Source organism: Homo sapiens, chromosome 15 (assembly GCF_000001405.40).
Source record: "Homo sapiens chromosome 15, GRCh38.p14 Primary Assembly".
NCBI classification, from domain to species: Eukaryota; Metazoa; Chordata; class Mammalia; order Primates; family Hominidae; genus Homo; species Homo sapiens.
This window is the reverse complement of record NC_000015.10, coordinates 78,386,437-78,912,754: the sequence shown is the minus strand read 5'-3', so window position 1 is coordinate 78,912,754 and position 526,318 is coordinate 78,386,437. Positions and strand designations below refer to the sequence as shown.

Below are 526,318 nucleotides of genomic sequence, written 5' to 3'. Positions count from 1 at the left end.
CTCACAAGCACCACTACAATGAACCAGGAAGACCCCACCGTCAGCAATAAACCAGTCTCCATTACATGTAATTACACAAAAAACCAAGAGGCCAAATTCAAGTCATTCGTTATGAAATGCTTTTTTCTTTACAAAGTAAACATGCATATTGACTCTTATGGGTACACATATATTCTTCATTACAGAAACTCACTGAACTAATGAATGAAATCAGCAATCTTACTCTTAACTTCCTGTTACAACACAACTCCTGAGGTTTTTCCCCTAGCAACATCAAGAAATGCCAAGCTCATCTCAAAAGTTAAGCTGAATGGAAGGTTTACCTGGTTCCCACCAGCAGTCACTTAATTCAGTTACGGGTTTTGAACTCAGGATGAAATATAAACTTTTTTAAACAGACAATCATTATACATGTTTATGGGGTACAATGTGATGTTTCGATATATGTACGCATTGCAGAAAGATTAATCAAACTTACATATCCAACACCTCACCTACTTACCCTTTTTTGTGGTGAAAATGTTTAAAATCTAGTCTTCTGGCTATTTTGAAATGTATGGTCACCATACTGTGCAACAGATCTCTAAAATGTCTGAAACCAACATCTTTGACCAATATCTCCCTTTCCCTATATCTCCCCCTCCGACCTCTGCTAATCAACATTCTACTCTCTGCTTCTATGAGTTCAACTTTTTAAAATTCCACGTATAAGTGAAGATCATGCGGTACTTGTTTTCTGTGTCTGGCTTATTTCACTTAGCATAAAATCCTTCAGGTTCATCCCTGTTATCACAATGGCAGGATTTCCTTTTTAAAGGTTGTATAGCATTCCACTGTGTATATATACATTTTCTTTAGTAATTGTTCCTAGCATCCAAACAGCACTCAGAGTTTAGGTAAACACAAGAGTTTCAGCATGAGGCTGTATTAGCCTGGACTGACTTGGAGAGCGGGGCCAAAGGCAACTTGCATGAAGGACCACAGGGCCTCCTGGGAAACAGCAACCATGGGGGACAGAGGAGGAAGCATCCCACCAGCTGGTTAAGAATACTGAATCAGGGCTGCAGCCCTTGTGGTGACCCCGCCCAAGGGCACTCCTGGCCTGCCAAGCCCAAAGCCCCTGCGCCAGAAACCTAAGGAGAAGATGGTAAAACTGACAGAGTAGGCCAGGTACGGTGACTCACGCCTGTAATCCCAGCACTTTGCGAGGCCGAGGTGGGCAGATCACAAGGTCAGGAGTTCAAGACCAGCCTGAACAACATGGTGAAACCCCATCTCTACAAAAATACAAAAATTAGCCAGGCATGATGACGGGTACCAGTAATCCCAGCTACTCAGGAGGCTGAGACGAGAGAATTGCTTGAACCAGGGAGGCGGAGGTTGCAGTGAGCTGAGATTGCACCACTGCACTCCAGCCTGGGTGACAGAGTGAGACTCCGTCTCAAAAAAGAAAACTGACAGAGCAATTTCCCCTATGCTCCTGAGGGACTCTGAGAGCCTACAGAGATGCTGGTCTTTTGACTTCTATCAAAGGGCAAGAGAGAAGCCCTTCCTTCTTGCGAGTGAAGCAGGTTAATCAGCTCAGCTCAAACACTGGTGTTTTCTTGGTTTAACAGACACTTTTTATTGGCCAGGCACTGCACTAAGAAATATACAGCACACTAACTCCCCACAGCAACCCTGTGAGGTAGATACTATCATGATCCCCACTTTCACATGAGGAAGCCGAGGCACAGATTGGTTAAGCAACTTGCCCCAAACCACAAAATTGCTTAGTGGCAGAATCAGGGTTTATACCCGAGCCCTCCAGCTCCAGAGTATCTGTTCTCAGCCTCCCTCTCTGCTGCCTCTCCAAAGAGGATGCAGAGTCCTTAGGATTCTTAAAAAGTCTGAAAGTGATTCAAAATGACTATGCTGTGAGGAGACCTGGCCCTGCCCGCCAGGCCCAGGGTGGTAACTGAGCTCCATCTACGTAACTCCATCTACGGCACTGCCCCATCTAAGGCCTGGTGGGTTCCCTCCTCCTGTCCACCTTGGTAAACAAGTCCTTTATCAAGCTCCCCTCACAGTACCCAGTAGACTGTGTTCTTTCTCAGGGAGCCTAGCCGATACAAGGGAGTAGCTGAAAGGTAATATTATGGGATGCTTTTTAAAAAATAGTTCTTGGCATATTTTTAAAACATTTTAAGGGAATTATGCAAATGTAGAGTGATAGAGTAAGTCTAGGCTAGAGACAGAGAACAGATTTTCATTATTATGGGAAAAATCATGTGACCAACTTCCCGTGGTTATGTGAATGTAAAGTCAGTGTGTGTTGTTCTAGGGGAATGCTATACACAAGATCTCCGGTTTGCTGTTTGTAGTTCAGCAAAGACGATCTCTCTCGGGATTCCAGGGTGCAAGGTGGACCAATTTGCACAGGAACCCAGAGATGAAATTGGGGACAGCCATTCGGGTGGTCTGGGATGCGCTGAAGCAGGCTCACGGCAGGAAAAGATCTTAAGGGGACTCCCTCAGAAGGGAGGGGAGGAGAGGAGGCTGGCCCCAGTTCAGGATCTAAAATTTCACAGAGGCCAGGTTCGCACAGTGGGTAGGCTGAGTGAAGCTGCTGCAGGATTGGAAACTCTGGTGGGTGTCCTACTGTGAGGGATGATGGCTGAACATGAGGTGGCCAAGAGAGGAGCAGCTTTAGGGCACTGGAGTAGGATGCCACCTCGGCCCTGTGAAGGTGGGCGGAATGGGCTGAGCCCATGGATTGTGGGGAAACCCTTACAACAGCGACACCTTATGGCCACTATGGTAACATAATGCGCACATCTAATTTTCTGGTCTCCCAGTATGGCTTCAGAAAGACTGGAATTCTTGGATAATGAAGAGAAGGGTGATCAAGGGGGAAGGATGAGATTCTCTGCCTATGGAAGTAAAGGCTTGCACAATCCTCTGGAAAAGTAAAAGTGCAAGAATGTGTCCCAAGTGGACACAGGTTGTACCAGGAACCTCCAGGGTCCCAGATCAGTCCACCCAGAGTGAGTCCTTGTGTCTCCGGCTCTGGGGTCAGAAAGGGCAGGTTGACTTAGTTCCTGAAGGAAACCATGTAGCCCTCACATATGTCACAAGCATAGAGGAAACGTGCTACCTTTATTGCTCAGGTTCACCAGGGAGCTTTGCAATGCTGAGACCATTCCTAGGCCCAGGACAATCTGCCATTAGCTCTGCCCATGGTAACTTTATGCCACAGAGCACCAGGTCAAGGACATACCAAACTTCCCTCTTCACACACAAACACACAAACACGCACACACTCAGAGGTTTGTCTAAACTTAATCACCCCTAGACACACCACCAGCAACCACCCAAACCCCTCCCCAGGACTGGAAGCATATCCCAGGCTCAGCTGCCCTTCTCTCTCTCCCCCAAGGCTGCATCACAAACGCACATGCTTCTGTTCTTCTGAAACCAACCATTCATCTCACATTTCTTCTTCCTCATTTTCAATTCTGATTTTCTTAATTGTTTCCAATATTCTAAATGTCAAGAAATAAATAAGTGTAAAGACTACTGCATGGTGGCTTGCACCTGTAGTGCCAGCTACTCAGGAGGCTGAGGCAGGAGAATGGTGTGAACCCAGGAGGCAGAGCTTGCAGTGAGCCGAGATTGCACCACTGCACTCCAGCCTGGGCGACAGAGTGAGACTCTGTCCCAAAAAAAAAAAAAAAAAAAAACCAGTACTTTCAACCACAGCCCTTAACTAGCCTGGCAGCTTCCATTTCTTATCTCTTTGAACCCTCACTATTGGAGTCCTGAGATACCATGTAATTTTGGAGTCCTGAGATACCAGCCTGAGGCTGGCAAGTCACAGTATGAGATGTGCAAACCATGCAGAGAAGCCCTCAGTGGTTGAGATGCTGTGTCGAGGAAAGAGGGGCCAAGGAACACAGAGGTACGAGATACATGAGTGAAGAAGCCATCTTGGAAGCAGATCCTCCACAATTTCAGCCACGGCAGCTAACGCCAAATGGATCAAAGATGAACTGCCCAACCAAGCCTATCCTGAATTCATGATTCAGAAAGGTATGAGCAAAACAAAATGGTTGTTTTAAGCTATAAAGTTCTGGGACAGTTTGTTAGCGCAGCAAAAGACAGCCAGAAATCAAATCTCATGTAAAGCTTTTCAAAAAAATCAAAACAATATAACCACAATTGTGTTTTAAAATAAAATGGTAATCCCAGCACTTTGGGAGGCGAAGGCAGGCGGATCACTTGAGGTCAGGAGTTCAAGACCAGCCTGGCCAACATGGTGAAACCCCGTCTCTACTAAAAATACAAAAAAATTAGCTGGGTTATGGTGGCACACACCTGTAATCCCCGCTACTCGGGAGGCTGAGGCAAGAGAATTGCTTGAACATGAGAGGTGGAGGTTGTGGTGAGCCAAGACTGCACTGCACTCCAGCTTGGACAAAAAAGCGAGACTCCGTCTCAAAAAAAAATTTTTTTTTAAATTAAAACAAATAAATAAAATGGTGCTTCTGCCTGGTCCTTTGGAAAAGCCTGCCCCAGTAAAACAAGATTTGGCCATTTGCCTTTTTGTAATCCTTCCTCCATCTGGAAGAAATATAGAAATGTGATAACTATAACAAGGAGATACTGCTACCTCTCAGCTTGGGCAATTCCGAAACCCCCAAGAGGTGATTTATATGTGTTACAAGGAGCAAAGGAGGAGAATGAAGGCAAAACTGTTCTGGGTGCTGGAACCTCTGAGGCCACTTCTGAGCATCCCCCCTCTACCCCCAAAATAGAGACTGGACCCAACAGCTGCTGTCAGGCAGCTAACAGAACAGCAAGCCACCAGGAAGGAGGAAGACCCTTCCCCCGCACCACCCCCCACCCCCGGCCCCCGACCCTTGCCTTCCAGTGTCCCTCTAATGCCCTCTACTGGCAGAACCTAACAAGAAGCCAGCTGACAAATAATTTAGGGTCCCAGCCACAGGATCACAGAGCAGGATTTAGAGCTGAGATCCAGTAACTTCATAACCAACTCAGTCCTCCCCTTAGGATGCTAGGCATCCATATACACCCTTCCACACATATTTTAATCACCACATAACACCACCACTTCATGCTGTGGCCTAGTAAGATACAATATCCTTCATACAAAGGTAGACACTCTCATCCTCTTCACCAGTGTCAACAGTCTGTATCCCTCCCTGTGCAATGTTAATTACTTTTCTAATTCAAATGTAATCCCATCTGATTATTCTATAACATGAAAAAAGGCACAAAGCTGTTATAGTCCTTGTCTTCATCTTGTCTTCATAACTGGTCGTTAAGACCCTATGTAGTTGATATTTCTTCCTCTTCCTGCCTGTTCCATGTTTCCTTTGCTCTCAGCCAGCACCTCAGCTGTTTTTGGTTTTGGTCTTGTTTTGTCACCAGATAGGGTGACTTCAAAACTCATTCCTAAAAGAATGTGAAACCTCAGTGGTCTTGTGTTTTTTAACTTATGTACTTTTCTATTAAACTTTACCTAGGAACACAGAAGTACTAAGACATATCCCAGAGAATCCTCTGGGTTCCAGACATGGTCCTTTCTCTCCTCATTGTATATAGCAGCACCCAAATTTCTTCTTGGTAATCAGAGCCGATCATCTCAGCCAGTACAGTACTTCTCTTCTTTGCCTGTTGGCTCGGTGGTATGAGATGACCAAAATAGCTATCTAACTTCCAATCCAACTGACCCATCATGTTGCCTGGATGACAGAATTTCTCCTTGGGAACCAAAACCTCTATACCAACTGAACGCAAAGTTACAGGAATGGGAAGCACACATTCTGTAATTGGTTTGTGATAGTGAGAAGCCACTCCTATTAATTTCCAAACCTGTGCATTCCATGAGAGATCACCATCTATGGGCCATATTCACAGCATATACTGCATCCTTTAATTAAGAACCTCAACTTTTCAGGTCTCCCAACTGGCACCACAACTGACTCCTCAATAGCTCATTCCATTTTCTCAGGCTGATAGTGTATGCCAGAAGCAATGTTACACGGAATACCATGAATAAAGGTTTCTGGGTTCACGGATGATTGTGTTAGCAAAAGCATTAGACAGGGAAAGTATTAATATTATATTAATAAATCCAGATATCCAGAATGCATGTCTATTCCAGTGAGGAAAAACTGGCATCCCTTTGATGATGGAAGGGGTCCAACGTAATTAACCTGTCACCAAGTGGCTGGCTTGTAACCTCAGGAAATACACCATATCAGGGAATGGCAGATTTGGCAATCGCAATGGCAAGTAGCCAAGTGTTCAGGTCACCCACTACTACATAGCAAACCACTCCAAAACTTAGTAGCTTGGAACATTATTTATCTGACTCACAAGTCTGCCATTAGGGTAGGAGCTGGAGGGGACAGCTCATCTCTGTCCCATTCTGCATCAGCTGGGAGGGCTCAAAGACTGGGAGCTATAATCATCAGAAGGCTCACTCACGTCTGGCAATGAGACCCTAGCTGGGGACGTGGTTAAAACACCTACAATTCTTCTTACACGAGATGACACATGGAAGCCTTGTCTACCATGAATGCCCTTTGGTGAACTTTCATACAAGACACTAATATCTTCACTCTGGATCTAAAGAGGCCCATCTACATAACTCCTCCTCAGAAATCCTTGCATCAGTCTTCCATATTGTGTAAGGCAGGTCAATATTTGAAAAATTTGCGTGACTCAGTAAATATTTTCCAAATGACCAATGCAAAATCTTACAAAACCATGTATGAGCAAAATATCCATGCAAATACTAAATGATTCTAATCTAACAATTCTAATGTAACAATTTTTTTAAATTGTGATATGCTTTCACAGTCCACCTTGCAATGAACATTTAAGAAACAAACTGTAATCCCAGCACTCTGGGAAGCCGAGGCGGGCGGATCACGAGGTCAGGAGATCGAGACCATCCTGGTTAACTAAAAATACAAAAAAATTAGCTGGGCATGATGGCACGTGCCTGTAGTCTCCGCTACTTGGGAGGCTGAGGCAGGAGCATTGCTTAAACCCGGCAAGTGGAGGTTGCAGTGAGCCAAGACTGCACCACTGCATTCCAGCTTGGGTGACAGCGAGACTCCATCTCAAAAAACAAAATAACTTTTTCTCCAGTTTGGGTTTGCTGGTAAATTTTCTAACACATTTTTCGAGTTTTGTCTGAAAATGTTTTCTTGAAGGGTTTTTACTGAGTTTAGAATTTTAAATTGCAGTTTTGTTTCAGCTTTCTAAACATACTCCATTGCCTCCTGGCTTCCATTATTTGCATTGTCAAGTCTTTTTAATTGGGATGCCTTTAAAATTGCCTTTAGGTTTTAATTATATACGCTTTTTTTTTTTTTTTTTTTTTTTAAAGACGTCTTGGCTCTGTTATGCAGGCTGAAGTGCAGCCTTGAACTCCTGGGCTCAAGCAATCCTCCCACCTCTGCCTCCCAAAGTGCTAGGATTACACTAATTAAGCTGCAGTGCCTAGTCTTAATATCTTTAACTGGTTATTTTTGTCATGCTTAAAGTTAACACTTTATTAACAGTTCTGCAAAGTCATCAATCTCGATTATTGCCCCATTCGCTCCTGCAATAATTATATTTTCAGTTAGGTTTACCAATGCATTGTCTATCCTTAATGTCTCTGTCCCTCAATATGCGTATTTGTTTCCTGACCTATCTTCCCACTGTTAAACCTATTGAGTTCCTATTTTAGCTACTGTGTTTTGCATGTGGAATTCTGATATGCTTTTTAAAGTTTGCTGTTTAAGTTATCTCATCTCTCTAAATATAGTAAGCATACTTTTTTAAATGTCTTAAAATGTCAGTATCTGACTTTCCTTACTTAAGGAATGATGTAGAGCACTTTGTTGTTTTTGAGACAGGGTCTTACTCTGTTGCCCAGGTTGGAGTGCAGTGGTGCAATTTCAGCTCACTGCAACCTCCACCTCCTGAGCTCAAGTGATTCTCCCACCTCAGCCTCCAGAGTAGCTGGGGCCACAGGTGTGAGCCACCGTGCCCAGTTCATTTTTGTGTTTTTTTGTAAATGAGGTTTTGCCATGTTGCCCAGGCTGATCGTCAACTCCTAGGCTCAAGTGATCTTCCTGCCTCAGCCTCCCAAAGTGCTAAGATCATAGGCGTGAAACATTATACCCCACCAGCACTTACTTCTTAAAGTAAACTGGATCTACAACAGCCTATATCCTGTCTCTGTTTCTCAGATGAGTTTCTTGATGTTTTCTCCAAGTACTTCTATTTCTTTTTTGAGACAAGGTCTCTCTGTTGCTCGGGCTGGAGTGCAGTGAGGCAATCAGCTCACTGCAGCCTTCCTGGGCTCAAGCAATCCCCCCACATCAGCCTCCCAAGTAGTTGGGACTACAGGCACACACCACCACACCTGACTTCATGTAGTTTTGTCTCACGCAAAACTAGCTATTTGCTGCATATATTTGTAAAACTGTTTGAAGAAGTAATTAAATTTGGTTCATCTTTATTCCTGGGGTATATCCTTTTGGGGTCCTAATTTCTTGGCAGATATCAGACTCCAAATCATGTCCTTTAGTCCAAGTGAGACTATCAAAAGAACCAGACCAAAAGCCTCTCTGACCTTTGCAAACAACTGCAAAATAAAAGCCACACTGAATATGGACTTACAGCCCTGAAACTCAATTCTCTACCAAATGCTGGCCCATTAAGTCTTCGCCATTTTCTTAGGTCTCCAATGCCTTCAAGCAGATGTTTTATATCTCTGCTTATTTTCTTGTCTTCAGTGGAAGATTGCTCTGAATTATTTACAAAGTATGCCATTACTTTATGCTGGTCTTGGTTAAGTCTATTTTGTTCCCTTTTCTCACATTTTCAATTCTTTTTATATATTTTAAAGATACTTTGTATGCAGTATCTCTGTATTACCTAGATTGAAGGCAGGCAAAATTTTGGGGTTTTCAGTTTTAGTCTCTTCCTTTTTTTTTGCTCATTTATGCATTTAAGAGGAAACTGTATTTGGCTGGGTGTAGTGGCTCACACCTGTAATCCCAGCACTTTGGGAAGCCGAGGCAGGCAGATTACAAGGTCAGAAGCTGGAGACCAGCCTAGCCATTATGGTAAAACCCCATCTCTACGAAAAATACAAAAATTAGCCAGGAATAGTGGTGGGCACCTGTAGTCCCAGCTACTCAGAAGGCTGAGGCAGAAGAAGCCCTTCAACCCAGGAGGTGGAGGTTGCAGCGAGCCGAGATCGTGCCACTGCACAGCCTGGGCGACAGAGAGAGACTCCGTCTCAAAAAAAAAAACAAAAAAACAAAAAAAAACCAACCCACATATGTATATACCCTAGGAAATACGATATTTTTTTCATATACTGTATTATTGTTCTCCAACTTGTTTCTTCCATTCAACAGCATGTGAAAGCAAGCTTAGAAGCAAAAAGCAAAGGAGAACTGACTGAAACACAGCATGGTGATGTGAAGACTGGGGAAGCTTGTGGGCAAAGGATTACTCAGGTGCCGAGGCAAGAGACTGAAGGCACAAACGGTTTCAGTATAATGAAGAAAATAGCTAGAATAAGAATAGTTATAATACAAATTCGATACAGAGATTATCATGGACATTATCAGTCATTAGTATAAACATTATTAATCATTGGCTTTTAACATTACTCTTTATTGTACTACTAATATAATCAAGGAATAACCAGCAGGTATAGGGTCAGGTGCTGAAGGGACATTGTGAGAAGTAACCAAGGCGGCAAGAGGTAAGCCTTCTGTCACGCCTGCATAATGGCCAGTTGAGGGCTCCTTGGTCAAGCGGTAACGCCAGTGCCTGGGAAGGCACCCATTACTTAGCAGACCACGAAAGGGAGTCTCCCTTTCCTTGGAGGAGTCAGGGAACACTCTGCTCCACCAGCTTCCTGTGGGAGGCTGGATATTATCCAGGCCTGCCCACAGTCATCCAGAGGCCTAAACCCCTCCCTGTGGTGCTGTGCTTCAATGGTCACGCTCCTTGTCCACTTTCATGTTCCTCCCGTACCCCTAGTTCCTCTTGGAAGTTCTTAGAAGATAGCGGTAGAAGAAATAGTGAAAGTCTTAAAGTCTTTGATCTTTCTGATAAGTGCATAGAAGAAAATGCTGACGTATGCTGCCTTCCCTCTCTGCTTCGGCTACCTAAAAGGGAAGAGCCCCTGTCTTGTGATCACATGACTTGCTTGACCTTATCAATCACTTGGAGGGCTCACCTTCCTTACCCTGCCCCCTTGTCTTGCATGCAATAAATATCAGCACACCCAGTGGCCCCCCCCAGGCCCAGCTGTTTTCTCTTTATCTCTTTGTCTTGTGTCTTTATTTCTTACAATCTCTCGTCTCTGCACACGGGGAGAACACCCCCTAAGCCCCATGGGGCTGGACGCTACAGAAGCTGTGTTTAGCTTCAGAGTTTGTACCTTAACCTAACTTGCCCTTTACTCCCATGATTCAAAACACTATCATACAGGAAACCATTTGTTTTAAAGGAGAAAGGAGCATGATTATTTTAATCCAGAAAACTATTAAAATACATTCTCCACTGTAGACATTTAAGAGGCAGATGGGACAGACAAAAGTATTTGGTAATTCATAAGACTCAGGAATTTAATGGATATGTGTGTGGCTGGGAAACAAGGTGGTGTTTAACTCAGCGCTGTCACTTCTTAGCTAAACGACCAGACCATAGGCAAGGTTACTAAACCTCTGTAACTAACTTTGTTTGAAATATACACTGCAAAAATGACGGCAGATATTACAACAACAAATGCCCATAAGACATGGCAGTTATAAGGATGCCCAAGAAAGGAGAATCAAGGGCCAGTTACCTCGATTTTGAGGAAATAATTTCAAAACTTAGAAAATATCACAACTGATTAATGGGAGAAACTATAAAAACTGCCTGGCTTGTGCTCATTGGAAATTAACGAATTTTTTTAAAAAGAAATAAAAAACTGGGGTTCGTGACCAGCCTGGCCAACATGGTGAAATCCCGTCTCTACTAAAAATACAAAAATTAACCAGTGTGGTAGCACGCACCTGTAATCCCAGCTACTCAGGAGGCTGAGGCAGGAGAATTGCTTGAACCCGGGAGGGAGAGGTTGCAGCGAGTGGAAATCACACCATTGCACTTCCAGCCTGGGCAAGAGAGCAAGACTCCATCTCAAAAAAGAAAAAAAAAAAAGAGTGAACTTTAAAAAACTATGTATTGAGGCCGGGTATGGTGGCTCACGCCTATAATCACAGCACTTTGGGAGGCCAAGGCAGATCACCTGAGATCGGGAGTTCGAGACCAGCCTGACCAACATGGAGAAACCCTGTTTCCACTAAAAATACAAAACTGGACAGGCATGGTGGCGCATGCCTGTAACACCAGCTACTCGGGAGGCTGAGGCAGAATAGCTTAAACCGAAGAGGCAGAGGTTGCAGTGAGCCAAGATTGCGCCACTGCACTCAGGCCTGGGCAAAAAGAGCAAAACTCCTTCTCAAAAAAACAAAACAAAAAAAACTATGTATTGGCCGGGTGCAGTGGCTCACACCTATAATCCCAGCACTTTGGGAGGCCAAGGCGGCAGATCACTTGAGGTCAGGAGTTCAAGACCAGCCTGACCGACATGGTGAAAACCCCATCTCTACTAAAAATACAAAAAAAATTAGCAGGGCGTGGCAACAGGTGCCTGTAATCGAAGCTAATCAGGAGGCTGAGGCAGGAGAATCACTTGAACCAGGGAGGTGGAGGTTACAGTGACCTGAGATCAAGCCACTGCACTCTAGAGCAAGACTCGGTCTCAAAAAAAAGAAAAAAAAGAAGAAAAAAAAAAAAAAACCTATGTATTACTTAGATATAGACCAGAACCTTTAATTAGAAGCAGTAACAGGAAAAGGAGAGGATGGCAAAGAGCCAGAAGAATACTTGTCAAAATGCACCCTTCATCACAAGCCATGCTTCTTCCTACCCTTCCAGTAACTCTTCCTTCAATCTACTTGAATGATTAGTTCAAGAAATAAATTGAACACTAAAAATTCTAGATTGTACTACAAGGCAGCTAATCCAGGAAAATCTCTAACATGGCTGAGACTCAGTCTGCCTGGGTTAAGTTTAATAAACACCAGAGAGTAAAAATATCTGGAAACATGCCGGGCGTGGTGGCTCACGCTTGTAATCCCAGCACTTTGGGAGGCTGAGATAGGTGGATCAGTTGAGGTCAGGAGTTCGAGGCCAGCCTGACGACCACGGAGAAACCCCATCTCTACTAAAAAAATACAAAAACTAGCTGGGTGCGGTGGCTCATACCTGTAGTCCCAGCTACTCGGGAGGCTGAGGCAGGAGAATTGCTTCAACTTGGGAGGCGGAGGTTGCAGTGAGCCGAGATCGCGCCACTGCACTCCAGCATGGGCAACAGTGCAAGACTGTCTCAAAAAATAAAAAATAAAGAAAAAACCGTATTAAAACCTAACGGTACTAATATTAATATTCATCTAATTTCATGTTTTGGTAAGTAATTATTAATCAGTATGATTTTGATTACATCATTCCAGCTACTTACTACTAATATGTAAGATATTCTGGAGCGACATTAAAATTACTAGTAAATGAAAACATATTCAAAATACTCTGTAGATTTAATGTCCAAAGATTACTGCCTCTTTTAGTGTCATCAGGTAAACCTATCAATGTTCTTTTCTAATGCTATATTTAAATGGAGGGAGGAGGCTTAATGAATAACGAACAAAATCTTGACTTTCAGGTTTTGTGAAGGAATGTTTAAATTTCTGAATACAGAACCCTAAGACTGTTACAACCCTCAGGACACAAATATCTATAGCGGCAGTTCTCAACGAGTGGTCCAGAGATCTCTGCAGTACCTGAGATATTTTCATGCTGCCTATGAGGTTAAAGCTATTTTAAATCAGTCTTTTTCTCGAGTGTACATGAAATTTTCCTGAGGTTACATGATGTGTGACGGTATCATTCTGATGACTAATGAAGACACGTATTTTTAAGTTTTAAAGTTTTAATTTCTAGCACAGTAAATATTGATAATATAAACGAAAAGATCGAGTCCTCAACTTTTTTTTAGGAGACAGGGTCTCGCTCTGTCACCCAGGCTGGAACACAATGGTACAATCACAGCTCACTGCAGCCTTGATATCTTGGGGTCAGGTGATTCTCCTGCCTCAGCCTCTCAGGTAGCTGGGACCATGGGCACACGCCACCATGCCAGGCTACTCATAAAATTATTTGTAGAAGCCGGGTGCAGTGGCTCATGCCTGTAATCCCAGCACTTTGGGAGGCCGAAGCAGGCAGATCACGAGGTCAGGAGATCGAGACCATTCTAGCTAACGTGGCGAAACCCCATCTCTACTAAAAATACAAACAATTAGCCAGGCATGGTGGCGGGTGCCTGTAGTCCCAGCTACTCGGGAGGCTGAGTCTGGAGAATGGCATGAACCCAGGACGCGGAGCTTGCAGTGAGCCGAGATCACACCACTGCACTCCAGCCTGGATGACAGAGAGAGACTCTGCCTCAAAAAAAAAAAAAAAAATTATTTGTAGAGACAAGGTCTCTTCCCTACGTTACCCACGCTACTTTCAAACTCCTGGGCTCAAGTAATCCTCCCACCTCAGCCCCAAAGTGCTGAGATTACAGATTACAGGTGTGAGCCACCACGCTCGGCAAGAAAATCTTTAAATACCTAACCAGTAACACTAATGTTCAAGGGACCATGAGTACACATTAAAAAAAAAAATCACATCTAGGGCTCATTTTGTTAGCAAAAATATTAAAAATTCAAACAATCAAGATTAGCATGGCCCCTGTGCCAAGAATGACACGTAAATTCTTGAAGTGTTTCATTTTTTAAGTCACATCTAGATAAACAAGAACTTTCAACAGCTGAAAGACCCCAGGCAACAACAATCCCTATTTGTTAGAAATCCAACTAAATCAGTACAGTTGTGACAAAAAGGGTAAAGAAAAAGAGAACAAGTAAGCCGAATGAAGGAGGCGGCAGGAAGACAACTATGGGTAGAAGCAGTTCCCTTCAAACAACCCAAGCAAATCCTGCTTCTTTGGAACTTACTCCTATTTCCCTCCTGCACTCATTATCCCTCTTGTATTGCTGCTGTAACTCTCGCCATCTGAACTTATCTGCTGCTTTGCATTTTAATTGTTTTCTGAGGGTTTTTTTTTTTTTTTTTTTGAGACAGAGTTTCACTCTTGTTGCCCAGGCTGGAGTGCAATGGCACAATCTTGGCTCACTGCAACCTCTGCCTCCTGAGTTCAAGCAATTCTCCTGCCTCAGCCTCGTGAGTCGCTGGGATTACAGGCGTGCGCCACAACGCCCAGCTAATATTTGTATTTTTAGTAGAGATGGGGTTTCTCCATGTTCATCAGGCTGGTGTCGAACTCCTGACCTCAGGTGATCCGCCCGCCTCAGCCTCCCAAAGTGCTGGGATTACAAGCGTGAGCCACTGCACCCAGACGCATTTTAATTCTTAACGTCTGCCATCCTCTACCCAAGTACAGACCACTTTAGTGTCCCTATCAAAGGGGAGAAACGTTGCCCTTTACAACTTTTGGGTTATTTTAATACTGTGTTGTCTATTGACATTTTTGGCTCATGTTTCTAGAGTAAACCCACAAAAGTAAACAATTATAGACAGAAAAAAGCTGACCATAATTTTACACAGGTGAAAATGCCCTTAATTAATGCTCAGAGTAAGTAATAATTTAGGGAAAATAAAAAAAACAGTCATGTAAACTTCTAACTTTTTAGCTAAGACTCAAGACAGCAAACTGCCAAAGCTGCTATGGATTAGCGCTACGTACCAAAGCTAAAGCGTCTCATTCCATAAAGGCCATACCAGAAAACAAAGCACGCACCTGAAAAACCACTGTCTAAATACAAGAAGGAATACACAAATATACAATGGTTTTTGTAAGGCATCAACACAAGCACATTGTTCTTTGAAATTTAAAGAAAAAATTTATTGAAGATCTGAAAAACAATTCCTAAAAGATTGACTTTTCCAGAAAACTAGCTACACAATGCATTGCGTCTATCATGTTAAAACGTGCATTAGACACAAATACAAAAACCATGAAACAAGCCACCATTCTTCAACAATTTGAGCCAAGATAAAATGCCTAAGTAACAACATGGATGACTTGCAAAGGATGGGCTCTTTACTTTAAGCACCATAAAAAAAAACAAAAGCACAAATGGATGAGTGTGTTCAGTTATATACACTGAATTGAACCTTTGGCACTAGGAATCAGAGCATTTTGTCATATAGCATTAACATGTATTATAAAAGTGCGTAGTGTCAAAGGAATAGAACCACCAGCATTCAAAAGCAGCTTTGTCAACTAGGCAATAAAACACTCTACAGCATATCCCTCTGTTGTCCATCATTGAAAACACTGGCAGCAATTTTGAAATGAAAAAAAAAAAGAAAGAAGAAAAAAGGAGCTATTACCCCCTTTTATTTTTTCTCTGTTTAAAATCAAACAGAAAACAAACATCAATTGTTATACACTAACATCTTCAAAGCACATCGTTTGTACAAGAGATAGACTAAGAACAAAAATGTGTTTACGGAGATCCAAACATAAGTGAGTGAGAGTGCCTCTCACACAGCTTTCCGATGGTACTCAGGAGGAGCCACTTCATAATCGCTGGCACTGAACAAAGTTGCAGAATTCTTTGCCAGGTACCTAAAAATAAAATATTCATTACAAAAATTTTTAAAGGTCATTATCTTGATCCAAATCTCTTCCTATATATTATATACATAAGCCACAGAAAACACTTTCCTAAAATACATTAAACCAGACATTCTCTCACAGTAAAACCACACATAATGACAATTCAGGTAAATAAATAAGGTTATACAATGAACAACACTATACATATACAAAGGAATGAACTCTGGAGTTACTCCCCTATTTCTAAACAGCAAAGAACAGTTATGTCTGCAGAATACCAACTTGGGAGCTTGAACCATCTTTAAGAAACAGTTATTATCCTATTACATGACAGCATTACCCTAAAAGAACATCTAGACATTTTCTAAAAAAAAAATCGTTATCAGCCGGGAGTGGTGGCTCATGCCTGTAATCCCAGCACTTTGGGAGGCCAAGGCAAGCTGATCACCTGAGGTTGGGGTTCAAGACCAGCCTGACCAAAGTGGAGAAACCCGTCTCTACTAAAGACACAAAATTAGCTGGACATGGTAGCGCATGCCTGTAATCCCAGATACTCGGGAGGCTGAGGCAGGAGAATTGCTTGAACCTGGAGGCAGAGGTTGTGGTGAGCTGAGATCACGCCACTGTACTCCAGCATGGACAAGCGTGAAACTCCATCTCAAAAAAAAAAAAAAAAAAAAAAAGAAAAGAAAAGAAAAAAGAAAAAAATCCTATCAGGCCAAGCACAGTTGCTTACACCTGTAATCACAGCACTTTGGGGGGCCGAGGCACAAAAATTTGAGGCCAGGAGTTCAAGATCAGCCTGGCCAACATGGCAAAACCCCATCTCTACTAAAAATACAAACATCAGTCAGGCATGGTGGTGTGCACCTGTAATCCCAGCTACTTGGGAGGCTGAGGCCCAAGAATCGTTTGAACCCAAGAGGCGGAGGTTGTAGTGAGCTGTGATCGCATCACTGCACTCCAGCCTGGGCGACAGAGCAAGACTCCATCTCTAAATGAATAAACTTTTTTTTTTTAATTACATAAAAGGGAACGTGAAATGTCAAGTAGTAGAGCACATTCCATAAAGAAACTGAGGTCCAAAGAAGGTATTTATCATTAGTAAAGAAAAGATGATAAATCTTGCCTACATTCTCAAGTCCACGTTGCAGTTTTAAATTTACTGTAAAACGATTGTAATGAGAAAATTCATATACAGAAGTATACAAAGTAGAAACTGAAAACTCCCACCCTCCCTTCCAACACCACGCCCAAGAAATAACCCAGTATTAACTAAGATCCACATTGGAAAGCCAGATCTTATGCAAAGATTAAAATAATGTTTCTCTACAAGTAACAATTACACCATACTCCTCTACTACAGCTTGGCTGTTTTTCAATTGAAAACATGGACATCTTTATCAGTATGTTTAGAGTGACCTCACCCTTTTAATAAGTGCTTGTTTCAAATTCTTCACTATTATAAAAATGCCCTCCAAAAACTTGTAGAAACCAGGATTGCCCTTTTCTCCATTTCTTCAAACATTTAAACCTTAGCCAATCTGACAAGTGCTACTTTACTGACAGTTTATACTTTCATCATTATTTCTGACATATTTTTAATGGTCCTTTGTGCTGCCATTGATGTAAATTTCCTGTCCTACTTTTCACTGGTTTGTTCATTTCTTACCGAAGAACTCTGTGTGTATTAAAGGTACCAACCATTTATCATAAATGGAACACTATAGAACTATGAAAATATTACATTTCTCCTTTCATTATCTTAACAATTTAATTTTAAACTTCAGATTCATCTAGAATTTTGGTACATGACAAGTGTGGCTTTGTTTTCTTCCAAACTGTCAGCTGTCTTATCACCAATCTACCAGACTCCACTGCTTTCCCCTACTGCACCAATATATCATCTATATACCATCTATCATTTCTGAGACTCCCATGTGTTTGCACTTACTTTTACTGCTCCATTACCAACTATCTATGCCTGTACCAATATAATGTTTAATGTTTTAGCATCTATACTGCCAATCCCTCCCATTACACGCTAATTTTCAAATCCATGTTTATAATTTCAAGCACAGACTTACTTTAGGAAATCGTGAAGATAATTGAGTAATAAAGCAAGGCTCTTCTCATCCAGAGGTGTATAAGCCAACATTGCTCCAATTCGTACTGTTTAAACAAGAGAATTTATCCAAAGTTACATCCAAGGCAGGGGCACTACAACCATGTATTTTAATTATGTGAGCAAACACCACCAATTCCTTTAAAATACATGATTTTAGGCCGGGCATAGTGGCTCACGCCTGTAATCCCAGCACTTTGGGAGGCCGAGATAGGCGATCGCTTGAGGTCAGGTATTCAAGACCACCCTGGCGAACGTGGTGAAACCCCATCTCTACAGAAAATACAAAAATTACCACAGATGTGGTGGTGCACACCTGTGATCCCAGCTACTTGGGAGGCTGAGGCAGGAGAATTGTTGAACCCAGGAGGCGGAGGTTGCAGTGAGCAAAGATCGCACCACTGCACTCCAGCCTGGGCAACAGAGACTGTCTGTCTCAAAAAAAAAAAATTATAAAATAAAATACACGATTTTTAAAACTCTTGCTCCTAAAGAGATTTTGCTATTTAACATTCTAGATAAAAGTTCAAATTAAAATGGGAGTCATGTTTTGGAAAGTTAATTACTTTACCTCTTATTCATTTAGAGAAGACCCCCCAAAAAGTAAAATCCATTATTTTCTACATGACATATTACCAAATAATCTCAGGAGATGTGGCGCTCCATACACCTGGGACATGGGTGCATCGGGATGATCTGCAAGAATTTCAGCATACTGTGGTCTCTCAAATTTATAGAGTAGCTGGGTACCCAACATTACGTTGAAGTATTCTTTTATCCCTGCCACAACTTCATTAACCGCATACTCCCTGATAAATGAACAAAAATATTCCAAAACTGGTCAATAAAAATAACTGACATAGAGAATAATTCAACCAATTTAAAGAATTAAAAGCTGAGCTAGTAATAATGAACCATAGCTGAGATTTTTTTAAAGGGCATATGAAAGCAGGGTTTGACAAACTAAAGCAATTAAGATGATTCTTACATTTTCAGATGGTTAAATTTTAAATGGTTATGCAAATACCTACATGATAGCTTAAATTTTACCTAAAATATTTACTATCTGGCCCTTTAAGAAAAAGTCAGCCAGCCAACTCCTGTGTCAAAGCAGTGAAATTCTATTTTGCTAGTTTCTGGTGGTATTAATGTTTCGGAGTCAGTACAAGTTTCAGATGACTTATTTAGAAACTTTTTTAAATGTCTTTTGAGTGTCATCTGAAAAATGTATATTCTTACTTATTATCTGTGTTTCCACGAGATTTCTTGTAATTTGCATAATCCTCAAGAATGGAATCCACATTCTTCTTGGCAGGAAGATAAAAGAGCTATGAAGACAAAAATATGCTTAAATATAAGCACTCTCTTTTTTAAAGAAAAATCATACCAGGCAAGTTTTTATACAAAGATCAGGTAACAGTAACAGTATTTCAAATTAGGAAAGATACTATTCAGCACTTAAAACATGGATAATGTGGCTGAGAAACTACAGACAGTTCCCAACTTACAATGGTTTGGACTTAATTTTCCAACTCTCTGCTGGGTTTATTGCGATGTAACCCCATTCTAAGTTATGGAGCATCTATATATTTAAACAGCCAAATGAGACTCTACTAGACAGAACAGCACAGCTTTTAAAAATGTCAATCTGTCACACACACATAACAGACACGAATGTGCCTTTGTGGTACTACCAAGTCATCATTTACTGTTATGCATACTATTTGCTAGATCTAGTCTAAAGCATTAAAATAATTATCTTTTCGTCCTCTCATCAGCATTGTCAAATACAAACTATTATTCCATTAAATGCAAAAACAGAAGCACAAAAAGGCTAAGAAACTTGTCCAAACTCACAAATAATAAGTGATACAGCCATGCTTGAATCTTCGCAGTTTAGCTGTAACTGCATAACCCTCCAAAGGATTCAAATCAGAATTCAAACTATATCCACATACTGTATATGACTGATAGGTCTCTTAAGTCTCATAATCCTCAAGCAGTCCCTAATCATCTCCCCCAACTATCCCTAACCCTACCTATGCCATTTGTTCAAATAGCTTCATTTGTCCTATAAAATTCTCAATTATAGAGTTCAACGATTGACAAACATGTCACTCCATTAAACATCCTATTTCCTGCAAACTAACAATAGATCCAGGCGCTTAGTAAGATTCAGGTTCTTTTCAGGGTCATGAATACCTTGCAGGTGGTGGTGTGTGCTTTCTATGGCCTACCATTAGCAATGACAGTAAGACATATGCTTCTTCACCTTTATGAATTTTCAGAACGAGTTCCTGCCCTAGCAATCTCCAAAAATGAGTTATTTCCACCTTTATCATTATAACCTCATAAAATTTATATGTGAACTTTTATTCTTCTAACTTACTCTTTCTGGTAGTAGTTCTAAAGTGTTCAGCCTCTAAATTAAAATATTATTTTATCAGTCATACCTTAATAATTCAAGTCAATATAACATTTTCCTTTAAAAACTTTTTTTGCTAGCAAGAATGTATCATATAGCTTAACAATCTGGGTAGCTTTTCAAGTTACCTGTTTTTGCCTGGTAATTAAGTCCCAGTCATCAACAAGCCACGGTTTTAGCTCTTCAGGAATCTTTACTTTAACTTCAACTCTGTTCATGAATGTTTCCTCCTAAACAGAAACAGGAGGAGTATTAAAAACCTAACCTTTCTTGCTAAATACCAAACATGGAGGGGAGCTGACTTTTAGAGGCACTAGGGATAAATCTTAAAGTAGCCAAGCATACAGCTGTACTGTCATTTTTTAAAATCATTAATAAAAACGACCATACGCGGTTCGCTGTTGGGAGAAAAGAATCTGACCTGAACTATAGTCTATTTAGTGCATTTTCTTGTAAAGGTAAAAATTCTTCAGTAAGGTTCCTCTTGTTCAGGAAATGAAACACCCTGACTTGATACATTTTAACTTAGTATTTTCTTATTTACCATGGATATCAAAACTATTCCAAACACAACCATCTTAAAGGTACATCTTTAACTCCTAAAAATAAATACGTAACACCAAAGAAATAGTCTTGTAGGTGAACATGAAGCTTACACAACAAATGATCAATTGGGTAGGTAAATCTGGAGCTACAGGTGAAATAAAGATATACAGAAATTTATCCTTTACCCCCAAAAGAGAAAATTTTTAATTTCAGGTATTAACCATGTAAGCAAATCTTGTAGATAATCAAAGCTCCCATGGTTATGTCATGTAACTGAGACTAAAAATCCTAACATGCTATTCATAAACACAAGAAAAACTCACATTTTCAACAGTAGGATCTACCCGGGCCCTTTTCTTCCGAGGAGGCTGAGGGGTCTCACTGGTACTGCCACCATCTCCATTTCCAGGTGCTGTAAATGTTGGCGGGGAGGGGTCTCATTTAGCTAATTTAACAAACTCTATAAGGAAAATAGTCTCTTGACACATTAACCCTTTTCATTATTTCTCCATTACACAGCTGTTACCTCAATCTAAGTTAAAGAATCATATTCCTACCAAAAATACAACTTTCATGAAGAGCTCTACCGAACATTTAGTATAGACAACATTTAGTATCACCATCTTCCATTTATTTATAAATGTTATCTTCTCAGTGGGAGACATTAAGACTAAAGCAGATGAAAATAAATGCTCACAAGTTTCTCCTTGGCAAAAAGAGGTCTCTACCACCATGTACCTATTTTATAACACTGCTGTGAGACTCCTATTTGAGATAATCAATAAACATAAGCTTACTCCAAAATTTCATAGCTTTCAAAATAAAAACGTCAATGTCATAGAGGTAACATAAATTAACGTTAAGAAAGTTAATATTCTTACTTTTCTGTTTGTTCTTTTTCGTTTTCCTAAAAGGAGAGAAAAAAAAGAAAAATAATTATTTCCAGTAAAACTGCCTCTGTTTCAACTCCCTTTATCAGGGTTAAGTTCACAGAGAAATACTAACTTGGATAAAGGATCAGGTGGTAAATATGTGTCCTACTCAGACACAAGGATTTTTATTGATAGTTGGTTAAATTCCCATCTCTCTCCACATAATAGAAAAAAATAAACCAAGCCAGGCGCAGTGGCACATGCCTGTAATCCCAGCATTTTGGGAGGTGAAGAGGGGGTGGATCTCTAGAGCTCAAAATTCCAGACCAGCCTGGGCAACATGGCAAATCCTGTTCTCTATAAAAAATACAAAAATTAACTGGGCATACTGGCAAACGCCTATAGTCCCAGCTACTTGGGAAGCTGAGGTGAGAGGATTGCTTGAGCCCAGGAGGCCAAGGCTGCAGTGAGCCTTGATTGCACCACTGCACTCCAGTCTTGGTGACAGAGACCCTGTCTCAAAGACAAAAAAAAAAGAAAAGCAAACCAAGAACACTTTAGTAAACAACTTCGTTCTTCCAGGGTTATATTAATATATGTTATAGTATATACTACATTATTAGGCCCACCAAAAAAAAAAGGTGTCAAAGGTTAAAATTTTTTTCCAATTATTTTTGTTCCCCAAAATATTTTTAGATTTGTGTAATTTTTTTGTTTTAAGTCTCCTCATCTTGATTATCATCTCTAACAGCAACTTACCTCACGTCACTTATATACTGTCAAATGGTAAATTGCTAATTTTGCTTTATTTATTTATTTTGAGATGGAGTCTTGCTCTGTCTGTTGGGTGATCTCGGCTCACTGCAACCTCCTCCTCCCGGGTTCAAGCGATTCTCCTGCCTCAGCCTTCCAAGTAGCTGGGACCATAGGCACCCACCACCACTCCCAGCTCATTTTTGTATTTTAAGAGACGGGATTTCACCATGTTGGCCAGGCTGGTCTCAAACTCCTGACCTCAAGTGATTCGCATACCTCGGCCTTCCAAAATGCTATTACAGGCGTGTGCCACCATGCCTGGCCTAATTTTGCTTTTTTACATTATTATTTCTAGACCACAAAGGAAACAGTTTATAGAGCCCATGATTATGGATTACTTTCGATGGAAAGATACTATAACACCTGGATTTTTTACTTTTCTGTAGCTTTAAATAATACTTATAAATGTTATTAATTAAATATATTCATTTAATTTAGGTCTTAAGGTTTGACAATTCAAATTAACTTATGTTTGGATATAAACACAAAAATCTGTGTATAGGTTTTCTCTTGTCTGTTAGTTTTGTAAAAATCTGTTGGACTGTATTTCTCGGTCAAAGTCAACCATGAACTTTACTTGCACGTGTCAATATGTGGAGACCAAGAGAAACCAATAGTCTTCACACTCAATCCTTTACCCACTCACCTCTGTAATATAAAACTAAAATACTGACAGGTGATCTCAACTCTAAAGTAAAAGATCTATAAAATATAGATGAGTTCAGCATCCCAAAGCCAAAATGCTCCAAAAATCCCAATTTTCTGAGCCAACATGACATTCAAAGGAAATGCTCATTGAAGCATTTTGGATTTGGGATGTTCAACAGGTAAGTATAACGCAAACATTTCAAAATCCAAAAAAAGTCTGGAATCTGAAACGCTTCTGGTCCGAAACACTTCAGATAAGGGATATTCAACCCATACACTTCAATAAGTCCTAGTAGTAAGAGCTTGACATTCATGCTTCAAACGTCTAGACTGAGGATCCTTCAAAAGACTCAGAAGCCAGTTTGAAGAGGCTTCTACTGTTCAAGAATGGGAAATTTAAATTTTAAAGCTTTACTTCATATATTTACTCAGCCATTATTTTTGTAGTGGAGACTGCACAATGCTGTATTCAAATGCAAATAACTTATGGGCATACTACCACTTAAGATTTCTATATAATAACTTAGCACAGTGATAAAGAATTAGTTATGAACTATTACTTTTGATAAAAATCTTTTCTATATAGAGAAAATTACTGCCTTTTAAGACATAATTACTATTAAATCCTAATGAAATACTACACTACAGTTTTCCAAAGAACCAGATCATGAAAACATGTTACCACTTATTAAAACTATGAACAATCCTCAAATAGTAACACACTTAATCCTTGCCAATTATCTTCTCACCAAAAAGAGTTTAAAAAAAAATAAAAAGCTTCAAACATCTCCAAATGCATTAAATACTAAATACCTTCATTAGTAACACCTTACTTTTTTTAAGAGGCTGGAGCGCAGTGGTGCAATCACAGATCACTGCAGCCTAGAACTCCTGGCCTCAAGCAATCCCTCCCACCTCAGCCTCCCAAAGCACTGGGTGTAACACCTTACTTTTAAGTAGAAAAATCAGATCAGTAATTCTGGTAGGAAATAAAATGACCTCTTAATAAAAGTTATAATTTTTGTTTTTATTATTACAAATACTTAAGAATACTTATTAAGTTACCACTCTTGTCATCCACTTTCAGGTACATCAACTTTTTTTTTTTTCTTTTTAAAAGACAGGATCTCACTCAGTCGCCAAGACTAAAGTGCAGCCTTGACCTCCTGGGCTCAAGTGACCCTCCCACATCGGCCTCCTGAATAGGTGGGACTACAAGCATGTGCCACCACCCCCGAGCTAATTTTTTTATTTTTCTGTAGAACCAGAGGCTCCCGATGTTGCCCAAGTTGGTCTCAAACTCCTGGGCTCAAACCATTCTCCTGCCTCAGCCTCCCAAACAAAGTAGGGGGATTACAGGTGTGAGCCACCGCACCGTCCTACATAAACTTTAAACATACAAAATGTATGCATGCACATGACTTTCTCACTCTAGGCTTCTTATCAGATGTTCTAAAATCTAGAGTTAACAAGAAGTAATGGTTTTGTGCCAGGAGCAGTGGCTCACGCCTATAATCCCAGCACTCTGGGAGGCCAAGGCAGGTGGATCACCTGAGGTCAGGAGGTCAGCCTGACCAACATGGTGAAACTCCATCTCTACTAAAAATACAAAAATCAGCCAGGCGTGGTGGCACACGCCTGTAATCCCCGCTACTTGGGAGGCTGAGGCAGGAGAATCACTTGAACCCAGGAGGCAGAGGTTGCAGTGAGCACAGATCACACCACTGCACTCCAGCCTGGGCAACAAGAGGGAAACTCTGTCTCAAAAAAAAGCAATGGTTTTCTTAGGGGTGGGGATGAGGAGGGCAGTTATTTGAAACCTTAACTTCTCACATATTCTTACCATGAGTTTCACCAAAGTGGAGGTTAATTCGTATGTATTTTTAGCACTTGCCAGCACTTGCTTTTTAGGTTTGAAAAGGCTTGCCAAAAGTTATCTCAAAACTTATAACCACTAGTACTATCTTTGTAAGAGAAAACATCACACACATATATTTATACACACAAGTTAAAGGGAGGGGGAACCTGCTGAGGAAAATTAAGGAATACGTTATTTTAAACTACTTTAACGACCTGATACCTGAGGAATGGGATTCTTACTGGTTCCAACAATGTTCCAAAGTTTCCACTTCAACACAGTCTAACACACAATGAACATAAAATATTATCTTCACATATAGTATGCAAAATCAAAACAAAGAGCTTCTTACACTTCAACATTTTTCTGTTGCAGACCAGATGTCTTCTTTCCTGGGGCAGCCCCTCTCATCTTCCCCTCTGCATACTGCTCCCTTCAAAAATAATTTCAGTAATGTCAACATAAAATGAGCATTTATGTGAAAAAAAAATTGTCAGCCTGATTCCATTAGGAATTTACATTCAAATTCTGGCAACAAGTTTTTAACAAGTTGGACAGAGATATTTCCACAAAAATCAAACAAAACACTCAAGAAACAGCAAAAGGCTCAATTAAAATCAATGTAATAAAAAGTGACTGTAATAGACTGTTCTCATAGCATTGAAAATTCCATTTGTTTTGGAATTCACTAATCCCAGTGTTTTATTTGTTCCCATTACCATTTTAATTCTTTTTTTTTTTTTTTTTGAGACAGAGTTTCACTGTGCTGCCCAGGCTACACTGCAGTGGCGCGATCTCCGCTCACTGAAAGCTCTGCCTCCCGGGTTCACGCCATTCTCCTGCCTCAGCCTCCGGAGTAGCTGGGACTACAGGCGCCCGCCACCATGCCCGGCTAATTTTTTGAATTTTTAGTAGAGACGGGGTTTCACCGTGTTAGCCAGGATGGTCTTGATCTCCTGACCTCGTGATCCACCCGCCTTGGCCTCCCAAAATGCTGGGATTACAGGCGTGAGCCACTGCGCCCAGCCATCGTTTTAATTTTTTTAAAAATACATTTCAACTTTGAGATTACCCTATAAATCATAGAGTCTTTCAGGGTCCCTTTTCCCGTGCTTTCAGAGATGAAAAGCAGAATAGGAAATGCCTCGTTTGCTTGTTTCCCCACCAAATTTGTCTTCCAGAGCCCCCGAAAATAAAGATTTTTATCAGTGAGTTCATACCTATAGCAATTTCCAACAACATTCTGCTGTTTTCTACCTAGGTCTAAGATAAGCTCAAGTAATGGCAGGTATGCTACTTCCTTTACCTAGATATGGCTTGATCGCTTGAAGTCAAAGCTGTAACACAGCAGCTGAAAGGTACCAGGAATCATTTTATAGGCAGGGCAGCCAACATGATCTCCATTGTTCATTCCATGTCCAGAATTAATCTACAGGCATTTCTCCTTAATATTCAGTTCACAAAACAAACTTACTGATTGGCTTTTTGAAGTTCTCGCTGTTTCTGCAAATTGGTGTCCACGTATTTGAGTACTCTGCTCTCCGGAACCCATTCATCCCAACTGAAAAAGAGGAAAGTTAAAATTTAACTCAAAAATACTCTGTTCTCCAACTAATTTTCTGAGATCAAGAGGCAAGACTGGATTTCTCTTAAGTAATTTGATGAACTGGCACTACAAATATATTCTCAACTAAAATGAAGATCTAATGGAAGTCTGTTCTGTAAAAAGGAAAACTTTTTATTTTCAAAAAGCAGCATTCCAAATCTAAGCTGCCAGAGTCCAAAAGCAGATTATTCAAATCATTTTTAGAAATGGCTTAAGAGTTTGGCACTTAATGTAAGATTCACTAAGTGATTAGTCTTATGTTATCTTAAAGACTTTTATTGTCAAAAATAAAGCACAGGAGTCAAAAACTCAGTTATTTTTAAAAATTAAAACCAGCTGTGTGTAATGACAAAGTTCCATATAGCTTTGTGTTTTCATTTCATTCTCTATGAAATGAGGATAACAACAGTACTTATCTCAAATAACTGTTATGAGAATACATGTAAAACACCTGAGAATCCCTGACACAAAACAACACTAAAGGTATGTCAGAAACATATTAGGAAGTCTACAATACTCAAACACCAACTAGACTAACTTAAGTTTGTAAAGTATTAAAATGATTTGACACCATTCTCCACCTTCATTCAGTCACAAATGAATACACACTAATAACTTTCAAGGCTGATCAGAAAGCTGGCTTTCTAAATATTAGAAGGCAGAACCAACTCTCTCAAAAATGTTAAGACATTCTGGCACTTCAAAGAGCTTGTTCAAAACACAATTTCTGATTATGTGTTTTTTCCCCCAAAATGGCAAACAAAAACAATGTAATTTCTTAGGGAATGCTAACTTTTTTTGAGCAGTAAATCTTTTCTCCTGCTGATGGAGCTCCTTTAGTGACACAATTAGGTGTACTCTCAAGGCACCCAATTACAAAAAAAAATTTAAGACTTTCTTTTGTTTAATGATTTCCCACCTCTGACCTCTTATATAATACAGCCAAGAGGAAAATAATAAAAAGCAATCCTGAACATGATTTCCTAGAGAAAATTTCAAAACATGCATTTACCTAGAGGTCAGGAGGGGGTGGTGTACTGAGGGAGCTCCTTCAGGAACAGGAAAAAGGGCTACAATATCCTCATGTGTCTTCAAAGATTTTTCAGAGCGCCTGGGCCTCACAGCACTTCTGATACAGACAGCATAGTACAAAGTAATCTCAGTGACCAGGTGCAGAATTGAGCCTCAGCTTTATTAAGATTCATTTACAAATGGAGTATTTAAGTGTGTGTCAACAAATTCCAATGAGGTTTGAAAATTTAGAAATCTCCATCATCTATTATGTTTTTGAAAAAAGATTAACTGAAGTTTAAGAGAATTCCAATTTAGGGATTAAGGTTTTGTTGTACGAATTTTAAAAAGTACCCTGCACAAGCCATTTTCAAAATGAGATTATTTTTGAGATATTTGTGTGTGTGTGTGTGTGTGTGTGTGTATTTTTTTTTTTTTTTTTTTTGAGACAGAGTTGCGCTCTCGTTGCCCTGGCTGGAGTGCAATGGCGTGATCTTGGCTCACCACAACCTCTGCCTCCTGGGTTCTAGCGATTCTCCTGCCTCAGCCTCCTGAGTAATTGGGATTACAGGCATGCGCCACCACGCCCAGCTAATTTTGTATTTTTAGTACAGACAGGGTTTCTCCATGTTGGTCAGGCTTGTCTCGAACTCCTAGCCTCAGGTGATCCGCCCACCCTCGGCTTCCCAAAATGCTGGGACTACAGGTGCGCGCCACTACACCCAGCTAATTTTTAGTAGAGACAGAGTTTCACCACCATGGCCAGGCTGGTTTTGAACTCCTGACCTCGTGATCCACCTGCCTAGGCCTCCCAAAGTGCTGGGATTACAGGCATGAGCCATCGCGCCTGGCAAGAATTTCAGCTTTTTGTTTTTTTTTTTGAGATGGAGTCTTGCTCTGTCGCCCAGGCTGGAGTGCAGTGGCACGATCTCGGCTCACTGCAACCTCTGCCTCCCAGGTTCAAGCAGTTCTCCTGCCTCAGCCTACAAACTAGCTGGGATTACAGGCATGAACCACCACACCTGGCTAATTTTTGTATTTTTACTAGAGACGGGATTTCATCATGTTGGCCAGGCTGGTCTAGAACTCCTGACCTTGTGATCTGCCCGCCTCGGCCTCCCAAAGTGCTGGGATTACAGGTGTGAGCCACCGCGCCTGGCCCAGAATTTCATAGTTTTCTAACGGTAATGTGACTAATTCCCAGAGTCACAATGATCCATGGGCAGTACTTACATAGACTAAATACACAACACACTAGGTATCTGAATAACTCCTCCCCCTTTCAAAATGAATTTAAAGGTTTCTTTAAAGACTTTCTAAAGCTAAGATCATTCTTTCAACATTGCATATATTTATCTACATGCCAAGTCAACCAAAGACATTTCTGATATATTAATATTCCTCAATACATCTACAAAGATAGTAACAAATCTCTAATATTTGATGCTATTTTTTCTTAACTTTCCCCAACAGTAATTAATATGTGTCAAATTAGTTGAGAACAAAAAAATCTACACAAACCTATCATTTCTTTGAGTTACTGGACTACAATACACCAAAGAGGAAAATGCCCATTATTTTTCGAAACAATAAAATCTGAAAATACAAGCATTTGGTATTTTCACAACTTGTGACAAGCTACAAATGCCACTTAAAATCCAGTCTTTGCGCTGTACACATCTATGTGTGCAATTTTATACAGGGTTATCTATTATATGTGAAAAAGAACTAAGCACAAAAGCTGTATTCACAGTTACTAAGGTGAAATTCTAAAATAATTTTTTAAGGTTTTTAAAAATATCTTCTTTATTCTATTCCCTTGTCGTAGTTTCCCTTAGTTTTTTATGTGTTCAATCGCTTTTTTTTTTTTTTTCCTGAGTCTCACTCTGTCGCCTAGGCTAGAATACAGTGGTGCAATCTCAGCTCACTGCAACCTTCGCCTCCTGGGTTCAAGCGATTCTCCTGCCTCAGCCTCCCCAGCAGCTGGGACTACAGTCGTGTGCCACCACACCTGGCTAATTTTTTTATTTTTAGTAGAGATGGGGTTTCACCATGTTGGCCAGGCTGGACTTGAACTCCTGACCTCAAATGATCCAACCGTTTTGGCCTCCCAAAGTGTTGAGATTACAGGCATGAGCCACTACACCCAGCCTCAAACACTTTTTTAAAATTTTTATTTGCTTAATTATAAGAGGGGTGTCTACCTATGTTGCCCAGGCTGGCCTCAAACTCCTGGGCTCAACCTCAGCCTCCCTAAGAAGCTAAAACTATAGGCACCACCATACTGGCTCTAAAACAATTCCTTTAAAATGCAGGAGATGGAGGAGATTAAGCCTAAACCATAAATTTGCTTTGTGTTTTTTTTTGATATCCTATATGGTCTTTCCCACTCATAGTATGCATAAAATTAAGATGTTATCTTTCCTGTAGAGAAATGAAATTCTCCTAACACTCTCAACTTTATCTGGATATTGTCAGAATATCAACACACAAAATATAAGTCTAATAAAGATTGAAATGCAGTTTTAGCAAGGCATTGTTTAGTAATAAAAAGCTATGAGATACACTAGGAGTCACTATTTTCCTGTTTCCTAGATATTAGAATCCATTTAGTACTAAAAGCACAGTTTACTTCTACCAAGACAGTTTTCTCCATTATTTTCCCAACTTCTCAATATTTAAAATACAAGTCCATGAGGTTGGAGTTACCTATCATTATTAAATATTACCTATCATTATTAGAAATACATGTTGTTGTTTCTTTTTAAAGGAGTCCAGATCTTGCTCTGTCACTCAGGCTAGAGTGCAGTGGCACATCATAGCTCACTGCAGCCCCAAACTCCTGGGCTCAAGTAATCCTCCTGCCTCAGCCTTCCAAGTAGCTACAGGTGCACACCACCACACCTCACTGATTAGAAATACTTTAATTATCATTAACTGGGAAAAAAATACCCACAAGTTGTCAGGATGCACTTCTATGCATTTCAGATTTCTACCTTTCCACATTTATATTAATGGAAGTAAAAGGTCTGATAAATTCTCAGCTGAAAACATCTGATACGTGAAAACAACTTCCTAACAAAGAAATAAAATTAACTGGGTTGGTCACCTGGATAGAGTACTAGATGAAACAAGACCAAAGTCACAGGGCCAGTGAACTTCACAGGAAAAATAAACTCCTTCCATAGTAACAGAATACTCATCAAATCAGATGGCACTGATCCCATAGTAAACCAGGTAAAAGAGCCTGAGTCAGGTGACACAAAGCCTTAAGTTACTAGAGGACAATTCCACAAGAACAATACTAAATAGCAATGGCAGTGCTATCTTTGAAGGACAAGGCATCATTAATAAAATGTAAAACCTCCCATAGTAAAAATTACAAGTCTTTTCATTACAATCACCAAATAGGAGACTTGGGTAAATTTTTAGACAGGGTTATTTGTGAGGCCCAAGGAGAAAAGTCCCATCACTGAAAAACAGCTCCACTGGATGGACATTCTAGAATGTGTTCAATCTATACCCACTGTCCATTCCTAGAACAAGATCAATAACATCGGTACTTTACATACACACACACACACACAAAAAGGCCGGGCAGTGGCTCACACCTGTAATCCCAGCACTTTGGGAGGCCGAGGCGGGTGGATCACCTGAGGTCAAGAGTTCAAGACAGCCTGGCCAATGTGGTGAAACTCCGTCTCTACTAAAAATACAAAAAATTAGCTGGGCATGGTGACAGGTGCCTGTAATCCCAGCTACTCAGGAGGCTGAGGCAGGAGAATCACCTGAACCCCTGAGGCGGAGGTTGCAGTGAGCCGAGCTCACACCATTGCACACTCCAGCCTGGGCAACGAAAGCAAAACTCCATCTCTCAAAAAAAAAAAAAAAAAAAGGCTTAACTCTTAGGGGTGAGAAATTAAGACTCTATAATTGAATGTTTCTGTGTTAAACCATGCTAAAAAGTGAGTCACATGAAGTCATTTTCGGTCAACACTAAATAATGTTTCCAAAGTTCAGAATATGGACTGGTAAATTCTGTCTTTATTTCCCAATCAAGCAACCTTTATCCTTTCCCCTTTTCTAGACAGAAAACCCAACTAGTTTTTTTTAGCACAGCTGCTTGAAATAACATATATAATCAACATGTTTGTGGTAAGGCCAAATAATTCAGGCCATCCTAAAAATGTACCAAAACCAGGAAAAAAAAAAAAACAGAAAAATGTGATTGCCACATTCAACCAGAATAATTGATTGACTATATGACTAATAGATATTACACTAGAACATAACAAATATTCCCAAGATCCAAGTATATTTAAATTAAAATGGCTCAGTACCCTAATTTCTAATAGTTTTGTCATACTACAAATGATTCACCTTTGCTTCAATATGTACTATATTACATTAAAACTGCAGAATTGAAAAGCATATGCTTGCTAAGCCAGTCAGTGACACAAGCTATCTTGTTAATTACAAATAGAATTGTAAGATCTAATACTCACTTTTTATTCCAACCACTGTAATGTATGAAGTATTTCACTTGTTTGTCCTTTATGGCAACCTTTACACACTGAAATTCAAAAAAAAAATAATAATTCACTTAGAAATTTTTTAAAGACACTACCTTTTCAAATCATCCTTCAAAGACACTCTACACAAGCTTTATGGTGGCCTAAACAGAATGACTAAGAACACTAAGCTTGTAGAATACTCAAGTTACAAAACTGAAGATTAGTCACAAAAGGTCCAACAAAGCTGAGAACCACAAGCATAAAAGGTCACCTTAAATCTTTAATCAATGGATTACAAAAGCTATCCAAGGACAGCTAATGAAAGCTATGCTTGTGTCTTCTCAGTCTAATCAGCCAGGAGCTATATTTATTTCAAAAGCAAATTCCTCTAAAGCAAAGTCTTTAAACTATATTATAAAAAAACTTCATTAGCTTATGAAAGGCAGTAAATGGACCTGTTTCTGAAAAGTTAGTTTAAACAACTTGTAAAGCAATGAATTAAAAATATTTCACTTTTCTTAAAAGCAGCCAGACAAAAGGAATTACTAGAGGCAAGTCATTAACTATGACAAGTGATGACTATCTGGTTTTGGATTTAAAAGTCTTTAAGAGAAAACCAAAATAACCACAACAGTTTAATTTGTTTCAATAGCTTCAATTCGAAAATTGTTCACCAGAGTGTCAGGTGCCAGGAGAAAAATCAGCCAGTTTAGTAGAGTTTGCCAAACGTTGATACAACAATAACAACATTCAGGGATAAAAACGATTAACAGGACATAATTTTTTTTTTTTTTTTTGGTAGAGACAGTCTTGCTATCTTGCCCAGACTGATCTCAAACTCCTGACCTCAAGTGATCCTCCTGCTTTGGCTCCCCAAAGCCCTGGGATTACAGGCTTGTACGTCACAGCCCCTGGCCATGAGTCGTAATTTAGCACTTACAAACATTATATCATTAAGATGTATGTACGTATACATATACTTAGAAATTCCTGACCATCTCCATACATCCAAATTCAGTCATTTTAGGATTTCTTTTTTAAGAGACAGTCTCCCAAGGGGCAATGGCTCACACCTCTAATCCCAACACTTTGGGAGGCCGAGGCAGGTGGATCACGAGGTCAGGAGTTCAAGACCAGCCTGGTCAACATGGTGAAACCCCGTCTCTACTAAAACTACAAAAATTAGCCAGGTGTGGTGGCTGGTGCCTGTAATCCCAGCTACTCGGGAGGCTGAGGCAGGAGAATTGCTTCAACCCGGGAGGGGGACGTCACAGTGAGCCAAGATCGCACCACTGCACTCCAGCCTGGGCGACAGAGCAATACTGTCTTGGGGGGCGGGGCGGGGCGGGGAGCATAAAAATAAAGAGAGAGAGAGTCTCGCTTGGTTGCCCAAACTGGCCTTGAACTCCTGGGCTCAAGCAATCCTCTAGCCTCAGCCTTCTGAGTAGCTGAAACTACATGCATGTGCCACCGCGTTTGGCTCTTTAGAACTTTAAAAATACACTTCTGTGTATTTAGAACACAGGAAAAAAAAAAGTAGTGAAAATGGCTAATATTTAGTCAGAAATGTCTGACACTTTAAGGCTATTTTCAGACACATATAGCATAAAACTACTCACCAAGAATTTATGCAGAAATTACATAAATTAAACATTATACTGTTTTGTATTTTACGGGCTCATTTTTGGAGCTACGACTGTTTAAGGTATAGTCAAGTCTTAAATATTTGTACTAAAAAAGTTATCAGAAACAAAATACTGAAACTTTTTTTTACTTTGGAATGCATTCTCCTGCTTACCTTCAGCTAAATGTAAAATCAGTTTTTATAACTTGAGCACACCCTGATACAAAGGGGGCCTCCCAGAATACAAACTTTGCCAGACAAATCAACAATCAACAGTTAAATGTACTTATTTTTAATATTGGCTTTTACCTTTAACCTAATATAATTAGCTCAATGCTTACTCAGCATATATTACTTTTAAAAGTAACTTCAGCAATGTTTTCTCACCAAGTCATTAACCACAAAATGCTCTTTGTTCCCACAGCCCATCTTCCCCTTCTAACATTCCCCTCAAATGCTACTTCCAGATGAGTAAGAAAAGTGGAAGAGAGTAGCAATGTTTTAATTCATTTGAGCCACTAAGCAAAACAATAAGAATCTCAGAAAGATGAAGAAATTTATTAACTACGAACCTAAAAAAGGCAACTCTCTTACTGAGGCAACAACAAAATACTGTACTTGTATATTAAATGGCCAGATCTAACCAGTAGTTTTGGCCAACTTCTCAAAAGAAAACAAGTTTCATACCTTTGCTTCATAAAGAAGAGGCCCATGAAAGCACAGCACTCGCTCACCTGTAAAGGGAGAAAAAGTACTGAATTGTAATTTCTTCTCATATATAAAAAGATTAACATCTTAGAGAGTCATCACACTTTTATTAAGGTATTCCTAGCCAAATTAGGAAAAATGAGGACGGGTATACAGAGCACCACTTTGGCTCAAACTTCAACTATACCCTACGACAAAAACACGTTGGTATCCGATGGTAAAAACAAAAACAATTCATTAGCAGGTCAATCTACTTAAATAATCAAATCATCTATCACCTGTTAAGCACATAAGCGGACTCTCCTGCAAAGCTGTCGAGGTTGGTTGGTTGGTTGGTTTTAACTATATATCTGAAAATACAGTTTTTTAAATGCTTTCCTCATCTGTTTTTCTAAGTTGAGGACCTTTACTCTCCACTTGTATCTCTGCTTCCAACCCTTTTACTCAGTGAAATATCGTACAAATTAAAATATCAATATGCATCAGAGATTGGCTGGATTAAGGGGTCTCACTATGTTCATTCTTCAAATGTGGAATGATGTTCTAGGTGCTAAGTTGCTTCAATGAACAAAGAAATGAGACAATAAAGCCTAACCTTTGGAACGTAACAGTCTACGTTGAGCCTACTTCAAGACTAAAGAAAATGTCAGGACCTGGAAGTCTTGGAAGCAATTCTAGGCAGTACCTCAGATTACATTTGAGTGTAGCTTGAAAGATTTTGCACACATTATTTTCAGTCCACTTGGTTTCAAAAGACCCATGGACAACTGAAATATCCAAGAATGTCAGCTCTTTTTTAGCTCTAAAATTAAAAGAGCAGGCGGGGCGAGGTGGCTCACGCCTGTAATCCCATCACTTAGGGAGGCCGAGGTGGCTGGATCACCTGAGGTCAGGAGTTTGAGACCAGCCTGGCCAACAGGCGAAACCCTGTCTCTTCTAAAAATACAAAAATCAGCCAGGCATGGTGGTGTGTGCCTGTAATCCCAGCTATTCGGGAGGCTGAGGCACGAGAATCGCTTGAACCCGGGAGGTGGAGGTTGCAGTGAGCTAAGATCTTGTCACCGCACTCCAGCCTGGGTGAGAAGGAGCCGCCCTCTCAAAAAAAAAAAAAAAAAAAAAAAAAAATCAGCCGGGCGTGGTGATGTGCACCTTCAGTCCCAGCTACCAGCTACTCGGGAGGCTGAGACATGAGAATCGCTTGAACCCAGGAGCTGGAGGTCGCAGTGAGCAGAGATCACACCACTGCACTCCAGCCCGGATGGGAGAGCAAGACTCCGCCTCAAAAAAAAACCACTAAAATTTAAAATATTTTTTAAAACTATGTATTTTCAAGCCCCACCAAAGACCCATATTATTAGACTCTCCCAGAGCACGACCTATTAACTTTATTTTTAAATCAGTTCTATAATTCTTTTAAGTGGTCACTCTATAAAGAATCACTGCTAGAGGCTGCTGGACCTACGAATAGCATTTCTGAATTAAAGACGGAGACTGGAAAACGGGAAGATCAAAGACTTCTCCAACGGCCCAGGAACGAGAACTAAAATGGGTAAACTATACTGCTAATAAACAGCGAACAAGATCAGATCAGATCTGTGTTTCCTAATTTCACTCTCCTGGTACATTTTAAAGGCACTCTGAAAATGGCCTACCATTTTTCTCCCCTTGGCTGCTACTGCCGGAAAAAAAAGTGCACTGAAACCGAGGCCCTGTGACCTCCATTCTAGCTACGAGGCCCTAGTATTTTGTTGAAAAAATATACAGCTAGCTGAGGAGTATGACCCAGGACAGCAAATGCTCCGTCTCAAAATCTAAACAAAACAAAACAAAAAAGAATTTCCAATGGAAAACCAAGTCCAGTGCAAAGCAATCACTATGCCTTAAGAATTGCTTATACAACATATATTGCACGCCATTATCAAATAAAAAAAAACTTTTTTATAAGTTTACGAGTTGTTTTTTTTTTAACAAGTTTACAAGAATCATTAAAAACCCTATTTCTCGGCCGGGCGCGGTGGCTCGCACCTGTAATCCCAGAACTTTGCGACGGCGAAGTAGGCGGATCACGAGGTCAGGAGATCGAGACCATCCTGGCCAACATGGTGAAACCCCGTCTCTACTAAAAATACAAAAATTAGCTGGGCGTGGTGGCGCGTGCCTATAATCCCAGCTACTCAGGAGGCTGAGGCAGGTGAATCGCTTGAACCCAGGAGGCGGAGGCTGCAGTGACCCGAGATCGCGCCACTGGACTCCAGCCTGGGCGACAGAGCAAGACTGTCTCAAAAAGAAAAAAACAAAACAAAACAAAAAAACACTACTTCTCGCCACTCTTTTCTCTACCATTACATAAACTCTACAGTGTTTCAAGACGATTCTGTTAGCACTCATCAAATATTCTTTTTCCCTTGCAAGATATTCTCCGATCATCTAATTAATAAATTTTTTTTTTTTTTGAAATGGAGTCTCACTCTGTGGCCCAGGCTGGAGTGCGATGGCAGGATCTCGGCCTACTGCAACCTCCGACTCCCGGGTTCAAGCGATTTCCTGTCTCAGCCGCCCGAGTAGCCGGGATTACAGGAGCCTAACACCACGCCCTGCTAATTTTTGTATTTTTAGTAGAGACTGGGTTTCACCAGGCTCACCAGGCTGACCAGGCTGGTCTCGAACCGCTGACCTCAGGTGATCCACCGCCCCCACCCACCTCGGCCTCCCAAAGTGCTGGGATTAGAGGCGTGAGCCACCGTGCCCCACCCACTAAAATCATTTTTAAAACGTGGTTACACAATTCCATTTTAAACACAAGTACAAAACACACCTGGAAAGTAATGTTAAATACAGACTCTCTTACACAGCTTTCAAACCCTTACCTGGGGATACCTTGGTTCCTACTCTTCTCCAATTACCCCACTTAAAACGGCACAAGGAAATCTCTGCTGCTACTCCTCTCTTAACTAGCAACCCTCTAGAACTAAAGCGCTTCTTCCAGAACAGCCATCCTTAGGTTGTTCCCACAGCAGCGATTAACTTTTTGTGCCTTGACAGTCTGATAAACCCTACGAGCCTAATAGTTTCATAAATACATAAAACACACACTAGTACAAAGGAAACCAACTGTACTGAAACAAAACACTTTAAATGTCACGTTCTATGACATTACAGGACAAACAAGACTTGGCTGCTAATACAATAACTACCCTAATTTTGAAGAAATAAGAATGCGATAACTGAAAACATCTTCCATAACTGTAATGTTGAGATATGAAAATATACTGAAAATGCTAATGTGGTGGTTTTTTTCGGGGTTTAGGGGGAGCAATTACACTGTTAATTGAAATACTAAACTTGGGAGATAGAAAAAAAAATCTTCCTCAATTTCACGCACCGTCTCAATTAATGCACTGACTCTAGATTAAGAATATCTGCTCTAAAATGTCTAGTAAAATAATGAACCCATAGGAGGTAGAGTCAACAGCTTCTCAAGGTGAGAGAGGGGTATTAAAAGTCACACGGCCGAGAGCGATGCCTCACGCCCGTTAACCCCCCACAACTTTGGGAGGCCGAGGCGGGTGGATCGCTCAAGCCCAGGAGTTCGAGACCAGCCTGGGCAACATGAAACCCCGTCTCTACCAAAAATACAAAAAAAAAAAAAAAAAAAGAAAGAAAAAGAAAAGAAAAAACAAAAACCCTAAAAAACAAAACAGAACAAAACAAAACTTAGCCGGACGTGATGGCGCGCGTCTGTGATCCCAGCTACTTGGGAGGCTCGCTTTAGCCCGGGTGGGGGGCAGAGGTGAGCCGAGATAGCGTCACTGCACTACAGCCTGGGTGACAAACATCGTCTCAAAAATACAAACAAAAAAAGTCACTCATTAACAAAATACCCCTAAAACCTCCTTAAATATTCCATAAACTTAAAATACGCAGTACTACGGTTTGAGGTTTACGGCTCTAAAAGGAATTCTAATGCAAGTCTAAAAACCCCTAGAACAAAAATCGTACGCATGTAGACATCGTATTTACGGTAACTAGCATAAATTTCCATAGCAATGAAAAGGAATGTTAAAGTGTTCCTCCTTTCTCAACAGGACTTTACTTCCTTTTTAGCTATTAGACCTCCACCTTATTATACGTTAACTGAAGCGTTGTGAAAATTTAAAGAGCTGCCTTCCACTGGGAGTCAGTCTAACCTTACCCAAAACTCATGTCAATCGAAAACCAATTAATAAAAAGAAATTCAACTTTCAAGTCATTGTTAAACACTGCAACTAATCAAACAATTACTGCATTTAAAAAATGACGTCGAGGCAATGGGACTTACAAATGCAAACGGCGTCAACACTGCATTCAGATCATTTTTATTTACTTTTTACGAGCAACTGCAAAGCGAGAGCTCACTCACATTACCATAGGATCTCGGCACTGCGCCCAAGAATAGCAGAGTGATGCCTCCAGGCAACACAAAGCGGAGGAAAACGCTCATCTCACTTTTTTTTTTCTGTCCCCACCCACCACTCTGTGGTATGCGGAGGGCCCCGGCAACCTTCTGGTCGTCGTGGAAGGGGGCGCTGCATCTGCCCGTAAGCTGTGCCTCCATACGGGACCGAGACGCCGGCGGCCATGATGGCGCCGCCATCTTGCAACGGCCATTTTACAACGCACTTCTCCCGCCCCGTGGCGCCAAACCCACCCCCATCCGCAGCTGAGTTGCCACCGAACGCAACCACCCCGGGGCTCCAGGAAGCACCGAAAAACCCGTCGTAGCTGCCCAAGCGGCCGGGCGCGCCGCAGGACCGCCCGAAACAGCCACCGCCCCTCCCCCCCCGCCGCCACATCACTTCCCCTAACCGCCGCCATGGCGCTCCCGTCGCCTCCCTACAATAGGCTGCTCTCTCCGCGCCCTCTTCCTCAGAACAATAACAAACACTTGACGAGGGTGTGCCACGCGCCAAACGCTCTCTCTCCCACTCTAACGCCTGCGCAGCACTCTCGCTTCACAAAGCGCTTTCTCACAATGACGCACCGGAATTGCCATCCGCAATGCGCTTTCCCCGCACAAAGCACTGACCGCCGCCTTCTCAGGGCGCAGCCCGCGCCGCCCCCGGCCCTCAAGCCTCAATCACCTCGAGCCCGCCTCTATCTCCTGCGCCGTTAGGTGCCTTTTTCCCAAAGGCGCACACTCACCCTCCTGGAATTTAGGCTTCGGGTCCTGCTTCGGCGCCATTTATAAGTGATTCGCCGCCTCCTCCTTCTCCCACCACCCCCGACTACCGCCCCCTACTCTCTACCCCACCCAACTCCGCGTCAGACGCGCCGTCAGGCACTGCCAGCTCTACATCCTGGGCCGGATTTGCCAGCGCCCGCAGACCTCACAGCACCGCGACCCGCGCAGCCGCTGCTCCAGCCAACGACAGCCCGCCGCGCACGCGCCCCTGCGCCCGCGCCGCCCCAGGGCACGCCGGGACTGGTAGTTCGGAGTCGGTGGAGGCGCCCCCCCCCCCCCCCCGGGTGGGGGAGGGGCCGGCTACCCTACCCCACCCCACCCCCGCTTCTCTCTCCATGCCCCCGGCTGCTGCGGGTTGGTAAAGCGGGGATTTGATTTCGTGGGAGGTTAAGGCGGAGCTGGCGATGGGGGAGAGTGGGGGTGGTGAGCCACCAGTGATAATAGAATGGGAAAGGCCCAGTTGCGACGTCCCTTGGGCAAATAAGCCCCCGTTGATGTTGAAGTAGTCGGAGAGAATAGGGCTGGCTCGGAAACCTACATTCAATAGCATTCCGCTAGTTTTTGCATAGAAAGGCTTTAGGATCAGCAAGAGGGTGGGAACTGGGGTCCGCTTCTGGAAGCTTCGTTGTTTAGCAACCCCACTGCGGAGCCTATTTGGTGGGATTGATAGCCATTTGTTGGCTCCTAGGTCTACCTCCTCTTCTCCAGCCCAGCCTTGCGGAAATGAGGATGATGACGTGGGAAACACTAGTCACGCTTTAGCTTTTTGAGATAATGGAGCTCTGCTTTCTGAAAAAGGCTAGTGTGAATATGTCAACGTCTGTATTCCGTACCTGCCCTGTTTGTGCTTCTTGTCACTCTAAACAAACGGATTTCTTCAATATTATACCTTTTTTTTTTTTTCTGAGATGGAGTGTCGCTCCGTTGCCCAGACTGGAGTGCAGTGGCGCGATCTCTGCTTACTGCAGCCTTCGCCTCCCAGGTTCAATCGATTCTCCTGCCTCAGCCTCCGGAGTAGCTGGGATTACAGGCATGTGCCACCACGCCCAGCTAATTTTTGTATTTTTAGTAGATACTGGGTTTCACCATGTTGGCCAGGCTGGTCTGGAACTCCTGACCTCGTGATCCGCCCGGTTTGGCCTTCCAAAGTTCTGGGATTACAGGCGTGAGCCACCGTGCCTGGCCTAAACAAACGGATTTATGTCGTTCCCTGTTCAAAAACAACTTTGTTGGCTAAGCTGCAAAATAGCACCATTTCCGTCAGTTTATTGTGAGAATTACATATACGGGCTTAGCGCGGTACCCAACAATGAATAAGTGCTCAATGAACTTTAGACGATAAATCTCAAAGTCCTTAGCCTGGTATTTAAATCCTTCCACAAACAGCCCTTAGCCTACCTGCATCCCCTATGTAAACCTTTATCCTCCTACGCAAACCTTTGTCTCCATGACTTTTCTTTTTTTTTTTTTTCTTTCTGAGACGGAGTTTCCCTCTTATTAACCAGGCTGTAGTGCAAAGGCGCGATCTCAGCTCACTGCAACCTCTGCCTCCCAGGTTCAAGCGATTCTCCTGCCTCAGCCTCCCGAGTAGCTGGGATTACAGGCATGTGACACCACACCGGGCTAATTTTTGTGTTTTTGTAGAGATGGGGTTTCTTCATGTTAGTCAGGCTGGTCTTGAACTCCCGACCTTAGGTGACCCGCTGGCCTCGGCCTCCCAGAGTGCTGGGATTACAGGCGTGAGCCACTGCGCCCAGCCTGTCTCCATGGCTTTTCTAAGCCCTCCCCTGCCCGGGTTCCACACCCCACCAATTCCGGGCCCCTCTCCATTTATCTGACTTCCATTTCTCCTTCAGTCTTTTTAACACAACCCCTTCTCTGACAACAGAAACCCACAAAAACCTTCCTTATTCCAGTTGAATATACACCATCTTGTCACGACTACTTCTCGCAAGCTTGTCCAACCTGTCTTATTTTGTTGTTGTTTTGTTTTGTTTTGTTTAGGCTTTTAGCACCCTGAAGCCATGGTTTTTAGTTTCAGTCTCTAGTGATAAGTGGAAAAGGGGGATGAGGAAGGGGCTTTACTGGCCCAACCAGAAACAGAAACTAAGAACCCATGACTGTATTCACTCCCTTGGACACCATTGCTAAATTGTAAAAAGGGACAAGGGCTTCTTTGGACCCCACCCCACCAAAACTGTCCTGTACACTTTTAAATTTTTTATTGAATATAAAATACGTACTTTTTTTAAATTATTTTTTTGAGACAGTCTCGCTCCGTAGCCAGGCTGGAGTGCAGTGGCACAGTCTCAGCTCACTGCAACCTCTGCCTCTTGGGTTCAAGCGATTCCCCTGCCTCAGCCTCCTGAGTTGCTGGGACTCGGTGTGCCATCACGCCCAGCTACTTTTTTGTATCTTAGTGGAGATGGGGTTTCACCATGTTGGCCAGGATGGTCTCGATCTCCTGACCTTATGATCCTCCTGCCTTGGCCTACCAAAGTGCTGGGATTACAGGCATGAGCCACTGCGCCCAGCCAATTTTTTGTTGTTGTTGTTGTTATGAGACCAAGTCTCACTCTGTCACCCAGGCTAGAGTGCAGTGGTGCAGTCTCAGCTCACTGCAGCCTCCACCTCCTAGATTGAAGCGATTCTTCTGCCTCAGCCTCCCAAGTAGCTGGGTTTACAGGCGCATACCACTATGGCCGGCTAATTTTTGTATATTTAGTAGGGATGGGGTTTCACCATGTTGGCCAGGCTGTTCTCGAACTCCTGACCTCAGGTGATCCACCCGCCTCGGCCTCTCAAAGTGCTGGGATTACAGACGTGAGCCACTGCGCCCAGCCTGCACATACTTTTTTAATCCAAACGTTTAAAAATACAAAAATGAAAATAGTGGGCCGGGCGCGGTGGCTCACGCCTGTAATCCCAGCACTTTGGGAAGCCAAGGCAGGCGGATCACGAGGTCAGGAGATCAAGACCATCCTGGCTAACACGGTGAAACTCCATCTCTACTAAAAATATAAAAAATTAGCTGGGCGTGGTGGTGGGCGCCTGTAGTCCCAGCTACTCAGGAGGCTGAGGCAGGAGCATGGCATGAACCCAAGAGGCGGAGCTTGCAGTAAGCCGAGATTACGCCACTGCACTCCAGCCTGGGCGACAGAGTGAGGCTCCATCTCAAAAAAAAAAAAAAAAAGAAAATAGTGAAAGTCTCTTTCCCACCTCCACCCCTCATCTGCCCAGTTCCCCCACTGTTATGAGTTGTTTGGGAATCCATGAGTTTTTTTATCCTAGAACCCTCTTTGTGTTATTTCTTCTTTTGTATTGAAGTTAACTTATTTGCCTTTATGTGTTAATTACACAGGTAATATTCAAATATTTGGGCTCATGATGCAACAATTGAGAAATATAAAATACAGGGCAAAACTTAAGGAACATGTTTATTCCCCGCTCCCCCCATTTACCTTCCCACCATTTGGCGTGTGCATTTTTCTCCATTTTTTTTTTTTAACCATAAATGGTCTGTACATATTGTTCAGTTGCATTCTTTTTTTTTTTTTTTTTTGAGACGGAGTCTCGCTCTTTCGCCAGGCTGGAGTGCAGTGGTGAGATCTCGGCTCACTGCAACCTCCGCCTCCCGGATTCCAGCGATTCTCCTGCCTCAGCCTCCTAAGTAGCTGGGATTACAGACGCCCGCCACCATGCCCGGCTAAGTTTTGTATTTTTAGTAGAGACAGGGTTTCACCAAGTTGGCCAGGATGGTCTCGATCTCTTGACCTTGTGATCCGCCCGCCTCAACCTCCCAAAGTGCTGGGATTACAGGCGTGAGCCACCACGCCCGGCCCAGTTGTATTCTTTTTTAACATAATAATATATCTTGGAGATTGTTCAAATTACATACAGGCCTATCTCACCTTTTTTTTTTTTTTTTTTTTGAAACAGCGTCTTGTTCTGTCTCCCAGGCTGGAGCACAGTGGCATGATCATGGCTCACTGCAGCTTGCAGCTCCTGGGTTCAAGTGATCCTCCTGCCTCAGCCTCCCCAGTAGCTGGGACTACAGGTGGATGCCACCACACCCAACTAATACTTTTATTTTTGCAGAGATGTGCTCTCGCTATGTTGACTGGGCTGGTTTCCAACTCGTAGCCTCAAGTAATCCTTCCACCTCTGCCTCCCAAAGTGGTGGGATTACAAACATGAGTCCCTCACATTTTCAATAGCTTTCGACATACCATAGTATAAATATTTCAAGATTTATCTAATCTTTGTGCACATTGCTTTTTCTTTTCTTTTTTTTTTTTAAGAGACAGGGTCTCACTATGTTGTCCAGGGTAGCGTGTCAACACAGCCAGGCTATGTTGTCCTGGCTAGAGTGTCCAGCCTGGAATCCTAGGCTCAAGCAATCCTCACGCCTCAGCTTCCAGAGTAGCTGGGAATACAGATCACGCCACCATGCCTGCCTTCTGCACTTTGCTTTTATTTTTTCAGGACCCAAGAAGTAGAATTACTAGGTCAAAGAATGTGGGCATTTTAAATTGCCTTGTGAAAGGTTTCATCATTTTACATTTCAACTAGCAATTTAAGAAAAGGCTTGTTTTTCCACATTCTTGACAAACATGGCATCATGGAGTCTCTGAAAACTGGTGTTTGTTTTTTTTGAGATGGAGTCTCACCCTGTCGCCCAGGCTGGAGTGCAGTGGCACGATCTTGGCTCACCGCAACCTCCGCCACCCGGGTTCAAGCGATTCTCCTGCCTCAGCCTCCCAAGTAGCTGGGATTACAGGCACCTGCTACCATGCCCAGCTAATATTTGTAGTTTTAGTAGAGACAGGGTTTCACCATCTTGGCCAGGCTGGTCTTGAACTCATGACCTCATGATCCACCCGCCTCGGCCTCCCAAAGTGCTGGGATTACAGGCGTGAGCCACTGCGCCCAGCCTGTTTTTGTTTTGACGTGGAGCCTCGCTCTGTCACCCAGGCTGGAGTGTAATGGCATGATCTCGGCTCACTGCAAACTCCACCTCCCGGGTTCAAGCGATTCTGCTATCTCAGCCTCCCGAGTAGCTAGGATTACAAGTGCACGCTGCCATGCCCAGCTAACATTTTGTATTTTAGTAGAGACGGGGTTTCACCGTGTTGCCCAGGCTGGTCTTGAACTCCTGAGCTCAGGCCATCCACCTGCCTCAGCCTCCAAAAGTGCCAGGATTACAGGTGTGAGCCACTGTGCCCTGCATGAAAACTGGCTTTAATATAACAGGAACTCGTGTTGTACAAAAGAAACCAGACATGAAAGAGTATATACTTTATCAATAGTGTTAGAAATTATGGGCACTAGGAAACTACAGAACAGTGACAGAAATGTTCTGTATCTTAATCTGGTGTGGTTAGATGGTGTTACATGTTTTACACATGTAAAAATTCATCAAGCTGTACACTTACTAGTAATGCACCTTAACAAACCTACATTATACCTCAATAAAAATATTTTTAAAGTCGCTTTTTAAAGATTTTATTATGAAAAGTTCAAACATACAGAAAAGTAGAAAGAATAATACATTTTAGCCAGGTGCAGTGGCTCACGCCTGTAATCCCAACACTTTGGGAGGCCAAGGCAGGTGGGTCACAAGGTCAAGAGTTTGAGACCAGCCTGGCCAACATGGTGAAACCCCGTCTCTACTAAAAATATAAAAATTAGCCGGGCGCTGTGGCACATGCCTGTAGTCCCAGCTACTCAGGAGTCTGAGGCAGGAGAATCATTTGAACCCGGGAGGCAGAGGTTGCAGTGAGCCGAGATTGTGCCACTGCACTCCAGCCTGGGCGGCGGAGCAAGACTCCATCTCAGGAAAAAAAAAAAGAAGAAGAAGAAAAAGACATTTTTTATCACCTCCGTTAAACAACTGTGAACATTTCCCCGGATGTGCCTTATATTGACATATTTATGTGGGGTGTGTGTGTGTGTAAACACATAATAACCATTCACACCTGGTTTCTTTAGTATGTACTTCCAAAATAAGCATTCTCTACATGCCACAATACCATATCACATCCAGCACAATAACATGCAGTCTGCTTTCAAGTTGTTGCTATTAGAAACCTATGTCAATAGGGAATAACAATAGTTTCCTAAAATTATGCAGTACTCACTCCAGATTTCCTCGCTTGTTTGTGTCCTCCTTTTTTCAAAACAAGACCTATTAAATAACAATGTATTACATTTGATTGTTAAATTTTTTTTTTTTTTGAGACGGAGCTTCACTCTTGTTACCCAAGCTGGAGTGCAATGGCACAATCTCGGCTCACTGCAACCTTCGCCTCCCGGGTTCAAGCAATTCTCCTGCCTCAGCCTCCTGAGTAGCTGAGATTACAGGCATGCGCCACTATGCCTGGCTAATTTTTGTATTTTTAGTAGAGATGGGATTTCTCCATGTTGGTCAGGCTGGTCTCGAACTCCCGACCTCAGGTGATCTGCCCGCCTCAGCCTCCCAAAGTGCTGGGGTCACAGGTGTGAGTCACCACTCCTGGCTACAATCTCTTTTTTTTTTTTTAATTATGCCCCAGAACTGAGCAATCTCTTGTTTTTTTGTTTGTTTGTTCTGTTTTTTTTTTGAGACAGAGTCTCAAATCTCGGCTCACTGTAACCTCCGCCTCCTGGGTTCAAGCCATTCTGCCTCAGAGTAGCTGGGATTACAGACACACACCACCACGCCCAGCTAATTTTTGTATTTTTAGTAGAGGCGGGATTTCACCACGTTGGCCAGGCTGGTCTTAAACTCCTGACCTCAAGTGATCCACCTCCCCCAGCCTCCCAAAGTGCTGGAATTACAGGCACGAGCCACCGTGCCTGGCCAAATCTCTTGTCTTTTTAAACGTAGAGCAGAAGTTCTTAAGTTAGGAGTCTGTGGATACAATTCAAAGGGTCCATGAAGTTGGATGAGGCAAAAATTACATTTTTATTTTCACCAAATTCTAATTAAAATTTAGCATTTCCTAGGCCGGGTACAGTGGCTCATGCCTGTAATCCAAGCACTTTGGGAGGCCGAGGCGGGCGGATCACAAGGTCAGGAGATCAACACCATCACCATCATGGCGAACACAGTGAAACTCCATCTCTACTAAAAATACCAAAAATTAGCCAGGCGTGGTGGTGGGCGCATGTAGTCCCAGCTAGTCTGGAGGCTGAGGCAGGAGAATGCTGTGAACCTGGGAGGCAGAGCTTCCGGTGAGCTGAGATTGCGCCACTGCACTCCAGCCTGGGCAACAGAGCAAGATTCCATCTCAAAAAAAAAAAAAAATTTAGCATTTCCTTCCATTACAAATGAAGATAACGAAGTACAATACTATGAGCTGTGGCTTTGTCATCAATATAAATTACAGAAGTTTTCATATCACATTACGGCTAATGAAAATATCTCAGAAATATCATTTATATTCATCACTACTTTAAAACTATTATAGTTGGCCAGGCGCAGTGGCTCACGCTTGTAATCCCAGCACTTTGCGAAGCCGAAGCAGACGGATCACGAGGTCAGGAGTTCAAGACCAGCCTGGCCAACATGGTGAAATCCCGTCTCTACTAAAAATACAAAAATTAGCTGGGTGTGGTGGTGCATGCCTGTAATCCCAGCTACTCGGGATGCTGAGGCAGGAGAATGGCTTGAACTCAGGAGGTGGAGGTTGCCGTGAGCTGAGATTGTACCACTGCACTCCAGCCTGGGTGACAGAGCAAGACCCTGTCTCTAAATAAATAAATAAAATAAAACTATTGTAGTTATTGGACCTGCTGCTAGATCTTGTTATTTAGTGCATTAATAATGGAACATGTGTATTCCATATTGTACTTTAAAATATTTTGATAACTATATTTCTCCGGGTGTGGTGGCTCACACCTGTAATCCCAGCACTTTGGGAGGCCGAGGCGGGCAGATCACTTGAGGTCAGGAGTTTGAGACCAGCCTGACCAACATGGAGAAACCCCGTCTCTACTAAAAGTACAAAATTAGCCAGGCGTGGTGACACATGCCTGTAATCCCAGCTACTTGGGAGGCTGAGGCAGGAGAATCGCTTGAACCTGGGAGGCGGAGGTTGCGGTGAGCCAAGATCGCGCCATTGCACTGCAGCCTGGGCAACAACAGCAAAACTCCGTCTCAAAAAAAAAAAAAACCTATTTTTTAATGATCCTGTTTTTTATTTCATGCATTTAAGACATTCTGAGAAAAGAATTCATTGGCTTCACCAGACTGTCAGTGGGGCTGGAGGGGAAGCCTTTGGCTCAAATACAGTCTGCCCCCACACACATAGCCTTTATTAGTAGTGGTATTAGTCTTTGTTTAGTATTAGTATTTGCTTTCTGAAGAGCCCAGGCCTTTGTTGAATGTCTGACATTCTGGGTTCACCTGATTATTTACTCACGGTGTTACTTGTTATTTACATTTCCTATAAATGTAAAGTTAGGTCTAAAGACTTGATTAGATCTAAGTTGAGTGTTTTGACAAGATTATTTTAAAGGTGATGCTGTGCAGTTCTCATTGCATTACATCAGCAGGCACATGATATCTGGTTGTCCCACTGTTAGTGATGCTAAGTGTGATCACTGAGCTACAGAGGTTAAGACACTTTTGTTTTTGCAGAATCTAATGATATTTAAATTTATGGAAAAATGTAAACATATACAATAGCAGAGGTGATAGTGTAATGAACTCTGTTGTATGGGTCACTCAGCTTCTACAGTTATTAACATGTGGCCAATCTTGTTTCATTGGTATCTCTTCATTCCTCTCCCCCGAAAAATGCATATACACAGATTCCAGAGATCATGTCTTTTTTATTCATAAACAATTTAGTATGTATCTCTAAATGACGTTGTTGCATTTAATTGCAAATAACTCCTTATCTTCAAGTACCCAGTCTGTGTTCAGATTCCCTGATTGTCTCATACATGTTTCTTTATGACTGGTTCAAATCAAGATGGAAACAAAGTCCACACATTTCATTCCATTAAGGTATCTCTGTCTCTTTTTTTGCCATTTACTTGTTGAAGAAACTGGACTGCATTAAATTAGCACACTGTCTTAAAGTGTTCATTTATAGATTAATTGAACATAACATCTTCAAATATGAGTTCCATGGGAGAATAAAATGTATTTGACGTTGTATATCTTTGCATTTTTTAGTACAAATAGTAATAAGTCACTACTCAACATAATGAATCATCAGCCAAAATAAGAAAAAATATCCATTAAGATTAAGCTTGTTCCTTTCAGCCGGAACCGCCATCTTCCAGTAATTCGCCAAAATGACGAACACAAAGGGAAAGAGGAGAGGCACCCAATATATGTTCTCTAGGCCTTTTAGAAAACATGGAGTTGTTGCTTTGGCCACGTATATGCAAATCTATAAGAAAGGTGATATTGTAGACATCAAGGGAATGGGTACTGTTCAAAAAGGAATGCCCCACAAGTGTTACCATGGCAAAACTGGAAGAGTCTATAATGTCCCCCAGCATGCTGTTGGCATTGTTGTAAACACACAAGTTAAGGGCAAGATTCTTGCCAAGAGAATTAATGTGCGTATTGAGCACATTAAGCACTCTAAAAGCTGAGATAGTTTCCTGAAACACATGAAGGAAAATGATCAGAAAAAGAAGGAAGCCAAATAGAAAGGTACCTGGGTTCAACAGAAGCACCAGCCTGCTCCACCCAGAGAAGCACACTTTGTGAGAACCAATGCGAAGGAGCCTGAGCTGCTGGAACCTATTCCCTATGAATTCATGGCATAACAGGTGTTAATAAATAAATAAAAGACCTCTGGGCTGTAAAAAAAAAAAAAAAAAAAGATTAAGCTTGTTAAAATGCTACTTCTGAAGGCTCAGTGATCCTAATTTCCTCACTTGACCTTAATTTAGGACTGCATCAAAAAAAACTATTGTTTCTCATAGACTTTTTGGGAATGAAGATGATGACAATTACTTAATATAAGGTATAATAAAATAATAAATAATAAAATTTAAAATCAAAATTACCTCCCAACTGGAATACTGATTGTATTAGTTTCCCAGGACTGCCAAACATAAATTTATTATTTTACAGTTCTAGAGGCTAGACATCCCATATAAAGGTGTTGGTAGGTTTGGTTCCTTCTGTGGACTGTGAGGAAGAATCTGTGCCATTCCTCTCCCCTAGCTTCTGGTGGTTTGCTGGCAATCTTTGGCGTTCCTTAGCTTGCAGGAGCATTTGGTGTTCCTTAGCTTGTAGAAGCATTACCCCAGTTTCTGCCTTCGTCTGCACATGGCTTTCTCCCAGGTTTCCAGATGTTGGTGTCTGGGTTTGTGTGTCTTTTTCCAAATTTCCCCCTTTTTAATAAAGATACCAGTTAAAATGGATTAGGAGGCCACCTTACTCTAGTATGACCTCATCTTAACTAATTACATCTGCAACAGAGCTTTTTCCAAATAAGATCTCATTCTGAGGCTCTGAGGGTTAGGACTTTAACATATGAATTTTTGGGGGACAAAAGTAACCCCGCTCTTCTATTTTAAATTAATGTATAACATTTTCATTGACCTTTCATCAATTTACCAATTTGCTTTTTTTCCCACCTGGTTTACTTCTCTGGAAAAAATCCGGGCCGGGCACAGTGGCTTATGCCTGTAATTCCAGCACTTTGGAAGGCCAAGGCAGGCAGATCACAAGGTCAGGAGTTCGAGGTCATCCTGGCCAACATGGTGAAACTCCGTCTACACTAAAATACAAAAAGCTAGCCGGGTGTGGTGGTGCGGGCCTGTAGTCCCAGCTACACAGGAGGCTGAGGCAGGGGAATCGCTTGAACCCGGGAGGCAGAGGTTGCAGTGAGCCAAGATCGCACCACTGCACTCCAGCCTGGCAACAGAACGAGACTCTGTCTCAGCAAAAAAATAAATAAATAAATAAATAAATTTACCTCACCTCACATCACGTAGAGATTAATTATGCATCTGTAATAATGGGGGTGTCTGGGTATCTTCATTTCTGATGCTGAAATTTTTTAATATCTTTCTAACAAGGTCTGAAATTGTATTTCGAATTGATGAGCTAACATATAGTAATTGTGGAGAACATTTGAGAATTGCTGGGAATGACTAAAAATATTTAGGACGAGGAAAAAACTTGCAGCTGTCAACATATAATAGTTTTGCTCAAAGAAAGTGAGCTTCTGGCCAGGCGTGGTGGCTCACACCTGTAATCCCAGCACTTTGAGAGGCCAAGACAGGTGGATGACAAGGTTAGGAGTTCAAGACCAGCCTGACAAACATGGTGAAACCCCATCTCTACTAAAATACAAAAATTAGCTGGGTGTGGTGATGTGCGCCTGTAGTCCCAGCTGCTCAGGAGGTTGAGGCAGGAGAATCGCTTGAACCCGGGAGGTGGAGGTTGCAGTGAGCCAAGACTGAGCCACTGCACTCCAACCTGGGTGACAAAGCGAGACTCTGTTTCAAAAAAAGAAAAAAAAAAAAAGAAAAGAAAAAAGGGTATCTACATAGAAGCACTCAGAAAAAAAAAAAAGGATAAAAAAGTTCTAAGACCCTGTTCACAATAACCACCATATTCGTTCATCACTAAAGCAATCTTAATAGTGGTTTAAAAATATACAGAATTGTTCTCCAAACTAATCTTCAATATCACATAATATTAAGTAAAAAATAAACATTTCAAACGTTTTAACAGATTACTTCAGCAATATTATGAACTCTACAATTTCATGAATTTTAATGTCTTCTTATCCCCTAACCTTTGGCGTTCGGCTGCCCTTTAAACAGGCCACTCAGCAACAAATACTTTTATAGGGCAGATAGCCTTTAAGTGTGTAATTTACAAGATGAAATTTACTGGTTTCATTGTTCTTTTTTTTTTTTTTTTTTTTTTGAGACGGAGTCCTGCCCTGTCGCCCATGTTGGAGTGCAATGGCCGGATCTCAGCTCACTGCAACCTCCACCTCCTGGGTTCAAGCGATTCTCCTGCCACAGCCTCCGATTCTCCTGCCTCAGCCTCCCGAGCAGCTGAGACTACAGGCACGCGCCACCACGCCCAACTAATTTTTGTATTTTTAGTAGAGACGGGGTGGGGGACAGGGGGTGGGGTGGTCTCACCATATTGGCCAGGCTGGTCTCAAACTCCTGATCTCGTGATCCACCCTCCTCGGCCTCCCAAAGTGTTGGGATTACAGGTGTGAGCCACCGTGCCAGGCCCATTGTTCCTTTTTTAAAATAGTATTGGTAGTTTTGTATGTATTGAATTATTTGAAAATAAGACCATCCGGGCTGAAGTCTGTTATTACCGTTGATGACAACTGAAACTGGTGGAATTACTACCGTTGATGAGACCTGAAGTTGGTCAAACGAAAGCAAAACAAACCCGCCCAACGTGGGGCTCGAACCCACGACCCTGGGATTAAGAGTCCCATGCTCTACCGACTGAGCTAGCCGGGCAGTTAGAGAAAAGTGTTGTTCCTAGATCTTTTCAAAGGAATAAGATTGTTTTGATTTGTTCTAAGAATTACATTTCGTATTAAATGATTTTTCTATTTTATATATATATATATATATATATTTTTTTTTTTTGGTAAAGTTTTTCATGACTTTTAAAACTTGTGTTTCATGTCTGATTCTGTGCGCACAAACTTCTGTTGTTTAATAAAAATGTATAAACAGCCCTCTAGTGGTCAGCACCTTTCCGTTTCCTTAAAGGTAAGGCGGGCCAAGGAAGGCGATGCCGACTCCAGCCCGGAGAATAGGAGTGAGTGTAGGGGTGCTTCCAGTTCATCCTAAAGATTCCCGCCGGCAGAGCGCCCACCCCTTGAAGCGCGGGGACCAGAGAGGTTCTCAGCACCCTCGTGGCCCACTGCAAAAGATGGCTGCGGAGAAATGTCCTGCACACTCTCTGGAAACAATTGGAACTGAAAGCCCAGCTGCAGAGCTGGCTGGCCTCTCGGCATCGTGTGACTTAGAGATTTTCGGAATTCTTTTCTTTGGCATGACGGTGGTTCAACTAAGACATACCATGGTGTTTACACGAGAGATTAGAAAGCTAAAGCAGTCTCAGCGAGTAATTGAAAATACCGTAGAGTTTGCTCACACTCAAAACTAAAAAGTGAAAAAATTTATTCCATAGACTGATAGAACCTCAGTGTGGGAAGGGACCATTATTCCAAGCCTCTCCCTACTAAAAAAAAAAATAATAAATAAAGATTTATTCTGTTTTCCAGAATAAGTGATTTCACAGTAGCCAAACAGTCCCAGTTAATGAGGGAAACTACTTTGTAAGAAAAAAACAAAGGCCGGGCGCGGTGGCTCACGCCTATAATCCCAGCATTTTGGGAGACCGAGACGGGCAGATCACGAGGTTAATAGATCGAGACCATCCTGGCCAACATGGTGCAAACCACGTCTCTACTAAAAGTACAATCGGGCGTGGTGGCGCATGCCTGTAACCCCAGCTACTTGGGAGGCTGAGGCAGGAGAATCGCTTGAACGTGGGAGGCCGAGGTTGTAGTGAGCCGAGATCGTGCCATTGCACTCCAGCCTGGCAAGGGTGTAATCCTGTCTCAAAAAAAAAAAAAGCAGGATTAGAAAAGCATACTTTGGCAAATTCATTTATTATTATTATTATTGACATAGAGTCTTGCTCTGTTGCTCAGGCTGAGTGCAATGGGGCGATATCAGCTCACTGCAACCCCCACCTCCAGGTTCAAATGATCACTCCTGTCTCAGCCTCCTGAGTAGCTGAGATTACAGGCGTGCACCACCACGCCTGGCTAATTTTTGTATTTTTAGTAGAAATGTAGTTTCGCCATGTTAGCCAGACTGGCCTCAAACTCCTGACCTCAGGTGATCCACCCGCCTCGGCCTCCCAAAGTGCTGGGATTACAGGAGTAAGCCACCGCATCCAGCAGTGGCAAATCCTTTTAAACAAGGGTTGTCAATTATGGTTAAACCATTACGTTAATTTTATATGTTAATAGTTGGTAGAGAACTGGATATTTACAGGGTCGAAGTAACACCACACAGGTTACTAGATGCAAGGAGGACAATCTCACTGAATGATGGCGGGTTCAGGTTGTTATTACCTTAATCCAGAAATTAATCTGAGTTTTGCTAGTGCTTTACTAATCTTCAACAAGATAGATAGTGTATCTTTAGCAGTGATACAACACAAAATCAATGATAATTATTTATTCTAGTCAAAAAATGTTTTTGATTAATTAGTATCTAAAGGTCCATAGGCCTTTTGATATTAATTCCAGTTTACAGGAAATATAAAGGATAGAGGAACAAGATGAATGACACCATAAGGAGCCAATAACACAAAGTCAGAGGGTGGGAAATTCTCCAGGACAACTAACCTTCAAGAAGTATTATATATTTTTTAATGACTTTTGCTAGTTTTTTTTTTTTTTTTGAGACCGAGTTTTGCTCTTGTGGCCCAGGCTAGAGTGCAGTGGCGCACTCTCGGCTCACTGCAATCTCTGCCTCCCGGGTTCAAGTGATTCTGTTGCCTCAGCCTCAGCCTCCCGAGTAGCTGGGATTACAGGTGCGTGCCACCACACCCAACTAATTTTTGTATTTTTAATGGAGACAGGGTTTCACCATGTTGGCCATGGTCTCGAACTCCTGACCTCAGGTGATCCACCCGCCTCGGCCTCCAAAAGAACCAGGATTACATGTGTGAGCCACAGTGCCTGGTCAACTTTTGCTAGATTAAAAGAGACAAAAGGGCCATAATAGTCAGATGCAATAGGTGATCCTAGATTGGATATGTTCTGGAAAAACTAGTTATAAAGAGATTTTGGAGTCAACTGGAGAAACTTGCATATAGTTTGAATATTGGATGAGATGAAAATTTACTGTAATGGAAAGTGGAGATGTTTGGCTGCAAAAAGCAAGTTATAGAATAAATGTAATCACTCATTTTGGTAAAAAGAATGCCATTTACTAAGATATTAATATTATTATTTGGGTAGTGGGAATCTGAACGTTTTACTTTTTTAATTTTTTGCTTGTCTTTATTTTCAAATTTTCTAAAATGCATATGTATACTTCTGTAATATTAAAAGGGTTATTTTTTAAAAGTACATGAGAAAGAAGAAAGAAAGGAAAGCAAAGATAAAACTTTAAAATGTGGCCAACAATTAGACTTACAGAAATGAGATCTGGGCCAGGCAAGGTGGCTCACCTGTGATCCTACTACTTTGGGAGGCCAAGGTAAGAGGATCACTTGAGCCTACTAGTTCTAGACCAGCCCTAACAACAAAGCAAGACCCCCCACGCCCAGCATGGTGACACACACCTGTAGTCCCAGCTACTTGAGAGGCTGAGGTGGGAGAATCGCTTGGGCCTCCCATCTCAGCCTCTCTTGGGAGGTCAAGACTGCAGTGAGCCTTGGTCACGTCATTGTACTCCAGTGTACTTCAGTGGGTGACAGTAAGAAACCTTGTCTCAAAAAAAAAAAAAAAGAGAGACTCAGAAGTTCTGGATACTTCTTTTGTATAAGTGGACTACAAATCTCATCCGAAGCTTTCTAGCAGTCATGGTGGAAAAGGAAAGCTGATCAGTTACACAATTCATAGGGTCCTCACAATGAAGCCATTTAAACCAAATCAACTCCTTGGTTACTCAGATCAAAAAGCAAGAGGAGTATATAGATCCTGTTATTCAGAAATAAATGCTGCTAAACCTAAGATATCTGGATCCTTGTTCCTTTTGTATGTGTGTGTCTGCGTTTCTTTCTTTTTCTTTTCCTTTTTTTTTTTTTTTTTTTAGACAGAGTCTTACTCTGCTGCCCAGGCTGGAGTGCAGTGGTGTGATCTTGGCTCACTGCAATCTCTGCCTCTTGGGTTCAAGCAATTCTCCTGTCTCAGCCTCCCAAGTAGCTGGGAGCCCAGCTAATTTTTGTATGTTTTTAGTAGAGACGGGATTTCACCATATTGGCCAGTCTGATCTCGAACTCCTGACCTTGTAATCCGCCCGCCTCGGCCTCCCAAAGTGCTGGGATTACAGGCATGAGCCACCACGCCCAGCCTCTTTTTTTTTTTTAATTGTGGCAAAATATACATAACATAAAATTTACCATCTTAACCATTTTTAAGTGCACAGTTCAATGGCGTTAGGTACATTCACATTATTATGTGACCATCACCACTATCTATCACCAGAACTGTTTCATCACCCCAAACTGAAACTGCATGCTTAGCAAACTGTAACTTCACATTGCCCTCTCCCCCCATCAGCTCCTGCAACAACCACTTTTTTTCTTTTTTTTTTTTTTTTTTTTTGAGACAGAGTCTCGCTCTGTCACCCAGGCTGGAGTGCAATGGTGCAATCTCGGCTCACTACAACCTCCACCTCTCGGGTACAAGCAATTCTCCTGCCTCAGCCTCCTAAGTAGCTGGGATTACAGGTGCGCACCACCACGCCTGGCTATTTTTTTTTTTTTTTTTGAGATGGGAGTCTCGCTCTTTCACCCAGGCTGGAGTGCAGTGGTGCGATCTTGACCCACTGCAAGCTCCACCTCCCAAGTTCACGCCATTCTCCTGCCTCAGCCTCCCGAGTAGGTGGGACTACAGGCGCCTGCCACCACGCCCAGCTAATTTTTGTATTTTTAGTAGAGACGGGGTTTCACTGTGTTAGCCAGGATGGTCTCGATCTCCTGACCTCATGATCCGCCCGCCTCGGCCTCCCAAAGTGCTGGGATTACAGGCGTGAGCCACTGTGCCAGGCCGACGCCCGGCTAATTTTTGTATGTAACCACCATTCTACTGTCTCGATGAATTTGACTATTCTAGGTACTCATATGGGTGGACTCATACAATTTTTGTCTTTTTGTGTCAGGCTTATTTTATTTCACATAATGTCTTCAAGGTCCATCCATATGGTAGCATGTATCAGAATTTCATCTCTTTTGAATGATGAATAACATTCCCTTATATGTATATATCAGGGAATTTTTGTTTACCCATTCATCAGTTGATGAACATTTGGGTTGCTTCCACCTTTTGCCTATTGTGACTAATGTTGTTATGAACATTGGTATGGAAATATCTGTTTGAGCTCGTGCTTTCAATTCTTTTGGGTATATACTCAGAAGTGGAATTGTTGAATCATGTAATTCTATTTTTAATTTTTTGAGAGTTCCTCTGGAATTTTTTTTTTTTTTCTGAGATGGAGTCTTGCTCTGCCACCCAGGCTGGAGTACGGTGGCGCAATCTTGGCTCACTGCAACCTCCGCCTCCCAGGTTCAAGCAATTCTCCTGCCTCAGCCTCCTGAGTAGCTGGGATTACAGACACTCACCACCATGCCCGTCTTTTTTTTTTTTTTTTTTTTTTTTTTTTAGTAGAGTTGGGGTTTCACCATGTTGGCCAGGCTGGTCTCAAACTCCTGACCTCAAGTGATCCGCCCGCCTCAGCCTTCCAAAGTGCTGGGATTACAGGTGTGAGCCACCGCGCCCGGCCCCTTTGGAATTTTAACCTTTATGAAAGTCACTTCCATAATGCAGGCCTCTGTTTCTTCATCTACAAATAAAAAGGCGGGGTGAGAGGCAGAGGGAGGACTAAGTCAAGGGAGGGCTTTAGGAGATCTCTAAAGAGCCTCCCAGCCTTACAACTCATGAATTGATGATCATTCAGAACCCTGGACAAAAGTGCTGGTCCCCTCTTTAGAGTCTCTGTGAGTAAGTACAAGAAGAAAGGCTCTTCTTCCCAAGAGGCACAACTTGATTTTTACTTGATGCTGGTCCTGGAGGGGCCTGGGGCTGGAGAACGGAGGATGGGTGGCCAAGGTTGCACAGGCTGGTGGCACTACAGGGCCCCTCCACTACTCCCCATCTCATCCCAGTATTTCTTTCCCCACCCCCTCACTTACTCAGTTTGCCTCTATGTGTCAGAGAGAAGGGGGTGAAGCCAAGGTCTAGGCCAGCATGAAACAAAACACTTGAAATTTCAGTAAGGAAATTTCATTAGGAGGAACTGTACCATCTTCCAGTGTCACCATGGAGACGGCTGAGATGAGACTCAAAAACCCTTGAACTCCAGTCTCCTTCCATTCTCCCCCATATATCAGCTGCAGCTAAACCAGACTCCTCAGTGATTTGTGGAGACCTCTGCAGCCAGCACAATCATTCTGATATTTCCCTAAACCTCTGCAAAATTACCCACTGCTTCAGGATGAAGTCCAAAGTCCAAACTCCTTAACAAGGCCTACCACATCTTGCATGGTCTAGCTTCAGCTTACCTCTCAGGCCTAATTGATTGGCAACCCATATGGGATGTTCCAGCCACGTGGAGCTGCTGGAAAGGGCAAAGCCAGGCACTTTTTTTTTTTTTGAGACAGAGTCATGCTGCGTCGTCCAGGATGGAGTGCAATGTCACGATCTTGGCTCACTGCAACAACCTCTGCCTCCCAGCTTCACGCAATTCTCCTGTCTCAGCCTCCCAAGTAGCTGGGATTACCGGCCTGCGCCACCACGCCCGACTAATTTTTTTGTATTTTTAGTAGAGATGGGGTTTCACCATATTGGCCAGGCTGGTCTGGAACTCCTGACCTTGTGATCCGCCCGCCTTGGCCTCCGAAAGTGCTGGGATTACAGGCGTGAGACACCGCACCCAGCCTTTTTTTTTTTTTTTTTTTTAACTAATTAAAAAAATTTGGACAGGCGCGGTGGCTCACGCCTGTAATCCCAGCACTTTGGGAGGCCAAGGCGGGCGGATCACGAGGCCAAGAGATCAAGACCATCCTGGCCAACATGGTGAAACCCGTCTCTACTAAAAATACATAATTAGCTGGGCATGTTGGCACGCGTCTGTAGTCCCAGTTACTCAGGAGGCTGAGGCAGGAGAATCACTTGAACCCAGGAGGCGGAGGTTGCAGTGAGCAGAGATCGCACCACTGCACTCCAGCCTGGCGACAGAGCCAGACTCCGTCTAAAAAAAAAAAAAATTTGGCCAGGCACGGTTGCTCAAGTCTGTAATCCCAGCATTTTGGGAGGCCAACCAAGGCAGACGGATCACTCGAGGTCAGGAGTTCGAGACCAGCCTGGTCAAAATGGAGAAACCCTGTCTCTATTAAAAATACAAAAATCAGCCGTGCATGGTGGCGCACACCTGTAGTCCCAGCTACTTGGGTGGAGGCACAAGAACCGCTTGAACCAGAGGTGGAGGCTGCAGTGAGCAGAGATCACACCACTGCATTCCAGCCTGAGTGACAGAGCGAGACGCTGTCTCCTCCCGCCAAAGAAAAAAAAATTATACAGATGGGGTCTTGCTATGCTGCCCAGGCTGGTCTCAAACTCCTGGCCTCAAGCCATCCTCCCACCTCAGGCTCCCAACGTGCTAGAATTACAGGCATGAGCCACTGTACCTGGCCAAGTCATGCACTTTCAAGCTTCCAGGATGCCAAGCGCACTCCTCCCTTACCTTGGAATACTTGCTCCCCACTCTCCTTTCTCAACTCTATCCTGGAAGACCTCTATCAGGAAGCACCTCCTCCAGGAAGGCCTTACAGCTTACCAGGAAGGCAAATGTGCTCTCTCATGCACCCACACTTGACTATACTCCCTTTTGACTCAACACAGTCCCTCTGCCATGGCTAGTGCAGAGAGGAAGCACCCAGTGATACCACCTAGGTTCAAATCCTGACCAGGCCACTCATAAAACCATAGGACATTGAAAATTGCCCACCTACCTCATAGGAGCATTGTGAGGACTGGATGAATGAATATGTGTGGTACGTGGTACCTGACCTGTAGAGCACTTGGCTTCCTCCCATCAATCTGTGAACTCAGCCGGACCTTGTGCTCTACCCTTAATGGGTGCCCTTTTTTTCTTTCTTTCATTCATTTATTTATTTTTATTTTAGTGTCAGGGTCTCACTCTATCACCCAGGTTGGAGTGCGGTAGCACAATAATAGCTCACTGAAGACTTGAACTCCTGAGCTCAAGAGATCTTTCCTCCTCAGCCTTCCTAGTAGCTGGAGTCACAGAGTGACTAGGGCTACAGGTCCCCACCACCACACCTGGCTAATTTTTATTTTTTATATATTTGTTTATTTCAGTAGAGATGGGGTTTCCCTACGTTGTCCAGGCTGGTCTGGAACTCTTGGTCTCAAGGGATCCATCTACTTTGGCCTCCCAAAGTGCTGGGATTACAGGCATGAGCCACCGTGCCTGGGATGCCCATTAAATTAGGGACTTGGTGTCATGTGCTCTCCAGTTACCTCATTCACATTGAGGAGATGGTATTGTAGTTCACATAAGGTTGGATTGTAAGGGAGGGGGCAACCAAGGCAGATTCAGGGGCATTGTGGGGATAGGGACAAGGGAGCAGCCTGAAAGGCAAGGAGAGGCCACACTGCTGCCAAGCTGCTAGCATGAAAAAGACAGATCATAACAAGTGTTGGAGAGACGGAGAGAAATTGGAACCTTCATACATTGTTAGTAGGAATGTCAAATGGTGTAGTTGGAAAATTGTATGGCAGTTCCTTAAAAGGTTATGCATAGAGTTACCACATGACCCAGCAACTCCACTCCTAGGTAGCGACCCAAGAGAAATGAAAACGTGTCCACACTAAAACTTGTACACGAACGTTCATAGGAGCATTATTCAAAATTGCCAAAAAGTGAAAACAAACCATATGTCCATCAATTCGTGAATAGAGACATAAAACCTTCTATAATATTATATTCTATATAATGAAATATTATTCAAACACAAAGTAAATGAAGTACTCATACATGCTACAGCATTCTACTCTGAAAACATTCTACTCTGAAAATATTCTACTCTGTGAAGAAAAGCCAGTCACGAAAGACTACATATTGTATGATTCCATGTAGGAGGCAGATCCACAGAGACAGAAACTAGATTAATGGCCGGGCGCAGTGGTTCACGTCTGTAATCCCAGCACTTTGGGAGGTCGAGGTGGGTGGATCACCTAAGGTCAGGAGTTCGAGAACAGCCTGGCCAACAAGGTGAAACCCCTATCTCTACTAAAAATACAAAAAATTAGCTGGGCATGGTGGTGGGTGCCTGTAATGCCAGCAAGTCGGGAGGCTAAGGCAGGAGGATCACTTGAACCCGGGAGGCGGAGGTTGCAGTGAGCCAGATCACGCCACTGCACTCCAGCCTGGGCAACAGAGCAAGACTCCGTTTCAAAGAAAAAAAAAAAAAAGTAGATTAGTGGTTGCCAGGGGCTGGAAGGATGAAGAAAATGGTATAAAATTAGATAATGGTGATGACTGCACACATATATAAACTAAAAACCATTGAATTGTACAATTTAACAGGGCAAACTTTGTGGTATGTAAATTTTATCTTAATAAGCTGTTATTTTAAAAGGAAGGGAAAACATGACAAAACAAGATTATCAGGGTTTAGATATTTTCTAAATATTTATTTAAGTTGCAAAATAAATGTCTGCTTTGCTGCATCTTGTCAGTGTGTTTAATGATAGAATAGACAACTCTGTAAGGAGAAAAGGTCAAATGTCTAGAGTCAAAATGTCTCAAATGTCCTTTGGGAATGTATGGCCTGGAGCAGCGGGGTTCCCTGCTGACCCCCCGTGTGAGGCTCTGGTTCCAGCCGCAAGTCTGCTGCTGATTTGCCCTGTGGTGCCAGGCAAGTCTCCTTCCCACTGGAGTTCCAGGATCTCCATTTACATAACAAGGAGACTGCTGCACTGGATCCTTCAGGCTGTCCCTTCTCTGGCATCCTGCACAACTTTGACCTTCCCTGAAGTCGGCTGGTGGAATTCTGCACGGACCCCCACGCATTCCCACCCAGGCCCCAAATGGCATCCCTTCAGGTTGAAAGGACAGAAAGGAAATTGTGAGCCCTGTGAGCTCACAATGGTGCCATTGTGCCTGGCAGAACCTCTTTGTTCTTTTCAGGCCTCTTTCAGATCAATATCCATTCCCCAGCTCTGGAAGGGGTGGGCAGCAGGGCTGGTGAATGCTACAGAATTAAGCCAAGAAGATTTAGCAGGCACTTAATGAACATAGTAGCCATTTGTGGAGTCTCCACTTTGTGGAGGCCCTTCAAGTACTAAAAGGATCTCAGCAAGGCTAAATGACTTGTCCAATACTGCACAGCTAGCTAGTGGCAGTGCTGGGCTTCACACACAGTCCTGGACACCTTCAAAGCCTCCAGTTACCAATGCCACGGTCACTTCCTTCTGTATTTCTTCTCATTTTGCATGTCCCAGAGACTTTCCTAAGACTTCGTGTATGTTAACTCATGTAAGCCTCATAACAATCCTGGAAGGAGGGAGTGTTGTCATCACCACAAGGATGAAGAAACTGAGGCAGAGTGGTTAGGTAACTTGCTCAAGGTCACACAGCTAATAAATGGCAGAGCTGGAACTTGGATAAAGCAGTCAGGCTCCAAAGTCCACGCTCTTACCATTATGTACCACACAGCTGAAGAGCTCTTGAATGTGACCTTTCACTTTGAGAGACTTATGAAGAATTTCTTGATTGGCTGAATAGAGATTTATGTACAGTTTTAAGAGCTCTGGCGCCCAGGTCTACCATTGACTGGATGAGTGAAAGGCCAGAGGTGCCTGTGAGACTGGTTTTTTTAAATGTCTGACCTAAAGGGGCAGCCACTTCTGGATGTGCAGGCCCAAGATCACTGGTTCTGCTGACTTGATTTAGAAAGGAACCGGAAATCTGGATTTTAAGTTAAAACTTCTGATTTTTTGTGTTTTTCTTGAGATGGAGTTTCACTCTTGTTCGCCAGGCTGGAGTGCAATGGCACAATCTCTGCTCACTGCAACCTCCGCCTCCTGGGTTCAAGCAATTCTCCTGCCTCAGCCTCCCGAATAGCTGGGAATACTAGCATGCACCACCATGCCCGGGGAATTTTGTATTTTTAGTAGAGACGGGGTTTCTCTATGTTGGTCAGGCTGGTCTTCAACTCCCAACCTTAGGTGATCTGCCCACCTCGGCCTCCCAAAGTGCTGGGATTACAAGCATGAGACACCATGCCCGGCCAACTCCTGATTTTTAAATGTTGGCAACTAACATTTTTTTGGGTGGTGGGGGGACAGGGTCTCACTCTCACCCAGGCTGGAGTACAGTGGTGTGATCTCAGCTTACTGCAATCTCTGCCTCCCAGGTTCAAGTGATTCTCCCAATGTCAGCCTCCCGAGTAGTTGGAACTACAGGTGCACACCACCACACCCAGCTAATTTTTTGTGTTTTTTGTAGAGACAGGGTTTCCCCATGTTGTCAAGGCTGATCTCGAACTCCTGGACTCAAGTGATCCCCCTGCCAAGATGACACCACTGCACTCCAGCTTGGGTGACAAAGTGAGACCCTGTCTTAAAACAAAACAAAACAAAAAAAGGCCAGGCATGGTGGCTTATGCCTGTAATTCCAGCACTTTGGGAGGCTGAGACAGTTTCGAGGATTAGATTGAATAAACTGTTTAAATTGTACAATTCAATGGTTTTTAGTGTGTGTGTGTGTGTGTGTGTGTGTGTAATCACCACCACTACCTAATTTTATACCATTTTCTTCATAGTTCCTCCCAGCCCCTGGCAACCAGGGCAAAAAAATCTCCTGTTGAGAATTCATAACTATAGTGTGGCTTTGGTTTATGGTTTTAGGGCCTAAAGCATATACTTCATGTACTAAGATGTGGTCCAAAACAATACCAGCTCTTCTGTTTTTGTTTTTGAGACACAGTCTTGCTCTGTCATGCAGGCTGGAGTGCAATGGCATGATCTTGGCTCACTGCAACATCTGCCTCCCAGGTTCAAGCAATTCTCCTGCCTCAGCCTCCTGAGTAGCTGGGACTACAGGTGCACACCACCACGCCCAGCTAATTTTTGTATTTTTAGTAGAGACAGGATTTCATTCACCATGTTGGGCAGGCTGGTCTTGAACTCCTGACCTCAACTGATCTGCCCACCTCTGCCTTCCAAAGTGCTAGGATTACAGGCCTGAGTCACTGTGCCCTGCCCAAGCTGTATCTTAATTAAAAATAGCAGAAGTAAATGAAAATCTCTCTGGTGAAGGCTACCTTCAACCCAGATGGCAAAGAATTCCTAGATATAAAGTGTGTATAAACATGACCTCACAATCAGAAGTGACATCAACAGACATGACTGACAGCAGAATTATGCCCATAAAACTTAAGCTGCTATGATTAAACTATAATACCATTTAGTTTAAAGAAATAAAAGATCTACTTGAAAACATGAGTAAGAAACAAAAGACTAACAAAAATGGGAAGGAGCCAGGTGTTGTGGCAATCCCAGCGCTTTGGGAGGTCAAGGCAAGAGGGGTGCTTGAGCCCAGAAGTGCAAGGCCAACATAAGCAACAAAGCAAGACCTTGTTTCTATGAAATAAAATAGCTAGGCGCAGTGGCTCACACCTGTAATCCCAGCACTTTGGGAGGCCGAGGTCACTTTGGGCAGATCACAAGGTCAGGAGATAGAGACCATCCTGGCTAACACGGTGAAACCCTGTCTCTACTAAAAATACAAAAAAAAATTACCCCGGCGTGGTGGCAGGTGCCTGTAGTCCCAGCTACTCAGGAGGCTGAGGCAGGAGAATGGCATGAACCCGGGAGGTGGAGCTTGCAGTGAGCAGAGATCGCACCACTGCACTCCAGCCTGGGTGACAGAGCGAGATTCTGTCTAAAAAAAGTAAAATAAAACAAATTAGCCAGATGAGGTGGTGTGCACTCATAGGCCCAGCTCTTCGAGAGGCTGAAATGAGCGGATCACTTCGGCTCAGGAGTTCGAGGCTGCAGTGAGCTATGCTCTGTGATTGGGCCACTGTACTCCAGCTTGGATGACAGAGCAAGACCATGTCTCTTAAAAAATAAAAAACTTAAAGCAGCCAGAGAGAAAAAAGAGATTACCTAAAATAAGACAACAATTAAATCAGTCGGGCGCGGTGGCTCACACCTGTAATCCCAGTGTGTCTGGAGTTGGTGGGTTCTTGGTCTCACTGACTTCAAGAATGAAGCCACGGACCCTCGCGGTGAGTGTTACAGCTCTGAAGGTGGTGCGTCTGGAGTTTGTTCCTTCTGATGTTCAGTTGTGTTCGGAGTTTTCTCCTGGTGGGTTCGTGGTCTTGCTGGCTCAAGAGTGAAGGTGCAGACCTTCGCAGTGAGTGTTACAGCTCTTAAGGCAGCGCGTCTGGAGTTGTTTGTTCCTCCCGGTGGGCTCGTGGTTTCGCTAGGCTCAGGAGTGAAGCTGCAGATTTTCGCAGTGAGTGTTACAGCTCATAAAAGCAGCGTGGACCTGAGCAGTAGCAAGATTTATCGCAAAGAGCAAAAGAACAAAGCTTCCACAGTATTGAAGGGGACAATAGCAGGTTGCCAATGCTGACTCCGGCAGCCTGCTTTTATTCTCTTATCTGGCCCCACCCACATCCTGCTGATTGGTAGAGCCGAGTGGCCTGTTTTGACAGGGGGCTGATTGGTGCGTTTACAATCCCTGAGCTAGATACAAAGGTTCTCCACGTCTCCATCAGATTAGTTAGATACAGAGTTTCGACATAAAGGTTCTCCAAGGCCCCACCAGAGCAGCTAGATACAGAGTGTCGATTGGTGCATTCACAAACCTTGAGCTAAACACAGGGTGCTGATTGGTGTATTTACAATCCCTGAGCTAGACATAAAGACTCTCCACGTCCCCACCAGACTCAGGAGCCCAGCTGGCTTCACCTAGTGGATCCCGCACGGGGGCTGCAGGTGGAGCTGCCTGCCAGTTCCGCGCCGTGCGCTCGCACCCCTCAGCCCTTGGGTGGTCGATGGGACTGGGCGCGGTGGAGCAGGGGGCGGCGCTCCTTGGGGAGGCTCGGGCCGCACAGGAGCCCATGGAGTGGGTGGGAGGCTCAGGCATGGCGGGCTGCAGGTCCCGAGCCCTGCCCGGCGGGAAGGCATCTAAGGCCTGGCGAGAAATTGAGCACAGCGCCGGTGGGCCGGCACTGCTGGGGGACCCAGTACACCCTCCGCAGCCACTGGCCCGGGTGCTAAGTCCCTCATTGCCCAGGACCAGCAGGGCTGGCTGGCTGCTCCGAGTGCGGGGCCCACCAAGCCCACGCCCATCTGGAACTCCAGCTGGCCCACAAGCGCCGCACGCAGCCCCGGTTCCCGCTCGTGCCTCTCCCTCCACACCTCCCTGCAAGCTGAGGGAGTGGGCTCCAGCCTTGGCCAGCCCAGAAAGGGGCTCCCACAGTGCAGTGGGGGGCTGAAGGGCTCCTCAAATGCCGCCAAAGTGGGATCCCAGGCAGGGGAGGTGCCAAGAGCAAGCGAGGGCTCTGAGGACTGCCAGCACGCTGTCACCTCTCACCAGCACTTTGGGAGGCCGAGGTGGGTGGATCACCTGAGGTCAGGAGTTTGAGACCAGCCTGACCAACCTGGTAAAACCGTGTCTCTACTAAAAATACAAAAATTAGCCAGGCGTGGTGGCGCATGCCTGTAACCCCAGCTACTCGGGAGGCTGAGACAGGAGAATTGCTTGAACCCGGGAGGTAGAGGGTACAATGAGTGGAGACCGTACCATTGCACTCCAGCCTGAGCAACAAGAGTGAAACTCTGCCTCAAAACAAAACAAAAAAACAATTAAATCGATAGCAGACTTTTCAAAAGCAAGGATGGAAAACCAGAAGACAGTAGAATAATGTCTTCAAAGAGCTGGAATAAAAAGAACAATCAACATACAATTAAACTAATGAAGCTATATTTCAAGAATGATAAGGAAATCAGATCATTTTCAGACAAAAATTAAGTTTATCAACAAACCTTCACTAAAGACATGTTTAAAGGAAATAGTTCAGAAAAAGAGAAAATGAGCCTCCGATAAGTTTGAGATTCAAGAAGAAATGTTGAACATTATAGGATAGTCATTAAAAAAACTAAACATAGAGTGTACTACTCTCAAACTACTAGAGGGAAAAAAATGAAATGAGAAAAATAATTAAATCCAAATGAAAAGAGAGGAAATTAAAACATAGAAAAACAAAGATAATGATAAAGCATCAAATATGATAGAAACATATCTAGCCATTACAGTGAAAACCATAATAAATGTGAATGAACTAAATTAGGAAGGTAAAAGACAAAAATTGTCAAGCTGGATTAAAAGTAAAACAAAACCAAGTTTATAAGAGAAACACCTAAAATAGACACAGATAAAAATATGCCTAACAACATCTAACTAAAAGAAAGCTGGCTGGTTAGCTTGGGCAACATAGTAAGACCCCATATCTACAAAAAAAAAAAAATTAAAATAAGAAAATTAAATACAAAATTAGCCAGGCGTGGTGGTGTGCACCTGTAATCCCAGTTACTCAGGAGGCTGAGGCAGGAGAATTACTTGAACCTGGGAAGTGAGAGGTTGCAGTGAGCCAAGATAGTGCCACTGCACTCCCGCCTGGGCAACAGAGCAAGATTCCGTCTCAAAAAAAAAAAAAAAAGCCAGGGGCAGTGGCTCACTCCTGTAATCCCAGGACTTTGGAAGGCCAAGGAGGGCGGATCACAAGGTCAGGAGTTCGAGAACAGCCTGAACAACGTGGTGAAACCCCGTCTGTACTAAAAATATGAAAATTAGCCAGGTGTGGTGGCAGGCGCCTGTAATCCCAGCTACTCGGGAGGCTGAGGCAGGAGAATCGCTTGAACCCAGGAGGCGGAGCTTGCAGTGAGTTGAGATCTCGCTACTGCACTCCAGCCTGGGTGACAGAGTGAGACTCCGTCTCAAAAAAAAAAAAAAAAAAAGAAAATTAGCTGGGCTTGGTGGCATGCAACTGTAGTCCCAGCTACTGGGGAGGCTGAGGTGGGAGGATTATTTTGAGCCCAGGAGTTCGAGGCGCCTATGATCACACCACTGCAGCCCGAGCAACAGAGTGAGACCTGGTCTCAAAAAAAAAAAAAAAAAGAAAAAAGAAAAGAAAGCTGGTGAGACTGTATTAATACAAAAAAGGGGAAAAAAGAGATTGTAAGAAATGAAAAGATGACCAGATGTTAGGGATATAGGGATGAAAAAGACAAGGCATTGCCCCATAAGCATTGACTGCAGTAGGGGAAACTTGGACTAGACACACACAAACAAAAAAAGAAATACCAATGCCAGTGAGTATTATTTTGGAAAAGCACAGAGAACTCAAAGGAAAACTGTGGTAGAGACACCTATTTTAGACTAGAGGTCAGGGAAGACCTTTTTGAAGAAGTGCCATTTCAGCTGAGACCCGAAGGCTGTCACCTGAGGCAGGAGATGAGGGGCAGAATGTCCTGGAGAGACAGAACCAACTTCAAGAGTGAAAGCCCCAAATGGGGGAAGAGCTGATCATAGGAGGAGAAACAGAAGGAAGACTGGCTGTGGCCAGTGAATGAGGATGGATAATCCCATTTCTTCCCAGTGGAAACACTGACTGTCATCATCTAACTTTTGCTGTATGAACTGAGAACCTCGCCTTTTGATTTGGAACAGTTGCAAAGAGTTTAAGTGCAGTGAGTTTATGTGAGAGCTCCCACAGGGAAGCCTGAGCTGGAAGGCGAGCCCACCCCATCTATTCTAAGAACAGCAGAGCTCCTGAGCCGCTCTTTTGTCCAGGCCATTCTTGCCACCAGGGCCCTGAACATCCTGGGCTAACCAGAGTCACTCCTGCAGGTACACTAGAGATCAGGTAGGGCAGCCTTGGTCTACAGGCCAGTTTCTTTGAATAAAAGGAGTTGAGGTTTCTTGGTTGCTTTCCAGAGGAGCTAAGTTGGAAGAGAAGTTTCCTCCCCTGGAAGGAGAAAGTCAGGGTTGGGACCCCAGGGAGGGGAGACAGACATCCTGGCCCTCAACACTTCTCTTCAGGACTGTGCTGCCAGGGATGGATAGCAAATAAATGAATATGGCAGGGCACAGTGGCTCACGCCTGTAATCCCAGCACTTTGAGAGGCCAAGGCAGGCAGATCACCTGAGGTCAGGAGTTCAAGACCAGCCTGGTCAACATGATGAAACCCTGTCTCTACTAAAAAATACAAAACTTAGCTGGGCGTGGTGGTGGGCACCTGTAATCCCAGCTACTGGGGAGGCTGAGGCAGGAGAATCGCTGGAACCCAAGAGGCGGAGGTTGCAGTGAACTGAGATCGTGCCACTGCACTCCAGCCTGGGTGACAGAGTGCTAATCTGTCTCAAAAAAAAAAAAAAAGTGAATGTCACACTAGGGCCAGACCCTCCCCACGGAAGAGAATGGTAAGGGTCAAAGTCCCCATGAGTGTCAGCAACGTCCCCCGCCCCATATATCAATTCATTAAACAAACAATCATTAAATGTCATCTTTATCAATGTATACTGTGTATGTAGCATGGGGCTGGATGTAGGAGCCTAGAGTCAAAGAATCGAGACCTAGATAGAGCCTTAGAGATCACTGACTCTGACCTACTTATCTCACAGAGGGGAAGCAGAGGCCCAGAGAGGAAAGGGCTTTCCTTACATCACTCACATGAGGGGCAGACTTGGGACAAGCCCTGTCTCCTGATGCCCAGGCCACAGCCCTGCTCCCCTCCATTTACTCCACCTCCACCTGCCCCACGTCCAGTCTTCCTTACTGTTGGATTATGGCAGCTCTGTATAGAGAAGACATGAGCCTCCTTCAGAATCCAGCTCTGTTCTGAGAATTTAAGGAGAAAAGAAGCTCTGGTGAAAAGCCTATTAGTTTCCTCTGCATGGAAACTAATGCATATTTAACAGCAGAGTTAAGTTCTGAACCTACAGGAGCCAGGAGGAAAAATCTTAAATTTCCATCCATAGAGAATTCCAGTGCCTTCACTAATCCCTGGCTGACTCCCCCATACCTCAAAGGCAAGGACCAACTAGACCTAGAGCCACCAGGGAGTCGAGATAAGAAGAGCTAACTTTTGGCCAGGTGCAGTGGCTCACACCTACAATCCCAGCACTTTGGGAAGGCGAGGCAGGCGGATCAATTGAGGACAGGAGTTCAAGACCAGCCTGGCCAACATGGTGAAACTCTGTCTCTACAAAAAATACAAAAATTAGCTGAGTGTGATGAGATGCACCTGTAATCCTAACTACTCAAGAAGCTGAGGCAGGAGAATCACTTGAACTCAGGAGGCGGAGGTGGCAGTGAATAGAGATCACACCACTGCACTCCAGCCTGGACATCAGAGCAAGACTCAAAACAACAAAAAAAGTTTAAAAAAAAAAAAAAGAACTGCTACCTTTTACTGAGTGCTTACTACGTGCCAGGCAATTTGCAGTTGTTTCTCTTTACTTCTCAGAGCAACTCAACAAGGTAGATACTTGCATTTCTCACTTCACACATGGGGAAACCAAGACTCAGAGAGATGCAGGAATTTACAGACAGATGTCACACAGAGAGCACGGAACTGAGCTAGCTGGATTTCCCCAAGCTGCAAAACATCAGAAAGACTTGCCAGCACGTTGCTAAACTGAACCTCTCAAAATACATACCATGTGGATGTACATTTATTGAAATAAATGTTTACAGAGATCAAAGTTAAACAGCCCAAGAGAGATTTTAAAAATCGTGTCTTTTGTACAGACAGAGCACAACAGTCAAAGACGGGCAGAGCTGGAGGCCCAGAGGGAAGTGCCCAGCAAGGCAGACACTGGGAAGCTTTAGAGCCTCAGCCACCTTAGGCCTGGCGGCCCACCTCACTGCCAGCTGGACCACTGGTCCTGCTGGGTCCAAGTGACAGACTGGGCCTCAGATACCTCTGCCTTTTCACTCTTCTAGAACTCGTCTGGAAGCCTTTATAGCCAGAGAGAGAAACCATGACCCACCACTGGGGTTTGCCTGAGGCTGTCTCAGTGTTAGCAATGAAAGTTCCAGGTGCCAGGAATTCCCTCAGTCCCAAGCAAACCAGATGCTTGGTCACCCTGTCCGGGGTGGCCTGGCTTCCTCCTGGGACTCTGTCAGACTGAGAGGCAGGCTGTGACATCTCTTCCTTGTGTATCCTCGGACAGCAGCCTCCCTCCCTGGACCTCAATTTCCCCATCTCTAAAATAGGGGCATTTAGGCCGGGCGTAGTGGCTCATGCCTGTAATCCCAGCACTGTGGGAGGCTGAGTGGGCGGATTGCCTGAGGTCAGGAGTTCTAGATCAGCCTGGCCAACATGGTGAAACCCCGTCTCTACTAAAAATACAAAAATTAGCCAGGCGTGGTAGTGCACACCTGTAGTTCCAGCTACTGGGGAGGTTGAGGCGGGAGAATCATTGAACTGGGAGGCAGAGGTTGCAGTGAGCCGAGATCGCACCACTGCACTCCAGCCTGGGCAACAGAGCAAGACTCCATCTCAACAACAACAATGAAAAAAAGTTGGGGGGAGGCATTCGAAAGCACCTCTGAGGATGCTTCTAGCTTACACGTTCCACAGTTTCTGAACCAATGTTTTGTTGATTAATAGCATTTTTGGTCCCTTGCCTATATTCCCAACTCCCTGGGGCAGTGCTGAAAAACCACAGCAACCACTAGATCCCTGCAGGGGTGGCCTCCCCTACTCCCCGCACAGAGTCTTACTTTTTCCATTCTCAAAGGGTGTCATTTAGGAGATGATTATTCATGCCAGCCACAGCAGAAGGTCATTTAAAATGGAGCCCTTTTCCACTCCCCATGGAATTAAAAATGGGTTTACAGATCCCTGCTTACTTGACATTTTAATCAAGGAGTTAAGAGCAGAGAAACTTAAAGGGGAAAGGTCAAGAGCCAGAGCCACACACATTTCCATTTCAGCAAGGAATATTCCACCGCCCACTCCAGGCCAGAGGCTGTTGTGGGGGAGACACACACAGACAGCAGAAGCATGGTCCCAGCTTCCAGAAGCTCCTGCTCAGCCCAGGAAGGGGGGCCATGCCCACAAGGGATGGAACCAGAAGTACCCTGTGGCAGGTGCTCTTCAGGGCCCCCAGGAACCAGAGGAAGCCTGAACAAGTGCATGACTTAGTACAAACCTGCCGTATCTGGGGGTCTAAAACATTAACTCCATCAGGCCCAAATCACTGTCTGTGGAACCTGAGTGCTTTAAAAGAGGTGATAAAAAATGCTTTGAGAGGCAAGAAGGCCAAAAAGGGAAGCGGGTTCTGACTCAGGGCGCTGAGTCTAGGGATCAGCAGCCATGACAACGGAGCACCACAGTACCGGATACACAAGGGACTGTGGGAGCCCGAGAACACCTCCCACCCAGCAGGGCAGGGCAGGACTGGCACTCCAGGCAGAAGGAAGAGCAGGAAGTGGATTTGCTCAGGGCACAGGCATGAGGGGCATAGCCAGAGAAGACTGGAGAGGGAGCCTGGGCCACACCAAGGCCATGGGGGAGGCAAAGGATTCTGGGCTTTACCTTGCTTCTCAAAGTTCATGCTTCTCAGACTGGGGCTCTCCACAGTGCTACTCAGGATATAGTTGGAGTATCTTCCAAGAGCATCAGTCACTTGAGGATGGGGGAAGGGGATCATTCTTTTTTGCTGTAAAATAAACTTGTATACAGTAGGCAGCAGACAACCAACTAAACTACTTTTGAAGACAAAACTCAAGATTTTGGCTAGGCATGATGGCTCATGCCTGTAATCCCAGCATGTTGGGAGGCCAAGGTGGGTGGATCACTTGAGATCAGGAGTTCAAGACCAGTCTGGCCAACATGGTGAAATCCCATATCTACTAAAACTAAAAAAATTTGCTGGGCTTGGTGGTGCTCACCCATAATCCCAGCTACTCGGGAGGCTGAGGCAAGAGAATCACTTGAGACCAGGACGCGGAGGTTGCAGTGAGCTGAGATTGTGCCACTGCACTCCAGTCTGGGCAGCAGACCAAGACTCTGTCTCAAAAAAAAGAAAAAAAATATTTTTAAAAGGCATGCTTCACTCACAACCGAATGCACAGCCCAGAAGTGACAGTGCTTATGCTTTCTCCTCCGTGCCACACTACCTGTACTGCAACCAGAGCCACCTTCACTTTCACGCTGTCTGTCCTTCCCAGTCAACTAGCCTCCTTCAGCCCAAAACCTCTGCTGTGGCTCCCTGTTAGACCATGTGGGGCCACTCCCATACTTCTAATCTTGGGCTGGACTTCAACATATTTTTTTGGAGGTGGGGGGACACAATTCAATGCACAAGAGCATCTTCTTTCAAATATGTTTGTCAATCTTGGGGTTCATGCTATCTACAACTACCTCCCCCAGCCCCCTTAATAACTCCAGGTGTTCTCATCCCCCGCAAGTGCTCACTCTTCCATGGTCTCCTCTCTTTTCTGTCTTCAGCCTCTTCTGCTCTACTGGCTCCTTCCCACTAGTACCTAAAGAGCCACCTGCTTCTCTCACAAACCTATGGCAACTTCCCATTCTCTTTCTCCATACCAGGTCATGTTGAAAGGGCTGTCTGCATTTGCAGTCTCAGCTCCTCGCCTCCCATGTGCTGACATTGCAGACTCTTCTTCTCACCTCCCACCTATTCCTCCAGCTGCTGTGATCTGGTTTTCCCTGCTCTGCTTCTCTCCCATCCTGTCCTGGGAGGTTGGAATTTAGCCAGGAGTGGCCTTATATCTGTCAGTGGTCAAGACTCCATTTCTCGGACAGTATCTTGAAGCCTCTGCTTCAAACCCAAGTCCACCCTCCTCAAGCAACCCCTACAAATCCAAAAGCCTCTAGGACAGCCTCTATTAAGATAAAACAACTGTTGGCCGGATGTGGTAGCTCACACCTGTAATCTTAGCACTTTGGGAGGCCGAGGCGGGCAGATCTCCTGAAGTCAGGAGTTTAAGACCAGCCTGGCCAACATGGTGAAACCCCACCTATACTAAAAATACAAAAATTAGCCAGGTGTGCCTGTAGTCCCAGCTACTCGGGAGGCAGGAGAATCGCTTGAGCCCAGGAGGCGGTGGTTGCAGTGAGCCAAGATAGCACCACTGCTCTCCAGCCTGGGCGACAGAGTGAGACTCCATCTCAAAAATAAATAAATAAATAAATAAAATAAAACAACTATAGAAAGTAGCAAGCCATCAGTCACCTCCACATTTACTCTAATCATTTCTGTCTTGATTAACTCCTGTCTGACAACTCTTACTAAAGGCAGTGCAGGGTGGGGGACCTAGGATTGTCTCTCAGCTCTGTTGTTACAGCTCTGTGGCATACAGGAGCAGCTGTATGCCACTCCTCTGCTTGAAGCCTCAGTTTGCTCCTCCAGGAGATGGGAATAATAATGAGATCCAGCTCCCAAAGATGCTATGAGGATTAACTGAGATGATGACATAAAGGGGAATGTGGCAGGCTGAACAAATGTGAGTGCCAGAGAAGACTCAGGCCAGCTGGCCCATTCCTCAAGAGCTTGGATTTTAGAAGCAGCCTTCTGCAATCTATGCGAGGCTTTGGCAGACTCTGCTCAGGCTAAGGGAATGAGGAAAGAGACCGAAGACAGCATCATACACAGGCGAACTGGAGAGTGAGGATGTACCATGTAGACTGCACTCATATATTGGTTATTTATTGAGAACCTACTGTATAAGCAATTCAAGCAAAAGTCAGACACAGACATTGACAGTTCATAATTGAAAAGAAGACAGGAAAACATACTCAGCATTCAGGTTTCTATACTTCACAGGCAAAGCACTGTGCCGGGGGAGCCAGGTAGGCCAGAGGAAGTGCAGGGTGCCCGGGAGTGGAGAGTGACAGCCACAATACAGACAGAGAGAGGGCACAGGACACATGGGGGTGGAGTAGGGAGCACGAAGTGGGAATACAAGGGCCCCCAAGAGAGCAGGCTGGGGCTGAGGAAAAGACTAGAATAGTTTTTTCTTTTTTTTTTTTTTGAGACAGAGTCTCCCTCCATCGCCCAGGCTGGAGTGCCAATCTTGGCTCACTGCAGCCTCCGCCTCCTCCTCCTGGGTTCAAGTGATTCTCGTGTCTTAGCTTCTGGTGTAGCTGGGGTTACAGGCGCCTGCCGCCATGCCCAGCTAGTTTTTGTATTTTTAGTAGAGACGGGGTTTCACCATGTTGGCCAACTGGTCTCGAATTCCTGACCTTAGGTGATCCACCCACCTTGGCCTCTCAAAGTGCTGGGGTTACAGGCGTGAGCCACCGCACCCGGCCAGGACTAGAACATTTCTGCCTGAGGTTCCATCACCTGGAAGATTCCACGGAGGGGAAGGAGCGAGGTGGAATAGAAGAGAAAGAAAGGCTCAGCTGCTGTCCTGTCTGAAGGGGAAAAGACAAAGGTGGCCAGAGTCAGGAGGGGCTCCACGCCAGCGAGGCTGTGTGACTTAGGGTGGGGAGCTCAGAGAAGCGGCCTGCCCTCTTCAGGAGAGAATTCAGCACAGAAATCTTGACAGGGCCTAGCCTGCAGAAGCCAGGCTGCTGTGAGAGGTGGGGGACACCTCTGTGAGCTGAAGATGCTCTTTCGCTACCCACCCACATTTGCCCTCTTGGAGGGGGTGCAGGAGATGGAGAGCTGCCCCTCCCACCCCTCCCCCATTTGCCGCTGAGGGGACTGGGATGTGCTGGGATGAATGACAATATCACACATGCTTATGATTTGCTCAGGACACTGCTTCTCACCCTCCTCCCCTCCTCTGCAGCATCTGACACCAACACCAACCCAGCCGCCATTCATTCATTCACCCAGAGCACCTATTTTTTTCCCAGGCACCTGGCTCCTTTGTTGCCTCTGTGCACAGGATGTAAGTTCTTATTTGGCCTTTTAGAGCACTTTGCTCCCCTTCTTGGCACCTGGCAGATGAGCCATTAGTGATTATGAGTTTGGAGCCAGGCGCAGTGGCTCATACCTGTAATCTCAGCACTTTTTGAGACCAAGGTGGGAGGATTGCTTGAGCCCAGAAGTTCAAGACCAGTCTGGGCAACATAGTGAGACTCTGTCTCAGTACAAAATAAAATAAAATAAGGTAAAATAAGGCCGGTGCAGTGGCTCACCCCTGTAATCTCAGCACTTTGGGAGGCCGAGGCAGATGGATCACCTGAGGTCAGGAGTTCAAGACCAGCCTGACTAACATGGTGAAACCTCGTCTCTACTAAAAGTACAAAATTAGCCCGATGTGGTAGTGCATGCCTGTAATCCCAGCTACTAGGGAGGCTGAGGCAGGAGAATCACTTGAACCCGGGAGATGGAGGTTGCAGTGAGCCAATATCACACTGTTGCACTCCAGCCTGGGCAACAAGAGCAAAATTCTGTCTCAAAAATAAATAAATAAATAAGATAAAAATAAAAATAAAAAAAGCTGGGCATGGTGTCATGTGCCTGTGGTCCCAGCTACTAGGGAAGCTGAGGTGGAAGGATCCCTTGAGCCCAGAAGGTCTAGGTTGCAGTTAGCCATGATTGCACCACTGTACTCCAATCTGGGCAACAGAGACCCTGCCTCAAGGACAAAAACAAAAACAAAACAAAACAAAACAAATGAAAAACCCCAAGAGTTTGGACTTCAGAATCAGGGAGCTGTGAACTGAAACACTTGCTATGCCACCTTACAAGCTGTGTGACCATGGGCAATTTCATAACCTCTCTGAGCCTCAGCTTCTTCCATACAGCATAAATAATATGATGCACTCAAAACATTTGTGAAGGTTAAACATACACAAAGTGCTGCACCTGCCTCATTGTCAAGTGCTCAATAAATGCCAGCTCATGGCTCTTTTACAAGCTCTGGGGTTTGTTCTTTCCTTCAGAAATCTCACGTACTCTGCATTTCTCTACATGCATTTCCTTTGTGTCTCTCTTCTCTACTCACTCTTCCAGCCGCCCTATCCAGACCATCTTCTCCATGTAACCCCATGCCTTCCTTTGGAGGCACACCAGAGACCCATGTCCACGCTGTAGCACAGTTCCCAGAGGACTCAAGAGCACAGCTCAGAGCTGGGCGCACAGTCCAGTACTGGCAATATGTGTATTTATTTGATCTTCCCCTCTTAAGAGCCAATCCTCTTCTGGGTGAGCAACTGATGCTTTTATAACAAAAGCCAATACAATTTCACCCTGACCTTGATAAAAGAAAACATTCAGAAACTAAAAGTTCACTATTTTCTAGGATCTCAACTTTGTGGCAAGAAATGACCCAAAAACAATTTGTGCATAAAGAGTAATTAGAAAAGAATACAGAGTGGGTAAAAATTAACCACTGATCTGAAAAAATGCACAAGGAATTCTCAACTTTTCTCATTTTATAGATGAGGAAACTGGGTCTCAGAGAGGCAAAGTTACTTGCTTAAGGTCACAGGGCAAGGCAGAGTAGGGGCTTCTGACCAGGCTGACTCTAAGTTGAATGCCTTTGCCTCCACACCCTGCTGTCCACTATATGGTGTTTATGGAGTAACTGGCATAGCTTTCTGCGATATTCTTTAAAGAGAATGGTTTTAGAAGTGACTGTTGGCCAGGATCAGTGGCTCACACCTGTAATCCTAGCACTTTGGGAGGCTAAGGTGGGCGGATTACTTGAGGTCAGGAGTTTGAGACCAGCCTGGGCAACATGATGAAACCCCGTCCCTACTAAAGATACAAAAATTAGCTGGGCGTAGGCCAGGAGTGGTGGCTCACACCTGTAATCCCAGGACTTTGGGAGGCCGAGGCGGGCAGATCATGAGGTCAGGAGATCGAGACCATCCTGGCTAACATGGTGAAACCTTGTCTCTACTAAAAATACAAAAATTAGCCAGTCGTGGTGGTAGGCGCCTGTAGTCCCAGCTACTTGGGAGGCTGAGGCAGGAGAATCGCTTGAACCCGGGAGGTGGAGGTTGCAGTGAGCCGAGATGGTGCCACTGCACTCCAACCTGGAGACAGAGCAAGACTCTGTCTAAAAAAAAAAAAAAAAAAGAAAGAAAAAAAAATACCTGGGTGTGGCGGGCACTTGCAATCCCAGCTACTTAGGCGGCTGAGGCAGGAGAATCGCTTGAACCTGGGAGGTGGAGGTTCCAGATCACGCCATTGCACTCCTGCTTGGGCAACAAGAGTGAAACTCCATCTCAAAAAGAAAAAAGAAAAAGAAAAAAAAGTGACTGTTGCCCTGGAGTTCTATTTAATAAGGTATTCTTTCTTTCTTTTTTGGAGGGTGGGGGACAGGGTCTCACTTTGTCATCTAGGCTGGAATGCAGTGGCATGATCTTGGCTCACTGAAACCTCTGCTCCCAGGTTCAAGTGATTCTCCTGCCTCAGCCTCCCTAGTAGCTGGCATTACAGGCAGGTGCCCCCATGCCTGGCTAAGTTATATATATATATATTTAGTAGAGATGGAGTTTCACCATGTTGGCCAGGCTGATCTGGAACTTCTGGCCTCAAGTGACCCACCCGCCTCGGCCTCCCAAAGTGCTGGGATTACAGGCGATGAGCCACTGCCACTGTGCCTGGCCTCCACCCTTTTAATTCTTTTTTTTTTTTTTTTTTGAGACAGAGTCTCACTCTGTTGCCCAGGCTAGAGTGCGGGGGCGCGATCTTGGCTCACTGCAACCTCTGACTCCCGGGTTCAAGCGATTCTCCCGCCTCAGCACTCTTTTCATTCTTAGGACTGGTTCTAACTCAGGGGATAGGCTGCAGGAAGATAGGGGAAAGCATCAGTAGGGAATTCTCCCTCCTATTGCTCCCACAAAACACATACCCCTGCACTTGAGGGAGAAATGAGCTACAAATGACTCACTTCATTTATTTTTATTTTTTATTTTTTTTTGAGACAGAGTTTTGCTCTTGTCCCCCAGGCTGGAGTGCAATGGTGCGATCTTGGCTCACTGCAACCTCTACCTCCTGGGTTCAAGCAATTCTCCTGCCTCAGCCTCCAGAGGAGCTGGGACTACAGGCATGTGCCACCACACACGGCTAATTTTTGTATTTTTAGTAGAGACAGGATTTCACCATGTTGGCCAGGCTGGTCTTGAACTCCTGACCTCAGGTGATCTGCTGGCCTCGGCCTCCCAAAGGGCTGGAATTATAGGTGTGAGCCACTGCGCCCGGCCATGACTCACTTTAAAAAGAACACCAAGAAAGGCCGGGCACGGTGGCTCAGACACCTGCAATCCCAGCACTTTGGGAGGCTGAGCCGGGTGGATCACAAGGTCAAGAGATCGAGACTATCCTAGCCAACATGGTGAAACCCGTCTCTACTAAAAATACAAAAATTAGCTGGGCATGGTGGCATGTGCCAGTAGTGTAGTCCCAGCTACTCGGGAGGCTGAGGCAGGAGAATTGCTTGAACCCAGGAGGTGGAGGTTGCAGTGAGCCAAGATTGCGCCACTGCACTCCAGCCTGGCAACAGAGTGAGACTCCATCTCAAAAAAAAAAGAACACCAAGAAAAATAATCAAGGCTTAGAGCTACCTGTGAACCACTGCATTCTCTTCTTTCTTTATTTTTTAAATGTTTCCTGACTCCTAGAACTGACACTGTGTTTTCTTCTTTCCAAAAATATAACTTTCCTTTTAAGACAACCGCTACAATAGGAGCTAAGATTCTTCCATCTGGAGTACTTTGAAGGAATAATAGTATCACCCACACCAATCAGTTCAGGCACTCTTATTCCATCAGGCACCAGCTATGGGCATCGCCCCCAATTCGGGCTGCTCTGGGATGATACATCTGTAGACATTTGGGTTGACACAAGGTCCTGTGTAGGCTCCTTGCTTGGACAGCAGGCATTGTGGAATGTGTTTTTCCCTCTATGTTCAAGCATCAAGTCTTTCTCCATTCAAGGCATCAGGCATGAAATTTATGAGCAGGTCTTTTTGCAAGTATGCAAATTAAATTCTGACCTCTGGCCATCTAATCTCGAGTGATGTATATTGAGAATGCTGCTTTATGGTGGCTCTGCATCAATATGAGACTCAAGTGCTGCCTACCAGAGAAAGGATTTAAGTTGGCTGTCTTTAGATTAACCTTCAGGTGCTTTTGGGGAGCAGGGGAAGAGAGGATGCTGACTGCTAAGGCTTACATCACGCAAACACTGAAGTTATACTACTACCTGGTCCCATATCAGGTGCAGGGTCTCCAGGCTAAAAGGAATTGCGGAAATCATCTAGTCACTCCACAGCCCCACTAGATGCACCAATTCTGTTTCCAACATTCTTGGTAAGTGATCAGCTACTCTCTGCTGGAATACCTTCAAAGACAGGGAGCTCATGAGGCTCAGTTGCTCAAAAATGGAAAAACTCTGTCATAATTAGGATTGAAATCTGCTTCCTATGACTTTTCTACCACTGGTCCCAGTTCTGCCCTCTGTGGCCACCCGGGCCACTGCTGCTTCATCCAGCCTGGGGGTAGGAGAGGGTGACTACCCTGTCCCCTTCTCCAAACTGCACAGCTCCAGCCCTCTGGCTGCTTCTTGCAGCCCCTTTTCATGCAACATCTAGCACTCTCAGAGTCAGCATACTGATGAATCAGTGCTGCTTGGGGTCAGCTAAGTCCCCAGGATCTTAAGAGGACATGTAACAGGAAGGTCTTAAAGATGAAAGCTCAGAAATCTTCAGCCATTGAGGGCTGTCTTTGAGCCTGATGTTCCTCCATTGTAGGTTTCCAAAAATGGCCCAGACCTCTCCCTGGGAGCTCCCTCCTAAAAATAAAAAGGAAACAAAACAGAAGCCAGGACAGTTAAGTCCCTTAAAGTGCAATGAATGGAGCTCATACTGTTTGCGAAGGCTGTGCTAGGAGGATCAAAGTGCTAGACCTGGCAGAGTCCCCAGGATTCATCTCATCCCCAAACTTTTCAAATGGGGAAACTGAAGCCAGAGGAGATGGGACTCACCTTAGGATACACAGATTAATGGTGTACTCTCAATCTTAAGTAATCTCCACCAATGGACCAACCCTGACCTTCTGAGAGACCCCAGAATACCGGCCTTGACGTCGGACCCTGCTTCATGACGTCATCGCCCCAACCAGATATGAGCCACTTTACCCCATGCCCTTGATACTGACGCAGCGACAAGCGGCCCTCATTGGAAGAGTGCAGCCGCTGGGGCGCTGCCGTGGGAGCTTGCTCGGAGGGGCACCGGCCGCTGGGCTCAGCTACACAGCTCTCGAAGGCCCTGTCGGAAGTGGCGCCGCAGCAGGCAGTAAAGCAGCGGATTGAGGCTGTTGTTGCAGTGCGTCAGGCAGATGGAGACCGGGAAGAGGTAGGCCTGAGCCAGGAAGTAAGCGCGGTCCAAGGGCATGGCGTTCAGTTTGATCAGCACCCCTCAGAGTGTGAACGCTTGGCTGGGCAGCCAGCAGAGCACGAAGGCCAGTAGCACGCAGGCCAGCGCACAGGTGACTCGGGAACGCAGTCGGCGCCTGACCCTCGACGGCCAGCGTGCGCACCACAGTCGCAGGAAGCGCAGCAGCAGCGAACAGGTGCCCAGCGTGGCCAGCGGCAGCACGAAGGCTACTGCGATCTTCTGCAGGTGGTAGAGCACCTGCCATTTGGGGCCGCCGGCGGGGAAGCGCAGCAGGCACGAGTGCTTTCCCCCCACCCTAGCTGCCGTGGCGAACAGGGCGGTGGGCGCCGTAGCCAGGACGGCCATAGCCCAGAGCAGGCAGCACACACAGCTGGCCCGTGATGCGCCCCGATGGCTCGGAGGCAGCGCGCCAGTCACAATGCAATAGCGTGCCACGCTCATGGCACTGAGGAGGAAGATGCTGGCATACATGTTGAGCACGGTGAGCGTCAGCATCACCTTGCAGATGGCACCCCCGAAGGGCCAGCTAAAGTCGCGCGCCGTGTCCACGGCCCAAAAGGGCAGCGTTAGCACAAACTGCAGGTCAGTGGCTGCCAGATTGAGGAGGAAGCAATTGAGCAGCCAGTGGCGGCGCCACTGCTGGGACCTCACCCGGACTAGCACCAGCCGTTGCCCACCAGGCCTACAGCGCACAGGGCCCAGTAGGCGCCCGCAATCAGAGCCCGCAGCGCCGGCGCCCGGACGGCCCCCGCCACCCCGTCCAGGCCATGCAGGCTGCGGGGACTCCGGGCCGGGCTAGTGTTCTCTGATCCGTTGCCCAGGGAGCTGTTAGGGAGCAGCCCCCGACGCCTCTTCCGGCCAGCTGAAGGGAAGCACGGCCCAGACAGCTCGGGCGATTCGACCCTGCCTCTGGCGGATGCCATCGCCGTTGATGGCGATGCAGGGATCCGCTCAGATCCACTCCAACACCGGCAGCCGCTGGGAGAGAACTAGGGGGTCTGCAGTGCCTCGCGGCAGCACCTTTAAAAAACTGGGGAACCACCTGCTAGCCTGCGATTGGCCAGCTGCACCCGTGGCCCACCCCAAAGGCCTCCGAGCTGTTATTTCCAGTAGCTGCTTCTTCACCCTTGAATTAGCGTTGAACTGGGGACCCTTTGCGGGTGAACTGAGACGCGGGGGCCGGAAGCCCGAACCGGAGGAAACAGCGTCTGCAATTCACCCAAGGTGTGGGTCCGCAGCTGCCGGTTCCCGCCCGAGGACGCAGCTCCAGCTTCCCAGTGCCTCCCAGAGGGACTCTGATACTCGGGGGGCGCTGAAGGGAGGTCATATAAATTCTTCCCGTGGAGGCAGTGCGCCCCTCCACCTCCCCTGTGGGCCCCGAGATAGCCAACTGAAGACCAAGGAGGGGTGCCCAAGTCCGACCAGTGGGGCCTGGCAGCCCCCTGCCCGCCAGCCCTGCTTCCTTGAACCCCTGCTCCTGATAAGGCATTTCTCCTCCCCTGCTTTAGCCATGGGTACCCTTCATTCCCACCTTCACTGTGGTCTGCTCTGCAAGTATCCCTGATCTTCTTCCCAAGGTCAGCCGCACTGCTTACAACTGGGCTGAAGACGGAGAAGCAACTAATCTAGGAGCAGTCAGAGGAAGAGACATGCAAACAGGGTTTAAAAGACCAGTGCTGGGCCAGGCCCAAAGGCTGATGCCTGTAATCCTAGCACTTTGGGGGGCCAAGGCTGCAGATCACCTGAGGTCAGGAATTTGAGACCAGCCTGGCCAACATGGTAAAACCCCGTCTCTACCTAAAATACAAAAATTAGCTGGGCATGGTGGTGTGCGCCTGTAATCCCAGCTACTTGGGAGGCTGAGGCAGGAGAATCGCTTGAATCTGGGAGGCGGAGGTTGCAGTGAGCCGAGATGGCAGGCCTTTCCACTCCAGCCTGGGTGACAGAGCAAGACTCCATCTCAAGAAAAAAAAAAAGTCCAGTGTTGGGAGACTAAGACTGGGCCAGCACTCATGCTCAGCATGCACAGAGGAGGGGCCTAAAGCCTGGGGAATCCTGAAAGACTTCTTGGAGGAGGTGATTTTTGAGCTGATCCCAATCCTGCCTTGGCTTCCAATTCCAGTGACTTCCTCCTACAGTTAGAATAAAATCCAGATTTCCTGCTTTGGACTACAAGGCCTCATGACAGAGGCACCCACTACAGCTTTTTTTTTTTTTTTTGACACAGAGTCTTGCTCTGTTGCCCAGGCTGGAGTGCAGTGGCATGATCTCGGCTCACTGCAACCTCCGCCTCCTGGGTTCAAGTGATCCTTCTGCCTCAGCCTCCCGAGTAGCTGGGACTACAGGCGTGCGTCACCACACCCAGCTAATTTTTGTTTTTAGGAGAGATGGGGTTTCATTTTGTTGGCCAGACTGGTCTTGAATTCCTGACCTCAGCTGATCCACCCACTTCGGCCTCCCAAAGTGCTGGGTTTACAGGTGTGAGGCACCGTGCCCAGCCAGCCCTGGTATTTTTAAAAGTGCCTAGGCAATCCCACTGTATGCCAGGGTTGACAAGTCCTCTGTCTGTGGTCTCTCTGCCCACCTCCTAGACCTTGTCACCTACCACTCCGAGCCTTGCTCACTTCACTCCAGACACACAGGCCCTTCCCCAAATACACCACTCTGGCCTGCCTCAGGCCTTTGTCTTTGCTGTTCCCTCTGCCAAGAATGCCCTTCACCCAGATTACCATGTGGCTGCTCCTTCTCAGCACTCTGGCCTCAGCCCAAATATCACTTCCTAAGAAAAGACTTCCCTCTGCCACCACTCTGTTTACTTCCAAAAGCATTCATTGCATGCCCATTATGTGCCAACCACCTTGCTAAGCACGCAGGATGCAGCCTGCAGTGTGTCTTCTACTGGGGGATAAAGACAAACAAATAAATGAGATGAACTCATGGGGGAAAGAGTGACAATGAAACAAAGCAGGGTAACAAGACAGAGACTGAAGGGCAGGGCAGGAGACTCAAGGAAGGGGTATGAGTTTAGGGATGGGAGGGTTCCCAGGGGAGGAGGAGACCATGGTCCCCTTTATACCACTTACCAGGTATGTGTCTTGGGGATAACCAGTTTTTATTTTTCATATTTTATTTTATTTTTGAGATGGAGTCTTGCTCTGTCACCCAGGATGGAGTGCAGTGGCGGGATCTCAGCTCATTGCAATCTCTGCCTCCCAGGTTCAAGCAATTCTCATGCCTCAGCCTCCCAAGTAGCTGGGATTACACGTGCCTGCTACCACGCCTGGCTAATTTTTGTATTTTTTAGTAGAGTCAGGGTTTTGCCATGTTGTCCAGGCTAGTCTTGAACTCCTGACCTCAGGTGATCCACCCATCTCGGCCTCCCAAAGTGCTGGGATTACAGGTGTGAGCCATCACCTCCGGCCGGGGGTTAACTAATTAATCTTGCCTATCTGTAAAAGAAGATGCTGATAACCCCTCATCAGGGTCATAGGAGAATTAACCAGCCTCCAGAGAGAAAGCCTTCAGCTCTGTGCCTGGTGCGGAACTCTTCTTCTTGTGATTATTATTGAGAGGCTAGAGTGACCTCCCGTTTTGCTGAAGGCCCTCTCTGGACCTTCTCTGCCAACTTTAGTCTGGAGCTCCCACTGTATGTCAACCCTGGCATACTGTGCACTTACCTTTTCCTTCTTTCCTACCTCCATCAAGAACACAGGCACAGGCCGGGCTCACGCCTGTAATCCTAGCACTTTGGGAGGCCGAGGCGGGTGGATCATGAGGTCAGGAGATCGAGACCATCCTGGCTAACATGGTGAAACCCCGTCTCTACTAAAAAATACAAAAAATTAGCCGGGCATGGTGGCGGGCGCCTGTAGTCCCAGCTACTTGGGAGGCTGAGGCAGGAGAATGGCGTGAACCTGGGAGGCAGAGCTTGCAGTGAGCAAAGATCACGCCATTGCACTCCAGCCTGGGTGACAGAGTGAGACTCTGTCTCAAAAAAAAAAAAAAAAAGAACACAGGCACAACATGCCACCAGGAGCTGGGAGGTAGTCCCTAGAGGGCAGATCTCCCTCATGTCTCCTGCCCTCAATCAATCACCACCACCAGAGGCTCCCCATCACTCCCAGGCCTCTGCCTTGCTTGCCCAGGAGACAGGGAATCTGCAGTTAAGTGACATTCTCTCCCCAGCGGTTAGGAAAGGGGAGATTAACCTACTTACCAAGACATAGACTAGGCCAGAGCCTGGATGAACTGGGAATCTGATCGAAAGTTTGCAAAATTAGATCATGCTTTCCCAGGGTTTCCTTCCAGCAGGGCCTGATGCCTGGGACTTTTTCTTCCTTGAATGGAAGTTGTCACTGAATGTCAAGTGGCCTGGGTTCTAGTCTCTGTGCCCTAACACTCTGTGTAAAATGAAGTAACTGTCCCATTCTGGTCTGTTTTCTCATTTGTAAAATGAGACACCTTCTAATTCTAAGAGTGTTTTTAGAGACAAGGTCTTACTGTGTCACCCAGGCTGGAGTGCAATGGCCTGATCATAGCTCACTGCAGCTTCTTTGCATTGGCTGGGCATTTACTATGTGCCAGGCCCAGTGCCAGGCATTTTATAAGGATCATCTCATCTGGTCCCCATGACTGCTCTGTGAGACAAGGAATGTGATCCTGACTTACACAGGAGGAAGCAGGCTCAGAGAGGGGACTTGCCCAAAGGCCCACCCAGCAGGTGAACAGAAGCCTCCCTCTGAAGAGCCTGTCCAGTTTTCCCTGAGGTGCTCTGCTGACAACACTCCTAAAATCTGCACACCAGGGGAGTCTCCCAAGAGAAACAGTTATTGGTGAGAGAGGGTCACAATTTGGGGATACATTTCCTTTTCTTATTTATTTATTTATGAGACAGAGTCTTGCTCTGTTGCCCAGGCTGGAGTGCAGTGGCTCCAACTTGGCTCACTACAACTTCCACCTCCCAGGTTCAAGCAATTCCCCTGCCTCAGCCTCCTGATTAGCTGGGGCTACAGGTGTGTGCCACCATACCTGGCTAATTTTTGTATTTTTAGTAGAGATAGGACTTCACCATATTGGCCAGGCTGATCTCGAACTCCTGACCTCAAGTGATCTGCCCACCTCGGTCTCCCAAAGTGCTGGGATTACAGGTGTGAGCCACTGCGCCTGGCTGGATGCATTTATTTTTCTTTTAAAAAAGTATCTTTATGGTCAGGCACAGTGGCTCACACCTGTAATTTTAGCACCTTGGGAAGCTAAGGCAAGAGGAACACCTGAGCTCAGGAGTTCAAGACCAGCCTGGGCAACATAGTGAGACCCTTTCTCTACCAAAAAAAAAAAAAATTAGCTGGGTGTGGTGGTATGTGCCTGTGGTCCTAGCTACTCAGGAGGCTGAGGTAGGAGGATCACTTGAGTCCAAGAGTTGGAGGCTGCAGTGAGCCATGCTTGTGCTACTGCACTCCAGCTCGGGCAACAGAGGGAAACCCTGTTTCAAAAAAAAAATCCCTTTATGGCCAGGTGCACTGGCTTACCCCTGTAATCCCAACATTTGGGAGGCTGAGGTGGGAGGATCACTTGAGCAGAGGAGGTTGAGGCTGCAGTGGGCCATGTTCATGCCACTGCACTCCAGCCTGGGTGACAGAGCAAGACCCTGTCTCGAAAAAAAAAAAAAAAAACCCTAAAACACAAAACTCTTTATATTATTACTGCAATGAAAATATAGCATTTCCACATGTAGTTTTATACAAATTATGTGGCCAGTGTTGATTTTTCCCTTGAGAAAACTTCCCACCATGAGATTATAGGTGACTGTGTCAAGTTTTGGTGTCTTGCTGCATAATCCCTCTGATTCCCCATTCCCATCTCCACAATAGGCCACTCGGCCCCTTGCTTTGCTGCACTGGGAAGATCACAGAAATATCAGGCCAGTATTCCCGGAGTCCCTGGAGAGCCCAGAGGAAGTGGGGAGGTCCGGAAGCAACAGACAGTAGGTCAAGGCCATGGCAGGGAGACAGGCCTGGCTCAGGGGCCTTCCCCTCCTCCCACTGCATGAGTGCGTGTGTGCGTGTGTGTGTGTGTGTGTGTGTGTGTGTGTGTGTTTGATGGGCTAGGGCAGAGTGGGCTGGTTTTCAGCTTGTATTTCTGTAATACAACTTGACTCTTTTAAACCATGAACATGTATTACTTGGATGTAAAGCAAATTAAATAGCAAAAGCACAAAAACCTTCGCAAATTTGATAGGTGGTAAATGCTCCACGGTTGCTTGGATTTGCATTCCTTTAATTTCTGGCAAGGCTGTACATTTCTCAAATGTTTCTGCACCATCTGTATTTTCTCTACACTTTTGGCATTTCCCTCCAGGGAATAGGGTAATGGCTGTGGGGCCTGGCACCTGGAGGCAGACAGATCTACCTACAAGTCCTGGCTCTGCCAGTTACTGGCAAGGGACTTAATCTCCATTTTTTCTTGTCTGTACATTGGAGATAAAGGTTGGGTTTCCCTTATTCAAAATGCTTGGGATCAGAAGTGTTTTAGATTTTGGATTTTTTTGGATTTTGGAATATTTGCATATGTATAATGCAAATCTTGGGGATGGAGTCTACGTGTAAACATGGAATGCATTTATATTTTATATACGCCTTATACACATAGCGTGAAGGTAATTTTATACATTGTTTTATTTTATTTATTTATTTTTTTCTTTTGAGATGGAGTTTCCCTCTGTCGCCCAGGCTGGAGTACAGTGGTATGATCTCGGCACATTGCAACCTCCGCCTCCTGGGTTCAAGCAATTCTCCTGCCTCAGCCTCCTGAGTAGCTGGGACTATAGATGGGCACCACCATGCCTGGCTAATTTTTGTATTTTTAGTAGAGACAGGGTTTCACTATGTTGGCCAGGCTGGTCTCGAACTCCTGACCTCAGGTAATCCGCCCGCCTCGGCCTCCCAAAGTGCTGGGATTACAGGCGTGACCCACCATGCCCAGTCTATACATTATTTTAAATAATTTTGTGCATGCACACATCCATTCCCAGACCTCTCGAAATCTGTCCTGGGCTCCCTCATCCCACCTCCATCCAGAGTTGCCTAAGTTGTAGGTCCAGCAGAGGCAGGATTGCTTGGTGGTGAGAAGGTTAGGTCTGGCTCAGATCAAATAAGAAGAGATAAAATTTGCCTTAAAACTTGCCTGGCAATGGCTTTGCTGCACGGTCTGAAAACACCCGTTCCCGCCCTCTCGACTGAAATTTCCTTGTGACACAGAGAAGGACAAAGGTCTGAGCCCAGAGTTGACGGAGGGAGTATTTCAGGATTCAATTCTGGGACTCCTAAAACGACGAGGGTGTTAGGAAGCGAGGCACAGGGTGGGGACTGGGAATTTAAGGAGAGCTGGGAACAGATCCCTTAGGTTCAGGAAGCTTCTGCGCAAGCAGTGAGGATGGCTGGGGCTAGGGGGCTACTCCGCCTGCCACACTAGCTGTGAGTTGAGCAAAGCCCTGGGCTCATGGTGCCCCAAAAGCCTGCGGCCTCAATCCTAGGCCTGCACGACACATTCAAAAGGATTGTTTTGTTTTGTTTTTAAAGAAAGATGAGATTGGCTTGGTTCTTCATGGGCACATTTTATATAGCTCTTTTTCTTTTCCTTGCTCATTTTGTTTCGGGGAAGAAATTTGTACTGTATTGAGATTGTGAAGAACATCTCTGCACTCAAACAGTTTACAGAAATAAATATTTTTAAAATAATTTTGTGCATGAAACCAAGTCTAGGTACATTAAACCATTAGAAAGCAAAGGTGTCGGGTATGGAATTTTCACCTGTGGCATGAGGTCAGTGCTCAAAAGGAGCATTTCAGATTTTGGATTTTTGGATTAGGGATGCTCAACCTGTAGTAAGTTTACCTCATAGGGTTGCTCAACTTTTAACTAGAAAATTAACATAATGCAACATGGTGAAACCCTGTCTCTACCAAAAATTAAAAAATTAGCCAGTCTCATAACTTGGTATCAAAAAAAATAAGTAAATAAAAATTGAAAAATAAAATAATGTTTTTAAATGCTGTATTTTGTTTTATTTTATTTTGAGACAGGCTCTTGCTTTGTCACCCAGGCTGGAGTGTAGTGGCCCGATCTTGGCTCACTGCAACCTCTGCCTCTCAGGCTCAAACTATCTCCACTTGCCTCTCCCTGACACCCTGGCTCATTTTTGTATTTTTTGAAGTGATGGAATTTTGCCATGTTGCCAAGGTTGGTCTCAAACTCCTGAGCTCAAGCGATACACCCGCCTTGGCCTTCCAAAGTGCTAGGACTATAGGCGTGAGCCACCGTGCCTGGCCTGTATTCTATTAATTTTCCTTCCTCCCTTCAGAAGGACATAGTATATCTGTTGTTTGTTTGTTTGTATGTATGTATGTTTGTTTTTTGAGACAGCATCACACTCTGTCACATAGGCTGGAGTGCAGTAGCACAATCACAGCTCACTGTAACCTCCAGCTCCCAGGTTCAAGTGATCCTCCTGCCTCAGCCTCTCAAGTAGTTGGGACTACAGGCATGCACCACTACGCCTGGCTAATTTTTGATTTTGTGTAGAGACAGGGTCTCGCTCTGTTGCCCAGGCTGGTCTTGAACTCCTGGTCTCAAGCAATCCTCTGGCCTCAGCCTCCCAAAGTGCTGGGATTACAGGAATGAGCCACCACACCCAGCCAGATGCTGTATTTCTTTTCTTTTTCATTTTTTTTTTTTTTTGAGATGGAGTCTCACTTTGTCACCTAGGCTGGAGTGCAGTGGCATGATCTCAGCTCACTGCATCCTCTGCCTCCCGAGTTCAAGTGATTTTTCTGCCTCAGCCTCTCAAGTATCTGGGACTACAGGTGCGTGCCACCACACCAGGCTAATTTTTGTATTTTCAGTAGAGATGGGTTTCACCATATTGGCCAGGCTGGTCTCGAACTCCTGACCTCATGATCCGCCTGCCTCAGCCTCCCAAGGTGTTGGGATTACAGGTGTGGGCCACCGTGCCTGGCCCAGATGCTTTATTTCTAACAAACTCCTAGGTGATGCTCTGCTGTTGGTCCAAAGGGCCACATTTAATGTAGGGAAGGAAACGATACTGTACTAGTAGCAATGGGCTAGCATGGCTGGGCATTAGTCTCTGTGTTTTACTGGGAGATTGGTGGTGTTGTAGTGAGTTAGGTTGGCAGAGGTTGCTAAGGAACTTCCACTGTGACTCACACTAGTTTACAAAGTACTTTCACATATATCATCTCATTTGGGGCATTATTTTAATGTCATAGGGTGTTACTGTAATCATTATTATATCATGAGTCGTTATTTTAATCCCCTGCCCTTTTCTTTTGAGTTGGGGTCTAGCTCTTATGCCCAGGCTGTAGTGAAGTGCTGTGATCATAGCTCACTGCAGCCTCGAACTCCTGGGCTCAAGTGATCCTCCTGCCTTGGCCTCTCAAAGTGCTGGGATTACAGGCATGAGCCACTGGACCCAGCCACCAGCTCTTTTTTTATAGTAAGGATTTAAGACTCAGAAGGATTGGTTGGGTGCAGTGGCTCACACCTGTAATCCCAGCACTTTGGGAGGCTAAGGCAGGTGGATTACTTGAGGCCAGGGGTTTGAGACCAACCTGGCCAACACAGTGAAACCCTGTCTCTACTAAAAATACAAAAATTAGCCGGGTATGGTGGTGCAAGCTTGTAATCCCAGCTACTAGGGGGTCTGAGGCAGGAGAATCGCTTGAACCTGGGAGGTGGAGGTTGCAATAAGCCGAGATCACGCCACTGCACTCCAGCCTGGGCAACAGAGCAAGACCCTGTCTGAAAAACAAAAACAAAAAAAAGGCCGGTCACAGTGCTCATGCCTGTAATCCCAGCACCTTGGGAGGCTGAGGCAGGTGGATCACGAGGTCAGGATATCGAGACCATCCTGGCCAACATGGTGAAACCCCGTCTCTACTAAAAATACAAAAATTAGCTGGGTGTTGTGGCAAGCGCCTGTAGTCCCAGCTACTCAGGAGGCTGAGGCAAGAGAATTGCTTGAACCCAGGAGGCGGAGGTTGCAGTGAGCTGAGATTGCGCCATTGCACTCCAGCCTGGTGACAGAGTGAGACTCCATCTCAAAAACAAACAAACAAAAAACACATAGCAGAGCTGGGACTTGAACCCAACTACATTTAACTCCAGAGCCTGCCACCCATTCCATCATTATGTGCAGCTCACCTTAAGAACATCCAGATCCTGAATCTAGCCTGGAGGGAGGCAGCTGAGCTGAGCCAGGCCTGTGGGTCTTGTCTCTACCACGAGGTGTTACAATTGGTCATTCAGATGGTTTGCAATTAAGCCTTTGTGGGTTCCTGTTCATAGAGCCAATAATCTCTATTTCTTTGGGTTTTGTTCCTTTCTTGTGAAGCCTCCCTCCTAGGTCTCTGCCTTCCTGTTTCTGTCTGGACTGGTGTCTCTTCTGGCCTACTCACCAGCTGTGATCCCAGAATCTACCTTTACTATTATTCTGCGGGCTCCCATCACCTTATGTTTGTGTTGGATCTGTTCCTTAGGTCCTCAGCCTTTCTCTTTCTTGACTTACTTCTTCATTTTGGTGGAGCACAACCTCTAGTAACTTTTGGAAAAAGGGTGCATGGAAGGCAAATATTTTGAACCCGGTGTGGTGGCTCACGCCTGTACTTCCAGCACTTTGGGAGGCTGAGACAGGCAGATCACCTGAGGTCAGGAGTTTAAGACCAGCCTGGCCAACATGGCAAAAACCTGCCTCTACTAAAAATACAAAAATTAGCCAGTCGTGGTGGCAGGCGCCTGTAGTCCCAGCTACTCGGGAGGCTGAGGTAGGAGAATTGCTTGAACCTGGGAGGTGAAGGTTGCACTGAACTGAGATCACACCACTGCACTCCAGCCTGGATGACACCACTGCACTCCAGCCTGGGTGACAGAGCAAGACTCTGACTCAAAAAAAAAAAAAAAAAAGTTTGAGCTTGTATGTCTTAAAGTGTTCTTATTCCACCTTCTTACACTTGATCAAGACTCTGGGAGTTGAATCCTATGTTGGAAACCATTCTCCCTAGAATTTTGAAGGCATTGCTCTGTTTACCTCTAATCTGTAGCATTGCTGGAGGAGAATTCTGTTTGCACTCCAATTACAGAGTCTTTGGGACTATTTTTCTTCCTTCTCTGGAAAATCTGGAAACAATTTTCTCTAATATCCAAGAGTTACGGTACGCCAAGATATCATGTCTTGGTGTGGGTCTTTTTGTGTGTGTGCTGGAAGCCAGTAAAACCATTTAGAAATTCATGTGCTTCAGTTCTGAGAAAATTCTTGTATTATTTATTTGATAGTCTTCCCTCTGTTTCCTCTGATCTTGCTAGGTCTCCTATTTTTTGGATGTTGGATTTATGAAGTTTTAAGATATGGACAAGTTTTTACTTTTCATGCAGGCACATCTATAAACTGTTTTCCTACAGATTTTGCTGTTGATTTCATCTTTAAAATATTCTTCCCAACCCCAAAATTATATAACCAACTTCACTTTTTATGTTGGCAATAGCAGTTTCAAAATAAGGCTCATGCTGTTTTTCTTGTCTAAGCTGTACGGCAGGCAGCAGAAATGAGTGAGTATTTGTTAGATAAATAAAAGAGTGAAATGACTTATTGATTTAAAAAAAGAAAGAAGATCCATGTAATTCATTTTATCTAGCATCTTATTGTCAGCAGGGATTCTGATTTTTATTTTTTATTTTTTAAATTTATTATTTATTATATATTTTTGAGACAGAGTCTCACTTGTCACCCAGGCTGGAGTGCAATGGTGCGATCTTGGCTCACTGCAACCTCAGCCTTCTGGGTTCAAGCGATTCTCCTGCCTCAGCCTCCTGAGTAGCTGGAATTACAGGTGCCCGCCACCACACCCGGCTAATTTTTGTATTTTTAGTAGAGACGGAATTTCACCATGTTGGCCAGGTTGGTCTCAAACTCCTGACCTCCAGTGATCCACCCGCCTTGGCCTCCCAAAGTGTTGGGATTACATGTATAAGCCACCATGCCCAGCCGGGATTCTAATTTTTAAATGTGAAAACAAATATTTTCTTTACAAAAGTTAGTAAAATGCATGAAAAAATAAAAGATAAATAATGAGCAGAAAGAGCTCCTAAATATTCAGTAAACACAATAGAAAAGCATTAAAAGTTTTCAAATTATTTCCAGACACAAAAATATGGAACATCCATTGCTGAAACAATGGTGTGAACAAAGAAGAAAAATACAATTTTAAAAAGAAGAAGAGGCCACGCATGGTTGCTCACACCTGTAATCCCAGCACTTTGGGAGGCTGAGGCGGGTGGATCACTTGAGGTCAAGAGTTCGAGACCAACCTGGACAACATGGTGAAACCCCGTCTCTACTAAAAATACAAAAATTAACCAGGCATGGTGGCGGGCACCTGTAATCCCAGCTACTCAAGAGGCTGAGGCAGGAGAATCGCTTGAACCTGGGAGGCAGATGTTGCAGTGAGCCGAGATCATGCCACTGCACTCCAGCCTGGGTGATACAGCGAGACTCAGTCTAAAAAAAAAAAAAAAAAAAAAGAAGAAGAAAACAGCCAAGCCAATAAGTAAGCTATAGCATCAAGGTGGTAAAGAAACCCAAAGATGGTTGGGTTTGTGCCAGGACAAGGGTCAGGTAGGGTGCACTGGCTCACACTTCCAGTGCTGGTTAGACTCTCAGACAGCAGTTTTCTGAGATCCTACTAAGCACCAGCCCATCAGACATGGCCCATACCCTCTTGGTGTTGATGAGCTAGAAGTGAAGAAGATAAGATTTGACTGCAGGAAAGAACGTGATAGCTATCATTAAGGGTCCCTTTGGAAATCATCATGGCTCTTGGCAATTAGCACTTAGTAGGTGTTCATCAATGAGTCTCTGGTGAAGGGGATGTGGCAGCCTCCCATATATCGAGCTGTCTGACCGACTTAGAAACAACTCTAAAAGGAGGAGTCCTGAAGAAACAGATCCTTTAATGATAGAAGCCGAAATTGGTAATTTGGAGAGGCAGTGATATGGAGCGATTAGAAATCCAGGCACTGGAATTAGGCCAGTCCTGGCCCCGACACTTCCAAATGTGGGACGTTGGGCAAGTTACTTAACCTTTCCATGCCCCAGTTTCTTCATCCATAAAATGAGGAAAATAATATCTGCTTCATGTTGGAAAGATTACATGAGACATTGTGTGTAAGGCACAGTGACAGAAGATAGGATAGAGCATTCCTTCACTATCTCAACTTGCCTCCATCAAATCATCATTCTCACTGCCCAAGTGGCGGCTCAAAGGCAGTAGAAGCCAATCATGAGCCTTTTTCCCATCAGCTAACTGATGGCTCTGAAATCTCAATGTGGATAATTTTCATGACTCTTCCTGTGGCATTTCTCCCCTACAGTGTGGGGGCAGGACACACTCTGAAGCTGCAGAGGCAGCTGTGGCCATGGCTTTCGCAGGTGAAGGCCGCAGTGCTCTAGAGAATGGGGATAGATTGAAAACATCCATGTCTCCAGGGCTTCCAGAACAATGACTAATCAGGCCCACAGTGGCAGCTCAGCATCCCTTTCCAAGTCAATCATCCCATACATTTTCAAGGCCAGCTCATACTCCGCCCAGTTCTGTCTTATGAGGGAGCTTTTTTGAGCATCCTTGTTTAGAAATCTGCAACCTAAACTGGCATTTTCGATCATTTTGCAATCCTTGCAATTTACTGGGGTGGAAGGGACCCACCAAAAATAATGTCTTTAATTTGGCAATACCTGTCTATCAAAGTTACAAATACACACATTTCTGACAGCAATCTCAGTTCAAGGACTTCATCCTAAAGATGTACTCACATGGGTGCATCATGGACATGGCCAGAAAGAGATTGGAAACAATCTAAATATCCTTCAGTAGGAGATGAGGATAATGGCATATGCACATAATGGAATATCAATCATGTAACATTTATTTAAATATTGAAAATAGCTATTGAACACATAGTATACGCCAGCCACTGTTCGAAGTACTTAGGACACATTAGAGAGCAAAATAAAGATTCTCTGCCCTCATAGATCTCATATTGTGGCTTATGTGCCACAAGCTCCACAACCAAGGATATGAAACCATCTCCAAGTTTATATACTTTTGTATGTATGTGTGTGTGTGTGTGTGTGTGTGTGTGTGTATATATATATATATATTTTTTTTTTTTTTTTTGAGACGGAGTCTCGCTCTGTCACCCAGGCTGGAGTGCAGTGGCGCGATCTCGGCTCACTGCAAGCTCTGCCTCCCGGGTTCACGCCATTCTCCTGCCTCAGCTTCCTGAGTAGCTGGGACTACAGGCACCCGCCACCATGCCCAGCTACTTTTTGTATTTTTAATAGAGACGGGGTTTCACCATATTAGCCAGGATGGTCTCGATCTCTTGACCTCATGATCCGCCCACCTCGGCCTCCCAAAGTGCTGGGATTACAGGCGTGAGCCACCGCGCCTGGCCTATGTATATATATTTTTTAGACAGGGTGCTCTGTTGCCTGCTCTGTTGCCCAGGCTGGAGTACAGTGGCATGATCATAGCTCACCACAGCCTCTCTGGCTAATTTTTTATTTTTTGTAGTCTCACTGTGTGGCCCAGGCTTGTCTTGAAGTCCTGGGCTTGAGCAATCCTCCCACCTTACCCTCTCAAAGTGGTGGGATTACAGGTATGAACCAGGGCACCCAGCCTCCAAGTTATAGTGTTAATTTTTTTTTAAAAGCCAGGTAAAGATAGAGAGGATATATGCTAGCATGTGTGTAAAATATATCTTTGTGTTTGCAATGCATTTTTCTGGAAGGATTCATGATAAACTGAAACAAGTAATGGCCCCTGGGAAGGAGCACTGAGGGACCAGGGGTCAGGTTTGGAAGGGAATAATTACTTTTCAATGTTTGTAAAGTTTACATTTTTAATTCTGTGCTGTCTTACCGCAAAATACAAAATAAAACATAAAGGCTTTTACTTTTGCCAAATGCCTCAAACCCTTTCTTTACTCCTCTAGAGCAGGTTTCTCAGCCTTGGTACTATTGACACTTGGGGCTGAAGAATTCTTTGTTGCAGGGGGTTGTCATTTAGCCACATCCCTGGCCTCTACCCATTAGATGCCAGTAGCACCTTCTCCCTGGTTGTGACAACCAAAAATGTCTCCAAACATTGCAAATTCCATGGAGGCAGAATCACCCCCGCTTGAGAACCACTGTTCTAGATAACACATGAAATAGGGGTGTAGGGTCACTGTCTCCACTAGACAGATAAGAAAGTTGAGGCCCAAAGAGGTTTTATTTTGTTTTTAAGAATTGTGTGCCTTGGCCAGGTGCCGTGGCTTATGCCTGTAATCCTAGCACTTTGGGAGACTGAGGAGGGCAGATCGCTTAAGCCCAGAAGTTTGAGACCAGCCTGGACAACAGAACGAAACCTCATCTCTACAAAAAATACAAAAATTAGTTGGGCATGAGGCACACGCCTGTAGTCCCAGCTACTCGAGAGGCTGAGGTGGGAGGATCACCTGAGCCTGGGGAGTTTGCGACTGCAGTCAGGCAGTCAGCCCTGAGCACGCCACTGCACTCCAGCCTTGGTGACAGAGCAAGACTCTGTCTCAAAAAGAAAAAAAAAATTGTGTGCCTCATTTTCTTTGTTATTTATTCATTTATAATTTTAAATGGACACTGTTTTGCTATACTTTCCTACTTTTTATTTATTAGTATTTATTTATTATTTTGAGACAGGGTCTCACTCTGTTCCCCAGGCTGGAGTGCAGTGGCACAATCACGGCTTACTACAGCCTCAACCTCCTAGGCTCAAGCATTCCTCTCACCTCAGCCTCCCGATTAGTTGGGACTACAGGTGTGTGCCACAACACCCAGCTAATTTTTTGTAGAGACAAGGTTTTGCCATGTTGCTCAGGCTGGTCTCCAACTCCTGGGCTCAAGCAATCCTCCTGCCTCAACCTCCCAAAAGCCACCACATACAGCCCTTTCCAACTTTTTAAGCAATCTATCAATATATAAATGGATATATGAAAGCAGAATAAATATAGTTTCTTTTTAAATTTTGATCAGTTTCTGGTAATGTTTTAGCTATGTTAAAGCTTACTGGAGATGTTGGGTCATATAGCATGATAATCATTTAAACAATAAATGAAATAATTTATATCAAGATACAGGGGGGAAGCTCACTAACTGGATACTTGACACTCTGAACAATGACATAAAATATGTGTTGAAATATCAAATCTCTTGCTTTGTTCAAAATGTACACTTTGGGGTAGGCATGGTGGCTCACGCCTATAATCCCAGAACTTTGAGAGGCCAAGGTGGGCGGATCACCTGAGGTCAGGAGTTTGAGGCCAGCCTGGCCAATATGGTGAAACCTTGTCTCTACTAAAAATACAAAAATTAGCTGGGTGAGGTGGCGAATGCCTGTAGTCCCAACTACTTGGGAGACCGAGGCAGGAGAATTGCTTGAACCCAGGAGGCAGAGGCTGTAGTGAGCCAAGATCGTGCCACTACACTCCAGCCTGGGCAACAGAGCGAGACTCCATCTCAAACAACAACAACAACAATAAAACCGAAAAACACAAAAACAAAATGTACACTTCACTCCCCGAAATTTGGAGTTGGCTGTTCCTGTTTTTCCAGTTGAATTATTTTTGCATCATGAGGGCATGACTAAGGCTTATCATTTTTTGTATCCTTTTTTTGTATCCTATGGTTTCCGAGAAGCTTTAAAATGAAGGCACCCAGCAGGGTGTGGATGGAGTAAAGACCAGGACCTGGGACAGAGGAGGAAGCAGGCAGGGACTGTCATCAGACGTGGGATTTGAAAACACAAACTCCAAGGCTGCATTTCAAAAAAGCCTCCAATCTACTGTTGGGCCTTGGCAGCATGGAGGCAGTTTGTGGTGTTGGCCAGGGAGGGCTGTGTGTCCCCTCCCCAGATCCTCCTGATCTCTAGGTTTTGCTGTGCTGGTGGCAGGGATCACAAAGACCAAGACATGACCTTAGCATCTCACGGTGTGTCGGGGTTGACAGACCCATAACCAGACAATAGCAGTCTAGTGAGCTGTCAACGGGGATGGCAAAGGGTGCTCTGGGGAACCTAAGAGGTCAGGGGGGACGTGCTGGAAGGGGTGACGTACAGCCTAGGTCTGAAAGGACAAGTCTCAGGGACATCAAGTTTATGCCCATCTTTTATTTATTTTTTATTTTTTGAGACTGAGTCTCGCTCTGTCGCTGGCTGGAGTGCAGTGGCAGGATCTCGGCTCAGAGCAAACTCTGCCTCCCAGGTTCAAGCAATTATCCTGCCTCAGCCTCCTGAGTAGCTGGGATTACAGGCATCTGTCCGCCACAACGCCCAGCTAATTTTTTTTGTATTTTTATTAGAGGAGGGGGTTTCACCATGTTGGCCAGGTTGGTCTCGAACTCCTGACCTCAAGTGATCCGCCATCCTCGGCCTCCCAAAGTGCTGGGATTACAGGTGTGAGCCACTGCGCCTGACCAGTGTCCAGCTTTTTAAGATTTATTTTTATTTCTAGAGACAGGGTCTCTCATTCTCTCGCCTAGGCTGGAGTGCAGTGGTGCAATCAGAGCTCACTGCAGCCTCGATCTCCTGGGTTCAAAGGATCCTCCCTCCACATTCTCCTGAGCAGGTAGGACAACAGGCATGCATCCCATGCCTGGCTCACATCTTCTCCCTTTCACCTTCACATGACTGGCTCCTTTTTGTCATTCTGGTATCACAGCTTAAATGTCACCTTTTTAGGAAGGCCTTCCCTGACCACCCCATGGAAAGTAGACTCTAGTCACTTCCGGTTTTATTTTCTTCAAAGCACCTCTCTGTAGCTGGTCTTGTTTATATGGTGGTCTGAATTGTTTATCCATCTGTCTATTTGCTTGCTGTCCATGGCCTCCTCCAGAGTGGGAGCTCCAGGGAACAGAGACCTTATCCACCTGTTCACAGCTGTGTCCCCAGTGCCCTGGGTCTGCAGTGCATACTTGATCTTATGGAGTGAAGAAGAGATGTGCCAGGTGATGAGGGCAGAGTGGAGGTATGTGAACAGGGAGGGTATCTCTAGAATGCACTGTGCAGGTCAAGGTGGAGAAGGAATTTGGCTTTGACACCAAGATGGGGGGACAAGAGGCTTAGCCTGAGGTACAAATGGGAAAAGGGGGAATCTAGACAACCTTGAGGGAGAAGTTTGACTAAGACAGGGAGCAGATATGTGGGGTGGGAATTAGAGGGGACACCCAGTCCATGGAGGGGTATTATCAGTACTTTTTTTGTTTTTTTTGAGACAGGGCCTCACTTTGTTGCACAGGCCGGAATGCAGTGGCGTGATCTTGGCTACTGCTCATTGGTGGGGCCAGGCCTGGCCCAGCCTCAATCTCCTGGACTCAAGTGATCCTCCCACCTCAGCCCCCCAAATAGCTGGGATCACAGGCATATGCCACCATGCTGGGCTAATTTTTAATTTTTTTGTAGAGACGGTGTTTCACTATGTTGCCCAGGCTGGTCCCAAACTCGGGGCTCAAGTGACCCTCCCACCTCAGCCTCCCAAAGTGTTGAGATTATAGGTGTGAGGCACCTTGCCTGCTTTTTGTTTGTTTGTTTGTTTTTCCCTAGAGACAGTGTCTCAGTATGTCTCCCAGACTGGCCTGGAACTTCTGGGTTCAAGTAATCCTCCCTCCTCAGCCTCCTGAGTATCACTGGGACTACAGGCCTGTGCCACTATACCCAGCTATTATCAGTATCTTTAATAGGAGGAAGACAAGAATGTTTTTAGACTGACGGTCACCAACCCAAGGAGACCAAGGAAAGCGGGGGACACCTGGAGCAGGACCTTTGAGGAGACAGGAGGGGAGGGAGCCACAGAGCCCTGGTGGAAGCATTGTCTCTGACTGCTGGAGGGCACCTGTTTCACTGTGTCCAGATGGAGGGAGAAGTGAGTGGGTGCCAGCTACAAAGGCTCATTGTATGCAGTGTGCATGGTAGGATGTGGTGGTCTGAATTGTCCATGTCACTGAGCAGCAAGACCAGCTGGTGTAAGCAGTGGGGAAGAAATGCAAGGTGGTTGGGTAGGGGCCAGGAGTCAAGCAGTAGATGTAGCTGGGAGGGAAGTAGGTGAAGCCAGGAGGGGCTGGTAGGTTGGGCGAAGAGGAAGGTATCAAGGGACTGGAGGAAGAGCAATACATAGTGGGACTGTGAAGGTGGAAAGGACTGCAGAGTCGGGTCTGACAGGGGGGCACCTGAGCTTCGGATTTCCAAGATGGAGCAGTTCTGAGGGATGACACAGCCCAGGCTTTGGCCCTGAGACCTGATGGCTGAGGTGGAGTGGAAGGTCACTGGAGATGAGATGGAGGAAGTAGGTGACCCTGTACTACACAAATTCCCTAGAGGACAGACAGGTTGAGGGTGGAGAGGAAGCCAGAAGTGAGCTTCCAGGAATTGAATGAAAGGGCCCAGGAGATTGGACAATGAGGAGGTGTGCGGGCCTCAGAGGGCAGGGGGCACACAAAGACTAACCAAGGGGAGGAAGCTGACCGCAACCGCCCCGAGGACAAGACGGGCGTCCTCGGTACAGGGCCATGTTTAGTGACGGCAGAAGGGAGAAAGGAAGCTCCTGGGAGCACAGGGGGAAGGGGAGCCGGAAGCCAGAGCCAGGGCTGGGGCCACGAAGGACAGACGGCCGGTGTTGGAGGCGGAGGCTGGCCTGGGATGTGAGGCTGGGGTTGGCCGGCCTCCAGGCTCCCCGGGAGCCCCTGCTGAAAGTCTGTGGGCGCTGGCCTGGGCGAAGCCGCGGTCCCCCGCCTGTGGGCTCAACTCTGCGCTCTGCTTCAAGCAAACGCACTAGGAGAGGAGTCAGGAGACGAGGAACTGCGGGGCCCCACCTCGCGCGGGCAACCGCTGTCTGTCCAGGGAGGGCCCAGGCCTGTCTCCGCAGATAGCTTTGAAGCAGGGCCCCCGGTGTGGCCCTCTGGAGGCCTCCCGCGTCCCCTTTTGAGGGGCTGCCCTGCTTGGCCTGGGGAACACAGCGAAGGGCACCTCGTGGAGCCCAATTTAGGGACAACACATTAATTCTGGAAATTCCAGATTCTTTCCGGGGGTCCTCAACCGGCCGGGGTCGGAAAGGCCTGGCAGGGCTCCGCCGGCAGGGGGCGCTCGGGACAGGGGGGCGAGGGGGGCGGACATCCGTTGCGGGGCGCTGCCTGCGCCGGGCCGGCCAGCCCTTGAGGCGAGCACGGCCTGCGGGGCCGATGAGGCCGGGGCCGGCCGGGGCGGGGCGGGGCCAGGGGCGGGGGAAGGAGTCCGAGGGGCGGGGCGGGGGCCGGCAGCCGCCCTCCCTCACTCTCCCTCCCTTTCTTTCTTTCTTTCTTTCTCTCCTTCTAGCTCTCTTGTCTTTTCTTTGCCTCTGCAGCGGCCAAGGGGGCGGGCCCTGCAGCCTTTGTTGCCCGCGGACCGAGCGCAGCCGAACGGAGTCGGGGCCGGGTCGCCGGGAGCTGCACGCCGGCCGGGCATGTCCTGAGCCGGACCTGGGACCAGGCAGCGACCGGACGGGACGGACGAGAGCGTGCGCGCGGGGTCACCCGGCGGCCGCCCGGTTCCTGCCATGCCCGGCGGCCCCAGTCCCCGCAGCCCCGCGCCTTTGCTGCGCCCCCTCCTCCTGCTCCTCTGCGCTCTGGCTCCCGGCGCCCCCGGACCCGCACCAGGTGGGTGTCCGCCCCTCCCCGGCCAGCCGGGCCTGCCACCCCTTCCCGCTCCCCCAGTCTCGGTTTTGTCCCTCCTCACCTTTGTGGACCCCGCGCCGGCTCCGCTGTGCCTGGAGTTGGTCGCGTCTTCCGCTCCCTGGGTATTAGGGGACAGTAGTCGGGGTCGGGCCGGGCCGGGAGCGAAGCCGCGCTTCTGGGGAAACTTCCTCGGCCCCTGATTCAGTTACTGACACTGCCTGTCGCCTGGAATAAGCCCCTTCCGCTCTTCGGGCTCCGGTTTCCCCACCTCGGGTGCAGCAACGCGCCTGGCTCCCGGGAGAGCTCTCGTCCGAGTGGGCTGGACGGAGCGCGGTTTACCCACTGAGGATTTGGTTTCTCACACTCCTTAGCGAGGCTCGCCTGGAAAGCGGGCTGGCCGGGACACAGCCGGCGAGGGCGCCAGGTCGCAGGTCTTCGCGGGACCCCGCCGCCCCCCCAGCTCCCGCCCACCGCATCTGGGCTGCTGGCGCGGCCCCTGGCGGCTCGGGGGGCCGGGTCTTGCGCGGTCCTTGCACTTCCTGCCTCTCCCTTCCCCAAGTGTGAAGACGCCGGGAGTGGAGCGGGGAGCAGGAGCTTCTTTTCCCGGCCATGGGTTAACTCTCCCCGCCCCGCCGGGCCGGCCTCCGACGAGCCTCTGGCCTGCGTCCAGACTCTTGTTTGGCGGCGACCTGCCGGGCGGCCGCGCTGCTGGCGCGTCCGACGCAGCCGGCCTGGGAATTCAGTAACCGAGGATGTAGGAGACCCCAGGCCCGGTGCTCAGGGAGCTCCCAGTCAGGGGAGCCGGTGGATAGTGGGGAGAGTCCTGCAATAGAGCCGACCGGCAGGCTTTGTAGGAGAGGAGGGGCATGAGGTTGGAGAGACTGGAAGGATGGATGGATTCTGGATGAGCTAGAAGGGCGTGGAGGGAGTGGGGCCCTCCCCTGGGGAGCATCAGTCGGGGGACTGGATTAGGGTTGCTTGCTGGGATGGGGTCGACCTGCCTCCCCACTGGAGGGATTGTGACGAGAAAGTAGTCTGGGCGGGAAGGATGGGGACATTGACTCTTGATCTTAGAGGTTTGGGAAGCCGTTGAGGGGAGCAGCTGATGAAAGCAGTGTTTTGGAAAGATTTGGTCTAGCAGCCATGCGCAGAGCGCAGAGGGAGCGAACATTTAATGAGCACCTACTGTGTGCCAGCCTCACGGGTTCTTATTTCTCATCATCTCCACAACAACCGTGCAAAGCAAGTGATGGAAAGTCCTTTTATGGACCAGCAAACAGGCTCAGAGTAGAGCGACCTGTGGGGTTGGACTCCTGAGCTTCCTGAATGAGGCTTGTGTTTTCCACTGTCCAGAGCTGGGGGCTGAGGAGGATGAACCGGGCGATGGGAATGGGAGAGCAGGAAAATGCTTCCCTCAGGACTTGGGTCCTGGCCCCCTGGCAGCTGTGGGAAGAGTTGGGTGCGGTCAACCTCGTGGGATTCTTATGAGGATTAAATGAGATATTGAATATGTCAGTTGCTCAGGCAGGACACAGTGACTACAATGTAGTGGTCATTATTTTTATTAATCTGCCAGGCCGACCCAGGACTCCCCAGATGACCTGGACCTGCTGTTTGAGGGTGGAGGCAGGCCAGGCACTCTCTCCAACCTAATCTGGGCACAAACACTCCAAGGGTGAAGTCTGTCTCTAGTGTTCCCATAGATATAGAGCATGGGGTCCTTCCTGTTCTGCACTCCCTCAGGATTGGTGACTCTGAGGCTGCTGGCCTGTTTGTCATTTTCTTTGAAGCCCAGGACCTAAGCCTGGGGCTCCTCCTACCACTGAATGTTACCTTCTTTAAGACCAAAGGGCTCATCCTGGGCTCACTTTTAGGAAAATATATCCCTTTTCCCCACTTGTGACTGACCCAGGGACCTGCTAGGGTTTCTGAGGCTGGAGCCCAGTCATGTGTCCTCCTCATGCCGTATGGCACATGTGAACTCTGTGTGCATGTGTTTCTGTGCATACTAGAACTCACAGAGGAGGGCATTCACATACTACCCCCCACCCTGCCAGTTATTTTTCCTCCTTGGCATGAGCTGTGGGTCATTTGAAGGGCTGGATTGTAACTCAGGTTCTTGATAGGGAGGTGAGGGTAAACACCATCTTGGCATTTCTTTGGTAGAAGCTCCAAAGTGACAGTTCTGTCACCCAGGGGAGATATTAAAAGTATTTAACACCCAATGTGGCAGGAGCTTGGTCCAATCAGAACAGACCTCCTGACTTGGCAGAATAGATTTGGCCATGAATCTCTGGCAGTCCTCTTGAATGGTGCCTGTTGCCATCCCACTGTCACTTGAACTCTGCAGGCTCAGCTTTGTTGCAAGCACATAACCGGTCGAGACTGGAACCTGCAATTACTCCTTGCTGGCACTGGGTGGTGCTAGTTTCAGCCACCAACATCTCTACTGAGTGAGGTCAACTAGGCTACAGTGAAAGTTACTTATTTTTAAACTTACCCCTGCACTTTTTAAAAATATTTTAATGGCAAAACAATACAAGTTCACTATAAAAAAAGGTAATGCTGGCGGGCTGCAGTGGCTCATGCTTGTAATCCCAGCACTTTGGGAAGCTGAGGCTGGCGGATCACTTGAGGCCAGGAGTTCGAAACCAGCCTGGCCAACATGGTGAAACTCCATCTCTATTAAAATACAAAAATTAGCTGGACATGGTGGTGCATGCCTGTAATCCCAGCTCCTCGGAAGGCTGAGGCATGAGAATTGCTTGAACCCAGGAGGCAGAGGTTGCGGTGAGCCGAGATCGCACCACTGCATTCTAGCCTGGGTGACACAGGGAGACTGTCTCAAAAGAAAAAATCTGAACAAAACAAGAAAAAAATTATTGCAATAAAAGTGGCAACATCCTGTAAGTCTATTCTTTTATTGTTGATTGAAAAACATGTTTTAGACCAGACACAGTGATTCACACCTGTAATTCCAGCACTTTGGGAGGCCAAGGTAGGCAGATCGTTTGAGCCCAGAAATTCAAGACCAGCCTGGGCAGCATAATGAGACCCCATCTCTACAAAAAAATTTAAAAATTATCCAGGCCTGGTAGTCCACGCCTGTAGTCCCAGCTATTTGGGAGGCTGAGGTGGGAGGATTGCATGAGCCCAGGAGGTCAAGGCTGCAGTAAACCACGATCGCATCACTGCACTCCAGCCTGGGAGATCTCAGAAAAAAAAAAAAGAAATAAATAAATAAAAACATGTTTTTTGTTTTGTTTTGTTTTGTTTGTTTTTAAGCCATTAGGCAAACAGATAAAACAACAAGTTTTTAAAAGAAAAAGCTAAATATACTTTAGAAGTTCTCTTGCTAATTTTCAGTCATAACTTAGCTCACATTTGCTATGTGCCAGCTGTTGTTATAAGCACTTACATACTAACTCATTTAATTCTTACACAACCAAAGAGAGCAGCTGTAATTATTATCATCCCCATTTTACAGATGGAGAAACTGAGATTCTGAGTGGTTGAGTAATTTACCCATGGTCTCACAGATATGGGTAGCAGAGCTGGGATTCAAACACAGCCTCTCTGGCTCTAGAGCTCACTAATCCGAATGCTTTTCACCTGCGGCATAGCTCTACTTAGCCCTGTCCACATTTTTGAACTTAATAGGATGCTTCTTTGTAAGTCATCTGGAATTTCTGTCTTGCAATATTTGCCCAGGATCTACAGCAGGTATTCTCAACAGGACTGTACATCCGCTGGGGCATGGGTTCTTCCCCAGAGATACTTTATTTTTTTTAAGCTTTTGGGGCCTTTTCTCCCCAGTGGTTGATTCCTCAGTTACATACCTGCTTCCATTCCCCAACCACATGCATTTGAGGACAAAACTTGCCTAAAAGAGTGTCATGTAGCTCCCCCAGTTGAGAATTTTAGAGCTGGTTGGCATCAGTGCCCCCCTGACCTTCAGCTCATCTTTAGCTGCCTTGGCTGGGATTGTCCTTGCCCTGGGAACCAACGTTAATACTCACTTAAAACAAGTGTTGGAGGGTGGGCATGGTGGCCCATGCCTGTAATCCCAGTACTTTGGGAGGCTGAGGCGGGTGGATCACCTGAGGTCAGGAGTTCGAGACCAGCCTGGCCAACATGGCGAAACTCTACCTCTACTAAAAATACAAAAATTAGTTGGGCATGGTGGCTTGCACCTGTAATTACAGCTACTTGGGAGGCTGAGGCAGGAGAATTGCTTGAACCCAGCAGCCGGAGGTTGCAGTGAGCCAAGATCATGCAATTGTACTCCAGCCTGGGGGACAAGAACGAAACTCTCTCTCAAAAAAACAAAAACATAAACAAAACAAAACAAAAACAAGCCTTGGAGTTGTAGCCTCCACGAACTGTGATCCTTGGGAAAGTTAGGAAATCTCCCACTGCGAGTGAACCTGGGAAGTAGTTCTTCCCTATCTCTGTCATTTTCGTCTCCTTGACCTGGGCTCCCTTCCTTACGTTTTCTGGCCTGGATTCTCCAAGCAGATGAGGAAACAAACCCAGAGATATGCAGTGACTCAGATTATACAACTATTAAGTGGCCCACTTGGGCCTGCCCTGGGTCTTGTTACTTTCAAAGCCCATGCTCTATAGTGCATTATTTTGTCCCTCCATTGCCTCCCATTTTACAAAACACATGCCTGGACCAAGATTAAACTTCTTGTTGCCCTTTCTTACTTCTGGCTTTTCCCCACTTCTCTGAGGGTTTACCACACAGTGCCCCTACCACCATGAGGCCCTTCTTGTCTTCACTGTTGAATTAACATATGTTAAGGGACATCTCAAATGCATCCTCCTTGATGAAACTTTTCTTCATTCCAATGCATCCATAAGGTGTCATCCTTTCCCCTTGCTTGGACCTTGTCAGCACTGTGCCAGAGTGGGGGTCTTGGGTCTACTGCACCCATTTTTCTGTTTTTTTTTTTTTTTTTTTTTTTTTTTTGTGTGTGTGTGTGTGTGTGTGTGTGTGTGTGTGTGTTTTTGGGGGGGGGAGTCAGAGTCTCGCTCTGTCATCCAGGCTGGAGTACAGTGGTACAATTTCTGCTCACTGCAACCTCCGCCTCCCAGGCTCAAGTAATCCTCCCACCTCAGCCTCCGGAGTAGCTGAGACTATAGGCATACACCACCATGCCTGGCTAATTTTTGTATTTTTGTAGAGATGGGATTTCACCATGTTGCCCAGGCTGGTCTCGAACTCCTGAACTCAAGCAATCTGCCCTCCTCGGTCTTCCAAAATGCTGCGATTACAGGTGTGAGGCACTGCGTCTGGCCATTTCTCCATTTGAAGGCAAGGATGGTGTCTTACCCACTTTCCTGGACTTTGGAGCACCTAGTGCCCCCTCACAGTTAGTAGCCAAGGGTCACATACCAAATGCCGTGGACTAGGCAGGTAACGTAAATGAGCAAACAAGGTGGGTAGGGAGACAGATTTTTCCTGAAACATGGGGCCTCTTGGCCTATCTCTTGTTTTCCCACTTTTCCATTCTTTACTGAGTGAAAGGAAACACAAGCATGATGGGAAAGGGAGCCTACTTGCAGCCACAGTACTGGGAATGAATATGGAGTGGTGGGGACTGAGGACCGGGGAGCATAGGCCCTTCCTAAAGGGAACTCACTGCTCCACCCCAGCCACTTCTGCCAGGGAGCAATTTAAGCCTGACATGGATGGATGATAAGACTTTTCAAGAAAAGCTGAAAATTGAGATTTTTGTACAAGATCATGTGATTCTTAAACATTGGCAATTGACTAAAACGTTTTTCAATATTTGTGTCAGCCAAAACAAACCAAAAAATCAATAACTGATCAACACAAGCAAATCTGCACGCTGTGGTTGAGGAGTTGTAGTCCCATATGCCCTTATTAGGATGTCAGAGCAAGAAGTCGCCTTAAATCATCCAGTCCGGTGGCTTCTGAATGCCAGCCTCTGAACTGGCTAGATCAGAATCCCTGGGAAGGTCTAGAAAAACACAGAAAATACACATTCTAGGGCCCCCAGAGCCCTGGATCTGTGCAACCAGAATCTCTGGGCTGGGTCCTGGGCATCTGCAGTTTTTCAGAGCTCTCCAGGTACTGCTGATGACCAGCCAGGTTCACTCCCAGTGGGGGATTTCCTAACTTTCCTGAGGATCACAGTTCCCGGAGGCTCTTGGTAAAAACATAGCTTCCTAGTCCCTAGTCCTAGTTTCCTGGAAATGCTGATTTAGTGAGTCTGGGATGGGGCCTGGGAATTTTTTTTTAAGAAATTCATCTGTGAGGTCTGGAAAATCCTTGCACTAGTGGCCCGCTGAAGCTCAATGATGGGGAAGATTAGCTCAGAGCCACACAGCACGTTGCCCCAGCCTACCCAGTCTCTTGACTCTCAGAGAAAGCTCTTTGAGGCTGGCATCGCTGCGGCGGTTGTGAGCAGAGGGAGATGCTCTCAGCAGGGGCACAGCACTGGCATGTGCAGGGCACTCTACGTGCAGTTCGGCAGAGGACAGACTGGAGGGCAAGTTTGGTTTCCGCAGCCTGCTGGGATGGAGCTTCGGGCTGGGCAGCAGCAGAAGGAACCCTGGTGGGATGTCAGCAGGGCGCTCAGGCATTCATGCGAGCCTGAAGAGTCTATTGTCGTGAACAGCCAGGATCCTGGGAGCTGGGTATAAATCCAATCGAGAAACTCCGGATTGCCAAGTTCCCTAACTGTGCTCTTTAGAGCCTGGGAACTGCAGAGAGGGAAAAGAGGGGGGAAAGCATGGATGCCAGAGCTCCCCCAACCCCCGGCACATGAGATTTCTCTTGAGACTAGAACTGGTGTCCAAAGAGATTTGAGAAACGTGATCTAATTCAACTCTTTCACATTAATGATGGGGAAACTGAGGCCCAGTAAGGGATGGACTGTTGAGAATATAGAGCAATGTTACTGAAGAGACTGAAACCATTTGGGGGACTTGAGTCTCAGTCTCAGCACTGCCACTCTCACTGTTACTGTGTGGCTCTAGGCCAGTCTCTCCACCTCTCTGAGCCTCCCTTTGCTGTCTCACCTAGGAAGCAGTCTGGACACCTTACTGCAGGTGTCCTAACCTGGGGTCCACAGCCTAAGGGACCGTGAACTGAGGGGATCCGTGAACTTGAATGGGAAAATATTACATATTTACTTTTTGTAATCTCTCAACGAAATTTAGCATTTCCCTCAATTATGAATATTATTAGCAAATCCCAGCAGCACCTGTGGTTTTGTTACCAATACAGCAAACCAAATATTTTTCTATCTCATTACAGTTGTTGCACGTATCTTGAAATAAGGTTTACGTTCATCACTACTTCAAAATATCCATAGTTGCCAGGCACAGTGGCTCACGCCTGTAATCCTAGCACTTTTGGAGTCTGAGGTGAGTGGATCACTAGAGGCCAGGAGTTCAAGACCAGCCTTGCCAACATGGCAAAACCCCGTCTCTACTAAAAATACAAGAACTCGCTGGGAGTGGTGGCATGCAGCTGTAGTCCCAGCTACTTGAAAGGCTAAGAGACAAGAATTGCTTGAACCTGGGAGGCAGAGGTTGCAGTGAGCCAAGATTGAGCTACTGCACTACACCCTGGGTGACAGAGAGAGACTCTGTCTCAAAAAAAAAAAAAAAGACCATAGTTGTTAAATTTGCCACAAAATCTTGTTTAAAGTATAATTCCACACCCTACTTTTTAAATTATTTTTTGTTTTGTTGTGTTTTGTTTTTGAGATAATGTCTCACTCTATCACCTAGGCTGGAGTGCAGTGGCGCCATCATGACTCACTGCAGCCTCGACCTCCTGGGCTCAAGAGAGCCTCCCACCTCAGCATTCCAAGTAGCTGGGACTATAGGTGTGCACCACCTTGCCTGGCTAATTTTTTTTTTTTTGTAGTGACAAGTTCCCATTATGTTGCCCAGTTGGTCTTGAACTCCTAGGCTCAAGTGATCCTCCCATCTCATTCTCCCAAAGTTCTGGGATTACAGGTATGAACGACTATGCCTGGCCTTAAATTATTTTGATAACTGTATTTCAATCTAATCAATTTCCTTGGTACTCCTGTATGTTTTATTTTATTTATTTATTTTTTTGTGGCAGGGTCTCACTCTGTCGCCCAGGCTGGAGTGCAGTGATGCGATCTCGGCTCACTACAACCTCCACCTCCCAGGTTCAAGTGATTCTCCAGCCTCAGTCTCCTGAGTAGCTGGGATTACAGGCAGGCACCACCAAGCCTGGCTAATTTTTGCATGTTTAGTAGAGATGGGGTTTCACTATGTTGGCCAGGCTGGTATCAAACTCCTGAGCTCAAGTGATTTGCCTGCCTCGGCCTCCCAAAGTGCTAGGATTACAGGCATGAGCCACCGTGCCCAACCACTCCTGTGTATTTTATTTTATGCATTTCAAAACATTGTTCTGAGGAGAAGGGGTTTGTGGCAAAAAAGGATAAGAATCCAGGCCTTACTAGGAAATCCAGGAGGACAGAGCAACAGAGAGGGGTTTTTAAACTGCAAGGGCCTGAGCAGAGGTCTGCCAATTTTTTCCATCCCTGGAACCTTTCTTTAAATGAATTCTTGCATGTAAAAGAAAGAAACCAGAGCTACCCTGTTGAAGTGGTGGTTAGCGGCCAGGGAGCCCCAGTGGGGTGGTCTTTCTCTGTCTCCCCAATCCAGGAGGCCTGGAGACACTTGCAGAATGCTCACGCATCTGAGAGCACATTTTTAAATCCGTCAGGCTAATAATAATCATAACAATCATAATTGCCATCATATTCAACCAGTGGCTCAGGCACTGCTAAAGGGAGTAGCTCCACCAGGTTTAATCCTCACGACAGCATCGAGATTGTAAGTGCTGTGGTTATCTGCATTCTACAGAGTCATTCAATAAATACCAAAAAAGGACTAAGTTCTGGACACTTCCTCTAACACTTAAATCTTTAACAAAGAATATAAAGGGCCAAGTGTGGTGGCTCACACCTGTAATCCCAACAATTTAGGAGGCTGAGGTGGGAGGATCGCTTGAGACCTGGAGTTCGAGACCAGCCTGGGCAACACAGCAAAACTCCCATCTCTACAAAAAAAAATAAAAAATTATCCAGGGCCAGCCTTGGTGCCTCACGCCTGTAATCCCAGAACTATGGGAGGCTGAGGTAGAAGGATCACTTGAGCCCAGGAGTTTGTTTGAGACCAGCCTGGGTAACATAGTGAGATCCCATCTGTATTAAAAAAATTAAAAATAAAAAAAAATTAGCCAAGTGTGGTGGCACCCACCTGTAGTCCCAGCTACTTGGGAGGCTGAGATGGGAGGATGGCTCGAGCTCAGGAGTTGGAGGCTGCAGTGAGCTATGATTGCCCACCTGCACTCCTGTCTGGGTGACAGAGCAAGAACCCATTTCAAAAAAAAAAGCAGGGGCAAAGAATATAGATTCTTGCCTTCCTAGACTACACTGGGAGGGAAGGGAGAAAACAAATAAATAGAAAAAATAATGAAAATGCTAAGTGATATGGTATGTCAGGAGTGCTGTGGGGAAAAATAAAGCAAGGAAGGGGGATAGGGAGAGCTAGGGAGTTGCAATTTTAAAATAAAGTCGTTAGAGGAGGCCTCATTGAGAAGGAGACATTTGAACAACAACCCAAAAGTGAATGGTTTAGCCATGTGGAAAACAGAGAGAAGAGTGTTCCAGGTGTAGGGAACAGCAATGCAAAATCCTGAAGCAGGAGCACGTCTGGCCTGTGGAGGAACTGCAAGGAGGCCAGTGGGTGGAGTGGAGGGAACTAAGGCTGTGTAGCTGGACATGAGATTGGAGAGGTCACCTTGCCTAGGGCCTCATACAGGCTAGAACTTTGTCTTTTGCTCTGAGTGAGATGGGCGCCATTGCAGGAGAGACGATGAGTAGAGTAAGACGATGAGCAGAGTAAGACGATGATCGCGCTGGTTTTGAATGAATCTTTCTGGCTGCTTTCCCTTGGTGAAAACACGAGGGGAGGGGCACCTGGGGTAGGCAATAGTGAAAACAGAGAGACCTGTTAAGAAGTTACCGCAGCAATCCAGGCCGGGCGCAGTGGCTGACGCCTGTAATTGCAGCACTTTGGGAGGCCGAGGCGAGCGTATCACCTGAGTTCAGGAGTTTGAGACCAGCCTGGCCAACATGGTGAAATCCTGTGTCTGCTAAAAATACAAAAAATAGCTGGGCGTGGTCGCGTGTGCCTGTAGTCCCAGCTACTCCTGAGGTGGAGGTTGCAGTGAGCCGAGATCGCGCCACGCACTCCAGCCTGGGCGACAGAGCGAGACTGTCTCAAAACAAACAAACAAAAAACCCAAAACACAACAATAACAACAAAAGAAGTTACTGCAACGATCCAGATGGAGAAACTGAGGCACGGAAAGATGAAATAGCAGAGTTAGTAGATAGCCCGGCGAGGATTTGAATCCAGATACTCTGACTCCAGCAGCCCCCTCTTGGCCGCTCCCTTCTGGTCCCCGGCCACCAGCAAGGACCCGGGTCTGCCCTGGGCCTAGGCGTTTGTGGTTCTCTCCCTGCAGGACGTGCAACCGAGGGCCGGGCGGCACTGGACATCGTGCACCCGGTTCGAGTCGACGCGGGGGGCTCCTTCCTGTCCTACGAGCTGTGGCCCCGCGCACTGCGCAAGCGGGATGTATCTGTGCGCCGAGACGCGCCCGCCTTCTACGAGCTACAATACCGCGGGCGCGAGCTGCGCTTCAACCTGACCGCCAATCAGCACCTGCTGGCGCCCGGCTTTGTGAGCGAGACGCGGCGGCGCGGCGGCCTGGGCCGCGCGCACATCCGGGCCCACACCCCGGCCTGCCACCTGCTTGGCGAGGTGCAGGACCCTGAGCTCGAGGGTGGCCTGGCGGCCATCAGCGCCTGCGACGGCCTGGTGAGTGAGCTGGGACATGTATACTTGGGGCAGTCTCGGGTGGTGGGATGTGCAGATTGGCTCTAGCCTTGCCACGCACTTGTCTGGTGGCTTTGCCCAGTGCACTTTTTCTCTGCCAGCCTCGGTATTCACGCCTGTAAAGTGGGAGTGACAACGCAGGCCTCGTTGATCTCTAGGATAACAGTTCTCAAAGTTTAATGTGAAAGCCGGGTGGTGGTGCACCTGTAGTCCCAGCTATTTGGGAGGCTGAGGCGAAAGGATCACTTGAGCCCAGGAATTCAAGGATGTAGGGTGTGGTGATTGCGCTTAGCTGGCGACACAGCGAGACCCCAGGCACTCTCAAAAAAAAAAAAAGAAAGAAAGAAAAAGAAAAAGAGAGTTTAATATGAGCTCAAATCACCTGCAGGCCCTGTTTAAACAGAATTTTTGCAGGATAGGTCTGGGATAGCGCCCAAACACTTGGATTTCTGAAAACATCTCAGGTAATATTGAAGATGCAGGTCCAGAGATCCCATTTTGAGAACCTCCGTTTGACTGGACTAAGTAACTGAAAAAGCAGTTGACTTCTCTTCCTTGGGGCATCAGTTATGACTGTTCCTTCACAGGTCCCTTTAGGCTGCTTTTCTCCAGGAAAGCTACCCCTCACCCTGTAGCCATTATGCAGGGTGTGGTGAGGAACCCCTTTCAGCCCCTCTGCTCGAATCAGAACTCCAGGAAAAGCAGGTCTCAGCTTCCTGGCTTCGCCTGGCTGAAGGGTGGTGCTGGCTACTGCAGCCCTAATTGCTCCCTGATTGGGTGCTGATTAGAGCAGCTTCCACTCCAGGCAGAGTAGGGCCCCTTTCTGTTCGTGTTCAGGTGACCAGCCCCACTCTCCCAGCTCTGGAGGGTGGGGGTTTGGGAGGAGTAGGGGATGTGTGCACACTCTCAGCGTCCACTGTTCCCAGGAGGCCCTCAGCTTAGATTGCTCAGGCAAAAACCATGGGCTGTGGCCGCACAGGGCCTAATGACAGGGCAGCCCACAACGCAAGCTGCACAACGTCTGGACCTTTGAAGGCCCATCTGCCCTGCACAGTATTCCCATTTATGGAGCCTGTGCCTGTCCCTTAATGTACAATTGATCTTGTTGAGCCTGTGCCACAGCTGTGCACATGGGGCATCATTCCCATTTCACAGATGAGGAAACAGGCTCAGAGGGGAACTTGCCCAGGGTCACCTAGTCATTCAGTGAGTGGTGGGCGGGAGGGGGGGACTCCGCATTCATACCCAGGTCTCCAGACCCAAGAGCTGATGCACTCTCCAGCCCTCCCTCCAGGCCCCCTGGTCCTGTGTGACCCAAGGGGCAGAATTGGTGCCTATGAGGGGAAGTCCGAGGGACATAAAACCTTCTTTCCTGTTGGAGCCCTGAGCTTCCTCAGGAGGTAGTGGGCATCAAAGATGCTTCCCAGGGCCCCTCCCCTCCCTGGACTCTGAATGCTGGCGGACATGTCCAAGACACTCCTGCCAGCTTCCCTTCTCTGGGCAGCCCTGGGCCCAGAGAACAGGGTGTCCTGGTGGCCGTGGGCATCTCCTCCGCTCGGGTGTGGCTGTGGATGCTTTTGGAGTGATTCATTGCCTTAGGGAGATAGAGGGAAGGTCAGAAGCCCTGGCCAGCTGGGAGGGAGCACAGTGCTGGAAATGGCTGGCATGCAGAGGAGATGGAGAATAGCCTGGAGGCCTGGGCACAAGCTGCCCCACTCAGGATGGCTGTCTGGGACTAAGACACCGTTTTGTCAGATTTGGATGCAGACACATTTCCCTCTCCTAATGGGGTGGGTGTGTGGGGCAGCATCCCCAGGGGCGGAGGCTTCTGAGCTCCGCTTTGAAGGTTTGGCTGTGTGTGAAATGGCAGAGAAGGGCTTTCCAGATGGAGGCTACAGAGTGAGCAAAGGCCCAGCGGGAGGAAAGTACAGTGTGTCCGCGGGCAGTCACAGGTGGTGTGGGCAGTGGGGGCTCAGCTGAGCAGGACGGGCCTCTGGGACGTGCAAGAAGAGCAGCTGAGGGCCAGCCCTCCCTGTGTGACCCTGGTGCTTCTTCCCCAGAAAGGTGTGTTCCAGCTCTCCAACGAGGACTACTTCATTGAGCCCCTGGACAGTGCCCCGGCCCGGCCTGGCCACGCCCAGCCCCATGTGGTGTACAAGCGTCAGGCCCCGGAGAGGCTGGCACAGCGGGGTGATTCCAGTGCTCCAAGCACCTGTGGAGTGCAAGGTATGCTCTTCTGCTCCCAGTTCTCGGGTGGGTGCTGGGCCTGGGGACATGAAGGGGCCTTTCTAGAAGCCCCCCTTAACATCCCCATGCCCAGTGCCCCTTAGACCAGATGACACAGACAGACAGATGGATACTTTACCATAGCCTGTGCCCTTAATTGTGCCACAAGACTGTGTCCTCTGCCTTTCGGGCCTGCCCCAGTCAATCCCCTAGACTGACCTTCCTCGCTCCATCTCACCTACTTCTCCCACGTTGGGGCTCAGCCTCCCTCTGCTCCCTCCCCGCCAACAGCCTATGGTACCTGGCTCTGCCAGCCGTTCTTCCTCCAGTGCCCAGGCCGGGTGAGCTGTGCCCAGCTCCAACAGGGCCACTAGCCAGGAACTTCCCTCCCACCACCACCCTGCTCCCACCCTAGAATAACTAACCTCTATTATTGGGACCTGGAGTGTGGTACCCAGTGCCTCCTCTGCAGAGCAGCAGTAGTGCCGGCCAGTCCAGGTGAGGAGCTGCCTGCTAAGGGTTGCTGGGGTTTGGGGAATGCTTGGCTAGCAAGCCAATCTCAGGCTGCCCACAGCTCTGGTACTGCATTTGCTGGAGCACATATCCACAGAGGCATGCTTCTTGGCCTCAGTTTCCTCAGCTTCATAGATGTGCTTCCTCTTCTGATCTGGAGCAGCCTGGGTCAGGGGAGCAGGCCCAGTAGGGCAAGCTGGGCTGGGTCTTGGCCAGCCTCCCCAGGCTGGGGTTTAGAGGGTGGGGTCAGCCTGTGTTGGGATGCACTAAGCCCCCAGGGTGGGAGGAAGTGACACGGGGAGATAGGGGCCCAGTTGCCAGCTTTGTCAGGCCCAGGAGTTCCCCTCCCATGGACACAGTACTTTACCATGTTTATATCCACCATTTCATTTGCCCTTTGAGGTCCCCCTGTGAGGCAATTTATTCCTATTTTTAGTCAGGGAATCTCAAGATCAGAAAAGGAAAGTGACCAGGCAGAGCCACACAGCACAGATCTGGGACAGAGCCAGGAGGCGAATTCAGGCCCCTGGCCTCTGATCCCTGTGTGGTTCCCAGTGCCCCAGAGAGAGCTCACTGAGGAGAGGCCCTGGAGACGTGTGCCCTGGGCCTGTCCACTGGCAGCTAACTCCACCCCATCTGGGCCTCCAGTGTACCCAGAGCTGGAGTCTCGACGGGAGCGTTGGGAGCAGCGGCAGCAGTGGCGGCGGCCACGGCTGAGGCGTCTACACCAGCGGTCGGTCAGCAAAGAGAAGTGGGTGGAGACCCTGGTAGTAGCTGATGCCAAAATGGTGGAGTACCACGGACAGCCGCAGGTTGAGAGCTATGTGCTGACCATCATGAACATGGTGAGTCTGTGTGGGCCAGGAGCGGGTGGCGGGGATGGTGTTGGGGGGTGGGGTGCAAAGAGTGGGTGCAGGGCAGGAAGGCTGTCAGGCTGGACCCCAGACCCAGGTCTAGGCCCCAAGTAGGAAGAAGGGTATCCAAGCTCCTGAGGCCAGGAAGGGGTGGGGGTCTTGGCAGCTAGTCACTATGAGAGAGCCTGGGCAGAGGGCTGCTGTGGGGACACCATAGGGTGTCATGCCACTAGGAGGGGGAGCAGGAGTGGGAGACTGAGGCAGCCACAACCCTGTGCTTGCCTGGGGGGCTTGTAGACTAGTTGGGTCCTTCATGTTTCCCTGCACAGATACTTCCTTCCTTTGTGTCAGGACCTGTGCTAGATGCTGGAAACACAGAAATGCCTGATCAGACTACACTCTGCCTGAGACTCTGCCTGAGACATCAGCACACATTACAGTTAGAAGAATCTGTGCAGTTCTATGGTCACTAGCTGGTAGCCTTGGGCAAGTCACTTGCCCCTTCTGAGTCTCAGCCTGCTCATCTGTGAACTGGGCATGACGACAGTACCTTGTGGGGTGGGCAAACTGCTCTTGACCCCACATGATGGATGAGATATCAGAGGCCTTCAGAGGGCGAGTAACTTGCCCAGGTCACACAACCAGGCAGGGCAGAGCCAGATGGGAGCTCAGGTGTCCTAAGTCCCACCGGGGGCACTGTGGCTGATTGCAGCTGGGATTCCTGGAGCCGACTACTGCAGAGCTGCCACTCCCTGCTCCTGCCCTGTGGGTGCCCGTGGAGGCCTCAGGCTCCAAGCTGCTTCCTGCAGCCCCTGGGAGGAAAGATCTCTGCCCCTGGCATTCTTAGCAGCCACCTGGTTGGCAGGCCACCATATAACCCTGTTTCTCTCCTGGGCTGGGTTGTTGGGGGCAAGGTAAGTGCGTGTGCTGTGAACAGGATAATATCTAAAGGAGCCCTGGGGCCAGGATCCTATGCTGCTGCTTCCCCCTGCCAGCCCCTCACCTCCTGCAACCCTAAAGGAAGTACCCTCTGAGATCATGCAGTGTCTGGCCCCCTAGTTTATCGCTGTGAAACCTGAGGCTCAAAGAGAGGAAGGGGCTGCATCCAGGGCTGTTATCTCTACCTGCTGGCCACCACGTCCCCACTACTTGAGTCCTCATCAGTGAGTGCAGCTCTGGGCCAGTTCTTCCCTCACTGGGACACCCTCATTGGCTCCCTGTTCCATATGGAATAAAAGTCACAGCCTTCTGCCTGGCATTTGAGGCCTTGAAGGCCCAGATCAAGCTTCATCTGCCCAGGGAGGGGAGCCACTAACAGCCAGGGTTCAGCAGGGCTATTGCTGGACAGCAGGGCCCAGCCCCTGGGCTATAGGGGTGGAGCAAGGGGCAAGGCCAAGTTCTCAGGCCCTGAGGTTCCCTCCTTCTCATTCTCAGCACTTTGGGGGCTCAGCCTGAAAGACCCTGGAGGCTGACTTGAGCCACCAATGGTTAACTGGGTTCATTTCACCCCCACTTTTCTGAGTGTCCCCTATGCTCCAGATTCTGGGCAGAGTAAGACGCACCCGACTGGGTATTGTGGTTCATGGTTATAATCCCAGCGCTTTGAGAGGCCAAGGTGGGCAGATCACTTGAGGTCAGGAGTTGGAGACCAGCCTGGCCAACATGGTGAAACCCTATTTCTACCAAAATACAAAAAATAGTTGGGTGTGGTTGTGCACACCTGTAGTCCTAGCCACTTGGGAGTCTGAGGTGGGAGGATTGCTTGAGCCTGGGAGGCGAAGGTTGCAGTGAGCTGAGATCGTGCCACTGCACTCCTGCCTGGGTGACAGAGCGAGACTCCATCTCAAAAAAAACAAAAACAAAAACAAAAAAAGACCTGCCCAACCCAACAGGTACCCCATAACTTAACCTGGGTGACAGGATTCAGGTGTTTTTGCCCCAGGGCCTGGCCCCTTCCTGGCTGCCTTGCCCTGGCTCATAGGACCTACCCATTCACTTGGTGAGCCCCATCCTCGGGGAGAGGGTGGGACTGGTTCTCACACTCACCTGCTCTGACAATATCAAGCTTTTCTGAGCTGGTGAGCCCAGCATTGTTCAGGACAGGATGGGGGCACCTATGAGCCTGACAGTGCTGGACCCCCTAGGAGGCTGCAGGGATGGCAGGGACATGGGAACCCATATGGCCAGCCTCTGAGGAAGCCTGGACTGTGGAGCCACGGCCTAAGGCCCTGGTGGGTTAGGGCTGGAGCCTTGTGAATATCTGTCTACCTTTTGTGCAGTGTTCAACACCCACCACCTCATCTAAGCCTCACCCCCATTTTATTATTTATTTACTTCTTTAGAGGTGGAATTTCACTCTTGTCACCCAGGCTGGAGTGCAATGGCACAATCTCGGCTCACTGCAACCTCCGCTTCCTGGGTTCAAGTGATTCTCCTGCCTCAGTCTCCTGAGTAGCTGGGATTACAAGCGTGCCCCACCATGCCTTGCTAGTTTTTGTATTTTTAGTAGAGAGGGGGCTTCACCACATTGGCCAGGCTATTCTGCCCGCCTCGTCCTCCCAAAGTGCTGGGATTACAGGCTTGAGCCACCACTCCCGGCCCTCACCCCCATTTTCAAGTTGAGGAAACAAAGATTCAGAGAGGTCAAGGGGCTCGCTCAAGGTCACGCAGCTAGTAAGTGGTACAGCTGGGACTGGAGCTCAGGTCTGTCTACCTCCAAAGCCCCATTCTGTCCCCTGTGCCCCTTAACCTGCCCTGGAGAGGGGCAGCTGGGAAGCCATGGTGGCCGGGGTGGGCCAGAAGGATGGGGAACAGATGTTCCCTCGGGATCAGATGTTTATTTAAGACTGACTTGTTGAGAGCCATCGCTCTACCTGGGATAAAGTGATGGATGTGGAAGAGCATGATCCTACACTTGGGGACTCTGTCTCATTGTAGCATTTCCCAAGGAATATTTCAGGGAGTGTGTTCCAAAGAATGCCAGTAGTGCACTGTGAAAAAAAGATGCTGCTGTTGAATAAGTTTGGCCACACAGGGTTAAAAAAAGTAAAACGGGCCAGGCATGGTGGTGCACACCTGTAGTCCCAGCTACTTGAGGGGCTGAGGTGGGAGGATTGCTTGAGCCCAGGAGGTGGAGGCTGCAGCGGCTGCAGTGAGCCGAGATCATGCAACTGCACTCCATCTTGAGTGACAAAGTGAGACTCTGTCTCAAAAGAAAAAAAAAAAAAAGGTAAAACAGACTTCGTTACTACAGGACTTCTCAGACCCTTCAAAGTAAATATGCATTGAGAATCCCCAACAGAATAGGCAGGCAGCATTCCCCAAACTTAGGATATAAGCAGGGGCTTTGAAGCAGCGAAACCTGGGTTCTGAGCCCAGTTTTACCCTCTCTTTGAGCTTCACTTACCTCATTTGTAAAACGAGGATAATTGTGCCTACCTTAGAAGTAAGAAGATTAAATGAGATAATGCATGCTAAGCCCCCAGCACAGGGACTGTACGTGTTAAGCTCGATTGAGGTTGGCTGCGGCTATTTTTTTGGCTGCTGCAGTATCTGACCCACAGCCACCTTCAGGACAGCCTCATCTTTCTTTACCAATGCTACCTACAGACCCCAATTTATCAGCATTCTCCCCGTGCTAGACTCAGACCTGAGTCCTAGAGCTTGGGTGGGTCTGTCCCAAGGATAGCAAGACAGGTCCCTTTTTACCCCATTTTCTTTCTTCTTTCTCTCTCTCTCTTTCTCTCTTTCTTTCTTTCTTTCTTTTGGAGATGGAGTCTTGCTCTGTCGCCCAGGTCGGAGTGCAGTGGTGCAATCTCAGCTCACTGCAGCCTCTGCCTTCCCGGGTTCCAGTGATTCTCCTGCCTCAGCCTCCCAGGGGGCTGGGATTACAGGCATGCACCACTATGCCGAGCTAATTTTTGTATTTTTAGTAGAGACGGGTTTCACCATTTGGCCAGGCTGGTCTCGAACTCCTGACCTCAGAGGCAAGGGGAGGTCAGAGAGGAAGGCAGGGACCAGATCCAAGAAGCCTGTTGGCTAGGCTGGGGACTTCTGTCCTTTTCCTGGACAGTGAAGAACCACTTACTGCCTTAGGCAAAGGCATGTCATGATGAGGTTTGCATTTCAAAGATCGATGGTGGAGCTGCTAGGCTGCAGGTGGTCTGGAGGGGCCGCAGAATATGGGGACACTCGTAGGAGACCTCAACAACTGAGCAGACGAAATGATGATGGTAACTTGGACGAGGCAGTGGTGTTGGAGATGGAGAGAAGAGACAGAGTCGGGCAAAACTTGGGAGGCAAAAATTGGTTGGTTGTATTGGAGAAAGGTGGTTCAAGGCTCCCGGGCTCCCAGCCTGTGTGTGGAGGTGACGGTGGCACATGATATCGCTGTTTATCTTCCCCATTTCTGACCTTGGGTTCTGAGAGTGTCATTCATCCCCATAATCAGGGACTTTGGTGCCCTCTTAACAGTGTTTGTTTGGTTCCTTGCTATTTGAATATTCTTTTTCTTGATGCATTGCTAGAAGCCAACTCACAACTGGCCTGTTCTGCCATCCCTGCCCTCTGGGAACCTGCCAGCTGTCCCCAGTCATGGGCTGGCCTCTTTTTTGTTCTGAGGGAGTTTTAAAAGAGCAGATGGCTTTCCCCAGCCATTTCCCCTCACCTTGGCTTATCTTCCATCTTTGGGGATAGCCCCGTCTCCTGGGTCTCAGTAGGGAGCCCCATGTAGCCATGGGGCCTCTGATAGATGTGCACACCTGCCTCCTTGGCCCCATGGCTGTCAGCCCCGGGGAAATGGAATAGCAGAGCAGTGGGCAGGCTCCATAGGCCTGTGCCTACCCTCACTCTACCCTCTGAGCCCTGCCCAGTTCTATGCCTCATTGGAGGGTGCACTCCTGGGATGCTGGTCCTGGCATCCCCAGGTCAGGAGGGCACTGCTATCATAGCCCTGGCAGTTGTAGGACTAGGGCCCTGCGACAGGCCAAGAAACCAGAATTTGGAGGTCTGAGCTGCCATCGCCTGTGCTGGGTGGGCATGGAGTTGGTACTGGGAAGCAGATCCCAAACTGAGGCTCAGGAGAGGCTGCAACTCTGGGAAGGGGCCTCGGAGGCCTCTTGTCCTCTCCAGGTTCTGCTGCTGCCACATTGGGGCAGTGTGTGTGAGGTGTGGGGACACTCATGCATTGGTGCACATGCATCGCCTGTCCACTGTGCAGCCTGTGTGCACCAGTGTGAGAGTCCCTGTGTGTGAGCACAGGTGTGCGTTGCCCTGCGTGGGTGGGTGGGTTGGGGTGGGCATTGGCTGCTTGTATCCTTCATCCTCGTGACAACCTGACCCCCCCATCTCTTGGGCAGGTGGCTGGCCTGTTTCATGACCCCAGCATTGGGAACCCCATCCACATCACCATTGTGCGCCTGGTCCTGCTGGAAGATGAGGAGGTGAGTGGTCATGTGGTCCCACGCTGCCCGGCAATGGCTTCGGCTGCCAGAGCCCTCCTGCCGCATGACCTGTGCTGCTCTTTATGGAAGGGCACAGTGAAGGCCGCCTTGGCCTGGACCGTGTCCCCTGCCACCCCCTGGTTCCTGACTGACCCTCTCTCAGGTCCCAGGTCCTCTGCAGGAGGTTCCTACAGGAGGGATGGTCAGGCTGGAAGCTCGACTGGTGCCTGCGGGCCTCCCACTTCCCTGCTGGGCCTCTGTCTCCTGCCTTCGTATGGGGGAGAATTGGGCCTGACCTTCTTGGAACTCAGGGGAGGCATGAGCAGTCACTCTCTCTGCCCCCAGGAGGACCTAAAGATCACGCACCATGCAGACAACACCCTGAAGAGCTTCTGCAAGTGGCAGAAAAGCATCAACATGAAGGGGGATGCCCATCCCCTGCACCATGACACTGCCATCCTGCTCACCAGGTACTGCAGCCGCAGGAGGGTGGGAGCCTGCATCTCAGGAGGTGCTTCCCGGCCCTGCAGAAGAAGCCCTGGTGGAGGAGGGGGCCGTGCTGTCAGGGAGCCCAATTTTGAGGAGAGTTTGCGCACCTTTGGCCCAAGGCTGGATTCTGTCCGCACTTGGGGAGGTCTTTTTATTTTGAAATAATTGTGGATTTTCTCGCTGTTATCAGAAATAATAGAGAGAGGGCCTGTATAGCCTTCCTCCATTTCCCCCAGTGGTAACATCTTGCATGACTAGAGCACAGTATCCCAATCAGGAAACTGACACTGATACCATCCACAGACTTACTCAGATCTCATCAGTTCCACACGTACTTCCCTTTGTGTGTGTGTGTGTATTCAGTTCTTTGCAGTTTCATCATTGTGGGTTCACCTACCCACCCCCACAGTCTAGATACAGATCTGTCCCATCAGAAGGATGTCTCATGCTACCCGTTTATAGTCACAGCCACCTTCCTCCCCTAACCTCCGGCAACTGCTGATCTGTCCAGAGGCAGTTATTTTCCCTCTGCTGGACTCTGGAGGCATCTGTCAGCACCCCTGCTGGATAGTAACCAAAATTGTTCTGTGCGGGTCTGTGCTCTCAAGGGCCAAAGAGATGCCCAGCCGGTTGTGTGTAAATGAGAGCACCTGCTTCCCAAGCGGCCACCGTGCTGGCCTCATGTCACAGAACGGTGGGAGAGACATCCTTTTCGCTTGGGATCAATTCGGGGGGACCCTTCCCTGGCCTTAGCTCAGGTGGGCCTGGCACTGGGCCAGGTTAGCCTGAAGGCTGCTTCTTTGCCTGTGCAGAAAGGACCTGTGTGCAGCCATGAACCGGCCCTGTGAGACCCTGGGACTGTCCCATGTGGCGGGCATGTGCCAGCCGCACCGCAGCTGCAGCATCAACGAGGACACGGGCCTGCCGCTGGCCTTCACTGTAGCCCACGAGCTCGGGCACAGGTACTGTGCCTGCCCCCATTGCTACACTGAGAGCCGAGCTTCACCCTCGCAGCCTGGGGGCACCGGGTATCCAGCCTGTGGGTCACAAAGTCCAGGGGAAAGGAAGCTCTCTGGAAAAGGAGCCCTGACTGGCCATGTGCTGCCCCTGCACTGTCCCCTCCCCACAACCAGGCTGCTTCCCTGTAAAGCAGGAGAGAGGGCTGCCTGGGCATCTCTAGGACTGGCCTGGAGGGAGTCTTATTTAAAGGGGAGTTGTGATGGGCCGGAAAATCATTGTAGGTCTTTGGCTGTCCCTCCCCATTGCCCTCAGTGCTGTATTTTTTACTCTCGATCCCTGTCCCTGTTCCTGTTTGCTCTGTGGCCTGGGCCAGTGCCTGCCCTCTCTGGGCCTCTGTGTGCTTCCCATAGATTGAGGGGTTTGGATTCAGTGATGTCCAAGGCTCCCTCTATCTGACACTGCTGCCTGAGGCTCCTGTCTTCACAGGCCTCCAGCCACCTGTGCCCTGGCTGTTGAGCTGGCGAATATGGCAGCATCTTAGATTGTCTAGCAAGCCATCAAAGGCAGGCTCCCAGAACGTTCTGTGGGTCAAAGCTGTTGGGGTCATCCATTCAGACGTCCGGGTTTCGTAGGCGATGGCCGTGCCTGCAGGACCTTGAAGCTGCTTATGGCTGCAGAAAGAACAGCCTGCCACAGTACTGCAATTTCCTGGCTGTGTTACCCTAGCTAGTTCCTTAGACTCTCTGAGCCTTCCTGAGGGTAATAATGAGAACTGAGTGAGATTGTGTTTCTGAAAGTGCTTAGCATGGCCCCTGGCACATAGTAGATGCTCAGGAAATAATTTTTCTTGTATCCTTCCCAAGGATGGTCTCTGGAGACCTTTCTGTGATACAGCAGCTCAGATCCCTTAACTCAAGTGCACAGCCTTGGGACAAGGACCTGTGAGTGGGAACCGCTGTCAGACTGTTCTTGAGGCCAGTGAGCTTGCAGGGGCCATCACGGGCCCACATCTGTGCCACCTGATTTGCCATTGCTGGCTGGCCCCCAGGCAGGGGCAGGGCTGCTCTGGGTCCCTGGCCCTCATTTCAGGCTGGAACAGGAGCCCTTGGGATACTAGCTGTCATACCCTCATTTTACATTCAGGAAACTGAGGCTCAGAGAGGGGAATGTGACTTTCTGCAGCCATTGGGTGCAGCCATTGGGTGGCAGAACCAGCCCTGGGAACTAGGACTGCGCACCTTGTGGGTGTCCAGGGGAGGGCAGGCTGGCAGCCTCCCGCCGGCTCACCCGCCCCTGGGGCCTGTGCTCTCACACAGTTTTGGCATTCAGCATGACGGAAGCGGCAATGACTGTGAGCCCGTTGGGAAACGACCTTTCATCATGTCTCCACAGCTCCTGTACGACGCCGCTCCCCTCACCTGGTCCCGCTGCAGCCGCCAGTATATCACCAGGTTCCTTGAGTAAGTCCCCCAGCCCTGGGCCCCTATACCTTGATCCATGAGGTCAAGGTCTACTGGGAGAGATGCAGACAGTCATACTGCAGGGCCGGGGTAGAGGGAAGCAGAGGGGCAAGATCTTGATACATGAGGTCAAGGTCTAATGGGGGTGATGCAGACAGTCACACTGCAGGGCCAGGGTAGAGGGAAACAGAGGGGCACCTGGCAAAGATGTGGTGCCGGCATCCCAAATGTCCTCCTGGAAGGAGGCTTGAACTTGGAGGAGGAGCAAGAATTCACACATGTGCAGAAGGGAGAAGAATGGTGTTCTTGGTAGAGGAAGCCTGAGAAAGGCCTGTAGCGGTAAAGGAGCGGGAGAGCTTTCAGGGAACGGCGGAACCCTGAGCAAGGCTATGGGAGCAAAGGCTGCGTAGGAAATGAAGCTGGAGGAGGTGAGGGACAGCCACAAGGTCCGGTCAGAGACAGGAAGAAGGGGCCATTAAGGGAACTGAAATACGAAGCTTTCTCCTTTTTTTTCATGTTCTCTTCATTTGTTCTGGTGTTTTTGTTGTTGTTGTTTGTTTGTTTTTTGAGACAGAGTCTCGCTGTGTTGCCCAGGCTGGAATGCAATGGCACGATCTTGACTCACTGCAACCTCCGCCTCCCGGGTTCAAGCGATTCTCCTGCCTCAGCCTCCTGAGTAGCTGGGACTACAGGCGTGTGCCACAACGGCTGGCTACTTTTTGTATTTTTAGTAGAGACGAGCTTTTGCCATGTTGGCCAGACTGGTCTTGAACTCGTGACCTCAGGTGATCCGCCCACCTTTGCCTCCCAGAGTGCTGGAATTACAGGCATGAGCGGTGCACCATGCCCGGCCTGTTCTGGTGTTTTTTTGTTTTTTTTTTTTCAAATTTGCTATTTAATGTTCTAAGTAAGAAAAAGTTTTAAATTTAAATTATTGGCATAAATTGTACCATTCATCTTTATTTTGTGCAGTGCCAGGTTTAAATGCAAATATGAGTATAGCTGACCCCAGAAGAACTCGGGGGTCAGGGGTGCTGACTCCTGTGCAATTGAAAATCCATGTATAACTTTCGACTCGCCCAAAACTGCTAATAGCCTACTGTTGACTGGAAGCCTTACTGATAACATAAACAGTTAACACATATTTTGTATGTTGTATATAATATATACTGTATTCTTACAATAAAGTAAGCTAGAGAAAAGCAAATGTTATTGAAATCATAAGGAAGAGAAAATATGTTCACTGCTCATTAAGTGGAAGTGGATATTCATTAAGTGGAAGAGGATCCTCATCCTCTTCATGTTGAGTAGGCTGAGGAGGGAGGAGAAAGGCAGGGGATGATCTCAGGGGTGGCAGAGGTGAAAAAAAATCCACATGTAAGTGGACCTGTGCAGTTCAAATCCATGTTGTTCAAAGGTGAGCTGTATTAACTTGTATGCAGAGTCACTGAAATTATACAATTCGTCTTTTGTAGCTCATATTTACCAGAGGATGAAACAGAATAAAATTATCTCAACTGGTTTCATCTCACTCCTTGGTATGTGCACATTCTACCCAGGCTGTCTACCTTTTCTTACCAATGAGGAAGGAAAGACTGAAAGGAGAAGGAACTGTGGGGTTCTCTTTCCTCCCGTGTCTTCATTTTCTGCATAGCGATTGGCTAATACAGGGGTGTTAACATGGGTAAGAAAGGATGATGGGGCACCTTGGTCATTGTCTTCTTTCTGCATTTGAAGTAAGTCTGGTTCAAATGGAAAATGCAGCCTCTGGGCCTGTCAGTGCTCTCCTGTCCCTTACTCAGTTGTTGACATAACATGTTTAACATCTAATTGCTTTGAGTCTCACCGAACTCCTACACATTATAGGTTCTGAGCTCATGGACCAAAGTAAATGTGAGATGCAAATGGGGCAGCAAGGAATGGTGGACACAGACATTGCCTGTGTCTCCTCTGCTCAGATACAGGCTCTTTTGTCCCATCAGACCTTGCTTACTGTCCGGACCTTGCTTGTGGTGGCTTATGCCTGTAATCCCAGCACTTTGGGAGGCTGAGGCAGGTGGATCACTTGAGGTCAGGAGTTCGAGACAAGCCTGGCCAACATGGTGAAACCCCTTCCCTACTGAAAATACAAAAATTAGCCAGGTGTGGTGGCGTGTGCCTGTAATCCCAGCTACTTGGGAAGCTGAGGCAGGAGAATCACTTGAACCCAGGAGGCGGAGGTTGCAGTGAGCCAAGATCGCGCCACTGCACTCCAACCTGGGCAACAAGAGCAAAAAAACTCCGTCTCAAAAAAAAAAAATAATAGAAGATGGCAACAGCAGAGCATTGTACACCTGCCCCACTTCTCCCCACCCTCCATTGCTTTTTTCTAGGCAACCACCTTCAAACTTAACATTGTTAGCTTTTTCTTGTATTTACTTTCCTATTTCCAAAAAGTATTGCTAGACTCTCATTTATTGATTTTCCAGTTTAGATATTATCTGGAAGGTTGGGATTTAGCACCCTTGCATCACTTCCTGTACATACATTTGTCCCCTCACTTTTCATCCCAATTTAGTGTTAACATATTTGGATTAAGTCCATATTCCGCATTTTCATTATTATGGCTGTAAATCTTGATGTCTGAACTAAGTGTTGTAATAAGATGGCATTTCTTTCTTTCTTTTCTTTTTTTTTTTTTTTTTGAGAGACTCTCACTCTGCTGCTCCAGCTGGAGTACAGTGGTGCAATCTCAGCTCACTGCAGCCTCTGCCTCCTGGGTTCAAGTGAGTCTCATGCCTCAGCCTCCCAAGTAGCTGGGATTACAGGCACCTGCCACCCCTGCCCAGCTAATGTTTGTATTTTTAGTAGAGATGGGGTTTCCATGTTGGCCAGGCTGGTCTCGAACTCCTGACCTCAAGTGATTCACCACCTTGGCCTCCCAAAGTGCTGGGATTACAGATGAGAGCCACTGCGCCCCATCTAGATGGCATTTCTTTTTAAGAACAAGTTTTTTATTTGCTTGGTTTTCATTGCTTCTCCAGGCCTTCCAGATCCTTTAATAGTTTTATAAGATGTCTTTTAATCCAGTTTTCCCAAAGGTAATCCCTACCAGATAATCCAGCAGTTCCCTTCTTTCTTGGACCCTCCTCCCAACTTCCCTGTGTCCTCCAGTTTAGACTGGATGCTTTCTAGACCTGCCCCAAAATATTCATGGAGGGTCTTCCTGTTTCTTGGATCCCATGCTACTTTTTTTATGGGGAGGTACCTTTTTTTTTTTTTTAATTTGTTTTGGTGGAGCACATCCTCAAGCAGCTTTCTGAGAAAGAGTGCATGGAGGTAAATGGTTTGCCTGTCTCAAAGTGTCTTTATCCTTCCCTCACATCTGATTGATATTTTGATTTGATATCAACTTCGGGTTGGAAGTGACTCTTCTTCAGAATGTCGAAGGCATTTTTCTGTTGTCTTCTAGTTTCCAATATTGCTCTGTAGAGGTCCCATACCATTGTGATTTGAATGTGACCTTTTAAAAAATCTGGAAGCTTTTAGGACTCTCTCTCTTTCTCTCTCTCTTTTTGGTGATTTTAAATTTTACAGTATATGCCTTGGTCTATTTTAATTTGAGGGAGCACTCATTGGACTGTTTTAATCTAGAAACTTGTGCCCTTCAGTTCTTGAACTGTTGTTGTATTATTTATTTGACAACTTTCTTACATTTTCTCTTTCTGGAACCCTTAATATTCAGCTATTCTCTCACTTTCTTATTTTTAAACATTTTACAATTTTTCATCTCTTTCTATTTTATTTTCTTTTCTATCCTCCCTCCCTCCCTCCCTCCCTCCCCCCTCTTCCTCTCCCTCTCCCTCTCTCTCTCTGTCTTTCTTTCTTTCTTTGAGTCTCGCTTTGTTGCCCAGGCTGGAGTGCAGTGCCACAATCATGGCTCACTGCAGCCTTGGGCTCCCAGGCACAAATGATCCTCCTGCCTCAGCATCCCGAGTAGCTGGGACAACAAGTGTGTGCCACCACACCCAGCTAATTTTTTAATTTTTAATTTTTTCTAGAGATGGGGTTTTGCCGTGTTGCTCAGGCTGGGCTTGAACTTCTGGACTCCTCCCTCAGCTTCCCAAAGTTCTGGGATTACAGTCATGAGCCAGCGTGCCCAGCCACCTGTTTCTATTTTCTAGGGGGCATCTGATTTATCTATACTTTACAATCCTTCTATTAAAATTTTCATTTTTTTCATTCTACTTTTAATTTCTTAAACTTTCTCATTCACTAAATATACATTGAGTGTCTCATCTGAAATACTTAGGACCAGAAGTGTTTTAGATTTTGGATTTTTTTTTTAATTTTTGAGTATTTGCATTATACTTAGCAGTTCAGAATCCCCAGTCTGAAAGTCCAAAATCTGAAGTGCTCCAAAGAGCATTTCCTCTGAGCATCATGTTAGTGCTCAAAAGTTTTGGATTTTGGAGCATTTGGATTTTGAGATTGGAGATGCTCAACCTGTGCACCTTTTGATCCTATTCTTGTTTCATGGGTACAGTATGTTCTCTTATCTCTGCGAGGTTATTACTTACATGGATTTGACTTTTTTCTTCTGTTCCCTGAAATGTTTTTCTTTCCTTTGGGTTATTTTTAAAAAAATATTTGTTTCATGTTAACAGTTTCCTTGGCCAGGCGTGGTGGCTCACGCCTGTAATCCCAGCACTTTGGGAGGCTAAGGCAGGCGGATCTCTTGAGGTCAGGAGTTTGAGACCAGCCTGGCCAACATGGTGAAACCCTGTCTCTACTAAAAAAAAAAAATACAAAAAATTAGCCAGGCCTGGTGGCTGGTGCCTGTAATCACAGCTACTCAGGAGGCTGAGGCAGGAGAATCGCTTGAACCCGGGAGGCAGAGGCTGCAGTGAACTGAGATTGCGCCACTGTACTCCAGCCTGGGCAACAGAGAGAGACTCTGTCTCAAAAAAAAGTTTTCTTAAAATGCATTGGCTGTATTTCATATATAGCAAGGAGATGCAGAGATACTCATTGTGCAGTTTGTGGACTTGGGCAGGACTCTTCCAAGTCTCTGCTGAAGGACTGGTTTGGATGGGGGCTATTTTGGGGAGATCCTCTAATTTCAGTATCTGAGGTCATTTTTCTGAGTGATTCAGTTTTCCGAGAGGAATCCTCTAGGCTTTTCCTGGGAGAGTGTATGTCTGGCTGCAGCATTCCAGCTTGGCGTGTTTCTTACCCTTCAATGTGTAGATTTTGCTCGTCCCCTTTTCTCTGTAGGTCCTTCTGCCTTGGGCCTTCATGTATGTCTACCATTCCTGGGCCAGAGCCTCCTGGTTCACCCTCCCCAGGGAGTGATCCCCGGCCCTCTGCTGGGTGGCAGGTGGCCATCACTTGGCTACTCAGGGTTGGGGAGGGGCTCTAGGGTCTGATCGGTTCTTACAGACTTTCAGCCCTACTGTCTTCAGCCCTCCTGGCACTAAGGCCCTGAGGGGTCCCTGGAAACTCCATTCCTGAGCCTTTCCGGGCTTCTCCTTCTGGGTGGTTCCTCCCTGCAGGCAGTTGGCTCTCAGCTTTTATCACTCTACCAAGTCAGCTACTGCCTGGCCATCTGCTTCCCAGCTTCCAGAATCTTGTTGACATCCTTCATTACCCATCATCACCCCTTATGGATTTATGCCTTGTTTATTTCCTCTACTGTCATCATAGTGGAGTTTTGGAAGGGAGCAGCGATAAATCTGTCTGCTCAACATGCCATATTTTTCTAGAAGTCCACTCACTGTGGGGCTTAAGCAGGGATGTGACCAGGTCCATTAGGGATGTAAGAGCAAGGATGCTGGCCTCCAGTGGAAGAGGGAGTACTGGGGTGGGGGGTGGGATTGGAAGCAGAGAAGAGTTTTGTTTGGTGGTTAAGGACCTAGACTGGCCAGGCACGGTGGCTCACACCTATAAACCCAGCACTTTGGGAGACTGAGGCAGGCGGATCCCTTGAGGTCAGGAGTTCGAGACAAGCTTGGCCAACATGGTGAAACCCTGTCTCTACTAAAAATACAAAAATTAGCTGGGCGTGGTGGTGCACGCCTATAATCCCAGCTACTCGGGAGGCTAGGCAGGAGAATTGCTTGAACCTGGGAGGTGGAGGTTGCAGTGAGCCAAGATCACACCACTGCAGTTCAGCTTGGGCGACAGGGCAAGACCATCTTGGGAAAAAAAAAAGAACCTAGACTGTGGCCCAGGCTTCTACCTGTGTTGGCAGACAAGTTATATTAGCTCTTAAGCCTCAAAAAATGGACATGATGATGGGCCTGCCTTGTGCATGTGATATGAGGAATAAGTGAGAAAACGCGTGCAGTGCTTAGCACAGTGCCTGCCACACAGTAAGCATTTCACGCACACTCATTACTATTCCTTCCACTGTTACCAAGTGATAGATGGGATGGACTTGAACCAGGGAAGTGGCCTGAAGATGGGGAGGAGGGTGTGTCTCCTTCCCCAGAGAGAGGCAGAGAATGAGAGAATGGCTTCAGAAAATCAGAATAGTAGCTGCCCCCACAGCACCCCCAGGGCTTGTTCCCAGCTGCCCAGACCCAGGGTGCTGCCCAACAGCCTGGTTCTAGGACAGACAGACAGACAGACAAGTCTCTGTCCTCATTCAGCTGCTGGAATGCTTGAGGGACTTGGCTCGGGGCCTGGGGTGAGGGTGAGAGGACAGGGTGAGAGTCAGAGCCAGCCGGGGCCTCCCAGAGCCTTGGCACCGGGGAGAACCAGACAGAAGCAGAGCAATACGTGCCTCCCCAATGGAGGGGTGTTTGGGAGGAAGAAGAACCCCATCCTCCCAAGGTCCTTTCACACTTTCACCTTTGCATCCTGGGAGTCAGGCAGCAGGGCCCTCCCGAGGCCCAGGAGGTGGAAGGAAGAGGGTGTGCGGAGGTGGGGAGGGTGGCAGCAGCCTGTCTTCCAGCCTGCAGCCTTTGGTCTCCTTGCTGGGGATGGGACAGGAGAGACAGGATGGGCCCCACCCAAGCAGGTTGGGGGACAGAATGAGTGAGATTCACCGAAAGTGCCAAACAGTCAGGCAGTGTTTCTAGGACTTGGGGGCGTCGCAGAGGCACTCACAGACCACCCTCTCATCCTGGCTGGTCCTGAAGCCCTTTGGCTTCCTGCATATAGATGCTTATCCAGCCAGGTAGACCCACAGGGCTGAATCCAAACTCGTTCTTGCTGTGTCCACAGACTCCATGTCCATCAGGCCCTGTGTGTGGGGACCGTGGTAAAGGAGACAGACCTCCAGGTGCCTGTCCTCCAGGCCCTCACACCATGGGGAGATGGACAGATGACAGTTGGGGATGATTGGCACTGAGGCATGCAGTCCTCGTGGGTCTGTAGGAATGGGGAGAGGGCCACCAAGCCCTCCTGGGGTCAGGAACAGTGACTCGGAGAAGGAGCCTGCCTTCTAAAGGCCAGCTTCCACGCCGAGGAAGAAGGGTGCTGCTGTAAGTGGAGGGCAGGCTGGGCAGAGGCCGGGGCCATGCGAGTATAGGGTGGGGCAGAAGAACCCTCAGGAGGTGGTGGGGGGGCACTGGAGGGTAGCTTCTGGAGCTTGTCCAAGAGGGTTGACCTGAAGAACTCTAAGAACCTTTCCGGACTGACAGGTGCTTTAAGGGACCCTGGGGAGAGGTCACAGCATTTCACCAGTGTCAACTTGGACCTGGGTGGGGAGGAGGGGAGGCCCTGGTCCCTGCTTTCCTCAAAGCCAGCATTTCTACAGGGAGAGAGGCAGGCTGGGTCACATGTGGGGTCCTTCACTTCACCCCGTGGACCCCCCATTCAGTGACTCCATGACCAGATCCCTGGGGTGGCCAGGGGTGGCCAGGGGAGCGGGCCCCCAGGTCTCTCCTGTCAGTGGCAGGCAGCTCTTTGCAGTCTCAAGGTGAGAGTGAGGCTTCTGACTGGAGTCACCTACTGTCTCCTTTGACCTCTTGTGGGACTGCCCAGCCCCGCTATAATTAGCTTAAGGAGGGGCGTGGAGGGGAAGGGCTGACGGGTTTGGGGATCCGGGTGTGTCGGCAGCGCAGAGGACCTGGCAGTGAGCCTGCCAGAGGAAGGAAGGGCTGGCTGCCGGCCGCCTGTGTGATTTTTCCCAAGAAGACACTGCTATTTATACCCCTGTAGCTTGGGATCAGCCTCTTGTAGATGAGGACGTGAAGGCCCAAGGCCACACAGCATCTATAGCCAGGCAAAGAGTAGAACTTGGGTTTCTGACTCCCAAGACAGCACCTCGGCCTGATTCTCACAGTGGATTCTGTGAGGGTCGCCTCATGCTCCCGACTTCTCCCACACACCCAGGGTGGGCTGAGAGGTTGTTGTGGCTTCAGCTGCCCAACAGCAGGCCCGCAGGAGCCACATGTGCAGCGAGTCAGCACTGGGGCAGCCAGGAAGCAGAAGGGCTGGGCTGCAGCCCAGGGACTGTTGGTGCTGGGATGAGGTGCATTGGACCCCTCAGCCCCAGGGTCAGAGGACCCCCTGGCTGGGATGGGTGAGCCCCCAGTCTACCTCCTCGAGCCACAGAATGCTAGCGGGAAGGAGGGAGCCCAGGGCCAGCTGACCCCACCACCCGCCGCTGATACTCTGCCCCGGGTGCAGGCCCAGGGAGGCTCAGGGAGCCCCAAGCCGCAGGAGCACTTGGGACACTCCTTTCTCCCCACCAGGTCTCGCTGCCATGGTTTTGAACTTGTATGTGGGGTGAAGTATTTGAGGCCAGGCTCGCAGTTGAATGGGAGGAGCCCTGCACTGGGGGTAGCCCAGTGAGTAGACACAGCCTGGTGCAGGCAGCCTGGGCCTGGCTCCAGATCCTGGCCATCACATCTCTCTTGTGCGACCCGGGGCCAGTGACCTATGGGCCCTGAGTGCATGAGGGGAGATGATGGTAGAGTCTGCCCAGGATGTTGTGAGGAGCAAATGAGAGGGTATGCCCCCAGCACCCTGGACCAGCCTGGCATGTGATCATCTTGGGCACTAGGACTGCATCCAGCAGCTGCTCATCTGCCAACGCCCATGTTAGAGGATCTGTTTCCAGCCAGCATGGGCAGTCTGAGTGATTCCAGGAGGATTCCAGGGTTCTCAGTAGAAGTCTGGTCACCTTGGCTTTCTTCTCCGCAGCTCTGGGCAGGGCCGGGGGCCTGTCACTGGTCGGGGGATTTAGGAGACCACGCAAACACCCACTCCACTCTGGATCTCCAAGCTGCCAGGCCCCCTCCTCTGAAATCAGGGCTTCGGGAGTCCATGGTCTGATCCACCCTCCCAGCCTCTCTCCACACCTGCCTTCAGTGGTCTTGGCCCTGTTTCCTGACCCTTTCGTGTTCTCCCAGCCTCTCCACATCTCGGAGTGTCTCTTTCTCTCCCTGCTGGACTCCAGGATCTATCACCTTTGCCCTTCTTCCCTGTGCAACCCCCTGCCTGTCCCAATCAGGACTGTATGCTCATCCTGACCCTCTGTCCTGGCGCCACCTGCCCTGAGGCCACCCAGACTGGAGAACTGGAGGGTTTGTGCCTCCCCATCTCCTCTGCCTGGCTAGAGGCCCCAGGTCCCGCGGGTCCTGCCTCCCTCCATTGTTTCTGCCCAAGTCGTGGCTGCCTGGGTCGTCCCCAGCCCTGCAAGTCTGTGTGGCTCAATTCTCCCCAGCCACTGCTGCCCCCAGAAGGCAGCAAACCTTCCTCCAGTTCCTCCAGGACAGCAATGAGCCATGGGCAGGGTGGTCAGCATGCCAGGGCACTCCTGCTGCTAAGCCATAGTGGTGGCCACCTAAGGTCCAGCAGGGGCAGCAGGCTGGTCACTGGTCCCAGAAGCAATAGCATGCCTGAGGGTTGTACAGAGTGAGGCAGGGGCAGAAGCGGGTGCCAGAAGGGACTGGGCCGCCCTCCCCAGGGTCCCTGCTTCCATGCTTCCTGCCTCATGGTGTTGTGTCTGAGCAGCCTTGTCTTCACCACACCACAGCAGCAGGAGTGTGTGGTGGACACAGATGGCGCCTGCTTGTGTCTGCCAGTTTCCCCGCTACCGCTGCCAGGGAATGCCAGCTGGAGGAAGGCAGGAGTAGATAGGGTATGACAGAGGCCGGAGGCCAGCCCTGTCGGGGTGTGGGGGAAACGGGACAGGCATGGTTGCCCTGGGCTCTCTCCCAGGGGAGGGGCTGCTTTCCAGACCTCGCCTTTCCACAGATGACCCAAGGTCTCTGCCTGGGTGGGGCCGTCGGAGGCTCTGTTGTGTCAACTGTGATGTGATGTTCTCCGGATCCTTGTCGGGCCTGGCTCCAGGGTCTGGGCTCAGACACGGAGGCTGCAGGGTCGGAGAGCAGGGCCACATGACGGCTTGGTGGTCCAGGAGGCCTTCTGAGGGAAGGGCCCTGGCAGCGTGTGCGGAGGCCTGGGATTGGGGTTGGGATTGTTTAGCCAGCTGGAGTGCCCAGGAGGTGAGATGAGAGAGGCCGGGAGGGCCTGTGCTGCTGGCTGCAGGTGGAGGATCGGCTGAGCCGAGCGGGGAGGCTGGAGTTTCCTACAGTTGTAGGGCTCTGTGCCCCCTCCCACCTCTCCTCCTGTCCCGGCCCCACCAAGGCTTCTCCGATGGGTCTCACAGGCTGCGCCCCCCTCCATCCTCCCGTCCCATCTTTAGCCGTGGGTGGGGCCTGTGCCTGGACGACCCTCCTGCCAAGGACATTATCGACTTCCCCTCGGTGCCACCTGGCGTCCTCTATGATGTAAGCCACCAGTGCCGCCTCCAGTACGGGGCCTACTCTGCCTTCTGCGAGGACATGGATGTGAGTGGGGCCGGTGTGGGTGTGGGGGTGTGGGGACCCGGCAGGAGGGCTCAGGGGGCAGCTCTCACCAGCCCGTGGATGCCAGCCTGGGAGCAACCTCTCCTGGCCTGGGCTGCGCCCCTGAGTGACACTGTGAGACGTCAAGTGGCCTGTGGGAGAGGCCAGGGATGGGCGGCCACAGACCCAGCTCTGAATTCTGGGTCAACCATGGACCAACTGTGACCCTTCGGACAAGTCCCTTCGCCTCTCTGGAGCTGGCTTATAAGAGGGAAAAGGAACCCCTGTGGAGAGGGTCTGTTTATCCTGGCGAAGATCGCCTGAAGTGATCTTCTAACAGGAGTGTTTCCAGAGGAGGGGCTGGGCCGGGAGAGGTGTGGACAGCTGGGGACCGCTCTGAGCAGCGCAGCCCCGGGCGCCCCACACCACCACATGGTCCGGGGAGGAAGGTGGGAGCAGGCACACAAGAAGGAACCTCTGGGGGTCTGTGGGCCCCTGCCATGTGGAGGGGTGCCCAGGGGACCCTTGGGGACAGGGAGGGGGGCAGGGTGGGTGGCGGCACTGGGGAGGGTGTGAGGGTATGGCCCATGCCCTCCTCCTCGCAGAATGTCTGCCACACACTCTGGTGCTCTGTGGGGACCACCTGTCACTCCAAGCTGGATGCAGCTGTGGACGGCACCCGGTGTGGGGAGAATAAGGTAGGGGATGTCCCCAGTCCCGGCAGTGGGTGTGTGAGAGGCCAGACTTCCTGCTGTGACCAGGCCCTGGGGTCAGCCCCGGCTCACAGTCTTGCTTGTGCTCCTAGCAGAGCCCCACGCTCTCTGCAGCCCAAGCCCCCATCTGCAAAGTGGAGGCATTGGGGCCAGGGCTTGATTCCATGATTCCCCAGGGTGTCTTCAGCTGAGTCAGCATGTGGGCTGTTTTACTCCCCGCTCAGCTCCTCCATGTGGCCTGGGTCACAGATGATTGTGATGATTGTGAGGGTGCCTCTCTCACCTTCCATCCTTCCCCTCTGTGCCTTTCGCAGCCTTCCCACCCACCTTGTTCTCACTAGGGTGAGGATGACTGATAGACTTGGGGGTGGGGTGGCTCTACCTCCGTCTGTCTCAGTAGTGGTGTCTCAGTGGGGAGTGCGTACCCGTGGGCTTCCGGCCCGAGGCCGTGGATGGTGGCTGGTCTGGCTGGAGCGCCTGGTCCATCTGCTCACGGAGCTGTGGCATGGGCGTACAGAGCGCCGAGCGGCAGTGCACGCAGCCTACGTGAGTGTGGGGCCCAGGGTGCCCTTGGGCAGTGGGACAGAGGGACCCAAACAGTCAGCCGATTGCAGGAGCTTGGCTCTGTCCCAGCCCCTGGCTCTTAGAAGTGTCCTGATAATGGTCAGTCCGAGTGTCCAGGCCACCTTAAGTCACTTTCAAGGAGTGTTCTGGGGGCTGACAGGGTCCCCACTTCTGACCCCTTTCCAGAGAGGGGGACACTGAGGCCCAGAGACTAGAGAGACTCATCAGAGGCCACATGGCAAAGCAGCTGCTGGCTGGAAGGAGGCAGGAGAGGGCAGTGGGGAAGAGCATGGGCCCTGGACCTTAGATGGCTCAGGGTTCGAATCTCCTCTTCACCCCTTCTCTGGGCCTCCATTTCCCCATCTGTATAATAGCAGTGCCCATCCAGTAAAGTTGTAGTCAGGGGCAAATGCAGTTTATGCAGGCCAGGCCCTCAGCCCTGCAGCTCATCTGTAGTGGGCACTCAGCGGGAGGGGCTTGGTGGCCTCAGAGGCTCAACAAAGGTCTGAGATGAGACGGAGCAGCTGGGAGGATGGGACAGCACTGAAGGGGTGGCCTGACGTGAGCGACTTCACCTCTCTGGGCCTCTGTTTCCCCATCTAAACGGGGGGGTGGGGGTGCAGGGGGTGTGAAGATCTGGTGAGAAGCAGAGGCAAGTGGTACTGTAGACCGAGGCACTACCCGGCTGATCTTCACTTCAGGAGGCCACCCGGGGCAGGCATGGGGTTCACAGCCAGCCCCACCCAGGGCCCTGCGCTTACCCAAGAGTGGCCTGTGCCCCTCCCTGCCTCCTGGCCTCCAGGTCTGAGCTGGGTGGGGGCCAGCGACCCTGGCCTAGATGCGGAGGATTTCAGGAGCTGTGCTAGGTCAGACCTTTCAGCTGGCTGGGGCCCTAGGCACTTCCTTTAGACCCGGGCTGGGGGTACTGCCACCAGGAGGAAGGCTGAGGACTCAAGGGCTCGTTAGGATGCTGGTGTCATGGGCTGGAGACTCGGAGCAGTCCCTCCAGCCAGTGCTAGTCATGCCTGCAGCTTGTCCCAGCTTCTCAACAGCCCTCTGCAGAAGCAGCCCCAACCCCACTTTATACATGAGGAAACTGAGGCCCAGAGGGTGGCCGAAGACTTGCCCACGGTCACACTGTAGGTTGGGGGCAGAGCTCAGGCTTCCTGCTGCCACCTCCCCACAGGTCCTTACAAACAGGGAGAGTGTGTCTGGGCCAGAGGGTGGGCAGCCCAAGGGAGGGGAGCAGCGTGCACAAAGCTGGGCAGCAGGGATCTCGGGGTGTGGATGCAGGAGGAAGTTGCTTGCTCTGGGCTGTGGCCATGCAGTAGCACTCACTGGGCCGTCACTGGGGCCCACCCCGGTTCTCCCCACAGGCCCAAATACAAAGGCAGATACTGTGTGGGTGAGCGCAAGCGCTTCCGCCTCTGCAACCTGCAGGCCTGCCCTGCTGGCCGCCCCTCCTTCCGCCACGTCCAGTGCAGCCACTTTGACGCTATGCTCTACAAGGGCCAGCTGCACACATGGGTGCCCGTGGTCAATGACGGTGAGTGCTGCCCCCCATGGAGACATTGAGGCTTAGAGGGCTGGGGGTGTGTGGGTCCAAGGTTACCCTGTGATGCGAGCAGGAGGCCCAGTCTTCACCCCAAGCCTGGGCCACTCCCACTGTCCCCTGGGGCTGCTGCTCGCCCCTAGCTCCCCAGTCTGCAGCCTTGCAGATAGCTATCAGCCCAGCCGGAGCCTCCAGCATGTTGGTGCTGCTTGGGAGCCTCCAGCCTGCCATGGATGTGTGTCACGGAGGGGTCTTCCTGGTGGCCTCCATACTCCCGCCCCAGCTGTTGCTGATGACTCTTCTACTTGGGCCCTCAGTGAACCCCTGCGAGCTGCACTGCCGGCCCGCGAATGAGTACTTTGCCGAGAAGCTGCGGGACGCCGTGGTCGATGGCACCCCCTGCTACCAGGTCCGAGCCAGCCGGGACCTCTGCATCAACGGCATCTGTAAGGTGTGCCTGGTTAGGAAGAGGCTCTCCCAGCACTGCCTGCCCCCAGCCCCACTGGCAGGCCCCAGGTTCTCTCCTGGGTCCCTCCTGATCCTCCTCGGGCCATGGCGGGCCCCAGGTTCTCTCCTGGGTCCCTCCTGGTCCTCCTCGGGCCACCCTCCCCATGCTCTACCATCGGGCTTCCCAGCCCGTACCCTCTATGACCTCTAAGGCAAAGCCCCTACCACGCCTCCTGGCACTGGGGACCCTTCCAGTCAGGCCTCGCCCCCCTGCGTCTCCCTGGATGCCTGCACCAGCACCGCCCCAGCCAGGAAACCGGAGCTCAGGCAGTGGCTTGACCTCTTGCTGGCTGGCTGACCACAGGCAGTGGTTTGCTCCCTGATAGAAGGGGTTAAATGAGGTGGCATAGGTGACACAGAGGGCTCTGAGCCGCAAAGAGTAGCCCTCAGTGTGTGGTAACAATTTCTATTCTTATTTTTAATAACAATGACGGCCTCTCCTCTTTGCCCATGTCCCCAGCGACCTACTTGTCCCTGCTTCTTGCCCTCTAAGCCTCTGGGGTATCAAGGCCTGGGCTCCGAGGAGGACCAGGAGGGAGGTGCCAACCCCCAGTGCCTTTGACGTTGAAATTCCCTGCACGCGCTGCTCAGGAGCCCGTGGCGTGTCAGATCCCCTGCCTGCCCGCAGGCTTTGCAGAACTCTTCCCTTCTCTTGTCTCATGTGATGCTCATGACATGCCTTTAAGGGAGGGGTGGGTCTCCCCGTCTCACATCTGAGGAAACTGAGGCTTAGGGAAGTAGAGAGGTTCACCTGGGTCAGAGGCACAGCTGAGGTGGGGCAGGGCCAGAGAGAGGCCTCCCGACCCCAACTCCCAGCTTTCTTCTCCTGACTCTGGCTGGCCCCGGGGCTGGGGCCACAGAGGGCTGGCCGCCAGCACCAGGGCCCTCCCTTCCTTGTGTGTTGCAGAACGTGGGCTGTGACTTCGAGATTGACTCCGGTGCTATGGAGGACCGCTGTGGTGTGTGCCACGGCAACGGCTCCACCTGCCACACCGTGAGCGGGACCTTCGAGGAGGCCGAGGGCCTGGGTATGGGGTGGGACCGCTGTGGGGAGGGGTATGCTCTTCACCTGATGGCCCCTTCCCCATCTCCCCTGGGCCCCTGTCCTTGGCCTCGTGGCCCCCACCCAGCCTGGAGATGGCTAAGCAGGGAAGCCTTGCTGGGGTGGATTCTTGCAGGAGTCAGGGGACCCCTGGCCCATGTGCAGAGACCTGTCCCCATGGGGAGTCCTCCTGTCCCAGACACCCCAGATAGGGCCAACCCGGCTTGTGTGTGGCCCCTTGGCCTTCCAAAGAATGGTAGTCTCCTCCTGAAGCTTCTGAGACCCCAGCTCCGTGTCCTCACCTCCGGTCTGTTTTGCACACGTTGCTCAAGTACTGACTGTGTGCTAGGTGATGGGGACATGCAGGTGAAGCGCTTAGTCCTGGAGGGGGACAGAACCTTTTGGTGTGACCAGTGCAGTGGAGGGAGGCCCGGAGGGCTGTGGGAGCACTGAGGAAGAAGGTCCTGGCCTGGGGAAGTCAGGGAAGGTTTCCTGTAGGAGGCGGAAGTCGAGCTGAATCATAAAACTCAGAAGAGATGGAAAGGGCATTCCAAATGGAGGAAAGAAGAGCTTGTGCCAGAGCCTGGAGGCAAGAAGGGAAGGCAGGGCCAGCTATGGGGCCTTGAGTGCCAGGCTGAGAAGCTTAGATTTTCTCCCAGAGATGCAGTGCAGTGTGGTGGATAAAGCACTGGCCATGGAGGCTGCTCATACCGCAGCAGGATGTTCATGTACGTTACTATCCCTGTCTGCCTCACTTTGCTCATCTGTAAAATGGGGATAACAATAGTACCTATGCTATAGGGCCATTACCCATGAGCTTACACATGTGAGGTGCTGAGAGTAGTGCCTGGCACGTGATGGGTGTGATGGAAGTGAATGAATAAAAGCAGGCCGCATGGGGATGAGGAGGGTGTCCCAGGAGAAAGGCCTGGGCACTTTGGTTTTTTTAGAAAGAAGATGCCAGCCAGCCCTTAGAGTAGGGAATGGATCCAGCCTTATGATGAGACCAGTGTAGGTCCCCAAGAGAGGAGTGATGGGGCATGGCCACGGGGTCAGGATTTGTGGCACCTCTGCGAGGTTTTGGTGACCCATGACAGATCCGAGCAATTTAGGGAGCTCAGACTTTAAAGCTTTGGCATCAGCAGGCGGAGGCAAGTGGGGAGAGACATGAGGGGAGCGGGTGGGGATAAGCAACCCTCTCACCCTGGGCACAACCTATGCACAACCCTTGGCTGACAGGGTATGTGGATGTGGGGCTGATCCCAGCGGGCGCACGCGAGATCCGCATCCAAGAGGTTGCCGAGGCTGCCAACTTCCTGGCACTGCGGAGCGAGGACCCGGAGAAGTACTTCCTCAATGGTGGCTGGACCATCCAGTGGAACGGGGACTACCAGGTGGCAGGGACCACCTTCACATACGCACGCAGGGGCAACTGGGAGAACCTCACGTCCCCGGGTCCCACCAAGGAGCCTGTCTGGATCCAGGTGCCTGCCTCCCGTGGCCCAGGCGGGGGGAGCAGAGGCGGAGTCCCCAGGCCCAGCACCCTCCATGGCAGGTCTCGTCCTGGAGGAGTGAGCCCTGGTTCAGTCACAGAGCCTGGCTCTGAGCCAGGCCCTCCTGCTGCGGCCTCTACCTCAGTTTCCCCATCTTTAAAATGGCCCAATCTTGTAGCTGCAGTTCACAGAGGTGGCTGGGGTCAGCTCCTTTAGGACTGGGTGGATGGAGAAGACACCTTGTGCTCATGGGCCCCCGCCTGCCCACCCAGCTGCTGTTCCAGGAGAGCAACCCTGGGGTGCACTACGAGTACACCATCCACAGGGAGGCAGGTGGCCACGACGAGGTCCCGCCGCCCGTGTTCTCCTGGCATTATGGGCCCTGGACCAAGTGCACAGTCACCTGCGGCAGAGGTGAGAAGTGGGGCAGGCACAGCCCCACCTGCAGGGGCTTAGTGTCTGGACAGGGACACTGGCTTCAGCTCCCAGCTCACTGCTGGGCCACCACGGGTTTGGAAGTTTGCTTCTCTGAGCCTCAGTTCTCCATCTGTGAGATGAGGCTAGCGATTGCCCTGTGTCCCAGGCCCGCTGGGAGGGTACATGGATGAGGCAGGTGGGTGCTGGCTCGCGGCGCATGTTCAGTGTGCTCCAGCTCTTGGCGTTCTCCCTCCAGGGGACACAGCTCCCCCTCGATAGACCAGTCCAGTGGCCCCTCACCACACTGACTTATTTCCCTAAACTATTTATAAAAAGTAGGGCAATTTCATTAACTCTGACTCTTCCTCCCCAAATTTCCCTCTCTCCCCATGCTCCTCAGTCCCCTCTCTCTCTGTCTCCTCCCCACTGCTCCTCAGTCTCCCCTCTGGCCCTCTGTCTCCTCCCATACTCCTCAGTCTCCCCGCATGCCTCTCAGTCTCCCCCATACCCCTCGGTCTCCCCCCATACCCCTCGGTCTCCCCACCATATCCCTCGGTCTCCCTCCAGCCCTCCAGTACCCCCGCCACACCCCTCAGTCCTCCTCTCACAGCTCGGTCTCCCCCACCATTCCTTGGTCTCCCCCCAGCCCCCTAGTCCCCCCCACCAACGCCCCTCGGTCTTCCTCCCCCTGCTTGGTCTCCCCTGCCATTCCTTGATCTCCCCACACCTCAGTTTCCCCCTTTGTCTCTTAGTTCTCCCCTTTTCCCCTCAGTCTTCCCATTGTTGACACTCAGTATCCTCAGGGTCTCAGAATTGGGAATCTGAGATACAGACATTTGAGCATTCCTTCAAATGCTATTATGATGACAAAGTGAAACTGGAGAACTGGGCAGATACCTTCCAAAGCTAGGAAACCCATTTTATCTAATACAGCTGTCTTTATTTTATTTTGCTATTTTATTTTATTTTATTTATTTTATTTTATTTTATTTGTTAGAGATGGAGTCTCACTCTGTTGCCCAGGCTGGAGTGCAATGGCACAATCTCGGCTCACTGCAGCCTCCGCCTCCCAGGCTCCAGCGATTCTCCTTCCTCAGCCTCCCGAGTAGCTGGGATTTACAGGCACGTGCCACCATGCCCGGCTAATTTTTTTATTATTAGTAGAGATGGGGTTTCACCATGTTGGCCAGGCTGGTCTTGAACTCCTGACCTCAGGTGATTTGCCCGCCTTGGCTTCCCATAGTGCTGGGATTACAGGTGTGAGCCACTGCCCCTGGCCTAATACAGGTGTCTTTAATTGGACAAACTTGAAAACCAACAAATACACTTGCAGCACTAGACATTTGGGGAACTGTCTTTCAGCAAATTGGCTGCTTCGCAGGTGGACCACTTGGGAGCATCTGCAGAGGCAAGTGCCCTGTGGTGGCTGGAACAGACAGGGGTTCTTTGTCTCAGGCAGGAAGTCCCAGATGCACAGTCTAAGCTGGCGGGACCTGGAGCTGACTGGCCCTCAGCCACACCGTCCTTGTCACAGCAGCCTCCCCTCCACTCCTGCTTGCCACAGATGGTGTCCTCCCTTCCAGGGCTCTTGCAGTGTTCTGGGCAGGAAGAAGGAGAGGGAAAAGGGCTGACTCCCAGCGAGGGACTTGTGCCTTTTTCTCCCGAGCCAGTACTGTGTCCCAGACCCCCCTAGTTGCAAGGGAGCGGCAGTGGGGTGTGTTTTCAGCAGGTCCCATTGCTGTCTTGAACAAAATCAGAATCTGTTGGTGAGGAAAGAGGGGGACGGATGTGGGACTGGCAGCTCAGGGGAGGGACAACTTACTCTCGGGACCACGGGGCAGGGGGTGGAGCAGAGAAGGCAGAGCCACCAGCAGAGGGGGTCCTGCAGCTGGGCCTCAACAGGCAGTATGGAAGTGAGTGTCCAAGGTGAGGAGCGTGGCTGTGCAAAGGCCCCAGGGTTGGCAGTGACAGAGGGTGTGAAGGACAGGAGCAGTGCCAAGCCTGGTGTGGGGATGGAGAGCAGGGGCTGCCCCTTGATGCCCCATTTCTTGTCCGGAGGTTCTCTGAGCCATTGGGAAGGGTGTGGATGGTGGGATGATGTGTCGGTGGCCCCCGGACACACTGGGCCCTGAAGGCTCAGGCAGCGGCTCCTCCAGCCACGAGCTCTTCAATGAGGTTGACTTCATCCTGCGCCACCTGGCCTCATGCCCTTCACCCGCCTCATCACCCAAGCCAGCCCCGGGAAGGAGCAGAGGGAATCGGGCTTTCATTCTGTTCCCAAGGCTGAAGCCCCAGCCCCGGTCACCCCTCACCCCAGCCTGGGCCAGCCTGGACACTTGTGGTCCTCCTCTTTGGGTCCCTGGATGTGGAAATAGGCCTCAGGTCACTCTCAGTTTCCCTGAGGGGAGGGTGGCAGGAGCCATGGCTGGGTTTGCATGCTAACAGCAGCTGGCATGGATCGAGCTCTTAGGATGTGCCGGGCACGGGCTGAGCCTGCACATGCAAGAACACACGCAGTCCTCCCTCCAGGACATGGAGGAGGCAGGATTGTTGCTCCCACTTTACAGAGGAGGACACTGAGGTTCAGAGAGGCCAAATGAGCTGCCCAGGCATCTCAGCTGGGATGCAGAGGGTCTGGGCACCCAACCCACTAAACATCCACACTCTGCCACCCCTCCAGTCAGAGGGGAGGCTACATAGGAGAGGGGGCGGGTGAGAACCAGGAGGACAGTGAGGAGGCGACGGTGGAGGTCTGCCTTCATCCTGACATGGGCAGTAAGGCATCCTGACACGGGCAGTAAGGCGCTGTTCTGGGAGGGTTCTGGCAGAGAGGGTGTCTTTGGGTCTTGGGTGGTGGGCACCTGGGTGCCAGTCCCAGGCTGAGCCCCGTGGCCCCTAGGTGTGCAGAGGCAGAATGTGTACTGCTTGGAGCGGCAGGCAGGGCCCGTGGACGAGGAGCACTGTGACCCCCTGGGCCGGCCTGATGACCAACAGAGGAAGTGCAGCGAGCAGCCCTGCCCTGCCAGGTGAGCCCGCCCCCATCCCCCGCCAACTCCCCACCCCATCCCCCGCCAACTCCCCACCCCCATCCCCCGCCAACTCCCCACCCCATCCCCCGCCAACTCCCCACCCCCAGGCATCCTGGGTCTGCCACAGGTCCCTACATCTGGGTCCCTGGAGGCCCTGGGGAGGAGCAGAGGGAGCCGGGCTTTTATTCTCTTCCCAAGGCTGAAGCCCCAACCCCCGGTTACCCCTCACCCCAGCCTAGGCCAGCCTGGACACCTGTGGTCCTCCTCTTTGGGTCCCTGGATGTGGAAACAGGCCTTAGGTCATGCTCAGTTTTCCTGAGGGGAGGCTGGCAGGAGCGGAGGGGCTGTGCCATGTCACCAGGCTTTGAGGGCAGGACACTTACCTGAGCTTGGAGCTCTGGAGAATCAACCACTGGCCTCAGTCCCAGCTCTACCCAAATGCCGAGGGCCTGGAAGCCCAGCCTGGCCCCCCCTGCTGGTGAGCCTGCAGGCCACCTGTCTGATGCCACACTGATGCCACCTGTGTGCCCTCGCCAGGTGGTGGGCAGGTGAGTGGCAGCTGTGCTCCAGCTCCTGCGGGCCTGGGGGCCTCTCCCGCCGGGCCGTGCTCTGCATCCGCAGCGTGGGGCTGGATGAGCAGAGCGCCCTGGAGCCACCCGCCTGTGAACACCTTCCCCGGCCCCCTACTGAAACCCCTTGCAACCGCCATGTACCCTGTCCGGCCACCTGGGCTGTGGGGAACTGGTCTCAGGTGAGTGTGGGATGGGAAGGGGCCCGCCTCCAGCTCCACCCTTGGTCTTCAGCTACAGGGAGGCAGACAGCCTTCCTGGAGACCTTGTGGGTGGGAGGGAACCTGGGCATTCCAGGGTCCAGCCCCTGACTCTAAAGCCTCAGGGATCAGGAAGCCCCTGGCAAGCATGGCCACAGTCATGGCCTTGAGCTGGGAAGGGCCAGAGAGGGCTGGCTGGGGTCTCTGCCACTCTGACATCGGGCAGTGGACAGGTTACCCAGCCTTGCCCCAGCGTCCCCTGGCAGCCTGCCTCCCAGGGTAAGCCCCTCACCCTGGCTTCCCCTGCAGTGCTCAGTGACATGTGGGGAGGGCACTCAGCGCCGAAATGTCCTCTGCACCAATGACACCGGTGTCCCCTGTGACGAGGCCCAGCAGCCAGCCAGCGAAGTCACCTGCTCTCTGCCACTCTGTCGGTGGCCCCTGGGCACACTGGGCCCTGAAGGCTCAGGCAGCGGCTCCTCCAGCCACGAGCTCTTCAACGAGGCTGACTTCATCCCGCACCACCTGGCCCCACGCCCTTCACCCGCCTCATCACCCAAGCCAGGCACCATGGGCAACGCCATTGAGGAGGAGGCTCCAGAGCTGGACCTGCCGGGGCCCGTGTTTGTGGACGACTTCTACTACGACTACAATTTCATCAATTTCCACGAGGATCTGTCCTACGGGCCCTCTGAGGAGCCCGATCTAGACCTGGCGGGGACAGGGGACCGGACACCCCCACCACACAGCCATCCTGCTGCGCCCTCCACGGGTAGCCCCGTGCCTGCCACAGAGCCTCCTGCAGCCAAGGAGGAGGGGGTACTGGGACCTTGGTCCCCGAGCCCTTGGCCTAGCCAGGCCGGCCGCTCCCCACCCCCACCCTCAGAGCAGACCCCTGGGAACCCTTTGATCAATTTCCTGCCTGAGGAAGACACCCCCATAGGGGCCCCAGATCTTGGGCTCCCCAGCCTGTCCTGGCCCAGGGTTTCCACTGATGGCCTGCAGACACCTGCCACCCCTGAGAGCCAAAATGATTTCCCAGTTGGCAAGGACAGCCAGAGCCAGCTGCCCCCTCCATGGCGGGACAGGACCAATGAGGTTTTCAAGGATGATGAGGAACCCAAGGGCCGAGGAGCACCCCACCTGCCCCCGAGACCCAGCTCCACGCTGCCCCCTTTGTCCCCTGTTGGCAGCACCCACTCCTCTCCTAGTCCTGACGTGGCGGAGCTGTGGACAGGAGGCACAGTGGCCTGGGAGCCAGCTCTGGAGGGTGGCCTGGGGCCTGTGGACAGTGAACTGTGGCCCACTGTTGGGGTGGCTTCTCTCCTTCCTCCTCCCATAGCCCCTCTGCCAGAGATGAAGGTCAGGGACAGTTCCCTGGAGCCGGGGACTCCCTCCTTCCCAACCCCAGGACCAGGCTCATGGGACCTGCAGACTGTGGCAGTGTGGGGGACCTTCCTCCCCACAACCCTGACTGGCCTCGGGCACATGCCTGAGCCTGCCCTGAACCCAGGACCCAAGGGTCAGCCTGAGTCCCTCAGCCCTGAGGTGCCCCTGAGCTCTAGGCTGCTGTCCACACCAGCTTGGGACAGCCCCGCCAACAGCCACAGAGTCCCTGAGACCCAGCCGCTGGCTCCCAGCCTGGCTGAAGCGGGGCCCCCCGCGGACCCGTTGGTTGTCAGGAACGCCGGCTGGCAAGCGGGAAACTGGAGCGAGGCAAGTGGTGTGGGCTGGGCGGGCAGGGAGTTTGCGCAGGACCTTGGTGACTATTTCCTCATCTGAAAATGAGCAGAGTGGGACACAGGCGCCGTCTGTCTAGCCTCTCTTGGGGCAGGGGTTCCCAGGATTAGGGGGATGAGGGGACCCCGGGCCCCATTCCTGGGCAGCACAGGGGGCCTCAGGGAAGGCAGGGGCAGGCACACTCTGGCAGCACAGCACACCCCAGAATGGAGCTGGCTCAGACAGCTGTGCAGTGGGGACGGTCCCCGCATGGCCGCCAGGCCCAGTCCTCCCCAGCAGGCAGCAGCTTCCCTGAGGCTGGACCTGGCTTCTCCAGGCTGGGCTCAGCCCACTGCCACCTGGCTCTGCCCTCAGTGGCTCCACCCTCCTTTGGCAGTGACCTGCAGGGGTCTGAGCTGCCAGAAAGAAGCTGGCTAGTGCCCCTCCCTGGGTCCCCAGATGGTCACTGCAGGAGAAGGAAGCTTCTGTTCAGATCCCTAATTTTGGGGCGGGAAGGGGCAGGCTGAGGCCCACAGGGCTTGTTTTGCGCAGGGATACCCAGCGATTTGGCTGCTGGTACCAGGACCCAGCCTTCCTTCCCTGGTGCCTCTGGGAAGCGACGAGGCTGGTCAAGATAGCTGGTCGGGGTGCCCACAGGGTCCCCTCCCCCCACCTCTGCACCAATGACACTGGAACACAGGCCCTTTGTCCCATGTGAGCAGGGACGGCTGGTTGCTGAGGGGATTTGACTTTTCATTCTCACGGTCTTCCTGGGAGGTGGGTGAAGGAGCCTATTTTGCAAATAAGGAAACTGAGGCCCAGAAGAGGGCCCCTGTCTTGCTGAGGTCTCGCTAGCCTAGGTGGGTAGTTTCCTGGCTGTGGAGGCCTGGCGGGGATGGGATCTGCCTGGCTTTCACGGGTCTCTGCCCCGCAGTGCTCTACCACCTGTGGCCTGGGTGCGGTCTGGAGGCCGGTGCGCTGTAGCTCCGGCCGGGATGAGGACTGCGCCCCCGCTGGCCGGCCCCAGCCTGCCCGCCGCTGCCACCTGCGGCCCTGTGCCACCTGGCACTCAGGCAACTGGAGTAAGGTGCGTGAGGATGGAGCCAGGACAGGCATTCCCAGGGCATGGGGTGGAGCCCTGGTTCCCCACGGCCTGTGTTCTGAGAGCGGCAGGGAAGGGGAGGGCCCCAGGCTGCACATCTGTGTGCCCGATCACACCGGATTCTGAATCTCTTGGGAGTCTTCTCATCTTTGTCTGGCTTGGCCTGTCTCCTTTCCTCTGTATCTTTGACCCCATCTGGACTTGTCTTTCACCAGCTTGCCTTTGTTCCTCCCTTTCTCTGTCTGTCCCAGCCCGTGGCAGCCCCTGGCCATGCCACCTTTTGCCTGGGGCCTGCCAGCCTTGGCCTCTCGCTGGGGTTCTTCAGCTATTCCCCCGGGCTGGGGCGTGGGCCTGGATGCCTTTCCCGCCACACACCTCACGGGGTCACGCCTGTGGGCCTGCACATGGGGATGTGTCCATACACGTCTCTCGGTCCCCAGTGCTCCCGCAGCTGCGGCGGAGGTTCCTCAGTGCGGGACGTGCAGTGTGTGGACACACGGGACCTCCGGCCACTGCGGCCCTTCCATTGTCAGCCCGGGCCTGCCAAGCCGCCTGCGCACCGGCCCTGCGGGGCCCAGCCCTGCCTCAGCTGGTACACATCTTCCTGGAGGGAGGTGAGGCCTGGCCGTTGAGTTGGGGGGAGGGGACGCCCTCAGACCCTGGCTGTGCCCTGACTCCTTCCCTGCCCACCCAGTGCTCCGAGGCCTGTGGCGGTGGTGAGCAGCAGCGTCTAGTGACCTGCCCGGAGCCAGGCCTCTGCGAGGAGGCGCTGAGACCCAACACCACCCGGCCCTGCAACACCCACCCCTGCACGCAGTGGGTGGTGGGGCCCTGGGGCCAGGTGAGCCGGGCTGCGGGGAGGAGCAGGGAGCAAGTGCTTGGTGGCGCCTGGTCAGTCTTGGGTTGGGTGAAGGAGCTGTGGAGTGTGTGCTGTGAGCCAGGCTCTTTGTGGCCCTGTCACTGGACGAGGCCCCGCCCGGCTGGTGCTCACACCTGCCAGGGAGAAACAGACAAGGAAAGGGCGCGTGTGCTGTGGTGTCAGGGAAGGCCTTCCAAGGAGGGGTCTGGGGTTGAGACCCGAGGGAGGAGTCAGTGATGCCAAGGACAGGGATCGAAGGGACATCAGGTGTGAAGTCTGAGGCAGGAATGACGAGCTTGAGGGGGCCGGGGAGCCCGGCAAAGGCCAGCGGCAGAAGGGGGCGTAAGAGGGGCCTCAGATGGGCAGGACACCTTCTGCTGGGCCTGTTTGGAACTGAGGGGTTCAGAAATCTCAGATTTGGGCCCTGAGCTGGGTCCTGGAGTCAGCTGGGCCAGCGTTTGCGTCTTTGTCCGACTGGCTGCTGAGTGACTCTGGGCAGGTTGCTTTGCGTTGCTGGGTCACTGTTTTCTCATCTGTAAAACTGGAACAGCTTAGGAGAGGAGGGTCAGGAGGATTAAATGAAGGAACGCAACGAAGCACAGGGCCGGGCACAGCATGACACTGGCACAGACTCAGTGCATGTTTAGGGCTGATAACAACGAAGCCTGGCGGGCTGGGCCCCGGCTGTGAAACTGTCTCCTGCCCTCCTGCCCATGGGCTGCGGCAGGTCCTCTGCCCTGTCCCTCGGGCACAGCGGTGTCTCGCCCACATCTCTGCCCACTGCTGCATCAGGGCTCCATCCCGGCGCCCCTGCCCAGGCTTCTCAGGCATGTCCTGTGTGAGGGGCTCACTGCCCTGCCGCCCCGAGGGCTGTCCCACGGTTCTCACGCCCCTTCCCTCTGCAGGAGCCGATCCCACAAGTGAGAGTGGGGTTCCAGCACCAAGTGGGCTCTAGGAATGGGACCAGGTGCTCCAGGAGGCACTGAGGGGGCGGCTGGGAGCAAGGCCAGGCCAGTCAGGCACAGGGCGCAGGGACGGCTTCCCAGAGGAGGTGTCCCTGCCCCCACTGCTAGGGCTGGCCCTGGAGACACTCATTCCTCCCCCGCTCCCCTCAGTGCTCAGGCCCCTGTGGTGGTGGTGTCCAGCGGCGCCTGGTCAAGTGTGTCAACACCCAGACAGGGCTGCCCGAGGAAGACAGTGACCAGTGTGGCCACGAGGCCTGGCCTGAGAGCTCCCGGCCGTGTGGCACCGAGGATTGTGAGCCCGTCGAGCCTCCCCGTGAGTCCCCTGACCCCAGGCTCCCTGCTGAAGTGAGGTGGGGTGGGGAGGGTGATGGGGAAATGGGGTCGTCAAACCATTGTGCCCACGGCACTGGCTGGTTCCATCTGTAGTCTGGGCTCAGGAGCCACATGGCCACTGAAAATCCTGATGCCACAGGATGCCATGCTGGAGGCTGGGCTGTGCTGGGAGTCAGTCAAGGGGAGTCCCGGCCACACAACATCCCATAGGCAGCTGTCTGACCTTGGGGGAGTAGAGGGAGTGGCCCTGGCCCCTGATTTGCTGTGTGAACCTGGGTAAGCTCTTTCTCCTCTAGGTCTCAGTCTTCCCACAGTGAGACCAGGGATGTCCCTGAGGCTGTGTGAAAACTGGGCCTGGGTGAGTCCCTGTCCCCAGCCCTGGCCTGTCCATTCCCTGGCTAGAGGACTGCCTAGAGTGAGCAATGGAACCACAGGAAGGGCCTCCTTTCCAGGGTCCTGCTAATGAGGTAATGGGGTTTGAGGCAGGAAGGGCCTCCCTTCCAGGGTCCTGTTAATCCCAGTGGTGGGGGGTTTCCTGGCCAGCTGGGTCCTGGTGGAAGGGCCTGAGGTAGAGGTGGTTCTGGACACCCCTGCCGCCGCCTCCAGCATGTGTGCGTGCGCGCACACACACACACACGCCAACACACACACACACAGTCATACACTTCCTTCCTGCAGCCCCAGCTGCTCCCGGAAGTGCTGAGGGCAGGAAATGGGGTGGCCCTGGAGTGTCACCTAGGCTCCCCTCACCAGCTGTGTGGCCTTGGGCTCCATTTCCCTCTCAGGGCCTTCATGTGCTGAATAAAGGGGCTGCCAAGCCCCATCCTTGCATAAATGAGGTCTGGGCATGAAGCACGCAGCACTGCGTGGGGATCCAGGTGGTGCTCAGGGAAGGTGGCTTTTTCCCCTCCCCCACAGCCACTGTCATCCCCAATTGCAAGGTCAGGGAGAGGGCCTGGGGCTGACCCTGCCAGTCTAAGGAATCCAGAAGCCGTGGCGTGAAGAGCTGTGTCCCCTGTGCTATTGGCTGTCTGCTCCCTGCCCCTAGGACAGAGTCCTCAGCCAGGGCCCTCAAGCTGGCATTCAGGGCCCCCTGCAATCTCCCCGGTCTGCCTTCTCCCCTTGTCCAACGCTGCCTTCTCTACCTGTGCCAGCTCCTGGGCAGCCCTCATTCAGGCTCAGAGTGGCCCCTGCCATGCCTCGCTGCCCTGCCTCTGGCATGGGTGGTCTTCCTGCCTCAAACCTCAAGGCCCAGTGGCAGCGCCCCCACCCTGTCCTGCCTGCCCTCAGCACGCACCCAGCCAGCATCTCAGAGCACTCCTATGTGCTACCTGAGCTGGGTGCTGGCACCACGTCTCTCACCTTTATGGCTAGGGCTGGCCACAGGGAGCGGGGTGGTTATGATCCCAGTGGGGGAGGACCAGATGGGGCAGAGAACAGAAACTGAGGCCCCTGGGGGCCTAGAACCAAGGACGGATGGCCCAGGAGGCTCTGGGCTTGCAAGGTCTCCCAGGGGCGGGTGTGAGTGGGCTGCAGGGAGTGGGCTATGGGGGCTGGTTAGGTGGCTGAACTAGAAGCTGTCCTAAGTGAGGAGTTTTCTGCCATCAGTGAACAGTGGAGGGGGGCTGGGAAGGTGTCTTGGACTTGGAGACCTGGAATTCCCAGATGTTCTGCTGGTCTGTGGGACAGTTGGCGGGACATGTGGAAAGCTGGGAAACTCGTGTGTGTGTGCTCACTGCAGTGACACAGCATGGCCACATCCATTTGCTGTGGAGGTGGGGTTGACAGAGGAGGGAACCGAGGCCCAAGAGGTGAAGCAGCTTGTCTGAGGTCACCCCGGGCGACCAGGATGCAGGCCTGCAGATGTGCACTTTGGAGCTCTGCCTGGAGCTGGGGTGGAGGAGCCTGCCTGCTGCCTCGTGCCCTCTGCCGGGCCTGGGGGATGTCCCAGGCCCAGGGCTGGCTGCTGCCTTCCTGCTCCTCCTCCCCAGGGAGGTCTGCTGGAGTAAGCAGGGCCCGGGTGGCAGCTGGGGGCTGTCAGCAGTGGCAGTGGCATCAGGAGCAAGGCCAGGAGGCTGGAAACAAGCCACTTCCCAAAATAGCTCTGATAACCACGGGGCAGGAGGGCCCAGCCAAGCCTCAGCCCTGACAAGCACAGCCTGCAGCTGGCCTCCCTCCCCAGCAGGCTGGGCTCAGTCTCTGGTTTCCGCTGACGGCCTGTAAGGCCCACTCACTCTAGGCTTCGTGGCCCACCTGAGAAGTGGGAGGCTGGCCTGGGAGATGGGACCCTGTGACTCAGAACCCGAGGCTGAGTACAGCCCCTGTGGCTGGAGGTGGTCACGGAGGCCTGGCAGGACAGATGCACTGGGGCAGGGGGCGGTGGCGGGAGTCGGGGGCAGAGGCCGCTGCAGGCTGGCAGGAGGCCCCGGGACCGCAGTTCTGTGCCAGGATCTGTCCGGGAACACCAGGGATGAGCAAGGATGGAGATGGGGTGGCAAGGCGTCGCCCTGGGCAGGCTCTTTAACAGGCATGTGAGGGGGTCAGGGTGGGGTCTCAGGACCTTTCCTCCAGAAACCTCAGCCCAGCAGCACCCGTTCTCGAGTCCTGGGGTTGGCCATGAGTAGGTGGGACAGAGACAGCAACAGTTGGAGACCTGCAACTCCGGTTCGGGAGCCGCTCCAGAAACTGGGGCTCTCTGCTTGGTGGGGAGCTGCTGGAGCCTCCTTAAGGTGGTTGGCGTAGGGAGCCAGGTTCTGGGTACCCCAAGCTACTGGTTCTGATGCCTCTCTGCCCCCCCACTCCAGGCTGTGAGCGGGACCGCCTGTCCTTCGGGTTCTGCGAGACGCTGCGCCTACTGGGCCGCTGCCAGCTGCCCACCATCCGCACCCAGTGCTGCCGCTCGTGCTCTCCGCCCAGCCACGGCGCCCCCTCCCGAGGCCATCAGCGGGTTGCCCGCCGCTGACTGCGCCAGGATGCACAGACCGACCGACAGACCTCAGTGCCCACCACGGGCTGTGGCGGAGCTCCCGCCCCCTGCGCCCTAATGGTGCTAACCCCCTCTCACTACCCAGCAGCAGGCTGGGGACCTCCTCCCCCTCAAAAAAGGTATTTTTTTATTCTAACAGTTTGTGTAACATTTATTATGATTTTACATAAATGAGCATCTACCATTCCAAAGCACAGCGTGACTTCGTCTTGGATTTGGAGAATCTTAAAAGTGAGAAACTCTTCCCCCCACCCCTCTGCCCAAAACTCCACCGCCACAGCACCTCGGCAGGCGTGGCTTTTCACCTGCTCCTCTGGGACAGATCTGCAGGGGGCAGCGTAGAAAATGAGTCCCTGAGAGCATGGCATCTGGTGAGGCACGGAAGGCCTCAGAAGCTGGGGGGCTGCTCCCCAGGGAGGGCTGTCTGCAGAGGGTGGGGTTCTGGGGGCAGGAAGGTCTTCCGGGCAGGGGCACGGCTTGGCCCTTACTTGCTGCCTGCCTTCAGCTCAGGCTCCCAGCCTTCCCTGGGGCCCCACTCTGTGGTCCTCAGAGACCTGTTCCACAGGGATTGAGCCCACCATGTCACTTGCAGGGACTGCCCCCTGGAGTGGTGGGGACTGGGGCCCCCATGGGGACCTCCCTGGCCCTGTCTGTTCTATCTGTTGACTCTTCTGCAAAAAGCAGGCAGAGAGGGGAAGAGCAGGCTGGCCAGCTGTGCCCTACTGTGTCCCCACGTGTCCCTTCATCTCTGTGCCCAGAGATAGGGCTGGGCTAATTGTCACTGCCTCAGGTTGGCCCCTTTCCCACCACCAGCCCCAGCTACAGGTTCCTACCACGCTGATCTATGGTCCAGCACCTGGCACCTGCCTACCCACAGCCCCTTCCCCTCCCATAAAATCTAGTCCCATGGAGCCAGACAGTAGTGCCCACAGCAGGGAACAGATGGGCATGAAGGTGCTTTGAAGAGGGTCCTGGCCTGACCAGGGGCGGGAGGCTGGGGAAGGGGCGGACACTGTCCCCCCAGGCCCAGGCCCAGCCCTGGATCCAACCCTGGCCTCTGGCTGTGAGCCTTAGACTCAGCCGTTGACAATTTCTTCCTCAGCCCTCCCCCTGGAAGGTGTTACGCCCCTTCTCCAGGTGGGGGACACTAAGGTTCAGAGAGCTCGCCCTGCAGCCTACAGGGGTCACCTCTCACATTCTACTCTCCAGCGTATGACAACCCTGGACGAAAGGTGAATGTAGCCCTGGAGCCTGCATGTGGCAGCCGCAGCCACTCAGGGCTGGGTATATGCTGGGGATGGAGGGGACACCACTGAAAATCACTCCTGGCTGGGCGCGGTGGCTCACACCTGTAATCCCAGCACTTTGGGAGGCTGAGGCGGGCGGATCACCTGAGGTCAGGAGTTTGAAACCAGCCTGGCCAATGTGGCAAAACCCCATTTCTGCTAAAAATACAAAAATTAGCCAGGTGCGGTGATGGGGACCTGTAATCCCAGCTACTTGGGAGGCTGAGGAAGGAGAATCGCTTGAACCTGGGAGGCGGAGGTTGCAGTGAACTGAGTTCGCACCTTTACACACCAGCCTGGGCGACAGAGCGAGACTCCATCTCACACAAAAAAAATAAAATAAAATTACTCCTTAGGGGCTGAGACCAAGAAACAGTATCAGAGGCTGAACCCCTCGGCGATGAGCGTCTGTCCCAGGACTTGGAAGGGAGGGAGGGAGCATGGCCACGGCAGCTGCCTGCAGGTGCGTGTCCTGCTGCTCCCCAATTCAACATGCTCACCTCATTTCACACCAACAAGCCCGATCCTCAGAGGAGGAACTCAAGGCTCTGAGAGGAAGTACCTGGCCCAAGGGCACATGCCCTGGTGACACAGGCCCATCCTAGGCTCCGACTGCCCACCTCCAAGCTCCAGGCTACCCTGAGCAGGTGGAAGAGGGAGAGGGCCCCAAGCAGGTCCCAGTGGTGGCTTTGCACAGAGAGGGCAGCCTGCCAGAGTTCACGCAGGAAAGCAAGTTGCTGGGCAAGCTAGCGTGAGTCCCAGCCCCGCTGTGCTGCCCGAGGGTGGAGGAGCGTCAGGCGTGCTTCCTGTCTGTCTGCAGCAGCCCGGCTGGCCCAAAGAGACCCTGGGGACCCACGCTCTGAGTCACGGCTTCCCAGGCCTTAGTCAGAACGGCCCCTGGTGGCACTCCCTTCCAAGGGGTGGGGAGCAGGGCCTGTCGACTTGCTCCTGACCCACACACCGAACCAGTCCCTGTCCCAGCTCTGCCGCCGCCGCTCTGCTGCGTGACTCCAGGAACCCCCAGCCTCGCTGAATCCACGTCCCCAGAAGAGAAAAGCCTGCCAGGCCTTGGCCTGCCCTGTCTGGGAATCCTTGATGGAGCCACCCCGAAACACCCCTATGGGAACCCCTTTGGTCTTCATCATTCTTGGGTGTTTTCCACTGATGACTGGGGGTGTCCCCAGTGGCAGCTGGGCCTGAGCTGTCAGCCAAGACGGGAGACAAACAAGCCTGTGACTCAGGCAGGGCATGGCACAGCTGGCGGAAGGAGGCATGCCTGTTCTTTGTGGCTGGGCGGGGGGTTATCCGGACACAGGGAGTCTCCAGCTTCCGGCTTTCCCACCTCGGTGCCCCCAGCCCACACCTGCAGCTTGGCCATGGTTCTTGGGGCCTCCCAAGGCTGCCCCTGCTGGCAAAGGCATCCTGATGCACCCGCCCCAGGGTGAGCCAAGGGCAGAGACACCCAGAAACGCCAGGCTGGAAGGTTGGAGAGCCCCTCCTCGCCCCCCGCAACACCAATAAGCCCTGCCCCACCCTCCAAGCCCTTGGGGTGAGCCCCATCACTAGTGACTATAACTGAATTTCAATGCAGAATATTATACAAATTAGTAGTTTATTTCTTCCTTTAGTATTACAGTTCCAAAACATAACTTGAAGGTCAGCACAGGAGCTGCTGTGATATAAAAGGAGAGAGTCACCTGGCGCCCCCTGCAGTCCTCCAGTTGCCCAGCAGCGGTGGGACGCTCAGTGGCACACACTGGGTCTCTGTATGGCCTCCCACCTGCAAGGACTTCCCCGGGCAGGCCCAGCTGCCCAGAAGCCCCGGAACACACAGGAAGACAACACTATAGGATGGCAGGTGGGGATCTGTGCAATACAAACATGTAGCTAGAAAACCCAACTGAGGATCTGTCTAGAATACTTCCGATATCAATATACCGTAGTTGTTGAAACCAGAACCGTCTCCAGCCGTCAGCAGTCTTGGCGGCTACTGTACAGCTGTCAGCATGACTACAGGCAGCACCCGAGGCTATCTGGGGTAAGAAGTGGGCCTGCACATCACATCGGTGAGTCAGTGAGAGTCAGGGCCAGAGGGAAAAGCAACTCGGAGGCTGAGGCTGGCACAGATACACACAAGGGAGTCACACACATAACATAAGAACTTGTTATATAAAATAGATATGTGGAATCTAGAAACACCTTGAGAAAATAGCCTATAAAAATATAAACTGTAGTGAGAGTGTACAAAAGTATTAACAGAGGTTCAACCCATAAAAAACCCCATCCATTTAAAAGCTGGCAATTCGCAGCAGATGTGGGGAGGGAGCTCCCCTCGGTCCTGGTGCGCGCATTTGGACAGGCCTTTGGGTTTCCCAGCTGGCAGGGTCCCCCTTGCAGGGGCCACGGGCTGGGTGTTGGGGTGAAGGTTCAGAGGAGGAACAGCAGCTTGGGGCAGCCCCTGTCAGAAGGGCCCCCTGCCATGGCAGCCAGTGGAGGCCAGGGACCTTCAGGGCACTGGAGGGGACAGAGCAGCTCTTTCCTCAGTGACCCGAGGGAGGGGAAGTGTTAGCGCAAAAGAGTGGGGCCCACAGTCCTGGAAGGAGGAGTTGGCTCCGTCCCGTTCCCAAACTTTAACCAGGCGGAGCCGCCCTCTCTTGCCTTCTGGACACGCATCACTTGATTCCAGGCAGGAGAACCTCTGAGAAAGTGTCCCCAGTCCCTTTCCTCCAGGAACTCTCCTGCTGTCGCACACACACACTACCCGGCAGCTGCTGACAACTGCCTGGAAACACTAACATACCACCGTGGGTTGCAGCCACGACGGGCCCCTGGTCAGGTGCATCTCTCAGGGCAAACTGGACAACACGAGCCTGTCCCTAAAGGCAGCTCTTAGCCCCAGGACATGGCAGTGTGTGCTGGCATGTTCCAGGGGCCATTGGCTTGGAAAGTAAAACCTAAGGGCAGCTGGTGCTGGCCCACGGGCCCAGCCCCATTCCTGCTGCACCTCCTCAGCAGCCACCCCCCAGGCTGACAGCTGTCGTTTCACGATGGGCTGAGGGGTGGGGTGGGGGGTTTCCAACACTTGATTCGAGCGGACTGCAACGCCCAGCTCACAGGACAACTGAAGGAGTCAGACCTCAAATTGCTGTTCTCAAAGACAATGACAACACCCATTTTTGATGCCTGAAAAGAGGCAAAGGCTTCTGGCTAAATATAGAGGCCAGCTCCGTCTACCCAGTGAAACATTAACCAACTCCGCTAAAGACACGAAGCCGGAGCTCACTCTAGCATGTGCTGAAACACCAACTTTGCCGTGGCATTGCTAGAAAGTTGACAGCAAAAAATAATAGGAAAAAAGTACTTCTTAAAACTGCATTACTTCAATTCTTAGTCTCAGTGTGTTCGTATCAACAGAGGATGGTTTCCAGTTTTTTTCGGGTAATATGAAACATTCCACTGAGACTGTTTCTCCTGTATTTTCATAACACTGTGCCAGAAAACATCCTCTCACATCTACGCATCAGGGATGGTCTAGAGGGATTAAGCAAAAACAAGCTCCTTGCTCAAAGCCTCTCCCCAGCCTTCAGAAAGGCAGTCCTCTGAGTTCCCAGAAACTGCTGTGTCAGAGGCAACAGTGACCCTGCATCCTGGCAGAGAACAAGGATGCTTCCAGGCAGTGGTGGGGTGGGCACACATCTGGGAGAGCTCGCCCAAGCCTGCCCCAAGCAAAAAAGTTTCCCAGCCCCAGGCACTGGCAGCTGGCCTCCTGCACAACCCAGGCAGGTGGAGGAGACACCAGGAGCACTGGCCATCCCCAAGGAGGCCATGGTTTTCAGCTGTCCAAGACCGTTCACACTGCGGCTGCACCACTGCCCTGCAAAGCACCCCCGAAAACATTCCTCCATCCCCTCAACCAAGGCCAGCCCAGGCGTGGGCCTGCTTTGCAATATGACGGTCCACTGTTTACTTGGAATCCCATCCCATCGTACTTGGTGAATGATTTCCACGAGTCAAGAAGGGCATTCCACAGAATCTCATGGAGCCATGTCAGGCATGGGGCAAGCTGGGGACAGAGCAGCCCAGTGATCTGCAAACACAGGCTGGCCATGAGAAGTGAGGGTGGGTGTCTGGGCAGCCAGGCCCTCCCCATGCAGGCTGGGAGCCACTGTTGGAAGAGTTGTGTGTGGAAGAGCACAGGCTATTCTAGAAATGGGGCATGGCTGGCAGCTTAAAGCCACCAGTGGGAGGTTCACGGGCTTTCTACAGTGGCCATTTCTGAACAAAGGATGTGCCTGCTTTTCTAAGGCAGCCCCTTTTCATACCGACCTTATGCCTGAGGCAGCAACCCTCTGGCCTACAGGTGCCTGAAGCATAGTGGGCATCCTTCATAGCACTGCCATTCAAAACCACACACCACTGCCCACTATGTACAGGAGAGAGAATATGGGGAGATGCCCAGCAAAGCAAGGTTTCAGAGGGTCAGAGCACCGACAGGCTGACGGAGGCTGGAAACAGGCTCTTGCAAATAGCCACTGGTAAGCCCGAGGATCCACCAATCAGGCAGAAAGCGTGACTGAGATATGTATAACCAAAAGTATGGCACGGAAATGGCTGTAAACAGATTAGACCTCCCACCCCTGCCCCCCGCACAGTGGGAAATGAGGAAGGGCAGCCTGGCTTGGGACATCTGCCCAGCAGATCCCCAGAGGCCACACACGTTACATTCTGGCTTTTAAGTGCACTTTCACCCTTTGGGCACACTTTGGTTGTGAAGGCAGGAAGAGCAGCGTCCCGGAGCCCACTCAGGTATCCTCCTCCTCGTCACTGACCAGCTCACCCTTGTCAGGGCTGGTGTCCCGCTCATGCAGGAAGTCCTCACGGATGGCCTCCAGCTCGGTCAGCTCCAGCCGGACTTTCTCCAAGTGGTAGGCACGTCGGTTCCGGATCTGGCGTACGGGGAAAGGGTTCAGGTCCCCAAAGGAGATACTGATCAGCTTCCTGGCAGGACGCAGGGGAGAGACAAGAGAATCAGCGGCGCTCCAGAGAGTGCTCACACACAGCCCTCACAGGCACAGCAGGTGGCCTGGGGCAGGGTGGGAAGAGCACTGGCCAGGCTGGGGGCCTGATGCAGGGGACGAGGCCCACCTTCTGCAGAGAGGTGACAAGGAACAAAGGCCCAGCAAGAGGCAGGTTCAGAATGATGGCCTGCACTCCAGCTCTGCCACATGCTTGCTGTGTGACTGAAGTCACTGCCTTTTGTGGCCTCTGATTCCTCATCTGCACACTGGGGTAACAGTAGTGCCACCTCCTAGGGTGTGGGATTACTCGTGTTCCCACACATAAGCGCTGAGAAGAGCTCCTGGCACTTGCATGGTGATGGTGGGTATGTCTGCATCCTTGGGCAGGCACGAGGCCTGGCACCGGGCACGAGTCCAGGACGTCTGTGTCCCAGGATTCATTGACTGGGAATGAACACAGGCCCAGGCAGTCCTGGTGATGACTGTCAGACCTAGTCGGCAATGTGACAAGTGTCCAGATGCAGTCTACAGAGAAATGTGCAGCTCGTGGGTTTCACATCCCCAGGTCAGGGCTCCAATTTTCAATAAAATGTTAAGGTTATGATCCACTTGCTCCTAACCACTGGTCAGTGGCTTAATAAAAACAAAACCAAAAGCTGTCCTGAGGCCTGGCTATGGATTTGTAGCACTAATGGGTCAGTCACACTGGTCTCTGGGGATCACAAAATAGGCCAGTTCCTCCAACACTGGGGCCACCATCTTCCCCTCTCTGGATTCTGCCAGGCCCCAGATGCTTTGTATCCACCAACATGGGCTCATGCGCTTCCCTGTCAACCAAAGGCCCAACAGACTCACCAGCCCCAGGAAAAGCTGTGATGAAACAGAAATGCCCCGAAGGACTTCCTGCCTGTCCCCATCAGAGCAGGCCATTTGCTCCTGCTGCTGTCGGCTGCGTGGGCTCCTTTTAACACAGGCACACACGAGGGTGCAACCTTTTATGTTTCAAAACACCCACTACTACCTGGACATGCTTAACTCTCATCCAGAGGCTTAAGGTCAGAAAGGCCAGCTTTATTTAAATTCCGAATTCACCAGTGTGTGTTCTGGAACATGGGAGCACCAGAGAACAGAGAACGCCCAAGCACAGGGGTCCCCGCGTGTGGATTTCTCAGGTTCCGCCTCCTGCCTGGCTCTGCAGACCGGGCTGCCAGCCCCAGCAGGTGGGAGGAGGCTCCGTGTGAACGGGGCACAGGGTCCCCACCACCAGTCCTTTCTCCCCAACAGCTGTCAGCCCACAGCCCCCACAAACCCCAAACCTACGGCGCCCAACACTCCTGTGCTGCAGAACACGAGCCCGAAGTATAATTCTTCATTTGCTCCTCAGTCAGGAGCTGACAGAGACCCCTCGGCCCAGGCTGGCACCCGGGAAGCCAGACCCCACCTCTGCCTCAGGCCTGGAAGGTTCCTCTGGGAGATGAGAAGGTGTCCCATGGTCAGCTAAATTTGGGAGACGATGCTCAGCGCCTTAAAAGGCTCCTAGAAGTCCTGCTGCAGAACGTGGTTCAATCCTGTGTAACTCCCGTCTCCTGAATGCAGCTGACCACACAACTCCCTCCCTGTGTTTCTGAAGGCCAATCGCTGTGCTGCAGGACTGGCCTCCTTGCAACCACTAGTCTGGGAAGCTCATTAAAACACTGAGGCTCCAGCCCAGAGGCGGGTTATGGGCCCCTGCAGTCTTGATAACAGCGGGGAGCCTGCCACCGCCTTGGCACTCTTTAAAGCACCTGTTGGTGTGGCGACCCCGCTTTCTAAAGCAAGCTGCAGGGGAGACCGTACCGCGAGCCGCTCACAAGGAGGCGCTGCAGGACCATGCAAGGCCCAGCAGTGTGGGAGGGGCCAGGTCGGCCTGCGGTGCCAGGGAAGGGGCGGGCACTCGCCAGAGCCACGCCCACTCGCCTCGGCTCCTCCTGGCAGCGCCTGGGACCCAGTACAGAACTGAGGGCAGCGGCGCTCCCAACACTGCCCTAGCTGTCGGCATGGGTGAGCTCACTCCCTGTCACTCTCGGCAATCCTGACCCAACACGAGATGAACAGAAACCCCCCAGGCTCACCCCAGGACTCAGAATCAAATTTCCCCCGCAAATATGATTCCCATATCCCTCCTCATTTGGCAGAAATCAGGGCACTCTTGTTGGTGCTATTAGTAAGCCTGAAACTATTACAAACACACTCCCCAGTAAAAGACTAAAAATAGCGATGACCTCCAGGAAGCCTGGCATGGCCTCAGCCAGCACCTCAGCTCCCATTGTCCAAATCGGCTCTCAGGGTCAGAGCAGCCAACAGCTGCGGTCCAGGGGATATACGGATGAGGGTGGCCCAGAACAGGCAATGACCGTGTGGCCAGGGAGGGTTCCTGAATACTTGGCTGCCCAGGCCAGAAACACAGGGCTCTTCCAAGTCAAGGATCACTTGAGCCCGGGAGTTTGAGACAAACCTGGGCAACATAGTGAGACCTGGTCTCTACACAAAAATTTAAAAAATAGCTGGGCTTGGTGGTGGCACGTGCCTGTAGTCCTAGCTACTCAACAGGCTGATGTTGGAGCATCACTTTGAGCCCAGGAGGTTGAGGCTGCAGTGAGTGGTGATCTCATCCACGGTACCCCAGCCTGGTGACAGAACGACATCCTACCTCCAAAAAAAATTTTTTTAAACTGAGTAGACAGGTGTCCTGGTGGCATGACAGGTCCTGGGTCCCCTTCCAGATCTGTGACCTTGGACAGGTGGCTTTTCCTCTGGACTTCAGTGTCCCCATCTGAGTGAGAAAAGGCAGTGGGGACGCAGATCTTCAAGTTGAAGCAGTGTAGAAGCCGCATCTGAAAAGCCATACTTGGGGCTCCAAGTCCAGCACACAGTCCTAGCAGGGCCCAGCGGGGTGGCCAGGGTGGCACAGGTATCAGGTCCCAACCTCCTTCCCTCTTTGCCCACTCTCAGACCAAGGAATTCATCTTCTCAGAGCTGCTGTCCAACCTGTACTCGCATGGGGACCAGAACACGCTGATGGAGGAGTTGGCAGAGAAGGCACAGTGGGGCGGCGAGATGCTGCGCAAGCGCCACGTGCTGACGGAGGCACCCAGCAACATCGGTGAACATCAACACGACCACTGTCAGCACGCCCACGGGGGCCCGTGGATGACTCCTGGCTGCAGGTGCAGAGCATCCCAGCTGGACGCAGGTACCAGGGCCAGCCCCCACGGTCCCAAAGTCCCCCAGGCTCCATGGCTGAGCCTGGGGGCTCTTGAAACAGGCTCCGTGCCCAAGCTGGCAGATGTGGGTAATCATGCCTGTAATCCTAGCACTTTGGGAGGCTGAGGCAGGCAGATCACTTGAGGTCAGGAGTTGGAGACCAGCCTGGCCAACATGGCAAAACCTGTCTCTACAAAAAAAAAAAAAAAATGAATTGGGCGTGGTGGCGGGTGCCTGTAATCCCAGCTACTCAGGAGGCTGAGGCATGAGAATCGCTTGAACCTGGGAGATGGAGGCTGCAGTCAGCCGAGATTGCACCGCTGCATTTCAGTCAGCTTGAGCAACAGGGTGAGACTCCGTCTCAAAAAAAAAAAAAAGGTAAGAATGGTTCAACTTTTACTTCATCCTATCAATAGGTTAAAGAAGAGTAAAATGGACAGATTTGGAAAACCATTTTTTATTTAAAAAGAGAAAATTAGGAACAGATGAAAACTGTCTTAAGAGTATTTGAGAAACAAAACAGCAAATTTAACATCAGACAAAATATCTAAATTGAGAAATAAAGTTAAAAGGTGGATGGTGTGCCCTTTTAATGTCATACTGGAGCATTGTTTCATAGATACTTGTTTTACTATTAAAGATTGATTATTTAGAGCCGTGGTCCTCACACATTAGAGTGCATCATCATGCCCTGCAGGGCTTGTGAAACCGGCTGCTGGGCCTCACACCAGAGTTTCTAACTCAGTAGGACTGAGGTGGGGCCTAAGCATTGCATGTCTATGTTCCCAGGTGACGCTGATGCTTCCAATTTGAGACCATGCTTTGAAAAGCACTAGTGCAGGGAAATATACTACAGAATATGTTATGAATATACTGGAGAATATGTATATATGTTAGCTTACAGATTTCTGTCCAGTAGAAAAGATAACTCCCAAAGGTGACGTTTTTATTTCCCGATATGATTTTCTTTTTAAGTCAGAATCTTGCTCTGTCACCCAGGCTGGAGTGCAGTGGGATGATCTCGGCTCACTGCAGCCTCCACCTCCCAGGTTCAAGTGATTCTTCTGCCTCAGCCTCCCAAGTAGCTGGGACTACAAGCACCCAGCACCGCGCCTGGCTAATTTTTGTATTTTTAGTAGAGACGGGGTTTCACCATGTTGGCCAGGCTGGTCTTGAACTCCTGACCTCAGGTGATCCACCCACCTTGGCCTCCCAAAGTGCTGGGATTACAGGTGTGAGCCACCATGCCCAGCCTCCCTATAGGATATTAACAAGTTTTGTCTCTATCTCAGAATGCATTTCGGAATGCCCTTCCTGGAGCACTACAGACACTGTCTCTCAAAATGCTCCTTGAACTAGCTTCACCGTGTTGCTGACTCCCTTGTAAATTAAAGAAAATATCTTATACGTATTCCTTCATTATCTGTATGAAAGTCAAGCTTTTCACATTGTGAAAATTATACTTCAGGCTGGGTGCAGTGGCCCATGCCTGTAAGCCCAGCACTTCGGGAGGCTGAAGTGATGGGATTACTTGAGGCCAGGCGTTTGACACCAGCCTGGCCAACATGTCGAACCCCATGTGTACTCAAAAAAAAAAAAAAAATCAAAATTAGTTGGGTGTGGTTGCACACACCTGTAGTTCCAGCTACTTGAGAGGTGGAGGCACAAGAATTGCTTGAACCCAGGAGGCAGAGGTTACCGTGGGATGACATCGTGCCACTGCACTCCAGCCAGAGCCAGAGCGAGGCTCTCTCTTGAAGGAAAGAAAAAAGAAAATTATACTTTGATACAGTATGCTAATATAAAGGATATGATATGGTTTGGCTCTGTGTCCCCATCCAGATCTCATCTTGAATTGCAATAATCCCCACGTGTCAAGGGTGTGGGCCCAGGTGGAGATAATTGAATCATGGGGGCAGTTTCTCCCGTGCTGTTCTCGTGATAGTGAGTGAGTTCTCACGAGATCTGTTGGTTTTATTATAGGCTTTCCCCTTTGCTCGGCTCTCCTTCTCTCTCCTGCTGCCCTGGCAAGAGGAGTCTTCTGCCATAATTGTAAGTTTCCTGAGGCCTCCCCAGCCATGCAGAACTGTGAGTCAATTTAAACCTCTTTTCTTTATAAACTACCCAGTCTTGGGTATTTCTTCATAGCGGAGTGAGAATGGACTAATACAGTGTACTAATAACAGCCCAGACAGTAGTATACAGGTACTAGTATACTTTGATGCTAGAGGTATTCCCATTAAGGTCAGGAGCAGTATGCGCTATCATTACCATGATCTAACATTGTTCCAGAGGGTTTTAGGTCAGCAGTTCTCAACTGGAGGTGATTTTGCCGCCCTGGGGATATTTGACAGTATCTGAAATCACTTTGGCTGTCACACTGAGGAGTGCTGCTGGCATGTGGCAGGCGGAGGCTGGGGATGCTGCTAAACATCCTGCGAGGCGCAAACAGCTCCAGAACAGAGAACTGTCCAGCCCTAAACATCAACAGTGCTGCTGTGGAGAAAGCCTGGTCTAGACAAATAAAACATGGGAAATCCATTAACATACATGTGGGTGGATAATAAACTGGCATTTGCCAATGGCAGTCTAGCTAGGAGGTCCAAAAGGAGCACCTGAAGGACAGTTAGATTTTGCAGGGGCTGCATGGTGGCTCATGCCTGCAACCCCAGTGCATTGTGAGGTCACATTGGCAGGATCTCTTGAGGCCAGAAGTTCAAGACCAGCTTGGGCAACATAGTGAGACCACATCTCTACCAAAAATTAAAAAATCAGCCAGATGTGGGGGTGTGCTCTGAGAGTCCCAGCTGCTGAGGTGGGAGTATCACTCGAGCCCAGGAGTTGGAGGCTACGGTGAGCTGTAATCAAGCCACTGTACTCAAAAAATATTTTTTTTGAAATAGGGTTGTTTTCCATTGCATACAGGGTCTTGCTGTGTTGCCCAGGCTGGTCTCGAACTCCTGGCCTCAAGCAGTCTTCCTGCCTCAGCCTCTCAAAATGTTGAAATTACAGGCATGAGCCACTCCCCCTGGCCTTAAAAAATAAAAATAAAAAAATAAATTACATGGTGTTATGTGGCCAGTTGAAAGATGTTAGAAAACAGTTGTGCATGTGACCCAGCTGTAACCAGTTATAAAAGTATCAGGATCATTAAGAAATGTACTATATCTGGCTTTCCCAAGTTTAGGTTCCTGATGAAAGAATGAGATGGACCTTTTCTTCCTCCCCTCCTCACCTCCCTGCAAGAACCAGGATTGTGCATTTTGACGGGCAGGCTCTTACCTCTGGCAGGCCACAGGGGGCATGCAGAGCCTTTCTGCATGTGCTTTTTGGGCACTCGGATAAAGACCCCCTGTCCAGGCCTTTGTTTAGGATATTTGGCCCATGGAGAAATGAGGCTGGAATCACCTGGGAGGGATAGAGGCTTCAACTGGAAGGAGGAGTGACCTGAACTCCAGGTTGTGGGCCTACGCTTTGTTCCCATGCAGCACCTCGTTAGTGGTGACTGAGGCCTGGAAGTCGGGGACCTTGGTGACCAAGTGTTGAGTGGACAGGAGGAGCTAAGGGAGGTGAGGGGCATCTCTCCAGTACTGACCCCTCCCCATGCCCAAATCAATGCCCTCTATCAGCTCAGACACAGCCCCACCCAGCAGCAGTGCGGGTCAGGAAGGGCAAATGCAGTCGGCACGGATCTGCTCCATAGTCTCCACCTCACTTCGTCTCGGGTTGAGGGGAGTGAGTCCCCACAGCACTGATATGATATCCTGTCAGCTGAGAACATCCAGCTTGATTTAGACAGATAAGGTGGGACATCTCTAGGGCATGGTGTGTGGAGCAGTGCCATCCCTCTGTGGCAGCGAGCCAAGCAATAAACCAGAATGTGCAAAACCTGCGTCCCAGAATCACCATTCCTGGAGGAAAAGCCTATATTGTCAAGATGCCCACAACTAAATTAACCCAAACATTCCACCCAGCCTCGAAAAACCAGTAGAACTTTGACATTAATACACTAACCCTCAGTTCTATACGGAAATGTGTAAGAATAGCCAAATAATGTAACGTGCGGTCATTGAGAGAGAGAAGCCCGTCAGAACAAATGGAACCAAGTCCAGAAACATGTTTGTCTAGGCGCAGGATGCCAGCATGTGTGTCAGCCAGGGAAGCAGACCAGGAGGAGATATTAAGATTTAAAACCCAGCTCTGTAGCTCAGGCCTATAATTTGAGCGCTTTGGGAGGCTGAGGTGGGAGAATCACTTGAGCCCAGGAGTTTGAGGCAGCAGTAAGCTATGATCGTGCCACTGCATTCCAGCCTGGATGACAGAGCAAGACCCCATCTCAAAAAAAAAAAAAAAAAGTGCTCAGATGCACCCTTACATGAAGCCACCTTTGGCACAGCTTCCAAGACTGGCCAGGCCTCACTCAGGACCATGGGTCCCAGCCATAGCTCAGTTTCCACTGCCTGAGTGGCACAGAGTCCTCAGTCCAGTCTCTGTTGGGTCTCAGATTCCCCGATCATGCCCCTTCTGTCCAACCTCTGCCCCATTATGGCCTCCACTGACCACAGCCTCTTCCACCTTCCCAAAGGGACCACTGCTCATGTTCTCCAGCCCACAGGAGTGCCTGCTTCTCCAGGCAGCCCACCCTGCTAGCTCTGGGCTCTATGTAGAAGAGCTGGGAAGGCTGGATCCCGCCACTGAGTTCAGTCTCGGGGGTCTCCACCCATGCTAGGCTTCCACTGATGGGACATAAGTGGCCTGAGGGTTGTTTACATCCACACAAGAGCCCCATGGTGACCAGGAATGGGGTTCTGAGAGGTTACATGACTTGCCCAGGGTCCCAGAGCTGGCTAGAATTCCTGCACTGCCACATTTGGGCCTCCCAGTTGGGGGTCCGGACACCCCTCTGCATCTACCAGGCTGAGAAACACGTGTCTGCTGCAGCTTCCTCCCAGTGACTTATAGCAGCTGCAAATTTTTGGGGGGCCTTCTACGGGGCCCACCACAGCAGGGAGCCAAGAACTCTTAACAGAGCCCTGTGTTCTCTCTCTGCCCCCTTCAGCTCCGAACTCATGTACTAGCTGCTCTGATGTAAAAACAGACCTTGGTGAGGATGTTGGGACTCTGGTCAGTAGCCCAGGCCTTCAGGAATCAGGTGATGTCAATCTGGAGAGGAGGTGCCTGCTGCGGGGAGCAAGCATGGGCCACGGTCCTGGCCCCCTGCAGGGGTAGCCCCTCTTCCTTCCCATGGTCCCATCTGAAGGCATCCAGGGTAGAGTGCAGTGTTCAGCTGTGTCCTGGGGTCCAGGAAAGCCAAGGAGAAGTTGCTCCACCTGCTGTCCACCAGGTACCCCAGCAGAGAACAGCCTCAGCCCACCCCAGCCCAGCACCAGATCCCAGGGACTGATCCACCTGTAAGAGGGCAGCATGAGACTGCCCCCATTGTCCCCAGAGAGTCCCCTCAGTCATGGGCTCTGACCAGGGTGCAGGTGGGCCCAGCAGGCTGGCCCAGCATGGGTGTGGCTGCCCATTGGTCCTCTGAAGAGCCTCAGGGGCTTGTGGCAGCAGGTGTATGTCTGGGCTTGGAAGCAGAGGATGTCCCGCAGCCAGAAGGCAGGGGGCACTTGTTTTGCATTCCAGTCCTCTGCAAGGACAGGGACCCCAGGCTCTGGGCACCCCAGCTCTGCCCACCCTACACCCACAGCCTACCACCATTTGGCCCAGGCAAGTTGCCCCAGCTCCCACAGAGGGAGCCACCCTTCCCACTTCCTGATGTTTGCCCACCCCAGTCAAGTTCCATTCTGGAAAAACCCTCCACATCCTTGGGAAGGCACCTCCTCCTTGACTCCTTTCCAGTGCTATCATCCCCACGTTCATTTTCTACCTATCATTGGATGCAGAGACCCGCTTCTTCCCTGGGCCAGGGCTGCTCTGGAGGCAGGGAGGTTGTGACCAGGCTGTGGGGTATAGCAGAGCACCGGGTATAGACCAGACTCCCCAGGCACACCTGGGCAGAGAAGTCAGAGACCCACAGGTGAATGCCCCTCTTTCCAGCCCCACCCACCTCACAGGCAGAAAGAGGGAGGCTTCACAAGGAGGTTGAGGTAAATAGGGAGCCCGGGTCACCTCTGTCTGATCTCCTGCCCTCCTGGGACAAAGCCAGAGGTTGGAGCTGGGAGGTGTTGAGAGCCCTGGCCCAGCCCTGGTTTCACTGATGAGGCTCAGGGAGGGGCTGGGTCAGCCTAAGTCACTGGGTCCATAAGGAAGGGCCCTTTCCATAACCCAGGACCCTAGAGCTAGCCGAGGCCACATCCCTTTCCCACGTAGACCAAGTAGGGGCATGAACTGGCTTCTGGCTTCTAAGGCCGAGGCCCAGCACACCTCTCCCTCCCCTTGCCTGCAGCTGTTGTCACACATCAAAAGTGCTTTTTTTCCCCCAAGGTGCTGGAGGCGCAGCTCCTTGGGCTGGACCAGGTGGCCAATCCAAACAAGTCCTTGTGTGTCCCCCACCAGCCAGGAATTCTCATGCCATGCAGCAGCTGGGGGCACTAGGATACCCTGGGGGATTCCAGGGATGAGCCCTCCCTGAGGCTCCTACAGCAGCACTGCCACCCCCAGACCTGCCACCAGCTCCGTTTCCATGCAGCCTTCAAGAACCTGGCCCCTCACACACACCTGCCCCACTCCTCACACCTGGCTTTCCTGTGAAACGTGGAACTGGTTCCACCTGGGCCAGCTGGAGAAGGGCCTCAGGAAATCACCATTTAGGGGGTTCGTTCCAATCATTCATTCATTTATTCACCAAATACCCACTGTCCACCTTTCTGTACCAGGCCAGAGGTGATGGGTCAAGCAGAACACATGTCCCAAGGAGCTTTCCTCTCTTTAGAGACAGGCAGGCGGACTCTCACACCATGAGGTGCCCTCTGGGCTAGGGGGTACCCAGGGCTGGATGCAGGGGCGGCCCTCGCCCACAGGAGGTGCTGGTGGGTACTGACATGGAGGCCACCAGGGGGTGAGGGTGTCCAGACAGAGGACCTAGCATGTGCCCAGGCCCAGGGTGTGACCGGGGGCAGGTGCAGGGCTGCTGTATCTGGAAGGCTTCCTGGCTCTGCCAATGATAGGCTGTGGCTGGATCAGGCTTCATGTCAATTTTTAACATTTAATAAATTTTGATTATGTAACTAAACATTGTGATAAAAATTGTGAAATATAAAAGTTAAAAACACAAAAACCAGCAAACCCCTTCTCTCCCCAAGTAACTACTTCAACAGTATTTTCAGACTTTTTTTCTCATGTATCTGCAGCTATAAACTTAAGTTGCACAAGATAGTATCCTTCCCCATATTCTGTTTTGAAGCTGGATTTTTCACTCAGCAGTGAATAGAGGCAGGCTTTAAACAGGCCACGCATTGTGAGGGCCCTGGGAAAGGAGACTGACCATGTTGCTGGGTGACCTAGGGCAAGTCTCGCCCTCCTCAGAGCCTGGATTTCCTCAGTCCGGTGAAGGGCAGGAAGGGCTGCAGTAGGACTACATCAGCGCTTCCCAAACTCAGAACCGCCACGTGGAGCTGTGTGAGCTGTCACTGCACAACCCCAGGGGCAGGAGCATTCTTGTCACGGCCTCTGTGAGTGGGGCTCCTGCCCAAAAGTGTGCTGTGCCAACCTGGGGCCCACAGGAGGATTTTAGGCGATATGCGGATGAATTGATTTTAACCATTTCCTTCTATCTGTAGTGAATGAGACCGATTCTCACCGGGAGGGCGTGTTAAACCACAGGTCACTGAACCCACGCCTCAGAGGTTCTGATTCAGGAGGTCTGGGGTGGCGCCTGAGAATCTGCATTTCTAACAAGTTCTCAGCTGATGGGGATGCTGATGCTGCTGGCTCAGGGACCACACTTTGAGAACCACTAACCACAAGTTTCTTTTTATTCATTTATTTAAGGCAGGGTTTTGCTCTGTCAGCTAGGCTGGAGTATAATGGTGCAATCACAGCCACTGCAGCCTCGACCTCCCAGGCTCAAGCAATCTTCCTGCCTCACTTCCTGAGTAGCTGAAACCATAGGAACATGCCACCATGCTGGATTTTTTTTATTTTTTGTAGAGACGGAGTTTCACCATGTTGTTCAGGCTGGTCTTGAATGCCTGGGCTCAAGCAATTCACCTGCCTTGGCCTCCTATAGCAAAAGTTTCCTTTTTAAGTACATTTATTTAGGTTTTAAAAATGAGTTAACTTAAAGCACATGAATAGATCCTCAACACTAACCACTGGGGAAATGCAAATTAAAACCATAGAGCTTTGTTACCCAGGGGGTGGTCAGTGGGCCAGCAGCATTGGCTCACCTGGGAGTTTGTTAGACATACGGACTGGCAATCTCACCCAGCCCAGCTGAAGCAAATTTGCATTTAACAAGATTTCCAGGTGATTCCTATGCTCTTTGAAGTTTGAGAAGCACTACCCGGGAGAGGAATAGAGATTATCAACTTCAAGCCTACTCTTGTCCAACAGTTGAGCAAAAGAGTCACAGCTGACCTCTCCCGCCATCCTCAGAATCATCTGTGGGGAGGGTGGGGCATAGGGTGGAAGACCTTCAAAGTCCGAAGAGTTTGACTTTTGGGGCTCAATGCTGCAGGCCATAGGGAGCCATGGAAGGCTCTCAGGTGGGTCAGACTCTCTGACCTGAGGTAAATAAATGACAGCTGAACATTAGCGAGCAAGCCCTGTCTCCATGAGCAGCACCGGTGGTCCTCTGAGCATGCCAGGCATGAGTGTGCAGGGAGCTGGTGCAAATACCTCTGTGTTTGGGTGAGCTTCTGTGTTGTGACTCTGCTCACATGTGTGCTTCAGTGTGCCAAGTGGCTGCACACCCCAGATCTGTGCTGCACGTGCCAGCCAGTGAGGGTGCTGGGTACCAGGATGTGGCGGGGAAGGAGGCGTATGCGTGTTGTGGACATGTGTGTTAGCGTGTGCATGCCGGCTGTGCATGCTGTGGGGCCTCATAGCATGTGTGTGCACACCCCGGCATGTGCGTGTGTGTGTGTCCCCCAACCCCAGGCCTGCCCCACCCATGCGTGTGACCTGTCATGTTGATCTGATGCTTTCAGAATCACTATCAGTGGTCCCTGAGGAGCATCAGCCATGGTAGGTACATGCCTCACCGCCTGCTCCATGAACGGTGTTCCTGCCCCGCTGCACCGGCTCCACACGGGGGCGCACCTGGGACCTCAGATCCAGGCTCCCTGCCCCTCCCTTCTGGAGCTGCAGATTTGCTCTTTCCTCTTTCTGTCCTCGTGCTGCTGGCTCTCTCACCTCCCTTCCCTGCAAGCCATGGGACTCAGCGCCACTGCCCAAGGCCTCCATGGCTGAGCCTGGGGGCTGTTGGAACAGTCTCCATGCCCAAGCTGGCAGACATGGGTGCTCTCTGTAGTCATCAGAGAGGGCAGAGAGCTCATGATTTATGGTGTAGGGGCTGGGAGCTTGGACGGGGTTGTGTGTGCGGCTGGACTCTGAGGCAGCTAGAGGTCTAGGAACGTCATCCTGGGCACGCTGTACCTGTCGTGCAGTCTGAGTCATGCTGCCAGGTCAGGGTATCCAGATCCCAGCCTGGGAGTGTCAAGAGTCAAACCCACTGCAGAGGAGGGGTGATAGTCAGGGTCCCACCTCCTCTATCTGTTGGCAATCCCTGGTGATCTAGGATAAAACCTTAAGAGTCCCATACACACGGTCATCCCACAACACACTTCACAGGCCAGGCAGGGACACACAGCCCCCTTCCCTCCCTGCCAGGTACCACCGCAGCTGCTAGCGTGTGACTGAAGGCAGGGTCCCTGGCCCCCACTGAAGCACTATCGCCGACCAGCAGGCTCACGCACCTTGGCCTGTTGCTCCTAGGGGTCGCCTGTGCTATTCAGCCAAGGGGACCACAGTGCCTGCTGGCCCAGCTGAGCTCCGCCTAGCGAGCCCACCTGCCTCTCCTGCCATGGACTCTCCCTCTTCTGCTTTTCCCAGCAGGAAGGACCCAGCCTCAGCTATGAAACTTGCAGCCCCCCTCACCCCGCAACCAGCTGAGGCTCCCCTCTTAGACTTATAAGTCTATGGCCAGTGGCATCCGGCTACCTGCCCTCCCTGCCTTCCCCAGGGTCCCTTCAGAGGACCCTGGACTTTCTCACCACCAGAGGGGCCTCTGGTACTCACTCCAGCCATCCATCCCTTATAGCTTCACCATTTTGGTTCAAGCAGTGTTCCTTATCAGGCCAGGTGGCTGTTGGGTGGGGCTCCCCAAGCAAGAGGTGGCCCTGGGCCAGTGGGTTGGAAGGCAGGGTGACCAGAGAAGAGAGAAGCCCAAAGCGGCTGAGCATTGGTCTGAAGTGTGGGTGCACTGCCTGGGTGCCATGGGAGAGGCCAGTGTGTGTGAGCTGGGGAGGGCTGCCGCAGCCCCCAGGCACTACCTGTGAAGCTCTGGCTTCTCCCTCCATCTTCCTCCCCTTTCCCTTCCAGCCCCTCTTTTCCAGGAACCTTTGCTACACCCGCACCTGCGCGCTCCCCTCCCCGGCCCTCCCACAGCTGCTGCGACATGCCCGTGCTCTGCGCTTGCATCACCAGCTCTCTGCTTGCTATTCTCTCTCCTATTTTCTCTCTGCTTTTCTCCAACTGCCAACTGATTGGGTTAGGCAAGTCCATCCCATCCTGAGAGCTCCAGCCCCACTCCAACCTCTAAACAGATCCTCCTCTTCTCAGAGACCTCCCTTTCCAAGCCTGCCTGGGCGGGTGTCCTGTGACTTGACAGTGGCTCCCCAGCCCCAAAGCCAGCCCCCTTCATCTGTGACTTAGTCTGTTGTAGTGGTGAGCTGACACATCCAGGTGTGACCATTGCTGAAAACTTGTGGCCCCTCTGTGGTATGCCCCTGCCTTGTTCTATAAATAGCTATAAATACTCATATATATATAAATATAAATATATATATAAATATACATATATATAAATATATATATAAATATACATATATATATATATATATACACACACACACACCTACATATGGCCGACCACCTCGCCTCTAGCACTGGGAATCAGTCACCGTGCTGTCCTTGTGGAGTCTTGTGGCCCAACAAAAGGAAGGTCTCCCCTGACACTGCCCCTCCAAAGTGTGCCACCTCCAGTGAGCCTGCCTGTCATGCCCAGCCTGTGGACAGCCAGCCCCCGCCATCCGTCCCACCCCCCCACCGTCCCACCCCCCGCCATCCCTCCCACCCCCCACCAAGCATGGGGGTGCTGTGCAGGCAGCTGTGTGGCCTGACAGTCTCTACCAGCCCTGGTGTCCCTTGGCTGAGAATCAAACCCATTTCTGGATGATGGGGAATGTGTCCTCTGCTGGCTGTGTTCTCTGTGGAGCTGAGGGGAGGGAAAAAGCCAAGCCATTTCTAGGGTGCTGTTGGGAGCGGTGAAAAGGCCACACCCTTTCCAAGGGACACTTCCTGGAAAGCCCCTGGAGCTTAGCTGGCTCTTATCCTGTGAAGCTGGCTCTGGCCACTAGGGGGCAGGACCATGAACTCAGCCTGGAGGAGCCTGCGGGGCAGCTGACACTCTAGAGGGCCAGACAGAACAGGCCACCCTGTGCAGACAGGAGAGGGAGGCAAGGGGACGGAACCGAAGACGACTGGGGTGAATGGAAGTCAGTGGCCTTGGGTGCTCGTATCTGCCTTCCCGGCCACCGCTAGATCAGGCTTCTGAGCCTGTTGGCTGTCAGGGCCGGACTGTGCCCCATAGGCGCCATAGCAATCCCCATGCAATCTACCAGGTGTCACCAGGCAGCATACAGGTAACAGGCCTGGAAGGTCCCCAACAGCCCAGCTGGACATGCTCACTCTGGGGCTCTTCATTCAGTGGCGCAAACTCCAGGACCCAGTGAGGGAAATGGGAACCCACCAGGCTGAGCAGTATGGCTAAATCCATTTATTCCAAAATGGAAAGCAAAATAAACAGGAGTCACATCACCAAGGCAGCCAGGACCCCATCCCCTCCTCCTTCCTCTGTCCTATGCTATCAATAAATAAGTTTCCCAGCCGTAAATAATGATTAGAACCTCCTCCTCATATGCCAGCTCCAGCCTCTGGTAGGTATGATACAAGGGGTGGCCCTACCCCCCGGAATATACAAAATGTTACACAGATACTATGTGTACACTGGGGAAGGGGGGCCACCCCAGCAGCCCGAGCCCTCACCTGCTCTACAGTTAGCCCCACTGTCCCGCCTCAGCTGCCTCTCTGAATAAGATGGGAGCCCCCTGAGGGAAAAGTTGCTTTGGTGAGAGTAGGGGAGGCCATCAGGCCTCCTCCAAACAAACCAACTCCGCCAGCCTCTGGCTCTTAAATAACAATCATCATCATCCAGAAATTTAAGGACTCAGCCCTGGTCAGGTGCCAAAGGGTCTGTTTATCTCCCCCCATTAGGCAGGGATCTTGTCTTGCCACCCTAATGGTAAAGGGGTGACTGGGAAGGGGTGGTTGGTCCATGGCGGGGGCGAAGTCTCCAGTCCCACTTCTCCAGGCTTGTGCCGACAGAGACCTGCTTTTATTTTTATCCCATGACTTAAAAAAAAATCCCGTAACTTCCTTTTCATAACTTTTTAAAATACTTTTCATAAAACATTTTTCTACTTTTTTTCACAACTTCTTTTGCCACAACTTTTCCACAGCATTTTTTATCCCATAACTTTTTCATCCCACAACTTTTTAAAATTCCCGTAACTTCTTTTTAGTTTGTTCCTTTAATAAACACACTTGCATAGTTACATTACAATTTCATAAAAATAAAAACTGATTATCTCATGCCAACTGTCCCCAGCATTTTCACAGTCTCAATACTCTTAATACTATAGTTTTCAAGACACATAAAATTTTAAGGCAAAAACAGCACTTTGCAACAATTTAATAATTTATTACATTACAGTAGCATCACAGTAGCAGTGAATAATCCCACTTTAGGCAGTTTCCGTATTTCCATTATACATTCTGTTTACAGGAATTCATCAATTGGTAAAAGTCATTCTAAGAAAACTTGGCAAATAAAGGTTTGGACTTGAATTGGCATCTCTTTCTCTACTTTTCCTTCCTCCAGTTTCTTTGTTTTAAACTACTGTATTCATATTTTAAAATGTTATAATCTCAGCCACCGCTTTGCCCCAAGCTTCCTGCTGCTGCAGCTGGTCCACGAGCTGGGTCTGCAGCAGTAACTGCCTGTGCAGCGCCTCCTTCTCAGAGGTCAGCTGCTGATAGGTGGCCACGTACTGCTGCAGGTGACCCAGGTACTAGTCTCACTGCTGCTGCAGACTCTGAGACTCTTGGCTCTTCATCTCCACCTGCAGGAAGACCCTGGGCATGAGGGCACATGGTGGCTGGCTTCCAGGTTCTGGGCCCATTAATAGGGTAGCTAGGGCACTGTGGGGCTCTGTCACCTGCCCAGGACCCTGCTCCCTTGCTCCAGGCCTAAGAGGCTTCCTCCCTTGCCTAGAACCCCATACCTCCTTCCCCAGCCTCAGATCTCATGTCCTTCTTCCCACCATTTAAACTGTAGGCCACAGACTGGTGGAAAAGCAGAGGGAGCCAACCACCATCTGCTAAGTGTGCTACATGCCTAATGCTTTCCAGGTATTCTCTCATTCAATCCTCAGCACCTCTGCAAGGAAAATGCTAACTTCCTTTTGAAGTTACAGAAACAGAGACTAAGAGATGAACAGTAGTTGAATGGTGACCAGTGGAACCGAGGTCGGAATCCAGTTTGAATCTAAGGAGGCTTTTTTGTTTTGTTTTGTTTTGTTTTGAGACAGTGTCACTCTGTGGCCCAGGCTGGAGTGCAGTGGTGCAATCTCAGCTCACTGCAACCTCCACCTCCCGGGCTCAAGCGATTCTCATGCCTCAGCCTCCTGAGTAGCTGGGATTACAGGCATGCGCCACCATGCCTGGCTAATTTTTTATTGTTGTTTTAATTTTCGTAGAGATGAGGTTTTGCCATGTTGGCCAGGCTGGTCTCAAACTCTTGACCTCAAGTGCTTCTCCTGCCTCAGCCTCCCAACGTGCTGGGATTACAGGTGCAAGCCAATGTGCCCCGCATAAGGAGCCTCTTGTACCACTGTCTCTTCCCCCGATTGGGGGAATCCATGCCTCTAGCTGGGGGGATGATGTCCAGACCTGGGAGGAACCCAGGGCTACCCACCTCTAAAAGTCAGAGGGCAGGAAGCAAGAAACATTCATAGGGCTGCCCTGGAGGGTGCTGGGGTCACCTGCCCCCCAGCTGGAGCTGCCTTTGGCCTGGCACCTCCCTTCCCCAGAGGCTGGTGCCCGCCTCCCAGCCCTTCTTGGATGGGGTGGAGGTTACCATCTCCTTCACCTCGCCTGGCTTCTCCTTCAGCTCCTTTACTTGCTTCTCCAACTGCAGTGTGCTCTTGTTCTCGTTGTTCTGGACAGAAACAATCAGTGGCCATCCACTGCAGCGGGAGACCCCTGAACTTGGTGTCTGCCTCCCATGTCACTGGAAAGGTGGAGGCAGGTTAGAAAAATCATCCCCTCTCCCCCACAGCCATCAGAGGAGGGCCTGATGAGCTCTGGCTCACAGGTGCCTTTAGAAGTACCATTTCATGTGAGGGCTGCACTGCCCCGTTTTACAGGTGGGGAAACAAAGGCCTGGAGGGATAGGGATGAGGGCAGGCTCCCCAGGTGGGGCAACCCACCAGATCCTCGAAGCTGCACTGTGGCTCGGCCAGCTGCTTGTCGAGCTTGTGGTTCTGGGAGAGTGTGAGCCTCTCCTCCTGCTTTCGTAGCCTCTCCTTCTCCCACAGCCTCTTCTCCTGGTCCCACAGCCTCTCCTCCTGCTTTCGTGCTGCTCCTCCTCCTTTTGCAGCCTTTCCTCCTGCTTCCATAGCCTCTGCTCCTGCTTTTGCAGCCTCTCACCCTCCTCCCCCAGCCTCTTCTGCTGCTCCTGAATCCTCCCATTTTGCTCACACAGTCTCTCCTGCTCCTGCACCCTCCGCTCCTCCTGCTCTCAGAGCCTCTCATTTTGTTCCTTGCTCAGGAGACTCAAGGCCTGGTTGTTTTCCACCTGGGATTGGAGCTTTCCCTCCAGTCCCTCCACTTCCTTCCTCAGCTGTTTGGCCTCATCTTGTAGCTGCTCCAACTCAGAGGTCCCTGCTGGGGGTGCCGGGGACTGGGGCTCAGCTGAGAAATGAAGCAGGCAATAAGAGCCTCTGGATTTCCCCCGCTACCCACCCCCCGCACAAAAAAAAACCCTCCTCTTGATGCACAGCTCCTCTCAGGCTTCCCATGGCCATGGCCTCACTGCTAATGATTCCTCGCACCCGATGGTAGCCAGTTTCCAAGCCACTTTCACATAGAGAGCACTGTGGGTGGCTGACAACGAGCACTCCTCCCTCTTTGCTTATGGGGACCCTGAGGCTATGGAGATGACAAAACTTGCCATCTGCTGGCACAGACCTCTTTCCCTCTGCCTCAAAGCCCTTCCATCCACCCACCTCCCTGGGGCATTCTAAGCCACCCCCACAGACCTCTGATGCCAGTCCTGCTCCCAGGTCACACCAGCCCCATCTTACCCATCTGGTTTTGCAGTTCAGAGAAGCTTCTCTCCAGCTCCTGTATCCGATGTATGTCACGCTTCTTCTCTTCCTTCAATGTGCGAGCCTGCCGAAAGCACAGGGGAAAGGGCCCTGGAGAGAGGGGCTGGTGGCTGGACAGGCTACCATCTGCATCTCTGCCCCCATCTCCACAAAGCCCAGACCCATGACCACCTCTGGCTGTACTATTCCCATTCTACAGATGCCCAGAAAGATCCAGTGACCTATCTAAGATGGGGGCTGAAGGGTCAGACCTCACCTCCACCGACATTTTCCACATCCTCTCCTGCTGCCGGGCCCTCTCTCCTTTTATGTGTTTAGCATATTCGTCCTGCTCTAGCTGGACTTGTTTTAGTGACTCTGTCACCTGCAAGAAATGGGCACACAAGTTAGGAAGGGCTGTCACTGGTCCTCACCTGCTCCTGGCCACCTGGGGTCATCTTCCTTCCACATCCCTCCCTCTGCAAAGCCTCACCTGTGTCACGTGTGCGTTCAGCAGTGCCTGCTCCTTTATGGTCTGCTGTAACCGCCGCTGGAGGACCGCTTCACTGCAGCTCGAGGACTGGAGGGTGAAGAGTGAGAAGTTTCGATCTGGGGAGCCCGGGCAGTGCCCCTTAAAAGGGCTAGGGCTAGGCTCAATATACAACTCGGTTAGTAAAGGTCAAGGCATTTCCAAGCCCGTGGCCTGGTTATTAAAAGAACTCAGTAAAGTTGGAAGGGAGAGGGAAAGAGATCGAATTTACAGCTGGCTAACAGAGGCCCAGAGAGATCAGATAATATTGCTATTGTTATTACTGTTATTACTACCACTGTTTGAACCGTTATGGAGTGCTTCACCAGGTTCCATGCTAGCAATCCCATTTAATCCTCACAACCACCATATGACACAGTTACTAGGATTACCTCTATTGTGTAGATGAAAAACATGGAGTATTTGAAGTTAAGTGCTTGCCTAAGATCACTTAGACAGAGCTGAGATTTGAACACCCGAGTCTATCTGATTCTCTAAGCCCATTTTTCTTGCTGGGGGTGGGAGCACAGATAGGAAGGGGAAAATTAATCTTTTGTTCACTTTTTGAAAGGATGATACATTCATATAGTCCAAAACTCAGAAGGTACAGAAGGGAGGTGTCTCCCAGGCACCCTGTTACTCTCTCCTGAGTTTTTTAGGAATGCTTGCAGACATATTTTATGTATCTTATAATAGTACACACACACACCTTTCCTCTCTCTACAGAAATGGTAACATACAAAAGGTACTCTTCTGTTCACAGTACAAGTACCAAATACCCCACCTAGGACTTGGCCAAGGCCACAACCAGGTAAGGGCAGGGCAGAAACTTGGCCTCTGAGCTCTGCATCCAGTGCTTACTCCCAACAGTGCCCCCCAAATTAGCCACAGCAGCTGACTCAGCCCCAGGCTGCCTCTAACAACCATACACAAAAGCAGCGAGAAATGACCATGCTGCCTTCTGGGCAGGACACTCCATCCTGGAGAAGGAACCTTTAGGCTCACTCCTCCATCTGGGAAGCCAGGCTGCCAGGGGATGGGGCAGCTGGTCGGACTCACCCTGTCCTCTTCCTGCTGCTGTGTAGACACAGCACAGAGAGCCCGCTCCGATTCTTGAATATGCTGTAAGGAGTATTGCAGGCAGCCAGCCAGATCCTTGGACTCTTCTGTAATGAGAGAGGTTGAGATGGGGGCCAAAAGACTCCCCCTAAAGACCTGTCAAAGTGCCAGGTTGAAGGATGACGGGATGCCCAGATTCCCACCTTCGAAGTGTCGGGCAGCACGTTTAGTATGGTAAAGGGTGGTCTTCAAGTCTGCCTTTTCCAACGTGAGGATGTTGATTGTCTGGAATTGAATGTTTGGGAGAAAAGCCAAGCAAGTGCTGAAAGAGAAGGAAAGAAACATTCTCCGGAGGACAGGAGAAAACTCCCCACCCACCACTCACCTCTAACTGCTCCGTTTGTGCTTTGTGTATTTCCTTATTTGCTTTCTTTTCCTATAGGAAGAGGAAGACAGGGCTCTTACCACAGGGAGGCAGACATGGCATAGCAAGAGACATGCCCCCAGAATGCCACCAATGCCCCAGGACAGGCCCACCCATGGGACCAGGTTATCAGGGACCCTGTGGGGATGGGGTGGAATCTGAGGGGTGAGCCTTCTTCCCCAGGCTGGGAGTGGGTGAGACGAGATTGGCGCCTCTACATCTGAGTGCCCCCCAAACCCAGCAGTCATGTTGTGAGCAAAGAAATCACGTTACTTCTTCCAGCTGATGTTCCACTTGTTTCTTCTGCTGTTTCTGTGGGGAGAGTCAAATTCAGGTGACTGAGGGTGGCCCCCTCAACTCCATTCCCCAGACCAGGAAGTGGTAAGCAGTGGTCAGGAATGGATTTTAAAGGCAATGTTCTCAGAACCAATGGCAAGAACTGGTCAACTCTCCTCAAGCTCCCAAAGACAGAGGATTTGGGTCTTTGTTGGTTTTTGCCCACAGCCACAGAACTCAAAGTCTGAATCTGGATTCTCTCAAAAGGACAGTAACATAAACTTCTAGAGACGGAGACTCAGAAAGGCCCACCCTTCTGCCTGCTTGTGATTTAGAAAGGTGCCTTCATTCCACAAACAGTTACTGAGCACATACAGGACAGTTATGGTTCTTCACAGCAGATATAGGATGGAAAAGGACAGACAGGAGCCCTTGGCCCTCAGGTTTCCATTCTAGGGGCCTTTAAATCTCAGACTTTCAGAGCTAACAGAGAGATGCTCTACCTCCTCCAGAAACATGAGCCCAAGGAGGACAGGTGGCTTTTCCAGACTCAAAGCAAATTAGGGACTGAGTCAGGGCAGAAATACGGGGCCCCTGACAACCAGTCAGGCTAGTGCTTCCCTGAGAGGTGACAACCCCAGGGCATGTGTGGCAAGGATTGGAGTGGGGTGTCTGGAGAAGAGAGTCGGCAAAGAGGGCAGTGACAGAAGAGCCATGCTGTGTGCTCCTTGCTCTGGGGTCCCTCCAGGTGAGGCCTGGGTGCTCCAGCTCCCCATTTGTCCTTGGCACCAGGGGCCCCCAGCTCCTTTCTTCAGGGCCCCAAGGGGAACTAAAGGCCAGGATTGGCAGCGTGGAATCACGGGACCCCACTGGACTCTTACCAATGATTCTATGTTTTCATTTAGTTGATTGATTATTGCGGAGCTTGAGTTCAGGGCTACTTCCAGTTCTTGGTACCGACTCTGAGGCGCATGCAGAGAGGAGGAGTTGGAGGAGGATTGTGGGGAGAGGTGGAGAGAACAATCATTAGGGCTGGGGTGTGTGTGGGCTGTCGGGCTGTTTCAGCTGGCAGAGGGGCACCCAGCCCCTGCTGTGAAAGGAGGTTGGAGGGCTGGCCTGCAGGGTCACTGCACCTTGGCCCAGGGCCTCTTACCTCCAGATCCTTCAGGGTAACAGATGATGCAGGAGTTATAAAAATGAGAAATTCAAAAAAAGATTACATAGGAAACAGTTATGGATATAGAGAAAGTATAAAAACAGCAAGGGCCGGGCATGGTGGCTCATGCTTGTAATCCCAGCACTTTAGGAGGCTGAGGTGGGTGGATCACTTGAGGTCAGGAGTTCAACACCAGGCTGGCCGACGTGGTAAAACCCCGTCTCTTCTAAAAATACAAAGATTAGCTGGGCATGGTGGCAGGTGCCTGTAATCCCAGCTACTCAGGAGGCTAAGGCAAGAGAATCACTTGAACCTGGGAGGCAGAGGTTGTAGTGAGCCGAGATCACACCACTGCACTTCAGTCTGGGTGACAGAGTGAGACTCTGTCTCAAAAAAAAAAAAAAAAAAAAAAAAAAGCCCCAAATCCCACATGCCTGCACTGTCTGTTATTCCCAAATTACTTTTAAACTTTAAGGTCTCAACATTTCCAAGATGATAAAAGATGCGGGGAAGGAAAAAACCCAATCAATCAAGCAGGTGAAGAAGCAGACAGAAACAGGCTGAAGGTTAATGGCAGCAACATAAAACAAGGCAGAGGCCAAGTATCCCCCAAACCAGAGAAGCCTCAGGGCCATGCACAGCTGGAGACAGCAGCCAGAGAGGGGTCTTGGCACTGCCTCACCTTCCACTTGTCCAATGGGGGAGCACTACCCCATTGGAGTGGTTAAGGTTGGACACCCGCACCTTCAGAATGTCCTGAATCTACAGGAGGTGACAAGGGAAAAACAAGGGCAGGGGGCGAAAGACAGAAGTGGCTTAGAGAGAAGCAAGAAAGTCAGGGTAGGAGGAAGATGTGGGTTCAGAAAAACAAAACGCTGAAGAAGAGCAGAGGAGATTAAAACCATGGCCTGTGCCATTCTTCCAAATGGCCACCTGCTGCCTTGCCAGGGGCAGGAACAAATAGATGGAAAAGTCCCCTGAGCGATGCAGTCACAGAGTGGAGTCAGCTGACCAATGCAGCTCTTAATATGCTCACTGGTCCCCTCTCCTCAGGCCCAGGACATGGGTGATGAATCTCGTAGAGCTCCAGACCTCCACCTCCATTAAAAAAAACAGACTCCTGAGTAAGGGTTCACTTGAACTAAGGGGACTCCAGCTAAAAAACAAGTTTGAAAGACACTGATCTTATCCAGTATCATCTTACAGAGGAGGAAACTGAGGTCCAAAGGAAGAAGTGATTTTTCTGTGGTCATCCAGCAAGCTGGTGGCAAGTTAGATCTTCTCTTACTCCTGGTGTCTGGGGCTCTCCTCACCACACCCTGGGCCCCCTTCAGTGACTCCTATAGGGACAGCCTGATGGCAAGTGGCTGTACTCATTGGCCCAGCTTCCCCTTGAGACTGGGCATCAGGAAAATCAAACAGCAATGACCATTTCCTGGGTATCCTGGGTGTTTACAGCAGGCCACATACTAGGGGTTAACATAAAAACAACCATAAGGAATCTCATTTAAACTTCACAAATGGAAGTCAAACAATATTCCCCCTATTTTACAGAAGTGAAAAGAGAGGCCCAAAGAGCTCAAGCAACTTGCCATAAATCAGATCTCTAGAAGATGGAGAGGCAGGATTCAAACCCAGAATTCTTAACCAGTACCCAGCAATCTCAACAATTACCCTCCACTGCCCCTTGGGCCCCCCGTCTCCAGGAGCCAGGCCAGCCAAGACTCACATCCCCAGGTGAGTGGCAGCCACCAGAAGTGGTTGTCTCAGGGCTACTGCCAGTTTTTTTCTTTTTTGTCTTTGCTCCTGCTGGAACACCAGGGCTGTTCCTCTGCTGATATTCTTTTAGCTGTGGGAAAGAAGAGCAGTAATACTTGTGAGAACTTCCAGCCTCTACAGCCACATTCTCCTTTACAGTTTTTGCAAAATACTCTTATACACCATCTGATTTAATGCCACCAACAACTACAAGGTGTTGTCACGATCACTTAGTGACAGAGAGAGATGGATATTATAGCTAAAAAAAAGGGCAGGGGCAATAATGGAACTTAAACTCAGTCTTCTGACTCCAAGCTCTGGGGTTTTGCCATGAATCAGCAGCTGCCAGGGACCAAAACCAGAGGCAGAGGTAGAAAAGTAAACATTAAGTAGACAGGAACTGCACTCTGTGTGGGTTACAGTCATACATCCTCACATGTCTGTTAGTGTGAAGAAGTGCACCAGTACCTCTTAAACTTTTATATCAATGTGTCCTCATGGCAGAAGGCAGCTTTTTTGTTAAATCTCAGAATTTATCAGAAAGAGGACAACCCAAGTCTCATTTCAGAGAGAAGTCTGGTATACTCTTAGAAACCTATGTGACTGTCTTCCCTAAGTACATTAATGCTTTTTCTCTCTCAAGGGAATCAAGGGAAATTGATGCTTCAGAAAGATCTCCCACACTTATCCTGTGGCACTCAAAGTACCCCAGATTGGGATGATAAGAGGAAGATTCAAGCTGTCAAGTTCAATTTCCCCAGATCTATTCCACAGAAGATGAGCAAATCTCACTCCAGCGACCATTGACTGAAGGGCAGTCTGGTCCCAGAACCATGAAGAATTAGAATATGAGGTGGAGAACTGAGAAAATAATGTTAAAGTCTCTCTGGAGAGTAGAAGCCTGGGAGAAAATCAAACCAAACCAAACCAAACCTGTTCTCCCATTGCCACCCAGAGATACTGTCAATGTTTTGAGCTCACGGGGGAATTGTAGGCTTTTCACGCTGTCAATGTCTATGTGAAGGGAGTAAGGCAGCCTGAAACCTCTTGCCCCTAGGTCCCATAGTCCCCATTCCCCTTCCAGCTGGAAATTTGTGCTGTGACCACAGGAACCAGAAATGGGGTGAGAATGCTTAGGGGACTGGGTTGTAAGATCAAAGGCCGGTCTTGAAGCAGTAATGACAGTTCCTGGGGGGACTGTGACATCACTACATTCCACTCCTCCTAGGGGAGGGAGGGAACAACATCAGTGTGATGGCTGAGTCACCGATTCACAATGGAGCAGGGGGATGTAGGGCTGGGACCCAGGTCCACGGAGACACCAGCCCAAAGAGCCCAGGGAGGTCGGGCTTGGGTCAGCAGGAGGGGAGAGCAGAGTCTGCAGCAGGAAGCCCGAGGAGTCACCAGCCCAAAGTCACCCAGGGATGACTGGTGAGGGTGGGGCCTGGGGCTGGGGGACCCAGGTCCTTGGAGAGGTGAGCCCAAAGAACTCAGGGAGGTCGGGCTTGGGGTGGCAGGATGTGAAGGCTGAGTATGGAGCCGGGAGCCCCAGAAGTCACTCGCCCAAAGTCACCCTGGGGTGATTGGTGAGGGCAGGGCCTGAGCTGCTTGCTGAAGGGGCGGGACTGACTGACAAGACTTTGGTTGGAGGGAGCACAGAGGTGCCAGTGTGGGGGGACCCAGCCCGGTGTGCCTAAGGGCTGGTATGGACTCTGGCAGTGGTCTTGCCATCAAAGGGGATCTGTGGCTGGGTTGGGGGGGCCATGATCTGATGCGTTTTACTTTTTTCTTGGCTGTGGCCAGTTTCCTCTGTTGAGTTTCTTCTAACATCGTGGGGTGGGGAGGGAGGCAGGGTTAGGGCCACATCAGCGAACACCTCCAGTCACCTACCAGGCAGCTGTGTGACTGAGCCAGAGGAGGTGTAACCAGGGCCACACTGTAATGCAGAATGGGGCGGGGCCTTAATGCTCCAAGCCCATTGGTCAGTGAGAAAGATGAAAGGGAAAGGAGGCGTGGCCAGGCAGCAGTGTGTCCAGAGGAACCTGTGGCATCACAAGGAAAGCTGCCCATGCAACTGCTGTCCCGCCCACTTGGGGAGAGGGGCGGGGCCTGCCTACTCCAGGAGCAGGGAGGGGCCGCCCACTCCAGGAGAGGGGAGGGGCCGGCTTTTGCTTTAAAAGCTTTAAAACTTTAAAAATAAACTTTAAAAAATATATGTGCTTATACTTTTTATATATGTGTATCAGTGTGCATATGTCTACGTGTTCCACCAGAGCTGTCTTCATTATCCAGCTTCTATGCAAGGTCTATGATTTTGGCCTACATTTTTCATCTTCAAATGAAGTACAAGAATTACCAGTGTTACTTCAATTGAGATACAACTCCTATAAAAATGGAAAATCCATAGCATGCTTGATGTTTAATGAAGTGGACTATATTATCCAACATTCCAATAAGATAATCACAATGAATTCTTTTTTTTGGAAAAAGTTTTTCTTAATTTCCTGCATTATTAAGATTTTTTTTTTTAAAAAATAAGAAACATGTCTAATATCTTTAAAAACACAAAGCTTTTGTGCCGGGTGCAGTGGCTCACTCCCGTAATCCCAGCACTTTGGGAGGCCTAGGCGGGTGGATCACCTTAGGTCAGGAGTTCAAGACCAGCCTGGCCAACATGGTGAAACCCCGTCTCTACTAAAAATACAAAAACTAGCCAGGTGTGGTCATGGGTACCTGCAATCCCAGCTACTCGGGAGACTGACGCAGGAGAATCACTTGAACCTGGAAGCCGAAGTTGCAGTGAGCCAAGGTCACACCACTGCACTGCAGCCTGGGTGACAGACTGAGACTCCATCTCAAAAAAAAAAAAAAGTAAAAAATTAATAAAAACACAAAGCTTTCAATTTAATAAGCACTCAAAGCTCTTTACTGGTTTAAAGCATATACAAGGCCTATTTTTCTAGAATCACCTGGCCTCTCTAAGCCTTGCAAATGAAACTGAATTTCTCACTTGATACTTGGCTATGACTTGCAATCATGAAAACCAAGAATTGTGTTATGTCACTGTGTATTGCTTGTTACTTGAATTCCACACTAGGCTGAGATCAAGGGTTGAATCTTACATGATTTGCTCCATAACCTGTGAGCTTCTTTTCCCACACCAAACTAAGCTTTTTTCTATTTTTTCTTTTTTTTTATTATTATTATCTTTAAGTTTTAGGGTACATGTGCACAATGTGCAGGTTAGTTACATATGTATACATGTGCCATGCTGGTGCGCTGCACCCACTAACTTGTCATCTAGCATTAGGTATATCTCCCAATGCTATTCCTCCCCCCTCCCCCCACCCCACAACAGTCCCCAGAGTGTGATGTTCCCCTTCCTGTGTCCACGTGTTCTCATTGTTCAATTCCCACCTATGAGTGAGAATATGCGGTGTTTGGTTTTTCGTTCTGGCGATAGTTTACTGAGAATGATGATTTCCAATTTCATCCTTGTCCCTACAAAGGACATGAACTCATCGTTTTTTATGGCTGCATAGTATTCCATGGTGTATATGTGCCACATTTTCTTAATCCAGTCTATCCTTGTTGGACATTTGGGTTGGTTGCAAGTCTTTGCTATTGTGAATGATGTCGCAGTAAACATACATGTGCATGTGTCTTTATAGCAGCATGATTTATAGTCCTTTGGGTATATAGCCAGTAATGGGATGGCTGGGTCAAATGGTATTTCTAGTTCTAGATCCCTGAGGAATCGCCACACTGACTTCCACAATGGTTGAACTACTTTACAGTCCCACCAACAGTGTAAAAGTGTTCCTATTTCTTCACATCCTCTCCACACCTGTTGTTTCCTGACTTTTTAATGATTGCCATTCTAACTGGTGTGAGATGGTATCTCATTGTGGTTTTGATTTGCATTTCTCTGATGGCCAGTGACGATGAGCATTTTTTCATGTGTTTTTTGGCTGCATAAATGTCTTCTTTTGAGAAGTGTCTGTTCATGTCCTTTGCCCACTTTTTGATGGGGTTGTTTGTTTTTTTCTTGTAAATTTGTTTGAGTTCATTGTAGATTCTGGATATTAGCTCTTTGTTGGATGAGTAGGTTGCAAAAATTTTCTCCCATTTTGTAGGTTGCCTGTTCACTCTGATGGTAGTTTCTTTTGCTGTGCAGAAGCTCTTTAGTTTAATTAGATCCCATTTGTCAATTTTGGCTTTTGTTGCCATTGCTTTTGGTGTTTTAGACATGAAGTCCTTGCCCATGCCTATGTCCTGAATGGTAATGCCTAGGTTTTCTTCTAGGGTTTTTATGGTTTTAGGTCTAACGTTTAAGTCTTTAATCCATCTTGAATTAATTTTTGTATAAGGTGTAAGGAAGGGATCCAGTTTCAGCTTTCTACATATGGCTAGCCAGTTTTCCCAGCACCATTTATTAAATAGGGAATCCTTTCCCCATTGCTTGTTTTTGTCAGGTTTGTCAAAGATCAGATAGTTGTAGATATGCAGCATTATTTCTGAGGGCTCTGTTCTGTTCCTTTGATCTATATCTCTGTTTTGGTACCAGTACCATGCTGTTTTGGTTACTGTAGCCTTGTACTATAGTTTGAAGTCAGGTAGTGTGATGCCTCCAGCTTTGTTCTTTTGGCTTAGGATTGACTTGGCGATGCAGGCTCTTTTTTGGTTCCATATGAACTTTAAAGTAGTTTTTTCCAATTCTGTGAAGAAAGTCATTGGTAGCTTGATGGGGATGGCATTGAATCTGTAAATTACCTTGGGCCGTATGGCCATTTTCACGACATTGATTCTTCCTACCCATGAGCATGGAATGTTCTTCCATTTGTTTGTATCTTCTTTTATTTCATTGAGCAGTGGTTTGTAGTTCTCCTTGAAGAGGTCCTTCACATCCCTTTTAAGTTGGATTCCTAAGTATTTTATTCTCTTTGAAGCAATTGTGAATGGGAGTTCACTCATGATTTGGCTGTTTGTCTGTTGTTGGTGTATAAGAATGCTTGTGATTTCTGTACATTGATTTTGTATCCTGAGACTGCTGAAGTTGCTTATCAGCTTAAGGAGATTTTGGGCTGAGACAATGGGGTTTTCTAGATATACAATCATGTCATCTGCAAACAGGGACAATTTGACTTCCTCTTTTCCTAATTGAATACCCTTTATTTCCTTCTCCTGCCTAATTGCCCTGGCCAGAACTTCCAACACTATGTTGAATAGGAGTGGTGAGAGAGGGCATCCCTGTCTTGTGCCCGTTTTCAAAGGGAATGCTTCCAGTTTGTGCCCATTCAGTATGATATTGGCTGTGGGTTTGTCATAGATAGCTCTTATTATTTTGAGATACATCCCATCAATACCTAATTTATTGAGAGTTTTTAGCGTGAAGGGTTGTTGAATTTTGTCAAAGGCCTTTTCTGCATCTATTGAGATAATCATGTGGTTTTTGTCTTTGGTTCTGTTTATATGCTGGATTACATTTATTGATTTGCATATGTTGAACCAGCCTTGCATCCCAGGGATGAAGCCCACTTGATCATGGTGGATAAGCTTTTTGATGTGCTGCTGGATTCGGTTTGCCAGTATTTTATTGAGGATTTTTGCATCAATGTTCATCAAGGATATTGGTCTAAAATTCTCTTTTTTTGGTTGTGTCTCTGCCAGGCTTTGGTATCAGGATGATGCTGGCCTCATAAAATGAGTTAGGGAGGATTCCCTCTTTTTCTATTGAATGGAATAGTTTCAGAAGGAATGGTACCGGTTCCTCCTTGTACCTCTGGTAGAATTCAGCTGTGAATCCATCTGGTCCTGGACTTTTTTTGGTTGGTAAGCTATTGATTATTGCCACAATTTCAGCTCCTGTTATTGGTCTATTCAGAGATTCAACTTCTTCCTGGTTTAGTCTTGGGAGAGTGTATGTGTCCAGGAATTTATCCATTTTTTCTAGATTTTCTAGTTTATTTGCATAGAGTTGTTTGTAGTATTCTCTGATGGTAGTTTGTATTTCTGTAGGATCGGTGGTGATATCCCCTTTATCATTTTTTATTGCATCTATTTGATTCTTCTCTCTTTTTTTCTTTATTAGTCTTGCTAGCGGTCTATCAATTTTGTTGATCCTTTCAAAAAACCAGCTCCTGGATTCATTACTTTTTTGAAGGGTTTTTTGTGTCTCTATTTCCTTCAGTTCTGCTCTGATTTTAGTTATTTCTTGCCTTCTGCTAGCTTTTGAATGTGTTTGCTCTTGCTTTTCTAGTTCTTTTAATTGTGATGTTAGGGTGTCAATTTTGGATCTTTCCTGCTTTCTCTTGTGGGCATTTAGTGCTATAAATTTCCCTCTACACACTGCTTTGAATGCGTCCCAGAGATTCTGATATGTGGTGTCTTTGTTCTTGTTGGTTTCAAAGAACATCTTTATTTCTGCCTTCATTTCATTATGTACCCAGTAGTCATTCAGGAGCAGGTTGTTCAGTTTCCATTTAGTTGAGCAGTTTTGAGTGAGTTTCTTAATCCTGAGTTCTAGTTTGATTGCACTGTGGTCTGAGAGATAGTTTGTTATAATTTCTGTTCTTTTACATTTGTTGAGGAGAACTTTACTTCCAAGTATGTGGTCAATTTTGGAAAAGGTGTGGTGTGGTGCTGAAAAAAATGTATATTCTGTTGATTTGGGGTGGAGAGTTCTGTAGATGTCTATTAGGTCTGCTTGGTGCAGAGCTGAGTTCAATTCCTGGGTATCCTTGTTGACTTTCTGTCTCGTTGATCTGTCTAATGTTGACAGTGGGGTGTTAAACTCTCCCATTATTAATGTGTGGGAGTCTAAGTCTCTTTGTAGGTCACTCAGGACTTGCCTTAAGAATCTGGGTGCGCCTGTAGTGGGTGCATACATATTTAGGATAGTTAGCTCTTCTTGTTGAATTGATCCCTTTACCATTAACTAATGGCCTTCTTTGTCTCTTTTGATCTTTGTTGGTTTAAAGTCTGTTTTATCAGAGACTAGGATTGCAACCCCTGCCTTTTTTTGTTTTCCATTTGCTTGGTAGATCTTCTTCCATCCTTTTATTTTGAGCCTATATGTGTCTCTGCACGTGAGATGGGTTTCCTGAATACAGCACACTGATGGGTCTTGACTCTATCCAATTTGCCAGTCTGTGTCTTTTAACTGGAGCATTTAGTCCATTTACATTTAAAGTTAATATTGTTATGTGTGAATTTGATCCTGTCATTATGATGTTAGCTGGTTATTTTGCTCGTTAGTTGATGCAGTTTCTTCCTAGTCTCGATGGTCTTTACATTTTGGCATGATTTTGCAGTGGCTGGTACCAGTTGTTCCTTTCCATGTTTAGCGCTTCCTTCAGGAGCTCTTTTAGGGCAGGCCTGGTGGTGACAAAATCTCTCGGCATTTGATTGTCTGTAAAGTATTTTATTTCTCCTTCACTTATGAAGCTTAGTTTGGCTGGATATGAAATTCTGGGTTGAAAATTCTTTTCTTTAAGAATGTTGAATATTGGCCCCCACTCTCTTCTGGCTTGTAGGGTTTCTGCCGAGAGATCCGCTGTTAGTCTGATGGGCTTCCCTTTGAGGGTAACCTGACCTTTCTCTCTGGCTGCCCTTAACATTTTTTCCTTCATTTCAACTTTGGTGAATCTGACAATTATGTGTCTTGGAGTTGCTCTTCTCGAGGAGTATCTCTATGGCGTTCTCTGTATTTCCTGAATCTGAACGTTGGCCTGCCTTGCTAGATTGGGGAAGTTCTCCTGGATAATATCCTGCAGAGTGTTTTCCAACTTGGTTCCATTCTCCCCGTCACTTTCAGGTACACCAATCAGACATAGATTTGGTCTTTTCACATAGTCCCATATTTCTTGGAGGCTTTGCTCATTTCTTTTTATTCTTTTTTCTCTAAACTTCCCTTCTTGCTTCATTTCATTCATTTCATCTTCCATTGCTGATACCCTTTCTTCCAGTTGATCGCATCGGCTCCTGCGGCTTCTGCATTCTTCACGTAGTTCTCGAGCCTTGGTTTTCAGCTCTATCAGCTCCTTTAAGCACTTCTCTGTATTGGTTATTCTAGTTATACATTCTTCTAAATTTTTTCAAAGTTTTCAACTTCTTTGCCTTTGGTTTGAATTTCCTCCCATAGCTCGGAGTAATTTGATCATCTGAAGCCTTCTTCTCTCAGCTCGTCAAAGTTATTCTCCGTCCAGCTTTGTTCCGTTGCTGGTGAGGAACTGCATTCCTTTGGAGGAGGAGAGGTGCTCTGCTTTTTAGAGTTTCCAGTTTTTCTGCTCTGTTTTTTCCCCATCTTTGTGGTTTTATCTACTTTTGGTCTTTGATGATGGTGATGTACAGATGGGTTTTTGGTGTGGATGTCCTTTCTGTTTGTTAGTTTTCCTTCTAACAGACAGGACCCTCAGCTGCAGGTCTGTTGGAGTACCCAGCCGTGTGAGGTGTCAGTCTGCCCCTGCTGGGGGGTGCCTCCCAGTTAGGCTGCTCGGGGATCAGGGGTCAGGGACCCACTTGAGGAGGCAGTCTGCCCGTTCTCAGATCTCCAGCTGTGTGCTGGGAGAACCACTGCTCTCTTCAAAGCTGTCAGAGAGGGACATTAAAGTCTGCAGAGGCTGCTGCTGTCTTTTTGTTTGTCTGTGCCCTGCCCCCAGAGGTGGAGCCTACAGAGGCAGGCACGCCTCCTTGAGCTCTGGTGGGCTCCACCCAGTTCGAGCTTCCCGGCTGCTTTGTTTACTTAATCAAGCCTGGGCAATGGCAGGCGCACCTCCCCCAGCCTCGCTGCCGCCTTGCAGTTTGATCTCAGACTGCTGTGGTAGCCATCAGCGAGACTCCATGGGCGTAGGACCCTCCGAGCCAGGTGAGGGATATAATCTCCTGGTGCGCCGTTTTTTAAACCAGTCGGAAAAGGGCAGTATTCAGGTGGGAGTGACCCGATTTTCCAGGTGCCGTCTGTCACCACTTTCTTTGACTAGGAAAGGGAACTCCCTGACCCCTTGCACTTCCTGAGTGAGGCAATGCCTTGCCCTGCTTCGGCTGGTGCACAGTGCATGCACCCACTGACCTGCGCCCACTGTCTGGCACTCCCTAGTGAGATGAACCCGGTACCTCAGATGGAAATGCAGAAATCACCCGTCTTCTGCGTCTCTCACGCTGGGAGCTGTAGACTGGAGCTGTTCCTATTCGGCCATCTTGGCTCCTCAGCTTTTTTCTAGAGTTCTACAATTCACAGTTAGTAGACAAGAGTGGTTCTCAAAAATGTAGTCTCTGGACTAGCAGCACCAGCAGAACCTGAGAACTTTTTATAAGTGCAAATTCTCAGGCCCCACCCTGGACCTGGTGAATCAAGAAACTCTGGAGTAGGGCTCAGCAATCTGTGCTGTGGTCATCCCTCCAGGTGTTCAAGAACCTCTGGCATACAGCAGGTAGAAAAATGTGTTTCCTTCTGTAGGTCCAAAGCCAGGGATACCATATGTTCTGTCTTGATATGAAACAATGACATGCAATTAAAAGACATAAATCTCCTTCCTACTCCCACCCTCCATCCAATGTGTTTTATTTTTATGAGTTAAATAAGAAAACAGATGGCAACCAGAAATTCAGTCTAAAAAGTATATTTACAAGAGTCAGTTCTCATCCAGCCTGATCTCATACAATACCATTTACACCCTCTTACCTCTCAAGTTTTAAAAAAGTATCTTCACAATGTAAGTCTCAGGCACACTAGCAGTTCTGTAATAAAACACCAAGTAGATCAGAACGTCCAAACTTACTAGAGAAGAAAAGTGGAATCATTGACTCTATTTTCAAATTGCATTCAACAGGAAATATAAGTTTTGAATTATTTTGACTTTCATACTTCCAAATTAATAGAATTAAATCAGAATACTCCATTCTTTCAAAGCCTCTAGCCAGGCAAAGTTTTACTGTATTACTTCTTGCTTTCAAAGGATATAAAGCAGAGTCCTGCTAGGCACATTTTGTATACATGCAAAGATGCAGAACTAAACAGTTCCATCTGTTCAATATTAAAACAAAAGTCCTTTAAACCTTGGATGGTGAGTGTAATACTTCAGCACTAGCAACAAAGCCTCAAATATGAAAAGATACCAAGATCGCCACTAGCAAACAAAACTAAACTCTCAGCCGGGAGCAGTAGTTCACACCTGTAATCCCAGCACTTTGGCAAGCCAAGGTGGGAGGATTACTTGAAGTCAGGAGTTCAAGACCAGGCTGGTTAGCATAGCGAATTCACATCTCCACAAAAAAAATTTAAAAATTAGCTGGGCATGGTGGTACACACTTGTAGTCCTAGCTATTTGGCATGCTGAGGTGGGAAAATTGCTTGAGCCCAGGAGTTTAAGCCTGCAGTAGCTATGATTATGGCACTATACTCCAGCCTGGGTGACAGAACAAGACTTAAATACACTCTCTCCTGCTCCTGTTTACACTAAAATCACTAAGTTAAAATGTTTTCAAATTTGGCAGGATGAAAATTAAGTGAAATGTGACTTTGGAGCTTGGCTAGCAAAAGGAAAGGAAAGGAAAGCAAAGGAAAGGAAAGGAAAGGAAAAAAAGAAAAGAAAAAAGAAAGCGAGAAAGGAAATCAAGTGAAATGACAAACTACTTACTGGGAGAAAGTTTTTGTAACCTCAGTGACAGATAAAAGGTTTGTATCCTTAGTCTTTAAAGAAATCTTTAAAATTACTGAGAAAAAAACAAATGATTTTCAACAGAAAATGGGCAATGGAGAAACAGGCACTTCTCACAAGAATAAAAATGACCAATAGGCGTATAAAAAAATTCAAAAGCACTAGAAACCAAAGAAATGTGATGAAAACAATGAGATTTTCTGTATAAAGGCAGCAAAGATGACAAATGGAAAGGGGAACCTAGAGCTCTGTCCTTGTTGGTGGGAGTATAACCTGAGTCACTTTTCCTGGAGAATAATTTGAAAATTTCTATTAAAAACCCTAAAAATTATTTTCCTCCAGAAATTCTACTTCTATGAATTTAGTCCAAAAATGCTTGCTTGAGACCATTAAAATGTATATATAAGAAAATTCACCTCTGGAATAGCAATGATTAACTTAATATACATCCAGCTATTAAAAATGATGCCAGGATATATTTACTGCCACAGAAATATGCCCAAAATATAGTAAGTGACAGAAGACTATATATTACGATTCTAGTTTTTAAAAGGTTTATATGCATAAAAAAAGTATAAAAAGCAACAAACCAGAATGTTTTGAGTGGCAAATTAAAGATTTTTCTTAATATCAGTCATCCAAATTATTACAAAAAGAATGCGATTTCCTTTATAATCAGGAAGAAGTGTTATTTTCATTTATTTATATGTAAATCTCTTTTCTTTTTCTTATTTTTTTCTCCTGTATGTATCCCATGTATGCTAGAATCCCTGCCTCTTGAGGTAAATCAGTCAATTTTTGGGAAGTGCACTACATAAAGCTGCCCTATCCTCCTTTTATTTTAAGAGATCTGGAGACATATTTGTTTCAAATTATTTTATTGTTCTCAGAGTACTTTTTAAAAATATATGAAATTTAGGAAAAGACAAAGGAATGGCTGACTCCCTACCCTCCTGGGGCTACTCTTCCAATTTTTGCTGCTATTGTTATATATTAATATTCACTGGGTACTAAAAAGTTGGGCAGCCCCTTAGATCCTTTTTTCTTATTTCTTTCGCATAATCCTACTTCATTCGTTCATTTGCTTATTTTTAAAAGGGTCATGTGTACAAATACATAGTTCAGAAAAAATTTAAATATAACTATCTATAAAAGTATGTGGCAAAATCCCATTCACAGTCTTATTCTCCTTCCACAGCCAACACTTTTAATTGGTTTCTTATATATCATTTCAGAATTTATCTTTGCAAATACAAATGTATGTTCTTATTCTACTCTTCTCTCTCAACACAAAAAGTAGCATACCATACATACTATAGCATTCCTTGTTCCTTTAAAAAACACACACAATATATCCAAGTTCTTCCACATGAGTTCAGAGGTCTTTGTCATTCTTCTTTACAACCGCACAGTATTCATCGTTTGGATGTACCACAGTTGACTTAACCAGTTCCCTGTTGGTGGACACTGAAGTCATCCCTATCATACTACTACAAACAATAATGCCAAGCATAACCACCCACACACACCAAGTTCATTTCTGAATCTGCCTTTGATGAAGCCTCTATCTGAATCACCACAAGGTCACAAGGCTGAAAAGTTAGCCAGTTTTTTAGTTTTCCTTATGTACAGCAGTATGTAGCAAAAGACTCCCTTGGGCAAAGCAAATGTACTTTTTGGGGATTTACTTCATAACAATACATGGATAAACAGAACACCAAGGAGAACCATGTCTATTTAACCATGCACATGTATGTATACATTACATGCATATGCATAGAAAGTATACAATAAATCCATCAAAGCATTAAGCATTGTCTCAGTACAGTGGATCTATGGAGAGCTTTGTAGACCTCCCTCCTTGCCTATCAATTTTTCCTAATTTCACAACAGTGAATATGTACTATTTTTGCAATATAAAATTTCAAAAAAATGTTAACCCAAATTAAGCTGGATACATTCCTTGTCTGTCCTATATTTGTATGGTGCTCCAGAGTGCTCAAATATCACTTTATTTAAAAAAAATTTTTTTTTTTCAAATATAGAGTCAGGCAGGGCCTTGCTCTGTCGACCAGGCTGGTCTTGAACTCCTAGATCCTCCTGGATCCTCCCACTTCCACCCCTCAAAGTGTGGGTATTACAAGTGTGAGACATCACGCCCAGCTGGCTTCATTTGAGAAATCTTTCCCCAGCACTCCATATATTATGAATAATTCCTTTATTCTTGTTTTGATAGCATCTTAGTCATATCTCTATTACCTCACTTGTCACATGATAATCAGTTGCTCCCCCATCCATCTCCCTTGATTGCTCATGAGCTCCTTGAGAAGAGTCTGATTTTCAGCACTTTGAACAGTGTGACACATATATGCTTCATATGCAGAGAAGGACATGATTTCACTACAGTGTAACTATTCCCAGAATTCAATGCCTGTATTTCTAAATTGTTCTAGATACTCTGCAACAACCTGAGAATGTTATGTTTTTCCCTAAAACTTCCATCCATTACTGAGTGTCTATGGTCATAGTTAACTCAATTGCAATGTGACCTCTGGCCAAGCCCATTCCTAGTTTTTTTTTTAGGTGATTTTTAATTTTAAATTTTTATTTTGATTGTTTCCTTTTTGTTTTTTCTAATCTAGCAGTGGTTGGTAAATTTCAACATCTGTATATCCCTGTGTCTTTGCACCTGCTGGTCTCTGCTTGGAATATCTCAAGGTTTTATTCACCTGGAAAAAATTTCTACTCACCCTTAAAGAATCAGCTTAAATAGGTCGGTGTGGTGACTCATGACTGTAATCCCAGCACTTTGGGAAGCAAAGGCGGGTGGATCACCTGAGGTCACTAGTTCCAGACTAGCCTATCCAACATGTTGAAACCTTGTCTTTACTAAAAATACAAAAAATAGCCGGGCGTGGTGGCAGATGCCTGTAATCCCAGGTACTCGGGAGGCTGAGGCAGGAGAATCAGTTGAACCCAGGAGGCGGAGGTTGCAGTGAGCTGAGATTGTGCCATTGCACTCCAGCCTGGGCGACAGTGTGAGACTCCGTCTCAAAAAAACAAACAAAAAAATTCCAGAAGAAAGTTTCTGCTTGGTCTGGTCTGGGTTGGCTGGGTAGCTGGGACGCTAAAACTGCCAAGCCCTCTAGTGTCATGTGGTTGAAGCAGGGCCGGGAGATGTATTAGTCAGTTCAGGGTGCCATGCCAAAATACCACAGATGGGTGGCTTAAACTGCAAACATTTATTTGTCACGGTTCTGGAGGCTGGGAAATCCAAGACCAAAGTGCCAGCAAGGTAGGTTTCATTCTGAGGCCTCTTCTCTTGGCCTGTAGGTGGCTGCCATATTGTGCACTCATGTGACCTCTTCTTTGTATTTGTGCAGAGAGAGAGTGAGTGCACCCTCTGGTGTCTTGTCTTATAAGGACACTAATCCTACTGAATCAGGGCCCCACCCTTAGGACCTCATTCAAACTTAATGACTTCCTGAGAGGCCTCATCTGCAAATACAGCCATGCAGAGGGTTAGGGCTTCAACATATGAATTTGGAGGAGACAGAGACACTCAGTCCATGATGGGAAGAAAAACTATTCATGAAAAAAGGGGTGCAGTGGCCAGAAAAGGGGGCAGACAAAATATTCTCCCCATTTCCCCCAATACACAACACAACACACACACACACACACACACACACACACACACACAGAGCCCTGACTTTGCCCCTTCCTCACAAGGCCACTCCCCACCCATAATCATTTACCTCCCTCCTATCCTGCTCTCTGGAGCTGCCCCTTCCCCTAAGTTGTCCTGTGGCTCACTGATTGCTGCATGCAGGTAGGTGCATGTAAATGTAGCTGGGGCTGGGAACCTCCTGGACCATGTGTGTCCTGAGCCCCACTATGAGACTGGGCAGGAAGTGGGTCTCACCCATGTCTCCTGTCCTCAGGCAGAGCCTAGCCTTGGGACATGAGCTCAGAGGATGCTGCAGCTTTGTTGGATTCACCTCAGGCCCCCTTTCTCCCCATCCACTTATAAGGTTCCCAGGGCCTTGATACCTCTGTCCTTGGAAGAAAAGAATGTGATTACCCAGCTCACTCAAACCTGCTCGTGGCTTCCCGCAATAGAAGCACAAAATTTTCTAATTCAAAAGAGTCTACCAAGTGACTAGCAAAGTGAATGAGGAAAGACCTACAACAAGGCACATCATTGAGAAATCCAAAGATAGAAAATCCTAATATCTTCCAGAGAGAAAAGACAGGTCACATGTAAAGAGCCAAGATTCTGCACGATACTGACTTCTTACCAACAACACTGGGAACTAGAAAATAATAGAGCAGTATTTCCCAATGTGAGAAGTTACTTTCAAATTAGAGCATTATATCCAGCCAAACTGTTAATCAGGAGTTGGGGTAGAACAATGACATTCTAAAATATGTGAAGGTAAGAAAGCTTGGCTTCCATTCACTGCTTTTCAGGAAGCCACTGGAAGATGTACTGCAACATAATGAGACAGTGAACCAGGGAAAAAGAAGATCTGGGGCAAGGGAACAGGAGATGCACACAGAAGAGGCAGCAGGAAATTCACACAATGGTGCAGAGACATGTCAGAATGCCAGCCATGCCACAGGCTGAGAGCTGAGTCCAGTTTGGAGCATAAGGATGGAGGGCAAGGGAGAGAGGGAAGCCTCCAGGAAAATAACAGGGCTGATAGAGTAGCTCGTGTATCTTAGTTTTAGATAATTATTACCAGGCATTTCATAGATCAGTTGGAGTAACTGAAAGAAAGGTAGTTAATAGGTACAAAAACATATAAGCAAACGAAGGGAAAAAATTTGAAGCAATTATTAACTCCAGGGGGAAAAAAAGGAAGAAATGAAACAATTTCAGTGCAGGACTTGGCTTAGGAAACAAAATTTAGATATCTACAAGAATGTAAATGCTTTTGATTTCACAAGATTTTGATCCAGTGAAATTGGTAGAATGGAGGCAAGGAAACTGTTAAGACCTCATAAGGGAGGTAAGCCCTATACTGTGCTATTCCAGGAAGTAGACAGATACTGAAGAAAACAAATCAAGAAATAGCAACGTAAACATTCTTTAGAAATATGATGCAAATACCAGAGGAAGTAGCAAAATGAATTTAAAGTGACGGCCTCTGGGAATTAGGATACAAAGGTGTTGGGGTGATCAGACTCAACACCAGGACGTGGGGGCTACAAAGTCCGGTGGAGTCAAAGGAATGAGGAAAGACAAGTTGAGAGAGAAAGTGGGACCAGGGGGCCAACACTAGTATAGAGGCTGTGAAGGCCCTGAGCTCTGGGAGCCCACACTATTTATTGGTGATCAAAAAAAGAAGCAGGTGGTGAGGATGTGGGGGTTGAAAGGAAGTGACATATCAAGCATATAAGCTACAGCTGTGATGGTGTAGCATTTTCTTTGAAACATATGGCTACTTGAGATAATGGGAGTGCTAGAAGCAAGGAGCCAGCAAGTCTAGACACATTCCAAAGGCCATGAGAGGTTTTAGACCCCGGACCCCGGACCCCGGACATGTTCCAAGCCCACCTCGGCTTCTCTCCCAGCACTCAGCCTTTCTCCCAACACAAAGGCAAGAAAAGAAAGGGCATAGGAAATGCTTTTTGATATAAGCCTATTATTACCATTTTGTTCTTTTTTCTTCTTCCTTTTTTTTTTGTACTGAGGATTTCTTGCTCCAGATACCATTTTGTTCCTTTTTAAAATTTTATTTTTATTTACTTATTTATTTATTTTGAGACAAAGTCTCATTCTGGCACTTAGGCTGGAGTGCAGTGGCATGATCTTGGCTCACTGCAACTTCCGCCTCCCAGGTTCAAGCAATTCTCCTGCCTCAGCCTCCGGAGTAGCTGGGACTACAGGCGAACACCACCAGGCCTAGCTAATTTTTTTTTTGTACTTTTAGTAGAGGTGGGGTTTCACCATGTTAGCCAGGATGGTTTCGATCTCCTGACCTCGTGATCCACCCAAAGTGCTGGGATTACAGGCGTAATCCACTGGGTGAGCCACCGCACCCAGCCCCATTTTGTTCTTAACTCTGTGTATCTAGCGCTTTGATTGAAATTAAATATAATGTTATAAGTTCTGGAGATCTGTTGTACAGAATGACTATAGTTAATAATAATATATACTTGAAAATTGCTAAAAGAAGATTTTTTGCTTTTATTATTATTAATTGACACAATAATTGTACGTATTTGTGGGGTACAGTATAATATTTTTATACATGTATACAATATGTAATAATTAAATCAGGGCGATTAGCATCTCCACCACCTCAAACATTTATCCTTTCTTTGTTCTGGGAGTATTCAAAATGCACTCTTCTAGCTATTCGAAAATATATAATAAATTGTCATCAATTATCATCACCCTATAGTGCAAAAAAACACTAGAACTATTCCTCCTATCTAGCTGGGGTTTTTTGTTTGTTTGTTTGTTTGTCTTTTGCTTTTTCAGACAGGGTCTCACTCTGCCCCCTAGGCTGGAGTGAAGTGGTGCAATCACAGCTCACTGCAGCCTTGACCTCTTGGGCCCAAGTGATCCTCCCACCTCAGCTTCCAGAGTAGCTGGGACCGCAGGCATGCACCAACATGCCTGGCTAATTTCTAAATTTTTTATAGTGATGGGATCCCCCTATGTTGCCCAGGCTGGTCTCAAATTCCTGGTTTCAAGTGATCCTCCCACCTCAGCCTCCTAAAGGGGTAGGATTATAGGCGTTAGCCACCAGCCATGTACTCTTGTATCTCTTAACCTGTTAGCCAACCTTTGGCTACCCCCTCTCCCTTACCCTTCCTCACCTCTAGTAAACACTACTCTAAGCAAATAGATCTTAAATATTCTTACCACAAAAATAATAATAAAAGTATGTGAGGTGATGAAAATGTTAACTTGATTTAATCATTTCATAATGTATGCACATATCAAAACATCACATTGAACACTGTAAACATACACAATTTTTATTTATCAATTATACTTTAATAAAGATGGAGGAAGAATTGAATATAATGTTAAAACAAAAAACAATTGCAGGCCAGGTGCGGTGGCTCACGCCTGTAATCCCAACACTTTGGGAGGCCGAGGCAGGTGGATCACCTGAGGTTGGGAGTTGGAGATGAGCCTGGCCAATGTAGTGAAACCACATCTCTACTAAAAATACAAAAATTAGCTAGGTGTGGTGGCACACACCTGTAATCCCAGCTACTTGGGAGGCTGAGGCAGGAGAATCACTTGAACCCAGGAGGCAGAGGTTGCAGTGAGCTGAGATCGTGCCACTGCACTTCAGCCTGAGCAACAGAGTGAGACTCCGTTTCAAAACAAAACAAAACAAAACAACAACAACAAAACAATTGCAAAACCTAAAGAAAATCATTAATCTAGTCCAGACCAGCCTTTTACAGATGAGGTCACTGAAGTGCAGAGTGGTGAACTGACTTGTCTGATGTTACACAGCAAGTCATGGCACAGCTTGACCTGAAACCCAAAGCCAAGTTGTTTTCTATTACCTCCAGGTCCTTCAGTCCAGCCCTCCTGGGGCTCTGCCTTGGGAACTGGTATTGGTGACAAACGGATTAGAGAGGAACATGCATGGAGCTCTCCATTTAGACTGACATATTCGCATTGTGCCTGGGCACCGGCAAGAAACAGTGCAAGCTCCAAGAGTGCTCGCCCCAACCCTTTTCCCCCTCCCCATCCTCTCTCATAACCAACTTCAGCTAAAAGGTCTGAGAAGAAAAGGGAATCTTAGATGACTCTCACTAGGGTGTAAATGACTCCCACCATGATTTTTGTTTTATTGAGACATAACCCCAAAAGCAGTTTGATGGATAGTGTGCCAGGCAGTAGGATGAAGACAGATGGGGAAACTGCCTGGGGTCATGGAGAAGGTGGAGGCACTGAGGCCCTGAGTGATTTTATAAGCACTTTAAGAAAGGTCCAGCACCATGATTTCTTACCTTCACTACCCAGGACCAATAAGGTCCCACGTCCTGACAGATTTTGTTTATCAGACAAATTGCACTCAGTCATGCTTCATTTTCCTCCAAGAGTTCCCAGGTTACATAGAATTGAGATAATCTCCCCACCTTGCCATCACCCCCACAAAGACACTCCATGTTTCTGTTTACAATACAGTCTTATATGGATTGATATTAGATTTTCAGGTGCTCTTTGCATTTTGCAACTATTGCTCAAGCTGGAGACCCAAAACGAGCACTAGCTTTACAGTCAAAGACCCCTGGGTTCCAGTTTCAGCTGAGAGACTGTAAGCACATCGCTAGCCCACTCTGATCCTGTCTCCTAGTTGTATAATCACCTCTTTCCCATCAATTGCGAGGCTGGAGAGAAAAGTGTCCACTCTGTGCCCAGTACACAGTAGGAGCTTAGTAAGCTTAAGCTCTCTTGCTTCCTCACTATCCTAAAGTGGTAGCGGAAAGACAGATGTGGGGAATGGCACCTGGGAGGCTCCAGCTGTATGCTTCACAATCCTACCAACGAAAAATCTGAATTAGGCTTCAGTTTCCCGTCTACAAAATGAGACAGGACAGGAGTGGGTAGGAAGAGGAGGAGCTTGGCCTTGTTGGTTTAAGCTGGGCTCGTCTGATTCTGTAACGCGGGCTTCATTGCAGGGTCCAGCCCACTCCCCAGCCAGGGCTTCGTGTGCTCTGAATGTCTTTTGGCCAAGTCCAAGGCTATCCAGGGTCGGGGTCGGGAGGCTGGGTGGAGGGTAGTAGGGTGGAGAGAAGCAGTTCCCGCATATAACCTGCAGGTGGCACCAGAGCAGCGCGGGAGCCGAGGGTTCCGCTCCAGCCTTCCTGGAGACCCGAGCAGGGCGGGGTAGGGCAAGGCAGAGGTTGTGCACACCGCTCATCTGGGCAGTGGCACAGGGCTGCGGATCAGTCCACACTGTTTGAAATAGACACATGGGTCGTCTGGCTCATTTCCTCTCTTTGGTAGGGTGATCATATGCTTTATCATCCAAATTCTTCGGAGAGTGAAAGGGACACTATTATAATTGCACCGGCACAACAGACATAACCTTAGCTGTACCTTGCAAACCAGAACATATTGCAACCCTACCCTCCGGTCACTTTTTCTTCCTTGTTTCCATTCTTTCTTTTAATTTATTTTCTTTTTAAACACACAGCATTCTCTTTCCCCCAAGCACCACTGTCTTTGAAAATGCCCTTGCAATTGGGATATTTTCAACAGGGCAACATCTGCTTTCGCATCTTGAGTCTGAACAGTGTCTCTGAACCCACCCCAAAGGCTGGTTTTAGCTTCCAGTCAGAAGACTCTGTTCTCTGGCTTACCATCCCCATGACTCAAGAATTAAAGATGTCAGACGTGGAACAGTGACCCTTATCTCAACTTTGGTGCCTCTTTGCTAAATTTATTCCTGTAATTTTGTTCTGAGTGCTCATGTCCTTTATCTCATTGAATTTACATATATTAGTTTATCAAATTACAAGCAGACAAGCCCCATTAAGCAGGATTCTTATATTTCCAAGATCACCCCATTACTCCATTCAACCCCAAATTAGCATGCCATTTATCTCCTTGTTTCTGAACCGTCTTCACTTAATAGTCTCGTAAACATCCATCCATTGCAAAAAGGACTCAAACTGTTCTCACTTCCATTTTTAGTTGATTCATTGATATCCAAGTAATTGATTTGTCTGGAGGAGTCATTAGTAGAGAACTGTGCCCTTAAATTTAGTTTTATAGTGGAATTCTGCTAATTAATATCTCTCTGTGTCATTCTCACATTGCAGCAAATGACCATGGGTTTCTATCTTAACCTAAAATCTAGGTTAGAAATTTGATCTTATCTGAGTAAGATATTAATAGATAATGTGAGGCTTTTTTAAATTTACTGAACATTTTCTCAGCTAAGAATGACACTCATGGTCACAAATATCTATGTAAGCAAGCAGAAAATTGGGCTGTAAATATATAAACACTTAAAATATCATGTTTAGAGACAAGATTTTCCTTTTTTTTTCTTTTTAGTAAAGTATATTTGCTATGGTTGGAATGTTTGTGTCTCCTCCAAAATTCATGTTGGAACTTAAACCCCCATGTGATAGTATTAAGGGGTGGTGTCTTTAGGAGATGACTAAATCGTGAGGGAGGAGCCCCCTCATGAATGGGATTAGCGACCTTATGAAAGGGCTTGAGGGAGCGACCTAGCTCAGTTTTCTTCTTTTGCTTTTCTGTTCTTTCCACCATGCTGGGACACAGCGTTTCTCACCTCTGGAGGACTCAGCATTCAAGGTGCCATCTTGGAAGCAGAGAGCAGCCCTCACTAGACTACAAACCTGCTGGCGCTTTGATCTTGGACTTCCCACCCACCAGAACTGTGAGAAATACATTTTTGTTCTTTACACATTACCCAGTCTCAGATATTTTGTTACAGCAGCACACATGGACTAAGACAGTATCTTACATACAGCGAGGTGCATATACCTTAAGCTACAACTCCTTACTATTTACATATGTGCACACTCATGTGACCGCCACTCAGCTCAAGATACAGAATGTTCCCATCAGCACAGAGGGCTCCCTCTTGCGCCTTCTTAGTTGCTGTCCCTGCAAAGTTAACCAGGATCCTGACCTCTGTCACCATGGATTAGTTTCACCTGTTCTTGAACTTCATATAAATGGGATCATTCAGTATGTGCAGGTTTGTGGCTGGCTTCTTTCACTCAACATAATCCTGTGAGATTTAGCCATGTTTTGGGTACTGGTAGTTGTTTATTTTTCTGGTTGTGTAGTTTTCCATATTTCATTTATTACCCTTCTGTTTTTATGTCTAACTCAGTGTTTTGTGGGGTATATTGGTCCTTTTTAGCTAGATTGATATTAAACATCTTATCAATGAAGCTTAGGAGATTTTTAGAAGACAAAAGCCTAATAAACTCAAGCCCCCCAAACTTAAGCCAAGTTTCCTTCTCACCCCTGCTTGAGTTGTTCTTCTTCATGTGGTATTCTTTTCCTCACAAAGCTGAGGGAAAATCAAGGAACACAAGAGCTCTTCATCATGTTATCAGCTTAGGGATGCTTGTCATCTGAATAACAGGGTAGATATTTATAATCCAAAATGTTAAAATAACTAGAGCAAACACTTACATAGCACTGACTGCTGTTCACAGTGCTTTACATATATTATTTTCCTCAAAACAACTCTGTGAAATAGACACTATTATTGTCATCCCCACATTTTAGATGGGGAAATGGAGGCACAGAGAGACCATGTAACTCTCCCAAGGTGGTAGGGCCAGGACTTGAACCTGGGTTTTCTGGTTTTAGAGCCTGCACCCTTCACCACCACACCATATTGTGTAGCATGATACTTCCTGTGGTTAAAGTGTTTTCTTATATTAGCTTGGGAGCTTTTCTGAATAATTCAAATCTTATAAATTTGCTTCAAAGAATACAAGAAATTGAAATGGAAGATCTAATATAGAATGTGTGGGATTCATGAATAAATTATAGGACTCTCTGGTTTTAATAATAATTATTTGCTTATCTTGTGACTTTTGTCAGGCAGGGTTATAATGTGCTATCCTCATTTTCCTCCTCTTCAACGGGAGGAGATGGGCTCAGAGACAGGCACAATTTATCATAAAGTCTCATCACACTTTCCCTCACCATCTGGAAGCTGGAGATAGGTTTGTGAAATCTTGGTTGAGAAAGAGTTGAATGCCACTTGTAGCATAGTGAGTTTTATAAAGATGGTTTTACTAGCCAGTTCTGTTGCAGAGAGTCCTGCAAGTTTTTGCAATTAATGTGACCAACAGTTTTCTCACAAAGATTATCAGGGCTCTAGAGGAAATTATCTTCCAGTTTTATTCTGCTGCTAAAGTGCTCTATTTCTTTATAGATGAACTAATTAATTCTTGGTCACTTGTTCTCCCTTAGACATTTCTCTGCCTCTTTATGCTGTGCTTTATGTCTCTTTATGCTCAGCCCCAGGTTTTTCCTTCTAACTGCAAGAAGAAGATTATTGAAATTTTCTCTCTCTCAAACTCCCAGGCTCAAGTGATCCTCCCCTGTCTACCTCTTGTGTAGCTGGCATTACAGGTGTGCACCACTGCACCCTGCTGATTTTCTCTTTAACCTTCCCCCTGAGCATGTGTACACACACACACACACACACAAACATACATATAGACACACAGACCTCCACATGTATACACACACACAGAGACACACATATATCCACACATACTCATTAGAAATACATTTACACACACACACACGTGCACACACACGTATACCCACCTTCCTTCCATCTTCTTCTCAGGACTCAGGGCTCTCAGAGTAGTGGAAAGAGTCTTGTACCATGAGTCAAGGATCAACTGTGCAACTTTGCTCAAGTGTCCTTCCTTTTGAGATCTCATCTATAATAAACATTCTTATGTTTATTATAGATAACCAAAATAACCCATCAATTAGGGTTATTTTGAAGATAAAACAGATAGGAAGGATAACAGAATGATGACATGTTAAAAAATTAAGCTTGACCAAAAAAAGGTCTGGCTTTTGTCCTAGACTCCTGGGAGGTAATCTTCAACACGTAATGCCTGATAGGAATATCTTTGCCTGGGGATCTTGGGTCATGATGGATAGTCTAATAATAAGATGGTGGGGGCCGGGCGCGGTGGCTCACACCTGTAATCCCAGCACTTTGGGAGGCTGAGGCGGGCGGATCACAAGGTCAGGAGATCGAGACCATCCTGGCTAACATGGTGAAACCTCGTCTCTACTAAAAATACAAAAAATTAGCTGGGCGTCATGGTGGGCACCCGTGGTCCCAGCTACTTGGGAGGCTGAGGCAGGAGAATGGCGTGAACCCAGGAGGCAGAGCTTGCAGTGAGCCGAGATCGCACCACTGCACTCCAGCCTGGGTGACAGAGTGAGACTCCGTCTCAAAAAAAAAAAAAAAGAAAAAAAAAAAAAGATAGTGGGAACTAGCCAAGCCAGGAAAAGTGACTATGTGATTTAGAGTCCAGGCTTTAGGTCACCCCTAAAAGGACTGGAGACTGGAAACTGAGAGCAGCCACATGGACAATCAATCATGCCTCTTTGATGAAGTTCCAATAAAAACCCTGAACACTGAGGCTTGAGGGAGCCTCACTGGCTGAGAATACTCCATGTGTATTGGCACATAGCAAAGCCGGGAGGGTAATGCACTCTGACTGCATGGGGAAGGGATAATGGACACTCCATGCCTGGTGCTCTCCTGGACCCAGCACTATGCCTTTCTTCCCCTGGCTGATTTTAATCTGTCTCCTTTCCATGTAATCAAGCCATAACTATGAGTATAACAGCTTTCTGTGAGTTCTAGCCAATTCTTAGAGGTAAGCAAGCAGAGCTCATCTACTGCCTGCTTGAAAAAAACTATTTAAAAATCCCTAAACTGAAGAAGGCCAGAGCTCTCATGAATCTGACTCAACAGTTTTTGAAGCCAAAGCTGAGGGCATTTGAAGCCAAAGCCAGGCCAGACAGAGATGAGGCTCCTGGGGGGGAACAGGTGCAGTCCTGCTCAGGCTGCGGTGTCCCTGGGCTACAGCTCGATGAGGACTCCTTCTGGGTCACAGCTTCTAGGGGAAGAGTTTGGGGCAGGTTGACTGTCTGATTTGTAGGACTCTGGTGATGAGCTCAGCTGGGAAACTGTGTGGTAATGGGAAGAGAATGGTTTTGCTTTTCCAAATCATCTACCCCCTGTATGCTTGGATCCACATGGGAACTCAGTGTGGAAACTGCCTTTGAAGAGCCTAACCCTGAACTCTGGGCCATGTGTCCAGTTTCCTGGCCTCCAGCTTTGTTCACTCCTTACCCCTACCCATCACTGATGCCAGATCCATCCTCCCAAATATCCTTTCATCCTGTTACCCTCCCCACCACCTCATGGCACCTTCTACATGACAGGAAATGCCTCCCACCTCAGCCTGGCATTCAAGGTTCTTTTGATGTGGCCACCTCTCACCACCCCACCACATCTCCCTGTGGGCCCTGCCAACTTGGATCAATTTTTCCTATCCATGAGCTGAACTTTCCCACCTCCATACTGTTGCTTACACTGTGACCTTCCTCTGAATATTCTCTTCCTCCCTCTTCCCAAGTCCAAATGCTATAGACTGAATTGTGTCTCCCCAAAATTCACACTTGGAGCCCTAACCCCTATGTGATTGTATTTGGAAACAGGGCTCTTAGGAGGTAAAGTTAAGTGAGGGAGGAGGGGCAGAGCAAGATGGCTGAATAGCAGTCTCCATCAGTGATTCTCCTTGCAGGAAAATCAAATTTAACAACTGTCTACACCAAAAAAGCATCATCATAAGAACCAAATATCAGGTGAGGACTCACAGTACCTGGGTTTAACTTCATAACACTGAAAGAGGCACTGAAGAGGGTAGGAGAGACAGTCTTGAAACACCGAGGCCATTCCTCTCCCATCTCCCAGCAGCGGCCGCTGTGGTGCTGAGAATCTGTGCACCTGGGGGAGGGAGAATGCAGCAACTGTGGGACTCTGCCTTCAACTCAGTGCTGCCCTGTCACAGCAGAAAGTGAAACCAGGTGGAACTCATGTGACACCTGCCCATGGAGGGAGCATTTAGACCAGCCCTACCCAGAGGGGTTCACCCATCCCAGTAGTTAGGAGGCTTGAGGCTTGGGTTTTGACAAGCCTTGGCATGGCAGGCTATTATGCCCTGGGGCCCTAAATACACTTGAAAGGCAGTCTAGACCATAAGGACTTCAACTCCTAGTCAAGTCCTGATGCCATGCTGGGCTCAGAGCCAGTGGACTCAGGTGGCACACAACCTAGAGAGACACCAGCCAGGGCAGCCAAGGGAGTGCTTGCACCACCCCTCCCGCAACCCCAGGCAGCGCAGCTTGCAACAACTAAACTGACTTCTTCCTTTTGCTTGAGGAGAGGAGGGGGAAGAGTAAAGAGGACTTTGTCTTACATCTTGGATACCAGCTCAGCCACAGTAGGATAGAACACCAGTCAGAGTAGAGAGGCCCCCATTCCAGAACCTAGCTCCTGAAGTGACATTTCTAGACACACCCTGGGCCAAAAGGGAATCTGCTGCCTTGAAGGAAAGAACCCAGTCCTGGCAGGATTCATCACCTGCTGACTCAAGAGCCCTTGGGCCCTGCAGAGCCAACAGTGATACCCAGGTGGTATGCTTTGGGCCTGGAGTAAGGCTCTGAGACATGCTGGCTTCAGGTGAGACCTAGCATATTCCCAGCTATGGTGGCTGTGGTGAGAGACTTCTTCTACTTGAGAAAAGCAGAGGGAAAGGTAAAAGGGACTTTGTCTTGCAGCTTAGGTACCTCCCTGGACACAATGGGGCAGAGAGCACCAAATGGGCTCTTGTGGTTACTGATTCTAGGCCTTGGCTATTAGACAAGCCCTGGACCAGACAAGCTATTGGACCTGCCCTGGGCCAGAGGGGAGCCCACTGCCCTGAAGGGTGAGTCCCAGGCCTAGAAGCATTCACCACAGGCTGACTGAAGAGCCCTTGGGCCCTAAGTGAACATTGACAGTAGCCTGGCAGCACTCCCTGTGGGCCTGTGGAGGTGGCCACAGGGTGAGGCTCCTCCTCCTGTGGAATGGGGAAGGAAGAATGGCAAGGACTTTGTCTCATGGTTTCAGTGCCAGCTCAGCCATCATAGAATAAAGCACCAGGTAAATTTCTAAGGTTTTTGACTCTAGTCCCTGGCTCCCAGACAGCATCTCTGGACCCACCAGGGCCTGAGGGAACTCGTTGCCCTGAAGGGAAGGACACAAGCCTGGCTGGCTTTGCCACCTGCTGACTGTAGAGCCCCAGGGCCTCGAGTGAACATAGGCGATAGCCAGGTAGTGTTGACAGTGGGCCCTGAGTGAGACCCAGTGCTTTGCTGGCTTTAGGTCTGACCCAGTGCAGTCTCAGTGGTGGTGGCCATAGGGATGTTGTGTCAGCCCACTCCCAGCTCCAAGTGGCTCAGCAGAGAGCGAGAGAGCGAGAGCGAGAGAGAGAGAGAAAGAGAGACTGAAACTATTTAGGAGAAATTACAGGTAAAGAATAAGAGTCTCTGCCTGGTAGTCCAGAGAATTCTTCCAGATCTTATCCAAGACCACCAAGGCAATACCTCTATGAGTCTTCAAGCACCATAGCATAACTGGGCTTGGAGAGTCCCCTAATACAGATACAGCTTAGATCATAACACCCACATCCTTTCAAGTACCTGGAAAGCCTTCCCAAGGATGAGTACAAACAAGCCCAGACTGAGAATACTATAGTAAATACCTAACTCTTCAATGCCCAGGCACTAATGAACATCCACAAGCATCAAGACCATCCAGGAAAACATGACCTCATCAAACAAACTAAGGCACCAGGGACCAATCCTAGAGAAACAGAGATATGTAACCTTCCAGAAAGAGAATTCAAAATAGTGTAATCCCAGCACTTTGGGAGGCCAAGGTGGGCGGATCACGAGTTCAGGAGATCGAGACCATCCTGGCTAACATGGTGAAACCCCGTCTCTACTAAAAATACAAAAAATTAGCCAGGCATGGTGGCGGGCACCTGTAGTCCCAGCTATTCAGGAGGCTGAGGCAGGAGAATGGTGTGAACCCAGGAGGCGGAGCTGGCAGTGAGCCGAGATCACGCCACTGCACTCTAGCCTGGGCGACAGAGCGAGACTCCGTCTCAAAAAAAACAAAAAAAAAAAATAGTGGTTTTGAGGAAACTTAAATTCAAGATAACACAGAGAAAGGATTCAAAATTCTATCAGATAAATTTAACATGATTAAATAATTAAAAAGAATCAAGCAGAAATTCTGTAGTTGAAAAATGCAAATGACATAATGAAGAATGCATCAGAGTCTCTTAATAGTAAAATTGATCAAGCAGAAGAAAAAGTTAGTGAGCTTGAAGACAAGCTATTTGAAAATACACAGAGGAGACAAAAAAATAAAAAATGAAGCATGCCTACAAGATCTAGAAAATAGCCTCAAAAGGGCAAAGCTAAGAGTTATTGGCCTTAAAGAGGAAGTAGAAAAATAGACAGAGGTAGAAAGTTTATTCAAAAGGATAATAACAGAGAACTTTCCAGACCTAGAGAAAGATATAAATATTCAAGTACAAGAAGGTTATAGAACACCAAGCAGATTTAACCTAAAGAAAACTACCTCAAGGCATTTAATACGCAAACTCCCAAAGGTCAAGGATAAAGAAAGGATCCTAAAGCAGCAAGAGAAAAGAAACACATAACATACAATGGAGCTCTAATACATCTGGCAGCAGACTTTCAGTGGAAACCTTACAGGCCAGGAGAGTGTGGTGTGATATATATATATATATATATATATATATATATTTTTTTTTTTTTTTTTTTTTTTTTTTTCAAGACCGAGTCTTGCTCTGTCACCCAGGCTGGAGTACAGTGGCGTGATCTCGGCTCACTGTAACCTCTGCCCCCTGGGTTCAAGCAATTCTCCTGCCTCAGCCTCCTGAGTAGCTGGGATTACAGGTGTCTGCCACCACACCCGGCTAATGCTTGTAATTTTAGTAGAGACGGGGTTTCACCATGTTGGCCAGGCTGGTCTTGAACTCCTGACCTTGTGATCCACCCGCCTCGGCCTCTCAAAGTGCTGGGATTACAGGTGTGAGCCACTGTGCCTGGCTGGCATGACATATTTTAAGTGCTGAAGAAAAAAATATTTTACCCTAGAATAATATATCCAGCGAAAATATCCTTCAAACCTGAAAGAGAAATAAAGACTTTCCCAGACAAACAAAAGTTGTGGGATTTCATCAACACCAGACCTATCCTACAAGAAATGCTAAAGGAAGGTCCTCAATCAGAAACAAAAGGATATTAGCGAGCAATAAGACATCATCTGAAGGTACAAAACTCAGTGGTAATAGTAAGTACACAGAAAAACACAGAATATAACACTGTAATTATTGTGTGTAAATGACTCCAGTAGAAAGACTAAAAGATAAACCAAACAAAAATAATAACTACAACAACTTTTCAAGACACAGCTCAATAAGATGTAAATAGAAACAACAAAAAGTTAAAAGGCTGAGGGACAAAGTGAAAGTGTAAAGTTTTTGTGTTTTCTTTTTGCTTATTTGTTTGCTTCTTTATGCAAGCAATATAAAGGTGTCATCAGTTTAAAATAATGGGTTATAAGATAGTATTTGCAAGCCTCCTGGTAATCTGAAATCAAAAAAACATACAATGAATACACACACACAAAAACAAGAAATTAAATTTTACATCCAGAGAAAATCACCTTCACCAAAAGGAAGAAAGGAAGGAAGGAAGGAAAGAAGAAAGAGAAGACCATAACAACTAGAAAGCAAATAAGAAAAGGGCAAGAGTAAGTCCTTACGCCCTGTAGGCCTGATCAATAATAATATTGAATGTTAATGGACTAAACTCTCCAATGAAAGAGTAGCTGAATGGATTAAAAAAAAAAGACCCAATGAGTTATTGCCTACAAGAAACACACTACACCTACAAAGACACACACAGATTGAAAATAAACGGATGGAAAAAGATATTCCATGCCAATGAAACTAATAAAGAGCAGGAGTGGCTATACTTATAACAGACTAAATAAATTTCAAGACAAAAACTATAAGAAGAGACAAAGAAGGTCATTATATAATGATAAAGGGATCAATTCAGGGCTGGGCACGGTGGCTCATGCCTGTAAACCCAGCACTTTGGGAGGCCAAGGTGGGCAGATCACGAGGTCAGGAGATCGAGACCATCCTGGCCAACATTGTGAAACCCCGTCTCTACTAAAATACAAAAAAATTACCTGGGTGTGGTGACGCGTGCCTGTAGTCCCAGTTACTCGGGAGGCTGAGGCAGGCGAATCACTTGAATCTGGGAGGTGGAGGTTGCAGTGAGCTGAGATCACAACACTGCACTCTAGCCTGGGGGACAGAGTGAGACTCCATCAAAAAAACAAAAAAACAAAACAAAAAAAAAAACGAGAGAGAGAGGTCAATTCAGCAATAGGATATAACAATTTTAAATAGATATGCACCCAACACTAGAGCACCCAGATATATAAAGCAAAGTCTATCAGAGCTAAAGAGAGAGATAGACCCAATACAATAATAGCTGGAGACTTTAACACCCTACTTTCAGCATTGGATAGATCTTCTGGACAGAAAATCAACATAGAAACATTGAATTTCATCTTCACTGTAGATAAATGGACCTAATAGATATTTACAGAACATTTTATCCAATGGCTACAGAATACACATTCTTTTCCTCAGCACATTGATCATTCTCAAGGATAGATCATATCTTAGGTCACACAACAAGTCTTAAAACACTCAAAAAAACTAAAATAATATCAAGCATCTTCTCTGGCCACAATGGAATAAAACTAGAAATTAATAACAGCAGAAAATTTGGAAACTATACAAATATATGAAGATTAAATAATATGCTGTGGGTCAATGAAGAAATTAAGAAGGAAATTGAAAGATTTCTTGGAACAAATGATAATGGAAACAAAACACACCAAAACTTATGGGATACAACAAAAGCAGTAGTAAGAGGAAAGTTTACAGCTATAAACATCTACTTTTAAAAAGTAGAAAAACATCAAATAAACCACCTAACAATACATTTTAAAGAAATAGAAAAGCAAGAGCAAATCAAACCCAAAATTAGTAGAAGAAAACAAATAAGAAAGATCAGAGCAAAAATAAATGAAATTGAAATGAAGGAAACTATACAAAGCATCAATGAAATGAAAAGTTGTTTTTTTTAAAAGATAAACAACACTGACAAACTTTTAGCCTAAGACTAAGAAAAAAAGAGAAAAGACCGAAGTAAAAAAAATCAAAGATGAAAAAGGAAACATTACAACTGATACCGCAAAAATTCAAAGGATCACTAGTGGCTATCATAAGCAACTATATGCAAAGAAATAGGAAAACCTACTAAAAATGGATAAATTTCTAGATACATCCAGCCTACCAAGATTGAACCATGATGAAATCCAAAACCTGAATAGACCAATAACAAATAATGAAATCGAAGCAGCAATAAAAATTATCCCAGCAAAGAAAAGCCTGGGAACCAATGGCTTCAATGCTGAATTCTACCAAACATCTAAAGAACTAATACCAACCTTACCCAAACTATTCCAAAAATAGAGGAGGGAATACTTCCAAACTCATTCTACAATGCTAGTATTACCCTGATACCAAAACTGAAGATACATTAAAGAACAAAAAATACAGACCAATATCACTGATGAATATAGATGCAAAAATCCTCAATAAAACATTAGCAAATTGAATTCCACAACACATTAAAAAGATCATTCATCATGACCAAGTGGGATTCATCCCGGAAGGACAGTTCAACCTACACAAATCAATCAATGTGATACATCATGTCAACAGAATGAATGACAAAACTACATGATCATTTCAATGAATGCTGGAAAAGCATTTGATAAAATTTCACATCCATTCCTGATTAGAAAACCCTTGAAAAACTGAGAATAGAAGGCATATGCCTCAACATAATAAAAGCCATATGCAACAGACCCACAGCTAGTTTCATACTGAATGGGAGAAAACTGAGAGCCTCTTCTGTAAGATCTGGAACATAACAAGCATACCCACTTTCATCACCTTTCATCACTGTTAATCAACATAGCTTTGGAAATCCTAGCTAGAGCAAACAGATAAGAGAAAGAAATAAAGGGCATCCAAATTGGAAAGGAAGAAGTCAAATTATTCTTATTTGCAGATGACATAATCTTGTATTTGGAAAACCCTAAAGACTCACACACAAAAAAACTATTAGAACTGATAAACTAATCCAGTAAAGTTGTCGGATACAAAATCAACATACAAAATTCAGTGGCATTTCTATATGTCAACAGAGAACAATCTGAAAGAGAATTCAAGAAATTAATTCCATTTACAATAGCTACAAATAAAATAAAATACATAGGAATTAACCAAAGAAGTAAAAGTTCTCTACAATGAAAACAATATACTGATACAAGAAATTGAAGAGGACACAAATGAAATGAAAAGATATTCTATGTTCATGGATTGGAAGAATCAGTATTGTTAAAATGTCCATAGTACCCAAAGCAATCTAAAAATTCAATGCAATGTCTATCAAAACATCAATGACATTCTTCACAGAAATAGAAAAAAATCCTAAAATTTATATGAAATTACAGAAGACCCAGCATAGACAAAGCTATCCTAAACAAAAAGAACAAAACTAGAGTAATCACATTACCTGACTTCAAATTATACTAGAGAGCTAAGTAGTCAAAACGACATGGTACTGGCATAAAAACAGATGCCAAGAATACACATTGTGGAAAGAACAGTCTCTTCAATAAATGATGCTGAGAAAATTGGATTTTTTAATATGGCAAGAGATAGGGGCTTGATTTCATTCTTCTGCATATGGATATCCAATTTTCCCAGAAACATTTATTGAAGAGACTGTCCTTTCCACAATGTGTATTCTTGGCAATTTTGTCAAAAATAAGTTCCCTGTAGATGTATGAATTTATTTCTGGGTTCTCTATTCTATTTCATTGGTCTATGTGTCAATTGCAACCACATGGATGGAACTGGAGGTCATTATGTTAAGTGAACTAAGCCAGACACAGAAAAACAAACTTCACATGTTCTCACTTATTTGCAGAAGCTAAAGGTTAAAATAACTGAACTCATGGAGATAGAGTAGAAGGATGGTAACCAGAGGCTAGGAAGGGTAGTGGGGTGATGGTAAGGAAGTGGGGGTTGTTAATGGTACAAAAAATTAGTTAGAAAGAATATGACCTAGTATTAATAGCACAACAGGGTGACTGTAGTCAATAATAATTTACTTATACATTCCAAAATAACTAAAAGAATGTAATTGGATTGTTTGTGATACAAAGGATAAATGCTTGAGGTGATGGATACCCCATTTACCAGATGTAATTATTATCCATTGCATGCCTAGTGCTGCGAGATGTGTTTCCCATGCTACCCTGCTGATTCCTCCTCCCCGGGGCAGTCAGGAAGGTGGTTTGCATTTCTCAGTTCAGCTGTTCCCAAAGAGATGGGCCAACCCAAACCCCATAGTCCCTCTGGCCAACACTGAAGGTATTTTGTGGGTTTCAGCCCCATGGGCGATATTCTGTCAATCTAGAATGTGTCTGACCTACAGTCACAGTGAGATAGTGAAGGCCTTGAGTGCCTGCCAAGAGCTGGAGCTTTATCAGGCAGAGCAAGGTCTCTGGGAAGAAGGAGAAACACTGGTGCACCCTGCTGGTGAGGGAGCTGGCGCCTGTGGCAGGGGTCTGGGGGCTCTCTCCTTGCACATCCAGCTGGGCCTAAAAGTAGTACGTCCCATCTGACTTTTTCCAAGGAGAGTTTGACTTCCTTTCCCAGCACTGAACTTGTTTCTGCTTGACATAGTGACAAAACTGTGTGTATTTTACCTGGGGCTGGAGATCAGTCAGCATCAAAAGTAGCAATTTAAGAAGACAAGACTGGCGAAGGGAATGTAGCCCTGAACTATCCAAAGGCCAAAATACTTTTTTTGTGGCCTTCAAGGCCCCTGGTGTCTGGCTAAAAGGAAGAGCACAAAGATGTATGGCTGAAGGTCTGTGTTCTCATCCCATCTCTGCTATCAAGCTACTATGTGCAAACACTCAACCTCTCTGAACCTCAGTTTCCTCATCTGTAAATTGATGAGAATATTGCCACCCTCCCTGGGCTTATGGGAGGTTCAAATCAAGTTCAGCTCTACATAGATATTTGACACTGATTTGCAGTCTTCCTCAGCTGCCCCCTGCAAGCTCTCAGTTCCTTATCTGCTGGGGCTGGAGGTAAAAGGACCAATCAGGAGGCAGCTGAGGCTTTCCACAGAAGTGCCCCTGGGTAGCAGAATCAGAGTATAACCAAAAAAGGACCCTCAGTGATAAAGGAGAATGACAGAAAGGAGGGGAGACAAAGGAAGGGAGGTGGGCTTGAGGGTGGGGTGCAAAAGCTGTTCATTCATCTCTCATTTATTTGAACCTATCATGTGCCAAGCACCATGCTGGGCCTTGGGAACTCAGATGAACAAGACTCTCATTCATTCATTCATTCATTCATTCATTCATTCATTCATTGAACATATAGTTATTAAGGGACTTGTATGAAGCTGCCAGGTTCTGGCATAGAGAGGGGGGGTCAGGTAAGCAAATGAGCAATTGCAATCCAGGCTGGTGAGTAGACTAGGAGAGGATGTAGAGAGGGGGGCAAAGGGCACTGCAGATGGAGGAGGCCTCCTATTCTGAGGCTGCAAGGAATTCCCCAAGGCTGGAAGGGACAGTATGTGTTGTGGTTAGAGGGGAGGCTGAAAAGGCCAAGAAAGACCCTGAATGCCACCAAGAGTTTGGAACACATGTACGTAGCTACTGAGCACCTTCCCAAAGGGAAACGCCAGACTCAGATTTTAATTTGGCTACAGTGTGGCGAGTGGAATGAAACTGGGGGATGAAGCAAAGAGGAGGGTAAGAAGGAAGAGATGAGACTGTGGAGATGGTTGAGAGGACTGGGTGACTGGCCTTTAGAGGGTAGGGAGAGGGGACAGGCAGCCATGCAGCCTGTATTCACTGAATGGGAGCAGAGCAGAGTGTTGGGGAACTTACTAACCAGGCAGGCTGCTAAGCCCACCCCAGGTGCACTGAATCAGAATCTCTGGAGTGGGGCTCAGCAATGTGTATACTGCAGCTCAGTGTTCCTGGTCTTGGTGGTCGTGTAGAGGATCCCTAAGACCAGCCATGGGCTCAATGATTTGTTATAAGGATGCAAAGGACTTAGAAAAGCCATTATACCCTTGGTCATGGTTCATTACAGGGAAAAGATACAGATTAGAATCCGCAAAGGGAAAAGGGACAAAGTCTAGGAGAAACCAGGCACCAGCTTCCAGTTATGCTTTCCCAGTGGAGTTGCACAGACAGTGGTTAATTCTCCCAGCAATGATGTGTGACAGCACATGCTAAGTGTTGTCTACCTGGGAAGCCCACCCAGGCAAGCCTTAGTGTTCAAGGTTTTTCTTGGGGGGTCAGTCATGCAGGCATGCAGCTCCTGGGTGACTGACCCCAGCTACTCAGGCTTCAGTCCTTAAAGAAGTCGTATTGATACACCAAGGCCCAAAGTCTCAGGCATACAAAAACATTCTTACAAGGCAGAATATTCAGCCAGGTGTGGGCATGGTGGCTCACGCCTGTAATCCCAACACTTTGGGAGGCCGAGGCAGGTGGATCAACTGAGGTCAGGAGTTCGAGACTAGCCTGGCCAACATGGCGAAACCCCGTCTCTACTAAAAATAGAAAAAAATTAGCCAGGCCTGGTGGTGGGTGCCTGCAATCCCAGCTACTCGGGAACCTGAGACAGGAGAATCGCTTGAACCCAGGAGGCAGAGTTTGCAGTGAGCCCAGATCGTGCCGCTGCACTCCAGCCTGGGCAATGGAGTGAGAATCCACCTCAAAAAAAAAAATAAATAAATAAATAAAAGGCAGAATATTCTAAAGTTATCTCCCCAGATGTGGTCAAGGGCCAATCCTCTTTTTGGAATGTGCAGGGTTGGAGTGACCCAAGGCTGCTGAGCAAACTAACCCTTTACTGTCCAGTGGTCTATATTAGAATGGCCTGGGGAGCTTTCAGAATGCCCTATGGCCAGGCTGCACCCAGACCAATCACTCAGAGTCCCTGGAGAGTCTATCCAAGGTCAAGACCCACAGCCATAGATAGTAATTGGTACCAAAGGGGAGTGAGCTCATCCCAGAGGGAATGAGGAGAGAGTGGTCACAGGTGGAAGAGATGCCCAAGAGCAGTGGACTAAGGATCAGCAGAGGCTGCAGACTGCGAGAAGGATGGCACACAGAGAAGGAGAGCTAGAGAAAGGGCAGAGAACCAGGGTCCCCAGAGTCTGGACAGCAAAGAGAGAGAGTAGGCAGCCAAGTCACATAGTGATCTGGTGCCTTAGTCAGCTCAGGCTGCTATAACAAATTACTAGGTGGCTTAGACAGTCATTTATTTTTCATAGTTCTAGAGGCTGGGAAGTTGGAGATCAGGCTGCCAGCATGGTTTGGGTTGGGTGAGGACTCTTTTCTTGGTTTCTCCTATGGAACCTCCTTGCTATATCCTCACACGGCAAAGAGAGAGAGAGAAGGCCTACTTGCTCGTGTTTCTTCCTATAAGGGCATTAATTTCATCATGCAGGATACAAACATTCAGTGCATAGCACCTGGGAAGGCTCAGTTAGGCCCAGGGTGGGAACAGGATGCCAGGAGGTGCAAAAATTTCTGTCAGTCTGGCACTCTGTTCCCCCTCCCCCTCCCCTTCCTCCTCTTGCTCCTCCTCCTCCTTCTGATCCCCTCCCTCTTTCTTCTCTGCAGCTCTCCACTCCCTTCCTAGACTTTCTTCATAGAGCCAGAAGAGGGTACCTGAATTGGCCTGGACTGCTCAGCCTGTACGGTTCTGGGAGTGGGGTGGGGTGGATGGAGTGAACTCAGCAGGCACCCCCAGCTCTGCTCTCCTGTGGTGTGACTGGATCTCCAGGAGGGACTTCGACTTTTCCAGGTCTTAGCACTGAAGATGCTTTGGTGCTTCTGCACAGGGGAGAAAATTCAAAATAAAAACAAAACCATAAACCATGCAATACAACTTTTATATGGATGCTAAAAATAAAATGTTGTTTTGTTTTCTTAAAGTTTCCAATGGCAAAAGTCTGAATATTTGGAAGCTGAACCTCCTTTGCCCTCTTTTGGAGGATGTACTGGTTTTGTAGTCATCCGAAACCCGCCTTGGTTTACCTATGTACTGGGTCACCCAGTCCTGTGGACCTTTGAGTCTCAAGCCCATGCACACCAGGGCAAAGGCCTTTGGAACCCTAGTATTCTTCCTGGGGTGGGAAACACACTGACTCCTCTGCATTATCCCCCTCACCCCCACCCTAATGGCTCTGCAGGGGAGAAGGGCTTTGATGCATTATTCAGGGATCTTCAGGGCCAGCTCTCAGCTGATTCCCAACATGTGATTCACTATGAGCTGGAGCTCAGCTGAGCTCGGGGAAGACCCAGGTAAATAGAAGCCATCCCTGGCCTGGACTGGGAGCAGGGGGATGGGGCAGGACTCTGATCAGCATCAGTCTTGCCAGGCAGGGGCCCAGAAGCTTGGGGGGATTCTGGGGATGCCTTGGCCTGAGGCTGTAGGATCGTCCAAGATGGGTGTCCAGGAAGAGGGGAACATGAGCCACTGAAGCCATAGCCGAGACCCAGGCCATGGCACATGATAATATGTGGGATTCCTGGGGCAGGGCCTGTGTCTGGCATGTGGCAAGAGCTCAAAAACTAATGGTGGGATCAAATCCCCATGAGCAGAGCCCATCCAGGGTCACCAAAGAGCCTCCTGTCACCCTGGCCTGTCTCACTGGGGTTCTGCCTTGTTGATGCCGAAAATCTGAAGCTGATTACAGTAAGCAGTCAGTAGCCCTCTCCCAGCCTGGTCTTTCCTGGCCTCAGGCCACATACCACTTCCAGGAAGCCCTTGTTTTCCGCTGCAATGTGGCTTCCTCTGCTCCGAGTGTGGATCTGGTGTGAGCTTGGCATTGGAAGTCGCTTGGCTGGATTCAGACTCTAGGTCCCCAGTACAGCAAAGCCACTCATTAACCATGTGGTCTCAGGCAAGTGACTTAACCCCTCTGAGCCTTGATTTCCTCATCCATAAATGAAAACTAATACTAGTCCCTATTATCAGAGCTCACAGAGTGAAGTGCAGAGCACAGTGCTTGGCATATGAGAAGCACTAAGCATGTGTTAACTGGATGAACGAATGAGGAAATGAAGGAAGTGGGGCCTGCCCAGGGATTGACCTAGGGAAGCATCTCCTGGCTTCCTCCCGCTAAGGCTCTAGCCAAACCCTCCCCATCACTGAGAAGGCCTCGGGGCCAGCAGGTGATGTGAGGAGGAGAGAGTGACAGTGAGGAACACCTCCAGACCTGGGAGGGTCCTGTGGGGGCCCTTCCTGGCACCAGGAGATGAGGGAGAAAAGGATTAAAGGCAGGAGCTTTCCCAGGACGAATCAAGTCATTATAGGGTTGGATTGCAGGCGCTCAGTTTACATGATAAAGTTCCTTTTGGAAGGGGTGGAAATACTGGTTTTAAGAAACGATTTAGCTTGCATGACATGACTGCAAAGGGCAGAAATAAATATGAATGCCTAATCCAAATTCAGTCCTCTCCAAAAAGCATCCAACTCTCTGAAAGTTGGTTTTGAAGGAAGCTTTTCCCCCACTCCCATCCAGACCCTGCTCCTAAAAGGCAAGGTGTCCAATCATCTGGCAGGGGAAACAGCTTCAATTCTGCCCAGCCCTAGTTGTTCTTAATTAAAGAACAATCTGTTTTTTTTTTTTAACTCTTTGTTCTGTGATCTTTTTTACCCCATCTCTTTTCAAAGGTGTTTTCTTTTGTTTTGTTGAGACAGGGTCTCACTTTGTCTCCCAGGCTGGAGTGCAGTGGTGTGATCTCAGCTCACCGCAACTTCTGCCTCCCAGGATCAAGCAATCCTCCCACCTCACCCTCCCGAGTAGCTGGGACTATAGGTGCACGCCATCATGCCTGGCTAATTTTTGTATTTTTTTACTGTAGAGATGGGGTCTAGCCATGTTGCCCAGGTTGGTCCAAAACTCCTGGGCTCAAGCAATCCTCCTGCCCCAGCCTCCCAAAGTACTGGGATTACAGGCATGAGCCACCTTGGCTGGCAAAAGCTGTGATCTTTATGCATCAGAGAGGAACATCAAGAAAGCAGAAACTTGCTTGGCTTGCCAGATCTTGGGAGGTTTTGTTCCCATGCTAGGTCTTGGGCCTCTCTCACCTGGAGCTACAGCAGACATTTCAGCCATATCTCACAATACTGATTTCAGCTCTCCTCTCTCCCACTACATGACAACCAGAAGCTTTATTAGAAAGCCTTAGCCTGACATTGTGACCTCTACATTGAGGTAAAGAACTAGATAGAAAAAAGGTCTATCTAGTCCAAAATGTCAGAGAGGCCAGGTGCGGTGGCTCATGCCTGTAATCCCAGCACTTTGGGAGGCTGAGGCAGGCAAATCACCTGAGGTCAAGAGTTTGAGACCAGCCTGGCCAACATGGTAAAACCCCATCTCTACCAAAAATACAAAAATTAGCCAAGTGTGGTGGCAGGTGCCCATAGTCCCAGCTACCTAGGAGGCTGAGGTACAAGAATCACTTGAACCCGAGAGCCGGAGATTGCAGTGAGCTGAGATTGCACCCTTGCACTCCAGCCTGGGTGACAAAGCAAGACTTAAGTCTCAAAAAAAAAAAAAGAAAAGAAAAAAGTCAAAGAGAAACTCTGGGTTAGAGGAAGGGTTGTCCTCCAATGAGCATGGCCTTAGGCTTTCAGCCCCTCTAAGAATGAGTTGTTCCTTGCTTTTTGTCCTCCAATGACCACATCCTTAGGCTTTCAGCCCAAGAATGAGTTGTTCCTTGCTTTTTTTCCTCCATCTCTCATTGGCCCAGATGTGGGGAAGGGAGGAGTTAGACCAGGGTAGGATCCAAGCACTCCTGATCCTCTGAGCCAAATATGGTTCTCCAGATAGCACAATTTCCCTGAAAAATGCAGTCCAACATGGAGAGGGTGAGAAACATGCTTCATCTTCTACTACACTGGCTTTAAGAACTAATCTTAAAAACATGACAAGAGGCCAGGCGCAGTGGCTCACACCTGTAATCCCAGCACTTTGGGAGGCTAAGGTGGGCAGATGACCTGAGGTCAGGAGTTCGAGACCAGCCTGGCCAACATGGTGAAACCCCGTCTCTACTAAAAATAAAAAATTAGCTGGGAGTGGTGGCACGCACCTGTAGTCCCAGCAACTCAGGAGGCTGAGGCAGGAGAATCGCTTGAACCCAGGAGGCAAAAGTTGCAGCAAGCTGAGATCATGCCACTGCACCCCAGCCTGGGCGACAGAGTGAAACTCCATCTCAAAAACAACAAAAAATGAAAAGAACATTCACTATAGAGCTGTTCATAACTGAAAAAGATTAAAAACAACCTAAATGTCTACTTATAATGACCAGATAAATAAATCATGATACATTCATGCAGTGGGATTATATGCAGTTGTTGAGTGAGATAGCTCTAGATATAATGATACAAAACAATCTGCAAGACATATTATTAAGAATACTTAATGTGTGAGCCACCAGGCACAGTGGCTCACACCTGCAATCCCAGCACTTTGGGAAGCTCAGGCAGAAGGATGGCTTGAGCTCAGGAGTTTGAGACCAGCCTGGGCAACATAGTGAGACCACATCTCTACAAAAGCAAAAAAATTAGTCGGGTGTGATGGCACACACTTGTGTTCTCAGCTACTTGGGAGGCTGAGGTGGGAGGATTGCTTGAGTAGGTGAGGTCGAGGCTGCAGTGAGCTATGATTGTGTCACTACACTGCAGCCTTGGTGACAGAGCAAAACCCTGTCTCAAGAAAGAAAAAGGTTATCAGAAAGATGCAGGAACAATATGCCAGGTGTAGTAATACTTGTGTGAAAATATATTTAAAAATACTATTGAAACCTAGATGCTGAGCATGCTTAGACCCTCTCAGAAAAGATACACAAGAATGCAGTAACACTGGTTGTCTCTTGGGAGGGGAGCTGGGGCCTGGAGGGGGAAGGGATAGGAGAGAGATTCACTCTTCACTCTAGGTCCTTTGCATCTTTTGAATTTTGTACTCTATGCATGTACTATCTATTCAAAAACAAACACAGATGGTCCCCAGCTTATGATGTTGTATTTTTTTTTTTTTTTTTTGAGATGAAGTTTTGCTCTTGTTGCTCAGGCTGGAGTAAATGGCACAATCTTGGCTCAATGCAATCTCTGCCTCTCAGGTTCAAGTGATTCTCCTGCCTCAGCCTCCCAAGTAGCTGGGATTATAGGCATGTACCACCACCCATGGCTAATTTTTTGTATTTAGTAGAGACGGGGTTTCACCACATTGGTCAGGCTGGTCTTGAACTCCTGACCTCAGGTGACTCACCTGCCTTGGCTTCCCAAAGTGCTGGGATTACAGGCGTGAGCCAACATGCCCTGCCCCACAATGGTTTGAATTAATATTTTTTGACTTTACAATGGTGCAAAAGTGATACACATTCAACAGGAACTGTACTTCAAGTACACATATAACCATTCTGATTTTCACTTTCAGTATTCAATAAATTACATGAGATAGTCAACATCTGATTATAATATAGGCTTCGTGTTAGATGATATTGCCCAGCTGTAGGCTAATGTAAGTGTTCTGACCATGTTTAATGTGGGCTGGGCTAAGCTATGAGGTTCAGTAAGTTGGGTGTATTAATTGCATTTGTGACTTACAATATTTTTCTTTTACAGTGGGTTTATTGGGAAGTAACTCCACAGTAAATGGAGGAACATCTGACACTACACACAATGGGACATTATTCTGCCTTAAAAAGGAATAAAATTCTGATACATCTTACAACATAGATGAACCTGGAAAACATGCTAAATGGAATAAGAGACAAAAAGACAAATCTTTATGAGTCCACTTACATTAGGTACCTAAAATAGGCAAATTCACAGAGACAAAAGTAGAATAGTGATTATTAGGGGCTGGGGGAGAGGGAATGGGGAGTTACTGTGGAATGGCTACAGCGTTTCTGTCTGGAATGATGAAAAAGTTCTGGAAATGGATAATGGTGATGGTTGTACAGCATTGTGAATGCACTTAATGGCAGTGAACTGTACACTTAAAAATGGTTAAATGGTATGTTTTACATTACAGACATTTTACCACAATAAAAACCAAATATATAACATAATCTATTTTAAAATAAATGTTTTACGATTTCAGTGTCTAACGACCACTTAATGAAAATCCACCGCCTCCAGTGGGAGTATGTGACAACCAAGAGCCTGAGCTTTGGAATCAAACTGAACGGAGTTGGACTCATGCCTCCACCATAACTAGTTTTGTCACCTTATAAATTAACCTTCTAGAGTAGAAGTCAGTAAACTCTTCCTATAAAGGGTTAGACACTGAATATTTTAGGCTATGCAGGCCATATATGGTTTCTGCTGCAAGCAACTACTCAATGTAAATGGCAGCAGCCATAGACAACACATGAATGAATGAACAAGGCTATGTTCCAGTAACAACGGGCAGTGGCTGGATTTGGCCCACAGGCTACAGTTAATCAATCTCTGCTCTCAGTTCCCACATTTGTAAGATAGGGACAATAATATAACTACCTCATAGGGCTGTTGTGGGAATAAATGGGGCAATGTGTCAAATTCTTTGCTAAATGCTTTATGTATAAAAAGTAAGCCAATAAATGTTTGTTTTTGTTGATGTGGTTGTTGAGGTAGATGCTGAGAATGCAGAAGAAGAAAGCCACATTTATGGAACACCTACTGTAAACATACTAGGGCCAACTCTTAATGCGACAGGATTTCATTTGTTATTTTTATTAGTTACTTGATCAAAACATCTCATGTTGGCATGGAGCTTCGTGCTTTGGGTCCATTAGCTCGTTTCATCTTCCTGATTACTCTCTGGGGTAAATGTTCTGAATCAGGAAGCCAGACCTCCGAGGTCACCCTGCTAGGGAGAGCAGAGACAAGGTTTGAAACCTCAGCCATCTTATTCCAAAGACTGGGTTCTCAACCAAGGGTGGTACTGCCCACTTCTACTCCACTCTGTTCCCTCCACCCTGGGAGATTTGGAAATGTCTGGGGCTTTTTTTTTTGTGGGGAGGAGGGTTTTATAAGAATGAGGAGGCACTGTTGGGGTTTAGTGACCAGGGTCCAGGAATGCTAAAGGCAGACTCGTTTAAATGTCTGTAAAACAAAAAATTATCCAGTCCCAAATGGACTCCCAAATATCAGTGGTGCTCCACGTCATGCTGCCCAGATGTGACTCCATTACCACCCTGCCTTGAGCAGCTCACAGTCCTACGGGGAGACGGTGCACTGGAGCACAGATTCTTTCTGTTTCCCTCTAAATCTGCATGAAAGGCAGTGCGGTGTAATAGAAAGGCCGCTGGATTGTCAGAGGCTAAAACCACTGACTTGACCATTGAACAGCTGTGCAAAGTAGGGCAACTGGCTTGACCTCTCTGGGCTTCAGTATCCTCAGAGTGAAAAGAGGATCCTGACACATGCCTGTCCCCTTTTAGGGATGTAACTAGGATCGGATGGAGCAGCAGTGTGAAAGTGCATACCTCTGTACGAAGACGTGGCGTGTTACTAAGTGAATTGTAAAGCAATTGTCAACAAAATAAAGCTCTTCCCCTTTAAATCTTGAGTTTGGCTTCTAGAGGCTGCATGGAGGTTTTATCTAACAGCCCAGGTGCAGATGACTCCACCGACGGCTCCTCCTGCCCCCAAAATTGAGATTTAGCTTTGGTTGCATCTCCAGCAAAACCAGCCAGGGTGAAAAATGAGCTCAGAAGAGAGCGACTGTGCTTCCTGTTGGCCATACCTCCTCAGGGTCATAAAGAAGCCATCCATTCCCAGCCAGAGACTAGGCCAGAAAAGGGCCGGAACAGCCTGATGGGGTCACTTGTGGGTCAGGCCCCACAAGCCATTTTTCCCCCAGGACGGGAGGGAAAGGGTTAATAGCGCCTTTGGTCAAAATGCCAAGTTGGAATCAATCTACATAAATGTCAAGCCTGCTCCGTATGCAAAAAATAAGGAGGTGCATCATAGCAGGAAGTCTGTCTGCAGAACAAGGTACAGATGTCTTTTCTATAAGGCTCTGATTTCTCTTTTTCTACTCAGAGCCCAGATGGCAGCTGGGTCCCCTGCCTCTTCAGATCTAGCTAATTGTGGTCCTGCCTCTGCAATTCCACACGTCCTGAAGGCTTCCCCAAACTCTCTGCAAGGGCCTGGGGTCTGGCATCATGCCTCACATGGCCTGTGCCCCTGCATGCCCTTGTCAACCCAGCAATGAAACTTGATCCATTCTCTAGTTTCAAAAACAAAAACAGGAAAAACAATCCCAGGAGGATCCCAAAGAGAGAGAAGAATTTGATGAAGTTTCCCATGCAACACAGTAAGCAGCTTTGTATTGCAGCAAAAAGGTGTTGGAGTCAAACTTCTAGAACCCAAATCCCTTACTTATGTAATGGGGCGACCTCAGAAAGTCATTTCACCACCAGGTTTGATATTTTCATCTGTAAAATGAGGTTGTCAATTTCTACATTAAAAAGCTGTTGTGAGGACTCAATTAAATTTGTCATGTAAATGGCAGGCACATAATACTTGCCCATTTCAGTTAGAGCTCTTGGCTACAGATTGATTTATTTAAATCACTTCCTTTTATTTAAAAGGAATGTGTAGGCTGTTCAAACTGTAGTCTGGCAACCCGCCATGTGTAGGCAGAATTGGATCAGGGCTCTTCTCTCTTCTGTTTCCTTTTCTGTCCTCCAGCCTTCCTCATAGTCATAAAATGACTGCAGCTGTGCCAGGTATCACATCTACCTTCTGCAGCATCCAGAAGAAAGCTCTTTTTCCTTTGCCATGGGACAAAAGTCCTAGGTTTTTCTCTGCTCAGAACACTTAAGGTCAAGTTCCCACTTCGGAAGCCATCATTGAGGCTGGGGGCATACCATTCCATGATTGGCTTGGCATAGGTGATAAAGGGGTGGGATTACACTCTGTACCCTGAGGTACCCCAAAGTCCAGGTTCCTCCATGTGTAATCCTGTCTTCACATCTGTGTCCCCAAAGCCTGGCACAACATTTGACACAGAAGAAGACGCTCAGTAAGAGCTTATTGGATGAATGATGCTCGTCGAATGAGGATTATAAAGTCTAAGGAGAGAATAAGTGTGTGTGTGGTTAGAACATCTAATCATTCTCTGAATCAGTTGTTCAGTCAGTGGTAATTTCCCAGATATTCTTTTCAATGAAATCCCAGGTTGCAAATGTTGACCTTTGCCTTTTCCCGGACAGCAGCTTGCTTCTCCTGGTAACACCTGGGAAAGCCTAAATACATCTCCTTGCCAGGCCTTGTGAGCTGTCTGAAGGCTGCTGGTGCTGCCCCTGCTGCCTCTGCACAGCTCACTCAAGCCAGGGAGCATGAGAGTAAAAACTCCAATTCCATTTTTAATCATTGAGTCCAATAAGGGAGATTAAATTTATCTTTTTTTTTTTTTTTTTTTTTTTTTGAGATGGAGTTTCACTCTTGTCACCCAGGTTGGAGTGCAATGGCTCAATCTCAGCTCACTGCAACCTCTGCCTTCCAGGTTCAAACTGTTCTCCTGCCTCAGCCTCTCGAGTAGCTGGATTACAGGCGCCTGCCACAACGCCTGGCTAATTTTTTGTATTTTTAGTAGAGATGGGGTTTCACCATGTTGACCAGGCTGGCCTCAAACTGCTGACTTCAGGTGATCTATCTGCCTTGGCCTCCTAAAGTGCTGGGATTACAGGTGTGAGCCACCACGCCGGGGCTTTTATTTTTATTTATTTTTTTAATTAGAGTGTGTGGGGAGGCAATCCCCAGGTAGCCATCCTGAGGGACGTTCTCTGCAGCTGACATGGAGATCCTGACAAGGTGAAGCTACAAAATCTGGGGGACTTGGCCAGGTGCGGTGACTCATGCCTATAATCCTAGCACTTTGGGAGGCCGAGGCAGGCAGATCACTTGAGGCCAGGAGTTTGAGATCAGTCTGACCAACATGGCGAAACCCTGTCTCTACTAAAAATACAACTTAGCTGGGTGTGGTGGCGCGTGCCTGCAATTCCAGCCACTTGGGAGGTAGAGGCACGGGAATTCCTTGAACCTGGAAGGCGGAGGTTGCAGAGAGCTGAGATCCCACCACTGAACTCCAGTCTGGGCGACAGAGTGAGACTCTGTCTCAAAAAAAAACAAAGTCTAGGGGGAGCAGAGCCATGGCACCCACAAAGAGGGACACTGACCCCCGGGGTGTGGCAGAGGAGGTGGAACAGCTGAGCCCCACACTTCAGAGAACCCCTGTCCTGGGCCCACTGGAGCACACAGCATGGGAGGTGAGGGACGCAATGAAGCCAGGTCACACAGCATTCAGCTGGGGCTGCCCAGAACCCCCACGGCCAACACCCAGGTGTGGGTTGCCCACTCAACAGTGCCGCGATCTTGGGGAGGATAGGGAACCCCAAGCAAGTAACTCTTACGGATCCCTGGGATTTAGTCCCACGCAGCTGCTGGTAATGGCCTGGACGGCCTCCTCCAATTCACCACATCCAAACACAAACTCATCACCCCGCTCTTGCCTGCTGCTCCCCTAATCCTGACTCCAATCTCTGTACAGCCCTTTCAGCCCCTAAGAATTCCTATCAAGCTGCTGGGCATCGTCTTAGACCCCCCACCCCCACCTGCATGGCCATTACTTACCGAGACCTGTTGAGTCCATCATCACAACACCCATGGCCTCTCTTGACTCCCAGCCCTTCCCATCCCCTCTCGCCTGAATTGGCCTTTCTGGCTCCAGTCTTGCCCCCTCCAATCTATGCTTCCAACACATAGGTCATATCCTGCTATTTACCTCCTCAAAAATTTTCAGGGCTCCCCATGGCCTACACAATAAAGCCTATGTTTTCATGGAACACCCAAGACCCACCACTTGTCATTCTATTCTCATTTCCAATGCATAAGGAGCCTCGTCCTCAGAACCAGGGGATGCTTTCCTGTCTCAGAGCCTTTGCTTATGCCCCTCTGGACACGGGGACTGCCTTCTCCCTTTCTCTTCCTTCTGAAGTCTTTCTCATTCTCCAGGTTCCTGTTTCAATGCCTCCTCCTGCAGGCACCTCCCTGGGGGTGTGGGTTCAGGGGTGGGTGACTGTTTTATCCTTCCTGCCACTGCCCCCACGCTGGGGTCTCTATTTCAGCATGCTTTTCATTTGGCCCAGGGCAGTGAGGACAGTGGCCTGCTAGCTATATTCAGCATTCATATTGTATCAAGCATGGCCAGGTGAATTTCCACCCATGATCTCAATGAATCCACACTGTTAGGAGAGGTGGTTTATCCTGTTTCACAGACAGGAACCTGAGGCTTAGAAAGGAGAAGTGATTTGCCCAAGCAAGCGACAGAGCAGGTTCCACTCTGCATATTCTTTATGGAGTCCGGGGAAGTTCCTCCTCCACCTCCCTGCACAAGGCAGCCCTGGGGTGGGAGAAGCCTCAGGAAACCCATCTACACTCTGCTTTATTTAAAGGGCCCTTGAGTTCCAAAGGGGGCTGGTGGAACACACTCCTGTGATCATTAATTCACATTTGTCCTCCCTCCCTGGCCCCTGACTTCCCAAGGCCTGCCATGAATCAGGGCCCCAGGCCCAGGACTGAGCAGGTCTGCATAATTTCCTGAATGTCACCAAACCCATCTGTCACTCCCTGAGCTTCCCAAATGCCATCCCCGGTGCACCCAGGGAGGCCCTGAGCCATATGGCCAGGGAGCCCCTCTGTGAAATCCCATTAGCGCTCTCCGCTAATTGGCTTTAAAGCACGCAAAGTAATTAGGAAGGGGGCCATACACGTGTCCCCATGGGGGAATGGGAAGTACACTATCCAGATGGCCTCTGAGAGCTCCCTCATCTCTCCCTCCCCTCTATGAACTCATCTCTTCCTAAATGTCTTCCCTCTCTCCTGTGGCCTCACTGCTGTGGTGGGGCAGAAGGATGGCTCAAAGAAACATTTATATTCAGACATATAGGTCACTGGGATGGAAGCAAGCTTTGAAATATTAACAGGTTTTCTCCTTCCTGCCTTCCCCCTCATTCCAGCCAGCGGCAGCTCTAAACTTCACTGCTGTGGGGGAGGATATGGTACAGCAGAGGGAGGGATGGAGGCAGGAGGCAGGGGGACCCCTGACTCTCTTGCATAGCATTTCCTTTCACCCCCGGCAACAATGGTGTCTCTGGGGTGATCCTGGGCCTGCCACAGAACAGAAACGATGGAGAGAAAAATGGATGTCTCAGTGGCAACCAAGGTGGAAGGATGACAGAGGACAGGTATCTCCCTGCATACCAAGCCCCCAGACTTCACATAGGACCAGAGCGCTAAGGCATACCTGACTGCCCAGGAAGGGGACCTTGACTTCAGAAACTCAAGTGTTGCATTTAAGATCAAGAAATTTAAGATCAAATGTCTTGTGCGCTGCATTCTGGACTGGGATTCAAGGTGCCGTAGAGGGAGCACCTCCCAGTGCTGGGGGTTTGTGTTCGGCACTTTGCATCCATTCTCTCTGACCTCCCAGCAGCGCACTGAAGAAGACACTACTGCCCTCATTTCACAGATGGGTCAGAGGCCACAGGAAGGCCATGGGGAAGGAGAAGCAGGCCTGAGCTTGAGGCCCACTTCCTCTCACTCTGAGGGCGATGCTGAGCAGCTCCCCAAGAGGCAGGGGCCAGAGCTGGAGGCGTGGACACAGTCACAGACTCTCCCAGGGCTGCTGTGCCATTGCTGGAACCTCCTCTTTGGAGGAACTTTGTGTACCAAGTACTTCTACCGTGTAGCATTTTCCCTGGCTGGAATCCTGCAATTGTCACAGTGTTCCAGGATCCAGGAAGGCAGGGCAGGAGCATCATGCCCGCTTTCCAGCAGGTGCAAGGGGAGGCTGGGGGCTGATGCACTAGTCCAACCAGCAGGGAGCCCGTGGGAGGGTGAGGCGCGGAAGGGGTGCATGGAGAGCCGCTATTGACTGCTCACTGCCTTAGCTGGCAGGTCAGGACCCAACTGCAATCCCAGGATACAATTAGAGAAGTATTTTGGATTTTAGATTTTTTTTTTCAGATTTTGGAATTTGAAAATCTGAAATCCAAAATGCTCCAATGAGCATTTCCTTTGAACCTGGCCTTCGAGCATCATGTCGGCACTCAAACAGTTTTGGATTTTGAACCATTTCCAATTTCGGATTTTCGGATTAGGGATGCTATATTATCTTCTGAACGAGGCCACTCATTCAAGAAACCCCAGAGCTTGGGAAGATGGAGCTGCAGGCCAAAGAGGTGATTTCTGAGGTGCCTCCCACTGTGGAAGGGCCTACAAAGTGGTTTCAGGCAACCCAGAAAATAGGAAACCCAATATTTAGCTAATGGAACATGAATAAAATCTGCTGAAGATGTCTGCCTGTAATTTAAATGGAGCCAAGCCAATGCGTTATTAAAAAAAAAAGAGAGACACCAATCTCTCTGCAAAAGCACTGAATTGTACCATAAATCATCAGTGGTGGTTTTCTAGGGATATGAAGAAGGGGTTTTCATAATACATCACATGATACACTATCTCCCAAATCTCTAAACGTTTCTCTCCACAAGCCCAGTCCTTTAGTTATCCAAATCCCTCCCTCTTTTCTCTTGCTGTCTCCAAAACTCAGAACTGTGCTCTGACTTTCTGCATCCTGCCCCACCTTCTTGGCCTCCCTGGAAAGCCCCCCACTTCCCCAGGGTGTCCCCTCCTCCCCTCCTGGGGTTCCCCCATCTTTCCTCAAGTGGACCCTCTTAGTTTCTCTAACTCTGCATCTCAACCTTTCTCCCTTCACCACACAATAATGTCCAGGAGGCCAAGGGCCCACAAACAAGGGACCCTCCCTTTCCAGAAGGGAGAAGATGTAACTACAAATATTTGGTTATAATTTTTTTCCCTGCCACACCTGTTTCCATAGGCAGTGCTGAGCCCCAGTCCTGGCAGATCTCAGAATCCAGGCTCTCATGAGCTGGGGCAAGTAGGGCCAAGGGAGCCTCTGGGTTGAGGACATTGCATCCCATTCTGCAGCCACCCTGCCCTGACCTCTGCCCCTTCCCGGTCCCCCAGGCCTGCCCTGCCCTGTCCTGCCTCAGCCTGCCCAGGAAGGCCACTGCTTGAGGCCTCCAGGAGGCTCACCCCAGAGCAGGCATTATGACAGGGACTGGCACATCCCACCTGCAGACTCTGCCTAGGGCTTTGGACCAGCCAGGAAGCTAATGTGGACAGGGCTGGCCCCGAGCCCAGCAGTGGGTGAGGCAGGCCAAGTCTGAGCCCTCACCAGTGCTCCCCATATCCCCAGGCCTGGCTTCCTCCTGGCACCCAGTCACCCAGGTCCCACCCACCCTGTGCTCTGCCGGGTCAATGGACTTCTACTATGGCACTGGAAGGTCAAAGGTGCAGAAGGCCCTGGAATTTATTAGCCAAGTCCACCTCCCATGCCTCAGGATGGGGATTGTTAAGGCCTAAAGAGAATCAGGGATCCTCATCCATAAGAGATCACATAACTTTGGACAGAATGAGCTAGAACCCCGGTCTCTGAACCTCCAGGCTAGTGTTTTCCCCATAACATGTAGGGATTACATCATTCCTAGCTGGGCTTATTGTCTCATGCCTGTAATCCAAACACTTTCAGAGGCTGAGGTGGGAGGATTGCTTGAGACCAGGAGCTTGAGACCAGCCTGGGCAGCAATTTGAGACCCTGTCTCTATAAAAAAATAAAAAAATAGCCAGACATGATGATGTGCATCTGTAGTCCCAGCTACTTGGGAGGCTGAGGCAGGAGGATTGTTTGAGCCCAGGACTTCAAGGCTGCAGTGAGCTGTGATTGAGCCAATGCACTCCAGCCTGGGTGACAGAGCAAGACCCTGTCTCTAAAATGAAAATTTCCAAACTATGGAGGTGAGTGGAGGGTGGGTATTGTTGAAATTAATGGAATTGAAAGTGTAGATTATGGGCCGGGTGCGGTGGCTCATGCCTGTAATCCCAGCACTTTGGGAGGTTGAGGGGGGTGGACCACAAGATCAGGAGATCGAGACCATTCTGGCTAACACAGTGAAACCCCGTCTCTACTAAAAATACAAAAAAAATGAGCCAGGCATGGTGGCGGGCACCTGTAGTCCCAGCTACTCGGGAGGCTGAGGCAGGAAAATGGTGTGAACTTGGGAGATGGAGCTTGCAGTGAGCCGAGACTGCACCACTGCACTCCAGCCTGGGCGACCAAGCGAGACTCCATCTCAAAAAAAAAAAAAAAAAAAAAAAGAAAAGAAAAGAAAAGAAAGTGTAGATTATGGGTTCTCCTATGGTTATTTGCATTTTAAGTGGAACACAAAGAACAAAACATCTCCTTGACACAGAGGCAAATCCAGAGACAGAAAGCAGATTAGTGGCAACCAGTGCCTAGGGGAAGAGGCAGGATTGGAAGTGACAGCTTCCTGGGTACGGGGTTCCTTCTGGAGTGATGAAAAGGTTCTGCAATGATTAGTGATGACAGTTACACAGCATTGTGAGTGTACTTAATGCCGCCGAATCATACAGTTGAAAACGGTTGAAGCGGTAAGTTTTGTTTCATGTATTTCCCCACAATTAAAAGAGAAATATCTTTGACTGAAATACATAAGACCTGTATTGAGGAAAGGTCTCAACACTGGGAGTTTGTTTTGCTTCTTCCCTTCTCTCTTCTGTCCCTCTCTCAGCAGACCTCTGCTGAGAGCATTCCCAGTCTAAGAGGGGAGCTACACACAGTGGAGAGAGTGACTGAGACTCCACTCAAGGACACCATACTGAGAAACAAGACAGAACCAAATGATAAAAGGAGTTGTTCCTGCAAAAACATCTAGGAATGAGGGGAAGTAGCAAAGATCAAGCTGCACTCCACTGGGCACCACTGAATGCTCGCTCAGGTGGTTCCTGAGTGCACATTTAAACAAAAATTTTTTTTTTTTTTTTTTTTTTTTGAGATGGAGTGTGTGGCCCAGGCTGGAGTGCAATGGCACAATCTCGGCTCACTGCAATCTCTACCTCCTGGTTCAAGTGATTCTCCTGCCTTAGTCTCCAGAGTAGCTGGGATTACAGGTGCCTGCCACCAAATCCAGCTAATTTTTGTATTTTTCATAGAGATGGGGTTTACCCATGTTAACCAGGCTGGTCTTGAACTCCTGACCTCAGGTGATCTGCCCACTTTGGCCTCCCAAAGTGCTGGGATTACAGGCCACTGGGCCAGGCCCTGAATTCACTTTTTTTTTAGATTCCACATGTGAGTGAGATCAAGTGCTATTTGCCTGTCTGTGCCTGGCTTACTTCACTTAACATGGTATCCTCCAGGTTCACCCGTGTTGTTCCAAATGACAGGATTTTATTCTTTTTATGGCTGAATAGTACTCCATTGCATATAAGAAATGATACATGCATGTGGGATGGTTGTCCTACTTCCCTGAGTTGATCATTATGGAGCATATCTGTATTGACACATCAAATTGTACCCATAAATATACACAATTACAATGTGCCCATTTCTAAAAAGCCGGCTCACTGTGGAGACCAAAAAACCCTTCCACAGCTCCAAGGGAGATCACAGACTGTGAAGCAGGCTGGGGGCTCCAGGGCCTGGGCCTCTTGCGCTCACCACTGTACTTCCCAGCCACAACCCTCCCTGTCTTTAATGTCAGGCATTGCCCCTCCCCTCCCTGAAAGCCCTGCTTCAAGCCTGCCTCCTCCTTCCTCACCCAAACCACTCGCTGTATTTTCATGCCTTATTAGAAAATTACTTAGGCCGTGAAGATCTGCATACATTTACCTGCTTTCTGTAAAGGTTTTCAGATCAGGCAGTTTCCCACAGGGTTGGAATCTCAATGCATTGAGATGGTAAATTATTTCTTCCTTAATCCTCTCACTGAACTCCCGCAGGGCCTAGCACCGTGTTCTGCACACAGTGAGTCCGTCGTCCGGCAGACACTGGTTCTTCACCTGGTGCTGAGCTTGGAGCCCCACAGTGCCGGGCTGGCAGCGCCCATTGGGGTGGGAGGGAGTTGGTGCTCGCCCTCCTTGGAGTGCTTTTGCAAGTGTGTGTTAGATCTGTGGTCTAAGGCACATCAGGAGCCCAGAATGGTTTCCCAAGGGGAAGAAATAAAAGTCCCCACAAGAGAACGGAGCTTGCCCATCCACTGAGGAACAGTGCTCCAGGGTCCTTTTCTGACCCTGCTCAGCCGCAAACTTCTCCTCGCCCACCCCTCCTGTTTCTCTTCCTCCACCTCCTCCATAAGGACCTGGGCACTGTGCTGGGCCCCGCCTCTTGTGTTTGACTTTCCCCCTTGCATGGAGTGCTCAAGGAAGCCATCAAGTTGGACATCTTCCCCATAGGGCGCAATCCAAATGGGCACCTAGCGCTGTCAGCCACGGACTGTTGCATGAACGTGCTCACCCCAACCCTTCAACCCACACATAGGGAAGCCTTATCCCAAGCATGTGCTTTGTAAACACACACTTCTCATGGGCAGACAGAGAGTCTGGGCTCCCATATCAGCTTAGCTGCTGATCACGGTATAACCTTAGTCCCTCCCCTCTCCGGGCCTCGGTATTCCCAGCTGTATGATGAGACCACTGGACTCAATGAACTTGGCTTTCCTTTTAGTGTCAGTGTTCACCAAGTTGTCCTTGGTGTCCCTCAAGCAGCTGCTCCTGCCTCCCCCAGCCCCACCCATACACACACCTCATAGTTAGAGTGGGAATGAAGAGGTGTGGGTGGGTAGCCCCTCAGAAACTGCTGGCCCTGCTGGTGTCACCACTGAGAGCCCCTGGACACAAAGCCCTCCATGGACCCCCTTAGGCTTGCCTGGCAACACACAGGGGCCTGTTGCCCAGACACATGCTTCCTCATGGTGCCCCTCGGCTGACCACAGGGAAGCTTTGGAACTATCCCATAGAAAAGACTTCATTAGATCTCATTCTCCTCAAGTCCATTTGGGGAGAGCCGGCCGTAGAATGAGAGGGCTCATTTTCTGGTTGCATTAGCCATTAGCCATTAGCTTGGGAGGTCTGGGCCCTGAAGTCCTGGGCAGCGCAGGGAGGGGTGGGTGAGCATCTACTTCACACCAGAGGTGCTCCTGGCCTTGCCAGGCCTGACCTCAGAGGAGTTGATCACATGGGGGTCTTTTCTCCCCAAGACTCACAGAGACATGCAAAACGCCAAGTAGGGGGGTGGGTGAGGCCTACAGAGGGGAAGGAACTTGTTGAGGCCTCCACAGTGAAGGGGGCAGCTCCAGTGCCTGGCCCCCAGAAGGTCCTCAGGCCTGAGCCCCCCTGTAGCACCAACACAGGGCAGTGCTGAGCCGCTACCCCCAATCCCACCTCCCTAAGGTATGACTAATGGGCCAACTGTCCTGGTCCAGGGATGTTTCTAGCCAGCAACATTTAGCTCTGAAGGTAGCTTTCCTGCAGCTGTTGTAACAAATTAAAGCAAAATGGTTGGCTTAAAATCCCAGAACTTTGCTCACAGTTCTAGAGGCCAGAGGTCTGACATCAAGGTGCTGGCAGGCCCACGTTCCCTCGGAATGTGCTATGGCAGAGTCCCTCCTTGCCTCTTCCAGCTCCTGGGGGACCCAGACATTCTTTAACTCATGGCTGCATCACTCCAGCCTCTGCCTCTGTCTTCCCATGGTCTTTTTTGTGCCTTTCCTTTTCTGTCTCCTATAAGGACACACTGGATTTAGGCCCCGCTCAGACGATCTCATCTTGAAATCCTTGATTATACCTACAAAGACCCTTTTCCCCAATAACACCACATTCACAGGGTATGCGGGTTAGGAAATGGACATGTCTTTTCGGGAGGCCACTGTTCAACTCATAACATACACCATTGGATTGCCCCACTCCCCCAAATTGCCAGCCAGACTCTGTTGTTTGTTCATGCTTTCTTTGTGGGAACAATAACAGTAACCGCAATACTAATAGATAACATTTTAGTGCTTACTAAGTGCCAGGCACCATGATAAGCCTTTAACATATTAAACTCATTTAATTGTCACTGCAACCCTGTGAAGTGGTTACTATTCTCTCCAAACTACAGTCGAGGAGATGAGGGTCAGAGAGGAACATGTTGTTGGTAACAGGTGAATACAGAACTCAACTCCTGGGATCCCAGAGTTCAGAGTGGACAGACCAAGGTAAGAGACAGAGCTCTTGTCCCTGGAGTTGAAGGGGGTGAGGAGCTGAGGAAGATGATGGAGGAACTCTGGCCAGCACCACTCTGCCCCTTCCAGCTGTGTTACCCTGGGCCGGGGCCTGGCTGTCTCTGAGTCTCTGGCAGGTGAGGTCTGGGGTGGACTCTTTCTGGCGCAGGCCTGGGTTGATGACACTGGTTCTTAACCCTGGATGCATATCAGGATACCCTGGGAGCTTTTCAAAATCCCAATGTCCAGGCCACTCCCCAGGCCAACTACAACAGAGTCTCTCAGGGGTGGGATCCTGGCACATGGGTGGCTTTGACAGCTCCCAGATGATGCCAATGTGTGGTCCAAGCCAAGAACCGCTGCTCAAGTCTGTCCATTCTCTCCCTGGCTCACCATGCCCCAGTAGGGAAGCTGAGGATCTGAAACTCTGTGTCCCTGACTCCCAGTAGTTACTGGATAGCCAAGAGATGGGCCTGGCTTGGTGCAGATGAGGGACACCTGGGGCTGCAGCATGGGTTGGGGTGGGACAGAAAATGGGAAACAAGTCCCTGGCAGGCATGGGAGTGGCCGGCCAGTCTGCCAGAGACCCCTGATGTGAGTTCAGTCTCTGGCAGGCCCAGTCCAAGAGAGAAAAGGCCTGAAGGGATGACACACGGTGAGTTTTGGGTGTCAGAAAGTGGGACACAGCAGGACACAGGAACTCCCACGGTGTGACTTCTGGGAAGAAGGGCTGGGCAGGAAACGATGGAGGATTCATGCCAATCAGGACACAGGGATGCTGTGCTGGCCTGGCCCTGACCTTTCCATTGCAGCTCTGACAGCTGGGGTGGTCTAAGGCCCAGAAAGGGGCTGGTGTGAGGACTCTGTGTGAGGTTTGGGAAGATTTTTGGTGCAGACTCGGCTGAGGCCAACTGACCAGACAGCTCGGGCTGCTAGGGCTGCTCCAAATTTGGAATTCCGTGCCCTGGTTGGAGAAAGCAACCGGGAGAAGCACAGAGAAAAACTCTCCTTCTCCTCTTTTCCAAGAATGAGAATGGGGCCTTCTCTGACCATTTGGGAACTGGGTTTTTAAGACCAGGTTAGGAACTATTAAGGAAAAGAAAAAAAAGCCCTGCCGCCCCCACTTAGAACATTCATTTTGTAGTGAAACTTTGGCTTCAGTCTCTCTCTTCCTGTCTTTTTTTCTCTGCTCTCTAAGCCAACTGTATCTTTGTCTTGCTCTGTCTAGCTGTCTCTCCCTCTCCCTGTTGTTTGTATCTTTTTCTGCCTCTCTTGTGTACCTGACTCACTCTCTGCCTCTCTCTGTCTCTATCTCATTCTATCTTTATCTACTATGATCTCTGTCAGATCCCGGGGTCCAGGTCCAGCCCATGCTGAAGTCCAAGGGGAGTGCGTGGATGGGCAGAAAGAACACTCGGGGGGCCATAGGCAGGTGACTATGGTTTATTCAGCAGCAGCTCTCTTACACAGCTTATTTAAATTAGCTTTCTCATTAACAACTTACTCACACACTGTTCACCCTGTCTCGGCTGCTTGAGCTGGCTGCCCCCACGCACAGTTGTGCAGCCAGCTCTCCTTTGCCTTCAGGGTCAGCAGCTTAACTCTTTCTCTCTCTGGGCACAAGCAAGCCAAGTTGGGTCCTGACTCCCTCCTGTCCATCTGCAAGATGGAGAGCTTTGACTCTCTCTCTCTTTCTCTGGGCACCCGCGCACCTGCCATGCCAAGCCATGTTGAGCCGAGCCGAGACACCCAAGAGCCAAGCCCCATGCACAGCATCAGCAGGACAGTTATACCTTTTACAGACCATAGTAACTTAAAGCCAAGTATGAACTTACACAAACAGGTTATATAACAAGTGGAGGTGTGCACTTGTGCACCAAACTAGCTGAGTCATGCAGGCCTGAATATCCGCCTTGGCCTGTTCCTAGACCAAAGCACATCCATGTACCTTACAATCTCTTAGTTTCAGCCTCTCTCCCATTCTGAGTTTTCTGACTCTTTTTTTCTTTTTTTTTTTTTAAGACTATGGCAGCCCATAGAAGCAAGAATGTTAGTCCTAGAGAATGAGACTTACCTAAATTCACTCCTAGAGCAAGCTGATACCTGTGTGGAGCCCACAGCCCTGGCCCCCAATCCCCAGGCTGGGCTTTTTCCCTAGCACTAAACTGCCACTTATCACTGGTTATCAGGATTGTTAGTGCACAGCTGGCTGAGGCCAGATGCCGGGCACAGGACTCCCTGAGACGAGCCACAGGGTGGGCCCAGTGCCACATAAGATCTTGCCCTCCCAGCTGGAGTCACAGCTGTCCAGGCCCATAGCTCTGGCCTTCCAAGTCCTGTTTCTGGGAAGCCAGATTGAATTAGCTACTGGGCCCATCTGGTCAGTCCTTGGCCTAATACCGTCTGGCAGCTCATGCCTCAATGCCAACCCCAGCCCCATGGCCTCACGGCCAGAAATCCAATTTACTGAAGCTTAATTGAGCCCCTGACTCCCTGGAGCATTGGCCCTCAGGCTCTCCTGCTCCACTAACAGCAGATTTCCCGGTGATTAGGAAAGGAGGAAAAAACAGCAGGAGCCAAGTTAATTTCAATTACCCTCATTTCCTCCCTGGAGCAGCACACACCCCTTGCTAAGTGCGTCTTTATGTCAGCTGCAGTGGAAGCTGATGAGTATTAAGTATTAGAGCTCTGGGTGCCCCAGACACCTTGCATTTTATCTGCTGACTCCAGAGAGCAGACTGTCCCCCCGCACCTGCTGGTCCTCAGCATTTAGTCCTATTTTACGGAGCCCAGAGAAGCAAGCTCAGATACAGTCAATGCCCGTGTGGGAAAAGGGCGGAATATTTTAACAGTCTTTTCAGATAATTGCGGATAATTTTCTTAAATACTACATCAAAACTCAACAAGTGGTACTTCTTAAAGGTTAATTGCAATGTGGATTCGGAAACCATATCGATGAAATTTCAGTACTTTGTGACTCTAAAATCCATTGATCTATCTTGCACTTCAGATGGATTTTTTACCTATGCATGATTTTGTAACATTATGCATTGGTCAATTGGAAAATATTGGTGTTCTGAGTTATGCAGATCTTTCAGATGTTGATGCATTTTATCATATAGTATTTTTAAAAAATCATGTTTATTATTCTTACCACAATCTCATCAGAAAAGTCTGTAAGTGGCCGGGCGCAGTGGCTCACGCCTGTAATTCCAGCACTTTGGGAGGCCGAGGCGGGCGGATCACAAGGTCAGGAGTTCGAGACCAGCCTGGCCAACATGGTGAAACCCCCGTCTCTACTAAAGATACAAAAATTAGACAGGTGTGGTGGTGGGTGCCTGTAATCCCAGCTACTCGGGAGGCCGAGGCAGGAGAATCGCTTGAACCAAGAAGGCAGAGGTTGCAGTGAGCCGAGAGATTGTGCCACTGCACTCTAGCCTGGGCAACAAGAATGAAACTCTGTCAAAAAAAAAAAAGAAAGAGAAAAGTCTGTAAGTATTGGAAAGATATTAAGCTTGTGGTAGCAAATACAAGTTTTCCAAAATTCTCATCTTCACTTGAAAGCTCAAATGCTATTGCCTATAAGTACTGTCAGTTTCCCTTGAAGTGGCAAGCTTACTTTGTTCATTTTTTAGACAATATCCATCTCTGAATAAGTAGTTTGTCCACCATCCTTTTTTTTTTTTTTTTTTTTTTTTTTTTTTTTTTTTTTTTTTTTTTTTGAGACAAGAGTCTCACTCTGTCGCCCATGCTAGAGTGCAGGGGCGCAATCTCGGCTCACTGCAAGCTCCGCCTCCCAGGTTCACGCCATTCTCCTGCCTCAGCCTCCCAAGTAGCTGGGACTACAGGCACCCACCACCACGCCCACTAATTTTTTGTATTTTTAGTAGAGACGGGGTTTCACCGTGTTAGCCAGGATGGTCTCGATCTCCTGACCTCGTTATCCACTCGCCTCGGCCTCCCGAAGTGCTGGGATTACAGGCATGAGCCACCGTGCCTGTCCTGTCCACCATCTTTTCAAGCAAAAATGGTGTTTCATGAAAAATGCAACTAGTTCAACTTGCAACTCAAAGACTGCACAAATATTTTTCGTCTAGATATTTATACTTTGCTATGAAACAGAAGTGCTTTATGTCTACCTCCCATTTGTTCACAGATTATTAAAAAGATGTGAACTCAGAGGTTGAGATTTCACAAAATTAATACATATATATTTGCTTTATCAAGGGCAGTCAGAAATGAAATGCCAAGTTCCACTTGCTGTAAGTGTGTGATGGTGAAGAAAACTATGATCACCAGAACAGTTTGGTGCCACCGCCTTGATGTGGGTTAGGGCACTGAAGTTTTACTCCCCATTGCTTTTCCATGATCGATGCAAAAGGCTAACATCATAGTCTATTATGAAAATAACTTTGACCTTGTAGATCCTCTAAAAAGGCTTTGGGGACCTCCAGAATTTCACGGGCCACACTTTGAAAACCACTGCCCTAAAGCAGGGATCATCCAACCCCAGGATACATAAAAGTCACCTGGAAGGCTGATTAATATGCAGATTCTTAGGCCCTAGCCCCAGAATTCTGAATCTGTAGTTCTGGGACGGGATCTATGATTATGCATTTCTAACAAGCTTGCAGGTGATGCTAATGCTGCAGGTCCCGCAACCAAAGTTTTTGTTTGTTTTGCATTTATTTTTATTTTTTATTTTTTGTAGAGAGAGGGTTTCATCATGTTGCTCAGACTGGTCTTGAACTCCTGGGCTCAAGTGATCCACCCACCTCAATCTCCCAAAGTGCCAGGATTATAGGCATGAGCCGCTATGCCTGGCTGGGAACCAAATTTTGAGTAGAAAAATCCTAAAGTACACAACATTTCTTAAAATATTTTCATAGAATGTTAACAAATTTAAAGACATTTGGGAAGAACTGGATTAATCAAAAATATACAAGTTTATTTACTGTGGGACTTCTCAGAGCCTTTAATATGCCAATGTAAATTGGGACTCCCCAGGAGAGGCATTGGGTGCTCTGGGTTCCCAAACCTATTTGGTTTGGAATGCTTTTTCAGGGCTGGTAGCAGGGGCTTACAAGTTAATGTTCCTCAGAGCATGCTTTCTGAGCCACTTCTGTAGCAGTTTATGAATCAACTCCCTCAGGGAACAGAGCCGACCATCCCCATCTCCTCCTCCTCCTCCTCCCCTCTCCCTCCCAGGCCAGCTCTGCTCCCTTTCATACCTCATCTACATCTCTGGGGGAGGGGAAGTGGGGACAACCCAATTTAACTGTAGGACCGCATTGTACCACACTTGGCACACTGAGTTTTGTTTCATTTTAGATTTATCAGTCTGTGGTAGACTTATTTCAAACATGGATCACCAAAATCAGGGACATGCTGTTCAATACGCCTCTTTATATATATATATATATTTTTTTGTTTGTTTGTTTGTTTTGAGATGGAGTCTTGCTCTGTCACCCAGGCTAGAGTGCAGTGGCACAATCTCAGCTCACTGCAACCTCCACCTCCCAGTTTCATGTGATTCTCCTGCCTCAGCCTCCCAAGTAGCTGGGATTACAGGCACCCACCATCATGCCTGGCTAAATTTTGTATTTTTAGCAGACACAGGGTTTCGCCATGTTGGCCAGGCTGGTCTCGAACTCCTGACCTTGTGATCTGCCCATCTCGGCCTTCCAGAGTGCCGGGATTACAGGGGTGAGCCACCGTGCCTGGCCCGGTTCTTTTCTCCTTAAGCTTCTACACAAATGGGTTCTGTGCACCTTTCTATCAGGCATGCGTACACCTCCAGCGCTTACAGACAAGGTCACAAAAACCATTCCCTAAAAAAGACATGGAGTTAGTTGGAGAGTGAACCCAAAAGGAGCTTCAGGACTCATACTGCACAATTCACTTGGCTTCTAGGGCAGGGTCAGTTTTGGGGAATCATAATCATACCCTCCCATGGTGATGTGACTCTATAGGCATCTGGATTGGGGACAAAGGCTAACCTGAGAGGGAGGCTGCTATGAAGGAATCCCGGTAACCAAAACTAGTAGAGGAGGGAGGGAGTAAGCCAGGAGGATGCAGAACTTAGCTCCTGCCTAGTGACAGGCACTGCTGCCTCCATGCTGAATGGCATGGGAACAGCTTAGCCAGAGGGGCTTAGATTCCTGCTGTACCCCAAGACGTGGATGTGGGCTGTGCAGATAGGAGCCACCAAACATGACTTGTTCTGCTCTGCCTCTCTTCAGGCCCTGGCCATTTAGTGTGTTAAGTATATCGGAGACTGTAAAGGACAGAAGAGGAACCTGCCCCAGACTGGACAATCACACAGGGCTGTCTGGAGGAGGCAATGCTGGAGCTCCTGCAGGGAGGTGGGTGGTGCGGAAATGGGAGTCCAGGAGAGTTACCCTGATGATTTCCCTCCACGTGCAAGGAAAAAACAAGAGTAGGGGCATAAGTATTCCTTCCTCCAGCAGACGGATTCAAGCCATCTAAGAATAGAAGGGGGAAAAGAGTGTTCCAGGCCAGGGGCCAGCATGAGCTAACATTAGGAGGCATCTAAGAGCACAGCTCACTGAGAAACTACAAAGAGATGAGGCTAGAGATACAGGCAGAGTCCAGCTCACGAAAGGCCTTGAATGTCATGGAAGATTTGATCCTGCTGGTTCTAAAGGTCAACTGAGGAGTTCAAACAGGGATCTACACTCAGATTCCTGCTTTTGGAAGGTCACCCTGGCTGTCGCAGCATGTGCTGGGGACGAAGGGGCTGGAGGTGGCAGAGCCACAATATCTCAGGTAGAAAAATGAGGCTGAGTTAGGGCAGCAGCTGTGGGAATGAATGGGATTCAAGATGGGGACTGAGAAGGCACATTTATATCCTCTCCTTCCATTCAACTGATGGACCAGTGTTTTAAACAGTCTAAGCCACAACAACAAACATGACAGGCTGAATGCGGTGGCTCACACCTGTAATCCCAGCACTTTGGGAGGCCGAGGTGAGCAGATCACCTGAGGTCAGGAGTTTGAGACCGGCCTGGCCAACATGGCGAAACCCCATCTCTACTAAAAATACAAAAATTAGCTGGGCATGGTGGTGTGTGCCTATAATCCCATCTACTCTGGAGGCTGAGGCAGAAGAATTGCTTGAACCCGGGAGGCGGAGGTTATAGTGAGCAGAGATTGCACCATTGCACTCCAGTCTGGGCGACACAGCAAGACTCTTCCTCAACCAAAAAAAAAAAAAAAAAAAAAAGAAAAAAAGAAACAAAGAGGATGGAAGAAAGTCGTTAGTCATTAGCAGACAAGTGATTTCATCTGGAAAATGAAAAGGAGTTAGAGACCTGTGGGGTAGATTAGAGGGGCTGGGGTGCAGCGGGGCTGAGCCATCTGCCTATGAGAACCTGAGGGAGCCTCCAGGCTCCAGCGCAGGTATCACAGAGGGCAAAGTGAAAATGGGGCTGGAACAGGCAGAATAAACGAAGATCCAGGTAGGGACAGTTAATGCCCTTTCCCCCAAGTCATGGGTTCAGCCAGGCACTTACCCCAAGGAAAAAAATCAGAGACTGTCTCTAAAGAGAACTGTGTATACTGCCTGGTGAGATAGGTGCTGCTAGTGTAGTGGTCGGCACCCTTGAGGAAGCCCCCTTATGGCGGCATTTAGGGGTCCATGAGTGTAATGACTGGTTCCCACTCTAAGCTCTGCCCGCGTGCACATAACCCCCTTTGGCCTGTGCACAAAGTTCCTTTAGATATGGAAGGACACCAGGTAGCCCCATATATTTTAGAAAAGCTTCCAAAGTGAAGGAGAAAGAGCCAAAGAAGTCCTTAGAGAACCTTCAGAGAATAAAAGATTAAAAAGAAATAAAGAAAACGTGTATTCTCAGGAAAGCTCAAGGAAATACAACTTAAAAAAAACACACCCAAGATATTAAAAAAAAAAGGAACAGAGAAACAATTATCTTTTTAAAGATTGTGGCAAATACATAATATAAAATTCACCATTTTAACCTTTTTTAAATGTACAGTTCCGTGGCTGTATTAGTCTGTTTTCACGCTGCTATAAAGATACTACCCGAAACTAGGTAATTTACAAAGGAAAGAGGTTAAATTGACTCACAGTTACACATGGCTGGGGAGGCCTCAGGAAACTTCAATCATGGCAGGAGAAGGGGAAGCAAGAACCTTCTTCACGTGAGGGCAGGAGAGAGTATGCGTCAGTGCAGGAAAAACTACCAGTTATAAAACCATCAGATCGGGTGAGAAGTCATTCACTATTAAGAGAACAGCATGGGGAAAACTGCCCCCATAGGGAAAACTGCCCCCATACTCCAGTCACTGCCCACCAGGTCTTTTCCTAAACACCTGGGGATTATAATTCAAGATGAGATTGAGTGGGGACACAAAGTCTAACCACATCAGTGGCATTAAGGATATTCACATTGTTCTAAAACCGTCATCAACAACCATCTCCAGAACACTTTTTTATCTTGCAAAACTGAAACTCTGTACCCATGAAGCAAAAATTCCCCATCCCTGGCTGGCCCCGATCCTGGCAACCACCATTCTACTTTCTGTCTCCATGAATTTGACTACTCTAAGTATCTCATATGAGTGAAATCATACAATAATTGTCCTTTGTTACTGGCTTACTTCACATGCATAATGTCTTCAAGGTTCACTAATGTAGCATGTGTCAGAATTACCTTCCTTTTTAAGGCTGAATAATAGTCCATTGTATGGATATACCAAATTTTGTTTATCCATTCATCTGTCTATGGACACTTGAGTTGTTTCCACCTTTTGGCTATTGTGAATAATGCTGCTGTGAACATGTGTGTGCAAACATAAAAGAAGTAACTTTTTGGCCAGGCACAGTGGCTCATGCCTGTACTCCCAGCACTTTGGGAGGCCGAGGTGAGCAGATCACCTGAGGTCAGGAGTTTGAGACCAGCCAGGCCAACATGGTGAAACCCCGTCTCTACCAAAAATGCAAAAATTAGCCAGATGCAGTGGTGTGCCTGTAATCCCAGCTACACGGGAGGCTGAGGCACAAGAACCGCTTGGACCTGGGAGGCAGAGGTTGCAGTGAGCTGAGATCACGCCACTGCACTCCAACCTAGGCGACAGAGTGAGACTCCATCTCAAAAAAGAAGTAACTTTTTACAATTAAAAATATGGTTACCAAAATAAAACTTGCTAGATGGCTTGGAAAATAAAATTGATGGAATGTCTAGAATGCAGACAAAACATAAAAAAGAAAAAAAAATACAAGAGGAGAAATAAAATACTTCAAGGACTGATTCAAGTTCAACCAACCAGTTGACACTCCAGAAAGAGAACAGAGAAAACAAAGGGCAAGGGGTTACCAAAGAAATAATAAAAGAAAATCTCCTAGAGCCATGGGTTAGCCGTGTTGAAGCCCAGCCATGTGTCATGCACCGTGTGGATACTGGAGCTACATACAACTGCCACATGGTGCTGAGAATCTTGGGAGAGAGAGACAGAAACAAAACACTTGCATAAATTAATGTGAAATTGTAGGTAGAATGCAGAGCGCAAAAGGAACCTATAAAAACTTAGGCCAAGGATAGCCTCCTGAGACAGGGACGTTCAAGTTCAGAAGTAACCAGGCAGGAGAGAATGGGAGAAGTTCTGGGCAAAGGGAACAGCATGTGCAAAGACTGTGTGGCCAGAGAGGGCATGATGAGTTTGAAGAGCTGAAAGAAGACCTGCGTGGCTGGAGCTAAGAAGAGGCTTCCTAGGTGGTGAGCAGGGGAGGAGGTGAGGGGTGGATCCAACCATGTCAGGCTTTGAGGGCCCAAGAGTGGTAAGAAGCCAGGTTTTAGAGACAAAAACAGGTCCCTAGGGAGACAGAAAATGCTTTCTATTCCTTCTGGACACCAAGAAACAAAGCACAAGTTAAATCCTCAGTAGCTACTCACTTCTCTAGTGCTGGATGGGACTTTCTGCTCCACTGCAAAGAGCTCAATCTGGCCCTGCCCTGTGCAGCACAAGGGGGCAAAGCTCCTTAGGCTAAATCACAGGTGCTTTGGTTTTTAAAACTTGACTGAAGGACTTGGGTGACTGATGGGTGAGCAAGAAGAAAGTTGTTTGGATTCATGGGTGCACATTTAGGCAGTTTCAATATTCCATGTGTGAGTGCGACTGTGATGCATATTGATGCATTCATTTTGCACATCTGATTATTTCTTCAGGATCTATTTCTAGAAATAAAAGTTCTGGTACAAACAGATGGGGCATTTTTAGGGCTTTGGCCCTACAGAACAGTTGTTCCAGTTTACAGCCCCAGCAGTGGATAAGTGTCTGTTTACTCAAACTCTTCCCTGTCCAGCTGTCATTATATCTTTTTTATCTCTGCCAATTCAGCAGGAAAAAGAGGTGTCTTGTGGTTTTAGTCCTCTCCTCCTCTTCCTCCTCCCTTTTTAAGACAGGGTCTCGCTTGGTCACCCAGGCAGGAATGCAGTGTCTCAATCATAGCTCACTGAAGCCTGGATTCAGGCAATCTTTCTGCCTCAGTCTCTGGAGTAGCTGGAACTACAGGTGTGCATCACCATGCCCAGCTAATTAAAAAAAATAAAAAAAACTTGAGAGTTTTTTGTTGTTGTTGTTGCAGTGGCTCATGCCTGTAATCCAAACCCTTTGAAAGGCTGAGGCAGGCAGCTTAAGTCCAGAACTTTAAGACCAGCACGAACCACATGGTGAATACACAAAATACAAAAATTAGCTGGTTGTGGTGATGTGCACCTGTAGTCCCAGCTACCTGGGAGGCTGAGGCAGAAGGATCGCTTGAGCCTGGGAGGCAGAGGTTTCAGTGAGCCATGATCGCGGCACTGCACTCTAGCCTGGGTGACAGAGTGAAACTGTCTCAAAAAAAAAAAAATTTTTTTTTTTTTTTTTGTAGGTATGGGGTTTCACTTTGCCGCCCAGGCTGGTGCTGGACTGCTAGCTCCAAGCAATCCTCATACCTCGGCCTCCCAAAGTGCTGGGATTACAGGCGTGAGTCACTGCGTTTGGCCACATTTCTTTTATTGTTCTCATGGTTACAGTTGTTTCATATATTTACTGGTCATTTCTACTTTTTTATTTTTTGAGATAGAGTCTTGCTCTGTCACCCAGGCTGGAGTGCAGTGGCGTGATCTCGGCTCACTGCAACCTCCGCCTCCCAGGTTCAAGAGATTGTCCTGCCTCAGCCTCCTGAGTAGCTGGGACTACAGGTGCCTGCCACCATGCCTGGCTAAGTTTTCTATTTTTAGTAGAGATGGGGTTTCACCATGTTGGCCAGGCTGGCCTTGAACTCCTGACCTCAGGTGGTCTGCCCACCTCAGCCCCCCAAAGTGCTGGGATTACAGGCATGAGCCACCACGCCCAGCCATATCTACTTATTTTTAAACTACATATTCATGCCCTGTGCCCATTCCTATTGGGAATATGTCTTTTTCCTATTGATTTGTACCGATATTAACTCCCTGTCTGACATACATTAAATTCTCCTGATTTATTTGCTTATTAATTTTATGACATTTTTATATCATAAATCTTTTTGCAGTCACGTTTCCAATCTTTCCTTTATGGTTTCTATTTCCATGTTAAACTTAGGATGGCCTCCCTCACGTTGACATTATATAAATGTTTTCTTCTATTTCATTCTATTTTCCTTGTTTATATTTAACTATTTGTCCCATTTGGAATTTATGTTAGCATGCGGTTTGAAGAAAGATCAAATCCTTAATTTTTTCAGCCATATTTATTTCCTCTCCATTTTGAAATGCCAAATGTGTCATTTGCTAAATATTTAAAGTATACGTGGGACTTCTGGGCTTTCTACTACATGACATTGGTATATCTTTTATAACTGTTATAGCCCCCTACATTCTTTTTTTCTTTCAGTATTTACTTGATTTTTCTCTCCATTTACCAGTGATTTTAAAGTGAATTTACCAAGTTCACTACCACCCTCCCTTCTAACAATTCCTTTAGGACCTTGACTGGAATTTATAAATTAACTTTAAGATAACTTCCCTTGCAATGATAATTGTCCCATCTCTTGGCTTCAACGCCCCACATTAGAGCATGTTTACAATGAGCCAAGGTCAAAGCGGTGCATCCAGCGGGTTCCTGTCCCTGCCGGGAAGCACAAGTTCCTCCCTGTCCCCTGCCCACCCTGCTGGCTCTGGCAGGCCTTGAAAGGCCCATTAGGAAGAGGCCATTCCTCCTTCTTCATTAACACCTGTGCCCTGGGGACCAGACCAGAAGTTCTAGGAAGAGGAAAGTCCTCTCCTCACCTCTCCCCACATACTATGCGCTCCCCTCAACAATGTGGGGAGCAGCTGCAGATTCACAGTGTCCTGCCCCCACCCCAGCATAAGCACCTAGAGCTGGAGTCACTGGGGCTTCAGGGGGAGGGAGGGACTTGCCTGCCACATCCTGGGGTCCTGACTGGGTGGGCTTTCCTGGGAGACCAAGAACACAGATGTTCTGATGTTCTTTCTTTATCATATTGATGAGGGAGGAGGGTGGGTGTTGAGAAGTTAAATGACAATTTACGAGAGTCAGTTACAAGTGAGGATGAGCACAGCTGTCCCAACTGCAACCTCCTGTTTCTCTCCTCTGCCTACCCCACCCCACTCCCACCTCCACGGCCCTCTATAAACTGTGGCAGGTGGACCTTGGTAACAACATCACCCGGGGCTTGTTAGAAATTAGAAACCTGGCTTTCCGGAACTGGCCGAGCAGGAGGCGCCATCATGGGAGTTGACATCCGCCCCAACAAGGACCAAAAAACGTTCCGCGCAAGGAGCCCAAGAGCCGGGATATCTACCTGAGGCTGTTGGTCAAGCTGTACAGCTTTCTGGCCAGACAAATCAACTCCATATTCAACCAGGTTGTACTGAAGAGGCTGTTTATGAGTCGCACCAACCGGTCACTCTGTTGCTCAGATGATCCGGAAGATGAAGCTTCCTGGCCGGGAAAACAAAATGGCCGTGGTCTTGGGGACCATAATGGATGATGTGCGGGTTCAGGAGGTTCTCAACCTGAAGGTGTGTGCACTGTGTGTGACCAGCCGGGCTGCCGCCGCATCCTCAGGGCGGGGCAGGGGGCAAGATCCTCACTTTTGACCAGCTGGCCCTGGACTCCCCCAAGGGCAGCAGCACCATTCCGCTCTTTGGTTCTCTCAAGGGCCAAGAGGTGTACCGGCATTTCGGCAAGGCCCCAGGAACGCCGCACAGCCACACCAAAGCCTACGTCCGCTCCAAGGGCCGGAAGTTCAAGCGCGCCAGAGGTCAAAGGGCCAGCCGAGACTACAAAAACTAACCCTGGCGCCTACCCTCTTATTAAAAAGATTTTGGAAGAAGAGAGAAAGAGAGGAAAGAAAGAAATGTGGACCCCACCCTTGTCCTGCTGAGTCAGAAACTGCGTTTCAATCAAATCCCCAGGCAATTGTGTGCACGTGAAAGTTTGAGAAGCCAGGATCCCAAGACTCACCTGAGCTGGATGGAGCTCACAGCAACCGCTGAGATAATTACCCACCCTAGCCCCGCCTCTCTTGGGACAAGCCTGACCTCGGGAGTAGGGCCTGGGCCCAGGCCAGGGCAAAGCTGAAAAGTGAAAGAACCAAAGCTTCTCTCAGACACCAGGTGCATCAGAAACCAGCCTATTTCCTGCATCGAAGGCTGTGTGGAGTGATGGACAAGCATGAGGTCAGTGTGACACACACTTGGGTTCCAGTCGTCGCACTGACCCTTACAGGGACTGTGACGTGGGGCCCTCTATGAGCCTCTGCCGACTTACCTGTCAAATGGCAAGAACTACACCACCTCACAGACCTGATGGGAAAGCAGAGGTAAGTTTATCAAATGTCCAGAAGAGTGCCACGTCATAGTAGGTTTTTACTAGAAAGGAGAATATTGATGCAGGGCAGGTGAGCCCCAGAATCGGGGCTTAGCCCAGGAGGGTTTTTGGCTTCTCCCAGGAAACAATTTAAGGGTGAGCCAGTGCTGTTAGCAACTTTTATTGAAGCTGCAGTGTACTGCAACAGCAGAGGGACTGCTCCTTGTGGGACAGGGCTACCCCATAGGCAGTGTGCCCAGAGTAGCAGCTCACAGGCAGTTTTGTAGTCATATTTATATTCACTTTTTTTTTTTTTTTAAGACGGAGTCTTGCTCTGTTGCTCAGGCTGGAGTGCAGTGGCGTGATCTCGACTCACTACAGCTTCTGCCTTCCAGGTTCAAGCAATTTTTCTGCCTTAGCCTCCTGAGTAGCTGGGATTACAGGTGCACACCAACACGCCTGGCTAATTTTTGTATTATTAGTAGAGAAGGGGTTTCACCATGTTGGCCAGGCTGGTCTTGAACTCCTGGCCTCAAGTGATCCACCTGCCTCACCCTCCCAAACTGCTGGGATTACAGGCATGAGCCACCGCACCCATCATCATCTCTAGCTTGGACTCCTGTGAGCCTCCTCACTGGTTCCCTGCTCCCACATTGAACCCCTAGACTCTTGTCTTCATCCAGCAGCTAAAACAAGCCAATTAAAGCAATCATGTCACATCACTCCCTGCTTAAAACTCTCCAGAAGAAACTAAACCCTTTTCCTAATTTGAAGACCTTAAATGATGATTCCTGCCTCACTATCTCTGTCTAACCATATTTTAGGCTGTTCTCCTTGTTCACACAACATCAGCCTCACATGCCAAGACTGTCCCTCTGTGACTTTGCCATCTCCTACTCTGTCTGCCTATAATATTCTTCTCCCAGAGTAGGGTTGGTTCCTTCTGGTCATTCAGGTCTCAAATGTCACCTCCTCAGAGAGCTAGGGTACCCCTTCTCTGTCACCCTGCAGCACATCACTCTGTTTTGTTTTCTCTAGAGCCTTCACCACCACAAGCAGCAGTTATCCTGTATGTTTCTTTTTCTTTCTTTCTTTTTGAGACACGGTCTTTCTCTGTTGCCCAGGCTGGAGTGCAGTGGCGTGACCTCAGCTCACCTCTGCCTCCCAGTCTCAAGTGATCCTCCCACCTCAGCCTCCTGAGTAGCTGGGACTACAGGCATGAACCATCATACCCAGCTAGCGTTTGTTTGTTTGTTTTGGAAGAGATGGGGTTTAACCATGTTGCCCAGGCTGGTCTCAAACTCCTGGGCTGAAATGACCCACCTGCTTCAGGCTCCCAAAGTGCTGGGACTCCAGGCATGAGCCACCCTCACCTGGCCCTATTTCTTTACTTGGTCATTGTCTCCCCATCTTACACCCCCACCACCCATAGAATGAGGGAGAATAAGGATTTTGTTTTGTCCACTACTGTATCCCTAGGACTTAGAACAGTGACTGGGACATAGTACATGCTCAGTTAATGTATGTGAATAAAGTAATAAAGATGCTTACTCTTCACCCTCCTTTCTGCTGCCTTCCTGCTGAACTGTGTGCAGCAGCTGGCCTATATACCACATCAGCCCAGAGCAGTGTTTATAACAGAGGTTTTCAGGCATCTCCTCTCCTTCAGATGCATGAATTAGAATTTCTGGGGGAGGGTCTTGGGAATTTTTATTTGGAGGCCACTGCTTTAGATAACCAAGAATTGGTTCAGGTCAGGGCCTAGCAGAAAGGCTTTTTTTTCCCCCTCTTCAAAATCTTGTAGCTGTGCTTTCAAGAGGACATTGATAGCTTCATCCTGGTATGCAGGAAGCACTTAAGAACTATTAGTTGGAAAGAAGATGAAATGAAATCTGTACTTAGTTATTACAACTTTCTTTTTTCTTTTTTTCCAAGACACCAAGGGCAAGTAATTACAACTTTCTTGATGCAGTAGAGGAATCACTGATCTGGGGACCAAGAGGACTGGGTTTGTCCCCCGGTTGTTGCTGCTTCCTAGGGAGGGCAGTCTCTGAGCCCCAGATTTCTTATCTATAAAAAGGGACAAATAGTACTTAGACAATGGAGTTATTTCATTCATTCATTCATTCAAACATTTATTATCTCTGCGTTCTAGGACTGAGCCAAGGCCCAGGTGATATAGAAATAAACAAGAGGCTAGGCGTGGTGGCTCACACCTGTAATCCCAGCACTTGGGAAGGCCAAGGTGAGTGGATCACCTGAGGTCAGGAGTTCAAGACCAGCCTGGCCAACATGGTGAAACCCCATCTCTACTAAAAATACAAAAATTAGCCAGGCATGGTGGCAGGCACCTGTAATCTCAGCTACTCGGGAGGCTGAGACAGGAAAATATCTTGAACCCAGGAGGCAGAGATTGCAGTGAGCTGAGATCATGCCACTGTACTCCAGCCTGGGCAACAGTGAGACTCCTTCTCAAAAAAAAAAAAAAAAAAAAAAGAGAAACAAGAGACAGTCATTGTGAGGAATAATGATATATGTGTCCCCAGAATCAAAAGTGCCCCACCCTCTTCCCTGCTTGTAGCTGTGGTCTCAGTGAGGTCCCAGAGCAACACAGGAGAAAGGACCTGCTCTGATACAGAGTCTGATGGAACTTTATTTAAATTATGATGCCTCAGCCAGGCGCGGTGGCTCAGGCCTGTAATTCCAGCACTTTGGGAGGCCGAGGCGGGCAGATCATGAGGGCAGGAGATCAAGACTATCCTGGCTAACACAGTGAAACCCTGTCTCTACTAAAAATACAAAAAATTGCCGGGCGTGGTGGGGAGTGCCTGTAGTCCCAGCTACTTGGGAGGCTGAGGCAGGAGAATGGCGTGAACCCGGGAGGCTGAGCTTGCAGTGAGCCGAGATCGTGCCACTGCACTCCAGCCTGGGTGACAGAGTGAGACTCCGTCTCATAAATAAATAAATAAATAAATATGCCTCTAGCATTATGGGAACAGGCATGAGACATCCCAAGCCAGCTCAAAGGAGTTAACTTTCTTCAAAACTTATATAGAGTAAATTCACTTTCTATGCTACCAATCTTCATTCACTCATCCATACAACAAATATTTACTGGATATTCACTACTATTCCTATTAGGTGTTGTGCAGCTGGTGGAGGAGGTTGCCATTTACAGTAAAGGAAACATTGGGTAAGAAACAGGTTTGAGGCTGGCCGCAGTGGCTCATGCCTGTAATCCCAGCACTTTGGGAGGCCAAGGTGAGCAGATCACTTGAAGTCAGGACTTTGAGACCAGCCTGGCCAACATGGTCTCCACTAAAAATACAAAAATTAGCCAGTCGTGGGGGCATGTGCCTGTAACCCCAGCTACTCAGGAGGCTGAGGCAGGAGAAGCACTTGAACCTAGGAGGCAGAGGTTACAGTGAGCCAGGGTTGTACCACTGCACTCCAGCCTGGGTGACAGAAACTGTCTCCAAAAAAAAAAAAGAAGAAAAGAAAAACAATTGGAGGGAAGATTGTGAGTTTCATTCTAGAGAAGCTGAGTTTAAGGGCTTATGAGAGATACATGCCTGGAACTTAGGGCAGATGCCTGGTCTCCAATGTACAGAAGATATTGTAAGCTATGCATGCAGGTGTGCTAGGGAGAGAATGTAGAATAAGAGGGCCCAGGGCCTTCGATCTTTTCCCACTGCAGGATCTGCCCCAACTCTCACCACCAGAGCAACCCAAACCCCGTGTTGGAAAGTGAGAGGTATAATTAAGGGAATCAGAAGAAGGGAGGTTTTTATGCCCGTCTCTGGAGTCTTATTAGTCATTCTGCTCTTCTTTCAGCTTTTTGACATCTTATCTTCTACAGCGTTTGCCAATGAGTGCTGCAGGAATTCCCTGTATATCTGGGTGCTCCCAACATCCCTGTTGTGAAACGAAGGAGAGTTCATCATAAAAGTTTTTAGCAGCAAATTTTTTTTTTTGCTTTGTGTTACTTTATTCTACAAGTGATTTTTATTTACTTACTTGCACAAATTTATGGGGCATGTGTGAAATTTTGTTACGTGTATATAATGCATAGTGATCAAGTCAGTATTTAGGCTGTCCATCTCATGAGTGTAGAACATTTTTGTTTAACCCTAGTCACCCTACTATGCTATCAATCATTGAATTTATTCCTTTTTTTTTTTTTTTTTTGAGACAGAGACTTACTCTCTTGCCCAGGCTGGAGTGCAGTGGTGCAGTCTCAGCTCACTGCAACCTCCACCTCCCGGGTTCAAGCAATTCTCCTGCCTCAGCCTCCCAAGTAGCTGGGACTACAGGTACGTGCCACCATGCCCAGATAATTTTGTATTTTTAGTAGAGATGGGGTTTCACCATGTTGGCCAGGCTGGTCTCAAACTCCTGACCTCAAGTGATCCGGCTGCCTTGGCCTCCCAAAGTGCTGGGATTACAGGTGTGAGTTATCACACCCAGTCTTGAATTTATTCCTTCTAACTGTATGTCGGAGCAAACAATTTGAAAGTGAAATTTTGAAAATCTCATTTAGAGTGGCACCAAAAATTTTATAAAATACCTAAAAATAAATCTATCAAACCTCTACACTGAACACTATAGAACACTGTGAAATTGAAGAGGAACTAAATAAATGGAGAGATATGCCATGTTTTGTATTGGGAGACACAAAATTGCCCAATATGATAATTCTTTCCCAGTTTGTCTATATACTCAATGTAATTCCAACCAAAATTTTCAGCAGACATTGTTGTGTTTCTTTTTTTCAGAATTTGAAAAGTTGGTTTTAAAATGCATATGAAAATGGACAGGACCTAGAGTAACTAAAACAATTTTTGTTTTGTTTTTGAAACAGGGTCTCGCTCTGTTGCTCGAGCTGGAGTGTGGTAGCACCATCGTGGCTCACTGCAGCCTTGACCTCCCCTGGATCAAGCGATCCTCCTACCTCAGCCTCCCAAGTGGCTGGGACCAATAGGTAAGTACCACCTCATCCGGCTAATTTTTTCTATTTTATATACATATGTAATTATATGTGAGATATATATAGATATAGATATATAGATATATATAGATATAGATATATATAGATATAGATATATAGATATATATAGATATGTAACGTATATATACACAAAATTAGCCAGGTGTGGTGGTGTGCAGCTGTAGTCCCAGCTGCTAGGATAGGGAGGCTGGGAGGTGGGGGAGGATCGCTTGAGCCTGGGGGTTGAGGCTGCAGTGAGCCATGATCACGCCACTGCACTCCAGTCTAGGTGACAGAGCAAGTCTCACTCTCAAAAAAAAAAAATTATGTACTGTATAATTGTGTTCATACAAAATTCTAGAAAGTGCAAACTAATCTATAGAGACAGAAAGCAGATCAGCCTGGGACAGGATTGGAGGGAGCGGTGGATGACAAAGGGGCATGAGAAAACTTTGGGGGATTATGGAAATGTTTGCTGTCTGAATTTTGGCTTCATGAGTGAACACAAACAACACTAATCAAGTTGTACATTTTTAAAATGTGCAGTTGATTGTACTCCAGTTATCCGTCCATAAAGTTGGGGTGGGGGGAAACTCTTAAAACCAGGTGAAATAAATCTATACCATTTAGAAATTAGAACAGTGGCTCCATTTGGGAGGGTGGGGACCTGGAGGAAGTACAGGGGGTCTTTTAGGGTGCTGGTAATGTCTGTGTCTTGAGCTGGATGCTGGTTACACAGGTGTGTTCAGTTTGTGAAAATTCATTTAGCTGAACATTTATTTGTGAACTATTCTATACATATATCTCAATTAAAAGTTTTTTTAAAAAAGCTCTTTCACCAGACCTTAGATGAGTGCTGTAGTTACAGACAGTATAGGGATGATCTGGACTCCGGAATCTGCCTGTCTGGATTTCACATTGCCTATTTTTCACAGCACGTACACGGAAGATACTCTTGATCTCCCTACTTAACAGATGAAAAACATGAGGCACAGAGAGGTTAAAGAGTTTGCCCAGGGTTACACAGCTAGGAAGCTGCAGATTGCAAGCCCAGGACACATGATGCTGTGACTCACCTCTGCAGTCTCTCCTAATCCAGGCTTTACCTGATACACTTAGCATAGTGCTCAGCAGATGGGAAAGCACTGAATGCATGTTCTTTGCGGTCATTGTTATTGTTTAAGGTGTCTCCATTGAAAATACTTCCAACAAAGGAAACAGAAGGAAATCAGACCCCATCAGGGCAGACTTAAAAATCAACATCTGCCCTTACGTGGAGCACCCAGCAATGTTACCTCAATTCTCTTTGAGTATTAGGCTTTCCCAGCAACGTGCCAAAACCCTGGTACAGAGCATTAGGCTTCTTCTCTCCCTGGTAAGTTCATCCAGAGGAGGGATCCTGGCTTCATCCATCCCTGAAGCACATGGCCTGGCACAGATCTGGGTCTTTATGCTATGTGAACAAGTGAAAGGGGGAATTGGAAGAGACAGGTTCTCAGGTCCCTTTTTAGCCCCTGAGGGTCTGGAGTCCTTGAAGCCATTGAGCTTCCTCTGCACAGCCTTTCATCCTGGAGCCCATTGCAACCCATCCCTTCCATGGTGCTGGAGATGGTAAGTGCTCTGGACAGCAGATGCTGAGATGTAGTTAAGAATGGGAGAGGGTTCAGTGGGGACCAGTAATTACTGTAAATGATAAGAGGAGGAGGTAGCTGGATTGGGCAGGGGAAGACTTCAGATTGCCATGCCAGATCTAACAAAGTTTCAGCCCCCGCAACAGGAGGACTTGGAGTTTGAGTTGAGCAAAAATGGCAGGCCCTAGGACTCTCGCTGTGCTCAGTAGTTGGTTTGGGGGCTTGCCAGGAAAAGTGTGGCCTCTACCTCAAAAGCTGAGGTAAAGCCTGAAGATGCTAGCCACTGGAGGCAGGCAGCTAACTGCATTCTTGCAGCTAGGAGGTTTGAATATCTCTGCAGTGGTCACAGTCACAAAAGGGAAGAAAAACACCCAGCAGGTTTTCCGCCAGCACTGCCAGCCTTTGCCTGGCTGTCAGTGGACAGCTGGGGAGCCAGGTGAGGCAAGCTATGGAGAATCAAATATGGAGTAAGGAGGTCCTTCAATGAGGAGGTCCATAAAGATTGAGAGGAATCAGGGCCGGCTTTTCCAAGATAAGTCCTGAAAGCCCAGATGCTTCTGATTAGCAGGAAGGAGGGAGGAGATGATTCAGGACAAGGTAGAGTGAACCCTTTAGACTTAAAGCCAGAATTTGAAACAGCTTAATGTCCTGCCTCCCTCAGAACTTTCAGATGGAAGTACACATCATTAGTTATGACTGATTGAGGAAGCAACAGTCAGGATTACATTGTCAAAGGATCATGCCACTATTAAGCACCTACTGAATTCCCATCTGTTATAAAGGAGATAGGAGAAAAGAGAAGGAAGGGGTGGTGTGCTATCTGCTGAGGCTTTCATTATCCCATTTAAGCCTCAGACCAACCCTATGAGCGGGGTGACAACTATCACCCTCTTTTTATAGATGGAAAAAGCAAGCCTCAAAAATGTGAGATAACTTGCCCACCACAGCTGCTAAGTGGCCAAACAGATTTGAGGCCAAGTCAATCCAACCATAAGTTTTTATAATTTCTCCCATTCCACCACCACCCCTAGTGCCGCCATCATTTCTGAGCATTTATTGAGTGCCAAATCACTGCGACATGCTCTACCCACATTACCTTGTTGAAGCATCAGGACAGCCGTTATAGATGAGGAAAAGGAGAAAGTAGCTAGTCCAGGGTTATGGAGCTCCAAAATGGCAGAACCAAAATGGGTACCCTTGTCTGTTGAGCTCACTACCTTCATTACCATCTATAGATGGAAAGTCGTGGAGTCACCAGGCCGGAAGTGCCGTGGAGGAAACTCACTCCAATCTGCTGCATGAAGAGAGGATTCTCTGAGACTGAGCAAGGTATCAGGCCAGCAGCAGGCACTGAGATACCACCAGCCCAGATGATGAGGCCTCAGATGGTGCTGGCCAGAGGGGTGGGAACCAGCTGTTCCTTGTCTCAAGCCCTTCAGGCTGAGTGGCTGCACTCCACAAGGCCTCATGTCTGAGTCAGCCCTGACCCATGTCCTCAGGCCCCACTGGCAGAGCCACCAATGCTACTGGCTCTGTGGCCTCAGCTGCTGTGTGCCTCAGACATGGCAACCTATGACTCTGATCTATAAAGCAGCCAGTGATCTATAAAGCAGCCAGCGAAGGTTGAGGTTCAGCCTTGAGGCACACTGAGGCACACAGGTGGAAAGGGGAAGAGCAGAGAGCAGCAGGGCCTGGGAGACTATGGCCCCATGACCCAGCAGAGGCCAGATACAGGCAGGAATTACTGCTCCACCTCCTGCTGCAGCTGTGGGCAAGTTACAAGTGAAGGACCTGTGGATTTTGCTGCTTGGTAATCACAGGTTCAAACTCCAGCTTCACCAAACTCCTTCCCTGTCAGCTTTCTCACTGGAAGATGGGGCAGTAGCTTCTTGTGAGGACAAAATGATGAAGTATCTAGCACCAAGTAGCTACCAGGTATATTGTGGCTTCCTCACCACCTGTCCTAAGAGATGAGGATCCAAGACCCTGCCCTGTCCCTGCAGCCCTTTTGGGCTCGTGTGGGGCAGATGCAACCCTTTTCAAGAAAAGTTCTGCTAAGGGGCTGAAGGAAGCAGGCCTTCTTCTGGAGCTGCTAAAGAAAGGAAGGCTACCCAGGGTGGGGGCATCCTGGTTCACTTGTGTTCCCAGGGCTCAGAGAGCACTTGCCGCTTACACCCTCCTTGATGGAAGTGTCAGGATTCAGTCAGGGAAGAAACAGAACCATGTGAGTTATGGGCTAAGGGATTTATTGCACAATTAGACCTTACATGATTGTGGAGGGGCTGGGAAGTAGAGGTGTGGGGAGGGAGCTGGAGAGTCAGAGAAGGGGTCCACTTCTCGGTCAATCTGAGAAGCTGAAACATGTCCAGCTTCTGGTGGGACCACCAAGGGCAAGGCCCTGGAGAGGTCTCTGGGCAGCTGTGCCTTGCAGAGCTCCCACATCTGTGGATCTGCACAAAATGCCTATGGTAGACTTAGGGTCAGTGCAGGTCATATGGTCAGCAGTCGGGGAGAAGAGCTGGACTCAGGGCAGAGTGAGGACAAGCTGGCATTTGCCAGCACCACTACATCTGTCACTGCTGAAACCAAGGGGTGAATTTGATCAGGTCTGCCTGCCACCCTGCTTGCTTTTGGCCGCTTGCTTTTTGTTTTGTTTTTGTTTTATCCATGAACCCTGAGGCCTTAGTCCACTGAAGGCTGAACCTCAACCTTCACTGGCTGCTTTATAGATCACTGGCTGCTTTATAGATCAGAGTCATAGGTTGCCATGGTCATGGTTGCTTCAGCTGTTTTTCAGGAACTTGGGCCAGCTCCTGTCCAGTTCAAACTGGTTGAGATCACTGACCCTTCAACTGGACCTGTGCCAATGCCCGAGAAAAGGTCCATTTTGATGTCAGAGGGCCAAATACTCCACCTTCAGATCATGCTAATGCCATCATTTTCTGCACTTACGCCCTATGAAATCTCACAAAGCCCGACTACACTTGCACGAAACAAACCTATGACTTCATTTTTCCCCGCTGCCAATCACCTCTCCCCACATCTTAGACCATCACACTTCCCTAGCCCATAAGCAACCCTAAGCCTTATCTCTGCAGAGGTGGATTTGAGAGCTGTTCTTCCCCCTCCTCGTTTGGTGGCCTTGTGCATAAATCAGGACCTGTGTCACAGTGATTGACTTGCTGTACACCGGCAGAATGGACCTAGACCTGGCCAGTGACACCACTTGCGGCCACGGCCACCTTCAGACAGCAATGGCTGCCTCTTTCCTTCTGCCTTCCAAATCACACATAAATGCCCCTTTTGGCCAACTCTTCCTCTGTAAGGCTTCTCCTCAAGGGGCACCAGCACTGATGGGGAAGCCAGAGAAAGGCAGTTCAGGTTGGGGGTGAAAAGCCAGGAATGTGAAGACCAACTTCTGCTTGGCTCTTACTTCCTTAATTAGAGAGTCTGGAGCCCAAGGCATCAGCTACAGGTCTTAGGACAAACCCTGGGCCCAGGAAAACAGAGCTGGATGAATCCTTGGACACCATGAGATCTATCATCTCACTCCACAGATGGGGAAGTTGGGCTCTGACTCCTGCTGTCATTTGTGGCAGGTCCCAGGCTGCTAACTCCATCCTCTCTGGCCAGCACCACTGCAGCCTGGGCCTCAGCTAGTGGAGCCAACTAGGCTCACCCACTGCCAAAGCAACTGTAAGAAGGGCACACGACAGTCACGGGCAGAACCCCAGGCCAGGATGTCAGTCTCTCTGGCCTATGGACAATTGCTCAGCCTGCAGCTGGGGCCTGGCTAGGCCAGACAAGGGACCGGGTGCACAGCAGGGAGGGCGCCTGCCCATGTCCACAGCCATCCTCCTCCTGGGCACACTCATGAAAAGGCACTCCTTTAAAAAAAACAAAATTGATAAAATATTTCAAACATACATAAATCTATAGGAACCCACATAACAAACACCTGGGAACCATTATCCGGAGTTGTTCAAACATACTCATATGTAGTCATATTTGCTTCAGACCTTCTTTTTTCATTTTATGAACTAAAGCAAATTTATTTATGAAACAAAACCCCCAGAACCTCCCCCCATGATTATTTTTCTTCCCATCCCCAGAGGTAACCACTTCTCTGAATTTAGAGTTTATCACTCGTGCAATTTTATTCTTCTGCTACTTACGTGGGTATCTTTAAACATGTTTTTAAATGTTAGCTAATATGTATATGTCCACGTATGTTATATGTGATTTGTACATATTCAAAACTTTTTTGCTTAACATTTTTTAAAGATTTTTGTTAATAATTGTGACTTTAGATCAAGGGTCAGCAAACTTTTTGTGTAAAAAGCCATATAGCAGATATTTTAGGCTTTGCAGGCAACATATGGTCTCTGTTGCAGTCTTTGCTTTGCATTGTTTTATTTTGTTTTGTTTTTTATAGTGCTTTAATGTTATAAAAACCATTCTTCTTAGCTCCAGATTTGGCAGATGGGCGGTAGTTTGCTGGCCCCAGCTCCAGATCATATTGTATTATGTGAGTATCCCACAGTTCATTCCTCCGTGTTCTTGTTGATGGACATCTAAGTGGTTTCCAATTCTCACTACACAAGGGTGACTATGAGCATTATCATATAAATGAGTGTCTCTGGGGTACACACCGAGAAATGGAAGGGCTAGGCATTGGACGGAAGCATCTTTGACTTTACAATACATTATCAATTTCTCTCCAAACTGGCAGCCCCAGTTTACATCCCCAGCAGCAGTTGGCGAGTGCTCCTGCTGTTCCACATCTTTACTAGCACTTGCTGTTATAGGGCTTTCAAAATAATATGAACTGCCGGGAGCGGTGGCTCACACTTGTAATCCCAGTACTTTGGGAAGCCAAGGCAGGAGGACTGCTTGAGCCCACGAGTTTGAGACCAGCCTGGGCAACATAGTGGGACCCGGTCTCTACAAAAAATCCCAAAAATTAGCCAGGTGTGGTGGCATGGTTGTGGTCTCAGCTACTTGGGAGGCTGAGGTGGGAGGATCACTTGAGCCTAGGAGGTTGATGCAGCAGTGAGCAGTGATTGTGCCACTGTATTCCAACCTGGGCAACAGAGTGAGACCCTGTCTCAAAATAACAATAAGATATCTACTTTTTTTTTTTTTTTTTTTTTGAGACAGAGTCTCACTCTGTCGCCCAGGCTGGAGTGCAGTGGCGCCGATCTTGGCTCACTGCAACTTCCGCCTCCCGGGTTCAAGCAATTCTGTGCCTCAGCCTCCTGAGTAGCTGGGATTACAGGCATCTGCCACCACACCTGGCTAATTTTTGTATTTTTAGTAGATACAGGGTTTCACCATGTTGGCCAGGCTGGTCTCGAACTCTTGACCTTGTGATCCATCCGCCTCGGCCTCCCAAAGTGCTGGGATTACAGGTGTGAGCCACTGTGCCCAGCCAACAATAAGAATATATTCTTATGCAGCAGAAGGAACAGATTCACCCCCATGCCTTTTCTTTTTCCTTTTTTTTTTTTTTTTTGAGGCAAGTCTCGCTCTGTCGCCCAGGCTGGAGTGCAGTGGTGTGATCTCGGCTCACTGCAAGCTCCGTCTCTCAGGTTCATGCCATTCTCCTGCCTCAGCCTCCTGAGTAGCTGGGACTACAGGTGCCTGCCACCACACCCAGCTAATTTTTTGTATTTTTAGTAGAGACAGGGTTTCACTGCGTTAGCCAGGATGGTCTTGATCTCCTGACCTCGTGATCCACCCGCCTAGGCCTTCCAAAGTGCTGGGATTACAGGCATGAGCCACCTCGCCCGGCCCTACCACCCCCACGCCCTTTTATAAAGCACTAATCTCATCCACGAGGGCTCGCCCTTATGACTTAATCATTTCTTAAAGGCCCTACCTCTTCATACTATCATCTTGGCAATTAATTTGAATTTTGGGAGACACATTCAGACCATAGCAATACTCTTCATGAAAGGCCTTATGTATATTTTGCTAGATTTATCGTAAGGTTTTTGTTGCCATTGTGAATAGAATCTCTTTTTTTTTTTTTTTTTTTTTTTTGAGATGGAGTCTCTCGCTCTGTTGCCCAGGCTGGAGTGCAGTGGTGTGATGTCGGCTCAGTGCAAGCTCCGCCTCCTGGATTCATGCCATTCTCCTGCCTCAGCCTCCCAAGTAGCTGGGACTACAGGTGCCTGCCACCACGCCCGGCTAATTTTTTTTTTTTTTTTTTTTGGATTTTTAGTAGAGACGGGGTTTCACCATGTTAGCCAGGATGGTCTCGATCTCCTGACCTTGTGATCTGCCCGCCTTGGCCTCCCAAAGTGCTGGGATTACAGGCGTGAGCCACTGCACCCGGCTGAATCTCTTTCTAATACATTTTCTAACCTGTTGTTATTGATGTATAGGAATGCTAGTATCTCATTATCACTTCTGTGTCCATTCCCCTCACTCCTATCCATGGTAAACCTCTTCCTATGTTTGCAGGTCATTCAAGTTTTCTTTTCTATGAATTACATGTTCATATTGTTTGCCCACTTTTCTTTTGGTTGGTTGACTTTTTAAAATATTAATGTTTATATATATAAAATGTTTATATATATAATTCCTTAAATATTCTAGATATGTATCCTTTGATTATATGAATTGCAAATATCTTCTAATCTACGGTTTCTCTTTAAACTTCATTTGTGGTATGTTTGGTTGAATAGAAGTTTAAATACTTTAGTGAAGTCAAATCTATTACCATTTTTCTTTTGAGCTTATGCTTTTAATATTTTTTTCTCCTGAGACAGTCCCACTTTGTTGCCCAGGCAGGAGTGCAGTGGCTCAATCACAACTCACTGCAGCCTCAAACTCCTGGGCTCCAGTGATCCTCCCGCCTCAGCCTCCTAAGTACAGGACTACAGACACACACCAGCACACCCAGCTAATTTTTTATATAGAGAGAGGAGATGGGGTCTTGTTATGTCACCCAGGCTGGTCTGGAACTCCTGGGCTCAAGCAATCCTCCTGCTTCAGCCTCCCAAAATGCTGGTATTACAGGTATGAACCACCACACCCAGCCACTTTCAGTATTTTGTTTAGGAAATTACTTTCTACTTGTTATGGATTGAATATTTGTGTCCCCTCTAAATTTATATGTTGAAATCCTGGCCTCCAATATAATGGTGTTAAGAGATGGGGCCTTTGGAAAGTAATTAGGTCAGGAGGGTGGAGCTCTCGTGATGGGATCACCACCTTCATAAGAAGAGATGCAGGAGAGTTGCCTCCTGTCTGTCTTGCTCTCTGCCATGTGAGGATACAAAAAGATGGCCCTCTGTGAACCAGGAGGTGGGCCCTCACCAAGAGCCGACCATGGTGGCACCCTGATCTTGGACATCTAGCCTCTAGAACTGGGAGAAATCAACGTGTGTTGTTTAAGCCACCCATTCTATGGCATTTTGTTAGAGCAGCCCACACTAAGACACTACCCCAGTCATAATGATATCCTCCTATGTTTGCTTCTAAATGCTTTCAAAGTTTTGCTTTTCAAACTAAATCTTTAATGAACCTGGATTTTATTTTTGGTACGGTGTGAACTAGGGATCTAGTTGTATTTACTTCCCATATGGATAATCAATTGTCCCAACATCGTTTTTAGAATATCCATCCTTTCCCCAATGATCTACAAGGCAACTTCTGTCTTATTTCAAGTTTCCGTGTGTCATGGATCTTTTGCTGGGCTCCCGTTCTCTTCCAGTGGTCAATTTGTACATCCCCCTCAACATTTAACTGTCCTGATTCCTATGACATTATCGTATGTACACAAATCTTAAACCTTCCATTACTCACTGACCTCTATGTCATTCATTTTTTTTTTTTTTTTGAGACGGTCTCACTCTGTCGCCCAGGCTGGAGTGCAGTGGCACAATCTTGGCTCACTGCAATCTCTGCCTCCCAGGTTCAAGTGATTCTCCTGCCTCAGCCTCCCAAGTAGCTGGGACTACAGGTGTGCGCCACCATACCCAGCTAATTTTTTTATATTTTTAGTAGAGAAAGGGTTTCACCATGTTGGCCAGGATAGTTTCAATCTCTTGACCTCATTATCCACCCGCCCCAGCCTCCCAAAGTGCTGGGATTACAGGGGTAAGCCACCGTGCCCGGCCTATGTCATTCTTATTCTTTAAAAATATATTCATTTGGGTTCTGCTTGAAGGAGAGCCTGAGTCAAGGATTTGGGTGCATGCATTTTTTTAGAAGATGATTCCAGGAAGCAAGGTAAGAGGGTGAGAAGTGAGATAGGGAAGGGAAGAAAGTCAATAGATGGTACATTAATGAGCAGGTTGCCACAAAAGGTAACTGGGGCTCAATCTCACTGGGCCCTTCAGTTATTCCAGCTGAGGGGTGGTGAAGCTGTGGTATTTATCCACCAACTCCCTTTCTTCATGGCTGTTTTAAAATGCACTCAAGATTTTCATTAGATATGGCAAGACACACAGATATGGAAATGACTGTCCTGAAGTAGAGTTTTTTATACTCAGAGGTCCCTAGAAACAAGAGACATGGCATGCCAGGCAGGGATACATGGGGAGGCACCAGGGTTGGTCAATAAGTAAAGGGAGCTGGGGGGAAATGTGGGCAAGAGCTTTATTTGTGGCATCCAAGAGAAAGGCAAGTCAAGCCAGGGTAAGCAGGCACAGGATTAGCTATTAATAGTTTAAATAATTTCACTTGGCTCCAGAGCATAGGGCTGTCCCTGGTTGTCTGGTTCATGGCCCTGGGATGACTAGGGTAGACGGACAATGGCCCAGTATAACAGTCTGATGAAGGAGGTGGCTGGGGGTGTGGGCTTCGGATTGGCTGGTTTGCGTATGGAAGGTGCATTTGCAGGTGAGTCCCTTACTGTCTCGGGGAATTGGCTAGCCCTGGGAGGAACAGTCTCTCCAGGATCAGCAAGGCCTCAGCTGTCAAAACATCAGGAAATTCAGGAAATGAAAAGGCATGATGAATACACTGAGGGTGCTCTTAAAAGCATCAGCTCCCTGGCATATATGTGGTTGGCAATGCCAAGGGGTATGGAGAGGGCACCAGCGGTGTCTGCACACTGTTCTTGGCCCCTCAATTACTACATGAATTTTAGAATCAGCCTGTCAAGTTCACAAAAAAATCTATTGGGATTTGTTTGAGAATTGCTTGAATTTATAGATTAATTTGGTGAGAAGTAATATGTTTATAGTATTGAGTCCTCCCATTCATAATATATATGGTCTATATTTCAATTTAGTCAGCTCTTCCTGAGTATTTTTGTATTTGTCTTAGGCCTTTTGTAGTGCTATAACAAAATACCAGAGACTGGGTAATTTACAAACAACAGAAGTTTATTTTCTCAGTTCTGGAGGTTGGGAAGTCCAAGATCAAGGCACCAGCAGGTACAGTGTCTAGTGAGGGCCTGGTATCTGCTTCCAAGATGGTGCCTTGAATGCTGGCTCCTCTGGAGGGGACAAATGCTATGTTCTCATGCAGCAGAAGGAACAGATAAACCCCCCACACAAGCCCTTTTATAAGACACTAATGTCATCTATGAGGACTTGCCATTATGACTTAATCACTCCTTAAAGGCCCTACCTCTTAATATTATCTTGGCAATTAAATTTTAACAAATGTGTTTTGGAAGACAGATTCAGACCATAGCAACACTCTTCATGAAAGGCCTTACGTATATTTTGCTAGATATATTCTAAGGTTTTTGTTACTATTGTGAATAGAATCTTTTTTTTTTTTGAGACAGAGTCTCGCTCTGTCACCCAGGCTGGAGTGCAGTGGTGCAATCTCCGCTCACTGCAAGCTCTGCCTCCTGGGTTCACACCATTCTCCTGCCTCAGCCTCCCAAGTAGCTGGAACTACAGGTACCCGCCACCATGCCCAGCTAATTTTTTTTTTTTTTTTTTTTGTATTTTTAGTAGAGACGAGGTTTCACCGTGTTAGCCAGGATGGTCTCGATCTCCTGACATCGTGATCCGCCCGCCTCAGCCTCCCAAAGGCCTGGGATTATAGGCGTGAGCCACCGTGCCCGGCCTAGAATCTCTTTTTCTATTTCATTTTCTAATTTGTTATTACTGATGTATAGGAATGCTAATAGGTTTTTTCTTTTTTAAAGATGATCTTGAATTCAACCTTGCTAACTCTTACTAGTCTTAACAATTTATCTGTATATTCTTTTGGATTTTCTGCATAGACAATCATACCTGCCTGCAAATACAGGTAGTTTTTTCTTTCCAATTTTAAAATTTTATTTCCTTCATTTCTATTATAGGTTGAATCACATACATTTCTGATGTTGGGCATCTCATAATCTTAAAAAAATGGCAATTTCATATGTATTAACCTAACACATTGCCTAGGACCTCCAGTGCCATGTTCAAAAGAAACAGTGATAGAAAGCACCCTTGTTTACGTCCTAACTTTGATGGAAATTGCTTCTAAAGTTTTACCATTAATTATGATAATTGCTACACATTAAGAAAGATAGGGCCAGGCATGGTGTTGCATGCCTGTAATCCCAGCACTTTGGAAGGCTGAGATGGGAAGATCGCTTGGGCCTGGGAGGTGAAGGTTGCAGTGAGCCAAGATCCCACCACTCCACTCAGGCCTGGGCAACAGTGAAACCCTGTCTCAAAAAAAAAACCTAACTTGCTAATAGTGAATTATCTGATGTTGACTCTGCCCTTACGTTATTGTAATGAAACCTAATTCATCATGATGCATTGTTTGTGTGTGTGTACATTGCTGTATTCAACTTGGTATTATTTAAAATTTTGGAATCCATGTTCATAAAAGTTAATAGCTAACATTTATTTGGTTTTCTAGGTTCTGGGTATTGTTAAGTTACTTTACATGAATTATTTCATTTTATCCTAAAAGGCTTATTGTGAAGGTTATTTTCCCCCTTTATATATGAGGAAGTTAAGGCACACTGAAGGCAAATCATTTTGCCTAAGGTCACAGAGAAGATTAGTGGCACCAGAATACAAATCCGGATGCCTGGCTCCAGAAGCAATGCACTGGCCACTGCTCTGTGCTGTCTCTCTGTGACAAAGACCCATAATTCAGATTGTTCTATAATGTGTTTTCCTTGTACATCCTTGTTCTAGTTTTGTACCAAGATTATATTATTCTCAATAGATAATTAGCTCTTCTTTTTATTTAAAGAAAATACATGTCAAAGCTCTATAAAAACCTATTTCATCGTATCCCCTTTGCTAGCCTAACTTTTACAGCTCTGCAGTGGCCTCCAGGTTTTATGTCCTTTCCAAGCTCCTGTCCTGGGTATATTGGGGATGTACACATCCGATAAAGCCAGGGATACAGACCACGGATCAGCAGCAGGCCTCCCGCTCCCAGCATCCTTTCAAGTACTGGCATACACCCAAGCTCCCAGCTTCTAGCCAAGAGTCTTTTGGTCCCCGCTTATCCCAAAGGACCTGCCACTGTCTTTGGTTTCCAAAGCCCAACAGGCTCCAGGCTCTTCAGCCTCCAACCACTTTGCATTTCTTTTCTGGTTTTGGTTCATGGAGATGATTATCCTATTTTCCAGCCTTGCCATGTCTTTATTTACTTTACATATCTTACCTATTACTGCTGCAGTTTGGAGAAGAGAGGATGCCCTCAATCCTAACTTCTCCAAAGCATCCCAAAGGGGAAGTCCGCTTCACTTCAACAGTGTTGTTGTTGTTGCTTTTAAAGACCATATGTCAACATGTCAGATTATAGCAAAATGACGTGGGGGGAGCAATATGAAAGCAAGACTGAGAGTCCTGGAGATAAGGTGGCAAAGCTGCCTTTTTACAGGCGGTTCCCTTAGACCCCGCCCTTCCTGTCTTGTTCCTCCAGTTGTCAGATTTGCCTGTTAGGGCCCACACAAGGGAGCAGGTATGAGGACCGGACTGAGAGAGTTGGAGAAGCTGCCAGAGGCCCTTCTAGATCCAGAATTGAGGCTGCAGTTCCCGAGGTGGGGGCTGTCCCCCCACCCGCAAGGGAATGGTACTGATTCCAAAAACGCGTCAAGGACACCCTGGCTAGTAGAGGGATGTGCTTGAATCACCTGAGCGGCCTCTGTTCAGCCCAGATTGGAAGGCCCATGGGGGAGGACGAGGCCAGCCCACTCCAGCCCCATTCCCTTTTAACTCTGCTCCTTCCCCAGCCCCCAAGCTGGGTGAGGGGCCCTGAGCTATTCACCCTCCCAGATTCCACTCACTTTTCCTAAGTGTCCTCCCTGCAAAGTCTGCAGAGAGCAGCGCTCCCTCGCGTCGGCTCACCCAGCAGTGTCCTTTCTTTCAGCAAACCCCATGCGAATGAACCTGAGATGACTCATTTGCCTAAAAGCGTCTTCGAGGTGAGGGAAGGCAAAGCCCAAGGACCTCCCCGCTCAAGCACATGCTCTTTCCCCAACAGTAGAGGGATCCTGCGCTAGCGTCCGCCGCCCTCGAGGGCTCAGTCTCCCCAGCTGTACCAAGGGTGCCCGCACTGTCCTGCCTGCCTTCCTTGGGGGAAGGTTGCGAGGCCCGAAGAGATAGGGAAGCCAGGCGGCAGGTGGGGTCCAGACCACCCAGGGGGCGTCGGGGCGGAGCAGCGGGCCCAGTACATCCCTGAGTGGGCGGGGCTCGGCGGGGCTCTCCGCGGGGTCCTAGTGAGCGCCGCCCCGCCAGCAAACCTCGGGGGCCAGGACCGGCGCTCACTCGACCGCGCGGCTCACGGGTGCCCTGTGACCCCACAGCGGAGCTCGCGGCGGCTGCCACCCGGCCCCGCCGGCCATGAGGCGCGCGCCTTCCCTGGTCCTTTTCTTCCTGGTCGCCCTTTGCGGGCGCGGTGAGTTCTTTTCGGGGAAGGAGGGAGGGGCGCCTGGGTTGGGCTGAAAGGGGCTGGACTGGCCACAGGTGGGAGGGAAGGGAGGGTGCCCTGCGCCCGGGGGAGTGGCCCGAGATTGTCCCGGCCAGATGGGGGCGTGGGCAGGGCTGAGCCCACTCGCTGAGGCAGCGGGGGCGGGCCTGCGTGGGTGGGTCTGCCAGGTTTGGAGTGGGGGCCGCCTCTTCTCGGAGCCGCTGCCAGGGCCAGGGCCACCCTCCAGGGCGAGTGTCTGTGGGCTGGGCAGTGGGCTGGATGACACCGGCTTTGCAGGCACCGCGGGTCATCCCCAGCAGTCTGGGAGGCTGGGAGTATACCGACTCCCGCTCCCAACAGGGCCGAGGCTCCTTCCTTGCCTAAGAGGTGACTTTCTTGAAGCGTGGGTGCAGAGGAGCCGGCCACCTGGGCGGTGTAGGCGCTTGGGAGCGAATCTGCTGCTCAGCCTTAGAGAGAAGTCCCCTCCCACACAGCGGTGGTAGAGATGGGGACACTGGGCCGAGAAGGAAGGGGGCTTGCCCAAATCAGCAGCCCTGGAATGTTTTGTGCTTTGGGGGTGGATCTCCCAGCAAACACATTTTATGGCACCGCTGCCTCTGGTCACCCACCCGAGGTGTGCCGGGCCTGGACAGCCAGCTTGACTGAGGGCCAGGCTGGTGAAGTTGGGCCTGCCACTCAGGAAGGAGACCCAGCCCTTCTCCAGGTAGAATGCAAATGTGAGGACTGCCTTCTCAGGGCCTCAGTTTCCCCACCTGAATTCCAAGGGCCCTTCTAGCTCCTACAGTCACCCAGGCTTTTCCTCCAAGCCCCAGTCAGCCTAGAGGACCAGGGCTACCTCTTCCTTGGATAGAGACCCACCATAGGGGAGGCAGGAGGTAGGAGTCAGGGAATATATAAGGAGCTAATAATCTGAGAGGAAGCCATAGCTGGAATTCTAAACTGTGAGTGTGTGTCCAGTTTGGGAAAGCATATCCAATCTAAAAATTTACATTGAAAAAATGGAAAGATATACCCATCATTTTGGAATACAAACTACAGAAAGTAGTTTGTACTACTCCTATAAAGAGGTGGAGCTCTCATCAAAGATGGTGTCTGCAGGCAGTCTGTGTATCGTGGCTCTTCTACTAGCTGGGTGACCCTGTGCCATTTCTTTCACCATCCTGGACCTCAGGTTCCCCATCTGTTCTATGGAGAGAATGTGCCCTGCCTACATATTTGGAGACTTGGATGTGTGTGGGGGCCAGTGGCAGTGTTTCTTAGGTGTGGTCCTGGGGCAGCCTGTATCACCCTGTACAGATTTCTGGGTCCCACCCTAGGCTTACAGGATCAGAATCTCTGGGAATAAAGCCTAGGAATCCAGGTGATTAATACACATGATTGAAGAAGCACTAATAGTATGTAATAAGCTCTTTATAAAAGATAAATTCTCTACATAAAGAAAAATCATAGGCCAGGCGCGGTGGCTCACACTTGTAATCCCAGCACTTTGGGAGGCAGAGGCGGGCGGATCACGAGGTCAGGAGATCGAGACCATCCTGGCTGATGTGGTGAAACCCCGTCTCTACTAAAAATACAAAAAATTAACCGGGCGTGGTAGCAGGCGCCTGTAGTCCCAGCTACTCGGGAGGCTGAGGTAGGAGAATGGCATGAACCCGGGAGGTGGAGGTTGCAGCAGTGAGCTGAGATCATGCCACTGCACTCCAGCCTGGGCGACAGATCAAGACTCCGTCTCAGAAAAAAGAAAATCATAGCTGCCTTTTAATATAAATATCATGTTCCCTTCCTCAGTTAAGGACATACACCCCAGTTGAAAAATCACTCTGCCTTTCCAGATGCAGAATCTAATCTTTCCAATAAGATTCTGTTAACTGTTACTTTCTGTAGTTTGTATTCCAAAACAATAGGTATATCTTTCCATTTTTTCAATACAAATTTTTAGATTGGATATACCTTTCCAAACTGGACACACACTCACACAGTTTAGAATTCCAGCTATGGCTTCCTCTCAGATTATTAGCCCCTTTCTGGCAGGGAACAATTCTTCCCAAGAAGGCCTGGAAGACAAAACCCTGGGCAGAGGCTGGTGGGGCCCACTCCTCATCAGAATCATTGAATCATGACTGACCCCTAGTGGCGGCTTCTCTGTTTAACTGTCAGCCCATGGGCTGGGATGTGACCCCTGACCGTGCTGCAGAAGCTTCCACCCATCCTGGGCCACCCCTGCCACCTGGGGGTGAAAGGCCTGTTCCTTGTCCTTTGAGCCCAGCAGGCCTCACAGACATTCAGTAGATTGGAAAGTCTAAGCATGTGCTGGGCTGGGCTGGGCTCCGTCGCCCCTTTTTGGGGGGCAAGTGGGGTGCATTCCAGTCCCCAGTATCCCTGCTGTTTATTCCCACCCTTCAGTGCACCACCCCCCCGGCCCCCCGGCCATACACTCACAAGTACAAACACAGGCGCAGTCATGGGCACACACTGCCCGGGACAGCACCATTTCCAGGCTCTGTGGGGCAGTCTCCTTACAGGGAAGCTAATGAGGCACTGAAGAAGGCTCAGGGGTCAGGGAAGACCTCTGTCGGAAAGAGGCTCCTATACCTGGTTCCTCCTCTGACTTGCTGGGGGCACTTGAGAAAGTTTCTTCCCTCTTTGGTCTCAGTTTCCCCAGCTGAGAAATAGGGGGTTGGGCTAAATGGTCTAAAGTTCTGGGAACCTCTAACTCAAGCCCACAGCTGGTGGTCAAGATGGGGGAGTCCCTCCGGGTCAGCTGAATGCCTGAGAGGCAGGACAGGCCCAAAGGTGAGCCACCCGGGCACATCAGGTGGGCTCGGAGCTGGAGCATGAGCCCCACAGCCTGCAGAGCAGCCCTGCGCTTGGGAGCCCTGTCAGACCAGCCTAGTGGGACTTCAGAGATGTGGGATCCAGCCTCCCCTAGTATTGCAGGGCTGGGGGATGGGAGCTGCAGATTCTGACCCCAGAGCTGCCTCAGACATGCCAGATGGGCTTGGGCAAGACACACCCCTCTCTATGAAATAAGTCAGTCCAAACAAACATGCTAAAGAAGGGCTGTGGGAGGGACCCAGCTCTAGCCTGGGGCTACAGACTGGCTTCCAGGGTACTCAAGCAGCTGGCCTCTGGGAAAGGGGTCCTGGATATAAGAAGCAGGGCTCAGAATCTAGGCCAAGCATCCATAGGACCCCCCTCTGGAGAGCCCAGGGCAGCCTGGGGGAGGGGCAGCAGGCAGCAGGTGCACTAGGAGCATCTTTCACAAGGCACTAAATATTGCATCTGTTCCAGATAGGCAGCGAGTTGGAAAGTGGATGAAGTCGGCAGGGTGGCGGCTGCTCCCCACAACCAGGAGTCCAGCCCAGCACCCACCCCTAAGTCCACCTCAGGCCTGCCTAATTGGGTTGGTCTGTGCTCTGGGCCTTCTGGCCCTACCCACAGAGGAAGGGGTTTGGTGCAACTAGGTGAACTGGCCCTTGCAGGAAGATGTAATCGACTCCTGAGCCTGGCGAGCCAGGCAGCCCCTCACCAGCATGCCCGCCCCCACCTCTCCGGCCCCTCTTATTCCCTGATCCTCCCACCTGCTTCCCTGCCCCGGCACTGTTTCTTCTGCTCATTCTCATCTCTTTTCCTCCTCCCAGGCTTGCCTCCTCAGATGTCCTTGAGTCTCCTCTGAGTCTCCCTTTTTCCAAGCTGCCCCCTCTATGCTTTACACATTCTCCCTGAAGACACTAGAGTACACAAGCCCAAGTCCCTGAACCTCACCTTTACTCCCAGACAGGTGAGGGAGATGACATAAAGACCCAAATGCCACTTGGCAAGGGATCGGGGGTATGCAGAGGGGCAGATTTGAGGCTATGGAAGGTCAGGGGGGCTCCCTGCATGAGGCGGTATTTAGGCTGGGTCTTGAATATGGCTCTGAGCTAAGACCTCTCCTCGAAGCTCCAGATGAGGAGCCAGCTGCCAGCTGGACCCCTCCATTTGGTGTCTCAGAGGGACCTTACACTCTGTAGGTCTAAGTCTGAACCCGGAAAATCCCCTCCATCTCAGCTCTGTTTCTTCTTAGGGAAAGCACCACCTCGTACCCATTTCTGCACCCAAACTCACATGTGAGTAATGGGGCTGCTCCCCTGCACTGTAAGTGCTCTGGTGTCAGGAACCGTTTCTGGTTTTTGCTTGCTGTTACCCTCGAAATGTAGTAAAGTCCCTGGCACAAGATAGACCCTCAGATAATTCATAACTGGTGGGCTGGGGGCAATCTTGGCAGAAGAAAGAGTCTGTTCAAAGAAGTGAGACAAGCTGGGTGTGGTGGTGCACACCTGTAGTCCCAGCTACTAAGGAGGCTGAGGTGGGAGGATCCTTTGAATCCAGGAGGAATCACTTGAAACCAGCCTGGGCAACATAGCAAGACCCTGTCTCTAAAAAAAAAAAAAGGAAAAAACAGGAAGTGAGACAGTGAAGGTCACAGGGGGAAAGGCAAACAGTAGGCTATGGCCAGAAGAGAGAGTATCTGAGTATCTGGGGTAGAGGTAGAGAGGTGGGAGAAAATCAGATTGAGAAAGATAAGCCAGTGTCAGTGGGGAAAGGGCCTTGAACGCCAAGCCAAAACATTTGATTTTTAAGTCCACCTACAGCTCTGAGAGTTGTGGGTAGGGAAGGGCCCTAGACCAGTTTGCTGTAGAAAGACCACTCTGGCACTGTATGGTACATGGATAGCAGGGAGAGACTGCGGGTGGAGAGACCAGGAGGAGGGCAGGGGTGGGGAGGTGGGGACATGGCTGTAGCAGTAGAGATAAGGAGAACAGACTGAGGGACTTGGAAGGTAAAAGATAGGACTAGGACCGGGAATGGTGGCTCACACCTGTAATCCCAGCACTTTGAGTGGCCAATGTGGGTGGATCACCTGAGGCCAGGAGTTCAAGAACAGCCTGGCCAATATGGTGAAACCCTGTCTCTACTAAAATACAAAAATTAGCCGGGTGTGGTGGCGCAGGCCTGTAATCCCAGCTACTCTGGAGGCTGAGACAGGAGAATTGCTTGAACTCAGGTGGCAGAGGTTGCAGTGAGCCGAGATCACACCACCGCACTCCAGCCTGGGCAACAGAGTGAGACTCTGTCTCATACAAAAAAAGACAGGACTAAGTGGCCACTTGGATGAACCAAGGGAGAGGTCAAGAAGAGACACCCAGCTTTTGTACCAGATATGTAGAGTGGGATGCCATTCACTGCTAGAGGGAAGAGGAGGAGGAAGAAGTATGGCATGGGAGGAGACAGCTGAGCTCTGTGTTGAGTGTATTTAATTTGAAGTCCTCAAGGAGAGACAGGCCTGCCAGCACCTTCGCTGCTTCAGCCAGCCCTAAGGGCACCTGTGCTCCCTCTCAGCTCTCCCTGCTGCCACAGGCTGCAGTGGGGGTCAGGTGCACAAGGGCCCAGCAGGTCTGACTGTGTGTTTTCTCAGGGAACTGCCGCGTGGCCAATGCGGAGGAAAAGCTGATGGACGACCTTCTGAACAAAACCCGTTACAATAACCTGATCCGCCCAGCCACCAGCTCCTCACAGCTCATCTCCATCAAGCTGCAGCTCTCCCTGGCCCAGCTTATCAGCGTGGTAGGTGCAGAGGGCAGCTGTGGCTCAGGCTCAGGTGGAGAGGCCGCTCATGCCCAAGCCCCAGGCGATCATTGGTCAAAGGAATGAAACTACTATAGTTGACTTAGACTTACCAGTACGTGTCAGGGAGGCTGCAGAAGGGTCCATGAAGTTCATAGGTGTCCAATATTTAATGAAGTCATGATTTTGTTCTAACAAAGAAGAAATGAGGGTAGGAGCAGGATGACCATTGGGTAGGCAGCCAATGGGCCTGCTGTAGACTCTGCTCAGCTGGGTCTCCAGCATGACCATAAGCTTCTCCTCCTTGTCTTTACAGCCCCACCCTATTCTCTCCCCTAGACTGCTCAGATAACCTTACATGCTTCTTACTTGTTGGGAGAAGTAAAAACCAGACTGGGGGAACTGATAGGTACAGAGAGGCCCAGGTGTAGGGGCAGGACCAGAGGCAGTGCAGCACCTATTGAGCCAGGCTGGTGAGGGATGGACAGTGGGCGTGGCTGCTGCAGGCATGGAAAGGAGGAGTGGATGGCAGCATTCACAGGTACCATTGTCAGGTTGTCCATATGTGGATGTGGGGCAGAGGTGGGGGTGCTGAGGGAGGAGGTGCCTGGGAATTTCTCTTCTCTTTGCTGCCTCTGAGTTGGAGATGTCAGAGGGAACCATGGCCTATTGTAAACCTTCCCATGTCCCCATCCACAGGGTTAGAACTCCGTCCCTGGAAGAAGCTCTGGGGGAACATTCACAAGGGGAGAGTGCAGGGCGCTGTGTCCAGCCAGGGGAAAGAGACCACCAAGGGGGCTGACCCTCCTCTGGCCAGGTAGCTGCCTTCTGAAATGCCAGACTCTCTCTCTAGCACGGTTGGCCCACACACACCCAGCCTGTCAAACCTACAGCCCTCAGGAAGGCTTTGGCCAAATTAATGACTGGCTCCATCTCCTGGGAGGACGCACAGCCCCAGGATGGGGAGGGCTGGAGAGCTGTGTACTCTCTGCCCCTCTCCCTCCGTAGTCGGACCAGAAGGAAGGAGGGCTTTCAGCCAGGCTTGCTCAGGCTGGTGTCTGAGTGTTATTGTCCAGCCCAGGGCTTCTTGCTTAATGAGTTGAACCCAGCTGCTGCGGTGCAGCTGCTGCCCTAGTGAGGGTGAACGAGCAGGAGGCTCTGCCGCACTTCCAGACTCAGGCTACCTGGTCAGATCTGCTCTGCCGGCCCTATAGGGTGATAGCGGCTACCAGAAGGAGGAGGGGATGCGGCCACCAGCCCCCACCCATGCAAGTTATATTTCCGAAAGCTTGTGTATACAGTAAATATTAGGTTGTGGGTTGCCAGGGTTTGTTTATTTATTTGAGGAGGGAGGGTTATAGGTACAACCAGTTTAAAGATGGAAATTTTTAGAGAGCAGGTAGGGATTTAGGGCTGGGTAAGGAAAGCAGGCTTGTCAAAGCAGCTGTTTTGTCATTGACTCCAGAGTCTGGTGAGCCAGGCACTCCCTCGCCAGCATCCCCACCCCCACCTCTCCAGCCCCCCTTATTCCCTGACCCTTCCACCTGCTCCCCTGCCCCAGCACTGTTTCCTCTGCTGACTCTCATCTCTTTTCCTGCTCCTGGGCTTGCCTGTTTTGATGTCCTTGACTCTCCTCTGAGTCTTCCTCTTTCCAAGCCATCTCCCCTGTACTTGACACATTCTCCTGGAAGACACCAGAGTACACAAGCTCAAGTCCCTGAACCTCGTCTTTACTCCCAGACATGTGAGGAAAATGACATAAAGACCCAAATGCCACTTGGCAAGAGATCGGGGGTATGCAGGGGGGCAGATCTGATGCTGTGGAAGCTCAGGGGGTAAGTTTGAGCCCAAATATATCAGTAACTACATTAAATGTAAATGGCCTAAATATTCTAATCAAAATGAGACAAATTGCCATGCATTCTTCTTCTCCCTCCTCCCTTCCCACCAACAGCCTGGAATGTGGAATTTGTGGTTAGAGCTCCAACAGTTATTTTGATCCATTCTTATGAGGGCCACACTCTAGGTATGGTGGAGAAGAAAGTTGGAAAGAATCTGGGTACCTATCAGAACTTTGTAGAGCAGAACTGCCATATATGTCTAAAGTGTTAACATGAGAGGGACATGAATTTCTACTTTATTTAAGCCTGTGTTACTCTGGATCACTGTTACTGGCAGCCAAACCTTATCTTACTGATAATCTTATCTAGTTGTAGGTTCCTTGAGGAAATGACTCCCAAAGTGAGATCAGTATGCTGGAAGTTATCTTGATAAAGGAGAGGCACCAAAATTGTACAGACTGAGAACACAAGACTTATCCAAAGTACTAAAGAAGGCCAGGGGGCTGGAGGACAGAACAGAGGGACATAGGGAGGTGAAGTGAGGCTGGGAAACCTGGCAAGGCCCCGTAGACCCTGCGAAGGAGCAAGATTTTTATTCTGTAGGTGAAGGAAGCCAAGGAATTAATCTAAACAGGGATAAAATTGAGGGAGGAAATGACAGGAACTTTGGAAGGTTTATTTGGGCTGCGTACGAAGAAGAGATGTATGTGTGTGTATGGTGGCGGTGGTGGTGGTGTACAGAATGAACATAGGCCAGTTAGGAGGGTCTTACATGGTCCAGGTGAGACATGGATTATGGTGGCCTGGATTATTATGGTAGGATTCCTGTATATTCAAAAAATATTTATGGAGTATCCAACATGTTACATACTCTTCTATCTGCCTTATTTTCTCATAGCCATTAGATTCTAGTGGGAGGTGGCAGACAATACACAGATAGATAGATGGTGTTTAGGGGTGAGAAATGCTACGAAAAAAAAATAAGGAGACTGGGTGAGGTGGCTTGTACCTGTAATGCCAGCACTTTGGGAGGCTGAGATGCATGGATCACTTTAGCTCAGGAATTTGAGACCAGCCTGGGCATCATGATGAATCCCCATCTCCACAAAAAATTTTTTAAAATTTAGCCAGGTATGGTGGCCTGTGCCTGTAGTCCCAGCTACTCAGGAGCCTGAGGTGGGAGGATCGCTTGAGCCTGGGAGGTGGAGGTTGCAGTGAGCAAAGATCACACCACTGCCCTCCAGCCTGGGTGACAGAGTGAGACCCTGTCTCAAGAAATACACACACACACACACACGAAAGAAAAGAAAGAAAGGGAGAAAGAAAGAAAGAAAGAAAGAAAGAGAGAGAGAGAGAGAGAGAGAGAGAGAGAGAGAGAGAAAGAGAAAGAAAGAAAGAAAGAAAGAAAGAAAGAAAGAAAGAAAGAGAAAGAAAAGAAAAGAAAGACAGAAAGAAAGAAAGAAAAAGAGAAGGCAGGGCAGGGACCGAGGTGCTATTTTATGTAGGTCAGGGAAGATTTCTCAGATAGGATGACATTTCTGATAACAGAATAAAGTGTGGAAGCATCCCAGGGGGTTTCCAGGAAAAGGGAACAGTGTGTGCAGGAGCAAAGAGGCAGTGCAGGGGAAGTGGAATGAGCAAATGGCGGAGTGTTGAGATAAGAGGTCATAGAGCTAATGGGATGAGGGGTGGTGGGGAGGCAGATCACTAGGGCCTTGTGGACTCTAAGCAGAACTTTGGCTTTTACTTTGGATGAGATGTGGCAGCAGAACAATTAGTAGAAGGGATTGAGATTGTAAAGGGATCACCCTGGCTACCATGTAGAGAATAGACTAAAGGCAGGCCAGGACAGAGCAGGAAGACCAGTTAGGGGGCTCCTGCGGTAGTCTAAGTGACAGATGATGGTGGCGGTGGAGAGAAGCAGACAAATATGAGTTGCTTTAGAAGATATAGCTTACAAGACTTATTGATGGATCAGAGAGCAAAGTGTCAGAGACAGTGTCCACGCTTCTGGCTTGTGGAACTGGATGGCTAGGGGTGCCATTCACTGAGACAATGAAGCCAAAGGAGGACCAGGTTCTGGGGAAGATCATGAGCTTTGTGTCAAACATGCTGAGTGTGACATGCCTTTGGGCCATCCAAGAGATGTTGGGGTGGCAGTTGGTCACGTGGGCCTGGAGCTCACAGCCTTTTGCACAATAAAGTGCAATCCATTTGTGAGGCTCCTCCTTCCTGGTGAACTGATAGCCCCGTTTCCCTCCCCAGAATGAGCGAGAGCAGATCATGACCACCAATGTCTGGCTGAAACAGGTAAGTGCCCTGAAGGGCCCTGAGCCCCAGAGATCTTTTCTTTAGGGCTGCCCTTTGGTGGCAGTGGACCTGCAAGTGACAGGGCCTTGCCTGTCTGTCCAGGAATGGACTGATTACCGCCTGACCTGGAACAGCTCCCGCTACGAGGGTGTGAACATCCTGAGGATCCCTGCAAAGCGCATCTGGTTGCCTGACATCGTGCTTTACAACAAGTGAGTGGCAGGGTTGGTGGAGGCCTGGTGACAGCCAGGCCAGGGCAGCAGGCCCAGCCCTAAGAGTCATCCAGGCCTGAGTCCAACCCTGAGCCCCATCTCTGCTTTACCCAGCCTTCCAGGCCATCAAGCTAGAAGAGAAACAGAGGTGAGCAGAGCCAGAGCCCTCAGTTACAGATGGGGAGTTGGAGGCTGAGGGAGGGGAGGGACCTTGTCTGATTCACTGAAGCAGAGCTGGGACCACAGCAGTGTCCTGACCTTGAACCCAGCACCCTTTCTGTGTTCCATACTATCCTTTTGAGCCTCTGTTGCTTTGCCAGTGTTGGTGTTGGTACCACTGACTTACTGTGTGTAAATATCTTAGGCAGGTGGAGGAAGCCAAAGAGACTTTTCCTGAGTCGTGATTACACCAGCAGTAGCTTGAAATGGCTCAAAGTGTGTGGTCTGGGGACAGACAGACCTGAGTTCAAATCTCAGCTGTCCTGCTTACAAGTTTTCTGACCTTGAAGAAGTCACTTAACCTCTTTGGGCTTTGGCTTTCCCATCTGTAGAATGGGGATAATAATAAAACCTGCCTCACTGGACTACTGAGAGGCTTAAATGAGCTATTCCATGGGAAGCCTTAAGAGTGCTTGATGGGCCGGGTGTGGTGGCTCACACCTGTAATCCCAGCACTTTGGGAGGCCGAGGCGGGTGGATCACCTGAGATCAGGAGTTCGAGACCAGCCCGATCAACATGGAGAAACCCCGTCTCTACTAAAAATACAAAATTAGCCGGGCGTGGTGGCGCATGCCTGTAATCCCAGCTACTTGGGAGGCCGAGACAGGAGAACTGCTTGAACCTGGGAGGCAGAGGTTGCAGTGAGCCGAGATTGCACCATTGCACTCAGCCTGGGCAACAGAGCAAGAGTCTGTCTCAAAAAAAAAAAAAAGGGGGGTGCTTTGATGTTAGGGCTCTCTCCACCACATAGTTGCTAACAAAAGCAGACCCCTCCTTTCAGTGAGGGCCTGGGGGATTGGAAGGGTGATTAGTGGGAAATAATCCCAAAGGGCTCTTCAGTGAGTTCTGAGAACAGGCCAGGTTTTGTGTATGGGTTTCACGATGTTCTCCATGCCCTGACCCTGCCCAGCGCCGACGGGACCTATGAGGTGTCTGTCTACACCAACTTGATAGTCCGGTCCAACGGCAGCGTCCTGTGGCTGCCCCCTGCCATCTACAAGAGCGCCTGCAAGATTGAGGTGAAGTACTTTCCCTTCGACCAGCAGAACTGCACCCTCAAGTTCCGCTCCTGGACCTATGACCACACGGAGATAGACATGGTCCTCATGACGCCCACAGCCAGCATGGATGACTTTACTCCCAGTGGTGAGTGGGACATAGTGGCCCTCCCAGGGAGAAGGACAGTGAACCCACAAGACCCCAGCTACGTGGACGTGACTTACGACTTCATCATCAAGCGCAAGCCTCTGTTCTACACCATCAACCTCATCATCCCCTGCGTGCTCACCACCTTGCTGGCCATCCTCGTCTTCTACCTGCCATCCGACTGCGGCGAGAAGATGACACTGTGCATCTCAGTGCTGCTGGCACTGACATTCTTCCTGCTGCTCATCTCCAAGATCGTGCCACCCACCTCCCTCGATGTGCCTCTCATCGGCAAGTACCTCATGTTCACCATGGTGCTGGTCACCTTCTCCATCGTCACCAGCGTCTGTGTGCTCAATGTGCACCACCGCTCGCCCAGCACCCACACCATGGCACCCTGGGTCAAGCGCTGCTTCCTGCACAAGCTGCCTACCTTCCTCTTCATGAAGCGCCCTGGCCCCGACAGCAGCCCGGCCAGAGCCTTCCCGCCCAGCAAGTCATGCGTGACCAAGCCCGAGGCCACCGCCACCTCCACCAGCCCCTCCAACTTCTATGGGAACTCCATGTACTTTGTGAACCCCGCCTCTGCAGCTTCCAAGTCTCCAGCCGGCTCTACCCCGGTGGCTATCCCCAGGGATTTCTGGCTGCGGTCCTCTGGGAGGTTCCGACAGGATGTGCAGGAGGCATTAGAAGGTGTCAGCTTCATCGCCCAGCACATGAAGAATGACGATGAAGACCAGAGTGTAAGTTGCTAACCAGCCCCTGCCCACCTGCCCAACAGAAAGGGCTCAGATAGTAGCACCAGCTTCCCACTTCCTGCAGTTAATTCATAGGAGACAAGGACTCTCAAACTCTGAATAAGGAATCCAAAATTGAAATGAGTTTGTGTTAAATATTATAGCTTCATGCATCCGGGGAGAGGAAGGACGTGCCAGTGATTTAGTTTGTTTGTTTTAGGTGTCCCAGAAGCAAACGCCAAGATGGGGACTTGGGTGCAGGTGGTTTACTTGAGATGTGATCCTGGGAAGCACAGTGAGGAAGGAGGGAAAGTGAGACAGGGAAAGGAGAATGAATGAGCAGGATACTGCCGTGGGTACCCGGGACTCAGTACCCTTGCAGACCCGTGGGAACAAGCCTCAGGATCACCCCCCTGGAAGGAGGCTGAGGTATTTACCCACCAGCCCCCATTCCCTAAAGGATGAGGGTAGCCCCAGGACTTTAACTCTCCTGTGCTTCCAGGTAATGCCAGCCTGCCAGAACAAGCACCCTTGGTGCTGGAGAAAGCCCTGAGGCAGAGGAGAGAGGAAATGCGGGTGCCAGAAATGGAAGGCTGGGAAGTGACTCTGCAGGCTTTAGGGAACACAGGCGGGCTGGGGTACCAAGCGCATCTGCCCTATTCTGTTCAGACTTGCAAAGAAGCCATTCAAGCACTTATAGCTTCCAGGGCTATAGGAACATCAGTAAAAATACTATGATTACCAGGGTAATGAATTAATCGATTGTGCTAACTAGAATTACAGATTTTTATTTTATTTATTTATTTGAGATGGAGTTTTGCTCTTGTCGCCCAGGCTGGAGTGTGGTGGCACAATCTCGGCTCACTGCAACCTCCATCTCCCAGGTTCAAGTGACTCTTCTGCCTCAGCCTCCCAAGTAGCTGGAATTACAGGTGCCTGCCACCACACCTGGCTAATTTTTGTATTTTTAATAGAGACGGGGTTTCACCATGTTGGCCAGGCTGGTCTTGAGCTCCTGACTTCAGGTGATCTGCCCACCTCAGCCTCCCACAGTGCTGGGATTACAGGCTTGAGCCACCGAACCTGACCTAGAATTACGGATTTTTTAAAAAGAGGTTTAATTTACTTTCACAGGATAAAGCAATGAGTGCTGGAGTCTGGGTATTTCACATGACTCCTTTGAATAAATAACACTTCTAAGGACAATGTCATAGTAACAACACAGAATGTGGTGGTGACAAATTTTCACACCCATTTCCATACCAGGAGGGAGAGCAAGTTTCATGCTCTTGTGAATGTTCTCATATTAACACCTTCAGATCAGATTCTTTGGACAGGTTTTTACTATGCAACATGGTGTCTGCCCCTGTGCAGCTGCATGGACAAAAGTGGACGTCTCATTCTTACCGTTTTGAGATTGCTTTCCACTCGCTGCATTCTCAAGGAGAAGCGCTGGCATTCCATTAGTTAGCCCACAGAGAAAAGAGCAGGAACAGCCCCAGAATCACACTGTGCCAAGAAAAGAAGAGAAATGCAAACAAATGGAATATAGGACATGAGATATTCTTCTGGTGTAGTTCTTGGACCAGCAGCACCGGCATCGCCTGCGAGCTTATCGGAAATGCAGAGTCTCAGGCCCCAATCCAGACCTGCTAGCTCCAAACCTGCATTTTAACCAGGTCCCCAGGAGATTCCCAGACCCATTGCAGTTTGAGAAGCACAGCTCTATAGGACTCTCAGATTTCACTTTCTAAAACGTTAATTCGATCACGCTATTACTTAGGTTAAATCATTCTGTAGGTCAGCATCACCTAATTCATTGGTTCCCAATCATTAATGTGCAGCCTGGGGCCCTGCTGGCTAAGTGAGAACCACGTGGGCAACACTGTGGGACCACCCTTTCTGACTGAGCCAGGATCTCTGGCGGAGACATATTGGAGCCTGCATTTTTAACCAATCCCTGGTGGTTCGTGTGCACATTCTAGATTGAGAAGTACTGGTCTCCTGCATCCCTGGCTGAGCCGGCACCCACCCTGAACTCTTCTGAAGACCTCACCACCCCCTTGGCACTCACGTGCCTTCTGCTCTTTCTAGCTCAATTAATTACAAGCCTCTTAAGGGAAGGAGCCAGGCAGGACCAGTTATTATAATCACCAGTGTTCATTAAGCTCCAATCACACATCAGGTGCTCTGCTGGGAGCTGACATACATTACTGCTAACCCTCCCTGGAATCCTGTGAAGTGGCTTTTAGTAGAACCCCCATTTACAATAAGGAGGCTTTCAAAGCGAAGCTCAGAGAGGTTCACTGACTTGGCCAGTGTCAAACAGCTGGCCCAGGCTCTGTACCCAGATCTGCCTGTCATCCTTAAACTTTCTTGCCCTTCCTAGTTTCTTGCCCTGCACTGAGCACATGGCCGGCTTATTGGTTGATTGACTTTCTTATGGATGGTTGGAGAAAAGAGGCTTTCTTCCCTTCTAGAGCATGCCTGCCCCTAAGCCAGCCCACGCCGCTTCTCATCTTCAGTACTTTTACCCACCCTGATTAACTGGTCACTATAAATAGCACAAAAATATTAAAAGGGGGAAACACACACACACACACACACACACACACACACACACACACACACCCCCGCTTGAAATTAGGGCTGTTAAAAAGAAACCCAGGAAAGCCAAGGAGTGCTCTGTGGAGAGAGCTGTGTGTGCCTGCTGAGTCTTGGGGACAGGTGCAGGCGTGCTTGGTTGCAGGTGTCGGGGTTGGCTTGACACAGGATTAGCCTGCACGTTAGGTACACCATTGACAGGGCCTTGACAAACTGGGTCACTGACGTCAGCATGCCCGTTGCTGCCCACATTTCCAACTCCAGAGCCTCTGCTGATCTCCGAAGCCTTCTGATCCAGCCCGTCTCTGCCAGGGAATGAATGCAGTGTGAGCCAGCCAGGCCTAGGGGTGTGAAAGCAGGCATCGGCGAGGGAGGCCAGGACCCTGGGCACACAGGCGTTTCTCTAGGTTCTCCCCCAGTGCAAAGGAGACAGGCCCATCTCTGGTGGCCCCTCTGGAGGCCAGCCAGGTCTCTGCCAACCTCACACCCCGCAGCAGGATCTAAGAAGACCAGAGAGACCTGAATGATGCAGCAGGAGGAGGCTGGGTCTTAATTACAGGAAACAGACACTGCTGTGAACAGACTTGAACAAATTAAACAGCAGGATTTCCAGGTGTTCTGTAAGCCCCGGTTTCTCTGCTCTCACTGAACTAGGTGGGAGCCACCTAGTTCTTTCTTTAGCTAGAACCAGCTCAGGCAGTGAGTTTGGGGTAAAAATGAGAAGTTGGGGCTTTGAGATCCTCAGGCCCTATCTCCTATGTATAACCAGATTTTGTTTTCAAATCATAATATGTAGTATTAACAAGCCCTCACATTCCTAGCTTTTCTGTACAGCCCAAGTTCCCAGTGCCCCTCCAACGCTGTGGGGGACAGGCAGGGGTGGAGGTGGAGAACAGCCAGAGAGGCTCAGAGCTGCCCAGCTGGGAGGCCAGCCTGGGACTCAGAACTTGCCCCCCTAGTATGCAGTTCCACGCCTGTGGCCTGTGGAGTCCCTGGCCAGAGAGTAAGGGCCTGACTCGGGGAAAGGAGGGACCCCAGTACTTGGCACCTGTGACCAACTCCTCTGTCTGCCTGCAGGTCGTTGAGGACTGGAAGTACGTGGCTATGGTGGTGGACCGGCTGTTCCTGTGGGTGTTCATGTTTGTGTGCGTCCTGGGCACTGTGGGGCTCTTCCTACCGCCCCTCTTCCAGACCCATGCAGCTTCTGAGGGGCCCTACGCTGCCCAGCGTGACTGAGGGCCCCCTGGGTTGTGGGGTGAGAGGATGTGAGTGGCCGGGTGGGCACTTTGCTGCTTCTTTCTGGGTTGTGGCTGATGAGGCCCTAAGTAAATATGTGAGCATTGGCCATCAACCCCATCAAACCAGCCACAGCCGTGGAACAGGCAAGGATGGGGGCCTGGGCTGTCCTCTCTGAATGCCTTGGAGGGATCCCAGGAAGCCCCAGTAGGAGGGAGCTTCAGACAGTTCAATTCTGGCCTGTCTTCCTTCCCTGCACCGGGCAATGGGGATAAAGATGACTTCGTAGCAGCACCTACTATGCTTCAGGCATGGTGCCGGCCTGCCTCTCCATCACCATCTCTCTCCACTTCCCCTTGTCCAGTTCCTCACACACTTCTAGATTCTTCCCAGCTCAGAGGCTTGGCATTTGCCATATCATCATCTTTTTTTTTTTCTTTTAAACGGAGTCTTGCTATATCGCCCAGGCTCAAGTGATTCTCCTGCCTCAACCTCCCAAGTAGCTGGGATTACAGAAAGCCGCCACCGTGCCCAGCTAATTTTTGTATTTTTGTTGGCCAGGCTGATTTCGAACTCCTGACCTCAAATGACCCACCTGCCTCGGCCTCCCAAAGTGCTAGGATTACAAGTGTGAGCCACTATGCCTGGCCTTCCCTATCTTCTACCTGAACCTTCTTCCTCTTCCCCCAGGGCTTCCCAAGCTCTTTCCACAGCCACATCAGTCAGGGCATGGCTCCAATCCATTCTTTGCTCCAATGTCACCTCCTCTGAGAGGCCTTCCCTAACCACCCAATCATTCTAAAGCAGCCTCCCTACAGTCACGTTACCCTGCCTCCTTCCTCGAGCACTCCTGTGTACCTGTCGCTCTTATCTGGTGGCATGTATGTCATCCACAGCTCACCCACTAGAGTGTGAGCTCCATGAGAACAGGGACCTGCTCCTTCACATTCGTGGTAGTATCCCCAGGGCCTAGGACAGAGCTTGGCACACAGTAGGTGCTCAATAAATGTTTGTTGAATGAATGAATGGCTCCTACCCCTCCTTCAAGTCCAGATGCCCCTCCTCTGAGCAGCCATCCCTAGTTCCCCCATCTGAAAGGCATGACCTGCTCCTCCATGACTGCGGTGCTGGTCACTTTCCACTTCTCTCTCATGGCTGGGTTCAGGTCTGTCTCCCACACGGATGCTCTGATTCACTCCTCGCACATACTGCCTTTTGCACAGTGCCTGGCATGTAGTAGGCACTCAAAATATTTGTGGAATGGAGGAGGATGTTCTAAAAAATTCTGTTTTAAAAATTATTATACAATAAAATTGACTTTTAAATATATAGTTCTAGGAATTTTAACACATGTATAGATTGGTATAACCACCATCACAATCAGGACCCAGGAAAGATCTGTCACGCAAAACAACTCCGTCCTGCTATTCCTTTAGAGTCCTGACTCCCTGCACTCCTAGCCCCTGGCAACCACATATCTTTTCTCCTTCACTACAGTCGGGTCTTTTCAAGAATGCCATTTAAATGGAATCATACAGTAGTGACCTTTGGAGACTGGCTTCTTTAATTCAGCATAGTGCCTTCGAGATTCAATCAAGTTGGGTTTTTTTCGTATTGCTGAGGAGTGTTCAGTGGTATGATGTTGACGCACATTTAGGCTGTTTCCAGTTTTTGGCAATTATGAATAGAGCTAATATAAAGATTCACATATAGGATTGTGTATGAATAAAAGTTTTCATTTATTTAAACACTCAGGAGGGTGATTGCTAGGTTATATGGTAAGTGTATATTTAACTTTATATGAAACTGTTGAGGCCGGGCATGGTGGCTCACACCTGTAACCCCAACACTTTGGGAGGCCAAGGCGGCAGATCACCTAAGGTCAGGAGTTCAAGACCAGCTTGGCCAATATGGTAAAACCCTGTCTCTACTAAAAATACAAAAATTAGCCAGGTGTGGTAGTGTGTACCTGTAATCCCAGCTACTCGGGAGGTTGAGGCAGGAGAATTGCTTGAACCTGGGAGGCAGAGGTTGCAGTGAGCCGAGATCGTGCCACTGCACTCCAGCCTGGGTGACAGAGCGAGACTCTGTCAAAAAAAAAAAAGAACAAAAGAAAGAGAAAGAAACTGTCAAACTGTTTTCTGGAGTGGCTATACCATTTTGCAATCCCACCAAAGTATGAGAGATCCAGTTGTTCAGCAACTGGATTCCACCCTGGTTTTAATTTGCGTGTCCCTGATGGCTAGTGATTTGAACATCTTCCACGTGCTTTTTTTTTTTTTTTTGTCTTCTGTATACCTCTTTGGTGAAGAGTCTGTTTAACTCTTTTGCTCATTTAAAAAATTGTTCGTTTTCTTACCATTGAGACTTTCTTTAGAAAACAACTTTATTGAGGTATAATTTACATACCATAAAATCCACCCATTTGAAGTACAATTCAAAGAGTTGTCGTAAGCTTACCACCAGAATCCAGTTTTAGAACATCTGCATCACCCCAGTAAGACCCCTCATATGCATCTACACTTAGTGTTGAGTTTTGAGAGTTCCTTATACATTCTGGATACAAGTCCTTTGTTGGATATATAACTTACAGTATTGTCCCAATGGGGGACATTTGCCAAGAGTTGAGAATGCTGTAATTGGAGGCCTGAGAGGTGGGTCCCAATTCTTACATTTTCCATTCCACAAACTGTCTCCTTTTGTTTGGTTTTAATATGGGTAAACAGCACATTCTGGAAATGATAAAGGTGACTCTCCATTTGCTGAATGCCAGGAGGAGAGTTTATGACAGAACTTCCTCCTGCAATAAAAGGATGTCAAAGAAGCCAACATCAAGGTGCCCCCCATCCCTGGTGGGTGGTCAGAGAGGGCAGGAGGCTCCAGGGCACCCTGCCTGGCCAATCAGTGCACATTCTTGGGGTTGCAGATGGTGGCGGGGAAGGGGACAGGTTCTGCAGGGGACTAGGGTGGGAACCCCATTGCCCTCTCAGATTGCTCCATCAGAAGAGCAGATGAGGCTGCACACAGTGGCTCACGCCTGTAATCCCAGCACTTTGGGATGGGAGGTGAACTACCGTCACAGCTGTAGTTCATTTGCTTGATACACCGCTTCCTTTCAACCCCCACATCCTCACCACCTGTTTCTTTGATCACCAATAAATAGCGTGGGCTCCCACAGCTGGGGGCCTTCGTAGCCTCCATACGTTGGCCGCCTGGTCCCGCTTTCTCTCTTGTCTTTTCTCATTCTTTTGACTCCGCCTGACTTTGTCACCCCCATGGCCTGGGGTTGGGTCTGATCACCCCAAAAAATTTTTCATTAAGGAACAATCCAAACGTATTCCAAAGTTAAGAGAACAGTATAACAAACCTCCAGGTACCATCATCCTGCCTCGACAATTATCAACTCATAGCCAATATTGTTTCAACTAACTTCCACCCACCCCTAAGCTATAAGGACTTAAAAAAAAAATACCAGTACTATATCTAAGTTTTTTTGTTTTGTTTTGTTTTGTTTTGAGATGAAGTCTCACTCTGTCACCCAGGCTGGAGTGCAGTGGCGCAATCTCGGCTCACTGCAGGCTCTGCCTCCCGGGTTCACGCCATTCTCCTGCCTCAGCCTCCCGAGTAGCTGGGACTACAGGTGCCTGCCACCACGCCGGGCTAATTTGTAGAGTATTTTTAGTAGAGACGAGGTTTCACCATGTTAGCCAGGATGGTCTCTGACCTCGTGATCCGCCCGCCTTGGCCTCCCAAAGTGCTGGCTGGGATTACAGGCGTGAGCCACTGCTCCCGGCTAAAATATTTAACAATTATTTAATAGCATGAGATACACAAGGCGTCCTTCCCAGGGTGTGTTAGCGTCTCTCCTACGGCGCCCGCCTAGCCCGGTGGTCCCAACCCCCTGCGGGAGCTGCACACGCCCCGGAAACCTGGGACAGAAACTGAGTCCCTCTCCTTCCTGGTGGTGGTGACAGCACCTGCTCAGATCTGGTCGGACGCCGCCGGCCGGAGCACCCAGCCCGGCGGAGAAGGAGCTCGCCCGGCGCTGGGGACTGGGACCTGGAGCCCCTTCCCCTACCGCACGTACGCCCCGCCCCGCGCACGCCCGCCCGCCCGCCCGCGCCTGGCGCAGCTTCACTCCGGATGGTTCCTGTCCTCCCGCGGGTCCGAGGGCGCTGGAAACCCAGCGGCGGCGAAGCGGAGAGGAGCCCCGCGCGTCTCCGCCCGCACGGCTCCAGGTCTGGGGTCTGCGCTGGAGCCGCGCGGGGAGAGGCCGTCTCTGCGACCGCCGCGCCCGCTCCCGACCGTCCGGGTCCGCGGCCAGCCCGGCCACCAGCCATGGGCTCTGGCCCGCTCTCGCTGCCCCTGGCGCTGTCGCCGCCGCGGCTGCTGCTGCTGCTGCTGCTGTCTCTGCTGCCAGGTACGCGCACAGGCGTTAGGGCTCCGGAGGGACGGGCGCCCGAGAAGGGGCGCGGGGTCCGGAGGGGCTGCCGGCGAGAACACCGCGCGGGCGAGCGGAGAGGGCTGGCGCCGTCGCCGGGGACTCGGAACCCGCGCAGACTGGCTCCAGCCCGGCGGCGACTTGGGTGGGGTGGCTTTTTCCCTTTCGGCTCACCTCCCACCCCTAGCCACCACCAAACCTGGGAGTCACTGAGCGGGCGCTGGTACGCGCCGGGTGATGGGGAGGTCGAGACCGGGTCCTTCGTCTTGGGCGCAGGAGTTGGGGATTCGCGTCCCCGCGCTGCCCGTCGCCCTGCCCCGCGCACTGGCTCCCAAACTGGCGCGCCCAAGCCTCCCGCTCCACCGTCTGCATCCCGCCCACCTCCTCATTTGACGGAGATGGCTGAAGACTTGGCCAAGGCCACCTCGGGAAGAGGGGAGTCGCTTCGGGACTGGGGCTGGAGCTGGAGCGCCAGCCTCTCCTCCGGTTGTAGCCTCCTAGCGCTCCTGGCTGCGTCGCTGAGGGACCCTCCACCGGGAGAGCGCCTCCTGTCTTCCTCCCGCTCTCCAGAGGAGCCTGCTGGGGGAAGCCGGCCCTGGCCCGCCGCTGGGAGGCTCTTGGGTGCCTGGGAGGGCTGGTGGGTAGCGAGAGTCGGGGACCGGGCAAGGCTGCAGGGAATTCCTGGAGGGCCCAGGCCGGCGGTCTGTCGTGCGGCTGTGAGCTCAGAGCGCTTTCCGCCCTCGGTGCCGAGGCCTGCACTACTCAGAACGCCATACGCTCTCAACCGACCTCCTGCCTGGGACCCTTCTTTCATCCTGGGGAAGGAGAGTGGGGAGCAGGAAAAATCCTATTTCAAGACCTGAGGAAGTTGGATTCAACTTCCTAGAGGATTCTCCTCCCGCTTCCCCAAGCTGCCCCCAGATCTGTACGTGGGAATCAGAAGACAGCTGACCCGGTATGCCTCACTTGTGCTGGGGTGTGGCTTAGGAACAAAGAGGGGTGCCCAAGGGTTGCAGAGGTCAGAGTCTTTCATCAGGATATGAAGACAGCATCAGCAAGAGCTGGGGGTCACACGAGATCACGGGAGTCACACAGTGCCTTGGCTTCTAAGAGGGCTGGTGGCCACCCCTACAGGGTGGAATGCAGGAGAGGCCCAGACCTGGGCTGTGTTCTCCCGGAGGCTGGGAGGTAGAAGACCTGGGCCTGGGCGACCGTGGTTGGCCCTGCCCCTGGGAGCGGACTGGCCATCTTTCCATCGTGGAAGCAGTGAGTGGCTGTACCCAGGCAGACAGCATTTGCCCCACACCCCCACCCGGCAGAAACAACCCAGGAAAAGATTGCGAATAGTTCTTGACCTCTTACCGCAGCACCAAGCTGTGCACTTCCTTCACAACAACCCTTTGAGGTGGATACGTTTATAATCCTTATTTTGACTGGTAAAGACACAGGTTCAGAGAGGTTAAGCCACTTGCCTAAGCTCACACAGCTTACAAGTGATTTGTCAGGATTTGCACCAGATCTGTCCAACTCCAGAGCCCAGGCTTGCAACCACTGTGCTTCTCACTGAATGCGTGTGGCCAGGTAGAATCCTGCCCCTCTTGGGCCTCAGTTTCCCATTTTGTAACCCACTGGGTTAGACTGGCCTGAAAGTCTAGGGTTCCACAGAATCCCCCCACAGGTGGAGGGGATGCTGTAGATGGGTGATGTTTCTGCTGGGCTGGGTGGGGGAGGTTAAGTAACGATTTCCCCAGGGACTGACAGGGCTGCTTCCCACAGTGGCCAGGGCCTCAGAGGCTGAGCACCGTCTATTTGAGCGGCTGTTTGAAGATTACAATGAGATCATCCGGCCTGTAGCCAACGTGTCTGACCCAGTCATCATCCATTTCGAGGTGTCCATGTCTCAGCTGGTGAAGGTGGTGAGTGCTGGAAGCCACGAGCCGTGGCCATGGGGACCGGGGCTTCTGGAGGAGCCTTTCCCAGAATTAGTCTTGTTTTGTAATTCTCCTGTCAACTTTAATTCCTCTTTCTAGGATGAAGTAAACCAGATCATGGAGACCAACCTGTGGCTCAAGCAAGTAAGTGACCAGACCCTAGGCACTGCTGCCCCCTGGTGGTGACTGTTTTATTTGCTTTAGGTGAACCAAGAAAGGCCTAAAGACCAGGCTTCATTTACTTCTGTGGAACCCAGATTGGGGTCCACTGACTGGCAGATATATCTCTTCTAAGGCTTGAGGTCACATGCACTGCCCTACAGTCCCCCTGGAAGGACTGTAGGGCCCAACCCCTCAAGTCCCAGATGGACAGGTTGCAGCCTGGAGAAAGACATTCTCCATGTTCACACAACAGAAGAGTACGAACCTGAGATTGAAGCCCTGCCCCCAAACCCTGGGGTGGTGCCTGAGACACCTCCTTCTCTCCCTCTTGCTAAAAACTCAGTTTTTTTTCCAGACGGGATCTCGCTCTGTCACCCAGGCCGGAGTGCTGTGGCGTGATCTCGGCTCACTGCAATCTCCACCAGCAGGGTTCAAGCAGTTCTCCTGCCTCAGCCTCCCAAGTAGCTGGGACCACAGCTGTGCACCACCACGTCTGGCTAATTTTTGGATTTGTTATAGAGACAGGGTTTCGCCATGTTGCCCAGGCTGGTCTCGAACGCCTGATCTCAAGCAAACCACACACCTCAGCCTCCCAAAGTGCTGGGGTTACAGGCAGAAGCCACTGTGCACAGCCCCTATACTCATTCTTAAGTCAGAATAAGATGCTGCTGTTGTTGGTAGCGTGGGAGTAGATTTTCCTGTTCAGATCGAGGCCAAGAAATTGCCTTCCACATGTCCTCCCCAGGGAGGCTTTGTCCAGACTTGCCAGGAGACATAATGGCCCATTGGCCTGCGGGTGACCCTTCTGCCAGCCTGGCCAGCTGAGCACTCAGCACACACAGCCTTCATCCCCAGGAGGTTGGAAAGCCAGATGGGCACAGTGCCCCACCCAGTACTTGATGCACACGTTCCCTCTGTGGCCGCAGCCTCACCCCTCTCTCCTCTGGTGCTCAGGACTCAGACCTCCCAGCCTCTGGACCCAGACACTTCCTGGGCCCTGCAGGGGTCATGGATTCTTCCCCCGGAATCTTTCAGAGTCCAGTCTTGCTTAACCTTGGGGTGAAAGAGTGTCTATGTTGGAAAACACCCCTGGAGAGCCATTCAGGGGCTGTAAACAGGCACATGGACCTGGACATGATGCATGAAGTCCAGGAGTCTCCACCTGGCACTAGAAGTGACCAGAGAAAGCACGAGTAGGCCCTGTTTGGTTGATGAGGGGCTGGGCTTGCTCATGGTTATGGGGGCAGTGGCTTCCCTAGTGCCAGGAGGTGGCCCGCAGAGCCAGCCGTGTGCTCTCTCCTGCACTACACCCACAGGAGAAGTTGGACTATGTGATCATGGCATGGATGTGGTTCGGTCACATGCAGCAGGGGTGGGGAGTCACCAAGATGGGTGGTGCCACGGGAAGTAAAACCAGGCTGATTCTTTTACCGTCTCCTTCTCCCTCCCTGCTTCCTTCCCCGAGATCTGGAATGACTACAAGCTGAAATGGAACCCCTCTGACTATGGTGGGGCAGAGTTCATGCGTGTCCCTGCACAGAAGATCTGGAAGCCAGACATTGTGCTGTATAACAAGTAAGGTGCTGGGGGGCCCACGCCCTCTCAGGGCTGTCAGCCTGGGCTCTGGGTTTTTGGCCCACTGTGCTTAAAACCTGGCCTTCCTTGGCCTTTTCCAAGAAGGCTGCATTCATTTGTTCAGTCCATAGGTATGTAATCAGCAACTACTACATACCAGGTACCAGAGATGTTGGAGAGCCACAGAGAGCAGCAGTGTGCTGAGTGGCTTCAAAGCAGGCATGGGTGGGTGGAAGATGGCATTGGGAAAGTTTCAAGGAAGAATTGGCATTTGAAGTGAATCCTGAAGATTGTGTAGGATCTCAGGACAGGGAGATGGAGCAGAGGAGGGCCCGGGGAGGCAGGAGAGTATGTCATGGGCAGCCAAGGTGACCTCATTGGCTGGACTGTGGGACATAAGGCTGGAAAGATCCATGGGCCAAGGACCAACCCCAGTGTGTGGAGGGGGAAGGCTCAGATGCCCGGGGCACCTGGAATGTAGCATCTGTTAGCAGCTCTGTGCAAACAGACAGGAATGGAGTAAACGGTCCCTCCTCACCTTGTCTTTGAAAGAGAATGAGGGTGTTGGAGAAGATCATAGCTGGGTGGGCCTAAGCTGTGTAGTCCCAGGGTTCCCAGCCTGCTGACTGGCATGGTTACCAAGGAGCTTTTTTTTTGGGGGGGTGGGGGGGGGAAGACTGAGTCTTACTGTCACCCAGGCTGGAGTGCAGTGGTGGGATCTCGGCTCACAGCAACCTCCACCTCCTGGGTTCAAGAAATCCTCCTGCCTCAGCCTCCCAAGTAGCTGGGATTACAGGCACGTGCTGCCACACCTGGCTAATTTTGTATTTTTCAGTAGAGATGGGGTTTTGCCATGTTGGCCAGGCTGGTTTTGAACTCCTGACCTCAAGCAATCTGTCTGCCTTGGCCTCCCAAAGTGCTGGGATTACAGCATGAGCCACCATGCCCAGCCCCAATGAGCTTTTTAAAAATACAGGTGTTTGGCCAGGCATGGTGGCTGATGCCTGTAATCCCAGCACTTTGGGAGGCCGAGGCAGGAGGATCACTGGAGGCCAGGAGTTCGAGACCAGCCTGGCCAATATACCAAAACCCCATCTCTACTAAAAATACAAAAAATTAGCCAGGCATGGTGGCGTGTGCCTGTAATCCCAGCTACTCCAGAGGCTGAGGCAGGAGAATCGCTTGAACCTGGTAGGTAGAGGCTGCAGTGACCTAGATCACACCACTGTACTCCAGCCTGGGTGACAGTGAGACTCCGTCTCAAAAAAAAAAAAAAAAAAAAAATACAGGTGCCTGAATTCAAAATATTTTATTCTTTGTTCCTCACTGTCTTTTCTAAAGTTAATATGTATTACGTTATCCAAAAAATCTCTATACCTGTCCCCAGGTCCTGCCCCACAGAAACACTGAGTCAGTGGGTCTGGGTAGGCCTAGGAATGGGTGTTTTCACAAAGCTGTCCTGGGGGCTGTGTGACCAGCTTGCTTTGGGGATCCCTGATCTGGCCCTTCCCTGACATTTCACAGATGAGGACTGAGGCCCAGAGTGGATGTGTGGCACAGCCAGGTCTGGGGTGGTCTCAGCCATCCACTGTGGCTTTGGGGCCACTGTGGGCAGTGGATGCAGGAGGCCGATGCTGTGATCAGGGGGCTGAGCTGGGCACCCCAGCCTGTCTCTGCCTGTGTCCCCAAACCTCTTCTCTACTCTCCCAACAGCAAACCTGCCATCAGACAGTTACCCTGCTACACGGTGTACCCTGCAGGCCTCCTCCCACTGGGAAAAGGTCTGGGCCTTGGAGAAAGGATTGATAGCCCCCCAAGTATGTGAAGCAAGGTTCCCATGTACAGAGTAGGATGAGCATTCTGGGCCCCGTGCTCCCAGCCCGTCTGGGTGGCTGCATCCAGGTCGTAGTTGAGAAGGGTGAGTCCAGGACTAAAAAGACTTCCCTGGCTCCTGCCATCGAGAGAAGCTGCTCTCGAGCCAGTCCTTCACAGTGGGCCACTTCCAGTCTCCTATGGATCCGGAATGTGCATCTTCCCGCCAGTTTTGGGAGGCCTCTCCTCTTTCTCTCTTGCAAAGGTTCTTCCTCTGCCAGACAGGTCCTGCTCATCATAGCACCTCCAAAACCCCTCCCTTTTCTCTAAGTCCACACAAAACTGATACTTCCCACATTTAAGCTCTTTCATTGGACTGACATAAATTTTAGTTGATATTTTGCAATATGCTAGTTAGTTCTCTGGGTATTGAAGAATATCATTTTTGTACCTGCATTTTAGAGTTAAAATGTTTGAATATTTAAACCTTTTACATTTACATTTAAACATTTTCAGCAAAACAGTTGATGTAGAATTAGTCTATTCTGATTTTAATGCTAAGAATACTTCTAGGTTTTTATGCCATATTAGTACAAAATAATGTTTTCTTATTAGTAGTATTGATTTTACAGTTAGTGTCAGGACTAGAGAAGCTATGTTTTATACTGAATCCCACTTTCTGGTCTCTGGCAAAAACAAAAGTGGGTCTTTACTCACTCTAAAGACAGTCCATGTTTTATTTACTGTTTTCCCAAGGAAACACAGCACTTATAAATGTTTCTTGTATGTAATTTGTATTTGTAAACTGGTCATCAAAGAACTGGGACACAATATAAACTCAACAGGCTTGCAGATTTTTTTCTTCTTGCACTGAATTGTCGTAGGAATCACATGGTTCAAATGCTCTTAAGGGAACTGGGCAGGGTGTAGAGAATTTTTGCTAAGCTACAATTAAGAAAATGAGCAAAAAGTTTAATCTTCATGTTTTGCGTTTTATAGCCATTTCCTTGCTGGCAATCTTGAGTGAACAGCTGGAGTACTGTAGGATTTATGATTTTAGCAATAATGAGAGGCGTAGCAAAATGTTGCAAATTGGCTGTGGAGAGGAGCAAATATCATAAGGAATTTCTTTGAAATCTGAAGCTGAAAATAACATTTAGAGAAAATCATCCAACTCATGTTCTCTCTCTTCTCCTAGTTAGAACTTCAATTGCTCAGGATTCACCCTCTGTTAAGGATTTCTCTTCTTTTTTTTCCCCCCACCCCGAGATGGAGTCTCACTCTGTCGCCCAGGCTGGAGTGCAGTGGCATGATCTGGGCTCACTGCAAGCTCCGCCTCCCTGGTTCACGCCATTCTCCTACCTCAGCCTCCCAAGTAGCTGGGACTACAGGCGCCCGCCACCACGCCTGGCTAATTTTTTTGTGGTTTTTTTTGGTTTTTTTTTTGTTTGTTTGCCACTGCTTTACAGTTTTTTTTTAAATTTTATTATTATTATACTTTAAGTTTTAGGGTACATGTGCACAATGTGCAGGTTTGTTACATATGTATACATGTGCCATGTTGGTGTGCTGCACCCATTAACTCGTCATTTAGCATTAGGTATATCTCCTAATGCTATCTCTCCCCCCTCCCCCCACCCCACAACAGTCCCTGGTGTGTGATGTTCCCCTTCCTGTGTCCATGTGTTCTCATTGTTCAATTCCCACCTATGAGTGATAACATGCGGTGTTTGGTTTTTTGTCCTTGCGATAGTTTGCTGAGAATGATGGTTTCCAGTTTCATCCATGTCCCTACAAAGGACATGAACTCATCATTTTTTATGGCTGCATAGTATTCCATGGTGTATATGTGCCACATTTTCTTAATCCAGTCTATCCTTGTTGGACATTTGGGTTGGTTGCAAGTCTTTGCTATTGTGAATAATGCCGCAATAAACATACGTGTGCATGTGTCTTTATAACAGCATGATTTATAGTCCTTTGGGTATATACCCAGTAATGGGATGGCTGGGTCAAATGGTATTTCTAGTTCTAGATCCCTGAGGAATCGGCACACTGACTTCCACAATGGTTGAACTAGTTTACACTCCCACCAACAGTGTAAAAGTGTTCCTATTTCTCCACATCCTCGCCAGCATCTGTTGTTTCCTGACCTTTTAATGATCGCCATTCTAACTGGTGTGAGATGGTATCTCATTGTGGTTTTGATTTGCATTTCTCTGATGGCCAGTGACGATGAGCATTTTTTCATGTGTTTTTTGGCTGCATAAATGTCTTCTTTTGAGAAGTGTCTGTTCATATCCTTCACCCACTTTTTGATGGGGTTGTTTGTTTTTTTCTTGTAAATTTGTTTGAGTTCATTGTAGATTCTGAATATTAGCCCTTTGTCAGATGAGTAGGTTGTGAAAATTTTCTCCCATTTTGTAGGTTGCCTGTTCACTCTGATGGTAGTTTCTTTTGCTGTGCAGAAGCTCTTTAGTTTAATTAGATCCCATTTGTCAATTTTGGCTTTTGTTGCCATTGCTTTTGGTGTTTTAGACATGAAGTCCTTGCCCATGCCTATGTCCTGAATGGTATTGCCTAGGTTTTCTTCGAGGGTTTTTATGGTTTTAGGTCTAACATGTTAAGTCTTTAATCCATCTTGAATTAATTTTTGTATAAGGTGTAAGGAAGGGATCCAGTTTCAGCTTTCTACATATGGCTAGCCAGTTTTCCCAGCACCATTTATTAAATAGGGAATCCTTTCCCCCATTGCTTGTTTTTGTCAGGTTTGTCAAAGATCAGATAGTTGTAGATATGTGGCGTTATTTCTGAGGGCTCTGTTCTGTTCCTTTGATCTATATCTCTGTTTTGGTACCAGTACCATGCTGTTTTGGTTACTGTAGCCTTGTACTATAGTTTGAAGTCAGGTAGTGTGATGCCTCCAGCTTTGTTCTTTTGGCTTAGGATTGACTTGGCGATGCGGGCTCTGTTTTGGTTCCATATGAACTTTAAAGTAGTTTTTTCCAATTCTGTGAAGAAAGTCATTGGTGGCTTGATGGGGATGGCATTGAATCTATAAATTACCTTGGGCAGTATGGCCATTTTCACGATATTGATTCTTCCTACCCATGAGCATGGAATGTTCTTCCATTTGTTTGTATCTTCTTTTATTTCATTGAGCAGTGGTTTGTAGTTCTCCTTGAAGAGGTCCTTCACATCCCTCTTAAGTTGGATTCCTAGGTATTTTATTCTCTTTGAAGCAATTGTGAATGGTAGTTCACTCATGATTTGGCTGTTTGTCTGTTATTGGCGTGTAAGAATGCTTGTGATTTTTGTACATTGATTTTGTATCCTGAGACTTTGCTGAAGTTGCTTATCAGCTTAAGGAGATTTTGGGCTGAGACAATGGGGTTTTCTAGATATACAATCATGTCATCTGCAAACAGGGACAATTTGACTTCCTCTTTTCCTAATTGAATCCCTTTATTTCCTTCTCCTGCCTAATTGCCCTGGCCAGAACTTCCAACACTATGTTGAATAGGAGTGGTGAGAGAGGGCATCCCTGTCTTGTGCCCGTTTTCAAAAGGAATGCTTCCAGTTTGTGCGCATTCAGTATGATATTGGCTGTGGGTTTCTCATAGACAGCTCTTATTATTTTGAGATACATCCCATCAATACCTAATTTATTGAGAGTTTTTAGCGTGAAGGGTTGTTGAATTTTGTCAAAGGCCTTTTCTGCATCTATTGAGATAATCATGTGGTTTTTGTCTTTGGTTCTGTTTATATGCTGGATTACATTTGTTGATTTGCATATGTTGAACCAGCCTTGCATCCCAGGGATGAAGCCCACTTGATCATGGTGGATAAGCTTTTTGATGTGCTGCTGGATTCGGTTTGCCAGTATTTTATTGAGGATTTTTGCATCAATGTTCATCAAGGATATTGGTCTAAAATTCTCTTTTTTGGTTGTGTCTCTGCCAGCTTTGGTATCAGGAGGATGCTGGCCTCATAAAATGAGTTAGGGAGGATTCCCTCTTTTTCTATTGATTGGAATAGTTTCAGAAGGAATGGTACCAGCTCCTCCTTGTACCTCTGATAGAATTCAGCTGTGAATCCATCTGGTCCTGGACTTTTTTTGGTTGGTAAGCTATTGATTATTGCCACAATTTCAGCTCCTGTTATTGGTCTATTCAGAGATTCAACTTCTTCCTGGTTTAGTCTTGGGAGAGTGTATGTGTCCAGGAATTTATCCATTTCTTCTAGATTTTCTAGTTTATTTGCGTAGAGTTGTTTGTAGTATTCTCTGATGGTAATTTGTATTTCTGTGGGATCGGTGGTGATATCCCCTTTATCAATTTTTATTGCATCTATTTGATTCTTCTTTCTGCTTTATTAGTCTTGCTAGCAGTCTATCAATTTTGTTGATCTTTTCAAAAAACCAGCTCCTGGATTCATTAATTTTTTGAAGGGTTTTTTGTGTCTCTATTTCCTTCAGTTCTGCTCTGATTTTAGTTATTTCTTGCCTTCTGCTAGCTTTTGAATGTGTTTGCTCTTGCTTTTCTAGTTCTTTTAATTGTGATGTTAGGGTGTCAATTTTGGATCTTTCCTGCTTTCTCTTGTGGGCATTTAGTGCTATAAATTTCTCTCTACACACTGCTTTGAATGCGTCCCAGAGATTCTGGTATGTTGTGTCTTTGTTCTCATTGGTTTCAAAGAACATCTTTATTTCTGCCTACCTTTCGTTATGTACCCAGTAGTCATTCAGGAGCAGATTGTTCAGTTTCCATGTAGTTGAGTGGTTTTGAGTGAGTTTCTTAATCCTGAGTTCTAGTTTGATTGCACTGTGGTCTGAGAGACAGTTTGTTACAATTTGTGTTCTTTTACATTTGCTGAGGAGTGCTTTACTTCCAACTATGTGGTCAATTTTGGAATAGGTGTGGTGTGGTGCTGAAAAAAATGTATGTTCTGTTGATTTGGGGTGGAGAGTTCTGTAGATGTCTATTAGGTCCGCTTGGTGCAGAGCTGAGTTCAATTCCTGGGTATCGTTGTTAACTTTGTCTTGTTGATCTGTCTAATGTTGACAGTGGGGTGTTGAAGTCTCCCATTATTATTGTGTGGGAGTCTAAGTCTCTTTGTAGGTCTCTAAGGACTTGCTTTATGAATCTGGGTGCTCCTGTATTGGGTGCCTATATATTTAGGATAGTTAGCTCTTCTTGTTGAATTGATCCCTTTACCATTATGTAATGGCCTTCTTTGTCTCTTTTGATCTTTGTTGGTTTAAAGTGTTTTATCAGAGACTAGGATTGCAACCCCTGCCTTTTTTTGTTTTCCATTTGCTTGGTAGATCTTCCTCCATCCCTTTATTTTGAGCCTATGTGTGTCTCTGCGTGTGAAATGGGTTTCCTGAATACAGCACACTGATGGGTCTTGACTCTTTATCCAATTTGCTAGTCTGTGTCTTTTAATTGGAGCATTTAGCCCATTTACATTTAAAGTTAATATTGTTATGTGTGAATTTGGTCCTGTCATTATTATGTTAGCTGGTGATTTTGCTCGTTAGTTGATGCAGTTTCTTCCTAGCCTTGATGGTCTTTACATTTTGGCATGTTTTTGCAGTGGCTGGTACCAGTTGTTCCTTTCCATGTTTAGCGCTTCCTTCAGGAGCTCTTTTAGGGCAGGCCTGGTGGTGATAAAATCTCTCAGCATTTGCTTGTCTGTAAAGTATTTTATTTCTCCTTTACTTATGAAGCTTAGTTTGGCTGGATATGAAATTCTGGGTTGAAAATTCTTTTCTTTAAGAATGTTGAATATTGGCCCCCACTCTCTTCTGGCTTGTAGAGTATCTGCCGAGAGATCTGCTGTTAGTCTGATGGGCTTCCCTTTGTGGGTAACCCGACCTTTCTTTCTGGCTGCCCTTAACATTTTTTCCTTCATTTCAACTTTGGTGAATCTGACTATTATGTGTCTTGGAGTTGCTCTTCTCGAGGAGTATCTTTGTGGCATTCTCTGTATTTCCTGAATCTGAATGTTGGCCTGCCTTGCTAGATTGGGGAAGTTCTCCTGGATAATATCCTGCAGAGTGTTTTCCAACTTGGTTCCATTCTCCCCGTCACTTTCAGGTACACCAATCAGATGTAGATTTGGTCTTTTCACATAGTCCCATATTTCTTGGAGGCTTTGGTCATTTCTATTCTTTTTTCTCTAAACTTCCCTTCTCACTTCATTTCATTCATTTCATCTTCCATCACTGATACCCTTTCTTCCAGTTGATTGCATCGGCTCCTGAGGCTTCTGCATTCTTCACGTAGTTCTCCAGCCTTGGCTTTCAGCTCCATCAGCTCCTTTAAGGACTTCTCTGCATTGGTTATTCTAGTTATCCATTTGTCTAATTTTTTTTTCACAGTTTTTAACTTCTTTGCCATTGGTTTGAATTTCCTCCTGTAGCTTGGAGTATTTTGGTCGTCTGGAGCCTTCTTCTCTCAACTTGTCAAAGTCATTCTCCGTCCAGCTTTGTTCCATTGCTGGTGAGGAGCTATGTTCCTTTGGAGGAGGAGAGGTGCTCTGATTTTTAGAGTTTCCAGTTTTTCTGCTCTGTTTTTTCCCCATCTTTGTGGTTTTATCTACTTTTGGTCTTTGATGATGGTGACGTACAGATGGGTTTTTGGTGTGGATATGCTTTCTGTTTGTTAGTTTTCCTTCTAACAGACAGGACCCTCAGCTGCAGGTCTGTTGGAGTTTGCTAGAGGTCCACTCCAGACCCTGTTTGCCTGGGTATCAGCAGCGGTGGCTGCAGAACAGCGGTGGCTGTAGAACAGTGGATCTTGGTGACCCACAGATGCTGCTGCCTGATCGTTCCTCTGGAAGTTTTGTATCAGAGGAGTACCCGGCCGTGTGAGGTGTCAGTCTGCCCCTACTTGGGGGGTGTCTCCCAGTTAGGCTGCTCGGGGGTCAGGGACCCACTTGAGGAGGCAGTCTGCCCGTTCTCAGATTTCCAGCTGCGTGCTGGGAGAACCATTACTCTCCTCAAAGCTGTCAGACAGGGAAGTCTGCAGAGGTTACTGCTGTCTTTTTGTTTGTCTGTGCCCTGCCCCCAGAGGTGGAGCCTATAGAGGCAGGCAGGCCTCCTTGGGCTGTGGTGGGCTCCATCCAGTTCGAGCTTCCCGGCTGCTTTGTTTACCTAATCAAGGCTGGGCAATGGCAGGCGCCCCTCCCCCAGCATCGCTGCCGCCTTGCAGTTTGATCTCAGACTGCTGTGCTAGCCATCAGCAAGACTCCGTGTGTGTAGGACCCTCCGAGCAAGGTGCAGGATGTAATCTCCTGGTGTGCCGTTTTTTAAGCCCGTTGGAAAAGTGCAGTATTAGGGTGGGAGTGACCCGATTTTCCAGGTGCCATCTGTCACCCCTTTCTTTGACTAGGAAAGGGAACTCCCTGACCCCTTGTGCTTCCCAAGTGAGGCAATGCCTCGCCCTGCTTTGGCTCATGCACAGTGCGCTGCACCCACTATCCTGCACCCACTGTCTGGCACTCCCTAGTGAGATGAACCTGGTACCTCAGATGGAAATGCAGAAATCACCCATCTTCTGCATTGCTCATGCTGGGAGCTGTAGACCGGAGCTGTTCCTATTTGGCCATTTTGGCTCCACCCGAATTTTTTTGTATTTTTTTAGTAGCGACGGGGTTTCACCGTTTTAGCCAGGATGGTCTCAATCTCCTGACTTAGCCAGGATGGTCTCAATCTCCTGACTTTGTGATCCACCCTCCTCGGCCTCCCAAAGTGCTGGGATTACAGGTGTGAGCCATCATTCCCAGCCTTTCTCCTGTGATATTTTGTTTTCTAAAGTTCATTTGCTGACAGAATCCTCAGAGTATTCATGGACACTGTATACTCTGTGTTCTGGCAAGTTCATAATTCATTGTAACCTTTTTAGAGAATACTTTTAGGTAACTTGGCTGGGTGTAAAATTCTTGGCTCCTCTTTATCTTCCATGAAAATCTTTTTTTTTTTTTTTTTGGAGACAGAGTCTCACTGTGTTGGCCAGGCTGGAGTGCCTTGGCTCACTGCAATCTCTGCCTCCTGGGTTCCAGCTATTCTCCTGCCTCAGCCTCCTGAGTAGCCGGGATTACAGGTGTGTGCCACCATGCCCAGCTAATTTTTTGTATTTTTAGTAGAGATGGGGTTTCACAATGTTGGCCAGGCTGGTCTCAAACTCCTGACTTCAAATGATCTGCCCGCCTCAGCCTTCCAAAGTGCTGGGATTACAGGTGTGAGCCATCACACCCAGACTGCTTGTTCTTATGTTTCTTCTGGTTTTCTTTTTTGTGTGTTTTTTGTTTTGTTTTGTTTTGTTTTTTTGAGACAGACTCTCGTGGTGGCATGATCTCAGCTCACTACAAGCTCCGCCTCCCAGGTTCACACCATTCCCCTGCCTCAGCTTCCCAAGTAGCTGGGACTACAGGTGCCCACCACCACATCCGGCTAATTTTTTTGTATTTTTTTTAGTAGAGACGGGGTTTCACTGTGTTAGCCAGGATGGTCTCGATCTCCTGACCTCGTCATCCACTCACCTCGGCCTCCCAAAGTGCTGGGATTACAGGCCTGAGCCACCACCCCTGGCCTCTTCTGGTTTTATTTCTAAAATGATTTTTTTCTTTTTCCTAATTCTTTCCTAAATTCTGCTAGTTCTTTATACATTCTTTCATTTAACCAAATTATCCCTTATCTTTTCTGATTTCTGTTCTTTCACAATTTTGAAAAATTTCTTAGTTTCTTTTCATTTAATTTGTAATATCAGATTATCGTCAGCTTCATCTGCTTGGTGGCTCTATTTTTGTAGTTGCTGTTATCTGCGTGTGTGTTAATTCAGTTACTTGTGTTTGTATTTTTTTTTTTTTTTTTGAGACATCTTCTGTTTTTTTGCTCTTGTTACCAAGGCTGGAGTGCAATGGCATGATCTTGGCTCACTGCAACCTCTGCCTCTCAGATTCAAGCAATTCTTCTGCCTCAGCCTCCCAAGTAGCTGGGACTACAGGTGACTGCCACCACGCCTAGCTAAATTTTTTTTTGTATTTTTGGTAGAGACGGGGTTTCACCATGTTGGCCAGGTTGGTCTCGAACTCCTGACTTCAGGTAATCCACCTGTCTCAGCCTCCCAAAGTGCTGGGATTACAGGCATGAGCTGCTGTACCCAGTTTGTGTTTTTCTTACAATATGTTTTCATAAAGCTTCGTTGCTCTTGTTTAAATAGATAGCCTTGCTTTACTTTTAGGGCAAGTTCTTGGGGGGAATAGGAGAAGACGGTAGTTACCTTGAGGTGCCACTTGTCTCAATGCATGGCCACCTCCCCAGTCTCCACAGTCATGACACCTCAGTCATGACATGACCGCACAGTCATGGCATCTCCACGAGCTGCTGCCTCTGGATGCTGACTTCAGTTTCTGAACCTTCTTTCTCTTCTCATCCCCACTTCTTACCCTGTTGAGTTTGGATTCTACCATAAGCAGCTTTTTCTCTGAGTGGGTCTCTGTCCTTCTGAAAGGGAGGTTTTGGGAGGCATTTCTGACATCCTCAAGAGCCCACGTCAGCACTGACTGACCTCTGCAGACACTGAGTGGATTCCCACGGGATTTTTTTGGTTCTTGCCCACAAATTGGAACCTGTGGAGCCCTCTCTGTTCCATTGTTCCCCTTGCTGAGGATTCAGTGCAGAGTGGGGTCCTCGTCTTTTGAGGGGCAGCCACTTTTTGGAGATTCCTGTGTCTGGCACTCTTAGGATCTTAGGACATGAGAACCCTTCTTTCTTTTCCCCCGGCTGCCTCTACCCCGCAGCTAATCGCATGTGGGTCCCACAGGTCCTGCTGGTGGTGGTGGTCTGACCGCACACTCTCATATCCTGAGGTGCTGTGTAACCTAACTTTGTTGACAATGTGATCAGATTTGTTATTTTGCTGTCATCCTAGTTGCCCTATTTTTCTGAAGAAATTTAGAGAGATTTTAAAAACCCATGCCATCATGATCTTTCTCATAGCCCTCACCACCCCACCCCACTTCTGTTCTTAAATGCCCCCTGTATGATAGTGCTACCTCAGCTGATCATTTGCACCCATACTACCTTTTCTTTTTTTAATTGCCTCACATGGTTTGGCAGTACATTGCTCAGACCCTTCCCACCAATGCTGTCCCTTGCTGCCAGCTATCTCTGGGTGTGATATTGATTGACTGAGACAGAATCTCACTCTGTCACCCAGGCTGGAGTGCAGTGGTGCCATCTCAGCTCACTGCAGCTTCCACCTCCTGGGTTCAAGCAATTCTCCTGCCTCAGCCTCCCGAGTAGCTGGGATTACAGGTGTGCACCACCACACCTGGCTAATTTTTGTATTTTTAGTAGAGATGGGGTTTTGTCATGTTGACCAGGCTGGTCTCAAACTGCTGACCTCAGGTGATCTGCCCGCCTCAGCCTCCCAAAGTATTAGTATTACAGGTGTGAGCCACCACACCCAGCTTTCATTTATTTTTTGGTCATTCGTTAGGTCAACAAATATTTACTGAGTGCCCTTTATGAGGCTGGTGCTGTGCCAGACCCCAGTCTCCAGCTGGGTCTGCATGTTCTGTCTTCTGCTAGTAGAGATATGACTGTTGACACTGCCCCAGGCAGCACACAGGCCTTCTGATCTGGGTGGACACACCCCAGGGGTGCTGTGGGCAGCAGCCACAGTGACCAGGATCCCCAGAAATGAGCCATCAGCCAAGCTCAGCTAACCTCTAGTATATGTTCTTTGGGCACATGCACACATTTCTGTGTCTCCTCACTTGGGGACCCAAGTTCTGAATGGCCAAGGTTCTGCCATAAACTCTGTGGAGTCTCGAGCAAGTCATTCCTGTCCTTTGACCGTCAGTTTTCTCTTTGGCAAAATGAAGGTGTTGGACTAGAGCAGGGGCTAGCAAATGTTTTCTCTAAAGGGCCAGAGAATAAATATTTTAGGCGTTGTGGGTCATACAGTGACGGTCACAGCTATTCATCTCTGCCCCTGGAGCTCAAAAGTAGCTATAGATAATGGACAACAAAAGGCAGTGGCACTATTCCCCCCAGATTTTATTTACAGAAAGAGGACCACAGCTTGCCAACCCCTGGACCAGACCCTGGGCTCTGAAGCTCCCTTGCCGCTCTGACATTTTGTTGATCCAGGATGCTGTATGGAATTGGTTCAGGAGGCCTCTGCCTTCCTGAGGGTCTTTTCGACCTTCTGCTTAGCCCAGCCCTCTCCAGGGCCCCTCAGTGCTAAACATGGGCTGAGTCCACTTGGGGACTGTGTGGATGTTCACCTCCACCCCACCCTCCTACCTCTCCCTTTTTCCTGGAGCCAGGAGCAGGAATACTCGTAGGGAATTAAGGGCATGGTGGGAGTGAAATTGGGGCTAAGAATGTATAAACTCAGCAGGGCACCATTGGGGGCAAACTAGCCAACCAGAGGAAAGATAGTTAGTGGCTTTGGCATTGAGCCTTCATGGGTAATGATCCTGCTCAACCGAGACCCAGGAGAGACTAGCAAGGAAGAAGCACATGCACCACAACATTCCCCTTCTGTTTTCACAGGTTCCCATCCAATTACAGCAGCACAAGGATATCCCTAAATGTTTAGGCTTTGTCATTGTTTACAAGGCAAAGGAGTATGGCAGTTGCTCCCTTTGGAGGATGTAAATGCCTTCACAAGGCTAAGAAACTTAACAGGGCTGATCCGAGGAATGTTTAAGAACCTTCCTGGGCAGGGCCATTGTTGTGGAAGCAACTGGCCTTGCTCTCAGATGGCCTCATCTGGCCATCGCGGATGGAATGCCCAATGCAAGACTCAACAGGGATCATCAGCTGATTTTCTGTCGAACAAACCAACAAGACTATTCCTAGAAAAACGTACATGTCTAAGGCCAGGCAGTGGCTCAAGCCTGTAATCTCAGCACTTTGGGAGGCCGAGGTGGGCAGATCACTTGAGGTCAGGAGTTCGAGACCAGCCCAGCCAACATGGCAAAACTCCATCCCTACTAAAAATAGAAAAAGTAGCTGAGCGTTTGTGGTACATGCTTATAATTCCAGCTACTCAGGAGGCTGAGCAGGAGACTTGCTTGAACCCCGGGAGACAGAGATTGTAGTGAGCTACTGCATTCTAGCCTGGGCAACAGAGTGAGACTCTGTCTCAAAGAAAAAGAAAAATGTCTATTTCTGTGTGAAAATAAATGTCAGGATGCACATAGTGAAAAGGAAGGGAGAAGAAACATGGGGAGAAAATGGGGATAGGGACACAGAAAGTGAAGAAACCTGTTAGGCTGAATTCGAAAGACAAGGAAGCAAAACATGATTATTGTAAAACAGTACTGGGAAGAATGGGGGTGGGGAGGGTACAGGGAATGGTCAAATCAGGATCCAGAGATAGGGTTTGGAAGTAAATCCATCTGACAAGGTTCCGTTTAATGGGGGTGGACTCCCCTGGGTGGTCTGTGCAGCCCCTTCCACATCCATAGTCTGGTTTCACACACACATTAGGCGCCCGGTACAGACTGAATGAGGAGAGGGCCAAGCCTCAGGGACCCTGGGTGGCAAATAATCCCAAAGGCTGCTTCAGCACCTGGCTCCAGGAGGATGACCTTCCTCCCATTTCTTTAATTAAAGGGGGACCAATCCTCTTCGGGCATTTGGGAGTCTATCAGTTTGGGACCTGTATTGTGGGATGAACTGGTGGCCTGCCCTGGGGCAGGGAGTGATCCATATCTCAGATTGTTGTTGGGGAGGGAGCTTGGGCCTCAGTATCCCTGTTGGTAAATGGGGCCAGGAAATGGGTGACCTTTTATGGCACTTTAGCTCTCATCTTCCAGTGCCTTCCAAATCATTACTTACTGTGAGAAGCTGGTTGAGATGACCACAATATGACCAAGTGTTAATGACCGTGTGTCACTGTGCCCCCTCTTTGTCTTTGCAGTGCTGTTGGGGATTTCCAGGTGGACGACAAGACCAAAGCCTTACTCAAGTACACTGGGGAGGTGACTTGGATACCTCCGGCCATCTTTAAGAGCTCCTGTAAAATCGACGTGACCTACTTCCCGTTTGATTACCAAAACTGTACCATGAAGTTCGGTTCCTGGTCCTACGATAAGGCGAAAATCGATCTGGTCCTGATCGGCTCTTCCATGAACCTCAAGGACTATTGGGAGAGCGGCGAGTGGGCCATCATCAAAGCCCCAGGCTACAAACACGACATCAAGTACAACTGCTGCGAGGAGATCTACCCCGACATCACATACTCGCTGTACATCCGGCGCCTGCCCTTGTTCTACACCATCAACCTCATCATCCCCTGCCTGCTCATCTCCTTCCTCACTGTGCTCGTCTTCTACCTGCCCTCCGACTGCGGTGAGAAGGTGACCCTGTGCATTTCTGTCCTCCTCTCCCTGACGGTGTTTCTCCTGGTGATCACTGAGACCATCCCTTCCACCTCGCTGGTCATCCCCCTGATTGGAGAGTACCTCCTGTTCACCATGATTTTTGTAACCTTGTCCATCGTCATCACCGTCTTCGTGCTCAACGTGCACTACAGAACCCCGACGACACACACAATGCCCTCATGGGTGAAGACTGTATTCTTGAACCTGCTCCCCAGGGTCATGTTCATGACCAGGCCAACAAGCAACGAGGGCAACGCTCAGAAGCCGAGGCCCCTCTACGGTGCCGAGCTCTCAAATCTGAATTGCTTCAGCCGCGCAGAGTCCAAAGGCTGCAAGGAGGGCTACCCCTGCCAGGACGGGATGTGTGGTTACTGCCACCACCGCAGGATAAAAATCTCCAATTTCAGTGCTAACCTCACGAGAAGCTCTAGTTCTGAATCTGTTGATGCTGTGCTGTCCCTCTCTGCTTTGTCACCAGAAATCAAAGAAGCCATCCAAAGTGTCAAGTATATTGCTGAAAATATGAAAGCACAAAATGAAGCCAAAGAGGTAAGGATATGGCTTTTATTACATTGGTCATTCATTCATTCAACAAATATTTATGGGTTCCTCGTGGGGCAAGGCATAGGGTAGGGGGTTAAGAAATTGCCCTCTGGAGTCAGTGGCCTGTGTTAAGACCAGTTATATGTCCTTGGGTATGTTACCTCACCTCTCTGAGCCTGTTTTCTCTTCTGTAAAATGGGATGATAAAGCTTGGTATGTGGTACCCTGAAGCTAGCCACCAGGCTGCCAGCAGGCTGGCAGGCTGGACCATGAAAACACCTGATGCCAATAGACTAGATTAGGATGTAGGCTGGAAAAGGGCATGGGGCCAGATGATCTCCAGTTAGTATTGGTTAATTGAGGTTATATTTTTATTTTTATTTATTTTTTTGAGACAGGGTCCTGCTCTGTTGCCCAGGCTGGAGTGCAGTGGCGCAATCTTGGCTCACTGCAACTTCCGCCTCCCAGCTCAAGCGATTCTCCCACCTCAGTTTCCCGAGTAGCTTGAACTACAGATGCCCCGCCACCATACCCTAATTTTTTTGTACCGATGGGGTTTTGCCATGTTGCCCAGGTTGGTCTCAGACTCCTCGACTCAATCTGCTCACCTCAGTCTCCCAAAATGCTGGGACTACAGGCATGAGCCACCGCACCTGGCCTTTATTTTTACTTTCTAATTGTATATGTGTTCTCACTGAGGAAGAATTTACGTGGAGTAAAGTGCACACCTCTTCAGTGTACATCTCAATGAGTTTTTACATCATGTATACAACCATGTAACCAAGACCCAGGTAAAGATATAGAACACTCCCAGGGCCCCTAGAAAGTTCCCCAATGCCCTTGCCAGTCAGTGTCTCCCTCCCTGCTTGGTACCCACCATCCTGGCTTAGGCGCAGTGGCTCACGCCTGTAATCCTAGCACTTTAGGAGGCTGAGGCAGGTGGATGGCTTGAGATCAGGAGTTTGAGACCAGCCTGGGAAACATAGCGAAACCCCGTCTCTAACAGAAATACAAAAATTAGCCAGGCGTGGTGGCACGTGCCTGTAGTTCCAGCTACTCAGGAGGCTGAGGTGAGAGGATCACTGGAGCTCAGGAAGTCTAGTGAGCTGTGATCATGCCACTGCACTCCAGCCTGGGTAACAGAGTGAAGTCCTTTCTTTAATTAATTAATTAATTTTTTAAAAAACCATTATACTGACTTATTTGATAATTGATTAGTTTTACCTATTTTTTTTTTTTTTTGAGATGGAGTCTTGCTCTGTCACCCAGAATGGAGTGCAGTAGTACAATCTCTGCCTACTGCAACCTCTGCTTCCCAGGTTCAAGTGATTCACATGCCTCAGCCTCCCAAGTGTCTGGGACTACAGGTACCCGCCCGCTACCATGCCTAATTTTTTGTATTTTTAATAGAGAGGGGATTTTGCCATGTTTGTCAGGCTGGTCTTGAACTCCCGACCTCAGGTGATCTGCCCGCCTTGGCCTCCCAAAGTGCTAGGATTAAAGGTGTGATCCACCACACCTGGCCTTTTGAGCCCTCAGAAGAACATTTATCCATAAACATTCTTGAGAAGGCATGCCAATAAGAAGAGAAATAAATCCAGGGGGCTACAAAGGAGAGGAGGAAAGCCTCAGGCTCCACCAGTCAATGGGCAGCTCAGTTCTCTGCACTTCCCTTTAGCCAGGCTCTGCTGGGCTTGTGAGGGACCCCCTGAACCTGCATCTCTGGGCTGGGAGTGGCAGGCTAAAGAGGCAAAGTGGCAGGGGAACAAAGATCTCCCTAGCTCTCCCCTCCACCAAGCCCCTCCCCCTGCCAGCCCCAGTCTCTGGCCACACCTTCCCAGTTTCTGGGTCTTTAAAGTAGTCTTCTCATGCTTCTGGGCCAGCTCTCAATTTGGGCTAGTTCACCACTTTGCCTAACATCTGTGACTCATCAGAAAATGGCCAATATCATTGTGCTTTAAAGACTTTAGGAGCTAGATATAAGCCAGGCACAGTGGCTTACACCTGTAATCCAACACTTTGGGAGGCCAAGGCAGGAGGATCACTTGAGCCCAGGAGTTCAAAACCATCCTGGGCCACGTAGGGAAACCCTTTCTCTACAAAAAAAATTTAAAAATCAGGCCAGGTGCAGTGGCTCACGCCTGTAATCCCAACACTTTGGGAGGCCGAGGCAGGTGGATCACCTGAGGTTGGGAGTTCAAGACCAGCCTGGCCAACAATGGTGAACCTCCATCTCTACTAAAAATACAATAAATTAACCGGGGGGTGGTGGTGGCATGAGCCTGTAATCTTAGCTACTCGGGAGTCTGAGGCACAAGAATTGCTTGAACTCGGGAGACAGAGGTTGCAGTGAGCCAAGATCACACCACTGGACTCCAGCCTAGGTGACAGAGTGAGACTCCGTTTCAAAAAAAAAAAAAAAATGCCGGGTGCAGTGGCTGACGCCTGCAATCCCAGCACTTTGGGAGGCTGGGGCAGGTGGATCACCTGAGGTCAGGAGTTTGAGACCAGCCTGGCCAACATAAAACCCCATCTCTACTAAATACAAAAATTAGCTGGGCATGGTGCTAGGCACCTGTAATCCCAGCTACTCAAGAGGCTGAGGCAGGAGAATTGCTTGAACCTGGGAGGTGGAGCTTGCAGTGAGGCGAGGTCATGCCACTGCACTCCAGCCTGGGCGTCTCAAAAAACAAAAAATTGCCCAAGTGTAGTGACACACACCTGTAGTTCCAGCTACTCAGGAAGCTGAGTGGGGAAGATTACTTGAGCCCGGGAGGTCAAGGCTGCAGCAAGCCATGATTGCACCCCTGCACTCCAGCTTGAGCAACAAAGCAAGACCCTGTCTCAAAAAAAAAAAAAAGATATAAAATTTCTGTCCAGCCAGCTCTTTTTGCACCACTATTTCTATTCATGTATAAAACCCAAGTGTCATCTTTCTTCATGAGGCTTGAGTAAGGGTCATTTTATAAATCAACATTAGTATCACTAGGCTCTATTCATTAAGGACTCTGTTCTGAAACAAGCTTCTGAGGGAAGTACTGTTCTTATCCCCATTTTACAGATAAGGAAATTGAGGCTAAGAGCGGTCATGGAATTTACCCAGATTCTCACAACTCAAAAGGAGCAGAGCTGGGATTCTAATCAGTTTGTCTCCAAGTCTCTGCTTTTCCACACCTCTGCCTCCTAGAGCCTTAGGAGGTGGCTGGTAGGGGGTGGGTAGGAATCTCACATCTCAAGGTGTATCTGAAGCACACACAAACCAGTCTTAGGAATTCAAATGAAGTACCTCATGGCAAATATGGCATCATAATTCTAATTTTACCTATGACAGTAGTGTCACCAAGAGAACACATTTACTCAGGCTCACAATGGTGATGTAAAATCTTCATCTCCCAGCGCCATTTCAGTATACTTATAATAAAGAGGCAGCATGTAATTTATTAATTTCATTATTGCTTCAAAATCAGCTGACTCATGGGTTCTCTCAATTCAATTATGGCTTCTTTGCTTTCTGAATTGTCTAGGAGTATAATTACAATTTTCCTTCCTATTTCAAGCCCAAATTGAAGCTGTATTATATACAATTGGTCTTGCTTTTTCTCCCATCTTTTACTTTATTGTCAGCAATTATTTCTGATGTTCAACCTGCTCTCCAACTGCACAGTATCCCATGATACTTTGGTCTTATGAGTAAAAATGACTTTTGATCAGCTGGGCATCGTGGAGAGGGCAGTGGGGAGGGAAAGAGTGATGAGGATGGACTTGCCCTGATAACGCTTATCTCATTTTTGGAACAGATGTTAAAAGGAAATTTATTTTGTTGTTTTTGAGACAGGGTCTCGCTCTGTTGCCCAGGCTGGAGTGCAGTGGCGTGATCTCTGCTCACTGCAACCTCCGCCTCCCGGGTTCAAGAAATTCTCATGCCTCAGCCTCCCAAGTAGCTGGGGATTACAGGCATGTGCCACCACTCCTGGCCAATTTTTGTATTTTTGGTAGAGACAGGGTTTCAACAGGGTTTCACCATGTTGGCCAGGCTGGTCTCAAACTCCTGACCTCAGGTGATCTCAGCCTCCCAAAGTGCTGGGATTACAGGCGTGAGCCACTGCGCCAAATTTATATCTAAAACTGGATAGAGTACTTTGAAACAATGGTAGATTATATTGGACTATATTAGCCATTCTAACCAAGGCCCAGAATCCTGCCATGGAAGCCTAAGTAACTGGTTTCACTAACTTTATAAAATTGGAATTCAGTTTAGAAAAACTAGGTTATGCATTTTTAGGAAACTTCTGATTTGAAACAGATCTAACATGACAGATCTTTTATACCTGTTTCTCTCCTGCATAAACAGAAACTTGAGAATGGTGGATTTCCTCAGACCACATCAATTAGGAAAAAAAGGGCTTCTTACATATTAGAGACAAAATGGCTTCTACTGCAACGTGTTGATTACATCTTCAGTATTGAAAATGTATTCATTTGCCTTTCCCTCCATGTTTTTTTTCTTTTATCATTTTGTTTTGCAGATTCAAGATGATTGGAAGTATGTTGCCATGGTGATTGATCGTATTTTTCTGTGGGTTTTCACCCTGGTGTGCATTCTAGGGACAGCAGGATTGTTTCTGCAACCCCTGATGGCCAGGGAAGATGCATAAGCACTAAGCTGTGTGCCTGCCTGGGAGACTTCCTTGTGTCAGGGCAGGAGGAGGCTGCTTCCTAGTAAGAACGTACTTTCTGTTATCAAGCTACCAGCTTTGTTTTTGGCATTTCGAGGTTTACTTATTTTCCACTTATCTTGGAATCATGCAAAAAAAAAAATGTCAAGAGTATTTATTACCGATAAATGAACATTTAACTAGCCTTTTTGGTATGGTAAAGAGATGTCAAAATGTGATTCTATGTGATTAGTATGCTATGCTATGGAATATACATGTAAAAATGTTTCCTTTTAGTTGTTGAAACAAAACTGGATAGAAAAATGCTGTTCAGAAATATGAAAAGTCATTCAGTTATCACTACAGATCTCCCAGTAATTTTTCTTATTTAGCCCATAATCTCTTTGAAGGTTTATACTAATTCAGCAATCCCCCATCGTTACCCATTTCTTACCATGCATTTCTCGTTCTTTACTGGGTCTAAAGGGCTATGCCTCCATTTCAGAGAGCTTCAACTACTTCTCTTGCATACTTCTAAATTATACCATGAGAAATCATGCCTAGTTATTCATTGTTAATATAACTGTCTTAGTACACCATAAACTGGGTGGATTATAAACAACAGAAACTTCTCAGTTTTGGAGGTTGGGAGGTCCAAGGTCAAGGCACCAGCAAATTTGGTGTCTGGTGAGGGTCCTCTTCCTCAAAGGGTGCCTTCTAGCTGTGTCCTCACATGACTGAAGGGACTAGCTATCTCTGTGGGGTCTATTTTATAAGGGCACTAACCCCATTCATGAGAGCAGAGCCCCCATGGCCTAATCACCTTTCCAAGGCCCCACCTTCTATCTAAGACAATCACGCTGGGAATAGGTTTCAACATATGAATTGGGGGAGGACACATTTGGACCACAGCATGAACCTTTAGAACAGGGTTTCTCAGCCTTAGCACTATGGACATTTTGGGCTGGATAAATATGTGTTGGTACAGAATGGGGGTATCCTGTGCATTGTAGGATCTTTAGCAGTACCCTAGCCTCAACTCACTAGATGCCAATGACATACCTTGCTTCTTCACCAGTTATGATAACCAAGAATGTCTCCATTGTTAAATGTTCCCTTAGGAGCAAAATTGCCCCTGGTTGAGAAACATTGCTTTAGACAAATTGTTAAGAGTATCATGTACTACACTTCTGAAACTTAACGTGATCATCACCACTGACAGATGATTCACAGAGACTGTTTGAATCTTGTCTCACTAGTTTTTCCTGTGCAAAAATAAAATGGACAGAATTGCAGCCCGCTGTGACTCATGTTTCAATAAGTCAAAAGAAAGATGTCGATAAAAATTTATATATAAAAATCATAAGTAACAGTAATGGTAGTATAAGAGGGATCAGGGATGTATACGAACTAAGGTAGGTAGCTGGCAGGCAATCTAAATTCATCACACCAGGCTTTCACTCATTAAATGGCATTAAACACCTGCCTACGATTAAATGCAAATTAGATAGGGTCTCCTCCGCCTTCCAAAGAGCATTGGCTTGAACTTAGATAGGTTACTTATTATAAATAAATGAGGTGTTTGTGATCTCAACAGCTAAGAGTTCTAAATTGAACGAGGGTTTCTGTCAGTGTTTGCTACCTGGTCACACCTGAAGTGGTGACATTTAGAGATGGAATTTAACTGTTTTAACTGTGATACATTATACTGTACTAAATCATTTACGCTGTACTAGTAATAGGCTAAGATTGATTACATCTAAAGGCCCTTGCAACTCTAAGATTCTATTATTGTAATTGTTAGAATGAAGGAGAGAAAACTGAAATATTACAGGTATATAACAGTGTGCATATACCAAATTAGAATACTGTGTTTCATATTAGAAGATTGTTTTCTCACAGAATGATTTAGACCAAAATATGTTTGAGACAGAGTTTTGCTCTTGTTGCCAGGCTGGAGTGCAATGGCGCAGTCTCGGCTCACTGCAGCCTCCACCTCCCAGGTTCAAGCGATTCTCCTGCCTCAGCCTCTTGAGTAGCTGGGACTACAGGCGCCTGCTACCATGCCCGACTAATTTTTTGTATTCTTAGTAGAGACGGGGCTTCACCATGTTGGTCAGGCTAGTCTCGAACTCCTAACCTCTGGTGATCCACCTGCCTCAGCCTCCCAAAGTGCTTGGATTACAGATGTGAGCCACTGCCCCCGGCCCTAAATATGTTTTTTAAATGGGGTTCATGTAATTGTAGTGGACTGACTATTCTAAGATCAAGGATAAAGAGATACTACCACAATTTATATAGAAGATGGTTCTATTAATTGTGGGAAATGTGGACAAGAGGACTGAAATTAATGTTAAGGATATGCTACTGCGTGTCCACAGGAGTTGTCTACTGTATGACTTTACAGTGGAAGCTAAGCTACAGAAATAGTTAACACAATAATTAAGCATCTAAAGAATAAAGTAAGCCTTAAAGGAGTTCCCAATTCCTGTTTTTCATTTATTTTTAAAATGTTGGTTATGGAAAAGCAGCAGCACATTAAGTTGTTGTTATTATTATTATTTGAGACTGAGTTTTGCTCTTGTTGCCCAGGCTGGAGTGCAATGGCGTGATCTCAGCTCACCGCAACCTCCGCCACCTGGGTTCAAGCGATTCTCCTGCCGCAGCCTCCCAGGTAGCTGGGATTACAGGTGTGCACCACCACCCTGGCTAATTTCATATTTTTAGTAGAGACGGGGTTTCTCCACGTTGGTCAGGCTGGTCTCGAACTCCCAACCTCAGGTGATACGCCCACCTCGACCTCCCAAAGTGCTGGGATTACAGGTGTGAGCCACCGTGCCCGGCCACATTAAGTAATTATTATATCAAGCATCACATTAAGTAATTATATCAAGTAGTCAGCTTTTTAAATATAGCAGTATAATATTATATTAAAGATTAGCTGTTACTCAGTGAGTACAGGAAAGTTTACATACCTTTACCAAATGCAGAAAAGTTTTAAAATCAGTCTTCAAATACAACTGGAATTCTCCAGCACAGTCAAAGGATGAACTTTACTGTGGATTATAAATTAGTATTATTTGCCAGGATACAAATACTAGATTTTTCACTAGTCCAGTTCAGATAATATTTTGCTATTTTTACAAGATCAAATGTATCTCATCAGTTATTACTTCAGTCATACAGCCAACTGTTCAAATGGATCATCTGTTAACATAAATTGAGGTTAGCAACTTAGTCTGTTAAAGCTTGCACTAAATTTAACACATAACTTACATTTTCATAATTTTATAGGTGCCATCAGATATATGTGTGTTAACTAAATGTATACTTCAGTCCCTTGGGAGGCTTCACTTATTTGCATTTCCAATATGAACTGGTATTAATATATTTGCCCATTTATAAATAACAGGAACAAAAAGCCCAAGAGATCCAACAATTGAAACGAAAAGAAAAGTCCACAGAAACATCCGATCAAGAACCTGGGCTATGAATTTCCAATCTTCAACAACCTGTTAGGAAAAAAATAAAAATGCATTAAATAATTGTAAATTGTGTACATATTTTAAGATATAACAAACACACTGAGTTAGAAGCCAAATCGATTTCTGCCTCCCATTGCTGCCTCTAAACGGTAAGTGACCCTATACTCAGCTCAGGGACAGACACTAGCCTGAAGGTCTACTATAGATATAAGCTTTAAAAGACACTACAAAATATGTTCATTTACACATCAACTTATATTACAAGTGGTTTATTTTGATAGATTAAAAATTAAAATAGACTTGGATATTTTACAATAAACTAAAAAAAATTATTCTTACTATATATACTTATTCTTGCCCAGTAGTGTTTACTTATTTTAATATTTTGAGAGACTCTAGCCTGAGATTAATTTCATGCCAAATTAAAAGTTGGTTCAGAATAATACATGTTAGAAAGCTGTTCATCTTCCTCACATACACACTTTATTTATTTTTGGATTTCCTAGGGACCACTTCAGTCTAATTTCATGAGCACAGAACAGTCTTCCCTGGAGCCAGCTTTAGTAGGGAGCTGGCTCAGCAGCTCGGAGCCACCACAAGGAAAAAGAAGGATGAGCCCAGCCACTAAGCAGCAGGGGCTCCCCTTTCTACAAGGCCATTTCCTTGACCAGGGGCTTCCCTGGCCCTGAACCTCTATGAAGGATGGTGTCCTCTATGGGAACTGTGCCTCCAAAGTGTAGGATAATTTAGAATTTAGGGCATTGTAAACCCTGTTACTTCTCTGCTTATTTTATTTTGAGACAGAGCCTTGCTCCGTCCCCCAGGCTGGAGTGCAGTGGCGTGACCTCGGCTCACTGCAACCTCTGCCTCCCAAGTTTAAGTGATTCTTCTGCCTCAGCCTCCCAGGTGGCTGGGACTACAGGCACACACCACCATGCCCAGCTAATTTTTCTATTTTTAGGAGAGACAGTGTTTCACCATATTGGCCAGGCTGGTCTCAAACTCCTGACCTCGTGATCCACCTGCCTCAGCCTCCCAAAGTGCTGGGATTACAGGCGTGAGCCACCGCACCTGGCCACCTCTGCCTCTGTTTTTATCTGAAAATAAAACCAACCTCCTTGGTCCTAGTAGTATGAGCCATGACCCTTTTGCACAATACTTTGCAGACATTTATTAAATTCCATCTCAGTCTAAACCATTACCTAACAAATCTATGTACTTTTAAAAACTCCAATGATAGCTCCAAACCTTATAAACTAATTTCATTATGCTACCACCAAATAGATACTTCACAAACCCACAAGCATTAGAAGTTTTTATGATGGGTGCACCAAAGTCTCAGAAATCAGCATGAAAGAACTTATGCATGTGACCAAACACATGTTCCCCAAAAACCTATTGAAATACAATAAAATAAGGAAGGAAAGTCTTATTGAAATTAAATCATTAACATATGAAAAAAAGTTTTAAAAATATATACATCAAATGTCCCTTTTGGGATAAAGGCTGTGATTTTGCCAGATTTATTCTGTCTCCTCATACCTGATGGAAATTTTCCATTTAAAATAGCTTTACAGATTATAATTCACATAATTTTAATGTACATTCAATTATGAAAATATTACTATAGTCATAGGTTTAAAATAATACACAATAGAAGAAATAACAGTGACAAGACTGAATTTTATACTTATAAATTCCACATTAGGCTCATTCTTTAAAAGAACTTTTTTTTTTTTTTTTTTTTTGAGACGGAGTCTTGCTCGGTCGCCCAGGCTGGAGTGCAATGGCGTGATCTCGGCTCACTGCAATCTCCGCCTCCTGGGTTCAAGTGATTCTCCTGCCCCAGCCTCCCGAGTAGCTGTGACTATAGGCATGTGCCACCATGCCCAGCTAATTTTTGTATTTTTAGTAGAAATGGAGTTTCACCATGTTGACCAGGCTGATCTCAAACTCCTGACCTCAAATGATCCACCCACCTCGGCCTCCCAAAGTGGTGGGATTACAGGCATGAAGCCACTGCGCCCAGCCTAAAAGAACTTTTGATAACTCCATTAACTGTTATAATGGAGTTCTGCCTACAGATTATCACAATTTAGAAACAAAGTTACTGAAGACAAAATTAAAACAGTTCACCCACTGCCCTCACCCCAAGAAATTAAAACAATTCATCAGGTCAGAGCCAAGAAATATGGCAGGATTATTCCTTAGAATATAACACTAAATTTTCTTTAGAGTTATCCAAGATGCTGATGGGGGAAGTGGAGAAGTGAGATTTGTGTAAATGCCCCATTTTGCAGGTGCTTTAACTGAAACAAGCCTTAGTAAAGATCTTTTATAGAAAATATGTCAACAATTCTGGCCCTCAATCTATGCTTAGTCTTACTTAAGGGTCATGCTGTTTACTCTGCCAAAATTAATGAAAGTAACTTCTGAACTTAAAATGGAAGAAGATCTGCATTTGTAAATACACATCACAGACCTCACGGACATCATTTTCCTTCATGATGTGTCTTGTAATGTAGCGAATAGAATCGAGCGCAGCTTCCAATGTGTTTCTAGAAGATTTTGGTCCACTACCACTCTCAGTTTCCTCTTTCTGAGTGAAGTACCTGTCTACATGACTTCTCATGCAAAGCAGTTTGGGAAGCGTGTGAAGAAATATCTTGCGGACCAAAGGCGCCATGGCATTATGTGTTGAGGAAGAACGATGATGAATGTTGATAGCGAAGACGGTTACCATAATTGACAGTGTCACAAAAATCATGGTAAATACCAGATACTCTCCAATTAGAGGTATGACTTTTGAAGATGATGGTATGATCTCTTCAATAACCAGAAGGAAGACAGTCAAAGACACAAGTACTGAAGTGCAGAGACAAATCTTTTCACCTTCATTTGAAGGAAGATAGAAGACAAGTACAGTTAAAAATGAGAGCCCAATACAGGGTATTATAAGGAACAAGGTATAAAAGAGAGGCAGGCGCTTGATTACAAATGAGTAAGTGACATACGGATACCAGCAACAGCTGTCGGTTCTGTTTCCTTTGCTCCCTGTTGCACTCACAATCTCCCATTCTCCATTATCAAAAAAATCTCTCTTGTCTACATCTTGGTCCTCTAGAATTATATCAACCTGTGATCCATCATAAGTCCAAGAACCAAATTTCATGGAACAGTTCTGAAGGTCAAATGGGAAAAACGTGACATCTATGGTACAGGAACTTTTGTAGTTTGCCGGTGGAGTCCAGGTGACAGTGCCATTGTACCTGATGACTGTTTTCGTACTGGTCCCTTCAAAACGTCCATCTGCACTAAAATACACACATATAAAATAACAATGCAGAAATTAAACAATGCACATGAATTGTATTAATATAAGCCTAATATAAAAGCAGGCCTATCATTGATTGCATGAAATAATTTTTAAATTACTATACTTCAGATAAGATATACGTGCTACATAGGGACCCTGCTCCAGGAATATCTTCCTTAAATATCTAACTCTACTAGAACTGAACCCCTTCTTCTGCATCTACTCCAGAACTGACAAATTTTCACAGAAGCCTGAGATTCTAATGATTGAAAAGACCTCACCTTACACACAGAATAGACTCAGGCTATTGACACAATGGGCACGCATACAGCCAGAACCTGAATCCACACTCCTAGACTCCCTCCACAGTGCTCTTCTTCCTTCATCGCAAATACTGGCCGTTTTTTACTTTGATGGGGAAAGACCATGAACACCAAGCTGGGCATGACCCTGAAAAGCAGCTATGCCTCTCAAGCTCTCCCACCAAGTGAATTCATATATGAGAAAAGTCTAGTATAGAATCCATATACTAGGAAAGCACACCACCAACATAAGATTTCTTTAAAATGTTGCTGTCTTCAAATTCATGTGGCTTTTGCACACTATTCTGTAATATATCCATGTTTAATATAAAAATGTTTTCAATTACTGAAAATAAAATGATGCTCCAGGAAGCTGCATCATGTGTCCTTACAAGCTTTGTTCACTTCTTAAGAAGCATGGAGGTAAAAAGTGTCAAAAGATTAAAGATATTTTTGCATAGCAGTTGCTCTGTCCTCATGCCAAATGGCCTTCTTTCGAATCAGACAAAGTGCTTTAAGATAAGCACAAATTCCCAGATTTGCCCAGGAGTGGTCTTAGAAAAAAATAAAACTGGTACCCAGAATTTTCCTCTCCCCTAAGTTAAAAAAAAAAAAATCCTCAAAACACACCTAGGTAGGATGCCTCTAAAGATGAATTGATAATTAACCCAGCATTCCTCATTGTGGGAAAATGACGATACAGTATTTAAACACAACTAGAAGGATGCACAATTCAACATAAAATATGACCTCAACGACGTAAAAAACATACAAAAAAATCTAGAAGTCTGCCAAATATGTAGTCTAGTAAAACAAAGAGTAAATGGAGGTATCAGTCCCCTTGGTGTGACCCCCCTACTCTGCCATGTGCTAGCTCTGTGATCTTGGAAAAGAACAACCACCCTAAGCCTCTGTTTCCTCATCTATAAAACATGTAATCATACCCAGGCACATGCGGTCATGTCATTTGATTTTTATACCTAAACAATTTCAAAAGGGAGAAAAATTATTAGTGCCTAATAGAAATACAAATGTTTTCTTTTGAAAATATAAAACTATATTTAGAATATAACTTACTTATCAAACAAAACGATGTCTGGTGTCCAGACAGAGTCTGAAGGAACACGTATAACTTTTATTCCACCATAGTCATCAGGGTTCCATCTTAATTTTACATCTATCCATTCCTTTAAAACAAAGAAATCTGCCTCAATTTCAATAAAACTAATAGTCAAAAACAGTGAATACCATACTTTTTTGTCACACCAGAAATTTTAGACATGAGATCATCTCTACCCCCAATAGAGAACACCTCCCTGTCTTTCTTATTATGGGCACCAGATAACCCTGTCCCCTTGTGTAGTGGTTCTCACCATGGTCCCTGTGAGACACAGGTGAGAACCAGAGCTAGATGTGTTCATGGCTCTGCTCGGCAACTCTTCTCCCATCAACTGACTGACTATATCCAGGACTTGAAGCCACAGGCACTTAATATCCAGGTTCAAGGGAAACATTCTTTTTTCCAGATGTATTGTCACCCAATTTGGCTGTTCTGGTCCATGCAAAAGGGAGTTGGATTTATTGCACATTCTGCGTATTTCAACACCTTACCCTACCTCCATGCAGTTACAATTCTGTGATCAAGTTAGGAGCTGCACCCTGAGAAAAGCATATATGCCTTTCAGGAGTTCGGGGTTAGAAAACAAATAGTAGGTATAAAAATTAGGGATGATAAAAACAAAAGGAAGCGCTCAACAGCAGTTAGGACATATGTATGGTGGCCCAGAAAAAAACAAAAGTCCTTTATATAAAAGGGACTATCTATTAAAAAAAAATTCATTTCATTCTTGCCCATTTCCACCTTAGAGAGTCAGAATCCTTGCAGTGGCCTATAAGCAGCTGCTACTCCACCAGCCTCTTCTTGCTTATCTGATGCCATCTCCTACACCCCCTCTCCCCAATGGTTCTCTCACTGCTAGCCACACTGGCCTCCTTGCAACTGCTTAAACACACTAGGCACACACCAGCTCAGAAACCTTTGCACTTGTAGGTCCTGCTGCCTGGAACGCTCCTCCCCAGATATACACATGGCTTGCTTCCTCTCCACCAAGACTTTGTTCAGACATTATCTTCTCAATGCTGTTTTCTCTGACCACCATTTTTATAAGTACACCCCCGACCCCAATACTCCCTATCTTCTTTTCCAGTGTGTTTTTCCCCAAGCTTATCAGCTTCTAAGGTACTATACAACTTGTTTATTTTTCCCCCACTAGAATGAAGTTCCATGAGGGCAGGTGATGTGGTTTGGCTGTGTCCCCACCCAAATCTCATCTTGAATTGATGGTTTTATAAAGGGCAGTTCCCCTGAACATGCTCTCTTGCCTGCTGCCATGTAAGACATGCCTTTGCCTCTCCTTCACTTTCCACCATCATTGTGAAGCCTCCCCAGTCATGCTGAACTGTGAATCCATTAAACCTCTTCCCTTTATAAATTACCCAGCCTTGGGTATGTCCTTATAGCAGTGTGAGAACGGACTAATACTACAGGGTTTTTTGTCTGTTTTGTTCACTGCTGTTTCCCCATAACAGTGTCTGGCACACAATAGGCACTCCAAAAATACTAGCTGAATAAATACAAGAACTCCATCTACCCTCATCTTTCTGTGTCCTGCCAATCCACCAAGGCCATATAGTCACGTATTCATTTGTATTCACAAATATACATACTCTTGTATTTCTGCTACAATACATATAATAAAAATAGGTGTCCCAGTCACTAATTGGGTGCCCGTTTGAATTTTACACACATACCTGTTTCAACCAGACGTTTGTTGTCATTAACTGATTTTTCTCATCCTTTAAAAAATAAAAATTTAAATAAGATTGATTTCAATTACAGAAACAATAATTCTTTAAATAATAAATTTCACATTGTTATATAAACACTCTTCTTCACATAGTACCCACATTTCATTCATCAATCTGGTTCTCTAGAAAGCTAGGATCTTTCTTCCAGCCTAATTTCACATTACTCCTTTCAACATACTCTCTATTTCAGATAAACTACACTAAAAGATACCTTTGGCATTTTTGCATTTAACATTAATCATCTCAACTACTATATTTCCTCATATTTAAGATGCAGTCTAAGATATAAGCATAGTGTTATTTTATGTGCTTAGCACTAAGAGGAGAAAAAAGGGCTGTCAATGAATTACAAGCTGCCATGAATTATAAGACACATCATGATTTCAGAAGTATTAAAATGCGGAAAAGTGTGCTTCTTAGAATCAGTGAGATACGGTATTTCTGTACATCCCTGAGGGACATCTCTTACAGTCATTTGCCTCTGCTGAGGGAAGAATCTGAATTTCCCTGTAGGTCTGCTAGACAGAAACAACATTGAGGGCTGGGCGCAGTGGCTTATGCCTATAATACCAACACTTTGGGAGGCCAAGGTGGGCAGATCACTTGAGGGCAGGAGTTTGAGACCAGCCTGGCCAACATAGTGAAACCCCATCTCCACTTAAAAAAAAAAAATACAAAAAATTAGCCAGGCATGGTGGCACATGCATGTAATCCCAGCTATTCAGGAGGCGGAGGCACAAGAATTGCTTGAACCCGGGAGGCAGAGGTTGCAGTGAGCCAAGATCATGCCACTGCACTACAGCCTGGGCAACACAGCGAGACTCCATCTCAAAAAAAAAAAGAAAGAAAAGAAAAGAAAAAGAAAAAGAAAAAATATTGGCAGCCTTGAATACGAATTTCATAAAGCTTTTCGTGCCTACTTTTGTAGAGAACTGGAGGTCCTTGGTACTTCTCACTTACACCTCTCTGCTATCATGTCTTTGCTATGCCAGTCCTTTACCAAATATTCAAGGTGTAATTAAAGTAATACTTCTTCCATTAAATTTTAGTGAAATATCATGGAGCCAGGAGAATCAACAAAAGATCCATAATCACCAGCCGCAAATATATTATGTGTAGGACACAATGCTATGCACAGAGACTCACAGAAGTATGAGGAAACTGGGGAGATAGGACAGGGGTGTAAATAAATATTAATACCTCAGGTAACTGGAGGTGACCCATTCCTTATCCCGTCCCAACAACAGGTAAGTGACCCAGGACAAAGGAAGAGACCAGAAGGAAGCATACCCCTGAGGATGCAGGCAGCTCCATGAGGTCCCTGCATGGGGAGAATGAGTACTGGGAAATGCAGCACGGCCATCTCTCTTACACTGCAGTTCCAAAGAGCAATTTTCCTTGATTAAAACACTAGAGCTGGCTGGGCACGGTGGCTCACACCTGTAATCCCAGCACTTGGGAGGCCAAGACGGGTGGATCACGAGGTCAGGAGTTCGAGACCAGACTGGCCAATATGATGAAACCTGGTCTCTACTAAAAATACAAAAAGTAGCCGGGCATGGTGGCACACCTGTAGTCCCAGCTACTCAGGAGGCTGAGGTGGGAGAACCGCTTGAATCTGGAAGGCAGAGGTTGTAGTGAGCCAAGATCATGTCACTGCACTCCAGCCTAGGCGACAGAAACTGGCCCAGAGAGGTGACTTGCTTAAAGTCACAGCACCGATTACTGGTAGCACTGATTTTAGAACTCAAATTTCCTAAATCTAAAGCCACCAACTCTGCTATCCACCCTAGTCGCACACCACCCAGAATAACTGCTGATCCCTGTATCTGAATATGCCTGTTAGGCAAAAGTTCTAAACAGAGGCATTTATAATTAGGAAAGTTCTGGTAAACATATTACCCATGATGATAGTATATAGCAATAGGTCATCTTTGAGAATCTAATGAAACTTATGGGCCTTTCCCTAGAAAAATGTGCACACACACATAAATTGGGCTCCCAGTCAATACTTAGCACTTTCAACAATAACACAGATAAAAGAATAATCCATAAGTTCACAAATGGCCCCTAAGATGTGGTGGTTAGCCATTACCATAAGGGATACCGCCTAATTTAATGTGACCTCAAATACCTCCCAAGCATCTATAATGTGCTCAGCACAATGGAGGATGCAACAAAAATGAACTGAGGACAGATAAATGTACGATGATCCCCAGGAGGAAACCTAAACTAACAAATGGAAAAATGTTAACTACATGTGTAAATATAGCAGAAGAGTTTCAGGGGTAATCGTATTTATAAAAAGATTTTATCTTTAAAATCAAAACAAACAAGCCAAAAATGAGATTTAAAAACAAAAAAAAGACAGAATATGTGGGAAATAAGGCAGGAATCCACCAAATATGATTCCGGGGAGCTTAGCGATAAAAGGAACCTAAAACATCTCAGACACAATTCAGTGAATTTGCCATTCTCCATCTCCAGAGCCCTCACCCTTCATCTCCCCTGACTGCAGTCCTCTTCTGCTTTCGTAGTCACTGACATTTCATTTTTTGGGCTCTTCTCTCAAGAAGCAACCCTTCCCCAACTTCTCTGCTTGGTTACCCCTTCCTTCTACCACTTTCTACAAATGTTCCTCAAGGATCAGGTTCCTGCTCTTCCCACTAACTTTAAAAACTCATCAAAGTGGGAGGTGAGAGGCAAGGGCAAAAACAAAAACAAAGAAAACTCATCAAAGTTTTCAACAGTCTCCTCCAGGCCAGCAATTCCAGATGGACATCCTTGTTCTCATCTGTCATCTCAGAGCCAGTCTTGACTTCCCAAAAGCTAGTGAACATTTTCTTTGGAATTAACACCTCAAACCACAATCAAACTCATCATCTTCTCTGCCCTACTCCCGTAACAATGAAGAGTATTTTTCTTTTTTTTTTTTTTTGAGACAGAGTCTCGCTCTGTCGCCCAGGCTGGAGTGCAGTGGCGCAATCTCGGCTCACTGCAAGCTCCGCCTCCCAGGTTCACACCATTCTCCTGCCTCGGCCTCCCGAGTAGCTGGGACTACAGGTGCCCGCCACCATGCCCAGCTAATTTTTTTGTATTTTTTAGTAGAGACGGGGTTTCACCGTGTTAGCCAGGATGGTCTCAATCTCCTGACCTTGTGATCTACCTGCCTCGGCCTCCCAAAGTGCTGGGATTACAGGCGTGAGCCACTGTGCCCGGCCGACAGTATTTTTCAAATGTGTTACTCTTCCACTCTAATCACCTAGGCTTCAAAATGTGATGCCTCCCTCCATATTCAGTGGTCAAGTCCTGTTCCTTCTTGTATGTGGTCTTCTAACTTGCCTTTCATTTTCTAGTCTCTCTTTCACTCCTCAAAACCATGTACATTACTGTTTTACTGATCTTCTGAAAGTACTGCTTTGATCGTGTCTGTTGCCTATCAGGTCTCTCACTCATTCAGCATTTACTATGTACCAGATACCGTGCTAGGTTCTGGGACAGATACAAGGAATAAAGTTCACCCAGCTTTGAAGATGAAATGCCAGAGCACATGAGTACCAGTGAGTGTAATGGGCACCATATTAAAGTGCAAAAAAAAAAAAATTTTGAACACAGGAGAGGCTGTCTTATGGATTCTGGAAAGATTTCACAAAGGGTCTGACAGATGAATTTGGCCTTGAATAATAAATGGCTAGTGCCAGTAGGAAAATTCTCCCAAGAAGTAAACATGGCAGGAGTAAAGACGAAGTGGCATGCAGGGATTCTCCTCACCTTCTCCACCGTCCAGTCAGACCACTCCTGTATGCCAGGGCTCCCAACATTCATCTTTTGATCTAAACAGCTGTACAGGAAGGCTCAGTTATCACTTATATACCTACAACTATATTGTTCCTTTGTACTTAAATACTTTTCCTCTCTGCCACGTTGAAACCCTACACTTCCTACAAAGCCAGCTCGGGTGCCACCTCATCTACCCTACCTTCTTTGATAAGGTCATTCATTAAGATCTGCATTCCCAGCTCTTTCTGGCATCATGATTTAGTGCTACAGTTTTCTACACCATTTGTGTGTCAATGACCTCAACCAGAAAGATCTTTGAGAGCAAGCCCCACCCACCTTACTTTTTCTTTTCTTTTCTTTTTTTTTTTGAGACAGAGTCTTGCTCTGTTGCCCAGGCTGGAGTGCAGTGGTGCAATCTCAACTCACTGCAACCTCTGCTTCCCAGGGTTCAAACGATTCTCCTGTCTCAGCCTCCTGAGTAGCTGGGATTACAGGCACGGACCACCGCCCAGCTAATTTTTGTATTTTTGATAGAAATGAGGTTTTGCTATATTGGCCAGGCTGGTCTGGAACTCCTGACCTCAAGTGATCCACCCACCTTGGCCTCCCAAAGTGCTGGGATAACAGGCATGAACCACCACACCTGGCTACCACCTTACTTTTCCACTTTCCTATTTTCATTTAAAATCTCCCCATATTGACTAGCTAAGGGCTGAGCACACACAGTCCACATATATTCATTAACCTTTCTGGAAGCAATTAGATGACATAGCAATAGACTTTGAAAAAGGTATATCCTTTGGTTCACTAACTGCCTTTCTTAAGGAAAGGAGACGTTCAGGCATTTGTGTACAAATATATTCATCATTGTTAATTATAATAAGAAAAATTGGAAACAAGCTTCTGTTCAAAATGGGAGAATGCTTAAATTATAGATGAAATATGTAACTATTAAAAATTATATTTGGAGAGTATGTAATGACATAAGAAAATGTTCATCATGTCATAGTAGAGAAAAAGCAGTAATCAAAATTATTTCTAAAATATTATTCCAATTTTGTAACATATACACAAAGACAGACTGGCAAGAAACACAACTAATTATTAACATTAGTCATCTCCGGGTAGTAGAATTACAGTCACTTTTTATTTTCTCATTTGTATTTTTTGCACTTTCCAAATTCTCTACAAAAATCACGCATTGCTTCTGTAATCAGAACATAAAGCACATCTATAAATGTTATTTTAAAACATACATATATATAAATATACATATACTTGGTTATTTTGGGAACACAACAGGGAAATAATTATTGATTTACATGTTCAGAACAAGAAGAAACTAGTTTAAAAATTAGCATGAATGTTTTAGTTTAAATAGATAGGATCTCTTGACAATAAGTACAATTTATCAAGGGAACTTATTCTACTAATGAACGTCATATAGAAAAATTTCTGAAATGTTTTAAGTGTGAGCCCAAGATAATGATCTCTTGTGATACTTTTAGTTCCTAAGAATCTATCACTCTATTTTTGGACTTTTTCTCTTAAACTTAAAAATTTATTTTCTTTTCCCTCCTTTCAAGCTAACTTTTTGAAACTATTTTTAACACATTTAAGGAATACACAATGTTTTAGATCTTTGAATTTGTTAAAGATAGACTTATAATTACCAAATTGAGATAAACAGTTTCTAAACTATAAAATATATAAACACAGTGTGTTATCATGTATGTGACACAATCACTACTTTTCCCTGGTGAGTTCCTTCAGGCAAAGGACTGCTTCAATCACCTTTGTAATCCTTGGTGCCTAGCACAGTGCCTGGGCACACACCAGGCTCTCACTAAATCTGTGGGAAATTGACTATAGAAGGATATGCACACCTACCACATCCACCAATTGAGATATTGCAAGTCCAAATTTTATTTTTATTTTGTCATTCAGGTGTTCCACAGGACGAACCCATCTTTCGTAGTCTTGAAATAAATCCTTAAGCAAACTATCTTCATGTTTTGCAATAGAAGAAGGTTCAGATAATCCTGTATAACAAATTTTTAAAAGTTAATGTACTCGCTTCTCTCCCACCAGATACCTGTACTTTCAAACAAAAGTTCAAACCCAGGAGGCAAAGGTTGCAGTGAGCCAAGATCGGGCCACTGCACTCCAACCTGGGCCATGGAGAGAGACTCTGTCTCAAAAAAAAAAAGGAAAAAAAAAGTTCAGATTATTAATGAACCAAACTACAATTTAGGCTATTATTAATGCAGCTTTTAAAATGAAATATTAATGTAAGTATTTCTGATAGAATAAGGGACACTCTGGTTCAGATACGTCTCAGTTAAATCAGACTGACTATTGGAATATGCTGAGCTCCTTAAGAAACACTCAGTACTCAATACAGAATAGTTTCAAATCTAAATAATAAAAGCTTTTAAATTGCCAGGGTGGCAGGAGTTATCTTGAAATTCCAAACCTAGAAAACAGATATACTAAAGCAAAGCTCATTTATCAATTATAAATGTTAAAATTGCTTTAATTTGCATAATCTTTTTTTTTTTTTTTTTTTTTTTGAGACGGAGTCCTGCCTGGTCTCCCAGGCTGGAAGTGCAGTGGTGCAATCTCGGCTCATTGCAACCTCTGCCACTGGGATTCAAGCAATTCTCCACCTCAGCCTCCCGAGTAGCTGAGACTACAGGTATCCACCACCACGCCTGGCTAATTTTTGTATTTTTAGTAGAGACGGGGTTCCACCATGTTGGCCAGACTGGTCTTGAACTTCTGACCTTCAGCAATCTGCCCGCCTCAGCCTCCCATAGTGCTGGGATCACAGCTGTGAGCCACTGTGCCTGGCCTGTCATAATCTTAATATGAAAATATATAAATATTGAATGATTGATTTAGCTTTGACATACTTTGCTACTATATTTGTATAAAACTATACATTTGTATAAAACTGCTTTTTAGGGAATAAGGAAGGAAGAACTCGAAGATAGCAGATAGCATGCTGTCCTGGAAGCTAAATGAAGAAAATGCAGCAAGAAGGGTTGAGCCTCCCAATCTACTGATGCTACTCATGAGACATGGAGAGGCAGCTGAGAACTGAGTGTTGGATTAGCAACAGTGAGGTCAATGGTGAATCTAACAAAAGCCATCTATGGGAAGAGAAGAGAGATGAACTGCAGTATGTTTAAGACAGAGTGCAAAGACAGGAATGATCTCTTTCCAAAAGTTATGCTGATATAGGGATACTGAGGATAAAGAATCAAGAAAGGTTTATTTCAAGATCAGTAAAAAAAATAAATAGGCGGTGGCTCACGTCTGTAATCCCAGCACTTTGGGAAGCTGAGGCGGACAGATTACCTGAGGTAAGGAGTTCGAGACGAACCTGGCCAACATGGTGAAACCCTGTCTCTACAAAAAATACAAAAATTAGTCAGGCATGGTGGCACACGCCTGTAATCCCAGCTACTTGGGAGGCTGAGGCAGGAGAACTGCTTGAGCCCGGGAGACAGAGGTTGCAGTGAGCCGAGATTGTGCCACTGCACTCCAGCGTGGCCAACAGAGCGAGACTCTGTCTCAAAAAACAAACAAACAAACAAACAAACAAACAAATAATAAATAAATAAATGTATGTATATGTGAGAATGTGAACATGGTTGGCTAAATAATTCACAGGGCCCAATGTAAAATGAAGATGAGGAATTCCCGTTCAAAAATCAGGAAACATGTGCCATTAAATATACTAAAAAGAAACTTGTTTCTTCAAAAAAATCTATTTAAGGACCTAAGTTGTTAAAAAAAAAAAAAAAGTCAAAATATAAAATGTTTTGGATACTATGGCCAAAGACTGGTTAGATTTGGGGATCACAGTTATGCTTATGCTACTACAGAGCTCAAATAAGCATCTCTGAAGAAATGAGTTTTCACTGTTGTCTGGCCTGGGATCACTTAAGGAAATGTGAAATGTATAAAAATTCAAGCATGACTTTTACTTAAGACTAATGATATTACGAAAAAACCACTTTTACTTGAAACAAAAATGTCACTGGCTTATTAATCAGCAAATATACACATAAGGATTACAGTAGCAAGTGATTGTTCTTCTCCAACCTAAAAGAAATGGTTGGAGAGAAATTAGCACTTTCACAAAATCTTCTCTTTATGATGATAGACCATGTTTTCCATACAGAGATATGAAAGAATATCCAGGTACTCTAGCTGGAGGAAACCTATTTCCTGGTTCTCTTTTTCATAAATAACCTACTCCTCAAGAGTTTGTGTCCTGCTTCCCTGAATAACTAGTTTAATTTTAAAAAATTATTTATTTTTTATTTATTTATCTTGAGACGGAGTCTCACTCTGTCACCCAGGCTGGAGTGCAGTGGTGTGATCTCGGCTCACTGCAACCTCCACCTCCCAGGTTCAAGTGATTCTCTGTCTCAGCCTCCCGAACAGCAGGGACCACAGGCACACGCCACCACGCCTGGCTAATTTTTGTATTTTTAGTAGAGATGGGGTTTCACCCTACTGGTCAGGCTGGTCTTGAACTCCTGACCTTAGGTGATCCACCCGCCTCGGCCTCCCAAAGTGCTGGGATTACAGGCGTGAGCCACTGCGCCAGGCAGTAACTAGTTTAAGATACTTAGTTTAATCTACAAATACTATGGAGTTTGTGTGGTGACGCCTGTAAAAGTCACCTTATGCTGAAATGCACAGCATTGAAGATATTTAGATTAATTTAGAAAATTATACACTAGAGTCATTCTTAATGTTTAAAAGCCATTAATTTTAGAGCTTCAAGTTAAAATAGCATTATTGAACCATTTCTCCTCTTCTAATCCTCCTATAGTCCCTGAAATACCAAAAATTTAAGGGTTAAAAGATAAAAGTATTAATAAATAAAATGTCTTTTTTTTTTTTTTTGAGACAGGGTCTCTGTCACTCAGTCTGGAGTGCAATGGTGCAATCTTGGCTCACTGCAGCCTCAACCTCCTGGACTCAAGCGATCCTCCCACCTCAGCCTCCTGAGTAACTGGGACCACAGGCGTGCACCACACCTGGCTAATGTTTTGTATTTTTGGTAGAGATGGGGTTTCACCATGTTGCCCAGACTGGTCTTGAACTCCTGAGCTCAAGCGATCTGCTAGCCTCTGCCTCCCAAAGTGCTGAGATTACAGGTGTGAGTCACTGCACCCAGCCTAAAATGTCTGTCAATAGCATCTAAAGGAACCTTTGCCTGAGTGGGGGAAAAACTAGCTTGAGTCGCTATCTCAAATCTTCTTTGAAAGAAAGTAGACAGGGTATAAATAAAATAGTAATCCCAACATTCTACCTAATGAGAATCTTCAAGATACTGCTTTGTGAATATCTTCGTAATACATCCCATACTAGAAATACCATTTTCTTAGGACACTTTACAGCAGTGTCCAGTGCAAATGTCAAAGGTATCTTAGCATAAAACCTTGATAGTGCACTTAAATTCTTCTTAGCAGTCATGCTTTTTTAGCTGGCTGTAAATGTTTTAAGTTTCCACTGTTCACAAACCTCAGCATGTTAAAAAGGAGACAATCCAATGCATCCCCTCATTTTACAAATCAGGATATACGTATGAAAAGAAGGGTTGCTGCTACAGAGTTCATAAACCGCAGGGCTCTGAGGGGCACCTTGGCTTCATGCTCTCATCACCCTAACATCTTCCATCTTGTGACAACTTTCTAGATTAACTTAATGAATGCCACACCCCCGATAGCTCTAGCCCACATTGATGTTTACTTATTCATTCATTTAACAAACATTTATCAGACAGGCACTGGGAACACACTGGTAAACAAAACAGACAACATCGACATTTACTATCCAGTAGGAAAGACTGACACTATATGTAAGGTAAATTCTAAATAAACTGAATCAAATGGAAAAATTCTTTTTAGAAGTTGTTTTAAATAGTTAATATTTGCTCATCCTATTCAAAATGAACACTTTTTTGGCATCTCTATAGCACTACATATAGGCTGATGACAGTAATTGCTTTTTTTGTTTTTTTTTTTTTTTGAGACTGGGTCTCGCCCTGTCACCCAGACTGGAGTGCAATGGCGCCATCACGGCTCACTGCAGCCTGGAACTCCTGGACTCAAGCAATCCTCCCACCTCAGCCTCCCTCCTATCTCAAGCTCCCACAGAGCTGGAACTACAGGTGCGTTCCACCACACCCAGCTAATTTATTTATTTTTTGTAGAGACAGGGTCTCTTTTTGTAGCTCAGGCTGGTCTTGAACTCTTGGGCTCAAGCAATCCTCCCACCTTAATCTCCCAAAGTGCTACAAGATCCACCACGCCCGGCCTTACTTATTACATTATTACATTTTAATTTTTCTTCCCTTCCTTGTCTTAAAAATAGTTGACTTGGGCCAGGCGCGGTGGCTCACGCCTGTAATCCCAGCACTTTGGGAGGCCGAGGCAAATGGATCACTTGAGGCCAGGAGTTCGAGACCAGCCTGGCCAACATGGAGAAACCCTGTCTCTACTAAAAACACAATAATGAGCTGGGCGTGTAGCACGCGCCTGTGGTCCCAGCTACTAGGGAGGCTGAGGTAGGAGGATCTATTGAACCTGGGAGGCAGAGGTTGCAGTGAGCCAAGACTGTGCCACTGCACTCCAGTCAGGGAGACAGAGAGAGACTCTAACTCAAAAACAACAACAAAAAAAAAAACAAACAAACAAAACAAAAAACTTGACTTCAAAAGATCCCTTACATCAAAAGGATATACAACCCAGAGAAAATATTTGCAAATCATGTATCTGATAGGGGACTTGTATCTAAAATCTATAAAGAACTATTATAAATGAATAATAAAAAGATTCAATAATCCAATTTTTAAATGGGCAAGAGATCTAAATTAACTTAGACATTTCTCCAAAGAAAGGCCAGTAAGCATATGAAAAGATGCTCAACACCTTTAGCCATCAGGAAAACACAAATCAATACCACAATGAAACAGCACTTCACACCTAATAGGATTGGCTATAACCAAAAAGATAGATAAGTTACTCAACTTTGGATATGATTTTTCTTCATCTGTGACACAGGTATTAAAAAAGTACCTCCCTTATGAGGTCATTGTAAGGATTAGCTAACAGTGTAGATATAAGTGCCAGCACAGGGTCGTTCTTATTCTTCCATAAATGATTGCTAAAGTAATGGTAACTGATAGACCAACAAAGACTGTCTCCAGACAGTCCCAGGCAATGGAACTTTGCAAAAATACAAAGGAAGAATATGCTTGTGGCATTGGGCACTCTTAACACAGTGCAATAATGGGTCACTATAAAGCTTTCCTCAAGTCTCTTCTTGAAACCAAATAATAATAATTATAATACAACCTGCTAATAGCATATAAACCACATATCTCAGAAAAACAAAGGAAACCAAGCAGTGAAGCACACTAAAAATAGGATAAGAACAAAAAAAAATTAAATGGGATAATTCTTCTAAAGTAGTTAAAAGTACAGCTGCTAAGAGAAAAACTAAGTTGAATACCTAACAAAGGTATAAATGTGTATACAGTAATGTCACTAACACTTTTATATATTTACATTTTGGTTTTACAAATTCAATTTTAACTCTTACTATCATTCATTGCCTAAAGTTTGAGGAACTGGGAGAATGACATTTAAAAAAATCACAGTCAAATCATTTGGTGAAACCACATTTATTTTCAAAGAAATGTAACCTTGCTCCTTAGTTTTAGTATGGTGAAAAGGAAAGGACACAGAACTGCAAAGCTGAAAACCTTAATTTGAATACTTGGCACCACTAATAAGCTGTTAACCTCCATCCATAAGCCACAATTTTTTTCCTTTCCTTTTTTTTTTTTTTTTAAGACAGGGTCTCACTTGGTCGCCCAAGCTGAAGTACAGTGGCACGATCTTGGCTCACTGCAGCCTCGATCTCCTGTGCTCAAGCAATCCTCCTGCCTCAACCTCCCGAGTAGCTGGGACAACAGGCACTCGCCACCATGCCCAGCTAATTTTTTTGTAGAGACAGGGTTTTGCCATGTTGCTCAGGCTGGTCTTGAACTCCTGAGCTCAAGAAATCCACCTGTCTCGGCCTCCCAAAGTGCTGGGATTACAGGTGTCAGCCACCGTGTCTGGCCCACAATTTTCTAGCCTATATAAAATAAGGATATCTGTTAGCAATATGTCAATAATTGTTAAATGGGTATGGCAACGACTTTTTGATTCATTACTTTGGACCATTCTTGTGAACATTATTTTTCCATTAAAAAACATTAATAAAAAGGAGAACCTCTGCTTAGCTGCTTCACTCTCGTCTGAATCAAATGAAATAAAGTACATTATCTTACTATGTTAGGTAGTGTCTAGGTAGTTTAAGATTTTTTTAAAAAAACCTTCTTCACTAAATATAGTATGTAGCCAAAAAGATACCTGAGGATTTTTTTTTTTTTTTTTTGAGACAGCGTTTAGCTCCTGTTGGCCAGGCTGGAGTGCATTGGTGCGATCTCGGCTCACTGCAACCTCCACCTCCCAGGTTCAAGCAATTCTCCTGCCTCAGCCTCCTGAGTAGCTGGGACTACAGGCATGTGCCACCACGCCCGGATAATTTTGTATTTTTAGTAGAGACGGGGTTTCTCCATGTTGGTCAGGCTGGTTTTGAACTCCCGACCTCAGGTGATCCGCCCGCCTTGGCCTCCCCCTGAGGATTTAAAAAACCAATTCTAGGCCGGGCACGGTGGCTCACGCCTGTAATCCCAGCACTTTGGGAGGCCGAGGTGGGCGGATCACGAGGTTAGGAGTTTGAGACCATCCTGGCCAACATGGTGAAACCCTGTCTCTACTAAAAATACAAAAAAAAAAAAAAAAAAAAAAATTAGCCAGGCGTGGTGGTGCACGCCTGTAGTCCCAGCTACTCAGGAGGCTGAGGCAGAAGAAGAAGAATCACTTGAACCTGGGAGGTGGAGGTTGCAGTGAGCCGAGATTGTGCCACTGCACTCCAGACTGGGTGACAGAGTGAAACTCCGTCTCAAAAAAAAAAAAAAAATTCTAGGAACATTTGATAGTGCTTTGCTCTGGCATTTTTCCATGAAGAATCATGATTTTCTTATCAAAAGGTAATGATTTGGAAAAAAGTCAACCAACATGTTCAGCAACTAAATGTGGATATTAGCAGTCTTTTGCCAACCTGCAGATAAAAACAGACATTAACTATAATTTAAAGTTTCTGCCACAAATTATTCTTAAATCTTTAGCATCTGCTACAACTTGGCCACACTAGAGCCTAACGTGATATCTTGTTCAATTCGTTAATTCAACAAATGCCAACTAGCTGCTTACTGTGCCAACCTCTGTGCCAGGTGCCAGAGGGAGAGCAGAAAACGAAGACCTGGTGCCTGTCTTCCTGGGGTAAAAACTTGCATATTTATTTACCTTATTATATCATACTTATAATTCTATGGCTATGCAAAGTACACCCCACAGTGAGAATGGCGCCCCTGCCACTGCACAGTGCATCACCTGCATATTCCAACAGCACTGCAGCTCTGGAGTCTAACACAGGATTTCTCAACTTGGCACTACGGACATTTTGGGCTGGACAATTCCCTGTTGTGGAGGGCTGTCCTGTGCCCTGTATGTTTAGCGGCATCCCTGGCTTCTACCCACTAGACATACCACCGCCCCACATGACAACCAATCATGTCTCCAGACATTGCCAAATGTTGGTGAGGGGGAGCAAAACTGACCCTTCTTGCAAACCACTGTTGTGACACTAGTAGCTAATAAGCAGCAGAAGTAGAACTAGGACCCAGATTTATTTTGTTTTTTCTCAAAATGATGCTATAATTGCAAAAGGAATGTGTGGTCACTGTCAAAATTCAAATCCAGAAGCTCATAAAGAGTAAGAATTCTCCCTCCTCCTCTCCTTCGCCTTCCTTCCAAGGGTAACCATTAAGTTTGACGTGTAGATATTTTAAATTACATGCATGTTCACTCACACACAGAAACATGTTTTCCTCTAAGTTCTGCAACTTTTTTTCATTCAATACTATATACCAGCCAGGTGTGGTGGTTCACGCCTGTAATCCCAGCACTTTGGGAGGCTGAGGTGGGGGATCACTTGAGGTCGGGAGTTCGAGACCAGTATGACCAACATGGAGAAACTCCGTCTCTACTAAAAATACAAAATTAGCCAGGCGTGGTGGTGCATGCCTGTAATCCCAGCTACTTGGGAGGCTGAGGCAGGAGAATCACTTGAACCCGGGAGGCAGAGGTTGCAGTGAGCCGAGATCACGCCACTGAACTCCAGCCTGGGCAACAAGAGCAAAACTCCGTCTCAAAAAAAATAAAATAAAAAATAAAAAACACAACTATATAAACTATATACCAGTAGATGTCCAACTATCTCCAGTCTTCCTTCACAAGCTGCAAAGTGATCATTATGAGTGCATTAGACTTTATTTAAGTTTTCACCACTGATTGGCATTTATAGTCTTCAGTTTTTGGTTATTTCTAATAATGTTACAATGGGAAAAAATGCTGTAATTAACAAATCTCTTTTTCCATACTGATGCAAAGATTTCTATAGCAATGATTCTCAGAAGTAAAACTGCTGAGTCAAGGGGGCGCACATTTTAAATCTTGCTAGGTGCTGCCAATATCTTCCTTTTCTTCTTCACAGGCTGCCATAAGAAGGAAATAAGATAATATATCTAAAAAGATTTGAAGAGTGATGTATATTATACCTCCCCAATTCATAATCAAGGCATTCCTGGAGCAGTTAATCTACCCCTGAAGTCTCCTTGCATCTTTTTATAAGTTAGCAAAAAGTGACTTGTACTCTTTTGAAAAAAAAATCCTCTTTGCAGCAGTCCTAGGAGGGCTATTTTAAGCAACAGCAAGATAAAGCAGTGAACGTAACCATTTTGTAAACGAGGGAAAATGTGTATTATATCCAACATTTTCAATGTGACAAACAAGAATGCTTACCAATCATTATTTTAAGTATTACAGATAAAATATAGAGGGATTTTTTTCGCTCCAGGATTTTCATTATATTTTATATTGATTTTTATCACAGAATTATAGGATAAAGTTACACTGTAACTGCTATGCCTTAGTAAACTTAATATCTTACCCTGACTCTCAGAACACTCGCAGTAAGAAAATGAATGACCTTAGGTGGTATTAATTTAGGTGCAGTCAATAGTTCTCGAGGAGACGAGACAACTTGTACACTTCAAAAAAAAAAAAAAAAAAAGGCAGAGCATCATCAGATCAAGTAAATGCAGAGTTCATTATCTTAATTTGGGGCTATAAATCTCTCAACAGGCTATAAATATGTATTATGAGCTAGTATATTTACAATATTATGGAATAAAACACCTAATGGTGCATGAGGTTGCCTGTATGACCTTGAAAAGACTCTTGCAAATTTCCCCCTTAGAGATGTCGAGTTATGAATGAATACTAAGGACTGGAAGAAAATATGGAAAAGTGAAGACAGCTGCTTTGTTAGGACAGCAGGATAATGCTTGTTTTCTTAGCTTCTATTAGCCTTACATTGTTTGGGCTACAATTCATTGTAAATTCACTATTTCCATAATTACTTTCATCGGCTTCCCTTGAGAGTTCACCCAGTTGGTATGAATGTGGACTTTTCTACAACCTTGCTACTTAATTGTGATACACTGACCAACAGTATTCACATCACCTGGGAGCTTGTTAGAAATGCAGAGTCTCAGGCCCTGCTTCTGACCTACTGGATCAGCATCTGCGTTCTGAGGGAATTCCTGTGTACATCTAAGTTTCAGAAGCCCTGGTCAACAAGACCTAGAGAAGTGGTTCTCAAGGGGTAGCAAATGTGAAGAACAATTTTGCCCCCAGGGCACATCTGACAATGTCTGGAGACATTTTTCAGTGGGTGCTACTGGCATCTCATGGCTAGAGACCAGTATGCTGCTAAACATCCTACAAGGCACAGGACGCCCCCCTCTGACAACAAAGAATAACCCAGTACAAAATTTCAGAGGTTGAGAAATCCTGACCTAGAGGAAAGAGTTTTGCCTAATTCCATACATACAGTTGAATGTAAAATAAAAATGAAAATAAAACCAGATAAAAATAAAACCTAAAAGTTCATATCACCTTTTTTGTCAGAATTCAAATATTCATATTTAACTCCTATTTTTACTGGTAAAAGGCTATATTTTATAATCACACTTTGGAAGAGAAGAGCATGAAGTCACTGAATTAAACACAGTAGGAGGGGCCGGGCGTGGTGGCTCACACCTGTAATCCCAGCACTTTGCGAAGCCAAGGCGGGCGGATCATTCGAGGCCAGGAGTTCAAGACCAGCCTGGCCAACATGGTGAAACCCTGTCTTTACTAAAAAAAAAAAAAAAAAAAAAAAAATAGCCGGGATTGGTGGCACATGCCTGTAATTTCAGCTACTTGGGAGGCTGAGGCACGAGAATCATTTGGACCCAGGAGCCAGAGGTGTCAGTGAGCCAAGATCACGCCACTGCACTCCAGCCTAGGTGACAGAGCAAGACTCTGCCTCAATAAAAATAATAAATAAATAAACAGTAGGACAAACAATATCATGTTTCCTCAAAGGAGAACAAAACATCTAAATTAACATTTTTCATCATAGAACAGAAAAGGATGATTTTAAATAATCCTTTCTATCATATTGTCATTATAAAACTATACCCAGGCCAGGCGCGGTGGCTCACGCCTGTAATCCCAACACTTTGGGAGGCCGAGGCAGGCGGATCACCTGAGGTCAGGAGTTTTCAAGACCAGCCTGGCCAAAATGGAGAAACCCCATCTCTACTAAAAATACAAAAATTAGCCAGGCATGGTGGCACATGCCTGTAATCCCAGCTACTTGGGAGGCTGAGGCAGGAGAATCACTTGAACCCAGAGGCAGAGGCTGCAGTGAGACAAGATCATGCCACTGCACTCCAGCCTGGGCGACAGAGTGAGACTCTGTCTCAAGAAAAAAAACAAAAACAAAAACAAAAAAAACACTATACCCATGCTGTTCTGTGGAACAGATGTTTAAAGAAACAAATTCTAAACTTCTTTCAAAAACAATTCCAGGCCGGGCACGGTGGCTCACACCTGTAATCCCAGCACTTTGGGACGCCGAGGCGGGCGGGTCATGAGGTCAGGAGATCGAGACCATCCTGGCTAACATGGTGAAACCCCGTCTCTACTAAAAATACAAAAAATTAGCCAGGCGTGGTGGCGGGTGCCTGTAGTCCCAGCTACTTGGGAGGCTGAGGCAGGAGAACGGCGTGAACCCGGGAGGCAGAGCTTGCAGTGAGCCGAGATTGCACCACTGCACTCCAACCTGGGCAACAGTGCAAGACTCCGTCTCAAAAAAAAAAAAAAAAAAATTCCAATATTTAACAACTCTAATTGTCGACATGCTTATTTAATAGTGAACTTAAACTATCATCTGATAATTTAATTCCAATGCTTTAAGAAAAATAATGCTATTAGAAGAAAAAGTTCTGTACTGAAATTACTGAACTAAAACTTCATATCCTAATTATAAAAAATTACTTGCTAGATCTCATTTGTAGATTATAGGTTGAAAAAAAGCTCAGAGTTCAATCCATAGGCTACATTAATAAATGCAGGTATATCTGCAGTGTATCAGGAAATACACAGACAAATGAAATCCTACCCTCCAGCTGCTCAGTCTAGTTCACATATTTAGTATTTCTTGGAAATCAAAATAATTTTAAATTGCAAATTAAATTGTGTATAAAGTTTACGTAAGGACATATATATAACAAAAGTAAAACTGACAGTCAGTATGTGTGTATTTCTGTTAGCTTCTGAAAATGTTAATGAAAATGACTAAAGATGAGAAGAAAAAAATCTTTCATAGCTCTCATTTTCTATGAATTATTTCATTTTCCTATTTCATTTTCAGCCACTACATATAGTAATTAAAATTAAGGTTCAGCCATTTAAAATGTCACATAGCGTGCAGCCATAAAAAAGAATGAGTTCATGTCCTTTGCAGGGACATGGATGAAGCTGGAAACCATCATGCTCAGCAAACTAACACAGGAACAGACACCAAACACCGCATGTTCTCTTTCATAAGTGGGAGTTGAACAATGAGAATCCATGGACACAGGGAGGGGAACATCACACATCAGGGTCTGTCGGGAGGTTGGGGGCAAGGGGAGGGAGAGCATTAGGACAAATACCTAATGCATGTGGGGCTTAAAACCTAGATGACAGGTTGATAGGTGTAGCAAACCACCATGGCACATGTATACCTATGTAACAAACCTGCAGGTTCTGCACATGTATCCCAGAACTTAAAGTAATATTTTAAAAAAAAAATTAAAAAAATAAAATGTCACACAGCTAAGAAATATAACCATTGGCTTTAAAATGTCACATAGCTAAGAAATAGTAAGAAATATAACTAGTTAGGTAGTTAATGACTATCTAACTTCCATAATCACTGTCCCAATCACAGGTCAGTTTAAAATGCTTGTATTATCTTGATGTACTAGTTCATTATACTTTAATATATTATACTTTAATTGTCTCCTGAGCCACTTTCCACAGCTCTGTGACCGTTCATCAGCCAAATAATAGCTGCGGGCTGACTAGATATTCTCTTTACCTGGGAACTGGCTCACAGAAAACCACAGGGAAAAGTTACTATTAAGAACCTAAGACGAATATGAAAACAATAAATTGTAAAAATAAAGGTAATTATATTTGAACTTAAAAAACTTAAAGTTGACTTAAAAACATCTACTACCGCCCTTTCATTTTAAAGAGAGAGAAACAAAGAATCAGCAAGGTCAAGTAATACGTCCAAGGAAACACAGACAGCGAGTGGCAGGTCTCCTATTTCCAGACAGTACTTTCAGCCACCCACATGGAACGACAGTTGTACACAAATGCATATTAACAGTTAAGAGCAAGTGTGCAATTACATCATCCATTCAGTATCACTTTGTTCTTCAAGATGATCACTTCTAAGAGCACACAGAATCTTATAATTTTCAAGGTGGAAGGGGGATCCTTTAATGGCCCCTCACCATCCAGATGGAGAAACTAATATCCAGAGAGGTAATACTGTTCCACTCCTTCCTTCCGCAAACCTTCACTGGGCTCCTACATTAAGGCAGGTGTTGGCGATACAAAGATAAACAAGAATCACAGTTCTTAAGGAGCTTACGTGGAAGCAGGAGGAAACAGAAGTGCAATAGAACCAGATGGTTATTATGAGAGAGATATTAACTAAGTGGGGCAGAAAGCAGGAACTAATCGATTTCACTTTGTTATAACACTGAACACCATGCATGAAGGGAGATAGCTATTTACACTATTTAATGCTTGGCTACAGTGTTCTATATTAAAAGACATGAAACAGATTTTTAAAGTTCAGTTTCATCAAAAGGGGTAGAGAACTACCATTTTCTCGAGTGTCAGGCACTGTGCCTGGCATTTTATATGCATTATTTAATCCTCAAAAGAACTCTGAGAGGTAAGCATGATTATTACCCCCATTTCTTTTCTTTTCTTTTTTTTTTTTTTTGAGACGGAGTCTCGCTGTGTTGCCCAGGCTGGAGTGCAGTGGCGCGATCTCGGCTCACTGTAACCTCCGCCTCTCGGGTTCACGTCATTCTCCTGCCTCAGCCTCCCGAGTAGCTGGGACTACAGGCGCGCACCACCACGCCCGGCTAATTTTTTTGTATTTTTAGTAGAGACGGGGTTTCACTGTGTTAGCCAGGATGGTCTCGATCTCCTGACCTCGTGATCTGCCCGCCTCGGCCTCCCAAAGTGCTGGGATTACAGGCGTGAGCCACCGCGCCCGGCCCGCCATTTCTTAAAGAAGGAAAACAGCTGAGAGAAGTTCGTCCAGTCAGGATGCACCAGAGCCATAATTTGAATACAGGTTTGCCTGGCTCCAAAATCACATTCCTTTCTTTCTGTTTAACTCTCTCTGCCCAGGATTTTCTTCATTTGTTTAAATCACCCTCCATCTTATTTCTCTTCGGTCTACACTAAGCAATACATCCTGCAATGAATTATTCTAGTCTTATTACTTCCTAAAATCAGGAGCCATAGATTAAAAACCTTAACAAAGGAAAGGCAAGAAAAGGTTCTTGCAATATTTCCACTATTTAAGAAACTCACTCATAAAACCTGAAATACAGACGTAGTGAACTTCTGTAATCATATCTTGCTTAACGGATGCTTAGCTTTTCTACGTTTAGATCACACCATAGCTGCTCCACAAACGTGTTTTTCTTCAAGGTATTGAGAGAACTGACTCTAAAACTTTCCCAAGCACTTGAAACATGTAGGACTACGCGATTTCTTTTGTTGTTTCCATTCCTGTCCAAAACCTCTTGAAAAACAGCAGGCTGAAAAAAGCTGTGCTCTAAGGAGCTAGTGAGGAACTCTGGATGCAAACGATTAGCCCCGAAGCCAGGGAAGTTGGCCGCCTAGCCTGCTACAACACACACCTTTCATCTCCGGCGAAAGGAAAGGTTTTCAAATGCTGCGGTGGGTAGGGGACAGGGATGGAGGAAGAGGCGGCGGGCAGGAGGTGGAAGATAAGTCCCAACCCCTAGAATGAACCCCAGAGTCTCTATATCCCGTAAATGGGCAACAAAATGGGAAGCTTGGCTGCCACCAGGACAGGAAAGCCCTGCTGGACAAGAGTGGCATCTTTTACTGAAAAAGTTGTGTGGAAGTATACGCTAAGCCAGCCTCGTAGTCTCCAGCGATGCAGGTCGTGGAACAACAAAGAAAACCCACCCAAGTAGCCCTTTCTCTGCATTTAAATGAGCAAATCTGGACATTTAAACTGAAACCTCACTCCAAGCCCCCAGGAGAAAAAAACCCACCTCCCCTCGCAACCAGGTTTTCCGGCGGCCGTCGCCTGGCGGCTTCCTGGGCACCGCGATGTGGAGTCCGGGCCAGCTCCCGCCCCGCCCCTCTGCAGCCCGGGCTTACCTCTCTGCGCGCCGCCCGCCGCGCCCGCTAGACCGCAGCGCCCCGCGACCAGCTGGACCAAGAGCAGCAGGCGGAGCGCGCGGGGCCCTGACCCCCGCGCCGCCATCGCCCCGCGCCCGCGCGGGACCGCGGGCAGCCGCCTCTCGACCGCCGCGCGGGGAACGCGAACTCTTGGGGAATGGAGCACTGAGTGTGAGTCGTGAGACAAAACGAGGGCAGACGCAGCAGAGGGGCCGCTCCGCGCCACAGCTCCCGCCGGGACAGCAGCCTCAGCCTAGCAGCTTCTGGCGGGCTCGGGACGCATGTGGAAGCTCCCGGCGCCTAGCCCCGCCCCTATTTCCCTCTGGCCCCGCCCAATCCTCGCCTTGTTCCTTTTGGCCCAGTCCGGTCTATTCATAGCCCCGCCTCCGATCCCCACCAACCCTTTCCCCACCCCGCCCCGCCTCTGGTCCAACCCTGTCTGCTCCTAGCTCCTCTTTTTCCACGCCTGGCCCAGCCCCATCGCCCTGGCCCCCGCCTCCAGGCCTTCCTTTGGGCAGGTGCGACCCTGGAGCAGAGTTCCAGGAAGGCAAAGACTTGAGGCTGGCATCGCAGGCGCGTCCTTCTCTAACCACCGGATGTCCTTGGCCTAGTCACTGCACACCTTAAGATAACAGCTATTCATTGATGTCTGCTCTGTGCTCAGCACCAAAAGGGGAAGCAGAGGGACAGATTGCTCCCAGCTGATAGAAAATGTAAATAAAGTAATTCCGAGTTGTGATCAGAAAGAAACAAGCTGGAGGCTGGGGCAGAATCACAGTGGTGGGGGACTTGCTCCAGGCTGCAGCGCTCTCCATGGGCCCCGCTGCCCACTCAAGTCTTTCTCACCAGGAAGTACCAGTCGCAGCTTGACTGCCTCCTGGGGCTGTCGTGTCAGCCAAGGGGTCCCCACCAGGAGACCTGTGTTGTGGACCAGCGAGACAACCCTGGGCAAGTCACTTTCCTCTCTGGGCCTGTTTCCTCGTCTGGAAGCGAGGAACCGAGGCAGATAAACTAGAGGACTCGGGAAGGTACAGCTCTGACACTCACTCAAGCCATCCCCGGAAATGATATGCAGTCGCCTCAAACGTGGGCATCGCCCTCCGTGTTGTCATCAATTAACATTTGTAAATATTAGTGACTATCTGCTACAGACACTTAGCACCTCTGGTGGAGATTGGTGCCGACTGCTGGAAACCCGTCTCAAATCCCTCCAGACCCTATATTTCATCCTCTCTGTCCATAATTAGAAAGCTTCATTTGGCTGAAGGGATTCAGGCGAATTATCTTTAAACTTCAGTGGCAGAGGGAGCCGCTGACTCTTCACAGAACGCTTTATGGAGGTGACACCTCTAAGACTCATTGTGAGCAAAAATTTCACTCCACCCTCCAGACTAGTAAATCTGTGAAAAACTAAACCTGGTTGCAAAGAATCTAAACAGCAAAATTCAGTGAAGATGCTCTTCTTAGGTCCAAATACAGCTGGAAAAATGTAAATTACATCCAATGGAGCCAATCTGTTTAAACAGGACTTAAACAAAGGGGCCACAGAAAAGGGATGCACAAGATGTTAACCAGATTAGTAATTAATTGCACTTCTGCACAGAAATGAAAGACAGTACCTATCATCCTTTCACTGCAAATTTACATTTTACTCTGAAGAATTTATGGGACTTACAGGCACTTATGCAATTCATCCTAACAGTGTTTGGATGACTTTAAAATGTTATTCTGCTTTTACAGCTAACTGATTTGAAACAGAGGAGTTGAATAACTGCTGAAGGTCACAGTACCTGTCAGTGGCAAAACTAGAATGAAATGGTTGTCAGTGCAGCCACTGCAAGTATAATTGGAACTCCTAGATGTTATATCAATAATCATGAGAATGATGGTTATTTACATAATCTATGAAAAACACTATTAATTGTTGCTATTAAGTGAAAGGCAAAGCGTGACATTTGTTGGGCATTTTAAAATCCAAACAAATAATCAGAATATAATGTCTACATCTTACATGGTTTTTCCAGGGGGATACGCCAATTACTCATGGTTGCTGGATATGGTGCTACACCTGACTCTGATAACAGGCATCTTCACACTGCTAGGAGACATTAGCTGACCAAATGACAATGAAAATTGCTGCTGTTGCTGCAGCCACCACCTACAAAGTTCCCCTAAAGTGGCATCTATCTACCAACTTTCTGAGACTTAGCCAAAGGGACTATTACACAGTTCTTGCATCCCAGACACCACCTTTTCCTCTGAAGATTGTGGAATTTTTATTACACTTTCCTGTCTTCATTTATCCTTCCTTCTCCCCTCTTCTGAATATCCAAACCCACGCTTTCTTCAAGGCTCATTTCAAATGCCACCTGCCTTCTCTTTATCTATTTCTCCATAATTATGTTCTCTACTAGATAGTGGATTTCTCAGCCTAGAGGCTATGTCTTTTTTTTTTTTTTTTTTTTTTTTTTTTCCTAGTAGAGACAGGGCTTTACTCTTGCCCAGGCTGGAGTGTGTAGCAGTGTGATGATAGCTCACTGTGGCCTCAACCTCCAGGGCTCAAACTCAAGCGATCCTCCCTCCCCTGCCTATCAAGTAGCTGGGATTACAGGGGTGCACCCCTACAACCAGCTAATTTTTTTAGTTTTGATTTTTTTGTTTGTTTCTTTCTTTTTTTTTTTTTTTTGGTAGAGACAAGGTCTAACTATGCTGTCTAGGCTTGTCTCAAACTCCTGGGCTCAAGAGATCCTCCCACCTCGGCCTCCCAGAATGCTGGGATTAGGAGTGTGAACCACCATACCCAGCGGGGCTATGTCTTGTTCACCTTTATAATACCTACTTGCCAGTCAGTACCTTGCCATAGAAAGTAGAATTTAACAATTATCTTAACACTGCTAAGTAATGGGGACTGTAAGAATTTAAACACGTTTTAATATGCTAGTTCATTTAGTATCAATATTACAGGAGTGGTACTTTTATTATCCTTGTTTTGGCCAACACCTTCTCAGTTCTCTTGGCAGGTTCCTCCTCTTCTACCCAGGCTTTGCATGTTGGAAATTCCAGAGGCTCAAATCTGGGACCTATTCTGTCTCTGTAAACTTCCCCCCTCAGTGATCTTATTCACTTCCCTGGCTGTAAATACCATCCATATATTGATGATGACCAGATTCATACTCAGATAGGTGCTGATCTCACCTCTGAGCTCCAGTGTATTTGACTATGTACTTTACATCATAATCACTTAGTTATGTCACTTAAGATGTTCCAAACCATGTTATCCTCTTAGCCTTCCCATCTCAATCAATGATACCACCATCTGACTAATTACTCAAGCTAGAAAACTGGAAGTCATCCTGAGTTCCTCCCTCTGCTTCACCCACCGAGTCTAATTCAACTCTAAGTGCTATTTACCTGGAATTTATTTATTTATTTATTTATTTTTATGTATTTATTTTTAAGAAGGAGTTTCACTCTTGTTGCCCAGGCTGGAGTGCAATGGTGCGATGTCAACTCACTGCAACCTCTGCCTCCCAGGTTCAAGTGATTCTCCTGCCTCAGCCTCCCAAGTAGCTGAGATTACAAGCATGCGCCACCAGGCCCAGCTAATTTTGTATTTTTAGTAGAGATAGTGTTTCACCATGTTGGTCAGGCTGGTCTCGAACTCCAGGTGATCCACCTGCCTCAGCATCCCAAGGTGCTGGGATTACAGGTGTGAGCCACCGTGCCTGGCCAGCCTTGAATTTATTTTGAATCCATCTCTTGTATCTCCTTTCCACTCCTAGTTTATTCAAATGCATCTCTATCTTAGACTCCTGCCCCAGCCTCTCACTGGGTCTCCTTCCCTGCATCCTCCAACACACTCTCCAGATGGCAGCCTGAGTGATTGTCTTCAAACAGAAACAAAATCCCAAGTCCTTGTCATGATTCTTAGAGGGGCCCCCGCTACGCTCACAAACTCCACATCACACCCCTCCCCTTTGCATGCTAAATTCCAGCCACATGGGCCCCTTCAGTCCAGGAACCACCAAGCCCAGTCCCACCCTAGGGCCTTCACACATGCTGTTCCCTCTGCCTGGACTAATCTCTCTCCACCCCTCCTCCTCCTCTGCCTTGCCTAACTCCTACTCCTCCTTCAGCACTGGGCTGATCGTCACTTCTTGTATGAAAGCAATCTCTCTAAGTTGGGCCCTGTACTCCCTCTGCTCATTACTTTCACTGAATAAATGAATCCAAAGATCTGAGAGCTAGCGAGCTAGAAAATAGTGGGCAGGGATTCGAATCCAGGTGACCTGACTTCAAGGACTTAACCATTCACTAAACTAAAGTTAATCTCTTTAAGCCCTATTACTAACTTTTTAAACAGTGCCATAAAACCTGCCTCACAGAATGTAAAGTTCATAAAGTCCTTAGCACAGTGCTTGAGTGTTCAATAGATGGTAGCTATTATTATTTATGTAGCAATTATTCTCTGACGTACTTTCATCCTTACAAAACCCTTAAGTAAAGGGCAGTTGGTGCTTTGGAGTTAAAAAGAGAGTGCATGGAAAGGGAATTAGGAGGCCAAGTAAATAGCAGACATCAAAAATAAACATTGTCATCTGTGAGTGGTATGGCCTAATGAGTTGTCTTTTATATCAATGTTGTTCACTTTTCTTTTTTATAATGGGGTCAACTGAGCTAAATTCAGAGCTAGGCAGCTTCTCTGAATCTTCCATTCAGCACTTCTATTATGGCTTGGTAATAAATTCTGCCGTGAGCCTTTAAGATGAAAGCCAAACTGAAAAGTTAATTAAAGATAAAAATGGATGCTGTCAATTTTACTGCTGAAATTAAATTCATTTTCACAGATTAAAAGAAAAAAGCAAGTTTTGATGGGATATTAAAATTCAATCCTTCATAAGAAATGATATAAGAAGTAAAGGTCTCTTTCAAGGGCTATTTCAGTGACCACAATCAAAATGTAAAAGTACAGACATATTTTAATGTGGAGAGTTTTAAAGAAGAAAATTAATTTGCCACATTTTTATTAGATTGTAATAACTAAATAGTAATGCATAAAATCAAATATCACAAAAATATAAGCCATATATAAAACTAAGCCTTCTCAATAGAATTTAATAATAGCGTATATATCACACAATGTCACAGGTTCAATTACCAATAGAAAAACGCATGTTAATAAGGAAATGGCAATTCAGCTACCAAACATTTTTTTTTTTTTTGAGATGGAATTTCACTCTTGTTGCCCAGGATGGAGTGCAATGGCGCGATCTCAGCTCAGTGCAACCTCCGCACCCCAGGTTCAAGTGATTCTCCTTCCTCAGCCTCCCAAGTATTGGCATTACAAGCATGCGTCACCACGTCTGGCTAATTTTGTATTTTTAGTAGAGATGTTTCACCATGTTGGCCAGGCTGGTTTCGCATTCCTGACCTCAGGTGATCCGCCCGCCTCGGCCTCCCGAAGTACTGGGATTATAGGCATGAGCCATCACACCTGGCCTACAAAACATTCTTGTTAAAAATGAAGATACTGTTTTTTATTTTAAGAAAGTGCAATACAATATCCCATGTCCCCTAAATGTTGAAAGCTTTTAAATCTGGGAGTGATGAATTACGTTATAAAATAATTTTTCTTTTTAAGACAAATATGAATTTCCATAAAGTCCTTGAGTAATAATTTTTAATATGCAAAAGTTCAACATTTGTCTACTAAATAAAGACACCTTATTAGGAACATATAAATGTGTGTAATATAAATATGTATTGTCTGTTCTCCATAGATGATATACTATTATAAATGTTAAAATGAAACTTATGCTTTTAATTTGATATCTACAAGATACAATTACAAATATTCAATTCTGTGCAAAAGGTAGAATTGGAATATTTTTCTAATATCAAATATCTAGCCTCTATCTCTCCCTCAGGCTTTCTATTCTGGACATGAGAGGTATTTATAGACACTGCTATGTATACCAGAAGTGAATCCAAAGTACAATTTATACTGCAGGTTTAGACCACAAATGTTCCAGATATTTGTGGCTATAGACCAGGAGAACTGCCATCTTAGAATTTAATGTATTGATTGCCAAATTATTGGTTCCCAGATTAATTCCCCTTCAGTCAAGAGATATTATAAAATTCTGATTCTCAAAAGCACAAAAAAATCCAAAATTAAATATATTTCATTTCCATGTGTAATTTGTAAACTGCCATATATTGCTTTTAGGGAAGTAATGGTAAAATGAAGATAGAGCTGCTTCTCTGATATGGTTTGGAATCTCTGCTTTAATTATCATCTCTTCTAATTTATTTAGCAAGGGTTCACTTTCTCATCTAGCTTCATTTCCCGTGGAATACTAATTGACATCAAGGTTTCTATAGGGATAAGAAACAAGACCAGATGAGCAACCTCTCAGCAATAGAAAAAGCTCCTTCGGAAGATTATGTATGGCATTGATTGTTTCAGGGAATTGATTGTCTTTAATCTAATTCTAAGCCACCTGATCCAAATCTCTTAAAATTGGAAATCGTTTGGTAATTTCCAGTTCCACAGCTGTCTCACACAAGACACAATCTTTCCTTGCTCTTCTAGAACATGGCTGATTAATTTTAGGTGTTTTAAATTTTTTGAAAACTGAAGAATACTTCAAGTCACCTGTATGGAAAAGGGTATTTTGATCCTTGATTGTATCTGATCTTCTCAGTCATTGGTGAACCAGAATTGAAACTGCTTGTGTTTCTAACACACACATGATCTTTTCAATGCTTTATGGGATAACAGATTGGGAAATACAGAGAGCTCTTGGCATATTGGGAATCGCACAGCCTTTGATTTGTGGAGTCAGATAAACATGAGTTTGAATCTTTGCTGTCACTCCCAGCTATTCATTCATTCGTTCAACAAATATTTAAGAAACAACTCACGTATACACCAAATTCTAGGAATGATGCAGTGAACATGATAGTTAATGTCCCTGAATTCTTGGAAAGTACTGCCTTGGGAAGGAATGCAAACAATAAACAAGTAAACAAAGCCGGGCGAGGGGGCTCACGCCTGTCATCCCAGCACTTTGGAAAGCTGACGTGAGAGGATTGTTTAAGGCCAAGAGATCCAGACCAGCCTGGGCAACATCAAGAGCCCCCTTATCTCTACAAAAAAATAAAATAAAATAAAATTAATTAGCCAGGTGTGGTGGTGTGCACCTGTAGTCCTAGCTACTTATGAGGCTGAAGTGGGAGGGTCGCTTGAGCACAGGAGTTCAAGGGTACAGTGAGCTATGATCATGCCTGCTGCTGCACCCTAGCCTGGCCAACAGACTGAGACCTTGTCTTGAAAAAACAAACCTTGGCCGGGTGCGGTGGCTCATGCCTGTAATCGCAGCACTTTGGGAGGCTGGCGTGGGTGGATCACCTGAAGTCAGGAGTTCAAGACCAGCCTGGGTAACATGGTGAAACCCCATCTCTACTAAAAATACAAAAATTAGCTGGGCGTGGTGGCATGTGCCTGTAATCCCAACTACTTGGGAGGCTGAGGCAGGAGAATCGCTTGAATCCAGGAGGTGGAGATTGCAGTGAGCAGACAGTGCGCCACTGCACTCCAGCCTGGGTGACAAGAGCAAAACTCCATCTCAAAAAAAAAAAATAAACTTTGCCTTTAAAAAAACAACATAAGACCTTGTCTTTAAAAATAAAATAAAAAACAAGTAAGCAAGATAATTTCAGAATTTGATAAGAACTATTGAGGAGGGCTAGGTGCAGTGGCTCATGCCTGTAATCCCAGCACTTTGGGTGACCTACGCAGGTAGATCACAAGGTCAGGAGATGGAGACCATCCTGGCCAACATGGTGAAACCCCGTCTCTACTAAAAATACAAAAATTAGCTGGGTGTGGTGGCGCATGCCTGTAATCCCAGCTAACCGGGAGGCAGAAATTGCAGTAAGCCAAGATTGTGCCACTGCACTCCAGCCTGGCGACAGAGTGTGACTCTGTCTCAAAAACAAAAACAAACAAACAAACAAAACTTGAGGAATAACTAGAAATTGATGCAGTGGGGGGTAGGGGATTTTACTTTTAATCAGGTGGTCAGGAAATGCCTTCCTGACAAGATAACCTGAGTTAGGACAGAAGATGGAGAAAGTGGCAGTCATGCAGGATGGAGGGGAAGAGCATTCCAGATACAGGGGTGATCTAGCTAAAGACCCTTTGGTAGAAAAGAGCTTGCTACGGCCGGGCACAGTAGCTCATGCCTGTAATCTCAGCACTTTGGGAAGCCAAGGCAGGAGGATCACTTGAGCTCAGGAGTTCACCAGCCTGGGCAACATAGTGAGACCTCATCTCTACTAAAAATAAAATAAAAATTATCCGAGTGTGGTGGTGCACACCTGTAGTCCTAGCTACTTGGGAGGCTGAGATGGGAGTATCACTTGAACCCAGGAGGTTGAGGCTGCAGTGAACTATGATTGTACCACAGCTGTGGTGACAGAGAACATGTCTCTCAAAAAAAAAAAAAAAAAAAAAAAAAGAATAAAGAAGTTTGTGAGAGGGAGGGGCAGAGAGGAATCAGGGGTACAGATTCTCAACAAGATAGGGGGACAATGGAAAGCTGGGGCTAATTCCGGTTTATATTGAAGATTGTATTATTTGGGCAGGTGGGAAGGAGTCCTCTTTAAGCAAAGAATATGACAATACAAGCCAGGTGTGGTGGCACGGGCCTGTAGTCCCAGCTACTGGGAAGGCTGAGGAGGGAGGATCGCTTAAGCCCAGGAGTTAAAGTCAAGACTCAGCCTGGGCAACATAGCAAAACCCTATCTCTACAAATAGAAAAAGAATATGATAGTACAAATGTGAAATTGCGTGTGAAATTGGATATTTACTTAGAACAAAAAAATTTTCAACAAATTACATTATTTTTTGGACCACAACACTCAAAGCCAGAACAAATTTTGTAAAAGTTGACAAACATCACAGTAACTAGAAAATGATAGTTTGGGCCAGGCATGGTGGCTCACGCCTGTAATCCCAGCACTTTGGGAGGCCAAGGCGGGCAGATCATGAGGTCAGGAGATCGAGACCATCCTGGCTAACACGGTGAAACCCCGTCTCTACTAAAAATACAAAAAATTAGCCAGGCGCGGTGGCGGATGCCTGTAGTCCCAGCTACTCGGGAGGCTGAGGCAGGAGAATGGCTTGAACCCAGGAGGTGGAGGTTGCCGTGAGCTGAGATCACACCACTGCACTCCAGCCTGGGTGACAAAGCAAGACTGTCTCAAAAAAAGAAGCTGCCCATGCTTGTTCCCCTCCAACCTATTCTCCCCTTCACTGCTAGAGGGATCTTCTTAATATGTCAATCGGAGCACATGAACACATGTCTTAAACCTTGCATAGGTTTCCCATCAGAGAACTTCCCCAATTTACTGTGAAGCTAATGCAGCTTAAGAGTCAAGCCTCTTCATTTGCACGGCTCCTTCCAAGGCCCTGGGAAAGACCCTAATAACGTATTGTTACGCTCATATGCAAAATATCTTTTTTTTTTTTTTGGAGATGGAGTCTCACTCTGTCACCCAGCTGGAGTGTAGTGGCACAATCTTGGCTCACTGCAACCTCTGCCTCCCGGGTTCAAGCAATTCTCCTGCCTCAGCCTCCCGAGTAGCTGGGATTATAGGTGCATGCCGCCATGCCCAGCTAATTTTTTTGTATTTTAGTAGAGACAGGGTTTCACCATGTTGCCCAGGCTGGTCTCGAACTCCTGAACTCAGGCAATCTGCCTGCCTTGGCCTCTCAAAGTGCTAGGATTACAGGTGTGAGCCACTGTGCCTGGCCATGGGCAGCTATTATAGAAGTCCAGGCAAGGGATGATAGTGATGGCTTGCATGGAATGATGGCACTGGAGTTGTGTGACTTGGCACAAATTACTCACCTTTTCTGATCTTTGGTTTCCTCAACTACACAATAGAGAGATTGCCTCTAAATCACTGAGCACAGAGTAAGCCCTCAAGGGTTTACAAGGTTGTTGTGAGAATTAGCACTAACATTTATAATGTAGCTGACACTTACTGTTTAATCAACAAATGATAGCTTCTACTCTGCTGTAAAGAGAAATGGGGCTTTCTAAGGCTGCAAAATACTTTAGAAAAGCAATTAGAGGCCGGGCGTGGTGTCTCTCGCCTGCAATCCCAGCACTTTGGGAGGCTGAGGTGGGTGGATCACCTGACGTCGGGAGTTCGAGACCAGCCTGACCAACATGGAGAAACCCCATCTCTACTAAAAATACATAATTAGCCAGGCGTGGTGGTGTGCATCTGTAATCCCAGTTACTCAGGAGGCTGAGGCAGGAGAATGGCTTGAACCTGGGAGGCGGAGGTTGCAGTGAGCCAAGATGGTGCCACTGCACTCCAGCCTGGGCAAAAGAGCGAGACGTCATCTCAAAAAAGGAAAAAGAAAAGAAAAGCAATTAGAAGGAAAAAGTATTTTTACATTTCTCCTTTAAGAGTATTTTTAGGCTGGGGGCGGTGGCTCGCGCCTGTAATCCCAGCACTTTGGGAGGCCAAGGCGGATGGATCACTTGAGGCCAGGAGTTTGAAACCAGCCTGGCCAACATGGTAAAACCCCCTCTCTGCTAAAAATTCCAAAAAACAACAGCTGAGTATGGTGGCAGGCGCCTGTAATCCCAGATACTTGGGAGGCTGAGGCAGCAGAACTGCTTGAACCTGGAAGGCGGAGGTTGCAATGAGTCGAGATTGTGCCACTGCACTCCAGCCTGGGTGACAGAGCAAGACTCCATCTCAAAAGAAAACAAAATAAAACAGTATTTTAAAATGGCTTGCCTATAATTTGCTGAAGGTTACCAGTATGCTCGTTCAGCATCTAAACTGGGCCACTGAGACAAGTTAATAGTGGCTAACTCTGGGCAAGATATTATGGGTGATTTTTATTTTATTCACTGTGTATTTTTCAAAGTGATCATGCATTGCTTTCCTAATCAGAAAAAGTAAGTTATTAGATTGTTTAGGAATCAGAAGACAGTTTACCCTGGATTCTCCCATTCCATGTGATTCCTAATATTTCAGAGAAGGTTATTACATAAGGCTCTTAGGTACAGAATCAAAGACTTGGCCTCTCACTAGAGAGTATAAAGTTAAGTATAAAGAAACTTAGAGAAAACATTCTTCCTGCCAAGATGAAAGGAAGTGAAAATCCTCTCCAACTGTGAGACCTACTTCTATAACTAACAGATTCATATACATTTACTCAAACAGTCAACCCATTTCCCATTTCTATTGGGTTCTTATAGGAGAAAATAGGGCAAAGTAGATTCTTTTAAAAATCCATATCACTAATGTTAATGTATGGCATAAAGATGGATTTTAAAATAAGCCAAAAATTCTACTTCAAGGTGTATACTCAAAATAAATGAAAACGTATGTCCACACAAAAAACTTGTACCTGGGTGTTCACAGCAGCATTATTCTTAAGAGTAGAAATAACTCATATTTTTGCCAATGAGTAAACAAAATGTAGTATAACCATACAATGGAAGAAAAATAATAAATCTCTGCTTTTTTTCTCTAATCTAGTAAAGAAATTACTGATGCACACTACCACATAGATAAACCTTGTAAACATTACGCTAAGTGAAAGAAGCCAGACACAAAGGATCACATATTGTATGATTCCATTTACAGGAAATGTCCATAATAGGCAAATCCATAGAGACAGTAAGTAGATGAGTGGTTGCCTAGGACTGGGCAGTGATTTGGGGGTGATGTCTAAGAAGCGTGTGGAGTTTTATTTTTGGGGTGATGAAGATGTTCTAAATCAATTGTGGTGATGGTCGCACAACCCTGGGAGTATACAGAAAGCCATTGAAAAGTATGTTTTAAATGGGTGAATTGTATGGTATGTGAACTGTATCTCAGTAAGGCTGTTACCAAAAAATAACAAAAATAAATGGAGAAAGGTAAATAACTATCATTTCACGTAATTCTGAATTCACTCAAGAATGGAAAATTCCCAAGTAGTCTGAACAATTGAATTAAAGTTTCATGATTAATTTAAATACTGCTTTTAAAAAGAGATTAACAATTATATTTTGCAAATTGTGTATTATAAAGATGATTGAGCCACAAATTTACTAGAATAATGTTGATGTACTTTGGCATGGGGAATATTTTTATGTGCATTGTACTAACAAGAACTTTAAATGATAGCTTTGTCTACGTAAACACAAAACAACCCTTCGGTACATCAGCATCAAAATCAAAATAAAAATGCAAATGCTACAATGAAAAAAAAAGGTAACACAGATGACAAAGAACTATCTTTAAAAGAGCTCATAAATGAATTTATAGAAAGTTAAATTATCTGATAGAAATTGGGCAAAAAAGATGATCAGACAGTGCATGCAAGAATACAAATGAATAATACCTGGAAGAAGAAGGGGAAAAAAGCATTTGACATGGGTTTACTCCGACGTGTGATATACAATGTTGTTTACAGAATTCTTCCCTACTAGGGATATTAACTCTAATTGGTTTCAGGTTATAACAATAGTAACAAAAAAGACATTAGGAAATTTTAAGAGTAGTTCATCATGTTCACCGAGTGCTCTTTTAGATCAGATTGTGACTACTTGAATTTGATGCCCTTGTCATCCCTTCCTCTTTCTCTGTCCTCCGTCATTCCGCGGCAGCTTCCCTTCCTCTCTGTTCACTTTACTACAGTCTTACACCCTCATCCTTCCTTGCCTATTTCAGTAGCCTCCTAACTCACTCTGTCTCTTCCCACCTAGTCCATCTTCTGGGCTCCCAGAATCATTGTTCTAAACAAGTCAGAGTAATTGTTTTTCTCATTCACTAAAAAATCTCAGCTGCCTCTGCATTGCATAGAGCACAAACTTCAAGACTTGCAAAGCTGTCTTCTCATCCTAGTGCACATTTCCAACCTTCTCTCTTATTTCCCCAGCAAGCTGTGCTCTAGCTCTGCTTAGCTACTGTGAAGCTTTCCCATTGCCAAGCCTTTGCACGTGCAGTTCCTTCTGCCTTTACTCCCTACTCTTCGGCACACAGCTACCTGGAGTCTAGCGCTCCTCCACAATATTGTTGTTGATTATCTGCTTTTCCTGCAAGGCTGCAAGTTAAGAGCCGAGGACGTGTCTTATCCATATATCCCCACCACCTAAAATTATCAGGAACATGGTAAGTGTCCAATAAAGGAATGAATCAACTTTCTGGTTTTGTTTTTCAGAGTATGGAATATTTTTGCACTGCTAAAACAAATATTCTCATGGAACTTTCAAAGTGCTAGACTGTACAAATTCCAGAGTCTTCCTTTATTTTCTGATTAAGAAAAAACACCAGAAGTAAAATTATACACAGGAGTACATGATTTTTTTACATAATTTATTTTTAAAAGCATGATTTGAAAGCTCACCAAAATGAAATCAATTTGACTTTGATTTTAAAGTTTTGACTCAAGATTTAAAACTTAGCTGTCTTTGGTTTTCTACTTATTTATATCAACGTGCTTCTGAGCTGGTAGGGTCCCTGTGAAAACCCATGAGTTTTGCTCAGATTAATGAAATGCTTGCTATTAGTGATGGGCCCCTGTTCAGATGTGTATTGCTAAGGCAGCATTTGGGATGCATCAGGCAACACTCTGGAAACCACCTGTCCTGCAACTCAGGTTAAAAATATGCCACAGAGCAGACGAAAGTGGGGCTAGCGTGAGAATCTAGACTAGGCAGCCAAACCCCATCGCAAGGAAAAAAAACTCACAGTTAAAGAGTAGCTTTTGCCTCACCTCCTATCTTTTGCTTTTCCTCACAGTATGAATTTATTTCAACAAAAAGATGAATACGTTGAAATTTGCCTGCTGTTAGGGTCAAATTCTGAAGACTTTCCTAATGTGGCGGCAAACTATACCAGGCTCTCTTATTCACTATTGCCTTTGAAGAAGTTGTCCTAGCTTTAGGCAAATGTTGAAGGGGTAGTCAGGATACAGAAAATCCACCAGTGCTACTGATCTGGATGGAAAGCAGGTATTTTTTAGGATTTCACACCAGCATATCCAGGGTATTTATTCATTCATCAGTACTTATTTGTTGCCTAACACGTGCCAGTTTCTGTTCTAGGTACCGAGACACGACTATTGAATGAAAACAAAGTACTGCTCTGGAAGTCTGTATTCCAGTGGGGAGAGACAAGAAACAAATATGCCAGCTGGTGATGAGTGCTATGGAGAAAAACTCAACAGGGTATGTATAGGGAATAGAAAATGTGAGTGTGCAGGGGAAAGAGATTGCTCCTTCACAGAAGTACCCCAAAAAAGGTGACATGCAAGCAGAGACCTGGAGATGAGGGAGTGGGCAATAGATACCCAGGAAGAGCATTCCCAAGGCAGAGGGATTGGCAAGTGATGTGAGGGGAGCTTGGCACATTCAGGGAATGATGAGAAGGCTCATTTGGATGAATGAGTGAGGAAGGAAGCACATGGAAGGTAGCACAAGGCCAGAATACAGGATACCTCATGAACCAGTACAAAGAATTTGACTCTTACTGAGCAAGATGGGAAGCCATTGGAGGGTTTTGAGCCAAAACTGTGCAGTAGTACCGTTTACATTTTGAAAGGATCACTGTGGCTGCTGCTGGAGAATTGACTGTGGGGAATGAAGTGGAGGCAAGGAACCAGTTAGGAGGCTGTTGCAATAGTCCAAGTCAGAGATAATGGTGAATTGGACCAGCGTTCCTGCAGTGGAAAGTGGCTGGATTATGGGTAAATTCTGCAGACAGAGTTAATAAGATTTATTGACTACCTCAACCTCTGGGTGTAGCAAGACTGGAGGGTGAAGACGTGCCATTCATCTTCACTACTTGCTGATTCTGTACTTGTGAATTTGCAAAATTTGCATTCTCATAAAATGTACATGTAACCCCCAAACCAATACTTGTGGTACTTTTAGTCATTTGTTGACATGCAGAGTGGTGAAAATTTTGAGTACCCAGGTGCACATGTTCCCATCTGAGGTTGAGCAAGGCGACACTCTGAATTCTTGTTTCAGCTCTCACACCGTGTAAGTGTTCCTGCAGTCTACCTTGTGCCGTTTATTTTTGCATTTTTCTTAGTGATTTTACTATTTCAAATGGCACCCAGGTATAGTGCTGAAGTGCTGTTTAATGTTCCTAAGCACAAGAGGGCTGTGATGTCAGCACTTTGGGAGGCTGAGGCAGGAGGATCGCTTGAGTCCAGGAGCTTGAGACCGGCATGGGAAACATGGTGAGACCTTCCCTGCTCACCGTCTCTATGAAAAAAACACTGTTTAGTGTTGTTCCTAAGCATAAGAGGGCTGTGATGTCAACACTTTGGGAGGTCAAGGCAGGAAGACCGTTTGAGCCTGCAGTGAAATATGATCACGCCACTGCACTCCAGCCTGGGTGACAGAGCAAGACCCAGTCTCAAAAAACAAAACAAAACAAAAACATTCACGTAAAGAGCTGTTGGCTGAGTTCTATGTTAATGAATCCACAATACACATTTAAAAAGGTGTCTTTAAGTAGAAATACACAAAAAACAGGTTATGTACTGATCAGTTGATAAAAATGTGACCAGTGGCTTGTAGGACCCTAACCCAGTACTTTCTCTAGGTGCAAGAGTTCAGTATTTTGTTAGTTTTTGTGGTGACTTTAGAACATAACTACCAAAAATAACGAGAACCTGCTGTACAGAGTAAGAGAATAATTTAGAAGTTCAAAAAAGTGCTGCAAATAGGGCTTGTAAATACTTTAGCCTATACAGAAAACTGCAGGGAGCTGCATTAAGAAAATCTACAATGAGAAATTAGACTGGGAGCACATATTTGGTTGACAACAGCTGAGAGAAGGGTAAATGATGGCTCAATGCACTCACCCTAGCTGATGGAAATCACCTGAAGAGTTTAAGCAATGTTAATATCTGGGTTCCACCACAGAGCTTGAGTTAATCGATACAGCATGCTTACAAGCTGCAAAAGCTTCCTAGGTGATTCTAATATGCAACAAAAACTTCTTAAAGTTTTACTTAGCATTCCTAAGAATCACATGCAGAGCTTGTTAGAACAGATTACTGGGTTTCACCCTCAGAGATTTTAATTCAGTAGATCTGGGATGGGACATCAGAATCTGCATAGGTGATGCTAAAGCACCATGGCTACGCATTAAGTACCACTGCCCTGTATCACTTCTGTCATGAAGCCACAGATAGCCAAGGGAACTCAGGTTGAACAAACCCCAGCAACAGAGCTCCCTTCAGCCAACACGTAACTGTTCTCATCTCTTGGTTCCACTTTTCCTCTGTGGCCTTAACTTCTACACCTCATCTTCCGCGCAGCTTGAGCTGCTGCCTGTGGGCAGCCTCAGTCCTAGCTGCGAGATCCACACCCACACATCAATTCTGGCTTTGTTCAGCTCACGTGTTCATTCTCAAACCAATTCCTGCAGACAGAGACGAATAATCTGGCCAGCCTGAGGAACGTGCCCATCTTTGTGAAAGGACTGTAAGCCACAATGTGCAAAAAGTAATCGCCCTGTCAGTTTTTGTATATTTAACAATTACTGCTACAGAGAATTTATTCCTTCATTTCCATTTTCCAAATTTTATTCCAAAAAAAGGGGATGTGTGTGGAAGATTAAGACGTCCATGAAGGGTAACCATCATCGTTACAATAAAGTATTCAATTGGACAGAAATGACAAGGACCCAATTCAGTATGTAATGTCCTATTTTCCCACTGCACCAGTTAAAAAAAGTAAAGCCTTCCTAGTGTGGAAGAGTAGGACTGCTTTTACACTGAAATGGTGCCCCAAATGAGTAATAAAATCTCTGATTCTATTTATCCTTTTCTTTCTGTTCTTTTTCTTTCTTCTCACGCTCAGCTTTGGCTTCTTCTTCCTCATGTTTTTTGATCAACTGCTCCACTTCTTTTTGTTTGAGAACTCTGATTACTGTCTTTCCATTCTCTCTTGTTAGTGTTGCAATTTCCACTAAAAACAAACACATACATTTATTTGTATTGCAGGCAGGCAGGCATACTTAGCAGAGAAGCTTAATAGGCACTCATGGTTTATGCTCGCCACATCATTGAAACGTTAGTTCAGCACTCTCCTATGTTTTATACTTAACATTATTCCCTTTTATGAGAACAATATACTTTTGATCTTGTAATGTTTTAATTATAATTTTTACTTAAATATCGTCTCCTCAGCCATTTTGTCACTCCCTTAGAAAAAGTATAATCAACCAATTGCTATTGCCGGCCTGCTATTAGCTGTGCTGATTAGACGGAACTGTTGGAACCTCTGAGGGCTCAGCCAGAATCTTCAACTGGTAATAACAGCTTATTTTTTATGGACTTTTCAAGTCTCTTAAAAAAATAAATAAATAAAAGGCATGAAATGGCCAAGAAAAGCAGACTGATACCTAAAGGGGAAGGAATTTTTTTGTACCAGGGAAACTGAGTAGTGCTTCCTTGAAACTGGGTGGAAGTAGACAAAAGAGGGCAATCTGCATGTAAATGACATTTTCTTTTTCTTTTTTTTTTTGAGATGGAGTTTTGCTCTTGTTGCCCAGGCTGGAGTGCAATGGCGCAAACTCGGCTCACTGCAACCTCCACCTCCTGGGTTCAGGTGATTCTCCTGTTTCAGCCTCCTGAGTAGCAGGATTACAGGTGCGCACCACCACGCCCGGCTAATTTTTTGTATTTTTAGTAGAGGCAGGGGTTTCACCATGTTGGCCAACCTGGTCTTGAACTCCTGACCTCAGGTGATCCACCCACCTCGGCCTCCCAAAGTGCTGGGGATTACAGGCGTGAGCCAATATGCCCGGCCGTAAATGGCATTTTCTAAGGAACACCAGGAGCTAAACTGTCCTAACATAAAGCAACATGTTAATTTACCACAATTTCTGAAAAACATTTAGAAATATTCTTTTTTTTTTTGAGACAGAGTCTCTCTCTGTCACCCACGCTGGAGTGCAGTGGCATGATCTCAACTCACTGCAGCCTCCGCTTCCCAGGTTCAAGTGATTCTCCTGCCTCAGCCTCCCAAGTAGCTGGGATTTATAGGCATGCACCACCATGCCTAGCTAATTTTTGTATTTTAAGTAGAGATGGGGCTTCACCATGTTGGCCAGGCTGATCTGGAACTCCTGGCCTCAGGTGATCCACCCACCTCAGCCTCCCAAAGTGCTGGGATTACAGGCATGAGCCACCAAGCTCGACTGAAATATTCTTTTATATAGTCATATAGCTTAAGTTGAACAAGGTATTTGGAATTGCTAACATGAGCTTAAAATAAGAGATTAGTAGATTAAGAAGAACAGGAGAGGGTATCACAACCCACGCAAATGTTGTATCTCTGGTAAAGTATACCAAACCTATGTATAAATATATAACTACATACGTATGCTTTATCATATATACACACAAGCAAAGATATCATTGATGAGAAGACTTGATAACTGTTAACTAAAAGTAGCACAGTGCAGGATGTCTATCTGTGAGTAATGAGATTGTTCAGTATCAAGCCTTTAAGTTTGGAATACAGTGTGAGATTGTGACTCCACAATTTACCAATGTTGATCTTGGTCAACTCACTTAACCTCATTAAGCCCTAGTGTCCTCAGTTAGAAGACAGGGATAACATCACCTAATTCGTAAGGTTGCTGTTTCAATGAACTAGGATGACATGTTAAAATCTTAACAGTTGCTGGCTGGGCGCAATGGCTCACGCCTGTAATCCCAGCACTTTGAGAGGCTGAAGCGGGAGGATCACCTGAGGTCAGGAGGTCATGACTAGCCTGGCCAACATGGTGAAACCCCGTCTCTACTAAAAATACAAAAATTAGCTGGGCATGGTGGCGCGAGCCTGTAGTCCCAGCTACTCGGCAGGCTGAGGCAGGAGAATCACTTGAACCAAGGAGGCGGAGGTTGCAGTGAGCTGAGATTGCGCCACTGCACTCCAGCCTGGCAACAGAGCGAGACTCCATCTCAAAAAAAAAAAAAAAAGAAAAAAATCTTAACAGCTGCTAATTTCCCTCACTCAGTCGAAAGAATTAAAGGAGAGGATATGAATTACCTTTTTCAGCAGAGAGTTTACTAACATCCATGGTCTTATTTAGTACTTTGATAGCTAAAGCAAGTGCTGACTTCAAGGTCATTTCTCCTTCTTTATAGTCTTGTTTCAACATTGACACAGCTGCCTATAAAACATGAATCAACATAGAATTTTAAGTTTTTACATTTTTTAGAAACATGAATTGGTCTAGAAGAAAAATGCCTGAATTATTATTGGCATTACAAGTATAAACAATTTTTTTTTTTTTTTTGACACAGGGGCTCACTCTGTTGCCCAGGCTGGAGTGTAGTGGCATGATCTCAGCTCACTGTATCTTCAAGTCTCCCCAGGCTCAGGTGCTCCTCCTCCCACCTTGGCCTCCTGGGTAGCTAGGATTACAGGCACATGCCATGGCGCCCAGCAAATTTTTGTATTTTTTGTAGAGATGGGGTTCTGCTATGTTGCCCAGGCTGGTCTCGAACTCCTGAGCTCGAGCAATTTGCCTGCCTCGGCCTCCCAAAGTGTTGGGATTACAGGCATGAGCCACCATGCCTGGCCCATATACATAATTTTGATGACAGGGAGGGCACACACGGCACGGGGTGAGAAGAGGGGGTACTAATGCTCTATAAAGAGTGTCTTTAACCTGGGGTCCTCAGTCTCCCAAGGGGTCTGTCATAGAATACAGGGGGTCTGTAAACTAGATGTGAAACAAAATCACAGCTTCTAATTTCACAACTCCTAACTGAAAATTAGCATTTATTAATGTAGTTAACGAACCCCAGTATATTAGCTATATCAGCAATGCTGTCACCAACAGAAATCACAGATATTTCCATATCACATTAAGGTTGTTGCAGCTATCTTAAAATACTGTTTACATTCATCACCATGGCAAAATTATGGCAGTTATTAGACATTCTGCTAGATTTTATAGCACAACAAAAATACTCACAGCGCTATTATTTCCAATGCATGTGGCCTTCCATCCCCCGTAATTTCCACTAGGGTCACTCTGATAGAGCTGAAAGCCATAGTGCTTATCCCAGCCAATGTACAGCAATGAAACACCAAAGGGACGTTTTCCTTTAACAAAGAAAAAAAGCCAAACATATCAATAATCTAAATTTAGTATCACTACAGTTACTTGAGCTCAGTGAAGGTAGCTAAACCCTACTCTGTGAACTTAAGCATTCATAAACTGTTTTGTATTCTGGCTACCATAGATAAGCTCCATTACAAATTCGACTTTTGTTTCTACGATTTGGACACAGCCAGAAGAGGGAACAGACAAAGGACCAGTGCTGAATTTCATTATTATGTAAACAGCAGTTAGTTTCCAGATTTGAAAATGTTGTTTTGGACTTTCAATATCCTATTAATAAAACGAGGGTAATCTACATGGTGGAGGAACACGTTCATTCATGAAGCAAGAATGTATGAAATTCTAGTGTTCTATACTACTGTAGGATTAATATAGTTAACCATAACATATTAGTTTCAAATAGCTAGAAGGATATGGAAGGCTCCCAACACAAGTGTTTGAGATGATGAATGTGCCATTTACCCTGATCTGATCATTATGTGCACTGAAACATCATTATGTACCTCATGAATATGTACAATTCTTATTTGCCAATTAAAAAAATTAAATTTAATTTAAAACAAAGGGTCTATTTTCAATTTTTTACTACCTCAAAAGGGTTATAACTCATAAAATGTCTTAACTTTTTCGAATAAAATTTTCAAAAAAATTAAATACCTCCAAATTGTGTATAAGCTTGTTTGATATCACACAGCGCTGTAACCAACTGCTCACAAGGTATTGGCTCCTGATACTGTAATAAATACCTAGGATAAAGAGATGGGCACATTAGTAGTTTTCTCTAAAACACAGACAGACTCTAAGGAAAATATTCTCTGAAAAGCAATCTATGCCATGGGGACAACCTAACAGTCATTTGTAATTTGAAGGGGAGGGAACAAGTCAACATCTGAATATTCTCATAGTAAATAATATTTTGTAAGTTTGGTTGAAAAAAATCTGTAATTTTCAATTCAAAGATTTTTAATGACTTTAATCTTTGCAAAAGTGAGCTCTCCTTAGAAACATCAAAACTAGGCCAGGTGCAGTGGCTAATGCCTGTAATCCCAGCACTTTGGGAGGCCAAGGCAGGCGGATCACGAGGTCAGGAAATCGAGACCATCCTGGCTAACACAGTGAAACCCCGTCTCTACTAAAAATACAAAAATTAACCCGGTGTGGTGGTCAGCTACTTGGGAGGCTGAGGCAGGAGAATCGCTTGAACCCGGGAGGCGGAGGTTGCAGTGAGCCAAGATCGTGCCACTGCACTCCAGCCTGGGTGACAGAGTGAGACTCTGTCTCAAAAAAAAAAAAAAGAAACATCAAAACTAATTTCTGTATCATCAGTTATGCTATTTATGACCATACCTTTGAGCAATGAGCCTTAGTTCATTAGTCAGAACATTAGCATCAGAAGTTATGCCTGCCACACTGCAAGCCATGTCCCTTGAAGAAAAAAAGACATTGATCTGTAAGCAGGGAAGATGCTTGCAAGGAGTGTTTATAAGTATTTAAAAAATTCTAATTTCTATTAGAAATTCACTATGTTTGCTTCACAACAGCTACTTCCTTCAGAAAAAACCTACAAGTTTTATCTTTGTAGGAGATGTTTACTCGATGTCACTCAACATGAAAGATAAACAAATGCACCCTTTAAGTTATTTAATAGATGTATTTATCATTACCACCTATGAATAGGATAACAAAATTAACGCCAAGAAGCTAATGTAATCTCAAGAAGATTCAGCAACAAAGAATAAAAAGACAGGCTTGCCACAATGGCTCACGCCTGTAATCCCAGCACTTTGGGAGGCCGAGGTAGATGGAGGGCTTGAGCCCAGGAGATCAAGAACAGCCTGGGCAATACGGCAAAATCCCATCTCAACAAAATATACAAAAACTAACTGGGTGTGGTGGTGCGCACCTATAGTCCCAGCTACTTGGGCGGCTGAGGTGGGAGGATCACTTGAGCCCAGGAGGCAGAAGCTGCAGTGAGCCAAGATGGCGTCACCGTACTCCAGCCTGGGTGACAGAGCAAGAATCTGTCTCAAAAAAAAAAAAAAAAAAAAGATTTTGCTAGACAGACTGCTCTTGAGTAATATTCATTTCCTAAGGCCTGGCTTGACAGAGGTGACAGGGGACAATGGCAGGAGGGTTTACAAGCCTGCTTAGGAAGTACAGGGCTAGGCTCCTACTAGAGGTGCATTTCATTTTTTTGGGCCCACTTCCTGAGGGCTGCCCTGGCTCTCTTATAGCTGAGACTCGCCCTGTGACTACGCCTAGCCAAGCCTGCCAGCTGTTGAGTGGTCCCAACAGAGGCTCTGTGGAGGGGTGACACCACTTTGGACAAGTTTATCAAAAGGCCCTGATAATCAGCATTTACCAAGCCCACCACCACTGAAAGGAAAGTCTCTACTTAGCACGGTCAGCTCTCCATGAGCTGCAAAGTTCTGCACACTCAAATATAACAAACATTTCACACAGTGTACAAGGCTTGGCTAAATTCTTCGAGACCTCTAAGAGGCTTGTTCTTTAGTAAGATTCAGTGTAATTCAACAAAATCCTGCGTAGCTATTCTAAACAATACTTTGAGGGCCTACTAAATGCCAGATACTATACTATTTTATTTCATTCATTTTATTTCATTAAACTGCCACAACCACTTTAGGAGGCTCTGAGGCCCAAAGAAATTAAATAATCGGTGCAAGGTCACATAGCCTGCATGGGTGAAGCCTGGAGTTGAACCCAAATCTGTGTGACTACTAAGTCTGTACTCTTATCATTACACAATGCTAGTTTCTCCACTAAGTGTTTGCCCTGCACTTAAAAGGAGTAACACATGGTACCAGGCCTCAAAGAGGTTTCAAGCAAAATAAAGGCACAATTTCAATTCTACCACATCGCACGGAAGAGCCCTCCCAAATTACATAGATCCCACTTATGTGAGAAAGTGAGATTTTTTTTAAACTCTTTCCTAAAATCTCACTTACTCATTGAGTTTATAAATTTTTTCAGAAAAAAAGACTTCATCAAGAAGCTTGTGGATGTTGCGTCTCTCTGCTGCAAGCAAAACACCATCATTTGCTAAAATTCCCAAACAGGTGCCTGCATGTCCAATAGCTTCCATGGCATATTCAACTTGGTATAAGCGACCTACAAAACAAAAGCAGTGAGAAGCCAAGACTCTCCTCTGTGCTCCTGCACCACTGGCCCAAAAGAAATCAGCAATGAAGCAAGCTAGAAACAAATTTCCACTTTCACTCTTCTATGGTATAATCAACCTGGTGATGATAATTGCTTCAAAGTACAAAAAGGATGAACTTTGCAACTACCAAAAAAAGTTTGTAATTTTTTTTTCTAAAAGTCTAACACATTTATTTTTAAACTTGAGGCAGATTAAACAATTTCTATTTTACCTTCTGGAGAAAATATAGTGGTCCTGGAGTCATATCTTCGAGACTGCAAAGGAAAAACACATGAGTGATTCCTACCCACTGAAAGTAGGCCAACTCCTGCAAGCCTACAAATGATCTTACAAAACCTATCCTGGTATACAAAGTTCAATAGGTGAGAGGAAACTGACAAGAAAAAAGGCACCTTCTCACTGCTTTCCTTCTATTTCAATTTTCCCACTCAAGTCTGTAAACTGAGTACAAGCAATACTGTTTATCAGGCAACCGTTTATTGGCATGTGTATTAACTCACCATGTTTTCTGAACTTTATATAGTTCCTGTAAAAAGAAAATCAGATCATCATTAAAATAAGATTCACAAATTAAAAAGCATTTGCTGACTTTACAAATCTGTTTTATTTACTCCCTTTATTCAGCTAAGTGTCAGGCATTATGCTAGATGCTGGAATACCAAAATGTGTAAAACCAGTTCCTGTCCTGAAAAGCTAATACTGGCAGTTAGGTGAGAGAGGCAGTCATAGATTATAATGTGGAAAGAGGAACCGGGGGTAGGGTGGGAAAAGGGATGATGAAAGAATCAAGAAAGTATTTTTTGAGAAATCGATACAGAAAATGAAAGTAAATCAGAGATGGGAGAGGCAGAAATAAGGCTGAGAACCCTTGGGTCTAAGAGAAAGAACAGGGGAAGAAAGAAGGGCATTCCACACAGAGCAGAAAGTATGAACAAAGGGTACGGAGGCAGGATAGTTTAGTGGGCATGAGATAAACTGCTGATGCTTTTAAAATATATATAAATAAGAGCTAAGCGAGTATCCAAATCACGCAGAGCCTTGAAAGCCAAGGCAAGAGGCTGAGGCCTTCTCCAGAGAGTGATCTGGGTCCTGAACTTGGGGGTGGAGGCAGTTATCTTGGGCACCATCAGTACCATTCGTGCAAAAGGCAATACTAGGTGTTCAGCGTTATTTGGTAAAGCCTCAGTCCAAGGCCCACATTTCCAAATACTGGAATATAGGGAATCAAGACTGGAAAGGTAAGCTGGAATCAAATCCTGGAGAGCCCGCGTGCCCAGGTAAAAACAGAATTTTATCTCTCAGCCAATGGGGCTCCTCTGAATGATTCCCAAGGCCCACAGGAACTGATTGGCATTTTAAATGATCACTCTGGCTGGTGAGAGACCGAGGGCAGCGAACTGGTTGAGGTAATTGCAATAGGAATGGTGCAAAGTAAGGATGGCACAGAGCAGAGAAGCAGGGAGGACACAGAGACACTCGCCGGGGATTTCTGATTCGAGCTTTAAGCACAACTTTCTGTTGTCTCCACGCCTGACGCCGGGCACAGCACTATTTTGAGTTCACCGGCACCTCCGGGAGAGCTAACTTTCACGTACCGAACTCCTGAGGACGGAAGCCACCCCAACTCTCGGTCCTGCCCACAGACCCCCACCCTCAGCCCGCCCCCTCGCGGGCCCCGGCGTCCAGGCTTGGCACTGGGAAGCCCCCGACGGCGGCCGGCGGGGGCCATTCCCGGCGGTCGGTCCGTCACAGAGGAGGCGGTGCAGAGTCATCGTGCCCACGGCTCCTCGGCGGCAACTGCAGGCCGGGACCGACTGTCTTGACGTTCACGACCCCCGCCCAATGGGAAAGCGGCCAAGCTTCCGCGGGCCCCAAGGGGCCAAAGGCTCACCAGATGGAAGACCCTGAAGACCTGAGATGTCCACGGAGCCCTTAACTCCACGGAAGAATAAACCACCACCGCTCACCGAATAACCGCTGCTAATATGGCCCCCGCGCATGCGCAGAACCGCTGGGTTGGGGCGGGGGGAGCGGGACGGCCGAGGACGCGGAAGTCCTTCTTGCGGGGCGGAGCTAGAACCCGTGCCCCTCGTGGGAGCTGGGTCGCGGGGGTGCTGAGGCTCTGGGGCGCTGCAGCTTAGGCTAGGGTCCTCAGCAGGTGGAGGAGTTGCTGTGCCATGGGGAAGAGGGCAGGAAGACAGTAGCCAACCAGGAGGTGGAATAGCTAATTTCTTTCTCTTACCCTTGGCGCTCTCCTTTCATTTTCTCTTCACTATTCAGACCTAGGATAGCAAATAGTGTGGACCGGCTTCTTAATTGCTATCATTCCTGTCCTGTTTCCCAAAATGGTTCCAACCACATGAGACTTTACCCCTCTCATCACCTTCCTTTTTCATTCTGGCTTTCACTTTTACTGCTGATGCATACATTTTGGACATACACATTATGATGAGGAAGGCCGGGTGGCTCATGCCTGTAATCCCAGCACCTTGGGAGGTCGAGGCGGGTGGATCACCTGAGGTCGGGAGTTCGAGACCAGCTTGGCCAACATGGTGAAACCGTCTCTACTAAAATTAACAAAAATTAGCCGGGTGTGTGGTGCACGCCTGTAATCCCAGCTACTTGGGAGGCTGAGGCACGAGAATCGCTTGAACTCGGGAGGCGGAGGTTGCAGTGAGCCGAGAGTGCGCCACTTCACTCCAGCCTGAGACTCCATCTCAAAAAAAAAAAAATTATGATGAGGGTCGAGCATGGTGACTCATGCTTGTAATTACACCGCTTTGGGAGGCTGAGGCAGGAGGATGGCTTGAGGCTAGGAGTTTGGAGGCTGCAGTGAGCTATGATCGCACCACTGCACTCCAGCCTGGGTGACAGAGAAAGACACTGGCTCTAAAAATTAAATTAAAAAAAATTATGATCAGGTTCACACTTTTGGGGGAATTTTCACCTTGGTCTCTTTCTCTGCTTTTCACCAGTCAGAAAGGATTTCCCTGACCAGCACAGTTAAAGCAATACCCTACCGTCAGCATATACTCGCACCATTTTATCTTCTTTACTGAAATTGTCATACTTGTTTCTGTGTTCATTATCCATCTCTCCACCTTTTTGCTCATTCAGCCTCGGTCCGTATGTAAACTATCTACTATGCATTTTAGGTTTTTTCAGGCTAGAAGGTTGACTAGATCTGGGTTAATATGAAGTCATCTGCTCACAGTCTCTCCCAAAAAGCAGCCCACTGGGCAGAAACTCCTCTTCATGTTGGTTGCAAAATTATTGGGGGATCTGGGCTTTGAAAAGGAGATAGCTTGGAAGTAAGTTACATTTTGAGGTCTCGCCTATCGTCTCTACTTTCCAAGCACACAGGGAAGTGAGCCAAGGCAAGATGGCAAAGAGCCACACGCAGGTGGTGCTCTGAAAGCATCCTCAGGTGGTGTAACTTATGGCATCTCTGAGGGCCCCTGCCTGCCACCTTAGTTCATTCTGCGGAATTCAGTGAACAGTCACTTTTAAGTGAGAGGTAGAATTTCTCAGGTCAAGAGAGGGATTCCTTGAGAAAAAGGGCAAGAGAAGAATGAGTCTGACAAGTGTGGGTGACTGAGTAGTTCGGTCTGATCTGAATGGAGGAGATAATACAGGAAGTAAGGAAAGGCATTTGAGGCCTAAGTGTAGAGTGCCTTTAATGCCAGAATTTGTTTTGGTCAGTAATGGGAAGACAGGATTAAAGTGATGTTTTAGGATGATGAACCCTCAACATCTCTCATCCCACATGTTCCTCTTACAATGTGCCACAGATGGTTCCCACTGAGAGGTTCTGTGTCCCCTTATTCTGAATCTGGGTGAGCCTGTGACTACAATGGAAGTGATATCATGTGACTTCCAAGAGCAAATCACAAATGGTGATATGGTTCTGTCTTGTCCTCTTGGGATGGTCGTTCTTGGGACCCAGGCACTGTGCTGTGAGGAAGCAAAGGCCACATGGAGAGGTGTTTGGCCAACAGCCTAGATGAAGTCCCAGTGTCACCTGCCAGACAGCTGAGTGAAGATTCCTCCAGATGATCCTAGTACCCAGTTGTAACCAGGCAGCTTAGCTTCAAACTGCATTAAAAATTTTTTCCCCTTTTCCTTGGGTTTAAAGATATAACCTTGAAGCAAACTGCAGAAACCTTTTCTAGAGTCCACATCCCTCCCTTTCTCATTGTATATACTCCCTTCACATTTATCCAACTGTCTACTAGTATCTAATTATGTGTCTTCTTAGAAGTTCCAGGGGTCAATCCTGAGACACACAGACCAAGTCTGGAGACCCAGCTGCAAAGTTCCAGAGATTACTTCAAGACAGCTAGTTAACAACCTGGCTGTTGTTGAAATGCCATCAGCCCAGGGTCCAGGTGGACCAGGACCCAAGATAGCCACCAGAATAAGACACACAGACACTGTACTCAGCCCAGTTCTTGTCTGCCTTCCTTATCAAGTTTTCCCTTTTTAAACCCCTGCCTTCTTCCTAAAAATAGAAGCCGTTAATTTGGATAGGAATCCGATTGCTTTCCCTTTACTATTTTTGGCTAATAAATTCTGTCTTTCTATTATACCTCACCCTTGTCAATTGGACTCTGTAAGAAGCAAGTGTTCGGTTACACAGTGATTGAGTCTCTCCCAGGCATCAAATCTCTCCCAGCCTTAAAGTCTTCCTAGCTGAGGCCCCAACACTGGGGGGAGCAGAGACAAACTGTCCCAGGGCCTGCCTGAATTCATGACTGCCAGAAACCATGAGCTAATAAAATGATTAAAGTTTTAAGCCACAATTTTTTTTGGTCATCACACAGCAATATATGTAACCAGAGTTTTTATCTGCCTACATAATATGAAGTGCAGAGGTTAGGGAGACTAAGAATACCAGAAAGTAAAGTTCTGTTGTAGTCCAGGGGCGCTAAAAGCCTGAACAGAAGAAGGCACTTGCAAGAGCAAAGAGTCTTTGCCAGACATATGGTATTGATTCCTAAATCTGGAACTGGGTTTTCTCCACGTTGTTTGAAAGGACCAGGACCTGGCACTTGTAGTGGTGTGTTCATTCTTACAGTTTATTCAACAGATCTTTACTGGGTCTTCTAGGGGCCTGGCACGGTGCTAGGTCCTGAAAGTAAAGTAAAATAAATATTTAATTTATGTATTATATTAGGGTCTTCCAGAGAAACCGAATCAATGGGATGGAAGGATGGATAGGTAGATAAACAGGAGGGGATTTATTATGGAAATAAATTATGGAGGCTAGGAAGTCCCACAATTGCTGTCTGTAAGCTGAAGAACCAGTGAAGCCAATTATGTGTTTCAGTTTGAGTCTAAAGGCTTGAGAACCAGAGGAGATGATGGTGTAACTCAGTCTGAGGCTGAGGACCTAAGAACCTGAGGGGCCGCTGGTTAAGTCCTGGAGTTTGAAGGCCAAGAACCTGGAGTTTTGCTATCTGAGGGCAAGAGAAGATGGCTGTCCCAGGAGAGAGACTGAATCCATCTTTCCTTTGTCTTTTTGTTCTATCCAGGCCCTCAACAGATTGGATGGTGCCCACCCATATTGGTGAGGGGGATCTTCCTTACTCAGCTACTGATTCAAATGCCAGTCTCTTCTGGAAACTTCCGCACAGACATGCTTAGGAATAACGCTTTACTACCTATCTCTGTATCCCTTAATCCAGGCAAGTTGGCACCTAAAACTAACCATCACAGCCACCAAAGAGTTTATATAAACCACATGAAATTGATTGATTGGAGACAAGTTAGAACAAACACCAAATAGTAAAATATCAATGTAATGCAGCATGTAAACATCTAAACAGTGGTCAGCAATATTTGCATTAGGAATTGAGTGAAAGGAAATCCATGTTAGCAGGGGCAATCAAGAGGGAAATCTATACAGTTTCATCAATTCAGAGGATCAACACTGGTCTGGAAGTGAAACCCAAGTTTCAGTCCATTATTCTGGTTCCCAGTTTTTAGCTTGAGAGGTCAACCTAGATAAAAACCACAGTCCCTTAAATTTCAGAAACATAAGTGCTTTCATGTGAATGATCTCATTTGTTCCTCCTAGTGTGTGTGAGTGAGTGTGCATGTGTGTGTGTGTGTGTGTGTGTGTGTGTGTGTAGCAGGGACAGGAGAGGAGGGAGAGGGAGAGAAAGTAGCATGGAACTCTGTGGTAGTGAAGAGCATGGTCTACATCAGAAAGGCCTGATTTAAGCCCTGGCTGTCTTTGAGGAAATTATTTTTACTTTTTCAGCTGCTATTTTCTTATCTGAAAATGACGATTAATTATAACAGTACTTCCCACACAGGTTTGTTGTAAAAATTAAGTGAGCTAATGTGTATAAAATACTTCAGTGCTGAATAAATGTTGGCTTTTATTATATATTGTTAAAAAACAACACAGGCTGGGTATGATAGCTCACGCCTATAATCCTAGCATTTAGGGAGGCCAAGGCAGGAGGATTGCTTGAGTCCAGGGGTTTGAGACCAGCCTGGGCAACATAGTGAGACCCTATCTCTACAAAATAAAATAAATTAGTTGGGCATGGTGGCACATGCCTGTAGTCCCAGCTACTCAGGAGGCTGAGGTGGGAGGATTGCTTGAGCCCAGGAGGTAGAGGTTGCAGTGAGCTGTGATCACACCACTGCACTCCAGCGTCGGTGACGGAGTGAGACCCTATCTCAAACAAACAAACAAAAAAGCCCAAAACAAACAAAAAATCCAGTAAAGACAGAGATTCCTAAAATTCTACAATTCTAAAAACCAGTAGGGCTCACTGAATATAAGAGAGGCAAGCAAAAAATTACTCCAATATTTTGAGTTTGGGTAACCTGGAATATGGTTCATTTATTGAGTAAATAGTTACTGAGTCCTAACTATGTGCCACACACTGTGTTAAGCACTTGGCACTGTTCTCTTATGAAATCTTCACAATGAACTCTATTAATTCTATGAGATAGGTATTACCCCAATCTCTACAAAAAATTAAAGAATTAGCCAGACATGGTGGCACATGCCTGAAGTCCCAGCTACTAGGGAGGCTGAGGTGGGAGGATCACCTGAGCCTAGGAGGTTGAGGCTGCAGTGAAACCCTGTCCCTGCCGCCCCACCACCAAAAAAAAAAAAAAAGAAAAGAAAAGAAAAGAAAAAGAAATGAAATGAAATTGAGGGACAAAGAAGTGAAAAATGAACCATATAAGACAATTTAGAGAAATATCTAGTTTGGGAAGACTAGGTAGGTAGACAGAAAGATGGAGATAGGATCAATGCCTGTTCATATATATAGAAAGATAACTATTGAGTATTTGAATGGCCAGGGTTCTAGACTTGAGTCATCTGTAGACAATGAATAGTTGAAATCATAAGAATAGTAAACAGCCATTTACTAAATCATACTAAAGGAGACATGACGAGAAACCAGTGAAGGAAACACAGTGGGATACCGTCAGCCAAGAATACAGTGAGCTTCAGTCTACCCAATCTACTTCATAGTCATCCAAAAAGAAACAGATTATAGAGAATTAAAAAATATATGCTTATATGCTTAAGGAGGTTCCTGGTATCAGTCTGAAAGGAACCATTATATTTAAGTAGCTCAGGGGTTAGTGGCCTTGCCTGGATGTCATTATTTGCTTCCTTGCAGTTCCCAGGGTCTTCCAGCATCTATCTCTGGAGTTCCAGTTTCAACCACCCTCTCAGACAAGTTAAAATTTTTTCTCCAAGAATGCTGTCAATGCTTTCTCCTAAAGCATCTTAGTGTGTGCCTTCTCCATCCCTTCTTCTAGCACGCATTTATTTTCAAATATTTTTAAAGACCTCTCTGTAGGAAAGGCACTATAATAGCAGGTGTGATAAGAAGGGATGAGGAGGCCGGGCACGGTGACTCATGCCTGTAATCCCAGCACTTTGGGAGATCGAGGCGGGTGGATCACAAGGTCAGGAGATCGAGACCATTCTGGCTAACACGGTGAAACCCTGTCTCTACTAAAAATACAAAAAAAATTAGCCGGGCGTGGTGGTGGGCGCCTGTAGTCCCAGCTACTCAGGAGGCTGAGGCAGGAGAATGGCGTGAACTCGAGAAGCGGAGCTTGCAATGAGCCGAGATCGTGCCACTGCACTCCAGCCTGGGCGACAGAGCGAGACTCCGTCTCAAAAAAAAAAAAAAAAAAAAAAGAAGGGCTGAGGAGACAAAAATAAGTTTTACATGGTCTCCGCCCTCAGTAGCTCTCAGGCAAGATGACTGCACAACCACGATCCATTATACAAAGTGATGGGCCATGAAAAAGACACAATGCACTGGGATTCTAGAGAAAGGAGAGATCAGAGGAGGTTTCATAGAACTGGTAGTATGTTATCTAGGTCAGTATGTTATGTCCAGATATTTAAAATATGTCAATATATCTATATGTATATATTATTTTTAAAATTAAAATAGTCATTAATCTCAGGGCAGGAATAGATCTTGTGAGATTATCTGCTTCAAAATGGTATCATTATATGTGTTTTATAGATATGGCAAGTAAGACTCACAGAAAAATATGCTTGCTTGTGGTACTTTTGTGAATTTTAAAAAATTGTCACGAGATTGCTTGAAGACCTTAGGGATTTCATGTGCTCTGTCATATTCAGAATTGATCCATTCCATCAGTTGATTTTTAACTATGCAGGAAAATCCTTCCTAAAATTTGACTGGGTCCTATTTTAATTACCCAAGTTAAAGTGAACTTTGAGTCACATGGAGATCTCAGTCACATGGAGATCCCAGATTCATAGGATTTGGCAGTTTCAAACCAGATTTCTTCTACAGCTTTCTGACCCATGTCAAACATTTGCTGTAAGTGTTTCCACCCGGTTTTTGCAGTAACCATGAGATAGTCTTTGTTCTCTGGGTATAGCTGGCAAGAGTATGCAGCCATGACAAGTGACTGACAAAAACGACTGCATACAAGTAAAAACAAAGCACCCTTCTCTACAGCTGTCAGTGGGGTGATGCTTTCAAACCCTGCAAGGACATGGCCTCCTACTTGTATAGGACTCTTGCTCTCAATCATCATGTACATGATGGTAATTGCCACTTCAAACACATAGTAGCCATAGCTCATGTCACCAAAGTCTAAAATCCCAGACACTTGATATTCAGCATTTCCAGAGGCTGACTTGCTGGACTCTATTAAAATATTATGGTCATTAAGATCTCCGTGATTGATACCTGAAAGTAGAAAAATCATGTAAAAACAGTTATTGAATATCCCAATTCATTCCCCTTCCATTTCTCTTTCATAGGCAAAGCCATAATTTGATGAGCAGTCAGAGATAAAGGGCCAGGCCCTATTTTTCTTGAAATAAAATAATTTCCTCTGAAAAGAATAAAAGCAGTTAATTTGGGGTGGTGGTTTTGCTTTTGCTTCTCATCAGTACAAGGCCAGAAGCTGGAGACTGCAGTTACTACAAATACCTGATTTTGGCCATTAGAAGAGTAAAGTGAAAAGAACTGCTTAAACCCAGAAATGTTTAAAAGAATAGAAACACATTCATATTGTTAGAAGAAACAAAGAGTCCTAGAATGGACCAGATTTACCTTTATTTTCATCTAGGATTTTATTTTATTTTTAAATTTTTATTCTTTGAGATGAGTCTCACTCTGTTGCCCAGCTGGAGTACTGTGGCACAGTCTTGGCTCACTGCAACCTGTCTCCTGGGTTCAAGCAATTCTCCTGCCTCAGCCTCCTGAGTAGCTGGATTACAGGGGTGCGCCACCACCACACCCAGCTAATTTTTGTATTTTTAGTAGAGACGGAGTTTCACCATGTTGGCCAGGCTGCTCTCAAACTCCTGACCTCAAATGATCTACCCACCTCAGCCTCCCAAAGTGCTGGGATTACAGGCCTGAGCCACTGTGACTGGCCTCAGCTAGGATTTTAAACAAAATTTTCTGATAACATGGTAATTCTAAATTTCCCTTTTTTTGATTACTAAAATAGGTGGTGATATTTTAAGTCAGTACTATTCAAAGTGGGGTCCATGGCCAGTGCTGGTCTACAAAATGTTACTAGTCTCCATGAGATAAGAACAGAGTTGAGAGTGTTTAGAAAATTTTACAGGGATATGACATCCAAGAGTGTGATCAGTGGCCTTGTCTCATTGAATGGAGCGTACACGAGTTCAAGTTTTGTCAAACTCCCATGGTTAGTTGCATGTGGCATGAACTGTACGTGAATCATGCACAGTAGGACCATATGTCAGACTGTAATGGGTTGGGGGAAAAAACCCACACTTGTCTTTTACCATAGATAGTCTAAGAAGCACGGATTTAAGCCACCAACTAAAGATTAGTAAGAGATGTAAGTGTCCATGAGCAATGAAGCCCTGAGTCATATACATGATATAAAGTATATAATTTTAACTTTTAAATATAATGCTGACTTTTTCTATATGATTTAGGATTGTGTAAATCATGCTTAAGCAATGTAACAGTGAGTGGGCACATAGAAACAATATTACTGTAAATCATAGATTTTAAACTACGTATTTCTGAAATTGGGATATATTATATAATTGACTCAAAAATATATAAGGTAAAATTTGACCGGGCCCAGTGGCTCATGCCTGTAATCCCTTTGGCCACTTTGGGAGGCCAAGGCAGGTGGATTGCTTGAGTCTAGGAGTTCGAGACCAGCCTATCCAACGTAGTGAAACCCTGTTTCTATTAAAAATACAAAATTTAGCCAGCGTGGTGGTGGGCACCTGTAGTCCCAGCTATTCGGGAGGCTGAGGCAGGAGAATCACTTGAACCTGGGATGCAGAGATTGCAGTGAGCTGAGATTACATCACTGCACTCTAGCCTGGGCAACAGAGCGAGACTCTATCTCAAAAAAATTTTATATACATATATATGGCAAAATTTGACAGAAATACAAGCAAAAAATAGGCAATCTGTAATCATAGTAGGATTAAAATATACTTTAACATGTGCTTTACTCAATAATTGTTAGAAAAAGCAGACAAAAATGTAAGTGAAAGTTACAGAAAATTTAAAAATGATTAACAAACTTGACCTAATGGGCATATAACTTTATGCCCAACACTGCAGAATATACTTTCTTTTAAAGCACACATGAACCATTCATAAAAATTTACCAAATACCACATGATAAAGTACTTTTGAATTGACTGAAATCATATAGAGCTTGATCTGTCTAATATGGTAGCCACTAGACATATGTGGCTATTTAAATTCATTAAGATTCAAACTGGAGGGCCGGATGTGGTGATTCACGCCTGTAATCCCAGCAGTTTGGGAGGCTTAGGTGGGCGGATCACTTGAGGCCAGGAGTTCAAGACCAACCTGACCAACATGGCAAAACTCCATCTCTACTAAAAATACAAAAATTACGTGGTGTGGTGGTGCATAATTTCAGCTACTAGGGAGGCTGAGGCATGAGAATCACTTGAACCCAGGAGGCAGAGGTTGCAGTGAGCCGAGATCACGCCACTGAACTCCAGCCTGGGCAACAGAGTGAGACTCTGTCTTAAAAAAACAAAAACAAACAAACAAAAAAAACCAAAACAGGATTTAAGCTGAGTGCATTGGCTTATGCCTGTAATCCCAGCACTTTCAGAGGCTGATGTGGGAGGATCGCTTGCAGCCAGTAGTTCAAGACCAGCCTGGGCAACATAGTGAGACTCCATTTCTATAAAAAAAAAAATCTGCTGGGCATGGTAATGCATGCCTGTAGCCCCAGCTATAAAAAAAAATTTTTTAGCTCAATAAGGTTAAATAAAATTGAAAGTCCTAAGGAATATCCTTAGTAGCACTAGCCACATTTCAAATGCCCATAGCCACATAGGAGCTATTGTATTGAACAACACAGATATAGAACATTTCCTTCATTGAAGAAAATCCTACTGGACAGCACTAATATAAAGTATGTTCTCTGATCACAATGTAATTACAGTAGAAATGAACAATAAGATATAACCAAAAAAGTTCATCATATTTTGGGGAACAGGATTTATACTTCTAAATACCCATGAATAATAATACAAAAAAAGTAGCCAGGCATGGTGGCACACGCCTGTGGCCACAGCTACCTGGATGGCTGCAGCAGGAGAATCTCTTAAACCCAGGAGGTGGACGTTGCAGTGAGCTGAGATTGCACCACTGCACTCCAGCCTGGGTGACAGAACAAGACTCCAGCTCAAAAAAAAAAAAAAAAAATAAATAAATAATGGTTGAATTTCATGGTTTGTGAACTATATCTCAATAAAGCTGTAAAAAAATAACAGGGGCCTGGTGCGGTTGCTCATGTAATCTTAGTGCTTTGGGAAGCTAAGGTGGGAGGATCGCTTGAGCCCAGGAGTTTGAGGCCAGTCTGAACAACATAGAGAGACCCTATCTCTACAAAAATAAAAATATTCACCAGGCATGATGGTGGATAGGTTAGTCCCAGCTACTTGGGAGTCTGAGGTGGGAGGATCGCTTGGGCCCAGGAGGTCGAAGCTGCAGTGAGCTGTGATCGTACCACTGCACTCCAGCCTGGGTGACAGAGCAAGACTGCCTCAAAAAAAAAATTTAGAATTATGCATCCAAACATACTGTACCATGAAAAGACAAGCCACAGAATGGGACAAAATATTTGTAACACATATAACTAGTAAAGGACTCATATCCAGAATATATTTAGCATTTCTACAAATCAATGAGAAAAAAATAATTTCAATAGAAAAAAGGCCAAAGACTTGATTTGGCACTTCTCAAGAATATATTTCAAATGGCCAATAAATAGAGAGATGGATTTTAAAACCATGATGTGATGATCAACTATTATGTACAAATCAGATTGAGAAAAATTTTAGAAGTCTGACCACACCAAGGGTGTAGAACAATGAAAACTTTTACACTCTGCTAGCTGTAGTATAAATTCATAGAACCACTTTTGAAAACATTGTTATTATCCAGTGAAGCTGAATATAGACATGTCCTATGACCTAGCAATCCTATCGCAAGGTATACACTCAAAGACTAATGAACATGTATACTGAGACTCAAGCATGTTCACGGCACCACTGTTCTTAATAGCCCCAAATAAGGAACAACCCAAGTATCTTTTAAGAGTAGAATAATGTGTGGTATATTAGTGAATACAATATTCTAGAGTTATAAAAGTTAACCAACTCTAGCATATGCAATGACACGCAGAATCTTACAAAAGTAGTATTGAGAAAAAAAAGGGAAGACAAGTGAATATATATGGTAGAGAGGCAGAGTAGGAGCAGGGAGACCAGTTATAAGGCTACTGCAATCATCCAGATCATAGGCTCTCCTTTGAAGAAAGAATGGATAGAATTTGACTGGATTTGTGACATGAGAGAAAGCACAAAGTGAAGCCTATGACTGCTAACTTTTTGTCCAGATTAACTAGGTGAATGGTGGATACAACTTTAATGAGATGAATAAGACTGGGGGAAAAACAGGTTTGAAGGGAAAAAATCAACTCTGTTTTTACGCTACACCTTACACTGTGTTTACACGGAGTAAGGAAACACTGAGAAACACATACTGCCTATCTTAGGCCTTGATAGAAATGCCCTTCAGTTCCTTGCCCTTTTTTTTTTTTGGAGACGGATTTCGCTCTGTTGCCCAGGCTGGAGTGCAGTGGCACAACCTAGGCCCACTGCAACCTCCACCTCTAGGGTTCAAGCAATTCTTCTGCCTCAGCCTCTGAGTAGCTGAGATTACAGGCACGCGTCACCATGCCCAGCTAGTTTTTGCATTTTTATTAGAAACAGGGTTTCACCACGTTGGCCAGGCTAGTCTCAAACTCCTGACCTCAAGTGATCCACCCACCTCGGCCTCCCAAAGTGCTGGGATTACAGGCGGGAGCCACCACACCCAGCCAGTTCCTTGCCTTTGACCAGTACTTAATGCTGGATGAAAAGGCTGGTTATATCTAGAAATATAGCCTAGAGAAACACCTGTCTGTGTACACAGGGAGATAGATATATACTAGAGCAGTAGTTCCCAACCTTTTTGGCATCAGGGACTGGTTTCATGGAAGACAATTTTTCCATGGACAGGAGACAGCGGAAGGATGGTTTTGGGATAAAACTGTTTCATCTCAGATCATCAGGCATTAGATTCTCACTTAGATCCCTTGCATGCGCAGTTCACAGTAGGGTTTGTGCTCCTATGAGAATCAAATGCTGCTGCTGATTTGACAGGAGGCAGAGCTCAGGCAGTAATGCTTGCTTTCCCTCTGCTCACCTCCTGCTGTGTGGCCCAGTTCCTGGGGTTTGGGGACTCCTGTACTAGAGGGTTCATTGCAGCATAATTTATGTAGCAAAGAAATGGGAAGCAACCTAAAATTCCATTAACAAGAGAATGGACCAAAAAATTATAGTACATGCAAATAAATTATGGTATATTCATACTATGGAATACTATTTAGCAGTTAAAACTAATAAACTAAATTAAAACTACAAATATTCATATGGATCAATCTGCAAAACATGCTGAATAGAAAAGGCAGGTTGCAGAATAATAATACACAGTGTGATACCATTGATATAAAGTTTGAAAAACACAAACCCTACTATAAATAATTTATAAATCATACATATGTAATGTGCAAATTTAATGGGAAGAAGAGAGGTAGACTCATGTAAAGTTTAGAGGAGGCTTCAAATGTAGCAATTTTGAGGAAAGTAAAAATATTATTATTTAAAAAGCAATAGGAGCAAATATGGCAAAATTTTAAGATTTGATAAAGCTAAATTGTACCTCCATACTTTTCTGATGATATGAAATTGGACAGTTTAAATATCAAGAAAAATACTTAATTGGGAGAATACTCACATTCTCGAAAATGACTTAATTTGGTCATTACTTCCTCCTTGAACAGATGAATGACATGCTCAACAATCTCTCGGTTTCGATTCTGGCCCAGGGCATACAGGTATTTCTCCAGAAGAGGAACATTTTTCAGATTCCAGATGAAGTTCTCCCGATGAAGACTACTTAACTTTGGGTGATGGAATCTCTAAATCAAAAGCGAGATATTCTTAGTCTCTTGACAGAGCAACCACTGCTGAGAGAGGTGGGAGGTGCTGCACATTTTTTTTTTTTTTTTTTTTGAGACAGAGTCTTACTCTGCCGCCCAGGCAGGAGTGCAGTGGCACGATCTCGACTCACTGCAACCTCCACCTCCTGGGTTCAAGCGATTCTTCTGCCTCAGCCTCCCGAGTAGCTGGGATCACAGGCATATGTCACCATGCTTGGTTAATTTTTTTTTTTTTTTGTATTATTAGTAGAGACAGGGTTTCACCATGTTGGCCAGGCTGGTCTCAAACTCCTGACCTCAGGTGATCCACCCACCTGGGCCTCCCAAAGTGCTGGGATTACAGGTGTGAGCCACCTCGCCCGGCCGGTGCTACACATTTTTAATCAACCAGGTCTTGTGAGAACTCACTCACTGTCACAAGAGATGTGCTGCTTCAGAAGACTACCTGCTCTAGACTGGCCAGGGAGTCTGTGAGGGAGAGAGCTGGCATTCTCTCATGGTCATTGACTTGCCCCATTTACTTTAACTCACAAAATAGTAAGCCTTCATATCTGTGCAGGATCTCTCAGTTTGGGGAGCACATTCCCAGCTCACTTGATCCTCATAATTATGTAAAGATAGGCATTATTGCCCACAGCTTACAAAAGAAATTGGAGGCAGCTCTAAAGAACTCTGTTCTCACCCATGCCCCTTGTAACCTCTCTGACTTCATCTTCTACTGCCTTTGCTCACCTACTCCAACCACCCTGGCCTCCCTGTTGTTCAAGGAACATGCTAGGCACGTTCCCACCTCACAGCCTTTTGCTTTTGCTGTTTCCCTTTTTGGGGATGCCCTTCACCAGATATCCACATGGTTAGTGCCGTCATTTCTACCAGGTCTTTACTCAAAAAACGCCTTCTCTGTGAGAATGTCCTGACCACTCCATCTAGAATTTCAACCCTCTCTCTGATATTTTGTACCTGTCGTCTCTGCTTATTTTTTCTTCTTACCACTTATTGCTAACATTTGTCATAGTTCACTTACTTATTTTACTGTCTACTCTCACTAGAATATAAGCTCCATGAGGGATAGGGCTGTTTTTTGTCTGTTTTGTTCACTCCTGTATCCCCACACCTAGAACAGTGCCTGGCACATTGAAGGCACTGCTTGAGCAATATTTGCTGAATTAAAGGATGTTCTTAGAATTAAAAAATTCTGGAATTGGAAGGGCCTTTAGACTTTGACCACTCTATCTAAAGTTGTAAATAATTTTCACTATCATTGCACAAATGGGGAAACAGATTCATAGAGGGATAACGACTTGTTATTATAAGGCTGAGGGAGGACCTGGATCTTGTGACCCACAGTTGAGACCTCTTTCACAGAGTGAGCGCTGGAAGATGCTTTGATGGTCATCCAGTGAAGTTGATTTCAAACTTTTTTGCATGACTTGCAGTAAGAAATATATTTTACATCATAACCCCAGTATACAGGCACACACATATAAAGAAAAAGTCTCAGTAAACAACACTTAGACCATTACATGTGACATATTCTGGTGTTTTTAAAAATTATATTCTGGCTGGGCGTGGTGGCTCATGCCTGTAATCCCAGCACTTTGGGAGGCCAACGTGGGTGGATCATTTGAGGTCAGGAGTTCGAGACCAGCCTGGCCAACATGGTGAAACCCTGTCTCTACTAAAAATACACAAAATTAGCCAGGCATGGTGGTGGGTGCCTGTAGTCCCAACTACTTGGGAGGCTGAGGCAGGAGAATCGCTTGAACCTGGAGGGCGGAGGTTGCAGTGAGCTGAGATCGCGCCACTGCACTTCAGCCTGGGCGACAGAGTGAGACTCTGTCTCAAAAAATATATATATAAAAAATAAAATTTAAAAATTAGATTTCTTTTAAAAGTTCCTCTAGGCTGGGCATGGTGGCTCACGCCTGTAATCCCAACACTTTGGGAGGCCAAGGCGGGCAGATCACGAGGTCAGGAGATCGAGACCATCCTGGCTAACATGGTGAAACCACATCTCTACTAAAAAATACAAAAAATCAGCTGGGTGTGGTGGCGGGTGCCTGTAGTCCCAGCTACTTGGGAGGCTGAGGCAGGAGAATGGCATGAATCTGGGAGGCAGAGCTTGCAGTGAGCTGAGATCGCACCACTGCACTCCAGCCTGGGCGACAGAGCGAGACTCCATCTCAAAAATAAATAAACAAATAAAAATAAAAAAAAAAAGTTCCTCTAAATGGATTTCAGTACTCACTATTATGACCGGGAGTTTGAGAACCTTCCCCTGATAATTCTCTTATCAGTAGCATTTTCTTGCTAAATAGTCACGTAGCCTGTTTGAATACTTCTTGATATGTTTTGGATCTGTGTCCCCACCAAATCTCATGTAGAACTGTAATCCCCAATATCGGAGGTGGGGCCTGGTGGGTGGTGATTGGATCATAGGGGTGGTTTCTTATGAATGGTTTAGCACTATCCTTTGGTGCTGTTCTTGTGATAGTGAGTGAGTTCTCATGAGACCTGTTTTTTGTTGTTGTTGTTTGTTTGTTTGTTTTTGAGGCAGAGTCTCTCTCTGTTGCCCAGGCTGGAGTGCAGTGGCGCGATCCTGGCTCACTGCAATCTCTGCCTCCCAGGTTCAAGCGATACTCCTGCCTCAGCCTCCTCAGTAGCTGGGATTACAGGCACCCACCACCAGGCCCAGCTAATTTTTGTGTTTTTAATAGAGACGGGGTTTTACCATGTTGGCCAGGCTGATCTCGAACTCCTGACCTCAAGAAGGCTGCAGAAATTTGCATAAGTAAAAAGGAGCCAAGCGCTAATAGCCAAGACAATGGGGAAAAGTTCTTGAAGTCATTTCAGAGACTTGTGGCAGCCCCTACCATCACAGGCCTGGAGGGTTAGGAGGACAAGATGGTTTTGTGGGCCAGGCCCAGGGCCCTGCTGCCCTACACAGCCTTGGGATATTGCTCCCCACGTCCCAGTTGTGCCAGCTCAAGCCATGGATCAAAGGGGTATGGTACGGGTATAGCTTGGACCACTGCTTCAGAAAGCGCAAGCTAGAAGCCTTGGTGGCTTCCAAGTGGTGTTAAGCATGTGGGTGCACAGAGTGTAAAAGTTGAGGCTTGGGAACCTCTGCCTGGATTTCAGAGGATGTATGGAAAAGCCTGGATGTTCAGGCAGAAACCTGCTGCAGGGGTGGAGCCCTCATGGAGAAACTCTACTAGGGCAGTGTGGAGGAGAAATGTGGGCTTGGAGCCCCCACACAGAGTCCCCACTGGGGTACTGCCTAGTGAAGCTGTGAGAAGAGGGCCACCATCCTCTAGACCCCAGAATGGTAGATCCACTAGCAGTTTGCACCCTGCCCCTGGAAAAGCCACAGGCACTCAACACCAGCCCTTGAGAGCAGCCACAGGGGCTGAACCTTGCAAAGCAACAGGGGTGGGGCTACCCCAGGCTTGGGAGCCCATCCCTTGCATCAGTCTGCCTTGGATGTGGGACATGGAGTCAAAGGAGATTATTTTGGAGCTTTAAGATTTAATGACTGCCCTGCTGGGTTTTGGACTTGCATGAGGCCTGTAGTCCCTTCTTTTGGCTGATTTCTCCCTTTTGGAATAGGAGTGTTTACCCAATGTCTATACTCCCATTGTATCTTAGAAGTAAACACCTTGTTTTTGATGTTATAGGCTCATAGGCAGAAGGGTACTTGTCTTGTCTCAGGTGAGACTTTGGACTGTGGACTTTTGAGTTAATGCTGGAATGAGTTAAAATTTTGGGGGACTGTTGAGAAAGGATGATTGTATTTTGCATTGGAAGAAGGACATGACATTTGGGAGGACAGGGGCAGCATAATATGGATTGGCTCTGTGTCCTCACCAAATCTCATGCCAAACTGTAATCCCCAGTATTGGAGGTGGGGCCTGGTAGGAGGTGATTGGATCATGGGGGTGGTTTCTCATGAATGGCTTAGCACCATCCTCTTGAGGCTGCTCTCATGACAGTGAGTGTGTTCTCATGAAATCTGTTGTTTAAAGGTATGCAGCACCCCCGGCTTGCTCTCTCTTGCTCCTGCCCCTGCCATTTAAGACACCTGCTCCCACTTTGCCTTCCGCCATGATTAGAAGCTTCCTGAGGCCTCCTCAGAAGCAGAAGCCACTATGCTTTCTGTACAGCCTGCAGAAGCATGCGCCAATTAAACCCATTTTCTTTATAGATTACCCAGTCTCAGGTATTTCTTTATAGCAATTTGAGAATGGACTAACACACTTCCCATGGTAGGTACTTTTTACCCTTATTGAGATGGCTTTGTGTTCTTCCTTTTGTGCAGTTAAAATCTGCCTCTGCCTCTCTAATAGTATCCATGCCACTGGTTCCAACTATGACCTCTGGGCCCATCTGGAATAGGATTAGTCCTCCAGATTTTTGAGGATAGTACTCCTGCTCCCTCGGAGTCCTTTCCCTCTCTCTCTCTTTTTTCTTTTTTTTTTCTGAGACAGAGTCTCACTCTGTTGCCCAGGCTGGAGTCCAGTTGCACAATCTCAGCTCACTGCAACCTTTGCCACCAAGGTTCAACTGATTCTAATGCCTCATCCTCCCAAGTAGCTGAAATTACAGGCATGTGTCACCATGTCCGGTTAATTTTTTAGTATTTTTAGTACAGACAGGGTTTTATCATGTTGGCCAGGCTGGTCTGGAACTCCTGGCCTTAACTGATTCACCTACCTCAGCCTCCCAAAGTGCTGAGATTACAGGCGTGAGCCACCGCACCCAGCTTTGGAGTCTTCCCTTTTTTTTTTTTTTTTTTTTTTTGAGACGGAGTCTCACTCTGTCACCCAGGCTGGAGAGCAATGGCGTGATCTCAGTTCACTGCAACCTCCATCTCCCAGGCTCAAACGATTCTCCTGCCTCAGCCTCCACAATAGCTGGGATTACAGGCACACACCACCACACCCAGCTAATTAAAAAAATTTTTTTTTAGTAGAGACAGGGTTTCACCATGTTGGCCAGGCTGGTCTCGAACCGGAGTCTTCTCTTTTGTTTATTTAACATCCTGTGTGTTAAATGCCAATGCAGATCACAAAAGCACTGCAGAGTAAGCACTGAAAAAACACTGTTAGGAGCTATTACTTTTGGAGTGTGGGATTGTGGAGGAATGGAGATGATGGTGGTGAGAAAAAATCTTCATTTCATACCTTTCAGTACTGTTTGAAATTTTAACTGTGCATATTTATTATTTTTATTTTTAAAGAAAGTAAAATAGCTGGGCGTCATGGCTCATGTCTATAATACCAACTAGTTGGGAGGCTGTGGTGAGAGGATCGCTTGAGCTCAGACTACCCTGGGCAACATAGTGAGATCTCACCTCATTACAAAAAAAAAAAAAAAGAAGAAGAAAGGAAGTGAAATATAATATTCTAGTTGGGTTTCCAGTGGAGTGACAGTCTACTCGGGGAAGGCTCTGAGTCAGCTTCTGAAATGATGGCACGATTGACCCACGCAGCCATAGAACTTCTCAGCTCTAGTATGGGGTACTGGGAAGAATCCTGGGGTTCACTCAGACAGATCTAGGTTTCAACTGGCTCTACCACTTAATATCCCAGATTTTAGTTTCCTTAGATAGCAAAATCAAGCTATCAATTACCAGCTTTACAATCAATTGTGGACTCACTAAGACATGAAATGAAAACTTCATACATATAGGTGCTCAATACATGTTTGTTAAAATCAGTGTTGTCCTTGATCTGCCTGACTTCTCCGGCTTTTCTATCCTCTTGACTCCTTGCTACACCAACCTGAATTCTTGATAATTTAATCAGTACTCTCTATTAGCCTATCTTAGCCCTCCTCTTGTTATTAGGTTGGTGCAAAAGTAATTGCAGTGTTGCAATTAAAAGTAATGGCAAACCCGCAATTACTTTTGCACCAATCGAATAACTCCCTCATTCTCCACCCCATACCCCAGCTCCCATTTCCCATGCATCTTGTGTCCTCTAGTACAAAGCTTTGACCACAATCATACTCATAAGCCTGTCCTATACTTTCTTCTTTCTTATAATTAATGAAATCTCCTGAGATTGACTTCCAGCCCATCTGAGGACCAAATGGCAACCAAATTCCAGTACTAGTTGGTCCCTTCACTTGTTAACTCCTCAGTTCTGGCCCCTACAATCCCCAGAACTCCTGCCTACTTTGGATCCCACAGGCCTACCTGACCAACTGCTGGAAGCTTCAATGGCCCAACCATGTCCCCAGCAGAGCAGCCACAGCCTCGGCCATGCCTACATGACTAAAATACCACACTTGTGTATTATCTTTCATAGACTCTACATTCTTAGTACTTATAGAAAAACTAAGAACTCAGCTCCTCAGCCGCCCCGTCCGGGAGGGAGGTGGGGGGGTCAGCCCCCCGCCCGGCCAGCTGCCCCGTCCGGGAGGGAGGTGGGGGGGTCAGCCCCCCACCCGGCCAGCCGCCCCATCCGGGAGGGAGGTGGGGGGGTCAGCCCCCCGCCCGGCCAGCTGCCCCGTCCGGGAGGTGAGGGGCGCCTCTGCCCGGCCGCCCCTACTGGGAAGTGAGGAGCCCCTCTGCCCGGCCACCACCCCATCTGGGAGGTGTACCCAACAGCTCATTGAGAACGGGCCATGATGACAATGGCGGTTTTGTGGAATAGAAAGGGGGGAGAGGTGGGGAAAACATTGAGAAATCGGATGGTTGCCGTGTCTGTGTAGAAAGAAGTAGACCTGGGAGACTTTTCATTTTGTTCTGTACTAAGAAAAATTCTTCTGCCTTGGGATCCTGTTGATCTGTGACCTTACCCCCAACCCTGTGCTCTCTGAAACATGCGCTGTGTCCACTCAGGGTTAAATGGATTAAGGGCGGTGCAAGATGTGCTTTCTTAAACAGATGCTTGAAGGCAGCATGCTCGTTAAGAGTCATCACCACTCCCTAATCTTAAGTACCCAGGGACACAAACACTGTGGAAGGCCGCAGGGTCCTCTGCCTAGGAAAACCAGAGACCTTTGTTCACTTGTTTATCTGCTGACCTTCCCTCCACTATTGTCCTATGACCCTGCCAAATCCCCCTCTGCGAGAAACACCCAAGAATGATCAATAAAAATAAATAAATAAATAAATAAATAAATAAATAAAGAACTCAGCTCCTGCAAAGGCATGGGGTGAGACTGGGTGAGGGGATGAGCAACAGGAATAATGCATGATAAAATGCATGTAATGCCAAATGAAGAATGCTTGGTTCCCTCTAGAGCTCCCTCGTCCTCTGTAAGACAACTTAAAGTTGCACAGCAGAGCAGCAGGTGCCTAAATGCATAGCAGAATTGACTCACTGTCAGCAATGATGTGGTGCTATTTCCCTCTAAAACTGTATTGCTTTTTCAGAATATAGCAGGAAAAGTTGAAAGTTCAGTGGCCATAGGCATATGAATGAAGCCCACAGATAGGGCGGAAGGAAAGGTTACTGGTAAAGGAAAACTATTATGTAACAGACAGTCATTTAAACCTCAATAGTAGGTTTAAGTCTGAGGAAGGTAGACAGACTTTATTGAGCACTACAATCAGTTCAAAGGTTTTTGTTTTTGTTTTTGTTTTTTTTGAGACGTTGTCTCACTCTTTCACCCAGGCTGGAGTGCAGTGGTGCGGTCTCGCCTCACTGCAACCTCCGCCTCCCGGGTTCAAGTGATTCTCTTTGCCTCAGCCTCCCAAGTAGCTGGGACTACAGGCACCTGCCACCAAGCCCAGATAATTTTTGTATTTTTAGTAGAGATGGGGTTTCATTATGTTGGCCAGGCTGGTCTGAAACTCCTGACCCCAAGTGATCCACCTACCTTGGCCTCTCAAAGCGCTGGGATTATAGGAGTGAGCCACTGTGCCCGGCCCAGTTCAAAGGTTTTTCTAAACAAAATTAATATGTGAAGATTTCCTAAAAATATATTAATTAGAAAGGGCTATTTAAATCCAACTTATATTATTGTGAACAAATGAACATTTTAACAAAAGTCCACAAATGAATTTGCTCAAACTTACTTGAAAACTATTTTGACGGAAATGTTTAATATGTTTACCACCCAAACCCTTGCAGAAGCTCAATAAATATTTGTTGAATAAACGGATAGAGTGCAATATAAAATGGTGATTATTGTAAGTATAGAAAAAGGTCTGTGGGTTTATAAACATATGCTGAGCACCAAGTATGCCCCTGGGGCTGTGGAATAGCGTGGCGCATGGAATAAATGGTTCAGAGAATGTCATCTCTGGATGATGGAATTAGTGGTAACTTAATTTTTCTTTGTATTTTTATCTGGTTTTCTTTAAATAATGGATCATGGAAGGATTTTTACTCAGAAAAAAAGGTTACAATATTTCTATTTGAGGATCTAAGGATAAATGAATACTATTTACACTGCAACAGGGGTTTCAGTTTTTTTTTTTTTTTTTTTTAGACAGAGTCTTGCTCTGTCTTGTCCAGGCTGGAGTGCAGTGGTGCAATCTCGGCTCACTGCAGCCTCTGCCTCCTGGGTTCAAGTGATTCTCCTGTCTCAGCCTCCCCAGTAGCTGGGATTATAGGCGCCCGCCACCATACCTGGCTAATTTTTGTATTTTTAGTAGATGGGGTTTCACCATGTTGGCCAGCTGGTCTCTAACTCCTGACTTCAGGTGATCCACCTGCCTCGGCCTCCCAAAGTGCTGGGATTATAGGCGTAAGCTACTGCGCCCGGCCTGGTCTTCAGTTTTTGGCCAATAGGGGTGTAACGCGGGGCTTACCCTCCTGCCAGAAAAAGCAAAAACAGTGGACAAAATACGTTAAACACTGGTTTTCAAGTTATTAGACGTTAGGCAATGAAAAACAGTGATCCCTGAGAGAATGAAAACAAACAAGGGGCCCAGGTGTGGTGGCTCACACCTATAATCCCAGCACTTTGGGAAGCCAAGGTGGGTGGATCATTTGAGGTCAGGAGTTCAAGACCAGCCTGGCCAACATAGTGAAACCCTGTCTCTACTACAAATACCAAAAAATTAGCCGGGCGGTGGTGGCAGCTACTCAGGAGGCTGAGGCAGGAGAATCCCTTGAGCCTGGGAGGCGGAGGTTGCGGTGAGCTGAGATCGTGCCACTGCACTCTAGTCTGGGTGACAGAGTGAGACCCTGTCTCAAAAAAAATAAAAAATAAAACACACAAGGGCAGTTTGCCCCAGCTCACTGCCTTGACAGAGGATGCAGTGCAGAGAGGGAAGACCCAGGCGGAGCCCAGAGGACTCTCTGAGTTGAGGAGGTAGAGTTGAGAGTCTGGGGAGACCAAAGGAGTTTGAGTTTGCAGGACAGATTACCAGGGATGGGAGAGCTGCAGAGAGAAAGCACTTCAGGGATCTGCATTATGTCCCCCTTGAGAAATTAGCAGATGGGTGTATGACCCATGTGTAAATGTGAGGAAACTACTCAAAACTGGGGAACGAGCCACCTGAAAAGATTAGAGGGAAGAGTACATGGCACGCACAGGGCCAGGAAGAGTGCCTGTTCCTACCATCCACACTGGAAAACCTCACAGCTCACAGGACACTGAAGGATTTTGATCAGTAGTAAATTGGTCCTTGGTCCCATCTATCAAGTAGTAAAAGCATGACCCAAAAGGATCAAACTGCTTCCAAGTAACTTCAGTATATCCACTCAAGGTATCCCAGTGAATGACAAGCATAACAAACATGAGGAAAACTATACAAGTCACGCCTTAATCAAACTGCTCAAAACTGGAGATAAAGAGAATTTTTTTTCTTTTTTTTTTAAGATGGAGTCTCACTCTGTCACCCAGATTGGAGTGCAGTGGTGCAATCTTGGTTCACTGCAACCCCCACCTCCTGGGTTCAAGTAATTCTCCTGCCTCAGTCTCCAAAGCAGCTGGGATTATAGGCGTGCACCACCATGCCCAGCTAATTTTTGTATTTTCAGTAGAGACAGGGTTTTGCCATGTGGGCCAGGCTAGCTGGTCTTGAACTCCTGACCTCAAGTGATCCGCCTGCCTCAGCCTCCCAAAGTGCTGGGATTACAGGTGTGAGCCACCTTGCCTGGCCTCAAGAGAAAGTCTTAAAAGCAGCCACACACATACAAAAGACACATTACATTCAGAGGGACGATCTGATGGCAGATTTCCTGTCAGAAATAATGCAATGAGCCCGGGAGGCAGAGGTCACAGCGTTGCACTCCAGCCTGGGCAACAGACAGAAACTCTGTCTCGAAAAAAAAAAAAAAAAAAAGAAAGAAAGAAAGAAAGAAAGAAAAGAAAAGGACCTGATGCAAGCAAGAAGTGGAGCAATGTCTTTCTTTCTTTCTTTTTTCTTTTTTTTTGAGACAAGGTCTTGCTCTGTCACCCAAGCTGGAGTGCAGTGGTGCGATAACTCACTGCAGCCTCAACCTCCTGGGCTCAGGTGATCCTCCCACCTCAGCCTCCCAAGTAGCTGGGACTACAAGCATGCACCACCATGCCAGGGTAATTTTTTGTATTTTTAGTAGAGACAGGGTTTCACCATGTTGCCTAGGCTGGTCCCAAACTCCTGGCCTTAGAGTGATCCTCCTGCTTTGGCCTCCCAAAATGCAGGAATTATAGGCGTGAGTCACCACACCTGGCCTAAACCTCTTTTCTGTATAAATTACCTAGTCTCAGGTATTTCTTTATAGCAGTGCAAGAATGGCCTAATACAAAGACCAATCCCCTGGCTAGGCATGGGGTAGCTCATGCCTGTCATCCCAGCACTTTGGGAGGCAGAGGCGGGAAGACTGCTTGAGCTCAGGAGTTTGAGACCAGCCTGGGCAACATGGTGAAACCCCATCTCTACAAAAAATACAAAAATAAATTAGATGGGTGTGGTGGCACACGCCTGTAGTCCCAGCTACCCAGGAGGCTGAGGTGGGAGGATTGCTTGAGCCTGGGAATTCGAGGCTGCATTAAGCTGTGACTGTACCACTGCACTCCAGCCTAGGAGACAGAGTGAGACCCTGTCTCAAAAAAAAAAAAAAAAAAAAGACCAACCCTTCTCTTCTTCCTCCTCCTCAGCCCACTCAAAATGAGGATGACAATGAAGACCTTTATGATGATCCATTTCCACTTAATAAATAGTAAATATATTTCCTTTGTCCTGTGATTTTTTTTAAATAACATAAAAGGTACTCAGTCAATATTGAATAAATGAAGATGTTTTATGGGTGGGTCTAAAAGGTACCTGTCATACATTATATTGTTTCTATAGGGCAAAAACATCCTTAACATACATTATTAATCCATTTGCAACCTAGCTATTGCTTTATATGGGGCTCCAGTTGATTATACTGTGACTGGATGAAATCTTCAGGTTTCTATTTGTGAATATTGACTGTTTTCAGTGAGCAGCATGAAGAATATCATGAATTTCTAAAAATTTAGGTAATCTTTCCAACACACCAGTAAGATTTATTTATTTTTTAATTTAAAAAAAATTTTTGGGCTGGCCACAGTGGCTCACGCCTGTAATCCCAGCACTTTGGGAGGCCGAGGCGGGTGGATCACGAGGTCAGGAGATCGAGACCATCCTGGCTAACACAGTGAAACCTCGTCTCTACTAAAAATACAAAAAATTAGCCGGGCGTGGTGGTGGGCACCTGTAGTCCCAGCTACTTGGGAGGCTGAGGCAGAAGAATGGCGTGAATCTGGGAGGCAGAGCTTGCAGTGAGCCAAGATCGTGCCACTGCACTCCAGCCTGGACGACAGAGCGAGATTCTGTCTCAAAAAAAAAAAAAAAAAAATTTCTTTGGAGACAGTGTCACTCTGTCACCCAGACTGGAGTATAGTGGTGTGATCTCGGCTCACTGCAACCTCCACCTCCTGGCTCAAGCGATTCTCCTGCCTCAGTCTTCCAAGTAGCTGAGACTACAGGCACACGCCACCATGCCCTAAATTTTTGTGTTTTTTAGAAGAGATGGGGTTTCACTATGTTGGCCAGGCTGGTCTCAAATTCCTGGTCTCAAGTTAGATTCCTCTGCCTCAGCCTCCCAAAGCGCTGGGATTACAGGCGTGGGCCACAACACCTGGCCTACACCAGTAAGAGTTAGGTAGAAGTTAGCCTTACTGTCATAAAATGTATGCACTCTAGGACTCCATTCCCTTCATAACATACCTTAGGTAGCACCATACATAAAAAGAGAATCTGATCCATACTTTATTTTAAAAATAAAATAACAAGCAAACAAACATCCCTTAGAATAAAATAAAGCCCCAAATCTTACCTGCAGTGTCTTATCCAATTTGGCAGCTAGTTTTCCAATTTCATACAATAGCTGGGGGCTGACGGGAAGCTCAGCGATGGGTCTTCCTGGGAGGTAAGTCAGCAGCCTCACCAAGTAGCTTTTGATTTCAGAGCCACTATCTAAATGGATGGAATAAAATATCCTTTGACTAAATTATTTATATATATATATATATATAGAGAGAGAGAGAGAGAGAGGTATTTAGATATAACAGAATTAGAAGCTATTCTGCCTCTGCAAGTATTACTGAAAAGAACAGAAATTACAGAACAACAACAAAAATGTGCTAACCTAAAACAGCTCGGCAGGATTCTATGAAGCAGAGTTGAGTGGATGAAGCAAGAAGGTAGAATATACAAACCTTAACAACATTGGAACTGGCCATTTACATACCAACAAAATTATAGCCCTAACTCTGCTGGCCTTAGCTCTACACAGAAATTACTTACTGTGGTAAATGAAAGCAAAAACACATACTCTTTCATAAGTTCACAATTGAGGGGAGTGAGGTACAAATAAATGACTTCCAGAATCAGGCTTCTTGTGGGACAGCCTGTGTTTGCAACACAGGACAATAACTGTGTCTCAGGGACCACAATGGGCCTCACGTATTTGGAGCAATGCAAATTAAGAAAGAATGGTGAACAATTAAGAGAGAAAAAGACAATCAAGATTTCGAACCTTTAAAAAAATTTCAAGAAATTGGTTTTAGCCTGTTGCTTAAAGAGCTGAATTAGGTCCATTCTCAGCATTTTAGTATTTAGAGGTGAAAAGGGCTGTCTCACAGATGAGGACTGGCGGCCTTAGGGATTTAAGTGGTCTATGTGTCCAAGGTCACATATACAGTAATGACAAAGCTAAAATCTAAAATTCCTGATTTCCTGATTTCCAGTATTATATTCTTTCTACTATACCACAACACCAGAATTTATAGCTTCTCTAAATAATAAAAATGTTTTATTATTTTTCTGGTTAAAAAAAAAAACAAAAAAACAGGCCAGGCATGGTGACTCATGCCTGTAATCCCAGCACTTTGGGAAGCCAATGAAGGCAGATCACTTGAGGCCAGGAGTTCAAGACCAGCCTGGGCAACATGGCGAAACCCTGCCTCTACAGAACACTACAAAATTAGCTGGGCGTGGTGATGCATGCCTGTAGTCCCAGCTACTCAGCAGGCTGAAGTGGGAGGATCACCTGAGCCCAGGAGGTCAAGGCTGCAGTGAGCTGTGACTGCGCCACTGTACTCCAGTCTGGGTGATAGAGTGAGACCCCTGTCTCAAAAAACAAACAAACAAATAAAAAATCCCAAAACCACCAACAAAACAAACAAAAAATACGAAACAAACAAAAAATATTCCCCTGATTTCCACAAGTCCCCTTAGTTACTATCTGTCAGGGCCTTTCTAAACAGAAAACTTATACCACATTGGGCTCTAACCACTACTCAATCAGAGGACCAATCACCACTTTGATGACGCTGTAGCTTCTCCCAGCACCGAAAACACAACCACCTCTAAGGGTGTACTATTGAGGTGCTAAAAAATAATAACAACCACATCTACACTTGGAATTATGAACCTGCTCTTCATAGTTCTACTTGTGGCCAAAATGCAGTGATGTGTCTGGATAGGTAATGGATCGGCGAATTGGTCATCTCTTACCTACAGACACGAGAGAAGCTGTGTTGTCTCCTTTAGTGTGACACACAGAGGCTGTTGGAAATCCAGCGGCTTTCAGAAACATGATGATGTGATTCTGCACTTCAATCAGGTCTGGATTTTTGCTAGCCTTGGTGTTGCTTATTTTGAGGACATATTCAGTTGGGCCATCTTTGGTTTTTGAAACGTAGACATGAAAGTTTTGGTCATCATAGCTAGGAAGTGGCCGGACCTTGGAAACTTTCAACCCAAACACTGACTCCACTAACGCAGAGGCTTGTTCCTCACTGAAAGTGGGTTTGCTAAGAGCCTCTGACTGCTGATAGTTTCCACTTGACATTATGTCTAGGGGAACAAAAAGCAACAAACAGAAAGGGGACACAGGATGAATATATTTATTTAAATGATTTTTCTCAAGACAGACCAGTAATGTTTCTGTTGATTCTGTACTTCTTTTGATTGTTAAGTTTTACTCATAAAGTTAAAAAGAAAATCAAATCAGTGAATAAGATCAAGAAGTAGATGATTTGACAACTGCATACAAATTCTTATAGGACAAATTATTTTTAAACTTACCTCCCAAACACAGACTAGGAAAGCACCTTGGTATCACTTCGTCCATTCCCTCCTCCTCCCCCATTAATTTTATAGGGGAAATTTTGGTCCTGAGAGGTTAAGTGACTTGCCCAAAGTTACATATTAAGTCACAGTAAGAATTCAGCTCTGGGGCTGGACGTGGTGGCTCGAGCCTGTAATCCCAGCACTTTGGGAGGCTGAGGCAGGCAGATCACCTGAGGTCAGGAGTTTGAGACCAGCCTGGCCAACATGGTGAAACCCTGTCTCTACTGATAATACAAAAATTGGCTGGGCGTGGTGGTGGGCGCCTGTAATCCCAACTACTCGGGAGGCTGAGGCAGGAGAATCACTTGAACATGGGAGGTCGAGGCTGCAGTGAGCCAAGATCGCACCACTACACTCTAGCCTGGGCAACAGGGCGAGACTCCATCTCAAAAAAAAAAAAAAAAAAAGAAAAAGAAAAAAAAGAAAAAAAGAATTCAGCTCTCCAGACTTCTAATCCATGATTATGTCCTTTTGACTATATTCCTACCGTCTTAGGTTAAACAATAAATTCAAATACAGTGATCTTTTATAGTAACAGTTTGGTTAAATTATAAGATCATCTAATTTATTACACATATTTCAAATAGAAAAATGTAGACTGATGAGCTAAGTATTGTGTGAGTCACTGGAGGAGATAAGGCCAGAGAACCAAAGAAAACCCTGTATTAACTATACGTATTAACCTGAAATGACTGAATCAACACTGAAGTGACTGAGTTTACCTTAAATTGTAAAGAATATGTTTTCCACTGCTGAGAGGAATAGGGGCTTAAAATTAAAATTAAGGTCAATTACAAAAAATAAAGTTACATTTGAGTTTGTGACCTATGAAATTAATATCTGCCAAAACTGTGACAGAAGCTGAGAGGGAGAGAAATTACTACAGCCTAAGGGAAGACATTCTTGAGAAGATAGATTTGAATTTTTATCTTTAAAGATAGAGATGGGGGTCTCACTTTGTTGCCCAGGTTGGTCTCAAACTCCTGGTCTCAAGCGATCCTCCCACTTACGCCTCCCAAAGTGCTGGGATTACAGGTGTGAGCCACTGGACCTGGCCTGAATTGATTTTTTTTTTTTTATTTTTTTCAGACAGGGTCTTGCTCTGTCGCCCAGGCTGGAGTGCAATAGCATGACTACAACTCACTGCAGCCTCAACCACCAGGCTCAATGATCCTGAACCTCAGCCTCCTAGGTGGCTGGGACTACAGAAGCCACCATATCAGGCTAATTTTTTGTATTTTTTGCAGAGACAGGCTTTCACCATGTTGGCCAGGCTGGTCTTGAATTTCTGGGCTTAAGTGATCTGCCTGCCTCTGCTTTGTAATCCCAAAGTGCTGGGATTACAGGCATGAGCCACCACGCTGGGCCTTGAATTTTTAAGTATGATTTGGATACATGGGCGGGGGAGGAGACTGTTTTCTTTCTCTTGGTAATTCCACCCTCTGCTACCCACACCTGGTATATTTTCTGAGCATCCAGCTACATATGAAAGACAATGTAGGTCTTCTGAACATGCTTCAGGAACCAAATATTTAAGGTCGTTAGAATCTCATGCTGTTTTCCCAAAATAGTTTTATTCTAATCCTTCTTTCATACTAAGTTGTAAATAATTGATAACATCGTGAGGGTGAGCTGCATTTTAGGGTATGTTTTGATTGCTGTTCAGGGGATACAGTACTATATAAAAATAATCTTATGGGCTGGGCACAGTGGCTCATACCTGTAATCCCAGCCAGCACTTTGGGAAGCCAAGGTGGGAGAACACTCAAGGCTAGGAGTTCGAGACTAGTCTGGGCAACATAATGAGACCCGCTTCTCTATTTAAAAAAAAAAAAAAAAAAAAAAAAAAGAATCTCATGAAGAGTTAGCTTTTGTGGAAAGTGGAAGATGTATTGCTTCTGACAGGGAAGGGGCATGAGAGAACTTTCTGAGAGGCAAGTGTTCTACATCTTGATTAGGCTTTGGCGACATGGCTTACATTTGTCAAAACTTAACTTAAAACCTAAGTAAACTAGTAAGATCTGTGAATATCACTGAATGTAAAATTTACCTCTAAAAAAGAAAGAGCGCTTCTGAGAAATTGGCTAGGACAGAGGAGGTGGATCTTAGGACTTTCTTGGAACTCTAAAAATCAGACCATATGCCTGTTAATGCCTAATTTATTTGGCTGTATCATAGCAAAAACCCACCTAACTCCAGTGAGGGAAAGGGGATAACATTCAGGGAGATATACCAGAAATCTCCTATATGACCCCCTCCCTGCCTCAGTCCTAGGACTATGGCCTGATGACTCAAGTTAAAATAAGGGTAGGTAAAGACAGTGGTTCACGCCTGTAATCCCACCACTTTGGGAGGCTGAGGTGGGTGGATCACCTGAGGTCAGGAGTTTGAGACCAGCCTGGCCAACATGGCGAAACCCCATCTCTACTAAAAATAAAAATAAAAATAAAAAAAAAATTAGCCGGGCATGGTGGCCGGCGCCTATAATTCCAGCTACTCAGGAGGCTGCGGCAGGAGAATCACTGGAACCCAGAGGGGTGGAGGTTGCAGTGAGATGAGACTGCGTCACTTCACTCCAACCTGGGCGAAAGACCAAAATTCCATCAAAAAGAAAGAAAAGTAAAGAAAAGAAAGAAAAGAGAGAAGAGAGAGCAAGAGAAAGAAGAAAGAAAGAAAGAAAGAAAAGAAAGAAGAAAGAGAGAGAGAGAAAGAAAGAAAAGAAAGAAAGAAAAAAAAAGAGAAGAGAAAATAAGGGAGAGGTAACCCTCAAACGCTAACCACCCCCTAGCCCCTGCCATGGCCTTCCCTGATCCTCCTACCCAAAGTGATTGCTCCAGCCTCTTAACTTGCATAGCTTGTGCCACTGATCGGTTTCCATCACCTGTTACTGCAAGTTAATGCCTTCTTGACAATCATGTTTCCTGTTTACTTTCTAACCAGGCATTTGCTTTCAGAAGCAAGTTAAGCCGTTCAGATTTTGTTCACTGAAGGTACTGTGACAAAGCCTAAATGGAGTTTCAAAACAATCTTTGCACTTGAAACTTCTGGGAACCAACATATCCTGTCACACTGTATTTAGGCTTAAAACTTTACAAGGAATTTTAACATTCTTTCTGGAGATATGTAAACTGGTATAAGGTAAGTATTCAAAATGCAATATGGACTGAAGCATTAACTCCAAGATGAAATCCTGGAGTCATTTTCAACTCCCAAAGCGTTAACGATGTCAGAACAATTCTGAATTTGAAATGAATGATAAGTTCTTAAAGTTGTAAGGAACCTTAGAGGCAACTGGTGAAGGCCAATCTCCTTTCTATTCCAGATGTTCCCATACAATCTTTGACTTGTTAAGCTCCTCTTAGGAGAGCGCTGTTTTCCATAGCCATGTAAAGCAAGGTTGTTAGCTCTGGCCATCCAAATAGACTGATGTAATAAAAGGCTGTGCTGGGAGAAATAGGACATATTTTAGTCCCAGTTCTGCTACCTAACCTCTGAAACTCTGGACTAGTCATGTCTCCTCTAAAACAGAGTTGGATTAGATTATTACTAAAAGTCTCCTCTAGCTCTAGTATTCCATGCCACTAAAGTTCTTTAAGTTCGCCTTTTTTCTTTATATAAGCGCTCCATATCATAGAACTAATGGCACAGATCAAGTCAACTCTTGAGAGTAAATAAAAACAAAGAAAAAAATATGTTTATCAGACATGTCTGTCTTAACCAAATGTCTCCTTTGTATGGAGGGGAATTTTTTTTTTTTTGTTTTTGAGACAAGGTCTCTGTCACCCAGTCTGGAGTACAGTGGCACAATCACTGCTTACTGCAGCTTCCAACTCCTGGGCTCAAGGGATCCTCCCACCTGAGCTTCCCAAATAGCTGGGACTGCAGGCAGGTGCCACCATGCCTGGCCTTTTTTTTTTTTTTTTTTTTGGAGAGAGAGGGTCCCACTATGTTGCCCAGGCTGGTCTCGAACTTCTGGGCTCAAGCAATCCTCCTACCTTGGTCTCCCAAAGTGCTGGGATTACAGGTGCAAGCCATCATGGCTGTCTTTTTGATTTTATTATTTTTATTTTTTTAGAGACAGTGTCTCGCTATGTTGCCCACTCACACATTTTTAAAAATTATTAACTTTTTTTCCTACTTCATTGAAAGGGAGAGGAGGAATTCAGGTACTATAGGCTGTTGGTCTATATATCCGGCCAACAGTATTTAGCTCCTGAAAAAGCCCGCAGGAAGCAAGTGTGATTTCCAACTCCAAGATCTGCGTCAGAATCTCACCACCTTTGTCCTGCAGCCGGGAGGGGGCTGGAACTTAAGCTCTGTACTTTGTGCAAAGTATACCAGACAAGAAACAGGAGTCATTCTTGATTCTTTCCTGTCCCTCACTCCCAACGTGTAACAAAGTCTAGTAAATTCTACCTTAGCATGTCTTCCAACTCTACCTTTCTTCTCCTACATTCCCTTTTGCTGCGTCCTTCCAAGGGATTATACCCAGTCAATCTCTGTATTCTCAGCCCCTAGGCTAGTCCCTTATTTAATATTAAATGGTGAACCAAGGGTGACCTTCATTCCACAGACTCACGGGGCAGTTCAACCCCAAGGGGATCATGAAACAGAAAGGTGGGGAATCTAGCATCTGCAGTTTTTCAAAGACAACAGTGCATTACTAGGTGCTTTTAAGGGTCTTCCTGGTGGGTGAAGGGGAAAAAGTGGTGGGTGAGCGGGCTGCAGAGGGGCTGCTGAACCAAGAGGCAGGAAAAGAGAGGAGGAGGGCGCATGAGTAAGTGAGGTTCAGCGGAGCTCAGAGACTGCTCCCAGTAGACACCGGCCAGGCGCCGGCACAGCCCTCGGCCAGCGACCCCACACAGACCCGGGAGGGCTGGCCTCGACAGCTTCTCGGGTGCCACGCTTTCATTCTGGGGGCCCAGCTCAGCCCTCCTAGGTTACAGGTGAGGTCCGGGAAGAAGGGTGACTTGCCCATCACGCACGCAGCGAGCTGAGGATAGCGCGGGCTGGAGGAGCCTGAGGCATAGGACTCCCGGCTCCACACTTGCAGCGAGCCTCCCTGCCCTCGGGGGCGACCCCGACTCCCGCAGCGGGGACGCAGGGCTCGTCTCTGCTTCCCCCTCCTTGGCTCACCGGCAGCGACCCGACGTCCTGGGGTGGATCCCGCTTTCCCGCAGACAGGTAGTGCGGCCTCGGCCGCGCACCGGCGCTAGGAGGTAGAGCAGGGGCCGCAGCGCCCGCGCCCCTCCTCCAAGCCCCGCGAGTCCTGACTTCTGATTGGCTCCTCCCGGTCCCTCGCCGCCCAGTCAGCGCAGACTACTGGATTTTTTTCCCGGCCCCGCCTAGGAGGCTGCGAACAGAAATTCAGAGATTCGGCTTCTGTTGACTTTCTGCAACTCCGCCCAGCCTTCTCACAGTGAGTATCCCAGTCAGAATCCGGCTACCTTTTCATGAACCGGACTCCTTATTCCTGATTGGCTCTCCGGGTTGCCGCCCCACCCCGAGTGGGCAGGCTTTCGGCTCTTGAGTGGCACCTCCGAGTTTCGCAGGGTCCACGTTGTCGTGGCGGTAACACTGACAGCTCCTCACCCGCATCCACGTTTTTGTTTCCTAGCCTTCATTCCTTCTGTTGGAGGCACGTATCCTGGAAGTGATACGCTTAGAAAGCGTGGCCCCAGAGAGACTCGCAATCCCAGCCCCAGGAACTGTAAGGGTCCTGATTGGAAGGCCTGAGTAAGGCCTGGCTGCGTTCCGCAGGAGGATGCTGGAATGTTAGAACCCGAACAGTTTAGGCAGGGCGCAGATGGCTCACGCCTGTAATCCCAGAAATTTGGGAGACCGAGGCGGGAGGATCACCTGAGGTCAGGAGTTCGAGACCAGCCTGGCCAACATGGTGAAACCCCTCTCTACTAAAAATACAAAAATTAGACTCAGGGGGTATGTCTGCAGCTGCAGAAAGATGTATGGGAACAGACACACAACTCTCCCTCCGAGATAAGCACAACAAAGAGACACAGAAGCAGTCCAAGCCTCTGATAAACTCTCCCACTCCGAATCCTTAAAAACTTACTTAGTCTGTAAGAGAGTGTGCCTCTGACCTAACTTGGCCAGACGCCCCTCTCAGGTTTTCTCTAAAATAAACCTCTTATGACCACCAAGCCACTTTTCGTGTTTCTTTCCTCTTTCTTTAATTCTTACACCGAGTAGTTGGGATTACAGGGGCCCACCACCACGCCTTTATCTAGGTAGTGGAATCAGTGGGCTCTCTTTCTGCAGGAAAGTCCGCAGAGACCCCATGATTTTCAGAAAGCTGCACGAGATTCATGGAGTAACAGCCAGGTTAGTTGGATGGTCTTAACTGTTAAGGGCATGAGGCGCTGATAAACAGCTTGATGCCCTTCTCCAGCCAAGCAGGACTTCTCCGATAAGTCAGAGCCCTCTATCTACTGTAGGCTACTGGAAGAGAGTCCTGGGTACTGGTCCACTCATGCCTGCAAATTGGTTTCTTATTTTGTTTTTGCCAATGCACATCCACCCTTTGTTTTCTGTCAGGATATAACACACTCGGATTATCTATAGTCACCCTGATTAACTTGGATGATTCCCAGACCCCTATCAACCACCTACTGAGGGAAGCTTCTTCTCCTGCTTTAGATATGGTTCTTACCTGCTTCACTTCTAATCTCCAAAAGGCAGGGCTGTTTTTCACAACCCCAGGGGAACATAATTAATATCTCATTCCTTTAGATTGTCAAAGAGTGATTTTGACTTGGATTTTTCTGTAACCAGAATTGGAATCCTATTGGCTCCCTTAGGCCCCTCTGCATGCTTTTTGCCTTGAGTGGCTTCTGAGTTATTTCCACCTGTCATTATTCCAGCTCTACTGGTCTTTCTCTACTTCTCTTGGGATGAGGGAATGGGAATTAAGATTGAATCTGGAAATTGTGAGAATTGGAGGCAGGGCTATTGGATCCACAACTGCCCTCTTTGGTATGTGCATTTCCACTCCCTGAATTCTTCTGAAATATAGTATTTGGTAGGGTGTGGTGGCTCACGCCTGTAATCCGAGCATTTGGGGAGGCCGATGGAGGTGGCTTACTTGAGTTCAGGAGTTTGAGACCCGCCTGGATAACATGGTGAAACCCCATCTCTACTAAAAAGACAAAAATTAGCCGTGCGTGGTGGCTAGCGCCTGTAATCCCAGCTCCTAGGAGGCTGAGGTAGGAGAATCGCTTGAACCTGGGAGATGGAGTTTGCAGTGAGCCGAGATCGCACCACTGCACTCCAGCCTGCATGACAGAGCAATACTGTCTCAAAAAAGAAAAAAAAAAATGTACTTTGTAAATTGCCTTTTTCACTTTAAGTGACCATTTCCTTGTTTTAAAGAATATCCTCGGCCGGGCGCGGTGGCTCACGCCTGTAATCCCAGCACTTTGGGAGGCCGAGGCAGGCGGATCACAAGGTCAGGAGATCGAGACCATCCTGGCTAACACGGTGAAACCCCGTCTGTACTAAGAATACAAAAAAATTAGCCGGGCATGGTGGCGGGCACCTAGAGTCCCAGCTACTCGGGAGGCTGAAGCAGAATGGTGTGAACCCAGGAGGCGGAGCTTACAGTGAGCCGAGATCGCGCCATTGCACTCCATCCTGGGCGACGGAGCGAGACTCCGTCTCAAAAAAAAAAAAAAATAATAATATCCTCATACATAAATCTTTCGTGCACTTTATGTGTTTAAAACTGCTCAGCATCATATTACTAGGTATAAGAGAATAAACACTTTTAAGGCCTTTTTATTTTTTGAGACAGGGTCTCACTCTGTCACTCGGGAGTGCAGTGGCGTGATCTCAGCCCACTGCAACCTCCGCCTCCTGGGGTCAAGGGATCCACCCACCTCAGCCTCCCGAGTAGCTGGGACTACAGGTGCGCATCACCACGTCCGGCTAATTTTTTGTAGAGACGGGTTTCGCCATGTTTCCCAGGCTGGTCTTGAACTCCTGGGTTAAGCAATCCTCCCACCTCAGCCTGGCAAAATGTTGGGATTAGGGGCGTGAGCCACTGCACCCGGTCTAAGCCTCTTAATACATGTTGTCAAATCATGTTTTCCTCTCAATAATACCAACATTGGATTTTAAACATTTACAACATTTACAACATTTTAAAAAGTTCCACCAATGTAAGACAAGATGCGTTGTCATTTTTTTTTTTTTTCTTGAGACAGAGTCTTGCTCTGTCGCCCAGCCTGGAGTACAACAGTGCGGTCTCAGCTCACTGCAACCACCGCCTCCTGGGTTCAAGCGATTCTCCCGCCTCAGCCTCCCGAGTAGCTGGGACTACAGGCACATGCCACCATACCCAGCTAATTTTTGTATTTTTAGTAGACACGGGGTTTCACTATGTTGGCCAGGCTGGTCTCGAACTGACCTCGTGATCCGCCCGCCTTGGCATCCCAAAGTGCTGGGATTACAGGTGTGAGCCACCGTGTCCGGCCAGATATGTCATTTTAAGCGGGGCATGGTGTTGCATGTCTATAGTCCCAGCTACTCCAGGAGGCTTGGGCAGGAAAAGTGCTTGAGCCCAGGAGTTCGAGGTCAGCCTGGGCCACATAGTGAGACCCGTTTCTAGGGGGGAAAAATGTCATGTCATTGTATTAACGTTTCTTCAGTTGGCTACTGGAGCACTTTTAAGTAGTTGCTCTCAAACATAGCTCAGTGGCTGGTCATGGTGGCTCATGCCTGTAATCCCAGCAGTCTGGGAGGCTGAGGTGGGAGGACTGATTGAGGCCAGGCGTTCAAGACCAGCCTGGGCAACACAGTGAGACCCCCACCTCTATTTTTATAATTTTTTTAAAAAAGAGCTCAGCGATAAAAAAAAAAAAAAAACAAAACTGGAGTGAAACAAAATGAACAATTTGCAGTGAGATTATGGACATGATTTTACATTATAAAACAATGTCTCATAAAACAATATCCCAGCAGTTTTATGATACTTCCTTTATATATTACAAGTTGTTTAAAATGCTCAAAATTGGCTTTAGTTTCCACGGTGGGCTACAGCTAAAGCAGCACTTAGAGGAAAATTTAAATATTTACATTTACATTGGAGGAAAAGTGTTACAAAGCTGGGGGAAAGGAGGAAATTAAATAAGTAACAGAAAGGAAATACTTCAGAGCAGAAACCAATAAAACAAAACAAACCGGGCACGGTGGCTCATGCCTGTAATCCCAGCACTTTGGGAGGCCCCGGTGGGCGGATCACAAGGTCAGGAGTTTGAGACCACCCTGGCCAACATGGTGAAACCCCGTCTCTACTAAAAATACAAAACAAATTAGCCAGACATGGTGGCGCATGCCTGTAATCACAGCTACTCGGGAGGCTGAGGCAGGAGAATCACTTGAACCCGGGAGGTGGAGGTTGCAGTGAGCCGAGATCGCACCATTGCACTCCAGCCTGGGCAACAGAGCCAGATTCCGTCTCAAAAAGAAAAAAAAAAAAAAAAAATCCAAAACCAAAACCAAACAAAAAACCAGAAAACAATGGAGAAAATAATGTAAAAAATTGGCTCTTTAAAAAATTAACTCAATTTCTAACCCTTTAGAAAGACTAATCAAGGAAAAAAAAGAAAACACAAATTACCAATATTGGTAATAAAAAGGGACCCTGCCACAGATCATATAGATATTGATAGGGAAATACTGAAAAAAATGCTTAAAATTCAGTACTAACACCACATAAACACAAAATTCACAGTGACAACACACTTATTTAAAAGACAGGGTCTTGCTGTCACCCAGGCTGGAGTGCAGTGGCATAAATCATAGCTCACTGCAGCCTCAACCTAGGCTCAAGCGATCCTCCTGCCTCAGCCTCCCAACTAGCTGGGACTACAGGTGCACAGCACCACACCAAACTAATTATTATTATTTTTTAAGAAACAGGGTCTTGCTATGTTGCCCAGGGTGGGGTCAAATTCCTGACTTCAAGTGATCCTCCTGCCTCCTGCCTTGGCCTCCCAAAGTGTGAACCACCTCGCCTGGCCACACTTGTCATTATACCAGCAAATTTTGTGAGAATTACATATGCATCTGCTTTTGCAATAAATGCATTTTTCAAGTACAGAACACAGGTTTACAACATACATCAAATCAAAATGGTAAATCTGAAGCTACTTTGTAATTAAAAAGCAAAATTAGCATCAAGTGAAAACTGTAAACCAACTAAATGCTACACTGATGAAGCTCTTAAGTTTCCTCCTAGACTGCATATTCAAACTATCAGCTTGTGCCTATGTTGGTATTAGCCTTTAGGTAATGCAAACTTCTTAGAATACTAAATTGGAATCCTTAGAAAATTCTAATAAAGTGCCAATTATGGTTTATGATTACTGAATTCTAAGAAATAAACCTTACTCTTTTAGGTTGCTAATAATAGTGGGAAGAAAGGATACGTCTTTTTGGATGAGTGTCCCCGCCCAAATCTCATGTCGGATTGTAATCCCCAGTGTTGGAGGTGGGGCCTGGTGGGAGGTGACTGGATTATGGGGGTGGTTTCTTATGGTTTAACACCATCCCCCTTGGTGTTGTCCCAATAGTGAGTTCTCCTGAGATCTAGTTGTTTAAAAGTGTGTGGCACCTCCCCTGTCTCTCTGTTCCTCCTGCTCTGGCCACGTGAAGTGCTTGCTCCCACTTAATCTTCCACCTTGATTGTAAGTTTCCTGAGGCCTCCCCAGAAGCCAAGCAGATGCCAGCATCATGCTTCCTGTACATCCTGCAGAACCATGAGCCAATTAAACCTCTTTTTAAAATAAATTACCCAGTCTCAGGCATTTCTTTATACCAATGCGAGAACAAACAAATACACCTGGGATCCTGGCTCCCAGCTTCCGATGACTTGTTTCATGAACACTAATGAACGGGCAGCACAGGGAGCAGGCATCCTCAGCTGCTCCTGGATGGCATCTGGATGGCGGGACATTTCATTTTTGCTTTTTTTTTTTTTTTTTGAGACAGAGTCTCACTGTTTCGCCCAGGCTGGAGTGCAGTGGCGTGAACTCTGCTCACTGCAAACTCTGCCTCCCGGGTTTATGCTATCCTCCTGCCTCAGCCTCCCAAGTAGCTGGGACTACAGGCGCCCGCCATCATGTCCGGCTAATTTTTTTGTATTTTTAGTACAGACAGGGTTTCACTGTGTTGGCCAGGATGGTCTCGATCTCCTGACCTCGTGATCCGCCTGCCTCGGCCTCCCAAAGTGCTGGGATTACAGGCGTGAGCCACCGTGCCCAGCCGGATGGCAGCATATTTTTTACATCATGTTGTTTTATTTTCAACTACTACAAAACAGAACAAGAATCAAATGTGATAATACAATTTTCTTTATTAAAAATAATTTACAGCATCAGTAACATATACACAATTGTCATCAACTGAACTTTGCCTCCAATATATTTCTATACAATACTTAACATTATTGAACTTAAAACTGTTACACTGTTTTGTTGGCTTTAAATAATAGACAATGATTTTTGTCTATTACTTAGTGATAGACAAAGTGATTACTTTGTTACTTAAGTGAGATATATGGTTTCATAGCCACATATTATGTGTAAAATTGATAGAAACGTCAGCAATATCACTCTTTAGGGGAAAAAACACTGAAAAGCCAAAGTCCACCCTCTTCTTCTCTCTTATTACTCCAACCAAACTAAGATAGGATAAACATCCAGTATCTTAGTATCTCCTCCTAAACCTAAAGACAAAAGAAAGGTGTCTTCTATTCAACCACAGAAAAATGTCAAATAATTTCTTCTCATCCTCTCACTCATCACTGTGAAAGCAAATGCACACGACCTTGTTACCATATATGCAGGCAACTATGATTCTGATTTAGGTCCTAGCTTTACTTTCCTTTAGTACAACTGTTGTTTGATTACCAACGAAAAACTAAGCAATCTGGCTAGAGGGATACTAGTACCTTCTTTCAAATGTCAGCATGGAGATAAAACAAAATAGTGATAACTGTCATCTTAGAAACTTTTTAGATATAATAATGGCAATTCAGTGGCTGGATGACATTTCCATTGATTCCATTGTATAAGAGTAGCAAAACCCCAAAATATGAAAATGGCAATGATATGTAGCATAATGTTTTCAAAGTATAAAAAAAACCCTGCTGTTGGTAGTGACCTTTGAAATTGTACTTTAAGCTTACAACACTGATTTGCTTTTCTTGTGTGTCTGACATTACACTTCCTTTTTTTTTTTTTTTTTTTGGTAACACAAAATTACCCAAGGTATAGTAAACAAAGAAGACACAGACAATAAAAACTAACAGATGCCACATTTTGCAAACATAGCATTTGGCTAGAGGCAGAATTATAAGGTATACATATTAAAACATACATCCAAGACTCTCCTCCTCAATTTGAAACCATGTTTATCAAGTTTTTACTTCATTGTATATAAGCCAAAAAATTAAGAGAACCTTGATTTGTTCCTGAAATACAAGATTTGCTTGTATTATTACTGGACCAGGTAGACTGGATATGTGAATGTTTAATTCATAGTTAGCTAGCTTTACCATCATCTCCTGAATCAGCTGCTGAGGATGCCTGTGCCTCTGCCCATAACTATATATAGAGTATGCTTTCAAAACAATATAGGCCGGGTGTGGTGGCTCACACCTGTAATCCCAGCACTTGTGGAGGCCAAGGCGGGCGGATCACGAGGTCAAGAGATTCAGATCATCTGGCCAACATGGTGAAACCCCATCTCTACTAAAACTACAAAAATTAGCTGGGCGTGGTGGTGCATGCTTGTAGTCCCAGCTACTCAGGAGGCTGAGGCAGGAGAATCCCCTGAACCCGGGAGGCGGAGGTTGCAGTGAGCCAAGATCGCGCCATTGCACTCCAGCCCAGCCACAGGGCAAGACTCCGTCTCAAAAAACAAAACAAAACAAAATAGATTTGTTTCCCCCTGCACAATCTGGAATTACCATTTCTTCAGAGCACATACAGGCATTTCATCTTTCAACCTGTAATTTCTCCTAACTCATGTTTTCATGTAAATTAAAAACACATGCACTAACAAATAAATATACAGCATATATCAAGAACACAATATAATTTGAAAGTGTCGAAGAAAATACTTATACAAAATTTAAATAAAGAAATCATTTTGTCGAACTCTAGTCCATCTTATTGTCTAAACACATATTTGCAAAATATTTTCAAAAGATTGTATGATTATGTGCAAAGTTCTTAGTGGTCTTCATCCACTGGTTTGGTAGTTTCAGCATTTTGCTTACAACAAGTAATTCTTTATGCAATGTGAACTAATTCTGAATTGCAGTAACTAACTAGGTCATAGAAAGATATCTATGTGAAAAAAAATCACTACAATTAACCTTTAGCCTGCTAGACTTAGTTTCTTAATTAAAAAAACAGTATAGAACCTTCTATAATTAATTTTCCAACCTTTTTAAAAAAAATTACCAAACATCTTGTTGACAGAACATTTGATGTGATGGGCAGACATGCATATTGAGGATATATAGTACTCAGCAACAACTTAAGTGTTTTATCCTTACGGTCAGCTTTGGTTAAAACAGTAACATAACAAAATTAATAGAATCATGCATCGCAGGTGATAAATGATTCAAAATGACAGGAAATCAATTTAATTAAGAAATAGCAACACTTAAAAAATGCATAGGGTTGAGCACCCGTATTATTGAGGGTGGATAATTTAAATGTATAGAAGAAATCAGTTCAGAGTTTAATGATTGAATAACATTCTCTTTAGCAACTATGAGTGTGAAATTTTGGTTAATGATACCGAAAATATTAGGTTATAGGAAGTTACAGTATTACATAAGGTGAGCAAAATAATCTAATCCAATTAATATAACGCCATCTGGGGGCTTGCCAGACAGTCACAGTGGCAAACTGCTGAAATATGAAAGGCTGCATCATATGTGATACATATTCCCACTGCTAATACATGGTGCCACACAATCAGTTGTATCCTGCCATGGTCCATCTTCATATGTGGAGGGAACCTTGGCTGGATTGGACAGAATGATTGTGACCTGGGGCAGGTTCCATCCCTTGCAGTTAGACTAAGGATAAACCTGGTTATATGACAAACTAAGAATGCCAAATGTGTCCAGCTCAATTCTGAAGAGGAATTAATATACTTAAAAGGTCCATTTATAAATGAGATTCCAATGGCCACAATTTTAGAGTCTAATCTGGCTTCTTATATTTCAATCTGCTACTCTTAAACCAACAAACAGTAGTACACAGTTTTATTGGTGCAAAACTAAACAAATCCAGGAAGGTTATTCATATAAGAATCTTCAACACAAATTCTGCCTTTATTTACAAAATGGTCTGATAAAATATCGCCCCCCCCCCATACTTACAGGTCTCTTCCACAACACACTTCACACGTTGATTTTAGCAATATTAATAGCACCATTCGTATATTATTTAAAATCAAGAAGATTTCATTTCAGTTACTATGTTGATTCATCATCATTTACATCCATGGATGAGATAAGTGAGTATACTGGGACTATCTGCTGCTCCATGGTAAGGATTCCTGGGTCCAGCACAAAAGGCTTTGCAGTTACCAGTTATGAAAGGTATCTATGGTAAGTAGATACTATGAGAATTTTCGTGCCACAAAGTTTAATAATCCTCCATGTTTGTATAATGTTATTTCCACATCATCTTCAAACGAAGCAATCACGCTGAATACTTTTCCAGTGCTTGTCTTGAAAGGAGCAAAAACATCTCATGTGAGCAAGTAAATCTTCCAGGTGCTACTTGATGGTTAAGACCATTTGTCTTCATATTTAATGACTATACTTGCCACAGATTCTGTCTGATTTATCTTGGTTCTAATTTCTTATATTCTGATTGCCTGAAACTTTGCTGCTGCTTGAAAAACACCTGAGATACCTGACCATGGGCTTCATAGTTAAGTAGAAAAATAGCTGCATTTAGATTTTGACTTATTAATTGGGGAAGTTATACTCACTACTCACATTCATTTTACACCAAATATTGATTGCATGTAATCAGTAACTCCTACTCTTTCCCCTTTTTTCTTAGTTGTAAAGTCTGTTTTGCTCTAACTTTGAACGCTCAACTTTGCTCTCTTTGGAGTGGTATGTATGCCTCGGTTAAAATTAGATCAGGACAGCAAAAAAATGACCACCATGAAAAGAAAGCTGACACTTGTTAAGTGGAAGTCAAGATTCCCCTTCATGTGTTCTTTTTTTCTGGTATAAGCACCCAGTTCTTTCCACTTTTCCTCAGAGAACATGAACTATTAACATAGCTAGATCTAAGTATGGAAGAGAGAGTCATCTTAAATGGCAACTTAACATTCATTAAGTGACATTAGTATATAATTTACAGCAATTGATTCTTATTCAATAATTCATAAACATTTGAGTGCATAATCATATATTTGAAAAATTTAGAGATACCTGTATATTCAATGTAATTCCAGGAGACAGTTCTTCAGGAAATGTTAAAGAAAATGTTTCTCTACCGGAGAGGCCCAAGGAATCTGCATTTTCTCCTGGAAGGAACTGAAGTGGAGCTATGCCAATTCCAATCAAATGATCTTTGTGTATTTTTTCATAACTTTCGGCCAAAACAGCTTTCACACCCTGTAATAAATGTGCATTTTATTCCCTCTAATCACTTCTGAAAGTTATTTATTGAGCATTTAAAGGGGGCAAAAATCTACTTTGGCCTTTCTCTAAATACTTTTAGTCTAATATCTCATACTGAATCAATATTTTATCAAAGTATTTACAGAACCTTCTTACAGATTATTTTTCTGAATTTTTATGGAGCTCTCTAAATTATTCGGATCCCTTTCTGCTGCTCTAGGGTTAAGTACTGCCGCTGCCTACCACATCATAAGAGCTCTATAAATGGGCCGGCTCCCTTGACCCCAAAGTAGGGCTCAGAAGGATTTCTATTTAAACATGCCAGATCTAACATATGTTTTCAACACTCTTGAAATGCCACTAAAATAAAGGAATAAAGAAGGTATATAGGGCCAGGCGCAGTGGCTTATATGCTTATAATCCCAGTACTTTGGAGGCTGAGGCAGAAGGATTATTTGAGGCCGGGAGTTTGAGACCAGCCTGGGCAATATAGTGAGACCCTGTCTCTACAAAACATAAAAATAAAAAATACAATAAAAAGTAACAAGAATAGGCTGGATGCAGTGGCTCACACCTGTAATGCCAGCACTATGGGAGGCCGAGGTGGGCAGATCACTTGAAGCCAGGAGTTTGAGACCAGCCTGGCCAACATGGTGAAACTCCATCTCTATCTAAAAACAGAAAAATTAGCTGGACATGGTGGTGCACACCTGTAATCTCAGCTACTATGGAGGCTGAGGCAGGAGAGTCACTTGAGGTTGTAAGTGGAGGTTGCAGGGAGCTGAGATCATGCCACTGCATTCCAGCCTGGACGACAGAGTGAGACCCTGTCTCCAAAAAATACAAATAAGTAACAACAATAATGAAGAGGGTATAAGCCCACAGCAACAAAGGGAATAGGATGAGAGAATTCTATGAATATTTAGAAAACAGAGATAGGTAAGTGATTTAGAAGACAATGCTGAAACCGCAGAATGATAAAATGAAATTAGAGAGTGATACCAGTAAGGTCTGAGTTAATGTGCAACACAAGACCCAGGAAAAGGATTGAGATTCAGAGGCATGAGGTTCTCAGAATACTCGTGGACACAGGTTACAAGGCCATACAAAGCAGTAAGATCCAGCTCAATCCCCACTCCACAAGAGTAGAGGTTTATTCTCTGGAAAAAATGAGCCAAAGGCTCTAGACTTGTGTTTTTCAACTTTTTTCTCCACTGTCTACCTAAGGAGTCTTTTAAGACTTTTTTCCCCCAAATTGTGTCTTCCTGTTCACCTCCCTTCTCTCCAAAATTTTAGTACCACAAAGATGCTGTGTATCTTTTAATGTACTCTTATCTGTACTTTATGTGCAAAAAGTAGAATTTTTTTTACCACCTGAGGACCAATTTTTGTTCTTTTTTACTCATTTTTTACAAATTTTTACTCATTTTTTGTTATAGCAGAAATAAGGAAGAGAATACATTCTCTAAACTGACAAACACTGGGCACAGGGGCTTGAGAATACCAGATTGAAAACAGGGGACTAAGTAGATGTCTACATACTGAACGAGTCTCTTTCCTTCAAGAAACTGAATGGCCTCAGAGAAAATACAGATAATGACATATAGAATCGCTTAATGAAAAAGGTAGCTTATCACCCAGTCACCTATAGTAAGGCCCAGTAACTGACACAACCCAGCCCCCATCCATGGCTTGTAATCAGTTTTTTAATGTCTAACAAATGGAGGGCCAAGCATCACCTGCCATATAAGGAAAGCTTCCAACATCAAAAACAAACACTAAAACAATTTCCAGGATAAAAATAACCTATACCTATCATTAATACTCATAATAATACTTATAATTAGTATCTTAGAAGGATGAGATTTTGTTTTATTCCCACAGCCCCTCAGAGTATTTACATTTTAAAGGAGATATTAAAGATTAAAATAAGAATGAGGCCTGCATGGTATCTGTGTTTCAGCCAGCCTTTTTACAGCTACAATTGTAAAGAGAAGCATCTGTGAGTATGAAATGGCAAAAAGCACATGTCACATGACTATTCCCCCCCAGCAGATGGCCTATTTGCTCTGCAACAAGGAAACAGTCTCAGGAGAAATGTCCTCCTGGCAGACAGCCAGGCACCACAATCTCCTATTTAGGGGGAAAAAAGGTGCAACTTGGCCTACTACTTCTGAGTCTTTTACCCACTGATGGGGCAAATCGGAGAAAATTAAATCAAAAGGAGGCAAGTAAAATTAACAGTGGGGGCCGGGCACATGGCTCAAGCCTGTAATCCCAGCACCCTGGGAGGCCACAGCGGGAGGATCACTTGAGCCCAGGAGTTCAAGATCAGCCTGAGCAAAATAGAGAGATCCGATCTCTACAAACAATACAAAAATTGGCCAGGTGTGGTAACTCATGGCGTAGTCCCAGCTACTTGGGAGGCTGAGGCAGGAGAACTGATTGCACCTGGGAGGTCATGGCTGCAGCAAGCAGTGATTGCGCCACTGCACTCCAGTCTGGGTGACAAGGACATGGTCTCAAAACTAAAAAACCAAAAAAAATGATCAATAGGTATAAATAATTATAAAACAATAGTTTAAAACAGAATTTCCTTTCCCTCTATTATACTGACTTCTTCACATAAGACTGATGTAGGTTTTACCAAACTCAGAGTATTAAAATGATACTAACTAGATGAGTACAAAATATTACCAAAGATCACTGAAATAAACAAACAAACAAAACCCTCTATACCTATAAGGTTCAAATAACTATAAAAAATCCAGATAAACTTTGACAGGATGTTACTGACAAAAGGGAACAGTTAAAACTCTTTGAAGCTTAAGATGATAAATTTTAAGATTCAATACCAGTAAATACGGTCCTTTGGCAGCCCAGTCTCTGGAGTTTCCTGAACCATATTTCTTTCCTGCTAAAATAATCAGTGGGATACCTTCTTTCTGGTACAGCTCTGCAGCCTCAAATACATCTAGCTGTAGATTAAAACAAACACAAAATTTTTTAATACAAATTTTGATCCAGTTATAAATTGTCTAAATACTTTGTTTGCATTCTCACCGTCTGTCCTGATGGAAAATGAATTGTTTTAGGAGCTGGTTTTCCAATAAACTTATTAAAAAGCTTGATATTTGCAAAAGTGCCTCTTGTCATTACAGCATCATTACCTCTTCGAGCTCCGTAAGAGTTGAATTCACGAGGGGTAAGGCTACAAGAAAGTAATGAAAGTCAGTTTTCATTACATGTGGAAAATAATCACATACTATTGAGCTGTAAGACCTATTGAAAAATTTTTTTATCACAGAAAATTTCAAACACAAAAGAAAACAAAACCATGAATGTCCATGCGCCTATCACCAAGCTATAACTTAACAGATGCTCCGTTTCTTCTACAGTCAACCCCATTAGATTATTTTGAAGCAAAACTGAGATAATTTTAACAGCATACTTTTCAGTACATTTCACTAAAAGATGTAGACTCTTAAAAAAAAATCTTTACACCAAAAAAAAAAAATCACAATAATTTCTTAACATCAGATAGTCAATATTGTCACTGATTATTTCCAAACTAAGTTGGTTTGTTCAAATCAGGATCCAAATGCAGTTCATAAATGTGTTCAGTTGATCTCAAGTGTTTTAATCTACAGTTGACCTTTAAACATGAATTTGAGTTGTGTGGGTCCACTTATACATCGATTTTTTTTCAACCAAACACTGACAGAAAATATATTATTCACAGGATGCAGAAAACTGCAAATACGACTTTTCATATATGTGGCTTCTGCAAGGCTGACTGTAGGAATTCAGTATGTGTGGATTTGGGTATACATGGGTGGTCCTGGAACCAGTCCCACATCTATACTGAAGAATGACAGTATATGTTCCCTCTCCTTCCTCCTGCTTGTGCTCTATCTGATGCAATAAAGTTACTTGTATAGTTTTCTGTACCCACATTGTGTTGACTGCATCTCCATGAATCATTTAACATGTTCTTCTGCCTTCTGTTCTTGTAAATCACATGTCAGATCCAGTGGTTTGATAAGATTTGGGTTTTTAATTTTTGGCAACAATGCTTCATAGGTCATATGTACTTCTATTAGGAGGCACAAGATAGCCAACTGTCTTTTCCTGGAATGTTACCAGTGATTGCTCATTGTGGTCTAGATTGCTTATTAGAGACCGTAAAATAGTGATACTATAATTCACCCATTCCTTCTTCATTTTTTAGGTACAAAAGTTCTATAAAGAAAAACTTTCCAGCAGGTATGTTGGCTCTTGCCTGCAATACCAGCACTCTGGGAGGCCAAAGTGGGAGGAATGCTCGAGCCCATGTGTTGGAGACCAGCCTGTGCAACAAAGGGAGATCTCATCTCTACAAAAAATTAAAAATTATCCAGGCATGACGGTGCGAGCCTGTAGTCCCAAGCTACTCAGGAGGGTGAGACAGGAGGAGTGCTTGAGCCCACGAGTTCCAAGCAGCAGAGGGCCAAGTGCCACTGCCTTTCAGCCCAGGCAAGAGTGAGACCCTGTCTCTAAAAACAAACAAACAAACAAATGACAAACTTTCCTTCATCAATGATTTGGTTATGCTGAAATACATTCCATACATGAAAGGCTGGTTAAAGAATTGATTATTTACCAGTTTTCAAGCTAATGAGCTGGTCCTGACCCTGAGACCTTTAGACAGAAGCCTGATGGTCTGTGACCATCAGGTAATCTTTGTAATTTTATTTTTGGTAATCTTGGTAATTTTTGGTAAAATTGTGTACATTTTCCAGTCCCAGATCTGGAATCAATAATTTCTCCATGAAGCACTGGTTCACTATAGTGGGAAACAGTATTTAGAAATCATAATCTGGGTGCGGGGGGTATTGCTACTGGATTAGTGACCATATATAACTTTTTAGGGAAAAATAACTGAACATAAGTATCTCAACAATCAACAACTGACTTTTATCAGCCTCTGATTTGGTCTTTTATGCAGAGGCAACAATATTCTAAATTTGTGCATTTAAATTTTTACTTCAGGATGGGAGTGGTAGGAGGTTTGAGTGTCTTTATTTTTAGAAAATTCTAATTGATGAGCACTACTGGATTAAATGTGCTAAGAAATACATATCAGGAGGCATAATAATTACAAAAATTGTACATTTGAGAGAAGTGTTGACTGTTTTTCTTTTTTGGAGGTATGTCACAATTATGATGAAGATGGAAATCACAACCAAAAAAATATTTACAGGAAAGGAAACTTATTTCTCACCACTTTATAATAAAAGCTGTGCAATATTATCACATGTCAACACAAGCTACATTGACATTTTGGCTGGGCACGGTTGCTCATGCCTGTAATCCCAGCAATTTGGGGGGCCGAGGTGGGCGGATCACTTGGTCAGGAGTTTGATACCAGCCTGACCAACATGGTGAAACCCTGTCTCTACTAAAAATATAAAAACTTGCTGGGCATGGTGGCGCGTGCCTGTAATCCCAGCTAGTTGGGAGGCTGAGGTAGGAGAATTGCTTGAACCCGGGATGCAGAGGTGGCAGTGAGCTGAGATCACACCACTGCACTCCAGCCTGGGTGACAGAGTGAGTCTGTCTCAAAAATAAATACATAAATAAATACATACATAAATAAATAAATTTCAATGAAAAAGCTTGTCATTTTAATTACTCAAGCATCAAACAAGCATCCAATAAGCTAATCAGGTAGCAGTACTACAAATCCTGCTTTTAACAAAACTTTGTCTCTATTGTCAAAACAGTCCTTTGATAACAGGGCAACTCTACATGATTAATCATGTAGAAATGAAATCTTACCAGTTTTAAATTTATATCTCCAATATAAATGGCCTTTACGTTTATTGTTCCTATAAAATTTTAGGCTCATGAAGCAGAAATTCATTGTCTTTTGATTTGTACATATCATTCCCAGCCTCACACACGTACATGTTATAGCCCATAAAATACACATTTAAATTCCTTACTCCAATAATGGGAAGCTGGTTTTAACCAAATGAGCAGGCTTCATTTGGTAGGTAAAACCAAGCTGACTTTTCAATAAAGTAGCACTGAAAAAGAAAAATCTTATTTCCAATCAGCTGTTTATTTAGACTATAAGGGCTCAATTTAAAATTGCAATTTCATTTTCTAAAGTCACAAGCAAAGACAAGTACAGAAGGTACCCCCCGCCTCCCCACCCCGCCACTCTCCATTCTTGCTTAAGACAAACACATTGGCAGTCAGATTACCTACGATAGCATGTATTTACTGGAAAAAAGGAACAAGACCAATAGAAGCCTCTTAATCAGTAAGAAACAAGAAAAAACAAAAACACTCTAAAGCCATGTACACATACCCTCTGTTTGTCAAATACTTAGCGGCAGCACTATTCCTAGCGATACTTCCTGCAGGTGATATATGATCTGTTGTGACAGAGTCTCCCAAATATAATAAGACATGGGCATTTTCAATAGCCTGGAGTGCAATTGGCTCTTTGGTCTAGAAGGTAAAAGTTCAAGGCATTTAACTCTTTACAAGACTTCTTAGTTTATAACAATCTTTAAAAGATCAAATAGTAAAACAGTACTTACAAGTTTATCAAAAAATGAAGGGCATCTGATATAAGTAGACTTTAAGTCCCATGGAAACAAAACTGAATCCGGTGCTTCTAAGGAATTCCACCGTTTATTCCCCATCTGTGAATACAGTTTTCGTTGATGAACCAAAGCAAAGATAAAAGGACTCAGAAAAAGAGGCGCATGAAAATGATCAAGGGAATAAAATAGTACTTAGGTCACAACAACAACAACAAAAATAGGCCTTATCCATTTGGAAAGAAAATTAAGAGTGTATTCTTTTCTTTTTTTTAAAAAATTTTAAATTTTTATTTTTGCCCAGGCTGGTCTTAAACTCCTGAGCTCAAGCGATACGTGGGCCTTGGCCTCCCTGAGGGTTGGGATTATAGGCATTAGCCACCATGCCCAGCCAAAACAGTGTGTTCTAAAAAATCATGATGTTTTTGGACAGAATGATTAAAAATTTGCTCCTCAAATTCTAGCATACCAGATGTTCAGGAACACTCCAAGGGGCAAGTTTCAATATAAACAGAACATAAAGACTTCACAGAGTCCAAAAAAGTTAAAGAATTTAGAAAGATTTCTATATGTTGCTACAGAGAGATTAAGCATGTATGAGGTATGCTGTTAATGTCTAAGAATGTTATAATGGAGAAAAACCTCTGCTTTTTCAATGTATTTGTTCCACATCAACGCCTTCAAACTACAGCCAAAAATCTCACCATTTCTTAGGCCAGGCACAGTGGCTCACGCCTGTAAACCCAACACTTTGGGAGGCTGAGGTGGGCGGATCACTTGAGTCCAGGAGTTTGAGACCAGCCTGAGCATTTTTTATTTTTTATTTTACAAAAAATAAAAAATTAGCTGGGCCTGATGGTGAGCGCCTGTGGCCCCAGCTACTCAGGAGGCTGAGGAGCAGGATTGCTTGAGTCCAGGAGGTTAAGGCTGCAGTGAGCTGCTTCAGGCCACTGCACTCCAGCCTGGGTGACAGAGTGGGGTGCCATCTCCCAAAAAACACCAAAAAATAAATAATAAAAAATAATAAATATTGCATAATTTAGCTAATTATTCTCTTTACAGCTTATTTGCCTCTCCCCAGGAGAATTTTGTGTTTTGTTCAATGATGTATTCTGAACACCTAATCAATTCTTTCTTTTCCCCCCTCAACTGTTATTTTAACTTCTGGGGTACATATGCGGGATGTGCAGGTTTGTTACATAGGTAAATGTGTGCCATGGTGGTTTGCTGCACAGATCATCCAATCAACACTAATGAATTCTGATCCTCTAAGACATTTTCTTTCTTTTTTTTTTTTTTTTGAGACAGAGTTGCACTCTTGTTGCCCAGGCTGGAGTGCAGTGGCGCGATCTCGGATCACCGCAACCTCCGCCTCCCAGGTTCAAGTGATTCTCCTGCCTCAGCCTCCTGAGTAGCTGGGATTACAGGCATGCGCCACCAAGCCTGGCTAATTGTTTTGTATTTTTAGTAGAGATGCGGTTTCTCCATGTTGGTCAGGCTGGTCTTGAGCTCCGGACCTCACGTGATCAACCTGCTTCAGCCTCCCAAAGTGTCGGGATTACAGGCGTGAGCCACTGTGCCCAGCCGCCATTTTCTTTTTAACTACAGATTCCAGATACAAACTTACTATTACACATTAAAAACTGTATTCAAAATAATGTAATTTTAATTTTTATTCTATTCAGAAGATATATGAAATAAAAGAACACTGCAAATTGATTAAACTATTTAAGAAACACATAAGACTCTTACTTCTATTTTATCTTTTAATGCTTTAAACATGGATAGTATAACATGTTCTTCCTCTACTCGATGAACTTCTTCTCGACTAGGCCAAATATCATGCAGGTAAATGTTCTTGCCGGTGGGGTCAGTACCTGGTTAAAATTTTTGAACATGATACTCAGTAAAAAAATAACTCTGAAAATGTTCATACCTTTTCAAAGACATATCATGGAAATCAAGTAAATGATTCAACAGGGTGCTTCAGGCTTAAGCGGCTGGAAGAACTAATTACCTGTACATTTTATTTTCTTCACATAAACACAGAAATTAATAACTATACATTATCATACGTCTTCCTGAAATAATTCAAAGAATAGATGGTCTAAGAAACATTTCAAAAATATAACGACTTCCATTGGGAAAAGTATGTGTAGGTATACATATACATAAAGGAAAAGATACCTAAAGGTTCTGTCTGGAAATCTATATTCACTGTGCCTGCTATGGCATAAGCTACCACTAAGGGTGGAGAGGCAAGATAATTGGCACGAACACAATCACAAAGACGACCTTCAAAATTTTTGTTTCCAGATAAAATTCCACAGGTAACCAAATCACCCTGAAAAAAACACAAACACACAAACAAATAAATTCAATTCTAGAGATGGTACAAATCTGGATAATCATATATAAGCAATCTTAAAGTCTGAGGGCGAGATTAACCAAAAAACATATTACTAATTTTTAAATATAGAACTATGCATCTTGCAAATAAACTAAATCAATTCCTTGTATTATGAAGGAATTATTTCAAGGATCTACAAATGATTCATTGAATCATTTAAAGATTCACAGGTTACTATTGCCAAGAGGTGCAGAGTTTACAGAAATATAAACACATCAATATATATTTTCTATAATTTAGTAACAAAACATAGTTAAGAAAATCATTTAGATGTCTTGCCAATCCACACATTTTACCTGTTTTACTGCATTTAAAACTGCGTCTGATAAGGGTGCTGTATTTCCCACACAAATTGAACATCCATAGCCAACGATTTCAAATCTGCATTTCAAAAAAAAAGTGACTGAATAGCACATCACAACATTTATAGAGAAAGGACAAGTCTTATCTTGTATTTCTATCACTGTAATAAGATTACTTAAAAGACTATTCATGACACATGGATTAACCTTCATCAATATATTCACCTCAGAAGATTCTGAGCAATCAAGTCTAACTCTCAGGCATGCTATTTGAACCAGCTCACTGCAGCCTTAACCTCCTGGGCTCAAGCAATCCTGCTCCTTGGCCTCCTAAGTAGCTGGGGCCACAGGCGCTCGCCACCAGGCCCAGCTAATTTTTTTATTTTTTGTAAAATAAAAAATAAAAATGCTCAGGCTGGTCTCAAAGGTGAATGCAAACCTTTGAAGAGCCTTAATAGCACTTATCACTGTACAAGAGAATTCCCCCAAATACTACTTGCTAGGAATATAACATGACCTTTTAAAATAATTGATACTGTACTTCCATCCAAGAGTTTAAAATGTAAAGAGGACCTGGCTATAATAACCTGACCAAAGGTCCCAAAAGAGGCATTGATTGTAATTGGGCACTCTGATAGGAGTAATCTCTCAATTATCAACCAGTTAAACCCAAGAAGAGTCTCTGACAATAAATCCAAGATAATATAACCAAAAGATTACAGGCACAGTCCTCTAAATTACTTTCAGATGCTATTCTAAAAGCAAAAAAGTCTAAAATTTATCAGTTTTGCAATGGAATTGATGACTCATATGTTCCAAAATACACACCGAAAATATAACTAGGCTGGGTGTGGTGGCTCAGGCCTGTAATCCCAACACTTTCGGGGGCCAAGACGAGCCGATCACTTAAGGGAACAAGTTTGAGACGAGCCTGGCCAACACAGTGAAACTCTGTCTCTGCTAAAAACATAAAAATTAGCTGGGTGTGGTGGTGCACACCTGCGGTCCCAGCCACTCAGGAGGCTGAGGTAGGAAGACTGATTGAGCCTAGGAGGTCGAGGCTGCAATGAGCTGTGATTGCACCACTGCACTCCAGTGTGGGCAATAGAGCAAGACACTGTCTCAAAACCAAAAAATCCCCACACAACTAGCATCAATTGTTTTGGATTACATAAAAAACATAGGTTACTTTTTTTTTTTTCTTTTTGAGATGGAGTCTCGCTCTGTCGCCCAGGCTGGAGTGCAGCGGCACGATCTGGGTTCACTGCAACCTCCGCTTCCCAGGTTAAAGCAATTCTTCTGCCTCAGCCTCCTGAGTAGCTGGGACTATGGGTGTGCGTCACCACGCCTGGCTAATTTTGGTATTTTTTGTGGAGACGGGGTTTCACCATATTGGCCAGGCTGGTCTCAAACTCCTGGCCTCATGATTTGCCTGCCTCGGCCTCCCCAAGTGCTGGGATTACAGGCGTGAGCCACCGCGCCCAGCCCAAAAAACATAAGTTACTTTCTCCAAAGTTCAGGGACAATTTAAACTTATGTATTATAGACCCAATAACCTCATAAAACTAAAATTAAGACAATTTTCAGTTAATAAATGCAAACTATAAGATTTCTTTCTTTTTTGAACTGACCTACACAACTCACAGAAATTGTGCATACTTGGTATCGTTTCTTACACTGTAACTGTTATTTGGTTGTACTTGTTTGTCTTGTCTTCCCAACTAAGTATCTTGAAGCTAAGACCACATCTCCTACTTCTGTGTATCCAACCTGGTGCTTTGCTCATTTGATATGCCCAATAAGTGTTTCCTGAGTGATAAGGCATCAAAAATTGTATGGTAATGGCAAGGTAGCAAGTAAAACTAAAGCATATTTTTTCTATCTTCTCTTTGTATATGAAAGGCACAAACAAGCAGCTTCAGTACCTACTGAACACCAATATCAATATGAAGTGCGATAGCTGTTACTTACCCAAGCTTACTTAGATATGGTAATACTCCACTTGAACTGAGGTAATGTGTAACCATCCCACTGCCTGGAGATAAACTTGTTCTTATATAAGGTTTAACACGCAGACCAGCTTCAACAGCCTTTTTAGCCAAAAGACCTGCACAGCCAACAAACAATGATTTATTATGGCAATGTTTCTTTCCCTCTCTCACCCATATTAAAGTAAAAAGTGAGAAGTAATTTATTTAACAGATTAAAGTATGAATTCATAAACTTACTGTCATTATTTTGTCCACTTTATTCTACTGATTTGCTTCATTTACAACAAATTTAAAATTACAGCCTTTATGTTGAAAATTATTAAGATACAGGCTGACATCATTCACACAGAGTAAACAAAAGGTGCACATATATAAGTACATGTTAACAAAACCATTTTTTCTCTTTCTTCTTTTTTCTAAAGCAAACCATTTTAAAGTCATAATTACAATAAGAGCAATGTAACACATTATACATGGTTTTATACAACTAAGGAATTGTTCCAATGGGCATACAAATTAATTTCATTTACAATCCTTGCCAAGACAATGATCTTTTACTACTTTTATAACTTTTAATGAAATCTACCACACTGTTATGGTTAACTTCTAGATAATCAAGAAATACCTGCTAATTAACTATAGTTCTAAATTAACAAGAGAAGCAGATACAACCTAAAATTAATTGACAGGTAAGTTATAGTAAACAGTAAATTTACCTTCGGTGTAATAAAAACAACATAAATCAAACTCAGGCTCCTTAAGACCTAACTAAAATACTAGAAAGTCTCTCAATATCAAATGTAGACACTCATGCATCATCTAAGAAACAAAGTTACAATAACAGAAAAGCCAACAATAATTAAGGAAAAAGAAAAAGTATGGCCATAAACCACAACCCACCTGCAGCAAGCATGACAGATGGATTGCAATTATTGGTACAACTGATAACTGCAGCAATGACCACTGATCCATGAGACAGCTTATATTCACTTCCTTCATAATGAATGGAGACAATATCCTTTTGTTTTTCAGCTGCAATTTGGAAGCCTTTAAATCCAACCTATACAAATTTCCACAAAAATATAAACTAAATATTCTGGGTATGTACAGAATAAAAGACTGGCAGAAAACATAGCAGATACCGGACATTTGATGATTTAACATTAAAAATCCTTTTTGTGAGTGATGCTAAAGGCCCATAACATTCAGTAGTTGTAATTCAGCTGAAGCATAAATCTGCATGGGCACGACAGGAGTCTGGTGATGTTCACAAGCAAAACTTTTATCTACTAAGCGAGTCCAGCCTACCACCCAGAATCCAGATCTCATTTGGCTTTGTTGTTCTTAATCATCCCTGTTTATAGTAATTCTCAAGAGATGGCAGAAATTTTTTTCTGTTAAAATGACCCCGAAGATTTCCTCCAAAGGGATCCTATGTGTGTGAGTGTAGCATAGCTGAAACAAGATTGGCTATGAGTTGCTAATTATTGAAGCTAATTGACAGGTACATGGCAATTCAGTGGACTATTTTGTTTTTGTACAAGTTTAACACTTTCTGAACAAAAAGTCAAGAAATCATAAAAAGAAAGGCTCTGAAAGGAAAGCCAAGTACTAGAGATCTCAGAATAGAGAAAGTGACAAGACTAAAACTGTGATTCTCAGACAGAAAATACAAACCCTCAAAAGCCAGAGACCACTTGCTACTCGGTCACATTTACCAAATTTTATGACTGTAGGCCAGGTGCGGTGGCTCATGGCTATAATCCCAGCACTGTTGGGAGGCTGAGGTGGGCAGATCACTTGAGGTCAGGAGTTGAAGACCAGTCTGGCCAACATGGTGAAACCCTGTCTCTACTAAAAATACAAAAATTACCCAGGAATGATGGTAGACTCCTGTAATTCCAACTACTTTGGGGGCTGAGGCAGGAGAATCGCTTGAGCCCGGGAGGGGGGAGGTTGCAGTGAGCCGAGATTGTGCCACTGCACTCCAGCTTGGGCAACAAAGTGAGACTCTGTCTCAAAAAAAAAAAAAAAAGTTTCTGTGATGATGTAACTATTCAATTATCTATGCTGTTCATCAATACAAGACCCATATGTATTCAGCATTTAAAAATGAGACTACTGTGACTAAGAAACTCAATTTTAAATTGTATATAATTTTAATTTAAATAGACACAATCAATCTCTGATCCTCACAATGGAACTGGGAACAAGCTTACCTAATGACTGACTTGCACATTAGACAGAAGGAAAATAAGGGGGCTGCTGGTGTGTGCCATAATATATAAAACATAGCAGTGAATTGAGTTTATGGGTCACCTTGTTGGTTCTTTACTACTTAGCACAAAGCGGGTTGAAAAACACGGATAAGAATAAAGTAACCTACCTTTTCATTTAAGCAAGCCTGGAAATCGCTTTTCATATCTGTCACAGCAACTCTATCCTGAGGTCTTTTTGGACCACTAACAGATGGAACTATTGAATTCAGATTAATCTGGATCACCTAAGAAATGAGAAAGAGAAAGAACAAGGAATTAGAATTAATTCCTTACGACAGATTCCAATTGAAGCATTACTTTCTAAAGCAGAGTAAGTATATTCGTATTTATTTTAATGCAATTTATTTTAATAGTATAATACACCCTCAACCCCAAGAAATAAAGATTTTAAAACAAGCACATTTAAATGTACGAAACATGAAAATTTGCTAAAATCAAGACTAGTAGATCAGTATGCAATTAAACTACCACAACACCAATTGTACTGCATATACAAAATCTGGGGCCGGGCGCGGTGGCTCACACCTGTAATCCCAGCACTCTGGGAGGCCGAGGTGGGCAGGTCACGAGGTCAGGAGATCAAGACCATCATGGCTAACACAGTGAAACCTCGTCTCTACTAAAAAATTAGCCGGGCGTGGTGGTGGGCGCCTGTAGTCCCAGCTACTCGGGAGGCTGAGGCAGGGGAATGGCGTGAACCCAGGAGGCGGAGCTTGCAGTGAGCCAAGATCGCGCCACTGCACTCCAGCCTGGGTAACACAGCGAGACTCCGTCTCAAAAAAAAAAAAAACCTGGTTTCCCAAGTGTTTTTTCCCACAAAGATAAACACTGTCTTAACAGATGTCCAATGATAAAATAGATGCCTATGCCAGCTATCAACTTATTGCCTCTGAGCTCCAAATCTACCCTCCTGCCCGCTCTGTGATCACAGAGGTAAACGGTTAGTAAACATTTCTCCTTTGTCAGCACACATGATGTGAAGAATGTGAAGACTGGTCACTAGAGGGTGCTGAAGGGACACAGCAGAGAAAGCGTTCTTTTTCCTGTTCCAGAGGGTTTCACTGGCCAGCCTGCTGCAACTCAGGGTTCTATTCCTTGGTTAAGAAACGTATTTTTTGTTAAAAATCCCACTTCCAACTAGATTCCTATTTATTTCTTCTGGCATTTCTATCGTTTCCTTCATGCATTTTATGTGAATATAACCATCTTGAAACTTTTCATCATGGCTTTCAACATTATTTTATATCCCTGTTTATTCTGACTGATCCAACTACTTACACTGTATTTATTTATTATTATTATTATTTTTATTGTGAAAGGGTCTCACTCTGTTGCCCAGGCTGGAGCGCAGTGGCACAGTCAGGACTAAATGCAGCCTCAACCTCCTGGGCTCAAGTGATCCTCCCGCCTTAGCCCCACAAGTAGCTGGGACTACAGGCATGCGCCACCACGCCTGGCTAAGTGAATTTTAGCAGAGGTGAGGTCTCACTATGTTGCCCAGGCTGGTCCTGAGCTCAAGCAATCCTCCCGCCTCAGCCTCCCAAAGTGCTGGGATTACACGCAAGAATAACCACACCTGGCTTACTTATACTTTCATTTAATGGATTCAGGCGATCCTAGTCTTTGCCCATAAATATCCATTTAAGAAGTTTCTCTTGAAATCAACATCCTAATGATTTTAGTTTTATTTCTTTACATGGTCAGGTTTGTTTTTTGTTTTTTTCTTAAGAGACAGGGTCTTGGGCCGGGCGCGGCGGCTCATGTCTGTATCCCAGCAATTTGAGAGGCTGAGGCGGGTGGATCACTTGAGGTCAAGAGTTTGAGACCATCCTGGCCAACACGGTGAAACCCCATCTCTACTAAAAATACAAAAAATAGGCCGGGCGCGGTGGCTCAGGCCTGTAATCCCTGCACTTTGGGAGGCCGAGGCAGGCGGATCATGAGGTCAGGAGATCGAGACCATCCTGGCTAACACGGTGAAACCCCGTCTCTATTAAAAATACAAAAAAAAAAAAAAAATTAGCGAGGTGTGGTGGCGGGCACCTGTAGTCTCAGCTACCTGGGAGGCTGAGGCAGGAGAATGGCATGAACCTGGGAGGCAGAGCTTGGAGTGAGCCAAGATCGTGTCACTGCACTCCAGCCTGGTGACAGAGCGAGATTCTCTCAAAAAAAAAAGCCGGGCATGGTGGCGCATGTCTGTAATCCTAGCTACTCAGGAGGCTGAGGCAGGAGAATCACTTCAACCCAGGAAATGGAGGTTGCAGTGAGCCGTGATCACGCCACTGCACTCCAGCATGGGTGGGTCTTGCTATCGCTCAAGGCTGGAGTGCATTGACTCGATCATAGCTCACTGCAGCTTCAAACTCAGGGGCTCGGGCCATCCATCCCCTTTCTCTAGGGACAGGGCCTTGCTTATGATGCTAGTCCTGAACTTCTGGCCTTAAGTAATCCTCTTGCCTTGGCCTCCCAAAGGGTTGTAATTACAGGCATAAGCCACCACACCTGGTCTGCTGGGAAATTTTTTTTTTTTTTTGAGACAGAGTCTCGCTCTGTTGCCCAGGCTGGAATACAGTGGTGCCATCTCAGCTCATTGCAACCTCTGTCTCCCAGGTTCAAGCAATTCTCCTGCCTCAGCCTCCTGAGTAGCTGGGACTACAGGCGCATGCCACCATGCCCAGCTAATTTTTTGTATTTTTAGTAGAAATGGGGTTTCACCGTGTTACCCAGGATGGTCTGGACCTCCTGACCTCATGATTTGCCTGTTTCGGCCTCCCAAAGTGCGGGCCTCCCAAAGTGCTAGGATTACAGGCGTGAGCCACCACGCCCGGCCAGACATTTTTTTTTTTTTTTTTTTTAAGACAGTCTCATTCTGTTGCCCAGGCTGAAATGTAGTGGTGTCATCTCAGCTCACTGCAACCTCCGCCTTCTGGGTTCAAGCGATTCTCATGCCTCAGCCTCCTGAGTAGCTGGGATTACAGGCCCCCACCACCACACCTGGCTAATTTATTTTTTTGTATTTTTAGTAGAGATGGGGTTTCACCATGTTGGCTAGGCTGGTCGTGAACTCCTGACCTCAGGAGGTGATCTGCCTGCCTCAGCCTCCCAAAGTGCTGGGATTACAGGCGTGAGCCACCGCACCTGGCCAAGGGTTTTTAACAGGCATATTTATTTCATTTTATTCTACCACCAAAGTTTTCCCATTGTTCTTATTCTTTCCATTTATGGATTTTAAAAAATGTGAACAAGGAAAAAAAATGGACAAAGCACTAGATCTAATAGAGGTGAAAATGATTGGAAAATGATCAGAAGTAAAAAGATTTGCCCAAAGTAGCACACAAATTCAATTTCTATGGGTCCTATATGGATTCATTTATTCACCTAACACGTTTACTGAATATCTACTATGTGCCAGCAATTGTTCTAGGAGCTGGGGATACAATACCAAACCAAAGTTCCTGTCCTCATGGAGTTTAATGAACAGTTAACCAAAACTGTAAAACCATGTTGTTAGAAATCCTTGACACACTCCTAGAAAATGAATTTTATTAAAATTAAGGCTTCCCTGGAAGTGAATTCTGCCTATTTTGATATAAATTTCCAACAGATTTTTTTTTTTTTTTTTAGACACTGTCTCATTCTGTTGCCCAGGCTAGAGTGCAGTGGCATGACCACAGCTCACTGCAGCCTTGACCTCCTGGGCTCAAGCCATCGTCCCTACTCAGCCTCCTGAGGATGTGGAACCACGGGAGCATGCCACTACTCCTGGATAATTTCAGTATTTACTTAGATTGTAAAATATCTTTAAAACTAACAAGTAAGACTGCATAATAGTGTATACCTTTAATAGCGGAATTTTGCAAAATACACAAGTAAACCAGATGCAGATAACATCGAAACTGATTATTCTGAAGGGAGATATTACTCTTATCATAAAGTAGAAATAAATTAGAGCAAGAATTAAGAGTCACTACTATTATTTTAAACACTAAAAAATTAGACTTCATAGGCTGGGCTTGGTGGTTCACACCTGTAATCCCAGCAATTTGAGAGGCCAAGGCAGGAGGAATTGCTTGAGGCCAGGAGTTTAAGACCACCCTAAGCAACACGGCAAAATCCTCTCTCTACCAAAAAAAAAAAAAAAATCCAAAAACCACAACTAGACTTCATAAGATATTACAAAATTCACTATAATAAAACTCTATGTAAAATTAATGAATAAAACAAAAGCACTGGGCTACAATAACATTACTTAAATAATAATAATAATGATAGCTACCCCCTCAGCCAGGTCCAGTGGCTCATGCCTGTAATCCCAGCACTCTGGGAGGCCAAGACTAGAGAATCCCCTGAAACCAGAAGTATGAGACCAGCCTGGGCAGTAAAATAAAATGAGACCCTGCCCAGGGTCCAAAAAATAATAATATTAAAAAAATAGTAATATTAAAACAAAACAGGGGTTAAGCATGGTGGTGGCTCATGTCTGTAATCCCAGCAAGGTGGGAGCTTGAGCACAGAGGTTGAGGCTACAGTGAACCATGATTGTGCCACTGCACTCTAGTCTGGTGAAAGAGCCGGACTGGGTCTCAAAAAGCAAAACAAAAAGATTAGCTACCCCTTATTGAGCATTTACTATGTGCCTGGAACTATTCTATGAATTTGTTTTTAATATCTAAGAATCCTTAGAGGTAGATATTGTCATATCTAACAGATGAGAAAACTGAGGCAGAAAGGCTAAATAAATTGCCCAAGGTTATACAGCTAACACGTCTTAGAGCTGGGATTCAAACCCAGGTGGTCAGGTACTCTAGAATTTATTATTATTATTTTTTTCCTTTTTGACACAAGTCTCACTCTGTTACCTAGTCTAGAGTGCAGTGGCACAATCTCAGCTCACTGCAACTTTCTTTCGCCCCACAGGCTCAAGTGATCCTCCCACCTCAGCCTCCCAGGTACTTGGGACCACAGGCGCAAGCCATGCCCAGCTAATGTTTGTAGTTTTTTTGCAGTGACAGGGTTTTACCATATTGCCCAGGCTGGTCTCAAACTCTTGAACTCAAACAATCAACCCACCCCAACCTTTCAAAGCGCTGGGATTACACCACAATTTACACTCTTTGCTACGAGGTGGGTTATTCTGCATATACCTGGGAGTATTCAGGTTCTCCTGAAGAATTCTGGTCATTTCGAAACAATTTCACAGCTTTAAGGTATGTTTCCATTGATTCGAGTTTGGCTTTGCTAAAACCTAAAACGAAGATGAACAAAACAACAAAATGCAGTGAGAAATTTATTTAGTTATTATTTTTTTCAGACAGGGTTTCACTTTGTTGCCCAGGCTGGAGCGCAGTGCTGCAATCACAGCTCACTGCAACCTTGACCTCCCGAGCTCAAGCAATCCTCCCATGTCAGCCTCCCAAGTAGCACCCCACCGTGCCTGGTTAATTTTTTTTTTTTTTTTTTACAAATGTTTTGTACAGATGGGGTGGCGGGAGGGTCTTGTTTTTTTTGAATAGGTTGGTTTCGAACTCTCAGCCTCAAGAGATCCTCCTGCCTTGGCCTCCCAAAGGGCTGGAATTATGGGTATGAGCCACCACACCCCGCCAATAAATTTATTATTTTTAGAAACAGGGTCTCACTGTGTCACCTAGGCTGGAGTACAGTGGTGCCATCATAGCCCACTGCAGTTTTGAACTCCTGGGTTCAAGTGATTCTCCCGCCTTAGCCTCTCAAGTTGCTAGGACTATAAGTCTGTACTGCCACACCTGGCTAATTTTTAATTTTCTTGTACAGATGGGGGTCTTGCTATGTTGCCCAAGCTAGTCTTAAACTCCTGGACTCATGTGATCCTCCCGCCTCAGCCTCCCGAAGTGCTAGGATCATAGCTGTAAGCCACTGAGCCTGGCCTCAGTAAGGAATTTTGAAATCTTTGGGGGTAAGGATACTGAATTCCAGTGATGAACAAGAAACAAATACTATTTACATATTCATTTACATTTCTCTTTCTCCTAACCCTTGAGAATCTACCACGTGAGCAAGCCCAGACTACACGGAGAAACCACATGAGGGTGTTTTGCCTGATAGACTTACCTAAGTCCTCAGCTGACAGCTCATAATTTGCTGTTAGACATGCAAGCACAACAAGCCTTCAGGATTGCAGGCCCTTCCTTTCAAATCTTGCAGTTGAGGCTCAAGACATGAAACAGAGATGAGCTGTCCCCACTGTGCCCTGTCTGAATTACCGACCCCACTGAAACCATGAGCTAGTAATTACTGCTTGTGCAAGCCACTAAATTTTAGGATAATTTGTTACACAGGATCACTAAAACCTTAACTCAAGATTAATATGCAAGGAACGAGGCACTTCTAACCATTTCTACTTTGAATGTTCTACTAACTCAAATGCAGAAGTTTTGCACTTGGGGGGATCATTCCCTCCAGGATTCTATATAACCATTCATCAATTTTGCTGTCTGATTAACTAACATAATAATCTGCCTGCACACTGAAGAATACTAGAATATATCCTCCAAATAAATATCTATACTTAGAAATGAGTAACTCAGCAATGATTACCTCATTAAAGAGATTAAAAAAAGAGATCTTACTTTTTAAATAGCAGACTTATGAAATATCAACATATCTTGTTTTGTAGATACTTTCTGTTTTAATCTAAACAGCCAATGGAAGAGTGGCCAAAATTTCTAGTTAATCAGGTTACAAAAAGATTTAGAAACTGTGGTCCTATGTTGTTTTTTGCAAAATTTTGCGCTTCTTCTTCTTCTCTAGATAGAAGACTGGTCCCCAAACCCCTTTGTCTGATAGCTCCTCTACTCTTGGTTGTAGAAGGGGACTGCTGTGAATATGTTTAAGGCTGACTTCCATTAAATTGCAACCTATGACCCCTAAGTAGAGGTGGAGGTATCCATCATTATGGGGAAACAGTCAAGTCAGGATCAATGGTTTGAATAATTCCTTTAAATTGCTTTCAATGTGTCACAGGGAACTAGGGTTTGAGGACACAACACTCTTTAAAGACATCTGATGTTTGCTTGAAAGTTGTTGTTTCAACATAATGTAATTTTGTGAATAGTAAATAACATGGATAAGGTAGTAATTTATAAAATATTATCAAACACATTGGAAATGTAACATGTTTATTCTAGTGATCTTTTATCTTCTTACCTGTATGTTCTAAATGTTTTAATGTCACATTGTCAACAGGGAAAAAGCTGAGGATAGCACCATATTCCGGACACATGTTTGCTATTGTAGTTCGATCAACTATAGATAATTGTGAAACTCCACTTCCAAAAAACTCAACAAACTTTCCAGCCACTCCTACTTGCCTGAGGTGCTATATAAGGAATACACAGAAACACATACAAAATTGCAAAGATAAGATTAGCAACGATTGTCTGAAAACTATAAAATAAAATTTTTAACCAATACTAGTGATGGTGAAGGAATGAGATCCTTCATTGTCCTTATGAATCAACTCATTCTGGTTTTGGGGGTATTTTAAGATAAGAAGTAAAGAGAAGACTGGTCCAATGTCACTGTTAATCAGGGTAGAAAGGGGCCTGAAAGCTCAAGGTGGCTATAATTAACATTTTCATGTCTTTGAAATCAGGGTACCTCAACTCAATAGTGTGTCTGTTTAGGTGGCAGCCCTTTTTCTTTCTTTCTTTTAGAAACAGGGTCTCACTCTGTTGCCCAGGCTGGAGCGCAGTGGTGTGGTCACAGCTCACTGCAGCTTCCAACACCGTGGCTCTAGCAATCCTCCCACCTTAGCCTCCAGAGTAGCTGGAACTACAGGCATGTGCCACCGCACCCAGCTAATTTTTAACTTTTTTTTTTTTGTAGAGACAGGGTCTTACAATGTTGACCAGGTTGGTCTTGAACTTCTGGCCTCAAGTGATGCTCCTGCCTTGGCGTCCCACAGGTGTGAGCCACTGCACACAGCCCTTTATTCTTTCTTAGCAGTGCATAAAACAGTGGTGTTTGCTAACCACTGATGGCATCTTAGACTTAATGAAATACTAATAGACTGATGAAACTGTATATTTAAATAAAAAATTATATATTGGCTATAAACATTTTTCAAATTATAACTACTGGCCCAAATGTTTACAGCATCTTTAATCACAGGCAAATCCCACTTTGGTAGAATTTGTTAACATGTGGTTTCAAACTTAATTCCTTCTAAAATTATTTTTCTTGGTTATTATACTATCAAGTAACCCAACCAGTTATTTGTCTTTTCTAAATTGTAAAATGGTCTCAGATTGGTATAGGAAGAGTGACTAAGGAGGCGACTAAGAATGAAACTATCCTCGATCTATGAATAATATTAAGCCCTAACATTTTATAAGTGCCAGGGATCACTTAATCCAAACCCTTTTTTATAGATACAGAAACTCAAACCCTAAGTGTAAAGATGTTTCCTCATTTATGGTTTTTTTTTTTTTTTTTTTTTTTTTGAGACAGAGTCTCGCTCTGTCGCCCAGGCCGGACTGCGGACTGCAGTGGCGCAATCTCGGCTCACTGCAAGCTCCGCCTCCCGGGTTCACGCCATTCTCCTGCCTCAGCCTCCCGAGAAGCTGGGACTACAGGCGCCCGCCACCGCGCCCGGCTAATTTTTTGTATTTTTAGTAGAGACGGGGTTTCACCTTGTTAGCCAGGATGGTCTCGATCTCCTGACCTCATGATCCACCCGCCTCGGCCTCCCAAAGTGCTGGGATTACAGGCGTGAGCCACCGCGCCCGGCCTATGGTTTTATTTTTTAGGATGAAAGAAACACAGATTAGATATTACAAACCAAATGCTGCTCTCATCAAAAAAACAATACAGGATTATTCCTATAAGGATCACAAATGGAACAGGATCTCAAAAAAGAAGTAATAATATATTCAATAAATGTAAACATATATAATAGATTAATTTTTTAACATTAAACTAAAATGTCAAAAAACACACAGTAATATTGTCAGGAAAAAACAGCTAGAGAAGGCTAAAAAGCAGCGTTAGTTTTCAGGATGTCTAAAGTAAAGAATTGATTTCTGTAAAAACATAATGGGATACTCCTTTTCCTCTAGGAATAATCCTGCAATTCCCAATTTACTACTTGATCTTTTGGTATCATACGTTGAATCAATAATTTCTCTAAGATGCCAAATTCTTTTCTAATTAGGGAAGAAGGATCAATACCAAATGCTGAGAGGGAGGCATTATCATTTCCTTACACTGGAGTATCCGGAAAGCCTTCGTACCAATAATCTAACCAAAAATGCTGAGATTGGGACTCAAATTGGAATTATATGTGGAACATTTTCCAGGTACATTCATTTAACAAAATAGGATTTAATCATTAAAATAAAGTTAGCAAAGGCCAGACATTTAGGAAGAAGAGTTACAAATTATTGTTCACTAGGAAATCCGTGAGCCTGTGTATTAATATGCTTAACAAGCTCAGTGTATGTATTGAAGTTCTGAAGCCAGTATTTTAAAAATTCAGAGAGAAGATTTTTACATAATAATCCAGAGAAATGTTAAAACGGCAACAGAAAAATGATATATCACATTTCTACAGTCCATGTTTTTGAAAGCATTACTTAGTAGAGCAACAGTTTCTAATGGGCAAATAATTTAATTAAAGACGACACAATCAACTTTTGCTAAACATTTTTTTTAAATTCAAGTAAAAAAGAGAAAAAAAATAATGTAGTCAGCAAGTGTTTATTAAGGCAACAAGGCACTAATAAGGCATAATGGTTAAGACAATGGACTCAAGAATCTGACTGCCTGGAATCTTTGCTCTACCCCTTACTACTCAGGCCTTCGACCCTTTGGTAAGTCACTAAACCCTACTGTACCTTAGTTTTCTCAGAGTTACAATGAGAATAGTAATAGTATCCATCTCACAGGCTTGTTATAAGGACTAAATGAGCTAACATAAGTGAACACAACAAATTTCTTTGTATTTATTAGTACAAACTAAATGCTCTGTTTGTTGTTATTACTATGATAACTATGATGATGTGGCTAACGTCAAGAGACCTGAGGATGCAGTAATGAACCCAAATCCCTGCTCTCATAGAGCTCTTCAATTTTTATAAAAATAATGTTCAGTAAGTCATAGAGCTACCACAACTTTAACTTACCTTTGTAATACCAAGAACAACATCTATGGATGTAACAAAAGGGTTTGATGACCCAGTTAACTCACATCCAACCACCTCTGGTAAAGTAAGAGAAACTGGCAGACCAAGCATAACTGCTTCTGTTTCAATGCCTCCAACCCCTAACGTAATAAAGACAGGTATATTAGCACAGTATATTTAAAGATCATTTATCTCTGTAACATCTGAATCTCTAGGTGTTTCATGAGCTTATCTTACACAGTACTTTGCAGAGTTGCTATATTGCTATTAATGTGGACACTGAACCCAAGGCTTCCCAAAAGAAATGATTCCACTCGCACGGTCGAAAAACTATTATTTTACCTTTATATTCAAGGTAAAATATTAGTTTTAAGTATATTCAAGTTAAAACATTAGTTTAAGTATTCATTATGTTAGGCACTGCACTGTATTCAAGATACAGATATAAACAGAATCCAGTCCCTGCCAACCTCAACAAGTTCAGTCTAATGAAAAAGCACAAAAAAATCAACATTTATAACACCCTGTGAAAGAGTAAGCTTACAAAGTGAGGTACACTGAACTCAGCAAGGGAGTTAAGACTTTCAGAAGATAACTGAGGCCAGTCTTGGATGAGTTAATAGTAGCCACATTTCAACAAAGTCACGGTCGGCAGAAAGCATTCTTCCAGAAGAAATAGCCTATGCAAAGTCATGGCATATAAAAGAGCATAGCTAGCTGGGCTCAGTGGCTCACGCCTGTAATCCCAGCACTTTGGGAGGTCGAGGTGGGTGGATCACTTAAGGCTAGGAATTCAAAACCAGCCAGGCCAGCATAGCAAAACCGTATCTCTACTAAAAATACAAAAATTAGCTGGGCGTGGTGGCACGTGCCTGTAGTCCCAGCTACTTGGGAGGTTGAGGCACAAGAATTGCTTGAACCCAGGAGGTGGAGGCTGCAGTGAGCCAAGATTGTGCCACTGCACTCCAACCTGGGTGACAGAGCAAGATGCTGTCTCCAAAAAAAAAAGAAAAAGAAAAAAAAAAGAAAAGAGACAGCCCACGTAAGTAAAGAAATGACTAGTCTCTCTAAGATGGGTGTGGGTGAGTGGCTAAAGGGACATGCCTTGTATAAAATGGCAAGAAATCTGGACTTATAAAGAAGACCAGGAGAAGCCACAAAAGTACCTTACACAAAGAAGCAAACTTTGTAGACGTATCATCATCATCATTCAATTATTCAATTACTTCACAAATAGTAGTGCTGTGCTAGACACTGTGTAAATTTCTTCTCATAAATCCTCTTTTACAACACTGATCACAAACTCTCAATTAGGATTTTGTTGTTGCTGCTGTTATTACAGATGAAAAACACAGAGCCTCAAAGAGGCTATACAAACTCAATAATTTATGTTCTTTTACAATGTTCTTGACATCCTTACCCCAAAAGAAATGAAATATATTTAGTCATTTACTTACCCCACCCCAGAATCCCTAAACCATTCACCATCGTTATGTGTGAATCTGTGCCGACTACACTGTCTGGGAAGAGGAGGTCTTTTTCTTCAAAAACCACTCTTGACAAATATTCTAAGTTTATTTGATGAGCCATTCCAGTTCCAGGAGGGATCACTGCCACATTCTTAAAAACTCTTGAACTCCACTATATTTTGTTTAAATTTAAGAAATACAAATGTTAGTATATAAATTTGTGCTCACAATCAAGGTGTAATATTAACATTAAAAATATTTTAACTAATGTTCAATATGGTAAATACAAAGTTCATATCACATAGTTAAAAACAAATATACAGATACTGAACCTAAATGTATTTTTTATTAAGACAAAATTAATTTAGGTCAAATAAAAATGTTCAAAAAGTCCAGACAAATGGCAGTATTCAACTGCGTTCCAAAGATTCTCAGGAATGAGAAGGAAGAAAGGCTCAATGTACAAGGCCCTCCCTCCAAGCTCTCTCTCCTAAACTAGAGCCACTGTTTTCATCTTTCTCTACACAATAGGGTTTCCAATTAAGATTTCATTTGAGGAACAAAAGCGTTCTACTACTATAAAACCTTTAGAAACTACTAAAGTGGCTGGGCAGAGTGGCTCATGTCTGTGATCGCAGCACTTTGGGAGGCCAAGGCAGGCAGATGGCTTGAGGCCAAGAGCTCGAGACCAGCCTGGCCAACATGGCAAAACCCCGTCTCTACTAAAAATACAAAAATAGCCAGGCAGTGGTGCACATCTGTAATCCCAGCTACTCAGGAGGCTGAGGCACAAGAATCGCTTGAACCCAAGAGGCAGAGGTTGCAGTGAGCCAAGATCACACCACTGTACTCCTGTCTGGGCAATAGCAAGACTCTTCCTCAAAAATAAATAAATAAATAAATAAAATAATAAATACGGCAGGCACGGTGGCTCATGCCTGTAGTCCCAGCACTTTGGGGGGGGCCGAGGCAGGCAGATTGCCTGAGGCCAGGGGTTCAAGACCAGCCTGGCCAACATGGTGAAAACCTATCTCTACTAAAAATACAAAAATTAGCCAGGCGTGCTGGTGTGCGCCTGTAATCCCAGCTACTCGGGAGGCTGAGGCAGGAGAACTGCTTGAACCCAGGAGGTGGAGGCTGCAGTAAGCTGAGATCACGCCACTGGACTCCAGCCTGGGTAACAGGGCGAGATTCTGTCTTAAAAAAAAAAAAAAAAAAAAAAAGGAAAAGAAAAAGAAACAAAGATATAAAAATTGTACCTATCATTAGTTTATATATTACAATACAAAAATTTCCCTGAATCATTTATACCTTAAAAAACTGAAGCCTCTCTCGATTTCTGCCGAATTCTACTTCTTGATTTTTTAACACTGTTTCAGGTCTAAAAGGAAGAAGAGCTGGCATTAAACGTATGTATTACAAAAAAGACTTGCCTTGTTTCTTTCTAAGTCATCGTTCTTAGGCATATATATACACAAATATATTCTTAAAATCCTTGGAAGAACTATTTACTAGGTTTCTCAGAATTATTTTCTTTTTCAACAAAGTTCTGCTTTAAAATAACACACCGGAAAGCTACAAAAGTGAGTTGTATTTTACTGAGTGTAAGAAAGCCACATTACACCAATGTCCAAAACTGTACTCAAGTGATAATAAAAACACACTTTGTTGGGTTATCCGCTGCAAGAAAAGAGGAAAGTAGTAGCTTCAACGACAAGCATGTACTTTCCTCCCCACCTGGCTCTTGTGCCAATTAAACTAGGAGATGGGTGCTGATTATTTCTATGCAGCATTGACGAACAACATCTCAACATCATTTTACAGTTTAAAAAGAGCTTTTGGCAAAAATCTTTCATTCATCTCATACCAAAAGAAGGCTCTACTTTATGTATAAGTAGCAGTTCACTTTACATGGATTATAAATATAGTTTACATGAATTATTTAAACTAAGAGACAAAAATAATTGACCTCTAACCAGTAACATAGTATCATTTTTAAAAAATTATTTTTATCTAATAGTTATTTTTAAAAATTATTTCAAACAGCTTTAAGCTGCTTCTTTTACCTGCCAGCTGGTGACTGGGTGTTGACTAGAATATCAATATAACTTAAATTATACGTGTCCTCCAGGGACCAGATAATTAGTCCAGATAATTACAGTTGTTTAATTGTCAACCTTTTTTTTTTGAGACGGAGTTTCGCTCTTGTTGCCCAGGCTGGAGTGCAATGACATGATCTCGGCTCACTACAACCTCCGCCCTACCGGGTTCAAGCGATTCTCCTACCTCAGCCCCCTGAGTAGCTGGGATTACAGGTATGCACCACCACACCCGGCTAATTTTGTATTTTTAGTAGAGATGGGGTTTCTCCATGTTAGTCAGGCTGGTCTCAAACTCCCGATCTCAGGTGACTGATCCACCCGCCTCAGCCTCCCAAAGTGCTGGGATTACAGGTGTGAGCCACCACACTCGGACAACTTTTTTTTTTTTTAAACAAAGATTACTTTAATAATTCATAGTTGAGTCATCTTTTGAAGCCAAGCATATCTTAGTGAGATTTTTCTCAGGGCCTCAGGGAAAACAGCTTTCTGAGCCACTCCAATTATTTTACCTTTCAATAGCACTTATGGCTACAAAGTGCCATACAAACATTTATTGGCTCATAACCTGACTTCAAACTAGGGGGTAATTTGAAGTGCCAAAGGTTATGCTCTCATCTTTCTACTCAACTTCTTAAGTCAATAATTAATACTTCACTGACACATTAAAAGATACAAATGAGTAACTATTATCACATAGCCAGGAACTACAATATAATCTATCTTAATACTTTGTAATTCGGAGTCAAAATTATGGGGAAATGTTACAGCAGATTGGATTTTTAGAAATAAAAATATAGCACTAAGCACTTACGATGTGCCAGTTATAAAAAGAAACAAAAACTAAAGAAATCAATGATTTTGAATCAATAAATCTTCCTTTTCAGGAAATTAATTTCTGTATAAGAGGTGTTAATCTCAAAAGTCAACATGCTCCTAACAACCAGGACAACTAGGCAACAGGAACAAGAAAGTGACTTCATAAAACTTTCAAAATTTGATGGCAAAAGACTCAGAGATTATACTGAATCCTTAGAAAGGAAGAGCACACGAGGTCACTATAACCTGTGGCTTCATAAAAATATTAAGCCCAATATTTTAGAACTAGACAGAATTTGGAAGATCCAGTCAGGGACAAAGGAATTAACGTATTATTTGGTACTTAGGATAAATGAATGGACATTACTCTTAGCTACTCTAAATCTTAAATGTGTTAAACTTTTTAAAACCTAAAGTGCAAGTAATTTTTTACTAAATTAAAAAAAAAAAAAGCCAGGTGGAGTGCCACATGCCTGCAGTCCCAGCACTTTGCGAGGCCAAGGTGGGATGACTGCATGAGCCCAGTTCAAGACCAGCCTGGACAGCATAGTGCCCATCTCTACCCCAAAAAAAGGTAGATAAAATAAGTCAGGCCTGACAGTGTGTGCCTGTAGTCCCAGCTACTCTGGAGGCTGAGGCAGGAGGATCATTTAAGCCTAGGAGTTGGAGGCTGCAGTGGGCTACAGATGGTGCCACGGCACCTCAGCCTGGGTGACAGAGAGACCCTCCATCTCAAAAAAAAAGACAGTTTACTAACAATGGGATAAATTGTTATATTTTACATGAATTATTTAAACTAAGACAAAAACAATTCACATAACTCTCTTAAAAATAAAAATATGGCTGGGCACAGTAGCTCATGCTTATAATCCCAGCACTTTGGGCAGCCAAGGTGGAAGCATCACTTGAGGCCAGGAGTTCGAGACCAGTCTGGGCAACACAGTGACACCCCCTGTATACAGAAAAAATCAGCCAGGCATGGTGGTGCATGCCTGAAGTTCCAGCTACTTGGGAAGCTGAGGTGGGAGGATCACCTGAGTCCAAGAGATCGAGACTGCAGTGAGCCATGCTTATGACACTGCACTTCAGCCCAGGCAATAGAGTGAGACTCTGTCTCAAAACAAAACAAAACAAAAAAAACCAACTTTTGAAGGTCAAGGCAGACAGATCGCTTGAGCCTAAGAGTTTGAGACCAGCATGGGCAACATAGTGAGACCTTGTCTCTAAAAATAAATAAATAAATTTTAAAAGTTTGGAAACTTTATAGTACATATTTTAAAAAGCTGTATGACTTTTTTTTTTTCTGAGACAGAGTCTTGCTCTGTCACCCAGGCTGGAGTGCAGTGGCGTGATCTCGGCTCACTGTGATCCCTGCCTCCTGGTACAAGCGATTCTCATGCCTCAGCCACCCAAGTATCTGGGATTACAGGTTCCTGCCACCATGCCTGGCTAATTTTGTATTTTTAGTAGAGATGGGGTTTCGCCATGTTTGCCAGGCTGGCCTCGAACTCCTGACCTCAGGTGATCTGCCTGCCCCGGCCTCCCAAAGTGCTGGAATTCCAGGCATGCGCCACCGCGCCTGGCCATAGAACTCTTTTTCTTATTTAAAAAAATTACACATTAGGAAATCTAGCCAAATCCTAGGAATAGAATTCTTTTCTAGGCATGTTTACTACTTTCCATGTTACCATATAGGAAATCACTTATTTAGAAGGACTTACTAGATTTGAAACATAAAAAACAAAAATTTTATCGTTAACATACGGCTCTTTTTTTTTTTTTTTTTGCGACAGTCTCACTCCGTCACACCCAGGCTGGAGTGCAGTGGCATGATCTTGGCTCACTGCAACCTCCCCTCCTGGGTTCAAGAGATTCTCCTGCCTCAGCCTCCTGACTAGCTGGGACCACAGGGGCGCGACACCACACCCGGGTAATTTTTTGTAGACACAGGGTTTCACCAGTGCTGCCCAGGCTGGTCTCAAACTCCTGAGCTCAAGTGATCCACCTGCTCTGGCCTCCCAAAGTGCTAGGATTACAGTCATGAGCCACTACGCCCAGCCAACATAGAGCTCTTAATGCAATAGGAAAAGATAAGAAACCCCCTAGTAGGAAAAAAATGTTAAAAATATATACAGGGAATTAACATAAGAAATATGAATGACTAACGAGTATATGAATGGTACAAATATACTAAAATAAAAATTTTAGTTTAAAATGAGATCCCATTTTTCTGCTTACAGTCGTCAAAAAGATGAATTCTATTTACAGATAAATCTTAAGAAAAGTTTGCTTTCTTAGTAATGGTAAGAGAGAATGGTACTTAGAGATCACCATTTTCACTAAATTTACTTCTTTTAGTATAACAGGAAATACATATAAAAATTCAATTCAGTACTTAAGTGTGAAGGTAACATAATAGTAATTGGGTGGGAAGAGAATAAATTTGATTTTCTTAACTGGAAAATAACCTGGTATTAATAAACTTTAAGAAAAACAATCTCATACTCAGGCACTGGTTGCAAATGAAAAGGACACAGGATGGGTGTATTCTCAATCTGCGAAGAAAATGTTCCTGAGTTTCGGCCTAGTTCTCCAGAATCACAAGATCCTCGGCAGGTAGTCTGGCCTCTGCAGGGAAGCTTCTTAGGCTGCACTTTAAGTGGAGAGAGCTTTCCTGCTTTCTGCAGGTCACCACCTCCAGGATTTGGTGCATTCTGTATTGCACTGTCATTCCAAAAAGAAAACAAAATAAAGCCATTTAAAAGGGACACAAATTTAGCTCTTAAAAAAAAACGCACATTAGCAACGCTATCTGGAAGTAACTGAATGATGTTTAAAGGCTAATGTATCATTTAACTCAGGTTTCAAAGGCAAATCTCAGATTATATATATATAAAAAAAGAAACAGGTCATTTAAATTTACAGAAATGAAAACAGAATTCTAAGCGTCCAGTAAAATCACTTTCAAATACTCTACTAATTTAAATAACTTTTAGCAAGTACTGAAATAGATTTTTTCCCCCTAACAACTTAAAAGAAATTTAGAGCTACAGTTTATCTCGAGGGCAAAACCTCTCTCATGGGCTATAATAAATTGCAGTCTTATTCTACTACTCCAGGGAACGTTTTTAAAAAGTTACTTTATGGCAACAGAAATATGTCTTCTCTAGTTTGGTCTTGGTCAAAGGGGCCTTATAAATACAAGAAACTTATTTCAGAGGAAGGAAAATAGAGCTTTAGTGAGTTCAATGTTTTTAATCACCAAATAATTAAAAACATTCATGACTCACATCTTTCGATTCTTTCTGAAAGACAAGTAGGTTAAAAAACAAAAAAGGAAACAAAGACTGAATACAGAGGTTCACTCCAAAAAGCAGGTCCTAGGCTTATTCATTTCTATCAAAAACGGCAGCAGAAATACAAGAACATGAAAAAAACCCCACCACTCCATAAACTTTTCACCAGTTTTAGCTTTTATATACTAGCCAATACTAAATTTAGCATACTTTTCTCTGCCATAAATTATCTCTATTCCTTTTCCTCTACATGACACATTTCCAGCCAATTAACTTGCATGGCTGTCTATAAATATCTGCATTGAAGTACCATTTACTGAAGTCAATTTGTAAAGAATGGTCAACTGTAAGATCTGTCGGACAAGCAGGATGGACTTTCTCAGGATCACCTCCAAGAGTTTTCACTGCCTCCCTCATAGCAGCAAAATCCACCATTGCTGGTATTCCACTAAAAAATAAAGAATGGTCAAATTATAGTCCAAATTGTTTTTTATACATGCTTAATAAATGATAAACTTTTTCATTTTCATATTTTAAAAAGTATCCCTGTCTAGTTTACATTCATTTTTCATAATGTACTTTATAAGTTAGGAGTATCCTGTTTAATAAGAATTAACATTAAACATTATCTGAGAACTGAAGTACTTGGGCAAATATGCCAAAAATAATAAGAGATAATTTTTGAGGCATAAGCGAACTTCAGGGAAAATGCCTGTGAAACTCTTGCCATGTATTTTTTTGATGCACCTTCCCCTTTCCCTAGTTCCAGCCCCTTCCCCCTAGTGCCTTCGTGTTGCCCCAAAGCTATCCACAGTAGCTTTTGCCATTTTACATTCATCCACCCATCTATCCAGCCAACTATACAACAAGCATTTATCAAATGCCTTCAGTGTGCTAGACACCAATGGTACAAGGCCAAATAAGACATAGTTCTGGCTCTCAAAAAAATTTTAGGGAAGATAATGATTAAAGAATAGTATCGTAAGTACTATAATAGCTGCATACAATAACAGCTTGAGCCCAGGAGGTCGATGCTGCAGTGAACTATGATCACATCACTACACTCCAGCCTAGGTGACAGAGTGTGACTGTATCTCAAAATAAGATCAAGTTTTCAACATGTTAAGTTTGAGAAACCTATTGGTTATGTGGAAATCATAAGCAGGTAGTTAAGAAAAGCAGTTTCTGAATAAATGGTGTAAGAAATATCATTTATTTCTTATGCGGCTATGTATCGTAAGTACCATAATAGCAGCATACATAGGGTACAAAGAGCTGTGGCACACAAACCAGATTTGAGTGGGTGGGTGAAGAGGATGTTCCAGCTAACCTCTACGCCTCTTTCAAAACTCAGCTCAAGGTTAACTCTTCCAATAAATAATCCTTGGACACCTAGATCAGGCAAAATCTTTCAGAGTATGGTAAAGGCTCTGGATTTTAAGTGTGATGGAAGCCAACTGGTATATGGAGGGATAATACGACTTAACATTTGTAACCAAGTCACTCCATCTACTGTGTAAAGAACAGACTATTGATTGCAAGTGTGACAGCAAGGATACCAGTTAAGAGACTATTGCAGTTATAGTCCAGGTTAAGAGAGAATGGGACTAGAACCACAATGACAGTGATAGAGATGGAAAGAAATAATTGGACACAAGATATATTTAAAAGGTAGCACTGACAGAGCTTGCTGATAGACTGGGTTAGAGGGTATTAAAGAAAGAGAAAAATCAAGGCTAACTCCTAGATTTGAAGCCTAAACAAATGGGAGTGTATGGTGCCATTTACTATAACAGAAAAGACTTAGAAAGAAATAGGTGAGTTGAGATAGACAATCAAAAACTCAAGTTTTGATGGCTGGGTACGGTGGCTCATGCCTATAATCCCAGAGCTTTGGGAGGCAGAGGCAGGAGGATCGCTTGAGCCCAGGAGGTTGAGGCTGCAGTGAACTATGACTGCATTACTGCACTCTCGCCTAGGTGACAGAGTGAGACTACCTCAAAATAAAATCAAGTTTTCAATATGTTAAGTTTGAGAAACCTATTGAGAGATCATAAGAAGGTAGTTAAACAAAAGCAGTTTTTGAATAAATGGTACAAAACAGTGCCTAATTTTTAATGAATTGCTTCAGTTTAGAAAGGGCAAAATTTTTAAGTTTATAAACTAACCTTAAAAAAACAAACAAAAACAAAACAAAACAAAAAAACACAGAGCCATCCATTAGGAAGTCTGATTTTTTATTTTATTTTTTATTTTTAGAGACAGGGTCTTGCATTGTCACCCAGGCTGGAGTGCAGTGGTGTGATCACAGCTCACTGCAGCCTCAACCTCCTGGGCTTAAGTAATCCTCCCACCTCAGCCTCCAGAGTAGCTGGGACTACAGGCATGCACCATTACATTCGGCTAATTAAAAAAATTTTTTTGTACAGACAGCGTCTCACTATGTTGCCCAGACTGACTGCAAACTCCCAGGCTCAAGTGATCTTCCTGCCTTGGCCTCCCAAAGTACTGGGATTAGAGGTATGAACAACCACACCTACCCAAGAGTCTGTATTTTAAAAAGGAAACACACTCTAAGAGTTCATTCACAAAAAATAAACCCATTACTCACGTAAAATCTTGAAGAAGAACACGGGCAGGGAAAAAGGGCACTTCAACATTGCTTTGTTTGGTTTTCCAGTCTAAAATGTTCATAACATCTTCCTTCTTCATTAAAAAGCCATCACAATTTCGTACAGCAGCTTCCAACAAGACCCGTATTGAGTAAGGCAGAACATCTGATTCAAGAAAATATTACTATTAATAAGCAAACAGTCATACCTATATATTATTTTTAAAATGCCATAGCAAAAAGTTAGACAAAGACAAAAATGCACTGTTTTCTCAATTTAAACAATTCATTTTTAGTCTGACAAACTAGAGTGTAACACCATTCGTGTTAACATCAGGTGTTTTGTAACTGACTTTCCTGTACATAACCTCAAAGCCTTGAAAAAAGCAGAGATAAAAACCTTCATACAAGAGCTGCATTAATTTAGGAATATCATACTGCAACTATGACAAATACTTCATATTCAAGGAATTCACAGAAAAACTAAAAAAAAGCACAGAATATCAGAATTCAATTCAATAATGCAGACATCCCCTGGTATGGCAAAAAGAAAATGATTAAACTGTATAAATGTCTGTAATAAATTTAAAATTTTCCATCAAAAATGATTAAAGTTTAAAAGTAAATTGGAATGCCTGAGTGAGTAAAATTCATTTCACGAAAACTTTGATTCACTCTTAATTACTTCAAGGACACAATTGAGAAAGTGATTTCAATATTTTAAAATTTTCAATCATATTAAATTCTCACACCAGATTGTGCCACACAAAAGTGTTTCCTTAGGATTTAAAGAGAAGACTGAATTAATATGGGGTTAGTTGAATAAATCACTGTAATCCACACAATGGATTACCATGCAGCTGTTTAAAGGAGTGAAGAGTTACATGCTGATAAACAGTGAGCTCCAGAATATATATCATTAAGAGAAAAAGCAGGGCAGAACAGTGTTTATAGTATGCTAACTTTCCTGTAAGAAAGAGAGTTTAAAAACATATCCATAATATATTATTTTAAAATAAACATAAGATCATCAAATGTGTATTATGAGAAATATAATTTTAAAAATATATTAGCATGCATATTTTAACAAAAAGAAACAACGAAAGGATAAACAAAAAAACTAAGCATATATCTCACACGGTATTTCCACTGTACTTCCTTATTGGGAGTACCTTTTTGGTACAAAAAGGTATCACAAAGAAAGAAAACTATATTCAGTCATTAGTGCTGCTATTCAGAGATTGTGACTGGTGTAACAAGCAGCAAGCAAAAAAGTACTTTTTGTTACTATGGTTTCAAGAGCACAGAAGTATAAAATCAGAGTAGCTAATGAGAGCTAAAGTAACACTAAGTATTTTTTTGTTATTTCACAGGAGCGTTTGCATTTCCTGCTCACTGGGTGAGGTGGAGGGGGGCGAGGAGGAGGAAGTATGCAGAGAGAAGACTTCTGTGCCTGTGAGTTACATTAGTTCAGATTGTCTAACCATTGTTCTATATATGTAATTTAGTTAATACTGTTGTGTGTAAAGGATAAACAACTCCTAAGGCTCAAAGTATGTTAAAAGTAGAGGCAGTAAAATAATCCGTTTTTAAACATCCTTTTTTTTAGGAAGGCCTGTCTTCTGGGAGTGGTATTTGTTAACCTACTTCTAAGAGCTAGATGCAGTAATGTACTTAGTCACTGAAATGATAGAAGAGGGAAAAGGGGTGAAGGGTAAGGCTCTTTACTAGTGTCTCCATATCCAGAGGACAGGTTTTAGATTTTAACCATAGGTCTCTATGTGCATTTTTGGTAACTCATCTGTTTACTGTGAACAAAGTTCAATCTTTATTTTGCAACATCTAAGCTTTATAGATGTCCTGAGGTGACAATGTATGATAAAAAGCAGAGATAGTGAGTTAGCCAATTTGTAAATATCTTGGTATAATTGATGGAAAAGACGCATCTTGAACATGGAACTGTTAAACCACCTAGGTAGGGTGTATCAGGACTCATTCAATAGGTTGGCAGCTGAACGGCAGAAGGTAGCTTTGGGGTTCTGAACTAATAAATGTTCATGATATGTGAAAAAGCATGATACATACTGTATGATCTCAATCACATAAAAATGGATGTTATGTATATACACACACAAGACCTAGAAGGGCATGTCAAACTGCTTATGATTGTGGATGACTCTGTTCCTCATTTCTTGTGTTTTTCAGTTTCCAATAGCGCACGTTAATTTTTTTTAAAATGAAGCTTATTTTTAAAATCTGGAAAAAAAAATCACAGTAGCCAAGTTAAGTCCTTACATTTCAATTATAAACATGGATACGAACTCATGATTTATTTTTCTCTTCCTAAAAATTAGGTATTTTCTAGCTCTGTCACTGAAAATGCCTAGAATAACAACCCAACAGTAACAAACCCTTAACAACTGTTTGTTGTTTCTAAAAACTATTTCCTAAACACACACAACAGAACAGTTTTTCAGAGAAATGACTGATTCTAATCTGGAGAAGGATTTGTACAAAATGAGCCTGGATATCTTGTGTCCGAAACCAAAGAAGTTATCAAAGACTAATGGGGACACTAACGGGTCAATCTGAGCATCAAAATGAGTAATAACTATAATTCACCAAAATACATCAAATATATAAGTAGCCCTTAGTTCATAATGACTCTTAAAAAACCTTTCATTGATCACCAATGAGAGTTGCTAGGGCATCAACTCATTACTCTGAAAACTGACAAATAAAGGGGGAAAATCAATAGTTAATATTATCTTTCCTCCTTTCAGGTAACCAAATAGACAAAAGTACTTTGTTATAGAAGAATTACAGCTAGTAAATGTGGAAGAAACGATGTAATCTGAAAGATCACCAATGTGCAACACCTAATGAAATAATGGATCTAGATAATGGTCACAAATGGGTGCTAAAATCATTAGGATTTATGTGGATGGCGCGCTTACAAGCTGGTAACACTCATACCCACTTAGCATCACCAAAAGTAAGATATTAGAGATATTATTTGCCTCCTGATGAAACAAAAAACTACATGTTCCAACTAGGAAGTGTTCTCGCAAAAATAAGAACACTTACTATCTTGCAAAAATAAACCTGAATCTAATTAAACCTCTAGCTCTAACTTCCAGTTAACTGAAAACATGGGGGTTAGTAGGAAAGTAAAATGAAACCCCAAAGAAGCTATCAGCCAAATCTAGAATGTGGGACATTCTACAGGATAAAGAACCTAGGTTTTTCAACATAAAAATGGCACGAAAAAAGAGGAGAGGAAGACTATTACAGATTACAAGAAACTTAAAAGACGTAACAACCAAATACTGTGTTGGCCCTATTTGGATACTGTTTCAACAAACCAAATGTAAAAATGTATTTTTGAGATAACCAGAAAAATCTGAATACGAACTCAGTTTTAGATTTTATTAAGTGGCCAGGCACGGTGGCTCACCGCCTGTAATCGCAAAATTTTGGGAGGCCGACGTGGGTGGATCACTCGAGGTCAAGAGTTACAGACCAGCCTGACCAACATGGCGAAACCCCGTCTCTACTAAAAATACAAAAATTAGCCTGGCATGGTGGCATGCACCTGTAATCCAAGCTATTCAGGAGGCTGAGGCTCAAGAATTGCTTGAACCCAGGAGGCAGATTCTACACCGAGCGGAGACCTTGCCACTGCACTCCAGCCTGGGCAACAGAGCGAGACTCTGTCTCAAAAAACAAAAAACAAAAAAACCAAAACAAACAAACAAAAAACCCAATTATATTAAGGGATTACTTAATTTTGTTAGGTATAACAATGGCACTGTGATTTTTTAAAAGTCCTTTTATATAACAGCTATGCATATGGAAGAATATTTACAGGTTAAAATATGGTAAAATATATGAAACAAAAGATTGGCAAAATGCTGATAAATGGCTGACAATTACATGGTGGGTTACAAAAGTATTCTCACGCTACTTTTTTTTCCCGTTAAGAATATACTTATTGGCCAGGTATGGTGGCACATACCTGTAATCCCCGCACTTTGGGAGGGGGGACTGCTTGAGTCCAGGAGATCAAGACTAGCCTGGGCAACATGGTGGAAACCCCATCTCTACTAAAAATACAAAAAACTAGCCAGGTATCCTGGTGTGAGAGTGTGGCTCCAGCTCCTTGGGAGGCTGAGATGGGAGAACCACCTGAGGCTGGGAAGTCAAGGCTGATCTTGCCACTGCACTCCAGCCCGGGAAATGGGAGTGAGACCCTGTCTCAAAAAACAACAACAAAACGAATATATTTATTGACTTTTCTAGTATGTTCCAGCACTAGGTGAACAAATGAGACGTGGTATCTGCTCTTATGAAGCTGGCGCCTACTAGGAGATTCAGACCATAAACAAGTAAACAAATAAATATTTAGAAACAGTGGCAGGTGCTATGAGGGAGGTGAGTAGGGTTCAGGACAGAAAATAACACCCTTAGATGGGGTGAGTGGTGAAGGCACCTCTGAGAAAGCATGATGACCAGCTGGGAACGGTGGCTCATGCTTGTAATCCTAGCACTTTGGGAGGTGAGGCTGGAGGATCATTTGAGGTGAGGAGTTTGAGACTAGCCTGGCCAACATAATGAGAGGCTTAATTTTTTTAGAGAAGTTGTAGGTTCACAGCAAAACTGAGAGGAAGGTATAGAGATTTCCCATATACTCCCTACTCCCACAAGTACGTAGCCTCCCACACTATCAACATTCCCCACCAGAGCTGTATATTTATTACAATTGATGAACCTGTATCAGCATATCACAATCACCCCAACCCCACAGTTTACATTAGGGTTCACTCTTAGTGTTGTGTATTTCCCTACTTTCATGTTTGAAATTTTTCACACACAAAGACCCATAAAGTTGTACGTAAAGTAGAAAAAGGATTACAGTTATCAGAAATACTAGATTCAAAGCCTGTATTTACTACAGGTATGGCCTTTGGAAAGTGACTAAGTTGATACATTTTCTCACTAAAATGGGACTGTCAGCTACCTAACAGAGATGTGAAGAATATCTTCCTTACCTCGTCTATCTAGTTGGTACATGTAAAGCTCTCAAATTACAATAAATAGTTGGCACTTAACCAATATTAGTTTCCATCCTTACTTCAATCAGAAACATAAAAATTCCCCAAACCAAGGGGAATTACAGGGGAAAAATTTTTTAATAGAACATTTGGAGATAATGAGAAGGAAAATATTATCACAGAAATTATATACAAGATTAACCTTTTATTTAGATAATTATTATGGAAAAACAATCTCAGGAATATTTTTTGTTTATAAAAGTTATAAACCCACTAGAAAAAAAGTGACAGGGTGAGGCAAAGCCAAAAAAATTTTGAAAAACAAAGTATTACTAGATGGATGACTGGTAATGGACTGAGCAGAACAGAGGAGAGACAGCTGAAACTTAAAATGTCTACATGGGGGAAAGGCAAGCAGAAACAAAGTTTAGGAAATCAGGATTGCCTGAGATTTCTTATGAGGAGTGTTAAAAGCTAGCAGACAATGGAAAAATGCCTTCAAAATTCCAAATGAAAATAATTTCCAACCAAGAAATTTACACACAGGAAAACTATCAATTAATCAAGCAAGGTCTCAAAAATGTATTTCTCAGGCATCCTTTCTTAGGAATCTAGTAGAGGACATGCTCTATAAAATCAGAGAGTAAACAAAAAACAGAAAACCACTAAATCTTGGAGAGTCTCCAAAACAAAGAGAGAGCAGACTCTTCTACAACAACGGCTGTGCAAGCTACAATGCAGTCAGTCCCAGATGGACCAGAAGATGAAGTCCAGATAGCATGTCATCAACAGAAGAAAAAAAAATAACCAATAGATTACATGATTATACCAGGAGGAGGAATTTAGTTCTTTTGGAGAGTTCAGAGATGATTTATTCATAAGGACATAGAGTACTAAGCAAACAAAAAAAGGCAATCCATTAATCCCAGGAAAAATACAAAGTTATATGAGAGATGAGATACAATCATCATTACTACAAGGATTGGCTAAGAACATTTATAGTCATAACATAAATGCTCAACATTGATTCCACCAAAAATTATGAGTTGCATAAATATACAGAAGAAGTGCCAAATTACCATTTTCACAGTATAAAACTACTAAAGTCTAAAATCGGAAAATCAAGAAAGAGTAGTATAAGAAGGGCAATTTAACAACATGGAGGAAATTACCTGAAGAAACAGTCAAGAGAATTGAAAATAGTATTCTCTGGGGAGTAGAAATTGGGGACAGGGCAAAAGGCTACTGTTTTAGTTATAATTTAACAAGTAGGGTATTAAAAAATTCTTATTTAAAAATTAAAAAGCAATTATCAAATAAGAGTGCTACGAGAAAACACTAATCACAAATGTATTTTTTTTTTTTTTTGAGATAAGGACTTGCTCTGTCACCCAAGCTAGAGTGCAGTGGCACGATCATGGCTCACTACACCCTTGACCTCCTGGGCTCGGGCAATCCTCCCACCTCAGCCTCCAGAGTAGCTGAGCTACAGGCGTATACCACTATGCCCAGCTGATTCTCGTAATTTTTTTTTGTAGCAATAGGGTTTCGCCATGTTGCCCAGGGAGTTCTCGAACTCCTGGGCTCAAGCAATCCTCCCACCTTGGCCTCCCAAAGTACTGGGATTACAGGCATAAGCCAGCCACCACACCTGGTCCCACAAATGTTAACTCAACATTTTGTCATGAAGAAGCACCAACTATCTCAAATTTGTCTAAATTTGTAAAAGTAATGACTAGAGACCTACTGCCAGGGAAGATGCAAATGAATAAAAATACCACTGTCTCTCAAAACAAAAACAAAATTTCTTATTTCTCCCTGTGGTAGCCAATCTCCAAGATGATACCAATAATACTTGCCTTCTGATAGTCATGCTCTCATATAATCTGTATTGAAATCAGTTCTGCTTGTCTGACTCTATTTAGAGTATGGCAGAGATGACAGTGTGAGCCTTCCAAAGCTAGGCTATAAAAGTCTTTTGGCTTCAACCTTCCTCTCTTAGATTACTCGGTGAAAAGCCAGCAGCCTATTATGAGACTATTGAGCAGCACTGAGGAGAGGCCCTTATGGAAAAGAACTGAAGCCTCTCCATCATCAGGGAGCGCCAGCCTGTCAGCCATGTGAGTGAGGCCTTGGGCCAGGACTATCGACTAAGCCACTGCAAATTCCTGACCTACAGAAACTGTGACTGTCATAAATCTTTACTGTTGCTTTTGGTTTGTTATGCAGTAATAGATAACAAATATCTTTTCTTCCTCAACTTTTCCAACAATATCATCTGCAGTTGTTTATTTAGGACTAAGGGGCAGATGCAGAGGTGCTTTATATAAATTATTCCATTTAACCCTTAAATTAAACCTACAGGTAGATATTCCAGTAGAAGAGTTACAACAATAGAGAGTAAATTAGCAGATGTGAAAAATGGACATATGCTCTGGTTTTTTTCTTTTTTTCTTTTTTTTTTCAATAGAGATGGGATTTTCCTATGTTGCCCAGGATGGTCTCCCAACTTCTGGCCTCGAGCAATCCTCCAGCCTTGGCCTTCCAAAGTGCTGGGATTAAAGGCAGGAGACACTATGTCCAGCCTTGGTTTGCTTTTTCAACAATATTAATTCTACGTCCCCACTTTCAAACAGGTATAAAGTTCAGGAAGGCCCATTTATTTCCTTTCTTCCTCCCTACTCTCCCCATCTCACCTCTACATACGCTCTTGTGCTCCAACTATACCATCTTGCAAGCTTCCTAAACTTCAGAACCTCTCTGATCCCCACTCTTACCACATCTGTTCTTCAATACTGTGGGGACTTTCTCCTTACTCGTTGGCACCAGCCTATCCACGCTTTCCTTACTTAGGCAGTTAGGGTCAATGTGGTTCAATCTCTCACTTCCCCAAACCCTACATTTATTTCCTCTTTGTTCTTTTACCCCATTTGCCCAAGAAAACACCAATCCTGTTCTTTTTTCACCCCGTCCCCGCAGCTGGTCCACTCCACATCACCTCCCTGCTTAAGAACTATTCTCTCTTTTTTAAAACTAACTTTACTGGCTGGGCACAGTGGCTCATGCCTGTAATCCCAGCACTTTGAGAGGCCAAGGTAAGAGGATCACTTGACCCTAGGAATTCGGACAACCTGGGCAACATAACAAGATCATCTCTACAAGAAAATAAAAAATTCATCAGGCACAGTGGTGTGCACCTGTGATCCTAACTACTAACGAGGCTGAAGCGGGAGGCTCCCTTGAGCCCAGGAGGTCAAGGCTGCAGTGAGCCGTGATCATGCCACTGCACTCCAGCCTGGGCGACAGAGTAAGACCCTGTCTCTAAATAAATAATAAAACAAGTCCTAAGTTTATTAAGGCATATTGTATATATCTTATAATTCATCCTTTCCAAGTGTATGATTTAGCGATTTTTGTAACGTAAGTTTACCAAGTTGTACAATCAACATCATAAATCAGTTTTAGAACATTTTCATCATCCCAACAGATCTCTCATGCCTATTTACTGTTAATCCCTCTCCCCCTCCTCTCTAACCCAAGAAACCACCAATCTACTCTATGCCTTTCCTGGGCATTTCATATGAATGAAATCATAAAATAAAGTTTCTTATGCCTGTATTTTTTTCACTAAGCCTGCTTTTTACAGTTCATCCACATTGTAGCAAGTATCTGTAGTCAATTTCTTTTTACTGCCAAATAGTATTCCATTGTATACCAAAGTTTTGCCTATTCATTCACCCACTGCAGGACATTTAAGTTGGTTTCAATTTTCGGCTATGAATAATGCTGCTAAGATCATTTGAAAATCTTTGTGTAATAAATGTTTTCATTTTTCTTGGATAGATACTTAGGAATGATATTGCTGGGCTACGTGGTAAATTTATGTTTAACTTTTTAACAAACTGCCAAATTGTTTCCCAAAGTGGCTGCACTATTTTACATTCCCACTAGCAGTGTATGAGGTTTCCCATTTCTCCATATCCTCCCCAACATTTGTCACTGTCTGTCTTTTATACAGTACCCATTCTAACAGGTATGAATGGTAATTTGTTGTGGTTTTAAGTTTTATGTTGAGGAGGAAGAATGAGGAAAAAATTCCTAAAACATCAACGCAGAGAAACTGGCACTAATGTAAACACATGATTATAACCTCAATCAGGTCCTCACTATTCGAAATCCTAATGTTTCTCTGATCTGCTTATTTTCCCACACTCCACATCAATTAATTCTTATCTTCATCCACTCTCCTTAAAATTTAATCTCTATTTATCTTCTAGAGGACCTAGCCCCGTTTCCTACCTCACTGATAAATAGAAACTAACAGTTCCTACCTCTCAACTTCCTCCTACTATACCCACAAGCCTTGCTGCCTCTGGATTCACCCTTTCACCAGTTAAGGGAGCTGCGGACTTCCTCCTACTAAATGATAACTTCTCTATAGGAGTTTTGCATCCTATTTCCATTAACCATTTTAGGACTCAAGAGTCATCAATCATTTCCTCTCTCCTTTTTTTGCAAACTGGTTTGCAATTCAACTGGTTTCTTCCCATCAACATTTAAACAGCTCCTAGCCCCAGTTGACAACAAAAGTACTGCTTCCTTCAAATTCTCTAAAAGTGCCCACTTTTCTACCTTCCACTCACCTTAGCCCTAATCAATATTATTTCTGTCCTTAAACACGAATGAAGCAGGTCTAGCTAGAATCCCAACAGCCTTGTAGCAATATTCAAAAGAGCTAATAATTACCTCCTTTTTGAAACACTCTTTCTACTGGATTCCACAGCACCATCCTCCAGTTTTCCTTCTAACATATTGTTGGAAGACAATTTTCCATGTCTCCCATCTCACATTTCTTCAAGACTTGTGAACAGAGGTAATGACTACCTTTGTTCCAGACTATTTTTTCAGATATGTCTATATAGTGAATAGTTTTCAAATACACGATAGCGTCTTGCTCTGGAGCAAAGAGCAGGCATGCTTACTACCCATTATAAAAGACTTGGGTTTCCTAAGCCACAGTTCCTTTTCTGTAAGTAACACAACACCTGTGTGTGCAGGTGTTACCTGGCCTTCTTCAACATTACCCTATAGAAACTAGAGCTTGGGAAACCAACATAAATACTGTTAATAAGGATAATGCTTTGCTGTGAGTAATAAACTGTCCATTGTCTCTGATCCAGGAGTTGGGTGCCTCCTGCCAACATACATGAAACTACGTCAGGCTAATTTGTTAACTTCCAAGGAAGGTAAAATTTTAGATCCTTTATAGTTCTTTTTCATTTTTTTAAAATTGAAATGGGGGTCTCACTATGTTGCCCAGGCTGGTCTCGAACTCCTGGGCTCAAGAGATCCTCCCGCCTCAGCCTCCCAAAGTGCTGAGATTACAGGTGTGGGTCACCATGCCAAGCCTCCTTTATAGTTCTTAACACTTCTAGGTAGGCCTATCTTCCTTGTTAACCTCTACTCCTTTATCTGATATCTAAATGTAGGAGTTCCTCAGAGTTCATATTGAGACTCACTTTTTTTCTTACTCTATACTGCTTCCTCCAGGGAGTACAACTGCTCCTATGGCTTCAATTATCACTACATCTACACTAATAATTCCAAAATATTTTCTGTAGTCCAAGTCTGTCTTCTAAGCTCCAAAACCACATGCCCGATTCAGGAGGTGAACATGTTTACTTTAATACTGGTATGTTCCCAACTTCACTAGTACCTAAACTTGAACTCAGTGATTTCCCCTCTGCCCCTTCCCCTTATCATCACCTCATCTTCCATTCCCTAGCACAGTAAATAGCACCACCATCCTTCCAGATGTTTATGCCAAAACATCGAGGCATTTTCCTCAATGCCTCTCTCCTACATCTTTTTGTCTTCTATCAATATCACCATTAAATCTAGTCCCAACCACCAGTACATCATCTCTCACTTAGGTTCCCTAGGTGGTCCCCCAACCCTATACTGTGATTTTCGAAATGTGGTCCTAAACTGCTGATGCCTTAGCAGGACTCAAAGCAGTGGCACCAAATTGTACTACAGGTTGAGTATCCCTAATCCAAAAATCCAAAATCCACCAGGTGTGGTGGCTCACTCCTGTAATCCTAGCACTTTGGGAGGTTGAGGCGAGTGGATCACCTAAGGTCAGGAGTTTGAGACCAGCCTGACCAACATGGTGAAACCCTGTTGGACGCAGTGGCTCACACCTGTAGTTCCAGCTACTAGGAAGGCTGAGGCAGGAGAATCGCTTGAACTAGAGGCAGAGGTTGCAGTGAGCCAAGATTGTGCCATTGCACTCCAGCCTGGGAGACTAGAGTGAAACTCCATCTTAAAAAAAGAAAAAAGAAAAAAATCCAGAGTGCTCCAATGAGCATTTCCTTTGAGCGTCAGTGCTCAAAAAGTTTCAGATTTCAGATTTTCAGATTAGGGATACTCAACCTGTAGTACTCGTATTGTTTACTGTCACACAAAATACCAGTTTCACTTAAAAATGTCCCTAAGAAGCAGAAAAACTGTTAATTTTATTAAATCTCAACTGCTGAGGTCAAGTCTTAATATTCTGTGTGACAAAAATGAAATATATTTATACAATATTTCTACTCGAAAACAAAGTACATCAGTTGCTTGCAGAAAAACTCTTGTATGATTGAGCTGCAAGCTAAAATTAAGCTTTTTTTTTTTTTAAAGAACAGTTTTTCACTTGAAGGAACTGACAAACTATGGTTATTCAAATGTGTACATTTGGCAAAAAGTTTCTCAAAAGTGAATGAAGGCTGAGCACGGTGGCTCACACCTGTAATCCCAGCACTTTGGGAGGCCGAGGTGGGTGGATCATCTGAGGTCAGGAGTTCGAGACCAGCCTGGCCAACATGGTGAAATCCCATCACTACTAAAAATACAAAAAATTAGCCAGGTGTGGTGGTGGGCGCCTGTAATCCCAGCTACTCGGGAGGTTGAGGCAGGAGAATCGCTTGAACCTAAGAGATGGAGGTTGCAGTGAGCCGAGATTGAGCCACTGCACTCCAGCCTGGGCAACAGAGCAAGATTTGAATGAAATAAGCTTCTACAGTCTGCTCATTACATTATTGGTCTTTGAGAAATAAGAGTTCATCAAGTTATGCAGAACTTCCAAAGGTGGACACCATTACATTGTATATTAAAATACACACACACACACACACACACACACACACACACACACACACACACACAAATTTGTTAATATCACCACAGCCCTCTCAACTTAGGAGCTGGAGTTCCTACATAGCTGTACACTCTGAAGGCATCCTGCCTGTGCCAGTACCTGGACTGAGGCACCCCCGTAAAGAAGGCCTGCTGCTCTGACAGCACGTGGACTACATCTGTAAGCTGCCTCGAGGGTCATATATTGAGCTGTCACTCCTTCTACAAGCCCCGACATGGCCCATGAGCTCTGAAGGGCTCTTGCCCCCTACCAGCATCTGTTTTCCCAACGCATGCCCACACCACTAGTTCCTGATCATCAGATCCCTGCCTGCACTCCAGAGGGTGGCCTACTGCCTACCCAGCAACTCCAGACCAGCTCCAACCTGGCCAAAACCAATATACTTCTCTGTTATCTGTGGGCCAACCCACACCTATTCCAGTGAGTTCTGAACCTCTTCCAAGTTTGTCCTTCCTTGGGTATTCTCCCTTAGCCCTACAGTATTATATACAATTATCCTGTATTACAATTACTCTTACCATAGTTAATAATTATGTATATTAAGCTTCCTCTGTTTAACCTATTATGTGGTTTCTATCTCCTGACTGGACCCAAATTGCTACAACATAGTACTGTACTTCACATATACTTTCCATGTATGTCCCCATTACTAAACCGTGTCTTTTCTTTAGCACAGATGCTATCTTAGCCATCTTTCATTTGCTAGAAATATACAAGTACTCAATAAATATTAGCTCAATAAATTAAATCATATTGTTTAGAGACTCATGCAACAAGTAAAAAAAATGCACTGGATTACGTCTGCCTCTTCTAATCAGGAATTTCTAGAATTCTATGAATCCATAAAGCTAACCCTTTAAGGACAGGTAATTAAAAACGCCATGGAGGAACTGGGATGATGGTAATTTAAACTGGTTTAGTATAGTAATTCGTGTCATCACACTTCTAAAATAAGCTGATAACAATAAATATCCTTTTGATCAGTTACTTAGTGGAAGATCCAATAGGTGGTTCGGCTCTGAAAAAAAAATGCTGAGGTCTGCTATTTGTATACGGGAAGCATCCGATGAAAGGCAAACCAAGGCTCCCAAGACTGCAGATTCTACTATTCAAGGCTAAATAGCTGCTGCAAAGATTAGAAAACACAGTGTATCTCTCAGTACAGAGGTCACAAACTCTGTTTCATGTCTGCTGGCTTGCAGACATGTTTTGCTTGTTCTGCAGAGTTTTAACATTTTAAATTTAACTGCCAACATTTAAAAAACTACAGGTCTTTCAATCAGAAAACTTTACAATACCAACCTTGTACTTCTGCTGGAACTTAGTAAGCACCTACCTCTCTATATAGGACATGTGCCTTCCTGTTTGCCACACAATTCCCAGCAGAACATTTCACTTGTTTACGTTGCCTCTCTGATCCCTATAAACATGAGCTTGCAACCCCTGCTGTAACAGGTTTTTACAAGCATAGGTTTTGGAATCAAGATTTTTGTTCATGCTTCTGTTCCACCACTTAGTAGGTAACGGTAATTAGTTGTGGGACCTTGGCCAAGTGTATAACAGAGCTTATAGAACTGGATACGGTAAATACATACTCAACAAATACTTAAAAAAATTTTTTTTATTACTGACATTACTAAACCGGGAAACAGAATGGTATTGGAAAGAAAAGGCGTTGGTCTTGAAATCAGAAGATATGAGTTTAAGACTAAGTTTCCTCACCTAGAAGATATGTTGTGACCTTAGGCAAATTACTCAGATTTTTAACCTTATCTGTATTATCTGTACACAACAGATTTAAAACTATCTTCCGTGCTTATCATGAAGCAGCACACTGAAGTAAAAGGGTTTTGATATTTGCAGAAATGGAAAATTCCAAGTTCAAGCAGTAGTGAAGAAATTACCCATAGGGAATATTAGTACTCTAGTAAGCAGGCTTTAGATAACTACATGTAACAGAGAAACCCATCAGCCTGAAGGAAGGGGGAAAGACTCTGAAGCCACAGGTTCTCTAGGCCTGCCAAAAGCCCTCAAAGAGATTCCATCTTTGGAGTCCAGACTGGGAAAGGGGGCTAGGACACCAGAGCAGAAACCAGCCAGCATAGCTACAGGGTAAAGCTAACCCTGCTGAAGGCTAGGGGCCTGGAGAAAAGATAAGGAAGCTGTTCTAGAAGGCCCTGTAATCCCATCAGGCCTGGCAACAGGACTAACCCATGCCTATGTCTGACTAGAGTCAAGTAAGTGTTTCTGTCTCTAACCAGAACCAGGCGGGATAGGGCTGATTTCCAATAAACAAAGTCTGACCTCCACAGAACAAGACCTTATTTCTTCAAATAAATAAATAAATTCTGACCTTTTTTTTCTCTCTTTTAAAATATATTGCCATTGGGCCCGGCGTGATGGCTCACGGCTGTAATCCCAGCACTTTGGGAAGCTGAGGCAGGGAGATCACATGAGGCCAGGAGCTCGAGACCAGCCTGGCCAACATGGTGAAACCGCATCTCTACTAAAAATATAGAAATCAGCCGGGCGTGGTGGCGTGCACCTGTAATCCCAGCTACTTGGGTGGCTGAGGCACGAGAATCACTTCAACTTAGGAGACAGAGGTCACAGTGAGCTGAGATCATGCCACTGCACTCCAGCTGGGATGACAGAGCAAGACTCTGTCTCAAATAAATAAATATATACATACATACATACATACATTGCCATTGAGAGAGTCTGAGGAAGCAGAAAACAAAACAGATTCCTGCATAAGATTTTGTTTTTTCACCTGTACTGGCACGTCCTCAGAATGCCTATACCACAGCCCTCTTTCTAAAAAGTTCCTTCTATACCAATTGCTGGTGGGCTCTGTGTAGCCTTGCCATCCTGGCATGAATAGCTGGGACCTGGAGCCAGCCTTCCAACAGACAACCAATTTACAGTCTGGCCAGTGGCACAGGGAGTTCGCCAAGCACAAATGTCATGTCCAATAGGCTGCCTCAGCCTCGTTCTGTGATACCTTGAACTTGACTTAGGGAGAAGGCAGAAAACAGATGGAAACAAAAAAGAACCAAGAGAAAAAGAAAAGCAGAATAATGGGCCGGGCATGGTGGCTCACGCCTGTAATCCTAGCACACTGGGAGGCCAAGGCAGGAAGACTGCTTGAGGTCAGGAGTTCAGGAGACTCCCGTCTCTATAAAAGATAAAAAAAAAATCAGAGCGGGAGTGGTGGCTCACGCCTGTACTCCCAGCACTTTGGGAGGCCGAGGCAGGTGGATCATCTGAGGTCAGGAGTTTGAGACCAGCCTAGCCAACATGGTGAAATGCCATCTCTACTAAAAATACAAAAATCAGCCAGGTATGGTGGCACGCACCTGTAATCCCAGCTACTCAGGAGGCTGAGGCAGGAGAATTGCTTGAACCTGGTAGGCGGAGGTTGCAGTGAGCCGAGACGGTGCCACTGCATTCCAGCCTGGGTGACAGAGCAAGAGTCCGTCTCAAAAAAAAAAAAAAAATTAGCCAGGTGTAGTGGTGTCTTCTTGTAGTGGGAGGCTGAGATGGGAGGATTGCCTGAGTCCAGGAGGTTGAAGATGCAGTGAACTATGACTGCATCACTGTACCCCAGCTTGAGTAACAAAGAGAGATCCTGTCTCAAAAAAAAAAAAAAAGAAAGAAAGAAAAGAAAAAGAAAGGAAAGCAGAAATAGGGAAAATCAGCTAAGCCAGAATCATGGGTTCTATGCATGCCTACTGAAGGGAACAAAGAGTCTGATCTGACCACGCACTCAGATCCCCTCAATTTCCTTATTTCCTTCAAATCTTCACAATAAACCCCCCAATTTAATGTAGAAGAAAGTTTTTTTTCTTCTCTTCATTCACTGACAGAAATTGAGCCAACAAGAAAAATAATATCTACTATTGATGAAGGTGCAGAAACACATATTCTTCTCATTCACTGGTAAGCATGTAAACTGGCATTCTTTGCTAACACTATACAACAGATGTCCTTCATGGTGCCTGTCCAAACTGCTACAGTTCTCGGTGGCCTGTGGCCTCCTTGGCTACAGCAGCGACGCAAAAGCCAATCCCCTGGTAGGCTGATGACCAAAAGTCTTGTGAGAAAGGAGACACTGGGGCAATTAGATTCACCTCTCAGAAATGTGTAATCAGGACACAGAGAGACTGAACTGGAAAGGTGTTAAGAGCTAAGCTAGGGACTGAGGTTGCCATTTGAGGCCATGTACAAAGTGAGCAGGCAGAGGAGGCTTGTCTATAGTGAAGTGGAGGAAGCAGAAGAGTGGAACAGGGCAGAAATCTGAAGCTCCTAAGAGAAAATAATAAACAACTTCCTTAATTCTGGGCCACCACCATTTTCTTGAGAGACAGCCACATTTCATTGGCCTGGGGAGCGCTGTATCATTACAATAAATCCTTCTTCACTCGAGCTAGTGTCTGTTCCTTGGAACCAAAAGGGCCTAATCTAGAATAGAAATTGGCAATAAAAACAAAGTTGAAATGTGGAGGGTTGGTGAGCACATGGCTATACATGGACTAGTAGGATGATGTTAGGTAAAGGTAATCCTTGGAAAGTTATGTACTATGTGTACAAATTACAAGCAAACTGTTACATTGCTTACCCAACCCAGTCTTTTCAAGAGTCCACATAAAAGACAAGATGAACAGATTTGTGTCTCTACCAGCAAGATCACCAGACCGGCAATAGACTCCTGACAAGTGCAGTCAAAATAGGTTAAAACAACAGGTGAGCTGGATACAATGGATCACACCTGTAACCCCAGCACTTTGGGAGGCTGAGGCAGAAGGATCACTTGAAGCCAGGATTCAAGACCAGCCTAGGCAATGTAGGGAGACCCTGTCTCTACAAAACATTTAAAATTTAGCCAGGCATGATGGCATGTGCTTGTAGTCCCAACTACTTGGGAGACTGAGGAAAGAGGATCACTTGAGCCCGGGAGGTCCAGGCTGCAGTGAGCCATGATCGAACCACTACACTCCAGCCTGGGCAACAGAGCAAGACCCTGAGGGAAAAAACAAAACAAACAAAACAAAACAAGTAAAAGAGTCACCTAGAGGTACACTCTTAACCGGTTAGTAATCCAGTCATAACATACAAGAATGGTCAGCAGTGGCCATATTGGGCATTATACAAAAATGAGTAAGTGAAGTAGGCTGTAGAGATGGAAGACTGGATATTCAAAAAGAAACAGAAAATAAGGAAACCAGGCAGCCTTTAAGTGACAAACAGAACACTGCCTCTGGCTTAGAAATTCTGGTTCCCTGAAACTTGACTATGCTTTCTTCCTTTGTCTTTGGATGTCTGGAAACTGCAACCTATTTTTTACTTGAGTGAGTTTTTGTTCTTTTTAGTCCAAGGTAAAGACTGGAACCAGACCGGGTGCAGTGGTTCATGCCTGTAATCTCAACACTTTGGGAGGCCAAGGCAGGTGGATCACCTGAGGCCAGGAGTTCCGAGACCAGCCTGGCCAGCATGGCGAAACCCTGTCTCTACTAAAAATACAAAAATCAGCAGGGTGTGAAGGCATGGGCCTGTAATCCCAGCTACTCCAGAGGCTGAGGCAGAAGAATCACTTGAACCCAGGAGTTGGAGGACGCAATGAACTGAGACTGTGCCACTGCACTCCAGCCTGGGCAACACAGCAAGACTCTGTCTCAAAAAAAAAAAAAAAAAAATAAAGACTGGAACCAACAGTAAATAGTGAAAGTATAAAAATAAAAGCGTGTGATGGGGTGGAGGAAATAACATACTTTCAATCCAACAATTCTATATAATGATAAGTTTGCACAAAAATGTAAGTATTAGCACATACAAAGTTTATTTATAAATAGAGAAAAGTTACTATCAGCCTCAATATTCAAAGGTCTGTTAACTAAACCACAATGCATTCATACAGGCAATATTGTGCAGCTATTAGAAGCCACAGAGAAGTACAGGTATCCCTTTCTACCTGAACTCAAGCTCCCTGACTCAGAAACCAAGTAGATTCAGATAGCAAGGGATACCTGTATTCAATGACATGGAAAGATGTTCATGATATATTAAGTGAAAAAAAGGGTTACAAAACAACATATACTTTATTTTTATTAAAAGTAGCATATTTACATATATTTTTGTATACACATAAAAATGAGACTTTCTGTACCATCTGCAATGTTCTTGTCTTTTTGTGATTCTTCTAAATGATAAAAACTCTCCTAAAAAATTAAATACAGGATTTTCTTCCAAAGGCTGCAAGGTAGGATTTGGACACTAAGTCCCGGCTCTACTGGAGGACTAAGCAGTACTGTGGTTAAAAAGGCAAGCAGACAGGAAGGACAAAAGAAAGGGTGAATAAGATGACCTGAGATAAAGGGTGCCTGGGGGCTTTACACCACCAGAGGCCCTGTTGCCCAGTAACAGGTACTCTCTCAAAACTACCTTTCACTCCAGCCAGGCCAGTCTCTCCACCATCTTCCCCTTCATTCAACATAGTCATTCATGTTTCCATTATGCTGTTCATTCTAATTCTCTGATGTTAACTGTCCTCCATCATACATGGAGACACCACTGATTTCTCCACTCCTTAAAAATAGCAATAGTTTCAAATTCAGAGATCTACTTAAGAGAGTCACCCAAATCAGCTACTTGAGAGGGTGAGGTGGGAGGATCTCCTGAGCTCAGGAGTTCAAGGCTCCAGTGAGCTATCATCATGTCAGAGCACTCCAGCCAGGTTGACAGTAAAACTCCATCTTTATAATTTTTTTTTTTAAAGAGTTACTCAAAATCTACATTTTGAGACTACCTAGATTTTGACATGTTTCTAGTCAGCACATTGGGAGTGCCAGACAGCCAGCTCCAGAATATTAAAGAGATTCCCCACAACTGGCTGCGTGCAGTGGTTCACGCCTATAATCCCAGCACTTTGGGAGGCCAAGGCAGGAGGACTGCTTGAGGTCAGGAGTTTGAGACCAGCCTTGTTAATATGGCGAAACTCCATCTCTACTAAAAATAAAAAATCAGCCGGATGTGGTGGCACACACCTGTAGTCCCAGCTACTTGGGAGGCTGAGGCACGAGAATCGTTTGAACCCTGGAGATGGAGGTGGCAATGAACCAAGATCATGCCACTGCACTCCAGCCTAGGTAACAGAGCGAGCCTCTGTCTCAAAAAAACAAAACAAAATAAAACAAAAAACAAAAAAAACCCCACAAAAAATAAAAAAACAAAGGAGATTCCCCACAAGCAAAATCATACAAGATCAAAATGTAATCAATGTCTAAGATGTGCCCACTTCCATAGAGATACCCTGAGTATAAATTTGGGAAGCAAAAGGATAAAATGGCAGTAAAAAAGCAGAAATCAAATAATCTGTGTTGAACTCTATCTAAAGTCAGAATAAGAGAAGGCATCAGGTTGGTAACGCAGATAGATTAGGCTGGTTCACTCACCACCCACTCCCAACCACTTCTCCCTTTCCTTTCTCTATTGTAAAAGATGTAAAGGTAAAATACAGTACCCCATCTTATCTATGGTTTGGCTTTCTGTGGTTTCAGTTACCTGCAGAACAGCACAATAAGATACTTTGAAAGAGAAAGACCATATTCACATAACTTTTATTACAGTACATTGTTATAACTGTTCTATTTTATTATTAGTTATTATTAATCTCTACTGTGCCTCATTTATAAATTAAGTTTTATCATAGCTATGTATGTATAGAAAAAAATATATACCAAACAGTACATACACGGTTTGGTAGTACCCATAGTCTCCGGTGTCTACTGAGGGTCTTGGAACATATCCCCCATGAGTAAGAGAAGACCTTGATTATTCCATCTTTCAGCCTTCTTGAAGCTAAGAGTGGCCACTGATACTTTGGCCAAAGAGGCAAAAGCCCCTGGAGAGGGCTTTTATCATGGTTATAAAAACTGGTAATTCTGGAATTATGTTAAGTACACATGTACTCTGTACAGTTATGTACAAATTCCCATGACAGCTTATTTCCCAGGGAAAATTTAACTTGGACATAATGCCTGGAGGTGCAACCAAAAGAATAAAAACAGAACGGGAAGAAAGGACGAGCCTAGATCCTTGCGGAGATTGGTGCTGCACAGCCCCAGTCTGCCAATCTCCACACTTCGTTATGTTAGAAAAATAAACTCGTATTTCTTAAAGTCATTGGACAGCAAGTTTTCAGTTCTTTGCAGCTGCAGGCATCCCTGACATAGTCAGCATGGAGCTTAGAACAGTGTTTCTCAACTATCTTTACTCTGTAACATTTATGAGGGATAGAATCCATTCCCTTCATTAATCGTTACTCATTACAACAGTCATTCTCAACCTAGCAGGCATCAAAATGTGGAATGGAGGTGGAGAAGACTGGCTCTGTACCTTGGTGACTACCAAAGCAATGTCTTCTTGTAAGCATATGTCTAGGAGGCAATTCAATCTGATCCTTTCAAAAATGCAATAAGGATTTTTTGTTCTAAGGTTAAACAACCAAATACTTCCTACCTAACTTGTTCCTTTCTTTCAAAGTCAATTCTTCAAATTTTATTCCTTATTAGGAAATTACTTAAGTAATTATTACTTAATAACCTCTCATAATAAGCACTCTATTAAAAAAGCAGGAGGGGCTGGGCGCAGTGGCTCACTCCTGTAATCCCAGCACTTTGAGAGGCTGAGGTGGGTGGATCACTTGAGGTCAGGAGTTTGAGATCACCCTGACCAACATGGTAAAACCACCATCTCTACAACTAGCTGGGTGTGGTGATGCACGCCTATAGTACCAGCTACTTGGGAGGTTAAGGCACGAGAATCGCTTGAACTCAGGAGGCAGAGGCAGCAGTGAGCTGAGATCACACCATTGCACTCCAGCCTGGGTGACAGAGCAAGATCCTGTCTCAAAAAAATAAGTAAAATAAAATAAAATAAAATAAAATAAAAACCAGGGTACTGACCCCACATAAAAACCAACTTTCTGTTTTGAAAGTATTTATAGTCACAGGTATTCTATTATTACATTTATCATGGTTATAAAAACTGGTAATTCTGGAATTATGTTAAGTACACATGTACTCTGTACAGTTATGTACAAATTCCCATGACAACTTATTTCCCAGGGAAAATTTAACTTTCAGATTATCAATCATTCCCTTTCAATGCATTTTACAGTTGTTTTTGACAGTTTCCTACTGATTCCTTAAATTTGAGAAATTTAGGTCATCTTCCTTCAAGTAAGCACATTTCTACAGATTATACACAGAAAGTATTTATACTCAATTTTCAAAACATCTTATGTGCTCCTTTAATTTATTAAACTATGAAATTTGGGTTAAAAGACTTCCAAGCCAGTATCACTAGATTATTTTGGAGAAGTAAATGGGAAATAAAATGACTATTCTTGTAAACGATCAATCTAGCTGTTTCTTTTCAAAATTAATGCAAACTCACCATCAGTGAAGGGATAAAATTAATGTGAAAGACATACATTAAGAAAATGACCAACTTCCTTTAACAAACGTATCAACACAAATCACTGCAGCTAAACATGCAAGGTAAAGGATATTGCTCTCATTTTGGCAAACTGTTTATTTTTAAATGACAGCCTAATTCTAAAATGGGGATTCTTTAAGATACTCCAAAATAGCTGTATTTCACAATACACAAAAAATATTGCACATAGCAGTCAAGAATATTTAAATTCCTCAAAATCTACAGAAAAATCACAAGAACAATCGTCTTAATTAAATAATGCAAGAAAAAACAAGATTAAAGCTCCTTCCAAAACTGACTGCAACAGATGTGGCATTCAATTTATCTTTTCATGTCATTGTCATGGAAAAGTTCACAAAGAATAATGAGTCTTCTAAAGAGGTCTCTCTATTGGCCCAATTGAGAAAGTTACTCAACTGTTAGTAAAGTCAAAACTTCCATTCAATGCCCTATAGGTCGCCCACATTCACTCTTCTGAGACCACAGAGAAAGGTTTGACCCTGATAAGGTCAATGAGAATGTCTGCCAAAACTGCAGGTGTGTAGGTTGGGGCAAACCATGCCCAATACTTCAGAAAAATTCAAATCAATGGGTCCTGTTGGTGATTCCTATTCAACAGATGGCAAAAAGAATAGATGTGGGCACTGTTCATTTGACAAAGTAAAACAGGCCAGGCATAGTGGCTCAGGCCTGCAATCCCAATACTTTGTGAGGCTGAGGCAGATGCATCACTTAAGGTCAGGAGTCTGAGACTAGTCTGGGCAACACAGCAAGACCCCAACTCTACAAAAAATATAAAAATATGTTTTTATATAAATGTGTTGGCATACACCTGTAGGCCTTGTTACTTGGGAGGCAGAGGCAGGACTGCTTTAGCCCAGGAGTTCAAGGCTGTATGAGCTATGATCACAACACTGTGCTCTAGCCTGGGCAACAGAGCAAGACTCTGTCTCAAAAAAAAAAAGAAAAGAAAAGAGAAAATAAAATATACATTTAATTGGTGTAGAATTATCATCAGTCAGTCAGGTTCTTCTAAAAATCACATTAGGCCAGGCGCAGTAGCTTACATGTGTAATCCCAAAACTTGGGGAGGCAGAGGTGGGAGGATTATTTGGGCCCAGGGGTTCAAAACTAGCCTGGGTAACATAGCAAGACCCCTGTCTTCACAAAAACAAGAAAAAAAAAAGTTTGAAAACTGCATTATTGGTTTCTTTGAGGGGAAAAACTAGTGCTTAATTAACTTAGATTTTTAAATGAGAAGTTAAGGTGTGGGCCTACATCTTCCCTGAACAGAAGTTGTCCCAGGAGGAGTTTTTAAAATGGTATAGGTATGTGTAGGTGTACCTGTTACAATACGGTGGAAATACATTTAAAATTTCTTCAGCTCAGCTTGACAAATGCATTTTCATTATTAGAGACTAAACAAACCCAAGAAAATGTAAAGCAACATTACCATACTTGGTGCCAAGTTTAGATACATCGAAGAACTTCTTATGTGAACTGTCATTTAATGTTTCAATAAGGTACTCAAAGGCGTATCCTGAAAAAAAAATTGTATTTTCATTAAATGCAGCAACAAAATATTTTATTCAGCTGAAAATACCTGGAAACTAGCTTTATCCAATAGAATTTTCTGCAATGGTAAAAATATTCTATGTTTGAGCTGTCCAGTAAAGTAGCCATTAGCAACGTGTGGCTATTGAGCACCTGAAATGTGGCTATCGTGCCTGAGGAACTGAATTTTTAATTTATTTAATTTTGATTAATTTAAAGTCACACAGGGCTAGTATCCACCACACTGGAAAGCATAGTTCTAAACCATAATTTGTCAAGTAAAAACTAGTAAGATAATTCACTCCTGAAATGTGATAAGAATACCTGGAAAGGGACAATAAGAATGATTTAAATAATCCACGGGGACGTTTTGGAAAGACATGTCTTGAAAACTGCAGAGACAGGAATTTGTGAATTCCACAATTAACATTAGAGGGACTGATTAAAAAAAAAAACTAAAAGACGGATTTTTACAGAGCATTCAATAAACCAAAACAAAAAAACTTCTCAGTTAAGTCCTTACCAGGGCTTAGTACTGAAAATAAAAGTAACAGAATCTCTAGGAAATTAGCATATTCTACCCGAAAGAGACAAGTCTTCTGGTTTTGCACGAACTGAAGCTGAACTACTAAGTCAAAGATCCAGAGGTCTCATTTAAACGTGCCTCAGCTCCCAACATTCTAGGGGGCAGTGGCGGGGAGGCAGCCCTGAGGTTGAAAAGAACCTTCAGATCTTTTGTGCAGACTCATAGCGGTGGGTGGCCAGGACCCTCAACATTGTTAAGGCTTTCATCCAAAAGGAGAAAACATAAGCACAGCCCATTTTCAGAATGAATAGTATTTTTTTCTCTTTTTTTTTTTTTGTAGAGGGAGGTGGACGGGGGAGGAGACAGCGGTGCAATAAATGGTCGGAGAACTGACTGACCAATGTTCAACCTTGACTGCCCCTCATTCGGCTTCCAGAGGCACAGAGAGACTGAGGGGCCTTAGGCTGGACCGTGGAATCAACATCTAGCTGCGTGAGACCCGAACACGGAGACGCAGGCCCCCGCCTTCATCGCTCGCCAATGGGGGGCGGGCAGGAGAAGACGGTGGGCCTCTCCCTGCCCCTGGTGTTGCTGACGGGGGCCAGGAAGCCGCTGGCAGCAGGCAGCGGCCACCGGAGAGAGAGGGGTGCGGGTCAAGGCCAGCGGTGGGGTGGCCCGCCCTGCGGGTGTCGCGCAGGAGGGTGGGGATCGGGAGCCCCAGCTTCCGCGGCCTAGGCTCAAAGGGCGGCCCAGCAGGCAGGCCCCGAGGGGAGCACAACCCGAGCCCCGAGGGCCTGGGCGCCTGCCGAGCGACTCCAGGCGAGAAAAGCAAGGAATTCGGCGCCTAGGCAGCGCGCGTTTCCAACTGCCAGACCCAGCTCGGAGGCCCGAAACTGACCTGCTTTTGGGGCGTCCATCGCCGGAGACCATATTATCCCTCCGGGGAGGGGGCCAGCGGGGGAAGAAGGGGGAGGCCGGGCAGGGAAGACGGGGAGGAAGACAGGCGGACTGGCAAGGGAGGAAAGAAGGAAGCAGGCTCGCGCAAATATCGCGAGAGCAGCAGAGCCAGCCCCGGGTCTGCGCTCGCGGGATTTGTCGCCTAACTCCCGCGAGATCGTCGGACAGGAAAACAAAGAAAGGGAAGGGGCGGAGCTAACCAGAAAGCGATTTCTCGCGCCGTCGCCGCTGTTCTCGCGAGCGGGGGCGGAGCGCTGGGGAGGCTCCAGTGGGGGCGTTGGCGTGGCTAGTTTGGCCTTCGCAGCGATCCGTTACTTAGTTGCGGCCTTAAGTTTTCTATTGGGGTCATGAATTCGAGCGGTGTTTGCGTTCCCGCAAGGTGTCTGTTGGAGTCAGGGTCGGAATCGGAACTGCTAGGAGAAAGAGCTCAAGGAGAACCGCTTTCCCCTAACTATAAAGCCTTGCATTAACTTGTCAGACGTGGGCGGCCCACACGCGTGTTTTCAAGTGGGGGCGGCCATACTGATCGGGCGCGTGGGAGGCGCTCAACTGTTGAATGAATGAATTTTTTCTTACCCTCCGGTAGCTTCCGTGATTGCCGACTTCTTCCCAGTGGCAGTTAACACATGCTTAAGCCTCTCCATCCTTCCGCCTCAGCTCCTCCGGTCCCTGTGTTCTCCACCTACCCAGCATTATCTCCTGTCGCAGCAACTTACCAGAAAGAGTCGCTCATACTCGGCTCTCCCCCACCCACTTCTTATCCTCTTCCAGTCTGGCTTCCACTCCCAGAAATGCCTTTAGCCAAGGCCAGCTATAACTCCACTTTCTAATCTCACATATCTCAATCTTGACTGGTTCTCTCCCATTGTTGAAAAATACTCTTCCATCAGCTTCTGTGACTTCAGACTCTACTTTTGTTTCTTCTCCTAAGGGTGCTTGATCTCAGGCTCCTCTGCAGACCTCTTCCTCCGCCCAGCTTTTAAATGTACTGGGCACTTGATGGGCACAGTAGCTCATGCCTGTAATTCCAGCACTTTAGGAGGCCAAAGTGGGAGGATGGCTTGAGCTGAAAAGTTCAAGACCAAACACAGCAACGTAGTGAGACCCTATCTCTACAAAAAAAATTTAAAAATTAGCTGAGTGTGGTGGCATGCACCTGTAGTCTCAGCTACTCAGGAGGCTGAGGTGGGAGGATCACTTGGGCCCAGGAGATTGAGGCTGTGGTGAGCCATGATTGCACCACTGCACTCCAGCCTGAGCAACACAGCAAGACCCTGTCTCAAAAAAAAATATATTGGACATTAAATGTGTCCCAGGGCTCTGGCCTTGTACCTCCTCCCTCTGTCCATTTTCCCTGGCCCATCTCACACTTCCTTTGACTTCAGTTATTAGTTAATATGTTGATGCTTCCCAGTCTGCCTGTGACCTGAGCCTATCTCCTAAACCCGGAGGTGTATATCCTAGTACCCATGGGATGCCTCCACATCCCAAGGCACCTCAAACTAAAAATCTCCAAAACTGAACTCGTCATTTCCCTCCTTAAACCTACTATTCCTTTTGTATTGCCTGTATTAGCGAATGGCGCCACCATCCACCTGGTTGCCCAAGCCAGAAATCAACACATTATACCTGACTCCTTCATCCACTCCCTTTAATCATTGATCCAAGCCCTGTCAACCCAAACTCCAATATATTTCCTTTATTCACCTTGCTATATTTTGTAACATCTCCTTTACAATCCCAGCATGAAATTCATAGGTAATATAATCTACATACACGATAAATAATCTACTTAATGACCTAACTGTAATATAAAGGAGAAAAATAGGAAAGTAATTTATTAGAAAATAATATGTATTATAATACGTAGCTGCACAGGCATGTCTATATTAGATGACAAAATTGAGTAGTCAGATGCTTGTATCTATTTATAACGAATGAGTTTGGTTTTACAGGACATATAATATTCGACTGGGCCAGGCACAGTTGGTAGCTCAAGCTTGTAATCCCAGCACTTTGGGAAGCCAAAGCTGCAGGATCGCTTGATGCTAGGAGTTTGAGACTAGCCTGGGCAACATGGTGAGACCCTGTCTCTACAAAAACTTAAAGAGTTAGCCAGACATAGTGGTGCATGCCTGTAGTACCAGCTACCGTGAGACAGAGGCAGGAGGATCACTTGAGCCCAGAAATTCAAGATTACAGTGAGCTATGATTGTGCCACTGCACTCCAACCTGGGAGACAGAATGAAACCCTGTCTCAAAAAAAGATAAGGCCGGGGCGGTGGCTCACGCCTGTAATCCCAGCACTTCGGGAGGCTGAGGCGGGCGGATCACGAGGTCAGGAGATGGGAGATCATCCTGGCTAACACGGTGAAACCCCGTCTCTACTAAAAGTACAAAAAATTACCCGGGCGTGGTGGCAGGCGCCTGTAGCCCCAGCTACTCGGGAGGCTGAGGCAGGAGAATGGCGTGAACCCAGGAGGCGGAGCTTGCAGTGAGCCGAGATTTCACCACTGAACTCCAGCCTGGGCAACAATGCAAGACTTCGTCTCAAAAAAAAAAAGATAATATTCAGCTGAATATGGTCAACACTTTTTATGTCTGACATTGCAAAATAAGGATTCAATATATACATACATATCATGCATAAATATATATTATGAATGCATATATGGTAAATGCACATATGTATAAAATGTACATATATATCATGAATGGCCTCTAAAGACTAATGAAAATATGTTAGTGACTTAAATATTGGAAGTGTTGTCACTATTGTGATTTTCTGAAATGGTGAATAACTCTTGATAAAGTTCAAAACAAAAAAAAAAAACCTTTGCTTTTTTTATGCAATAGTTGTATTCCTAGAAAATTCCGTATATATTAAAACCATACACAAATTACTTTTGTTTTTACTTGTATATGGGGTTAAACTCTAGGCTCAGATAATTATAAACAAATTTGTTGTTACTGTTTTTATGTTTGTGTGTATGTTTAATGTACTTGAATATCTGACAGTATGGGTCTTGTTTGATTCTTTTTTTTTTTGAGACGGAGTCTTGCTCTGTAGCCCAGGCTGGAGTGCAGTGACATGATCTTGGCTCACTGCAACCTCCGCCCCTCGGGTCCCGGTTCAAGCAATTCTCCTGCCTCAGCCTCCTGAGTAGCTGGGAATACAGGCACGTGCCATCATGCCCAGCTAAGTTTTATATTTTTAGTAGAGACAGGGTTTTACCATGTTGGCCAGGCTGGTCTTGAACTCCTGACCTCGTGATCCGCCCATCTCAGCTTCCCAAAGTGCTGGGATTACAGGCGTGAGCCACCGGGCCTGGCCCTTGTTTGATTCTTTGTTGTGTAATTCTATAGTGTGGAATGCAGGCAATCTAACATTCATTGAATCCCAAAAGTGCCCCATGATGGTGACAAACAAAAACACCCATTTTCTCAGTGTCCCGCTTCCACTGAGAAGCACTAACTTAGAACAATCATGATATGCTCCCGTGTGGCTGGACTCATTACTTTTTTTTTTTTTTTAACAGTTTTATTTACTTTTTGAAAATTTTATTTATTTTAAGACAGAGGTCTGTTTATTTGGCCTGGACCGATCTCAAACTCCTGAGTTCAAGGGATTCTCCCACCTCAGCCTCCCAAGTAGCTGGGACTACAGGCATATGCCATCTCAGTCAGCTTTAACAGTTTTATTGAGATTTAGTTTAAATATCATAAAATTTACCTATTGTTAAACATTCTTATTTTGTGACAATTGTAGATTTACATGTAGTTGTACTAAGTAATAAAGATCCCGTATACTCTTCACCTAGTCTTTCTCCATGTAGCATAGTACAATATAAAAACGAGCAAATTGACATTCATACAATCATTCCACCTTACTCAGATTTAGGCAGTTCTACATGTACTCCTTTGTAGGGTGTGTGTGTGTGTGTGTGTGTGTGCGCGCACATGCACGTGTGTATTTAGTTCACGTGTGTGGCTTTGTGTGGCCATCACTACAGTCAAGATATGGAACATTTCCAAGGATCCTTCCTGTTGCCGTTTTATAACCGCAGCTGTTTTCCTCCTAGGCTGCCATTTCCTCATCCCCTACACCCTATTTTGAATGCTATGCAAATGGAAGCTTATGGTATGTTTTCACTATACATTTTTTTTCAAGTTACATTTCCAGTGAGATTTTAGCACCCTTTTAGATCAGTGTCTCGGGCAATGTCCAGGCTGGTTCACCTCTCCTTTTTTTTTTTTGAGAGAGAGTCTCACTGTGTTGCCCAGGTTGGAGTGCAGTGGGGTGATCTCGACTCACTGCAACCTCCATCTCCTGGGCTCAAGTAATTCTCCCACCTCAGCCCCTGAGTTCCTGGGACCACAGGCGCACGCCACCATGCCCAGCTAATTTTGGTATTTTTTGTAGAGACAGGGTTTTCCTATGTTCCTTAGGCTGGTCTCGACTTCTGTACTCAAGCTGTCTGCCCACCTTGGCCTCCCAAAGTGCTGGGATTACAGGTATGAGCCACTGCACCTGGCCCATCTCTACTTTTTAAATTAAACATTTTATTTCGAAAAACAAAATTCAAGAATACAGAAGAATTGCAAGATAATTATAATAAAACTTCATATATACCTTAATTAGGTTTATTTATTTACTGTTAACATTTTGCCACATTTGCCTTGTCTCTCTCTCCCTCTCTGCTATTTCAGAGATAAGATCCTCATTATTTCTTATTCTTTTTCTTTTTTTGAGACACAGTCTCACTGTGTTGCCTGGTCTGGAGTGCAGTAGGTATTCACAGCAAGATCATAGTGCACTGTAGCCTCCAACTCCTGGATTCAATCAATCCTCCTACCTCAGCCTCCCAAGTAGCTGGGGCTACAGATGTGTGCCACTGCACCTGGCTATTTCTTATTCTCATTTTTTTGGTACCATTTCAGAGTAAATTTTAGAGATTATGACCCTTCAGTCCTGAGTACTTTATCATGTATCTACTAAAAATGATCAAATTCAGGAAATGTAATTGATACAACACAATCAATTGTATCAATACAATTCATATCCAAATTTTATGAACTTGAATCATCAAATGTTATTAATAATCCATATTCAAACATTGACACAGTTTACAATCCATATTTAAATTTTGTCAATTGTCCCAATATTGTTCTTTCTAGAAACTCTTCTCCAATCCAAAATGCTATCCAGGATAAAGCATTGGATTTAGATGTCGTATCTGTTTAGTTTTCTCTAATTTGGAACAGTTCCTTAGCGTTTCATTTTCTCTTATGGTATTGACATTTTTAAAGAGTATTGGCCCATTGTATTGTGGAATGTCCTTTAATTTAGGCTAGCCTGACTGTTTCTTCATGATTACATTTAATTATGCATTTTTGGTAGGTATGCTACATAAGTCATGTTGTGTTCTTTTTGGTGCATCATATCAGGAGGCACCTGCCTTTACTTAGTTCCTCTTTTTTTTTTTTTTTTTTTTTTTTTTGGGAATGGAGCCATCACTTAACTTAAAATCAGAGCAGAGTTTTAAGCCCAGGTCCATGAGACTCTATTTTTTTTTCTTCTTTTGAGACAGGGTCTTGCTGTTACTGAGGCTAGAGTGCAGTGACACAATCACAGCTGACTGCAGCCTTGACTACCTGGGCTCAAGCGATCCCCCCATCTCAGCCCTGCAAGTAGCTGGGACTAGAGGCATGTGCCACCACACCTGACTAACTTTTAAATTTTTTGTAGAGACGGGGTCTCCCTATGCTGTCAAGACTGGTCTTGAACTCCTGGGCTCAAGTGATCCTCCCACCTCAGCCTCCCAAAATGCTGGGATTACAGGCATGAGCCACTGTGGCTGGCCTCCATGACACTCTAGAGCCCATATTTTCACCCACCCACACCTCTGTGGTTAGACATGGTCTCAGTTATTACAGGGGGTGAGTTGGAGGCTCCCATGGCCTTTCTAAATCTCAGTATGATCTCTTAGTAGCTAAGTCCTCAGTGATGCTCTGTTCTTTCAATCTATGTTTTAGTTCTACACAGAGAAAGTCTGTTTGGTTATTGATAGTTCCAAAATAAATGTCTTATCTTCAAGAATCAAAAGCATGATAAACAAGATCTCCTGCCATTCTGTGGCTGACCTTTGTAGCCACTGCTGAGCCTGATCGTGGGTAAGAGGAGAGCAGTTGGCTGCCAGCCCTTGGCATATGAAATTAAAGGGAACCATTGCTCATCCAAAGCAGGTAACTGTATGTTCTGCCTATCAAGTCAAGAGGAATGCAGATAAGAGTTTTTTCTCTTCACCAATGAGAGTAGACCACACATTAAAAGGTTTTGTTGTTGTTGTTGTTTTGTTTGTTTGTTTGTTTTTGAGATGGAGTCTTGCTCTGTTGCCCAGGCTGGAGTACAGTGGTGTGAACTCAGCTCACTTCCACCATCCACCTCCCGGGTTCAAGCAATTCTCCTGCCTCAGCCTCCCAAGTAGCTGGATTTGCAGGTGTGTGCCACCATGCCTGGCTAATTGTTTTATTGTTGTAGAGACAGGGTTTCACCATATTTGCTGGGTTGGTCTTGAACTCCTGACCACAAGTGATCCTCCCGCCTCAGACTCCCAATGTGCTGGGATTACAGGTGTGAGCCACCGCACCCAGCCCACATATTAAAAGTTTTTAGAAGCTCACCGAAATCCCTGTCTGTTGCCAGCAGGTGATTAAGAATGTTGATGCAGGCTTATAGAGCAGAACACTGTCCTTGGAACTGTGTCAAGATATGGAAATGGAAAAGACCCTTATTCCTTGGACCCTAATTCCGTTTTCTAAGGGAAAATGCAGAACTGCCATCAGTAAAATGACATGGAAACATAAATTTCAAATGTACTGTTGTTATGGTTTGAATTGTGCCCCCACAAAATTCATATGTTGAAGTCTTAATTCCTAATACCTGTGTATGTGACCTTATTTGGAAATAAAGTCATTGCCGATGTAATTAGTTAAGACGAAATCATACTGGAGTAAGGTTGGTCCTAATCCAATGACTGGTGTTCTCCTAAGAAGAGAAAACAGGCACATAGACACACAGGGGAAAGCCCATGTGAAGAAAGTCAGCACGCAGAGAGAAACGCTGTGGGATCATGAAGATGGAGATAGGGCTGACAGGTCTACAAGCCAGGAAGAGAGGCCTGAAGCAAATTTTTCCCACAACTCCTAGAAGGATTCAACCCTGCCACCACCTTCATTTCTGACTTCCAGCCTCCAGAACTGTTAGGCAATAAATTTCTGTTGTTTAAGTCTCCCAGTTTGAGTAGTTTGTGACGGCAGGCCTAGGAAGTGAATACAAATACCTTTTTGGAAGACCCAAGGTACAATGAAGACAGTGCAGCAGAGCAGTCAGGAGTCCTGGGTTTCAATCCCAGCCTTGCCCCAATTCTGCTGTGTGGCTATGCCGACCTGAATGAATCTATCAGGCTTCAGCTGCAGAATTCACTGGTTGAAGTAAACTTTTTAGGTACAAGAATGATTTTTATAGACTGTGATTTTATGTTTCCACTTTCAGATGTAAGTCCTTTCCTTTGCCTCTCTCATCAAAGAACACTATGATGTCCTATCAAATTAGAGCTCCTGATGTCTCTTGGTTTATCTCTTTTACTGGTGGCTTGGTTTGGGTTCCGATCACTCTCATCTGGACCATTGCTTTGGGAGGGAGATTGAGGGCATTTGATCATTTTTAAAAAGGTGATTTTATATGGGTCAGCCTAAGAGTCATTTCCTAAGTGGTGTCCCTGTTTCAGGCTTGCCTCCCCAACCCTCTCATCATTGCTCTAATCACGCTTTACAATCCCACCAGGATATTCTTCCTTTTTTTGTTTTTGTTTTTGTTTTTTTGAGATGGAGTCTCACTCTGTTGCCCAGGCTGGAGTGCAGTGGCACAATCTCACCTCACTGCAAACTCCGCCTTCTGGGTTCAAGCGATTCTCCTGCCTCAGCCTCCTAAGTAGCCGGGACTACAGACACATGCCACCACGCCTGGCTAATGTTTTCGTATTTTTAGTAGAGACGGAGTTTTGCCATGTTGGCTAGGCTGGTCTCCAACTCCTGGCCTCAAGGGATTCCCCCACCCCAGCCTCCCAAAGTGCTGGGATTACAGGCATGAGCCACCGCACCCAGTCCCATCAGGATATTCTTTCTGAAAGGCAAATTTGATCATGTTTGCTGAAAATCTTCAAAATCTCCCTGACCACCTTCAAGATGAAATCATAACTTTCCAGCCCAGCCTTTGAGACCTTTTGCGGCCTGATCCTCGCCTACTCTCCAGTCTTACCTCTTGTCCCATTCTTAACTAACATGGAACACAAACAGAACTAATACCACCTGGATTTCCCTGAAAATAAGCCTCATGCTCCTTCAAGCCTTTGCACATTCATCAGCCAACTTCTAGTTGTCAATCAGAAGCAGAAGCTCCTCTTTTTGAAGCTTTTTCTGCTCCTATGCACTCCCCTCCACCGCTACCCTGGGTTCCCTCTTTATTGCCCTCAAAGCCACCCATGCCTCCCTCTCACAGCACTTAGCTCACCATGCCGTAATTCTTTGTTTGTCTGTTCATTCACTAAACTGAACTCCCTGAACACAAGCACCAAGTGTTTACTCTCTCTCCCTGTCTCCTAGCACAGGCCCTGGCATATGGCCATTGCTCCAGAAAGTCTTGTTGTATAAATGAATTGATAAGTGAATGAATAAATGAATGAAAGAAACCTGATTCTGCATGTAAGAAGTTCCAAACCTGTGCAACAGACAAATGAGACATAAGTGATTTGAATTATGAAATGATTAATCTTTCAAAAATAATTTTCTACAGGAATTCTGTAAATAGCAAGCTATCCTACTGATTTTGAAAATATGACTTATATTTTAAAATCCCATCGATGGAAACCTGACTCTTGTAAAGTGGTGGCCTGGACACTTTGGTTTGGTTCAACCACCATTTGAGTATTATGTACTAATATCAGAACAGTGAGGAGGATGAGACCGGCCCTTGAGAAGCTTACAAATAGATAACATTAGTACAAGTGATAATAAAAGTAATAATAGTTAACACCTATTAAACCTTGTTAAGGCAGAGGGCAGTGGTTCACACCTTTGGGAGGTCGAGGCCGGCGGATCTCCTGAGCCCAGGAGTTGGAGATCAGCCCAGGCAACATGGTGAAACCCTGTCTCTACCAAATATACAAAAAAATTAGCTGGGTCTGGTGGTGCATGCCTGTGGTCCCAGCTACTCAGGAGGCTGAGTTGGGAGGATTGCTTGAGCCCAGGAAGTGGAGGTTGTAGTGAGCCAAGATTGCACCACTGCACTCCAACCTGGGTGACAGCGTGGACTCCATCTCAAAAAAGGAAAAAAAAAAAAACTTGAACTTGTTAAATACTTTACATACATTATCTCATGAGCACAGTGGCTCACCTGTAATCCCAGCACTTTGGGAGGCCAAGGCAGGGAGATCATCTGAGGTCAGGAGTTCAAGACCAGCCTGGTCAACATGGTGAAACCCTCTCTACAAAAAAATACAAAAATTAACTAGGTATGGTGGCACACACCTGTAGTCCCAGCTACTGGAGAGGCTGAGGTGGGACAATATCTTGAATGTGGGAGGCAGAGGTTGCAGTGAGCTGAGATCTCCGCACCACTGTACTCCAGCCTGGGTGACAGAGTGAGACCCGGTCCCAAAAAAAAAAAAAAATTCCTCAAAACACCCCTAGAAGGCATGGTATCGGGTTGTTTTCAGCTATAACTAAAAGAAACATTCAACTCAAACTGGCTTCAATATAATACAAGCCACACCTTGTACCAAATGAAGTTCTTGTATTTTCTCAGAAACGTTAGCCAGCTGCATGGGTAACAGAGCAGCTCCCTTACAGAATTAGAGAAAGGTGGAACTTGAGCAGCTTTGTGAATGTCTCACCTGCCAGTAAAGAGCAGTCCCATTGAACAACACACATGTATCTGATAGCTGATCTTAGCCAGGCCCTGTGGTAAGGGCTGGGGGCACAGGATATAAGGCTAGCTCCAGGATATAAGGGTTGTCCCTTAGTTTGAAGAATTGGGACAGTGAGAAACAGACAGTAGTAATGTGTCTGAGGAGTCAGAAAAGATGTTACTGAGAGGCAGTAGTAATTGAACTCAGATACTTGGTGGTCAAGATCTTTGTGGACATTTGATAGTCATTTCCTGTGTCTCCTGTTCAGATGACTCTGAACTTCCCCTGGGCAATTCAGCTCTTCCCCAATTCCCATCCATAGGTCCACCATGGATCCAGTATTCAGATCAGAAATTGGGGATGTAACCTAATTAGAAGCAACAACTCACAACAAGACTTGTTGGGGCTTCTGAGAAAGGGAGGCTTTCTTTTTTCCTCAACAAGTTGTGAGAGTGAGGTTCTGACATCTGGAACTGCGGCAGCCATTTTATCACCACAGGGGTGAGTTTGGAGGTGTGGCCTCCACTGTGTGGTACCTGAGAATAAAGCCATTCTCGGTGGAAGGCACAGATAAGAGAGAGAAATTCTGGATCCCGGGTGTCATTCTTTCGGATTCTGAATCAAGCCTTACCTGTTCTCTACAAGAACTTCCTTTGGAATTCTCTTCAGTTATGTGAGCCAATGAACTTCCTTTATGGTGTTAAAATGTATAGGAGGTCATTGGTTTCAATTGAGCTCCTGCACTAGGCCCAACAGACCAAACCATAATGGAGTCACTCACACTGAAGTTCCATGCCACCAAGCCTAAATTAAATTGTTTACCTGACCTTAGAAGAAATCAAGAAAGAGAAGTAGTCAAATCCCCAAACAGGCCAGCTTTAGCTGGTGTGATAAGGAAGTCCCTTCTGCTTCTACCTTACAAGGAAGGTAACTTTGAAACAACCAGTCTGCTTTTCGTTCTCCGTTTCTACCTTTCTTCAGCCCTTTTCTGCCCATAAAGCCAACCTCCTCTGCTCAGCTCATTGGAACACTCATTTTATTTTATAGTGTCAAAAGACAAAACAAATTAGGCTGAGCCGAGGCTTGAGCCAGGAGTTTGAGAGCAGCTTGGGCAACATCATGAGACCCCATGTTTATTTGTTTTAAAAAAGTATAAAGAAATATAAAAAATTTTTTTTAAGTAAAAAAATAAATAAAAAACAAATGTAGTTTTGTTTAAATATCTCTCCATATCAAAATATCAATGACATTCTTCACAGAAATAGAAAAAAAATCTTAAAATTCATATGGAATCACAAAAGATCCCAAATAGCCAAAGTTATCCTGAGCAAAGCTGGAGGCATCACACTACCAGACTTCAAGATATTATTACAGGCTGGGCACGGTGGCTCACGCCTGTAATCCCGGCACTTTGGAAGGCCGAGGTGGGTGGACCACCTGAGGTCAGGAGTTTGAGACCAACCTGGCCAACATGGTGAAACCCTGTTTCTACTAAAAATACAAAAACTAGCCAGGCGTGGTGGTGCGTGCCTGTAATCCCAGCTACTCGGGAGGCTGAGGTGGGAGAACCACTTGAATCCTGGAGGTGGAGCTTGCAAGTGAGCTGAGATAGCACCACTGCACTCCAGCCTGGGCGACAGAGCGAGACTCTGTCTTAAAAACAAACAAACAAACAAACAAACAAACAAACAAAGCAAAATATTACTACAAAGCTATAGTAACCCAAACAGCATGGTACTGGCATTAAAATAGATGCATAGACCAATACAACGAAATAGAGAAGCCAGATAGATGTAAACCCACAGGTTTATAGCCAAGTCATCTTTGACAAAGGCTACACATTTATAGCCAGCTGATTTTTCATAAAGGTGCCAAGAACATACATTGGGAAAAGAACATACATTGGGGAATATATTCAATAAACGATGCTGTGAAAACTGGATATCTATATGCAGAAGAACAAAACTAGACCCTCGTCTCTCATCTTATATGAAAATTAAATCAAAATTGAATAAAGACCTAAATGTAAGACCTGAACTATGAAACTACTAGAAGAAAACATTGGAGAAATGCTTCAGAACATTAGTCTGGGGAACGATTTTTTGGATAAGACCTCAAAAGCACAGGAAACCAAAGCAAAAATAGACAAGTGAGATTATATCAAGGCTTCCGTGCAGCAAAGGAAATGATCAACAGAGTGAAGGGACAACCTACAGAATGGGAGAAAATATTTGCAAACTATCCAACTAACAAGGAATTAATAACCAGATATATAAGAGGCTCAACTCAATAACAAAAAAGTAAATAATTCAATTAAAAAATGGGCAAATGGTTTGATAAACATTTCTCAAAAGAACAAGTATATGAAAAATGATCAATATCACTAATCATCTGGGAAATGCAAATCAAAACCATAATGAGATATCATCTCATTCAAGTGAAAATGACTCATCAAAAAGATAAAAAATAACTGGTGAGGATGTGGAGAAAGGGGGCCTCTTGTACACCGTTGGTGGGAATGTAAGTTAGTATAACCACAATAGAGAACAATATAGAGGTTCCTCAAAACTAAAAATAGAACTAACATATGACCCAGCAATCCCACTGCTGGGTATATATCCAAGAGAAAGGAAATCAGTATATCAATCAATGAGATTCTGCACTCTTATGTTTATTGCAGCACTGTTCACAATAGCCAAATTATGGCATCAATCTAAGTGTCCATCAACAGATGAATGGATAAAGATAATGTAGTATATATACACAATAGAGTATTATTCAGCCATAAAAGAATACAATCCTATCATTTGTAGCAACATGGATAAAACTGGAGGTCATTATATTGGGGGTCCCGAGTTTTTATTTTTCTTTCACAGAGCCATGCACAGAGATACAAATATCACATGTTCTCATGCACACGTGGGAGCCAAAAAAGCAGATCTTATGGAGTGAGAGAGAAGAATGACAGTTACCAGAGGCTGGGGGAGAGTTAGGGGGTTGAGGGGTGAATGAAGGGAGGTTGGTTAAGGGGTACAAAAATATAGTTAGAGAGAAGGTACAAGTTCTAGTGTTTGGTCTTGCTTTGTTGCCAAGGCTGGAATGCAGTGGCACTATCTCGGCTCACTGCAGTTTTAACTTCCCAGGCTCAAGCGATCCTCCCACCTGTGCCTCCCGAGTAGCTGGGACCACAGGCATGTGCTACCAAACCCCACTAATTTTTATTTTTTGTAAAGACAGGGTCTTTCTATGTTATCCAGGCTGGTCTCAGACTCCTGGCCTCAAGCAATCCTTCTGCCTCAGCCTCCCAAAGTGCTAAAATTAGAGGCGTGAGCCACCGAGCCCAGCCCAATTTGTGTTTTTGTTTGTTTTCCAAAACTTGCACCAAAGGAATTTAACTGATGTAGCTATTTACTAGCTGTGCAGTTTTGGGCAAGTTACTTAACATCTCTGAGCTGCAGTTTCCCCAGCTGTAAAGTGGGGACAATACTACTGACTACTTGGATTGTTGTGCCAATTAAATGTATGTGAGGGTTTGTATTTATTTCCAATGGTGGCTGTAACAAATTACCACAAACTTAGTGGCTTAAAACAGCACAATTTAATTATCTTACGGTTCTGGAGAAGTCTGAAATGGGTCTTATTGGGCTAAAATCAAGGTGTCAATAGAGCTGCACTCCTTTCCAGAGGCTCTAGAGGAGAATTCATTTTCTCGCCTTTTCTGGCTTCTGGAGGCTTCAGACATCCCTTGGCCCTGGCTCTCTTCCATCTTCAAAGCCAGCAATGGTGTCACTCAGACCTCTGCCTCGGTCTTCACATCTATCTCTGACTCTCTACCTCCTTCTTTCATTGATAATGAATCTCGTTATTACATTGGGGACATTGGATACTGAAGGATAATCTCCCAATCTCAAAGTCAGCTGATTAGCAAACATAATTCCATCCTAAGCCTTCATTTCCCCCTTTGCCATGTAACATCACCTATTCACAGGTTCCAGGGACTAGGGCATGGACATCTTTGGAGAGGTGGGGGAATTATTCTGCCTACCATAGTGGTCTATTCGGGTATGGACATGTATCTAGCACTCAGTGAATCATTCCCATAGACTTTTAAGCACAGATGAAGAACATTTAACCCCACTTGGAGGGAATTAAAAAAGGTTTCTAAGAAACATTAAGAGAAAATGATTTTTTTTTGAGCTGTGTCCATTTAAAAACAGTGTCCAAGGCAGGCGCAGTGGCTCATTCCTGTAATTCCAACACTCTGGGAAGCCAAGGAGGGCAGATCGCTTGAGCACAGGAATTCGAGACCAGCCTGGTCAACATGGGGAAACCCCATGCTGAAACTCTACAAAAAATAGAAATATTAGCCTGGTGTGGTGGTGCACACCTATGGTCCTAGCTAGTTGGGAGGCTGAGATGGGGGAATCACCTGTGCCCAGGGAGGTCTGGGCTGCAGTGAGCCATGATCATACCACTGCATTCCAGCCTGGGTGACAGAATGAGACCCTGTCTTAAATAAATAAATAATAGAATAAAATAAAAGCAGTCTGCCATTTATTGAATACCTCAGACAGTGTATTCAACAGTTTAGGCTGTTTGCATAAACTATTTGTAATCCTCATAATAACCTTGAAGATAAATATTATTAGCCCTGTTGTACAGAGAAGAAAACTGAGACGTGGAAAAATATAATCCCTCATTAGCACTCACTCATTAGTTGGTGGAACTAGGAAAAGTCGTTTTTGATAAGAGCAAAAGAAGAAAAAATGTCTAACGTTTAGGGCCCCTGCTAAGGGGAAGATGGGCCCAGGAGGGGCCTTGCACTGTGGTTTCCCAGATGGCCAGAGGACAGTGTCTAGGTGCTGGGAGGGATGTTTGGGGAGAGAGAGAAAAAAGGGTACAGGAATATAAAGGGAATTTGGGATGATGTGGAAGCCATGTCCCACTTAATTTACAGATTTCATAAACACTTTAAAATGTCACATGGCCAAGCGTGGTGGTTCACACCTGTAATAAATGTGAATAAAATAATAAAATTAAATGTCAGCACAAGAAGGGAAGATAAGAAACCATCTAGTTTAATAGCTTTATATATGAGCATGGGACTTGCTTAAATTCCCACAGTGAGTTATCCAGTGAAATAATGGCAGAGCAAGAATGGGAAACCAGATTGTGGGCCCCAGTCCCATATGTCTTCCACGCTCTTCTGCAGGCTGAACCAAATGGTTTGTGCCCAGAAAATAGGTGAAGTTCAGAAGTTACAGCTTGAGCTGCTGTTAGGCCTAGTGGCCTCCAGGGGGCAGCAGTAGGCATTGTCCCTTCCAGTGATGTAAAGAGAGACAATAAGCAGCGTCTGACCTTGACATCCGTAGTTAATAAAACACTGAGGGAACAATAAGGGATTGAAGTTCACACTGTATCCTGTAGCATGGCAATAAAAACGGATTTTTTTTTTAACATTTAAAACACCCAAATGGCCCTTTCAATCAAAGCCAAAGGGTCTTGCTCTGTCGCCCAGGCTGGAGTGCAGTGGTGCGATAGCTTAGTGCAGTCTCGACTTCCCATGCTCAAGCGATCCTCCCACGTCAGCCTCCCAAGTAGCAAGGACTACACGCCAGGTGTACGCCACCATGCCTGGCTAATTTTGTTGCCCAGGCTTGTCTCAAATCCTGGGCTCAAGCAAACCTCCCACCTCAGCCTCACAGAGTGCTGGGATTTCAGGGGCAAGCCACCATACCCAGCCTCAAAGCAGTTATTCTACTAGACTAGATGTCTATTCCAAATGAAGCTGTCCCTACTCAAAACATTGCAATCACTCTTCTTTTAGAGTGGCCTTCAGAGCTGAGACTGGACCAGAAGGGTCAGGCTTGAGGGTGAGCATCTGCTTTGGAGGCCATTCATCTAAAGCCTGTAAGACTAAAATCTGACTTTTTCAGGTGCCCTGGGCCTGTCTCCTACAAACTTCCACTCCTCCCCCACTGATAAAGAAATATTATCCTGGACTGGGCATGGTAGCTCACACTTGTAATTCCAGCACTTAGGAGGCTGAGGCAGGAGGATCGCTTGAGGCCGGGAGTTGGAGATCAGCCTGGTCAACAGAGTGAGATCCCGTCTCTACAAAAAATAAAGAAATTAGCCAGGTGTGGTTGTACATACCTGTAGTCCTTTCCTTGCTATTTGGGAGGCTGAGGTGGGAGGATCACTTGAGCCCGGGAGTTGAAGGCTGTAATGTGTTATGACTGTACCACTGCACTTCAGCCTGGGTGACAGAGCAAGACCCTATCTCTAAAAAGCACACACACACACACACACACACACATATATACACACACACACACACACACACACACACACACACAATCCATCCTGGTTCAGGCCACTATCATCTCTGCTCTGGATGATGACAGCAGCCTCCTAACTAGTCTCAGCACAACAGCCAGAGGATGCTGTTAAAGTGGAAGCCAGCTCATGTCATTCTTTGCTCAGAACTCCACACTGGCTCCCATCTTAGTCAGTGTAAAATTCAAAGTCCTCACGATGGCCTCCAGGGTCCTGATCTGACTCCTCCTCTTTGGCCTCATCTCCTACATCCTTTGCTCACTCTGCATTAGTCTCATTCCTTGCTCTTTGCTGTTCCTTTAACACCAAGCACAATCTCTTCTTTAGGCCTCTGCATTTTCAGGTGCCTTCTCCTAGATAGCCACATAGATTGCTCCTTCACTTTCACTGGGTCTCTGCTCCAATTTGCCCAGCTCGGTGAGGTCTTCCTGAACACCCAACATATATGGCAAACCCCAGCACCCCTTATACTCATTCTTTTCATTCCTCTCCGTAGCACTTATTGATACAGAATGGCTGAGCGCCCAGCTAAACTCCACCCTTAAGCCTGGAGCCATGGCCCTAAGTGAAAACAGCTGACCCCCTTTTTTTCCATGAAAATGTTGCTTGTTTGGTCTGCCCTGCTCCTCTCCCGTGCCCATAAAAAGACTTCAGCTGGCAAAGCAACACAAGCGGCTGACCGGTGGGGATGCAGGCTGCTGGGAGTTGGGGATACAAGAGGCTGAGCAGTGAGCAGAGAAGCAGCAACTGAGCGTTGGAGACTATGGATAGATGCAGCTAACTTCAGACAGTGCGGCTTCAGGGAAAGATCACCTTCTTCCCACACAATCCCCTTTCCAGCTCCCATGTTGCTGAGAGCCATCACCCAATAAAATCCTCTGCATACACTACCCTTGAACCCGTTCTTGTGACCTGATTCTTTCTGGATGCTGGACAAGAACCTGGGTGCTGAGAGGGCAGGGGCTTGGACACTGCTGCAGGGATGCACAGAGCCTGCTCTCACCAGAGAGAAGTGACTGGCCGGTTCCAGCATTCGTTCCCTCCGGTTCCTGTACTCGCTTGCACGCTCCCTCTCATGAGGAGTGGCCAGCGGTGGGCTGAGTGAAACAAGCCACTCCAGTTCCTGCCCACGAAGGGGGTCAAGGTCAAGGGAACCATCCCATCTCATTATCATGGTCTAATATGCTGCACATTTAACTCATTTGTTTGTTGTCTATTTCCTACTAGAACATAGGTTCCATGAGGCAGGGACTTGGTTGTTTTGTTCACTGCTGTATCCCCAGCCCCTAGAATTGGCACATGGTAGGTGTTCAATAAATATTTATGGGAGAAAAAGCATGAATCAAGTGATCCTGCAGGCAAGCTCAAAGAGAGACGCAACTTGTCTCTCTGAACCTGGAGTGGGAAACATCAGAGGCAAAGATACCTCTATTGATTCTGGTCATATTCACCTCTGTGACTTCCGTTAAGTGAGCGCTTAAATTTTCAAGTTAAAAAGGTTTTTCCCCATTGAGGGTGTATCTATGGTGTTGGCAGGAGGGATGGTGGAAAATTGCTCAAGCAGCAGCAAAAAGCAGAAGCCAGACAAGCTGAGGCTCCTCCAGTCCATGCGGTGGAGAGACCTAGGGAAGGTTTCTCATTCCTGGGTCAAATGTCACATAACCTAGTGCTTTTTCTCTCTTAGTTTTAAAACTGCCTTTGGAAAATTATGACAGTAAGAGAAATCTGACATAGTTGACTCCATCTTGCTTCTGACTTCCAAGCTGTTCTTGGTCATTCCTGGGTATAAGTCAAGTTAACCTTGGGAAGAATTCATAGTTTAACTTGAAAGCAAAGATGATAATAGTCCCTTCCTAAAACTAACTCCCTCCTCGCTCAGGGACTGACAACAGCCTATGTCAGACTAATGAAAAGCCATAAGAGGCTAGGTGCAGTGGCTCACATCTGTAATCCCATCACTTTGGAAGGGGGGGAGGTGGGCAGATTACTTGGGGTCAGGAGTTCAAGACTAGCCTGGCCAACATGGTGAAACCCCATCTGTACTGAAAATACAAAAATTAGCTGGGCATGGTGGCACATGCCTGTAATCCCAGCTACTCAAGTAGGTTGAGGCAGGAGAATCGCTTGAACTAGGTAGTTGGAGGTTGCAGTGAGCCGAGATTGTGCCACTGTACTACAGCCTGAGCAAAAGAGCAAGATTCTGTCTCAAAAAATAATAATAATAATAATAAATTTTTTAAAAAAGCCATTAGAATATGGGAGGGGCTTGAACTCTGCTAGAATGTAGGGATAACTTCTATAATCCCTAAAACATGAGCAGTAATGCTCAGGGGTCACGTGGCCAGAGGTCACAAGACTTGTGACTTTCCTAATTGCTCCTATAGATAACATCACTATTGTAGAACCTAAGATTAGATTTTTTTGAGATGTTTTCCAGACTGACCCTACCTGGACTCGTGACTCATGACTCAACTGGTCCTGTGGCCCCACCCAGAGGCGGGCTCTGTGCATGAGGACTGCTTTCCACACCCTTGTAATTTCATCCCCAACTAATCAGCAGTACCCATTCCCTAGCCCCCTGCCCACTAAATTGTCCATTAAAACCCTAGGCCTCTGAGCCTTCAGGGAGACTGGTTTGAGTGATAACTCTAGTTCTCCTGTCTGGGTCAGCCTCGTGTCAGTTAACTTGCTCTACTCCAATGCCACAGTTCCAGTGAATTGATTTTGTCTGTGCAGCAGGCAGGAAGAACTCATCTGGTGATTGCAGTTTTAGGACCCAGAATACCTTTGTGTGTTCTTAAAACAAGAAGCTTTGTCCCTGGAAATGTAATGACTTGATCCTGACATTCAGAGAGAAGGGAGATTAACATAATGTTCATGGAAGGAATTGAAGTTTGGTTCCATAGCTCAGAGCATGCCACATCCCTCTCCTATGTTCTCCCTTTCCATGCCCTCGCCATCACCTCATGTGGGGCTGGATTTCCCTGGCCTCCTGACTCTATCTGTAACAGCCAGCTGAGCTTCCTGAGGCACCAAATTGATGACAGCCACTTTCCTGTTCAAAACCCCCAGTCTGTGCACAAAAGATCAAAGTCTAAACTCTAGCTCGGCTGGGCGCGGTGGCTCATGCCTGGAATCCCAGCACTTTGGGAGGCCAAGGGGGTGCTGATCACTCGAGGTGAGGAGTTCGAGACCAGCCTGGCCAACATGATAAAACCCCATCTCTACTAAAAATGCAAAATTTAACCTGGTGTGGTTGCGGGCGCCTATAATCCCAGCTACTCGGGAGGCTGAGGCACAAGAATCGCTTGAACCCAGGTGGCGGAGGTTGCAGTGAGCTGAGATGGTGCCACTGCACTCCAGCCTGGGTGACAGCAGGAGACTCAGTCTCTAAATAAATAAATAAATAAATAAATAAATAAATAAACTCTCCAGCTTGATATTTGAGCCCTCTCACCTTCCTGGATCTTCTGCGTCATCTCACTGAGTCATCTGCTTTCCAGGGGAAGCAGGCCCTGAGCTTCCCCACATCAGCCTCTGTTTCTGCTGTTCCACCCTCACCCCCCGTTCATCTCCCATGAATGCCACCCCCTTCCTCTCCAGCTAGGCAAACCCACCCATCCATCACCCTGCACCCTTTTTTTCCCTGAAATCTTCCCAATCTTTCACACCTCAATGTCACTGCTTCTCTCTCAACATGGGTGACATCATTATTGCAGCCTTCCTGACAGCTCTTCCGGCAGACCCATGGAAGGGCTCTTTCAAACCAGGCACTGCTGAGCAAAAGGGAGGCCGGGTTGGAAGGATTTGGCAGGGCTACTGAGGACCCTTCAGCACCACTGCCTCCCACTAGGCCCATCTCTTGAGGCCCTCCCCCAGCCTCTTGGCCTTTGAACTTTCAGAGCCCTGCCCTACACATTCTGCCTGCTCTTTGTCACCCCATTCCCCGAGCTCAATCTTTCATAATGTAAGCATCTATCTCCCAGCACCGGGTATATCTGTAGTATTGAACTTTTTTTTTTTTTGAGGCAGGGTCTCGCTCTGTCACTCAGGCTGCAGTGCAATAGTGTGATCTCAGCTCACTGCAGCCTCTGCCTCCTGAGTTCAAGCAATTCTCCCACCTCAGCTTCCTGAGTAGATGGGACTACAGTCATGTGCTACCACTCCCAGCTAATTTTTGTATTTTTAGTAGAGACGGGGTTTTGTCATGTTGCCCAGGCTGGTTTTGAACTCCTGATCTCAAGTGATCTGCCTGCCTCAGCCTCCCCAAGTGCTGGGATTGAGGCATGAGCCACTGCACCCAGCTGCGTTGAACATTTTCTATTTTTCATACAATTCAGCCCAAAACATAAGCCCACTACTGTATCTGGTACTCAGCTGAAGAAGCTGCTGTCTATCTATGCTGGAGGAAGAGCTGGCTGTATTGATCTTATTCAAAGATATTTTTGTCATGCAATAATGCAATATATAGAAAACCTAGAGGATTTTCAAGGTCATTTTGACTAAATAGGATTTTTACTTTAAATGCTGACTTTAGAACCTATGCCTGTATAAGATGTGGCTCTGCTATGCAGAGTTTGTGAGATTATTAGGAAGTATGACTCCATTTGGAAAAATAGCTGCTCTGAATAGGTAGAGACCTTTGCAAACTGTCTCTGAATCCTAGGATGTCTTCTCCTGTAGGGCATGAGCCTTGGGAGGAAGCTGGGAGCTGATTCAACTGATGCGACAGTGTTCTGACCCCTTTTTGTCAAATGAAGCAAGTGAGGCCTGAAGGAAATAATGTATACAGTGGTCCATTTCCAAGAAAATGTGCCTTAAATCAGCTTAGGTTAGCAAACTACATAAGAAACAGGATATACTAGGCCCCTGCTTGGATAGCCGATGCCTGCTTGTTGTGCGCAGCCCCCTCACCACCCCCTGCCGCCTTAGTTGCCCTCACCCGAACCAAAGAAGTTTAGTCTAAAATGAAAGTTTATTAGTCTGCAAAATAGCTTGCTTTGTCTGTTCTTATCAGCCTGCCCAGCTACGTAGGTCGTAAGTCAAACACTTAAAGAGCCCCTGAGCTAACTAGGATTGCGATGCATTGTGGGCTGCAGCAAAATGCAGCAAGACAACCCTAAAGAAAACACCTAAAGCCCCTATCCAACAACCAATAGACGACGTCCAGGAAGATTGTGACCCCACAGTACTCAAGCCTATGAGGAACAGGGGAAGGGACCTGCTCACTAGGGTATAAATTGCTTGTTAAAACTGTGCTGGGTGTGTCTGCCCATCAGACACCCAATCTTGCAAGACTATCATTAAAAGTCTCACTTTTGCTGATCTCCAGGTCTCCGAGTTCATTCTTTGGGTTTGGACAGGTAAGTTTGTTTCTCACAAGGCCCAGAGAAAGGAAGCGACTTATCGGAAAGTCTGAAGGAGAAGACAGCAGGTGAGACCCAGCTTGGCAAATTGTCACAATCAGGACACCACCATGATCAGATACCACGACTGCTGCTGCTAGCTGAAGAGTCACTCTGTGCCTGCCACCATCTATACTAGTTAATGCCTCATGCTCTGCTTCTTAATACACATAAAGCGTGTGACTGGACACTGGAATTCTCAAGGGCCACTGAAAAATCAGCAGACCCAGCAGAAGTATGGCCTCCTCCTCACCTTCCGTGCAAGCCCATCTGATATGCTGAGCCCAAATCACACCACAAATCCTGCTACAGGGGAGTCTGGGAAATACAGATCTGAGCTTTCCAGCTTCCTCAGTGGAGGAAGGAACACAAGGAGAATGAAATTGATGCTGAGCACCAATTCATCATTATAAACTTGTTTCTGTTAAACAATTAGCTGCAGTAGATTCAGATTCAAGTGTCTACAAATCAAAACCCCTGTCCCACACAGGTTCTGTCTCTGGTGAGAGTGTCCCTTCTCACTTCCTCCAGGAGATGCCTGTTCCATTGTGTGACAGACTGTCTATGAAGATGTTTTCTTTTATGTTGAGCTGAAACCTGTGCTCATCTGGTTCTCACCTGTCCCAACTTTGCTTTCTGGGACCAAACAGAATGCATCGACTCCTGTTTCCTTTTAACTGCCCTTTGGCGATCCGAAGATGGTGATAGTAATGTTCCCCATACTGTTCAGCAGCGCTGAAAACACTGGTTTCCAAATGAAAAAGCACTGAGGCAAGCCAGGCACCAGTGTAAAGGTGAAGAGAGTTGTGGCATTAAAGAGATGACAAGGGCAACCATTCATTGTCTTCCACTGAGGGGAGAATATATTCACCTTGTCTTAACAAAGGTAAAAACCACAGCCAATCCACAACTCCCAGGCTACTAAGAGGCTGTAGAAACCAATTAATTCAAAATGCATTATATACCATGCGCTAAATTGGTCACCAGAGGGAGTCTAGGTATAACAGGATCTTTGGCTAGAACCATCATTATGACAGTTTGTATTTGGAGAGCTTTTTCCTTCTCTCATCCAAAGGAGTCCCAGCACCTTGCCACCACCACCTGTCTCATTAATGAACACACTATCTCAAGTGAGCGAGGCAGGTGGCCAGTCTCATTATCTCACTTTTTAAAGAAGGGCACCTAGAGGTCAAGTGACTTTTGTTTCACAGCACGCTAATTAAAACCTTCTGTAGCTGTTATTCGCAAGTTCATGGGCTCCTTAAAAGCTTTGTCAGTGATTTCAAAAGCCTATTTCACTTACTGACTGCTTTAACACTCCCATTAAGAAGTGAAGTGAAAAACAAACCAAAAAAGAGCAGTTTTGTTTTCATTCTGGTTATGTATGAATATGTCAAAGGATTTGGTTAAAAAAATTAACTGCCTACTGAGGCAGGATTTATTCATTCACAATCTTGCTGGTTTCTCACTTTGAGTAAATATTATGGACTATACAAAGACCAAGACCTTGGCCCCAAGCAATTACATTTATGGACTATAATTAAATGTTATGAACTATAAAAAATCAGGACCTTGGCCCCAAGAAATTACAGGTGGGAAGGCTATAGGGGTGGGCTAGAGGAGGATAAAGCCATTTTTGGCTGGGGTGATATGGAAATGCTTCGTAAAGAGATGGCAAAGGATGGGGGAAAAAACAAAGAAAGCAGTGGGCATTCATTCCCTACTGTGGGGCATCCTGGGCACCTGGCCAAGGCGTGCTGGATGCCCAGTTCTTGTCCTGCCTCCTGCTCTGCTCCCCAGGCTCTCACAGATTCTGGTGCATCCCACCATCTTTCCAGCAAATTCCATTTTGGCTTAAGCCAGCCTGAGTCTCTGGGCGGTACCAATGAGTGAACAAAGTCCTGGAGGAGGAGAAGACCAGGACTTTCAGTGGATTGGACAGAGTAGATTTGCAATGGTAAGGTGTGAACTGCCAAATCTTCTTCCAGATGGTTCCAAGTACCAAACTCACATTTTAAAAGTGTGCTGCCATCATATAAAATGTGACCATTGGAGGAAGCTGGGTAGAGGGTACATAGGATCTCTCTGTATTTGTTTGGCAACTTTCTGTGAGTATAATTACAGCAGGTCCTCAGGTAATGTCATTTTGTTCATTGTTGCTCCATTTTGTTTCATTATAATGTTGATGAGAAAAAAATGGATTCCTGGCTGGGGTCACTGTCTATAGGGAGTTTGCACATTCTTCTATATCTGCCCGGGTTTTTTCTCTACTTTCTCTGGCTTCCTCCCACATCCCAAATATGTGCACATGAGGTGAATTGGCATGTCTACATTGTCTCAGGACGAGTGTGTGTGTGTGTGCGTTTGTGCGTGCACACACCCTGCGATGAGATGGTGTCCTGTCCAGGGTGGGTTCCTACCTTGCACCCTGAGGGGCCAGGATAGACTCTGGCTGCCTGTCACCCTGAACTGGAATAAGCAGGTTGGAAAATTAATGCATGAATAAATTAAAATTATTTTAAAATAAAAATTTGGCTGGGTGCGGTGGGTCATGCCTGTAATCCCAGCACTTTGGGAGGCTGAGGCGGGTGGGTCACGAGATCAGGAATTCAAGACCAGCCTGGCCAACGTATTGAAACCCCGTCTCTACTAAAAATACAAAAATTAGCTAGGCACGGTGGCGGACATCTGTAATTCCAGCTACTTGGGAGGCTGAGGCAGGAGAATTGCTTGAACCTGGGAGGTGGAGGTTGCAGTGAGCCAAGATTGAGCCACTGCACTCCAGCCTGGGTGACAGAGCAAGACTCTGTCTTGGGAAACAAATAATAGTAAATAAATAAATAAATAAATAAATAATAAAAATTCATGAAGTGTATGATAATCATCCAGAAGTTCAGCAGTATACACTGCAGTACAAAAGTGCTCAGCAAGCTCTCTGGATCTGAGATTGTTTTGGAACTCCAACTCCATGGTGGTAGGAGGTGCTCCTTACAATGTTGACTTTGCAAACATTTGTTCCTTGATTTTATTTTTTAACATTTTTTATTTATTTATTTTTATTTATTTATTTTGAGACAGAGTCTCTCTCTGTTGCCCAGGCTGGAGGGCAGTGGCATCATCTCAGCTCACCGCAGCCTCTGCCTCCTGGGTTCAAGCAATTCTCATGCCTGAGCCTCCCAAGTAGCTGGGATTACAGGCATGAGCCACCACACCCAGCTAATTTTTGTATTTTTAGTAGAAACGGGGTCTTGCCATGTTGGCCAGGTTGGTCTTAAACTCTTGACCCCAGGTGATCCACCCACCTCGGCCTCCCAAAGTGCTGGGATTACAGGGGTAAACCACAGCGCCTGGCCTTTTCCTTGATTTAACCCATCACTATGACGGCTGTCACACACTGATTCGCCAAAAATGGGGTAATTGCCTACTTTTTTTTATTACTCTTTGTTAAATGCATGTATAGCTCACATTTATTTTGATGTTTAATATTATAAGTGTTTTGGGTCTTTATTTAGAAGTTTGGTGATATTTTAATGACCAGAAATGTGCCATAAGAACTTAACTCTTATTTCTATCAATTAGCCTGTAGTGGCTGGGCTTGGTGGCTCACACCTGTAATCCTAGCACTTGGGGAGGCTGAGGCAGGCAGATTGCTTGAGACCAGCCTGGGCAACATGGTGAAACCCTGTCTCTAAAAAAAAAACAAAAATTAGCTTATAGTAAAATTGGTTTTCTTATACATCATTTCACTAAAGTCATGGGTTACAAAAACCTATTGACAACATTAAGTGAGAACTCACTGTATTTTTAAAAAGGTTTTTTGGGGTTGAGGGAAGGCTGAGGCAGGAGGATCACCTGAGCCCAAGAGTTCAAGTACAAACTGGGCAACATGGTGAGACCCCCCCCCCCACTCTACTAAAAATAAAAACTTAGCCAGGCATGGTGGTGCCTGGAGACCCAGCTACTTGAGAGGCTGATGTGGGATGACAGAACAGGTGAGGATGTGAGAAATTGCCTCCTGGATCCACTACTGCCTGAAGTTTACTCTTACAAACTGCTGGGATGTGATGTGTGGGTGTGTTGGCCCCAACTAAAAAGGCCAGGGGAGAGGTGAAGGGACAAAGATGGTGTCTTCGTCCTTTTGAACTGTCATAACAAAATACTATAAATGAGTAGTTTAAACAACAGATTAACAAACGTATTTCTTTTCCTTTCTTTCTCTCTATTTTTTTTTTTTTTTTGAGACAGGATCTTGCTCTGTTGCCCAGGCTGGAATGCAGTGATGTGATCTCAGCTCACAGCAACCTCTGCCTCCCTGGCCCAAGCAAACCTCCCACCTCAGCCTCCTGATTAGCTAGGACCACAGGCCCAAGCCACCACATCTGGCTAATTTGTGTGTGTGTGTCTTTAATAGAGATGGAGTCTCACTATGATGCCCGGGCTGGTCTTGAACTCCTGAACTCAAGCATTCTCCCTACCTCAGCCTCCCGAAGTGCTGGGATTACAGGCATGAGCCACCTTGCCTGGCCAGAAATGTATTTCTCTCCGCTCTGGAGATTGGGAAGCCCAACATGAAGGCGTTGGCATATTCAGTGTCTAGTGAGAGCTCATCCTCTGGTTCATGGATGGCGACTTCTCACTGTGTCCTCACATGAATGACAGGGACAAGGCAACTCTCTGGGGCCTCTTTATAAGGGCACAAGTCCCACTTATAATCCTTCTATATCACCACATTAGTGATTAGGTTTCAACATCAGAATTTTGGAGCAATAAAACATTAGCATAGCAGATGGGAAGAACAATAATCAGATGAATGGATAAATGGCTGCTCACCGGTCATGCATGAGACACTGAGCCAGGGGCCACGTGTGGATTTCATTTAATCCTCACATCAACCCTTCCTGGCAGGGAATATCATCTGCCTCTACAGATGGAGAAAAGAAGCAAAGTGACTTGTCTTAGCTAGTAGGTAGCAGAGGTATGATGAATGTACAGGTCTGTTGGCTAAAAGCCAGTACCGCGGCCACCAGGCACTGCTCCACCCCAACCTGCACCTCCAGCCCCTCCTCAACTCTAGGGGCACAGACTATTTCCCCTCAAGGTACTAAAAAGTCTTCACATTACCTCATTATACCCTATCCTGTTTCGTTTTGTTTTTTCATCTGTAGCTGTTTGATTTACAAAACAAAAGCAGGAAGCCACTCAAATATCCATAAACAGATGAATGAATATACAATGACATTTTACAGCAGAGTGTATTTATCAGCAATGTAAAAAGAATGAACAATTCATATGTCTACACTGATAATATCAAAATAAGCATGATGACAGAGCACCCAGGGATTATAAGAGGAAACACTTTATTACATCAGTCCAAAAATTCCAGAAAGTGGAAATTACTCTATTGTACAGCAAAGTAAATCAGTGGTTATCTGGAAGGCAGAGAGAAAGACTTTATAAAAGGCTCCAGGTAAATGTAAAGGTGATAGATAAGTTCATTATTGTGACTCTGATGATGGTTTCATGGGATTACATGAAACACAAGACTTATACTACAGCTTAAATATGTGAAGTTTATTGGATGTCATTTATACCTTTTATTTTATTTTGTTTTTGAGATGGAGTCTCACTCTGTCGCCCCAGCTGGAGTGCAGTGGCACAGTCTCCGCTCACTGCAACCTCTGCCTCCCAGACTCAAGTGATCCTTCCCATCTCAGCCTCCCGAGTAGCTGGGACTACAGGCACATGCCACCAAGACTGGCTAATCCTATCCTGTTTTAAGTGAAATTGCCCCTGCCCCATGCTCCTGGCCACAGCTGATTGAATTTGGTGTGGTCGCCGCACCTGAGGGCCAGCAGTCCACAGCTGTCTACCACTGGTGCAATACCGCGGTGCTGGACCCACTGGCATGTATGTTACTAATTTTGATGAATCTTGCCAAATTGCTTTCCACAGAGCTTGCACCACTGGATACCTCCGCTTCCCTATGCCCTTTGATAACCATCTGTTATCAGGATTATTTTTCTTTTTTTTTTGAGATGAGGTCTTACTCTGTCACCCAGGCTGGAGTGGGATCATAGCTCACTGTAGCCTCGACCACCTGGGCTCAGGTAATCCTCCTGCCTTAGCCTCCCAAGTAGCTGGGAAAACAGGCACACACCACCGTGGCTGGCAGATTTTTTTTTTTTTTTTTTTGAGACAGAGTCTCGCTGGAGTCAGGATGGAGTGCAGTGGCGCGATCTCGGCTCACTGCAAGCTCCGCCTCTCGGGTTCACGCCGTTCTCCCGCCTCAGCCTCCCGAGTAGCTGGAACTACAGGCACCCGCCACCACACCCGGCTAATTTTTTGTATTTTTAGTAGAGACGGGCTTTCACCGTGTTAGCCATGATGGTCTCCATCTCCTGACCTCGTGATCCACCTGCCTCGACCTCCCAAAGTGCTGGGATTACAGGTGTAAGCCACTGTGCCCGGCTGCTAATTTATTATTATTTTTTTTTTTTTGTAGAGAAGGGGGTCTTACTATGTTACCCAGACTAGTCTCGAACTCCTGGCCTCAAGTGATCCTCCTGCCTTGGCCTCCCAAAGTGCTGGGATTACAGGTGTGAGCCACTGGCCAGGATTTTTTTTTTTTTTTTGAGACGGAGTCTCGCTCTGTCACCCAGGCTGGAGTGCAGTGGCGCGATTTTGGCTCACTGCAAGCTCCGCCTCCTGGGTTCACACCATTCTCCTGCCTCGGCCTCCCGAGTAGCTGGGACTACAGGTGCCTGCCACTATGCCCGGCTAATTTTTTGTATTTTTAGTAGAGACGGGATTTCACCGTGTTAGCCAGGATTGTCTCGATCTCCTGACCTCGTGATCTGCCCACCTCGGCCTCCCAAAGTGCTGGGATTACAGGCATGAGCCACCGCGCCTGGCCAGGATTTTATTTTTTTAAGAGGGTCTTGCTATGCTGCCCAGGCTGGCCTCAAACTCCTGGGCTCCAGCAATCCTCCCACCTCAGCCTCTCAAGTAGTTGGAACTACAGGCATGAGCCACGATGCCTGGCTTGTTATCAGGACTGTTGATCTTTACAATTCTCAGGGTAATGTTTTAAAAATCAGCTTTATCAAGGTATAATTTCATATGATACCCAGGTAGTTTTGATTTGCATTTCCCCCTTTAAGAAATGAGGCTCCACCTCGTTTCATAAGCTTAAATGATGAGAAGATTTCACGGTCCCTCAAGGAGAAATACTGTCCTGCTTGGTATCTTACCTTTGCACAAATTCCCAGTTTGTGCCAGGCAGTAACACACCCTGTTTATCTTAAATTCCCAGGTACAGTCGTTTGGGTCTTCACTGGTTTTAATCCTAAGGCTGTATGAGCTTCATGTACATTATCCTGTCTGTTGCCCATAACACTTCTATGAGATGATGATGATGATTTCCATTCTAAGAATGAGGAAGCAGAGGAGACACAAGTAAGCCAGAGGCAATGCTGGGTTTAGACCCTGGTTGGCTTGAGGCCACAGCCCATAATCTTCTCACTCTCTCACTCCAACTTGAATTGGAATCAGACCACCAAGACGCCCACCACAGCTTGGCCATTAGTTGCTGTGAGACAGTGAGAAAATCCCTTCCCCTTTCTGGTCTCTGTGCAATGAGTGGATGGAGTTGCTGACTTCCATGAGCTGGATGGGAGAACAGGGCAGGAAATGATCCAGGACTGTGAAGCTGTCAGTCTCCTCCTTGTTCATCAGAGTGAGTAAGTAGCAAAGCAAAGGAAAAGCAAAACTCCCACTCCCCAAAATGCAGGCAGCATCCATTCAGTCCTGAATTCCGGGGAAAGGCGAGAGATGGGGACAGGTCCATATTTCAAGCGTTTATCCAACATATGCAGGGCAGGCCAGCCTCCTCAAGAGGCTTTCTTTGTCCCAGGAACAAATTACAAAGGCAGGTGGAAGTAGTTATCCTCGTTGAAAGAAACAGGCACAGGAACTTGCTCAGAGGCCCTGAAAGATGATGAGAATGAAAACCAGATTTCACAGGGTTAAGGGAGCAAGTAAAGGAGAGCTCCCATTTAGTTTTAGAAACACAAGACACACATTTTAAAGAAGGGGAAATGAGGCATAGACAATCACATGACTTACGCAAGGTCACACAAGTTTTAACATGTGAACACAGGTCTGTTGATTCCCAACGTGATGTTCACCATCTCCTCATCCCCCTGCCGATCAGCCAAGCTTTACCCACCTACCCATGTGCAGGGAGACTTGAGAAGGCCTACACTGCTGGAGAGGAGCAGTAGGATTTAAGTCTTGATGACGCTAATAGGATACATCTGCTGGGCTTCCTAATTTAATTGGACTGTTATTACTTGCACACTGATGATGCTGTTGAATACTTTGCCTTTGGATGTTTGGTTAAAATGACTCTGTGTTTTGCCCCACCATTTGCCGGAATCTGTAGGGACAGAACTATACTCTCTAAAGAACTGTACTCTCTACAGAACTATACTCTCTAATTGTTCTTTGGAACAATTCCAAAGGTGTGGTTCATCCTGGGAACACATGGGAATTTTTACCCACAGTTTATAAAACGTCTCCATCCTTTCAAGCCCCTCTCGGCTGTCCTAGTACATGAACTATATTTCCCCAGGGAAGCTCAGAGAAGCTCACCTCTCTCAAAGGTGCCACTCCATATTGACCACAGTTCTGGCTGCATTCTGTCATTGGGGTGGGTGGATGAGCTGTGCTGGGTCGAGCCTGGTGGTGCTGAGAAATGAGGAAGGCAGTGCTGAGGAAAGGCCAGTCCATACATTGCTGACTATTGTCCCAGCTGTCTTTTGTCATTACTATCCATGCCCTAGATTGCCAGGGCCTGGAAAAAGGATACAGCTTTGACTCTAGTTCTCAACCAGGATGAAAAGGCTGAGCACCAAGGCTTTGAAGTTCAAATAAACTGGGTTTGAGTCCCAGCTCCGCTTACCAGCTGTTGACTTTGGGCAAGTTACTCTACTTCTCTGAGTCGCAGTTTGTTCATTATCAAAGTATGAATGAACAATAACAGCACATACACTATAGGGCTGTTGAGAGGATGAAATGAGATAATGTGTGCCAACTGATTAGGACTCTGTAAAACATAGCAAGGTACCATTGTTTTACATACCATTAAAAAAAAGAAACATTCTCAATTAAACTATTGCACAAGCCTTTCTTATCTAAAACAGATAGATACTATCTTTCTTCAAATAAGAAAGATATCTATGAAAAAGCTCTGACTTTACAAGTTGATATTTAATAATGTCACTTTTATACATATATAAAAGGGAAAATGTAAGCAGAATAAATTCACTTCAGAAGGGTGCAACTCTTTTGAATCAATTTAAATTAAAATTTTTTTTTTCTTTTTCTGTACTTAAATGGATGCAAACTGAATCACTTTTTGATTTAGCATCACTGGTGATCATATTTGCCACATAGTATTGTTATGGACACTTTTCTGGCCAGAGAGCCGTGGCCGATGGTGCCTTTGCCCAAGTTTTGCTTGGGCTGCTGGGCTCGTTCCACCCACTCAGGTTGGTTGCTGGCAGGTTGCACTCAGCTCACACTACTGGCCTGGATCTCACACCTCCAAGAGAGACTGGAGTCAGGCGTGGAGTGGTCAGGGGTACGTGAGCAAGCTGAGCGAGTGTGGGGTCTGGCCACCACGCAGTCAGACACACTGGTTGCCATGAGACAGACAGCTCCAGTTGCTGGCATGGGTGCCAGCTCTCTGTGAAGCTGCAGCTGGACCAGGTGCACTGCAAGCAAGCATCTTCCCCAGCTGGCACCAGGGAATGTGGCAGCACCCGGAAGTTTGGAGATGCCAGGAACCACAGGGCCTCAAGGAGGGAGTCACAGCCCTGGCTGACGGACCAGGTCTGGACTCCCTGAAGGGCCACAGCTCTTTGCCCACAACGTGGCAAGCAAGGGGTATGTTTCAGGCCTGTTTGTGTTACAGCAGCTCTTTTAGCCTCACCATTGTGTGGGTCTCGAGTTCTTGTCCTGCAGTCCTAAGTTCTTGTCCTGCAACCAAGAAGAATGATGTAGTCAGACAAGTGGAGGGTGAGCAAGATGAGGGGGAGTTTTATTGAGCAAGAGAACAACTCAGAGAAGAACCTGCACTGTAGCCAGGGTGTCCGGAGGAGTGTTCGGCCCCTAGCAGAGAGGGTAGCTCCTCTCTCCAGCTGGTAGTCCAGTCATCCCTGTGTCCTCAGCTCTGCTCTGCTCCGGCTGAGCCCACGGCTTTTATGGGCCTCAGAGGGAAGGAAGTGAGCACCAATTGGTCCGTGGGCAGACACAGGCGGGCCAGAAAAGACACAAGTCTCCACTCTGGTCCATAGGATTGGCAGCCCAGTCCCCAGCCTTCAGACCTTCCTTGGCCTGAAAGTGGAGCCTCACCAGGGACCTGCCCCCCTCCACCCAGGAGCCCATCTGCCTGCTGTGCTGACCAAGGCACCCAGGCTGCTTGTACCAATGGGCACCTGCAGGCCAGCACCAAGCCACCCTCAGCCCCTCACTCCCCGACCCCTCATTGTCCAAAGTCCAGAGGGGAAAAAGGCAGCAGGGCGCAAGCATGTGCACACCCTGCCTGGGCTCAGTCCCAACCCCACTCTGGGGTTGGAGCAGGTGCCAGCAGTGGGGAGAGACCAGGCAGTGGAAAGAGGCACTTCCGAGCCTGCAAGGGCAGTGCAGGGCCTTCCCAGGCCCCCAAGAGCACACGGAAGTCTGGGTCCACAAACCCAACTTGGGCGGCTGCAGCTGCACCCAGGAGGGCTGGGCTGCTGCCTGTTGCCCGCTCCTCCTGGCTCTGTGGAGCATGCAGCCCCGGCGGTATCCCCTCACAGCCTGAGGGAGGGGCTCCACGTCCTCTCTGGGCCCCGGGTGAGCATCCAGGGCAGAGGTTACATCACCACAAGCTCCCCGATGTTCCCCGGGTGCTCAGGGGCGGCCGGGCCGTCAGGAGTGTCAGGCTCAGCGGTCACCCTGACCCCAGGGTGGCAGCGCCGCTCCCACTTCCAGCCCCGGCGGGGCTGTGGTGGCAAAACGGGGCCCCAGCTCTGTGCTCCCTCCCCAGTTCCTGCATTCCTTGTACAAGTGCAGCGCCACCCCGGGCCCAGCTCCGCGTCCAGGCTCTCTCTGCCAGACGGCGCTGCTCCCCCACCAGCTGGTGACTCGACCTGGCCCCATCACCCACCAGGGCAGCAGGCTGCAGTGGTGGTGGGGGTTGGTGGGGGTGGCTGTCTGCCTCCTCCCCATACCCTCCCTGCAGTGGCTGGCATGATGGCAGTGGCTGCTCCTGACGACCCGCCACCGCCATCGGTATCATCTTCCAAGCCATCAACAGTGTGAGTGATGCACCATTTCTTACAAGGGATCTTTCCTACTGTCCCCAGGATTTCCTCACAAATCACCCAGCCTCCCCAAGGTTTATATATGTGTGACAGCTATATCTGATGGTCACATGCTAACCATGGTTGTAAGATGCATCCTGCGTTCACAGATGTCAAAATGTGAAAGTGTCAAAGTGTGCGTTATTTATTTATTTATTTATTTATTTATTTATTTATTTATTTATTTTTGAGACCAAGTCTTGTTCTGTTGCCCAGGCTGGAATGCAGTGGCACGATCTCTGCCCACCGCAACCTCTGCCTCCCAGGTTCAAGCGATTCTCCTGCCTCAGCCACTCGTGTAGCTGGGATTACAGGTGCGTACTGCCATGCCCAACTAATTTTTGTATTTTTAGTAGAGGTGGGGTTTCACCATATTGGCAAGGCTGGTCTCGAACTCCTGACCTCAAGTGATCCTTCCGCCTCAGCCTCCCAAAGTGCTGGGATTACAGGCGTGAGCCACCATGCCCAGCCCAAAGTGTGTGTTTTAGAATAATAAAACATGATACTACTGATGTGTTACAATCGGTGATGAAATGTAGTGAGACATTGGTAACTAACAATAATTAAAGCTTTTTTTTTTTTTTTTTTGAGATAGAGTATTGCTCTGTCACCCAGTCACTGCAACCTCTGCCTCCTGGGTTCATGTGATTCTCGTGCCTCAGCCTCCCGAGCAGCTGGGATTATAGGCACGCACTACCACACCCAGCTAATTTTTGTATTTTTGATAGAGATAGGATTTTGCCATGTTGGCCAGGCTGGTCTTAAACTCCTGACCTCAAGTGATCTGCCCACCTTGGCCTCCCAAAGTGTTGGGTTTACAGGCATGAGTCATCATGCCCAGCCTAATTAAAGCTGTAAAGTTTGTAAATTGCTTACTTCAAAAATTAGAGTATTCATTTCTACTGTTCTTCACAGCCAAGTTGCTACTACTGTTATCACTATTACATTTACATAACATTCTCTAAGTGCCATTCACGGACATAAATGCTTTACATAAATTAGTAACACATTTAATTCTCACAACAGTTGTATTAGGTAAACATAATTATTATACTCACTTTACAGATGAGGAAGCTGAAGCAGAGAGGTGAAGTAACTTGCCTGTTTGTTTCCAGAGTCTTGTTCTTAACTACTGCAGCAGGATTTCTCAATCTCAGCACTACTGACATTTTGGGCCAGATGAATGAATCTCTGTTGAAGGGGCTGTTCTGTGCATCGTAGGGTGTTTAGCAGCTTCCCTGACCCGTATCCACTAGATGCCCGTAGCACCTGTTACCCAGGAGTAGCAACCAAAAATATCTCTAGACACTGCCAAATGTCCCCTGTGGGGAGAAATCACTCCAGTTGAGAACCACTGCATTATACCTGGCCCCTCTGGGCAGCCACCGGGGAAGCCAGATCCCAGGCCTTGATGCAGAGTGTTTCATTCAAGTCTAGAAATTATGAGAAGAACCCAAGACTCTGGTCATGTGGCTGGTCAGCCTCTGGTGGAGCCATGTAGACCTGCAGAGAGCTAGCTGCTGTGGTAGTGGCTGAGGCAGAGCCAGCGGCCAAGGGTTCAGGAGATAAGTGAGGCCAAGAGAGTCTGGGAGATGCATCAGCCGTGTCTGACATGACAACAACCTCACAGAGAAAGTATTAAATAAGTCTCCTTTGTCCTTCAGACCCATCCCACTCCTTTTTTTTTTTTTTTTTTTTTTTTGCTTTGAGACAGGGTCTCACTCTCTCGCCCAGGCTGGAGTGCAATGGCGTGGTCTCAGCTCATGGCAACCTCCACTTCCTGGGCTCAAGCAATCCTCCTACCTCAGCCCCACTCCTCTTTGTTCCCTTCTCAGGGACAATCACTATCATGAATGTAGTACATATCCTTTTATATGTACATGATATATAATATAGTACATGAAAGTGTGTTTCATGCTTTCACCTTTATACGTTTATATTCATCAATGATAAATACATAGAACTGATTTTTGTTTGAAAACATATAAATACATTTTTTTTTTTGAGACAGAGTCTCATTCTGTCGCCCAGGCTGGAGTGCAGTGGCACAATCTCAGCTTACCGTAACCTCTGCCTCCCGGGTTTAAGCAATTCTCCTGCCTCAGCCTCCCACGTAGCTGGAATTACAGGCGCCCACCACCATGCCCAGCTAATTTTTGTATTTTTAGTAGAAATGAGGTTTCACCATGTTGGCCGGGCTGGTCTCGAACTCCTGACCTCAGGTGATCCACCCATCTCGGCCTCCCAAAGTGCTGGGATTATAGGCGTGAGCGACTGCGCCCAGCCATAAATAAAATTTTAATTTTGCATGATACAATTCTGTTTTCACTCAACAGTATATTTTGAGATCTATCCATAATAACACATACAGCTTTAATTCATTCCTTTTAATTGCTGTGAAATATTCCATTGTATAATTATGCCATATTTTACCTTGCCATTCTCTTATTGGCAGACATCTGAGTTGTTTCCAGTTTTGCATACCTACCAACATCTGCAGTGAACATCCTTGGATGTGTTTGCTTGTGCGCACACTGAACTTCTCTTGGGTATATGGAATTGCAGGCTTATAGAGAATGTAATTGAAATTAAATGTTCCATTTTGTGAGATGCTGCCAAGTTGTTCTCTACTGGGTCTATATCCGTTTACACTCCCACCAACAAGGCATAAAAGTTAGCCTTTTCTACACTCTTACCAACACTTGATATTGCCATTTTAAGAAATTTGTGTGAATCCAAATGAGTCTATTCTTACTGGGGGTGGGTCAAGCATGTGAACAAACATCGTCCATCATGTGCGTCTCAGAGGGGAAAAGGCTGAGCGTCGCTCGGTCTGTGAGAACAGTCATGTTTGACCACAAACATATCGAGATTTAAAAGTTGATGAATTGCTTAACAACCCCTCATAGTAAGTCACTTTAGCCAGTGAAACAAAAACTGCTCTTAAAACAAAGCAGTCATCAAATTAACTGCTGTGATGAAAGGACTTCCCAGTGGATTTCATCAATGTGGTCTGAAGTTTGCACAGCAGGTCCCCGTAGATGTTCCTCAGTGGTGCAATAACATTGAATCTGGAGGTCTGCCCTCCCGTCCATGAGGCTCTGCATGTGGGCAGGTGTGAAATGAGAGCCTTGCCCCTATCCCGATGCATGATCAAGTATTGGTAGGGTAGATCGTGGTGGTCTGCATCTCTGCCCATCATGGAAGAAGCTGGGGTTGACCTAGCAAGACTGCTTCAGGAGGTGAGCTCTGCCGGTTTTAGTCCTTTTCTGTACTGGGACCACCTCTTGACCCAGGTCTTTTGGGCCCTTCTGGCTCACCTGCTGGCTCCCAGTCATGCACCTCCTCCCCTCCAAGTCACAGTCTTTAGGGTGTTACAAAAACACAGCAGTAAGCCCAGGAATCAGACCTGGGTCCCACTTGTAACCCATTGCTCAGTGGGCTGGCAACTGCATCTGTACAGTGGGGACAATCCCTTCCCCTGGGATCTGCAGGGGTTAGTGTGAGGAACAGCACACAGCAGGAAGGTCTTTGGAAACTACCAAATGTCAGGCCAGGCGCGGTGGCTCACGCCTGTAATCCCAGCACTTTGGGAGGCTGAGGCGGGCGGATCACCTGAGGTCGGGAGTTCGAGACCAGCCTGACCAACATGGAGAAACCCTGTCTCTACTAAAAATACAAAATTATCTGGGCATGGTGGTGCTTGCCTGTAATCCCAGCTACTCGGGAGGCTAAGGCAGGAGAATCACTTGAACCTGGGAGGCGGAGGTTGCGGTGAGCTGAGATCACATCATTGCACTCCAGCCTGGGCAACAAGAGCTAAATTCTGTCTCAAAAAAAAAAAAAAAAAAAAAAAAAGAAGGAAACTATCAAGTGTCGTAGGTAACAGGTTAGTTGGGAGGAAAGGCGGTTTAGTGGAGGGAGCTCCAGTTTGGCTCTTCAGTAGCCTAGTCTTCACCACTTAACCACCTAAGTAACTTCAGGAAGTCTCCTCCTCTCTCTGGCCTCAGTTTCCCCATCTATGAAATTAGAGCATTGGACTAGATTAGCACTCCCCAAGCCAATGTCACAGAACTCCCAAGCTATTTCATAGAAAAGGGGTTCCGTTGTCTACTCAGTCTGAGTTCTTACCGAATGCGGTAACTACCATGAGCTCACATTGAAACGCAGCATTTAAAAGCTCTGAAACATCTTGCAGAAAAGGTGTCTCCCTAACATCTTTGGCTTTGGAACCCTTTTGCTATTGGGTGAATTATACCATTTTAACATCTCTGAAATCAGGGCTGTGTCTCACAATGGCTGTATCTTAGAATCTTTCAAATATGGTTTTTTTTTTTTTTTTTTTTTGAGATGGAGTCTCACTCTGTCACCCAGGCTGGAGTGCAGTGGCGGGATCTTGGCTCACTGCAACCTCCACCTCCTGGGTTCAAGTGATTCTCCTGCCTCAGCCTTCTGAGTAGCTGGGACTACAGGCACATGCCACCATACCTGGCTAATTTTTGTATTTTTAGTAAAGATGGGGTTTCTCCATGTTGGCCAGGCTGGTCTCAAACTCCTGACCTCAGGTGATCTGCCTGCCTCAGCCTCCCAAGGTGCTAGGATTACAGGCATGAGCCACCACGCCCAGCCTCAAATATGGTTTAGTAATAGCTATCAATCTGGAGTGTCAACTAAATGCAGGCACTAAGTGTTTAATAAATTAGTATTTATTTAGTTTTTTATTCAGTATTTCCAGTAATCCTGAAAATTAGGGACTGTTATTATCCCCACATTGCAAATGAGAAAACTGAGTTGCAGGGAGGTTAAGAAACTCACCCAGGATCACATGGCTAATAAACAGAAGAGCTGGGACTTATATCCTGAGGCCGAACTCTTTTTTAAAAATTATTATTATTATTATTTGTACAGATGGGGTCTCGCTGTGTTGTGGGTCTTGAACTCCTGGCCTCCAGTGATCCTCCTGCTTCAGCCTCCCAAAGTGCTTGAGATTATAGGCATGAGCCACTGCGTGCAGACAAGACTCTGATCTCTCAGGCCCATTTGGAATCCTGTCTGTGATTCAGTGACCATGAATGACATACGGCATGGTTCTCAAAGGCCTTGAAAGTACCATGTTCCTTTAGAAAGAGCAGAACTTTTCTAGCACTGGCATCAGAAAACAAGACAGTGGGCCCCTGAATGCACCCAGGCTAGCATGTGGAGCAGCAGGGGAGTGGCAGTGGGAGGCAGGCAGGCAGGCATGCATGGAAGCAGAGGGACCTGGATCTGGCCTTCCAGCAAGGGGTTTTATGAAGTGGCTTTGCTGGGCAAAAGGGAGATCAAATGACTGACCCACCTAGCAATAAGGATTGCACCCTAGACCTGGATCCTGCTCTGAACTTTGCAAAGCCTTTCCCACTCTTGACAGTGCTCAAGGCACACCTGTGAGGTAAGCAGGTAGATTCACTGCTCTCACCCACCTAGGTGAGGATGCAGAGGCCCAGGGGAAGTAAAACCCAGAAATGCCTCTTTGCAGCTGTTTCTCACTGGGGTCTACACAGGCAGTCTGTTCTCCCAACTCTGCAACATGCAGGAAAAAAGCATGCAGAAAAAAAGACATTGCTTCACCTTGGGATACAGATTTCTAGGCCAACCCGTTTCTGATGATGGCAATTACAAAGGCCATCCCTTCCACTTCCTCGTGTCCCTCAACAGCCTGGTGGCCCCGCTGGGTTCCTAACATCCTGCTTCCCAGAGAAGAGCTGAAACTCATTCCTGTTGAAGTATCTCTGTCTGGTATCGGCTGTGTTCCTCATGCAAGACGGATTTGCGTCTTGCGAGGGAAGGAAGCTCTTATAACCAGGCACGTTTCTCAAACTGTAATGTGCATACCAACTCTGGGGGATTGTGTTTAAAATGCTGAGTCTGATTTTGCAAGTCTGGGCAGGGCCTGAGATTCTTGCATCACAAGCTCCCAAATAACTCTACGACTGCTGGTCTAAGGACCACACTATGAGGAACAAAGACAATGGTTTGGTGGAGAGTCTGGGGTTGGGATGTCTGAGCTCTGCTTCAATGCCTTCTTTCAGACGAGATTGGGCGCATTCAGGGTGGTATGGCCATAGACTTCAATGCCTTCTTTCTATCTAGCTGACTTCGGAAAGCTACTGACCAACTTCTACTCTCAATTTTCATCTGTAGAATGAGAAATGTTTTTAGTAATTAAGAAATACCCAAATATTAGTAAATACTGAAAATAGTAGTACCTTCCTAGTAGAACTGTTGAGAGGATTAAATGAAAAAAGTACATACAAGGTACTTAGCTCAGAGCCCGGCGCTTGGTAAACCCTCGCTAAATATTAATTAGCAGCTATTATTAGGGGGAAAGGAAAAGCTAGTCTGGTAGAATCACAAGCACCAGGAAGCCATCAGGGAGGTGGGGAAAAAGGGCGGTTCTTTCTGGAGTCAGGAAGGTAAAGCCATTCTTATCCGGCCTTGGAGCCTTGGAGGCAAGGTCCCCTCCTGTCAGTCGTCAATGTTGCCCACTGGTTTCCCTGGAAAGAATGAGAATCCTGGGTCATTCTGGGCAGCGGTGACAGGTCCAGCCTCCTATCTCTGCAGCTTTGTCTTCTCAGGAGCGTCACTTGCTTACAGCCACCCTCGGCTGCTTCTTCTTAAATCATCTCCACATCACAATCACAGAGGGTTGGGAGCCCGCCTGCATCTCAGGGGCTCCAGCTGTCTCCCATGGAATACGAATAGCACTGTCGGGCTGTTGGTCTTGTTGCCTTTGCAATCTGCTTTCTGCACAATGTCTAGGTTGAGCACATTTGCAGGCTCAGTGAAGCCATTATTTTTCTTGGTGACATTTTCTGGCAGCAGTCTAAATTCGTGAAGAGCTGAGGACAGCCTTTGCCTATGCCTGGAACTGGGTGGCCTACTTCCCCATTGCCATCTGTGTCTATTTGTCCCTGGACTTAGACACAGACTCATTCACACCCAGACCAAAGAATCCCAGGTCAGTGGAGCTCAGGTGTAGCTCTTGTCAAATTAAAAGGTACGTGGGATGCCCCAGGGATCCTGTTAAACTGCAGACTCAGTAGGTCTGGGGCCAGGCCTGAGAGTCTGCATTTGTAACAAACTCTCAGCGCCATTTCATCTGATGGTGCTGGTCCATGGACCAACCACACTGAGTAGCCTAGTGGTTCTCAAGCTTCATCCTGCATCAGAATGACCCTCAGGTCTTATTAAAACACAGATTGCTGGGCCTTTCCCAGTCTGATTTTGAAGGCCTAGGGTAGATTCCAATATTTTGCATTTCTAAGAAGTTCTCAGGTGATACTAATGCCGCTACTCTAGGGACTACACTTTGAGAACAATTGTTTTAGTTTCCCGACCTTTCCATTACCTTTATTATTATTCCTTGAGTTCTGTGACTTTCTTCGAGTTCTCTAGTCCTGACCACTTGCCACAGTTCAGTCCTGCTGAGTACCTCCAGTCTGTCATATCTATAACTGACAATGCCCCAACTTGGCCAATGACACCTTTGTGTTCCTTTTGGCCTCTGTCTTGAACCTGTTGCCCTGGCTTGCTTCACACTCTGCAAACTTGCCAGCCTCATTTTCTCACCCACAGCTTCTCCGGGTCCTTTCAGCCTGAGCCCTAACATGGTATCTCCAGCCTTGGTCTTTGTATCACTGCTCTGCCAACCCCAGACTTCCTGCCCTGGCTGGCCTGGGTGAGGGGTTCACTCCTGCCCTAGGCACCCCCCTCTTTTTCTGGCTCCTCTAGGGGCACCAGGCAGCTGTCAGGGCCCTGGCATGCAAGGCTGTGCCCAAGGGAAGCGGACATCATGGAGCTAATTAAACCAACGTGGACCCAAGTGCCTGGAATTCAGGAGGCTGTCCTCTCCCACCCACCCCAACAGAGCCCCGCAGACGCTGGAGTGAGTTAGTTTGACCTTCTGGATTGATGCAGTTAATGAGATGGTTGTGTAATGCTTTGTTTAACAGAACTGGTTTCTGGGCCCGGCCCAAAGCTAGGCTGGACTCTGGCTGGCTTCCATGCCCCAGCCCTGCTTGCTCCCTTGAGGCTCCCTCTGGCCAGTGCCCTCTAGGGGCCGGGGCTGATATGTTTATTGCTAACTACTCCGAACTCGTCTGCCTCCTCTGAGGAACCCGGGGACAATTCCTCTGACCTTTCCCTGCAAGCTCCATCTCTGTGAAACTTGGTCTCACAAGCTAGCCTTTCTTGCTTGGAGAATCTGTGTTTGAAGTCAGAGCAGAAAAAAACAGGCTTTTCAGGGCCCTGCTTGTGGCAAGTAAGTGACAGCTCGAGGGCCTGGTAGCCATACCTCTGTGACTAATAATCTTTGGCCTCAAAGATGCAATTTCCTTTCTCTTCCTTGCTATAGCTCCCAAAGTTCTTTCTCACCTATATGACAGCTCTTGCTTCAACTATTCTAGGTCGTCCTCCCGGAGTCTAGCACACGGGAAGGCCAAAGGCTTGGTATCAGACTGGCCTGGGTTTGAATCACAACTCCATCACTTTCTAGCTGTGTGACCCTGGGCAAGTGATTTAACCTCTCTGAGCCACAGTTGCCTCATCTGTAAAATAAGGAACACAGTCCCCATCACCTCACTCCTAGGGACAGTCCAGGGAGAAAGTGAGAGGATGTGGTGAAGCACCCAGCACAGTGTCCAGTACGCAGGGGTCTTACTGGTTACCCCCATCCAACCCCAGCACCCTCCAAGGGGCTGGGCTTCACACGGCTCAGCTCTTCAGACAATAAATGAGTGATTTGGGCCGGGCACAGTAGTTCACACCTGTAATTCCAGCAGTTTGAGGGGCCAAGGCAGGTGGATCACTTGAGGTCGGGAGTTCGAGACCAGGCTGGCCAACATGACGAAACCCCATCTCCACTAAAAATGCAAAAATTAGCCAGGTGTGGTGGTGCATGCCTGCAGTCCCAGCTACTCAGGAGGCTGAAGCAGGAGAACTGCTTGAACCTGGGAGGCAGAGGTTGCATTGAGCTGAGATCCCGCCACTGTGCTCTAGCCTGGGCAACAGGGTGAGACTCTGTCTCAAAAAAAAAGAAAAAGAAAAGAAAGAAAGAAATGAGTGGATGGGATTCTAGGCTGGTTTGGTTCCTTCCTGGCTCTAACTTGAGTGAGAATAGCAGAGTGGACTAACAGATGGTACCAGGGAGAGGACCTGAAACCTAGGCCTGGTTGAGCACCCCTCCCAGCCTGTGTGATCCCAGGGAACCCACCTTCCCTCTCTCTGCCTTGGTGGTGTCATCTGTAAATGAGACCACTCAGTTGTAAAACCCAAGTTCTTTCCAGCTCCACGATTTGAAAATAGCTACTAATAAAATCAATAAACATGTCCAATTTTTGACAATTTTTGTCAGTGAAAAAAAAATTGAATAAACACATGCTGGCTGGTGGCTGGGACTTGTGTGACCATGTGGGGTTGCTAGGGTAGGTTCTGGACCCTCCTCAATCCCTGCTCTTGGTGAATGCTGAAAACAAGGACATAGTTCCTCCAACCCTAGGCCACGCTTCCGTGATCCCGTCTCCATCGCGGAATTCCTAAGCCCTTGACTTCTAAACCGTGCTGTTATGGTGTCTGTGTTTTTCCTCTTTCTCATCCAAGAGCTGCTTCCTGGTGAGTCGGACATGTTGAGCCACATGTGGTAGAGCAGTGAAAGGTTCCAAAACCTGTAGGTGGTCCCTCCCCAGTGGGCTTGTAATCGCTTCCCGGATTCCAAAGCCTCATTATGTGAAATCCAAGCTGGAAGCCCCATCCAGGGTTTGCCTCTCCCATCTCAGCTGTCAGCGGGTGCTTGAATTGTTTAGAACTGTTTGGAGGGAGGTGGGAGGACTGAGGCTCAAGAAGGTCTGTTTGCATACTGCCCCTCCCATCTTCCCCTTGTTAATGTTGGCCCTGGTGGAGTCTCCTTTAGAGCCGCGGTCTCATCCTCTGGTGTCCCTGCTGTGGGTCTGCCAGCCTCACTTGGGCTCAGAGGCGGAGCATTTGTCCTGGACCTAACCCTCTCACTGGGGTGGGGGCTGTGGGGCAAAAGGCGGGGCTCTCAGGGAACAACTATTTTCCTACTTGTTCGCGTTATCAGAATTAAACTTGAAATGAATCTAGACATCTTGTTGTACCATTCCTTCCTTAATGCCTTCCATAAAGAGGGACTGAACACCTCCTACAACCCAGAACAGGTACTATGGGAAGCTTCAAAGAAGTATCACATACTAACCCTGCCCTTTAGGAATGAATAATGTAGAGACAGGTAGGAGGTAGTCAGCTCTTCATTTATTAATGTAGAGACAGGTAGGAGGTAGTCATCTCTCCATTTATTCTTTTTTTTTTTTTTTTTTTTTTTTGAGACAGAACCTCACTCTGTCACCCAGGCTGGAGTGCAGTGATGCAATCTTGGCTCACTGCAACCTCCACCTTTCGAGTTCAAGCAATTCTTGTGTCTCAGCCTCCCGAGGAGCTGGGACTTCAGGCGTGCACCACTATGCCCAGCTAATTTCTGTATTTTCAGTGGAGATGAGGTTTCATCATGTTGGCCAGGCTGGCTCGAACTTCTGACCTCAAGTGATCAGCCTACTTTGGTCTCCCAAAGTACTGGGATTACAGGCGTGAGCCACCAGGCCCAGCCTCCATTTATTCTTTTATGTATTGGGTCAATAATCTGTCATTGAGCCCTGCTTTGTCTCTTAGCTCTCAGGTATAAATGGATGTTTTTTGAGGGAAGAGGGAGGACTGAGGCTGAAGAGATTCTGATTATATATGTCCACTCCCTTCTTGGGGCTAGTGCAAACAGGGGATATTGAGTTGGGAAAATGTAGCCCTTAACCTGGGGTTGCACCAAGCCTAGCACACAAACAACTAGATATGAGGCAGACTCTTTTAAGTGCCTTTATAAGGCAGAAAAAGTGAACTGGGAGTGTGTAGGAGGCAAAGATCACTCCCAACTGGGGAACCCAAGGCGGCTTCCTGGAGTAGCTGTGCCTGTAAGAATGAGGATAGAATCCCTTCAACTAGAGATGGAAAGGAGAGAATTGCAGGTACTTATAGATAACGGCAATGTGTAAGAAAACCCATGGAAGGGCTGGAAAAAGCAAGATGTGCTCAGGGAACAAGTTCGTTAGAAATTAAGCAGGAGAGATTATCCTCCTCTACTGAATAGCTGTATGGTCTTGGCCAAGTCACTTAAACTCTCTGGGCTTTACTGCTTTGTGTATACAATGGGGAAAAGGCAGACAGCTCCTGTGAAGTCCCTTTTCTTCCTTCCTTCCTTCCTTCTTTCCTTCCTCAATGAACAAGACTAAGTCCCCGCCCTCATGGAATTGGGAGGAAGAAAATAACAAATAGGACAGGCCGGGCACAGCAGCTCATGCCTGTAATCCTAGCACATTGGGAGGCCAAGGTGGGATGATCACTGAGATGAGGAATTTGAGACCAGCCTTGACAACATAGTGAGGCCTTGTCTCTACAAAAAATACAAAAATTAGCCAGGTGTGGTGGCGCACATCTGTAGTCCTAGCTACTTGGGAAGCTGAGGCAGGAGGATTGCTTGAGCCCGGGAGGTTGAGGATGCAGTGAGCTGTCATTACACCACTGCATTCTAGCCTGGGTGACAGAGCAAGACCCTGTATGAAAACAAAAGCAATAACCAGATAATAAATAGGACAGAAGGTGCTAAATGCCTTGGAGAAAAATAATGGAAGTGGAGAATGGGTAGCAGTAGGATAGCAATTTAAGCAGGATGTCAGGGCCAGGCTTGGTGATTCACACCTGTAATCATAGGACTTTGGGAGGCTAAGGTGGGAGGATTGCTTGAGCTCAGGAGTTCAAGGCCAGCCTGGGCAACATAGTGAGACCCTCATCTCTATAAAACAATAGAAATTGAAACAAGATGTCAGGAAGTTCTCACTGATAGGATGACAATTGATCAACAACCTGAAGGAGATGAAAGAGGCAGCCACGTGGATATATGGGGAAGAGCTGTCTTCTGGATAGAAGAGACAGGGAGTGCAAAAGCCCTGGGGTTGTTGCAAGCTTGGTGTGTTCAAGGCCCAGCAAAGTGGAAAGCATGGCTGGGATAAAGAAGAGTAGATCTGCTGGGTGTGGCAGCGCACGCCTGTAATCCCAGCACTTAGGGAGGCCAAGGCGGGTGGATCACCTGAGGTCAGGAGTTCGAGACCAGCAGACTAATGGTGAAACCCACCTCTACTAAACACATAAATTAGCCAGGCATGGTGGCGGGTGCCTGTAATCCCAGCTACTTGAGAGGCAGAGGCAGAAGAATCGCTTGACTGAGATCGCATCACTGCACTTCAGCCTAGGCAACAAGAGCAAAATTCTGTCTCAAAAAAAAAAAAAAAGTAGATCTCCATGGAAACTGGCTCCAGAAGGATGTATAAAACTGGTCCTCTTTTTGCCAGGGTAAGTTTCATTGTGTAATCAGAAATAGCTTGATTGGGCTGGTTAGCAGGAAGCACTTTCAATGCTAGCATTAGCAGCTGGCCGAGTGCCTGGGGTGCCTGGTGCACCTGGGGGCAGTGATTGGCTGGGCCTGTTGTCTGAGAGCCTACTTCCTGATGCACCGACTGCAGGGATTCTCCAGGAGCTCCTGCCTCGGACTCAGTTTGCAGCTCTCTTTGGAGTATAGCAGGGTATAGCACAGTGTCACCCATGCTGCAGCAGCAGGCCTCCGGCACTAATGCTGCTACTCCTCTCACTGGGCACTAGCCCTATGCTGATCCTCAGTAAGGTGACAGGACAGTGTGGGGAGAGAGCATTTGATAATTTAACAGAGCCCTGCTTCCCAATCCCTAATATTTCCTTTTGCCCCTGGCCTGGGAAGTTATTCCTTCCCTCATTCAACCAGCCAAAGGATCCCTCGCTTGTTACTCAAGGGAAGCAAAGACTCATCAGAGCTCCGAGAACAAAGTAATTTTGGCTTTGGAGTCACCAAGGCTCAGGGATATCTATGGGGCTGAGAGATGAGGATGAATGAGGATGGGGCTCTCAGGTCCCAGGCAAGAAACAAGATTATGATTGGGAGGTAGGAGAGGAGGCAGAGGAAGATAAAGGCTGCAAATGGTGGGGTCCCTTTGGAAGGACACTGTGGATGCCGGGGCCCTTCCAGGTCAAGTGCACAAGCAGAAGGGGTCACTGTGGGCTGTCCAGGCTGACTGGTGTCCTAGAGGGCATTCCCCAAGCTCTGGGTCCTGCTTGATGCTGGCTCCGTCTTATGGTCCTGTATGCTCAAGAATGGGCTGGATGTGGACCCTGTGTCCTGGGAACCCAGAGGCCAGACCACTGGGCTTCGGGGAGGATAACAATGTCAAACCCCCATATTAAGAGAAGCAAATATTTATTACATGTAGCATTCATTCCACAGCACTACACTTGTAGTACCTCAGTTAGTCCTCACAACAACCCATTACAGGAGGCACTATTTTTCTCCCCATTTTACAGATGAGAAAATTGAAGCCATTAGGAGGATAAATGACTTACCTAAGGTCCCAGGGCCAGCAAGAAGCATGGCTGGGATTTGAACCCAGACAGCCTGGTTCCAGAATCTATTCTCTTAACAGGTTCCTAACATCCACCCCCAACCCCCTTAAACTCTCCATAAATCTTCCCAGAGTTTACATGCAATCCCAGGTAAAAGTGAAGCGGAATCCCAAATTGACTACGATTACATTTCTACCACCTTCTGGAATGGGGCTCACCAGTGACATTTAGTTTACTTACAGGTTAATGAAGAGTGTGTGGACTAAGATTTATTTCCATTATGATAGCCATCCAGAACTTGAGTACCACTCCTGCTATTGCTGCTGCTCCTCCCGCAGTCACCACCATTAGGTCACCTTCCATGGAGCAGGTCAGGAAATTGAGCCACCGCACCTAGGGTAAGAACAAAGGCACACCCACTACCGTGAATATGGCTTCCCCTTTCCTGCTCAGGGGTTTCTGGTTCTTGGGCTGAGCCATTCTAAGTGGGTGAGGTTGAGGCACTTCTCACTGACTCCAGCAGAAGGCTTCCTGGGATTGACTGGAGGCATCCATCACCCCATTCATTCAGCCTATTACGCCCGCGGCTCTACCCTCATCTGGAAAGAATGAAGGCAGAAAAGCCCTATGGTCTCCTAATGCAAACCATTTGTGGAGTCAGAAGGTAAATGGATGTGATTCACATGAACATTCCAGCTTCTCTTTCAAGAGCCAGTGGTCAGTGTGGAGAGGGCAGGGCATTTTTGCAGAAAAGGGACATTTCTGGTCAGACTAGACTCATTCTCCCATAACATCCCTGGACCTCTTTGGGAAGCTGGGTCTGATCCCCTTTTGGTTCCCTCCAGATGAACTATGTGTTTGTGTGCAAGAGGTCAGTGTTTTAGAAATTCCAACTGGACAACTTTGGCACTATCTTAATTTCTTACAGGTCACGGCCCAAGATACAATAATAGATTCAACATACCAAAGAATACTGAAAGGACACTTCACAGTTATCATCCCATTTCAGCAGAATGTAAACTCCCTGAGGTCAGAGGTGTTTATAATTGGTTTGTTCTCCACAATCTAGGACAATGCTAGGCCCCTATGAACAGTTTTATCTCAACTTCCTTTCCAGTCTCTCTTTTCTCTATATGTCTCCTGACTGCCTGCCATCCTGCCACACCCATCCTCTTTCTGTCCCTTGTATACTGCCAAGCACTCTCGTGCCACAGGACCTTTGCACATGCTGTGCCCAGTTAACCCCCATCACTTCTGAGCTCTCAGCTCAATTATCACATGCACAGGGAAGTCAGCCTCCCAGACTAGGTCAGTTCCCCCATTACAGATTCATGTTACATTTTGTAACCCTCTTTGATGCATCTGTGACAGTTATTTTATACTTTTTCATATGAATCTTTGATTAGTATCTGTCTCCCTCTCCACATAGTCAACCTCATGAGGACAGGAACTGTGTCACAATCTCCCCCACTGCCTTGCCCAGGGCCCAGCACCTAGTAAGTATGAAATGGTTACATCAGCATTTGTTGAGCACCTGGTACTGTGTACCAAATGCTGAACAACTCTGAAAAATAGATATTAGCCTTCTTTTACAGATAAGTAAACTGAGGCCTAGAGAAGAAAGGAGACGTGCTCAAAGTCACACAGTGGCAAGGGCCAGAGGCAGACTGATTCCAGTTCTTCTGACTCACACCCCAGGATCCTTTCCATCTGTGTTGCCACCTACATGTCTACTAATTGGTTGAAGGATTAACCTGGTTATTTGGGACAGACAGCATCAGCCTTGCGTATAAATTTACAGACAGAAGAGTTATTTCAATATGAATTAGCAGAGCCCTTGCCCAAGAAAGGAGGCTGCCTGGGTTCAGCTCCAGGCCAGCCCCTCACAGTTTAGCTGGGGGCAAAAAGTTCTCCACCCAGACAGTGAGCTGTGCTGGTCCTCTGGTGCCTTCCAGCCCTGCTGGGCCATGAACTCTGAGGGTGGTGAGGCAGGCATTTCCCGGGCCCCCCAGTAGTGTGCCTCTTGGTTATGCGATTTCTAGAGCAGGCCACATGCACACCAACTGCACTTTGGGAAATCGCCCCAGGTCCCGGTTCACAGAATTGCCAGGAAAATGACAGCTCTGAGTCCACATGAAAGGCATTCTTGGAAAATGTCTCTCCGCCCTCCCTCCTTCCCCAGCTGGAGAACTTTTTGCCGTGAATTGTTGCAGCAACTGCTGGGATCAGTTTGAGAGGAGGGAGCTGGGTCTCATTTCTTTATTGCTCCAATGTGTGCAGAATCAACTCAATTCTCCGGTAATTTCCCTTCTCTCCATCTCCCCATGTAATGAAGATGCCCACAGAAGTGGAAACAGCAGACAAAGGGCTTTGGGTTCCCTGGACTCTCCTGCAAAGCTCCCCAGCCACATTCCAGACCCTCTAACTAAAGTACAGAGGGAAGGGGGAAGGGACTGTGGGGTCTGGGTTGTAAACGTCCCCCCTGCACCAAGTTACCAGGAAGTGGACAAAGAAGCAGCAAAGGGGCAGTTCCTCCATGTCGTCTGCACATCCCAGAAGTGATGGCCGCGGTCATTACTGACAAAGATGTACCCATGTTGGTGGGTCTGGACAGGAGGAAGTGGAAAACGTCAAAGTAAGGCTGCGGACTTTCATCGGGACGTGAAGCTACATCGTACTTAAGCATCTGCTCTCAAGTGGAGTTTTTTTGTTTTTGTTTTCTGAGACGAAGTTTCGCTCTTGTTGCCCAGGCTGGAGTGCAATGGCGTGATCCTGGCTCAACACAACCTCCGCCTCCCGGGTTCAAGCGATTCTTTTGCCTCAGCCTCCCGAGTAGCTGGGATTACAGGCATGTGCCACCACGCCTGGCTAATTTTGTATTTTTAGTAGAGACGGGGTTTCTCCATGTTGGTCAGGCTGGTCTCAAACTCCTGACCTCAGGTGATCCACCCGCCTCTTCCTCCCAAAGTGCTGGGATTACAGGTGTGAGCCAACGTGCCCGGCCTATTGCTTTTTTTTTTTTTTTTTTTAATAGACACAGGGTCTTGCTATGTTGCCCTGGCTGGTCTTCTCAGCCTCTCAAAGTCCTGGGATTATAGGCATGAGCCACCACGACCAGCTTCAAGTGGAGTTTTGTTCGCACTTAGCCCCTCCAGGGGAGCAGGGACGAGAGTACCTTGTCACACTTCGGGGATTATATTTCCAACAGCTCCAATTCTGTACAGCAGCGCTGTCCTATATACTTTTTTTTTTTTTTTTTTTTTGAGAGAGAGAATCTCGCTCTGTCACCCAGGCTGGAGTGCAGTGGCACTACCACAGCTCACTGCAACCTCTGCCTCCTGGGTTCAAGCGAGCATGTCTGGCTAATTTTTGTATTTTTAGTAGAGACGGGGTTTCACCATGTTGGCCAGCTGGTCTCAAGCTCATGACCTCAAGTGATCCACCCCCCTCAGCCTCCTAAAACTCTGGGATTACAGATGTGAGCCACTGCGCCCAGCCTCCTGTATATCTTTCTGCATGGGATGGGAATGTTCTATCTCTGAGCCATCAATAGAATAGCCACCAGCCACATGTGGCAATTGAGTACTTGAAATATGGCTAGTGCAACCGAGGAACTGCATCTTTACATTTAGTTTAATTTGAATTAAGTTAAATAGCCACATGCGGTTGATGGCATCTTATTGAATGCTGCAGTCCTAGAGTCTGGCTACTCAAAGGGTGGTCTGATGACCAGCAGCACCACCTGAGAGTTCATTAGACCTAAGCTCCACCCCAGGACTATTGAATCAGACTCATGTTAACAAGATCCCCAGGTGCTCCATGTGCACATTAACATTTGAGAAGAGTTTCTCTGGAGCACAGCCAAGAACAAAGGAGCAGCAAGTAAAAAATAACAAGAAGAAGAAGAAAAAAAAAGTCTGGTGGATTGGAGAACAGCTATCACAAATTCTCTGTACCTTTCTCATATAATTCCCTCCACACTCATTTAGGGTATACTAATGCTTACTTTGGACACAATTGCAACATCTTTGGCTACAGTGTGTTATTTTCCAGCCTGCAATAGATTAGAAGCAGCAGTATAGAAGCAGCTAGAGGCACAATTAGAGCATCTTTACCACCACTGCAAAGTGCTACATGAATGTAAAAATGCTGATTGCCCGTGCCATTTTGGAAGGCAAGGTCTGGAGCATCTCTCCAAGACCATATTAGAATTTCTTTACTAGCATTCTGCAAGCCAGGGCAGCGTTCCAGAATTTCATTTTTAAGTACATGTTAGTGTCTGGCACAGATAATAAAACACACGCTGCATGCCGATGAAATTTAATGTTCAAGCTAAATAATAAAATGTTTTATTTATGGGCAAATTTTACATCTCCCCATAGGGAGATAAGTTAGTGCGCAAGCCCTTCCCACTTCTCCTAGGTCTGATGCGAAGCCAGCTTGTCTCCCCTTGATACCCCAGGGGAAAGACAGGGGGTGGCGGGGTGGGGGTAAGGTAAGGAATACAGGGAGAGAAGGCTCTATACTTATTAGCCTGGGTACAATGTAGCTGAATGACAATTTTACAGGGTTTTCGGTGTAAAGACAGTGGAGGTAGAAGTTAAATAGGACTACCTTTCTGACCTCGGCCGAGTCTCAGTTGTTAAGTTAGGCAGGATTGATGGAGAGGGCTGTGTTTGAGAACTTAAAAAAAAAAAACTCTAAAGAGACCACAGATGATTATGATTATGCTAGGAAGAATTCCCAGCCCTTACAGACCTTATCCTTATCAGCTTGCTCTTTCATTTCAGGAGTCAATCAGCAAATGTTGATTAAGCTCTTACCATGTGCCATGCATTGATCCTAGGTACTGGGGATAAAGAGTATGAAGCAAATCAGAGGCCTTGTTCTCAAGGAGCTTGCATTCCAAGCACAGGTTATGGGGCATAAACATGAGATTTCATGAGAAGGAGGCAGCCCCTGAAGGTCTAGAGGAAGGGCGTTCCAAAGAGAAGGACCACTAAGGGGCCGACAGCATGTGTCACCACATTCCAGGAAAGTGGGGGAGTGGAGTGAGACAGGGTGGGGGTCTGGAGGAGGGGGTAGACCATGCAGGGCCATGGTAAGGTGGTAGAATAAGCTGTGTCTCAAGCAGAGGAGTGATATTGTCAAAGCTCACCCTGGCTGAACTGTGGCAGTTTGGGGAAGAAGCTGTTGTATTCCATTTGACAGACAATG

The 526,318-nt window shown here is 45.9% G+C and overlaps 8 protein-coding genes, 4 long non-coding RNA genes, 1 other non-coding gene and 7 pseudogenes across 55 annotated transcripts, besides 44 other annotated features; 9 read left to right on the top strand and 11 right to left on the bottom strand.

Moving 5' to 3' along the window:
- On the top strand, positions 13,819-13,915 carry RNU6-415P (RNA, U6 small nuclear 415, pseudogene; annotated as a pseudogene).
- On the bottom strand, positions 14,616-39,865 carry MORF4L1 (mortality factor 4 like 1). Of its 5 annotated transcripts, NM_206839.3 has the most exons (13): positions 39,698-39,865; positions 34,496-34,542; positions 32,176-32,243; positions 27,672-27,788; positions 26,528-26,614; positions 25,406-25,486; positions 21,741-21,766; positions 21,183-21,271; positions 20,442-20,543; positions 19,128-19,216; positions 18,525-18,697; positions 17,851-17,935; positions 14,616-15,772 (listed from the first exon to the last, which is right to left on the bottom strand). In NM_206839.3, exons 1-13 carry the CDS (start codon positions 39,735-39,737, stop codon positions 15,688-15,690), a joined length of 1,089 nt encoding a protein of 362 aa, NP_996670.1. In that variant the 5' UTR covers positions 39,738-39,865; the 3' UTR covers positions 14,616-15,687. The 5 variants fall into 5 exon arrangements, with proteins under 5 accessions (NP_996670.1, NP_001252533.1, NP_001252534.1 ...); NM_001265604.2 differs by lacking the exon at positions 27,672-27,788 and having other exon boundaries at positions 39,537-39,865; NM_001265605.2 differs by lacking the exon at positions 27,672-27,788 and having other exon boundaries at positions 39,637-39,865.
- Positions 36,187-36,788: an enhancer, noted in NCBI's record as "H3K4me1 hESC enhancer chr15:79168309-79168910 (GRCh37/hg19 assembly coordinates)". NCBI's record gives its function as "activates a minimal SCP1, AML or CMV promoter by ChIP-STARR-seq in primed H9 embryonic stem cells {active_cell/tissue: H9 hESC(primed)}" and the evidence as "EXISTENCE:reporter gene assay evidence [ECO:0000049][PMID:30033119]".
- Positions 38,253-38,362: a silencer, noted in NCBI's record as "silent region_6719". NCBI's record gives its function as "represses an Ori minimal core promoter by ATAC-STARR-seq in GM12878 lymphoblastoid cells {active_cell/tissue: GM12878}" and the evidence as "EXISTENCE:reporter gene assay evidence [ECO:0000049][PMID:35858748]".
- Positions 38,647-39,278: an enhancer, noted in NCBI's record as "NANOG-H3K27ac-H3K4me1 hESC enhancer chr15:79165819-79166450 (GRCh37/hg19 assembly coordinates)". NCBI's record gives its function as "activates a minimal SCP1, AML or CMV promoter by ChIP-STARR-seq in primed H9 embryonic stem cells {active_cell/tissue: H9 hESC(primed)}" and the evidence as "EXISTENCE:reporter gene assay evidence [ECO:0000049][PMID:30033119]".
- Positions 39,014-39,253: an enhancer, noted in NCBI's record as "active region_9922". NCBI's record gives its function as "activates an Ori minimal core promoter by ATAC-STARR-seq in GM12878 lymphoblastoid cells {active_cell/tissue: GM12878}" and the evidence as "EXISTENCE:reporter gene assay evidence [ECO:0000049][PMID:35858748]".
- Positions 39,364-39,423: a silencer, noted in NCBI's record as "silent region_6718". NCBI's record gives its function as "represses an Ori minimal core promoter by ATAC-STARR-seq in GM12878 lymphoblastoid cells {active_cell/tissue: GM12878}" and the evidence as "EXISTENCE:reporter gene assay evidence [ECO:0000049][PMID:35858748]".
- Positions 39,834-40,093: a silencer, noted in NCBI's record as "silent region_6717". NCBI's record gives its function as "represses an Ori minimal core promoter by ATAC-STARR-seq in GM12878 lymphoblastoid cells {active_cell/tissue: GM12878}" and the evidence as "EXISTENCE:reporter gene assay evidence [ECO:0000049][PMID:35858748]".
- On the bottom strand, positions 48,535-51,892 carry LOC124903535 (uncharacterized). Of its 2 annotated transcripts, none has more exons than XR_007064727.1 (2): positions 51,855-51,892; positions 48,535-50,081 (listed from the first exon to the last, which is right to left on the bottom strand). It is a non-coding gene; the product is annotated as an uncharacterized LOC124903535 (long non-coding RNA). The 2 variants fall into 2 exon arrangements; XR_007064726.1 differs by lacking the exon at positions 51,855-51,892 and adding an exon at positions 50,328-50,427.
- Positions 48,984-49,543, top strand: RPL21P116 (ribosomal protein L21 pseudogene 116; annotated as a pseudogene).
- A 228-nt stretch (positions 51,893-52,120) lies between the features above and the next one.
- On the bottom strand, positions 52,121-52,193 carry TRK-CTT1-2 (tRNA-Lys (anticodon CTT) 1-2). Its single transcript has one exon. It is a non-coding gene; the product is annotated as a tRNA-Lys (tRNA).
- LOC390614 (relaxin family peptide receptor 3 pseudogene) lies at positions 80,725-81,714 on the bottom strand (annotated as a pseudogene).
- Positions 80,809-81,356: an enhancer, noted in NCBI's record as "H3K27ac-H3K4me1 hESC enhancer chr15:79123741-79124288 (GRCh37/hg19 assembly coordinates)". NCBI's record gives its function as "activates a minimal SCP1, AML or CMV promoter by ChIP-STARR-seq in naive H9 embryonic stem cells {active_cell/tissue: H9 hESC(naive)}" and the evidence as "EXISTENCE:reporter gene assay evidence [ECO:0000049][PMID:30033119]".
- Positions 81,544-81,763: a silencer, noted in NCBI's record as "silent region_6716". NCBI's record gives its function as "represses an Ori minimal core promoter by ATAC-STARR-seq in GM12878 lymphoblastoid cells {active_cell/tissue: GM12878}" and the evidence as "EXISTENCE:reporter gene assay evidence [ECO:0000049][PMID:35858748]".
- Positions 85,978-86,147: an enhancer, noted in NCBI's record as "experimental_41025 CRE fragment used in MPRA reporter constructs". NCBI's record gives its function as "activates a minimal promoter by MPRAs in K562 erythroleukemia cells, with activity observed for both the introgressed and non-introgressed 15:79119035 variant alleles {active_cell/tissue: K562}" and the evidence as "EXISTENCE:reporter gene assay evidence [ECO:0000049][PMID:34662402]".
- Positions 87,981-88,150: an enhancer, noted in NCBI's record as "experimental_41019 CRE fragment used in MPRA reporter constructs". NCBI's record gives its function as "activates a minimal promoter by MPRAs in K562 erythroleukemia cells, with activity observed for both the introgressed and non-introgressed 15:79117032 variant alleles {active_cell/tissue: K562}" and the evidence as "EXISTENCE:reporter gene assay evidence [ECO:0000049][PMID:34662402]".
- Positions 100,844-101,263: a silencer, noted in NCBI's record as "silent region_6715". NCBI's record gives its function as "represses an Ori minimal core promoter by ATAC-STARR-seq in GM12878 lymphoblastoid cells {active_cell/tissue: GM12878}" and the evidence as "EXISTENCE:reporter gene assay evidence [ECO:0000049][PMID:35858748]".
- Positions 101,291-153,549, top strand: ADAMTS7 (ADAM metallopeptidase with thrombospondin type 1 motif 7). Of its 4 annotated transcripts, none has more exons than NM_014272.5 (24): positions 101,291-101,634; positions 112,208-112,563; positions 114,642-114,807; positions 115,969-116,165; positions 121,532-121,615; positions 121,961-122,085; positions 122,917-123,066; positions 124,381-124,524; positions 135,167-135,311; positions 135,914-136,006; positions 136,422-136,567; positions 137,962-138,131; positions 138,455-138,588; positions 139,552-139,672; positions 140,926-141,170; positions 141,452-141,593; positions 144,496-144,622; positions 145,163-145,376; positions 145,704-147,110; positions 148,048-148,200; positions 148,656-148,829; positions 148,910-149,056; positions 150,190-150,352; positions 153,177-153,549. In NM_014272.5, exons 1-24 carry the CDS (start codon positions 101,535-101,537, stop codon positions 153,332-153,334), a joined length of 5,061 nt encoding a protein of 1,686 aa, NP_055087.2. In that variant the 5' UTR covers positions 101,291-101,534; the 3' UTR covers positions 153,335-153,549. The 4 variants fall into 4 exon arrangements, with proteins under 4 accessions (NP_055087.2, XP_047288078.1, XP_047288079.1 ...); XM_047432122.1 differs by lacking the exon at positions 153,177-153,549 and adding an exon at positions 150,669-150,839; XM_047432123.1 differs by lacking the exons at positions 101,291-101,634; positions 112,208-112,563; positions 153,177-153,549 and adding exons at positions 114,173-114,371; positions 150,669-150,839.
- Positions 127,640-127,809: an enhancer, noted in NCBI's record as "experimental_40965 CRE fragment used in MPRA reporter constructs". NCBI's record gives its function as "activates a minimal promoter by MPRAs in K562 erythroleukemia cells, with activity observed for both the introgressed and non-introgressed 15:79077373 or rs4887110 variant alleles {active_cell/tissue: K562}" and the evidence as "EXISTENCE:reporter gene assay evidence [ECO:0000049][PMID:34662402]".
- Position 127,724: a transcriptional cis regulatory region, noted in NCBI's record as "Neanderthal adaptively introgressed variant 15:79077373 (GRCh37/hg19 assembly coordinates) or rs4887110 in the experimental_40965 CRE". NCBI's record gives its function as "modulates activity of the experimental_40965 enhancer by MPRAs in K562 erythroleukemia cells {active_cell/tissue: K562}" and the evidence as "EXISTENCE:reporter gene assay evidence [ECO:0000049][PMID:34662402]".
- Positions 138,391-138,892: an enhancer, noted in NCBI's record as "H3K4me1 hESC enhancer chr15:79066205-79066706 (GRCh37/hg19 assembly coordinates)". NCBI's record gives its function as "activates a minimal SCP1, AML or CMV promoter by ChIP-STARR-seq in primed H9 embryonic stem cells {active_cell/tissue: H9 hESC(primed)}" and the evidence as "EXISTENCE:reporter gene assay evidence [ECO:0000049][PMID:30033119]".
- Positions 143,371-143,946: an enhancer, noted in NCBI's record as "H3K4me1 hESC enhancer chr15:79061151-79061726 (GRCh37/hg19 assembly coordinates)". NCBI's record gives its function as "activates a minimal SCP1, AML or CMV promoter by ChIP-STARR-seq in naive H9 embryonic stem cells {active_cell/tissue: H9 hESC(naive)}" and the evidence as "EXISTENCE:reporter gene assay evidence [ECO:0000049][PMID:30033119]".
- Positions 145,101-145,678: an enhancer, noted in NCBI's record as "H3K4me1 hESC enhancer chr15:79059419-79059996 (GRCh37/hg19 assembly coordinates)". NCBI's record gives its function as "activates a minimal SCP1, AML or CMV promoter by ChIP-STARR-seq in naive H9 embryonic stem cells {active_cell/tissue: H9 hESC(naive)}" and the evidence as "EXISTENCE:reporter gene assay evidence [ECO:0000049][PMID:30033119]".
- Positions 154,824-155,628: an enhancer, noted in NCBI's record as "H3K4me1 hESC enhancer chr15:79049469-79050273 (GRCh37/hg19 assembly coordinates)". NCBI's record gives its function as "activates a minimal SCP1, AML or CMV promoter by ChIP-STARR-seq in naive H9 embryonic stem cells {active_cell/tissue: H9 hESC(naive)}" and the evidence as "EXISTENCE:reporter gene assay evidence [ECO:0000049][PMID:30033119]".
- On the top strand, positions 155,010-156,791 carry LOC112268143 (uncharacterized). Its single transcript, XR_002957697.1, has 2 exons — positions 155,010-155,107; positions 156,273-156,791. It is a non-coding gene; the product is annotated as an uncharacterized LOC112268143 (long non-coding RNA).
- Positions 155,629-156,433: an enhancer, noted in NCBI's record as "H3K4me1 hESC enhancer chr15:79048664-79049468 (GRCh37/hg19 assembly coordinates)". NCBI's record gives its function as "activates a minimal SCP1, AML or CMV promoter by ChIP-STARR-seq in naive H9 embryonic stem cells {active_cell/tissue: H9 hESC(naive)}" and the evidence as "EXISTENCE:reporter gene assay evidence [ECO:0000049][PMID:30033119]".
- Positions 155,744-155,953: an enhancer, noted in NCBI's record as "active region_9921". NCBI's record gives its function as "activates an Ori minimal core promoter by ATAC-STARR-seq in GM12878 lymphoblastoid cells {active_cell/tissue: GM12878}" and the evidence as "EXISTENCE:reporter gene assay evidence [ECO:0000049][PMID:35858748]".
- Positions 156,792-159,362: 2,571 nt separating the features above from the next.
- On the bottom strand, positions 159,363-160,718 carry LOC646938 (TBC1 domain family member 2B pseudogene; annotated as a pseudogene). The gene is made up of 2 exons (NR_036495.1): positions 160,518-160,718; positions 159,363-159,642 (listed from the first exon to the last, which is right to left on the bottom strand). The product of NR_036495.1 is annotated as a TBC1 domain family member 2B pseudogene (transcript).
- Positions 171,337-172,316: an enhancer, noted in NCBI's record as "H3K4me1 hESC enhancer chr15:79032781-79033760 (GRCh37/hg19 assembly coordinates)". NCBI's record gives its function as "activates a minimal SCP1, AML or CMV promoter by ChIP-STARR-seq in naive and primed H9 embryonic stem cells {active_cell/tissue: H9 hESC(naive and primed)}" and the evidence as "EXISTENCE:reporter gene assay evidence [ECO:0000049][PMID:30033119]".
- Positions 172,007-174,265, top strand: DNM1P37 (dynamin 1 pseudogene 37; annotated as a pseudogene).
- Positions 172,317-173,296: an enhancer, noted in NCBI's record as "H3K4me1 hESC enhancer chr15:79031801-79032780 (GRCh37/hg19 assembly coordinates)". NCBI's record gives its function as "activates a minimal SCP1, AML or CMV promoter by ChIP-STARR-seq in primed H9 embryonic stem cells {active_cell/tissue: H9 hESC(primed)}" and the evidence as "EXISTENCE:reporter gene assay evidence [ECO:0000049][PMID:30033119]".
- Positions 177,193-177,694: an enhancer, noted in NCBI's record as "H3K4me1 hESC enhancer chr15:79027403-79027904 (GRCh37/hg19 assembly coordinates)". NCBI's record gives its function as "activates a minimal SCP1, AML or CMV promoter by ChIP-STARR-seq in naive H9 embryonic stem cells {active_cell/tissue: H9 hESC(naive)}" and the evidence as "EXISTENCE:reporter gene assay evidence [ECO:0000049][PMID:30033119]".
- LOC646934 (golgin A6 family member D pseudogene) lies at positions 177,632-183,805 on the bottom strand (annotated as a pseudogene).
- On the top strand, positions 183,841-220,179 carry LOC105370913 (uncharacterized). Of its 4 annotated transcripts, none has more exons than XR_932509.2 (3): positions 183,841-185,143; positions 204,650-204,767; positions 219,861-220,179. It is a non-coding gene; the product is annotated as an uncharacterized LOC105370913 (long non-coding RNA). The 4 variants fall into 4 exon arrangements; XR_932508.2 differs by having other exon boundaries at positions 183,841-185,187; XR_932511.3 differs by lacking the exon at positions 183,841-185,143 and adding an exon at positions 194,131-194,387.
- Positions 184,706-185,259: an enhancer, noted in NCBI's record as "H3K27ac-H3K4me1 hESC enhancer chr15:79019838-79020391 (GRCh37/hg19 assembly coordinates)". NCBI's record gives its function as "activates a minimal SCP1, AML or CMV promoter by ChIP-STARR-seq in naive H9 embryonic stem cells {active_cell/tissue: H9 hESC(naive)}" and the evidence as "EXISTENCE:reporter gene assay evidence [ECO:0000049][PMID:30033119]".
- Positions 185,260-185,814: an enhancer, noted in NCBI's record as "H3K27ac-H3K4me1 hESC enhancer chr15:79019283-79019837 (GRCh37/hg19 assembly coordinates)". NCBI's record gives its function as "activates a minimal SCP1, AML or CMV promoter by ChIP-STARR-seq in primed H9 embryonic stem cells {active_cell/tissue: H9 hESC(primed)}" and the evidence as "EXISTENCE:reporter gene assay evidence [ECO:0000049][PMID:30033119]".
- Positions 238,586-239,476: an enhancer, noted in NCBI's record as "H3K4me1 hESC enhancer chr15:78965621-78966511 (GRCh37/hg19 assembly coordinates)". NCBI's record gives its function as "activates a minimal SCP1, AML or CMV promoter by ChIP-STARR-seq in primed H9 embryonic stem cells {active_cell/tissue: H9 hESC(primed)}" and the evidence as "EXISTENCE:reporter gene assay evidence [ECO:0000049][PMID:30033119]".
- Positions 240,369-241,260: an enhancer, noted in NCBI's record as "OCT4-NANOG-H3K4me1 hESC enhancer chr15:78963837-78964728 (GRCh37/hg19 assembly coordinates)". NCBI's record gives its function as "activates a minimal SCP1, AML or CMV promoter by ChIP-STARR-seq in naive H9 embryonic stem cells {active_cell/tissue: H9 hESC(naive)}" and the evidence as "EXISTENCE:reporter gene assay evidence [ECO:0000049][PMID:30033119]".
- On the top strand, positions 251,114-251,747 carry RPL18P11 (ribosomal protein L18 pseudogene 11; annotated as a pseudogene).
- Positions 251,114-288,644, top strand: CHRNB4 (cholinergic receptor nicotinic beta 4 subunit). Of its 12 annotated transcripts, XM_011521186.3 has the most exons (10): positions 251,114-252,243; positions 254,386-254,475; positions 257,092-257,211; positions 260,084-260,177; positions 263,316-263,376; positions 277,168-277,316; positions 281,423-281,467; positions 281,570-281,679; positions 282,810-283,788; positions 287,464-288,644. In XM_011521186.3, the coding sequence occupies exons 5-10, from the start codon at positions 263,331-263,333 to the stop codon at positions 287,620-287,622; spliced, it is 1,488 nt and encodes a 495-aa protein (XP_011519488.1). In that variant the 5' UTR covers positions 251,114-252,243; positions 254,386-254,475; positions 257,092-257,211; positions 260,084-260,177; positions 263,316-263,330; the 3' UTR covers positions 287,623-288,644. The 12 variants fall into 12 exon arrangements, with proteins under 12 accessions (XP_011519488.1, XP_011519489.1, NP_000741.1 ...); XM_011521187.3 differs by lacking the exon at positions 260,084-260,177; NM_000750.5 differs by lacking the exons at positions 251,114-252,243; positions 254,386-254,475; positions 257,092-257,211; positions 260,084-260,177; positions 263,316-263,376 and adding an exon at positions 271,545-271,676.
- Positions 251,214-252,413: an enhancer, noted in NCBI's record as "CDK7 strongly-dependent group 2 enhancer chr15:78952684-78953883 (GRCh37/hg19 assembly coordinates)". NCBI's record gives its function as "activates an origin of replication core promoter dependent on BRD2, BRD4, P300/CBP, MED14 and CDK7 cofactors, with strong dependence on CDK7, by STARR-seq in HCT116 cells {active_cell/tissue: HCT116}" and the evidence as "EXISTENCE:reporter gene assay evidence [ECO:0000049][PMID:35650434]".
- Positions 271,567-271,626: a silencer, noted in NCBI's record as "silent region_6714". NCBI's record gives its function as "represses an Ori minimal core promoter by ATAC-STARR-seq in GM12878 lymphoblastoid cells {active_cell/tissue: GM12878}" and the evidence as "EXISTENCE:reporter gene assay evidence [ECO:0000049][PMID:35858748]".
- Positions 274,565-275,066: an enhancer, noted in NCBI's record as "H3K4me1 hESC enhancer chr15:78930031-78930532 (GRCh37/hg19 assembly coordinates)". NCBI's record gives its function as "activates a minimal SCP1, AML or CMV promoter by ChIP-STARR-seq in primed H9 embryonic stem cells {active_cell/tissue: H9 hESC(primed)}" and the evidence as "EXISTENCE:reporter gene assay evidence [ECO:0000049][PMID:30033119]".
- Positions 282,917-283,416: an enhancer, noted in NCBI's record as "H3K4me1 hESC enhancer chr15:78921681-78922180 (GRCh37/hg19 assembly coordinates)". NCBI's record gives its function as "activates a minimal SCP1, AML or CMV promoter by ChIP-STARR-seq in naive H9 embryonic stem cells {active_cell/tissue: H9 hESC(naive)}" and the evidence as "EXISTENCE:reporter gene assay evidence [ECO:0000049][PMID:30033119]".
- CHRNA3 (cholinergic receptor nicotinic alpha 3 subunit) lies at positions 291,759-319,703 on the top strand. 4 transcript variants are annotated; one of them, NR_046313.2, is made up of 8 exons: positions 291,759-292,042; positions 293,840-293,979; positions 294,094-294,138; positions 295,622-295,731; positions 310,491-311,502; positions 316,023-316,215; positions 318,744-318,841; positions 319,564-319,703. NR_046313.2 is itself a non-coding variant. In NM_001166694.2 (6 exons), exons 1-6 carry the CDS (start codon positions 291,961-291,963, stop codon positions 319,642-319,644), a joined length of 1,470 nt encoding a protein of 489 aa, NP_001160166.1. In that variant the 5' UTR covers positions 291,759-291,960; the 3' UTR covers positions 319,645-319,703. The 4 variants fall into 4 exon arrangements, 3 of the variants coding, with proteins under 3 accessions (NP_001160166.1, NP_000734.2, XP_006720445.1); NM_001166694.2 differs by lacking the exons at positions 316,023-316,215; positions 318,744-318,841; NM_000743.5 differs by lacking the exons at positions 318,744-318,841; positions 319,564-319,703 and having other exon boundaries at positions 316,023-317,446.
- Positions 317,486-347,235, bottom strand: CHRNA5 (cholinergic receptor nicotinic alpha 5 subunit). Of its 7 annotated transcripts, none has more exons than NM_000745.4 (6): positions 346,930-347,235; positions 331,793-331,944; positions 326,066-326,110; positions 324,332-324,441; positions 322,119-322,950; positions 317,486-319,663 (listed from the first exon to the last, which is right to left on the bottom strand). In NM_000745.4, the coding sequence occupies exons 1-6, from the start codon at positions 347,033-347,035 to the stop codon at positions 319,502-319,504; spliced, it is 1,407 nt and encodes a 468-aa protein (NP_000736.2). In that variant the 5' UTR covers positions 347,036-347,235; the 3' UTR covers positions 317,486-319,501. The 7 variants fall into 7 exon arrangements, with proteins under 7 accessions (NP_000736.2, NP_001382100.1, NP_001382102.1 ...); NM_001395171.1 differs by having other exon boundaries at positions 322,249-322,950; NM_001395173.1 differs by having other exon boundaries at positions 322,651-322,950.
- Positions 346,948-347,037: a silencer, noted in NCBI's record as "silent region_6713". NCBI's record gives its function as "represses an Ori minimal core promoter by ATAC-STARR-seq in GM12878 lymphoblastoid cells {active_cell/tissue: GM12878}" and the evidence as "EXISTENCE:reporter gene assay evidence [ECO:0000049][PMID:35858748]".
- Positions 347,848-348,037: an enhancer, noted in NCBI's record as "active region_9920". NCBI's record gives its function as "activates an Ori minimal core promoter by ATAC-STARR-seq in GM12878 lymphoblastoid cells {active_cell/tissue: GM12878}" and the evidence as "EXISTENCE:reporter gene assay evidence [ECO:0000049][PMID:35858748]".
- PSMA4 (proteasome 20S subunit alpha 4) lies at positions 360,338-372,350 on the bottom strand. 6 transcript variants are annotated; one of them, NM_002789.6, is made up of 9 exons: positions 372,216-372,311; positions 370,825-370,850; positions 370,536-370,578; positions 370,110-370,272; positions 368,488-368,565; positions 367,798-367,886; positions 366,991-367,121; positions 366,057-366,180; positions 360,338-363,965 (listed from the first exon to the last, which is right to left on the bottom strand). In NM_002789.6, exons 2-9 carry the CDS (start codon positions 370,825-370,827, stop codon positions 363,811-363,813), a joined length of 786 nt encoding a protein of 261 aa, NP_002780.1. In that variant the 5' UTR covers positions 370,828-370,850; positions 372,216-372,311; the 3' UTR covers positions 360,338-363,810. The 6 variants fall into 6 exon arrangements, with proteins under 6 accessions (NP_002780.1, NP_001317604.1, NP_001317605.1 ...); NM_001330675.2 differs by having other exon boundaries at positions 370,110-370,179; NM_001330676.2 differs by lacking the exon at positions 372,216-372,311 and adding an exon at positions 371,920-371,969.
- Positions 371,163-372,055: an enhancer, noted in NCBI's record as "H3K27ac hESC enhancer chr15:78833042-78833934 (GRCh37/hg19 assembly coordinates)". NCBI's record gives its function as "activates a minimal SCP1, AML or CMV promoter by ChIP-STARR-seq in primed H9 embryonic stem cells {active_cell/tissue: H9 hESC(primed)}" and the evidence as "EXISTENCE:reporter gene assay evidence [ECO:0000049][PMID:30033119]".
- Positions 371,163-372,083: a biological region, named in NCBI's record as "H3K27ac hESC enhancer GRCh37_chr15:78833042-78833934".
- Positions 371,814-372,083: a silencer, noted in NCBI's record as "silent region_6712". NCBI's record gives its function as "represses an Ori minimal core promoter by ATAC-STARR-seq in GM12878 lymphoblastoid cells {active_cell/tissue: GM12878}" and the evidence as "EXISTENCE:reporter gene assay evidence [ECO:0000049][PMID:35858748]".
- Positions 372,164-372,273: an enhancer, noted in NCBI's record as "active region_9919". NCBI's record gives its function as "activates an Ori minimal core promoter by ATAC-STARR-seq in GM12878 lymphoblastoid cells {active_cell/tissue: GM12878}" and the evidence as "EXISTENCE:reporter gene assay evidence [ECO:0000049][PMID:35858748]".
- On the bottom strand, positions 375,382-405,178 carry HYKK (hydroxylysine kinase). 2 transcript variants are annotated; one of them, NM_001083612.2, is made up of 5 exons: positions 405,084-405,178; positions 399,330-399,671; positions 397,648-397,787; positions 385,192-385,375; positions 375,382-375,455 (listed from the first exon to the last, which is right to left on the bottom strand). In NM_001083612.2, coding segments are annotated over exons 2-5 (663 nt in total). In that variant the 5' UTR covers positions 399,667-399,671; positions 405,084-405,178; the 3' UTR covers positions 375,382-375,453. The 2 variants fall into 2 exon arrangements, with proteins under 2 accessions (NP_001077081.1, NP_001013641.2); NM_001013619.4 differs by lacking the exon at positions 375,382-375,455 and adding an exon at positions 376,110-379,545.
- Positions 405,179-411,301: 6,123 nt separating this feature from the next.
- On the bottom strand, positions 411,302-475,324 carry IREB2 (iron responsive element binding protein 2). Of its 5 annotated transcripts, none has more exons than NM_001354994.2 (22): positions 475,034-475,324; positions 472,874-472,960; positions 449,668-449,833; positions 447,367-447,504; positions 446,266-446,484; positions 442,154-442,223; positions 440,831-441,014; positions 439,374-439,513; positions 436,396-436,567; positions 434,358-434,458; positions 429,321-429,437; positions 427,835-427,994; positions 426,915-427,050; positions 424,938-425,022; positions 424,419-424,575; positions 423,984-424,108; positions 422,229-422,333; positions 421,994-422,136; positions 418,699-418,846; positions 418,491-418,613; positions 415,444-415,629; positions 411,302-414,722 (listed from the first exon to the last, which is right to left on the bottom strand). In NM_001354994.2, the coding sequence occupies exons 3-22, from the start codon at positions 449,766-449,768 to the stop codon at positions 414,612-414,614; spliced, it is 2,721 nt and encodes a 906-aa protein (NP_001341923.2). In that variant the 5' UTR covers positions 449,769-449,833; positions 472,874-472,960; positions 475,034-475,324; the 3' UTR covers positions 411,302-414,611. The 5 variants fall into 5 exon arrangements, with proteins under 5 accessions (NP_001341923.2, NP_004127.2, NP_001307871.2 ...); NM_004136.4 differs by lacking the exon at positions 475,034-475,324 and adding an exon at positions 474,399-474,539; NM_001320942.2 differs by lacking the exon at positions 475,034-475,324 and adding an exon at positions 473,899-474,334.
- Positions 444,916-445,416: an enhancer, noted in NCBI's record as "H3K4me1 hESC enhancer chr15:78759681-78760181 (GRCh37/hg19 assembly coordinates)". NCBI's record gives its function as "activates a minimal SCP1, AML or CMV promoter by ChIP-STARR-seq in primed H9 embryonic stem cells {active_cell/tissue: H9 hESC(primed)}" and the evidence as "EXISTENCE:reporter gene assay evidence [ECO:0000049][PMID:30033119]".
- Positions 445,417-445,917: an enhancer, noted in NCBI's record as "H3K4me1 hESC enhancer chr15:78759180-78759680 (GRCh37/hg19 assembly coordinates)". NCBI's record gives its function as "activates a minimal SCP1, AML or CMV promoter by ChIP-STARR-seq in primed H9 embryonic stem cells {active_cell/tissue: H9 hESC(primed)}" and the evidence as "EXISTENCE:reporter gene assay evidence [ECO:0000049][PMID:30033119]".
- Positions 474,085-474,324: a silencer, noted in NCBI's record as "silent region_6711". NCBI's record gives its function as "represses an Ori minimal core promoter by ATAC-STARR-seq in GM12878 lymphoblastoid cells {active_cell/tissue: GM12878}" and the evidence as "EXISTENCE:reporter gene assay evidence [ECO:0000049][PMID:35858748]".
- Positions 474,795-474,854: an enhancer, noted in NCBI's record as "active region_9918". NCBI's record gives its function as "activates an Ori minimal core promoter by ATAC-STARR-seq in GM12878 lymphoblastoid cells {active_cell/tissue: GM12878}" and the evidence as "EXISTENCE:reporter gene assay evidence [ECO:0000049][PMID:35858748]".
- Positions 474,925-475,004: an enhancer, noted in NCBI's record as "active region_9917". NCBI's record gives its function as "activates an Ori minimal core promoter by ATAC-STARR-seq in GM12878 lymphoblastoid cells {active_cell/tissue: GM12878}" and the evidence as "EXISTENCE:reporter gene assay evidence [ECO:0000049][PMID:35858748]".
- A 26,078-nt stretch (positions 475,325-501,402) lies between the features above and the next one.
- LOC105370912 (uncharacterized) lies at positions 501,403-506,405 on the bottom strand. Its single transcript, XR_932506.3, has 4 exons — positions 506,304-506,405; positions 506,164-506,210; positions 504,822-504,917; positions 501,403-504,155 (listed from the first exon to the last, which is right to left on the bottom strand). It is a non-coding gene; the product is annotated as an uncharacterized LOC105370912 (long non-coding RNA).
- Positions 516,678-517,178: an enhancer, noted in NCBI's record as "NANOG-H3K27ac hESC enhancer chr15:78687919-78688419 (GRCh37/hg19 assembly coordinates)". NCBI's record gives its function as "activates a minimal SCP1, AML or CMV promoter by ChIP-STARR-seq in primed H9 embryonic stem cells {active_cell/tissue: H9 hESC(primed)}" and the evidence as "EXISTENCE:reporter gene assay evidence [ECO:0000049][PMID:30033119]".
- Positions 520,928-522,127: an enhancer, noted in NCBI's record as "BRD4-independent group 4 enhancer chr15:78682970-78684169 (GRCh37/hg19 assembly coordinates)". NCBI's record gives its function as "activates an origin of replication core promoter dependent on BRD2, P300/CBP, MED14 and CDK7 cofactors, and independent of BRD4, by STARR-seq in HCT116 cells {active_cell/tissue: HCT116}" and the evidence as "EXISTENCE:reporter gene assay evidence [ECO:0000049][PMID:35650434]".
- Positions 524,607-525,108: an enhancer, noted in NCBI's record as "NANOG hESC enhancer chr15:78679989-78680490 (GRCh37/hg19 assembly coordinates)". NCBI's record gives its function as "activates a minimal SCP1, AML or CMV promoter by ChIP-STARR-seq in primed H9 embryonic stem cells {active_cell/tissue: H9 hESC(primed)}" and the evidence as "EXISTENCE:reporter gene assay evidence [ECO:0000049][PMID:30033119]".

What these genes read in the sequence shown, in the direction of transcription:
- CHRNA5 (NM_000745.4), bottom strand. Translation starts at nt 347,035, where the DNA reads ATGGCGGCGCGGGGGTCAGGGCCCCGCGCGCTCCGCCTGCTGCTCTTG. An exon ending in GGCGGGCGGCGCGCAGAGAG is followed by an intron (nt 331,945 to 346,929) that starts GTAAGCCCGGGC and finishes TTTGTTATACAG; the next exon opens with GATTATCTGAACCTTCTTCT. An exon ending in TATCTCAATTGGTGGATGTG is followed by an intron (nt 326,111 to 331,792) that starts GTAGGTGTGCAT and finishes TATTTTTTAAAG; the next exon opens with GATGAGAAAAATCAGTTAAT.
- ADAMTS7 (XM_047432122.1), top strand. Translation starts at nt 101,535, where the DNA reads ATGCCCGGCGGCCCCAGTCCCCGCAGCCCCGCGCCTTTGCTGCGCCCC. An exon ending in CACAGTCACCTGCGGCAGAG is followed by an intron (nt 141,594 to 144,495) that starts GTGAGAAGTGGG and finishes CGTGGCCCCTAG; the next exon opens with GTGTGCAGAGGCAGAATGTG. An exon ending in AAGCGGGAAACTGGAGCGAG is followed by an intron (nt 147,111 to 148,047) that starts GCAAGTGGTGTG and finishes TCTGCCCCGCAG; the next exon opens with TGCTCTACCACCTGTGGCCT.
- MORF4L1 (NM_206839.3), bottom strand. Translation starts at nt 39,737, where the DNA reads ATGGCGCCGAAGCAGGACCCGAAGCCTAAATTCCAGGAGG. An exon ending in CTCTTCTTTATGAAGCAAAG is followed by an intron (nt 32,244 to 34,495) that starts GTATGAAACTTG and finishes TTTGAATTTCAG; the next exon opens with TGTGTAAAGGTTGCCATAAA. An exon ending in ACATCTCCTGAGATTATTTG is followed by an intron (nt 17,936 to 18,524) that starts GTAATATGTCAT and finishes TTGTTTAAACAG; the next exon opens with TACGAATTGGAGCAATGTTG.
- CHRNA3 (NM_000743.5), top strand. Translation starts at nt 291,961, where the DNA reads ATGGGCTCTGGCCCGCTCTCGCTGCCCCTGGCGCTGTCGCCGCCGCGG. An exon ending in TGTCTCAGCTGGTGAAGGTG is followed by an intron (nt 293,980 to 294,093) that starts GTGAGTGCTGGA and finishes TCCTCTTTCTAG; the next exon opens with GATGAAGTAAACCAGATCAT. An exon ending in GACATTGTGCTGTATAACAA is followed by an intron (nt 295,732 to 310,490) that starts GTAAGGTGCTGG and finishes TTGTCTTTGCAG; the next exon opens with TGCTGTTGGGGATTTCCAGG.
- HYKK (NM_001013619.4), bottom strand. Translation starts at nt 399,666, where the DNA reads ATGTCAAGTGGAAACTATCAGCAGTCAGAGGCTCTTAGCAAACCCACT. An exon ending in AGCTTCTCTCGTGTCTGTAG is followed by an intron (nt 397,788 to 399,329) that starts GTAAGAGATGAC and finishes CCATCCATTTAG; the next exon opens with ATAGTGGCTCTGAAATCAAA. An exon ending in AATTGGATAAGACACTGCAG is followed by an intron (nt 385,376 to 397,647) that starts GTAAGATTTGGG and finishes CTTTTGATTTAG; the next exon opens with AGATTCCATCACCCAAAGTT.
- CHRNB4 (NM_000750.5), top strand. Translation starts at nt 271,622, where the DNA reads ATGAGGCGCGCGCCTTCCCTGGTCCTTTTCTTCCTGGTCGCCCTTTGC. An exon ending in CCAATGTCTGGCTGAAACAG is followed by an intron (nt 281,468 to 281,569) that starts GTAAGTGCCCTG and finishes CTGTCTGTCCAG; the next exon opens with GAATGGACTGATTACCGCCT. An exon ending in ATGACGATGAAGACCAGAGT is followed by an intron (nt 283,789 to 287,463) that starts GTAAGTTGCTAA and finishes GTCTGCCTGCAG; the next exon opens with GTCGTTGAGGACTGGAAGTA.
- PSMA4 (NM_001102667.2), bottom strand. An exon ending in CACTATATTTTCTCCAGAAG is followed by an intron (nt 370,273 to 370,535) that starts GTAAAATAGAAA and finishes TTTGTTTTGTAG; the next exon opens with GTCGCTTATACCAAGTTGAA. An exon ending in TAAACTCTCTGCTGAAAAAG is followed by an intron (nt 363,966 to 366,056) that starts GTAATTCATATC and finishes GTTTGTTTTTAG; the next exon opens with TGGAAATTGCAACACTAACA.
- IREB2 (NM_004136.4), bottom strand. An exon ending in AAGTATTTGACAAACAGAGG is followed by an intron (nt 418,847 to 421,993) that starts GTATGTGTACAT and finishes ACTTTCTTGTAG; the next exon opens with CCTTACCCCTCGTGAATTCA. An exon ending in GAATTACATTGAATATACAG is followed by an intron (nt 414,723 to 415,443) that starts GTATCTCTAAAT and finishes GCTCCTTTCAAG; the next exon opens with ACAAGCACTGGAAAAGTATT.